The 496024-nt window shown below is 53.8% G+C and overlaps 155 protein-coding genes across 155 annotated transcripts; 75 read left to right on the plus strand and 80 right to left on the minus strand.

Moving 5' to 3' along the window:
- Window positions 1-876: 876 nt before the first annotated feature.
- On the minus strand, window positions 877-4536 carry J7T55_008432 (uncharacterized protein; the record flags this gene model as incomplete). Its single annotated transcript, XM_053138748.1, has 2 exons — window positions 877-2184; window positions 2245-4536. 2 exons carry the CDS (start codon window positions 4534-4536, stop codon window positions 877-879), a joined length of 3600 nt encoding a protein of 1199 aa, XP_052997708.1.
- A 1114-nt stretch (window positions 4537-5650) lies between these two features.
- Window positions 5651-8347, minus strand: J7T55_008433 (uncharacterized protein; the record flags this gene model as incomplete). Its single annotated transcript, XM_053138749.1, has 13 exons — window positions 5651-5693; window positions 5750-6164; window positions 6257-6284; window positions 6502-6579; window positions 6685-6840; window positions 6897-6965; window positions 7039-7055; window positions 7115-7476; window positions 7534-7686; window positions 7751-7897; window positions 7956-8125; window positions 8201-8266; window positions 8324-8347. The coding sequence occupies 13 exons, from the start codon at window positions 8345-8347 to the stop codon at window positions 5651-5653; spliced, it is 1728 nt and encodes a 575-aa protein (XP_052997709.1).
- Window positions 8348-10614: 2267 nt separating this feature from the next.
- On the minus strand, window positions 10615-13733 carry J7T55_008434 (PX domain-containing protein; the record flags this gene model as incomplete). The annotated part of the gene is made up of 6 exons (XM_053138752.1): window positions 10615-11268; window positions 11321-12164; window positions 12216-12579; window positions 12633-12918; window positions 13005-13510; window positions 13571-13733. 6 exons carry the CDS (start codon window positions 13731-13733, stop codon window positions 10615-10617), a joined length of 2817 nt encoding a protein of 938 aa, XP_052997710.1.
- Window positions 13734-15387: 1654 nt separating this feature from the next.
- J7T55_008435 (uncharacterized protein) lies at window positions 15388-16596 on the minus strand (the record flags this gene model as incomplete). The annotated part of the gene is made up of 2 exons (XM_053138753.1): window positions 15388-16036; window positions 16109-16596. 2 exons carry the CDS (start codon window positions 16594-16596, stop codon window positions 15388-15390), a joined length of 1137 nt encoding a protein of 378 aa, XP_052997711.1.
- An 832-nt stretch (window positions 16597-17428) lies between these two features.
- On the minus strand, window positions 17429-17924 carry J7T55_008436 (uncharacterized protein; the record flags this gene model as incomplete). Its single annotated transcript, XM_053138754.1, has 3 exons — window positions 17429-17569; window positions 17637-17782; window positions 17846-17924. 3 exons carry the CDS (start codon window positions 17922-17924, stop codon window positions 17429-17431), a joined length of 366 nt encoding a protein of 121 aa, XP_052997712.1.
- Window positions 17925-23123: 5199 nt separating this feature from the next.
- On the plus strand, window positions 23124-26021 carry J7T55_008437 (cell wall proline rich protein; the record flags this gene model as incomplete). Its single annotated transcript, XM_053138755.1, has 1 exon — window positions 23124-26021. One exon carries the CDS (start codon window positions 23124-23126, stop codon window positions 26019-26021), a length of 2898 nt encoding a protein of 965 aa, XP_052997713.1.
- A 1235-nt stretch (window positions 26022-27256) lies between these two features.
- J7T55_008438 (ubiquitin-conjugating enzyme) lies at window positions 27257-27897 on the plus strand (the record flags this gene model as incomplete). The annotated part of the gene is made up of 2 exons (XM_053138756.1): window positions 27257-27440; window positions 27572-27897. The coding sequence occupies 2 exons, from the start codon at window positions 27257-27259 to the stop codon at window positions 27895-27897; spliced, it is 510 nt and encodes a 169-aa protein (XP_052997714.1).
- A 788-nt stretch (window positions 27898-28685) lies between these two features.
- On the minus strand, window positions 28686-29899 carry J7T55_008439 (mannan polymerase complexes mnn9 subunit; the record flags this gene model as incomplete). The annotated part of the gene is made up of 2 exons (XM_053138757.1): window positions 28686-28706; window positions 28772-29899. 2 exons carry the CDS (start codon window positions 29897-29899, stop codon window positions 28686-28688), a joined length of 1149 nt encoding a protein of 382 aa, XP_052997715.1.
- A 920-nt stretch (window positions 29900-30819) lies between these two features.
- Window positions 30820-32716, plus strand: J7T55_008440 (lpha-mannosyltransferase subunit; the record flags this gene model as incomplete). The annotated part of the gene is made up of 3 exons (XM_053138758.1): window positions 30820-30832; window positions 30903-31367; window positions 31431-32716. 3 exons carry the CDS (start codon window positions 30820-30822, stop codon window positions 32714-32716), a joined length of 1764 nt encoding a protein of 587 aa, XP_052997716.1.
- Window positions 32717-33315: 599 nt separating this feature from the next.
- J7T55_008441 (MOSC N-terminal beta barrel domain-containing protein) lies at window positions 33316-35915 on the minus strand (the record flags this gene model as incomplete). The annotated part of the gene is made up of 4 exons (XM_053138759.1): window positions 33316-34028; window positions 34284-34731; window positions 34816-35762; window positions 35828-35915. The coding sequence occupies 4 exons, from the start codon at window positions 35913-35915 to the stop codon at window positions 33316-33318; spliced, it is 2196 nt and encodes a 731-aa protein (XP_052997717.1).
- Window positions 35916-35963: 48 nt separating this feature from the next.
- On the plus strand, window positions 35964-38526 carry J7T55_008442 (cell division control protein 18; the record flags this gene model as incomplete). Its single annotated transcript, XM_053138760.1, has 3 exons — window positions 35964-36172; window positions 36507-36814; window positions 36872-38526. 3 exons carry the CDS (start codon window positions 35964-35966, stop codon window positions 38524-38526), a joined length of 2172 nt encoding a protein of 723 aa, XP_052997718.1.
- Window positions 38527-39202: 676 nt separating this feature from the next.
- Window positions 39203-46248, minus strand: J7T55_008443 (DNA-directed RNA polymerase I subunit RPA2; the record flags this gene model as incomplete). Its single annotated transcript, XM_053138761.1, has 9 exons — window positions 39203-40411; window positions 40469-40771; window positions 40826-40956; window positions 41044-41272; window positions 41860-41933; window positions 42262-42298; window positions 42544-43955; window positions 44031-45723; window positions 45778-46248. The coding sequence occupies 9 exons, from the start codon at window positions 46246-46248 to the stop codon at window positions 39203-39205; spliced, it is 5559 nt and encodes a 1852-aa protein (XP_052997719.1).
- A 3157-nt stretch (window positions 46249-49405) lies between these two features.
- On the plus strand, window positions 49406-50279 carry J7T55_008444 (dp-ribosylation factor family protein; the record flags this gene model as incomplete). The annotated part of the gene is made up of 4 exons (XM_053138763.1): window positions 49406-49455; window positions 49591-49663; window positions 49723-49742; window positions 49868-50279. The coding sequence occupies 4 exons, from the start codon at window positions 49406-49408 to the stop codon at window positions 50277-50279; spliced, it is 555 nt and encodes a 184-aa protein (XP_052997720.1).
- A 2589-nt stretch (window positions 50280-52868) lies between these two features.
- On the plus strand, window positions 52869-54069 carry J7T55_008445 (leucyl aminopeptidase; the record flags this gene model as incomplete). The annotated part of the gene is made up of 2 exons (XM_053138764.1): window positions 52869-53809; window positions 53880-54069. The coding sequence occupies 2 exons, from the start codon at window positions 52869-52871 to the stop codon at window positions 54067-54069; spliced, it is 1131 nt and encodes a 376-aa protein (XP_052997721.1).
- A 1216-nt stretch (window positions 54070-55285) lies between these two features.
- J7T55_008446 (regulator of reproduction dopa) lies at window positions 55286-61222 on the plus strand (the record flags this gene model as incomplete). Its single annotated transcript, XM_053138765.1, has 7 exons — window positions 55286-55385; window positions 55462-55592; window positions 55650-57526; window positions 57839-58048; window positions 58104-58339; window positions 58390-59852; window positions 59909-61222. 7 exons carry the CDS (start codon window positions 55286-55288, stop codon window positions 61220-61222), a joined length of 5331 nt encoding a protein of 1776 aa, XP_052997722.1.
- A 111-nt stretch (window positions 61223-61333) lies between these two features.
- J7T55_008447 (RNA cap guanine-N2 methyltransferase) lies at window positions 61334-62395 on the minus strand (the record flags this gene model as incomplete). The annotated part of the gene is made up of 3 exons (XM_053138766.1): window positions 61334-61961; window positions 62022-62120; window positions 62190-62395. 3 exons carry the CDS (start codon window positions 62393-62395, stop codon window positions 61334-61336), a joined length of 933 nt encoding a protein of 310 aa, XP_052997723.1.
- Window positions 62396-62799: 404 nt separating this feature from the next.
- J7T55_008448 (grasp55 65 family protein) lies at window positions 62800-63993 on the plus strand (the record flags this gene model as incomplete). The annotated part of the gene is made up of 3 exons (XM_053138767.1): window positions 62800-62967; window positions 63036-63119; window positions 63175-63993. 3 exons carry the CDS (start codon window positions 62800-62802, stop codon window positions 63991-63993), a joined length of 1071 nt encoding a protein of 356 aa, XP_052997724.1.
- A 227-nt stretch (window positions 63994-64220) lies between these two features.
- On the minus strand, window positions 64221-64777 carry J7T55_008449 (dad family protein; the record flags this gene model as incomplete). Its single annotated transcript, XM_053138768.1, has 3 exons — window positions 64221-64351; window positions 64412-64469; window positions 64538-64777. 3 exons carry the CDS (start codon window positions 64775-64777, stop codon window positions 64221-64223), a joined length of 429 nt encoding a protein of 142 aa, XP_052997725.1.
- Window positions 64778-70000: 5223 nt separating this feature from the next.
- On the plus strand, window positions 70001-70917 carry J7T55_008450 (superoxide dismutase; the record flags this gene model as incomplete). Its single annotated transcript, XM_053138769.1, has 3 exons — window positions 70001-70063; window positions 70119-70323; window positions 70379-70917. 3 exons carry the CDS (start codon window positions 70001-70003, stop codon window positions 70915-70917), a joined length of 807 nt encoding a protein of 268 aa, XP_052997726.1.
- A 3750-nt stretch (window positions 70918-74667) lies between these two features.
- On the plus strand, window positions 74668-76609 carry J7T55_008451 (molybdenum cofactor sulfurase; the record flags this gene model as incomplete). Its single annotated transcript, XM_053138770.1, has 5 exons — window positions 74668-74701; window positions 74779-74880; window positions 74932-76140; window positions 76209-76335; window positions 76399-76609. The coding sequence occupies 5 exons, from the start codon at window positions 74668-74670 to the stop codon at window positions 76607-76609; spliced, it is 1683 nt and encodes a 560-aa protein (XP_052997727.1).
- A 4619-nt stretch (window positions 76610-81228) lies between these two features.
- Window positions 81229-82497, plus strand: J7T55_008452 (uncharacterized protein; the record flags this gene model as incomplete). Its single annotated transcript, XM_053138771.1, has 2 exons — window positions 81229-81511; window positions 81587-82497. 2 exons carry the CDS (start codon window positions 81229-81231, stop codon window positions 82495-82497), a joined length of 1194 nt encoding a protein of 397 aa, XP_052997728.1.
- A 1698-nt stretch (window positions 82498-84195) lies between these two features.
- On the minus strand, window positions 84196-85337 carry J7T55_008453 (uncharacterized protein; the record flags this gene model as incomplete). Its single annotated transcript, XM_053138772.1, has 3 exons — window positions 84196-84550; window positions 85204-85256; window positions 85329-85337. 3 exons carry the CDS (start codon window positions 85335-85337, stop codon window positions 84196-84198), a joined length of 417 nt encoding a protein of 138 aa, XP_052997729.1.
- A 539-nt stretch (window positions 85338-85876) lies between these two features.
- On the plus strand, window positions 85877-86263 carry J7T55_008454 (uncharacterized protein; the record flags this gene model as incomplete). The annotated part of the gene is made up of 3 exons (XM_053138774.1): window positions 85877-85914; window positions 85980-86130; window positions 86189-86263. 3 exons carry the CDS (start codon window positions 85877-85879, stop codon window positions 86261-86263), a joined length of 264 nt encoding a protein of 87 aa, XP_052997730.1.
- A 1589-nt stretch (window positions 86264-87852) lies between these two features.
- On the plus strand, window positions 87853-93545 carry J7T55_008455 (nkyrin repeat protein; the record flags this gene model as incomplete). The annotated part of the gene is made up of 5 exons (XM_053138775.1): window positions 87853-88550; window positions 88612-89083; window positions 89182-89499; window positions 89552-91344; window positions 91451-93545. The coding sequence occupies 5 exons, from the start codon at window positions 87853-87855 to the stop codon at window positions 93543-93545; spliced, it is 5376 nt and encodes a 1791-aa protein (XP_052997731.1).
- A 1137-nt stretch (window positions 93546-94682) lies between these two features.
- J7T55_008456 (uncharacterized protein) lies at window positions 94683-98003 on the minus strand (the record flags this gene model as incomplete). Its single annotated transcript, XM_053138776.1, has 1 exon — window positions 94683-98003. The coding sequence occupies one exon, from the start codon at window positions 98001-98003 to the stop codon at window positions 94683-94685; it is 3321 nt and encodes a 1106-aa protein (XP_052997732.1).
- Window positions 98004-102304: 4301 nt separating this feature from the next.
- On the plus strand, window positions 102305-104176 carry J7T55_008457 (uncharacterized protein; the record flags this gene model as incomplete). Its single annotated transcript, XM_053138777.1, has 1 exon — window positions 102305-104176. The coding sequence occupies one exon, from the start codon at window positions 102305-102307 to the stop codon at window positions 104174-104176; it is 1872 nt and encodes a 623-aa protein (XP_052997733.1).
- A 1111-nt stretch (window positions 104177-105287) lies between these two features.
- Window positions 105288-110676, minus strand: J7T55_008458 (RecQ helicase MUSN; the record flags this gene model as incomplete). The annotated part of the gene is made up of 3 exons (XM_053138778.1): window positions 105288-106484; window positions 106540-110538; window positions 110611-110676. The coding sequence occupies 3 exons, from the start codon at window positions 110674-110676 to the stop codon at window positions 105288-105290; spliced, it is 5262 nt and encodes a 1753-aa protein (XP_052997734.1).
- Window positions 110677-111490: 814 nt separating this feature from the next.
- On the minus strand, window positions 111491-115450 carry J7T55_008459 (uncharacterized protein; the record flags this gene model as incomplete). The annotated part of the gene is made up of 4 exons (XM_053138779.1): window positions 111491-114208; window positions 114262-114567; window positions 114630-115342; window positions 115411-115450. The coding sequence occupies 4 exons, from the start codon at window positions 115448-115450 to the stop codon at window positions 111491-111493; spliced, it is 3777 nt and encodes a 1258-aa protein (XP_052997735.1).
- A 1595-nt stretch (window positions 115451-117045) lies between these two features.
- Window positions 117046-118164, minus strand: J7T55_008460 (uncharacterized protein; the record flags this gene model as incomplete). Its single annotated transcript, XM_053138780.1, has 1 exon — window positions 117046-118164. One exon carries the CDS (start codon window positions 118162-118164, stop codon window positions 117046-117048), a length of 1119 nt encoding a protein of 372 aa, XP_052997736.1.
- A 1221-nt stretch (window positions 118165-119385) lies between these two features.
- On the minus strand, window positions 119386-119905 carry J7T55_008461 (uncharacterized protein; the record flags this gene model as incomplete). The annotated part of the gene is made up of 2 exons (XM_053138781.1): window positions 119386-119728; window positions 119865-119905. The coding sequence occupies 2 exons, from the start codon at window positions 119903-119905 to the stop codon at window positions 119386-119388; spliced, it is 384 nt and encodes a 127-aa protein (XP_052997737.1).
- A 2516-nt stretch (window positions 119906-122421) lies between these two features.
- J7T55_008462 (uncharacterized protein) lies at window positions 122422-126792 on the minus strand (the record flags this gene model as incomplete). Its single annotated transcript, XM_053138782.1, has 10 exons — window positions 122422-122978; window positions 123123-124397; window positions 124573-125254; window positions 125375-125553; window positions 125751-125836; window positions 125933-125986; window positions 126176-126284; window positions 126348-126528; window positions 126584-126634; window positions 126727-126792. 10 exons carry the CDS (start codon window positions 126790-126792, stop codon window positions 122422-122424), a joined length of 3240 nt encoding a protein of 1079 aa, XP_052997738.1.
- Window positions 126793-127108: 316 nt separating this feature from the next.
- J7T55_008463 (vacuolar fusion protein mon1) lies at window positions 127109-129037 on the plus strand (the record flags this gene model as incomplete). The annotated part of the gene is made up of 1 exon (XM_053138783.1): window positions 127109-129037. The coding sequence occupies one exon, from the start codon at window positions 127109-127111 to the stop codon at window positions 129035-129037; it is 1929 nt and encodes a 642-aa protein (XP_052997739.1).
- A 475-nt stretch (window positions 129038-129512) lies between these two features.
- On the minus strand, window positions 129513-130834 carry J7T55_008464 (uncharacterized protein; the record flags this gene model as incomplete). The annotated part of the gene is made up of 2 exons (XM_053138785.1): window positions 129513-130226; window positions 130766-130834. The coding sequence occupies 2 exons, from the start codon at window positions 130832-130834 to the stop codon at window positions 129513-129515; spliced, it is 783 nt and encodes a 260-aa protein (XP_052997740.1).
- A 1050-nt stretch (window positions 130835-131884) lies between these two features.
- J7T55_008465 (uncharacterized protein) lies at window positions 131885-135198 on the minus strand (the record flags this gene model as incomplete). Its single annotated transcript, XM_053138786.1, has 2 exons — window positions 131885-134440; window positions 134500-135198. The coding sequence occupies 2 exons, from the start codon at window positions 135196-135198 to the stop codon at window positions 131885-131887; spliced, it is 3255 nt and encodes a 1084-aa protein (XP_052997741.1).
- A 3114-nt stretch (window positions 135199-138312) lies between these two features.
- Window positions 138313-139944, plus strand: J7T55_008466 (disulfide-isomerase precursor; the record flags this gene model as incomplete). Its single annotated transcript, XM_053138787.1, has 3 exons — window positions 138313-138445; window positions 138505-138721; window positions 138789-139944. 3 exons carry the CDS (start codon window positions 138313-138315, stop codon window positions 139942-139944), a joined length of 1506 nt encoding a protein of 501 aa, XP_052997742.1.
- A 581-nt stretch (window positions 139945-140525) lies between these two features.
- On the minus strand, window positions 140526-140732 carry J7T55_008467 (uncharacterized protein; the record flags this gene model as incomplete). Its single annotated transcript, XM_053138788.1, has 1 exon — window positions 140526-140732. The coding sequence occupies one exon, from the start codon at window positions 140730-140732 to the stop codon at window positions 140526-140528; it is 207 nt and encodes a 68-aa protein (XP_052997743.1).
- Window positions 140733-141056: 324 nt separating this feature from the next.
- Window positions 141057-141630, plus strand: J7T55_008468 (uncharacterized protein; the record flags this gene model as incomplete). The annotated part of the gene is made up of 3 exons (XM_053138789.1): window positions 141057-141205; window positions 141277-141382; window positions 141544-141630. The coding sequence occupies 3 exons, from the start codon at window positions 141057-141059 to the stop codon at window positions 141628-141630; spliced, it is 342 nt and encodes a 113-aa protein (XP_052997744.1).
- Window positions 141631-142168: 538 nt separating this feature from the next.
- J7T55_008469 (HIT zinc finger) lies at window positions 142169-143182 on the plus strand (the record flags this gene model as incomplete). The annotated part of the gene is made up of 1 exon (XM_053138790.1): window positions 142169-143182. The coding sequence occupies one exon, from the start codon at window positions 142169-142171 to the stop codon at window positions 143180-143182; it is 1014 nt and encodes a 337-aa protein (XP_052997745.1).
- Window positions 143183-144134: 952 nt separating this feature from the next.
- Window positions 144135-144725, minus strand: J7T55_008470 (uncharacterized protein; the record flags this gene model as incomplete). Its single annotated transcript, XM_053138791.1, has 3 exons — window positions 144135-144441; window positions 144502-144586; window positions 144638-144725. 3 exons carry the CDS (start codon window positions 144723-144725, stop codon window positions 144135-144137), a joined length of 480 nt encoding a protein of 159 aa, XP_052997746.1.
- Window positions 144726-148982: 4257 nt separating this feature from the next.
- Window positions 148983-151097, minus strand: J7T55_008472 (kelch repeats protein; the record flags this gene model as incomplete). The annotated part of the gene is made up of 1 exon (XM_053138792.1): window positions 148983-151097. The coding sequence occupies one exon, from the start codon at window positions 151095-151097 to the stop codon at window positions 148983-148985; it is 2115 nt and encodes a 704-aa protein (XP_052997747.1).
- Window positions 151098-151898: 801 nt separating this feature from the next.
- On the minus strand, window positions 151899-156513 carry J7T55_008473 (F-box domain-containing protein; the record flags this gene model as incomplete). The annotated part of the gene is made up of 4 exons (XM_053138793.1): window positions 151899-155487; window positions 155564-155712; window positions 155783-156066; window positions 156321-156513. 4 exons carry the CDS (start codon window positions 156511-156513, stop codon window positions 151899-151901), a joined length of 4215 nt encoding a protein of 1404 aa, XP_052997748.1.
- Window positions 156514-160053: 3540 nt separating this feature from the next.
- Window positions 160054-161123, minus strand: J7T55_008474 (uncharacterized protein; the record flags this gene model as incomplete). The annotated part of the gene is made up of 3 exons (XM_053138795.1): window positions 160054-160240; window positions 160321-160908; window positions 160999-161123. 3 exons carry the CDS (start codon window positions 161121-161123, stop codon window positions 160054-160056), a joined length of 900 nt encoding a protein of 299 aa, XP_052997749.1.
- Window positions 161124-163220: 2097 nt separating this feature from the next.
- On the plus strand, window positions 163221-164129 carry J7T55_008475 (tp-dependent dna helicase pif1; the record flags this gene model as incomplete). The annotated part of the gene is made up of 1 exon (XM_053138796.1): window positions 163221-164129. One exon carries the CDS (start codon window positions 163221-163223, stop codon window positions 164127-164129), a length of 909 nt encoding a protein of 302 aa, XP_052997750.1.
- Window positions 164130-164589: 460 nt separating this feature from the next.
- J7T55_008476 (uncharacterized protein) lies at window positions 164590-165015 on the minus strand (the record flags this gene model as incomplete). Its single annotated transcript, XM_053138797.1, has 1 exon — window positions 164590-165015. One exon carries the CDS (start codon window positions 165013-165015, stop codon window positions 164590-164592), a length of 426 nt encoding a protein of 141 aa, XP_052997751.1.
- A 1385-nt stretch (window positions 165016-166400) lies between these two features.
- On the plus strand, window positions 166401-167066 carry J7T55_008477 (uncharacterized protein; the record flags this gene model as incomplete). Its single annotated transcript, XM_053138798.1, has 1 exon — window positions 166401-167066. One exon carries the CDS (start codon window positions 166401-166403, stop codon window positions 167064-167066), a length of 666 nt encoding a protein of 221 aa, XP_052997752.1.
- A 2033-nt stretch (window positions 167067-169099) lies between these two features.
- Window positions 169100-170546, plus strand: J7T55_008478 (dna-(apurinic or apyrimidinic site) lyase 1; the record flags this gene model as incomplete). The annotated part of the gene is made up of 2 exons (XM_053138799.1): window positions 169100-169466; window positions 169534-170546. The coding sequence occupies 2 exons, from the start codon at window positions 169100-169102 to the stop codon at window positions 170544-170546; spliced, it is 1380 nt and encodes a 459-aa protein (XP_052997753.1).
- Window positions 170547-170880: 334 nt separating this feature from the next.
- On the minus strand, window positions 170881-174624 carry J7T55_008479 (uncharacterized protein; the record flags this gene model as incomplete). The annotated part of the gene is made up of 3 exons (XM_053138800.1): window positions 170881-173072; window positions 173126-173516; window positions 173617-174624. 3 exons carry the CDS (start codon window positions 174622-174624, stop codon window positions 170881-170883), a joined length of 3591 nt encoding a protein of 1196 aa, XP_052997754.1.
- Window positions 174625-175247: 623 nt separating this feature from the next.
- Window positions 175248-176628, minus strand: J7T55_008480 (enolase; the record flags this gene model as incomplete). The annotated part of the gene is made up of 2 exons (XM_053138801.1): window positions 175248-176440; window positions 176505-176628. 2 exons carry the CDS (start codon window positions 176626-176628, stop codon window positions 175248-175250), a joined length of 1317 nt encoding a protein of 438 aa, XP_052997755.1.
- Window positions 176629-178453: 1825 nt separating this feature from the next.
- Window positions 178454-179213, plus strand: J7T55_008481 (uncharacterized protein; the record flags this gene model as incomplete). The annotated part of the gene is made up of 3 exons (XM_053138802.1): window positions 178454-178627; window positions 178728-178990; window positions 179090-179213. The coding sequence occupies 3 exons, from the start codon at window positions 178454-178456 to the stop codon at window positions 179211-179213; spliced, it is 561 nt and encodes a 186-aa protein (XP_052997756.1).
- A 348-nt stretch (window positions 179214-179561) lies between these two features.
- Window positions 179562-182314, plus strand: J7T55_008482 (aminopeptidase 2; the record flags this gene model as incomplete). The annotated part of the gene is made up of 3 exons (XM_053138803.1): window positions 179562-179809; window positions 179872-181786; window positions 181841-182314. 3 exons carry the CDS (start codon window positions 179562-179564, stop codon window positions 182312-182314), a joined length of 2637 nt encoding a protein of 878 aa, XP_052997757.1.
- Window positions 182315-183274: 960 nt separating this feature from the next.
- J7T55_008483 (valyl-trna synthetase) lies at window positions 183275-186801 on the minus strand (the record flags this gene model as incomplete). The annotated part of the gene is made up of 4 exons (XM_053138804.1): window positions 183275-184334; window positions 184389-185582; window positions 185646-186665; window positions 186773-186801. The coding sequence occupies 4 exons, from the start codon at window positions 186799-186801 to the stop codon at window positions 183275-183277; spliced, it is 3303 nt and encodes a 1100-aa protein (XP_052997758.1).
- A 462-nt stretch (window positions 186802-187263) lies between these two features.
- Window positions 187264-189170, plus strand: J7T55_008484 (uncharacterized protein; the record flags this gene model as incomplete). Its single annotated transcript, XM_053138806.1, has 4 exons — window positions 187264-187458; window positions 187537-188264; window positions 188376-188524; window positions 188650-189170. The coding sequence occupies 4 exons, from the start codon at window positions 187264-187266 to the stop codon at window positions 189168-189170; spliced, it is 1593 nt and encodes a 530-aa protein (XP_052997759.1).
- A 414-nt stretch (window positions 189171-189584) lies between these two features.
- Window positions 189585-190574, plus strand: J7T55_008485 (6-phosphogluconate dehydrogenase; the record flags this gene model as incomplete). The annotated part of the gene is made up of 1 exon (XM_053138807.1): window positions 189585-190574. One exon carries the CDS (start codon window positions 189585-189587, stop codon window positions 190572-190574), a length of 990 nt encoding a protein of 329 aa, XP_052997760.1.
- A 1816-nt stretch (window positions 190575-192390) lies between these two features.
- On the plus strand, window positions 192391-193347 carry J7T55_008486 (uncharacterized protein; the record flags this gene model as incomplete). The annotated part of the gene is made up of 1 exon (XM_053138808.1): window positions 192391-193347. One exon carries the CDS (start codon window positions 192391-192393, stop codon window positions 193345-193347), a length of 957 nt encoding a protein of 318 aa, XP_052997761.1.
- Window positions 193348-193679: 332 nt separating this feature from the next.
- Window positions 193680-194701, minus strand: J7T55_008487 (rna binding domain-containing protein; the record flags this gene model as incomplete). The annotated part of the gene is made up of 4 exons (XM_053138809.1): window positions 193680-194294; window positions 194345-194411; window positions 194471-194618; window positions 194680-194701. The coding sequence occupies 4 exons, from the start codon at window positions 194699-194701 to the stop codon at window positions 193680-193682; spliced, it is 852 nt and encodes a 283-aa protein (XP_052997762.1).
- A 1382-nt stretch (window positions 194702-196083) lies between these two features.
- On the minus strand, window positions 196084-197664 carry J7T55_008488 (tp-dependent rna helicase eif4a; the record flags this gene model as incomplete). Its single annotated transcript, XM_053138810.1, has 5 exons — window positions 196084-196737; window positions 196797-197155; window positions 197215-197283; window positions 197347-197421; window positions 197628-197664. 5 exons carry the CDS (start codon window positions 197662-197664, stop codon window positions 196084-196086), a joined length of 1194 nt encoding a protein of 397 aa, XP_052997763.1.
- A 677-nt stretch (window positions 197665-198341) lies between these two features.
- J7T55_008489 (F-box domain-containing protein) lies at window positions 198342-200354 on the plus strand (the record flags this gene model as incomplete). The annotated part of the gene is made up of 3 exons (XM_053138811.1): window positions 198342-198697; window positions 199099-199744; window positions 199827-200354. 3 exons carry the CDS (start codon window positions 198342-198344, stop codon window positions 200352-200354), a joined length of 1530 nt encoding a protein of 509 aa, XP_052997764.1.
- Window positions 200355-201850: 1496 nt separating this feature from the next.
- J7T55_008490 (CCCH zinc finger and SMR domain-containing protein) lies at window positions 201851-204148 on the plus strand (the record flags this gene model as incomplete). The annotated part of the gene is made up of 3 exons (XM_053138812.1): window positions 201851-202761; window positions 202818-203507; window positions 203563-204148. The coding sequence occupies 3 exons, from the start codon at window positions 201851-201853 to the stop codon at window positions 204146-204148; spliced, it is 2187 nt and encodes a 728-aa protein (XP_052997765.1).
- A 769-nt stretch (window positions 204149-204917) lies between these two features.
- Window positions 204918-206285, plus strand: J7T55_008491 (tlg2-vesicle protein of 38 kda; the record flags this gene model as incomplete). The annotated part of the gene is made up of 1 exon (XM_053138813.1): window positions 204918-206285. The coding sequence occupies one exon, from the start codon at window positions 204918-204920 to the stop codon at window positions 206283-206285; it is 1368 nt and encodes a 455-aa protein (XP_052997766.1).
- A 363-nt stretch (window positions 206286-206648) lies between these two features.
- Window positions 206649-208219, minus strand: J7T55_008492 (proline iminopeptidase; the record flags this gene model as incomplete). Its single annotated transcript, XM_053138814.1, has 2 exons — window positions 206649-208006; window positions 208162-208219. The coding sequence occupies 2 exons, from the start codon at window positions 208217-208219 to the stop codon at window positions 206649-206651; spliced, it is 1416 nt and encodes a 471-aa protein (XP_052997767.1).
- Window positions 208220-208926: 707 nt separating this feature from the next.
- J7T55_008493 (uncharacterized protein) lies at window positions 208927-210679 on the plus strand (the record flags this gene model as incomplete). Its single annotated transcript, XM_053138815.1, has 2 exons — window positions 208927-209163; window positions 209291-210679. 2 exons carry the CDS (start codon window positions 208927-208929, stop codon window positions 210677-210679), a joined length of 1626 nt encoding a protein of 541 aa, XP_052997768.1.
- An 848-nt stretch (window positions 210680-211527) lies between these two features.
- Window positions 211528-213212, minus strand: J7T55_008494 (Lipase 1; the record flags this gene model as incomplete). The annotated part of the gene is made up of 2 exons (XM_053138817.1): window positions 211528-211785; window positions 211857-213212. The coding sequence occupies 2 exons, from the start codon at window positions 213210-213212 to the stop codon at window positions 211528-211530; spliced, it is 1614 nt and encodes a 537-aa protein (XP_052997769.1).
- Window positions 213213-214077: 865 nt separating this feature from the next.
- J7T55_008495 (uncharacterized protein) lies at window positions 214078-215739 on the minus strand (the record flags this gene model as incomplete). The annotated part of the gene is made up of 4 exons (XM_053138818.1): window positions 214078-214744; window positions 214943-215355; window positions 215409-215472; window positions 215621-215739. 4 exons carry the CDS (start codon window positions 215737-215739, stop codon window positions 214078-214080), a joined length of 1263 nt encoding a protein of 420 aa, XP_052997770.1.
- Window positions 215740-217348: 1609 nt separating this feature from the next.
- Window positions 217349-220250, minus strand: J7T55_008496 (DNA polymerase theta subunit; the record flags this gene model as incomplete). Its single annotated transcript, XM_053138819.1, has 3 exons — window positions 217349-217383; window positions 217439-217962; window positions 218011-220250. The coding sequence occupies 3 exons, from the start codon at window positions 220248-220250 to the stop codon at window positions 217349-217351; spliced, it is 2799 nt and encodes a 932-aa protein (XP_052997771.1).
- Window positions 220251-226719: 6469 nt separating this feature from the next.
- On the plus strand, window positions 226720-232438 carry J7T55_008497 (uncharacterized protein; the record flags this gene model as incomplete). The annotated part of the gene is made up of 5 exons (XM_053138820.1): window positions 226720-227623; window positions 227681-228164; window positions 228437-230348; window positions 230406-232307; window positions 232361-232438. 5 exons carry the CDS (start codon window positions 226720-226722, stop codon window positions 232436-232438), a joined length of 5280 nt encoding a protein of 1759 aa, XP_052997772.1.
- Window positions 232439-232909: 471 nt separating this feature from the next.
- Window positions 232910-233877, minus strand: J7T55_008498 (cytidine and deoxycytidylate deaminase zinc-binding region; the record flags this gene model as incomplete). Its single annotated transcript, XM_053138821.1, has 5 exons — window positions 232910-232955; window positions 233057-233322; window positions 233403-233410; window positions 233614-233692; window positions 233806-233877. 5 exons carry the CDS (start codon window positions 233875-233877, stop codon window positions 232910-232912), a joined length of 471 nt encoding a protein of 156 aa, XP_052997773.1.
- Window positions 233878-234380: 503 nt separating this feature from the next.
- On the minus strand, window positions 234381-235864 carry J7T55_008499 (uncharacterized protein; the record flags this gene model as incomplete). Its single annotated transcript, XM_053138822.1, has 2 exons — window positions 234381-235687; window positions 235753-235864. 2 exons carry the CDS (start codon window positions 235862-235864, stop codon window positions 234381-234383), a joined length of 1419 nt encoding a protein of 472 aa, XP_052997774.1.
- Window positions 235865-237536: 1672 nt separating this feature from the next.
- On the plus strand, window positions 237537-238997 carry J7T55_008500 (chaperone dnaj 2; the record flags this gene model as incomplete). The annotated part of the gene is made up of 4 exons (XM_053138823.1): window positions 237537-237572; window positions 237648-237717; window positions 237783-238619; window positions 238678-238997. 4 exons carry the CDS (start codon window positions 237537-237539, stop codon window positions 238995-238997), a joined length of 1263 nt encoding a protein of 420 aa, XP_052997775.1.
- A 531-nt stretch (window positions 238998-239528) lies between these two features.
- J7T55_008501 (wd repeat domain-containing protein) lies at window positions 239529-241320 on the minus strand (the record flags this gene model as incomplete). The annotated part of the gene is made up of 3 exons (XM_053138824.1): window positions 239529-239880; window positions 239953-240670; window positions 240771-241320. The coding sequence occupies 3 exons, from the start codon at window positions 241318-241320 to the stop codon at window positions 239529-239531; spliced, it is 1620 nt and encodes a 539-aa protein (XP_052997776.1).
- Window positions 241321-241715: 395 nt separating this feature from the next.
- On the plus strand, window positions 241716-242747 carry J7T55_008502 (60s acidic ribosomal protein p0; the record flags this gene model as incomplete). The annotated part of the gene is made up of 2 exons (XM_053138825.1): window positions 241716-241889; window positions 241980-242747. The coding sequence occupies 2 exons, from the start codon at window positions 241716-241718 to the stop codon at window positions 242745-242747; spliced, it is 942 nt and encodes a 313-aa protein (XP_052997777.1).
- A 574-nt stretch (window positions 242748-243321) lies between these two features.
- On the minus strand, window positions 243322-246552 carry J7T55_008503 (MutS domain V; the record flags this gene model as incomplete). Its single annotated transcript, XM_053138826.1, has 2 exons — window positions 243322-245946; window positions 246070-246552. The coding sequence occupies 2 exons, from the start codon at window positions 246550-246552 to the stop codon at window positions 243322-243324; spliced, it is 3108 nt and encodes a 1035-aa protein (XP_052997778.1).
- Window positions 246553-248275: 1723 nt separating this feature from the next.
- Window positions 248276-248553, minus strand: J7T55_008504 (uncharacterized protein; the record flags this gene model as incomplete). The annotated part of the gene is made up of 2 exons (XM_053138828.1): window positions 248276-248442; window positions 248508-248553. The coding sequence occupies 2 exons, from the start codon at window positions 248551-248553 to the stop codon at window positions 248276-248278; spliced, it is 213 nt and encodes a 70-aa protein (XP_052997779.1).
- A 544-nt stretch (window positions 248554-249097) lies between these two features.
- J7T55_008505 (uncharacterized protein) lies at window positions 249098-250363 on the plus strand (the record flags this gene model as incomplete). Its single annotated transcript, XM_053138829.1, has 1 exon — window positions 249098-250363. One exon carries the CDS (start codon window positions 249098-249100, stop codon window positions 250361-250363), a length of 1266 nt encoding a protein of 421 aa, XP_052997780.1.
- Window positions 250364-250911: 548 nt separating this feature from the next.
- On the minus strand, window positions 250912-252066 carry J7T55_008506 (uncharacterized protein; the record flags this gene model as incomplete). Its single annotated transcript, XM_053138830.1, has 1 exon — window positions 250912-252066. The coding sequence occupies one exon, from the start codon at window positions 252064-252066 to the stop codon at window positions 250912-250914; it is 1155 nt and encodes a 384-aa protein (XP_052997781.1).
- A 494-nt stretch (window positions 252067-252560) lies between these two features.
- Window positions 252561-254008, minus strand: J7T55_008507 (nak protein kinase; the record flags this gene model as incomplete). Its single annotated transcript, XM_053138831.1, has 4 exons — window positions 252561-252624; window positions 252687-253182; window positions 253236-253821; window positions 253889-254008. The coding sequence occupies 4 exons, from the start codon at window positions 254006-254008 to the stop codon at window positions 252561-252563; spliced, it is 1266 nt and encodes a 421-aa protein (XP_052997782.1).
- A 1629-nt stretch (window positions 254009-255637) lies between these two features.
- Window positions 255638-257668, plus strand: J7T55_008508 (Alcohol oxidase; the record flags this gene model as incomplete). The annotated part of the gene is made up of 4 exons (XM_053138832.1): window positions 255638-255698; window positions 255775-256115; window positions 256185-257002; window positions 257065-257668. 4 exons carry the CDS (start codon window positions 255638-255640, stop codon window positions 257666-257668), a joined length of 1824 nt encoding a protein of 607 aa, XP_052997783.1.
- Window positions 257669-257781: 113 nt separating this feature from the next.
- J7T55_008509 (bicyclomycin resistance) lies at window positions 257782-259446 on the minus strand (the record flags this gene model as incomplete). Its single annotated transcript, XM_053138833.1, has 3 exons — window positions 257782-257845; window positions 258269-259255; window positions 259316-259446. 3 exons carry the CDS (start codon window positions 259444-259446, stop codon window positions 257782-257784), a joined length of 1182 nt encoding a protein of 393 aa, XP_052997784.1.
- A 447-nt stretch (window positions 259447-259893) lies between these two features.
- Window positions 259894-261396, minus strand: J7T55_008510 (uncharacterized protein; the record flags this gene model as incomplete). The annotated part of the gene is made up of 1 exon (XM_053138834.1): window positions 259894-261396. One exon carries the CDS (start codon window positions 261394-261396, stop codon window positions 259894-259896), a length of 1503 nt encoding a protein of 500 aa, XP_052997785.1.
- Window positions 261397-262164: 768 nt separating this feature from the next.
- Window positions 262165-263998, minus strand: J7T55_008511 (Cytochrome PaP450-5; the record flags this gene model as incomplete). Its single annotated transcript, XM_053138835.1, has 6 exons — window positions 262165-262592; window positions 262684-263142; window positions 263347-263415; window positions 263527-263629; window positions 263706-263822; window positions 263882-263998. The coding sequence occupies 6 exons, from the start codon at window positions 263996-263998 to the stop codon at window positions 262165-262167; spliced, it is 1293 nt and encodes a 430-aa protein (XP_052997786.1).
- A 1018-nt stretch (window positions 263999-265016) lies between these two features.
- On the plus strand, window positions 265017-266559 carry J7T55_008512 (O-acetyltransferase PaAT-2; the record flags this gene model as incomplete). The annotated part of the gene is made up of 2 exons (XM_053138836.1): window positions 265017-265214; window positions 265285-266559. The coding sequence occupies 2 exons, from the start codon at window positions 265017-265019 to the stop codon at window positions 266557-266559; spliced, it is 1473 nt and encodes a 490-aa protein (XP_052997787.1).
- Window positions 266560-266792: 233 nt separating this feature from the next.
- Window positions 266793-268145, minus strand: J7T55_008513 (O-glucose prenyltransferase PaPT; the record flags this gene model as incomplete). The annotated part of the gene is made up of 1 exon (XM_053138837.1): window positions 266793-268145. The coding sequence occupies one exon, from the start codon at window positions 268143-268145 to the stop codon at window positions 266793-266795; it is 1353 nt and encodes a 450-aa protein (XP_052997788.1).
- A 426-nt stretch (window positions 268146-268571) lies between these two features.
- Window positions 268572-270741, plus strand: J7T55_008514 (Cytochrome PaP450-4; the record flags this gene model as incomplete). The annotated part of the gene is made up of 7 exons (XM_053138839.1): window positions 268572-268600; window positions 268664-268752; window positions 268873-269093; window positions 269155-269271; window positions 269381-269555; window positions 269631-270245; window positions 270311-270741. 7 exons carry the CDS (start codon window positions 268572-268574, stop codon window positions 270739-270741), a joined length of 1677 nt encoding a protein of 558 aa, XP_052997789.1.
- A 401-nt stretch (window positions 270742-271142) lies between these two features.
- On the minus strand, window positions 271143-272462 carry J7T55_008515 (O-acetyltransferase PaAT-1; the record flags this gene model as incomplete). The annotated part of the gene is made up of 1 exon (XM_053138840.1): window positions 271143-272462. One exon carries the CDS (start codon window positions 272460-272462, stop codon window positions 271143-271145), a length of 1320 nt encoding a protein of 439 aa, XP_052997790.1.
- Window positions 272463-273334: 872 nt separating this feature from the next.
- On the plus strand, window positions 273335-274692 carry J7T55_008516 (O-methyltransferase PaMT; the record flags this gene model as incomplete). The annotated part of the gene is made up of 4 exons (XM_053138841.1): window positions 273335-273592; window positions 273673-273951; window positions 274016-274066; window positions 274132-274692. The coding sequence occupies 4 exons, from the start codon at window positions 273335-273337 to the stop codon at window positions 274690-274692; spliced, it is 1149 nt and encodes a 382-aa protein (XP_052997791.1).
- A 739-nt stretch (window positions 274693-275431) lies between these two features.
- On the minus strand, window positions 275432-277481 carry J7T55_008517 (Cytochrome PaP450-3; the record flags this gene model as incomplete). Its single annotated transcript, XM_053138842.1, has 8 exons — window positions 275432-275457; window positions 275583-275749; window positions 275812-276031; window positions 276094-276693; window positions 276758-276826; window positions 276913-277015; window positions 277086-277202; window positions 277266-277481. The coding sequence occupies 8 exons, from the start codon at window positions 277479-277481 to the stop codon at window positions 275432-275434; spliced, it is 1518 nt and encodes a 505-aa protein (XP_052997792.1).
- Window positions 277482-278904: 1423 nt separating this feature from the next.
- J7T55_008518 (Cytochrome PaP450-2) lies at window positions 278905-282591 on the minus strand (the record flags this gene model as incomplete). Its single annotated transcript, XM_053138843.1, has 10 exons — window positions 278905-280092; window positions 280302-280387; window positions 280465-280607; window positions 280662-280822; window positions 280887-281336; window positions 281399-281423; window positions 281552-281873; window positions 281960-282091; window positions 282158-282389; window positions 282502-282591. The coding sequence occupies 10 exons, from the start codon at window positions 282589-282591 to the stop codon at window positions 278905-278907; spliced, it is 2829 nt and encodes a 942-aa protein (XP_052997793.1).
- A 2089-nt stretch (window positions 282592-284680) lies between these two features.
- J7T55_008519 (fusicoccadiene synthase) lies at window positions 284681-287460 on the plus strand (the record flags this gene model as incomplete). Its single annotated transcript, XM_053138844.1, has 9 exons — window positions 284681-284957; window positions 285058-285086; window positions 285156-285433; window positions 285517-286186; window positions 286279-286439; window positions 286509-286672; window positions 286749-286850; window positions 286908-287068; window positions 287143-287460. The coding sequence occupies 9 exons, from the start codon at window positions 284681-284683 to the stop codon at window positions 287458-287460; spliced, it is 2160 nt and encodes a 719-aa protein (XP_052997794.1).
- A 1579-nt stretch (window positions 287461-289039) lies between these two features.
- On the plus strand, window positions 289040-290530 carry J7T55_008520 (Alpha-ketoglutarate-dependent dioxygenase fc-dox; the record flags this gene model as incomplete). Its single annotated transcript, XM_053138845.1, has 5 exons — window positions 289040-289093; window positions 289162-289204; window positions 289275-289462; window positions 289536-290072; window positions 290153-290530. The coding sequence occupies 5 exons, from the start codon at window positions 289040-289042 to the stop codon at window positions 290528-290530; spliced, it is 1200 nt and encodes a 399-aa protein (XP_052997795.1).
- A 606-nt stretch (window positions 290531-291136) lies between these two features.
- On the minus strand, window positions 291137-292896 carry J7T55_008521 (Cytochrome PaP450-1; the record flags this gene model as incomplete). The annotated part of the gene is made up of 5 exons (XM_053138846.1): window positions 291137-291296; window positions 291349-291541; window positions 291593-292504; window positions 292558-292756; window positions 292825-292896. 5 exons carry the CDS (start codon window positions 292894-292896, stop codon window positions 291137-291139), a joined length of 1536 nt encoding a protein of 511 aa, XP_052997796.1.
- A 784-nt stretch (window positions 292897-293680) lies between these two features.
- Window positions 293681-294873, plus strand: J7T55_008522 (Short-chain dehydrogenase/reductase; the record flags this gene model as incomplete). The annotated part of the gene is made up of 2 exons (XM_053138847.1): window positions 293681-294551; window positions 294806-294873. 2 exons carry the CDS (start codon window positions 293681-293683, stop codon window positions 294871-294873), a joined length of 939 nt encoding a protein of 312 aa, XP_052997797.1.
- A 117-nt stretch (window positions 294874-294990) lies between these two features.
- J7T55_008523 (uncharacterized protein) lies at window positions 294991-299573 on the minus strand (the record flags this gene model as incomplete). Its single annotated transcript, XM_053138848.1, has 7 exons — window positions 294991-295187; window positions 295414-296743; window positions 296914-298648; window positions 298722-298907; window positions 299064-299192; window positions 299380-299475; window positions 299530-299573. 7 exons carry the CDS (start codon window positions 299571-299573, stop codon window positions 294991-294993), a joined length of 3717 nt encoding a protein of 1238 aa, XP_052997798.1.
- A 1406-nt stretch (window positions 299574-300979) lies between these two features.
- On the minus strand, window positions 300980-303730 carry J7T55_008524 (rrna maturation protein; the record flags this gene model as incomplete). Its single annotated transcript, XM_053138850.1, has 1 exon — window positions 300980-303730. The coding sequence occupies one exon, from the start codon at window positions 303728-303730 to the stop codon at window positions 300980-300982; it is 2751 nt and encodes a 916-aa protein (XP_052997799.1).
- A 287-nt stretch (window positions 303731-304017) lies between these two features.
- On the plus strand, window positions 304018-305162 carry J7T55_008525 (cytoskeleton-associated protein; the record flags this gene model as incomplete). Its single annotated transcript, XM_053138851.1, has 2 exons — window positions 304018-304411; window positions 304564-305162. The coding sequence occupies 2 exons, from the start codon at window positions 304018-304020 to the stop codon at window positions 305160-305162; spliced, it is 993 nt and encodes a 330-aa protein (XP_052997800.1).
- A 2552-nt stretch (window positions 305163-307714) lies between these two features.
- J7T55_008526 (uncharacterized protein) lies at window positions 307715-310340 on the plus strand (the record flags this gene model as incomplete). Its single annotated transcript, XM_053138852.1, has 2 exons — window positions 307715-308241; window positions 308318-310340. The coding sequence occupies 2 exons, from the start codon at window positions 307715-307717 to the stop codon at window positions 310338-310340; spliced, it is 2550 nt and encodes an 849-aa protein (XP_052997801.1).
- Window positions 310341-311962: 1622 nt separating this feature from the next.
- J7T55_008527 (arginine-3) lies at window positions 311963-314951 on the minus strand (the record flags this gene model as incomplete). Its single annotated transcript, XM_053138853.1, has 3 exons — window positions 311963-312070; window positions 312133-313541; window positions 313661-314951. The coding sequence occupies 3 exons, from the start codon at window positions 314949-314951 to the stop codon at window positions 311963-311965; spliced, it is 2808 nt and encodes a 935-aa protein (XP_052997802.1).
- Window positions 314952-315233: 282 nt separating this feature from the next.
- On the minus strand, window positions 315234-317742 carry J7T55_008528 (carbamoyl-phosphate synthase arginine-specific large chain; the record flags this gene model as incomplete). Its single annotated transcript, XM_053138854.1, has 3 exons — window positions 315234-317002; window positions 317175-317285; window positions 317403-317742. 3 exons carry the CDS (start codon window positions 317740-317742, stop codon window positions 315234-315236), a joined length of 2220 nt encoding a protein of 739 aa, XP_052997803.1.
- Window positions 317743-319013: 1271 nt separating this feature from the next.
- J7T55_008529 (uncharacterized protein) lies at window positions 319014-319484 on the plus strand (the record flags this gene model as incomplete). Its single annotated transcript, XM_053138855.1, has 1 exon — window positions 319014-319484. One exon carries the CDS (start codon window positions 319014-319016, stop codon window positions 319482-319484), a length of 471 nt encoding a protein of 156 aa, XP_052997804.1.
- Window positions 319485-319680: 196 nt separating this feature from the next.
- J7T55_008530 (phenylalanyl-trna synthetase alpha chain) lies at window positions 319681-321258 on the minus strand (the record flags this gene model as incomplete). Its single annotated transcript, XM_053138856.1, has 2 exons — window positions 319681-320823; window positions 320878-321258. The coding sequence occupies 2 exons, from the start codon at window positions 321256-321258 to the stop codon at window positions 319681-319683; spliced, it is 1524 nt and encodes a 507-aa protein (XP_052997805.1).
- A 1423-nt stretch (window positions 321259-322681) lies between these two features.
- On the plus strand, window positions 322682-323879 carry J7T55_008531 (uncharacterized protein; the record flags this gene model as incomplete). Its single annotated transcript, XM_053138857.1, has 2 exons — window positions 322682-322938; window positions 323021-323879. 2 exons carry the CDS (start codon window positions 322682-322684, stop codon window positions 323877-323879), a joined length of 1116 nt encoding a protein of 371 aa, XP_052997806.1.
- A 92-nt stretch (window positions 323880-323971) lies between these two features.
- J7T55_008532 (RNA-3'-phosphate cyclase family protein) lies at window positions 323972-325192 on the minus strand (the record flags this gene model as incomplete). Its single annotated transcript, XM_053138858.1, has 1 exon — window positions 323972-325192. One exon carries the CDS (start codon window positions 325190-325192, stop codon window positions 323972-323974), a length of 1221 nt encoding a protein of 406 aa, XP_052997807.1.
- A 325-nt stretch (window positions 325193-325517) lies between these two features.
- On the plus strand, window positions 325518-328094 carry J7T55_008533 (uncharacterized protein; the record flags this gene model as incomplete). The annotated part of the gene is made up of 1 exon (XM_053138859.1): window positions 325518-328094. One exon carries the CDS (start codon window positions 325518-325520, stop codon window positions 328092-328094), a length of 2577 nt encoding a protein of 858 aa, XP_052997808.1.
- Window positions 328095-328488: 394 nt separating this feature from the next.
- On the minus strand, window positions 328489-330544 carry J7T55_008534 (NPL4 family protein; the record flags this gene model as incomplete). The annotated part of the gene is made up of 2 exons (XM_053138862.1): window positions 328489-328785; window positions 328850-330544. The coding sequence occupies 2 exons, from the start codon at window positions 330542-330544 to the stop codon at window positions 328489-328491; spliced, it is 1992 nt and encodes a 663-aa protein (XP_052997809.1).
- A 1383-nt stretch (window positions 330545-331927) lies between these two features.
- J7T55_008535 (preprotein translocase subunit sec66) lies at window positions 331928-332765 on the plus strand (the record flags this gene model as incomplete). Its single annotated transcript, XM_053138863.1, has 3 exons — window positions 331928-332033; window positions 332093-332394; window positions 332475-332765. The coding sequence occupies 3 exons, from the start codon at window positions 331928-331930 to the stop codon at window positions 332763-332765; spliced, it is 699 nt and encodes a 232-aa protein (XP_052997810.1).
- A 416-nt stretch (window positions 332766-333181) lies between these two features.
- Window positions 333182-333788, minus strand: J7T55_008536 (uncharacterized protein; the record flags this gene model as incomplete). Its single annotated transcript, XM_053138864.1, has 2 exons — window positions 333182-333307; window positions 333387-333788. The coding sequence occupies 2 exons, from the start codon at window positions 333786-333788 to the stop codon at window positions 333182-333184; spliced, it is 528 nt and encodes a 175-aa protein (XP_052997811.1).
- A 724-nt stretch (window positions 333789-334512) lies between these two features.
- Window positions 334513-336971, minus strand: J7T55_008537 (origin recognition complex subunit; the record flags this gene model as incomplete). Its single annotated transcript, XM_053138865.1, has 5 exons — window positions 334513-335691; window positions 335743-336213; window positions 336278-336586; window positions 336651-336878; window positions 336930-336971. 5 exons carry the CDS (start codon window positions 336969-336971, stop codon window positions 334513-334515), a joined length of 2229 nt encoding a protein of 742 aa, XP_052997812.1.
- A 701-nt stretch (window positions 336972-337672) lies between these two features.
- J7T55_008538 (pwwp domain-containing protein) lies at window positions 337673-339861 on the minus strand (the record flags this gene model as incomplete). The annotated part of the gene is made up of 4 exons (XM_053138866.1): window positions 337673-337711; window positions 337899-338985; window positions 339053-339557; window positions 339645-339861. 4 exons carry the CDS (start codon window positions 339859-339861, stop codon window positions 337673-337675), a joined length of 1848 nt encoding a protein of 615 aa, XP_052997813.1.
- Window positions 339862-341152: 1291 nt separating this feature from the next.
- Window positions 341153-347779, minus strand: J7T55_008539 (uncharacterized protein; the record flags this gene model as incomplete). Its single annotated transcript, XM_053138867.1, has 1 exon — window positions 341153-347779. One exon carries the CDS (start codon window positions 347777-347779, stop codon window positions 341153-341155), a length of 6627 nt encoding a protein of 2208 aa, XP_052997814.1.
- Window positions 347780-348422: 643 nt separating this feature from the next.
- J7T55_008540 (uncharacterized protein) lies at window positions 348423-349997 on the plus strand (the record flags this gene model as incomplete). The annotated part of the gene is made up of 1 exon (XM_053138868.1): window positions 348423-349997. One exon carries the CDS (start codon window positions 348423-348425, stop codon window positions 349995-349997), a length of 1575 nt encoding a protein of 524 aa, XP_052997815.1.
- A 332-nt stretch (window positions 349998-350329) lies between these two features.
- Window positions 350330-351539, minus strand: J7T55_008541 (ctivator 1 41 kda subunit; the record flags this gene model as incomplete). Its single annotated transcript, XM_053138869.1, has 2 exons — window positions 350330-351359; window positions 351427-351539. 2 exons carry the CDS (start codon window positions 351537-351539, stop codon window positions 350330-350332), a joined length of 1143 nt encoding a protein of 380 aa, XP_052997816.1.
- Window positions 351540-352003: 464 nt separating this feature from the next.
- On the plus strand, window positions 352004-353781 carry J7T55_008542 (uncharacterized protein; the record flags this gene model as incomplete). The annotated part of the gene is made up of 6 exons (XM_053138870.1): window positions 352004-352060; window positions 352135-352168; window positions 352227-352321; window positions 352460-352556; window positions 352607-352842; window positions 352900-353781. 6 exons carry the CDS (start codon window positions 352004-352006, stop codon window positions 353779-353781), a joined length of 1401 nt encoding a protein of 466 aa, XP_052997817.1.
- A 1045-nt stretch (window positions 353782-354826) lies between these two features.
- Window positions 354827-355723, minus strand: J7T55_008543 (uncharacterized protein; the record flags this gene model as incomplete). Its single annotated transcript, XM_053138871.1, has 1 exon — window positions 354827-355723. One exon carries the CDS (start codon window positions 355721-355723, stop codon window positions 354827-354829), a length of 897 nt encoding a protein of 298 aa, XP_052997818.1.
- Window positions 355724-358120: 2397 nt separating this feature from the next.
- J7T55_008544 (uncharacterized protein) lies at window positions 358121-358630 on the plus strand (the record flags this gene model as incomplete). Its single annotated transcript, XM_053138873.1, has 2 exons — window positions 358121-358311; window positions 358423-358630. The coding sequence occupies 2 exons, from the start codon at window positions 358121-358123 to the stop codon at window positions 358628-358630; spliced, it is 399 nt and encodes a 132-aa protein (XP_052997819.1).
- Window positions 358631-359729: 1099 nt separating this feature from the next.
- On the plus strand, window positions 359730-361371 carry J7T55_008545 (uncharacterized protein; the record flags this gene model as incomplete). Its single annotated transcript, XM_053138874.1, has 2 exons — window positions 359730-360671; window positions 360730-361371. The coding sequence occupies 2 exons, from the start codon at window positions 359730-359732 to the stop codon at window positions 361369-361371; spliced, it is 1584 nt and encodes a 527-aa protein (XP_052997820.1).
- Window positions 361372-362979: 1608 nt separating this feature from the next.
- Window positions 362980-366578, plus strand: J7T55_008546 (uncharacterized protein; the record flags this gene model as incomplete). The annotated part of the gene is made up of 4 exons (XM_053138875.1): window positions 362980-363342; window positions 363399-364095; window positions 364146-366133; window positions 366183-366578. 4 exons carry the CDS (start codon window positions 362980-362982, stop codon window positions 366576-366578), a joined length of 3444 nt encoding a protein of 1147 aa, XP_052997821.1.
- Window positions 366579-367606: 1028 nt separating this feature from the next.
- J7T55_008547 (sterol-4-alpha-carboxylate 3-dehydrogenase) lies at window positions 367607-368791 on the minus strand (the record flags this gene model as incomplete). The annotated part of the gene is made up of 2 exons (XM_053138876.1): window positions 367607-368242; window positions 368303-368791. 2 exons carry the CDS (start codon window positions 368789-368791, stop codon window positions 367607-367609), a joined length of 1125 nt encoding a protein of 374 aa, XP_052997822.1.
- Window positions 368792-369309: 518 nt separating this feature from the next.
- On the plus strand, window positions 369310-370551 carry J7T55_008548 (uncharacterized protein; the record flags this gene model as incomplete). Its single annotated transcript, XM_053138877.1, has 1 exon — window positions 369310-370551. One exon carries the CDS (start codon window positions 369310-369312, stop codon window positions 370549-370551), a length of 1242 nt encoding a protein of 413 aa, XP_052997823.1.
- A 535-nt stretch (window positions 370552-371086) lies between these two features.
- On the minus strand, window positions 371087-372066 carry J7T55_008549 (hmg box protein; the record flags this gene model as incomplete). The annotated part of the gene is made up of 2 exons (XM_053138878.1): window positions 371087-371461; window positions 371524-372066. The coding sequence occupies 2 exons, from the start codon at window positions 372064-372066 to the stop codon at window positions 371087-371089; spliced, it is 918 nt and encodes a 305-aa protein (XP_052997824.1).
- A 1120-nt stretch (window positions 372067-373186) lies between these two features.
- Window positions 373187-376912, plus strand: J7T55_008550 (uncharacterized protein; the record flags this gene model as incomplete). Its single annotated transcript, XM_053138879.1, has 3 exons — window positions 373187-373672; window positions 373727-374126; window positions 374226-376912. The coding sequence occupies 3 exons, from the start codon at window positions 373187-373189 to the stop codon at window positions 376910-376912; spliced, it is 3573 nt and encodes a 1190-aa protein (XP_052997825.1).
- A 1127-nt stretch (window positions 376913-378039) lies between these two features.
- J7T55_008551 (uncharacterized protein) lies at window positions 378040-380374 on the minus strand (the record flags this gene model as incomplete). The annotated part of the gene is made up of 3 exons (XM_053138880.1): window positions 378040-378383; window positions 378444-379983; window positions 380150-380374. 3 exons carry the CDS (start codon window positions 380372-380374, stop codon window positions 378040-378042), a joined length of 2109 nt encoding a protein of 702 aa, XP_052997826.1.
- Window positions 380375-384042: 3668 nt separating this feature from the next.
- J7T55_008552 (uncharacterized protein) lies at window positions 384043-387492 on the minus strand (the record flags this gene model as incomplete). Its single annotated transcript, XM_053138881.1, has 2 exons — window positions 384043-384877; window positions 385022-387492. 2 exons carry the CDS (start codon window positions 387490-387492, stop codon window positions 384043-384045), a joined length of 3306 nt encoding a protein of 1101 aa, XP_052997827.1.
- Window positions 387493-389339: 1847 nt separating this feature from the next.
- On the plus strand, window positions 389340-389933 carry J7T55_008553 (uncharacterized protein; the record flags this gene model as incomplete). The annotated part of the gene is made up of 4 exons (XM_053138882.1): window positions 389340-389342; window positions 389396-389434; window positions 389600-389678; window positions 389737-389933. 4 exons carry the CDS (start codon window positions 389340-389342, stop codon window positions 389931-389933), a joined length of 318 nt encoding a protein of 105 aa, XP_052997828.1.
- A 599-nt stretch (window positions 389934-390532) lies between these two features.
- On the minus strand, window positions 390533-390830 carry J7T55_008554 (UPF0287-domain-containing protein; the record flags this gene model as incomplete). The annotated part of the gene is made up of 2 exons (XM_053138884.1): window positions 390533-390741; window positions 390797-390830. 2 exons carry the CDS (start codon window positions 390828-390830, stop codon window positions 390533-390535), a joined length of 243 nt encoding a protein of 80 aa, XP_052997829.1.
- A 491-nt stretch (window positions 390831-391321) lies between these two features.
- Window positions 391322-391892, plus strand: J7T55_008555 (prefoldin subunit; the record flags this gene model as incomplete). Its single annotated transcript, XM_053138885.1, has 3 exons — window positions 391322-391358; window positions 391412-391502; window positions 391655-391892. 3 exons carry the CDS (start codon window positions 391322-391324, stop codon window positions 391890-391892), a joined length of 366 nt encoding a protein of 121 aa, XP_052997830.1.
- Window positions 391893-396160: 4268 nt separating this feature from the next.
- J7T55_008556 (Nuclear transcription factor Y subunit beta) lies at window positions 396161-397178 on the plus strand (the record flags this gene model as incomplete). Its single annotated transcript, XM_053138886.1, has 4 exons — window positions 396161-396320; window positions 396448-396687; window positions 396769-396896; window positions 396969-397178. 4 exons carry the CDS (start codon window positions 396161-396163, stop codon window positions 397176-397178), a joined length of 738 nt encoding a protein of 245 aa, XP_052997831.1.
- Window positions 397179-398660: 1482 nt separating this feature from the next.
- On the plus strand, window positions 398661-399853 carry J7T55_008557 (uncharacterized protein; the record flags this gene model as incomplete). The annotated part of the gene is made up of 2 exons (XM_053138887.1): window positions 398661-399052; window positions 399130-399853. The coding sequence occupies 2 exons, from the start codon at window positions 398661-398663 to the stop codon at window positions 399851-399853; spliced, it is 1116 nt and encodes a 371-aa protein (XP_052997832.1).
- Window positions 399854-400105: 252 nt separating this feature from the next.
- Window positions 400106-402168, minus strand: J7T55_008558 (patatin-like phospholipase; the record flags this gene model as incomplete). Its single annotated transcript, XM_053138888.1, has 3 exons — window positions 400106-400828; window positions 400885-402065; window positions 402132-402168. 3 exons carry the CDS (start codon window positions 402166-402168, stop codon window positions 400106-400108), a joined length of 1941 nt encoding a protein of 646 aa, XP_052997833.1.
- A 1583-nt stretch (window positions 402169-403751) lies between these two features.
- J7T55_008559 (uncharacterized protein) lies at window positions 403752-404454 on the plus strand (the record flags this gene model as incomplete). The annotated part of the gene is made up of 2 exons (XM_053138889.1): window positions 403752-403931; window positions 404164-404454. The coding sequence occupies 2 exons, from the start codon at window positions 403752-403754 to the stop codon at window positions 404452-404454; spliced, it is 471 nt and encodes a 156-aa protein (XP_052997834.1).
- A 339-nt stretch (window positions 404455-404793) lies between these two features.
- Window positions 404794-406155, minus strand: J7T55_008560 (rna polymerase ii-like protein; the record flags this gene model as incomplete). Its single annotated transcript, XM_053138890.1, has 1 exon — window positions 404794-406155. One exon carries the CDS (start codon window positions 406153-406155, stop codon window positions 404794-404796), a length of 1362 nt encoding a protein of 453 aa, XP_052997835.1.
- Window positions 406156-407079: 924 nt separating this feature from the next.
- On the plus strand, window positions 407080-409002 carry J7T55_008561 (Mob1/phocein family protein; the record flags this gene model as incomplete). Its single annotated transcript, XM_053138891.1, has 4 exons — window positions 407080-407102; window positions 407700-408064; window positions 408288-408399; window positions 408459-409002. 4 exons carry the CDS (start codon window positions 407080-407082, stop codon window positions 409000-409002), a joined length of 1044 nt encoding a protein of 347 aa, XP_052997836.1.
- Window positions 409003-409579: 577 nt separating this feature from the next.
- On the minus strand, window positions 409580-410292 carry J7T55_008562 (uncharacterized protein; the record flags this gene model as incomplete). The annotated part of the gene is made up of 3 exons (XM_053138892.1): window positions 409580-409719; window positions 409816-410143; window positions 410251-410292. The coding sequence occupies 3 exons, from the start codon at window positions 410290-410292 to the stop codon at window positions 409580-409582; spliced, it is 510 nt and encodes a 169-aa protein (XP_052997837.1).
- A 1005-nt stretch (window positions 410293-411297) lies between these two features.
- On the plus strand, window positions 411298-413925 carry J7T55_008563 (CorA family metal ion transporter; the record flags this gene model as incomplete). Its single annotated transcript, XM_053138893.1, has 3 exons — window positions 411298-411548; window positions 411625-413595; window positions 413649-413925. The coding sequence occupies 3 exons, from the start codon at window positions 411298-411300 to the stop codon at window positions 413923-413925; spliced, it is 2499 nt and encodes an 832-aa protein (XP_052997838.1).
- Window positions 413926-414561: 636 nt separating this feature from the next.
- Window positions 414562-415669, minus strand: J7T55_008564 (cleavage stimulation factor 64-kda subunit; the record flags this gene model as incomplete). The annotated part of the gene is made up of 3 exons (XM_053138895.1): window positions 414562-415343; window positions 415424-415549; window positions 415618-415669. 3 exons carry the CDS (start codon window positions 415667-415669, stop codon window positions 414562-414564), a joined length of 960 nt encoding a protein of 319 aa, XP_052997839.1.
- A 646-nt stretch (window positions 415670-416315) lies between these two features.
- Window positions 416316-417369, plus strand: J7T55_008565 (prohibitin-2; the record flags this gene model as incomplete). The annotated part of the gene is made up of 3 exons (XM_053138896.1): window positions 416316-416556; window positions 416615-416970; window positions 417043-417369. 3 exons carry the CDS (start codon window positions 416316-416318, stop codon window positions 417367-417369), a joined length of 924 nt encoding a protein of 307 aa, XP_052997840.1.
- Window positions 417370-418589: 1220 nt separating this feature from the next.
- Window positions 418590-418965, plus strand: J7T55_008566 (nedd8-like protein; the record flags this gene model as incomplete). Its single annotated transcript, XM_053138897.1, has 3 exons — window positions 418590-418655; window positions 418729-418811; window positions 418878-418965. 3 exons carry the CDS (start codon window positions 418590-418592, stop codon window positions 418963-418965), a joined length of 237 nt encoding a protein of 78 aa, XP_052997841.1.
- Window positions 418966-419402: 437 nt separating this feature from the next.
- On the minus strand, window positions 419403-420947 carry J7T55_008567 (rna polymerase ii transcription factor siii subunit a; the record flags this gene model as incomplete). Its single annotated transcript, XM_053138898.1, has 1 exon — window positions 419403-420947. The coding sequence occupies one exon, from the start codon at window positions 420945-420947 to the stop codon at window positions 419403-419405; it is 1545 nt and encodes a 514-aa protein (XP_052997842.1).
- Window positions 420948-422065: 1118 nt separating this feature from the next.
- Window positions 422066-423193, plus strand: J7T55_008568 (tho complex subunit 7; the record flags this gene model as incomplete). The annotated part of the gene is made up of 1 exon (XM_053138899.1): window positions 422066-423193. One exon carries the CDS (start codon window positions 422066-422068, stop codon window positions 423191-423193), a length of 1128 nt encoding a protein of 375 aa, XP_052997843.1.
- Window positions 423194-423970: 777 nt separating this feature from the next.
- J7T55_008569 (tubulin-specific chaperone) lies at window positions 423971-424416 on the minus strand (the record flags this gene model as incomplete). The annotated part of the gene is made up of 2 exons (XM_053138900.1): window positions 423971-424165; window positions 424237-424416. 2 exons carry the CDS (start codon window positions 424414-424416, stop codon window positions 423971-423973), a joined length of 375 nt encoding a protein of 124 aa, XP_052997844.1.
- Window positions 424417-426348: 1932 nt separating this feature from the next.
- Window positions 426349-428107, plus strand: J7T55_008570 (cytochrome p450 52a5; the record flags this gene model as incomplete). Its single annotated transcript, XM_053138901.1, has 3 exons — window positions 426349-427046; window positions 427106-427824; window positions 427890-428107. The coding sequence occupies 3 exons, from the start codon at window positions 426349-426351 to the stop codon at window positions 428105-428107; spliced, it is 1635 nt and encodes a 544-aa protein (XP_052997845.1).
- A 403-nt stretch (window positions 428108-428510) lies between these two features.
- J7T55_008571 (uncharacterized protein) lies at window positions 428511-433136 on the minus strand (the record flags this gene model as incomplete). Its single annotated transcript, XM_053138902.1, has 8 exons — window positions 428511-429520; window positions 429655-429771; window positions 429856-429990; window positions 430051-430809; window positions 431154-431706; window positions 431813-432096; window positions 432254-432639; window positions 433051-433136. 8 exons carry the CDS (start codon window positions 433134-433136, stop codon window positions 428511-428513), a joined length of 3330 nt encoding a protein of 1109 aa, XP_052997846.1.
- Window positions 433137-437093: 3957 nt separating this feature from the next.
- J7T55_008572 (mfs transporter) lies at window positions 437094-439201 on the plus strand (the record flags this gene model as incomplete). The annotated part of the gene is made up of 6 exons (XM_053138903.1): window positions 437094-437263; window positions 437325-437601; window positions 437781-437998; window positions 438051-438754; window positions 438819-438923; window positions 438987-439201. 6 exons carry the CDS (start codon window positions 437094-437096, stop codon window positions 439199-439201), a joined length of 1689 nt encoding a protein of 562 aa, XP_052997847.1.
- Window positions 439202-439620: 419 nt separating this feature from the next.
- On the minus strand, window positions 439621-440518 carry J7T55_008573 (short-chain dehydrogenase; the record flags this gene model as incomplete). The annotated part of the gene is made up of 2 exons (XM_053138904.1): window positions 439621-439788; window positions 439868-440518. The coding sequence occupies 2 exons, from the start codon at window positions 440516-440518 to the stop codon at window positions 439621-439623; spliced, it is 819 nt and encodes a 272-aa protein (XP_052997848.1).
- Window positions 440519-442259: 1741 nt separating this feature from the next.
- On the plus strand, window positions 442260-444770 carry J7T55_008574 (fad binding domain protein; the record flags this gene model as incomplete). The annotated part of the gene is made up of 6 exons (XM_053138906.1): window positions 442260-442484; window positions 442556-442954; window positions 443008-443257; window positions 443312-443506; window positions 443568-443765; window positions 443821-444770. 6 exons carry the CDS (start codon window positions 442260-442262, stop codon window positions 444768-444770), a joined length of 2217 nt encoding a protein of 738 aa, XP_052997849.1.
- Window positions 444771-445920: 1150 nt separating this feature from the next.
- J7T55_008575 (cupin domain protein) lies at window positions 445921-446487 on the plus strand (the record flags this gene model as incomplete). The annotated part of the gene is made up of 1 exon (XM_053138907.1): window positions 445921-446487. The coding sequence occupies one exon, from the start codon at window positions 445921-445923 to the stop codon at window positions 446485-446487; it is 567 nt and encodes a 188-aa protein (XP_052997850.1).
- Window positions 446488-447310: 823 nt separating this feature from the next.
- Window positions 447311-452022, plus strand: J7T55_008576 (uncharacterized protein; the record flags this gene model as incomplete). Its single annotated transcript, XM_053138908.1, has 7 exons — window positions 447311-447379; window positions 447452-448185; window positions 448246-448630; window positions 448683-449147; window positions 450217-450390; window positions 450592-451704; window positions 451768-452022. 7 exons carry the CDS (start codon window positions 447311-447313, stop codon window positions 452020-452022), a joined length of 3195 nt encoding a protein of 1064 aa, XP_052997851.1.
- A 1312-nt stretch (window positions 452023-453334) lies between these two features.
- On the plus strand, window positions 453335-458156 carry J7T55_008577 (bc transporter; the record flags this gene model as incomplete). Its single annotated transcript, XM_053138909.1, has 11 exons — window positions 453335-453538; window positions 453601-453684; window positions 453755-454043; window positions 454161-454496; window positions 454559-456026; window positions 456086-456563; window positions 456683-457415; window positions 457483-457605; window positions 457696-457754; window positions 457820-458068; window positions 458130-458156. 11 exons carry the CDS (start codon window positions 453335-453337, stop codon window positions 458154-458156), a joined length of 4050 nt encoding a protein of 1349 aa, XP_052997852.1.
- Window positions 458157-459234: 1078 nt separating this feature from the next.
- Window positions 459235-460523, minus strand: J7T55_008578 (endo-beta-xylanase; the record flags this gene model as incomplete). The annotated part of the gene is made up of 4 exons (XM_053138910.1): window positions 459235-459530; window positions 459621-459858; window positions 459921-460083; window positions 460234-460523. The coding sequence occupies 4 exons, from the start codon at window positions 460521-460523 to the stop codon at window positions 459235-459237; spliced, it is 987 nt and encodes a 328-aa protein (XP_052997853.1).
- A 2125-nt stretch (window positions 460524-462648) lies between these two features.
- J7T55_008579 (autophagy-like protein 22) lies at window positions 462649-464872 on the plus strand (the record flags this gene model as incomplete). The annotated part of the gene is made up of 4 exons (XM_053138911.1): window positions 462649-462886; window positions 462956-463024; window positions 463090-463095; window positions 463188-464872. The coding sequence occupies 4 exons, from the start codon at window positions 462649-462651 to the stop codon at window positions 464870-464872; spliced, it is 1998 nt and encodes a 665-aa protein (XP_052997854.1).
- A 651-nt stretch (window positions 464873-465523) lies between these two features.
- Window positions 465524-467035, minus strand: J7T55_008580 (bah domain-containing protein; the record flags this gene model as incomplete). The annotated part of the gene is made up of 4 exons (XM_053138912.1): window positions 465524-466132; window positions 466196-466326; window positions 466385-466678; window positions 466756-467035. 4 exons carry the CDS (start codon window positions 467033-467035, stop codon window positions 465524-465526), a joined length of 1314 nt encoding a protein of 437 aa, XP_052997855.1.
- A 1624-nt stretch (window positions 467036-468659) lies between these two features.
- On the minus strand, window positions 468660-470263 carry J7T55_008581 (nuclear polyadenylated rna-binding protein nab2; the record flags this gene model as incomplete). Its single annotated transcript, XM_053138913.1, has 2 exons — window positions 468660-469818; window positions 469872-470263. 2 exons carry the CDS (start codon window positions 470261-470263, stop codon window positions 468660-468662), a joined length of 1551 nt encoding a protein of 516 aa, XP_052997856.1.
- A 3901-nt stretch (window positions 470264-474164) lies between these two features.
- Window positions 474165-476193, plus strand: J7T55_008582 (glycoside hydrolase family 20 protein; the record flags this gene model as incomplete). Its single annotated transcript, XM_053138914.1, has 4 exons — window positions 474165-474323; window positions 474399-475565; window positions 475627-475965; window positions 476056-476193. The coding sequence occupies 4 exons, from the start codon at window positions 474165-474167 to the stop codon at window positions 476191-476193; spliced, it is 1803 nt and encodes a 600-aa protein (XP_052997857.1).
- Window positions 476194-476808: 615 nt separating this feature from the next.
- Window positions 476809-478322, plus strand: J7T55_008583 (uncharacterized protein; the record flags this gene model as incomplete). The annotated part of the gene is made up of 3 exons (XM_053138915.1): window positions 476809-477073; window positions 477144-477206; window positions 477412-478322. The coding sequence occupies 3 exons, from the start codon at window positions 476809-476811 to the stop codon at window positions 478320-478322; spliced, it is 1239 nt and encodes a 412-aa protein (XP_052997858.1).
- Window positions 478323-479845: 1523 nt separating this feature from the next.
- On the minus strand, window positions 479846-480536 carry J7T55_008584 (uncharacterized protein; the record flags this gene model as incomplete). Its single annotated transcript, XM_053138917.1, has 2 exons — window positions 479846-480069; window positions 480407-480536. The coding sequence occupies 2 exons, from the start codon at window positions 480534-480536 to the stop codon at window positions 479846-479848; spliced, it is 354 nt and encodes a 117-aa protein (XP_052997859.1).
- A 1698-nt stretch (window positions 480537-482234) lies between these two features.
- J7T55_008585 (chromodomain-helicase-dna-binding protein 3) lies at window positions 482235-485366 on the plus strand (the record flags this gene model as incomplete). Its single annotated transcript, XM_053138918.1, has 2 exons — window positions 482235-485107; window positions 485168-485366. 2 exons carry the CDS (start codon window positions 482235-482237, stop codon window positions 485364-485366), a joined length of 3072 nt encoding a protein of 1023 aa, XP_052997860.1.
- Window positions 485367-486182: 816 nt separating this feature from the next.
- J7T55_008586 (vacuolar atpase assembly integral membrane protein vma21) lies at window positions 486183-486737 on the plus strand (the record flags this gene model as incomplete). The annotated part of the gene is made up of 3 exons (XM_053138919.1): window positions 486183-486295; window positions 486426-486517; window positions 486601-486737. 3 exons carry the CDS (start codon window positions 486183-486185, stop codon window positions 486735-486737), a joined length of 342 nt encoding a protein of 113 aa, XP_052997861.1.
- Window positions 486738-488062: 1325 nt separating this feature from the next.
- On the minus strand, window positions 488063-489627 carry J7T55_008587 (uncharacterized protein; the record flags this gene model as incomplete). Its single annotated transcript, XM_053138920.1, has 5 exons — window positions 488063-488649; window positions 488726-488779; window positions 489015-489134; window positions 489195-489275; window positions 489342-489627. The coding sequence occupies 5 exons, from the start codon at window positions 489625-489627 to the stop codon at window positions 488063-488065; spliced, it is 1128 nt and encodes a 375-aa protein (XP_052997862.1).
- Window positions 489628-496024: the final 6397 nt, after the last annotated feature.

A 496024-nucleotide genomic window follows, 5' to 3' on the forward strand; every position in this document is an offset into this window, starting at 1 on the left:
TATCGATCGGGAATTGGGACAATGTTTCGAGAAGGACGGGCAGGCTGCAGGAAGCAGAACACCATCTTCTTTTAGTCTGTCTACTGCCGCACCGGCCAACCGGATAGGCCTGCTATTTTAAACGCGCTTTGGGGGCTTGGCCTACCTGGCCTACCCTGTCTAGTCCAAACCCATATCAGAGTGATACGCATGTAAGATCTACAAGCCAGTCATCATCGAGCAACTAGATCAGGCCTATTTTGCTGTGCAACGACGCCGCCGTTGCCATCCGAACAAGCCCCTTGTAGAGCAAGACTGTCGTAGTGATCAGTCATGTTACACCACACCTTGGAGCAATTTGCCCCTCAAAGGCAAAGGTGGAGAGATATAACGAAGGCCACTGGACCCAGACCCTTTTTACTTAAGCGCGCGCAACTACAACCTTATTGCGGTCTGTTGGTTATCTAAGCCACCAACGCCTCAGACCTTCCGGGGAATGTCTCGTTTCTGGCCAGCGTATCGCTTGCCAGGCCCGCTCTCTCGGAGTATCGTTTTGCATGTGTCGATTGGGTAATAGACTGTAGACTAGTTGCTTCATGTTGGCAATCTGTGCCCTTGTCATTCTCGGCCTCCAGTGCGGTAGGCGCTTAGTACTCGAAGTATATGCACAACATACATACAACCTCCTGACAACAAGATGTACCTCTCCCGACCACGCTCTTCGTCATTAAGATGGGCTTGCCCCTTCGAACTGACCGAATGAATGTCCTCTTTGGCAACTTCAATGCGTTTGACGGATGCTATGACGCCAATACCCCCAGGAATCGTATGCCCGTGGACGCCGCGAACTCAATCAGTCAGCTCCCCAAAATGTATTAAAAATTCGTCCAAATAATTCTAGGCAAAAGTCATTGAAATCTCATCCTTCTCTTTGCCAAAATCATCGTCATCTGGGTCGACTGCCCACGGGTTCGCCGTCGCTATGTTCGGCACCGTCTGTGTTGGCTTGAGCCCGGGCCTGGACACGCTATCCGACGCGTTGCTGGAGAAAGTCTGGCTCCGCTGCGACCGGGGAGGGTCGTCGAAGGATGTGTCAAATGTCATTTGGATCTCATCGTCCCTGCGAGGAGGTCGGATTTGTTCCGGGGTTGAGGAATTTGAAGAACCCCAGGCTGTGTAGGCGTCCATGCTCCTCGTGTGTGTCAACGAGTCTCTCGGGCTTGTGCTCGAGGCCAGGCCCGGACTCGGCAGTTTCATCGGAGGCAGCGTCGACTGTAGCTCCCGCACAGGGAACGCTTCCTCCTCCTGTGTCTTTGCCAGCTCGGCGCGGATCGCATCGACGTCGAACAGCACTCCATGGTTGTTCCCCTGCTTGTCTTCTAGCCCCGAAGAACTGGTCCCGTTCGCGGCGGCCTTCGCCGAGTCCTCATACACCTCCCACTCGGCCTTTTCCGCCTTCTTCTTGCGACTGAAGAAGCCACCAAACGCTCCGCTTTTGCGGGTAGTCTTGCTGTTGGCCGCCCCTTCTTTCTCAAGCTCCTTTCTTGCCTCCTCTATCTCGTTGATCAACTCACGTTGTCTTTGATTGTGGTTCTCCGGGTCCGGGTCCTCAATCTCGGTGAATTCGTCACTCTCGACCGTCCAGCCTACTTCTCGAAGGAGACGGGGCATGGCCCTACGATAATCCATGTGACCATTGACAAGCTCCGAGGTGTCGACGTTCTCCAGGTCTGGGATGCCCTCGATGGGAGCCAGACCCGCAACAGTACGAATACCGCCGTTCGTCAGTCGGAAGAGGTACCCAAGGATCCAGTCGTTGCGGTGATATCCATTGATAAAGCGGCCGGGCACCACGCTTCTGACTCTCAGATACTCCTCTTGCTTCACCACGATGGGTGAGCCGAACATATAGACGTTTTGAATAATTCCGAATGCGCCTTTGCGAGCCAACTCGAGCAGACAGGAGAATATGACCCTGGCGCCAAGAGAGTAGCCCACAAGAGTGATGGGTCGTGTTCCCAGATTTCGTTCGATAAGCGAGTCCGCCAGAATCAGACCAGCGGCCCAAGCTCGATCGAGCGACACGGACCACGGGTTGTCAATTAGGTAGGACAGCTTCGTCAAAACGACAGGCAGCTGCAGTGCTGCCATCAAACTCACAAGGATAGTACTACCAAGCACTTGTTGCAGACCTTGTGTGAGAGCCTATCACCCGGTTAATTCATCGCTCTATAGACACACCTTTCAGATGGCCGTCAGACATACCTCAGTAGCCAGGATGTTGATAGTGTCACCCATGCTGGTCAGCATATCAGGCTCCCACAGGACGGAGTATATGTCACCCATCACCGGGTCGACGGTACTGAATGGCAAGCGGACGTCATCGACCTTACCTGTCATCCAGCCCGATATTGTGACGATGAGATTGACCCGTTTATTGTTGTGCAGTGGCCGATACTCGAATGTCTTCACGGCGCCCGTCCTCCGGTTGGCGGCTTTAGCTCCGATGACACTGCCCGCAGCCGCCGAGCCGGATGTGATGATGGCGGCGCCTGCTGTTCCAGCGAGGAAACTGCTGGTTCCCGTAACGCCGATTGTCGTGAAGCCCGCCGCCAAACCAGCGCCAATGACAGGGGCCAGGAGGCCCGCGGACAGGCCAATGACCAGACCGCCGCCAACGGTTGCCAGGCCCATGGCTATGTATCGCTTCTTCAGGGCCAGCTTACGACGGCTCTCCATGTGTTCGTCTTCATTCCAGTTTTCTCTTTCTGCTTGTTGTTGCATCTCAAGAGCCTCCGTCACCTTCTTCTCGAAGCGACAGATGTCGATCCAATCTATCTCCAGGGCCTTTCCGATCCTCTCAAAGAGGACCCTCGACCTCGCGTCATATATGGAGTCCGCAATTAGTACTAGAAACAGATCGCATAATATGGTCCACCGGATGTCTATATCCAGCTTTTCGCTGCTTGGCAGCTGACTCGGAGTTCGCACTGCGGGCAACTCCTCGCCCTCATGTTTGTCGTAGGCCGGAGGTGGTTCAGCTGGGGCCTCATCGCTCGATGATCTTGGCGACGTGACCGAAAGTCTGGGAGATGCCACCGAGGGTCGCGAGCTTGATGTTGAGCTTTTCCGTGCCGCCATAGGGTTCTTGACCCTGGCGTTAGCCATGAGCTGAGGCGTTAGGTCGCTGGAGATGACGCCGTGCTCGCTCAGCTGCTCGATCATGATCTGCTCAGCTGCGCTGATGTCCATGTGAGTATAGAGGCGGATCATGATCTTTTGGGACCACATCTTGGTTGCCTCCGTTGCCAGCTGGCCCATTTTCTTGGTAGCTTTGGTCCACGGTGCTTTCTCTAGCATCTTGACCATATGTGAAAGCTCTATCCTTGTCAAGCCGACATATGCAATTTTCTGGCCCTCAGTCAAGAGATCCTTCGTGGCCTGCATCTGTGAGACGGCGTCCCTTGTCTCCTCGTCGTCCATCATACTCGTCCCGGCGGTATTCTTAAACAGATAATTTGTATTGTCGTCCATGCTGGTCGCAGACTCGGCATCGTCCTCATCCACCAAGACCCTCGTATACCCCTTTCCAGCTCCTCCCATCCCCGCGTAGCTGTAATTCTCTTCGTCCGCTTCTTCAATATTGTGCTCCTTCGCAATTAGCCTGTTGTCATCATCGTATATATCGTAAGGCGCGTAGGCCGGCATGGTCTGCCAGCCACCGTCTTCGTCCTTGTCATCCTCCTTCTTTTGTGTCGTCAACTGCAGGTGAGAGTATTCGGAGATCTGGATGCCACTGGCGTCGGCGGCGGTGTTGACCACGGTTGACTCGCGCTTACTATGGGCTTCTGGCGCATCCTTCTGCCCCACGTCGTTCGTGTGGCCGTTGACTTCGTTCTCTTTCTCGGCCTCCTTCCCCACGTTCTTGGGCTCTGGCGCAGCTGGTGTTGGCGCCTCCTGCTTTTCCGTAACATCCTTTCGTTCACCATTGCCTGCAACCTTCTCTTCTGGCGGAGAGGTTTTCTCTGACTCTGTCTTGACATTACTTGCTGGTGGCCCATTAGCCTGAGGCGCTTCTTCAGAATCCGCAGCTTCCGCCAGCCGGGGCGCAGACTGGGCATCCTTGAATTCGTCCTCCCCGCTACTGCTCTCGTCCGCTACCTCGTGTGCGCTTTTCCGCGACCTTGTTGAGGCGGTCGAGCTTGTCTTTCTGTGCATGCTGCCATTGGCTCTCGTCCGATACGAAGTCCTGCTGGCACTCCGATTGCGGCGTTCCGGCTGCGCTGTGGTGTCTTGCACCGTGTCGGCTTCCTCCTCTTCGTATTCGACCTGTGGGTTCTTTTTGATGGGCAGGCCGAAATCATCGTACTCGACAGCCATGGTCGATGCGGCGGAGGCAGGTGGTGGAGCTGGAGTTGGGCTTGCAGTTGAAGCGGGTGCGGGCGCGGGTGAGGCGGACTTGGACTCGGGTGGCTCTTCTTTGGTGGTCGAATCGTTCCCATTGTTCGCTGAGGCTGCCGGGGTCGCCGGCACCTCGTCCTGGTTGCCTGCTGCCATGACGGAGACCTTTCTATCCCTCTGCCGGGTGCTCAACTCATCGGAATGTTGGGACGTGTCTGGCGGGTGGGGTCCCGGGCTGGAAGTGTTTCGACGGGTGGTGGGCGGATGGTTGGATGCGAGGCAAGGTCCAGACTAAACGCTGACATTCAAAGATCGCGTCACGAAGAAAGAAAGGGCCAGGCGTGGGTGGCTCGCGGGCTTTGCTCAGGTGAGGCCTTGTTCAACCCTCGAGTATCACCAAGTGAGGCCATACACCAAATTTCCAGAGGCTCGCTCAACTGGAACCAGGCTCAGGGGTTGTTGAAGAAACAAAGAGCTTGGCGAATTTAGATGGGCTGTCGGTTCGGGTCGTTGGGACCGTGATTATAGGTACATAATAGTGTGGCAGCATGGGCAGGTAATGCCGTATTGCGTGGGCATGTCCACTGACGGGTGGGTGCTTGCGGCTTGGCCCCGTGCTTGGCCCCATGCGCCTAATGGACAAGCAGTGCAACGCCAGAGTTTCTGCAGAGTCTTTGAGTCTCCAGGGGCACGGGCCGCTACTGCATGGGAGGTCTGGTGGTGTGTGCCAGGTGGATCAGTGCTGCGCCATCCTGGGTGTGGGTGTGTGTGGGTAGCGCTCACGTCAACTTCTCTGATCCACCTGCAGGAAATCAAATAGTCGGGATCCGTTGCAAGCACTGCACGCGCGCACCACCAGGGACCGCAAATTCAGCTATACAGCCCATCAAGAGCCACAGCTAACATGCACGCATCATAAACTTTTTGCTCTTTGGGGTGGCACTCTTTTGGGGGCACTTGCGCGATTTCTTAGTCTACTGTATGCGACCATTGGGGGCCATTTCTAAATCCTCTAATCCTGAATTTTGTTTTGGGATCACCTACCAGAGAACAATGAACGTCTAGCCGCTTGTCCGAAACCTAGAGCCCTCAACGCATCCGCAAGTCTTTAGCATCACGACAAAATTTGCATATTGCCAGAATTACCTTGTCAGCTTTCCGTCTACAGTCGCTGCTTCAACAGACCAGGCAGGCCATCACCGACCGAAGATCGTGGACACCTGGCAACATGGAAGTGCACAGCGTTTGTCGTGCTTGACACAGTGCCTGTTTACTTCTCATGAACTGTGAGTTCGCTCGCGATGTTGTAAAGACTGCCAAAGCATCAGTGAGTAGACATGATCCTGGAATAGCACGGCCAGCCACATACCTGATGTCCTCGCGCTGCTCTGGACGAGTGCTGCCGTTTTCGTTGCCGCCCTCAGCAGCATCGCCACGGTCATCACCACCGTTTGATGACTCCTGGCGGCGGTAGCCAATGTTCACAGGCCCAGAATTGGTCACTAGAGTTGCCTCCCCCTGGCCAGACTCTCCACCTTCAATCGCACGAGCCACGGTTTTCCGCTCTTTGCCTCGAAGCCGGCTGAGGTGCTCAAAGTACCCGTCGGGCACATCTGTGACATACCTTCCGCAGAAGACGCCCACCTCGAAATCATCAATATCAGTCGGGCCCTCGGCCGCCTCAATGCACGCAGCCTTCATATCGTCAAGATCCTGAAAGATGACCTCGTCGGCGTCGATATGTTGAGCAATTTCTTGCCGCGTCTTGCCATGCGCAACCAAATCTTTGCATTAAGTGTTAGCAAGATGTCAAGGGCGTCCCCAAGGGGTTTCCCACGGGTTGTGGAAGCGGGGAGGGGGGGGGGGTTGAACTTACCAGCAGGATCAGCGAGATCTATGCCATACTTTGAGAGTCCATAGTCAGTACGTCTTCCCAACAAGCACGGCAGGAACTCAATTGACCGGGCGAACATAAAGAGCTGATCCACTGGCTTCGTGCGCACTCGTTTTTCGACACACACATCTGTGTCCACAAGTACCCAGAGGCTTCAAACTGGGAAGGTTCCGAGTAGCTGCAAGATTAAGAAAGATGAGTAGTGGCAAACTTGTAGTTGAACTTACAATGTGCGGGTGTGTGCATTCTGGGGAGCACGAAACGAATACGACGCGAATTGCTCCCGCTTCCCTGGCCATTTGAACCTGGTGAAAGCTCTCATCAGTAATGCTCTGGCTGGGAAAACAAGGCTCTCTTCCAATGCGAGATCTGCCCAAGACCTAAACGGGGGCTATCGAAGGCCGACTCACGATTTCACGTGAGGTAGTCCCTCTCACTATTGAATCGTCGACCAGGCACACGGTTTTGCCCCGGAACTCAGACTCGATGGGAGATAATTTCCGGCGAACGCTCTTTTGTCGCAGAGCTTGGCTGGGCAAAATGAAGGTACGATGGACGTATCGGTTCTTTTCACAGTTAGTTCAGGTCGATCTGCGATATCTCAGGAAATGTCCAGACGTACCTTGATGAGTGCAGTTACATACGGCTTGCCCAGCCGATCAGCCAGAATAGCTGCCGCAATATTACTTGTCTATGTGTATAACATTGGTGGTAAGTGTCCTGTTCGCATGCTAGGAATGTCTATGTGCCAGGAAAATATTTACCTCAGGAACAGGGATGACTAAAAGATCGGTTAGTACTTTTTAGAGAGAGAAGAATCGCGTGAAGCCTTTTACGTACCAACGTCAATTTCCGCAATACCCTTTTCTCCCAGGGTTTCCCTCATCTTCTTGGCCAGCTTCACACCCATGTTTTGTCGGCTGCGGTAGACAGACAAACCATCGATACAGGAATCTGGGCGCGCGAAGTACACGAGCTCAAAGCAATCTGGTGTGTATGACTTCCTCTCCACGATCTGCCGGAATTCGATTTTGCCGCCTTTCTGAATGAAAACAGCTTGTCCGGGCAGAATATCCACAATGTTACCGAAGCCGAGCTGCTTCAAGGCAACAGATTCCGACGCCAGGAAGTAGTCCGTGGCTCCTGGCAACGTAGCGGACGGCCGAGATCCAAGGCAGAGTGGCCGTATGCCGTTTGCATCTCTAAATGGAGAAATTCGGTTAGGACTTACTCATGAGAACGTATGTGGATGGACATACCTAAATCCTAGAATACCGAAACCTGCGAGCATCGCGGTGCATGCGAAAGCTCCTTGGCACTTTGAGTACACCTCACCCAGCGCAGTGAAGATATCATCCGTGTTGGCTCGAGCCTTACCGAGCTCACTCAGGCCATGTGCGAAAACGTTCAGACTAGGAAGCCGGTTAGCAAGTCATGACCACGGAAAAGATACATAGTAACACAAGAGGAACGCACAGGAGCTCCGAGTCCGAATCGGAGTTGATATGCCGGCGGGCCTCCACGTCTAAGAATTCGCGAAGGTACTGAGTGTTCACCAGGTTTCCGTTCACGCTCATTGTGAGTCCAAAGGGCGAGTTGACGTAGAAGGGCTGCGCTTCCGACCTGTATTGACAACTTTGTTAGTGATACTTAAAAGTACGGCCCTAGGAGTACCACGGACGCAGATGATGTCCCCGCCGTAGGGTATCTCAAGTGACCAACGCCGCAAAAGCCCGGCAGCTGTTCGAGGCGTCGTCCTTCGGCAAAGACCTTGGCGGCCATACCATTTCCCTTGCATTGGTAGACCCTTCCGCCCTGGCATACTGTGATACCCGCGGCATCTTGCCCTCGCTATTTTACGTGCCAGTCAGTACTGGTAATGACACTGCCAAATAGTGGTTGCAAAGTTTGTCTGAGGGAACCTACGTGTTGAAGAAAGTAAAGGGATTCATGCAAGTCCACAGCAGCCGTGGTGGCTTTCGAGTCGCCCAGCTGAGAATAGAAAGTTAGTCCTCATAAGTGAGTCCTCTGGGTAAGGTGGGCACGAACCAGGACGGCGGTGACACCACACATTTTGAAATCGTAAGACTGGCGAGGAGACGTCTGGAATGCAATGGGGCGTTTTGGCCGTGTGAGTCGACCGATCAAACCTGGTCGCGACGCGGCATGGACGCCGAAAAATCTCTCTAAGTTTTGAAGCGGTTCCGGAGCCTTTCTTAGGTAACCAACACAGGCAGCCCCGGTCCAATGATTCTTCCGCCTCGCTATTTACACTGGACTAAGCTTTTATGGGTCCACCCTTGCACGCCAATTCAACGTCAAACGTCGCCGTCGCTTGGAATATCAAATGATGCGACAAGTGAACCTCAGGCACAGGATTAAATATGTCCCAGAGAAGGCGAAAAGAGACACTCAAATTAAACCTTTTTTAAGGAACGCACCTCTGAACCACAAGATTACGTTCCTCAGCAAGCAGCCATTCTCAACTTCCCATTTCATAAATCCCAGTTTCGCTTGCTGCGAATTGACTTTAGAAGTAGCTACTACCCGACACATGGTATTATGAGATGATCTTTACTATTTGCAGTAGCTGTCTTGAAGTCAATTATCTGGCTTTCAAATGAAAACTGTACCATCACTCGCAAAGATCCGTCCAGTGCGAGACCACTTAGAACAATGAGATGATACAGATCCCATTAGGGTTCCAAATATACTGAATGACTTGACGAGTACACAACCATTTTCCCATGAGACAGGGTAAATCTATAGATTTTTATGAGTATATCAAAGAGAAAGTTCTTATCAACCTTTCGGCCCTCTGCGTTCGAAGGAGAAATCGGCAGGGCTGGTAAAATAGAATAAGATACCGTTCTATTGAATAATTTTTACTTGGGTAGGTGTTAACCCTGTTAATGTCTTTTCTATGTACTTTAGAATATCGGCTGACCTCTGGGGCCCCTGCAAGTCATATTTCGCGGCTATGACAGACTGAGCGTGTTTCTGAGACTGCCTTGACTGGGCGGTCATCTTTTACAAAGCTCCCAAGCAACACGTATGCCGACTCTGAGTCTCGAGGTTTCGTGGCAGAAAGTCGACAAAATATTGACAAATTGCTGTTGCTCATGTAAGTAGTCATTGAATTGTTCCTCCCGCCTTTGAGGACCATGACGCTGTGGTACTGGACGATTGCTCTATGTCAGAGGAATTAATGCGTGCGACGACAATTGCTTGTGAAACATCGTTTGTGAAAGCAAGCCAAAGTATATGTGCTAGCGCCGGCCTCGTTTTAACTGAGGCAGGCTGCTCGCATTGTGGCATCATAAAAAAGCCCAAGAGACAGAGGATAGGTCTCATGCGTATTTGGGTTTCCTACTCCTTTGGAATCATCTGTATTGTGCCATGCTCTCCGGGATGAAAACCGGCTTTACCACGTCAGGATCCTCAATGGTTCTTTTCAATCCAAAATGGCTGAATGGCAGAAAATGACAACAGAGGTCTCGACGACAAGGAAGCCATAGGTATGTTGGCATTTTTTAGAACGACCGATCAACATCGTTTTAGGCCTTGGTCCACTCGGCTGGCACAATGAGTAGCTTTTACTTCGCCACCTCCCAAGACGGCTGAAGAAATTCTTCTACCTCTGAAGACACGACGATCATCTCAACAGACAATTCTGCCAAGTTGCAGATCAAGGCCAGAATCTGACTGGCAAAGAACTCGAGCTTGATTTTGAGAGAGATTACAAGGTCCGTACCACCATCTCAACAACTCCGCCATGTGTCTGCGGACAACCTCTAACCACCATGGCTCTCATCAGGTCTCCACAACCAGGAAAAGGCCGAAGAAAAGGAGGACATCCCGCCCGTGCAGCGACTTGGGGCACCGGACCGGCCTCTGCGAGTAATTGACACAGCTGTTGTTTTAGAACATTGTGCGGGGCTAATACGAATGCGAGTAACAATGCACCTGTTGAAGCAGGTTCATAAAAGTTCTATAGAGAAAACAGTGACAAGTACGGATAATTTGAAACATGCACAAACAAGCGCCAAGGTTCCGGATAGAAATCGGACATCGCCAAACAAAATTTGATCATGCATAGGAAGTAAAGTTGAGCCCTATACGCAATGATAATGGCGTAACGCATCTATACAAGTCTAGGAGCTGGGGCCCTCGACGAGGATCTAAGCCATGTCAAGATTCCCCAATGCTGAAACCATTTCAAATTCATAGCTAATGGTCGTTATCCCTTAGCTCTGGTACAGGCCGGCTACCAATGCGAAATTAGGTGAAAACGTTGCTCTGGATGACTATCGAGGTGTGTAGGGGCCGATCCCGGATTTCTACTCCGCCAGCGTCTGCCTCAGCATGACCAGGAAGTTCTCCTTGAGCTTGTGCACCTCGCTCACAGCCGGCTTCAGCGGCTCTCCAGCGGTCCGCCGCAGCCGGTCCTGCCTCTTGGCACGCCTCCTACGCTCCGCCTCGATCGGGTCCAGCTCGTCCTGTGCTTCCTCCTCGGCCTCATCCTCCGAGTCGTCGTCGTCGTACCCCATGTCTTCCAGGTCCATCTGGTCGAGCCCGAAGTCAGCGCTAGTGAAGTTCATCCCGCCCGGAATGATGTCCAGCTGCCCATTGCCGCCGTCGGCAGCCATTTTTTGTCGCGTCTTGTCCTGGTGCCACTTCTTCCGCGCCTCTTGCCATGAGATGAGCTCGTTGATTTCTTTGATGGCGACTTCCTTGTCTATGGTCTTATTGCTGGTTGCTCCCTCAAACAGGGCGTTGATGTCGAGTGCGCCGTTCTTGGGTCCCTTGCGGAGGAATTCTAGTATGCCCTCAATCCAACCCATCAATTGCGTGAACAAGCCGTTGTCGTGAACATGCACTTCATGCACGAACTTGTAGAAGTTGTGTTCATGCCTTTGACATAGGTCGATGAAAGCTTGCACGGTCTGGTTCGGATCTGCCGAAGCGTCTTGCTCGCGGCACTTTTCGACAACCTGTGAGGAAGATTAGTAAGAGGTCAGGTGTATCCCGTGAAACTCAACGTACCTGTATCATATCATCCATAAAGACCGCAAAGTCTGTTACACTACTATAGACGTTTGCCGATTTGTACACCCGGACAAGAGGCTCGTAGAAGATTGTGAACAAATCCCGGAATAGTTGCAGCGTGACAGGCTCCTCGATAAGATGCAGCATCATCTCCTTGTCCCGTTGGCGGGTGTACAGTTTCATGAGCGTCTTGAGGTACGAGAACAATTGTGCGCCCTGCTTGAGCTCCTCATCAACGTTCTCGACGGCACTGTTGAATGCAACATAAGCGTTGTATAGTCTTTGAATCTGCTCGCCTGTAAGACCGGGTTCGATAAGGTCTGATCTCAGGACGGCAACGACCAGGTCCACATCCTCGCTCGTGGCCTCCTCGCGAATCGCGATCTTGAGATGATCTTCGAGGTCAGTGTACTTCTTGATCTTCTCAACGAAGACGTCATCGCCAATCTTTGCCGCCACTGCGTCTATAGACTTTTGGAAGCTCTTGATACCATCGTGCAACGCCAGCGAGAATATCCTCTGCATTAGTGATTTGGCCCCAAATGGCTGGGCGAGGAACACATCCAAAATGCTGGACATTACTGCCGCAGGGTTTGCTATCCGAATGATGTTCTTGATGATCGTGTAGGGGATGAGAGAATGTATCCTCTTCGCCTGCGCGAACAATTCCGGAGAATTGTCTTCTGCCAAGAACAAGTGATAGATTGTGGCTGCGACTTCTATCCGCAGCCACTCGGCGAACTTCTGGTATTGAATGCTCAGATCCTGGATCGTCTCTTTATCCTTGATCTCCTGGAACAATTTCGTGAGACCGTTCGAGTCCACGATCTCTTGGCGGAATCTAGGAAAATTGTCAGCGATGTGCGACTCAGAGTGAGACAAGTGGACTTACTGCTCCATGTAGATGTCCAGCTCGGCTGCACGCTTTCTTGCGATCTCATAAAATTGCTTTTGCTCATCCACTCGCTTTGCATCCACCGATTTGCGTCTCATTATATCGGCAACGTCATCGTCGCTGAGTTTGATGGGGTCTCGAGTGAGGAACTCCTGCATAGCCTTGGTTTGGGCAATCTGCTGGTTCTGTAGAAGGGAGCGCAAGAAAGATCTGAGCGATATCCGTTGGCTCTCTCGGAACAGCACGACATTTTCTGTCTTGCCTGGACTGAGGGGGCTCAATGGCCTGTCGTCCATTGACGGCCTAGGCGATCCCCTGAGCGACGACGCAGCTGAACCTTTTCTCTTGTGACCTAGAGCATCTTCAAAGGTGTTAGAGTGATATTAAACCTGGGTATTGGTTCGGCAAACAAACCTCTCACTGATAGTCTCTTATTGCTGGTTTCTTCTGCTCCGTTATTAGGGGTGCGGCCTGTTCTTTGAGTAGACGCCGATGACACAGAGTCATCGTCCGAGTCGCCGCCGCCGGAGCTGAAAATGCCGGACGTGGTCGAGCTGGACTTGTTCTTCTTGGGCAGTGGTGGAAGAACTTTGCCGGGTAGTTCAAGACGCAAGTTCTTGTGTAGACGACTGAAGTCACCATAGCGGCGGCCAATAAAATACTCCATCTCTCCCTTCTTCTTGATGCGTAATAGGAATTCCTGGTTGGTGTTAGTCAACAGTCAAGTTTCCGGGCCTGACAGGTAAGACTGACAGCATGCTTGTGAGATCTAATGTTCCCCCTCACTTTCGTCACACGCACGCCGGCCATATTCACATCCCAGCCATTGATATAATTGCCCTCCGGTTGCGTATGAAGGACTCCGGTGTCGATAGCGTCCCTGTCCACGACCTCCATTTCAGAGAAGCGGATCCTTTCCTCGAATCCAGACGAAGTAGGAATGCCTGAGACCATCATCAGCTCTACGAGCTTCTGGCTCTTCTGCGCCAGTTTGCGACGCTTAGTCTCCTCCAAACGGTCCTCGGAGGAAGAGATATTCTTGCTCGCAAAGGACTCCAAGAAGACCTGCAGCTTATCCTGCCAGAACTCCTTCTCCCTGGCCTTGTCGAGGAATGGGAACTCGCGGACATGATGGACGAAGATGAATCGAAGGATCGGTAACTCGGAGTCGTAGGGGGTGACTTCTCCCAGGTCGGACTTGAAGGGCGCGCCAAACCGCCGGAGGGCAGTGGGCGAGTTGAGCTCGCTGATTTCCCATCCTACCTGCTCCGAGATGAGTTCTCTCTTTAGATCTGTGCACCAGCCATTAGCACCAGTTTTGCGCGTTTAAGGGTGTTGTGGTGGTCACGAACAATGTTCCTGCTTGCCAGTGAGCGTCTGCCCTGGCGGTGGTAAGCTGGACTTGCTGCTGTCGGTCCTGATGGGCAAATTCACAGCATCCCCGGATTCGACTGCATGGCCGTTGGCGCCGCTGTTTGTGTTGCTGCTTTCGCTTGTGCCAGCATTTGCGGACATCTCGACAGCGTCTGTAGAGTGTGTTGAATTTCCCAGATGCGTCACTTTTTCAGCTGCGGCGCAATGACAGGGACCCAAATGCACGGCGGATCTGCGAGCTGCGACAAGCAGGTACCCGGGTTGGTTCTGGAACGGCGGGGTAAGACTTGGATGTATTAAATTTCCACTCTGGCGGTTTCGAGGCTGGATGGGGGAGTCCGGCGAGTTGGAGGATATTGGTATTACAGAATAGGAACAGAGGATATGGCGAAGAAAGAAAAACAAAAAGCGCCCGAGGAGTCCCAACAAAGGTCGTGGATGTTGGTGGGGGATGATGCGCGGTGCAGGTGATGTACTACGGCTACGGCAGAGGAAGGAGGAGTGAGTGAGCAACTTAGGTACATGTACGTAACCCAAGATGCTTGTGCTCAGTCTGGGGTGGAGCAAATCTTGGCTGGGGGACGAGACGATGAATTGGGATCAGTCAGGATGACGAACGGCGCCGCTGCACTGCCCAGGCTTGACTGCCCAAGCGAGAGTCACAGGAGAGAAGGAGCTGACCAGAATCGGAAATTTTGTGTCAGAGACCGGCCGGGGGCGCAGGAGGAGGTGGGAGGTGGGAGGTGGGAGGGGAGCAGTGAGAGTGGGAGACGTGATCATTTGGTATCCATGGCAGCAACTAGGACTAGGTCACTCGCTCGCTCTGGAGTGCTCTGGTGTGCTCTGTTTACTTGTGACGGCGCAGTCGCAGTCGGCATGTCGGCAGACAGGTTTTATTTTTCCAGCCTTGGAAGGCTGTATCTTGCTACACCACTATGCTTTAATCTAGTCTACCAATACATGTGCTGCGTGCTATGCCAACCTGGGCATGCCATGGCAAAAGTCATGTTGTGTCGCTGCTTCAAAACAGGGGACCCGCCAGGCGATGACGTCTGGTCTGGAGCATGACTGACTGATGTCCTTGATCGATAATACCTAATCTCTCCGAAGGGCTCTCTGTGCTCCAGGCCACTACCCAGTAATGTAGCCCTACCCAGCTCAGCCCAGCCAGCCAGCCAACCAGCCAGCTTCACCACAGTCCTTGGCCTGCCATGCGATGTGATGTGCCTTACCACGGCGCTTCCGGCGAGGCACATCTCGCGACAGCGATCTTGCCAAGAACCCGAATGCGCGCCTGGGATGGGCCGGTCGCCGCATCCGAATCTTTTGCCCCCCGAGTTACGGAATTCGGCATCCTCGCCCACAGGCTGGCTCGCTGCCCCGGCCGCGGATTTTTTTCACACGCCTCAGCCACGGTAGCAGAGGTGCGCAGGCACCAACCGCATCTCATTTCGCGACAGGAATGACTGTCCCAGCAAAAGGATTTATCGCTCGACCCTGGACAGGCTGAATCTCAATATGGGCGCCCCATGCCAAGCTGCGCTGCGCCCCAGTGGACACGCCATCTCGTGGAGCTGCCCGGCAGACGGCCGTCTTGGGCTGCTTGGTCGTACAGCCAGACATCTCGGCAATCTGCAACTTCACCAGCTACGGCTCTGGGCATCTAGTGGCATGCTGATTCCGGCTGAATATTGGCTGCTTGAAAGCGCCTTGCATTCTTGCTGATGGTGACATTGGGTATCTTGGGAAACAAATTCTTGACCTGTAAATGCTGCAAACGCCGACAAACCCAACACTACAGCTCGTCCAGAGCCCTCAACGCCTCGTCCCCTCCCTCAGCCGGCCCGTCTCTGCTGAAATTGAGAGCCATGCTCCACTCGTCCCCATGGCCAGCAAACGGTCCCTTGCCCCCGGACTCCAGCTTCAACTTCGCCAGCATAGCATCCTCCTTCAGCTCCGCAGCAAAGTCCTCAAGCTCGGGCGCATAGGCCCTTGCCCCAACATACAGCAGCAGCATCAGGAGGACGAGGCCCAGCACCACTCCCCACACGATCTTGATCCTCCTACGCGTCTTGTTCTGCCACAGGAAGTCCGCGCGCTCCCAGCGCTCCACCTTCTGCCTGACGATGTCCACCCGCTCGCTCAGCGCGCTGATGCGCTCCCGCCCACCGTGGATGCGGTCCTGTAGAGCTTGTACGCGCGCCTGCTGCTCGTCAAACTGCCCAAACGCATCGAGCTGTGCCTGCGCTTCCGCGAGGACAGACTCTGATTCGGCCGTGAATCCCTCGTTCATCGCGGCCGAGGCAGACGCGAGCTCTTTCAGGGCAACAACGGTGTTTTGCAGGGAGGTTAGTTTCTCCAGGACGCTGTAGTAGGTCTCGTCGAGGCGCCGCGTGGTGCCGGCCGAGATGTTGGCTAGGTCGGCGAGGGATTTCTTCAGATCACTGTGGGTCGAATAAACGAACGATCAGTCTCGAGAACGCCCTTGGGAAGGGGATGAGGCCGTAGTCACTTACCTAGTCCTCGCACCAGTCCTGTCCTTGGCCCGTCGCAGTGCCTCGTCCTCATCCTCGCCGGCGGGCAGGCCGCGTAGACCTCCGGCAGTTTCCCTACCAGGAGGTATCAAGATGCTACCTGCTCGGCTGGGATTGGCACTTAGGGCCGCTGGCGTCGCCCCTTCGAATCGAGGCACGTCAAGCGAGGCTCTTGGGACCGCCTGCAGCACAGGGGCCGCGGACAGTGGTATGCTTATATCATCAGATTCGTCTCGGCTCTGATCCCTCCTGTGATGTGACATCCGATTATGATGGTGGTGCGAAGTGTGTATATGGTGTTGATGATGTTTCCCCAGGCGGACTGGTGACGTGAGTTCGGTAATAGACCGGTGTATCTGGTGACGCGCACGGTTTGGAGACGATGCTTTCCTAGATGCTGCCGCAAGTGGCTGCTGCTGCTGTTGCTGCCTCTGTGCGGCCGGCAGCGATGAGACTCCGCTGCCCGACATCCTCGGCTGGCCTCGTGGCACTTTGTCGGGCTTGCGCTTTGTCGTCCGAGTCCCTTGCGTTGAGCTAGAGGCTGTTAGAGACAATGTTTGCTTCGAACGATGTGGAAACTATGTAAAGCACATTGTACTGCGTCGGCACGGGTGCTTCTTCAGGGGGTTGAGCAGCTGCCGGGACGTCGTCCGTCATCATCAGCCCTGATCAGCTGGGGGTCGAAGTTCCCCAAGGTTGCATGCAAGGGTCCCTGCTGCACGGGTGCCGCCAGATTTGCGGGTAGGGGTTTTCTCAGCCCAGCTGCCAATCTCATAGCGCCGATTTCCCCAAGTAGATAGACACCAGATAGATCAGCCTGCGGGAAAGTGAAACCAAAGCTCATATTGCATTCCTCTGTGCTACACATGCTATGTACACAATAAATGCAAACTTGTTGCCTTTTGCAGACTCCAGCCCTTCGAAGCCGGTTTCAAATTGAGTGTCTCTTCCAATTATTCGGTCCGCTGCGCACCGGCGGCCCGTGGCATTCGGCCATTTGCGCCGGTTTGACTTCTGAGACAAGTTGTCGAGAAGCTTTCGCAGGGCTCGGTGTCACAATCACAATGGAGCTTCTACCCCCATACGTTGTCTTCATCTTAGCTGCTGTCCCTGGTGGTATACGTAGGGCCGGTCAGGCCAAGCCTCGTCTAGTCCAGTCCAGTCCAGGTCGTCCATAGATGGAGTGACATTGTGATCGGCTGCAGGGTGTGGTCAAGGTTCGTTCCCGAGCACGCCGTCCTGGCCCTGGCGGCGACGATGGGCATCGTGATTTCGCAAGTCTCAGGTCACGGATCGCCTCGCTCAGGAGTTGAGGAGCTTGTTCCTCTTCTCCTTCCTCTTCAGCCTCTCGACCCGCTTCTTGTGCATCTTCTCGGCCAGCTTCTCGTATCTCTCCTTCTCCTCCTTAGCCGCGCGCTTCTCCTTCAATTTCGTTATCCGTGCCTGTACGCCGAGCGTGTTGTCAGCGTCACCAGTCCGGGATTTCAGGTTGAGTGTTTGTCGCACTGACCTGTCTTTCCGCCTCCTTGTCATCTTTCATCTCCTTCTCTTTCGTCTTCATCGCTGCTTGCGCCACTCTGTCCTTGGCCCGTTTTGCGTACGATGTCAGTCCTGAGCCAGGCCGGAAGGCCTTCTTTGGCGCGTGCCATTGTTTGCCTGATCAACCAAATCAAGTCAGAACCGTGAGCGAGCCTGCCAGTGTCCCATGGGAGCGCATACCATTCTTCCTCATGCCCAACGGCTTGGCGGCTGTAGAGGCTGCTGGCTTTGCGCCGGCGTCACCGACGGTGGTGGACATGGTCGCAAAGGGTCGCAGGAAATTAGATTTGTCAAAGTCCAGAACACAGAAATTGAGGACGCTTCTGCAGGCTGCGAAAGCAGGTTTCTCTGGTCGGCCAGCGGTAGGGATTGCCTTGGGAGACAAAGACACGGTGAGTGAATTGCTTCAAGTGCCGCCGAATGCGCGTGAAGCAAACTAGATGCGATAGGGTGGAGCGATTTTTCTGCCCAAAAAGCGCCTACTTTTTCCACACCGCTTTGGAGGGGCGCCGGAGAAATTACAGGGATCTCGCGTCTGCACCTTGGATTTAGCGTGCATATCTTCACTTCCCCATCCTTCAACGCGCATGTTGCCGTTACACGCATCTCACAGCAGGAGCTGGCCCACCTGCCGTTGTTGCCCCCGAGGCGGTGGGAGATATGCTGGTGAATGGAAGCATCATATACTATAGTTTTCGTACTGTACAGTAGTACATTTGGGCCGCCTGACCGCTTGCATCTGGCCCCCTTCAACCTGCAGACGACAGCTGCAGCGTCATGAACAAACTCGGCCCTTTACTGCGTACTTGCCTACTTGACTGCAGGACTTGGGTGCGTTATTATTATCCGTCCGTCCATCCCACGAGCTTGACCAGATGCCCCTGTCTTGCTGCCCTTGGGTTGGCACCACCTGATGTTGATAGAAAGTTCACAGAACGGATTCAGATAGTCCGCAACTTGAGCCATGTTCAACGCTGGCCGGGGATGGCATGCTTCATTCACGCTCAAAAAGGCTCGAGATCCCGGCAGAAGGAAATAAACACCTGAACACAATCTCGTCTGCCGGGAACCAGTCCTGCGAAAATAGATGGCAGCACAACTATAAACGCGTAGCAGTCATATCGACATAAAAAACGCGCAGGGTCCAACCTGCTTGTTTCGCCAGCGAGCATCATTAAAGTCGAGGTTTTAACTTATCAAGACTTTCAAGTTCCACTTCTCTGGCATCGGCCGAACGTTGAGTCTGCTTAATGAACGAGTCTTAGACAAAATCGTCAAGCGGTAATGAAGACATTCATCCAATCTGAGCTCAGGACCCCATAAATCTGTCCCAAGATTGATATGCTGTTATTAGTGGGCGGCATTCGCCCGAGATTGCGGTTATTCGAAATCCGGCTGCACCTCGGCTCCGCAGCCCGCGTACCGAAATGTATCGAGCTAGCAATTTTACGGGATATTAGTCCCGCGCTGGGCATATGTGTACTATGCCTGTACTTTCTTTTATACCTCAGCAAAGCCTGCCCAGATGTGCTTGGGTGGGACTACAGGATCGAGGTGGAATTGACTGCCCACTCTTACTTTCTGACAGCCCACTAGACAAGATGCTCTGCCAAGGACCGTGTCTCCGCTACGTCAATGCTGTTCGATCTCGGTTGTTGAGGTCGACCAAGCAGTCAGGTAGCCAGGGCAATTGAGATCTGGCAAGCTGAGCTGAATGAACAACGAACAATCAGCCGAACTTGCATTAGTTGCAGTGGCTGCAGTGGCTGCAGTGGCTGCAGTAGCTGCAGTAGCACGCCAGGCTAAAGGCGAAGCCGAAGCCGAACACAATGCTGTGCCTGAACATAGTTACACTGTAGTAGGAAGGCCCGGCCTAGACGGGCTGTCGCGTTGTCGCTGGTTTTCCCAGGCCCGCGATTGACGACGACTAAAGATTAGCTTTTCGACTTGACCCCTCCAGGCACAGTAATCCGTAGCGCGATGCAGTCCAAAGTCACCAATCCGTGCTCATGGCAACGGTAGAGGCATGTAGCGACAGGACTGGCCGGCCGTCCGACTTGGCGGCGCAAAGTCTCCTACAAGCCAGCCAAGGCACCTCGTGCTGCAGTGGTCCTGCAGGCCACTGCAAGGCCACTGCACGCTTCAGGGACAAGACGAACACGAGGCGGGTCTTCTGTCTCAATGAAGCAATGCATACACATGACGGGTCAGAAAAGCGTGAATGGGTGACGGATGGCCTTTCCTTTTCCTGTCATCAACGCAACCGCCGCAGGCCGTGTCACTGCACACTACAACGCCACCGGCAGGCCCGACTCAGGTTCAACGACTCGAGTCCAAGACGCCTTGTGAGGGCGCCTCTTATGAGTCGAGGCATCGACGAGGGGTTAGATCCGGTAGACAAAGGAACCGTGTTCGGCATAACAAAGAATGGATCGAAACACCACGGGACTCGGCACAGAACCCGAGCCTCTACTAGCTCTTCGGAAGGAGAATAGCAGCTCGTCAAGGCGCTGGGACCAAGACTTATCTGGACGTCTAGATTCCATCTCGCTTCGAGCTGCTTGGTCCCCGGGAGCGCTGATGTCGGGCATTGGATCGTGGACAGAACAACGCCAGTTTCATCCGATTCAGTGTTGGACCACGTTCAGGCCAGGCCGTTCATGCGCGGGAGGGCGGCCGAGCCAGGGATAGCCGATCAAGCTGATCTTCCCATCAGCCCTTTGGGCCCAAGCGAAGTCGCGGCCCCCCCCCCTCTCTACGGCGATTTGCTGTTCACGGCGTCGATCCCAAGGATCAGTTCCCGCATGGCGAACCCTTCCCGTCATGGTGGTGGTGGTAGTCGCGGTTGTAGTGGTGACGATCACGCTCGCTGGTGTGCTAGTGGCGTGGTGGCCTCTGCCCTCAGCAGTGATGACCGGCTGAGACGAGACGTTAAACCAGCAAGGCGGGCTGCAAGGGCGGGCGCCGCGCATCCATCGCACGCAACGACCAGGGGCGAGCGGGTGTGCACAAGCACACACACTGTGCACTGTGAACTGTGTGCTGGCCAGGCACACAGGCACACAGGCACAGCAGTGCATGGGAACAACAGAGTAACATGGGCGGCAGGGGTTCGAAGCGACGTGCATCAGCTGGCACTTCCCAGACCTGACAAATGGGGATTTTCAGGGCACTGCCTCCGCAAATACACCCCTAACTTCGTCAGATCGCAACTTGATAGCGGGGTGCCACGGCGTTGGATACCACGTTGACGCCCAAAGGGGAAGTGTCCTGCTCTGCACCTGGGGTTTGGTATTTGGCGGGCGAATGAGAAGCGCCGCGTCCCTGGATTGACGATAACACAAGCTCCAGAGCCTGTCGAGACGTCGCACTCCTGCTGCCGGGGCAATATATCCATTATACCCATACCCACTGCATATACCGACGGTGGCCGATAACATTGGAGGAGGCCATCGAATGACCTTCGAGGAGAGGGCAGCAGGAGGTACACGTACTCAGCACACAGGCTGCACACAGGCTGACAGGTCAAGCGGGCGCTGGAAGGGGGCCACGGGAGAACCCAGTGCCATTCAAGGTTGGGTCCAAGGTCTCATGTTGGCGTCGGAAAGCAGGGGCCGCCATCTGTACTGTGTGTGTCGTGAGCGCTGAAAATGGGTCATCCAAGATTTGGCAGGGGTCAAGAGCTCCAGAGTCAAGACTCCCTCACTCCACGATCTCATCTGAGAGGAATCACGAAGTCCCTCACCAGCGAGAGTCCATCATGCTGATGAGACACAGAGGCAGGTAGGCAGAACAGACGGACAGGCTGACTGGTGGCTGGTGGGCTGGCTGGCTGGCCCCCTTGCTTTATGACATTCGAGCGTGTCCTTGGTAATGCCATTAAAATTCATGGGCTTCCAATTTCCATAGTTGCAATATTGTGCCGACCAGGCCTGGCAGGTTGACCACATGGCCTCTCTGATTCCCTAATTTGCAATGGGCAATCGGGGTCTTTGATTAAGACAAGAACCCGGGAACGGGATTGAGAGAGAAGTGTGCCTGGGGTACCGTGTCTCCCTTGGTGTCTCGAACTGTGGGTGGGCCCTTGTCGCGAGTCGTCTGAGTGGCTGGCCGGGTGAAATTTCACAGTATACGGGCATAGTGCACAAATACGTACAGGAACAGGAACAGGAACAGGAACAGGACAGGCAAGGCAGCATGGGCCGAATCCCTCTCTCTCCTCTTGTCCCTGCTTGTGCCTGCTTGTCAGCCTTTCCGGCCCTGACAATTGCTGGTACACGCCCAGCAGGGGCCCACCCTGCTGGTCCCTTGGGCCATCCCCATCTGGTGGATCCAGTCGGTTTTGGTTGGCGTGGGGCCTGTGCACTGTTTTGCTCTCTGTGCTCTCACTCTCTCTCTCGCCTCTCTCTCTCTTGCCCTCTCCACCCCCTCCACCCACCCCAGCCAGTCCCACTCCCAGTCCCCAATCCCAGTGTGAGCCCAGTGCCCAGAGCCCAGTGCCAGCGCGGTACCAGCCATGCCATGCCTTGCTTTGCCTTGCCTTGCCGTGTGCCCTGCTTTCCCAAATCCAACCTGGAAGGTCGCCCGCCCGCCATTGCCCAGTGACCCGACCCAGTCTGCCAGTCAGACCAGTCCAGTCGCACGCGGCCGCCGCCTTCTCGCTTTGCAGTCTGTCTCTCTTCCCACCATCACCACCAACACCACCGCCGGTTTTGTCGCCCGCCTTCTTTCTTTCCCCGGCCTCATCCTCGCCTCACCCTCACCTCTGGTTCAATTCCAGTGGGAAATCTCCAGAGGTTTCCTGCTTGGTCTTGACCGTCCACTCCTTTAATCCTTTTTACCTTTTAGATTCTTTCTTAGAAAAAGCATTGCCTTAATTCCTCGCCGTCGTGCAGCAACTCAGTCGCTTCGTTTCCACAGGAACACGGGACGACCAAAAAGAACTCGAATCCCGACTCAGATCCAAACTCCAACTCCACCGATTCCAGATTCCAACACCGGGCCCTCTGACGGGACCTGTCAATCGAGATATACGACGACAGTCAGGTGACGACACATCACCGGCAGCATTACCACACCACCAAGGTACAAACAAATCATCCTGCTTCGCTTTCGGCCTTGCCAATCCTCCATCCGAGCACCTGCTTCGTTTGCCGTTTCTCTCAACGTTTTCCCGACTTGGGTTGACCGTTGCGATCAGACGAAAAGGCAGACCGGCTAACCTGTGAGTCCGGTTGCATAGTGAGGTCGGATTTCACGGGAATTCGTCCCATCTCTTGGGTCCACGAAACCCAAAACGAGTCGAAGATCGATTCAACCCAATCCAAGTTGCCCGCCGTCCCGAAGAGAAGTGCTGGGGTCGTTGCACCCGAAGGACCGAGCAACCACTTTGGTACCCCATGTCATCTCTGGTCAAGTAGTCATCAGAACTCTGGCCGCAGTGCGGCTTCTGGAGAAGATGGCCACTACCATTGTTCCTGACATGCCTCACGATGGTCGTGTTCACAACCCACGCCATCTTTCGATTCCTATTCATGGAGGCAACTTAGGCCTCAAAGATCCTCTGGACACGCCCGAGTTGTCCCCTCGCTCTCACGTTCCGCCACCAAACCCGCCCTTCGTTTTCCCGCCGAAGCCAATGTCCGCTTCAGCGCCATCATCATACTCCCGCGCCACCGGCAGGCGGCCGAGGTCTGCCGTCGAGCCAGGCCTGGCTGCATTCGCCGCCAGCGTTGCCGACGACACACGATCGCAGGGCTCATCTGCCTTACCCGCATTTTCGTTCAACCCTGGCGCGAGCCTCGCTCCAACCCAGGCTACGCTTCTACCCGCCCACGAGTTCCTGACGGCGCCGTCCCCTCAGCAGTCACCGCGTCCCTCTCCCGCTAGAGGGACTCACAGGCGTGGAGGAAGTGAGTTTGTTGGCGGCGAATACCGATCCGGAAACGCGAGAATGGAAGTCTTAAGCTCGAGTCCAACAAAATCAGAGAGTGGGATGGCCTCGCCTCAACTCCGACCAGTCGAGCCAAACCGGCGAGGACCTGCTCATCGTCACGCCCATCGTCGGTCTGCGGCCATGTCTAGTCATGATCTCAGCAGCATAACCGGATTGAATCTTCCCAAGAGCTCGAGTGAAGCCTCTCGGGGAAGCAGCGCTCCATCGAGCCCATCTGGACCAGAGCTTAACAAACACTTTTCGTTCCCCATCTTACGCCCTGACGATAGCACATTAAACGCAGAAGACACAGTTGGTGCCAACAGGCCACAAAGTGCAGGAGTGGACCCAACTCAAGTCTTCCCAAGACTAGCCGCCGCGCCGACTCAGAGAAAGTCGTTCAGCAGAGCCAGAGTAGGCTTTTCGGATACGCTCGAGTTCATACCGCGTCCACTTTCTCTAGTCTCCAGCGACACCTCAAGTACCGTAACAGTTCGGCCTGGCCATTCCCTCTCAGGTAGCATCTCTTCAGTTCTATCTGCATCGAACACGCCTATTTTGGAGAAGGATGAAACTCTGGCACCTCTCGAGGCTACGCCATCACAAGCCGCCGATTCCGAGTCCAGGCCGAGTACTGCCGGTGCGGTGCTCGAGAGCGCACCAACGTCTCCCCAAGAAGAAGGCGCGTCCCTTACTGGTCCGAAGAGACGAGGCTCGCTACCCCTACTTGCTGGAGTTGCCCTCCCCTCCCCCGACACCACTGGTTCTCCCGATCCTAGTCCAACAAAAATTCCAAAGAGATGGTCGTTCTTCGGACTTGACCAGTTCTCTGGATCCCATTCACCGTCAAAATCTCGGCCTGCCAGTCTGAACTCCTGCGAGGTCTCAAAGACAGATCTGTCTTTCTCGGTACCTGGAAGTGAGGAAACGGTGACTACAGAATGTGCGGTGCTAAGAACGGGCAAGAAGTCGGGCAAGAAACAGAAAAAGGTCAAGACTTGGGCAGGCTCTATACTAACAAAGAGGCCGAAAGGTCGCCGAAGCAAGAGCAAAAAGGCCAGTCGCCGGGGTCCAACACCTCCCCCAAGCCGTCCAGGCTACGAGGATGAGGAAGACACAGCGTCAGATTCTGCGGACACCAAGAGCGAGCCATCTATGCCCACGGTAATGATAGAAGAGCTGGACCAGGACCAGGAAGGTGCTGAGGCCTGGAAGCCACCCAGACCTGTCACCGAGGAAGACACCTCTTACCCTGTGATCGATCTTGATGCGGCGCTGGGGCCTTTTAACACTCCTTTGCCGCGCAATCCGGAATGGGAAGCCGCCCAGAAAGCTGGTGGGCTCGTGAAGCGGCAGCTTCACAGTGCTGCCGGGCTGAGTAGGTTCACTGGACCCGGAATGCACTACGCTCACCACCAGCGAGCCCAAAGCTCTCCCGAGATGCCTCCATTCGAGTTCCGCCGCGGAATCCACAGGTTCGGCAGCAGTTCCACAATGGCGGATGTCTTTGAGGAAGAGGAGGAATATTACGAGGACTCGGACAATTCAGGCTCATCAACCCCTCAACCCGAGTCAACTGGCCCCAAGGACAGCGAGAGCTCGAGTGTTAGTGGCTTCTTCTCAGCACGCAGCTCGGCGGAGAGACTGAGAGCAGATGGACGAAGCTCTGACGTATCACTTGGAGCGAAGCGAAAGGCCAGCGATCCCGATGATGGCAAGTCTCAGCGCACAGCAAGCATGAAGTCAAGAAACTCGTTGAGTTCTTTGCAAGAGCAGGTCATCGAGGAAGAGCCCCCAGCTATTCCAACGCAGTTCAGGACCGTGGAGTTTGGGCGCCCAGCGCAGAGGATAGTTCCGGACTCGCCCATGTCTTCGCCAGTCAGCCCGAGAGCGCCGATGGACGGTAGCTCTTCTTCACACACGACTTCATCCTCCCTGGCGCCAGTCAGTCCTTACTCGTCCGTCACTCAGTCATCTTCCTTCCCATCACCACGATCGCCCGTTTCATACGACGCGAACATAATCTCCACCGCACCATCGTCAGTGACCGACGATAGCTTCCAGTCACTGCTCATGGGAGAGCCCGGCCCTGAAGTTCGAAAGTCCATGGATGTCCCCTCTCTTTCCAGCAGCCACTCCAACCAGCCAAGAGAAAACCTTTTCGCTCAACAAGCTGCCTACATGAACCGCCCTCCAGCGCCTGGCGAGCGTCCAGCGTCTTTCAGTGCGATGGCATTCGGCGGCCGACGAGGCAGCCTGGCGAGCCTGGGGCGTCTTATCAGCAGTTCTCACGGCGAGCGCAGCAAACTAGCAACGGAAGTCTTCACTGGCGATTCCGAGAAAAAGCTCAAGGGCAGCAAATCCAGGCGGTTCAGCAAGATGATGCAGTTTTGGAGGCCGAAAGAAAACGCACAGGCATGACTCCATGGCGAGTACTTTTTAAAAGGGCCTCTTTCGACGGCCTAACCTCCAGATTCAGAATCGAAGGAGCATCCCAAGCTCCAGCATTTATGAAATGGGTGACGAATTTCCTAGAGGACTTTGGGGCTTTCATATTGGCATTCTCGCAAGCGGCATGGAAACCTTTCTCTCGCATGGACCTGTATGATAGGCGGTTTACAATGGGGGATGGATGAGCTTCAGTCCAGAGCTCACATGACGGATGAACAACTCAGTACATCTCCTACAACACCCGAGGCACGAATTAAACTCGGACATCCGCGTGTTTTACAAAATTATGAACTCGGCGTTTGCAACGATGCGTGCGCCAGAAGGCTGCATATCAGCCGACACAACTTTACATTTTGTCTTTTCCGGCCCCGCCGAAGCAGTCTTGTGGAAGACGGGGGGAGAAATATGGTCATGTTTGATGGTCACAACGATCTGAGGAAGACGGGGATGCGATCGACCGTTCACAACTTTCGATTCTACAAAAGGACAGATATCCTTCACAGGAGGTGGGCGTCGAGGCGGCCGCCTCACAGCAAATGGAACAAATCCAAAAAAGGGGAGAAGGCATCAATGTTGTCTTTTTTTTTATTTGCTTGCCTGCTCAGCGCGGCACCTAGGACCAACCCAACCTCTTTCACCCCTTAGAATATTGACGATGGAATTCGAAGGAGGGTAGGAAGAGAGGACACATCGGATACGCAAATTACGTAGACATAATAATGACGATCCAAAGTACATAGTCTAGTGTGGTACCGTGAATGATCTACGGAAATAGACTCGTGTCCACACAGTGAATTGGGCAAAAGCCAGGTCGGGATCCGTGAGTAGCTGTCGCTCAATCTCGGGCAATCTCTGTGTGATGGGGCAAGGCCGCGGTGGAACCTGGGGGAGAGAGGGCCCTTGGTCCCAGCCCACAGTGCCTCGGCCGAAGCTCGACCCCTGCCGCCCCCCTCCATCTCGTACCTACAGCAGGTCCGTAGCTCAATTACCTCCTAGAGGTCGGCAGTGGGGCTTGCAACCGCGCGCACCTGTGGACCGACCTGCAATTCGGAGCCTCAATTCCAGCACGGAGAACGCATCGACCCCCCTTCGCTCCGGATACGACCGCGAAGCTCTGTCTAGGAAATCTCAAACCGGCTGCCGTATTCAGCTCGGGTAATCTCGTCCCAACGGCTGGGCAAGCGTGCCCCCCCAACGACGCACCAATGTCCGCCGCATCGGCCTCGTCCTCGCGCTCCGCCACACGGCGCCTGATCAAGGAGCTCGACACCTGGCGCGCCGAGTCGCGGGATGAGAAGGGCATCGAGCGCCTCGGCCCCGTGAGCGAGGACGACCTGCTGTTGTGGGAGGCCGTGTTCAACGGCCACGGCATCAGCGGGGGCTACGAAGGTAAATCAATCCGTCCACTCACTCAGCGGCACCGAACCCCATCCCACCCACCATTTTGCTCGCCCACCACACACACCCAAGAAAGACGAGACTGACGAGTGGTGCCTCGACGGCGCCGCCGCATCGTGCAGAAGGCCGCTGGCTCCTCTCCATCCAGATCCCGACCAACTACCCGCTGTCGCCGCCGCAGGTGCGCTTCGTCACGCCGATCGTGCACCCCAACATCTCGCTTGAGACGGGCGAGATCTGCCTGGACCTGCTCAAGGACGCGTGGACGCCCGCGTACAGCGTGCTCGAGACGGTGCGCGCCATCCGCGACGGCCTGCTGCCCTACCCCGAGGTCGACTCCCCGCTCAACGTCGACTGCGCCGCCCTGCTCAGGGGCGGCGACGCCGTCGGCACGCGGCGGCTGGTGGAGCTGTGGTGCTCCGGGGAGGGTAGGTACGAGGGGGCCTGAGTTTGATTCAGGGTACATACGGCACGTGGTCTTGATATGGAGCGGGATGTCTCTAGGAAGTCGGCATAATGAATGGCTGGGAAGTACGGAGTTTGGGAGTCTTGTCTTTTCGTGAAAGGCAAAGGGATTGCTCAAATTGCTACCGTATATATGATTACACGCCCACGGGACCAACGTGACAGGTGCACTGTTACCTCGCCCATGGCATTTCAACTGGAACAAGACGATGGGTAATAGCCGTCAGCGACGTTTTTGGTGTGAATCATGTGCATTGCAAGCCTCGACAGCACGAAGAGCACGAATATTGGCTCCTGTAGTTGCCATGTCGATCGGGCTACGATCTCCCAAAGGCTTCGCATGTGTAGTCGAACCACACGCGCGGATGACCGAGTGTTCGAACTGTCCCTCTTTTCTGCTATGACCTCGTAAATAGCCAGCCACTTCTCTGGGCATCCCCCGAACTTATTGCACAAGACGACCTTCCGTTCGTTGCGTATCACTGTTTACCAGATGCTGGATAAGGAATACATTAGAATGCCAAAACCGGCACCTTTCGTCCAGTGTTCCACCCTTTCGCCGTGATGCTGAATTCGCGGCCCGATATCTATTTGTCGACCTGAACTCGTCCTGAACTCGTCCCGATGATGGCTCAAGACTGCTCGTGCGACTGCTTCGAGCACCAGACTTGTAAGTCTGTATTCTGACGATCCGACACCGACTGGGGCATTGACGGTTTGTTTTGATGATTATAATGATAATGGTTTGGAGTTGGCCTCAGTGAGATGGCATCACTCATTGTAGTGGTAGACCTGTGCAGAGAGGTTGATGTTAGTAGTTGTGCCATATTGAGACGCTGTTAAAACCCATTGCTCACCTTGTAATTTGGAAGACCGGTAGACTTCCAGCCCAGCCGTGCTGCCATCTTCGCAAAGCCCTCTGTTTCAATGAGATGGTAGAATGGGAAGGGAGGGAACATGGCCCCGTCACGATGTACATCTGCCTTGACCAGCACTGCCGTGCCTCCGACGCCATCCAGCTCGACCTCAAGGTGTAGATCTTCCCGTTCGTCGTACATGTAGGCCATAAGCGCTCGGAACGTTGGCATCTCGGCATAGCCTTCCAGCAGGATATCGTCCTTGCCCATCTTGGCTGCCATCTCCTGGGCCGTAGGGCTGTCCTTCCAATTGTTGAAGTCATATGCACGTTCAGCCATCTCCTTCTTTGACTCGTCATAATACCTCTGAAAGCAGTTCGGAACGATGATTGGCTTGTTGTGAGCAGCCAGGTCCTGTATCATGTCGGGCGGGGACTCGACGATATCAGCATCCAGCCACAGGACCCAAGACACCGATGGTCCCAATGATGTAAAGAGCAGCGAGTTGCGCGCCTTGGCCATGGATGCGCGCCGCGGTTTCTGGTTCTGCATCTTGTGCCTTTCACTCTCGTCTTGCGAGGACAGTGGCGGGTCAAAATCCTGCCTGAGGATGATGATGCTTTTAAAGCGGTCCTTCTCGGGACCGGACTTCTGTGTCTTGGCTATTTGCGCCTGTAGCAACGACGTCGCCTCGTTTCCTTCTTTATTCTTGGGGAGTATAAAACCCAGCGTTATGAGTTGGTGTGGGTATGTGAGTCTCAGCAGATTGTCCCAGTACTCTTGGTAGAAGCGAGCCATCGGGGTCAGGATGAGGACGTTCTCATTGTTCTCGATTGGGTTCGCAGAGATTGTAACATTGTTCAGGTTGTAATGTACGACGGGTGGCGGCGCAGACCTGCCATTCTTGTCGGCGATAGGTTTTCGGAATGGTGAGGTCGGCGGAGACAGAGGGTGGCTGGCAACGGTCGGCTTCTTGACGTTAGCAAGGGAGACGCCGCTGCTGCTGCCGCCGCCGGAACCTGAGGGAGCGGCGAGGAAGTAAAGAATGAAGATGCACAAGACAGTGCCTATGGCGACAGTTATGGGGTTCGCCTTCTTGAGACGAACCGGCCCCATGGCACGCGCCATGAGTACGACTGTGTTGTCTCACAAGCCAGGTATTCGAAAGAGTGGCATAGACTGAGGCTGAGAACAAGAGAAGAGGCGGTCTCTTCTGTATCTGCCAGCTGGCGTGTGCCGTCCCTTACTCCATCAACGCTTTTCGAAAGCCGAGTCGGTTGGAGAGAGAGCCAGGTAGAATGCGGTTCTGGTGGAGTCAAGATCGAATCAAGACGGGTCAAGTCGAATCGAGTCGAGTACAGTCGAGTTGAATTGAGGCCGGGGCTGGACTGCTCGAGGCGAAGCCGAAGCTGCTGCCAGACACCAGGCGTGTCTCGTGTCTCGTTTCTCGCTTGCCCGATGTGGCCAGGTCGTGCTCAGCTCAGTGTACGGCCAGGCGAAAGTGATGACTGTCGCAATGCTGATGGCAGATGGGACGTAAGGAAATACGAAAAGGACAGCGGTCAACTGGGATGGTAGATGGAACGGGCTAGACTGGCGATGCGATTGGACGTGTGTATCAAATACGGTATAACACCTCGAGGTGCACCGAAAGCCAAAGCCAAAGGTCCAAGATCCAAGGTCCAATCCGTCCGGCAGGGAGCAGCAGAGTCCAGGCAGGCCCAGTAAATAGAGTGAGGTAAGGTGTCAAACAGGGGACGGCAGGGGGGCAGCTCGAGCCGACTAAGCACCTGCGCCTGCAGGTGAATCTGCCATCTGTCGTCGGCCCTGCCCAGGTGCTCAGGGGTCCACTGGCTGGGCTCCACAGACCCTTGGCCGGCCCAAACACCTCAGGGGTGCGGTGTATCTGGTTTACAGCACTTGAATATGCTTTCCTGGACGACCATGACTTGCTGGCCCCTCTGTCAACAGCAGCTCACCTCACCAAGGCTTGAACGGGGTCATTTCCCGCCTACCTAGGTACTATTCAAGGTCTTCTAGGAGTCAACATGGCGCTCTTCCGTAAGTGCAGCTTTGTAAAAGCATGTCAGATTAAGAAAAAAATGAATGAGTGCTGACCATAGCCTCGCAGGCCACCTTGACTACGCTGTCTTCTCATTGTGCCTCATCCCGCTGGTGATACTCATCCACCTGTGTGTAGCACCATACACAAAAGTGGAGGAGTCATTCAACATACAAGCAACACACGATGTCTTGGTCTACGGCACCCCTCTCTCAAACGTCTACCAGAAACTGTCTACCAGTTACGACCACTTCGCCTTCCCCGGAGCTGTGCCCAGGACTTTCATAGGCCCCGTCCTGCTCGCAGGTGTTGCTAGGCCATTTGCAGCACTGTTTGGCGACCGGTACAACCAGCTCTTGGTTCGTGCACTCCTTGGATGGTTCAATGCCTATTCCCTTCTGTTCTTCAGGAGACAGCTCCACAATGCTTGTGGCCCTGCCGTGGCTAGGTGGTATGTAGTGCTGCAGGTCACCCAGTTCCATGTCATGTTCTACGCCTCCAGGACATTGCCAAATATGTTTGCATTCGGACTGAGTAAGCCGCCAAACCCTTCGAAAACTTGCACCACCCTCACTGCTGATGATTCTTAACCTATAGCCACTTGTGCTTTCGGCCTCCTACTCCCGCCCAAGAATCCTGTCAAGACCAATGCCAGGATTCGCATGGCACTGGCCCTGTTTGTCTTTGCAGCCGTTGTCTTCCGCTCAGAGATTGCACTTCTGCTGGGCACAAATGCTCTATGGCTGCTTATCATCCCTCAAATCTCTCTTCAGAGGCTGGTGCCCCCGTTCCTAGTGTCCTTTGTTGCCGCCTTGGTCATCTCCGTCCCCGTTGATTCCTACTTCTGGCAGAAACCAATCTGGCCGGAGCTGTGGGGCTTCTACTATAATGTCGTTCAAGGCTCCTCCTCTAACTGGGGCACCTCTCCGTGGCACTGGTACTTCACATCGGCCTTGCCCAAGATGATATCACCTCCACTGGGACTCTTCTTCGCTTGGTGCTCGCTCTCGTCCCCAGCCTACGGACGCATAGCCCAACGCCTGATCATCCCGAACTTGCTGTTTGTGGCCATCTACTCTCTTCAGCCGCACAAGGAGGCCCGCTTCATTTTTTACATCGTGCCACCATTGACGGCCGCTGCCGCCCTCGGAGCCTCGACTCTGGTGAATCAGATCCCCGCCAGAATGGCAGCCGACGAGACTGGTCGGCGCGCGATCAGAAACATCATTTTCTTTATTATATCAGGCTCCATCCTTCTCACCTGCATCAGCAGCGCTGTCATGCTTGTTGCCTCGAGCTTGAACTACCCTGGCGGCGAAGCCCTCGCTGCCCTACACGGGATGATAGAGCAAGACGAGAGTACAGTATCCACCTCTGTTGTGACGGTCCACGCGGACGTATTGAGCTGCATGACGGGAGTCACCCTGTTTGGTGTCGCTGAGGGCAATGGTCTCCCTCAGCATCACCGGCTGGCCACCGACCCTGGCCTCGTTCTCAGTGGCCATGACAAAAAGCCGTCAGTGTCGCTAGTATTAGACAAGACAGAAGATGAAGACATCCTGTCCGACCCCAGCTTCTGGACCAAGTTTGACTACCTCCTCATGGAAGACGAGAAAGCCGTCAAGGGCGGTAGCTGGGACACAGTCGCTGTCGTCGAGGGGTTCTCTGGGCCTGAGATCCTGCGTCCGGGCTTTTCGCACGTGGAAGAGGAGCCCAAGGGCGTCAGAAGAGTCGGCATGGGGGCTCACGTTGATGCCTTGCGACAAAGGATTACGAAGTTGACAGGCGGATGGTGGGTAGGTCCCAAGACGGTGCCCAAGATCCGTATTATGAGGCGGGTTAAAGACAAGTCTGATAAGGTCACGAAGGAGGCCATCTCATGAACTCAGGCATACTGTCTCCTCATGCATATATGTTTTCAGTATCGAAGGCATTCCCTGATTACAATACGAATCTGCCTAAAGTGTTCAGCAATGCACCGTAAGCAGATCGGAAACTTATACCTCGTCCATTCCCATAGCAGATGGAGAGATAGACCATTTTACTTAAAATCGATCAATTTTCTAATATGATACATTTGACGCAAAATGATCAAGGATGCTATATAGAGATATTGTCAAAAAGCGCAATCCGACTCTTCACCCACAAGCCATTCTACACTGAGGTATTAGCTCCGTCCGCAGTCGTTTTCACCAGAACCGTCATATTGTCTACGAACACCGTCAGCGTAGTGTCCTTAATCCTCAAACTTTCAGCTAAAACACACAGGGCACTGATCGAGCGATGTCGCACCACCAAGAAGACCTTGCTGAGAGCTCTTGCCTGTGAGAATGTAAAGATGCTATCTTCATAACACTTGGAACTAGTATGTACGTTATACTAGACGGCTGCACAAACTAGGTGGAATTTCTAGAGACGACGTGTGCACGTTGGACCGAATTAATTGCTGTACATTTTCTCTAAGTGCATTAAGCATCTCGGCTTATTCCACTACCACACGGTCGCCCACCCTCACAGTCGGATACTGCGACTCCCTCGTCGAAGCTGCCGTCGCCTGACCTTGCTGCGGTACATGACACATATGCGTCCCGAAGAAGACCTTGCCATCGAATCTCCTCGTCTTCGACAGCGTAACGAAAGGCTCCTGACTCTTTTCCGCTGTATCCTGGTTGATGCAAACCATGTGGCAGCGGCGGCAGGAGCCGAGCATCTTGAAGTCCTGCTGTCCGATTCGGGCTTTGCTCCAGTTGTCTTCCGCGTAAGCAAGTTCAGGGCTATTCTCTATGTTGCTGGGGGAGTCAAACATGATGTTTGCTCTAAATACCGTGGACGGAATTTCTTTGCCTCCATTCTCGACAATGCTTTTGTTGAGAGCTCGCAAGCTGGCCGTATTGATGGCTAATATTGGCGACTCATTTGACAGTAAGATCTTCCGCCGTTTGTGTTCTTCAACATCAGACTCCGGGGGCGAGGGCGGTGTGATGGTCGGCACAGCTGGTAAAGCGAGCCTTTCATAGCTGCTGTCTCTGCCGCTGTAATTCTTCTGATGTTTTTGCAGATGAGCCTTGGAGTGCCTGGCGCTCTTATTGGACTCCTGCCCACCGGGTGGAAAGCGCGCCAGCATACAAGGGACATCTAGCACCATAGTGAAGAACTCATTGATCTCGTCCAAGATATATGTCTGGGCGATGATCTCTTCGCCGCATACGCGCGATGATAATGGTCGATGCGATATTGTTGATGATAATGATGATGCATGAAACAAAGCCGGATTGGAGCTTAGAGGCACACATACTGTTTTGGACTGACTCGGATGCGAGAGCCTTCCAGTGTATGTTATATGTAGTTGCCCGGCCTCGAAATCAAGGGACGGCTTGATGAGCGCCATCCTGGGGTAACGTTTTTGACTCAATGCTTGGCCAGAGCCTCTGTGAAGCAGACACCACTCACGATCCCAGGCCAGGCCCTCGGGTCGTACTTCCCAATCTGTGTCCCGCGGGATGGTGAACCCGCCGCAGCTTTTGATGGGGTAGACCGTGATGTCAGCAACGACTAAATCGGGTTGCAATTCCGTTTCTGAAGGTGAACCATTGGACCCCTCATTGGGCAAATTCTGCTCGCAGAAGAACTCTGCGATGAATGCCACGAACGCATCGACATCAGCAATGCTACTCATCGCACCAAGACTGGCCCTGATCACACCGCTTGGTTTACCCGCAATGATATCATTCTCCGACCCGCAGCGGAAGCCGGCAGAGAAATTCCTTCTGATCTCCCATGGCTCGAGATCCAGAGCAGAAGCTATACCTCCAGGGTTGCATACTCCTCCGGTTCGAATGTGGAAACTTTTCAGGCTTGCCAGCTTCTCGACCTCGGCGAGGCTGACCCAGGCCCCGGCCTGATTGCGTATATTGAATGCTATGGTAGGGCCTGTCGAAGCATCCGTGATCGAGGCATGATCTGGTGAGTAAATATGACATACCTGCGTACCGTTGCGGTGTCGCAGTTGTTGTAAACCTTCGCGCAGACGCCGTGTCAAGCACGACACATGGGATGCCACATCACTCATCGAACCAAATAAACCCCTGTGGACGCGCATCGCTATATCCAGTGCGATGATACTGTGAATAGGTAGGGTACCGTCTTCGAGACGTTCGTGAAGTCGGTGAGTCTTGGGAGCATGCCATTGCTCCTTGTTAGTGACGACTGTTTCAACAGTGCCTCCACCAAAGTACCTTTTGAAATCGAAGGTGGAAAATGCCTGGCGTCTCACAATCAAGGCCCCCAGGTCAGGAAATCCAAATATTTTTGAGAAGCTAAGCACTGTGAAGTCTGGAGCCATATCCGAGTTGCCGAGATCCAGGGGCGCGGTTGGTGCAAGAGCAGCAGCATCCAGAATGGTCAAGCAAGAAGAGCCGAAGGGCCAGTCAAGGCTCCTGAGGCGTCGCGACCAATCCATTGGATATCTCCGACCATCCATATTCGACTGCGCAGCATACGCAAGGACTGTGGTAGCTGCACTCTCAGCCTCAGGTTGGAAGGGCGATTGGCCTGCCAGCCATTCCTCAACCGCGGCATCGCCCAGACAAGCGCTAGCGCGAGCCTCTTCACGTACACCGACCAGACTTGTGTGAGACGACTGGTGGTAGGCATAGTCGAAACCCCCAGGGACAGCTCTCAAGGCTTCAGCGACCAACTTGATGCCAGCGGTGGCATTCGCCACAAAAACGAGATCGAAGTCGGCCGGGTCAGCATTGACAAACTGTAGGGCCCGTAGCCGAGTGTCTTCGATGCGGGCAGTGGACAATTGAGAAGAAGGCGATGCCGAGTGCGGATTCCCAAGCAGACTGCTTGTCATCTCACTGGCAAACCTGTCCACCAGGGACTTGGGATATAAGGTCGTGCCTGCATGGTCGAGGTAGATGGAACCTAGACGGCGATCAGCCTGTCATACTCGGATCTCGGGGAACCATATAATCTCTCGCAAAACATACCATTGAGCATTGGATACTCCGTCTCCCTCAGCCTCTCGACCGCGGAATTATAACCTGATGATAGTTCTGATCCCCGGGACGCATCCATCCTGGCGACTGCGCCCCTGCATTTGCTCCCCTACTCGTCTTTGTCACGATGTACATCGAGGCCCTGAAGCTCAACGACACGCCTAAGAGTCACGTTGTTGCTCTGGCGCATTCACCATCCGAGACGGCACAGGATTGCAGCGAGGAGATGTCGGCAAGATACCGCGGATGCAAACCCATCTTGGCCGCTCATCTCATCTCTTTATTCATTCCGTTGATGAGACGGGCGCTTGCGGCCGAAGAATGGGGGAAGTCGCCGTGCCGGCCTTATCCAGGCTCGCCAAGTGCAATCAGAAGTGGGGAACCCGAAGAGCTATGACCGCCTGCCCACTTTACGATGTACCCGGGTACCTGGCCCGAGCACCGCGGCTCAGGGTAACAGGGTAAGTGCTCACGTCGAACGCGACGCGCTCCGGGGTAATCGCGACGCGCCCGAGTTAAAGTGCGGGTCACCCAAGCTCCTTCTTTTCGTGACCTTTCAACCCACACACATTCTGCCAGTCTCTCCTTCCACCAACTTGTACATACATTCTCCCACCACCACCTTCCATTGTTCTCGCGCCTTGGCCTTGGTTCTTTATTCCCTGTACAGCAACTGCATCTCAATTGACTTTGTATTCTCGACCGCGGCTGCCATGGCTGTGAGTGTGCTGGGAAAGAGGACTCGAGGCGCTTCCGACCTCCAGGAGCAGCAGCAGCACACCACCAGACGCTGCACAAGACGCACCAGAAGCTTCCGACAGGGCAACGACGAGAATGAGGACCCCGAAACCACAATCGACATTGAGGCCGAGGACCAGTCCGAGTCGGAGGAAGTCGCCTTCTTCAGCCCATCTGTCACCCGCACGCCGTCTGCACGCCGGACCAAAGACGTCTTCAAATTCGAGGCTTTGGATTATCGTGAGTTGCATGCTCCACCACAGTCCCATGTGTCCTCTGCTGACGCCTGTCAAACAGTTGCCAAGGTCCCAATCACACCCTCGACTCCTCGTCACCGAGATGTTTTCGCCAAAGCACCTGTCACACCCCGTCACCGGGTTATGTCTGTGGGCAAGCTGTCCCGGCGCATGACGCCCAAGACCCCCCAGACGCCTGCATCATCGCAAACGATTTACCACCAAGCTCGACAACTCTTCTCGCGAAGCGCAGATCCTGGCCAGCTTATAGGCAGGGAGGAGGAGCGAAAGTCGCTGCGTAATTTCCTGGGACGGAGCGATTCATCCCAGCCCAACGGCTGTCTTTATGTCAGCGGACCACCAGGAACTGGCAAGAGCGCCATGGTCAACGAGATTTCCAACGAATTGGTCGCCGAGTCCACCACAGTCCGGAAAGCCTACATCAACTGCATGAGCATCAAGTCTTCTAAGGACCTCTACTTCACCCTGTTGGAATTGCTGTGCGACGAGACTGAGGTGACCGAGGAGGATGCCACAACGATGCTACAGAAGATATTTGTGCCAAAGAGGAAGTCTTCGAGCGTGTATGTGGTAGTGCTGGACGAGATTGACCACATCCTGTCTCTCGACTTGGAAAGCCTGTACAAGGTTTTCGAGTGGTCGCTGCAGAAGTCTTCCCGCCTTCTTCTGGTCGGCATCGCCAACGCACTGGACCTGACGGACCGATTTCTTCCGCGTCTCAAGTCACGGAACCTCAAGCCTGAACTTCTACCATTCCTGCCATACACCGCGGCGCAGGTCAAGATGATCATCACGAAGCGCTTGAAGAGCCTGCTGACGGGCGAGCAAGCCGCTTCAGACTTCATTCCTTTCTTTCACCCTGCCGCGATTGAGCTATGCTCTCGCAAGGTTTCCAGCCAAACAGGTGACCTACGCAAGGCCTTTGAAATTTGCCGACGGGCACTTGACCTTGTCGAGAACGAGACACGACTGAATGAGGAGAATGATGCGAAGGATCAGGTTCTACAGATGACGCCATCGCGCAAAGTGTTGGGGGAGATGAAGAATGAGACATCGCCAGGAAAGAAGACGGGGAGGAGTGTTTCGTCGATTTTGTCCAGTTCTCTACGCTCCCTCACGGTCGAGACGGCGCCACGCGTCAGTATCTCTCACCTCAACAAAGTCACGTCGGCAGCTTTCAGCAACGGGGCCAATCAGCGCCTCAAGACATTAAATCTGCAGCAAAAAGCAGCACTGTGTGCTCTGCATGCCCTCGAGAGGCGAAATCGCGAGGCGTTCCGAGCTCCTACATCCAACGTCCCCGGCAGATCATCCCCCAGCACGCCATCATCAAAGTCCAACATTACCGCGCCTACCATCAAGACTTTATTCGACACATACGCCCTGCTCTGCAAGCGATCGGATGCGGTGGCTCTGCACCCACTTTCTAGCTCCGAATTTCGCGAAGTAGTGGGCAGTCTAGAGACTTTGTCACTCGTTGCCGCTGTGGATGGGAAGAATGGATCATTCGTCGCGGGCTCGCAGTCAGGGACGCCAAGCGGCAGAAAAGGTGGACGAAAGGCCGCTTTTGTGGGCGGCACTGCGGATGACAAGAGAGTTGCCAGCTGTGTTGGTGACAAGGAAATCAATCAGGCGGTCGACGGACTCGGGGCCGACATACTGAAAAGCATTTTGAGCGGGGAGGCTCTGGACTGAGTTTTATTTGATTTACAACATTGGGCTTGCATAACATGATCCGCGACTTGCATGGCATTGCATGGCATTGCATGGATGCATTATAGAGGAATGCTCGCTTGGCAGAGTACAAAGAAAGGATGATGGACAGAAAACTTGTATAAACACATTGTGAGGAGTACGGTGCTTGTATTACGGCGCTGGACAATTGGGATACCCGCGTCAAGGGCGACGCTATGTTATTAGTATAATGAAGTCCGCAGACAGGACTTGAGAACAAAAACAAATGTTCACCATCTTGACGTGTCTTCTTACTTTGTTTGTGTCAATTGCCTACTCGGAAGCCTCCCGGCACGAATGGAGTGGATGTATCACACACGGTCTGTATCATCACTTCCATTTTTTATCACATCGGAGAGACATTGCAGCGTTTTCTCCACCCAGTTTTGACATATCGCAGCGATGTATGGATTATAATTGAAATTAGTTCATCGCCTTGCCAGGCTGGGACGGCTCAACTATAAACTTCAGGGTGGTCTCCCCAGAGCTGATCGTCAAAGAAGGGTGAAATATGATACATCGCGGGGACATAGTCTTCCCCTAGTGAAAAGTGAGTTTTCTTTCATTCCGAAGGAAGGCCGAAAAGTTGCAATTAAAAAGGTTCCATGTACCAAACCCCAAGCCATCCTGCTGTCTCTTACATGATGAGGATCTTGTAGTCCGCCTCACCCCAAGTGGGCAGGTGTGCTTCGCTCGAGGCAGCCTGCACCGGCCAACTAACAACCTCAATGCTTAGCCCCGCCACGCTGGCCGGGTCGACTTCTGTGTTGTCCCCCTTGACGATGTTGGTCGCGAGGTACTCGCGCAGATACGGTTCGACGTCTCCGGGGTCCATGGATGCCAGCGTGCCGTCTGCCACTTCGTCGACCAGGGCCGCTGTCAGAGGCACGGTGCTGGTGATGAACTCTGCTCCCGGCGCAATCTTCTTCATGCTGGCGATGGCTGGGGGAGAGGCAAAGATGCCCATGGAGCCGACATCGAGAGGCTCGCCTGGGCCGTTGAAGGCCAGGCGGACTTGAAAGGGCCCGTCTAGGGCCTGCTTTACAACTCGGATGTTTGCAATCCATTCCCGGTATCTGCCCTGCTCAGAGATGATTTTCGTGACGGGTAGCGAATTCGTGGACCGGCGGCCGTACATTTGACCCTGGTGCCATCTATCGTGGCGATGTCGGCTGTGACGTACGTGACTCTCGGAGCGCTTGGACTGGATGCTGATGCTGTTCACACTGTAACCGCCATAAAGGTCGTTGACAATGCTGGTCACCTGAGCCAGCCCTTCGAGAATCGAGGTCCTGTTAGACAGTGATATCCCTGAGTTGGCCAGTTCGCTATAAGTATAGCCCAAAGCCGTAGGATCGCGAAGCATATCTGAAGTCCAGAAACCCCCATTAGAATTGGCGTAGAACGGCGTCAGGGCCGACGACGAGTCCAGAGTTTGTCCAACGGATGTAGTGTATGAGTTGAAACGGGCGACCTCGGGGACAACCCATGCATCCGGGTGAAATACCTGCCATAGGGCAAATATGCGATCCACATTGCAATGATGAAGGAAAAATAAAGGGTCGAAGGCTGAAAAGGGGACGATGGTCATGTGGCCATCATATCCTCCCAGCAAGGCGTGAACGTTGTCGTGGAGGGATTCGAGTGAGTCATAGCTGGTTGTATCTGCGGCCCAGCCCTCATTACTGAATATGGTGTAATTATCGTAATTTGTGAAAAGATTGTAGAGCCTCTGTTGGTTCTGAATGGTGTACCTGACAAGATTGGCATTGATGGCGGAGTTGTTTGACAGGGCGTCTGGTGCGAGGCCAGTCGGAGCTCTCCTTGTAGTAGTCCAGTCTGCCCACTGCGGATTGTATCAGAATGAGTTTCCCTTGCAGAAAAAGTGAATGACTTCGCTCACTGGTGTAATGTTTTGGAAAACCTCTCGATTAGGAGGGTTGAACCCGTAGGAGAAAAGAGGGTTTGCAATCATTTGCGTTCCATGCGGCCCGGACACATTAATCTTAGGACTATTCCCAATACTAGCAGGAAGCATGCTGTCCAAAGACGGGGGCAGTGCGGCCCAGTCGAAATACGGAGCTCTGCAGTTGGCGGCAGCAGACTCTAAGCGGTTCTTTGCATCTCCAGTGTACGTGGTGGCGATGAACTGCATCCTTTCGCAGAGCTCTTGCTGTTGCCTCCGTATCAGTAAAGCGTCTGGACGCTTTGAGATGTCATATGGCGACATGAATCAGCCAAATGGTATGCCATTACTTACCTCGTACAAGGCAACATAAGCACGGTGCCATGTTGGGAAGAGGATATCCGTGTGGTGGCAGTAACCAGCCATCTCATTGCCAGGAGTTGGGTATACTCCGTTCCAAGGCTCAAACGGTACGCCATGAATTCCTGTTTCAAACCATTTTGCGTCAGAATCGGACAGAAGATTAGGGTGATCCACGGGCCTCGGAAGGAAGACAGCACAGTGCAACATACCGGTGATCGAGAACCAAGACGTGGGCTGCGACTGGTCTGTCCATTGCATCATGTCGAGGGCGAGTATGTACAAGGCCCACTTGTCAGGGTCCTTCTGGAGATCGCGAATATTGGGTCGAACAGGAACAGGTCCAGAGCCAACGGGCATGCCAGTGGTGATAATCAAGTTCTCTCCGAGCTGGCGCTTTGTGTTGTATGCTCTGGTGACGTCGAAACCATAGTTGTAGGACTGGCCCAGAGCCAGTGAGATTATGCAGCAGCACAGAATGCAAAGAATGCAAAGGCCGTGAGTCAGTGGCGCGCAAGGAGACATGATTGTGTTTAGGTGAAGAGAGGCATGAATGAACGATAAATGAAAGGTGGGCGTCGAGCGTGATCTTTGGGTCGGCAGAGCGACTGGTTGGGATGACTGCCAGTTCAGAGAGAGACAATATGAAGGAGTATCGTGTTGAGAACTGGCATGCGACAGAGCGAGTCCAAGTCCTTGGATAGCACGTCTGTCAGTCAGGAGACATCAAGGAGTGGGACAAAGAACGAAAAACGATGGTGGAGGTGCCAAAGAAGCACAGGAGCAGTGGCAGTGAATGGATCACGATACGACCAAGTCGTCTCAAATCTCTCAGCAAATGAGACGCAAACCCATTTCAAAAGGAGAAAGGAGTGACCGTCGGATGTCCAAGAGCATTAGAAGTTAGGGCGGAAGGAGCTGCTCTGAAATCCACGCTGTTTCCAGCCGAGTGTCGAAGGCTTTTCACCTTTCGGATGGAAGCGAAGTTTTTGGTGCTCCCTTCCAGATATAAGTCAACGCAAACGAACCTGAGCAGAGACCACATGGTCGACGAAGCATGGTGTGCCGGCCATCCGGAAGCCGTGCAAATCGTGGTCTCCCACTATGCCGTTCATCTATTCAGAACGACTGCCGATCGTGCTTTTCCGCAATCAAACACGCCGTCTCTAGCGAAAAAGCAAAGAAGTCTATTAGAGGCCGAGGCCCCGAGTCGTAAGGCACTCCCTCTATCTCCCCCCTTTGGGAGACCACGGCAGTCATCCCTCCTCGCCAAGGAGTGTGATAGGAGACTTGCAGCGATAGCAGTGACGCGAGGACAAAAGGAGATTTTTCCAAGACATGGCCCGTCGAGCAGCGCTGTCCTCGGACGGCAGGACGCATGAGTGTCGGGCTCAACAAGACGCTCGGCTATGCGGCTTCCCATGTGCGACCTTGTCTAGGACGGGAGAGTGCGCCGGTAGCGAAAGGCTGCGGCGCTGTCAGTGAGGGTGTCAGTGATAGTGATGACGAACTCATTATTTTAACATTTGACAGCAAGCCCCATGGCTTTCCTGGCGTAGTCACCCTCATCGTGGGCGTCTTTCACCAATGTCGGTGCAACATAAAATTAGACCATTGCTAAATCATGAGTCTGCTATATGCCATCTCCCCTACGAAGAAACTGCCAACGCCGGTGCCCCTTGTCTCCATTCGTCCAGTCCAATCCGTTTTACCCGCTTCCCAGGGCGGTCCTTGTCAACTGGGTCAATGTGGTATTTCAACTTGACTCCCATGGCCGCAAGTTCCACGTCTAAGTACTTCAGCGCGCCGGGCACGACGATGACGGTCGTGTCCTCGCCGCCGACCCATTGAACACCTTGGCCGTCTTCCCAGATCTCACCGTCCAGCTCGGTAAGATCCGTCTCATCGTCAAGGCGTCGAGCACAATTCCTGCAGCGGACAGTGTCGATGGTCTTCTTCTTTCCCACGTACGGCGTGACAGTTGGTTGCACGGATAGGAACGAGCCGCACTTCCGACAGACCCACGACTTCGTGTAGTCTGAGCAGTTTAAGAGACGATCTTGCAAGAGGAACGCAGTGCCGTGGGCAAGTAGAGCGTCTCGTTCCATTTCTCCCACACGGATACCACCACCCTTCTTCCTGCCCTTGATGGGTTGACCCGTCAGAGGGACGACTGGACCAGTGGTTCGCACTTGGTACTTGTCGTTCACCATGTGACGGAGACGCTGGTAGTAGACAACTCCGATGTATATGTCTGCAGCAAACTCCTCACCAGTAATCCCCGAGTACATCGGCTCGTTTCCGTGATAATTGTAGCCGGCCTTCATAAGTTGGTGGCCAAAATAATCGCCGGCCGTATTCTCCTCGTCGAATTTGAAGGGGGTCGAGTCTTGTGCCAGGCCGTGCAATGCACCCGCCTTGCCCGCAAGTGATTCGACGAACATGCCAATGGTCATGCGAGACGGGAAAGCATGAGGGTTGATGATGACGTCGGGCTGGATGCCGGATTCCGAAAATGGCAGATCAATGGCAGGCCATTTTTGAGAGCAAACACCTTTCTGACCGTGTCTGGAGGAGAACTTGTCGCCAATCGTAGGTGATCGAGGTATCCGGAATTTGATCGATAGATTCTGGGCGGGCTCGTTGCCATTTTCGCTGCCGATTATACGGACCTCTTCAATGTACGCAATTTCGTCCTCCTTGTACTTTTCGAAGTGCGTCTGGCCATCCTTGTTTTCGAGTCCACCCTGTCCGTCGGGAGAGACAGTGTGCCATGCACAGATAAGGTCACCAGCCTTCACCTCCTGACCGACATAGGGGAGGCCATCCTCATCGAGCGTGTCACGATGCCATGACCGAGTCGTTCCTTTGGGCGCAAAACCAAACATCTTTTCTATTGTTGTAGATGACCTCGTTCTCGAGTCGTCTTTGAGGCTGATTTTCTTCGTTTTGTAGATCGTGCCATGTCCAAAACCCCTCTCATGCGCGGACTTATTGATAATCATAGCGTCGTCCATATCGTAGCCAGTGTAAGATATGACTGCGACAACAGCGTTTGTCCCGTTGGGGAAGTTATCAAAGCCATACGCATTGTGGAGAGGGGCCCTCACGATGGGCGTCTGTCCTGTTTGCAAACGGTACATTTTGTTGTCTGTACGGTGACGAATGGCTGCTCCCGGAGTTCCCATGGTTTGCTTACCCATTTGACATTGATACATGTTTCGAGGAGATTGGTTGAAGTCGGAGAATGGTGTCATGTTGGCCAAGATGGACAGGATGTTGGTGGGATCGAATTCGACGTGCGTCGACTCCCCAGAGATAACCTCATTTTCAACAACGGCGATTGACATGTATGGTTGCTCGTACGGGCCTACCAAGTCTTCCTGGCCCAGCGGTAGGTACTTGACCGGTCTCACCATTCTCGATGGTTGAGAGGACATGTAAATACCAGGATATGACCCGCCCTTCGATGGTGGCACATAGCCAATTTCGAGTGACTTCGGTACTCTGTGAGAGCCTTGTACCTTCCAGTATCTCAGAGTATCGGCGATTCTCTTGGACTCCTTTGGGGTGCACCAGCCTATGATCTTTCCATCCAGTATCACGACAACACTCTCGTCAGTCGCAGCCGACGAGACTCCGACCACACCAAGTTCGAAAGCTAGCTGAGCAATCGGGGAAGCATCGACACTGCTCGTCATGATCTGGCACTTGTGAGCCAGATGGTTGAGCAGGCCACAAGGAGCACCATCGGGGGTGTGGACCGGACATAAGAATCCCCAAGACTCTGGCAGCAGTTTCCGGACTGTTGTGGTTTTGAGTTGAGCAAAGAAGCTACCACGATGGACCATGCGGAAGTGGCTTATGAATCGTAGGAAATTGAGCTTCTCAGCGACCACAGTAAAGCCCGATGTCTGTTGCAAATCCAATCCAGAAGGACTCATTAAATTGCCCGTGGAAAGGAAGTACTCCAAAAGTTGACCAAGGTTTTCTGTCGTCTTTCGGAATATTGCAGCCGGGAAATCCTTCGAAAACGGTTGAGACATGAAGTTGTTGCCAGGCTTCCTTCTCAGGTAGTCTCTGAGTGAAGCTCTTAAGCCGACTGAGAGGAGCTCATCAAGACGTTCCTTCAATATCTGGCCGTAAAGAAAGCCGCCCAATAGTATCTCCTGGTTCTGAACCGCATCGGGATTGTCAACCGTGCAGTCGCCAGCGACGAGGGCGTATAGCTTCCGAATCATAAACAGGAGCATCTTGAACTTGTCAGCATCTTGCTCCTCAGTGACGTTCACATTGCCCAGGTGAACAAGCACGATCCTGCGCAAGAATTCCGTGCCCACATCATAGTGAGACATGTTGTCTGGAACGCCAAGAACGACCCTGAACTTCTCTCCAAGATATGATCGGGTCTTGGTCTTGCTGTAAAGGCCGTAGCTCTTGTACGTCCGGAGGAGCAACTCAACACGGTCCGTCAGGAACGTGTTTTCGGTGCCTTTGGAGCCTGCCGGACCGATTAAGCCTTCAAATATCTCCCGATCGTTTGTCTCGACCAACGCCTTCAGAATCATCATGACTGGGACAAGGTACTCGTTCTTCCTCCAAGAAAAGCGGAAGGTCACGTTTCCATCGTTCAGATAATGGAGGACATTGGTCTGTGATGTCTCGTCCGGTCGTACACATCGCATAATAATGCCATAAGGAGTGTATGCGTGCCCTCGGTTCGTGAAACTGGGTCGATTGATGGCGAGAGGGTAATTCCGCCTGTTCATCAACAGCATTCGAATGATTTTCTCGTTTCCGTTCACGATGAAGTAGCCGCCCAGCTCCTCGGACTCCTCTTTCCTTTGCACAAGCAGTGCCGGGGAGTTGTTTTCTAAATGGCACTTGTTTGACTGGTGACTTGTGAGATTATTATTGAGGACTCATGCGGGCAGAAATGTCCCTACCTTGATCATAATAGGCATATTCCCGAGTTCTCGGACGAACTCGTGCGGGTCGCCATCATTGATCCTGTATTCGAGAGTCGCTGTCAATTTGCCGCGATATGTCGCATGCCTCTCACGACACTCGGCAGGAAAGATCTCGCGAGTCTTTGCGAACTTGTTTGACGGCGGAAGCATTGACTTTTGAAGTTGTACATTCTTGTATCGGACCGTCAACTTGTTTCTCGCGTTCGCAGAGGACCCATCGGGACTGTCGTAAAAGACTTTTGTTCCAATATCCGCCAATCCATGTGCTATGAGACCTGGCCTTCCGTCCGAGGGGAAAAGTGCGTTGAAAGACTCGATGTGGGGATTGACAGCGATCTGGAGAAGAGGGTACGCAGTGTGATCCGTGGGGGGGTTTCGGAAAAGGTTTTCGCGGCGCAGAGTATTGTACTGGTGGTCCCATTCGGTCTTGGTCTTTGGGCGAGACATGATCGGCTGCTTGCTCTGCGAAGATGTCAGATGAGCTACGAGGGGCAGTTCGAAGGTCGCCGCAAGGCCAGCATCGTCAAGGCATGTGTTGGACCGGTGTTCTTGGGCAGAGACTTACACTGCGCCGTAGCAGACAGAAGGGGCAATGCTTGCAATGAATTAGGAGAGGCGGACTGGCAAGCGTCGTAGAGTGTTGCCCCTCTGTCAAAATAACCCGAGCAGACTAGGGGAAGGGCGGGTGAGCTCCATAAGTCGATGCAAGACGGGAATAAAAAGTCAGAGTTGATTCTATGGAAAAAAAGATTTGAAATTCCTTATCGGCCATGGCCACGATAAGGCACCCCTGCTTTCCTCGTCCACTGCCCCAGCCAGCTATTCCTTGCGCCTCTAGTCTACATTGGTACTGTGGTACTCTTCCATTCAGGGTCCCATCCGCGGTCCGTTAGAGGATCTGAGGCTGGCCACATGCCTTGACTTGTTCTGTCCACAGAAAAACTGAGAGACTTTGAGCACCAGACGGATGACCCCACTGCGAGGGAAGCACGCCCTCACGAGAACGGCTTCGCCTACGGCGATGAATCGATCCTGGGGCCTAGACTCGGTAGGGGTCTTCTTTATCCCTCTGCCAAGCCCACAATAGCAGAGTCCTGTATGCTAGATACGTTGGGTGGTACATCCGGTTGTCCCAAACGAGCATGCCACTCAGGATGCTGTTCTGGGTCTAGTCTGCTGGGCGGCCATGGGGCCAGTTCGAGATCTGAGCCGACCTCAGCATCCACCAGACAGCCGTGTGTCCGACAAGTTATTGCCGCCATTGGATGTCTGCCCAGATTGGCAGGTTGGGTCAAGAGGCGAGACAGCCAGAGCCAGCCGGTCAGGGTCAACCAGTGTCACCTCACCCCCCTTCTTTCTTGTCGGCCCATCCACTAATCCCCACGGGCCACAGCGCCGATGGTGTTCTGCTACTGCTATTAGCTGGGTACCTGGTGTACTACAGGTTCGCAGCGAGGCCTGAGGGGATTGGGAGAGGGAGATGGAGGGCATGGTGTGGTGAGGTATCTATCCATGGATGCCAGATGGAACCACAAGGCCACCGGCGAATCGCCGTGTGCCCTGCCGGCCAGGAAGAGCCGTCGCGACATCAAGGCCCAAGTTGTCGACCCAACCCAGGCCCGAATTGCGGCCTCAAGCTGGTCCCGAGGTGCTCCGTGAGCCAACCAGCGTGTCGATGCTGCCACGGCTCTGCTGGTGCACTGCGCGGAGCATAGAGGCGATGCATGCACCTGCAGTCAAGCTGCATCACCTTGCAGCCCAATTCCACCTCACCTTATTAGCACCCACGGCTCCGTCCCCAGCAGCGTTCGAAATAGTACATGGTGCAGACATGGTGCAGATTACTCCCGCACCAGAACCTGAGAGCCTGCATAACACACACACATGCTGCCTGCCTTGCCTTGCCTTAGACTCCGCTACCCGACCTGCCTTTGCTCCTGACGAATTTTCGTTGCCGGGCCTGACCCTTCAGGTTCTCTTCACCTCGACTCCAACTGCCCACTACCACCGCCATCATCATCGCCTTCGTCATCCGCCCACACGGTCCATGAAGGGCCCCGCTCGACCACCGTCCCCCTCTGCGTCCTCGTCCTCTCTTGCCGCTGCCGAAACGCCTCTTCTTGGTAGGGCAGAGCACTTTAAATTTTTGTATTACAACCCTGCACCCTCTTCCATCCCTTGCTGCCCGTGATTCTGGTTACGCACGAGTCCAAGGCGCAGATTGTGGTTGTTATTGGGTCTTTGTCTGGGGGTCGCACACATAAGACGGCCGACCGCCCAATCATCCCGAGCTCCTTGACCCCGCCGTTAGACATTGTGCATCTTCTCACTTGACGGTCTTGCTGCGGTTTTACTTCTCTCGGCCAGCAACCCGGCACGCCCTCTCTGTTCCCCTGAAAGATCGGTCACCTGGACCGCCACAGCAGAGCGATCTTCATCAAGCTCCCTTCGGTGACGCCCTCTGGTGCCTACTTCACCATCCAAAACCACTTGTCACGAGGTATGTGTATGTATCGACAGTTCGCAGATCCCAAGCCACGAACCCCAGCAGCAAGCAGTGTCCGGAGTCGAGTAACCAGCAGCACCCGTCTCTTCATCTCCGTCTTCGTCTGCGTCTGCACCAGTCCCTGCGGTATCTTGGAGTGCCCAGCGGCAGCCTCACGTCTTCTTGCATACCTTACACTGCTCTCGACCTAGACGCCCCCAGACCGCCGTCGACCGTCCTTGGAGCTGCTCGCGTCACCAAACCGCTCTAGGCGTCCACTTGTTCGCTTGCATTGCACTGCAACTATACCAGACCCTGGCCGATTGTTGCCCCCTGGGGCGGCTTCTCCCGGGGAGGTTGTCTTTTCGTGTTGCCCCGCGGGTTCTGTGCTACGGGCCCGAAAGGCAAGGCAGGGCAAGAGATAGATCGGTCCGGTCACTGTGCTGCGCTCCTCTGTCGCCTACCTATCTGAATACCAACCTCGTCTCCTCGCGTCTCTCTGCCATTTCGGGACTGTCCTGTCCAAGTGCCCAATGTATTTCATATTCATGCGCTCCTCACATCTGCAATTGCTACTCTAAACCCCGTCCCGCGTTTACAAGGTCTCGTCATTTGTTCTGACAGCTCCACTCTAACGAATAGAACCCCAGTCCTAGCCGCTGCTCCCTTTTCGCACGTCCCAACACAAGGAACCCCGTCCGGCATCGACTTGTGCCCCCATTTTTCGAGGTGGAGAGTTTTCGCGCTCCCACCAAGCCGGCACACCCATATCACTCAATAATCCTCGATGCGCGACAATAGAGTCACGACTGTCCGCTGATCGCATAAGAGCCCCGGGAGCGTCCAAAGTTCGCGAGATTGCGACGACCCTTCGCCTTAGCGATCCTCCCCGACTGGCGCACTTTGCCAAGCCAAAAAAAGAATACCACGGGGCAGGGACCTGAAAGCAGCCCGGCTGATCGCGCACCCCGCGCCTGCTCACCATCTCCTCTCGGCGAGCTCAAGATCACTCGACGCTCGGGCTCATCCTACCCGCCTCACACACATTAAACCTGAACCTCCCTCGTGCTATCATAGACAACCAGACTCGAGTTTTGAAGTGTCAAATAAACTTGCACGATGGCGGGCCTTTTCCGGAAGGTGTACGACTGGTTACTCAGAACTTTCTGGTAAGCCTACATCGGCGACGAAACATCCCCGACAGGTGCACGGCTGCAAAATGCAACTTGCATTCGCTGCTCTACAGCTAGCAGGACCACCGTCGTCGCTTCAAACAGCCGAAACCTTCTGACCATATTTCGCAGGGCAACCGAGATGGACGTCACCATGATCGGACTCCAGAACGCAGGGAAGACTTCTCTGCTGAGAGTGCTATCGGTAAGTGACCCTTCCTGAGCCGGCTCTCACATCATGACCCTGACGAGTTTACCTTCCAGGGCGGAGAATTCACCATCGAGTAAGCGCATTCCTTTGTCCCTTAACAGACTGCAGCAGTTGTCGCGACGCTTGCACCTTCCTGACGGCGCCTTCCCCATGAACGCGGCACCCCTTGCAACTCTGACTGACTGAGTCGACTCGCAGTTCGATTCCAACGGTCGGTTTCAATATGAAGAAGGTACAACAGGGACATGTGACCCTGAAGTGTTGGGACTTGGGAGGGCAGCCTCGATTTCGGACCATGTGGGAGAGGTATTGTCGTGGTGTCAACGCGATCGTCTTCATTGTGGACATCGCGGACATAGACCTCCTGTCGCAGGCGCGTGAAGAGCTGCACTCGGTCATGAGCAGTCCGACCCTGGAGGGCATCCCTCTTCTCGTCTTGGGCAACAAGTCTGATCTTCCGGACAAGTTGACTGTCGATGAGCTGATTGACGCCATGGACCTGAAGAGCATCGGCCATCGAGAAGTCTCCTGCTATGGCATCTCCGCCAAGGAAGAGACCAACCTCGACGCGGTTCTCCAATGGCTGGTGAAGTTTGCCCACAGCAGATGAGGGGCACCGGCCTCGAACAATTCCTTTCTCTCATCCGACTCGGCATTGCTTTGGGTAAATATCCCAGGATCAAGTCGGTCGTTTCTTTCTGGCGCAGTGGGGCCTTGTAACGATGGCGGCGGCGGGCAAGCTCTGGGTTCGAAAAGACGTTTCAACATCTTGGCCGGCAACGACCACTTCACACCAAAATATTCCACCACACGGGTTCTTCGGAGGGCCTGCGACGCCTGCGAGGACTGTTCTGAACATTGTTCCTCCATCTGGACTGCCTTAGGTTGCGCCTATTCCTCCCTGACTCCCGAGGACACTTGCCGACATTTGTTCCATCGCATCACAGGCAACGCCCCCACGGGCCGGGAGCACACCTCCCGTCACCATCGGAAACGAGAAGAGTGATGCTCGGGGCGGTCGCCTCGGGACGATGATCAAGTCCACCTGGGTTTTCTTGTGTCTTTGCTTGTTTTCCTTGCACACATACCTTGCGAAAGAACTTTTATGCATGGCCTGCGACGCGCATGGGGTAGTTTGAACATTCTGAGGATTTCTGATGGATATACCTGGGTAATCACATCAACGATGACGAAGCCATGAGCATGAGCCACACAGCATCAGCATGAGAATTATATACCAGAAATCTCAATCACTTGATGACACTTGTCCCCGTGAAAACGTAGAGTTCAGACGCGAGATGACAGTAAGAAGCAAGAAAAGGACGTAGAGGTTGACAGCAGAGAAAAACGTGGTTGTGGAGATGGGATGGACGGGAGATCCTGGGAAATTGACGAAGATGGAAATTGCCCAAAGCTCAGACCAGCCTGAGACCCTAACGTCGATGCGATTGATGAGCGAGGTTCCAATCCAGGAAAGGTGAGAAGATAGTAAGGGGGGGCAGCCGAGCTGAAAAGAATTGAGCAGGCGAACCTGAGAAAGCGAAAGAGATGGGAAGAGAATGGGCCAAAAAAGGACGGCACTCCAAGACGATTTGATGGGGGGGGTTCTTGAAGTCTTACCCGTCTGTGCGGCAAGTGTGAGTTGGCACGTCCTCATTCGCATCGCGAGAGCAGCAAGAAGGCCGTCTCCGCCGACTGATTGGCTGCCGAGCCGACGTGTGCTTTTATTATTCCATTCGACATACCGCCCAAGCTTTCTCTCCCGTTCCCAGGCCCCCTCGCGCCGCCCTCAGGGCCCCAGATAGATTCCCGCTCGCGCCCTTTTTTTATGCTCGGTGAGGATTCTCATCCTATCGCGCCGTGGGGAATGGACCATGCCGGTCTGGGGCAGATGTGGAGGGGCGAGCAAACCCCGTTGACGTGGTCGTGCATGATGCAGCTTGACAGCGCAGCACTGGACACTGGCACTGGCACACTCGCAACTGGCAGCATCCAAACAACATCCACCAGCACCCAGCGGCAAGCCAGCAAGCGGACACCACACATAACCCAAGCACAGCGCGACACCGCACACCCACTGTCCCGTAGCCAACTTCGTGGTTCGTCCGTCGCGTGTCTTGTGCTTCACAACTTTTATTGCTCTCGTCAACCTCAGGGGAGCCAAGTTTGCTCCCTGGGGACACGCAGCTACTCTCTCCAATGCATGCATGTCTCGGAGAACTCTTGTTTGCAGGTCTCATATTCGCCAGTTCAGGGCTCACCAGGTATCTGTGCATGCGTATTTTTTTCCCACGCAGGCGGGAAGCAACATCCTGGCCCGCCAACTGCCACGCTTGAGAAGAATTGTGTCTATTACTTCCATGAATCAAATCTCAGGGTCTTGGATGAAGCTTTCTGATTCGGTGGCCTCCTGAAAGTGTGTCTTTTCTGCTGGCAGACAATGGATTGATGCCAGAGCTCTTCATGTCTTCCACACTTTTAGCTGTGAGAAATCTGGTTGAGGCGCCACTGCCTCCTCCCTCCCTCGGATGGGGTGGGTGCGAACACTACCAGGGTCCAACCCTGATCCTAACCACTTGACATTCAAGAAGCGGCATAGTGATCGGGTGTCCAGTCTACTGCACGAAATCATAGCATCATGCGTGGTCACGTTATCACGCTCATTTCTCCCTCCAGTCCGAGAACCGTGCCGGGAAGGAAGATGGGATAAGCTGAATGTCCCCACTGGAAGCCCTCGACTGGCCGGGGCCGGGACAACGTCCTCGGGCCATCACACCGGGGCATTGGTTTGGTACCGCCTTCGCTTACATTGCCAGAGTCGAAAGAAGCCGGCTGTTAATTCGTCGCAGGATATCAATACAGGCCGAATGTCACGTGGAATGGAGCCTCAACAATCATGTCACCTTGTCTTCTCCCGTTCAGGAAGCTCCTCGAGGCTTGGCTTTTCTTGGCCGTGATGATCTTTGCAGATGGCCCGTTGCGAAGGAGACATGCCTCTTTAGGCAGGAGAGAACTCCTCAACCTTCGTATCGAAGTAAAGTGATTTATGCGGTACGGATGTGTCGGTATAAATGGGTTTAAATATGGAAATCCCTTGCGGGATGCCATCTGTGCAGGACTCGTCCAAGAGCTCCAGGAGTGTCAGCCTGATCCCTTCCCCGTCATTCTTTAAACTGTATTCCTCTCTTTAGAGACAAAAATGAAGGCCCAAGTCTTCCTTCAACTACTCAGCCTCGCTGCTGCTGCAGCAGTGCCTGCTCGCCCGGAGGAAGGTGAAGAGACCTTCCTCGTCCAGCTCGAAACAGAGCAGAAATGGGTGACGCAGGAGGAGAAGCGCAACCTTCGCCTCGAGGGCACAGGGTTCATTGACAAGACATACTCTTCGAACCTTGGCGCCTCCAGCCTTGCAGCCGCAGCCAAGACGTACACATACCCAAGCTCGGCATCACACAGTGCAGCCATCAAGCCGCTCTTTAGCTCCCTATCGACCGATCTCCTGAAGTCTCGCCTGACGACCTTCTCCGGGTTCCAAAACCGCTACTACAAGGGCGGATACGGTGCTCAGTCCTCGGCCTGGCTTCTCGACCTCGTGAACACCACCCTCGTCGAGGCAGGTGTGACATCGAGCCTTGGTGCCACCGTCGAGGCGTTCCCGCACCCGAAATGGAACCAGGACTCCATCATCGCCAAGATCCCTGGTAAAACTGCATCGACCATCGTTATCGGTGCCCACCAGGACAGCGTCAACTGGAAGGCCTCCAACCAGCAGACGTCCCGTGCCCCTGGGGCGGACGACAACGGCTCGGGTTCCATGACAATCCTGGAGTCGCTGCGTGTCTACTTGACCTCCCCGGAGGTCCTGGCTGGCGAGGCTGTCAACACAGTCGAGTTCCACTGGTATTCCGCCGAGGAGGCGGGCTTGTTGGGCTCGCAGGCTGTGTTCGAATCTTACGCTGCCGAAGGCCGTGATGTGGCTGCCATGCTGGAGCAGGATATGACTGGATATTCGGCTGGCATGCAGACGGAGACCCTTGGGGTAGTGACAGACTATGTGAACAAGGACTTGACCGAGTTCATCAAGATGGTTGTTCAGTCTTACTGTGACATACCATACACAGAGACAAAATGTGGTTATGCTTGGTAAGTTGAAGCCCCCAATCCGAAAACAGTCGTTACACTGCGCACATATCCCTAACAAGGTGGTCTTCAGCTCCGACTTTGCATCCGCTACTGAGGCCGGGTACCAGTCTGCGTTTGTCATCGAGGCACCGTTCGAGAAGACTTCGCCGTACATACACACGAGTGATGACACACTAGCGACTGTGAATTATGCTCACATGGTGCAGCATGGCAAGATGACTCTAGGTTTTGTATATGAACTTGCTTTTACAGAGTTCTAATGAGGTGTGCCGAGATCTTTACTTCGTGCCTTTCTCTACGAGGGTCTTACCGTGTGGCTGGATATTATGGCCTCTCCTGTATATACAACATTGATGTCGCAGAATCCAGTGTCTTCTAGGTTCTTGCTTCGAATGACAACAATGGTATGTCCAAATGCGTCAATAGACGGTTAGAATTGAACAATATCACTTGGACGTTGAAAGAGTGCTTGTGCGAGAAGTCACGATGGTTTTATCTGCATAATGTTCTGCGTCTCTATAGGCAAGTAGACTCCTGGCTATGGAAAGATCTCTTGAGCCTTTGCGGCAGATTGAGAGATTCCTTACTATCATCTTCCCCACAAGGCATGTTGGTGATTTTGATAGGATTGCCTAGTGATCCTAGGTTCTCCGTGTGTGGAATCATCACCATGTTGGAGACAATGCGATTACTTAGGCCGCCCATTATTCAAGAGATATTTGGCTCCCCTAAATAGCAGTTGCTGGTGTCTCATTGTGACCACTACGATGTAAGAGTATGAGACCGTCAAGGGAGGCGTTCCTGTCCTGGAAGTAGCCTTGATATGCAGTGCTCAAGAATCATTGGTTTGACTGTCGTAAGAGCAAGACAACGCTCATTAGGCTGGAAGTATACATTGGAGCAAACGGCATAGAATGAATTTGCGACGGTTGGCCGATCTCTTGTCAAGGCCGTGTGAAGCCCATTGCAGCGATACCACGGGTAGGGCTGATGATGCAGTGACGAACTTGTTGGACCACCAAGGCAGTAATTGGCCTAATTTGCTTCGGTCTCGAACTGAGTAAAAGATAAAATCTAAGCATTCTAAATGTAACCTGGGTAGAGAGGTGCAGGTTACTCAAGAGTGGCTCAAATATACGACTGTCAGGTACAATGCTGCGTTAGTTCAGGTACTTAGGTACAGCTTGCAGGCAACGTTTACAAGGATGTCAGGGTCGATAGCTGGGCACTTAGGTATGACAGGGGTCTGGAGCTTCTGTCATTGAGGACCCCCTTGCGCCAGGGTGTTTGACGTACATCGAGGTACGCAAGCAAACCCTCGACGGACAAGTAGCCTTCTCTGCGTGTATGAGCTCCAGAATGCCTCGACTCTTCCCCCGTCGGCCTCTGGTGTAGCGATGAAATTGGATTTCACATCGAGCCGAGAGAACCCCATGTTCTCAGTCCTCAAGCCGACTACGCTTTGCGACACGGAAAATGTCCCTTGAACCAGGCGGGCCCAGGTCGATCTCGCCTGAGAGCTCGATTCGCGATTCCCCAAACCCACCGCGACAATGGAGGAATCAACTCAGCGCCGGTGAGCCCATGCTCCGATTTACGTACGCGCCATAGGGCTGGCTCGATTGACTGACATCTCGTGTGTCCCTGTCCAGAGGACGACCAGCCAAACCAAGATAAAGCCTACCGGAAATACGCTGCAGGCGTCGACCGAGCACTCACACTGTTCGAAACTGCGCTGCAGGAATGGGCCGACTACATCTCTTTCCTAAACAGACTCCTCAAAGTTCGACTCCTTCAGTTCTAGGTGCCTCGCGCGTGTAGCTGACAGTCGAAATCCCAGGCACTCCAAGCTCGGAACCAAAGCATACACACCGTCCCTGCCAAGGCAACAGTTGCCAAACGCCTGTCGCAATGCCTCAACCCTTCCCTTCCGTCGGGCGTCCACCAAAAGGCCCTTGAAGTTTACAACTACGTCTTTACGATCATCGGAAAGGATGGTCTTTCGCGAGACCTCCCACTATACCTGACCGGACTTGCGCCCACCTTGTCCTTTGCCTCCCTATCCGTGCGGACGCCGTTCTTGGACCTCCTCGAGCGTCATTTCCTCGACCTAGACTCTCGGTCTCTTCGCCCTGCCATGAAATCCATCATACTCGCCCTGCTGCCAGGATTGGAAGAGGAGACTGCGGAGGACTTTGATCGAACACTGAAGCTCGTGGAGAGTTTCAAGAAAGCCATACGACCAAAAGAGTCGCAAGAAATCACGCCTATACACTCGGCTGGAGATGACTACTTCTGGCAGTGCTTCTTCTTGGCGGCCATCACAGGCCAAAGTCGTCGTCCTGGGGCTCTTGCTTACCTCGTGCGGAGCTTGCCCAAGCTGGGTCATTCACTGACGCCAGAGCCACGGGACGCAGACAATTCGATACAGAATGAGGAGCTCGAGCTGTCCTCAAAACTGGCCCAATTAGTGACCACGCCAGAACCCGGACTACTATTACGATGTTTCGCCGCGGGGCTCGCCGATGAGCAACTGCTCATTCAGAGAGGTTTTCTAGATCTGCTGGTGACTCACCTGCCTCTACACTCAAAGGTTCTCCAGAAGCGAGTGAAGTCGGGTGATTTGGAGCTGCTCCTTAAAGCTGCCGCGGGAGTGGTTACCAGGCGAGAGATGAGTCTGAACAGGAGGCTCTGGACATGGCTCCTAGGCCCAGAACCCCAGGCTGGTGAAGCCGAGAACGGACCAGAATCCCCCAGCTCTCCGTCGGCACATCACAACGGACTCCTATCGACCAGGACAAGCTACTTCGAGGAGTATGGACTCGAGCCACTTATAAAGTCATTGTTGGCTTTGATCAAAGACGCCCCGGAGACTACTGCAGCTGAGAAGGCCCGTCCATACCGCATTTGCCTATCACTCATGGACAGATGGGAAATTGGTGGTCTTGTTGTGCCAGAGATCTTCCTGCCAATCGTGGACAGTGTCAGAAATTTCAAGAATCAAACCTCGAGCGAATTGGGCTTTTCTGAAGTCCTGCGTAGTGCTAGCACTTTCTTCGACGGTGTGGAAAGTGGGTTGATTTATGGCGAGATACTGGGTCAAATGGCCCAAGCAATCGGCCCCGGAGATTCTACCACATCGGAGCGGTCAGACAAACTTGCGCTGGTCCAATTCATAATCAAACACTTCAACATCAGGGAGGAAGAAATGGTTACAGTTCATGCTCCACTGACTGCCCTCGCGATCTTTTGCATGATAGAGGACGCGAAAAGAAGAGAAGCAACAGTGACTTCGTCTTCGGAAAATGATGACCTGGTCACCACGGCGCTTGGTATTGTGGCCGACCTGCTGGATATTGTGCCTGAACGGGCGTTCCCGTCCAAGTCAGAAGGCACGTCTTCAGACTCGACGTCACTAGCGAAATCGCAAAACTTAGATGTTTTGCTGAAGATTCGAGATTTCTACATCCACGAGCAGGGTAATTTGGACGTTTCAAAACCACCATTAACCCGCCGTGATGTAGGGGAGCTTCTACTGCAAAAGTCTTGCAGCTTGGGATGCGAGAGTTTGATGCGGAAAGAATCAGCAGCAGACCTCAGTGTTAAGTGCCGCATATTGATGATGCTGGTCTCAAAGACGCCGCAAGACTCTCCATTCGATAATGCTCGTCTACTTGCAGCCCTTCATACCTGCGCCTCGGAAGAGGGGTCATTGCGGTTTGTGACCTATTCGTCTATCCTCTCCCTCTCCACACATTTGTTCGCCTCCGGCCGGATTTCTCACAATGACCTTTCCGAGCTTGTCACACCTTTGGTCCAGCATGCTTGGTCGTACCTATCTGCTTCCAAGCCGCGATACCATGTTGAGACTGTGAGGAGTCTTTGGCAACTTCAAACGGTTTTGACTCCGCAGAATCGCGATATCGAGGCAGCTATTTGTGCTTTGATGAGCCAAAGTGATGTGAATGGAAATTTCCCTGTTCGACCTGCAGAGCCTGGTCGACGGTTCAGTATCTTGTGGTCACATAGTCTGCAGGACAACCCTTCTACCTCAGATAGGAGAGCCCCAAAAACTCCTTATGGAGATCTTTCGGCCTTCCCGAGACTTGCTGGAATAGACAATTACGAGATCATGCTGACCCGCCCGCTGTTTCTGATGCTCGACGCATTTTCCGAGGAAAAGACTCAGCTGTTCATGGCGGTCAAAACGTGGCTGAATACTCTAGTTGGTGTTGACAAGTGAGTGTGTCCATTCCAACTGACCAAAACTGCCGCTAATTCTTGACCTATGAAGGATATTCTACATCTTCACTTCACAGTTCTTGCAATTGGAGTTTCTGCGAAGCGCCCCTGTTGACGCTGGCACATCCCACACGAGGAAGGACTTCACTGAGAACGACGACCTTGACCTCTGTTTATACTATTTGAGGACCATCTCGAACGTTTTCCGTTGGGCGCCTGACGCAATCTGGAGTGTACTTGCCACCAGAACCATCTCTGCTGATGATTTCCCTGGCTTGTCAGAAATCAGTGAGTGTAACACGAGTCTATGATACTTTGGCAGATGCTGACTGTTACAGCCGATACTCAAGACGACGTGACTCTTCAATTCTTTTTGTTGCAGGTCTGCCTGAGGTGCATCTCACATTACAACATATCCGGGGAAAGTGAGATAAAAGTCCGAGTCACACAGCTTATTCGAAGTGCCCTGGTGGTACTCCACCAGATCCTCCTCAGTCCCTATGCTGCGCCTCTGGCACGATTGCATCTAGAAGACGTCTTAATCGAGCGGCTTTCTCAGTCTCTGGACTGCCCAGATCCTTATGCCCAGGTCCTTCTTCTAGATGTCGTCTTCGCTTCTCTGAAACTTCGAGAGATGCTTGCTACCGAGCCTCCACCTTCGCCGACCGCGGAGAAACGCAAGCCAATTGGTGAGATCGGAAACCACCGCGTATCCGTGTCTGCAGACAAAACATCTCGACTTCCTCCCCCGCCACCAGCACTACTCAAATGTCTACAAGCCGGTCTGTCTTCGCCAAGTAGTCGGCCAGTATTGGACAGCTGGATCAGCTTTCTTACCGAATGCTTGCCATACTATGCCGACACCATATTTCAGGTGCTGATTCCGCTCGTTGGGACGTTGTGCGATCAGATCGGTGACACGTTTACTAGCTTGCAGCAGATGTTCAAGGGCCGTGAGCAGGACTGGAAAGATCACACTGATGCACCAGAAACGACATTGATCTCTTTCTTGAATGGGCTGGAGCATGTTTTAGCCAGGAGCCATGATAGCTTATTGCTGGAAGAGGCCCGTACTCAGGTGGTTAAGAGCCCGGACCAGCCACAAGGTTTCTTTGGGAACATGGTGTCCGGCGTCTTTTCGACCGAGTCCCTGCACTCTAGGAGTGCTACGGCGAATGATAGGTTGACCGTGTTGTTGGCTTTTCAGGACGCCGTGAGAATTTGCTTCAGAATCTGGTCTTGGGGCCAAGGGGGTGACGCGACAGCACAGGCCACGAGTTCTATGGCTTCTTTCAAGTACACCTCTCTGCGTATGAGGAACCGCGCCCGCAGACTACTTGAACATTTGTTCGCTGCGGAAACGCTAGAATGTTTAGAGACGGTCATCGACATATGGCGCAAGTCTTTGGACGATTTTGCGTCACAGCCCCATGTCGAAGTCTTCAACCTTCTCCCTGCTCTTGACGGCTCACGACCAAAACACACTATACCGGCGATATTCAACTCTATCTACAGCCGGACCAATCCGACGGCGCTCGATCCAACACGAAAATCGAATCTTACGTTGGACCTCCAGGACACCGACATTGTCATTTTCTTGGTGGACTACGCTAGATCTCTTGAGGACGATGCTATGGACGAGATTTGGCAGGATTGCATCACATTCCTCAAAGATTTGTTGACGAATCCATTTCCACATCGCCAGACACTGCCAAGTCTTCTCGAGTTTGCTGCCATCCTGGGGGTTAAGGTCGACAATACAAACTTCGGAGAGCAACGCAAGATGCGTCGGGAACTGGGGGTAGGGACATCCTTCTAGAATCTCTACGTTTAGATGACTGACATTCTTCGCTACAGGACTTGTTTCTCAGATTACTAACTGCGCTATTCACGACGCGACCTGTGAATTTCTCAGATACCACCAATGGGGCATCCGAAAAGCCCAAGCGTCTCGAGGCTTCCGGACAAGCTACACCAAGCAGAAACCCTCAAGAACGTGCGGACGATGTTGTGTCCATACTGTCCTCAATTGCTCCAGACCTTCCCAAAATACTAGTCGAAAATGATCGCGTGCTATCGGCTGCGACGTCCATCTCCACCAGCGTGATTGGACCGGCACTACGCGCGAAGACATTCCCCGACACCTTTTCTAAGAGCACTTTGGTATTATTGCAGGAGCTCACGCGACTGCCAAACAATCAGAAGACCTGGAAGAGGGACGTCACCGATGCGTTCAACGATCCTCGTTTCTTTGGGTCGAATGTAGCATTGGTTCAAAATGACTGGCTACCTCTGCTCAAGCAGTGGACAGTCACGGACAAAGATCGGTTACCAGAACTCCTCAGCCGAATTACGGCGCCGACAACAGCAGGAATAGTGTTCGGCGTAGGCGCAACCTCGGCAAGACTAGAGGCTGACCGAAAGACGCAACTGAATCTCCGCCGCATAGCCACACTGATTTTGGCCGCAGCGGAAGACACGTTTGTTACAGAATTGCCAAATATCTTAGACAAGCTTGTCGAATTACTAGGAGCAACGGCTACTTCATCCCCATCATCGACCACGCGGGCAGAGCTGTTCATGGTTGTCCGCGCCCTCGTCCTCAAGACGAGCGCCATACACCTGGCTCCTATCTGGCCAGTGATCAATGCAGAGCTGCACGCCTCTGTGTCATCCGTGGCGGCACCCGACCACAGTGCTGCCTCGGAAATGTATAACAACGGCTCGGTGCTGCAAGCATGCAAGCTGTTGGACCTGCTCATCTGTGTGGCCCCCGATGACTTCCAACTTCACGAATGGCTCTTCGTGACGGACACGATTGATGCAGTGTATCGGCCAGTCAACTATCAAGCGATCGCGCTGGTGGATGAGCTGTCCGAAGAATTGGGGTCCGCTATCGTGACACCACACCCACAATCTGAAGATACAGCATTTTTGACAGCACAAGGCCCTCGCAAGCGGCCCCTACTAGGAGCTGGTGGTATCAAGGACGATGTCAACCTGGAGAGGAGGGAAGAGCTGATTGCAAAGATACTGAGACCGTTTTTCGCTCAACTCAGCATTTTTGCTTTCGAGTCAACGTATGCGATGACTCCTATGGACTGGGAGGGCTGTGTTCAAGGACTGCTGAAGGATCTCTTCGATGAGTCCACTATTGTGAAGGCGCTGTGACGGTCTTAAATGGGCTTTGTGATCGGTCTCCAGACGATACCTCGAGAAATACTAGATACCGATATGATCTTGAAAAGATGTTGCGTCGTAAAAGTGATATGCCCTGCCTATTCAACCTGACATCTCGTGAGCCTGATGCTCATTCTCGGGCGGGTAGTAAGCGACCAGGCCCTTGCTCGCGCCCTTGACACAGTACTGAACCACATCCAGCTTCTCCGCCGAACCGTCGGGGATCAAGCTTGCAAGTTGCCGCAGGTCTCCATTCCGTGGCAGGAACAGCGCATGTGCCATCGGCCGGCACGCGGCGCTTATGTGCGTCAGCGAATATGGCTCCATCACCTCCAGGTCGAAGACGTCGGTCTGCTCGTAGCCCACCCCACCCCACGGCGGGCTCGCAAAGAGCTCCACGCCCCGGGCGAGCGCCACGCCGCCCTCGCCCTGGCCCGGCCGCACGTTGAGCGCGTCGTCCAGGGTGTCGGGCCGGTTGACGAGCCGGTTGAGGTAGTCGAAGCAGTCGGCGTGCACGAAGGTGATGTAGTCGGACACCTCGTACACCTCGGCGTTGTGCTGCGCGCAGGCGAGCGTGGCCGCGTCGTACTCGACGGCGATGACGCGGTCCCAGTGGCCTGACAGGGCGAACTGGATTGTGTTGCCGCCCGCGCCGGCGAAGAGGTCTATGATCACGCTTGGCCTGTGCCCGCGCTGGTCGTGCTTGGCTGCCAGCTCATTCGCGATCTCTCTGTTTGGATGAGATTCAGCAGGTGTGTCCAAGTGAGTGACTGAGTGAGTGCGGGCTTACACTGCTATGGGCTCTGGGGTGACACCAAACCAGGCGGCGTCTGTCATTCGTATGTCGTAGTCGTCGTATTGCCATAGAGTATTGCGCTGATACCAGTACCTGTTTCCCTCGTCAGATGGCTTCATGCGTAACTTGTGCAGTGAGGCAAAGGACCTCACATGTACTCACTTCTTCAAGTTCTCTGGCATCTCGTCATACGACGAATAGTGCTTGCATTCTTTCGTAAGACGCAGCCTGTCTGCCGGCTTCATGATACCGGCTGGCGATCCATATTTGCTGCTGAGGTATTGATTGCCATTGAGATTCTTTTCTAGCCTGGTTGGGCTGCCAGATGAGCCCACTGGGAGGTCTCGAGTTGCTTGCCCCTTCTTCATTTTCCAATTTCTGCTTGTACTATAATGCAAATAATTCGAGGAGAATGCAAAGATTCCATATTGCCTACAACCTAGCTGCCATCGTTTGCTGCATGAGAAACAAGTGAAATGCGTGAAATTCGCTAGCACGTAGTCAGTGAAGTGCCCAAGTACCTTGCTAGAGCTCTACGCTAGCGGCACGGTGCTAGGGGCCTCGGGAGCTTCCTCAGGTACGGGAGCTTGGGCCAGGGGGGCCGCGGGCAAGGCTGAGAGACGCAGGGCGGCAACGTGGTCGCATGGCGTGCACTACACACGCGTTCGAGCTTCAACATTCGTCCACGGATCGCAATTGTTGGGAACTCAATATTTTGTAACAGGGCAAGGTATAAATAAGTACAAATCAACCCACCTGGCCGACGACAACGATGTTCAACGCGCTTAACCGTTTCATGTCCCGCCTCGACGGCGAGGACCCTCGGCAGAAGCAGCACGAGCAAGGGCTGTTCGGATTCCAAGTGCTGCGGAACACAAACCTGCAGCTCGCGATCGAGCCATGGTTTGACTTCGTCGTGGGTATCAATGGGCGCATGATCGTATGGCTTCCCACTCGGATGTCGGCAGAGCAGCTGGGCGTTGCACACTTGCTAATCAGCGTACGCAGGACGATCCGAGCCCCGGCCTCTTTGCGCAAGAGGTCCGCAACTGCGCGGGAGGAATGGTGTCGCTAGGTCTGTGGAGCGCAAAAGTAGGACCTCAAGAGCGAACTATAGCACCTGTACAGAGCTGACATCCGTGGCCAGGGCCAACGGACACGTACAATTCACGTCCCAGTCCCGGTCGACGGCTCCTCCCTCGGGCTGGCCCTGCAGTGGACATCGCTGAACGCCGTCGTCAACATATGGCACGTCCTCGACGTCCCCGCCAACTCCCCTGCTGATCTTTCCGGCCTCCTGCCCTACAGCGACTACATCCTCGGCTCACCAGAGGGGACTTTGCACGGCGAGAGTGGGCTGGGCGAGATTGTCGAGGACCACATTGGAAGGCCGCTGAGGCTATACGTCTACAACAATGAATACGATGTCACCAGGGAGGTCACGCTGCAGCCAAGCCGCGAATGGGGCGGCGAAGGCGCGCTGGGCTGTGTCTTGGGCTACGGGGCACTACACCGTCTACCTGCGCCTTTGAGCGAGCCAGTGGACGCGCCGGGCGACACGATGTTTGAGTTCTCAGAAAAGACACCACTTTATGGCCAGGCGGCACCCGGAAGCGACACGGCAAACTTCTTCACGCCCGCCGAAGCTGAGCAACCCCCGGCCGGAGGTCCCCCGGTTGAAGGCGGTGATTTCCTCGTCCCGGCTCAGATGGCGAGCGCGCCGCCGCCAGCAGGAAACGCGCCTCCGCGAAGCCAGAAGAAAAAGGCGCACCGAGCCCCAGTCGGCGGGATGGATGACTACTTCAACGAACAGGAGGAGAAGAGCAGGGCGTTGGATAGGCCAGATTCGACGCGGACCAAGAGTCCCCTGGCTCCTCCGCCCAAGGCAGGGGGGCCACCCAAAGGAGGCCCGCCACCAGCAGACACGCCACAGGCGGAAGGGGAGGAAGGTGCGGCAGATGCATAGATAGAAACCAGATCACGGAAGAAACGCTCATCAATTGGTTTTACGGGCGCAATGGAGATATACCCTGGCCTTTGCTCTTCCACGACGATTTTCACGCTGCTTCTCCATGTGCTCCGTGTCATACTGTACAGGTAAATGCCACCCAGGAGACCCCTCCGGAGGATAGAAGAAATCGCCTTAGCCGCCCCTCTGCCGCTTGCCTCGTCCACACTGTGCCCACGACCCCCTCAGTTGATGTAGTTTACACAGAAGAAGTGCAAGATGAGGCTTCCGAGGATGTAGTCTGCGAAGGACCGCTCCGGGGTGACCTTGGGGAAGTCGGACTTATTCTGCTCGTCGGTTTGCATGCGTAGGGAAACTGCCATGGTCATGTCAGCCAAGGGAGCCCGGTCAGGGCCAGAAGAGCGTTGCTACGTACCAGTCAGGACGAATTGGCCAACGGTGGCGGCGAAGCCCGCCAGGAAGGCGTTGAAGGGCTGTGTTTGAGCCGAACGTCAGTCTTGCTTGTTTAACTAGAGCCGGGGTGGAGGGGGGTCGCCCTTACATCTTTCGCGATCAGGAAGTAGTAGACAAACTGGATAGCGCCAACGGCCATCAGGAAGGCCAGGAATGCATCGATCAGGCGTGTCTGGTGGCCGGTGGTCTTCCAATAGTGGGACCAAACCTGCTCCGGAAGCAGCGATGACTTGGAGGACTGGGCCTTTGCGGTCTTGGGTGCCTTCGCCGGGGTCGAGACTGGTGTGTCTGCTGGGGCAGTGGCAGCAGCGTTCTTCTTGGGTGCCATGATGAGTATTCAAGAGTGGCGTCGTCAATTGGCGTTGTTGGTCGTGGCGAAGGTGGTGGTAAGATGGGTGGTGAGTGGTGGATTGACTAGACTTGCGACGACTGCAATGTGTACTGGAGCTCTGTTTGCCCAAAACGACACGACAGCTCCAACTGACACGGCTGCTGCACAAGCGGCGCCTGGGGTGACGAATGGTGGGTCCGAGCCGCGGATAGCAAGCTTGTGTGATTGGCTACGGTGTGCAGGGGGTTTAAGTACACCAAGGACGGCTAGTAGTGGAAACAGCTTACACTTCACTTCAAGATACTCCTGAACACTTATTTACGTGTTGTTAATTTCAGACTTCTCGAGTTGATTGTTTCTTTCAACGACTGTTCGGGGCATTTAATCGTTTATGCAAGGTCAAACCCCCTCACTTTGCCGGTGGAAAGGCAGCAGGAATATAACCAATACTGGGCATTCGGCATGCCAATGCTGGATGCTATTCATGATCACATACAGTGCACCATTGGAACAACACTGCCACATTTGAAAAAGTGCGAACAATTCATTTCAGAGCCCTCCGTGGTTTACATTCCCATACAGGCTTATCCTACAGGAGATTGACATACTGAAGGTTATCCTGTAAAAGATTATCACACCGGAGATTATCCCAAGCGAGCTTATCCTACGGGAGCGTGTGCCATGGCTGGGTATCCTACAGCTTCCCCTTTTCCTTTGATTGTTCATCCCAGAGATACTGAGGCCGTGAAGCTGAAAACTGAGCTTAAGCCCAAATGTTTACGAATCCACACTTTTTCAATACCATCGTATGCCCGTTCCGTTTCTAATATGAAGTTCTGCAGAGTTCGAAAACGCTCTGGTGATGGTGACACTTGAGGATCTGCTGTCATACAAATTCTGGGTGTCAGGAGCTGTCTGCCCCCACACCATTAACGAGACAGCCAGATGCTGCGCAAGCTCTTGCTTGTCTGAGACTGAGTGGCAGGACCGCCAGATGGAAGCTCCATCATTGTTACCTGTTGGGAAAAGATTGAAGTTTTAGGTGTACGCATGCTCTTGTAGCCACACAAAGAGCTGTACTACACTTTGGCCTTCCGGAGTAGTGTGTGGCGGGAAGTGATGAGATTCTCGGGTGACAATAAAACGTACAATTGTCATAATGACTTTTGTTTTGTCAACAACCAGATACTCTAGTACTCATTTGGGACAATTTCACGATTATTCTCAAGAGCACTTTCCAAACATTGATTACTTCAACGCGCCCGGCACTAGTTTGTTTCACAACCTCCGCTTCTTGACTTCCTGAGATTGCGGCAGTCCATATAAACTGTCATCACAGGCTCTGCGACATCCAGCGAATGTCCTTTAACTTATCCTCGAATTTCGCTGCGGCATATCTGTTCGCTTCTTTTTCCTCCTTGCTGTTCATCTCTCCCTAAAGGGCAACCTCGCCAAAGGCTCTGTCGAAATATACGAGCAACAACCGGGCTGCCAAGTTGCTAAGCGCGGATTCTATTCGAGCTAAAGTACACAAAAAAATCTACGACATTTATATCGTAATCATATTTGAAACCCTGGAACTGGAGACAATGAACATCAGCAGGAGTTGCAGCGAAAGCCCGCATTGTCAAGTATGGTAATTACACTTCGTAGCGCATCACATCGTTGTGTTGTAAAGCACAGATCAATTGAATTGACAAGGGCTTTACAAGCCTGGTGAGGTCAACATTGAATGTAGCCAGTCTTGATCAAGATGTGAAATTGCTGCTCAAAGGTGCCCGAGCCCGGTGCAAGCGGTCTGCATATACTGTAGGCAACTGGTTCAAGTGACAGGAAGACCCGCGATAAGTGAGGTCATGTTGTGTCCAGGGACACGGGTAATTGTCCAGCCGGTCAGCGGACGCTGAGGCAAAGAATTCAGATCAAAATTGTCGTTCCAGCTTTTCGAAACACCACGGTCAACTCGTCCCAACGTCGTGGGCCCACTCCGAGCCGTCTCTCAAACATGCCAGCCTGAGTGACACTGCCGCGAGCTCTCCTGAATGAGTCGGAGGGTAGACAGGACGGCATTCGACGGCCGAACTTTGGCTGAAGACTATCAAATACCTGTACCGGCCGCTAGTCGAGCCGTGAAAGTGACGGGTGTTCTCCACGAGATGAACTTTAGAGCTATCTGACACACTCAGACAACTTTAAGAGACAATGAGGAACTGAGAAAGCGAGAGCACAACACAACCGGGCGGCAAATCGACGGAGTATTGTCAGACCACAAACAGCTGACCTACGAGCTCGTAGCTCACATTCATCAGATGTATCCTACCCCAACACAAGATACAGAAGATGCTGTATGGGCGTTGTGTTCCTCTCCCACCGTGCTTTGCTCCGGGTATCAGCCAAGAGCTGTCAAAAGCTTGGCATCTGCCACTGGCACGGTCCCAGGGACCCTGTTTCGATCCAAGGAAACACTGTTGGAGGGTGTTGATTTGCTCTCGATGGTCAAACTTGTCGAAACACACCGGGTGAGGATGAACGGCGGGTCTTGGCAAATACGAGCTTCTGCACAGACGTGCTGAAACCGGAGCCGCTAGCGGCACTGAGAGGCTGTTAGCACGTTAGAAAAAATCCGAAAAATAATAATCCCATCCACTTCAGGGGATCGCTGGGCGGTCTCAGCCGAGGCCGCAGGTTGGTTCATCCGTGGCCGTTGGCTGGAAACAGAGATGGGGCTGTTCAAGCGCGGCTGAGAATGTGGTTGCTATGGGTGGCTAGCGCGCTGGCTTCCGAATGGGTTGGTGAGATTCTAAATAGAAAATCACAGGCCGCCTTCCTCTGGGCCGAGGAGGTCGAAGAGACCCCTTTGCCGGCCAGGCCTATCCGCGACCTTGCGGCGTAGAACACCGTTTAGGGCGCTGACTGGAAAGGATTGCCTCTGAAAGAGAGTTCAGCTTCCCAAAAGAAGAAATTCGATGCCGGGACGGAGGGTGAGAAGGTTCCCTTGACTAGGACGGTTGCATCCCGGGCTCGCGGCTACCCAAGCTTTTGGGCTGACTGTCTTAGCTTGAAACAGGCCCCCAAGCCTCCAGCCGGCTGGCCGGCGATGAGCCTGTGAGATTGCGAGCGCCAGAGATCGTCGGCAGGGGTCATATATGGAGGTGGGGCCTCGGGCAAGTTAAGGTTGTCTCCACTGAGCTTTCCCCTGACCATGTGACAGGTGGAGGAGCTCCAGTTCTCCAGGTGAAGGCTGGTTCCACTTCGTACATTCCCAGCCTCACGGAGTTGAATTGCCGCTCCAAACTTTGCGGGGCTCTGCGGAGAGCTTGAGGTGGATAGGGACACCGTGGATGGTAGCGACTGGACGACGAGATGTGACGAAGTGATGTTGGTCTGTTGCACTGGGAACTAATGCAGCCAACAGTAGCAGCACCACATGGCCACTGGAGGCCGATCAAGATGGCCAGCTTTCCCGCCTTGATCAGCCCCCCAACAGTTGCAGCGAGTTAATGAATCATTGTAGATCGTAGCCCATGTCATCGCGGCCTCATTGTCCAGCAGACCTAGTTTCCATATAGTAAACCCACAGTTCCAAGTGCCTATCCTCCACTCTAACCGGGTAAAACGGGCAGGCCAAGGTTCGGCGGTGTGGTGTGGGAGGGGATGGTTGGGTTGCAGTGGGGGCTGGCAGCGCACGTCATGGCGATGCAATGTATTTCGTGATGCTGTGAACTAGATGCGTCCTATCGTCCTGTCGAAGTGCTCTGCTTTACTCTGCTTTTCCGTGGTGGACACACATGTGCCGTCGTACGAAGCATCCGAAGATCAACTGAAAGTGCGTGGGGAAACACATACTCCGGACTTCTGCTGTCGTCCACGGGTGATTGATTGGTTGGTTGGGTCGCAATTAAAATCCGAAGTTGGAGCTCAAGGACTTCTTGGGTAGGCTATGCTTGGTTGCGGTCAGTCGGCCGCAAATAGATTTTGAAGGAGGCTGGTTGGGTCGGTGAGGTGGTCAGCGCAGCACGACAGATACTGTGACACCCACGACGGGCATAAGGTTCCCGGCTGGAGCCTCCAGCGGGCAGACCAGGGATCATGGGTCAGGGGGCCAGGGGGCCAGGGGGCAGGGGGCAGCTCTTCCAGGCTAACGTCTCTCCAATGGCACCCCCTGTCGATAGGTCCCAACAGGCGCTTGGATTGTTGTTTCGAGGGGCCACCCCTGACGCATTCCATCTACCAGTCTTGTTCCCTTCCAATCCTTTTCTGGAAGAGATATCCAAGCAGTTGAGCTGTCACGGCTGCGTTGTTTCTTTGGCAACAAAGCGGGAAGAATGACCAGTCGATTCTTGGTAGGTGGCCATGTGTTTGGCATCTTTTTGACATTTGACCCTCGCATCGCATCGCAGCCGCTGCCTCGCATGCAGGGCGCGGCACATGTCTCTGCCCCCAATCGATATGTGTCACAGCTTCATTTCCAAAGCTGAGGCCGAGAGTGACTGCTGTGTCCTCAGTGTGTACACAAGACCTACCTAGGTGTCTAGTGAGGCACGCCGCACCGTTGCAAGGAGCTCTCATCTCGGATGAATTGCTAAGGTGCCGGTGATCTGAGAGGAGATGTGATGAATCAGAGCAAGGAATGGGCACTAGGAAGAGGCGGGTGTACATCCTGCCCTCCTACTTGCTCCTAACTCCTCCTCCTCCTCCTTCCACCAACTCGCGCACTGCCGAGCGGCTTGGTACCTGCAGCATCCATGTCGCCCCAGAGCAGGGGCCCCTGCACCCACCTGAGTACATGTGTACCTGAGCAATAGCCTTCTCTGCTCCTCATCAATTTAGATTGAGCTTCATATAATAGCCCGGCTTCTGCCTCGTCCTTCATCTCCCCGTCCTCCCTCTCGTCATCCCTCGTCGTGTCATGGATGCTTTTAATTCCTAGCCACAGCCGTTTGTCTGATCTTCCATCATCAGTGACCAATTGAACTTCAACTGTGCCACTTCGTCGCCAGTAGCATCGCGACCCGTTTGCTCGACTGTCACAAGCTTCACTCCACCTACTAGCACTTCCTTTGTCACACGACCTGTGGCAGCCCCGCCTATTTATACGACGATCGTCAAGCCCAGAACGCCAACTCGTCAACTGGACAGCCTCAAGACTATCTGTCGTGTCCTTGTATCACCTTTCAGAGCAAAAGTTCATCACCTACAAACTCCGCCAATATCATCAAAATGCGCATGTCAATCGCTGCCGCCGTCCTGGCTGCTGTCAGCGTCTCAGCTCAAGACACTGGCGTTCGTCAACCCTGAACTTCCTCCTCCGCATCTGTACCTGCTAACTCGTCTTCAGAAACTCGGAGATGCTGCAGTCGTCACCAACAACCCTGCTGGAGCTGTGTACAAGGCAACACTGCCTGACACTGCCTTTACCAAGAGCGCGTACCCCAATGGAGGCAATGTGAAGGGCGCCGTCTACGCCCTGTCCAGCCCAGATGGTACCGGTGTTATCTTCAAGGTCAATTTCTCCGGCCTACCAAGTGAAGGTGGCCCTTTCAGTAAGAGCTCCCGGTTCTCAGCCCAGACTCCTGAATTCTTACTGACAGGCGGCAGTCTATCATCTTCACGACCAGCCTGTCCCAGCTGATGGAAACTGCACTGCGACACTGGCCCACCTTGACCCTTACCAGCGCGGGGAGACCACGCCATGCGACTCCAGCGCTCCTCAAACCTGCCAGGTTGGCGATCTGTCGGGAAAGCATGGTAACATCACCGGTACCTCGATTGATGCTACCTACACCGACAACTTCGCCTCCCTCGAGCAGGGCATCGGTGCGTTCTTCGGAAACCGGAGTATTGTGGTCCATTTCGGCAACAAGACCCGTATCACTTGCGCCAACTTCACGGCTGTCGAGGCTGGAAACACTTGCAGTGGATCCGGCTCTCCCTCCTCGACTGCGTCCAGCACCGGAACAGCCCCAACCAGCACCGGTGGTGCAACTACCACTACCGGCTCGCCGATCGGTAGCAACGCGACCGCCACGGGCTCGAGCCCGTCGTCGACCACATCCTTTGTCCAGGCCGCTGGAAACGCCAACGCCCCGGCTTTGATGCTCGTCGCCGGAGCTGCGGCCCTCGCATTCCTGCTCTAAAGCATTGAATTGCCTGTGACTTTTGCATGAATTCCGGCGTTTTGGGGTGGGAAGGTCACTATAGATAATGTGACAAGGAGGGTAATGGATGGTTGGTTTTCGCAAAACTGGTTGGGAAGATACCTCATCTGCCGCAATTTGCTTCGGATACATTAGAAAGGGGAGAATGGACGTGTGATAGCAAGGACGTCACTAATACGTGCCTACACTCCGGATAATACCAAACAAATTTGAGAAACGAGAAACTCATACGAATTTCAAAATTTCAAAAACAACTCGAATCAAATGTGTGCGAATAGATACTCCTGTAGTATCATTTACCTTTGTGTGTGTGCATACATCGCGAATGCCATCCCAACTATCCGTGCGCAAGTGCAAATGGCGGGAGACAGGAGACCTACAAACGTGCACCACGATCTGCCCGCGTTCCTGGCTTTTAGCGCAGGGGACCATCCCTCACGGTCGCGGATCACCGACTTCGACACCCTCAGGTGGTGAAGATGGAGATAAGAGGCAGAGTGAATAATCCATCGGATCCGCCAGCTCCGAACGCTAGCCTCGATGTCACGCCCACGTCAAACGGTGCTAGCCCGGGCGCTGATGTTTCAAGGCACGACGTCGATTTCTTCGGATGTCAGAACCGAACTGTTGGTCAGTGCGAGGCAGCTGTCTAGTTGATCCTTCGAGGACTAGGGAAGTGCACTTTTCTAGTTGATCCTTTGAGGAGTTGAGAAGTGCACTTTTCTAGTTGGGACGAGGATGTTCATGTCCGACTTGGACGCGGCACAATGTCTTCACACCTCAGACTGAGCTTTTGCCTCTTGTTGCCGCGTATGCCACAAACTTTTCTGAGTGCTGGCAAGGTTTTCAAGGCTAGTGTGTATATTATATAGACAGTGGATGTAGGAGTCCAGCTTCGGAGTGAAAAGGTTGTAGATCAATGTTAGAGAGGAGAAAAAGCTCCTCATTGTAGTGGCTACGCCCAGGTTTTTTCTCAAGTATATGATATTGTGAAGGGTTATCCCTTCCAGAGCATGTAAAGAGATTCTGGAAGGAAGCGAATAATTCAGCTGAGCTGATCCCAGACATTTAATCTCGGTGTCGGTGATGAGGGCTGGGTACGCGCAGGCAGCGCGGCACACGTACATAGCAAGGCATAAGGCCGGTATCTGTTACTGACAATCATCTTCCCATTTAAACTTGTACTCATCGAACATGTGTAGATGCCTTCTCGAAAATTACTGTCTTGGATATGCCAAGCAGTGTGTTCGTCGTTCATGCCGTATGGCAACGGCATGGTTTGAGATGAGCTCACGAGGAGTGGTGCGTTGATCTCCTCTGCATATTGTCAGGGGTCTGACCGCGGTACAATCTCTCTCACTGTAGATGCCTCTATTTGAGCACAGCGCCCGCTAGAAGCGGCCTGTGTGATTCGACTGCTCTCTTGGAGAATTACGTCTCGAATTACATCAGAGAGCTGAAAGGACCGGGCGGCGAAATGCAGCAGAGTGGAAAGGGAGAAGAGAGAGGATATTAACTGGACAAGGGATCCAGGGATCCGGAAGTGGATCTTGGCCGACCCGGCGGACTGGGACGGTCCAGGCTCGACGAGACCAATCACAGCCGTCACGATGCGATGCAGGGCCCGGCATCGCGGTTGCACCCGAGGGATCGAGGCCGCGCCGCATGAAACAAGGTTCACGCAGAAAAAACAAAAACATGTGCGGCGAGTGCAGCATGATTCGCGTTCAGCCATGTGAGTGTGGCCGCTACGAAAGCCGCCTCCTCCGTTGTCGCCCGAGATTGATTGTTGATCTGGTCATCGCCGAATCCTCCGACAAGAGATGCCTCCCAGTCGTCCCAGTCCAGGGCTTTGCCCGGCTGCCGTCACACAACCGTCACGCTCAGCCCTCAGCTTGTGGGGGGGAGGGCTTGGGCTTCACCTGGACAGTAGACGTGCTCACCGTGCAGCCTGAGGCCAGCCCCAGCCACTTCTGCTTGCGATTGGCCCTTCACTTACACCCACGGCCCGACTCGAGGCTCGAAACGGGAAAACTGGTCCTGTCGGTTTGGTATGTGCTTCTGCGAGGACGATGGAAATGGAAAGCGGGGCTAAGCCCACCCTGCATCGGATCACACCCTTCTTTTCGTGAGAGCCCGCATCGAGTTGCGGGTGAGCATGGCGTCCACCCAGGCCACCCTGCTCGCTTGGCGTTTGCCTCTTAGGACTTCCAGTATAGGCCGCCACGACAACATGCTTTTCCATCTCTGGCCCAGCCAGAAAATGCAGCCTCGTTGTGGGGCCCTCGCACGTACTTCTGGGCCCTCCCCACGGGCATCAGCAGCGTGACCGGACCAAATCGGTACTTTTTGCGATGTGCCACGGCATCCACGATAATGCACCACGGATCTGCAGGGCCGGTGATTACCACTCGACGCGCTCAGGAGCCACCGATCTCCGGGACCTTGCAGTCACGACCGTGACCATGCCATGCTCTGGCGTGGTATGAGCATCTCATGCTATACGACCGCGACCCGTAACGCACCCATCCTCCCGAGCTGGCAGGTCGATGGCCTCTCTCGACTCCACGGGCCTGGGATCGTGTTTCCAAAATTGGATACTGGTCAGGTTACTCACTTGCCCTAGCCGCCTGTCAGGTACGAGATCGGGCGACACAATATGCTGTAGCCGTCAGCCGAGCAGGTTCCGTCACGTATTCCCAGAGAGGTAGGCCGATGGATAGGGCACCAGGCCGTCAAGCTGGCAGTCAGGTAGGTAGGTAGGTAAGTAAGATAGGGAGGGAGGAAAGAATGGTCATTGATGCCATTCTTTGACATGGTGCTCGGCAGATGTTTCCACAGCCAAGTCCCGGATGTATGTCGCTAAGATCACATATGTATAACCTTGGGGATCTGGGCGGATCGTGCGGCAATCGTCCTGGAATGGGGACCTGGGTTGCTTTTTGCTTCGCAAGCCACCACCACACTTAGCACCACCTCGAACCTGCAAGCCCGGCAACAGAAGTCACCAGACCGCCAAGGTAGCGCAGTATCATCCCCCGGACAGGATGTCTCATGGGCTGAATAATGGCGCCCACGAGAAGCTGCAGGTCGGCTAACTTGCTCCCCTCAACCAAGCGCGAACCATCATTGACGTGATCTTAAGTCATAGGAGCCGGATCCGGGCGGCCGGCGAACTACTTCTAAATCCTTCAGCTGAGCTAGTTCTCGACCTACCAACCCGCTCGACAAATGGGGTTGGAATCCGCATCACCTTATCACGAGGTGGCTCCCCTGACCACAGCCTTGGGGGTCACCTTTCAAGTACTCGCCAACCGTCACCTATCGGTGGCTCGCCCTCCCAGGTCTTGGCTTGCCCGCTCTCGCTTCGGGGCTTGTGGTGCCCAATTGACCGTACACACACCGTATAGCCACAACGACGCCGCTACGGCCAGGGGAAATCGAGAAGGTGTAAAGACAGTGCATAAGGTGTGGGCGGTATGGGATATAGTTGGTTGAACCTCGTCCGCGGGCGTGATGGACCGCTCAGAGGCCCTCCTAGTTCAGACGAGAGTTGGTGGCAATCAATAAGTAGCCCCCGGGATCTCGCCTTCTCTGTCCTGCCCCATACGAACCCCATAGGGTCATCGCAACTAAGCTACTGTGTTGGATATGACTTCGCTAAAGGCTTTCACGCGGCAATGGCGCCAGCCAAAGGACTACCCCGTAGTATCTTCACTGACCGGGAATATGCCTCCTCGTCGACTCTTCAACAGTACGCCATGTAAGCCCTCGCCCTTGAGTCCGGCCAATCCTGCCAGTGTTGGTGGTCTTGCCACGAGACTAACCTTGTCACATTAGCGCCCAAGGCTGACAGAAGCCTCTCAAATATTGCCGATGAAGGCTTCTATCCAGCTCCCGTACAAAGGATCCGGGAGACTGAATATCCACATATGAAGAAAGGTGAGATGAGGCAGTGACACCCTCCCATACGACGCCAACTAAAAGCCATAGGCGTCTATCTCGATCATAGTGGCACCACCATCTACGCTAGAACACTCATAGAATCCTTCGCCAACCATATGATCTCCAACCTATATGGCAACCCTCACAGCGCCAATGCTCCAGCCGAGCTCTCCGGGCACGTGGTAGACAGTGTGAGACAAAAGGTGTTGAAGTTCTTCGGAGCCGACCCGAGACACTTCGACCTGGTGTTCACAGCCAACGCCACAGCAGGCATCAAGCTGGTCGCGGACTGCTTCAGGGACCTCGCGGAGCAGACGCGCAACGGGAGCTTCTGGTACGGCTACCACAAGGACTCGCACACTAGCCTCGTCGGCATGCGCGAGCTGGCCTATGGGCACTTCCACTGCTTCGGGAGCGACGGCGAGGTCGAGGACTGGCTACACCGGCCCGACTCAGTACTTTCAGGCAAGAACACCCGGCTCCGCCACCTGTCTCGGCGTGGCGGCTTGGGCCTTCTGGCTTACCCCGGCCAGTCCAACATGACCGGACGGAGGCTGCCCCTTTCCTGGCCTGGGAGGGTCAGGTCCTCCCCAGATCTGACAAACACATACAGCCTCCTAGACTGCGCCGCACTGGCCATGACCAGCCCCTTGAACGCTGTCTTCAAAAATGTGGAGACTGCGCCCGACTTTACCTGCGTCTCCTTGTACAAAATCTTTGGCTTTCCTGACCTCGGTGCTCTTATAGTCAGGAAGGACTCAGGCCACATATTGACGCTTCGGAAGTACTTCGGCGGCGGCACAGTCACCATGGTCTCTGTGCTTGGGGGCTCGTGGCACAAGACAAAGGGCCTCGACTCGACGGCGGCCGAGTCCCAAGAGAGCACCACCGCCAACAAGGGCCCTTCCTACGAGATACACGACAGCCTTGAGGACGGGACACTCCCCTTCCACAGCATCCTCGCCCTGGGCCAGGCCATCGACGTCCACTCCCGGATATATGGCTCGATGGAGAACATATCGCGTTATACGACGTATCTTTCCAAAATATTATACAACGAGCTGAGATGCCTGCGCCACGCGAATGGCCGTCCGGCCTGTCACATCTACACAGACGACGACGGTCAGGGCTATGGTGACCCCAATAGGCAGGGCGCCACGATAGCCTTTAACATGATGGACGCAGACGGCGTGTATATCCCATATTCTGACGTGGAGAAGATTGCGAACGACAACGGTGTGTACGTGAGATCAGGAGGTAAGTTCACTGAGTCACTTCAAACTAGAACACATGGACGACAGTCGCGGCTGACTCCTTCCTCCAAGGTATCTGCTGCCCGGGAGGACTCTACACCGCGCTTGACTACGAACCATGGGAGCTCCAGAGGGCGTTCTCGGCCCACCACGTGTGCGGCCCGGACGGGATAAGCCTGATCCACCAACTCCCCACGGGGTGAGTGGTTGAACCCCTGGCCCGTTTGACAAGGTCTGTGCTGACGTGAGGTTGTTGCCGCAGGGTGGTACGGGCTAGTCTCGGTGCGATGAGCACACGCGATGATATCAGCAAGTTTGTGTCCTTCCTGCAGAAGACTTTTGTTAGCCAAGGGTCCACTAGGGCCTTGCTGTCTGAACATGATAGGAGGCTGGAAAGTGCCCCGGAGTACGTGGAGGATATGGACTACGACATAGGCAGCCCTGCTTTAGCAACGGCCGGGACGGGGGCTTAGGTCGCGTTGTGTGCTTTTATCTTTGTGTTCCTTTTTTATCGTTTTCTTTGTCTTTCGCATGGCGAGGCGTACTCTTTCCCGGAAACAATACGGGCAGCAAAAAAAATGGCGCAGGCTTTCACAAGACCTGGCGTCTTCAACTTTACGTCCTCTCCAGCCGAGCTGGCCGCGGCTGCCCTCTGGGCCGAAGGAGAGGGTATCTTAGAACTCACATCCCAGGCGGATTCAAATGAGGGACGTCATCAAGTGATCAAGTGATCAAGTGATCAACAGAATGAATGTTATGACTTACAAGAAGGCTGCAACGGTTACAGTACCTGAGCACGACCGACCTTGGTGGGATGCGGAGCCAGCTACCACAAACGCTCGGCCAAAGTCTGCACGTTACTTCAGTTTGTAGCACAAAGAAATATAGAGACATTATACTCCAAAGGGCATTCCCATTTCATCGCCTAGGGATGGGGGATATGGGACCTAGGAAGTGGCGGAAAAAATCTGGCAGTGCTGAGCAAGGTTCAATATGGCTGAATAGGGTATTCTAGGCTGAAGGCCCGGACTTTAAATTGCAAATAGCACATTAAAACAACTTCTCTGAAGCTATTAAGCCACTGCCACCCACGATGTACACGAATGTGACGCGTATGCCACCTTGAAACGGCAGATCTCGTTGTGGAATTATGCCGAGGACTCACTTGATCTTTCGGCATTTTGCTTGAATTATTCCATGGCTTTCGGGTCTTGTGTCTTCCAGCGACTACCATACATTAGAAGCAATCGAACGTCTAAATTTTGTCAAGCGGCTATTTATCCTCGTCGATTGCCTCCAAGTGCAGAATGTGGAGCTTTTTCGCAAGACCTGGGGCGGTCGGCAATCGTCGGGTTCACCAGTGCAGGCATTTGGCGTGCTGAGTGTTGAATGATTCCAAACAGCAGAGACATACTCATTCTGGCGTAAGATATTGTTCTTTTCGTCGGGTTCAGTTTCTTAGGTAGAAAGGTCATTTGGATACAATAGACTCGATGCCCGAGGGCTGGTATTGGGGGCCGATATAAGCTCTCACAGTAAGCTGGACCATCCAAGATTTTGGTGCTCGGCGTTTGATGACGGCCTCAGGCGCTGATCGATGAGCGTGAATTGTGTAGCGAGGAGATCATGCAAGATAGCAGATCATATGTGGTATGCCTGTTCCAAGCAAGGTTATCTGCCTACACTGTAGTACTTACACCCGTAGTCTCTATTGTAGGGTTCGGGGGCCACGACTTCGGAATTGCAGGGCTGAGACACAAGATAATTTGGCTTCTTTCCAAATCTTTGATGTTAAACGTAGCTATCTCTTGGATTGCAATTCCGTCACTCGGAAGACAAAGCTTTCCACGTGTACCTCGCAAATTGCTGCACAATTGATGCCGTGCCCCAGACTGCATGGATAGATGGAGATCGAACGTCATGTATATTGGCCAGGGTCTCATTCCAGGGGCTGTCCTGGTCAGGAAGCCCGAAGAGCAAACCTAATTAACCAGTCCCTCCACAACGACGATGTGTCAATGATCCTTCTGATACCGCAGGCATTGGATCTGGACCCTGAAGCCCCCCACTCCCCAGGTTGACATCGGGTCGATGGAGTGGAGGTGTGGAAACGATCCAGATTTCAGTGGATGACGACCTCTCTCTGCATGATTGGCCCACAAATCATACATACGTCCCACATGCCCTGTGTAATTGCACCTGCCCAAAATCTCTTTAGTAAACACTATTGCATTTAGCTGTCCCTGGGAATATGCATGTGCTAGCTAGGTGCTTTTATCCCTCAGCTCTGCGCTCGAAGGAAGGAAAGAATAAATAAATGCGGCAAAGGCGGAAGAGACACAGGTCAAGACGGCGAAGAGTGAAGTGCTTCTAGACTACACTAGATCATACACTTTGAGACACATCGAAGAATAGGGCATCACTGTCAGCTCCCAATGCCACCCCAGCCAACAGGAAAGGAACACACAAGACCGGTCAAGGGGCGGCAGGCTTCCGAGCTGCACCGTTGGGTGGATGCACCAAGCACGCTTTTGACAGCTATGCAGAGGTGTCCTGCAGCAATGCACCCAGTGAGGTGCATACACAGAAAGCAGTGGCTGCACAGGGCGGCGTGACAGGTCAGAAAGACCGTTCACTCGAGCGTTGTCTCTCGCCTTGCCCTGCCCTGTCGAGTCGTGGCCCCCCCTGGGGCTTGGCTGCCGTCACGAGGACCCTTGCAGCCATTGTACAGTATCATCGGTAACAGATGCAATACGGAGAGGACGGTCCACAGGAAGCAAATGGATGCTGGACCGAAAGTGCCGCAGGATGGTAGGTCCCATGTCGGTATGGGGTGACTTGCGAAGCCGGTAATGCCACAAATGACGGAATGCGTCACCTTCAACGTCCAGTTTCGTTATAGCCGAGCACCCTCCACCCCTAAACCCGCTGAGTCTCATCTAACCTCGCTGTTGCTCATGATGTTGCGACTTCAGCCTGCAAGAGGAACCAGAGAAACCCCAAGCCCCACCTTCGTGCCTGGCGACCTGCCAACCTTGTAAAGGTGTGATATATAGCCAAGTAAAGTGGACAGTGGCAGCATGGCTGTGGCTCGTACGCACTTTGGTGCTACGGTGGAAGAGATGCGTGGGTGCTTGGAGCCACTTGTCCTCCAGGTGTCGCGTCTGCACAATGATATTGAATATCTACTTAGCATGAAAGTGCCAGGCCAGGTTGTGTTTATCCGGATGCGGCCATGTTTCAGCGTTCAATTCCGCAGGGAAATCCAGCCTTTTCTTTGCAATTCACATTTGCTTTGTTCGCTAACTGAACTCAATTTGTCAATACGGGGAAATAAGCTGTCTTACTCACCATCTGGGCGTTGCCAGTTTGAGTTGCTGCCACCCCCCATGCAATCTGCTGCGAGAGCCGGCCCCAGTCTTCCCTTGCTTCATTCAGTCGGACCCTTGCCCCTTACCTCCGCTCTTCCTTTTTTTCTGCGTTCCCTTTCGAGGAATGAGCTCCTCGACTTAGTCATCTGACAAGTCTCACCGTGGTCGTGCCGACTCCGAGGAGGGCTATATTGCTGCCATCAGTTGGTGATCGGCCTGCGAGTGTCTCTTTCTCTTGGGCGCTAGTAGGGCAGGACACGAAAAAGCAAGGCCAGCGAGAAACAAGGAAAAATCACCTTCTGGCGCTCCTGTCAATCTCATTAGGCACTCGGGCTCGCCACCGAATCACCCGAGCATCAAGGGACAGCGCATCTTGAAGTTGGGCTGGGCTGGGCTGGGCTGGCCATCATTGCTGCCAAACCATTGCTGTCAAAAAGGAAGTGGTCTGTCTCAGGTCAGCAGCGCGCCAGAATATCTACCGGGAGGCAGACAGAGGAGAGCAAAGGTACGCTCGCTATTCAACATACCTACCTACTGACTGGCTCGCGCGTCTTCCTGCGGTCACTTACCTACTATTCCTGATCGCCCCCAAGACCCCAATCTTGATTTCGTGCATGTGCCACAGTATCCAGCAGCGGTTCACGGAAATCAGCGTAATAAGCTCTCGATACCAGGGTATCCTCGGAAGGAGGAACACACTGTGTTTGGTTCACAATCCAAAGCCTCAAAGCCAAGAGACTCGTGGTGGGCCATGTCCTTTGAATGAGTTCTAGGTCAGTGTACCTGCTGAGCTCCTGGGCCTGGCTCCCTGGCCTTGAATCACCCTCAGCCCAGAAGCAAGACTCGTTGAACCGCTGTCAACTGACCCGGTTCCTGCACGCAGTCGGCCTGTCGAGGGGTATTCGGAGCGGCGAGTTGCGGTTGACCGGCGGTCTGAAAACCACAAAGACTGGGTGGGAGCCCGCTGCAACATCAACCGCGTCTCTGTCACAGACCGACTGCAGTCCTTCGTCCACCCCACATGAGCTTTCGCGCCCTTGGTGCTGGTGTTGCTGCTGTTGCCAGGCGTTTATGGCAGCCCATTGTGCAGATCACAACGGCGAATAAGCTCCACGCCGACCCCCATTTGTTCTCCATAGTTGCTGCAAGAGTTTGCGGCTGGCAGAGGTAAATCTCCCTTTAAAGACGAGTCAGATCGCTTGGTCCCCCAGTCTCCTCCCCATCTCCATTCGGCAATCTCGATTGGCTCGCTGGAAATCGGTACCTCTCTTTGTCTCCTCGTCTTTGGCCATTCCATTTGCAGAAAGGCGACTTGACAGCGAGTCCTTGATTAACTTCCTCATATCCTGAGGAGCTGCCTTTGTTTTCGAATCCGGCGCGACAATAGAGCAGGGTACTCACCTGGCATCCCAAAAGAAACGCCCGACGACTCCCGCAGGGACCTCCACCGCGACAATACGACATCAAAGCCAACGACAAGAAAGGATTCATCTGAGCCGAAGCCAAGATTTGGTTTTTAATACGCCCATCTCGGGTGTCCACGTCCTCGTGTTTATCGCACAGGACTACGAGAGCCCAAAAGCCCAAAGCCCGCGCAGCTAAACACCCAAGCTGTTCATGGCTTGTGGCTGCTCCAACGTGACACTCACAAGCAGAATTTTCGAAGGCATATCCGTCTCGTGACACACATAGAAATTTGCCAGAGAGCCAGGAGCGATACAATGTCGTATCAGTACCCCTCTCCGACCACGCCACCGCCGCCGTATGATACAGGCTATCCCATTCCTTCGCAGTCCACTGGAATGGGTATGAGATCACCAGGCCAACCGGTAAAAGACGATGGCGACCCAGCCACTTTGCAATTCGACGGCAAGCGTGAATCATCATCAGACCCAGGGTTGGCAACAGCTGAGCAAGCACAAGGGAACGATCCAGCGAACATGGGCGTCAATGCCGACAAGAAGAGAGGAAAGCTGAATTATCACCGAGCAGGAACTGCCTGTAGTAAGTAATACCCCCACCCCAGAAACGACATACAATGTCGCATGCCCGGTCGTCGATACTAATCTTCGTTTGCAGCAAACTGTCGGAAGCGTAAAATAAGGTGTGTGCAGACGCGCGGTCCGAAATGCGAGCAATGTCAGCGACTCCACAAAGAATGCGTTATCACGGCCGTGGACCAGCAGAGCTCGATGGACGCCAGGAACAAGCCGATACCAAGACCGTCTGCAGGTCATAGGCTCGCTTCGGCAGGTTCCTCCCCTAGCATGCACCACCATGTGGCCATGGTGATGCCTCCCATCCAAAACATCGGGCTGGCAGAGCCACCAGACCTCAAGCGTGAGTTCCTTCTTTCTCCCAACGTCCAAATGTGGAGGCTTCTGGCGGCCCAGGAAAGAGGCGAATTTAATAACGATATTGCAGTGCCCCCTGGCGCACCTATGAACCGCGCATACCCCGACTACGGCGCCCAGGGAATGGCGGGTACGTGGCAGCCGTACAGCCAGACCCCGCCAATCGTACCCAACTTCTCGCCGTATCAACGCGCGACTCCTCCTCCTGGGGCCTGGTCAGCGCATCCAGTTCCAGGGGACGCGTCGGCCAGAGACCAGATGCAGTGGAATTCATACCCTGCGCCGAACCAGTCATTCACGGCCATGTCACAGATGACAGCCGATGCTTACGGCCGGAAAACGCCAAACCCGATGTCTCCGACCGAGATGTACCCTTCCGTACCGAACATGGGGTCGCCGCATGTGGGACAGCCCGCCTCGATGTCCCCTCCTGAGAGCTCGTCTCAGGTGACCAGCTATGGCTCATGGCAGCAAACATACCCCCCGCCATCAATGTCGAGACCGGGAGAGGGCTTCGGAGGCTGGTATCCAGAGGGCGAAGGTGGGGCTTCCCAGCCTCCCCCAGGTAGTGCTGCTCAACAAGACTGGAACTGGAATGGGAGCGCGAAACCGCAGCAAGGCGAAATGCGGAGTTAAGACCGAGGAAGATACTCGAACCAGCTTGGTGCGAGGTAGCTCATGCAGATGTCGCGCGAAGCCGTCGGAGCCAGCATCGTCAGGCGTCGGTCACGCGGCCGAGTTCTCCTGGGCAGTGAGATGGGATACTAGACCAAGCCCACCAGCCAGGGGCCCGACTCAGGCCCGCGATCACCAGGAGAGGATTGAACGCATCTACTGCGCTGACCTCCCCTATTGAATGTGTTCGAGAGGGATGGGTTCCCGAGGCATCATTGACCACAAACCAGTCGACAACACCGGCGACGAAAGGGAAAGAACGAAAGGGACATGATTCTGGGCTACCTCTTAGATATCGTGGGGGGAGCCGACCAGAGAAGAACAGAGGCATCAGCATCGGCATATTCATACCAGATGGAGGATATTTTCGAGCACGAGCAATAATAAAGCGTCAGCGGACGGGGGAGGTGAATGGTGAATTGCCAGCGTCTAAAGACACAGCACAACTAGAAGATCCAGAAACAGAGAGGCATCGCACCAACAGCGACCAACAATTTTTAAAAGACGACGTCTAGAAAAGGGTAAATCTCGGGCGGGATGCACAGGGCAACAAGGGAACAGGGCAAGGACCAGGCCTGCGGGGATCGGCGCCAGGCGGGACGGTCCAAACTTTATTTGTGTGGGGAGGACGGGGGGTTGGAGAGTGGATTCGGGAACTGGGGCCCGGTAGGGACGCGGGTATTGGTTTCAGAATTGGGAGATCGGGACGGGGGAACATCGATGCTGCTCGGCGGGAATAGTATAGGTAGATATTGTTACGCGGCTGATCTGTTCGCATCCTGTTGTGAATTACAGTTTGTTCTGAGGGCGACGGCCTTGTCTTGGGAGTCTGCGGGGCTCCCCAAGGTCTTACTGTGACCATTTCACTTTGGGAATGCTCTACGGCCAGTCTTCCCGATGTGGCTGTTCGGCAGACTGCTATTTAATACTCCGGAATTTGTTCTTTTGGAATCGATAAGCTGATCGAGGACTGGAGTCATGGCCCAGAAAGCTTCCTGTTGTGCCAGGTTGCACAAGGCTGCCGCGTGGTACTCGCACAACGTAAATGAAGGTCCAAACCGCACAGCTCGACAAAATGCGACCCACTTATCCGACCACGACATGCATTGTATTATTCCGGCCTCCTGGTGCCGGACGGTGGCAGCGCGTGAGGCTGTCATCGAGCTGTTCCTGATACCGCTTCTGGATGCTGATGCGTTTCAGCTGCGTGAGCCCCGCAGTAGACGGCCAGCACAACACCCCATTCGAATGAGCTGATGGTTGCCTCCTGCCCCTTGAGCAGCGCCCTGAGTGGTCCTCCCGGGCTGTGGGCGTTCGACTGCATGTGTGTGGTGATTCACATGATCTGCCAGACAAGGTGTATCTCGCCCCAATGGCGGTGGCGACCAATCGCAAGAAAACATGGATCGAGGACCCAGAAAACCGTAAATATGTACCCGGACCGGCGATCACGAGGATAACCTCAATGTCAGTACTAGAAGGGTGATATATGCTCCCAAACTTAGAAATGTTAGGAGCATAACTGGCGCAATCAGTAAAATGTTTCCATTCTTTCCAGCCAGTGAACAAGTTTTGCGGGTGGTCGCGCAGTGTGTCCGTTTAAGGCCAAGAAAACCAAAATATGCGGTTCGCCCAGGAGGGAATTTGGTTTTTTGGAAATCACTTACCGCTATTGCCACTGGTCCGAAACTTCTTCCTAATAGTCTGGACCCGCCGACGGCCCCGGGGAGACGCAACGCCGGGGTTCTCGCTGAGCAGGTGCTCCCCGATGTCACCGTCGTCATCACTCTCTGATTCGGATTCTTCCTGGTCAAAGAATTGCTTGTTGCCTTCATATCGTCTGAAGATAGCCACGACCAGGACGGCCACGCCATATGCGGCAAATAAGGCCCCAATCGCGTAGAACTCGCTGGTGAAAATCTTCAGGATGATAAGTGCAAATGAAAACTGTGACAGGGCTGTCCTCATGTACGCCCCTTCGAAAGTGCGCTGGGCAGCTCGGATTTCGGTAAGTCTGATATGGTAAGACGCAGCGCGTAAGCACTTGACATTGATGCATCCTTGCGGAAGAGTCCCAACAGAGCGGCGGGAGATTTGCGCCGGGAAGAAAATGATAGTAGTCACAAGGGGTCATTTTGTAAATTCAGGCGCCAGACGAGGAGTACAGAAAGTGCAGGTTACCCTCCAATCACTCGATGGCAGGATCTGGGACGCCTCCGGGGAAGAGAGCGCGGGCTCGTGGGCCTGACACCTTCTTGCATGAAGTAAGGTATGCGAAAGCCCTGCATGTTGCAGAAGTGGAAATGCCTGTCTCCAAAGTGCCAGTGGTTGCAAGGGAAGATCTCTTGCGAACCCACGGTGCAACTATGAGAGACTGAGAATTTGGAGCGACCGGCCGGGTGATAACCTCAAGTAGAAGGCCCTTTCAAGATTCGAACAGCCACGATCAAGAGGGAAGGACTCTACTGACTCGGAAGAGGTAAGCACGATTGATCTGTTATAGTCGGGGTCAGCTATAAAACAGAGAAATTTCGCACGAAATAAGTGGGATTAGGCGCCATCTGCCTGTAGCCTGTACCAGAAGCTGGGAGACTTCAGATCAAGCTGCCTACGATTGAGGTGATAGTGTACTCAAAAGAGTGAGAACAGTATCTGAAACCCTCTTACCTCGCGCGATGCAATCTCAGATGGAGATGGTCCTCCGGGTTTGGCTGAAGTGCCTATGCGTGCAAGGGTTAGACCCAAGTATCCGGAGCCTGATGAAGGCTTCTCTTCCGCATGAGTGAGCTCACCTCAAACATGACAATAGATCGGCACGGCTGACAATGTGCGTTGACAATATATTGGACAAGCGAATTGCACACTTGGCACTTATTTGTCTTCGGCCTACTTTGCGGGGAAGCAGGAGATGATAAGCTGATGTCCTGGTTTGTGCTAGCAGACAGACCTTCGGGACTTGACGAGAGTTGAAAGACAATGGTTTGTCCACCTCGAACAAAGCAAACCACACAGTGACTGACGAAATCAAGATATCCGTAAAGACTCCTACGACATGAGTCTGTTGATGGGCCAAGTTGATGCCATCGGCAGCGGGAAGCTGAGGCCCACATTTTATTCCTGGCCAAGCAATTTGGTGACTAAGCTTATCCCAGCTGCCGCTGCGGTCGTGGTGGCAGGCAACGTACTGTTACCTCGCTCCTGATGGTTGACGACGAGTCCGTCCAATCCATTAAGCTACGCCGCAGCTCCTGCACCGCAAACCACACGACCCCGAAACACGTAATTGGCAAGCACGTCGGCCTCCTCGCGTATCCTGCATCGTTATCAAGTCCTGCCCACCATGAAGCCCGTCGTTGGAGCCTTTCAAGCTTGGTCTTGGTTCGTCCCGACACCCACGCACGCTGGAATCCAGGCCGGCGCCACATGATCTAACCCGAGTGCAGCTTTGTTCTTTCGATCTTCGCCATCATAATACTGTCAGTCCTGGGACTTGTCTACAAGAACAACCATGAGGAGTTCGTCGGCGGCATCGAAGACCCCGAGGACGGATCAGCCGTAGCTTCGACCGTTTTCGTTGCCGTCCTGGTCTACGTCGTAAGTCTAGTGACATCTACCATTTCCACGATTCTTGCCTAACTGTTTTCAAATATAGGGCTTCCTGGTCTGCTGTGGTCTGCAAGGTCTTCTTCACATGCGAGAGAGTCGACGAGGCGCGATTGCGCTGTAAACGGGGCTTGCATAACTGAAAAGAGGCGACAGGGCGTTCCGGTTCATTGCGAAAGTTTGCGTGCGTGCGTGCTACAAGCGACCGAGGAAGAGACCGTGAATACAACACAACGAGGCTTGAGGCTGCATGATGCGAAGCAGGTTGTAAAGCATATTGCGTCCGAAAACATCAAGGATTCATGTGTACACTATTACAGAGGGAATGGTCGACTGAAACAAATTCAGGCAAGAGGCAGGAGTCTCGGAACACATCCCGAAGGGTAAGGCGCCATCAAGTGGAGTGTCTACCGCTGGAACGCCATCTGCTTCTGAGTGGCTGATCGAGCCCAGGGATGTCTTGAGCTGCATTCTCCTTGCGTGGCAGAAGTGTGAATGTCTATGGATGGAAAGGCACGGGCAGATATGCATTGTATTAAAAGCGTGTATAACCGACCTTAGGGACATACTGATGAGTGAGTGCTGTGCACCGTTGAGCATACTTACGTAAATACGTGATTGGCGAGGTGCAGTAACAGTGTATTGCGTATTCCCGAATGCTGCAGCTTCAATTGTGATCAAAACCCCGTCGAACATGAGAGTAGCAGCAAGGTCGACATTACGAAGATTCATACAGGCCATGCCCCCAATATCACCGCGATGCAAGCCATTGTCGACTGGATATTTTATCTACCAGGAAAGGTAGAGGGTCAAGCGTCAAGGAGTAGAGTCTGACTTAAGTCTATCCGAAACAGTGGAAGCGTTGGAGCGCTTGTTACCTCCTTGTAAACAACATGCCCAGTTTAGCATTGAATATCTTTTTTCTCTCTCTTCGAACATACGCTGCGTCTATGTCCCATTCAGGACTCGTGCTTTGAGGATGACCTGGAGTGTAATCATGCGAGAAAGCCCCATGGTGTCAGTTCTGTGTTGGGTTGGCAGATGGTCCACTATTTTGCCACACCTCGACACCCTTCTTTGGAGATGATGAAAACTCAGTCAGAAACTTACCTGAATTGCCTCGCTCCTTCTTATGCGATAATTGTCTCTGGTGTGCCTGTTTGTGTCTTTGCACTTTGGGCTGCTGTCGCCTGTGATGTAAGCTCGGGCCATGCTGCTTGGATCCTTTGGCTTGAACAGAAGGCAGCAGCCGCCCATCCCCCACCAAACAAAGTCCAGCATCGATTCCTCACGGAGACGATCGCATCATCCGTGATTTGTTCGCGATTTGGGCCAGGCAACCTTCACCCATCTCCATGAAGATGTTTGACAGTCACGGGATCTCGTGTAGGCCGTCCCAGGCAACAAAGCGTCTAGCGTCAATCCAAGACGCGCTTCGCTCACGTCAAAGAAGTCGAAATGAGCCACTTCCACGCAACTGCCTAGATATGGAATTCGACAAAGCGTCAATTCATCGTGTATAAGAGTCAACTTTCCCTTCCCACGTCTGTGGTGGGGAATTGAAGTCCTCAACAGACATCTGCTCTCAGAATCAACTTGCACTGCTGCTGCCCATTCGTACACACTGCCCTGCACACCATTGACACCTCTTGCACTTGCCTTCCATTCCTCTGACATTATTCCTACTGTCGTCTTTTGCGACCGTTGCCCACCATGTCTGCCACTGACCTTCCCAAGTTGCCAGTGCCTCACGCAGAGCTGGCACAGTACATCGCGAACAATGCAGATAGGTCCATGAACGACCTTGTCGAGCCATACAGACAGTTCGAAGCCCAGCTGCGACAGCTTTACGCCCAAGACCCCCACAATGAAATCCTCAAGAACGAGCATCTCAACGTTCTTCCCTTGTTCAACGACGGGGAGACGTCTGACGTCAAGACTCGTGCCAGGAACCTGGATGATGAGCCCGAGACTGAGAAGGACCGATATGTCATGACGCTTCCTAACGAGCAGAGGCGTCCCAACGGGTCGCCTGCTATTGTTCAGTCCCTGAAGGACTTTCAGCACAATTTCAACGTCTTTTCGGAGTCATCGCTTGTGGATCTTGATTGGAGCAATGTTGTTGCTTCCGGCTCGGCTGTCGTCAACACTCTTCTCCCTGTCCCTGAGCGCTATCGCGATTCCAAGAGAGCTTTGAGGGAATTTTACCACGAGAAGTTCTGCCCTGCCAGCGACGTGGACCTCTTCATCTACGGCTTGACCGAGGAACAAGCAATTGAGAAGATTAAGCAGATTGAAGAAAGAATTCGTGATTCAATTCTGACGGAGACGACGACTGTTCGGACGAAGAATGCGATTACAATTTGTACAAATTCCCTTGCTTTCTTGACTTCTGGCGAAGGTTGCTTACCGTGAGTACAGGCAGCCAGTATCCCACTCGTCATATTCAGGTATGTTTGCTCCAAATTTCAGGTCGCCCGCGTGGACTGATTCGGGCCAGATTGTTTTGCGCATCTACAAGAATGTCTCCGAGATCCTCACGGGCTTTGATATCGACTGCTCTGGAGCTGCCTATGATGGCAAGCAAGTGTACTGCACCCCGAGAGCCTTGCAGTCGTATATTACTCAAATCAACCATATTGACCTCTCTCGCCGGAGTCCGTCTTACGAGAACAGATTGTCCAAGTATTCTCATCGCGGGTTCGAGGTGTACTGGCCCGAGCTTGATCGTTCACGCATCGATCCTACCATCTTCGAGAGGAGTTTTCAGCGGACTCTAGGCCTGGCAAGACTACTCGTTCTGGAAAGATTGCCGACGTCGTCCTCAAGAGATTCATATCTCGCCAAGCGCCGTGAGGAACGTGGAAGGCCGCCTCTGCATCGCCGCTACTTTCACCGTCTTGCCGGCAACATCAAAGAGAACCACGAAGATGAGGTCGCAGAGGTACGTGTGATAAGTGATCGACGTCACATTTCTTTTATGCATCTGTCCCAACCAAACAAGGGTCATTTGACAAGACAGCTGATGCTCAACATCCATAGTGGGTGAATGAGGACGAGGTATCCAACTATCACACCTTCACGGTCCCGTATGGAGTCAAATTTCATGCGAAGAAGATAGAGAAGCTCTGCTATACAAGAGACCTGTTGCTCAATGCAGAATGGAATCAGCCTAAGGATCGTGAGGTCTACCTGCATCGTCACCCCGCCTTTTTCGGTCGCTTCGCAGACGTTATGAACGATTGCTGTGGTTTCTGTCCCAAGCCCGAAACAGATGAGGAGAAAGCGGTCTATGAAGAAGAAAGTAAAATCTACGTCTCGGGAAAGATTTCATTCATTCAGGACGATCCTGGAAGACAGGTACGCAATCGATGTTTCGAACTAAATCTGGACAGTGACTGACTAATTCTAGCAAATTGGATCCTTCAACCCTCTTACCGAGGATGACTGGACTGAGATGGCCTACATTGGCAACACTGCTCGCCTTTGTCAGGACATTGTCGATGGCGAGCTTGAGCACGTCCAAGATTGGCTTTCTCAAGACGGCGCAGATCCGAACACTCGCGACCACACAGGCAGGACGCCCCTTCATCTAGCTGTGACAAGCTCTACCCCGGAAATTGTGCAGTGTCTTGTGGACCACGGAGCCCGGCTCGTTTCACGGCTAGCCGATGGCAGAACTGCACTTCACTTGGCTGCTGAGCGAGGCAATATCGAGATTGTCAAAATCCTCATGGACAAAAGCACCTCAAACGAGGAGGAAGAAGAGGAGAAGCAAGTTCAGAACCGGAAGGCCAAACCGACATCAACCTCACCATCGCCTTCACAGGAAGAAGAATCCATGGAGGTGGTTGATTCGGACATTGAAATGGTGAGTGACGCTGAATCCGACGATGATGACGAAAAACAGAGCATGGCAACCGGGTCTTTTGTCAAAGTCAGGAAGGACGACGAAAGTTCCGCACCCGCTGGAGCGGTGCCAGAGGACAAGGAAGACGACCCAGATTTCTACGACATCAACGTCGTGGCTTGGGACACGCCGTGTTCTGCCTTGCACTTTGCTATCATTTGTGGACACGAAGAAGTAGTCAAACTGCTCTGTCAAGAGTACGGAGCAGACATACTGCTTCCTATCAAATTCCTGAACGAGGAGAAACAGCCGACAGCCGCAATTCTGACTTTGGTCTTATCCACAAAGCTTCCAATCGAGAAAGCAAAGTTGATGGCGAAGACCATATTGAGCCTCGGTGCCAGCTCTGCTCAAGCCGACTTGCATGGATCCACGGCATTCCAGCGCATTGTCGAAGAGAATGCTACCGAACTCGTCGAGGTACTCCTGGCTTTTGACGAGATCGGGGTCAAGAATTCGATCAATCATATAGCCTTCTCCGGCTGGAGTCAAACGGACTCAACTCTCCAAAACGCAATCAAGGGAGGAGACGTGAGACTCATCCTGCAGCTTCTCGATGCAGGTGCAGTGCCACAAATCAATTTCGAGACGTGGCTGAAGTCAGCCAAACAATCCGCCAGTATGGAAAACCGCCTGAGATTATCGCTAGAAGAGAACATGAAGTTCTTCGAAAGAGAGAATGAGCAACCAATCATCACTGCCATCCAATCTTCGAACCCATCCATCGTGCTGGAGCTTCTGAAGCGTGGCGCTGATGTCAACACCATGACAAAACAATCTTATTCGCTCGTGCACACCACAGGCTTTGGCTATGGAATCGGACAGACCGCATTGGACCTTGTTGAAGAGCAGCTCAATCGTCTACGCAAGTACGAGCCGCCGGTAGCGACCCCACCTGAGCTCAAATTTGGAATGGAAGACATCATGAAACAGTATAAGCAAGGCACATGGCAATACGCTGCTGTGCGAACGGCTGTTATCTACGCACAGAATCGCAACAAGGAAACGCTCGAGAAGTATGAGAAGGAAAAGGAACGAATCTCGGCCTTGGAGGGCGTTCAGGAGAAGCAGGTCGCGATAGACTCGGCTATCGCCACACTCGAAGAAGTCAAGAGAACCTTGGTCTCATCTGGTGCGAAGACCTTCCTCGAGCTTCATCCTGATCACAAAAACCGTGCAAGTCATCAAAATCATCCGTGGCAGCCATCAAAGGAACCGCTCGAGTTCTCATATGGGTTCCAATTTTTTGGCGTTTCTGATGTCACAGAAAGAAGGAGGGATAAGTACATCGAACTGTGAGTATCTCGTTCTTTCTAGACCTCATGTCCTACTTTCTCTTATACTATGCTGTAATCCTGATCTGCTGGACCTCTATCGCCTCCAACGCTGACATCAAATCAGGTTTGAAGCAGCATGGTCAGGCGATCTGGACAAGATCAAGGCCCTAACTCTGGTCTCTTGGGATCCTCAGAACAACGAACCACCCTTGCAGATTGCTGTGAATGACCGATCCAACAATCCATTCTCGCTGGCGTACATGCGCGGTCACCTCGATGTTGCCAAGGCGATTTTGGAGATTGCACAGGCTCAGTATGTAGCGGAGGAAAAACCCGTCAAACGGTACCGCATGCAGACCAGCGAAGAAGAGGACGATGAAGACGACGAAAACTCCACAAATGACGAGGATGAGCCGCGAATCTACGGCCAAATCGTTGACGAACAATTCACCATCGACAACGTCGGCCAGGTCTCGATGCAGGTCAAGAGTCGTGTCAAGCCGCTGACGATTCTCAATTGGGCTTTCCCGACTCTGAAATCTGATGATGGCGATGACAAGTTCTCTGGCAGTCGCTGTCTTCTAGAGCATGTCATCAGCAATGACGATCGCAAAGGCTTGAAGTATTACCATGACTTAACAGTATACTTTTCGGACCAGGACAAGGACAAGGACGACGAGGAGAACAATTTCGTCGCATTTCCACAGTGGGCATTCTGGAGCGCAGCTGACCAAGGGCGTCTCGGTATGCTTGCGGATATGATTCAATGGGCCGGTGCTGGCCTTCCTCTCGAAGAGCTCGTGAAGAAAACTGGAGTCGAACTGAAGGAGAAGCCCAGGTACTACCAGGGACTGACGGTCTACGGCAAGAAGAGAAAGGACTGGGCTACGGCAGGACGCAATGTCATCTCACGCCCCAAGGATAGCGCAGAATCTCCGCTTCTTCATACCGCGCAGAAGGGATGTATAGAATCCGTCGAATGGTTCTTGAGTGATGCCCCGCTGAGGAACTATCTCGAGTTCGGCAAATCGAAGGTGGCAAAGGAAAATTTGAGATTGAAACACCTTAGCCAGTCCCAGGGGGGCTTCGAGAAGGCCGTGACGAGGTGGTTGGGCGCTGAGAACGACCTTGTCATATCAGCCGCGACACTTGGCCCCAACGATGGCACGGCTCTGCGCCTTGTCGAGTATCTCATCAAGGCTTACCCGTCAGCTGTCGAAGCTAGAAGCACAGCTGGCATGACGCCTTTGTTCATGGCCTGTTGGCTGGGTAGGATCGACCTTGTGAAGCTTCTAATTACCCACGGCGCCGATCAGTCAAGCAAAAACGCGAGCCACGACAATATCGTTCATGCGGCTCTCGCAAATAACCCAGAGCCCGAGAAGCTTGCTGTCTTTCTCCAAGTAATTGACCCTGCGCTCTTAGCTCATCTGCTTCTGGAACGCAGTGGCCTCAATACCGGCGACGGGCGCACTCCCCTCCACCGCTGGCTTGCAACCCACGTCAAAACAATCTCGGAGAAGCCAGAGCGCCACATCAAAGTACTTCATCTGCTGCTGAAGTACTCCAAGGGTCAGGAGCTCGACACTCTCGATTCCCGCGGCGACACACCACTTCACACACTCATCCGTGAGCAAGCCGACCCGACAATTATCAGAGAGATCTTGGACTTCAATCCAAATCTCCTCCACCGCGAGAATGCAGTGGGCCTTACACCTGCCGAGGTTGCCCACGATGCGTTTGTGCGTGCTTGCACACCGCAGTGGCCCAGGCGGGTATATTCATACTACCATCACCAAGACCAGTCCATTGCACAAGTCCTGCTGAACCGGCAGCCGGAGCACTTCGCCCGGGAGGCCAAGCACGGCAAGCCCTCCAAGGAGATACAAAAAGTGCAGCAGATCTACGACCTGACCGCCGAGTTCGCGGCGTCTCACCCCGGCAAGAGGCGCCTCGTGAGCCTGCACGAGGCCAACGACGTCGCGAGGCGCATCGGCGAGACGTACCAGGGGCAGCGCTACGGCTGGACGGGCTTCAGGGATAGGAAGATACGGCTGGTGAGGAGGTTTAGGGCCGTGAGTTACAATGACTTGAAGGATGACGAGGAGGATGGGGCCCGAGAGGAGGAGCAGAGTGTTGATATTCTGCTGGGCCGCATGCATGCCCTGCAGTCATCTGCCTGGGAGGAGCCCAAGAAGAATGGGCACGTTGTGGGTTGAGGACGGCACTGCGCTATTTACAAGTCCCCTTGGTTGCACGGCCGTTTTGCGAATTCTCATGTCATGACTTTGACGGAACTCTTGCAACTATTTGTCGCGTTTCGTGTCGTTTGGCTGCTTTCATGACCGTCGTTGGGGAGTGATACGGGACGGAGATAATGGAGACGGCTATTTGCCCGGCGAAAACGTCCAAGGAACTCACTTGAGCATGAGAGGTAGATTTGGAATCCGGTTTCTAGTCAAATTTCACTTCCCCCAACCCATCATATCAAATATGCCGCTGGCCGAGGACAAAGGTTGACAAATGTGTCGTTTCATGCTCAATTTTGGTGGCAGTTCCATCATAAAGAATTTAAAAAGCCTAGCAAATACCCGGCGAGAATTCACTTTTGGCCTGAGTTTATACGCTGCTATACGTGGTCGACGTGTACAGTTCGAGAGAGCGATGGCGGCACGGAAGAAGCGTAGTACAGAGCGGTAGCATCTGTGAAAAACGCAGGGCGAAAAGACGGACGCCGACTTGTCGGAACCTAGCAGAAGGAGGACCATGGTTGCGAAAGGGACTCAACCGAGCACACAGGCAGACAGAGACTATAAACCGCGTTACGGCTTGCGCGGCAAGTTGAGAGCATCTTTTGTTTATTTTTTCCGTATCGAGGTATCAATTTCATCGCCGTTCCAACCAACCTTTAAAACCCATCAAGAACATACATAAATCAAAGGGGGTATAAAATAAGCAACCTTGAACCAATGAAGGACGAACAAAAGCCACATCACACCACACCTTCCTGGCCAATTCCTGCGCAACTGCATTTTATTTCCTCCGTCGTTCGATTGAGCCTGCCAAGCCACAGGAGCCAGTTTGCAACGATGCGGCTGCATCTACAGAAGGATGTGGCGGCGAAGCGAGCGACGACGGCCCTGTTTTGGATACACATAGACCGACTCTTTCTTGCGTATGTGGCCTCTTTTCCACGCAGTGGTCATCCGCCCACCTCGAAGCCTTTCCTTGAACGCCGTGCTGAAGCCAATAATAGGAACTTGTGTAAGAAGATATAAGAATATGGGCCTCATACTGCAGGAAGCCCCTCGTGGATGGGGTCGCCATTCCCGGGCAACTGATAATTTTGGCCAATTCTAATGTCGCCAACGAGGCTTATTATCCTTGTCCTTCTGATCATTTGAGGAAGTGCTATTTCCCCTCCTGAGCCCGAGCTTCATCCCGAACGAAGATGGCATGGGGCTTTCTCGGCCAGGCGCACTGTCTTCCTTCTTGAATCTGGGCTGGGGCAGCAGACTCGTTCGCCGGTTGGTAGTGGCGAGAGAACTTGCTGGGCGTTGATAAAGTCCAGGAACAGCGGACTGCGGTGGTTGCAATGTTGCGCGTCGAGCCGACGGGCCCTCGGGTCGGAACTTGGATGTCGTCTGCTGGGAGTAGGGGCCGGGCGCGGCTAAGCGGTCTCTGAATGACATCTTGCTGGCCGGCTTGGAGGGTGTGAGATCTTGACTCGGGGACGAGGGCTCAGCCCGTAAAGGACTACGCATGGTAGGGAGCTTGGATCCGATAGGAGCAGCGAGGGATGAGTGTGAGCGCACGGGATTGGGTGTTGTCTTTGCATATGGGCTTGGGGTAGTGAGCGACAGAGGCTTGAAGTTGTGACCAGTGTCAACATGGGTGGGATTTGGGTTAGCATTCCATTTTGGTCGCTGTGCCATCGTTGTGGCTGGTCTCGGTATGCTGGCCGCAAGCCGGTTTGCAGTGGGCGTGGCTGATCCCTCGCGTTTTGGTGTTGAGAGACCGTTCACGGTCGACAGCCTGGAGACGGGTTTCCGAGGAATGCTGGGCGTGTTTGTTGCCGACACAGAGCGTCGTCCGGGTTGCAGCATATGGCTACTCACACTGCTCGACGACCGACGTGCACGAGTTCCCGTGCTGGACTTTCCTGGGGTTCTCGTATCTATGCCTAGGCCAGACATGATCACTGAAGAAGGTGGCGAGCTTTGGGGAGTCTCGATTCCACTTCCGACTGTAGATGCCATATCGTTTGACAGCATACTTGATATGGAGTCGCGCAGAGGATTACCCCTCTTGTCGGCGTGCAGTTCGTCCAGCGTGAGGTCCATCTCCTTGATCTGGTTCTTCAGGTCTGCCCATTTCGCTTGCATCTCGGCGTGCAGCCTCAAGATCTCACCATTGACCGTGAGCCGATCTTTCACGCCCCTATCGATGATGAACAAGACGCGATCGATTGCTGGTCCGTAGTGCGTCTTTTTGGCCTCAAAGCTCTCAATCTTCTTCAGCAATGCAGGCTGGTTTGTCAAGTGCATGCGAGCATCGACTGCTTCTCTGAGTCTGGCGACACTGCGTTCCACGGATTCCGTCATCTTTTGGGCCTGCCTGGCTGCACCACGGAATACGAGCACCCATCTGTCTTCCCCAAGCTCCTTGCGCAACCCCTCGGCATCTTTCTCTAGCTTTCTGTAGCTGGCGTCCAGGTCTTCCCGCCGCATTTCCAGCTCGTCGCATGCACTCGGGAACGATTTCTCAGCTCGAGCCTCGAAGACGGATAGTCGCATTGGCAAGAAGTCCAGCGAGGCTCTAAGCGGTTGCATCCTGGCAAACAACGCGAGAAGACCGGAGTCATCTTGAGATATTGTAGGACCACCTGGGGAAGTAGGACTTGCGGGAGAGCCTGTCGAGCTGAATCGTTTGTTAGCAGCAGCCCTCGCCCGAGTTGCTGCCGGTGGAGTCTCTTCCGCGATTGTTGCCAAGTCACCGATGTCAACCGCGTCACCACTTGTTATCGCCATGGCTGACTTGTGTCGGCGTTCCTCCATTTCGAAGACCAGGCGACTCAGCTCATCCAGTTCGGTTTGGATCTCCCCGAGTACTATGTTCCAAAGTTCTTCCCATTCCATGGCGATTTCGACCTGGCCTCGAACGCTACGGAGCGTCGTGCGTATGTTGGTCCATTCCTCTGTGATGGCCTCCATCTGTGTGACTGCCTTGGTAAGGTCGTCCGTAGAAACGTGTGCGATGTCGGTGCGACCTTGTAGCTCCTCGATAGCGGTCACGTAAACATTGATTAATTCTTCGAATCGTGTTGTCGCGTCCTCCACCTCCTCCAAGCCTTCGCGGCCGCCGGCCGCAGACCACTCGACATCATCATCGCTGTCAAGTCCCGCAATCACCTCAGAGGCCTTGTAGATCCAACTTCGGATTTGTTCGGCGGCCCCGATCAGCGCCTTCACAGCCGCCTGGGCCGTAGGAATCGCTGCTACCTTACCAGCGAGCGATTCAGCGTCCGGCAGCTGCAGCGAGGTCAGCTGCGCAAGTTGATGGGCGAAAGAAGCGCGAGAAATAGTGTAGATGGAGCCAGGGCGCTGCAGTCCCAGCGGGTTGAAGTAGTCATCAGGGTTGAACGGCTGCGAGGATATCGGCGGGGTGTCTTTTTCTGGTACCGGTGGCGGACTGTCCTCAGGGGACGGGAGCGGTCTCACTTCGCGGTCAAGGTGTTCTCTTCGCGTATCCAAAGTAACCTTGGTGCCGTTGCCGTTTGTATGATCGGGTAGGCGGAACTTATTCGTATCCATGGCGGGAGGTTTAGCCGCCTCGAAATCCGATAGTAGCTCAGAGGGGTCGTCCGCGCCTGGGCTGTCGAGGATCTTTATCAATGGGATGTCGGCGTCCCCGGGAACGTCGTCCTCGGGAGTGACGACGTCCTTGTTCGATTTTGATGACTTCAGGCTCGCCTTGGAAGGGATGCGCACGACGCCCTTCCAGGGGCGACCCCGGCGTTCTATGGCGAGTTGCCTGGAGCGCTGTTGGTGATACTCGTCGAGTTGTCGGAGCTGGTCTTCAGGCAAGCGGCCAATGTCGCGTTCCTTGAAGACGGATGACGGCGATGGCTTCTTTGGGGTTCCTAGGCCGAGTGCTTTTAATCGCGCAGCAAGGCCTGGAGATGGTTTGCGTGGTTGGTGGATTGATTTGTTATTGTTAGACGATGAGGTGACGTCGACGGTGGGCTGTAGGCGGGACGAGGTATCGTTAATTGTGGACTGGTGCGGTGTTTGTGTAGAGATTTTGGGGCTGTTGTTGACACTGTCGGGCTCGGGCACTGGCTTAGGCTCTGGCTCCTGCGCGGCAGCGGGAGCGGGAACGGTGGAGGGCGAAACGCTGCCGTTAACGCCGCCGTCATTGATCAGGGGCCCAAGCCAGGAAAGATCGCTGGACACGTCGGCGAGGCTCGGGTTGTTCTCATTGGCCGCGGCGCGCTCGTGGTGCCGGCCAGTCAGCTGTGGTGATCGCGGCGCGTCTGGGGCCTCCCGGGGCAGCTCGTGTTGTTGGTACGGCTTAACAGCGGAGGCAGAGGCCGGCGAGGAAGGCGACGTCGCTGGGGAAGCATCCGCAATGGGTTGCTCGCTGCACTGGACAGGGCCAGTGAGCAGACTAGGCATTCTAAATGCTCTATCTTTATGCGTGAGAGAAAGGGCACGGCTCTTGGTGACTTTTGACTCGGGCGTTAGGGACAGCGCAAGCCTGTCCCAACCTCCCGTCCCAAACCAGGGCGGCCCAAGGGGTTTCGGAACCTTGGGTTAGAGTGAGATGGGCAAAGCGCAGTCTGGCTGCAGCTATCCGGGCAAGCTGCAATTCGAACGACACCTGCAAGTGCCGACCACTACATGCCCAACGCAGTCCAGCAGACTACAAGTGACTGGGTGAACGGCTGTACCAGTGGTAGGGAAAGACAGAACGCTTCGTCGAGTACAAGCAGGTCAGGCCCAGCTGCCCATAGGCGTCTCGTCGTGTCGTGAATCTATTTTGCCGGAGCGTGGATGTGCCTGTCGTGTGGTTGTTGCCAAGAATAGACTACTGTAAGTGTGCTTGATGGCTACAGAATTGTCGACGTCGATGTCCACCGAATGGGATGTTCGCTGCACGGATAGGCTGGTAGGACGGATTTCTGTGGGGGATTCGCCTGGTCTGGTGGCTGCGATTGGGGGGCGGATCGATTGATGGACGGCAATGGTCGTGCGCCTGCAGTAGTGCAGCTGTCCGCTCCCGAAATGCTAATGTCAATGCCAATGACAATGCCAATGCCAATGCGAATGCGTCGACAGCTCGACTGCTTGGGTGGTGAGTGGCCAGACGAGGCGAGTTCAGCTCAGGTCGTCAGACTCGGTGGTTTTGATTGTTGATGTTATTACTGTTGTGATCCACAGGTGGCTCGATGAGGAAGTGATTCGGTGGCTGGTTTCTGCTTCTGCTTTTGCTTGTCTCTGGTGCTTGTTCCTCTGAGCAGATCAGGAAAGTGGAGGAAGGGAGAGCCGTAGTACCCAAGAGGGAGGACAGGAGAGGCCTCGCAAAAGTTTAATGAGGACGAGCAGGTGCTGGTGCTATGGTGTGGTACGGATCACAGCCTGTCGAGGCCCCGGCCCAGGGCGACGTCCAGGCCTCGAGGTGGTGGTGGTGGGTGGTGGGTGGTGGTGGGTGGTGACGGCCTGGGGATGCAAATTGGCAGCTGTGACTTGGTCCAAACAGGGAGCAGGCGAGATGATGGGCGATTGCCTACAACACTGCGAAGTGACCACGGTCGGAGGTTGCAGTATGCTGGATGGACACTGGACTACCAGATCCGATCTTGGTGTGTTGCAATCATTCTCTCAATCTCTTTCTCCTGCTTGCTTCCCTTGCCTCTACTCTCCAATCTTTCTCTCTCTCCCTCTCTCCCTGCCCCTCGGCCTTTCACAAGCCGCCGCGATGAGATGAAAGGGAAACCTGAAACGGTTAGGCCCAAGTGGGCTCCAGGTTTCGCATCTGTCTTGGTGTCCGAGGGATGGAGCATCAGTCAAGTCACCCGCCCAACAATGGTAACTCGGCCATCCTATCCAGCCTGCTGCCACCTATGTGTGTGCGTGTGCATGTGGATTACTTGCTGTCTCGAGGACACACTCATGACATTCTTCAGCTTCACGATGATGCAGACCCCAGACAGCACCATGGCGTCCAGACGGCACAGATCAGCGCATCTTAGTGCGGTGGCACATACAGTGGTACAATGCCTGCTCCGTTTCCAAACATAGGCAATCAATCAATCGCAGACCCGTTGGACCCTCATTCAGGGTCATCACCGACGGTGGCCCCATCCCACCAGTTCGGTACTGTGTGCCTGTGGTAAATTTGGACCAAGTCCCAGCCTAGCACTCCTAGTCATTGGCCCCTGGCGTGCTGCCACGGCCCCGGCTCACATGGAGGGACCCGTCCAAGTAGCCACCCGCCACGAGGCACGTTGCCCCACGCAAGACCTTGGGCTGGCGACGCACACTGCACTTTATGTATTTGTGCGCCAGTGAAGCGCAGTGACTACCCCAAGGCCTCTGCGCGCCGCTTCTCCAGATCTAATAACCCCCATCGTCGACTCAAATACGGCGACGGCAAGGGGCTGAGAGGCCGAGATGTGGATTCAGCACTCTCAAGAGCCCGTCCCCGCCCCATCCGGTCTCTGGACCTTTAACGGCGTGCCCACCATGAACATAACAGTCAGGGATCGGCTTAACGGCTGGAACCGAGATTCGACCTGCACCACGCGTGCCGCCGTTCGATACTGTATCAGGTGGAGAAGTATTTCCAGCAATCTCGGTCTTCGTGTTGAATGACGACAAGTACACAGTACAGTGCCAAAGGATGTGCTCAATCTCTCTCACTCTCACTCTGTGCCAGAAAGCTGGCAGAGCAAGCCTGACTGACATTGAGAGGGCTGTTTGGCCGGCCCTTTGTCAAGCCTCCAAGGCAGGACTATCACCTGCGCAGATTAGACTATTCGTTCATCGGCGCTACTTACGTGTGCGGGCGGACAAGGTTCTCACTAATGAGCCCTAGCTCCAGGCACATTGTGCATCTGTCATGCGAGGGTCGGCTCGTTGCAGACGGAGCACGCGCCAGTCCGGGCTGAAGATGCTACCAAACACGCCGGCCGTCTTTGCTGGCGAGGCGCGAGTCCGACATGGCTCCTGGGATGGAGAATAGCTTGTCAAGACATGACATGTCTCTGGGAGGACCTGTAGCATGTAGCATGTAGCATTGTGGCACAGGGTGATGTGCACGACTGTCTTCGGGCAAGGCTGGCGGCCAGCTGCCAGGCTAGAGCCTATTGGCCGCCTCGTGAGGACCCCCGTCTCGTTTGATTGCCATGACGGAGGCGCCATTCCATCCAATTCTACGGTAATTCTAGACGTTCAGGGCTCATGATGATCAGCATTGGCGGTGCTGCCCGGGCTGGAACGGTAGGCATCGCACTCGGGCAGCCCAGAGGTACCATGGGCCAGCCTTGACTCGCTTGCCTTGGTACAGGTGAGTGTCTCCGGTATCGATTGGACATGAACGTGCCTAGAGCGAAACGGTCTGTCTGCCGACAAGTCGAGCAGGCAGTTGCAATAGCCTAGAGCTCAGATGGCCAACAAGGGAACCCTTAAAGCTATGCAGTGGCTGTCGAGATCAAGGCAAGACTGGAGAGGATCATGACACGACCACGTTGTCGAGAGATGAGGACAGCCACTGGTGGTTTTATCCGGGGAGCCCGTGGGAGTCGGGTGGCCAGTTGATCAGTCCAACAGGCCGATTCTCCCGGAGTCCGCGTCCCCGAGAGAACAGAGAACAGCAGACATGAGAAAGCCAGGTGAGAGAGAGAAAGAGAGAGAGAGAGACGAGGTCAGCCAGATACGACGCGTCCACAACAACGTGTCCTGTGTTGAGGCCCCATTCTGTCGTGTCCAGTGGTGTCTCCAGTCCCGTGTCCTCTGCCGTGCCGTACGGTGCGGTGCTGCGATGTGCTGTCCAGTCCTGGCCTGTTTCATCAGCGGCGCGGCCGAATCGGGGATTTCTAAGCCTGATTGTTTTGGATTGATCTGAACATGGACCTCTGAATCACGACCCCATCCAGATCCACCTGCTCCAGGGCTGGCTGGCAGACTGGCTGGCTGCGCAGGGAAGGGTTCGCCGATGGCTCCGTGACCAATGCCCAAAGGCTGCTGCGGATCCATGCGTGTGCTGGTGGCCCCCCTTGCAATAAGCAACTCCCCCCCTCCCCTCACGCTTGACGTTTATGCTCCACACTCGCTTCGTCTCACGAGCAATTCTTGGTGCCATTTCACTTTCTCAGAGACTGCCTGGCCTGTCTTTCTGTCTGTCTGTCTGTCTGCCTGTCTGCCTGCCTCACTCCATGTCTGCGTCTGCACCTGCACCTGCCTTTCCCACCTCTCCTTATTGTTCTTATTATTATTATTGCCATTAGAATTTCGCAGCACGACATTCATTGCCCGTCCATTCCAGACCCGCAGCTACCAGGAAACAGAGTCGCACAATCAGCAGCTGCTTGCTACGCGGGTTCTCTGTCTGCGCACTAGCCGTCCTCCTCGGCCTGTGGTCTGCCACTTCGTTGCTGGGCAAATCGGCCCCTTTTTATTTACTTTATCCCCCCCGGCTCGTGAGGCACCGAGTTCCAGTCAGTCACGTTGCCAGCAATCACTGGTCGCGCCTCGAAACACGTCACACACCCGTCCTTTTTCTTCCCCTCTTCAAGTTTTCTGCTTCTCTGGATTTGCTGGCACATCGATCAAACTCGTGAGACCTTCAACCTCGCCGGCATTTGTGTACTGTGGTTAGCTTCGTTGCTCACCCTACCACCAATAAACACATACCCGCCCACCACCCATCCATTGCCAAGCTTGCCTGCCTGCACTCCCGACCGCCCACCTCCAAAATGGCCGCTACCCACCGCGAACGATCTCATACCCCTCCTTCCGGTGTCAAGCCAACAGCTGCCCTGGGAGCAGACCTCGCAGACCTGGACGACATATCACCACGGTCTGTCTCAGTGGCTTCTACTGCCTCGTATGGCTCGGCTTCCACCCGAGCATCAATTGGCAGCGACTCATCTGGCTCCACCGCCAGCCGCCACTCCTCCGCCAGTTTCCTCGCTACTGCCAGAAATCCAGCCCTCAACCTGGCTCCTACAGAAAATGTGCGGCACTCCACAGGGAACTTCGGCGTGGCTGGCCGGCCAGTGCCTAGGAAAAGAGGCTACATGAGGCCCACGGGCACCGACTTCGCAGCTTCGGCGAGGAGCAGGGACAGTGTCTTAAGTCTCGGGAGCATCGCACACCTTCAGTACTACTTCGCACGCACAGGGCTGCTAGACGGGAAGGGTGCCCAGCTGGCCCGCAAGAACAGAGCAGCAAAGGCCCAAACCCTTGACTTTAGTAGCCTGGCCTCATTCGATTTCGCAACGGCCTCTGGCAACACCCCTAAGATTGTGACTACACCAGATGCAGAATCGAGCTATATGAACCTGGGCACGAGCCCGGACATGGGAGGTTCACATTTCGGTGTCGACATGACCGACAGCCCCATAGGGGATGACTACGAGGGCGAGCTTGACTTTGACGATTGGGAGGAGCCAGATCCCACGGTCCTGCCTCCCACAACCAGCACGTACAAGCAAAGGGAGAAGCCCTTACCCAAGCCGCCATCCATCAGACAGCTCAAGGCCGACCTGAGAACCGCCCTGACCATGGCAAGCGAGGCAGTGGAACACGCCAAGAACAACAGAGTCAACCCGTACGAAGGGGAAGGCCGGTCACGGGCAACGTCTAACGTTTCCGTCACCTCCCTGACAGACTCGCCCACGCCCCCATCGCATGCACGCCAGCTTTCCAAGGCAACGATCCAAGCGCCCGGCTGGTTCGAGATTCAAGGCATGCACGTGCTGGACGTCATGACCCTGGCCATCCGCGCCGCAAAAGTCTATTACACCTCACATGACGCGCCCGAGCGGCTCGACTCGATCAAGCCGGAGAAGGAGCTGCGGAAGGAGCTCTTCAACGTCATGGAGATGCTCAAGCGCATGGCGACGCGGGATTTCCAGGGCGGGATGCGCGACGACGAGGTCGAGATCATGGTGACGTGGGTAACCGGGCTTTTCCAGATGCTCAAGGAGGAGGAGGAGGTCGAGGCCGCCGAGGCCGAAGAGCGCGCGAGCTGGACGTGGCTCAAGGACGAGGACTGGCCCGCGGGCACCGAAGTGCAGAGGGAGTACGCATTTATGCTCAGCATGCTGGACGGGCCCTCCAACACGACCAAGGCCCCCGCGCCGGATGGCACCATGATGGAGGTCCCCGCGCTGCCCAAATGGGTGCCCATCGACCGCTCCAAGCCCCTGGACTCACAGGAGCTCCCCACCCCCTTCCTGGAGAGCCTGCAGAACGGGCTGCGTCTGGTCCAGCTGCACAACGCGGCGGTGCGTAAGTCGCGCCGGCGGTTCGGCGCTATCGGCACCTTCCACACCGACACGCAGAAGCCGTACCGGTGTGCCGACAACCTCCGCTACTGGGCCAAGGCCGCCGAGCTGCGGTGGGAGGTCTCGGGGCTCCGGATCGACGCGCTCGGCGTGGTCTACAACAGCAACTCCGACGTGTGGGTCCAGTTCGAGGACGCAGTGCTCGCGTGGTGCCGCAAGGTCAGAGAGGAGATCACGGCCGACCTGTCCCGGCCGCCGACGAGAGTCGGGCCTCCGGCGTGGCTGCCCACGAAGAAGCAGCCGCTTCCGCAGCCCGAGGTGCTGACGGAGGAGTAAGGGCGATGGGACTGAGCCCGTCTCCGGCAGATGGGCTCGCCGACCATCGTGCATTCTTCCTTTGTTTTTCTTTTCAGTCATACATTCGCTTCTCCTACCAACGCGCAGAGCGTTTCCGGCAAAATACAAAGCTTTTAATGCTACATGTGCCGACGCTCTACGACAGAACAAGCATTGCACAGGGAGAGACCTCGGCAATCGCAACAACCAAAGAATTCGGGCGGCGGGAATATTTATTTCATGTCAACTTTCACGCGGTACGCGGATCATCTTCGAGCAGAAGCACCCACGATTTATACTGGGAGGTCAGGCCCTACAACATCACTATCTTACATTCGCTGCATATAATTTTGTTTTAATCTGGATCCTATGGGGATACGCCTCAGTCGAAATATGCTTCACTTATGAAGGGACTTGTCGTTTGGCTTTTGGGCTGTCTGTTTCTGGCACAGACAGCATGGCGCGGAGGCTTGGGAGTGGAGTGCGAATGGGGTTGCAAAAATTCATGCTGGGGCTTTATCTTTCTTACTTCATCATTTTGTTTCCATTCGTTTCCCAAGACCAACAACACCAAATTGCATAGCGGAACACCACTGTTGTCTCGAAAGAACAGACAGCATTGCGGAGAAGGAAAAGGGGAAGGTCCTGCCTCACTGAGGGCAGTAGACGAACAACACCCATCAGTTAAAAACAAAAGCCTTGTCTGTCTTATTTTTCTTTTGTGGCACTTTACAGACAGGACCTCCGGGATCTTCAGCCCACCATATACCCGCAGTGTACTGCAAGTCTAATGAAAAAAATACCATCAAGATTGGTATTTACCAAGATTGACAACGGTTTTATTCATGTTTGCTGTGCCTCTCCCTCGACATGTCTCTATAATGGTACAGGAACAAATGCGTATGTGAGTTTTGTGCCTCTAAAACTGTTCGCTACCGCTGCCAAAGCCAAGCTCCCTTCATGTAGTTTCGTAGCCATAGCACATATATTGGGCATACAGATGCCAGGCCGCCTTCTCGTGAGCCATGACGAGGAATTCCCGCAGCGTATATACATACTCCATCGCCGAGCCCTTCCACCAATCAGTCCCTATAATCTTGTTTGACTGCAATCAAAACGGCATTACACCAATACCGCTCCCACTTCCACCTCTGCCCCCACGTCCCGGTCTGGAAGCACCTCTACTCGCACCCGCCTTTGACGACCCACCGCTAGACCTCCTGCCTTTGCCCTTGGACACACCGCTGTACGACCTGCTGCCGCCACGGCTGCCAGCACCGCCCTTGCGGAAGTAGTTCCTCTTGGAGCCTCCCTGCGAGCCCCTCTTCGCAGTGCTGCGGCCGCGGGACGCGGGGCCAGAATCGTCGAACTGCGTCGTAGCAGTGAAACGGTCGGTCCAGCTGTCCAATTGGCTCTTGATGGGATCATCATGACCACCAAAGTACTTGGATGGCACCCCCGGGTCTTCGTAGTCGTCGTCTTGGTCATCATCATCATCGGTGACCAGGTCAATGATGTCGCTCTGCGGCTCTGTGGGACGCCGCGATGTCGAGGGTCCGGCCGTGCCAGGTATGGTGGCCATCGCGCCATCATCGTCTTGGCCCATCATTTCGCGGTAATTGTCGTAGAATTGTAGGACAAGAGGAATGAATTTGGTGCCGAACTTGTCGACATTCTCGGTTTTGATCCCAGGTATGCGGCGCATCTGGTCGACCGTCGTGGTCCACGTGATTGCCATCTGGCGGAGTTGTATTTCGGTGAAGAGCGGTCGACGATAGCCCTTGCTGTTACGTAGCTGTTCTTCTAATTTCTTGGCATCGTCAAGGAAAGCTGCGACTATGAATTCATGGATATCATCCAGTGCATCGTGATCTGTGGCTTTTGAAATAGGCGGCCCGAGTTCATCAAGAGTGCGCTGTCGCCGTGACCTGGTGGCCGTCTTTTGAGCTGGCCCAAAGTAATCATCTTCGTCATCCGGCACACAGAAATCGTCTTGTTCGTAGCCATTGTAGTGGAGAACCGCTCCAGGCTCCAGGCCATCAGACTCATCGCCTTCAGCTATGGCCTCATCATCAAAGAAACTTGCAACGGCTTTGCCCTTTCTGATTTTTCCAGCACTACGACGTACTGGAGAAGATACCAATGTTGACGCTGGTCGGGCCAGCTCTTCGTTCGCTTCTGTCGCAGATTTCCTCTTCGTGGTCTTCTTCTTGGTGGCCTTGGCTGCGACGCTCTTATCGCCGCCGGTTCGAACCACTACCTCGAGCTTACGACCACCAGACAAGAAACTAGCTGCCTCGCGACCGAGCTAGAGAGAAGAGTCAGTGGCTATCACGGTAGATACCTCTGTGACGGAAACTTACAATGAAGTATTGGATGGCTATCCCCCCACCGCCGACTCGATTCTCTTCATCCAATGCTCCTTCCGCAGCCAATCTGACGATGACGCTGCTGACCTCAGGCTTTTTGAGATGCCTTGCAATGCCATGAAACGACTGCGCATCTTCATCCCCGTCGGGCTTCTTCGTGCCTCTCAGCACGTCAGTGCACTGGTTTAAGGTCAGACGTGTGTGATACATGACGGCCTCCAAGGCTGCCACGGCGTATTTCGTCCTGTCTGCAACCTCGAATGTCCCGCCAATTCTGCAGTTGTCACATGTCTTCTCACACTTGTCTCGGGAGAACGACTCGCCGAAGTAGTGAAGAAGCTGACTGCGACGGCAGTCACGCGAATTCTCACAAAACATGACGACACGGTTGAGCATTTCCTTTTGCCGCTCCTTCTGCTGGCGATTCCCATCTCCGTCATCTATCATTTTCCTGAGGCTGTGAATGTCGCCGTGGCCGAAGAAGAGGATGCAGTCCGATGGCAGTCCATCACGGCCTGCTCGGCCGGTTTCTTGGTAATAGCCTTCCAAGCTCTTTGGGAGGTAATGATGTATGACAAAGCGTACGTCGGGCTTGTCGATGCCCATACCAAAAGCGATGGTGGCGACGACCACCTTGACCCGACCACTCTGCCAGTCTCGCTGCACCTGGGTCTTTTCCTCTGTTTGCAAGGCCGCATGGTAGTGCTCTGCCCTGATGCCGCGTTCTGTCAGCTTCTTGGCGATGTTCTCCGTCTGCTTCCTCGAGAGTGTGTAGACAATGCCAGTCTTGCCAGGAAACCTTTCGATGATAATATCAGCAATGCGTTCAACGGGCTGTTTCTCTTTGGGCCGAATTTCGTAATAGAGATTCGGGCGGTTGAAACTTTGCGAGAAGACTGTGCAACCCTCCATATCAAGGTTATGTTTGATGTCGACAATGACATTGTTGGTTGCCGTGGCTGTCAAAGCCATGACTGGTACACCCGGGTAGTTGCGTCGAACCTCGCCGAGCATTTTGTAATCTGGCCTGAAGTCGTGGCCCCATTGACTGACACAATGTGCTTCATCAATGACTAGACGAGCCAGCTTCTTGTTTCTCCACAAAGTCATCAAGCCGTTGGTGAACGCCGTGCTCTTGTTGATCATTTCAGGAGTGACATATAGAAGCTGGACATGATGCTCCGGGTTTCTTAGCTTAAAGCTCTGCAAGATATCATCTTTCTCTCGCCTGTCTGTATCACCGCTGAAAGCTTTTGCCACAATGCCTCGAGCCGTCAAGTGATCAACCTGGTCTTGCATCAGACTGAGCAAAGGGGTAACGACGATGGTCACACCTCGAGTTTTGCCACTGTTGATGACAGCAGGCAATTGGTAGCATAAAGACTTTCCACCACCTGTTGGCATAAGAACAAATGCGTCCTTTCCATCTAGAGTGGCATTGATAGCCTCAAGTTGGTTGTGCCTAAAGCCTTCCAGACGAAACCTGTCCTTGAAGGCCCTCAGGAGGTCGCTGGACCAGGGAAATTTCAACAACTCCTGAGGTATCTTGGGTTTTGGCACCTGCTTGACAGGCTTTTTAGATGTAGCTTTGATTCTTGCTGTGGAAATTGCATTGCCAGAAGTCTCCGACAGAATTGATCGAGACCGAAGATTGCTCCGACTCTCTACCGAAGATTGACCCTGCTCGAAGTCTTCGGCCTCTTCAGCCATTGCCAACATGGCTGCAAGATCATCGTCACCATCGCCGTAATCGCTGTGGTTCTCTTGACGGCGAGGTTTTAATTTCGCTGGGCTTCTGGACTTCAATGCTGCAGTACTTCTGGCTGAAGATGGTACGTGAGACCTGGCATGTGGCCGAAATGGCTGCACCCAAAGGTCCTCATCGTCATCAAGTAAATCTTCCATGTCCAGATCATCTTGTGGTGCGTGGATATGCTTTGGAACACTGCTACCTCCCAAGTTTCGTGACGATGATGGTACTTGCTGCGGAAAGTGAGGCACAGGCGGCTTGACTACCTCTGAGCGCCCTTCGCGGCTCACAACACGTGGCTGTTGTCTTGGGGCTGTTGCGAGTGCTTGGGTTTTTTTGACGACTTGAGAGAGACACTCCGGTATCAGAGTAATATCCCTCGACGACGACGGTGTGGCCATGGCTGAACTCGCCTTGGCAGATGGATTAGATGGCTCAGGCTCTTCGAGTGGCAAGTCTGGTAAATCGTGAAACATGTCAGGCTTGGTAATGCCTGCAGTCACGAGCGCTTGCTTCAAGCCTTGCTCGCTCTGCTCAATCTCTCTGTCCATTTCCTCTACGCGGGCCTCGGTCTCGGTCGTGTCTTCGTCAGCATCGTATGCCATCTCAATCTGAGTTACAAGATCTTCCTTTTGTCCTATGAGGTGTTTATGAGCCTCATGAGAAGCCTTCAGATCTGATAATGCTTTCTTTTCCTTCACAAGGGGCTCTTTCTCTTTCTTGACTTGCAATTTTCGCTCTGGAGGCCATTTTTCGCGGAGCGACCTTGCAAACTCGGATGAATTTTTTGCCAGCTTTTCGTTGACCAATCTTGTAAGACGAATGAGGATGTGCGGTTTCTCCAGGAACATATCCATGATGAGTGTCGCACCCTCCGCTGCGATGCTTGTTGGTTTCTGCTGCTCAACGAGATCATCGATATCCATGTCATCGGGCTGAACCAAAGATGCCGAGCTTCTAGGGACGACCTGATTTTCAAGCACTGATGAAAGCGACTGTCGCTCGGATGATAACTTAGGGCCAGTTTTGTTGGATTCTTTCTCTGTTGCTCGATTTGGGATCTCCTGCTCAGAATCAGAGCCTTCTGTACCTGTGACAAGAGCCGCATCAGGAGATTTGTGTGACGGAGGCGTCTGGAATTCGTCATCAGAGTCCATGATAATATCTCCGCCTCCGCGCCGGCGGGAAACTCGAGGACTTGGACTCCACGTAAAGTCAGCGTCATCCGACCATTCTTCATCCTTGCCCACAGGGCTTTGCGGACGGCGCTTCGGATCTGTCTTCTCGGGACTATGTGCCTTTGACCGCGTGGCTGATCGCGAGGATGGATCCACAGAACCAACTTTGGACGGAGACTCGGATTTGGCAATGTTTCGTGAACCGGTCCGACTTGGTGTTTGCCCTACACTGCTAGAAGGTCTGTGTAACCTCGTCTCTGTTGTGCTCACAGTCTGCGTGACCGTCCGCTGCGTGAGAATTGTAGCATCTGGGGCGTCGAGTTGGAGCTTGGGTGGGCTCCTCTTGGCTGATTGAAACCCAGCAGTACGACGCTTAACCATTGCCGGGGTCATCATGTCATCATCCAGGAAGTCGGCAATATCCGGATATTCGTCGTCCTCAGCTTTGACGGCCTCCGTCCTCTTCGGTGAGGCCTTGGTTATCTCGCCGCTTTTCCTCTTCTTACCGCGGGGTGTAAGCAGCGGTTCAGGCCTCAGGGCATGATCTTCCGTCCAGAGTAGAACAGGCTCCCCAAAGGTACAGACAGTGGAATCTGTCGCATCCGGATTGGCGGTGTCAACTCTTGTTAGGTCATGAAATCCATCGTCGTCCTCCTCAGGGATCTCCTGCGTCACATCCCGTGCTGTAGGTCTACTAAGCCTGCTGGTCGACGACTGAGCCGTGCTCATGCTTGGCCGCTTCGCGGTGGTCGGTGCCTTCTGACGGTCATCCTTGTTGAGAGACGCGGTGTATGCCTGATGCAATCTTCCACCCCCGGTCGTAGATGCTGCCGGAGTCGGGAGCTGCTCTTGCTTTGAGACGAGAGATGGCTTCCTCGTCGACTTTGTATTGAGCCTCGCCATACCCTGCTCTTGCCTGTGTCCGGTCGTGAGATCCTCCAGCGATATTTCTGCAAGCGAGTCGTCATCTATAGTCAGGTCGATTTGTGGTGCTGGGACTGTCCTGGACGAAGACGCGGTCGGGGTCGGGGTGCGCAGCCTTGCGCTGGCTTCTCCGGCAGTGGGCTGCGAAGAGAGGGAGTCAAAGCTTCGTGCGTTTTCGAAGCCTTCATGGACGGTCGGGAAAGACGGACCAACAGGGTTGGAGAGCTGAAGGTTGCCCAACAACCAAGCAAGGTGGTCTTTGAGGTTGTTTTTAGTCATAGATCCGGATTGGACCTGAAGATCCGAAGCATTGCAGCTGTCATTGGGACCTCCGGTTGGAAAGTGCTGTTGTGTATACCGTCTCGTGTACTGTGTCGAATCGATAACTTCCCAAATAGGTTCTCAATTGATTCCTCGAAGTCGATTCCAAGGTCGCGTAAAGCGTGTCGCGCTCACTGTGGCACTAGGAACCCCCCACCCCTGCTGCACTTAGGTGGAGTGGAACCGCAAACAACCGCGGACGCGACGGCAAGAGCAGCCCGGGACGCGACCAGGATACGCGTCGCACGTGACACCCATTAACTTCACACCAAGGATATGAGCAGACCTTACAGGCGACCTTTACTTCACATATACTTGTTGCGGCACAGTGCATTAATTAATGAATACAGACTATCTTCCTGTCTAGATATGCCTTCGAATAGCTCGAATTTCGCGACAGTCACTGGATATGGTCTCTCACCATCACTCCACGCATTCGTCTCTCAGTAAATGCCCGAAATACTGGCTGTTCGAGATCAGGTCATTCGAAAATGACGACCTTGCTTGCTATGCTGTTCTAAACACACTCGTGAACTTTTGGCCCTTTGAAAAGCGAATCGGGAAGGGAGACAAAACAACAACACGAACGCAGCCCCTCGTTGGTATAATGAGTTGATGGTCGTGGGCTGCGGGGCTGAAAACAAACGGTCTGGTGTAATATACTAAATAAGTGTGGGGTGTCTTTGTGCGCCATGTGTACTGAAGGAGGGGCTGCACCGGGGCTCTCTTCCCCATTCTCTTGGAATTCCTGGCATTGACTCAAAGGTCTGCTTTACTCCTCAGCCATGGTCTGTAGTGCACGCGCGTCTAGACCCGAAGCTGCATGCTTCAAGGCCGGGATACTCCTATGTCTTGCGATTGCGCTACCTCCGGTCATTACAGCTGGTGGCGCCGAGGACGGTGGTGCAATCGGCGATGCACATGCTGGTGAGCTGCGACGACTGGCCCTCATGGCCAGCATTCGGCAAGCCTCGAGTCGCTTAATCTCAAAGTTCTGCGACCGGAGCCGCTCCCTCTCAATGTTTTTGTGCCGCTCTAGGGCGTCAAGATCAGCTGCTTCCAGACTGTGGTCGTACTCCGCTAGCTTCTTGATGCGTTCTTCAGCCTTACGACAAGACGTATCCAAGTTGTCAGCGAGGTCTGGCGAGACCAACTCGGCCGGCGTGGCCCGAGGCCGTGATGAACCACCCCAGCTGCAGTGAAATATGAGTTTGGCCTTGAGCTGTTCGTCGTCGTCGCCGGATCTCCAGAACGTTACCGTATCCCCATCATGCAGCCGGATCCAGTTCTTAGAGGGGCCTTTAGGGTTTTTGGGTTCGTCAGATGGCAGGACGGCCCTGTTGATTTGTATGCCGTTGGTAGCTTTGGTGGAAACGTAGAAATGGAAGTCGTCGGCTGCATTGTTCCATGGGCGAAAGTTCTTGGATGGCTCGTAGCCATCTTTCCAAAGTATAACTTTGAGAGCATACTTGGGCACCTTGGACTCCGTTTTTGGTGTGTAGATGTGAGTGTTTTCAGGGGCTCGTCCCCAGGAAATCATGGCTTGATTGATCGGTACCGATATGCCAGATACGACAGATCCGTCCGCTGACTCAAGAGTGGCAACGACTCTGTTAAGCGGTGGATCCGCGTGAGCCGGAATGACAGTGGCGTGATCTGGGGGGAGCGTGTCAGGCATGTCTTCGTCCTCATTTCCTGTGTTTTCCAAAGGCAAGATCTGGTCACTGGATGCATCGGACCTGTGCCCTGATGCCCTCGAGTCGACATCGGATGTACTGTTGCCGAGGTCAGGTGGTGGTGTCTGTCCAGCTGCAGGAGGAAAATGCTTCATCGCCATGTCCCAGATTGCAGATTTTCCTGGAGCAAAAGACTCCCCGAGTTTTTTCGCTGCTGATGCAAACGCGTCGTGTTGCAATTGAGTCATCTCTGGGTACTTGAGATGCCAAGTTCCCTTGTCGCGTGCATCCCAGTATGTCGACTTGTGCACAGGCTTATCGATCTGCCTGCTTGAATTGACGCGAGACAGCGGTGGAATCTGTGCGTACAAGGCCTGTTCGATGTCTTCGTCCCAGCTCATGGCGTCGCCAAAGAGGCTATCGGATCTGAGTTTTTTGACAGGTGGTCGCGCTCTAGGTGTGTTGTCAAACTCATCGCTTGTGTCGTAACCAGGTTTCCTCTTGCTTGTGTTGAAGCTGCTTATATAAGACAGACCATTTGATGGAAGCAACGATTTCATGTTCAGATGCTCCAACTGGGACTCCGCGCCTGCGAGATCTTGGGATTCGGCATCAAATGTCATATTGTTGATCTCGTCGAGAGAGCGACTGGCAGACCGACGACTCTGCGTTAGAGCTGCTGGAACGGCAGCGCGCGGAGTAGGCTGAGACCTCTTGGTCTGCCGAGGTGTCGAGTCTTCTGATCCGTAGCTGTCCTGGACCTCGGGATCGAGGATTTCCGTCCTGTCCAAGCTCACTATTGAATCGGGAAGATTCAGACGAGTTGACGGGATGATTCCTGCACTACCGACGGCTGACCCGTTGACCTCTCCAAAGAGCTTTGAGCGCTGTTGATCCATCTGGCCGAACGTGTAATTCTCTTTTTGAGATGCATAGCCAATGAAATCCACATCATCGACTCCTTCCCCGTCATACTGCTCCAAGTTGAGGTCCTCATCGTTGTCGACCCCATCGTCGCTGGCTGGAATCCGTACCGGAGAATCTCTATCCTGGAGGCTCAATTGGGAGGCTTCCTTTTGGAGGCCTTCATCAACATCGTCCTCGTTCGACTGCTGAGAAAAACCGGTGCCTTGAAGCCACGCATGAGACCGAAGCTCCTCTATCGTCGCACGCTGTTCTGGGCGTCTCTGGATTATTCTCAACAAAAAGTCGATTCCATCTTCTGATATGTTCATCTTCTCCAGTGGCTCTGTATTTAATTTCTTGGTCATGATTTGGTGGAGAAGCTCGGTGTAACTGATTCCGTTCTTTGCCGGGAAAGGAGGATTCCCTGTCAGCGTATAGTACAGTACGCCGCCCAGCGACCAGATGTCAATAGCATGGTCGTATCGTTGAGCGACAGGTTTGCGGCGCTGCCTGTTTCTTGGGTGCCTGTGGCCGTACTCATCGTATTCTGCGAACTCGTTGTATACTTCTGGGGCGCAGTACAAGAGTGTGCCACAGAATGTTTTCAAGAAAGTCTGCTCAGTATCAACCATCTTGGAGAGCCCAAAGTCTGTCAACTTAACGATGAAAGGACTGTATGACTGGCAGAGAATATTGTCTGGCTTGACATCACGATGAGTGATATTGTTGGCATGCAGGTATGACAGCGCACTGAGCATTTGGCTGGACATCTCCCGGACGATGTCTTCCCTAAGGGGTCCGTTGTCGCCGATCAGGCTGCCAAGATCACCGTTGGGAACATATTCCATAATAATGATCATAAGCCGATCACCCCAGTCAATGTGCTCAATGTACTCAACAATGTTCGACTGCTGATGTCAGTACTACTGCTGTGCTACTCGAGAGAGCAGACACGACTTACGTGTTTCACTTTCTGCATGATTCTCATTTCGTTCTCGACTTTCTGATCGAGCACGCCGTTTTTCATGAATTTCCGCTTGTCAAGCTCCTTAGCGGCGTACGGCTTCCCGTCGAATTTCGCAGTCACTTTGTAAACCGTAGCAAAGGCGCCCTTGCCGATGCGCCCAACACGGTTGTACCTGTTTGAGCCATTCCACTCTTTGGGTAATCTTCCCATGTCCTCCTGTGTTGGATCATCTGGTAGTCGAAGTTGACGCTTGGCGCGCGGCGTCTGCTCTTTTATTTCGTTCACAGGGAAGAGATCAACCTACGGCTTGTCAGCAGCGAACAAAGAGAGAAAAAAACGAGAAATTGAGTGCGTTCACTCACATGGCCCCCTGGTCCAGCTGTTATGGTTTTGGCCGCGTCGACAGGCTCGTTCTCAGCCCGGATCTGTTGTAGACGCTTCATGTAACGGGTCAAATTTCTTCTGTATGCCTCCTCATAGTCACCTTCCCGGCGTGGGATTTGAACGATAAAGTCCAAGTCATCCTGGCCCTCGTGCATGAGGATTTGTATCTTCGAACCTGGGTTGATAGTCCTGCGCTTCGGTAGCTTCTTCTCTCCTGTCTTTGCTCGATCACCTTGCCTGGCCTTCAGCAGTGTTCCATCGACAACCGTGCCATTTATGGAAGAGTCCTCGAGCATAAGGACGCCGTACTCGTTGAGGTAGATGCGAAAATGTATGTTGCTGAGCCTCCTCATAGGATCGTTATGGAAGCACACATCACAACGTGTAAGGTTCCGTCCAAACGTGAAGCCCTGTAGAGGGTCTTTGACATGAGCTGACAGACGCAGAACCATGGCATGCTCGCCGACGAGGTGCGGCATGAGGCTCATGCCCTCGGCTGCTTGTAGATCGGGATGTGCTGCCTCGTCCGCGTCGACCATGTGTTGTGAAGTTCGCAGGGCCATCTCGCGAAGCTCGGCGCGGGCGCCGTCCGAGTAAGGCAGGAGGAGACATATTATATCAGCGATGTCGTCATCTGAAAAGCCCGAGTTTTGCTTCCCCAAGCGGCGGGGATCGAGGACATTCTGGGTAGCTGTGAAAACAGTGTTAGTCCTGGAGCTCATGCTGGCCCGAGCATACATGATTCGGTGGAACACGTACCCTGCTGGGTCGGCTGGGTCTCAGGGCCATCGGAATCCATTGGGACCAACAGACTCGAACGCTGGATGTAGGTTTGGAAGCCAACCCAGCAGCTCAATGTCTGCGGCAGCCGGTTGGGGCTGGGACTTTAACTACTGCTTCCTCCAGTTTCGAGGCTATTGGAACGCGCTGAGTGCGAAGGGTCGTGACAGCTCTGACGGCGGTTCTGGCGCAGCAGTACACCGAGATAATCGTCGAGTATACTGCGCAGTCGCGTCACTCGTGCGCGAAGAGTGGGGTCGGGTCGCTGGGTTTACGATCGCAAGATCCCGCGTGGAGAGCCTTTGACCGGGCAACGAACGCACAGGCAGTGGAGTCGAGCCGAGTCGGTTGGGTCGAGTCGAGTCGAGTCGAGTCGAGCCGCTGCGGGCCAAGCATGCGCACAGAGAACGGAAGCTGGGTTACACAATTGGATTGCGCGAGCGCTGTCAAACTTGGAAAGGAAAAGAAATCACAAAACAGAAATTGCAGGACTTCTCTACGAGCGAGAATGTGTGTCTTGTCGTCACATAGAACAGACCGAAAATGAGTTGATTGGAAATACGACACGTCATGTGGACATGGCGGCAAGGCAAACTGCTTCGATCCGGAGTGCACATCACCAGCCCACCAGATTGGGCTCGAGATCTCTCCTCAGGTCCCTCAGGGGGGCGCGTTGCTGGGGGAGCAGGGGTGCACGAGGGGGGGTTGGCAGGTTGTCAACTCAGCTGCGCAAAACGGGCGGCACATGGGCGATTAGCGCACGGGGCACGAGGCAGCCGGCAGCCTGCTTGGGGCGCGCCGCGCCTAGCTCTAGCGCGCCGGCTCCCTTCCTAGGTGCTAGGCGTGCAGGCATGCAGGCTTGCAGGCATGTTGCCATCTCTCGCGGGGGGCACATTCCGGTCCAGCAGGAACAGCCAACCGTTATCGAATGGACCCCTGGATAGGATACTTCCGAGTTCCCAAGAACCTGGGGCAAACATCAACCAGCCAGCCAACTAACCCAGCCCTACCAATGAATTCTGCTGTAACTCGCCAATCCCACACCACTCGCGCAACCTTATTTCTGACGGTTGGGTGCCATCGGCCGTGAGCCTTTCTGTGCAAATAAGTGCATCATCGAATTGTCGAATTATAGCAGTCTTCAATCCGTAGAGGAAGGCGGTGCGGTGCGCGTCATCAAACGGCGCATCAAGCGCGTTGGCGCCGACTTTGAGCCGAATTCGAACGCCAGCGCGGCTGCGAGATGGATACAACACGCTTTTCATCTGATATCGCGTCATGCACCGTGACGCGAAATGGAACCCGTTGGCCGTGTACTCGGCCGGGTTGCACAGCAACAACTCCTTAGCCTGTCATCAGATCACCGTGCAAGTTCTTCCGAGGCCAAAAGTCGCAACAAGATTTTGACAATTACCATCAAACTGATGCTGGCGTGTCACTAATCAGTTTGTGTAAACATCTCTTGAGCTATCTTTGTAGCCAAGTACGCTGCCTCTCGTTGTAGTGAAGGTAAGGGGTGCAACCTGAAAGTCTTGTTTTGCTTCTGCTTCAAATCCACCAGGCTTCTTCAGGCTGGGAGTTTTCTTTTTTCATCACATTGAACACAATCAATTCTTAATCCTCGGCAACTCTCCACACAAGCTTCTCCCCGCTGACAGATCTATCCCTCAACAAGGACAGCGCCTGCTCGGCTCTTTCCAGCAGCGTCTCTCCCTCCACGAGCCTCTGCTTGTTTGGCTGAATCAGGCCATCCTGCAACAACGCCGGCATGACATCCGGCTGCAGGTGGTACTTGAAGAATTCGTTCTTCTGATAAAAATGAGTCCTCACGCCCTTCACCTGCACGCCGTCCTTCCATTGCCCCACCAGTACATTGCCCACGTCCATCTCATATGCCGGCACCTCGCTGCTACTCGCATGGCTCACAATGACAGGCAGCATGACGGCAACCTTGGAGCCATTCTCTGCGATCTTGCTCAGGGGCGTCAAGGTGCCCTCCAGCGAGCCGATGCAATCGATTATGTACGGGATGCGCGGCCCAGAGGACAGTGATAGCATGACGTCTTTGTCGTTGTAATCAAAGACAGCAGCCGCGCCGAGATCCTTCAGCGAGCGGTGGTGCTTCGCGCTCGCCACGGCCAGAACGTTGCGGTAACCCCAGTGCTTCAGCACTTGCAACACATACTGGCCCACGCTACTGGCAGCACCCCATACCAGAATCGGCTTGTCAGCCTCGGGCGGTGTCCAGTTCTCCGGGACAGGCCATGGCAGCTCCAGTTCCAAGTCTGTGGTAATAGTGTGCATTGCCGTGCAGAAGTTACTGGGCACGGTGACAGCCTCTTGTGCTGAGACATTGGCGGGAACCTTGCCGAGTAAGGTCACTGGGACGGTGATATATGTCTGCATAGGTTTGTGCTGCTCCTGTTGGAAGGAGAAGCCGAAGACCTTGTCACCCACTTGAAGGGTCGTGGAGGACTCAGAGAGAGCTGGGTCCTTCAGTTCGCCGACCTGAACCACTGTACCAGCGAAGCATCCGGACATGATGTGTGGTGGCTTGATGAGCAGGCCACCGTCTGCCTGGTGCAGATTCAAAGGTGTAGAGCCGATCCATTCAACGCGGACGAGAACTTCATCCGTTGAAGGAGAGACGGTGTCGACCTCGAGGATTTCCAGAGGGGCGCGTGGGGCTACAATGACCACTGCGGGATGCTTTGATGGTATTGAAGATGCCATGTTGATTCCAAACGTTGTCAATATAATAATAAACTGGGCTCTAGGTGTCCGAATTCCGACCCAAGCGTTTGGCGACCGGTAAAGGGGTTGCGGAGCAAGCACCGAAGACACCCATTTTCGACTGCTTTATAGCACCGAACCCCCTCCCCATACTGTAATCGCCCATGATTTCCTGGCCTCCACTAATGAAACCTCAGAGCTGGCCGTGAACACGAGACTTTCTCGATGCGGTTGGAGAACGCTTCCTTACAGTACTATGGCGGGGCTAGATTTGTCATCTCGGCGCCGCCTACACATTTGTCAGCCAGCCAGCCATTGCACGTCGAAGGATTCAGAGGCATGCAGTTATTGTCTCGCTCTTTCATATATATGGCGAATTTCGATGGGGCTCTTAGTCAGTTTAGTACGACGCAGCATCACTCAGCAACTCCACGTAGCACGCGCCATGAGCTGAGCGCCGGGTTATGCATTTGTAGGCACCGCTGACGAGAGCTTCATGCGAAGCTTGGCGGCAGGTTGCAGACGTGCTTCTTCTTGGGCATGTGCGACGCGTCTTGTATACCTGGAGGAGTCGATAGTAGACCCACGCCCGCTGTGTTGCGTATGTGCGTAACGCCTCTCGTTAAGAGACTCGTTTTCTCAAAAGGTGCCTGTGGGTTTAGTTGTGCAGGAAAAGTATGTTTCTTCGGCTGAGATGAATTGCATCACAAGACGATTCAGAAAAATACAGAAAGTTTGAAAGGCAACAGTTTTATTATGAAGACTAGCACCCTGCCATGTTGTTGCTCCGAAGAAGCATTGCTTTCAAGGTATCATAGAAAATACCAACATCCAGCTGCAGCCCCTTCCGAGCGTCATCTGATCACCCACTACCTGGGCACTGCGCCCAGAAAGACTGCATTTTGAAATCCTCCTCTAATGACATATTCCCTCAGCTCTGGGTACCCCGATTGAGAGCGCCGAGTCCTTTTCCCCATGCATCCTCCCAGGGGGCCAAACGCCCCTCCCTCGACAGTTGTACCCATGAAGCATTTTCAGAGTAGCATCAAGACACCAGCAATGCCGGCGTCTTGTACAAATGAAATGCTTAGAAAAGCAGTCGCGCAGTCTGTGGTATCAAAAACTCCCTCCAATAAAAGAACGCCATGCTGGTTTATTTTCTCGAATCGACGGCCGGAAAGAACAAGACATTGTCTTTACTCGACAGGGAATTTATCGGACTTAGAGCCTCGATGGGGGCATTGATGCGGCCCAGGCAAAGCTCTGTTTCTCCCTCTGGTCGTATTCGAATGGCGATGAGCCGATGTCCTTGACCGCGTCCTTTACTCTTTGCTTGAAGGAGCGCTTGGTCTTGGTGGATTTTTGGGGCGTCTTTTCGTATGAGCACGTGGTCGAGACCGAGTAGGCCGACTGTGTGTAGTCTCTTGTCTGGTAAGGCATCGTGACTTGGGTTGTGTCGTTTAGGATGGTGGTCTGGCTTGAGGCAGGAATTTTGAAGATCTTGGTGATGAGGCCGAGAACAGAGATGATATACGCGTAGAGGCTTGACTTAGAGTGAGTCTTGCTAGTGTTTGATGATCTGAGTAAATCTGAATGATGGGAAGCAAGAGATTGGTGGTAAGCTTGGAGAGTGGAACTGTTCATTCTTATAGATGTGTGTGTAAACAAGCACTTGCACAGGAATGTCGACCTCTTCTTACAGAATCCGGATGTCAACCATCCAGGGGTCCAACACAGACATATCGGACTTGAAAAAGGACGTAATCCATCGCTGCACACCACGTACACCCCCCGGGAGATCCAACTAAAGGTTGAGTCAGATTGCAGATGTAGTGAAATTAGGCCATAGTTGCAAATAGAAGTCACAGCCCCATTCCAGTCCTACGGCGTGGGAGCTGGGTCGAAACTTGTCGTGAAGTTGGGTGCAGCCCCCAAAAGGTGCACATTCGGAGTTCGGAGTACCAAAGTACTCGTCAGCTCGCAAGGTCCAACCAGTGAAATAGGACAACGGTCCCAGGGCACGTCCACAATTAGCGCCCCGGATCATGAAGTGATGCCTGATCCTGCAGCATGAAGAGCCGAAAGAAAATGGTGTGCCTGGGCGGTCATGGGGAGTCGGCATACCGTTCTGAGGTTCCTCAGTCAGCCTCAACCCTGCCTAGGACGCAGAAGGACTCAGGCAGGAGTAAGACGGACCATCTTTAGACGCTAAACGGGTGCCTTGAACCCCAGGACTTCGCGTCCCGGTGGAGTCATCGGTGACCACCCCCCAGCAGTCTAAGGATGTGGTCAGAAAGCTTAATGGATCCAAGCTCCAGTAAACAGGCCGTGCATGCAGGCCTTGTCGGCTTTGGGGTTGGCGTCAAGTCCTGGGAGAAAAGCCCCTGGCTCTGGACACTCCGAGATTATGTAGGCTAGCAGCCACCTCATGCTGAGCCTTATCAGCTTTTCGTGCTGCCGCCTGCCTCTGATGATAGTGCAGCAGCTCAACTCCGTGACTCATCTTGTCTCATAGACGTTGAAGCTTCTGCAAGCCATCAATTTTCCACATGTACAGCCTCATCCACTGTCGTACAAGAAATTTTCCTCAGCCGCGATCATAGCCTTGTCATGTCGACTCATTTCCACTCAATTGCCAAGAAATAGGATCATTTTCCTTGCGAAGGAAATTTGAGACTTCAACTGCTTCTGCAGATTGTGGCAGCCAGTCGGCACAGCACCTGCAGAACCCAAGTGGGAGCGGGGCACACATGCGCACTGCCTTCCGGGCAGTGAAGGGGTAATATTTACACATTTTCACACTGACGATCTCCTGCTGAGTATCAAATGCTTGTACAACCCTCCCGTACACTGATGCACATAAGCAGCCCTAAGGCAGTGCCTGGGCGTCTGCAAGTTTGTGCGACATATCACACAAGGTCTTCGTTTCTGTGCCGTGCTCTTTTCTTCACTCGGACAGTCTTGATGGAGATGAGTTGAGTGGCAGCGATGTGAGCCCAATGGCTTCTCAATTCATGCTCGGACTCGACGATGACTGCAAGTGCGAGCCTTTCTGGCTAGCCATTGGTGAGTGGGTGACTACCGAACTCCGATGCCTCTCAACTTCTCCATCGTCTGAAAAGACCTGTCTCTACTAGTGGCCCCTCGGACGACTCGAGATACCGCAGGACTATGAAACTGCTTGTCTCTTTAGAGAGTGTGCTGCTGTGCCCTGCTCGCACAGCTTGAAAGCCCCCACGTGGTGTGCTGGCATCTGCGGGTCACTGGGCTGTGGTGTCCGCAGGAGCAAGGCGTCAACATCGAGCCTATCGCGCCACGGCGCAATCTGTTGCTATGCAATTTGACTTCTGCTTATGCAACCGCTGGATTGGTCCTCTGGTCTAAACTCAACGTCCATAAGCACTAATGAACGACTCGTTTCAGAGCATCTCATGTGCTCTCACACGGAGTGACAACTTGGAAGATATGGTTGTTTTCGAACAAGTCTGAGGGTCTCGGTATCAAGATTCAACTATCATGGGCTGGGTAACGCAAATGGAGGTAGTGAATACCTTCATATTGTCTACTTCACTTTGACTGCGCATGGTTGCGTCGAGTGTCCTCCTGGCTGTCCTTTCCTGGGAGGGTAAATCGCGATGTGTTTTTCTGAACTGAGGAGTATGTCTGCCCAATCGCTCAATTATTAATCTTCAGAAGGAATCAAGTTCTTCGCCGCCCTAGATGCGTCTTCTCCCCCTCCTCGCCATCAGGGAAAGGGGAACCCCTCTTCACAAGCGCCGCGATCTCCAGCCAGCGAAAGGGATCCGGCCCAATGATGGCAGGCCTCGCCATAGGACTTGGATGGACTAGCTAGTCGATGTACATTCGGAAACGAAATGGGCCCGTCTTACGAAGGGCAAGATGGTGCTAATTTCACTGTTGGGCTCAACGGGTTGACACCGTGCTGTCTAAAGGCTGTCCTGGGTGTCACGGCTGCGAGATTGGTACACAAATGGACCCATATTCATGATTATTGGGTAGCCTAGCTCGCAGGGTATAGATTGGGTGAAGTGTTTGAGGCATCAGAGCCTTTACAGCAAAGCCATGGCGGATCATCCTGGACGGTAGGACAACTGACGGGTGCTTCTGATGATATGCAACCATCAACAGACAGGGAGTGATCACATAGCTTGATACATAATCTCATTTCTTCATTAGACAACGCTCTGTATGATTACAGTGTACATGGTACAGCCGAGCACACTCGGACGATTCTAGCTAGCCATACATCCTCCAAGAACGACCAGCACCCGCCGCGGCATCCATGTCTTGCATCACCGCCTTTCCCCACTGCGGTGATCTCTGACCATTGCTGAAGGTCGAGTACATCGTCGGAAGACGCAGTGGTAGAATACTATTCTTCAAAGTAGCACGGCTCACTGCATTTTCTTTAGCGGCCTTTGCAGCGACCATCGTCTCGACCACGACGCTTCCGACTGCAGCAACCAGCAGGACAGAAGTGCATACAATAAACGCGGCTATCCAGGCCCAGTTGATCTTGAATACCTGCTCGCCAGTCCAGGTGACGGTTGAGGAAGTCTTCCTGTAACGAGGTTGCAGGTTGGCAGGGACTGAGGTGCTGTTGACCACGATGCCTGAAGGGCACTGTGGGCAGTAGCCTAGTCCAACCCATGTGCTGAACAATTGGCCAAAACGTTGGGCGAATTCCTCCGGGGACACGGTTGATGAGAGATTAAAGTTGGGGTTGAGAGCCTCTTTCGTGTTGGCGAGAGAATTTGTGTCAGACGGACCACCGCGTTGAATGAATCGTTCGGCTGATTCAAGTTAGCACTGTCCTTGGCCGTCATCTGTAACAAGTCCTTAGAGGAGGGGAGGAGAAATGCGGAGAAAGAATACATATAGAAATTCCAAGGGACATCGTGGAATGGAGATCGCAACCGAAGGAGCGAAGGACTTACTCGCTGTTGCCGCCGTGTCCGTCGTCGGCAAATTGCCCGACCACACAAAGTCTAATGCGAAGTTGCCAAGAGGTGTGTTCAAAGAATCATCAGATGGAATCAGCTGTGCCGTGGCTGCCTGCGCACAGGTGGTCAGACCAGTGCTAGCATCTCGACTGCATTGCATGGGCACGTCGTAAAAGACCTGCTCATAGCTGCAACTGATCGAAGAGTACTCCCATTGGGCGACAACCGGGGTTGAAGTATCGCGACGCCTCCTTTTCAACCCGGTGGTACTGGAAACTGATTTCCTGTTCAAAGAAACCAGTCGTACGGTTGGAGAAGCTGCCAGTTCATCGTAGCCAGGCATACTAAGTCCAAGAGTCTGAGAAGCACTGTAGGACATCTGCCCAGACGACGTGTCATTGCCAAACTGTCTCGTCATGAGAGTCCAGTCTCCACATTTGAATTCGAACGCAGACGCAGTCATCGAGAAGTTCAGAGTATTGAAATCTGCTGCGATGGATACCCCTTCGTGCGTGGTGGTGACCATTTCGCCACGAGAACGTATGCCATGGGGTAATGCAGCATCGGCCATGGATCCAGATGCAGACATAATAGAGTTCATCGTGGATTTTGGTGCCGAGTAAATGGAAATCGGTTCACTCAGGGGGTTGTCGACGTGTTCTTGTGAGAGGCTGCGGGTGTACTTTGCGCCGATAGCTTGAACTAATTCGGAGCGGCTTGTTGATGACAGCTCGTTTGCCGACTCCGGATCCCAGACTTGATTGTGGCCCGTCTTATCAATGTAAAAAACATCGTGATGACTTTGGCCGGTCTTCTGGACGGTACCGTGCATGTGCCGGGCTGCCTGCTGTCCGATGGGCGAAAGGCACCAGATCAGGAAAACGAGCAGGCACAGCGCTTCCAGGCGAGGCAACGCAGATTGTTTTCCGCGACTGAAGACACTTCCATCTGAGATACTCTTTCTCCGAAAGATGATCCCAGCTTTAAAGCATTGTGCCACTACTGTGGCAAATACAATAGGCCAGACGATGGCGGCTAAGTCGACGAGATCTGCCACTGTAGACCATCTTGAGGTCGCTGGTTGCCCCCTCGTGAAGATCATAGCAATGCTCAAAGCAATAAAGGCAATCGGGAGAACGACGCTGCAGCTTCCCAGGATATAGGAGCCGAGGCGGACAAGTCGTTGCAACCAGGGTCTCATCGGAGCCGTTTCTGTTGGATTGCCAAGATACACATCTCTTGACTGATCTCGTAACTTCTTAGAATATCCTGTAGACGTGTTGCTGTCATCTGAATAGCGCGCTGCAGGTAGTGGGCTAGGCAACACGACATCAACAGTAGGCCTATAACCACGGAATGCAGCCCTGGCGTTCGAGGTAATATAGCTTTCGTGTGCTAAATTCTGTCAACATCAATATATGGTGGCATCGCGATGTGAGCTTACCTGATCTGCTGCGATGACTTGCCAAATAGTGATTGCGTTCAACCTCCGCTGAATGACCACTATCTTCTCCATAATCACTGACCGAGTATCTGCGGCTGCGTTCATACTCGTCCTGCTCGTCGATATGGCCAATCTCAATGTTGCCGGATGTTCCGCTGACACCAGTCGCAGAGCTTCTATTTGCCGAATGCCCACCTCTTTGAATCCCTCGCAACCTCTCATAAGTTTGCTGTTCAGCCAACGCGGTCTCGACAAGCGTCATGGTTGATATCATCGTGCCTCGGCTCGCATCGTCGTCATATATCGACGAGGATCTTACCGACTCACTTTGAGGCGTCATTTCTTTGTCTGAGGCTCGAGTTCTGAGCCTCGTAAACAGTTCTGAGTCACGAACAGGGCGCTGCACTCTCACAAGACTGCCGTCCGATGAGCGGGCGAGGACGGTGCGGCGGGCTTCTTTCGCCGCTGCTGACGTCGAAGAATAGACCATGCCGTCTTGTCCCTCGCCTGTTTCCCGAGTTGATCGGCTGCGTTGGATTGTGATCACATTGCCTTCAGGCCGACGGACGTTGACCAGCTTGTAGCTTTGTGGCGCCGAGTTTGCACGCGTGGGTCCGTCCTCTGGTGCGATAGAGGCATAGTCATTTATAATCTGGCTGACCGGGGTTTGGGACCGCCTTTCCTGTGTTAGATACATAATGAGCGTGATGAAGTTGCGAAGTGTCAGTCACTCCAAAACACCGAGACCTGAGAGAGGACGCGAGAATCCTGGGACTGGCAGCATGTGGCTCTTATTTGGCACTCGGGCTCTGAAATCGTACAGGAACAGGCAGAGCGGCCAGAGGGAGGCGAAAGGGGCTGGGCTCCCGAGGCCACCAAGAAACCACCGCGCTGTGTCCCAGTCCGTGGGCGGGCCCAAGTCACCCGTGGACGAGTCTTGACGCATTTCCCATTTCGTATATAGCTCATCGTTCTTGTTCGCTAAGTGGGCAGTATAACCAAGCAACAAGATCTGAGCTACGACGGCTCGCCCTTAGCAACAGATGGGCCCGGCCTGGTGGAAGAGAGCCGGTCCGCCTACCAGTCAAGTTTCCGGCTCGACCGACGTTATGTACTCCGGATTGTGGGCTCACTTCCCATACAATATGTGTAGAAGCCACCATTAAGCTTCCACTCACATGTGCAGATTGTGAGAACCGGGGCCTGCTCGGTTTCTACGACTTTTCCAGATGCCATGAGCTCGCAATTAAGGTTGTACCTCTCGCTGTGATAGAGCATGGATCGACCGATTTAGTGGTCACTAATGAGCTTGCAATTGAGGAATAAGCCTCTGGGGCGCCTTCTTATAAAAAGATGCCACAGCTGAAGCACTTCGAACCCATAACAAAAAGTGCTCAGCGGCAAGCCAATAAGACTTCGAAAAGTGTCAACCTGTCAGTCAGCCAATTCTCTCTGATTCTACACAGAAGGCTGGGAACAGCTAACTAGACCACGACATAACAGCGTCGCAGAAGAAAGATCACTCTGGAAAGGTCTATCGAGTCTCGATGGTGCGAACTCCTGGACTAAGCTTCTTAGTCCCACAGCTTCGGGATTTGAGCACGTAGTCTGGGCGATGAGCACGGCTTGCCCGCTAGCAAGCTGGAGGATATCTGGGAGACCGACTCTCGATATGGTGAGGAACAAGAAGCCGGCTGCGTCCCATAGTGCCGCTAACGCCGGCAGTCAGACGCGCGGCGATGGAGTAGTTCAAGCGCCATCGTTAGAACCAACACCACTGATCTGGACTGGTCGGTATCCCTCGCTCAGACTCGTCGAGCAGATGTACTCAAATCGCGTGTAAGCCAAAGTGATGGGCTCAGGAACGGGATCTGCGTGCAAAGATGTGGCGATACCCTGCCGATCGGGCAGCTTGACGAGTAGCGCACAAATCACAATGACCATTGTCTTGGCCCACTAGATAGAAGGCCCTCTCCATGCAATTGTGTCTAGCATCCAAGTGGCCACAGACCAGAGATCCACTTTTGAACACAATTTCAACACTGATAGACGAGAGCTGGAGCTGAAGGACATGTTAGCACTGGACCAAAGAGTGGGTCTTTTCCAGGGTCGCGTAGGATGCGCAAGTCAATAGCTGCCAATGAGCCGCATGACAAGGCCCCGATTCGCCAGTGTTGAGGTTGCGAAGAGTCGTGTAGATGAGTCGAGTGTAGTGGGCATCGGAGGTTGCTTGGGGACGCGGGTGGACGGGTTAGGCCGTCACGAAATCGCCGTCTTGGAGCTGTTGTGCAGATATGATGCATATTATGCGTCAAACCCGTGTATGACTATAACGAGAGCTGCACCCTTAACAAGGAGCTCTCCTGACGACGTCAACTCTGGCTAACCATGGAAGCTCCAGCATCGCGCACTGCAGGAGCCAGCATGGACACGCTCCAAAGGCACGAATACTTGTGGGCTTCTTGTCAGCCGCGAATCCGTCCAGCAGGCTGAATTTTCAGTTGAAACATGACACATTTATCAAATAATCTCCAACATGGTTCAATCCGACGACGGCGCCGGCCGTAATGAGCTGCCCGCTGGCAACAGCCCTCCAACAGACATCGCCACAGATGTGGATGACGACCGGCCTCCTCCTTTACCCCCGAGAAGACCATCGATCCAAGTCGATGCTGGCTACCTCTCGAAGCCAACCACTGCCCTTTCCTCCATCGACATCCAGACGCTATCATTCCCTGATGGCTCACGAGGCACCTTCGAAGGCGGGGCTGGAGTCTCCAACTCCAAGTCAACATCTCGGGTGCCCAGTGGCAGCGCGACGCCTGTTGAACTTGGAGGCTTCGCCCCAGGATCTGCACTCCCTGGTCGGGGCAGCGATTTTGGCGACGACTCGGTCAGCATCATGAGCTTTTCGCCGACTCTTCGACCGCCTGCGGACCTCGCCAGTCTCGTGGCTGGCGAGATGAACAAGAACAGCAAAGCGTGGGCAATGCTTAGGTCGCAGTCCGCCACTATTCTGCCGTTTCAGAGGGCCAGTCTAACCGACAGGTTTGGAAAGTTCGAGAACGAATTCGAAGAGATACCGGCTGAAGGGGCTCTGAACGACGATGGAAGGCTTGCCATATGGAGGTCCAAGCTGAAGCACTACATGATACTGTCCTCTGCCGGTAAACCAATTTGGAGTCGTCACGGGGACCTGAGTCTTATCAACTCGTCTATGGGGGTTGTGCAGACCATCATATCATTCTACGAGGGCATGAAGAACCCACTCCAAGGATTCACCGCTGGAAACGCCCGTTTCGTTGTTGCGACGGAAGGACCTCTCTATTTTGTTGCCATCAGTAAGCTCGACGAGAGTGAGGCTCAGCTCCGGGATCAGCTGAAGGCATTATACATGCAGATTCTCTCCACGCTGACACTCCCAACACTCACGAAGATATTTGTGAACCGGCCATCAACAGATCTGCGGACTCCACTGCAAGGGACAGAATCGCTTCTCTCGTCTTTAGCGGACAGTTTTACGAAGGGTTCTCCAACCTCCCTTTTGGGCGCTCTGGAGTGCCTGAGAATACGGAAATCACAGAGGCACGCCGTCAACAATGCGTTTCTCAAGACACGGACCGAAAAGCTGCTCTACGGTCTCATTGTTGCGGGTGGGAAACTGGTCAGCGTCATCCGCCCGCGAAGGCATTCCCTCCACCCCAGCGACCTGCAGTTGATTTTCAACATGCTATTCGAGTCAGGTGGGATCAAGGCCGGAGGTGGCGAGAACTGGGTCCCTCTCTGCCTCCCGGCATTCAATAGTAGCGGCTACCTCTATATGTATGTCAGCTTCTTTGACGAGTCTACGGCAGACGGGGCCAAACAGGCTGCCGTCGCGCCCGAAGACGAGATTGCTATTATCCTCATAAGCCCGGATAGAGAGTCCTTCTACGATTTGAAGGAGATGCGCGACAAGGTCGCGAGCAGCCTCAAGAAGAACGGCAGTCTCGATATCATCAAAGCAGCCGTCAAGGCCGGCCGGCCTCAGGTGGCAAATATTGCACCCGGGAGCCAGGTTAGCCATTTCGTGTACAAATCTCGGGCCAACGTGCAATTCTGCATGTCATCACTGGATCTATTCTCTAGGTCAAAGGGGGTTTCGCCGATGACCGCTGCTGATGGCGCGGATGAAGATGGTGCAGAAGCAAGCAATGGTGACGGTCTCGTCTCGCGCAGGCGCCTCATGACGCTCTACCACCAGCTGCACGCTTCGGTCCACGCGCGTCACTCGCACCTGAAGGTACTGCACTGCGTCGGGCAGGATGCCACCAGCCTGGCGTGGGTCACCCCGATCTTTGAGTTCTACTGCGTAGCGGGACCAAATGCTTCCCGGGCGGTAATGACACAAGGAGCCAACAAGATCATCCAATGGGCCAAGAAGGAAGAAGAGCGATTATTTATCATCGGCGGTGGCGTCTTTTGAGGTCCCTAGTAGAACATGAATCACATGAGATTATGAAGTACCCTATATCAAGGCATCGACCGGGTCTGGATTGCATGCTGCTCTAAAAGATATAAATGGTTGCGGGATGGCAACAGACCAAAACATAGATACCCAACCATCATCATAAATATTCATCTCCCAAATCACAACACGCTTGTCGCTCTTCAAAATCCTCTGCTTGTTGAGATCAACCAGATCTAGATCCGTCTTGCAGGGAACAGTCCCTATCAGTCATCTCTCGTGGAGTCTCTGTCATCTCTTTCATTCCTCCTGGTTCGGGGCCAGCCCCCTATGACTGTCAGTCTATTGCCGCTGCCCTTCTCAATCAGAGGCTACCGTTCTACTTCGTCGTGTAGAGCGCCCTTCAGAAATGTATCAAGAGCTCGATGTCCCTTTGGGGCATCTTGTCCGGTCGTGTTTCCCTTTGAACCTGCTAGTGGCGGCTTGTCTCATGTCAATTCAAAAGAGCAATTGACTGTGACTGCCAACTGGCTTCGAGGTGCCCGAATCTGTTTGGTGCTTCTTTCCCTTTCAGCGCAACAGTTCCGAGACTTCTGTGACCGCTGATTGTCTCTTCTGTGGAAGCGTGCGCTTCCTGAGGTTCCTCTTGCTGGTCCCGTCTCGCAGTGAGGTGCAACGCAAACAGTTCCTTCACCAACTGCTCGTTGCAAAATTCAGATTCCTGCAGCTGCTTGGATAAGCTCTCTAGCTCCGCCTCGAGATCCGCCTGCTGAGCAGTCAATGTAGTGGCCTGTGAGTTAGAGTGGCTGCTGTGACAGCCCACATTCAGCCTTGCCTCCTTCAACGCTGCCTCCCGCATACGTGCCTCGTACTTTTCCAGGCGGGTCTTGTGCCCCGGTGTGTAGACCCTGAGACGCTCTGTCCCTATCCTCATATACGCCTTCTCCACCTTATACCGGGGTTTATGCCAGTGGGGACAGTATGGCGGTGGCTTCGGCGCCGGGTCGCCCTTCCTGACTCTATATCTCCTGTGGCGGAGTTTCTGTCGGATTTTTGAGATACTAGCCACCTCGCAGATGCGGTCTCTGCATTCCCGCATCTTGGACAGGAATCTTCTAAGGCGTCTGGCTTTCCTGTCTTTCTCCAAGGGGCTCGCTGGCATTGTTGAAGAGGCACTCGCCTCTTTGTTTTGTTGAGCCTGCTGCTCCTGCTCATCCATGTATTGCTGATATATCCTCCATTCCTTCACATACCTCTTTCTAGGGCCTTCAACGGTTCCTGAGGTTAAGGATGCCAGTAGTCTGCAACTGAGCAGACCACAAACTATCATGAAGAAGCAGCGCTTCGGTGGCCTCTCACTAGTCGATCTTTTCCGGGAGAACATAACTGCTTTAAATGTGAAATTTGCTTTGTCAGATGACTCTGGATGCCTCGTGTATTTGGTGTGCGTTTTGATGTTTAGTTCCGGTGGAAGTCAGCATATAGTCTCTGGTGGTGAAATCTGAAGGCCGAAACTCAGAGATATTTGGGCCGGGAGGGGGTGTATATTATAAAGCTTGCAATTCCCCTGAATTTTGTCTAGTGTTTAAAAATTGAGGTTATTGCTTAGCCTTGGACCTGATTGAGAGCCGCCCATCTGGATGGGTGTAAAAATTGGCGTAGACTATAGTCAGAACCCATAGCAAGCATCACGGCTCGCTCAGTCAGTCTACCATAAAATCCACTGTCCTAGCAACCACGACTTACCGCAAAATTTATGGATCTTTCGAGCTCCGCAAAGACGGGAGGAAACGTTCCCTTGGATGCGGTTGACATGATAGTGTTCTTGTGAAACCACACGATCGATTGAATAACCCATAAGTCAGCCTTGCAGCTCACAGCTCCTGGAAGTATGAAATATCGCGGACCAAAAAGTCCATACCCATTTGGGCCGCTTGGCGACTCTAATTGTGGTTCCTAATGACCATTTTGCAATTTTTCCCTTACGGAACTGGTGTCCGCCCATCAGGGTACTCTGGTGCGCACTCGTCTTAAGGCACCCTTCCGCACACACAGCTGTGAGAAACTCGAACGTCATCTCTCTATTCAGATTTCTCAAAGCTCCGGACCAAGTCTGTTTACAGCTTTATGGTGGGATTTATAGCCAGCCAGGCCTCCTCACGAACGAGATCTATGCACTTTGCTCACTGGCCGGACTTGAACAGGATGTTCTGTCGTAGACAGACAAGCACATTCTCGTGCCAGAAGAATTACGCAACAAGGCCAATAGAGAAGCGGCATGCTGCTAAAACGGCAGGGTGAATGACCTCTCAACGACCATCGATGACTTTCCTTGCTTTTCTACGTATACAATTGGCGCTATACAGGCATTAGAATGCCTCTGATCTCCATGGTGCACAAAAATTGCACATGTAGTTACCAAAATGCTCCCAGTCAACCTTATATCACAGCTGTGAGACTGATCATATAGAGATCACGCAGGGAACTAGAACAATGTATGTGTATTTTTCTGTGTATTGAGTTATAGCTTCCATCATTACCGAAGTCGACCGCGGTGAGCAATTTCTGGACAAGTCGCACGCTTTATTATACAAGTCTTCCACGTACGTTGTTTCCTCCGCAGGCTTGTTTCTCCTCTCATCTTCACATACCCGAGTGACAGCATTTTGACGACGACACATCAACCACGAATTTTGTTTCACCGTCCGAGCCAGAGATGACGTTCGACCAAAAGCTGTCAGCTTCGACCGAACCAAATGTATCTCCCGAACGCAAGCCTTCTCCAAACTGTGCGCCATGATTTTCGGGAATGAGGAATGGCCTGCTTGTACAACCCTTAGTAGCCATGGTATGTAAATTGGTATATCAGTCAATCCTACGTTTGGATTTGCCCCAAGTTCGAAACTTGTGCTTTGCACCCTTCATGAACTTCCCCAATTTGCTTCTTACTGTGCGCACATTTATGACTTGTGGATGTGCTTTGGATGCTTGCGCTGGTTTGAATAGTTCATTGCGCGTGCCGCTTGGCTGGCCTTGAGGAGTCAAGAGAATGCCGTTGCCCCCGTGACGATCATCCTGCGGGAGCTTGCTTAGGGGCGATCGACGATGGTTTCTGGTTTCTGCAAGCTTCGATTTCAAATTTGAAATTCGTTTCCTCAACCCTTGCCGCGGCTTCACAATGCTGTTGTCGGAGAAAAAACTCCGTATTTCATGTTCCACGCCTTGGTGAGAATCGACACTCGGTAAGCGCAACTTATCCATATGCGCGTCCAAGGAAGTGCCTCTAATGTCAGCATCGGCAGGAATTTGCTGGATCCTGACCACCGGCGTGATCTTGACAATTGGCTCGTTCGCTTGGACTGCGGCATTGAGGCTTTTCTGCTGAGCTGAGCACATATCGTTTTTTGCCACTGCAGCTCGCAAGGCAACCGCGGAACTGAAAAGATCAATGGGCTCCTTAGAAGTGAGCTCTGACACGGTGCTAGATTTCTGGATCCCTGGCCGTCGCTTTACAGTCCCTGCGTCTTCACGTGCCAGTGATGTGAGCATGGGACGAGAAATTTTGATCGGGAGTCTTCGCTTCACAGGGGCAGTAGAGTACTCAGTTGTAGTCTCTGTCGCAGTCTCCGTTGCAGTCGCCGGTCGCTTGATAGAAGCATCGGGTCGGGAGACGTTCTTTGGAACGATATGTTCACGTCTCAAATTGCGTTCGTTTCCTACCGCGAATGAAGCAGCATGTTTCAATTTCAGTCTCGGCTTATGAGTATTTCGGTCAAAGACGAAGGCGTCGTACCCTTTGGAAGCATCCTCTGCTTGGAAAGCTTCGATTAAGGTAGAACGGGCGTCCGTCAGCTGAGAGATCTCAAAGGGCTCGAATTCCATTGGCACGACAGCAGGCCCAAAAGGCGATTCCGGTGCAGGTGCATACCCAGGCAGGGGTGGTAAAGCCTTCATCAATTGGGGAATGCTATTTTTCACCCGTAATTGCTTTGCAGGTGATATCGGCTGTGGCGTCAACGTTGGGCCACTGCGTGTCGAAACAACCTGATACTGGTGAGGCTCATCAACTGCAGTGTCGACCCTGAGAGCTGCCGGTTGCCTCCGATTTTCACGGAGCGACGACACTCGAGGGGGGTGTGGCACTGCATTTGTACGCTGTTCGGATCGTAGCCCCTTATCTTCCCACGGGCGAGGCCTATTCTTGGCAGAAGTATTTCCTGTCATGGTCTGAGTCCAGCCATGTGAGTCTCTCGATTCATTAAAGATAACGTCGATGTCTTCCGGACCCGTTGTCTGAAAATGTTGGTCAACCTGCTGTACGAAAGACGCCAAATCAGATAAGCCAGAGCCTGAGGAGTAAAAGCGGCTGTCGTGCCGCAGATGATAATTCCCCTTCGGTAATGTTGAGGCGTCTTCAGTCAAGTGAGGCCTCGAAAAGCTGATGGACGCGGATCTTGTCAAGCTCGGCAACTTGTCCAGTTCTTGTGAAGGGACGACACCCTGACTAGACATACGGCCCTCGTGGCAGTCTGTACATGAGCTGGCTGCCTCGTCACAGCGCACTACCTCATGAAATGGCACGTTCGCGTTGAATCCAGGTGTTTTCGGCTCGGATAGATCATCCAGGGTAGAAGCGTCTGACTTTGTTTCAACGACTGTCATTTCCTTCGTTTGGCCAATGTTATTCATCGCATTCCCGTGGTCTACTGTCCCATTATCATCCAGAACTTGTGCCAAGGCATCACAATCTCTAATTGGGACAGCTGTTTCCGTCAATGGAAATGATTCTAAAAGATCCTCCGGGGCGCCTTGTGGGGAGGTGACAGAATCATGAGGTAGTGAAGACCATTGTAGACCTTGGTTATGGGCGGAAGCAATAGATTCATCAACGTGATGGCTTGTGGTCGTTCCCCCGTGAAGATAAGCCACGAATTCATTCTGTGCATCGTCTGCGCACTCGGTTTTCGCACCCCTGTCGTTCTGGGCAGCCGCGGGACGATATGAATTTGATACGCGCCGTGGGATGGGAGCAATCGGAACGACTGGTGGTGGTGGTTCGACGATATCCTCGAAATTTTCGCTGTAGTCGTAGAATAGAGGCTTCTTTGGTACTGTTGTAATACCTCGCATCCGTGAGGAGAATTGGCCGTACCCGCCACTCATTGATGTCAAGCTCATGGTCCTCAAACTCCGATCCGATGAGCCACTTTCGAGCCTCTCTCTTGGTCTCCCGCCCCACTCGTGAAGATGACTTGGTAGCGGTGGTTGATTTCGCGGTCGAGGTGGGTTAGCACGAGATGTGACATGGTGATCAGATAACGAGCGTGTTGAAAGGTTTGCGTCTTGTCTCAGAGAGAGCGGCAAAGGAGACCTTGTCGTCTTGCACGGGAAAAGCGTCTTGTAAGGGTGGTGAGTTGTTCGCTGTTGTGAGATTAGTACTAGACCATCTCCGAGCAACAAGCTGGTTCTGCGTGACTTACGTGAGAGACCCTGTCAATCGCGACCATTCTGCTGTAGTCGACATCACCACTTATAGTCAGGGCTGGAGATGCAGGACGGACATCGTGGCGTGGCAAACGAGTCGGGTAGGGGTAGGGGGACCTGGGGCGCTGTATCCTTCCTGGGTACTCCTGTAAGTGCTGGCTTGCATTATACCTGGGTATGAAACATCCTCTGGGGCCGCAGCTCGTCATTGAGTACGACCTCGGGCCATATTCGTCACAGGGTGTGGTTAGTGAGCTTGAAAGGGACTTGCTGCTGTGGTTTTCCGATCCATACATCGATATTATCTCAGAGGTGCTGTCGCGGTAGGAAGGGAGCTGCTTTCGGTCGTCTCGTCCTGCGAGCCTGTCACTGCTCCGTGAAAAAGGTCGCGGCGGCCGGTGTAAGTCATTAAAGCTGGCTCGGGCACGCAAACCATTGGGTCTCCGGAACAGCTGGTCATTGGATCTAGTGACATTGATGGAGAAAATTCCGATGTTACCAGTCTCGGTCGTCTTTCTCAGCATACCCTCTGCTGACGCGGCAGGGTCCAGGAAGGTATGCTCCCTGATGCTCCTAAGCGGTCGAAAGGGGGGCAGGTAATGTCCAGAGTCTGAGCCAGCCCGTCCTTGAGCGACGTATGAGTTGCTGAGCGCTCCATGGCTGGCTGAACGCCTTGCGACGCGTTGCTGGCTCATTCTGATTGCTGGCACCGGACAGTCGAAGCTTCATCCATTCGAGCTGAAATGGGGCAGAGAAAAAAAAAATACTGAATCACGCGAGTATGGTACGTGAGCAGATATGTATGATCTATGGTTGTGCAATGGTTCCTCCGGGCTTCGTAATCAAAATCCAAGATGGAGACGGTGACTCAACGCGACGGCGGGTTGCGGAGAGGGTGCTAGAGAACCATGATGACTGAGTGTTCCCGGGAGATTCCACCTCACCGATTTCAAGCCATGGGTGTGAAGCTTGGAGGAGAATGCCAGGAGAAGGTACGGGCAGCTGGGGTGCTCCTTCTGCTGCTACCCTTGATGTTGAAGAGACGGTAACGACGACTGGCGAGTACTGTGAGCGGCCTCCCCCCCCTCCCATACCTCCTCCCTCGGTCCTGGCCTACGAGAAAAACACATTCACGAGCTTTCCTTTCTGTTGCTCTGATGACATGAAGTCCCAGCTCTCCATCAATGGACGGTGTGACTTCACAGAAGGACATTGCTCGCAACAGCCGTGTCGCCAGCCCTGCTGCTATGGGTAGCACCTGCCCCGCCTGTTTCCAAGCTTTCTATAGGGGAGACCAATCTCAGTTCAGAAAACATGCTCTATCTCTTCAGTTTCTTTGGTCTTGTTATGAGAGGGAAAAAGGACTCTGACCTCTGTGCTGAGTTTGGTTTGTGTCTCGAAAGTAAGCAACAAGAGACTCAGATGGCATACTTCCATTTGTATCAGATACCTGGCAGTGAAATTTTATTACCTAGGCATGTCAATGATGAGAATGTGCGATGCTGTGTGTGTGCCATTGCAATATACATATCGATACCATGATGTGATCTCCACAGGGCCAAGAGCAGACCTGCTCATGGGAATCGAGCATCATACATATTCGAGTGGACAGGTCACTGGGCTGCACGATAATAGCTCAGCTGCCACTTGAATTCCAAATTATGATTCCCTGTTGAATCTCTCATGGAATCGTGATGCTCTAGCGTTAAGAGAAGAACGCGTGACAAGACATTAGCCCTGGAAATTTTTGAATTTCTGTCAACAATAATATCACAGGAATTGCACTGGTTTTAGGGAGGGGGAGGGTTGAAGCTTCTTACTATGAGTTTAGGCCCCTGTCAGCATCGTAAACAAAGGCTTGTTCAAGGCCAATACCCTTTGGCATAGCTGTCAGTTTTTAGGTCAAGGACGGCATGAATACAGCTCGACACCGTAGGTCAATATGGAAGGTGATATGCAACACTCGTCTAATCTGCTCCTGAAATAATTTCTTAATATACAAAACATCTGCCATAACTTACACTCATTGATATTCATTCGAGTATTTGCCCAATGCCTCGCTACGCAAGTCTGCCGACGTACGGAGATAAATATGATCGCTGGAGGCTGAGCAAAATGCATAAGTTCCTCCCGGATTCCGTCCTCGAGGACAGTATGAATCAATCGAAAGGCTCTGAAATCCTTGATTCAGCACGCAGGCGAGGGTACCTTCTGGAGCATAGTACGAGCAAGTGCTCTGATCACCATCACGGGACCTCAAGCCGTCTTGAACAAGTCCACGTCAGCAGGGCACTAGAAACTGCTATTCAGCATAGGGAGAACAGTAATCCTGACCATGGAAATCACATAATTAGTTAGTCTGTACCGAGTTGTCCATTACGAAAGCGTGCCTCTCTGGCCTCCGAATGGGTCGCTTGTGCCTGCAGGCCGATGTGTGAATCTTGGTCAGCCGTCGCAGTCCAGAATTCTGAATACGCCCATCGCTTGAGCCAAAACGATAGCGTTCATAATAGCATCGAAGCTACCAGAGACGAAATCATCCACAATCACTAAGTGAGCGTCTTGGACCTGGCCACGAGTGCAAGGGTTTGGTAATCCGCAAATATTTTCCCCGGATCGTCATGCCACGTCCATTGCGCATAGCCAAGCACACCCGAGCGACATTAGACAGTGCGGGTGCATGACGGTAGACAAGAGCTTCGCGGATAACTCTTCTGAAGTTGAAGACAGATATGTTCTTCTTGACTTCACCCAGCAAGGGACTAGGATACGTTTGGTGGGACGGAACAAGCGGGCAGGTAACAGCGGCAGTCTCCGGCCTAAATGGCACTCGCAATAGCGGGCCAGTGGTTCCGTGTAGAGCCTCTGCCTCGATCTAGCTAGCCCGTGCTCCATGCCTTGTCCACTATCGAGTAAGGCGAGTCCCTGTGAGTGGAGTGCGATACCTACTCTACATGGTACTGCACTCTGTGGTGATTAGCTGGTGGCCTCATGAACAGCTGCTATCTGCCAATGGTGAGCAGATCAAGGTGTCCCCTCGACGAGTAGAAGAAGTCCCTACCTACTATCATTGAGATTGATTGCAGATCAGAAGCTGTTGAAAGTGAATTGTGCACTCTCAGGGTAGCCGGGACCAAGTTGAGCACGGGGATAACACTAAGGGTCCAAAAGATGGGATTTCTCGATTCAGCAATATTCTTGTTAGTCTCCCAAGGTTTCCCCATGATTTCGGCAGGCGATAATCCCTGCCACGGTGGCAACAAGGGTCCTAGGTCGACCCTCCAGTAAGGCTAAATTGGGGAGTTCCTGGCCCGCCAAGAGCTGAAGGAGCTGGTGAAGTGGAAAAGACACCTGTTCAATCGGTACGCTTGGTGAGCTTAGAAATCGCAGGGGCATTGTCCATCTGCCCCATCTTATCGCCATCTTTTATCCAAGGTCGAGGCATCAACACATACACCATTTCCTTCCTCCTCCCCATTCCCCCAACATCAACCCTTTTACTGAAGAGGATTGTATACACTCTTCTCTTCTAGCCATTCACTAGGGAATCACAGTCACTGGTGATCTTTTTGTCTGGCTGTTTTGCTGATTTAAGTCTTCCCTTACCCCGCCACCTGCAACTGATATCAGGCCAGCTTTCAAGGTATGTCGCCCGCCATCTACAGTTGCTGCACGCACCCACCAACCAACCTACATCGCTTTGTCCTCGCGCACAGGCTTCCCACGAAGCATTGCATGCAATTCAAGAGACCATCAGATCGTGGCACACAAGTTGACACTCTTTCTCTTCAGGCATATCAGACACCAAGATGCCTTCCGTCAGGAACATGGCCTACGGCCTGCTCGCTGCTGCGGCAGTTGCCTCCGCTTCAGATGTTACCCAGCTGAAGAAGGACACATTTGAGGAGTTCGTCAAGGGCAACGACATTGTCCTCGCAGAATGTACGTTGCATTGTCAAGTGCCCGCAGCATTGATTCCACAGCTAACCAGACTGGTCCAGTCTTTGCCCCATGGTGCGGCCACTGCAAGGCCCTCGCCCCAGAATACGAGGAGGCCGCCACGACCCTGAAGGAGAAGGACATTAAGCTCATCAAAGTTGACTGCACAGAGGAGTCTGAGCTGTGCCAACAATACGGCGTTGAGGGATACCCCACCCTGAAGGTCTTCCGTGGCCTTGAAAACATCACCCCCTACAAGGGCCAGCGCAAGGCGACTGCGTAAGCTAGCACTCTCCTCTGAATTGTCCCGAGCTCTATAACAGTACGCTAACTGTGTGCTGCTTAGCATCACATCCTACATGATCAAGCAGAGCCTTCCTGCAGTCTCTGTCCTTACCGCCGATACCCTCGAGGACTTCAAGAAGGCCGACAAGGTCGTCCTCGTTGCCTACTTCGATGCTTCTGACAAGGCCTCCAACGAGACCTTCACCAAGGTCGCCGAGAAGCTCCGCGACAACTACCCATTCGGCGCAAGCAGTGATGCTGCGCTCGCTGAGGCTGAGGGCGTCACCGCCCCCGCTGTTGTTCTGTACAAGGACTTTGACGAGGGCAAGACTGTCTTCTCTGAGAAGTTCGACGTTGAGGCGATTGAGGGTTTTGCCAAGACCGCTGCCACCCCCTTGATTGGCGAGGTTGGCCCCGAGACCTACTCCGACTACATGTCCTCTGGCAAGCCCCTGGCTTACATCTTCGCCGAGACCCCTGAGGAGCGCAAGGAGCTCAGCGAAGAGCTGAAGTCCATTGCCGAGGCTCAGCGCGGTGTTGTCAACTTCGCCAGCATCGATGCCAAGCAGTTTGGCGCTCACGCCGGTAACCTGAACCTCAAGGCCGACAAGTTCCCTGCTTTCGCCATCCAGGACACCGTCAAGAACCAGAAGTTCCCTTACGACCAGGAGAAGAAGCTTGTCGCCAAGGATATCAAGAAGTTTGTTGAGGACTTCGTCGCCGGCAAGATTGAGCCCAGCATCAAGTCCGAGCCTATCCCTGAGACCCAGGAGGGCCCCGTGACCATCGTCGTGGCCAAGAACTACGATGAGATCGTCAAGGATGACACCAAGGACGTCTTGATCGAGTTCTACGCTCCCTGGTGCGGTCACTGCAAGGCTCTTGCTCCCAAGTACGACGAGCTGGCTACACTTTACGGCAAGTCAGAGTTCAAGGACAAGGTCGTCATTGCCAAGGTTGATGCCACTGCCAACGATGTTCCCGACGAGATCCAGGGCTTCCCTACCATCAAGCTCTACGCGGCTGGTGGCAAGGACTCTCCTGCTACCTACAGCGGCTCTCGTACCATTGAGGACCTGATCGACTTCATTGCCGAGAACGGCAAGTACAAGGCCAAGGTTTCCGTCGCGGATGAGGAGGAGACGCCTGTCGCTCCTGCGGCTACTGAGAAGACCGAGGAGGCGAAGGAGAAGGAGACAGAGCACGACGAGCTGTAGAGGAGTCATGAGCCATCGTGATTTCGTGCTGCGCAATACATGAGATCGGTTTAGTATTTCATTTTTTTGTACTGGTTCGTTGGGATTCTAGGGATTCATGGTCACGGTCAAAATAGCCCGTTCTGGCGCATGCGAATAATTGAATCTTTTACGTATTGGACTGCCTTCTACTTTTGCGCGTAAATGCAGAGTCCGGTCGGACAATTCCACCGATATGTCGACGACATGACTTGAGCAGATGTCCCTAGTCTGATTATCGTTTCTTTGTTTCCGTGCCAATTGTCATGCTTCAGGTATGCCGTCCTCTTCTTGGGATGTCTGGCTTCAAACCGGATAAAGAATTTTCTATCCTTGATAGCAGGTTGCTCCCGTTGGCTTCGTAATAAGTCGGCTTGGTCCATAACCATACCACCCTACCCGTCTGGGGCTGTCGTCAAGTAGTGTATTCATACATCTGACGAGAATTTCCTTGTGGGAACACAGACGTGCGGCCAGGACGGCGCAAAGGCATGTTGGCCCGGCCCTCATTAGTCAATTGCTTCACGTGGCTGGCAATTGCTTAGTGGGAGACCGGCCTGCTTTTAGCAGACGCCTGAATAGACGTCTTTGCGAGCTCCGCCAGGATTACTTGGATTGGCGCCCACGGCCACGATACAGATTCCAAGCAGCGTGATGGACGACTCACTCGACCAGAGGTCGCTCTCGGCCTCGCATAAGTCCACATATTCGAGAGCTGCGTTGCTGGCAGCACTGGGCTTGAATCCAGCGGTCGAATCGTTTTCAGTCATCGCGAGCAGAACAGCCAGTCAGAGTACATTTCACGTCGCAGTGGTGGAAAGGATGGTTCACCATTCTGACTGCAAGCAATTTATGCGCCCGGCGGGCAGTAGGCCTTCTGGAGACTTAGAGCTGCACTTGACACCCAATTGAGCCCCCTGCAGGGTACCTAGGTAACCACCAGGAGGCTATTGGCCAAGCGGCCCCGCCCTTCTTGGCACGTCCACTTCCAGGTGACGTCTCAGCGTTGGAGCTCCATTGGCAGCCGCCGAGACAATTGGCTATTCCCCGAAACTTCCCATCTCCATCTCGCGACCTCACGACAGCTTGCCACAATGGCCGCAAGACTACTCTCATCCGGAGCGCGTGCTCTCCGCTCTACCGGCAGCACAGCACGACGATCTTTCCAGACTTCTGCTCCGAGGCTCTACGCCGAAGCCGCGCCGCTCCCAGCCAGCAAGCCCTTGGGCGCTTTCCGCGGAGGGTCAGTCATGTCACAGGATCATACCGGAAGCAATGACGGCGGGAACATTTGCTAATGCTCAGCTGGAACAGACTGTTCGGATTCCTGCTTGGCGCAACGCTCGCCGGCTCTGGGACCTACTACTACGTCTTGACAGACTACAAGGCGTCGAACGAGCTGCTCCAGGATGATATCTACGTGCGTTGCAGACATTGATGATCTCCCTTCCTGCATCCAACTTCCCCCAGGCTCAGACTCACAGAGCTTGAAACTTGCATCGTACCCAATTCCTTGCTACCACATTCAAGACACTCGGACTCAGAGCAGGATCGCTAACCGTCCTTGACGCATCAACACAGGCCCTGCAGGCAGCCACGCACCGAATGAGCAACTACCTGACAACACTCGAGGAGAAGATCGATACGATGGAAAAGAAGAGGAAGTAGGGGAGGTGCGTCTAGGTCGAGCCGGGAAGTACGGGCGAGCTCGTCATCATGTGACGACGCGAAGAGCGAGGCTGTATCAATCATAACCGAGTACCTATGCACCTTATGGTGCGCATCAGACAGCCTAAAATCGTATTCAAGAAACGAAAATGTCTTCAATTGAGGTAGTTTTGAAGCAGAGGTTGATCTACGTGAGGTTCTGAATTGGTTTTCGATCAGGTTGGCTCTGTCAATCTTTCCCAGCGACCAACCGAATTGCGACGAAACAATGTACTCATTGCATATCTGCGTAGGAGAGCAGCAGTCATTCATGCGTTGAACAGACCGTAGTCTAGTCAGGCGGCATCCATCGCTGTTGATCACTTGCAGGCAGACCAGTATAAGATGGGCATCCGTTCGACCTAGAGCTAGAGCTCGCGGTGGGTCGCGCGCAGTCTGCCGAGCGCGGGCCGACGTAGTGTCAAAATATAACCCACCTTTCCCGAACTCAGTCTTACCGCAGACAATCCAATCACAACCACACCTCGCAGATTCCGCCATGAACAACTTCGGTGTCATCGAAGTCGCGAGCGCCAAAACCACTAACGCGCCGGGATGGGCCTATGTGCCCGACACAGGCGCCACCGCGACCCCCAGCCAGTCTGTCTCCGCCGTCCACCTGCACGTCAACCGGAACAAGCGCGCCGCTCGCAATGCGAACCAAGCCCCGGGCTCGAACGCCAACGTGCAAAAGGGCATCTCGGCACGACACGACGCCAAGATCCAGAAGGAAATCGACGAGCTACAGCGGGACAACTTCGGCGGCCGCGATGGCCAGATCCCGATACCGAGTGGTGGGAGGGATAAGGACGGCAAGATCAGGGGGCACACGCCCAATGTGAGGAAGATACTGGCCAGTCAGAAGACATTCGCGAATCACTTGGACGACTTCGAGGCCTGGTGCCGGACGCAGAGCGAGGCGCCGGTGAGGAGTCAAGCACAGAGTTTGGAGGGCACCCCCGCGCCGTCTGCCCCATCCGGAGGCAGCAGAAGACCAGCGGCGGCAGCGGCTGCTGCTGCGACCAAGAAAGGTGGCGCGTCAAGTTCAAAAGGCAAGACATCTACTGGTGGCAACAAGAAGTCCGCAACACCGGTATCCACACCAACCGCCGACGTCGACATCGCCATGACAGACGCACCACCGCCGACCAGTGCTGCCGACCAGCCCGAGTCCGCCGCGCCGCCCGCCGAGGCCCAGTCCGAGATCCTCACACCATGCACCCGCTTCCAGCCGCCCTCGTGCCCTGGGGACGCCGACCCGCTGCTGGAGTCGTGGCTGCCGCCGCTGCCCACGGACGAGGAGCTGCGCGAGCTGCTGCGCGCCCCGCCGCTCAACTATAACCAGGCGCGGGGCGTGTGGACCGAGGACGACAGGCGGTACCCGGCGCGCCAGTTCTGCGAGGTCTGTGGGTACTGGGGCCGGGTGAGGTGCATGAAGTGCGGGACGAGGGTGTGCGCGCTGGACTGCCTGGATGTGCATCGCGAGGAGTGCGTCACGCGGTATGGGCTTTGAATCGGCCCGGCTGGAGGTGTGATGCTGTAATGAAGGGGGGGTGCTGCCTATCTGGCGCGATGTGATGAGGCAGGCTTGGCTGTGTGCAAAAGCGATTACTGTGATACCCATATTCAAATGACATTGTGCTTTGGCATTTTTTCACTATGATGACTTGACATGGCGTTCGCGATTTATTGACAATGATACCTGTGCATGCTTACGCGTCGGGGTTGTTCTGAAAGTGGCACTGAGACCTTGAGCGGCGGCCGTGATGAACTCAGTCCTTGCAACACCGGGAGATTGGTAGTGGACACCTTACTTTACAGTGGAAGTGTAATACCCCTTGTTTAATTAATTATCTGAATTGCGTGACACGCGCTTTGTTCTCGGGCACACAGGGACGGAGTGTCCATGACAGTTGTCTGCCGACTATATGACAAACCTTGGGGCTTTGAAACAAAGAAATTGAGCAATGCAACGTAAAAGCAAGAAGTGTTTCACTCTTATCGCAACGCAGCATCCGTGTCACGCATGCAAGGAGAAAAAAATAAGGGTCCGATCTTAAACATCGTCATCACAAAATTTGGGTCTCCGCAGAGACAGGTATCTGGATATCTAGCATCATCACGGGTAGTAGTACATCAAGTCTCTCCCCCGTTCTTGATCCATTTTGCCTCCTTAAAGCCCCTTGTTGGGTAATGTAAGGGCAGGTATCAAGTAGAATGCCAAAATCCGTTCGTTCCCAGTAAACGCCGCCCTGTAGCCATGTCCCTAGCGCACTGTCGAGCCTTGCTGTGAGGTCGCAAGAAGTGAAGTCGGCCAGCCAAGATGGGTACGATTCCACCGCGAACCCGCCTCCTGTGGCGGGCACGGGAGAGTCCCCCTATAAGGCACCTTTTCGATTGAAAAAGCCTTTTGGTCGCAATTGGTTTTGTAAAGTGTGTCGCTCCTGGTGGTTCGCCCGCCTAGTTCAGCGCTTGGCTTCCACCGCAGGATTCTCCAGAACAAACGCCACGTCGCCCACGGTCGCGCCGCCCCGGCATGTTGCTGAGAGGCTACCAGTAGGGCACACGGAACGGGCAGCATGGACGCACTCCTCCCACCTGACTTTGGAGATGTTGATCTTGGCCCCGTCTTCAATGGCAGTGAGGGTGAACTTGGCGCTGCCCTTCCTGCCAACAGTCACGGCTGGTGATCCACCGCACTGGGACTTGGCGCCTGAGATACCGTCACAGATGGCGAGCTGGGCTGCGTTTTCCTCGTGGAAGATGATCTTCCTGCGATATTTGTCAGATACGGTCCGTAATTGATAGGTGGATTGCAGGGGCAGGACTTACTCTTCGGTGTTCCAGCAACGAACATCACTAACGGAATCTGGGTTCAGAGGCGTGGCTCGACGGAGAGCCAGTATTTCCAAGTGCTCTAGTGGCTTGATTAGAATAAAAGCGTCAACAAGCCTCCATTCAAACTTACCTGGCGGAACGCTCCAGGAAGACGGCCTAGCCGCGCTGAGGCTAGCAAAGACCACAAAGGTCTTCAGGATCACAGAAACCGGATACATTGTGGGGATATGTGAATAGTATGGCGAGCTACTAGCTGAGGGTGTCCTCGGTTTTACTGAGAAGTTCGTCCTTTCGCGTGAAAGCCGTGAACGGGACGAAGTTGAAACGAGGTGAAGGGGGTGATGGAGAGGCGTCGACTCGGTCAGACGGGACGAAGAGAGCACGCGAAGAAGTCGAGCAAGATTTGAAATTCGATCAATGGATTGAAGAAAGGACTGAACGATCACAGATCTGTGGATCAAGAGAAAAGAAGGTGTCGTTCAGCTGAGCGAGTTGCCGTCGACAGTAAAGTGAATGAAGATGAGGTTAGGAGCGAACACTCGGAGATCATGTTTGATGTTCCCCCTCTCGCCCTTATACAAACCGAACAACTATCGAGTCTCACGGATATTGATTGAATATAGGCAACAAGACATATCGGCCGGGTTCTCCATGCACTCACATTTTATCCCTGCATTGGCCCTCGTGCACTGGGGTCCTTCCAAACAAAGCCCAGCGAGCCGAGATCTGCACCGCATCGACTGCAAGAGTAATCTTCCCGCGGTGATCCTCGCAGCCCTCCAACCTTCCCGAAGAATCAGACGACCTGTGCTTCTACCCTCTGGGAAGGGGGTCCGCCCACCCCGGTCGTCGACGGCAAGGGCAGCCCCCAGACAAGTCGAGGGCGCGCGAACGCTGCTGTAACCTTAATGCTTTTGGCGAACCTTATGCGTAGCAGTACCCCACCCACACGTCGACTACGGCGTGGGGTTGCGATAGGATGGAAAGGGAGCAGAAGAAAAAGATGAAACAGACCAAAGAGTGCGTCGGCACCAATCCCCAGCCAATCCCTTTCGATACTAGCACCCCGAAAAATTGACCTCTCTTTTTGGGTGTGCAAGCAAGGGCGCGCGCACTGAGCAGGTGCGTCTTTTTCCCGAGACATATTGTCAGCCTCGCCTACTTCTGTGTGTTAAATAGTATCATAATGGTCAAAGGGATGAGGGAGGTTTCTTTAATCCAACAAAAGCTACCGCAGATCTACCAGCGTTGTGACGTCTAAGGCCGACTACTTGACATATGGGCAGCAATACTTGCATTGGTAGGCGCAGCTTGCTGGGTGGCGTCTTGCCAATCTGCTGAGAGCCTCAGAACTGTTGGACTTGGCTTTCATGACACGACGTCTCTGGAAGAATGCCTGTCCGTGCACCTCTTGCGCCCCATCCAGAGCAGCGGCAACACTTCATCCGGTGCTTCGGATGGCAAAGCCGTAACCTGGGACGATGAGCTGCCTCACAAAGTGCGTTCCTTACTCGTTTAGGAAGCCGTTTGGTTCAAGGGCGGCCTCGAACATCCCACCACACCAAGCTTCCCTCCCGCTGCGGATCCCAGAAACAAAAGCACGCACCACGGAACAAGATCGCCAGAGGGTCATGCTATCACTGTCGAGGATCATATCGTTCTCTATACGTGTAAGCGAACTGTTCTCGGGACGCCGGAGAACATGACTCGGCTCGCTTTTATGCGGAAAGACCCAAGTCGTGCTCAGTACTCCAGCCGGGTTGTCATTGCTGTCCGAAAACGTCGTCCGGTCCTTTCATCCGGAATCACCTTTGCGCTGCCCGCAAATGCCACATGTGCCGCAGTCTCCGGCGTTGAGATAGGTGCTATTTTTGCACAAACCACTCTGGCAACTCCATGTGCCCGGCACACTAGCTGGATCCAAAACATTGGAGCACATGCTGCAAGTCACGGCGTTTGCCTCGTTCTGGAGCGAGCATGCCGTGCACGTTCCACCTGCTGCTTGTTTAGTGGCGTCCTGAATCGCCTCTGTCTCTATTTCTGTGCCGCGAGGCTGTGCCTCAACCTTCTTCATGCTGGGGGTCTGCTGGTCTTTGCCTTTCGGTTCAACTTGCTCGGCGGCCTGGTAGGGCTGACTTAATTCTCCTTGCGTGGATGAGAGCTCAGCTGATGAGCCAGGGTGTTTGAGCTTGCGATTGGGCTGATTCGTGCTGCTTGTGACATATCTCGTCACGGAGGATTGTAACTCCCTTAACTCGTTTGCCGCATCTCGATCGTCGGGGTTCTCATCGCCGCACACCCGGATCATGCCGTGGCCCTTCGTGTCTAGAAGCTTCTGCCCATCAATGTCGACGGCATCAGCCGTACCACCCTCCGCATCTTCGTAGTCGCTCTCACTCGCGGTGCTTTCGTCGTCATCGTCGGGTCTCCCTTGGTCGACGGGCGCCTTCTTTTGTTGGTCAAATCTGGCCAGCGCAGCAGCGGCTCTCAACTCCCTCCCTCTCTTACTCTGTGCGACTCTGGGAGCTGCTTGGGTCGCGCGACCCTTCTCCAGCTGCAGTTTGACATCTTCATCGGCGCCGAGAGCGACTCCGTTCTTCCCAAACTTCTTCTCGATGCGCCTCTGCTTCTTCTCCTGGTAGGTCAAATCCGGCTTTGCCCTCCTCTTCCTCCGCCGCGACCTGTAAGTCCCGCCGCAGAGATGCTCCGGTAGATCCTCGCCAGCTGTGACTGTATCCTTCTCGAACTCTCCGCTGCCCAATAGCGCTCCACGGCCCCACATGCCCTCGCCTGTATAACCCCTAGACCATAGTGCTCGCATTTGCTCTGCAAACTCGTTGCGGACCTTCCAAAAGGCGCGGCTGTGGTTCATCTGACGGCAGTGCGCCAGTTCATGCATCATCACCATTTGCACGTAGTTGAAGGGCAACCAGTGGCCCGATCTGGACTTGAGCACCAGCTGAATGATTTCACCAGCGTTGAAGTTGCGCCCAACAAATTCACGATTGGGCTCATATTCTTCGAGTGTGGTGACTGAGAGATGGTGCTCTTTCATGACGGGGACTTTGACATGGGATAGTCAGTACCTCGTGAATCGCTCTTGATGGGACACTTGACAGTCAGTACGTACGACATTGTGCGGCAATTCTCTCGAGATAGTCCTGCGCGATAGCCTCATCCTTTCCCTTGAGAGGTTTGATGAAGACCACTCTCTCGTTCGGCTGGGTCTTCTTCGCATTCAGTCGCTGTATGCCTAGAGGCATGATGACCAATGCGATTGCGTCACGGCGAATGGCCTCAGTGTTGCCAGTCTTTATCCCCAGTACAGGTGTGAATCAGTAAAACGAAATAATCAAATGAGAATGAATCCTTCCAAGGAAGTAATTACACCATCATTTCACGAGGAAATGGGATCGCAAGTTACGACTTGCTGTTGTTGGGTCGTGAAGCGTCGTAGGTTTGCGGAAAAGGGACAATGGGTGGCAAAAACCCTACTTAACCCTATTCGAAGACGTCAACAAACCAATCCCCCCCAACAAGTCCGAGTGCCCGTTTGCCCAACCAGCACGTAGTGTCACAAGTCAATGGATAGATGCAAAAGTTTTATTTAGTAGATATTTTTTTGACAGGTGGAATAATTGTGGTCCAAAAAACAACATTACCGGGTGAATTGGGCAAAGTCACTGTTTCTCTCCTGTCCGCTGACTACCCATTCTGGCCGAGATGGGATGTGCTTACAATATCACTGGGATGCATAGTTACTATGAGGACTTGTACATGAAAAGGGTCAAGTCGCGGGTACAATGTATTTGGTCACGATGCGGATGTAAAGACAACCTTTCAGGGGATTCAGGAGAAAATGCAGACAATTTCATACCACAACGATAATGTGTATGCTGGGACTTCTGCGGTAGATAGCACCTCCAACCCGGTGTATGGGCACTGCCCTAGAGACACAGATACGGAGAAGGACTACAACAGACATGACTTACTGTTAATCAGACCAAATAATGTCTGCAAGAAAATTTTCCTCGAGTGGTGTGAGTCTCAGAACGCCTTTCGCTGCAGGTCAACGCGTTGCGCTTTCGCATGTCTCGAGAGTTTCTCAGGCTTAGATGTTCAAAGAACGTAGCATTAGTACTGAATTCCGTTCTTGAATTTGCATCTAAGGCAAGCAAATTGACGGAACTTGGCAAGTAGCATAACTTTGAGCAGGATGGCGATACATAGTTGTAGTATATACGTGTATGCGATGCTGGGGCCGAAAGGGCAGCCCTAGAGTGAAATCCCAAGAACCAGAGGCCGGGTCGCTCCAACATGACCTCGCTTCTCTTTCTTGCAGCCTGCTATCGGCATGAGGGATTCCACAAAAGTCGCAGAGCCGTGGAGTGCAGAGATCTCCAGAGCACTGGATAGCATCAAGACAATGAGGTCTTTCTGTCTGCTCAGGTAGGCAGGTCCAAGGGTGTGCAAATTTACCTCCGTCTCCCGGCGCCGCCACCACCGCCCGCCCCAGTCTCGCCCTTGTCGGCCAGCGAGACGACCTCTCCGATGCCAGCGGCCTCCTGCTCGTCCTCGAGGGCCGTGATCTCCTCGCGGCAGTCCCACCACTTCTCCTCGCTCAGCTCGAAAGCCTTGGCCTTGATCTCCTTGATCGTGAGGCTCTCGGGTTGGATGCCCTTCCACCTGAGGCTCGTCATCAGCACCTCTTGCCACTCGGCCGTCGTCCGCTGGAAGAAGTCCCGCCTCGACTCGAAGGGTCGCGGGTGAGGCAGCCCATCGTCGGCTGACGTCGCAACCGTATCCGCCTCGGACTCTTCCTCCTCTGATGCAGCGGCCGTCGAGGGTGCCGTGGAGTCTGTGCCGGCGTTGGACACTTCATCCTGCTGTGACTTCTTCTTGCGTTTGCTCGGCGTGAACTTTGAACTGCCCTCGTCAACCATTTCGATATCTTCCTCGTCTTCTTCGTCGTCGTCTTCCATTTCCTCATCCTCATCATCCTCATCGTCTTCCTCGTCTTCCGACTCTATCCAGTCCTCCTCGGACTTCCGGTTGAACACCTCCTTGCACCCATCCATCTTGCCCAGGTCGATGGCATACAAGTCGTCAAAAGTGAACTCCCGGTCCCCCTTCTCAAACGTCCCGCCGTATATGTAGAGCACATCGTCCTGCACCGTAAGCTGGGCATTGAACCGCGGGTGCGGCAGCTCCTGGGACACGGGCATCTCGCGCGCGGGCGCTTCCTCCTCGCCGCTGTCGGCGCCCTCCTTCTTGCCGCCGTCCAGCTCCATGTCGCCCGCGTCCTCGACCGACTTGCCCGTCTCCAGCGCCGCGAGCTGCTTCAGAAGCTCCTCCTCCTTGGCCGCGGCGCGGCCCCTCCTGCCGACCCTCTCGTCGCCGCCCCCGCCGCCCTTCTTCTGCTGCTGCCGCGGCTTGCGCAGCGCGAGCGGGAAGAAGCGGTTCCGCTCGACATTCCACGCGAACAGCCCATTGAAGAACTCACTGTCCATGCCCTCCTCGCTCTCCTCGACGTCGTGCACACCGCCGAACATGATCCCGCGGCCCTTGTGATATGCCATTGTCGCGCCCGCGCGCTTGGGCTCGGGCGCGTTGGCCGGCCTCTTGCGCTTCTCCCACCGCACCGTCGGCGGCGTGTTGGGCGGCGCCTCGGCGCCCGGGGCCGTGACCCGCAGGAAGAAGCAGTCCTGGTGCACCATAGGCTTCAGCACGTTCCGCTGGCCCTGAGCCCCGGCCTTGGCCCCCTTGTTGGCTGCCGCCGTCGCCTTGACGCGCGAGTAGCCCCCGAACAGCACGGCGCCCTGCTCGTGCGGGAGCAAGGTGAAGCTGGAGCGCGCGTCGGGCTTGAGCTGCGCGGGCGGCAGCGCTGGTGAGAACCAGACAAAGTTGACCGTGTCGTACAGCCACAGGTCGGCCAAGTACTTGGTGGCATTTGATGTGTCCTGGAAGCCGCCGAATAATATGATGTACTGCTTGTAGTAGGTCATGCGGTGGCCGCTCCGCGCGGGTGGCGACTTGCCCTTGAACTCGATCCGCAGCCACTCGCGGGTGTTGGGTTCCAGCCTCCAGAAGTCGTTGTAGTGGTAGAAGGTGCCCTGCTTGGGGCTGCTGAACTCGCCGCCAAACAGGTACACATACTGGCTCTGGTTGCCACCGCGGCACCAGGCATGTCCGGACCGCGGCAGCGGTGCGTTGGGGGACGTGACCGTCTTCCAGACGTCCCTGTCGACATTGTAGATGTGCAGATCATTGAAAAAGGTCGCCAGCGCGCCGTTGAAGTATTCGCCGCCGAATAATAACAGCTCCTTGGAGTTGCTAGGCGAGGCGAGGAAGCATGATGCCGCCCTAGGCTTTGGCGGGCCTTCGGCGACGACCTCGGTAACTTTGAGGAACTGCTCCTGCTGCCTCTGGTACTCAGCTAGAACCTCGTCCAAGTCGACATCCTCTGCATCGCTGTCATCGACCTTGGCCGCTTTGGTCTTTGCTTTTTTGTCGGCCTTCTTCTCTTGCTTCGCTTTCTTCTCGGCGAGCTTGGCCTTTTTATCGGAGGTCTTCTTGTCTTTCTTAGCCATATTGCCGGATGACAAAGTCTGCTATGCGAAGGTCCTCCTCGGGCGCAGCAGTCAGGGTCCAATGTGGGTTCCTGAGCGAAGCTGCGTAACGGTGGAGTGGAATCTGTTGATGAGAGTGGAAAGTGGGCGATGCGACGAGATGGAGAAATTCACCAGACAGAAATTTTGACCCTGCGATTCACGTGCCGATGCAGCTTTACATATATGAAGGAGCTTGGCCAATCCCAGAGAGAATTAGGGTCAAGACATTCAATCTGAACATTCTATAACTGTGAGTAGATGACAGACACAATCTGATATTTTTCGAGCTTCAAGATGAAATGTGGTCGTTTGGAGGGGTACTGCGTAGGCGCTCCGCACTCATCCAGCTCTCAATGAGCTCATATGGAGGGGCAGTCAAATCAACACTGTTTTGAGAACGGTAACATTTTATCAATCAGAATCCGTGCATTGCACTTTGGATTGGTAATGGCAAAATTAGCACAAATGAATATTGAAACTTCAAGAGTGTGTATGTACCAAGAAAACCCCCAATCTCAACCAGCTCAGATCATGGCTGTGGACCAGCACGTCCACCGCGTCTGCAATCGACAACTACGCATGCTAAAAGACGCATCGCCATGCCCTTAAACAAGTTGTACTCCTGATTTCATAAACGTCGTATGAGTTGATTGTGTCGTTCCACCCAAATCTTCCAACCAACAACTCCTGAACTCCGCGTACTATGCCCTCCACCAGTCCTCAGATGCTTGGTGGCATGTCACCTAGCCGTCCACCTCGAACTCCGAGTGACCAAATCCTTCACATCACGATGCACTTTTTGTCCTTTTCGTTCTCGGCAACGCCGGCGCCGGCGCCGCCAAAGTTGTACGTCCTCCTATTCCTACCCCTGCCGGCCGTAGACCAAGTAGCATCCGTCCACGCGCTCTGGCTCATCACATCAAAATCTGGCTCCTTCTTCTTTCCCTTCTTTCCTTTCTTGCTCTTGCTCCTGCCGGGCCGCCACCCCTTTTTCTTCGCATCCGAGATGTTCTTGGCAGCACTGCGCTCCGCGCGGGATGATCGGCGGTTCACAGACGAGAGCCGTGAATTCAAGCCGGGCGCCGGGGCAGCTGATGCGGGGAGGAAAGCAGGGTTGAGCTGCCCCTCGAGCTGTTGGGCCGTGGGCCGCAGCACGCCTGGGTTTTGGGAGGGCCGCGGATGGCGAGGTATCGGTGCGAAGATTGTGGTCTCTGTTCTTCGGTCCGACGGCTGCCGAGTAGGGCCATCGTATGCACCCGAGACCCCCGTTGGAGTGCTGATAATCAAAGGTTGATCTGGAGACATCAACGCGTGATCGATTGTGTGGGTCATACTCGATGGGTCCGAGAGAGACCGCGCATATGGATATTGAGGCGGTGATTGATGCTGAAGATCCGAAGCAGTCTGGACAGTTCTATACCCAGATGGCTGGTGTACAGACATCGGCCTAGCCCTTTCACTACTCCGGCTTGTAGGCACGCGGGGCAGATGGAAACCTGTTGATAGTCGTCTTGACAGGCTTGATTGTCTCCCGTTGTCACGGACCACAGGCGGTTGCTCCTGCACAGGGAGTGGAGGATGGTGCCGCGTGATCCTCTCGTTGGCAGTGACATTCATCGGGGGCGCTGAGTGAGGGTACTCTGTAGAACCCGGCTCAGGCATTACTGAGCTGGGTGGCGGGATCGGCCATGTCTGTGAGTGTATCACAGTCGGGTACGAACCACCGCCCGTGTGTGGATTCCAAGTAGAGTTGGCTGGCGAAGCTCCTGGTATTGGTCTTTCAGCGGCTGACTGTTGTTCTTGAGGCTGAAGGGGGCGGGCAGACGTTGTCTGAATGCGAGGGACGAGCGGCATCACGCGTTGAGTACCAGTATAAGGAGATGCTTCTGTCAGCGCTGGCGACGGTTCCGAGCCTGACCGCATAAGGCTTTGAGGACTTGCGGGGCTGGCAGTCTGTTGGGTGCTTAGGGATCGAGTGGCTTGTAGTTGTGGCGTTTCCGGGGGCGAAACATTGTAAATGTCTTCCTCTTCATAAGTGTTAGAAGGATGTTCATTAGGTGACACTTGATTACTGGGTATCACGGTAACAGGGTCCGTCATAGAAAATCGCTGCTGGGCAGCGCTTTGAGACCTGCGCTGGTGTGCCCCCTCCATTCGATTTTGAGCAAGGGTGTGACGTCTTGAAGGCCGAGATTGCGAAGTGCCAGGTGTGGCGCCGTCTTGCCCTAGAATTCGATGTGCCTGTGGAATAGGTGGAACAGGGGGGAGGTCCCGATCTAAAGGCTGGGATTCCGCCATGGCCAGCACCGGTACCATTGAGTGACGGAGGAAGGCGGGTGCTTCCTCCGGGTCCTCCTTCTGATAAGGCGGAGGTGGAGGCACCCAGTTATCGGCGTCACTCTCGTGAGGGTGCTCAGCTCGCCCATCAGCCCGACGATACTCAACTGGCGTCCCTGCCGTTGTTGTGGGGTTCAATCGCCTGTGATTAGCAGCCGCTGTAGCGGCACGGCGCAGAGTGGTAATGGAACGAGGGCCTGTGTGCGAATAGGGCGCGTCCAAAGCTTCCTGCTCCTCTATGATCGTCGCTGTCTCCGTCTCTTCGGTAGCTGTGGGAGGCTGAGGTGGTCGCGGCGGTGCTTCGCCAATCCGGCGAGGTACAAGAGGATCGTCATCGTCATCTTCTTCTTCTGTCGCTGAGGCCGGCGTAGGTCGCGCTGCCGTCGTTGCCGCTCTCATGATCGCACTGCGAGGACCTCGCCTCTGTGCGACAGTCCGCCTTCTGACGATGGCCACCTCTGTGGCCATGTCGCGGTGCTCCTCCTCCAGAATCTCTGGCTCCTCTAGCCCCACCTCGATAGTTATCTCAGCCACATGACCATCTTCCAGACCGTAGTCGAAATCAACAAGTGTCAACCTGCCTCCATCCTCAAAGTCCATGCCATCCTCTTCCGTGATGGGCTTGGCCGGAACAGCACCCTTCGCAGCAATGACCAGACGCTCTTTCATCGATGAATCCCCAAAGCCGGCTACCCACTTCACCGTGCTCACACCGCTGAGATCCGTGACCTTGAAGCCCTCCACGAATGTGTTGCGGAGCTTGTCACACAACAGCTGCCATTGTGGTACCCTTGCCTCGCCGGCCTCCTGTGTTCTGGAGCGCATCGAGCCTCCACTCACCCGGCGGTGGACTCCACTTGAGTTGGCAGCGACATCTAGGTTGTTGTTCGAAGCATCCGGAACCGCCTCAAGATCTTCAGGCACACCGTAAAGCCAGACCTCCTTTCCCTGGAAACCGGCAGACACCAGATCGCCGCATACAGAAGCTGCTGGTAGGGTGCAGGGTAATAGCTTCGCTTGCAATGGAGTGTTCGGAATCGGGCCAGTGAAGTAAGTGGTGCCGTTTCGTAGGTCGTCGATACGCACAGCGCGGAAAGTTTCAAAACTGCGGTCATAAGTAAAGGCGTACGCCGCCTCATCATGAGCGGATTCCTGTATAAGCACTGCATGGCTACAGTCCCGACTAGTATTAGGGAAAAGAATCGATGTCGTCCACAGAGCGCTGATATTATCGCTAGACAGGTGACTGCCCGGATCGTAGTAAGGCGCCGTCAAAACTACTGTATTTGGTTGGGCAGACTGGATAGTGGTGCCCAAAATCTGGGTTCCGTCGAATGAGAAGGCCAGGGCATCGACTGCATCGCACTTGACAGACCTCCTATCAGTAGGCAGGGCGCCCGAACCGAGGGACTGGACCTCGATGCCGCCTTCGTAGGCGGCAGCCAGAACAGTTCCGCATGGCGACAACGCAATGGTCCGAGGGCTGTGGTCGAGTATGATGGACTGAGTGCGCTTCGGAGGAGTCTGGGTAAGGTCGTACAGGTCGACCTGCATCTCAGTCAAGAGCACAGCCAAAAGAGAGCCGTCATCCTTGACACATGTCGCGGCGGGTCTGCGGAGTATCTTGAGCTCCCTCTCCACTTTCAGAGTGGGACCGCGGAGGTCAATGATGTTGATGCGCGAAGAATTGTAAGCAAGCAGGAAATGGCCCTTTGGCGAGGGGCTGAAGGACATGCCATCGCCGCCCGGACAGGATGAGGAGCTGATGGAATTGGAGACGATCTTGACTATGGTATGATTTGGGCGCAGGTAGGCGTCGAAGAGGTTTCGCTTGACCTCCCTCGCGAACAATCTCCTCAGGGCGGGCAGATTTTCCTGTGCGCCGTTGGGAGGCTTCTTATGACTCGCGGAATATGATGGACATCTCATCAACTGGAGAGCGTAGAGTCGACCCTGCTGCGAAGCGCTGCGCCATTTTGAACTGACGAGAATCAAGGAGGCGAAAGTGCTTGGGTCGGCGGCTTCCAGGACTCTAAAACGAGGCACAAAAGTGGTTAGGAAAGCGGACAGCAGATGGACTCTGGGGTACAGAAAGAGCATGTCCTCACTGCTGAATGATCTCCTCGGGCAGTCGATCAAGGGCGCTAGGCTCGAGGTCATCGTCGATATCGTCAATGTCCCTGTCGGACAATATTGGGTGCTTCTCGATGGAGGAGCGCCGCGGGAGCTCGCCGTCGACGGGAGCCTCGTCCATGGCCTGTGACATGGTTGAAGGCAAGAGTCGACCGGGTTGGTGGTGTAAGTCGCAGGAACGCTGGGGTAGGCACCGTGCCGTTCAGTCCATGATTCGTGGCACCCTGTCCTCGCAGACTGTTTGGAAGAGAAAAGAGGAAGATGGCGGTTATGTCCTCTTGGGTGATAAACGGTGGTACGACGGGGACGGGTGAATAGACAGACCAGAGACACAGGCTGTGGAACCTCACAGCATCGTCTGTTTGGTCTCTGAGGGCGGAGGTGAAGTGGCCAAGGCGCGAAGGAGACAGGAGGAAGAGTCGAGGCAGACAATAGTCGCAAGGGGAGGGGCACGAGGAGGCCGTTTCGTTCAACGGCACTGACACGCAGCGTAACGCAGCAGCAATGCAGATGCAGGCGTAGATGCAGGCGTAGATGCAATTGCAGAGATAGAAACTGGTCAGATTTCGTTTCTTGTGGTGGGAATGGGATGCGCCGTGCAGTAAATGAGACCGAGAAATGGCAAGCCGCAATGAGCAGCATCCATCTTGTTCCTGTCACTGCTAGACGTCCACCTTGTAACCTACACAGTGGGCTAGAGAGCTAGCAGTCTACGCCGCACGCAATACGCACGCAGCATGCTTGTTGGCGGCGAAGGGGTGACGGAAGGGCGTCGTCGATTGGGCAGAGGGCTCCTGCTCCTCCACTGGGGTGTGCCCTGAAGGTCTCTCAGCAGGGGTTCTCTGGTCCTCTGTAGGCTACAGCCCGCAGCTGCCACTGTGTTGGTCCGCATGGTCCAATGAGCATTGAGTGGGTTTGGGGCCATTGTCTGTGGCATACTGTACAGTACCTACTTAGGCAATGTATGTGTGTGGCTAGGTACTCAAGTGCATTGCGAGTCCATGTGCAAAAAATGCAGTGCGTCGATGAACAAGTTTCAAAGCATCATGTCTATGCCACAACGTAAAACACCAAGTTATAGACAGTGCCACTATATACTCTTGCAAGGCTGTCATGTCAAAGCTTCGCCTATCTATAAATCTTCTGTCTCCAATCTGCCTCACAACCTTGAAACCCCGACCCTCGAACCTCGAACCCTGGCGGGAACGTTGCAGTTGTTTCGGCACGACCCTGCAAACCCAAAAACCCAAAAGGACGGACACAGGCTTGGGAGACGTCATGCCTATCGGCCGGTCGATAGGTTTGTAGTTTAAGCTAGATCTCGACTATCGATAAACAGGACAGGAATTCCCACTTTGCCGTGTAGATCTCTCACATAGTGGTGTTGTCTCTTCCGATCTTGGTGTTTACATTTTCCTTCTCATCCCCCCCATATACTGTATTGAGAATACTATGCAGACTATCAGACCTCGGCATTCGACCGGTAAATTGGGAGACGCCGCAGCTAGTTCCCTATGCAGTCGAAGGAACGCGGAAGGATTCTCTAGCTTCCCCCCCCACCTGGGCAGAGAAATCATGCCCCCATTCCCCATCTCCCATTTTGCCTCCCGTCTTCCCCGTCGCAAACTACTCACCGTCAGTGACCCATTCACCATTCACCGTCCGAAAACCATCGGGAGCCTCAAGGCAGCAGTGAGTGACTGTCTATGAGCATCATACACCAAGTGAATAGCACCTCTCGGTCAGGCTCTGTATTGTGCGAGTACGTGTGCTGTTCAAATCCGACTCAGGCCACTGCGGAGCTGTGTACTGTGGCACGCTCACATGGACTACTGTAACAGTACTGTGGTACAGTAGCTCCAACCATCTCGGAATCTTCCCTGGCCCCACTCCCCATTTCTGTTGCTATTTTTGGCTCTCCCATCGGCACAGTATATGCTTAAACAACATACAGTACGCATCGCCTTGCTGACGCCGTGCTACTCGAGCAGTCTGGCCAACAGCCAACAGACCCAAGCCCCATCCACCGGCGTATCGCTTCGAGTATCTGCCCACTGTAGTTACGTGAGACTTGTCTAATCCAACCTGTCGTGTAGCACAGTTCACACCTCATGAGAACATGAAACACATACATCTCACCCCTCTCTCTCACATACACAGCATCGAGATGTGAACATGAGTTTGGTCCTTTGCACGCCTCCCTCCTCACGCCGCACAGCCCCGGGCCCTTTTTCAATTGCCGCCCATACATATAGTTCCGTCCTTCAGAGCGTGGCACGGCTTTAGCCTCATTCCTGCTGGATCAGATCGACCATCTCTCCTTTCGTCTTCATCTCGCCATGGGCTGAAGGATGTCGTTTGAAGAGACCGTGCTTGACCATTGTTCTCGTTTCCGCCTCCCGCCCTCTGTTAGGCACACCGCCTCGGCGGTCCCGAGGGCGTGGGAACGACGTCTTGGCCAGCAGGCACAGTACCCCGTAAACATCGCGCTCTAGATTCCCACAGCCGTGTCCCACCTGGGCTCCCCGTGTCCCGGTCCGTTGGGCCACTGTCCAGTGACATCTCGGTCCCCCCACCCCGAGTGAACTATCTTTTCTAAGCTGTAGGCCCAGAACACTACAGGAAGTAACCTCTGTGTGCTAAAAGCCCCCAATGGACTGGTCGCCAAGGCACCACCAAAGAACATGTCAGGTACTCAACAGTGTAGAAAAGGACCCTCAGAGCCCTATCAACGCATGCACGAGGTAGTATCTCACAGATCTTCCCGCAGAAGATAAGAGGTGTTCCCAAGGCAGGTTATCCCATAACATTCCAAGTAGGTTATCCCCTAGCAGGTTATACTACGCAAGTCACCACCCAATTCTGGGGTCTTCGGAGCTGTTTAGTCACTCATTTGCGCCTCGCCGTGGGAGATCCGACATTCTAGCCAGTCTTCTTCAAAAAGTACTTCGTGTTCCCTTATGTGCATTGATTCTAGGCCCCCATGGCCATTGAGTCGAGTTCCAAATAGGATCAGGCCTCAGAGATCCATACTTGTCCTTCCCTTGCAAGGTTTGATTGTCCTTTGTGTGGGTGCTCGTGTCATCAACAGGCCCTCGACCTTGATGAGGCTGTCAATCGCTAAAGGACAGGCCGGTGGCCCCCACCTCCTCGTATAGTGACAATCTACCGTATGTGCCCCAGATCCAACCTGACAAAATGACCAACAGCCTGTCGTTGCTGATGGAAGCCGATATTGTGGCTCATGCTACAGTAGGGCACTTGTGATCCACCCACCTATTCACGACACCACATGCAAAGCCACCTGAATTTTGGAAGTTTTAGTTGGTTTGTAGTAGTGTACGTGACCGGCCAGCCGAGGTGTTGCTTGTTCTACAGTGAAGGCCTGTTAATTACTCGAAATACAGCAGGCCTTCTTTAGACGGAATATCGGGCTCGCAGTGGCTCCAAGCCAACTGCAGGGTAACTCACTTCCTTGACAGCAATTCACCACTTGGGGGCCACGGTATCCCTTCCAGTGGCTACGTGACCACACAGTCGCCTAGATGCCTACTAGAATGTCAAGTGTTTTGATTCGCTCATCAAATTTGGCTACAGAAGATTCGTTGGCTCTTGGAGAAGGTCTAGTCAATTGAACGACGCCACGGGTTGTCATGGGATGTCTTGGTCTCGCGTGCGGCGTACCTCCTAAACGTTTTGCGCGTCAGTTGATGATCCGGAGCTGGGAAAATAAGCACACATACCCCGCGGGAATGTTTGCCATGAGTTGCGTCGTTCAGTGACAATGGGAGATGCGCGGGAGACTTCGTTTATCCTGATTTGACTTGCTTGAGAATGAAGCCCAAATTCGGTCCTTGGTATCATCGCCCTATTTCAAGTTTCTAATTTTGTTCTTCGAGCACAAGAGATGGCTGTTGACTATCCGCTGGTCTCTGACAACTCACCTTACTCAATATCCTCGGTCTTGCTCTGTTAAGTGCAGAAAGGATCTGGGCAAGTCTATACACTATCCAACGCAGCTTGTCTACAAGTTCACTCCATTCCCAGAGCACGTCAAGTAGGGGGATATACGGTGCAAGGGGGACTATAATAAAGTTATCAAAACATACTTTTCACGCGACCGAAGCGTTTAACACAAAATCGTATGTTACATAGTTCTCAGATATTTGGGTTATATTTTGTCGAAATTCGAATACCTGTTAGTAAGTCCTGAATCACGGCTTCATAGATATTCATACGAAAGAAATTACCACCAAGGACAAACAGAAATCTATCTAATTCAGAAAAACCAAAACAACTCAAGTCCCTCTTCCAAAGTGATTTTGTTAAATTTTCATTCCTGCCAATCTAACAATATCTCAAGTGCAGGTTCTGACGGGGGCGATTGTCCATCTCGACGTCGCACATGGCAAGGGCGAAGCGCTATTTTCCTCCCTGGTGGGGGCAAAAGCTCTTTCTCCTGGTCTTATGATCTTGTGCCAATTGTTATCTCGTCGTTCATCGACTCCGTTTTCTGAGAGGTCATATGACCAGAATTGATTTGCTTCTCGACCAGGGCCGCGACGCGATTGAGAGCGATGGTGTCTCCGAAGTCTGAATTAATCCACATGTGGTCTTTGTATGGCTGACGAGGCCGATGAGGCCGAGTCTCACTGTGTTCAGAGTCTGCCATTATCGTTCGCGTTTTCATGCCGCCACGGGCTGGCGCCATGGACGCATTGCTGGAGGAAACGATACGCTCTTCATTGAGGCATGTCGACAACCGAAGGGCTCATAGTTGGGGTGCTGTGTGGCCTTGCCTCCTCGGTATACTTGCTGAGACCTCATGGCTGAGCTCCTGTGAGCGGCAAAGCAGGCTTTCGGTAATGTACCCTCTGAGTCTGATGAGCTGTGGCGCGCGATAGCTGGGCCCTTAGGATGTTTGCCAGCATATGGAGCCTGAGATACCCTGGGAGCTTGGAGAGGCCCTGTCTTCATGTGGTATGTGGTCAGCCTAGCAAAGGCGTTCTGAAGCTCGACAGTATACTTGAGCTTGATGTCAGCTCTGAGACGTGCCAGGCTCTCCCCAGAAACTTGCAATCGTCCTGGAACCTTGTTCCACGGAAGGAGAACCCTGTATGGCACTGTCCAGAAATTTTTGGCATAGACCCATGACGCTCTTGGCTTGTTCATTTTGGATCCCGGATCAGAGAGTTTGAGATGTTCATGAGGGCTGTTCGGTGGTAGCTCTGTGCCGATGAAGGCGTGAAAGTCGTGCAAGTGCTTCTCTTGGTGAGCAGCCATCCTCCAAGGCGGGAGGAAGTTGATCTCGGGCCCAGAGCTGTAGGCTGTGACCGGCGTGACAATAGCTCGACCGGATCCAGCCTGAAGTATAATCACTGGGTGGCCGGTAGCTTGCCGGTGTACATACCCTGAAGCAATGAGCTCTTTGTAATCTTTGTCGAGGAAATGTTGGCTGTATTTGAGAAAGACGATGTCTCCGTCTTGCCAGAGGCGGATTGGGCCGTTCACCTGGTCTGATCCGTGATTGTCCATTGTGGATAATGTCGAGGATATAATGTCGAGGAGATAATGTCGAGGATATAAAATGTAGTTCTCCTTGGGGGGGGGGGCGGATTTATGTTTTTCAGCCAGCTTGGTAGCTGCCCATCAATGTCCATTACGGCCATTTCTCAAAAAAAATAAAAAAAATACTAAGATTAATACTGTTAGCGGAAGTACACTAGGGGCACTAAGCACAATGCAAATTGAGTGTATGTATCTCAGGAGGGTGTGCTAGTGTTTGTATCATCACAAGAAAAACACCTGTATGGCCACCTGTCTAGCCAATAAAATGAGCAGTTATAGGAGTAATCGTTTATATTTATTCGATCTGGTTTTGTATTCTTTTGAGCTAGAGCCGGCGGGGTTGGTTCATAGAAGAACAGGGCCAGCTTTAAGTCCCAGGAATAGGCACATACTCCACAATGCTTCGTCTCCCAGATATGGAAGGACTGCGGCAGGAGGATGGTAAGATGAGAACAGTCAGACTTGTACTCCCATTCAGAGACATCATAACACAGCTCAGGAGCGCGTAATGAAATTCAGGTTGCGATGACGGCCAGGAATTTTGCCACTCCATTTTTAAACTAACGAGAGAGACACATAATATCAGAATCGAAGGTGCTTCGCACAATTCGGATGCGAATTTTGTAGAGAAGCATAGATCAATTCATTTGGGTTTCTGCCTCATCCAGTTTGATATAAATTTTAAATTCCACATAGTACTGTCAGCTCACTCTGAAACTCATGCGCAAGTCATTACGAAGGATCAGCTCCATAGAATTTTGAGATTCAAGTGGGTGCAACCACCCGCTGGTGATTCAAGGACAAAGAGCAAAATATCCCATGGGATTAAACGGCCAAGTAAGTGCGGTGAGACGGGGCAGAGAACACTGACTTGGGACAAGTGAAGGTCTTTCCTTTGGTATTAGGCTTTCCAGTTCCAGCCGTTGCTTGTTCTTGCGCTATTTGACTTCGGGTCCTGTTGGGGGGGGGGGGCGACCTAGGTATGGACTCAGGCTTCAGGCCTCACTCATCCTCATCTTTGTCTTTGAGCTTCTTCATCTCTGATTTCTCCTCCTGAGCTCGAACTGTAACTGAGCTGCCAATACACCATAGGATGATCCCACGAGAGCTACAGGGCCCACCCTATTCTCGTAGAAAGCCGTTCAGGTATAGAACTTCGTCTAACAACGAATGCCTGTGATACCTGTAATGTAATCCGCACTGCCGCTTTTGTGATTAACTATATCAGTCATGCCGTACTAGTAGCCTGGTAAGTCCTAAAAAGTATCTAGTTAGTAAGCCTCGCAGTACCTTTCCTAACTACTAAACAGTAATTGAGTAATTATGCAGCGTCTCAAGTCGCTGGCCATATCCATGGAGGGGTTACACTCACAAATTTACCCCCAGTGACAGAACTTTGTGCGTCGGTTGGCAGGTAAGGTACTCGCTTGAGCCCGGTCGATGTGAAGTGATGGTATATCCAGACGCGTGGCTTGGTCATATTCGCAGGGTAAATGAAGGACACATAGCACTCGATTCGCTCTACTTTTTAATGCGTACCGAGGTACAGAGACATTGCAGTCCTGACTCCCTGTGGAGGCTTCCCCGGCCATCATCGGCGCTGCGCTTTCGCCGCCGAGATGTTGGTACTCGCGCGCTTCCGAAGTCGATTGCGACAAATCGCGGAGACATATCGGAGGATGGCACACCGACACCGAACGTAATAGATGTGGCAATCTAGTCAGGTGCAACTGCTAAGCCGGTAAATAATGTTTTTCTGTACACATCTTGGCCCAACTGTGAAGATTGTGGAGAAAATATAGACCATGTGAGCCTATGGCGACAGGAACTGGGTGTGATCACCCTTTTGGAGACATAGTATAGTGGTCATAATTCTCAACACAAGATTAGCCATAGTGGCTGATGAACTGGCTGCTCAATTTAACCGCGCTCCGGGAAAACAGACCTGAATATCTAGAAGGGAGCTGCACTCACAACCGCCTGGTGGACGAAACCACCATCATCCATCGACATAGCCACCGCAGTTTCAGTCACTTTTGAAGGATTATCTACACGTCTTCCAAAATGCAAAAGTTAGCAACTCTTCTGGGCAGCTTGTCCCTGATTCTCTCTGCATCAACCCAGCGCCTCGCTGCTGCGGCACTTCTTAATACCCGCCAGGCGGCCCCAAGTGAGATTGTGAAGCTATCCTCACTCGAGAACATCGCGGTACGCCCCAATGGCCAACTCCTCGTGACCAACATGAACAGTCCCAACCTGTACGCCGTCGACCCCATCGCCAAGACATCTTCAACGGCCGTTGCCGTCAGCGGGGCAGCCGGCCTGAGCGGGATCGGCGAGATTGCGCCAGACGTCTTCATCGTCATCGGCGGCTCCCCCCAGGGCACGGCGGTGCACCAGGTCGACTTCACTGGTGGTGGTACACCCAAGGCGACGCTCATAAAGAAGATCCCGGATGCCAAGAATATGAACGGCCTGGCCGTGTTCAACAACGACACTGTCCTGCTCGGCGACGCGGCCCAGGGCAACCTCATCAAGCTGACAATTTCGTCCGGCGACTCTTCCGTCGCCCTCAGCGACCCGACCATGGCTCCCAGTGGCCCGATCCCGTTCGGAATTGACGGACTCAAATACGGCAACGGTACTGTGTGGTACACGAACATCTTCAAGAATAGCTTCCACAAGGTGTCGGTCGATGCGACGTCCAAACCAACCGGCGCGGTCTCTACACTCTGGTCGAACTTGATGGGCGATGACCTCTGCTTCGGAAACAGTGGCAAACTATACATTACTACGAACAGCGGGGCTAATCAGGTTGTCGAGTACGATCCCGCCGGCGGCTCTGCTAGCAAGCCTGTCGTCGTTGCTAAGCTCAGCGCGCCGACGGCTTGCGCTGCCGGACGTGGCGAGAAAGACAAAGACGTGGTTTATGTTACAAATGGGCAAGGTGTCTACGCGTTTAATGTCAAATGAGTTATCATGTCTTATAGAAGGAGCTTTCTGGATATCCACTTGAATTGACACATCGCACTGAGGCACAGAACATTTTGAAACTCAGCGGTGGTGAATCTGTATACCGGCGCGGATCACACGTCTTATAGGGACTATGGCATGAGTTTTATTACATAGGTAAGGGAGTATGCAGGGCTGCGTGAGCTTCATTTGCCCGGTGGTGGCGATGCTGACTCCACTGCAAGTCCTTGACACATTTTGAAAGGAAGGGGGAAAAAAAAGGCTACCGCACAGAAACGCTCTCTCTCTCTCTCTCTCTCTCTCTGTGTGTGTGTGTGTGTGTGTGTGTCCTTCAATAAATCCCAATTCAGCACCACTACTTGATTGGGTCAGACACGGTTGTAGCCAATAGATCACACCGTCGACACTATACCAGCATGCTGCCTACTACACCGCCGCGATCATGGATCGTTTGATATGTTCAGTCGCATATGGGCACATCCTCAAAGATGTAACTGCTCTGGAAGAAACGGGGCGGGAACCCGCATTTGCCCCCGCACTCGCTGCCATCGAATTCATCATCAGACAGGCGCCCGTGGTAGACAGTCCCGTCGATCTCGAGGGCGATGCTGCAACCGGCGTCCTCGATGGTGTCGTCCTCAGCTGACACGAGGTTGTAGCTGACGTCGCACAGCCTTCCGCCCGCTGGGAGAGAAGGGCAGATGTCCTTGTCGAAATAGTTGGTGGTGTCGCACGGCTCGCCAGCCGGGAAGGTCCGCCAGTCTTGCGCCCCTTTGCCGCCCATAGATTTGTAGCTGTAGGACAGGCAAAAGTTACCTGCGATGGCGAAGTGGGCGAGGCCAATGACGGCCGTGAGTGATTTGGCGAGTTTCATGTTAGTGAACATCTTGGCAGTGGGTGAGACTGGACGCAAGAAAGATGACTGGGGATGCGGAAGCGTGTTTTTGTTGGTGCCTGGAGAGAAGTGTGATAGTATATGTGATGAGAAGACCGTCTCATTGATGAACAAAACTTGAACCAAGAAAATGCTCGCATACTGAAGTACTTATACGGGAAATCTCTATAAAGAAATGCTTGCTTAAGTAGCCGGGTTCTGAGGCTCGGTGTCAGTCATGAGAGTATCAAGTCTTAGACTAGAGGCTTCAACGAAAACGACACAGCTCCCTTGGCAAAGCCACAATTGCAGATCTTGTACACAATTTGAACTCCACCCAAGTTTTACTCAGCTTACGCGGTCATGATGTCTGGGTGAATTATTACTGTCTTTCACCGGCGCCCAACGTTCCACTGACCACAGCTATCTTACCGATATCTATCGGGTGTCTGGCAATGATTAATATGGATTTGAGACAATTTAGGCACAGGTGGTACATTGCATAAGATTTACCCAGATAATATAACGACGTAGGGTAATCAGATGAGAGACACGGTTGTGGGTGATGTCATTAGAGTAAGCAGATGAGAGACATGGTTGTGGGAGATGTCAACACTCACTGCAGTATCATCTCTAGAATTCAATACTTTTGAAATGGAGGTTCTAAGACGGTCAAAGGTTGATATGTGGGTATTTGTCGCCTGTTTTATATATGAGGAAGAACAAATTTGTTTCGAGTGAAGATTGTTGTTAATGTCCCGGGGACGCACAAATGGAGTTCAATGTTACCCTAGAGGCATATGGGAAGCGGCGTAGGAGCAATGAAGGTTGTGGTGCAGGGCAACTGTACTATCTACCCTAGGAAGGTACTTCAGTAATTAAGTAATCGCGGCTTCTGTATCCCCAGTGCAGTGCAAGTTCCTTCTTGTGAATCCTCGGGGTTACATCATCACGAATCCTCTACCCCCAACCTCACCCGCAAATGCCCTCCCGCGGTAAGACAATTGTGATACGACAAACCTCCAAAGTCCCGGCTCAAACACAACCCAGCCTCGCAGCCTCACGCAAACACCGATCGGCAAAGCCGCAGTTGAGACATCAACAAAAGTTCTCTTCGATCGCGATCACGATTCCAAATGTCCGCCTAAAGGTGAGTCTGTAATCCATGGCCCGTGACTTGCAGTCGTGCTCCTTACTCGATCAAGAGCCCAGGCGCCCGATAAATGCGTTTTCCAAGCCCGACAAACATGAAGTCGCAAAATATAAAGGAAGGCGAGAGTCCCAACGGTAAGTCCAAGTTGGATCTGGACACCCAAGCACCTCAGCACTGCCTATCTACTGCACAGTGATCACTTTCCGACAGCATTCCAGACTTTATACGAATCTAAAATTCTATCATGCGTTCTGCCACACTCACCTGCATCTCCTCCCTTCTCCTCCTCGCGCACCACGTACACGCCTTTGACATATACCTGAACGAAGACTCTGACTGCCCGGAAGATGAAATCAGCATCGTCTGCGAGGAGCAAGAAGTCGGCGACTGCTGCAACGGCCTTGTCCGAACCATGTACAGCTCGGCCCAGGCCAGCGACGATCAAGGCGGCGTCGTACTCTATGGGCTGGACCAGGGCCAGGACCCCGAATCCTCCAACCGCTGCGGCCTGCAGCTCGTGAAGGACGACGAGTGTGCCACGACCGACGTCCCGCAGGGCTCGGCCGCCGGTGCCCTCGGCAGCGACGGCGACGACGAGGACCCCAGCACTGACAAGGATCCGACCGACGGTGAGGAGGATGGCGAGGACGATGGCGGTGGTGACCACGACCGCCGCCATGCTCGGGACGTCTCGCCCAAGAAGGAGACCTGGATCGAGAAGAACAAGAAGGTCAAGCGTGCTGCTGACGGCTGGCGCCAGACGCAGCCCACGGCCTATGCTGTCCGAGATGCCACGCATGTCTGGAAGCTGTCGCGCGACTCGGAACATGCCCCTGCGTACGAGGCTCTCACCGACCGCCAGGAGCGTATTGACTTCCTCAAGCGACATGGTGTTGCCAAGCGCCGCTGAGGTGCTGACTACATGATCACGGAAAACATGGTACGGATGTGGAGAATGGGACATCAATGGAGGATCTCTTATCTTGGGATCGCATTGAATGTTTCTAGGCAATCACATTCGCTCAGAAAACATGACAGAGGCTGAAAGACTTCAGGTATCTCATACTTGGGTCGTTTGCACCTAGATAGTACAGAACTCAAATCCCTGAAATCTCAAAGGTCCCCGAATTTTTTCGAAAAGGTTCAGATATTATATCGACAACTTATCATGATGCCTGATTTTGTCTATATATATATGTATATATAGACAATACATATACTAGGCTCTTGAGGCTGATAATCTGGCCGGTTCTGGTTGCATTTTTCTTCAGGGGCTTGCCCATTGGAAAATGCATCTAAAACTCGCTCACGGCTCTTAGTATTGAAATACAATTGCCTGACCGGAATTGCTGACTCATCACCCGATATAAGGTTTAAGCTTTTCTCAGCCGCTCACGTGTCAGTCCGTGTCATGTGGTCCATGCGCAGCACCTGGCAATAGGTACAGAGATGTTGTGCCATTTCTTTCATGCATTGCCGCATGCAATTAAAAAGATCATTCATGTCGAATCTCTACAATGCATCTAAAGGGTTTCACTATAATGAGGTGCTCCTCATACTGCAGTGTATACTCTTCCCCAGGTTACAACCATGTCGCATCATCAGTGAGCCTCACCACTAATCGGAGATCACCACATCATAACAACAGACTTCCAGTAGCCAAAAGGGACTCGAATTGAAAACTAAAAGAATCGACCATGACGCGAGTCGAACGCGCAATCTTCAGAGAGGATGATTTCAACCGAAATCTGACGCCTTAGCCATTAGGCCACACGGCCGAATGTGGATGCAAGTTGAGAAAAATTTGTGGCTTATGTTGTTGCTGCATGAAGCGGATGACCCTGCAGGGTTTTCAGGCGGCGTTGTGCCGCGTGTCTAGACTGATCCGAAACTTAATTGCCAATCGGGGAGGGCGCTTGGAATCCGAGAAGGATGTGGGCGGACAAAGGGCCCGCTTTCAAAAAGCAGAGGCTGCCACCACTACCCGGAGCCCGAACAGCTTGTTAGAGGACAGCATGTATACTCCTTAAACATGAGATTGCCTACAAAAAGGAACCAATTAGTAGAATTACCCTCTGAACAATATCGGACCCGACAAGCCACGTGTAGCGCTGGGTGAACATGTCTGGACAAAGGAGTATACGGAATCAAGCTCGGCTTGGAACCCGGTTGTCGGGGCCGGCGAGTCCGCCGTGTAACAAACAGTTCCGACTACTCCAGAAGAACTACCTGGGCACTCAGTGACTCGTCCTTGCCGAATTATAGTATTTCGTAGATGACTATTGTGTCCCAAGCTCTCTAGGATGGGTAATGTCCTGGTAGCTTCCAATGGTAAACTCCGATGGCACCTGGGGATCATCTCTAGTACTTACAGCCTCTTCTGGGCTGAGGACCGAACTTCGTAGTTCAGGTAACTGACCAAAACTTGCAAGAGACTCGTGGAGTAAATTGGACTTGCTCCTGTCTGACTTCTTAGAATTTTAAACTCCGCTGTGCTGTGATACTGAAGTTAGACACGAATGCAAACAAAGGTACAGAGGGCAGTCGAAGGAATTCCACATGTGCAACTCGATATGATAAAATGCCATTTGCTTTCTTATGGGACATAAGTGTGAGGAATAACTAAGGACTTATTCACTGTAAAGATTGAAACGATTGCCAGATAGTAAATCCTTCCAGTGAAATAAAAGATGTCGGCAGGTTTCTCAAAGGAAGTGCCGCTTCACGAGTTTAAGTTTAATTGGTACTGTACGTCGGGGAACGCCAGTACCACGTGCAGTCGCGTCTCAGTCGTGCGCGTCGACAGGGATCTAGCTCGTCTCACATTCTCGAGCTTGACCCTCGACGTAATCGACATACCTCGCTCTTTCTTCAACACGAATCTTTCCCAAGTTGTTTTCAGTCCTTCCAATGCATCATCGATGCTTCTGATCCAAAGTCACAATGCCTCCACGGACGTCGCCTCGGAAGAAGGCAACCACCACAGCCGTCAAAGCCGAAAAGGAAGTCGTTCACAAAGCCAACGGCGCCGCAGCCAAGGCCAAGGTCATCAAGACCAAAATTGAGGCCGCTACGCCAAAGAAGAGGACTGCAAGCAAGAAGCGCAAGGCAGCTGATGACACCGAAGACGAGGATCACCAGTGTGATAGTCACAACGAGGAAGAACAGGACGAAAAGGAGAAACCCGGCCCCAAGAAGCGGAAAACCAAGAAGGACAAAGAAGCAGACGCCATGCCGCTCGCTGCGAGGACAGCCGTCAGCTCGCTTGAGCGAGCGATGTTCATCGGCGCACATGTCAGCGGTGCAGGAGGTCAGTAGTCATTATCATGACGCATTTTCTTTCAAACGTCCTAGCTGACATGACGCTCCCTTCAAAGGTTGCCAAAACTCCATCCAGAACGCCGTGCACATCGGCGCCAACTCATTCGCACTCTTCCTCAAGTCTCAGCGCAAGTGGGTCTCCCCGGCCCTCAAAGACGACGACCGCGACGCCTTCCACGCCGCAGCCAAGGGGCAGAAGTACGACCAGAGCCTGCACGTCCTCCCGCACGGGTCCTACCTCGTGAACCTCGCGCAGGCGGACAAGGCCAAGGCCGACCAGGCCTACGACAACTTCGTCGACGACCTGAAGAGGTGCGACGCCCTGGGCATCAAGCTCTACAACTTCCACCCTGGCTCGACGGGCGGCGAGACGATGGCCTCGGCGTGCGGCCGGATCGCGGCGCAGCTCAACAAGTCGCACCGCGCGACGCGGTCGGTCGTCACGGTGCTGGAGAACATGTGCGGGCACGGCAACATCATCGGGGGGCGATTCGAGGACCTGCGCGACATCATCGCCGGCGTGGAGGACAAATCGCGCGTGGGTGTCTGCATCGACACTTGCCACTCGTTCGCCGCGGGCTACGACCTGGCCACGCCCGAGGGGTTCGCGGCCGTCATGGCCGAGTTCGACCGCGTAGTCGGGTTGCGCTACCTGAAGGCGCTGCACCTGAACGACAGCAAGGCGCCCTTTGGGTCGCACCGTGACCTTCACGCCAACATCGGCACTGGCTTCATGGGCTTACGAGCTTTCCACAATGTCATGAATTACGACGGCTTCCAGAACTTGCCTATGGTGCTGGAGACACCTATAGACAGGAAGAGTGCGGATGGCAAGACGGTGGAGGACAAGCAGGTTTGGGCTGATGAAATTAAGCTGCTGGAGTGGCTTATCGGGGCAGACTCGGAGAGCAAGGAGTTTAAGGAGAGGGAAAGCGAGCTGTCGGCCAAGGGCGAGGCTGAGAGGAAGAAGATACAGGAGCAGGTCGATAAGAAGGTCGCTAAGGATGCTAAGAAGGGGACCAAGAAGAAGGGCAAGAAAGCCTCCTCAGACGACGAGGACAGCGAGTAAGTCATTATTTCCCTTGTTCACAGGTTGATGTTGAGCGGCGTCGGCGTTCGGTCGGGGAAAGGATTCAAACATCATGATCGGTGTATTTGACAGCACAATGACTTTGTCCGTCAGTCAAACTTTGTATGATCGCTAGGAAAGGGTATATTTGCGTGTGTTGACGCTGCGCGACAGGGACAACGAGAACCAACAAAACTTCATGAAAACCTGGATGAAGAAAACAAAATGAAAGTCCAATCCAAGTGCCGCTGACGCCATGTGAACTCCGCATGCCAAAGTCGTGACCCTCATGCCCAAACAACATGTCCAGCACAACCTCGAGAAAGAGGACCCATCACACCCTTCTCGCCTTGGCGACAGCCTCCACCCTACCAAGCAGCGCCCTCAGACCCACACCCTTCTCGCAGTTGCTTTCCAGCCACGCCTCCATCCGCTCCCTTACAGCCTTCATGCTTCTCAGCACCGGCATCCGCCCGCCCTCCTCGTTCTCAACGTGCCCGCCAGGGTTCAACAACATCTCAAAGCACTCGCCCCAGATCTCGGTCTGCCAGTACCTCTTCAGGCCCTCCCTGATCTTGTACCGGCGGCCGGACTGCGTTCCCAGCCCGCCAGCGTCGCACCTGACCGTCTCGATGTACCTGCCGAACAGGAGACAGTGGACAATCCCAGCCAGGCCGTGGTAGTCAATTTGCCACGTCCATGGGCGGCCCTCACGCATCTCGGCGCAGTCCTGTGCAGTGGTCTTCCAGTCCGCGATGAACTGGACCTCGGGCACGAACGCGCGCATGTCGATCCCCCGGCCGAAGTCGATGAGCGTCACGCCGCGGGACCCCCAGCCCCCGGCGCCGTCAGCTCGCCACTGCGCGCCCAGGGCGTCGCCGCCGACGCGAAGGAGGCAATTGTCGGCCTTCAGGTCTCCGTGAAGGATCTGCTTCGAGTGCAGAGCCTCGACCGTACGGAATAGCTCGATAGTGAAGAACATCGCAAGAATCTCGTCCATGACGCCCGAGGATTCCGCGCGGAAGATGTTAACCACATCGAGAAGCGTGCCGTGAGGGTGGAATGGGAGGAGAAGGAAACCCTCGTCCTGGTAGAGGTGCATCTCTAGCGCGGAGGATAGGGAGGCACTTGCGTGGTGCTGTGGACCGAGACGCGCGTGGGCCAGCCGCATCATGTGGAATTCCCAGGCGCTGGGAGGCGTTTCCATCTTGAGTGCCTCAAGGCGCCTGCGGTGGTCATGTGCGACTGAGAAAGTTCCCCTGCCCATCGCTACCGGTGCCTCCTCGTCCTCTGCGTCGTCAGGCAGGGAATTTTCAACCAGGTAGACAGGTGCAAAGGCTCCGGCCCCAAGCTCCTTCTTCAGGGTGTACTCTGACTCGATGCCAGGGAGACGTATGATAGGTGAGGCGCCGAGATTGGCTGTTCTGTCTGTACTGTTCCTGCTGCTTCTGCAAGCTTTGACAAACTTTCGGATCTCGCCTCCCCTCCCGTAATTTTCAGCTCGGTGGTCGTAGAAACCAGGGGCAGAAGTCAAGGACGGTTGTGTTTCTTCGAGGACTTTGTTGCGAACATCATCGTCCACAGGGTTGCACTGGGCTTCCCTGATGATGGGTCCTTTGGCTGGTGCTACCTTCGCGTCCATCTTGGGCGCCAGAGCTGGTCTTGACTTGGGAAGCAAAGGCAATGGAATGTGCTTTACTGGAGAGAAATCCTCATTGATGACTTCCTCTAGTGGACTGCTGCTCATAGGCTCGTAATCCATATTCCCAGCCTCTCGTGGTGTTGCGCCATACTTCCTACTAGGAGTCTTATTGGTGCCGTACCGGTCATGGTCATCAGAGTCAACCTTCAGCGACATTTCGGTCTTCTCCGTGATGGGCGTCATAAAGGGGAGACGGTTGTTAGCCATCTCAGCCGGGTCCCGGAATGTTCGCGTCACGGCAACATAGTCCTCCGGAGGCACTGGAACGAAGGTCGTTCGCGTCCTAGGCGGAGACATGTCGTCGTGCATTGGACGGTCGAGATCCTCGTCGTCGTCATCATCATCATCATCGAATTCAGGCGCAGTGATGGTGTGTTCGGTGAATGCTAAAGATGGGTCTGCATCTCTGATGTTGATCAAGTCGGACACGACAGACTGATTGTCTTCATCGTCATCATCATCTCGGTCAATACTAGGGATGTGTCGCCCTGTGGAGAAATCGGACCATCCACTGACGCTTCTGACGTCCGATGTATCGTCGTCTCGAGCTGCTTGGTCTTCTTCAGTATCACCTGCCTCGCTTGTGGTGATCTGTCGAGTCGTGCAGGTGCTTTCCGCCACGCTCGCAGTATAATTACTGTCTGTCTCGTAGTCTTCGTCATCCGCATTCTCATCTGCTTCATCGGACGAGCGTTTCAATGGGGCGTTGAAAATGTCGTAAATGTCGTCTGTAGCAGCCCTGGTGTGCATGGTCATCGTAGGCTCGGATGCGTGTTTTTTTTTCATGGTCTTAGGACCGGTGGGTGAGTCCAGCTTCACTTTGACTGCTCATAGTTAGCTGATAACGTCTTTCTCCTGCGATGAGACATCCACCTACTAATTTGCGTTTCGTTGACCTCGGCTAACTTCTTCTTCCTTCCTGTGCGATGTGTATCTGGAATGCGGCCGTTCTCATCTAACGTGATGATATCCTGGCGCACAACCAGCTTGTCCGCCTCTCTTTGGGGCAGTATTGGCGCGCTGTCCTCGACGCTTTTTGCAGCTTTGCCATGAAGTAGCTCATTATCCTGCCATGTCTGGTCAAGCCAACCGCGATTTGCCGCCCAGATCTCCTCAAAACTCAATTCAGTACCTGGTACCTCAGGGCTGGGGTACACAGCCTGTAGGTCAACAAACACTCGCTCCTTCTTGCCGTTAGAAGGATTCACGGTCACTTGGTAGTGTGATGGGGCAATCGTGATATGTGATTTGGAAAGCTGAGACTTGAACTGATACAATACAAAAGGCCAAGCGGCCAAAAATAATTAGTCCTGATATTCGATCAACAAATGACTATGATAGGGAACGTTTGGAGACGGGCGGACTCACCGGATCTCTGAACACAGCCATCTTCAGCCCGCTGCTCTTCTTGCCTCCTGCCTGCAAAGTCTCGCCTGTCCATGGCTTGGGTTCCATTTCATTCTCTTTCTTCCTATCCGCTAGTGATCCGATTGAATCCCAGCCCTTCGAACCAGACGCTTGCGAGCCCATAGCAGAAGGGGGAGCCGCATCCGCGTCCGAGAAAATCTGTAGCTTCGACTTAGAGGATTTAGACTTTTGTCCACCGAGACCATTTGTCTGACCGGGGGCCTGGGGGTCCCTTTCTACGGCTGCAAAAGGGTCAATTTTAGCCGCCAGTGCAGGTCTGACCGTTGGGAGAGCAGGGCTCGAAGGGCCAGCCTCAGGTTGTGCAGCCTGACGCTGCTCGAACTCGCCAAACTTCCTCACAATCCTGGCTGTCGGTCGCGCCTCCCTCTCAATTCCCAATTTGTAGACTTCCTCGGCTTGAGCCCATCTTCCCGCGCCCTCCAGCCAGGCCGCGTACTCCTCGTAGAATAGAGCGAGCGTCTCACCGATGCCATGTCTGGCGAGGAACACAAAGGTTTCGCGTGGCGAGTCGGCAAAGAAAGATATGTAGAGAAGCCATAGTTTCAAGTAGCGAGGATCATTCTTGTATTGGGGCGCGCTGACGAAGGCCTTGGTCGCACGTTCAAGCACGGTATGGAGCTGTGATGCAGGTGTTGCCTGTGCCGAGGGGTACGCGTCCAATATCCAGTGGACATAGCGGTCATACACGTCGAGAGGGTCATCGGCCTCGGCAATGTTGGCGAGCTCTGACTCGTATTCGGCGCGGATGCAGTCGTTGATGTTCTTTGTGTCTGCTGGTGTTGGTGTGGCAAGGCTCTGGAGAGCCGGTCTTGTTGACTTTGACGTAAGCGCCGTGGAAGGAGAGAAGGTCTCGGCAAGTTTCTTTGCGGATCGGCCGCTGGGAAGCGCTTGGATATTTTCTTTGTGGGCTTCGATCACATCGAAGTTGATGAGGTCTTCTGCAGGCATCGTGCTGCTGCTGCTGCTCTGGGTCGAGCCTTTACGCTGATTAAATAAATGTGGTTTCGAATGAGGGAATAGATTGGTGTTGTGGTCTCTTTAATGTGAAGAAAAGTCTAGGTTGGGTTCGGTAGTGGCGGGTTTCGAGTGCTGAAGCTGAGTGCTGTGTGCGTGCGTGAATGTCACAAGCTATGATGAACAGGGTACCGTCTTTCTGTAAGTTGTTGATGTTGACTCAGACAGGGGTGCTCTTGCTTGGTTACATGGTGCGTCACGGTTGCTGTGGAAACAGGCGGGAGAAGAAAAAAAACTACCGCTGCGTAGCTTTGGGTCGATTTGGGCTTACGTAAATACACAGAATAATGTGCAGTGCAGTGCAGACAACGGATCATGCCACACAGCGTCACTGAAAGGTCCTCACAGTTCTTGTTGCACGTAATAGTTGTAAATGTTCATAACTTTTATTTCGGTCATCTCAGGTCATAGAATGCAGGCTGGTTATCCTGCAGATGATCGAGCTAGGTTCTCGTAGCTAGCACTAATGCGTCCTCTCAATTATGTGGACGCTCAATGGGATATCTCAATTGCTCAAAACCGCCTTCATGCACTCGGCGTGCCTCCTCGCAGCCAGCTTACAGGTTGACAGACGTGCGGAAGTTGGTGCCAGCGTAGACGGCGTTGGAGCCAAGCTCCTCCTCGATACGCAGGATCTGGTTGAGCTTGGCGAGACGCTCAGACCGGGCGGGAGCACCAGTCTTGATCTGTCCGGCCCGGATTCCGACAACGATGTCGGAGATGGTGACATCCTCGGTCTCACCGGAACGGTGAGAGACCATGACGCCCCAGCCGTCGGCGTAAGAGTCCTTGGCGGCCTGGATGGACTCGGTCAGAGTTCCGATCTGGTTGACCTTGAGCAGCAGGGCGTTGGCAGCCTTGAGCTCGATGGCCTTCTTGATGCGGATGGGGTTGGTGACGGTCAAGTCATCACCGACGATCTGGATGTTCTGGGTCTTGTAGAAGTAGCTCCAGGCCTCCCAGTCATCCTCGGCGAAGGGGTCCTCGATGGAGACGATGGGGTACTTCTTGGAGAGATCACCGTAGAGGGCGGCCAGCTGCTCGTATGTGATCCACTTGGTGGGATCAGAGTCGGGGTTCTTGAAGTCCAGGTCGTACTTCTTCTCGTCGACCTTGTAGAACTCGGATGAGGCAACATCCATGGCAATGTTCATCTTGCCAGTGTAGCCAGCCTTCTCAATGGCGTCGGTGATGAGCTCAAGGGCCTCCTCGGCGGTCTGGATATCGGGAGCAACACCACCCTCGTCTCCGACGTTGCCGGCAGACTGGCCGTACTTCTTCTTGGCCAGGCTCTTGAGCTGCTGGTAGACCTCAGCGCCCCAGCGCAGGGCCTCGGTGAAGGAAGGAGCGTCAGAGGGAACGATCATGAACTCCTGGAAGGCCAGACGACCACCAGCGTGGGAGCCACCATTCAGGACGTTCATGAAGGGAACAGGCAGGACGTAGGGCTTCTTGGTTCCGGCAAGGTCGGAGACGTGGGCGTACAGAGGGACGCCCTTCTCAGCGGCACCGGCCTTGGCAACAGCCAGGGAGACACCGAGGATGGCGTTGGCGCCCAGCTTGGTCTTGTTGGGGGTGCCATCCAGCTTGACCAGGAAGTTGTCGACGGCGGTCTGGTCCTTGACGTCCAGGCCAGCCTTGATCAGCTCGGGGGCGATGACTGTGTTGACGTTCTCGACAGCCTTCAGGACACCCTTGCCGCCCCACTTGGACTTGTCACCATCACGGAGCTCGCAAGCCTCATGCTGACCTGGATGTGAGAGAATGTATCAGCACTGACCGCCGCAAAAGACCTGTTGCAGGTGTGAACTAACCGGTCGAGGCACCGGAGGGAACAATGGCACGGTGGAGGCCGGTCTCGGTGACAACGTCAACCTCAACGGTGGGGTTGCCACGGGAGTCGTAGACGTAGCGAGCGTGGATCTTGGAGATACCCATGTTGGATGTGTGTTTCTAAGCGTTACAATCGTCAGTGGACCAGTCGTGTGTGGGTGTTGGCCTTTTCTTATAGCCACTATGGTGAGGTGCCCGAGGGATGGTTTTCGCAGTGATGCCCGTGTTGGTAATCCCCGAAGCTAATGGGTCTGAGTTGGTGTTCGAGAGAAAGCCAAGCCAGCCATTGGCTTCATCAAACAGTAGCATCAAGACTCCTGGTTGAGGGAAGGGGGACAGCCCCACCGAGGTGACTGTTGCTCACTCTGAGGAAGCCAGCATGACTCCTCACAGGCAGCGGGTGATAATGCCTCAGAAGGAGCTCGGTGATGTGACGCAAGACGAGGCAGGGGAAGCTCTGGGGAGCTGGAAGAGCTCAAGGGGAAGCATTGGAGGAGGCATACCTGGGGTGAAAATGACTACGTCGAGCTTCACGATGACAGTGGTTTGAGGGATTTGAGAATGAGACAGAAAGGCGAGAAGGTGAGAGAGTTGGAAGCAGGGAGCCTCAACGTTTTAAAAAGCTCTCGGCGGGGTTGCTGTCGGGCAAGCTGGGAGTCTAGGGTCTTGGTGGGATGAGATGGAGGGGTCCAGCTTCAGAGCGGTAGTGGGGTGATCTCATCTCTCAAGGGGCTGACTAGTAGTACATACAGTAGGGTAGCCACACACGCATACAGTACCGTGCATACCGACGTAGGCCTGCATTAGAACCTTGCAAGACAACCTTGGAAAGCCTGAGAAGCATAGGATCGCTGCACAGTACCCACCCGAACACACCTACAGTACCACCTCAGCATCTCTCCTGTAGGAAGCAGGGGGCCCGCCGCCAATTGGCACAGCTTATAGCTGCGGCAGGGCAGGGAGTGGGCCACCAAGCAGCCTCATCGTTGTTGTCGTTGCTGCTGCTACTGCTGCTACTGCTGCTGCTGCAGCTGCAGCTTCGGGCAGTACTGGAGACTCGTACTGCCAGGGCCTGCTCACTTCTGAGTTCTCACCTCACCTGAGCCTTGAGGGTTGAGCACGGCCAAGGACATCTTCCGTGGGCGATATTTTTCATCCTGGGCTCCGCGACGCTTGACCGGACCGCCGGAAGCTCACATCACCCCAGCCAACATCTCATGTTTCTGAGCCGCCATCGTCAGCTTGCGCGCCTTGTCGCTCGCAGACCCGCTGTCGGAGCCCCTGACACCCAGACCAGAAGTCCCAGAAATTCCCTCGGGCTGCCCTCTCGTCTCGAGTGCCGCTTGCAGCCCAGGCGTCGCAAAATCTTGATCCAACAACACCACCACGTGTGGATTCAAAGTCAGTGCGGCTTGGACCGAGACAAAACATCACATCATTACCCAGTGGAGTATCCGTTGCTTGGCCGGTCTAACATGGCGTTGGCGTGATTGCGTTGCTTTGCTCGCCTAAATTCTAATTCGGGATCGATGCGGCTGTCTGCTCTCCTCTTTTTCTGACAACACCACCTGCGTCAGTTCATGACGGAGGTGTATTGCACCTTTATGAACAGCCGGTCTGGCCTCGACTCCCATCCGTTGTGACAGATGCAATGCGATGGGCGCCATGCCCCCTCCTCCGCCAATACGGTAAAATCCAGGAGCTTGGACCGCTCCAAAACCTCGACGCCGTTGGGATGCCATTATTCACGAAGAGCTCTTTCAGGCTAGAATGGAAGGGAGACCTATCTGCCTGTCTGTGTCGGCAGTGGCCTCACTTGACACAGGACGAGCGAAGTAGTGCAAAGTCTACTCAATGGACTGTGCTGGGTTCTGACTTCAGCCAACGCGTGGCATAGGTATCACCGCTGAATCACCGAGTTGGAGCCGCCATGCCGCGACTTGGCGAGCAGGGCTTCTGGAACACCACCGTGCCTACCAGCTCAGACGGTGTCTTAGTTTTCCGTGTTGCTATGGCGCAGACAATTGCCCGTCACGGCCCGGGCCCGTTTGGTCCTGCACAGGTCAATGCGACAAGCATGAGCTGGCTGTCAGGCTGTCAGGCTGTCAGTCTGTCTCTAGCAAGTGGTAGCAGCTTCTGAGAGGCGTGGGAAGCTTTGGCGGGGCTGCATCTGCAACAATCAACGGATCAAATGATAATGACAGAAGGGACCACTGAAGCTGGGGCCGACATGGATGGAAGGTCGAGGGGAGCTCGCAAGGGCCCAGGGCCGTATTGTCCGGCCGGCGTTACTTGACCAGCAATCGGCAGGCCCAACGGTCACCAGGGTGAACTCCCCCTGCCTGCCGCTGGCGCCTAACAAACGGCGAGAGCAACATCTGAAGACTAGAGCAAACGACCTACTGGACTACCAGGACCACCAGATCAAAATTCCCCAATCGACAGTCGGCTACGCGCGGAACGGCGAGTGAGGAGAAAAGACAGAGGGCTCGAGCTAATAGTCCATCATTTAATCCTCTCTGCAGCCTCGCTCGTCTTCTGGTTGGTCTCTGGGTCATGTCTCTAGCTCTCTCCTCATCGCTGAGATCAGCCGCTTCGCAGAGACTTTTGACTTCGAGATCCGCAAGCGCCTCTGCTCTGTTGCTGCCCTCGAGGTTGCCCTGGACACTGCAGCCGCCATCCTCTTTTAGACCATCGTACGTGCCTTCTTAAATCCCCTCACCTGAAGGACGCTGGCCTTTCTCTCTGTCTGTTGAGCGCAAACGTAAAACGCCTTCATCTCCAAGCGACCAGAGCAACCGAGGTTTATTCCCGCTTGCTGGAAGGGGCCTGTCTTGTTACCCACATTTCATCCCATTCTAGACCGTGAAACGTCACTGACTCCAGCCGCCAGAGGTGCAACCCCTCCACCCCTCAACAAGAGGCTATATTCCATAATCAAGACTTCGACTTCAGACAACTTCCCACTGCCTCGTGCCCGGAGAATACCCACCCGCAATAGGCCTCAACTTCGTCACTGTTCATTCAGAAGAAACAACATGTGCAGGCACGCCGGCGCAACCGAGGGCTCGAGCTCGCTCAACGTGAACGGCAGAGAGCTCCTCCCCACCAATGTCGTCCCGAGGCACTATGACCTGACCCTGGAGCCCAACTTTACCAATTTCACCTTTGATGGTACTGTCGTGGTGGACCTTGATGTGGCCGAGGACTCAAAGTCCATCTCGCTGCACACACTCGAGCTCGACATCCACTCCGTCAAGATCTCCTCGGACGGCAAGGTTATTAGGTATGCTGCTTGGCCGTTGAGCCCCTGTCGCGAATCGAATCCGTGCTCACTGGTCACCATAGTTCTTCACCCAAAGTTTCGTACGACGAGAAGACCCAAGTCTCCAAGATCGACTTCTCCGATGCTATACTCAAGGGCAGCAAGGCCCAGGTGGAAATCAAGTTCACCGGCCAGCTCAATGACAAGATGGCAGGCTTCTACCGCTCAACATACAAGAAGGCCGATGGTACTGAAGGCGTTCTGGCAACATCCCAGATGGAGCCCACTGACGCACGGAGGTCGTTCCCCTGCTTCGACGAGCCGTCACTCAAGGCAGAATTCACCGTGACCCTGGTCGCCGACAAGAACCTGACTTGCTTGAGCAACATGGATGTTGCATCGGAGACTGAGGTCCAGTCTGGCAAGAAGGCTGTCAAGTTCAACAAGTCCCCTCTCATGTCGACGTATCTAATCGCATTCATTGTTGGTGAGCTCAACTACATCGAAACTAATGACTTCCGTGTTCCTGTTCGTGTCTACGCACCTCCAGGTCAGGACATCGAGCACGGGCGTTTCTCTCTCAACTTGGCGGCCAAGACATTGGCATTCTATGAAAAGGTCTTCGGCATCGAGTTTCCGTTGCCAAAGATGGACCAGGTCGCAATCCCGGACTTTGCGCAGGGAGCCATGGAGAACTGGGGTCTGGTCACCTACCGCGTTGTCGACCTTCTCCTCGACGAGAAGGCCAGTGGTGCCGCTACGAAGGAGCGAGTCGCCGAGGTCGTGCAGCACGAGCTTGCGCACCAATGGTTTGGTAACCTTGTCACAATGGATTGGTGGGAGGGCCTCTGGCTCAACGAGGGTTTCGCTACCTGGGCATCTTGGTACAGCTGTAACGAGTTCTACCCAGAGTGGAATGTGTGGCAAACTTTCGTCACAGACACCCTCCAGGGCGGCCTGTCTCTGGACTCTCTCCGAAGCAGTCACCCTATAGAGGTCCCTGTTAAGCGGGCTGACGAGATCAACCAGATCTTCGATGCAATTTCTTATATGAAGGGCTCCTGTGTCCTTCGCATGGTCTCTACTTATCTCGGTGAGGATGTTTTTCTCGAGGGTGTAAGGAAATATCTCAAGAAACATGCCTACGGCAACACACAGACTGGTGATCTTTGGGCTTCTCTCGCTGAGGCCAGCGGTAAAGAAGTTGAGGAAGTCATGGATACCTGGACGAAGAAGATCGGGTTTCCAGTTGTGACTGTCTCCGAAAGCGGCCCAGATAAGATTCACGTCAAGCAGAACCGTTTCTTGCGGACTGGTGATGTGAAGCCCGAGGAAGATGAGACACTATATCCCGTTCTCCTTGGTCTTCGGACCGAGGATGGCGTCAACAGGGGTCTGATTCTTAATCAGCGCGAAGCAGACTTTTACGTCCCAAATACGGACTTCTACAAGCTGAATGCTGATCACACCAACCCCTACCGAACCTCCTACTCCCCTGAGCGTCTTGCAAAATTGGGAGATGCAGCCAAGAAGGGCCTCGTGAGTGTCGAGGATCGGGCAGGCATGATCGCCGACGCGGGAGCGCTTGCACAGTCAGGCTACCAGAAGACTTCTGGTGTTCTGAGCTTGCTCAACGGCTTTGACACCGAGACGGAATTCGTCGTTTGGGGCGAGATCGTGGCCCGTTTGAGCGCTGTGCAGGCTGCTTGGATTTTTGAGGATGAAAGTGTGAGAGAGGGATTGGAGAACTTCCAGCGGTCCCTTGTGAGCTCTAAGGCTCACGCGAAGGGCTGGACTTTCTCCGAAAATGATGGACATGTCGATCAGCAGTTCAAGGCCTTGCTGTTTGGAAGTGCTGGCTTGTCTGGAGACGAAAAGATCATCAGTGCCGCCAAGGACATGTTTGGCAAGTACATGGCTGGTGACAAGAGTGCCATCCACCCAAACATTCGTGGCAGCGTTTTCGCCATGGCTCTGAAGTACGGTGGCAAAGATGAGGTACGTCGTTCCTTTCCAAGATACTGGTATCTTCCATACTAACTCTGTGCACAGTACGATAAAATTATCGACTTCTATCGCAAGTCCACCAACAGTGACGAGCGCAATACGGCGCTGCGCTCCCTCGGACGCGCCAAGCAGCCGGAACTCATCCAAAGAACCCTGGACCTCCTCTTTAGCGGTGAGATCAAGGACCAGGACATCTATCTCCCCACCAGCGGGCTGCGCAGCCATCCCGAGGGTATTAACGCACTCTTCAAATGGATGAATGATAACTGGGACGAGCTCTACAAGCGCCTGCCTCCTGCGCTCTCCATGCTGGGCTCTATGGTCCAGATCATGACCTCCAGCTTCACAAAGCCGGAGCAGCTGGCCGAGGTTGAAAAGTTTTTCAAAGACAAGAACACCAATGGATACGATCAGTCTCTGGCCCAGAGTCTAGATGGTGTAAGGTCCAAGATCCAATGGCTGGAGAGGGACCGCTCCGATGTGGCAACCTGGCTGGCTCAGAATGGATGGGGTGCCTAGATCGCATGTTTCGGATCGAAGCCAGATGCGCAGATGTTAGAGAGACTCGGAATGGGCTATGACTAAACATGTATTTCGAAAGACCACCTTTAGAGAGGTGACGATGCATCTGTAAAGACACGGCCTAGTGAGGATGTTGCTGAGGCTCTGTCCTCAAGATGACAACAATTGTGACGCCGCTCTCCGCTCTATTTTAATAGCGATGCGAGGGTCACAACGAATGTGTATACGTTAGTACACCAATATCGATGGCATGTACTGCCTGACTGTTATCCTGCTCAATATCTGTACAGAATGCTCTTTGGCAACGTAATTATCCTGTGATCGACTCATCTACCATTGTCGGTGCTTTCCCGTGTCAACATGGCTCGACCTCAGGCGTCATGTCTTCAAAGGCGATTATCACGTTAGGTCTCGCACATAAAGTTTTCTATACAACTGGCTAAAATATTCATCTGCTGACCGCCTCAGCTGCGGCCTGCGCCTTCAATACCCCTTGGCTAGAATTTCCGCGACTTTTTCCCGGCCTTAAAAGCAGTTTGTCACCTTTGGCTCTCGAAAGGATAGAGATATCCAACACCTGTACCGGTTATGCAACCGAGCAAACATAAGGCATTGATTCTTGTTGCACTGCTGTTTTGACATCTAGCAAAGGGGAATAGGCGATTGTTCCAGACAATGTGATTTTCTCGAACACTCAACGCTAAGCTTAAAATCGCAGCAATATTTTAGAGTAGACTTGCAGCTGTCAAAGTCTCGAACTCGGTTCTCTCAAAGCAAAGTTGGTTCTTACTCCCATCGATCTATAGAATCAGGCGTTGTATGGCCATGATCTAGTAGCGCTACACTTGTTCTTTTATCTCGTCGTCTAGGCCCTCTGTGTTCTATCAAAAGGTTACACCAGAACCGCTTCCATCGTCGAACTTGAAGAGCAGTCCAAATTTCCACCGATTTCCCTCTTTACTCCAGCTTCAATTGCTTCAGCTGCTCGATCGTGGTCTCGAAGCCCTTGAGCTCGCCCTCCATATCCTTCAGCTTTTGCCTGTCCGCCTCCTGCGTCGCAACCGCCACCTTCTCGACGTAAGCCGGGTCATTAACCAGCTTGCGCTGCTTGTCGGCGTCGCCCTTCTTCCTCTCTAGCTTCTTGGTCGCGCTCTGGATCGCCTCGTCCAGGTCCACGCGGCCCTTGATGGCCAAGAAGACAGCCGCGCTCGCGCCAATTGGGTAGGCGACGCAGCCGGCAGGGCGAGGCTCGTCGGACGCGACGATGCTGATGCTGCCAACGCCCTTGCCTGAAAGTGCCCGGATGCTGCCGACCTGCTCGGTGACGATCTTGTGCGACTCGGCGTCATAAGCTTGGATAAAGATCTTGGCCTCGTCCTTGAGCGCGTTCTCGGACATGAGGGAGCGGATACCGGTGGAGCTGTTCAGAACCAGCTCGTACGCCTTCTCGGCGGCCGGCTGGTCCAACTCTGGCTGGTGGACAGGGTATTGTGCTAGCATGACAGACTTGGTCTTGTCATCAGGACGCCTTGGCAAGCGTTGCCACAACTCCTCGGTCACAAAAGGCATGAATGGGTGTATCAACAGTAGGCCAGCCTCCAGAGAGGAGTAAAGGGTTTGCAGCGCGGATTCGGCCTGTTCCTTTGTGCCGTCTTGAATCAAGCCTTTCGAGTTCTCGATGTAGACGTCACAGAGGTTGGCATAAATGTAGTGGTACACCGCGTTGGCAGCCCTCATGAACTCACGCTCCTCCAGGGCTTCGTTGATAGTCTTGGACGCAGCGTTCATCTTGCTAAGAATCCAAAGCTCAGATAGAGACTCTTTACCCTGCAGTGTCCGGGTCTTTGCGGGGACAAATCCCTCGACGGTGTCGATTTTTCCGATGACGTATTTCGTTGCCTGGTACATCTTGTTGGCGAATCTTCGGTACATCTGCATCACCTGCACGTCGAAATTGATATCACCACCACCAGTTGTATATGCTGCTAAGCACATCCTCAAGGCATCTGCGCCACACCTAAATATCTGGTGAGTACTATCAAGCGGAAGATCATCGATATGTTCAACTTACTCAGGTATGCCCTTGGGGAAAGCCTTCTTCTGATAGGCCGTGGCCTTCTTCACTTCTGTAGGCGCGAGATTGCCAGTGAGAAGCTTGGCATGGAGGGCCTCGAGATCGATACCACTGATCACATCAAGCGGATCAATGACGTTGCCCAAGCTCTTGCTCATCTTTCGCCCATCGCTGTCACGGATCAAGCTGTGACAGTAAACCTCTCTGAAAGGCACGTCTCCTGTCAGTTTCTTGCCAAGCATGATCATTCGAGCCACCCAGAAGAAGAGAATATCCCAGCCAGTCTCAAGGATTGACGTGGGGTACAGTTTCTTGTAGTCTTCCGCTTCGGTATTTGGCCAGCCCAACGTTGAGAAGGGCCAAAGACCGCTGCTAAACCAGGTGTCCAAGACATCGGGGTCGCGCTCGAGTGTGTATTTCTTGCCAGCCAGTGCCTTCTTGGCCTTGGCTTCTGCCTCCTCTTGCGTCCTCCCGCTGAACCATCGGTCGTTGTTCGATGTGTCCTTCTCTTCGCCCTCAACCGTTGCGAACCAGACGGGGCATTGGTGCCCCCACCAGAGTTGTCTTGAGATGCACCAGTCCTGGATGTTTTCCATCCATCTGTAGAAGTTCTTCTCCGCTGACTCCGGCTTGATCTTGATTTCGTTGTTCTGAACGACTTTGACGGCCTCATCGGCCATATCCCGCATCGACATCCACCATTGCGGCTTCATGATCGGCTCAATGACATCCTTCGTTCGTTCAGACAGAGGCACCTTCATCGGGTTGTCCTTCTTGTCGACATACAATCCCTTGGCCTTCAGGGCATCTTGAATCGAGTACCGCACGTCGAAACGCTTCTGGCCGGCGTATGGGCCAGCATTTTCGTTGAGCAGGCCGTCGTCGGTGAAGATGTTGATAAACTCCAAGTTGTGAGCCTTACCCAGGTTGAAATCATTGGGATCATGTCCCGGTGTCAACTTCACAGCTCCGGTACCAAATTCAATGTCGACATACTCATCAGCCACGATGGGCAGCCGTCGGCCCTCAATGAAGGGATGAGTGGCAAACTTGCCGACGAAATTGGTGTACCGGCTATCCTTAGGGTTGACCGCAATGCCAGTGTCGCCGAGCATCGTCTCAATACGGGTCGTAGCCACCTCAATTGTTTCATCTGAGCCCTCGATGGGATACTTGAAGTGAACAATGACACTACAAAAGACTGAGTCAGCTGCACTCTTCCAAACTCTCTGGCGACACGTGAAGTTTGCTTACCCAAACTCGACCTTCTTATCGTATCCTGGCACGTCTAGCAGAGTCCTGCCCGTAAGCTCCTTCTGGTCGACCTCCAAGTTTGACAAGGCGGTTGTCAAATTGCAGTCCCAGTTGACAAGTCGGTTTGCCCTGTAGATGATTCCCTCTTCGTGAAGGCGCACAAAGTTCTCAGCGACGGCTGCAGACAGGTTCTTGTCCATGGTAAAGGCCTCTCTTGACCAATCCACGGATATACCCATTTTTCGCTCCGCATTGTTAATCTTGTCGTGGTACTCCTGCTTCCATTCCCAGACGAGATCCAGAAACTTCTCTCTACCCAAGTCGTGGCGAGTCTGTTGTTTCCTCCTCCAGAGCATTTTTTCCACGACACTCTGGGTGGCGATACCGGCGTGATCACAGCCAGGCAGGAACAGGGTGGTCTTGCCAAGCATTCTCTGCCATCTGCTCATGATGTCTTCGAGACTGTTGCCCAGGGCGTGACCCATGTGCAAACTGCCTGTGCAATTCGGAGGAGGTATGACGACCGTGAAGGCGCCATTAGGCTTGACATCGCCAGTCTCGGTGAACTCAGGCTTGAAGAAGCCCTCCTTCTCCCACCATTCGTACCATGCGCTCTCGACAGCAACAGGATTGTAGGCCTTGTAGTGAACATCATCTAAGGGCCTGAGCCGTTTCTTCTGACCGAGGGGCGTAATCTCGACATACGCTGGTATAGCCTCCTCGGCAGCCTTGGCCTTCTTTTCTTTCTGCTTGGTGGTTGCTTCGGCTGGCGGAGCCTGCTTAGCAGCGTTCTTGGCCTGAAACTTTGCGAGCTTCTCGGCCTTCTTGCGCTCCTTCTCGAGCTCCTTGGCGGATTTCACCTTGCCGGTGCCCTCCATTGAAGCTGCGCCGGCATCCTGGCCGGCGGCATGCGTTCCCGTGGCGCCACTGGAAGGTGTCGTCTGGATTGTGGCCTTCGCTTCTTCTGCGACGGGGGGAGGTGTTTGGGTGTCGACCTTTGGACCGTCAGGAGCAGCAATTCTTAGACAGCGCAATGTCAGTATATCAAACGATTGGGCATTTCCATTCGTCTGTTGATCGGCCACAAGAGAGTCTTGACTCTGGAATTACAGGGCGTGTGGACTTACGGGTTGCCGCGACCAGAATTGGTAGCCATTGTCGCACGTGGGAAGCTTGAAGGATATCGCCGCAGTACTGACGAGTGCACCAGAAGTGCACGAAAAATTGGACGCGACAGCGTGGCGAGATCAATTTGTAGATATTTGTTGCGAGAGGAAAAGAGTGAGTCAGGCTTGTTGTTGAGCCCGTCTAAAATTCCTTGACTCACCGGCGAAGGATGTCAAAACGCGACCTACTTTTGGATGGGAGAGAAGATGGAGGGGTAGCTCGGGCTGACTCCAAGGCTCTGGGGGGGGGGGAGGGTTGGCCTTCTAGAAGCAAAACCCTTAATTTGAGAACCCTTGCTCAACCGACTTCAATGACTTCAACTTCCATGAGACACTTCACAAATTCTCATTATCGTGTTGTATATCTCACTTTTCCCATGAGAAATGCCATAGCCTGCCGCTTCCCTCTCTGCTGGACCACATAAAACTGCGGCCAGTCTTGGGTGCTCACGATGAGGGCGTCGCCGGTCCCATCTGCATTCCGGGTGCACTTGACGGCGATATCCAAGTCGCCTTCCACCAGGATCGTCAAGGTCGGTATCCGAGCTCAGAGCAGTGCCGCCGATGTTCCAATAGCTCCTGAACAGCCAAGGCATAAACGGCCCTCGGATAAATTGACAATATTCACTCAACCCCGTGCTACAAAGGTACTGTCATGCTCATTAGCAGTATCCTCCTTTGGCATTTGGCTTGTTTAGCCGTATGACTGCTAATCACACTTGTAGAGATCTGTTCTGGAGAAAATCCGCAGCAAACTTTCCGTTGGCCCTTCCGAACCGGGCCAACCAGAGCGGGCAGCTGTTGTCCTTGCAAGTCCCAGGCATGCCTCGTGGCTGACCGAGAACGGCTTCACTGCTGAACTGGTCCACGCACTTCACGGGCCATTTGAGCAAGACGAAAAATTTCACTTGCTGGCTGCAGTGGTCGATGGACTCTGCGCTCGATCACCCAGCCGTGAGCTTCAGGAGGGCATCTCGATCCATGTTGGGCGCCTAGATGGCCTGCTTCCTGGTTTGTGGGACACCACGAGCCCCGCGGATGAAGCACAATCGCTGTCCCGCTCGCTGGGAGACTCAGAACTACCGTCAAATCTGTCAATATTGCTCCCACAAAAGATGACTCGCAAAGACGCTAGGATATCAGTGACGTTGCCGCTTGCGAATACACTATTCTCCAATGGCAGAAGGTCAACGCTTCTGGCATCCGAGTGGACACTTGCAACAGGTTTTTCCAACACTCGCGCCGAGACGGTCAGGACCGTTGAGAAACGCACCCAGGTCATTGACCTTCCGGCTTCGATATTGTTTGACAAAGTTGACATGCGGGCACCCTTAGTGCCCATAACGCAGCCACGGAAGATCCTGGAGGGACTGGGAAATATCCTTGCAAAGGTTGAAGTCGCCGGAGAGCCGCAACCTGCCTCTATGGAGCTACAGACCAATATCCATCGCTTGTTAGACGCTCGCCGTGCCTTGCCTCATTCTCAATCCGTTTCTGGGCCCATTGGCGTGTGGGCTATGATATATCCCAAACACATGTTCTTACCTCAAGAAGACATTCACAGGTTTTATCGTTCATTACAGGGTCGTTATCTGGGATCGGCGTTGGGCAAACTGGCCTTTGAGATGTCAACCGACAGTGAGCGTTTAGCTTGGGAAAACGAGACTGTTCTCCGGAACGCCTTTTTTGAAGGTGCCCGACTACATAAGATACGTGAGTAAAATCATCTCCATTAACAGAGCGACCTCGAATTCGGTCGGTCGAAGGCATTTCGAATATGAAACACGGGGCACAGAGATGGAAACCTGATGTCTGACACAATTTCTTCATTTTCACAGTGGGCGGCGGTGGTGAATGGGGTGCCAAAGCCAGTCTTCTGTCCCTGGATCCTAAGACCAGTCACACTCCGCAGTCCGAGGCGGATGAGCTGGACAAGTTCATGAGATCCTTCCACGGCGAAGAAAACGCCAAGGATTCCATCGCGCAGCCCGGGGACTTTGTGCAGTTCTTCGTAGAGAGAGATGGCAAACAGATGCCTCCAGAGAGGCATCACCATCTCAAGGCACGATCAGACTACCCCCCGGTGAAGTTCGGTTGTGGGGACATGCACATGGGGGATATTGACCGACCTGACAGCATCATCATGAGTCGGCGAGTTGATCGAGGTCACACTGAACAGCTCTATTTCGATCATTTTGGAGCACATAGCGCAGAGGGCATTTACGTGTCATCCGGTGAGATCGGCCCAAATACCAAGATTGATGTCCCTGGCGCATCGGTGAGCATGACAACAGTCAAGGGCTCCGAGGCAGCCTACCGTCCATTCGTGAGATTGTATCAACACCGAGAAAAGCAGTAATGACTCACAAAAATGGGGTGCTGAAGGTTGCAGGGAGGATGAACTGTTGCAGTCTGTGGTCAGGGGGCCTACAACCTGGAGTAGGCGGGAATCTTATGTAATCATATACAAGCTCCCTCAGATTAACATTTTGGGGCAGTATCGCAATGCGATTTGTAATCCACGAGGATGTCACCCATCCTATTTAATGCTGGCATCTCGTCCATTCTATTGCAAGCAATAAGGATCAGCGCAGACCTTTCCATCCCTCAACTGAGTCACCAAGGACGGATCCCGGTGAACGAGAGGAGAATACCATCTCGCCGGAGAAACGTAGCCGGTCTCTCTCTGTTGGTATCTGATCATTAGTGTCGTGTTCATCTCGCGGAGCTCAGTGAAAAGAAAGGCCCGGAGCCTGTAGGAATTTCAACCGCAATGGCGTCGTCTAAACTCGCAACTGTCGGCATCCTCTCTGTTGGAGATATGGGTATGGGGATTGCCAAGCTGCTCGTGGCCAAGGGCTTCTCGGTCGCCACGAACGGGTCTGGCAGAAGCAAAGAGACGCTGGAAAGGGTGCAGGCCGCCAGCGTCACCAACCTGTCGTCCGACACGGACCTCGTCAAGGAATGCGACGTGATACTCTCCGTCGTGCCGCCTCGCGACGCCGAGGGCACCGCCCAGCGGATTATCGACGCCATGCAGTTCGTTACCAAGGGGCAGCTGTACTTTGCCGACATGAACGCGGTAGCGCCCAGCACCATTAAGGCAATGGCCAAGAACATCAATAGGGCTCAGGTGCCCATCACCCTGATCGATGGCTCGATCCTGGGAGGGCCGCCGAAGCCGAAAGAGACAGATTCTACGCCCAGTGGTGGCACCAGCGCATCGGCCGGCGGTGATTGGGACATGCCGCTCATGCCAACATCAGGCCCGGTTCAGATCGCTGAGATTCCCGGATACGGGGCCAGGTTGGCTGAGACCCTGAATGTGAAACACATATCGCCCGATATAGGCGCCAGCTCAGGGCTGAAGATGTGCTACGCGTCGCTCTCGAAGGGCTACGCTGCCATCGCGATACAGTCCTTCACCACTGCACAGAGGATGGGTGTGCTGGAACCGCTGCGCGAGGCGCTGCAGGATACGGCGCCCGGGCGGGTGAAGCAGACGGAGAATGCACTGACGGGGATGCCGCCGAAAGCGTACAGGTGGGTGAGGGAGATGGAGGAGATTGCCAAGACGCATGCTGAGGAGGGTGGTTTCGAGGACTACCTCTTCAAGGGGGCAGCTGGGGTCTTCCAGGCTGTCGCTCAGGATACAGTCCTGGGGCAGGAGAAAGTTGGCCAGAGGAAGAGAGGGCGAACGGCAGAGGATGTGGCTGCTGCGATGGCGGAGGGCATGGAAAAGAGGAGGAAAAAGATGGACTGAGAAAGGTTTCGGAATGACCGTTCTTCTTCCAAGCGTGGCCTACACTGATGAAAGACCAACTTCGCAAGCTTATATCTACGTACTGTTTGCGAAGGAAACTTGAGAGTCTATGCAACAGCTGATCGCAAGGCTTTGGAAGCATTGACTAACTGTGTGCGAGATTCATCCTGCTGAAATGTCCTGATATTTGAAAACAGAATCTTAGGGTGTCCACGCACACCTTGCAGCGAATACATTGGTTGTACAGAGTGATCTACGAACGGTCCCTCAGCTATATGGCATTATACTCCAGGACGACCAGCAGTCGAGTAACGTCCTGACGGCGTAATGTCTGATGAGCAATCTCAGTGGAAATATCACATAACGTCCTTGGTCAGGGGCTAGACAGTTGTTGTGAATGTGAATTCTGATAAGTGAGCAACTTCCGAGGGCTTCATTCCTTGGAAAAAGGCGCCTGCAGGGAACATGACGAGAAATATAACGAATCTCGGCAACCAAGAACTGAGCACACGAAAACCAAGTTCACCCAGCAACTTAAGGACCTCGAAGTTCCGAAGATACATTTCCCGTTGATCCCTTCATCGGATCTGAGCAGGAATTGCCTGACCAAGCAATCCGGATGCCCGAGTTTGGAACACATAATAACCTCGTGTCGACAAGACGATCATGAACTCTACACCCTAGAGATGCCTTAGGCTGGAGGTTTTCGGATGTCCTCCGGCCATTGTGTGTAGTACAGCGTGATCCTGCTGCCACGATGCCATGAACATCATTCATGCAAGGCGACAGCGGCCCACCGCCTCTTAGACCACAAATGAATCCCATTGGGACGAGTTGCCTCCCCCGCGACACTCGGGCATTAAAGCATGCCCGGTAGCACTGCGTGGCCACTCTCGGACCTGTGTGGCAAGCCAGGCCGACGAGATGTTCGGCCCAACGCCGGTAGGAAGTCAGGGTCCAAACAGGAATTTGGTGCGGAGAGCTGTAGCAGAGTGCCATAACCTCGTCCCAACGGGGAGATCGTCACCAGTCACGAGTCAAATCAGGTGTTTGCAAAACCGGGCAAAATTCGGTCGAGGAAGGGATACCGATGCAGAAGCTGTCAGGAACAAGTCCCTTCATCCAAGGTGACACCCGAGGACCGTTGCGTTCACAAGCAGCCAGCCACCATGTATTAGCCTGTCGACCGGGAGACAGCAACTTAGTCTACTAAGTAACGCATGGCAATAACATCAAAACAGGAACGGCGTCATCCAGGGACGAGGCATGTCCGACAATGGAGAAAACCTCGTGTGAGGAGGCTCCCTCATCTGCGAACCTGGACGCCTGGGTTGTGTCTGCGACAACACCACGTGCCGTGTAACTATTCCTAGGCACATGGAAAGTGGTCTATGAGAAACAAGGTTTGGCAACGATGTCATCGGCCGCACCCTGCCCTGCCCGGTCCGTGACCTGCGGGTGCGGCGACCCCAAAGCCGGTTTTTGGGTCACGTCGTCAATCCATGTACGCTGCAGCAGCCGCCCCCTACTGGCTCAACCCTCCCCTCCCCCTGCCCCCCCTTGTAGGTCCCTTGGACGCAGCCTTAAGGAAGCAGATCCCGTCGATCTGCGATGGTATTAGAGCCTGGGGATTGCCGTTTTCGAACAACTACGCTTCTTGATCATCGCAAGTTAATCACCCATTCGAATGATGGCTCCATAGCACGAATAAGTTGAAGCCTGAATCTGCATCACAATCGACTCATCTACATGTACTGAGGTATATGTACATGCTGTGCCCCGAACCCTCACGACCACTTACACGAATACTGGGGAAATGGCCCCAACACCCCCCGCGTCATCACCGGCGGCGAGACCAGACTCCGAGCGCACAAGGAGGAGACGGCCACAACAACCGGTTGAGGATGACGACGAAGATGAGGTATCTTCAGAGGAGGAGTCAAGCGATTCAGAAGAATCAGAAGAAGAAGAGGACAGTGAGGATGAAGCACCAGCAAGGCGCAATAACAAAAACAATCACAACGACGATAAACAACCCATCAAAAGACCACCTCCGGGACCCCTAAAGACGAAGGCGAATAGGAGCAGCACAAAAAAGCAGCCGTCACAAGCCACAGGCTCATCAGCGCCAAGCTACGAGGACGCCGACGGCGAGGACAACGTGTACCGGCAAAACAGCTACTCCTACCTGCCCACGCCACCCTCGCAGCGGCAGCCCTCGCCGCTCCGCCAGCAACGCAACAAAGCACCGCCGCAGCCAGTAAGGTCCTCCCGGCCCAGGAGGCAGCGCGCGGGCGCCGTGCCGCCGCCGGCGATCGACCTCCCCAGCGGCGCAGAAGACCCCTACACCTCCTCGTCGACCGCGTCCTCCACCGCGTCCTCCGCCATGGGGCCCTGGAAGCCCTACGCGCCGGCGTCGACGACGGCATCCGGGCGCGGCACGCCGTCCAGGCCGCCCGCGCCGGCAGCGTCGAGGCGCAGCAAGCCCGTCGTGCGCGAGCCGGCCCGCGAGCCGACGCAGGCGATCGTCCCCCGCGCGCCCCGGACGGTCGTCGCTGGGAAGATAGACGAGGATGACGGGGAGCATGATGCCGACGATGGAGAGGAAGGGTCCGAGGTGGAATTCGTGCCCAGGGGCCCGGCGGCGGCGACGAGCTTGCCGGCCGGGGGCAAGAAGGCCGCGCTCGCGGTGGAGCTGAAGCTCAACTTGGAAATCGAAATCGAGTTGAAGGCTTCTATTCACGGCGATGTCACGCTGGAACTGTTTAATTGAGGATGTGCGTGATTTGTTTGGAATACTACTATGTTATAATCGGTGGTCTGGTTTGGGACTTCTGTTCTGTCTCAAGTTGGCTGGTTTCTCCTCATGGCGTGGGAGGCTCTTCTGTAAATTTAACAGCAAAAAGCGTGGTTCGGTTCGGATCGAGTCGGGTTGGGTAGGCATGTCTGCGGCAGAACAGAGGTTCAAACGTCTTGATTTAGACGAGAATTCGTATTTTTTGAAGCGCCGCGCAATAACATTGCTGGTACAGCAATGTTGGCAGCACGCCTGGCTTTTGATGAAACCAAGCCTCCCAACGTCCTTAAGGCCACTGTAAATGTTCCTCACTCGATCATGTCGATATCGTCTTCTGTGGCCTGGGCCGCAGCAGCTTGGCCGTTGCCATTGCTCGCTGGCTGGGCCTCCCCACCTCCACCACCGAAGTAATCCTCCATCTCAGCATCCAGCTCCTCTTGGGTCTTCTTAGGGCGTCCATCTCTGCCTGCACGCTCTCCACCATCTCTTGCACCGCCTCCACCACCGCCTCCACGTCGCGCGCCGGGACGGCGCCCGCCCTCGCGTCTCCTACCCCGCATGGGACTGCGAGAGCGGTTGTTCCGTCCACCGGGTACGTAACGGTCGATGCCTTTGCGGGCAGCCTCATCTTCCAGATCTCTATCTGGCGAGAGTGAGCGGTTTCGCCCGGGCGGGACGGTGACGCGCTCGGCAAGTGGCCGGCCTGGCATAACGGCGGTGTCGAAGGGGTTGCGCTGTCGGCGAGGAGGAACAATCGAGAGGCGGATCGGTTGCCCGTGGGCATTGGCACCGTCAAACTCCCGGATAGCCTCCCTAGCATCTTGGTATGAATCGTAAGTAACGTACGCTATGCCCGTCGAACGGCCAGCACGGTCGTAGCCGACGTCGAGCTTTTGAACTGGTCCAATTTGATTGAAGAGCCCCTGAAGTTGTCAGTTTTTTGTACAGTGGTTGCGCAAAGGGGATAACATACCACCAAATCCTCCCGGCTGAGTTCGTAGTGGACATTCTCGACGCGGATCTTTGTTCCATTCAATTCACTGATACCTCTTATCAGCGTGTTGGTTCCTCATCCCACTAAGACATATATTCCACTTACGACAGGTCCTCGGTCTCGTCTCGGTCTGGACCCCGTCGTGATTGGCGTGGCCTGCGTCCTGCGAGGCCGTCAGCTTGGTGCTTAGGGTCGAGAACAGCTGTGCGCAAGATCAATACCATTGTCTTCAAATCTATCGTGGACCCATTCGCTGCAGTAACTCGTTAGAAATTGTAAATTTCTTCCGTGTCGCATTCCAAGCTAATACGTACGAGTCGAGATTTCTGGGAGCATCGTCGCGGTAGGACTGTTTCGTGTAGGTGGGAAATGTCAGCTTCTGCGGATCGGATTGCCTTGTGCCAATTGACTCCCTCAGCCTTTGACCAGAGGGATACCCTCGCGCATGGCTAAGACAGCTGCAACGACATTCGAAGACCGAAGGTGAGGTGATGAATAGGCGGGCAGGCGTATTTCAGAGGAGGGGAAGGAGGTAGGGCACCTGTGAGCCGGGCGTGGTTCTGGTCAGGCTTCAATTCAACCATAGTTGGATAGCTGCTGCGTACCTTTCTGACGCCATCACGAGGAAAATCTTCACGAGGCTCTCTTCGCCGTTGGCCACTAGGACCACCGCGACCGCGAGGCCTGCTGCCCTTTCGCTGTAAATTGAATAGAAATCAGTAAGTAAGCTCAGAGAAGGTCCGACAGGGACAGATCGTTCTGGAGCAGCCAGGGAAGAGGCATACCTCGTCACGAGAGGCTAAAATTTCGTCAAGACTGCGATCCATTGTGACTGCTTTGCAAATCTGTTCCCAACTGATGAGGGTTCAAGTAGAGCGATCGGGTTGTGTTGGTTGTTGAAGACCCGACGACGCCTGATTCAAGGTCAGACAATAAAGTATGGGCAGTGTCCACTAGCTAGGTGAGACGAGGTAGCTAGTGCCATTGGCAATTGCTGGAGCTTTTTTTAGGTACTCCGGCACTCAGTACTGCTCAGGTGTCTGGGCAATCCAGGGTGGGTGTCAAGGTGCTAGGTACCTTGGGCCCGTGCACAACGGTCGCCCCACCCCGGCTTGCCGGAACGTGCTTCGTCTTTGCCTCACTTCGATCAAGATTCACCTTCAACATGTACTTCAGAGTGCCCATTAGGGGGGACGAATAAGATTCAATGGGTACAAAAGTCCAAAAAGTCTAGTCATGGTCCATTATCATTACCCGTCTGTCTATCTGGAGCGTCTGGAAACGCTTACTCGTTTGCCAAAGCAGGTCTATGGGAGCTTTTCGATCGAAAGGGTATCCCGAGGTCGCAGGCCGTGGAGTTAAGAGGTAAGTTTCTAAATGACAATCTCATTGCAGAACCGGACCAATAAGTACAAAACGGAAAAGTACTTCATGCAGATCCGTCCAGATACCTCTAGGTAGGCCCAGGCCAAGAACCTCCCCGCGGATATCGAAAAGCAATCAGTGAATTCGCGCACCCCTAAGGAAATCAGAACTACTTTTGTTGCGTAACCCCTTCCTGTGCTGCACTCGTGCCAGTCAACCCTGGCAAAGCAGCCCTTTCCCCTCTAATGACCAACTCAACACTCTGAACCCTGTTGAGATCCAAGCGTATGCGAAGCGGCGTAGTTGATATCTGTAGTAGAGGAAAGAGTATAGAACTCGACTTCGGTGTGTGTCTAGATGAGATCGGCAACGTTCATGGGCATTTCCTCGATCTGGGTGCTGTAGAATTGCTCAATCTCACGCATCATGCGGACGTCGTCGGCGGTCACAAAGTTGATAGCGACACCCTTTCGGCCGAAACGACCACCACGACCGATACGGTGGATGTAGTTCTCCCGGTTGGCGGGGAGATCGTAGTTGATGACCAGGGAGACTTGCTGGACATCGATACCACGGGCCAGCAGGTCAGTGGCGATCAGGACACGAGAGGAGCCGGAACGGAACTCCTTCATAATCAGGTCACGCTGAGCCTGGTCCATGTCACCGTGCATGGCAGACACGGTGAAGTCACGGGCAGTGAGCTTGTCGGTGAGCCAGTCGACCTTTCTGCGGGTGTTGCAGAAGATGACAGCTTGGGTGATGGTCACAGTCTCGTACAAATCGGAGAGGGTGTCGAGCTTCCACTCCTCCTTCTCCACAGCGATGTAGAACTGCTTGATACCCTCAAGGGTAAGCTCGTCCTTCTTGACGAGAATCCGGACGGGGTCACGCATGAACTTGGTGGTAACCTCAAGGACATCCTGGGGCATGGTGGCGGACAGGAGGACAACCTGGGTAGACTGGGGCAGCAGCTGGAAGATGTCGTAGATTTGCTCGGTGAAACCACGCTGGGGAGATATGTTAGAAGAAGAAACTCGAAACCCTGGGAATTGCATTGAAGGCTTACAGAAAGCATCTCATCGGCCTCGTCGAGGACGAACATCTTCATGCCGTCGGTCTTGAGGAAGCGACGCTGGATCATATCGTGGACACGTCCGGGGGTACCGACGACGACCTGGGGGCCGTCCTGCAGGGCCTTCATGTCGTCACGGACGCTGGTGCCACCAATGCAAGCGTGGCACTCAATGTTCATGAAGTCACCGATGGCGACGACGACCTTCTGGATCTGCTGGGCCAGCTCACGGGTAGGAGCGAGAATCAGGGCCTGGCACTGCTTCAGGCTGGGGTCGATCTTCTGGAGGACCGAGATGGAGAAGGTGGCGGTCTTGCCGGTACCAGACTGGGCCTGAGCGATAACGTCGTGGCCTGAGCAGCAAATGATTAGCTGCTTTTGTTCACCCAGCGAGGTGTGAGGTGTATCTTACCCTTGATGACAGGCATGATAGCACGCTGCTGGATGGCAGAGGGGCGCTCGAAACCGTAAGCGTAGATGCCTTTATCCCCGCGTTAGCCCAACGGTGTTTTGCGGCGGCAGTCGGCGGCGCAGATTTTCTCACCTCGGAGCAACTCAGACTTGAGTGCCATCTCATCGAAAGAGTCGACGGTCTCGTCATAGTTGGACTCGATCTGACCTGTGTTCGTCGTCGCATGTTAGCCATCTTGTTCTCGCAGTCTCGGTGGTTGGATGTGGTGCCCGGGTCTAGGCTCCCATGCGGCTTCAGAAAAGTCTGTGGGCGCAGGGGGTGGACCGCCCTCTGGCGCGGGGTCGCAGAAGCTGACGATGTCGACGAGTCGGACCGTTCAGGCGCGGGGAGGGTGCGAGAAAGGGAGATCTTACCCTCGGGGACATCCTCGAGTCCCTTGTCGGTAGCCATGATTGCGGTTTGTAGTTGCTATGGATCTAGATCACAAGCACTGCTTGAGACCTAGAATCAAAGAATCGAAGGTGGGGGTTGTTGAGAGTCGGGAAAATCCACAGGTCTCACACGGAGGGCTGTGGAATCTGGTCGTGATGTCTGGAGACTAAAGGAAAAACCAGATCTGATGCTCTCTGTATGTCGAGAGCAAGTGAATCTAGTTGTGGAGGGGGAGGTTTGCTGTTTGGGTGTATCTGGATGGGTGATGTCGTAGGGTAAGAGCAGACCTGGGAGAGAAAATTTAACTGCAGGTGGAAAAAAGTTGAAGTGCCTCGTTGCCCTGTTCCCTTTCGCCACGCTAAAGTTTTAGTGGGGCACGGGCACCACCGTAATTCACCCACTTCGTCCTTCGGCCGCCTCAATGCGCTTCAATTTTCCCAGGCTCGGGCCCGGAAAAGCCAACCAAGGGAACCAGGTGGATTGATCAGACTCATGAAGACTCACTTTTTCCCTGGCTCTAGTCTCGTGCTGCCTTCGCTGCTGCCTTGGGCCTAATTGGCTCTGTCATTCTGCATCCTGTACAAACCAGGAGTTCAATGCGGATCAACGGGGCCAACGTGAAGTGGCCTTACTCCTGACAGTCCCAGCATCTCCAGTCTTCAGAATCACCCCACCGCCTTCCCACACCAGAGGCCATGCTCCTCAAAGCCGCTCCCGCCCTCGAGCACCAGGACATTGTCCTTCGCAACCACAATGGCACGGCAGTCACTGGTGACACATTGGGCCAAGGCAGGATGGATGAGCAACAACCTAGCGTTGAGTCACCGATTCCCAGTCATCCTCTGGGAGTCAAGCCCCTGGGGAACCAGTATCTATCGTCCGCTGTCAACGCGCGAGGCTCGATAGGGCGCCTCCAGGTCTTGCCGGACGAGGTGCTGGCCCAACTGTTCGAATATTTCGGACAGCAGTCTCTGCGCACACTAGGCTACACCTGCAGGTTTCTTTTTGCTTTCTGCCATGCTGACGATCTCTGGAAGACTCTATTCCTGGAGTAAGTAACCTCCCCTTACCAGTCATGCCTTATTCCTGTACTGTTGTTTGCCGGGTGGTAAACTTCATTGGCGAACAGCCCCTCCTGTTCGTATCGGGCGCGACATTTGTTTCCTGCTCGATGCTGGAGAACATGTATTTTGTTTCAAGGCAGTTACTTTCTGTATGTTTCGAAACACGCCATTTTTTGACTTCGCCCTGAGCCAAGGAGCCGGGGCTGTCTTTGCAATGGAAGCATTTCCTGACACACATCTACCACATCATAAGCCATGGCTTTGACATGCTTATCTGTTCGCCGCCCCCCCCCCCCGGCCCTCATATAACACTTGGCAAATGATTTGGTACTACTGCTTTTTGAAGGGCATAATTCCGCAACAAGTGGTTGATTGACGGGTTTTCTAGGTCTCATGAAGAGAAAAGGCGTCCTTTCCAGTGGAAAGGGACATGGAGATCAACCTTGCTTGAACTGTCATCAGACCAGGAGGCCAAGATTGATTGTCGAACTGTCTTCTCTGATGTCCTGCACCGGCCATTTGTTTGCAGCAAAGTGGCTCTGGGCCGTTTCTGCTCCAGGATCCCCGGCTCGAATGAGATCCAACGGATTTCGAACATGAAATACGAAGAGTTTGCGGATAAGTGGAGTGATACGCCCTTCATTCTGACAGATTGCATTCGTTCGTGGCCCGCCTGCAAAGAATGGAATATCAATCAGCTATCGAGGATGTACACAGATGTGGAATTCCGCGCAGAAGCAGTGGACTGGCCCTTCTCGACATATTGTCAGTACATGTCGAACAACCAAGATGAGAGCCCCCTCTATCTATTCGACAAGAAGTTTGCCGAGAAGATGGATGTCACAATCGGAAAAGTCGAGGGAGCAGCATATTGGAAACCGGACTGCTTTGGTCCAGACCTCTTCGAAGTGCTGGATTCGGAAAGACCAGCACACAGGTGGTTGATTGTAGGGCCCGCAAGGTCCGGCTCAACTTTTCACAAAGACCCAAACGGGACATCGGCGTGGAATGCGGTGCTTCAAGGAGCAAAATATGTGAGCAACTTCCTGTGACCGCAGGCCGGATTGAAAGAACCGTTTGTGTTGTTTAAACATCTGCTAACTTGTGTTACTGCAGTGGATCATGTTTCCGCCTTCCACGGACGTGCCTGGTGTTTTCGTCTCGGCCGATCAAAGTGAAGTCACAAGCCCTCTGAGCATCGCGGAGTGGCTTCTAGAGTTCCACGAAGAAGCCCGAAAGCTACCAAACTGCATCGAAGGCATCTGTAAGGAAGGCGAGATCCTCCACGTGCCGAGCGGATGGTGGCATCTGGTCGTGAATCTTGAGAGTGGGATTGCGCTCACACAGAACTTTGTACCTAAATCACATTTGGCTGTCGTCCTCGAGTTTCTGAGGGACAAGCCGGACCAGGTGACGGGGTTCAAGAGGGATGTCGCCGATCCCTATAGCCTGTTTGTGGACCGTCTCAGGGTACAATTTCCAGAGCTCTTGGATGCAGCCTTGGTCGACATGGAACAGAGGCACAGCAAGAAGAAGAGGAAGTGGGACGAGGCCATTGCTGTTGAAGAGACAGAGCAGACATCGGGGGCTGGAGGATTCAGCTTCGGGTTTGGGTTTGGCGGGGACGAGGAGGAAATACCATGAATTTAGAGGCAGTCGAAAAGAGTCTCTGCTACTGTATAGGAGCGAGGTTTGCTGAAAAAGAGAGATAGTGTGAATGATAGCCCAGTATCACTCACCATAGATAGAGCCCTAACGATAGAAGCCTCAAGACATACCTAGGTACTCTGCTGGTTCAGAATTGCATGCTCGCAAGCGCACATACGATACACCTCAGCTGCCCTTAATACGACGCGGCCAAGAGCTAGGTTGATCTTTAAAGGTGAGCTCCTGGATTTATGTTTACGTTTACAGTGCTTCTGTACTAGCTCAGTTGCATCGGCTATCGTTGTTTACTATTCAGCTCGAGGCGCTACCTGGGCACCTAGGCAAGCTGGACAGCGCCTAGCGGTACGTACCTTAAGCAGGCACGCAGGCGTGCAGAGGTCATCCGTGGACCGGCCGACAACGACAGGGATGGTCCACCGCAACCCCCTTGAGACCCCACGCTCTTCTCTCGGCCTCTCCCTTCTACCAGGTATCCTATGAGCATGGTTCTTTGGGTGGATGAGACCTCACTTGGGCTAGGCCCACGGGGTCGGGCACTCAGTCAGGGTGCTGTGAGGCCATGAGGCAGCCGTGGCAGCCCCCCAAAGCTCATCACCCCCGTTCCCCGTCCCGTCTCAGCTCGACCGACCGACGGCAACCCATGATCAATCACGTCGTATCACCCATTCAGCCGTCACCCGTCCTCACTCGCCCACCACCCATCACTGCTAAACACCACCTCCCAATATCGCGCATCTCTACCTGTGCATATCCTTGGCTTTCGCTGGCCTCGCCAACCCTCGAATAATCCCGCCCCCAACACGCCCACGGTGCCGTGCTGGCTGACTCAGGAGAGCTCCTTGTCAGCACGAAGCTATATCTATCTAGGTACTCGGCCTGCCTGCATCGCTCGTGTCACTTCCAGCCCGAGCCGGCCTCCTATCCCGCTCTCCCACCCCCAGCCTGCAACCTCCATCCGCCTGCGCATTACCTGGGTACCTCTCTGTGATCACACCGTCCGTTTGCACCTTTAGCAGGGCAGGGCGCAGCCTTGATCGTTACACGACGCCGGTGCCTGCATACGTAATGCACTTCAACGCTCTGAAATAGCATCATGCTCTCCGGCCTGTCTCTCCTCCTCCCGCCCAAGCCACCACCGTCTTATAGACTCAGCTCCGCCCACACCCGAATAAAACGTCGCCGCCAGTGTTTTTGACTCAAATCTAATATCGGCTTTCCTGATCCTGATCGGTGTGTCTCTCGCTCGCTGCGTGAAATCCCCCGAACCCTGGTGGCACCCCCTGCGGCCTCAGCTACCACTCAACAACGACTTGAGGCTGACTGAGACAGCCTTGTTGTAGTCCTCGGCACTTACTGTTAATATCTACGGAATCTCGAGACGACCTTTTCGAACCGATTCCAGTACCCTCCTCCCCCCAGTATTAGCCCCCATACAACTTGCGCCAAGATAGAGCCCTCACGAGCGCATCACAATGGTCTCCGACGAGACATACGAGATCTGCCTGCCAGTCCTCCAGGACTCGGCCATAGAAGAGGAGGACAAGACAGACAGACTCGAAGAACTTTTGAAAAAGGAGACATCTTTGACCGGTCAGTCCCTGGAGAACGCCGTGCTGGACGTGCTTTGGCGCTATCGAGAAGGAGGTGGTAATAACGCCTCCCCTCCCGCTATCCGCCAGACGATCCTCAGGAGACCTTCGCCAGCCTCGTTCAGGACCACGGCTACCCCTCTCTCCGGATCACCCCGTCTTGGTGTGAGTCCGCTTGCACCTCCAGGCTTCGTTCCCTCATTCAACCGCACCCTCTCCTCGGCCGCTTCCCCCTTTTCCTCTCCGCGTCCTTCGCCCCGGCTGGCATTTTCGACACCAGCCATACCTCACAGCCCCAACCTGAACGCCTACGAGTTTGCGAACGACCCAGAACCGTCGCAAGAAACATTCGAGGACTACGCCTCTGATAACGTGGACTGGCTTGTTGGGGATGATGCTGTCAGCATCGCATCATCCTTTGGCACGTCCAGCGGTCTGAATGCAAATGCGCCCGAGTTCTCATCGCAACAGACCCCCATGAGACCGCACGACGTCCTGCGGTCGATTCTTGGGGAGTCCAGAACGGACGAGGAGATCAGCCAAGCATTACTGGTTCATGGCTATGATCTTGGGGCAGTGCTTATATCTATGATGGATAACCAGGATGCTTCATCAGCGAGCGTTTCGACCGAGGGCAACGGCTACTTGGTTGGCAAGTCTATGACTCCCGATGCGCGCCCAACCACACCGGCCGATCAGAGGTCCGGGGTCATCTGCAAGTTCTACCTCGCATCCGGCAGCTGTATGCGGGCGGATTGCCGCTTTAGCCATGACTTGAGCAGCCACATCTGCAAGTAAGTTTGCTCGCTGATTTATAGGCCCTCTGGCATTTACTAAATTGCTTATCTAGATACTGGATGTCGGGCAACTGCCTCGCCGGGGACACGTGTATCTTCTCACATGACCCAGCGCATCTAATGAACAAACTCAACGTTGACGGAACAGACACGCCGCCTGTGCAGAAGTCTCCAGCAAACATCCAGATCCAGGACTTTTCCAACTTCCCGTCTCTGGGGTCCGGGACGCCTGATTCGATTCCTGTTTTTACGCCTTCACTAGGTGTCACACCTCCACCTGGGTTCAAAAACATCCACGGAAGTGATCTTCGGCCTCGGTCTCGACCTAGCAGCCGCCACCAGCAGAATAAGGAGAACGCTCAGGCAGCGCCTTCACTTGACGACAATGAGGCTTTCCCGACTCTGGGTTCTGCTGCAGCCAAGCCTGGCAAGAAACATCATGGAAAGCGCGGCGGTCATGGTCATGGACCTAAGGAAGCGTACACTCCCAGCTCTCTTGCAGATATTGTGAAGATGTCGCCATCTCCAGGACCGACCTCCTCAAGGCCCGATAGTAGGAAAATGAGTCGTAACGGGAGCTCACAAGGATCGAGAAACGGCGAGAACAGCGCCGCCGCTCAGGCCATCCCAAGTCCCAAACACATCCCCTGGCTAGAGACAGGTGACAGCTCCAACAAAGCGTATCTCAAGGCCCGCCAAGAGGCCATTCGGCATAGCGCTCTTAGGAACAAGTTTTTGCAGAAGTAAGTACTGATATGGTTGAAGCTTGTATGAAGCCTATACTGACCGGACCCATAGTGCGGCACAGGCTTGGAACCGACAGGACGCCAGGCAGGCCAAGGTGTTCAGTCTACGTGGTCAAAGCGAGAACGATCTGATGAAGAAGGCACATAGAGAAGCGGCAGAGAAGCTATATGAAGACCGCAACAAGAAGAGCTCGTCGAGCCCGGAGATCTACGTGGATCTGCACGGCTTGCACGCGGATGAGGCTGTCGAGTATCTCGAACGGGTGTTGCTGGAGAATGAGCACGAAAGCCGGCCGATTTACGCCATCACAGGGACAGGGCATCACAGTAAGAATGGGAAGGACAAGGTGGGCAAAGCGGTGCGGGGTTTCTTGAACGAGTGGCGGTACGCATTCCGAGAGTTCTCGGTGCCGGGCGACCGTAACAACATGGGAGGCATCCTGGGAGTAGACGCGCGGAGCTATGACAGGTCGGCGTCGAGGGAGGGTGGCGCAAGCACGAGGAAAGAAGAGGTGGGCGAGGACTCGGTGGACATCCTGTCGCAGGGGGTTGAGATAGGGGACGGGAAGATGAAGCTGTTGGTGAGGGATACGACGATTGGCAAAGAGCCACCTCGAGGACCTCGTGGCGGCCGATGACATAGAGAAGACATGAAGAAAACAAAATAAATCAAATTTATATAAAAGCAAAGCCCAACGTGCAATTCCAGCATGCGCAGGGTATTATTGTACCATGCAGGCGTCTTGGCATATGATGCGGCTCGCATGCGAGGGACGGCTTCCATGCCACGCTTGCCAGTGACAGCTGAGGACCCTGGATCCTTACCTGTTCCCGCGTGGGTGGGTTCCCAACAGCTGCAACCCTCGGACCTGCGCATGAAACATCCCGAACGCTTGTCAATCATTGTTCTTTGCACCTGGATTAGATCTGACTTGCCGTCATTGGCGTCACAGCTTGCTTACCACATTGCTATTTGCGGCAGTGGCCCAATCAAGCACCGTACTGAGAACACGCCTAGGTAGTCGACTAGGTAGACTAACTGCGCTACGCTTGTGTCGAGTGTACAGTCTAAGTTAGTAGTGAGTGTAGACCAGATCTGCGCTGCATTGACGAGCTGCGCCTCTTCGACAATCCATCTCTCGCTCCCCCAAGACTCCAACCGCGAAGCCCGTGAACATCGTCATTGTTGACCGAAACAACCGCTCATCTCTCCTAAATTTACAAGCATTTTATTGATTCAATGGCTGCGAAAAGATAGCACTCAGTCCTCGCTGTCGCCAATTGTAAGCAAGCTGCACTGCTCGGCTAGTCATCCTGACGTCGTCGTGCTGGTCTCTGAGGACAGGACACACACAGCTAACCATCCACGGTAGAACCCATTCATTCCAACACCCTAAACCACACACCATGCCGGCCGACTACAAGTCCGCGGCAGCTGGCCTGGCCGTGCCCATGTCGCCCGACAACAAGACCCCTTCCGCCGCATCCGCAGCCGCACAGCTCGCCAACACCTCAACTCAGGTCGAGCACGGCGGTGCCCCCTTCCACGACGACAGCGACCCCGAAGAGCAAGCCCGACCGTCCCCGACCCCTTCATATGGCGACAATGAACCCCCTCTCCCGTGGGTCCGCCACAGCAGCAATGCCAATGGCAATACGCGGTCTTCCCGGCGGCTTTCCACGCCCTACTCCCTCAACTCGCGCTCCTCGGCCAACCGCGACGGCTTCCGCAGCCAGCTGTCGGCCCTGGCCTCCTCCTCGATCAAGACGGCCAACGGCCTGTACCGGCAGTCCGTGACCATGTACGAGGGCCTGACGCCCACGCAAAAGGTCTTGTTCATTGTCGGCGGGAACCTCCTCGGCGCCCTCACCATAGTCCTGCTCATCTTCTCGCACAAGATCTTCACCCTCCTCGGCCCCGTGGCGGTCTCGTGGCGAGCCCTCCCCGCCGGCTGGCTGATCATCTGGGCGGCGACCTTCTTCGTGGCCTTCCCGCCGCTGGTGGGGTACAGCACGGCGTGCACGGTGGCGGGGTTCGTGTACGGGTTCCCGCTGGGGTGGCCGATCGTGGCGACGGCGACGGTGGCCGGGTCGGCGGCGGCGTTCGTGGCGTCGCGCACCGTGCTCAGCGGCTACGTGGACCGCCTGGTCGGGCGCGACAAGCGCTTCGTGGCGCTGGGCCAGGTGCTGCGGCACGACGGGCTGGGCGTGCTGGCGCTCGTGCGCTTCTGCCCGCTGCCCTACAGCCTCAGCAACGGCTTCCTCGCCACCGTCCCCAGCATCCAGCCCCTCAGCTTCGCCATCGCCACCGCCTTCTCCAGCCCCAAGCTGCTCGTCCACGTCTTCATCGGGTCGCGCCTCGCCCTGCTGGCCGAGAAGGAGATGACCTTTGGCGACCGCCTCGTCAACTACGCCTCCATGCTCGTCGGCGGCCTCGTGGGCATGGGCGTCGGGTACTTCATCTACCGCCGCACGATGGCCAGGGCCGCGGAGCTGGCCAGGGAGGAGGCACAGGCGGGGCGGCCGCTCGACGGCAGGGCGCCGGGGGCCGAGTACGCAGATGATGATATAGGTGAGGGCGGCGAGGACGCGAGGCTGATGGATCCCAATGACGCTGCTGCGCTGATGGTTGACGATGATGACATCTCACTGTGGGATACCACGGGCGACAGCCAGTTTGAGGATGAAGACGCGCCTGCGAGATATCGAGATGAGGAGGAGGCTGTCGGGGGCCATGGCACAGCAAGGAAACCAGGCGATGCCACGCAGACTTAGAGCAAGAGCAGATTAGTGTTGACCCAAGATAGATGTGTTCATAGATTCAAGCGCGCAAACAGCACACACAGTCATGAATTACGAAGAAGCCAATGTGTTAACAACAATCATTTTCAGACCGAGCCATCAGCTCTGTCGGAAGCAGCTAATGAGGAACTGGTAGTCTAGAGCTGCGTATGCTATAGATGCAATTCGGCACTGGACAATGCGGTGAAGAGTACCCTAGGCACATACACCTCCAGGCCATTATTGTCAGAAATAATTAGATAAGACAGGGGGGTATGAAGCATGTCTTGTCCAACAAAGAGCTATTTCTCCCCAAGGTTGGCAAGCAAAGGATCTCCTCCACCATACACTATGTCACTAGTCGATAGCATCGTCCCGGAGCTTAAAAAGCTGGGGCAGCACCTCGTCAGCCCGCGCGCGAATGGCGTTGTGGTACATGGTGTTGGTCTCGAGGACCCTGATGAGGTTGATCTTGCGTGCCGTCTCCCGCGCGAGCTCGGACTCGACGTACATGTCCTCGATGAAGCTGGCGGCATAGACAGGGACCTGGTTCACCCTCAGCCGGGCCTCGTCGTACAGGTCATCCCAGTCGTCGTGTTTGGCCAGCGCGCCCGCCACATCCCTCAGCTTCTGCAGCTCGGGATAGTCATCGAACATGAAGGGGAATATCATCTCGCCGGAGAAGCAAAGCGGCGTGTCGATGTTGTCGAACGCCGAGAACTCTGGATCGAGCCAGCGGAAGTTGTCGAGCTGCTGGCCAACCCGCTGCGCGGCCCAGTCGGAAACGATGCCCTTCTTGTAGCAGTAGATGGCCTCGTGCAGGACTGCATAGATGGGTGCCGTGTCGAACGGGAGGTACGCTTCGAACTGCAATAGGGTCGGCCTCGTCAGGAACCCAAATTGTTCCAAGTCCATATTCAGTCTCAGGATCATAGCATGCACATTGTCCAGGCCGCCGTGTAAACCAAACATGTGGCCGACAGTGAGGAGTCGTCTGGCTGTCAGAAGCCCGCCACCCGGCAGACGAACACCTTTTTCTGGGCGAGTGTGCAGGAAAACGGCAGCCCTCCGTACGGCTGGGATGTCCTCGGGGAACTTCCTGTAGTAGGCCATGTTTCGCTCAAAGACCTTTTGGAAAGTAGCCCTGTAGACTTGATCTGGGGTCTTGGAGATTGGAGCGAGACCGCCGGTCATGAAGACCTCGTTAAGCCCCTCGGGGTGGTGGGAGAGGTAGCTGAGGCAGACAAAGCCGCCAAATGACTGGCCAAAGATGGACCATTTCCTCTTGCTCTCGTCGAAGCTCTCGGTCAAGCACTTCCGGACAGCCTCACAGTCGCGCACATTGTCGACCTGGCGAAAGAATTTGAGGTAGTTGAACTGCTCCTCTGAAGAGGCGTCTGGGGTCGGAGAAGTGTCGGCAGTGACTGGGGTGCTGAGCCCAACCCCTCTGTAGTCGAGGAAGAGGATCTGATAGCCTCTGTTCAGGAGGAAACGGGTCAAGGAAGAGTCCTGGGGTTCAGGGTTGCCAAATCCAGGGCCGCCCTGGAGGAAAACAAACCATGGACGGTTCAAGGACGACTGGAACTGCGGCTGTTGAGGGTTGATAGGCACATCATACTTGGTAGCCCCCCTGGCGAAGAGCTGGATGTGTGTACCGGAGGGGTTTTTGTAGTCCAAGGGCACCGAGAATAAGTACTCGGTCACCAAGAGGGCACCTAGGTCGAGGTTTTGGCGTCAGCGTTGTCCAGTAACATCGGTCGCAGTATCATACCCAACTACACTACACCATACTATCTACCATGGCATCGAGAGCTAGATGGTCACGATGTAGGCCGCGGTGGGCAGCTATTGGACCGCTTGTTGCACTCACCTGGGACGACGTGCCTCACGAAGCTCTTGAGCTTGGCTTTCGGGATCTCGAGGGCCATGACGCAACTGGAAATTGCAGTGTATACTATGCGTACACTCGGGCAAGAGAATGGTCAAAAGTGAGTGACGAAAGGGACGCTGGTGTAAGAGGGCACCGATGGATCCACTCTTCTTCTAGACACTGCACTGTATTGTCTGTCTCTGTCTGTCTGTCTACCGCCTGAGACAGACTGAGCAGAATTTCCTGGGGGACAGGGTTGCTCAAAGACCGAAAGATAGCACGCGTGAGATCGAGTGCTGAGTGCAAAGGAGAGGAGCCACTACAGGTGTCTTGTCTGAGCTCGAGTCGTCGTCGTCGTCGCCGGCTGCCATCCCCGTCCTTAGCCTGGCGTGCATATCGACCGTTCACAGGTGATAAGAGCCTGCGGGGTTCTGAGAGATACCTGGAGCTTGGGCTGATCAGCAGACCCTCAGGCCCCAGACATGCCACCTAGGCACCTGCTAGGAAGGAGCTGTACAGGTACCTGGGCACTGTCTAGTCAGGCGGGTCCCCCGGCATCGGCAAGCGCGAAATCCCCGGCCTTCGATAAAAAGGCAAATCTCGTAAATCTGGGATTTCTCTCATCATCTTCAACGTCGACTCTTCGTTTCTTTCCCCAACGACACCCGTCGCGCTTTCACTGGGTCAGAAGCCCTGGGTATTAACTGCAGGGCCAGATGTGAGACGACACGGCGGCCGCCCCGGATTCGCATCCGCATCCGCACAATGGCCATGGATTCGCCCCAGTTAATCCAGACTCTGGTCTCATCCTTCAGCATTTTGGCCGACGAAGTGCAGAACCTGGTCGACAGAAAGACGATCTTGGAGCACAAGTTGGCCTACGCGCGAGAACAGGCAAGTCGTCATCTCTTCTTTCTCTTGTCTTCTCTTTTCCCGCCCATGCCACCTCTACATGATGATTACCATAGCTCTAGATCTGCATGTCGCCATTTTGGCGACTCTGTAGACAACCTTTACCACTTATCTGATATTTCTCTTGGCCCCCATCTACCCACAACTCAATCTCTGATTTGCCGCCGTCTCGGCGTGGGGCCCCCAAACGTGCTGACCAATGTCGCATCCGCAACAGTATCAGCTTCTCGCCGACAAATACGCCCCAGCAGCTCCTCACATTGCCGAAACTCTGGCAAAGCTCCAACTACCTCCCAGCCCAACGCTCGCATCCTCCAGCCACGTCCCTCTCCCCAAGCGCCACCAGTCCGATAGCTCCCAGGCTGAGTTGGCTTTGTTCATCCGCGAAGGCAGAAAGGTAGCTCGGCAGTTGGCGATGGTGACTGATGCCAGCAAGGAAAGCGGATCCAGCCGCGAGACATTCTCCACCAACATGACCTCACAGTCAACCTTCCTCGAAAGGGACTTCACGGTCGAGGGGAAGAAGGGTCATTTGGGCTGTCCCTTCTCGGCAATGAAAAAGGACGCCGTCGAGCAAGTTGAGGTAGATGATGCGAATGAAAATAAAAATTCCGACCCTACACCGCACCATTCCAAAGACCCGATATGCGCGGCAATGTTTGAGGAGAGCATGTCCGCCCCGCCGCCCAACGCCTCGGCCTCCAAATGCCCCATCAGATACCTCGACAAGCACACTCCCGAAGAGATTGCTCGCTACGTCGAGACTCACAAGCATGAGTTGCCGCGAAGCCACGAGGTTTGTCTCAAGAGAAACCAGAAGAACGAAGAGCAAATAAGGAAGCTCGACGCCAAGTACGGCAATCTTGTCTCCATGATCACCGATCTCAGCCACCTCCATGCGCCCATGTTACCCGAGGCCCAGGCTGAGGCTGAGGCCGAAGCTGAAGCCGAGGCGGACCAAGCTTCGAATCGCCGTGTTAGTGATTGGGCCAAGAACGTGAGCTCTAGTACCGTGGACGGCCTGGTCGATGAGACCATCAAGGATGATGGTAATGTGCCTACTGCCGAAGACTATCTCGACCGGACCGGTCATTTCGAACGGCCTCTCAAGGAGATCCGCGTCGGCGAGTCGCCCAGCAGACCGTGGGGCATCTCCGTCCCCTTTCCCCCGGATGAGCCCGTGGAGCGGCCAACTTCGCCTCCGGCGCCTGTTCGTATGCCTTCGCCCAGCCCAAATCAAGCACCAAAGGCCTCAGAGGCCAGGCCATCCAAGTGCCCATTTGACCACACCAAGATGAACAAATTAGACGGACCTGGCCTGGCCGAATTTCCGAAAATGGAGGAGGTCCAAAGCCCCCCACGGCCTACCGCTCACAAGCCAGCTGCAAGCCAGCCTTTTACTACGCCTGTGAAGCATCCACAACCTCCAATCCCAGACAGTCCTCCTCCGTCTCACCAGCCGGCCTTTATCAACGCACCTGGGGCCGCGAATGCCACGACCGCCAGCGGCCCGGCCCCCCAGATGGTGTTCAACGGCCCGGTGTTCATCGGGTATCCCATTGAGCAAGCGATTCAGTTCATGCAGCATTTTCAGCGGCAGTCATGATCAAGATTGTAATTTTGTAGATTTTCAGCGAGCGAGGGCGTTTCTGATGGTTTTGGTACACGTGGCATGGCGTTGGGCGGTCTTGTTTTACGGGCATGGACATCAAGGCAAGGCGAATTAGACAACTCGCGCCTGGAACTGTCGAGGGGACTCAATTTCTCTAGGCTGCGCGCGGTAAGAACGAGACGCGATACTCACTGAGCATTCATGGGACAAAGATCAGATATTTGGAATCGGGTTACTCGCCCCCACTCAGATTGATAGCTTGATATTGGAACCATATCCTCCAAGTGTTCATCCTCCTGACTGATGTTGATAAGTTGTCCAAGCCTACCAAAGTGTCGGTAAAATGGGATGGGAGCGCTTAGCCTTACTAATCTCACCGTCTTGCCTGGCGTGCACGAGGTTGAACAACTCCTTGGTTGGACTCTGCAGCGGTTGTACGACCACGGCGTGACTCTGGGCCGCCGTCTGTGGCACGTTTGACGACTTGGGCGGCCTCTGTCGAGTAGGACAAGTTGTCAGTGGCGACGGCCGCTGTCTCATCCTCCGCCACCACAAAAGCAGCAATCGCAATCCTGGTCCGCTCTTGAATTGGCAGCTCTTTGCGATACCTTTGCTTTGTTGGGGTGAAGGGGGGTGGGCGGATGAACGGTCAGATGCAGGTAGCACAAGGCTCGTCAACGCTGGCGAAGCATGCACCCTGCACATGTGTTGTAATTAATATCAACCACATGGCGTTGATCACAATAAGACTGCTCAGTGTGGATCAGGCTAGCGTGAGCTGCATTACTGATTTATATATATCATTGTAGATCCTACGACTACATCGGTGAGGACACCCGTTTCTATATAGGGATCTTGGGCGCAACGCTCTTCCAGAAATCACACCGGCCCTGGAACTGCGTCAGCTCGAGCTGGGCAAAGCCGGCCGCGTTGATGTTGAACTCCTTCCCCGACGACAGCAGCGGCGGGACGCCGGGCTCGTCCGCGCCGGTCAGCTTCATGGCGTTCGGGTCGGACGTCATGAAGAACGAGGCAAAGGCCCCGGCGTAGCCCTTGTAGTGGAGCGGGTCAGTAGTCTGCGCGGTGTTGACTTGGTTCCACTTGCCCCGTGATAGAATATTAGTATGCTTTCCGAATGTGCTGTATGATGAGAGGACGAGGGAGAACTCACGTAGATGGTGTCACTGCCGTGCTTGGCTGGGGAGATGGAGTACTCTCCCAGGTAGCTCCCGTTTGGCGATGCGCCGGCCAGCCAGTAGGCTGGACAGGCCAGGATGGAGTCCCTGTATATCAGCCCAGCCCGAGTGTAAGAGCCGTTATAGCTTGGTACAGCCTCAGCAGTGCCTGATTCCGGGTACAGCGCCTTCACCTCCTCCAGGTCAGCCTGGGAGAGACCGGGCATAAACCCGGAGAGCCAGTTGTCGAAGCTTGCCGTGCTGGAATTGAAGGGCGGTGTGCCGGTGTTATTGGTATTGGCGAGGCCTGGAGGGATGAAGTTCTCGCCCTCGTGGGTGTTGTACATGCCCCATCCATAATCCATGTTGACCTCACCGGCCTCCGCGGCCTCGCTCAGCCTCTTGGTCAGGAACGTCCCGTCGATCACTGGCGCCCATGTGTAGCTGCTTGAGTTGTAGGTGTGACTCGCAGCGACAACCAGCGACGCGTTCCTCAGCGTCTGCAGGTCCGCCCTCTTCAGGCATTCCAGGCTGCCCGCGCCCGTCCCGCACCCCGCGAGCGTCGAGAACTGGTCATACACGGCCTGCGCCTGCGGCGCGTCGTAGTCGTACGTCTTGGGCCAGAACGGGCTGCTCGCCAGCGCCCTCTTGAACAGCTTTGGCCGGTCCTCGGCCCCCGCGCGCGCGATGGCTTGCGCCACGACCGACCCGCCGCCCGCGGACTGGCCCCAGATAGAGATGGAATCTGGGTCGCCGCCAAAGTGGCTGACGTGCTCCTTTGCCCACCGGATGGCAGCGTCCTGGTCGAGCAAGCCCGGGTTGAGGTCGGACCCGCTGTCCTCGGCAACCTCCCTCCCCGGGAGGAAGCCGAAGGCGTTGGTCCTGTAGTTCGGGTAGATGAAAACCAGGTCCGTCTCAGATGAGACGTTCAGGATTGGATACGCCGAGGGCGGGATGGTGAAGTAAGCGCTGCCCTGGATAAAAGCACCACCGTAAAAGACAACGACGACGGGGCGCAGGGGCTGCCCCTGAGTCCAGGGACGCGAGTACAGGCCCAGGTACAGGCAGTCCTCAGAGCCGTTGACAGTGCGCTGGGGGCACATGTCGAAGGGCTGGCTGGAGTTAAAGGTGCCATTCGTGATGGGCAGCGGGGGCTGCGGTCCCCTGAACCTGAGGTCGCCGACAGGCGGTTGTGCAAATGGGATCTTCTGCCAGTACGAGATGTTGTAGGAGGCTGAGTACGCCCCCTCGAAGGTACCATAGTCGAGTTCGGCGACGAGATCCTGGGCTGCGGCCCCTGTCGCGAGAAACCCTGACAGGAGGAGAAGAACTGTCACAAGCAAGGAAGCCATCTTGACGTCTGAAGCAGCGAGTGAAGACAGCAACTGTCGTCGCTCCCACGGCTGAAGTCGTCCTCCATTTTCACCCCGGGAAATAATGCCTACTTATTGCTTGCTTTCGGATGGCTGTTCCGGGTGAACGGTTCATCTAGTCAGGCACGTCAACAAGATAACCCGAGGGGGCGGAAAGCAGGATGTCTAGTGGACCTGGAACCCGGCGGGAGCGGGACCATGGTCACATCGGTCAACTTGTCCATGATGACCCTATTTGCAGTGGGGATCTCCTCCGCACCTTCGAAGTTGGGCTAGAATCCGGGGATTGTGGGGAACAAACCGACAGCAGAAGAAGCCGGCCAGGAACAGTAACAACCACCTAACAGTAGGTTCACTCACCTAGTACGTAGGGACCACGGTTCCACCAATAGGCGAAAGGACGAGTCTCGCCCAAAGGGGGCATGGTGCTGGCTTGAAGCTCAAGCGCAACTTCGACTTCGCTCGGCGTTTGCCATCAATGTTAGCCCGAGCGAGGGTGTAAACAACGAAGCACCATTTCAACCCGTTTCCGCTTGCACTCGCTTGATTAATTCGTTCACTAAACACCACAAATCACGATATAGCTTCATCAATCGTGCCTGCATATGAAAATACAGGGGCCTCTTGTAAATCCTGAACCTGCCTCCCTCCCGCCAATTAAAAAACATTAAAAAAAAAAAAAAGAAAGAAACAACGCTCAACAATCCAGGTATAAATCAGTCATGCCTCGCAAGTCGATCATGAATTCAGAGAAAGCAAATGCTAGTTTCGAGAAGAGTCCGCTATATGGAGCCCCCTGTGTGCTGGCATCCAAATTTTCAGCCCTTAGAGCGACCAGCACGCACTAATACCTCACGCCCCTCGGGAATGGTCGAGGGTATAACTGGTGGTCGAACGGCGGCCCAGTAGGCATGTTCCAGGCAGCCCTCTCCATGCTCGGCAGCATGGCACCGTGGAAGTCCGCCCTCCTGATCGACGTCTCCTTGAGCATCAGCATGGCCACTTCTGGGTTCTCGAGGAGGAATGCGCCCGTTTCCTCGGGGGCCATCTTCCACAGCATCGGCTGCAGGAACCCGACCCTTGCAAACACCATCCGCAGCAGGGGATCATCATCGCCCACACCGTCGTAGATCTTCCGGCAGAGCCTGAGCACCTCGGCCTGCGCCGCGTCGGGGCCCGCGCTCTCGAGCATGTCGATGGTCGCGCGCGAGATTTTCTCCTTCAGCCCGTCGAGCATGTACCTGTCTGCGCAGATGTACACGTCGATATTCAGCTCGTACTCGATCAGCCACGTGCGCATGTCCTCGCCCTTGATGCGTGGTGCGTCGGTCGGCGACGTCGCCATGGCTGGTGGCGACCCGGGCCGTGGTGGTATCGGCCTGCCGTCCGGACCCCGCCTCCGATGGTGTTGGTTCCTCCGTGACCTGTCTCGTCCATTCATAATGACCCCTGGGGGATAGGCGGGCGGGGCGATGGCGGGAGGGAACCGTGGTGCTGAGCAGGCCCAGCAGCTGCAGCAACCGATGTTAGCTATCAACGCAACGGGAAAGGTGATTTCGAAACCAAATTCGGCGGGAACTGGCACTTCTGCCCGTACAATGTCTCACGCTCCATAGCCAACCAAGGGCTTTTGAACAGCCTGTGAGGGATGGTCTTTACGACAAAATTCCGTTGAAGGAAATGCGAGGATCGTCTTTGGGTCTGCTTACGGTGGTCCTTGAGAATTAGCACATTGCGGGCAGTTGCAGTTCGGTCGGTGCGCCCCGGGGTGTTTCTGCCGGAGACGTTCGAGCTGTCTCTCCTGTCGTCGGCGGCGGCGCTCCTCGCGCCTTCGTGACTGGGCGCTAGAGTCACTGCGCCAGCTGAGCGCGTCCGAGTCTGAATCTGAGTTGGCTGTGTCGTTGGCCACGTCCTTCCCTTTGCCCTTGTCCGGGTCCAGCTCCAAGACAGTCGATAGCGGCTTGGTCGGCAGATACCGCTCCTCATAGAGGTATGCGACCAGGAAATGGAAGATGGCCGGGTCTTCTTCTGGTAAGTCGAGGGACTGCGCTTCCGCCTCGAGGAAGTTGCCCAGCAGTGCTTTGCGGAACCATTCAGCCTTGAGAAGAACGCTTTTATGCACCTGTTTCCATATGAGTACAAATTCACTCAGCTGTGAGACACTATTGAGCCAACCTGAAAAATCTCCTGATTCGGCAGAGTGCCGACGCGAAGAGGAATTATAGCGGAGCTGTATCGACTGAGGAGCGCATGTCAGTTAGGAAATGGGGCTGAGACAATATGGTTGTATATTGGTAAATAGGTACATCGTGTCAAGTGACACAAACAACGGGTGGTACTGGGCCAGGGAATAGAGGAGCGGATGAGACGAGAGATAGGTCTCTTACCCGTCGCTCGTAGAAAGCCACAAGTCTTGGCTTGGATCCAAGACTTCCTTGCGATCCAGATCATCCGGCAGTATGTCTAGCACAACAATGTCTGGGGTGTTCACTGATGGCGCACGCATCGTTTCGCGAAGTGTTCTCTGGGAGCTCCCCTCACCGTTGGCCCTAGAGGATGAAGCCATGTCTGATTTCCTAGCTGTCCCAACGACGAGAGTTGGTTTTCTAGGGCAAGGATGCTATGATCTCGTACGCCCTATTTCGACTGGGAGGGGAGGGGGGATGATGGCAGCCGAGCAGAAAGCTTCTGGGGGTCACAGAAACAGCAGGCTGAAAGATATATATCATTTGCGCGAGCCATACGAGCTAGAGGCGGCCGTTCCTAAGCAATCAGCAGTAGGCTGAGACGCAGCAGACGAAGAGGGTGTGGTGGTAGAACACGGAGCTAGCCAGGCAGCCCACACCGGATCACTGTCGGATGACATGCATGCGGACCACATCCTATTGGCATAGGACGGTAAAAAGAATGTACGGCTTGTGCGATCGATGTCGCTTCTGCGATCTATGTGTGCTAGGTATGCCTTCAGAGGGCGCCCGGCTCATGTATAGTTCCAACCAATCTCCCTCCTCCCGCAAGCCTTACTTAGCGGGTCGAGACATATCTCTAGTGAGCATCTGGCTTTGGTTCCTCGAAGCTGCATTTGCCTCAAGCGCAGACGGAGGACAAAGATCGAGAGGCTGCGGCATGGGGGGCGACTCGAGCTCGTCCAGCCTACTGAAGCTGAGTCGGCTGGTACGCACGGCCGGTCAATAGAGGTGAAAACTTCTTGTGCCGTTGTGTAACCGTCCAGACGCACTGGCTGTGGAGCTGCATTTTACTTGATTACCTCCGCATGGCATGAATCCTGCCTAAGCCCGCATGGGGCCACCTGCTTGCCGCCGCTTGGGAGGCTGGGGTCACGCTTACTGGACGGTTGGACCAAACGTGTGGGTGGTGTGGCCGTGGGAGCACCGATGTTGGACGGTTTAATACCCGACCTCATAGGACCACTGCTAATTGCGACCATGTCTCGAATGGATATATGGCGAATGATACCCTTGTGGCGGATGCGAGTACATCGACAGGCTTCCGCAATCAAATCGAGATAGCGCCAAGACCTTTGACGATTTCCCACGAACTCCTTTCAGGTCCACGAAAACACACAAAGTCAAGCTTCATAGCGATTTCCGGCAAAAGACGGACCCAACTTACCAAAGGTAGCAATATCATCTGGACTTGGCTTTTCTATCCAGGGCGCCAGCCATCCCCACGTGTTACTCAGCCCCGCCAGTAAAGGTAGGAGAAACACGCGGCCTGCCATTCAGAACTGCCACAAAATGTTATTGGCAGTCTCGGTTGACTTGTGTCGAGTTGCTATATCAGCGGCTAGCTTGTGTTCCTTAGTCACCCTCGAAGCTCAGGAGCACGACCGGAGAGGCCTGCAGTCAAGAGACATAGCCCAATGTGTTATTCTCGTTGGCATTGTTCGAAATCGTATATGTGTTCTGCGATGCGAAAGGGAAACAGGTGTGCTAATTGATATTCTCCATGGTGAGGTTCGCCTACCCGTGCAATATCAATTGCATGCCCATAACAGGACGGCAGAAGCTCCTGTTGACTCTGCCCGATCCCAGAGTATGTGGTCATCGTAGAGGCACTTGATAGCCTGGCTCGGCTGTCTCATTCGGTGTTGGTCACTCTTCGTCCATATCTTGCTGCATTTCGATCTCTGTAGTCAAGGTCAGCAGATCCACCTAATTCCAAAATATTCATTTACTACTCACGCCAAAGCCTATTTGCTGAATCAGCGATAACTTTTGCCTTGAGTAGCAGCTTCTCCATATACTTTTGCTCATCCTTGGCCTCTAGACGGATCTTGTTTGGTTGCGCTTGCAGAAGCACGGGAACGAGCTCGTTTGGATCGGCATTCGCGACGGCAGCGACACTTCGGAGGCCGTTGTCCCAAAAGACACGAGCGGTGCGGCTCTTGACAAAGGTTATTTTTGCCAAGGCCAGCAGATCAGACTTGGCTCCGGCCTTCAGACGGTCTGAAAAGTGATCCAAAGCAGCTGCCATGACTCCCCATCCCATTTGCTCGCAGAACTTGATCATGCCGGCTGCAAAGCCTTGACTGGACTGTGCTAACGTCTGGACCGTCCCTCGCGGCATGGCGTATTTCTGCGCCACGCGGTACACGGGCATCTCGTTGCACAGGTCACGCAACTGCAAAGCGAGATAGAATCGATGATAGACTCGAGCGAGTTCCTTCTCTGCGGCTGTTTCTGTTTTCATGGACCCTCCACGCATCCTACACTTATCAGCCAAGGTCTGCTAGGCGAGCCTTTTGAAGACTTACATCCTGTTGATCTCGGTGGGCTTCAAGCCTAAGAAGCTCAGAACTCGGAGTCCGCTCTCATCCAGATTTTCCATCTCGTTTGCATAGACTTTCCAGTTGATATTGACTGACATATCCTGAACAGGCGTGAACGTATATAGGATGTGCATTTCTCCATCCATCACAAAGGCTTGAAGGGCCCTCTTCAGCTCCTTGTGTATAAATATGCCGTCGTCTGGGTCAAGAGATGAGGTCACGATTGCTTTACCCAACTGTGTGGCTTCGAAGTTCGAGAATTGGTCGGTTGAAATAAAGCCTCTTGCCTGCAGCTCTAAGAGACTACCTTCGACGATCTCGTTGACCCTGACAATATCGGTGGACTGATAGAGCAGCGTCTTTCGAACAAATTCGTCGAGTGAACCACGACTAGTTGCCAGCCTCACCGCTACGGCTTCAAGCAGCGCCCTCTGTATGCGGTGCTTGTCGCTCGTGAGACAACTCGTAAGCTGTGGTAGTTCCGCTTGCATGAGTTCGGTGACGTCCTCAAGGTCTTTTTGGCGGCAGCAGAGGTAAGTCTCGCCAACCTCGTCCTTTCCTTTCCGCCCTGCGCGGCCTCTCATCTGGCGGAGCATGGATGGTCCTACAATATCGCGACCCATGCGCGCATTATGTAGAATGACCCGTCTCGCTGGGAGATTTATACCGGCTGCAAGAGAGCATGTGGCCACACAGACTTTGATGGTACCAGAATCATAGGCGTTCGCGATGAGGTCCCGCTCTTCAGTGGTGAGTCCTGCGTGATGAAATGCAACACCATTTGGTATGGTTTGCTCCAGCATCGGATCAAGACCCCCGGGCAAACTTCTGAGATCTCCGAGCAAGTCTGCTCGCTTCTCCTGCACGTCAATGTTCCACTCGTGAAGAGGGGGCATTACCCGACTGATTATGAGTGCGTCCGATTCACAGCCCGCGCGGCTACTTGCAAATACCAGTACACCGTAGCCAGCACGAGCAGTCTCGCTCGCTAGAGCAACGACTGAGTTTAGCACGGGCTCTTGCAGTTCTTTGGCATCCGATGCCGCTACCGTTCCTATCGCAGTGGATGGAGCCTGAGAAACCTGCGTCCCATTTGCCTGGGTTGCGGCGGCTTTGATCAGTCGGCTGGTTGTCCCGGCAGCGTAGATTCGGCTGTCGTAGACGAGGTGCTCCTCGATTGGGACCGGCCTGTACTGTGTCTCGTAAAAGTGGCCCTGAAGCCATGTCGCCAGGAGCGTGATGTTTGTCAGGGTCGCACTCATGCCGATGATCTGCACGGCATGATCGTCGAGGGAAAGAAGCTTCGTAGCCATGAGTTCCAAGAGATACCCCCGATGGTCGTCATCGATCATGTGAAGCTCGTCAAGGACTACAACTTTCAACTTGGTGACCGAGCCATCATTAATGGCCGTATTCACGAGTGAATTTGCCTTCTCAATGGTGCAGACGCCGATATCAAAATCAGCCCAAGTCTGCGTGACCTTGCTTCCACCAAAGAAACCAACAACTCTAACCGTATCCTCATCGGATCGTCTCCGCCAAAACCTCTGGTCAGATTCCTGAACGGGTCCAGTGATGGCCTCTCTGGATATTCCCTGAACCACGTTCCTCAGCCAGCGGACCTTCTCCTGGACAAGTGCCACGTAAGGTAGCACGAGGATAGCTTTGGCCTCCCTGTCCTCCAGGACTCTCTTCAACATCAACACATCGGCGACAAGAGATTTGCCCCCGCCGGTCGGTGCGCTGTAGACCAGGTTCTTCTCGCCTCTGAGGAGACCTGGCCCCATTAGACACTGCTTCTGCCAGGGGTAGATGCTCTTTATACCTAGGGCTTCGAAATTGGCGACCAGTGGCTTGGGAAGTCTGTAGGCAGGGTGTGACAGCTTCAGCAATGCATCGTGGGCTGGAGTGGGCGTGGCTGGGAAGTCTCTCCTCTGAGAGTACTCTGACAAGCCATTAATCGTGCTGCTATGGGCAACTTGCGGCAGATGCCTTGTTATTTCGCTCGCAGCGAGGGGTGGTGGGGCCTTGGAAAGAGCAGAAGCAGACTGGAATGGAGCAATGCGCTTGACGGTTGGTTGGGCGTTGTTGATATCATCACTTTTAGAGGCATCAATTTGACGTTTCCTGCTGAGTACAGATGTTGTCTGGTACTCCGCTTGATGTTCTTTGGCCGCTTGCAGAGTTGTTTTGTGCCGTATGCCACTATTTGTGGCCATGGTCATGGTGAGCCAGGTCTGCTATGAGCAGCGTCGAGAACAAAGGGCGGCACGAGGTTCCAGCGACGTGACTCGTATTTGAGCTAATATCTGCTCGTCCATTGCTTGTCCCCTGCTGCTGATGATGCTACCGTAGGCAATGAATCTGCTCAGGTCAGCAAGGAATCAGCAACGATTGGATCACCTATAGGGGGATTTGGACTTGCGACAATAGGGGGCACTCAAAGGCCGCCTGGTATTTGAGGAGCGCAAAGCAATGTAAATAGTTGCACAAAACAGACTCTGAAAGGAGACGAGGTTTTCACGCTCATGACGGCGACGATGTTGAAGAGGTGTGAATCTGATATTGGCTTAGGTAGGCTTAGCGCGGTGCTGCCGAATCCTAGTCACTGCCAGGCATGCCTGATAGTCTAATAATGGGGTCGTCTTGTTGTCTGGCTGTCTGGGAGGGCGAGGGAGGTTGCCTGTTGCCCAGCTCCAAGCGCAGGGTGCAGGGGGTGGTGCATGGGGGTGCAAGGTTCTTGGCCGACACGTGCACACCTGCCTGTGCCTGTGCCTGCGCCTGCCGCCCGCCCGACGGGCCATTCCATTCATTCCAGCCCAGTCCATCTGGGCCATTGCTTACACCCTCCCCCCCCAAACTGCCCCCCATCCTTCCCTCCAGCCGGGTTGGTTTGATTTGATTTGATTTGATTGATCGATTGATTGATGGATGGATTGACCGATGAGAGTGAGAAAGAGGCAAACCCTGCGGCTGCGGCTGCGCCTGGAATCTGCTAATCTGCCAAATCTGGGATGCAAATTTTCCACAAAGGGCAGCCACCCCGCAATTGGCCAGGAAGCTCCGGGAAGGTGGGCCCCCCGCCCCTGCCCCCGATGTTTGTGCTCTTGCGCTGCGCTGCGCTGCGCTGGTTGTCTGCAGCTTGTCTGGCTGTGTAGCGCGCTGCTACTGTTCCTGTTCGCGTCTTTGTGTGCACACGGCCCAGAACGGAGTTCCCTGCCCGGGCCTCGTCTGCATCTGTCTCGCTACTTTTATTAGCCCTGTGAGGCCAGAGAAGGCCGCCGAGAGCCCGACCCGCGGACCTTCTCGAAACGTCATGTCATGTTTAAGAAATCACATCCTCACTTCCTCGAGATTTGCGTCCCGTTTACCGAGTTCGCCACTCTTGTCTGAAATGAATGTCTACAATCTGACCAGAGCCTATCTTGTACCTTGCGATCCGAGATTGGCATCGTTATATTCTCTTCACCTGACGGGCCTTGTTGTCCGACAATCGTGGGTTGCAAGCCGACATCACCGGCCCTGGGCTGCGAAACCCTGAGCGCAGGCTCTCCCCTGAGAGGAGCCACGACGGTGCTAACCTGAAGTTATTCTTGTGACCGTTGCATTCCTCCTTGGTCTGCCCGGCTCGTGCTTACTGTGGTACTGCTACCATACAGCGTGGCCGGTTTATTCCAATGCCACGACAGATCCTCGGCAGTATAGATGCCGTGTTATGCGTGCACGCCGACTTCTAACAGATCATTATCACTTGGTGTATGCTGGAGTTCTCTGCTTTCCCCTTGATTCTCACAAAACCATCAGGCTGCGGCTCTTACAATATGAAGGCGGTGCCTAGCTGGCCAACTTCCGCAGCAGTGTTCTGGCTTCGAGGCTTGCTTCGTGTGTGAGCTTATCCTCCCCGGCAAGGCAGCAGACAACCTTCGGCAGTCTTGGGAGGGGCACATCATGAAAGCCTTACCTGTATGGACGGACACCTTTGCCGGGGCGGAAGTGCTGAGCACTACCACTGTATTTAGTCCCTTTCTCCTTATAGCCACCACATCCGACGCATGCAAGGGTTGGGACCACTGCTCTGAAGGCGCGGCAATGCCCTCGGAAGCCTCGTCGACTCGGACGGAAGACTCTCCGGCTTTGCGCGTGCATTGCCCGCCTTTCCGAGCATGCCTCCGCGACTCCCGTGGTGCTCTCGCGACAGGAGCCATGGGCCATCGCCCCTGGATTCGGTGAGGGTACACATGATAGTAACACAACGTGTACAGTAGGTAGGTGGCGCTGCTAGTCACAGGGCGTTAGGCCCAGTAACTCGACCCGCCACAGCCGATCGCTGCAGATGGCAGAGACGGCGTCATCTCTAGCCTAGAGGGCCACATGAGACAATCGCCCAGGATCGCCAACTGACAGCGGCTCATCGGTCGCGCTCCTAATCCAACTCCAGCGTCCTCGCTGGCTGTCGGCAAGCACGGGCTGAAAGAGCGTTGGGCGTCGGCCTCGACTCCTTGACCCAAATCGCCATGCTGACTCAGGCGAGCATGACTCCTTTTGGCGATGTCGGCCCTCGCCCATGAATTTGTGCGTTTTCTGTCGGTGAGCAAAAAGCATTTGTTGCCTACCTGCGATCTCCCCCAGACGCAGCCCAATGAAGCCCTGAAGCTTGACCGGTCTCGCTTAGCATTTTGATATCAGGCTGCTGTGTGTGGTTGGAACTTGGGAACCATGGATCCGTTGGCAACAGCAGCGTGGCAGCGGGCCAGCCACCCCCAGGGCTGCCAAGCGATGACCAATGGCCGGTTTGACCTTTGAAACAACGCCTGCCCATTCATTGCCAGTCCAAAAATAATGCGAGTTTGTCGTGAAGAATATGCTCAAGCAAACATCCTATAAACTTTGATGAAATGGATGATGAGATACGGCTTCTATCTTCTGTTCCGGGGTGGAGGGGAGGGGGAGGTGGGAGGGTATTGCGCCTCTTCTAGTGCGCCTGCAGTGACAATGCGGCATCCTGAGGTCCTACCTGCTCGTTGGGAGGCGAATCTGTGCGAGAGTAAAGTGACCTTGGAGGCTGTTTCGAGGGATGAAGCCCATGCAAGTCGCACCCTTTCCATGTTTCTCTACAGTGGTTAGGGGCTGCCGGAGCGACGTACCCTCTCACCCTCAGCCCCGGTCAACATCTAACAAGGCAGACCGGGGAAGTCTCGGCTGTATCATCGGACTCGTTTGTGAGAAACGAGAGTCTGAAAATACATTCATTTCGACTGCCGTCTGCCATTGAGGCTGGCGTGTGCTTGCGATGTATTGATTGGTTCACATAGTAGTCAATTATCCCGAGCTGGGAGACGACAAATGAGATGCGAGACTCGGACTATAAGTCCTGGCAGGTCGAAACGTGCAAGTCGAGGTCGGAGAGTCGACGAGAGCGCCCACGTCGAATATTTGAAATCTACCGAGCCCGAGCCCTGGCTCCTGTGGGTAACGGGGTGGCGATCCCGCGGCGCTTGACGACACAGCAACATCGCTGGGCCGGGCTTCGTGCACGAGTCCAACGTAATCAATCTACGGGCTTTGGAAACTCTGAGGCCGGGGTCTCGGTGTTTTGCGACACTGAATGGTTTAAAATCAAAAGACAGGCCTTTTCAGGAGCAATATCGCAAGGCGGGCGCCGTATAGGGACAGGGAGAGGCGGAAGAGACACGGTCGGAACGCAGGCCGTGGTCGACCATGCCACGCTAAACCCAAACGGACACTGAACTTTGACCCGTGTGGGTAAGCTAGCCCAGTTACTAGCAGCCCTGATCCACGCGATTGCGTGCATGCGAAAGCTTGGGAAAGTGTCTAGGACCGTGGAAACAGTGAGATCTGCCTCTCTTCCGATAATTCGACGGTGGTGTTTCAATGGCCCGTGGCTCGAAGGATATTCAACCAAACAAGGGGACTTTTTGGGTGGAGGTGGGGGAACAGTGTGAGAAGATGAGATGAGATCAGGGCGCCGCCGTAGTGTAGGTGCAGTGCACGCGGTGACCTTGATGGTGGTGATGAGTGGGAGCCGCGGACCAGGTTGGTCGAGTTGTCGAGTTCCAGAACCGAAGTGCGTGCTGCCCGGATGCTACTGCAGTCTGTACAGTAGACTAGGTATGCATATCTGGCTGCTGCCGATGGCAGCTGGGATCCTGGCGATAGGTGAGGGAGTGACTGAGTGACTGAGTGACCGAGTGACACGGCGAGTCGCCATTCCGACTGAGCCTGGAGTGGTCGTTCTCGATCTGCGGCCAATGTAGTGCCACGCATTTTTCTCCTCGCCCACAGACCAGTTGCTGGTATCCCGCCAAATACTTCTGTGCACGGGTTAGCAGAGCATAATGGGGTTTCCGACAGTCATATGTACCACAATGTTGTACTGGATTTGACCATCTGCCGGCGAGTCAAAACGTTGGCATGCGTCAACCGCCAGACTGTCGATAGGATTGCCTATATGCAGTCGACCACCCCCAGCAAGGCCTCAGTGTGCATTCAGGCGTCAGCTCGGTCGGTGCTTGAGATATCCTCGCACCTGGCTTCAACTGAGTTACCTCTCCTCAATCATGGGTACGGGACGGTACGGTACTGGACGCACCATTAGCAGCATGCAGCCTGAAGCTGGGCTGGGCTGGTGAGGGAGGATGCCGAAGTTACCTTGGGGTTGATCCACCCCATCTTCCCAGGTAGCACTGAGGTACCCAGAACCTTCCCACACACCAGGTACCCAGGCACACCGGTACATTCGTCTCTGTTTCTGCAGCTCAGATCTCGGCCGTCCCAGCCAGATGGGCAGACAGACGAGACAGGCTACGTAGACGAGAGGCGACGAGAGGCGGCCCTGGGCTTAGCTTAGCGGAGCCCACCCTTGCTCACTCAAAAACCCGCGAGGGCACTGCATACCTCTACTGCCTAAGCCTCATCCACCGTTGCCATCATGGGGACGAGTCTCAACCAGAATATCGTCATTCAGTGAGAAGGCTGAAGATCACCATGTGGCATTTGGTCAGTCGATGGCTGAGGCCCCACGACTGCAGGAACCCCAACCCCATCGTTGCCGTGATCGTTGAATATATCCGAACGTGGTTGGACGTCGTGGTGAATGCAACGACATGTCGTCGAAGTGGCCCAACGCAGGAAGCCAGTCTAGGTTTAAGCAAAGCCGGAGAAGTCACGTCTACATGGCAGTACTTTGTGGACCCCTGCAAAACTAGGGTGGGCTTGGTGCAGCGGAGGCGTCACGGCCTTCGTCTGCCCTCCCATGTCGAGAAATCCACCGCGACATCTTGCACCTCGCCTTTTCCATTCCATTCCACTCGACTAACTCACTCGCTCGCTCACTCCCATCTCCGTCCGGCCCAGGTCGGCTCGTTGTGCTGTCCTCGGACCTGGCTGACCTGATTTGACCTGACCTGACTGACCTGACAGCATAGCACACAAATCAACACACAACAGATGTAATTTAGGATAGCATACCATCAGAGTAGAGCAGATCAGACTAAGCCCAGCCCGTAGATGAGGGCTTGTTCCACCCTTTCTCTTCTCCCTCTCTCCCTCGCCCTCCCACTCTCACACTCTCTGTGTGTGTGTGTCTCTCTCGTTGGTCCGCCCGTACTCCCATCTATCGTGCATAGGACCTGCCGTGCTGTGTAGAACTCGAGCTCTCCTGCTTTTTGCCCACGGCCCATGGCCCGTTTCCCATTACATGCGTGCGTCTATCTCCCTGGCCCCAGAAAAGCCAAGGCGAACCGGACCACACAGCTGTCAAGCCACGCTACCCACGTATCGGCGCTTTCTGGAGCTGTCCCGGCCTTCTTCTGGCCCTCGATCATTTTTGACTTTCCCGCCTGCCCATCGCATCGACTGTTCCGTACACCTTCGCCGTATGACCAGGCTAACAGATTTGGCCTGCCTGCCTTGCCTTACCTAAGACGTCCTCCCATAGTCACCCATGGCCCATGGTCCATGGCCGCCCCATTGCCCATTACCCATTGCGCGCACGCATACCCATCCCATACCCATACCCATACCCATACCCATGCATTACCCATGCCCATCCACACCCATACCTCGACTCGCCCTTTTCCACACTCTTCCCATTCCCTCCCGATATAACATCTTCCCTTCAACTTCCACCTTGCATCACACAACCCCATTTCCCTTGTTGATCTGTTTGCTCCCCTCGCCCTCATCCCCGGTACTGTGAGCCGGCCTGTCATTCAACATCCACTCTCGACTTTCTCACCCCGTCCCTCCTAACTTTTTGGTGGCCTTTATTTCCCTTCCCAGCCGCCCACCACCATCACCATCACCACCACCACACCACCCGCCCACTCTCTCCCCAGCTGGCATACCTTCATTTGGTGACCCGCCGCCCCGACCCAGCAGCGTCCTCACACATCTGCCACGTTCGAGAGGCTTGCTCAGGGGTTTCCCAGCTCTCTCATCGCAGGCCATATTTCTCCCAAAACAACCGGCCCCGGATTTTGGTGTTCCTGCTGTCCGTATGGACCTCAGCCGCCACATGTAACCCCCCCATTTTTTGAATTTGTGCTGTTTGAGTGACCCGTGTCTGGTCACTTCTCGCGGCGCCGGCAGGAAACGAATAGGTCGGCGCCCCGTTCCCTCCACCTCTCTCTCACCCTACCTTGGACAACGGCGCTCTGGCCAAAAACTTTCATCATGGCTCCCAAATCTCAATCACACTCCGCCGGCACAGAAAGTCCTTCACTTCCTACTGCTGCACCATCATCCAAAGAGGGCTCCGAGGCACCCACCCCGAGTAAGCAATCCAGAAACGCCTCACCCTCATCATCTACCGGTGCGCCACCTAAGAGGGCAGACTCTGAGACAGCGCCTGCGAAAGCCGCATCCACCTCCCAGCCCATGACCAAAACCTCTTCCTCGTCATCAGGGTCGAATCCGGCCGATGCCAAGGACGCAGCCACTGGACCATCACCATACGGCACGCGCTCCCGCAACAGGACTGGCCGGGCCCGCCCTAATTACGCAGAAGACAAGGACATCGACTCAGATCTTTTTGATGCAGCTCCCGAGCGGAAGGATGATGGTGACGCCAAAAGGTCAACACGACTAGCAAACAACTCCTCCAACCCAACCCAGGACGCCCCACAGCTAGGACCCTCATCAGGCTCATCGTCATCACGGAAGCCTCTGCCAACCTCTGATGACGGCAAGCACAGCGGCACCGCTGCGGCCGCCACCAGCACAACCTCCACCACCACCAACACCACTTCTACGGCCAACAAAGAATCACAGCAGCAACAGCAGAACCACACTAGCGCAGCGTCAACACCTGCACCCGCTGTCAATTCTGCTACTACTTCCCAACCAACCAAGAAGCGCAAAGCAGGCAACCAAGGCAATTCGTCTGGTCTGAACCAGCAGACTGGATCAGGGAACTCATCAACATCGTCAAATGCCGCCCACAGAAAGTCGCTTGGTGGTGGTGGCGGCGGTATGAGCGGTTATGCCGAGACAAACATGATGAGTTTTGAGGATTGCCAAGGCAGGCCCAAGAACAAGACACTCACAGCCGATGACGGGACCATCCTGGCTGTAAACGGTAAGTGAAATTCTGTTGTCGACCCCCGGAGCAGCAAAGGCTGATGCATCTATCTAGACCATGTCTACCTGATCTGTGAACCGCCTGGTGAGCCATATTACATTGCGCGCATCATGGAATTCCTGCACTCCAAGAACGATGCATCTCGGCCGGTAGATTCTATTCGAGTCAATTGGTTCTATCGACCCAAGGACATCGGCCGCAAAGCACAGGACACGCGCATGTTGTTTGCGACAATGCATTCGGACATTTGCCCTCTGAACTCGCTTCGTGGCAAGTGCGAGGTGAGGCACAAGGCAGAGATCCCCAATGCGGAAGAGTACCGCAGGAACCCAGATTGTTTCTGGTGGGACAAAATGTACGACCGCTACATCCAAAAGAACTACGAGGCCATCCCCACCTCGCAAATCATCAACGTGCCAGAGCGGGTGAAGAAGGTGCTGGATGAGCGCTGGAAATACATCCTGGTGGAACAGGGTCGTGGAAAGGAGCTTACCAGCGCTGTGAAGTCATGCAAGCGATGCAGCGGCTACTGTGCCAGGTACGTACCCCCATCAAACAAGGTCCCAGTGACCAAAGGCACCCGCCCCTAATTCCCTTCATCATCTTCTTGTTCCCTTTCTCCGGCGCCCCTTGTCTCTCCCATTATCAGCACCCAGCAGTTCTTGAGTAGTCCAGCTAGGCCCCAGCCGGCCCCCCCAAAAAAACCAAGGTGTCACTCGCCTTCCCTGCTGGTAGACACTTGAAGCCACGCTAGGACTCTTTTGGGAATGTCCGTCCGCCCCCACTGTACGTGCTAACCCCTTTGGGCAGTGCTGATTCGGTCGACTGCGGGTTCTGTAAGAATACCTACCACATGCAATGCGTGCGGCCGCCGTTGCAAAAGAAACCCGCTCGTGGTTTCGGCTGGGCTTGTGGTCCCTGCAACCTGGCCCAGGAGAGGAAGCTTGAGGCCCTCAATGCGCCGCATCTCCACGACTCTGGAAGCCACGCCGAGGATGAAGAGCTGCTTGAGGAGGAGGAGGAGGAGGATCCTGCACAGGCAAACACCAACCGCACTAGCCCCAGCGTGGAGCATGATCACCCACCCCCAACCGCCGAGCAGATCTACCAGGCCAGCCTGTGGCCCTTCAGGTATCTTGGCATGCACTGCAAGATCGAAGATGCCCTGGACTACGACGACCGCATCTACCCTCGTGCCAGTTCCAGGCTGGGTCCCCGGCATCAGGCCACCGTCGGGAACTGGCCAGGTCGAGCCGTGCAGTTTGTGAAGCCCCTGGAGATCAAGAAGACTGGCCGCAAAGATGGACGTCACTCCAAAGAGATCCAAGCCCTGCTCGAGAAAGACAAGCGCGAGCGCGAGCAACGTCCTAAATGGGTCCAGGACGAGCCATTCTCCGGCTTTGTCCCACGGGGACTAGACTTCCCCGAGGACGACCCGAGTTGCACATCAACATGTCTCTGGAAGCCTGCTGAGGACGCGGATGGAGGGCCTGTCAAAGATGCTGACAACGATATCATAATCTCCGAAGCTGGTGTTGACGACTACATGAATAAAGCCAGATCTATGTCTAAGGAACTTGGACTTCCCGACCGGTGTACGAACCTGGAAGACATTGCGAGAGATCTGCTGTACAAAAACAACTATGACGCGGAGGAATCGCTGCGACAACTTGTCAAAACTGACAAATCTCTGTTCAAAGAACCCGACTTGACCGCTTCGGAACAGAAGAAATTCGAGGAAGCTGTGGCGAAGTTCGGTTCTGAGCTCCAGAGTGTCAAGAGATATGTCAAGACAGTGCCTCACAAGTGGATTGTTCGCCATTACTACAAATGGAAGAAAACGCCACAAGGAAAGAAGATTTGGGGTAACCACCCACAGCGGAAGGGCAAGAAAGAGATCAAGCGTGCACAAGCAGAGGCGAGCAAGGCTGCGGACGAGGTTGCGGACGACCACGATGACTCGGCTTTCGACACCGTCAAGGCTAAAGACAAGAAAAAGAACTTCACTTGCAAGTTCTGCAACACGAAGTCATCACGACAATGGCGTCGCGCCCCTAACGTTTCCTCCGCCGTTGTCACCGAAAATGGTGGCAAAAACAAAGAGAAAGGCACACAATATGTCGTGGCTCTCTGCCGAAGGTGTGCTGAGCTCTGGCGCCGTTATGCCATCCAGTGGGAGGATCTCGACGAGGCGGCCAAAAAGGTCGCTGCGTCTGGTGGTCGATCGTGGAAGCGAAAAATTGACGAGGAGTTGTATAAGGAGCTGCAAGCAGCTAATGAGAGGATGAGGATGACCAAGTACAGCACGCCCGAACCTCCTCCAGTCGCCCCACAAAATGCAGCTGCAGCCACCTCAACTCAACCGATGGGACCCCAGGAGCCGCCTCGCAAGAAGCTGAAGTCCGAGCGAGACTCGGAGCCCGCGTTGTCGGAGGCGGGAGGTGTTGGTGGCGCGGTCGCGGCTAAAAAGAAGGAAAAGGAGAAGGAGAAGGAGAAACCAGCCGAGAAGCCCGCTCCCCCACCTCCACCGCCAATGCCCAAGCCGAAGACGATGCCATGCAGTATTTGTCGCCAATTGGAGCCTCTAGGAGATCAGCACCTGCAATGCAGGGAATGTCGGATGACGGTGCACCGCAACTGCTACGGCGTAATTGACAACAGGCAGAACGGGAGATGGATCTGCGACATGTGCTCGAACGACAAGAACCCGCAAATCTCACTGGTAAGAAGATGTGTCACTTTCCTCTCATGCAACAGAAAGCTAACCAGTTTTGTGCAGCACTACAAGTGTGTTTTGTGCCCGGTCGAGAGAACTGAGCATGATTTTGTTGAGCCTCCGAAGATCTCTCACAAGAAGAAATCTGAGAAAGAACGCGAGCGAGAACGGCTAGAGAAGGAGTCCGCTACCAACGCAGCCGACTTCTATCGAAAGCGCCAAGAGGAGCTCGGCCGACCGGTGGACCCAAGGGAACCGCTGAAGAGGACAGCAGACAACAACTGGGTTCATGTAACTTGCGCTGTCTTTCACCCCGAGATCAAATTCGGAAACGCGAAGGCGCTCGAGCCCAGCGAAGGCATCCCCTCCATCCCCCGGTCTCGTTATCAAGAGATCTGCAAAGCCTGCAAGCAGTTGGGTGGCGCTTGTGTGCCGTGTCATAATCCAACTTGTCGAACGACATTCCACGTCGAGTGTGCCTACCAACAAGGCTACGCTGTCGGATTCGATATCACCCCCGTGAAGGGTTCGCGTCGGGACCAGCACAATATTGTCAGCATCGGCGGCGAGAGTGGAACCATGGCAGCAGCAATCTGGTGCAAGGATCACGTGCCAAAGACTGCCATTCATCACATCGAAGACGTGGTCGATGAGTCCGGCTTGAATGCGCTGCAGCTCTATGTCCGAAACTTCAAACAGGCTGATCTGACACTGACAGGCTGTGCTCGTAAGGCCAATCTCATCCCGGCAGCTGCAAAGCCTGTCACTGCTTCGACCACGACGCCGATAAACCGGAGAGCTTCCACTACCACCCTCGTGCCTGTGACATCGCCAGTCCAGGTCAATGGAGCAGTCAAGGAGGAGGTACCGTATATCATGCAGCCAGTGGGCAAGGTTTGCATTACTTGCGGCACGGACGTCAGCCCCAGGTGGCATTCAATCGACGAGTCGCAGGGCCTTCTACTGGTGAACGGCCATGGTGGTAGCTTGGGTGAAGAGGCTCAAAAGTTTGTGGCACAACGCAACTACCAGTGTCACAAGTGCAAGAAGGCCAACCGAAGGGTCGAGCCTCAGCCAGTCGTCAAGCAGGAGGCATCTCCGCCGCCTGTCGAGGTGCCCAGGTCACCTCCTCCAGCCATCCAGGCAGCTGCGAGTCCTCAAAATCTGATGAGCGTCAGAAACATTGCACCGCAACCGTGGGACCATCCTCCCCGCCAATCCTCGTTGGACGCTCCGGCAACGCAACCTCCGCCGATGTCTGGATCGAACCACGGACCTGCTTTTGGGCCGCCTCCAGGACCACTTTCTGTACAAGCCCCAGCCCCCATTGCACCCCCCATCGCGCCTCCCATTGTCCAGGCGCCGCAACCACAGCAACAGCCGCCGCAGCTGGCTCAACCCATCGCAGCCCCGTCTATGCAGGCTGGCTTGCCACCGCGAGGTCCTCCTTCTCACCAATACCCACCACCCCAAACACCGCCCTATGGTGAATGGCGTCGACCATCATCACAGCATGGCTCTCACCCTCCTCCACCGCCGCCGCCCCAGTCTCACCACATGAACGGAGCACATCCGCAAATCCCACCCAGCAGTATGCCGCCGCTAGCCCCACCTAATCATCTGCGTCCGCCGCCACTGTCGAGCATCCCACCGCCCCCACCTCCTCTGCAGAACGGCCATGGGCTTGGTCACCACTATGGTCCTCCGCCGACAGCCAACGGCAGGCCGCCATCTCCGAGAGGCATTGGCGCACCACCACCTCTGCCGAATGGAGGCCCTTATCTGCCTCAGCACCACCAGCCCCATTCGGTCCATCATCAGCCTCCTCCGCCTCCTCATCACCTTACGAATGGCGGGCCTCCGCCGCGTGCAGCAGAACATCCCTTCTCACATGGTCTCCATCCTCAGAGATCTCCATTCTCAACGCCACATGGCAGCCCTCCCATGACGAGGGACAGCGTCATGGTGAGCCGAGAGACGAGCATGCCACCACGCGCGCCAGACAATCGGCAACCTAGCGGTGCTTCCGCAAGCCCGTCTTTGCGAAACCTGCTGCATTAGGCGTCGAGCGAGTCGATCGAATCACACCGAGATGACCACGGCAGGCTGGGCATTCCCTACGCACGCCAATCGAGGTTGTGACCACTCGGTCAAAATGACATCTGAGCCATACTTCAAGACGTACTGCGGCTTTTTTCCGACGTCTAACCTTGCATCCTACCAGTCAGCGACACTATTTTTGTCAACTTGTATTCCAGGAGAGGTCTCGGAGGTCACTCGTAGAATTGTCAACTCAGTGAAGTATTCTTAAATACTGACCATGGTCCTGGGTTGACAAAGGAGTTGACTTTCAGAAGAGCAGAAGTTAAGATTCATGCCGCTGCCGCCAGGGCAGATGGTTTCAAGAGAGTCGAGTAAGACATTGTGTCAAATAGCCATAGAAGGGCGCCGCGAGCGCTCACGGCCAAACACTGGCGAAGAATCATGAAAACATTTATAAAAGCATGCTGTACTGTGCATTGAGATATGACATGTCCGTATTCGCCAGCTTCACTAAGCCTCTGTCCTCACTCCTTGGAATACACCCTTTCCTCCACACCGATATCCTCATTCCTGCTCAGAGCAACAGATCAGCCTATGACTTGATGAAAAGCAGCACGAGAACAAGTCGATAAAGGGGCGCAAGGGGTTGGGGGGAAAGGGACACAGCCTACCACAGGTCAGGCTTCTCAGCGATGAACTTGTCCATTAGCTCCTTGCAGCCTGCGTCGCTTACGACTACGACTTCGACCCCGCGCGAGCGCAGGTAGGCCTCGCCGCCGATGAAGTTGGCGTTCTCGCCTATGACGACGCGCGCGATGCCGTAGAGCAGGCAGGCGCCCGTGCACATATCGCAGGGCGAGAGGGTGGTGTACATCGTGCTCCCCTGGTAGGCCCGCGCGGGCAGGCGTCCTGAGTTGTAGAGGGCTGACGTCTCGCCCTTATAGCTGTATGTTAGCCATGAGGTATGGAGGGACATGGCTGAGGATGGGGAATGTGTCTGATTTTGGACAGGCTTACATGGTGAACTGTGACTTGGTTAGCATGCTCATCCAACATTTTCTGGGCAAGGAATCGTCTTCAGTGGTTCATGGTGGTCGTAGGGAACAATGTCAGGAATGCATGGAAGGTTCTCATTCTTTTTTATCACCTCTCATGTAGAGGTATCACTGTAGCCGTCAAGGAAGGCCAAGATCCCTTTTAGAAAATTGAATGGAATGGTCAGACTTACTCGCTGAGCCCAGTTGAACTCTCATATTGTGGCCGCGGCCTAGAAGCTTGCCATCTTTTGAAACCAGTGCGGCGCCGATCTAGATGTAAGGAGCTGTCAGTCAGAAGCACTTTGAGCTTATGTCGATCTCCGATGTTGTTGATGTTGAAGAACGGCGATGCCCGTCCAGAGGCCGATCCCGGTCGTCCTTACTGGAATTCCCCCCTCGGAGTAGGACTGCTTGGCTTCCTCGAATGCTATGGCAAGGCCTTGAGAGTCGTCCATTTTGACAATGATATTGAACTGTATGCCTCGAATGAAGCTAAAAAGTTGAAGAGTTTGGTGTGTCTTTGGAACGAGCCTGTCGCATTCAGTGAAAGACCCCTCTCAGGGTCATCCCCACTATGACATTGCCCGACGTTATCGTCACTGTGCTGATAAGAGAGCAGACGGCTTTGTTGACGTTATTTCACGGACACAACCTAATTAGGGGATTCTGGATACGTCAATTGTCGATTCTGACGATGGACGGAGATAGTTGGCTCTGTTAGCCTAATAGCTTACTGGTATAATGTGCTTGAGATGGGGTATCTACATGAGAAATTGCTAATTCTTGAGCCAACATAGATGACTCGCTGAAGAAGAATTGCCGATGAGGGAAGTAAGCCTTGTTAAATTTACATCCCATCCCCTCTATGGCTTGAAAATTGTCTTGTCAACCGTGCCGAGCACAACACCTGCACTATCTTGAAGCCACATGGCAATGTCCGGCAGCAGAAAGTAACACCCTAGGTCAAAGCCGACAATCTCACAGGACCAGCAGCTATCTTTTCATTCCGCATCGCATGCCACCACCTTGCGGCTCTCCACATCTCGTCCTCCCATCCACCAACCAGAAAGTGATATTTCCTCAGGAACCACGGCTTCGGCTCCCAGCAGCGCATGTCCCAGGGTCTGCACGCATCCATGCCCTGGTTGTTTCCCTGCGAGCCCCAGACAATCAGCCCCTCCAAGTTGCAGATGTCGTAGCACAACTCGTCCTCATCGAATAGGGGCGGGTCGCATGCGAGGGCCTTGAGCGTCCTCTCCCGGAACGACGGGAACGGGATGACGTCCAGGTAGACGTGGTGCTCGACGGTGATCTGGACGTCGACGGGCTGCAGGTCCTTGGGCGCGCCCGAGAACTTGGACCGGATCAGCGCGAGCTCCATGGAGCCCTTGCTGTCGATCCAGTCCCTGTTGAACGGGCTGTTCGCCTCGTCGGCAAAGACCCCTTTTGGGCCGTCCAAGACACCGATTGCAAGGGTGTTGTCCAGGACCGCAGCGAAGAGGCCGTGTTGCTGGACATAGATTATGCGCTTGGCGTCCGGGGGCCGGAGCTTCATGAGGTGATCCATGAACTCTCCGAGGCTCTCCTCGCCTGGCAGTGGGCAGGGAGTGGAAGCTGCTGATCTTGATGATGGTACCAATGTCGTTGATAGTCTTGATGATGACGATAGCGATGCAGCCTTTGAGGCTACTGCTTTTCCCTTGTCGCTTTCTGGAGAGCTCGAGGGTTCGAGGAGATACATAGATCGTTGCCCTGGAGTGTAGAAGAAGGTGCCAGTGCTGCCGAATGCCATCGCCGCTGAGAAGTCTCTGTTTTGGGACCGTTTCCCGCCCTCCACGACCCCATCGTCACTACAGCTGGCGTCTTGGCCAGCACAGCCAAGTATGGATGAAGGACTCGGAGCTAGAGTCGGCAGTTCTGGATGCGGCTGAGCCATTCCAGAAGTGCCATCTTGTTCTACCGCGAAGTTCCATATCGGATCATTGCTTGATAACGGCCATGTTCCATCAAAGGACAGGCTGTCGAAGGCAGATGGTACCTCTGCCTCGACAACTTCACCCAAAGGCTCCGAGGAAGGGAGCTGCACCAAGGGCGTTGCGCCTGGCCCGTCAGAGGGCGTCAAGCTGGAGACAGTCTGCACATTTTCCGGCTGCGACGAAGCCGGTCCCGCTGGAGCGCTTTCCTGTGACGAATCTGGGAGTGCCTGATCTTGATCCTTCTCAAGGAGTCGGTCCAACAATGCCAGCCTCTGCTTTCTTCGTTCTCCTATTATGAGTCCGTTAGCACTCGCCGGGACGGGCCGAACGATTGAGAAGGCTAGGGTGACAGACTGTAAATGCGAGACGCATTTCTGTTCTGCTCTTTTCTAATCGCGCTGTTCCTCTTGGTAGCAGACGGTGTTGGACGCGTGGTCCCACCGCCCCCTGATGCGTCTGGCCCCATGATGTGTGCGTGTATGCGCCCTCGTTGACGATAGTCAAGCCACGATACCGTACTATCGGCCCTCTGGTGTTCGAAAATGATGAGAGATTTGGATCAAATTGTCTCGCTAGAGGAGCCAATCAACTCAGGGAGTGAGAGCGTTGGGGACGTCTCGTTTTCGGGCACCTGACAGACAGGAAGGAAGCCAGGTGGTGAGACGGGTGTAAGCGGTGGCTAGACCGAGAGAGTGCTTAAGTCCGACGGGGAGGATTCCACCCGCTGACCGCAGATGAGAGTAGTACAGCCATCACTCGATGCTGAAGGATGTGAGCTGTGCAAAACATTGCCGACCAGCACATTGCCTCATTGTTGAGATGGTCTTTTTCGGCTGTACATTGATTGATGCCCAAGTTGTTCTGCTTGGACTGTCTGTGAGGGTAGAGTTGACTTGATTGAATTGAGTCGCAGAGTGCGATACTGTACCTGGCACCCTGGGTATGCAGCCTGACGAGCTACAGGCATATTCACGACTAGGTTAATCAATTGATGAATGTGCTACACACATACTGGGCAACATGCTCCTGTTTGCGTTGGCCCTGCGGCCGGATGCAGGTGGCAGGCGAGGCAGTACTGTAGGACGAGGAGAAGCCCAGGCCTGTGTTGGTCCCCTGGTCTGGAACTTTGGAGACTGTGGATCCAGGGTCCTCGCCAGTGTTGTCGACGATGCAGGTCAGGGACCAAGGGAGGGTAAAGGCAAGTACCTCGGTAGTGTGTATTGTATGCACAATCTATAGTAGGCCAAATACATACATAGCAGGAACCTGGGACAGTACTTGTGGTTTCCGCAAACGACGTAATGGGTGCATGGCAGCCAGCCAGGCGGGACTTAGCAACCATGGAACCTGCAGCCTGGCAACAGCATGCCCAGGTAGAGAAACCCCGAGGGCTGCGGGGCATCCCTGCCTGTTAGGAGGGACGAAGTCTATTTCCAGATCTGCCCGGTTCGCCAGGCGTTGGCCCAGCCAGAACCAGCCCAACACGCCCAACCGATGCAGGAGCAGGGGCGATGGCGCAGGTCCCCCACTAACAGATCGAGCAGCTTCTACGCTCTTCCATAGAATGGATTTTTGATGGGCGGGCTGACAATCCGGTTGGTTCTGCTACCTGCCTGCCTCTGCACCCGGTTCTCAGCCTCCTCTTGCCGTTGCCGTGCAAGCTAAATTCATTTCAGCGTCGCCGCAGCCGCCTCGTCCACTGTCCGACAGACTGCGACTTCGACTTTGCTATCCACCAACTTTTTTGCACATCACCACCAACACAAAATCACTCGTCTTGGTGATTCATCCCCAGTCGTCGCCTTACATCAAAAGACTCCCCGACATCTGTTCTTGATACCCTCCTCTCTGCTGTCGGCCCTGTCTCGCATCTCCCGTTATCGTCCCTCCGCTTCTGCGGCACCCGCCAGCCAGCCAGCCCGGCCCTTCTTCACCCTTTCTGTATGTCCGACGGTCTCCTTTCCCATCTCTTGAGTGACTGCCATTCATTGGTCCTTTCATCTCCCATTCCCTCTAGCCTTTTAGAGTTGTGCGAACCTAGACTGACCATTCTGTTGAACTCGCAGCCAATTCCGTGAGAAATCTTTACAGTCACCAACAGATACCCCCACATTTCCGTTCTATCATAAACCGGCAACATGGTTCGCGAGACCGCTTTCTACGACCAACTTGGGGTATGTTGACCACATAAAACCGCTTCTATTCGGCCCTCAGCCTTGCGCCGGCGCACAGGCTGACAAAACCTACAGGTCAAACCCACCGCCACTGAGGCAGAGCTCAAGAAGGCCTACAAGGTCAACGCCCTCAAGTACCACCCTGGTACGTGCTCTCCCCTCCGCTCCCAGCCTCCACCTCAATGTCCCACCATCCTAACAGCGAAACAGACAAGAACGCCCACAACCCTGCCGCTGAGGAGAAGTTCAAGGAGATCTCCCATGCATACGAGGTCCTTTCCGACCCCCAGAAGCGCCAAATCTACGACCAATATGGAGAGGCCGGCCTCGAGGGCGGCGCAGGCGGCGGTGGCGGCATGGCTGCCGAAGACCTGTTCGCTCAGTTCTTTGGCGGCGGTGGCGGCTTCGGCGGTGGTTTGGGAGGAATGTTCGGCGGCGGCGGTATGCCCAACCGCGGCCCGCCCAAGGCCCGCACAATCCACCACACTCACAAGGTTTCTCTTGAAGACATCTACCGGGGCAAGGTCTCTAAGCTCGCGCTCCAACGATCCATCATCTGCCCCAAGTGCGAGGGTCGTGGAGGCAAGGAGGGTGCTGTCCGTAAATGCGCCGGTTGTGATGGCCACGGTATGAAGACTATGATGCGACAGATGGGCCCCATGATCCAGCGCTTCCAGACAGCCTGCCCCGACTGCAATGGTGAAGGCGAGATCATCAAGGACAAGGATCGATGCAAGCAGTGCAACGGCAAGAAGACCGTCGTTGATAGGAAGGTTCTGCACGTCAACGTTGACCGTGGTGTCAAGAGTGGAAACCGCGTCGAGTTCCGAGGCGAGGGTGACCAAGCCCCTGGCATTCTGGCGGGTGACGTGGTATTCGAGATAGAGCAGAAGCCCCACCCCCGCTTTACCCGCAGGGACGACGACCTCCTGTACAACTGCGAGATCGAGCTGGTGACTGCGCTAGCTGGAGGCACCATTTACATCGAGCATCTGGACGACAGGTGGTTGAGCGTCGATATCCTGCCCGGCGAGGCCATCGCACCAAGTACGTACACACCCGAGCTATCCCAAAGCCGATGATTGGTTGCTAACCCCGTTTGTAGATGCTGTCAAGATGCTCCGTGGCCAAGGTATGCCATCGTACCGCCACCACGACTTCGGAAATCTGTACATCCAATTCAACGTCAAGTTCCCCGAGAAGGGTTGGACCACCGATGACGCTGCTTTTGAAGAGCTGCGCAAGATCCTTCCCTCGCCTTCTGTCCAGAACGTCCCACCTGCTGAGGCCATGACTGAGCCAGCCGACCTCGAGGACCCAGATACCAACGCCGGGGCTAGGGCTTTCAGCGGTGGTGAGGGTATGGACGAGGAAGACGAGGACGGCCACCCACAGGCCGAGCGCGTGCAGTGCGCATCTCAGTAAACGGCGATGAATGAATTCAACACCCACCCCCTGCTCTCCTCTCCCGAGCCATGAAGGCTCGGACAGATATCATCTCGGGGCGCGGAACCGTGCAGTAGCAGTGCAATATCTCAGGAGTCCTGCTTTTGACAGGGGATTGGGGCTGCGGGATAGAGAGGCCTTTGGGGGCGGGAGGGAGATTACAGACCTACTTAGCTGCCTTAAGCGTTCTGGTTTGCCTTCTAACTTGCATCCTGGAAGACAGCGCTTTTATTGGGTTTCTGCCCTGCAACACACGCTACGGGAAGATTTGATACATCAGGTGTGGAGATTCGGTGGACGTAATGAGGAACGCTTGGGGAGGGTAGACCGTACTGCTTGTGCTCTGTCCTTCCTTGGTTACGTCGTGATGAAGCAAATTGTGGGCGTTTAGAGGGGCATAGACAGGCATCTGGGAGCTCATTAGCTGCCAATGGACTCCGTGTTAGGTTTGCAATGGATAATTCGCTTTGAAGAGGTTCTCATTATTTGCTTTCCCGCTGAAAGTGCATGCTACTCTACTTCTCCTACTCCCTCCTCGAAGTCCGTCTTGCGCAGGTTCTCCGCACTGAACAGCAGCGTCTGCAACTCATCTTCCGCAAGGTCTGTCTCGTGCTCGCCTAGGTCCGGGGCGTTGCCGACTAGGCCATCCGTGACTTGGTACTGGTCCCCCACGTGTTCCACCTTCAGAAGAGACTTGCTCAAATCGTACTCTCCTCCTCCTGTCCTAACAGGCTCAACCGCTACTACAAGCCTTGCCTCGTCTACAACTTGAACTTCAAGCGGCATGCCAGGAATACTGATCGTGCGTAGGTAATCGAGGGCGCCGGTAGCTCCTAGGGAGAACATGAATATCGCAGGAACGCTGTACAGATCAGTCAGTCAGTCAGTCCTACCCACGACACTCCGATCGCATGTACGAAGTAGTCACACATACCGCTCACAAACAACCAGAATGGTCGCGCCATTCTCTGCCCCCTCCGCTGATCTTCCCCTCCATGAGCACAGCCCCGTCACGGCGACCTTGCTCGCCTCAGGCAGCACGCCCCTGACGACGCTCAACAGCGGCGCTCTAGCCAGCAGCTTGCCCTCGAGCCACCTCCAGACATACAGGTCCCGGTCTCCGCCGCCGCTGACCAGCAGGTCCCCGAGTCCCTCGGTCTCGGGGATGCACAGGCGGTTGACGAACTCGTCGTGGCCCATGCAGAACGCCTCGGTGACGTGCGCCTGCTCCGTGGTGCCCCTACTGACGCGGATGTGCTCGTCGCGGTCCGTCGTGATGATGTACGGCCTGCCCTTGGCGTCGTGGCCCAGCGTCACGGCCGTCAGCAGGGAGACGTGGCCCAGCAGGAGCGTGCGCTCGAAGGGGGGCACCTCGGCCTTCTGAGGGCCGCCCTTAGGGCTCTTGGCCGAGATCAGCTGATCCAGGAGGGCCTGGCGGTTGCGCTTCGTGTGGACTGTCAGCTCGTTGGCCTGTGATTTGAAAGGCACCTTGGTCTCTGGCGGTGCTGGGCTGGGAGAGGCTGAGGCTGCTGGGGAGGCATCCTTTGGCCGCTGGCTGGCAGTGGGTGGGTCTTGAGATGGGATCAAGGGCACGGAGTAGACGTCGCCGAACTTGTCTGCTGACAAGATGGTCTGGCTGTCCGGTGTGATCACTAGGGAGCATGGGCGCTTGGGCATGGTCCTACGGCTGTGTGAGTCTATGCTTCTTTACATTCGTGGCATTTTTCATGCGGCCTGAAACTACATACCTACGGCTGAGCTGCTTGAGGTTCCCGGCCCCATCGTGCTCGAACACCCAGATAGACTTGCATTGAGTGACCGCAACGACGTGCTTTCCGTCGGCTGTAGCAGTAAAGATGATGACCATGGGTCGCTCTGACGGCTGTGACCTTGGTCCAGGGCGAGGGTTGTTGTTCTTGCCCTTCTTTCCATTCGCCGTGTCCTTGCTCTGGTCTTCTTGCTCATCCTTGGTGCCACTGGGCTGACCATCACCCGTTGACGATACATTCATCCGCTTCCCGTTCTCTCCAGGGGCAGTGGCGGCGGCATCGAGCTTCACACGCTTCGCAGGCGGGCCATCTTGACCATCTTGCGAAGGATTCGGCGTCGATTCTTCGGAGACACTGATGACCAGACGGTCCTCCGGTCTGGGAACACCGTGCTTGCCGTCCTTCCTCTCCAACGGGTATCTCCAGCTCGAGATGTGAGAGCCGTCTGTGAGCCTGAATGAGTGCAGGTTGCCGCCTCTTGCGGCGAACAGGACGTCGCCACAGACCTGCACACTGTGGAATGGCAACTTCATTTTGAATCGAACTGCTTGCAGCCTCACAAGCTGACTCTCAATGCAACTCGCAAGCTTCTGAGCATCTCACCAGGCGACAAAAGGTTAGTCGAAACTTTGAAGTAGATGTTGGTACGGCGTGTAGGTCGTCTGGTAAAAAGTTCCCGGCCTTATCGATAAAACTTTTTGGGCTAAGCCACACTCATGCACGGCCACATTTTTCATCAGCCACATCCGAAAATTCACAATTGCAGCAACAAAATCAAAAACGGGCGGGCCTCTGCCTGAGATCCCTCCTGCTATCATCACCAGACAAACGTCAAGTCAACCCCAACGACTTAACAACCCCCAATTCTTCAATCCCATTCCATTTGCCCTTAAACTCCTATCTTCAAGCTTCGACAGCAAAAGAAGAAATGGGGGGCAAATCCGCTAACAAGGCCGGCTACTTCGACAAGCTCAAGGGCTTGCTCGAGGAGTACCAGTCCATCTTCATCGTCGGCGTCGACAATGTCTCGTCTCAGCAGATGCACGAGATTCGCCACGCCCTCCGTGGCGAGGCTGTCGTCCTGATGGGCAAGAACACCATGGTGAGTAAACGCGCTGCCTTGTGACAAGCCGCTCTCGGGTCTCCTGCTCTGCGCAATCAGCAATGGCTAATACGGTTTGATCGTTACTAGGTTCGCCGTGCCCTTAAGACCTTCATCCCCGACTCCCCCGAGTACGAGCGTCTCCTGCCCTTCGTCAAGGGTAACGTCGGTTTCGTCTTCACCAACGCCGAACTGAAGACCATCCGTGACAAGATCCTGGAAAACAAGGTCGCTGCTCCTGCCCGTGCCGGTGCCCTCGCCCCCGCCGATGTGTGGGTTCCCGCTGGCAACACCGGTATGGAGCCCGGCAAGACCTCTTTCTTCCAGGCTCTCGGTGTCCCAACCAAGATTGCCCGTGGTACCATTGAAATCACGGCCGACCTGAAGCTCGTTGAGGCCGGTACCAAGGTCGGTCCCTCCGAGGCCACCCTGCTCAACCTGCTGAACATCTCCCCCTTCACCTACGGTCTGGGCATCGAGCAGGTCTACGACCAGGGCAACACCTTCCCTCCTGAGGTCCTGGACGTCGGCGAGGAGCAGCTCCTCAAGTCCTTCGGCAGCGCCATCACCACTATCGCCACTGTCTCCCTGGCCATTGGTTACCCCACCCTGCCCTCCGTCATCCACTCTTTCGTCAACGGCTACAAGAACGTCATCGCCGTGGCCATCGAGACCGAGATCTCTTGGCCCGAGATCGAGGAGCTCAAGGACCGCATCGCCAACCCCGATGCTTACGCCGCCGCCGCTCCTGCTGCTGGCGCCGCCGACTCTGGCGCCGCCGCTCCCGCTGCTGAGGAGAAGAAGGAGGAGGAGGAAGAGGAGGAGGATGACGACATGGGCTTCGGTCTCTTCGACTAAGCGGTTTCGCGCACGTCACGACTTCCTGATGACATACGATCGATGAAGATTCGGCTTCTTATGATGGGAGCAGACCTCCCCGGGTTCTTTGCGGAACATCACGCAAAGGGATGAATTGGTTCGTCGGAATAGGGATCTTACTACGGGACAATACCCTCTTTGTTAGCGAACAATTACGGATCATATGTTCCCAGCCATGTGGCTCAGAGGATGGGTGTGCTCACTGGACTGCTCCGTGACAGGTATTGCGTTCGGCTACGCATTATCACTCTTAATGGTAAGCCTCACTTTTCTTTTTCTCCAAGCAAAGGTGTGTCGAAGATTAAAAAAACAACTTATTCAAGAGCTTTTTAACCCTGAATCTTTCTGATGACCTCATCACCACCCAATGAGACATTACCTACTGCTTTGACCTTTTTGAAGAAATATCTTCTTGTTTATACAGAGGGGTATCCTTTGCTAACTTACTCAAAGATGTACAGATGATTTTACAAACCCGACGTGACATAAATGTGCCCAGGCTTCTTCACAAACCCAGAGCGTCTGTCTGTCCTGGACCTGTACATGGCCATGGTCATGGGTCCTTCCCACCTACTTCCCTCCCTCGCTGAGGAATGAGGATTTCTCTCGCCGTCTGTAGAGCCGCCTCCGGTAGACCCGCCAGCCGTGCGACCTTGAGCGCATGGCTCTGGCGGTTGACACCCCTCCGTAGCTTGTGCACATAGACAAACCCTCCCTGCTCATCCTCGGCCACATCCGTGCAGTACATTTCCACCGCGCCCTTGTCCCCTCCATCCTCCACGCGCAGTCCATGCTCAGTCACAATGTCCGCGACATCGTGGAAGTGCGTCGCGAACAGTGTCCTGCACTTGTTGACGTGCACGAGGTGGTGCAAGCACGCAAAGGCCACTGCGCATCCGTCCTCGGGCGTCGTGCCTCTGCCAATCTCGTCCATGATGACAAAGGACCGAGCTGTGGCCTGCCGTAGGATGGTCGCCGTCTCGAGCATCTCCACCATGAAGGTGCTCTGGTCCCCGTAGAGGTTGTCGGCCGATCCCACGCGGCTGAACATGGCGTCCACAACGCCGATCTCGGCGTATGACGCCGGCACGTAGCAGCCTATCTGCGCCAGGATGGTGATGAGCGCGTTCTGGCGGAGGAAGGTGGACTTGCCCGCCATATTGGGCCCGGTGATGAGCCAGACGCGCCCGTGGTGGCCGGAGCCCCCGCTGCCGCCGGCGCCGACGAAGCAGTCATTGCTTGCGAACGTCCTGCCCGCCTCTCTCAGCCCGCCCTCGACGGTGGGGTGCCGGCCGCCGACGATGACGTGCCCGGTGCCGCTGTTCAGCACCGGCCGAACGAGGTTCTGCTCGGTCGCCAGGCGCGCAAAGGACGTTGCGATGTCCAGCTCGTCCAGCACACCCGCGTTGCGCCGCAGCTTGACGATGTTGAGCACCGTCTGCTGCCTGAGCTCTTGGAACACGCGCTGCTCCTCGGCGCGGATGTGGAAGCGAGCCTGGTCCAGCCGGCGGCCCAGCTCGGTCCACTCGGGCAGGTGGAAGGAGCGTGACGTCTGGGTCTGGCGGCCCAGCAGCCCGGGAATATCGGTGACGGCAGACGACACGGACTTAAGGTCCTTTTTCCCCTTGATGTGACAGATATGGCCGAGGCCCGGGGTCCACTTCAGCGTCAGCGATGGTGCGCCGAGGCGGTCGCGCAGGCTTGCGGCGAGGTTTTCTTTTTCGCAGAGGAGGGTTTCGAGTTGGGAGTGGAGTTTCTTGAGATGTCGGCTGGCATCTGGTTTCATGATCCAGACTTCGTTGTCCTCGCCGTAGCAATCGCGAAGGGAAACAGGCTTGCGCTTCTTGGCCGACTTTGGGAGCAGCGATGAGTCCTCAGCCGAGCCCTCATTGTCCACAATCTCCTGGGCCAAAGCAATCATGTTTCCGGCCTCGCTGTCCTCGATCTGATGCTGCTGGACGATACCCTCCTCGTCCATTGCTTCACGGATGCGGCTGGCCAGCTTGCGGGGGCTGTCGAGGTCGATGCGCTCTGTTAGGTGTTTTAAAGATTCTTTCGCTGCGGTCGACTCAGCATCAGTAGTAGAAATAGCTCCCAAGAGCATAGCGATAATGTCCTCTGTAGCTTTAATTGTGCTCGCGAGGTCAAGGAGATCATCGGCATCTCCCCGACCGAGCGCAAACTTCTGGACAAGCCTCTGGGAGTCATGGCTTCTTCGCAATAGTAGAGTGATACCTTCTCGGAGTACCTCGTCGGCAATGAAACAAGCTACAAGATCTTGACGGAATCTAATGACATCCAAGGACGTCGAAGGGGCGCTGAGCCACTCATTAAGAAGCCTGGCACCGCTCTTTGTGACTGTCCGCCTGATTGCATGAAGCAGGCTACCGCGGAAAGCACTATCCCGTATGGTCTGTTTGATCTCAAGCGATCGCATGCTATTCTTGTCAATGTCCATCACCTGCATGGTCTCGTGACGTAGCGGAGGCTGAAGCTTCATGCTGATGCCCTGTAGGCGATCCTTCACGTAATGAAGTAGTAAGCTGCCCGCTTTGGTCTCCTCATCCGTGAACGACTCTAGAGTGTGGGGTGGTACTTCCGACTCAAGCATTGGCGCCCAGTCAGAAATAGCCACCAGCTCGCCTTGATGAGCATATGTGATGAGATGCCTCTCCTCGGCGAGGATGGAGAAAATAACATGACTCGTGCGTGATTGGAAGCCCTCGTCCAACACGACCTCTTTCGGGCACACGCGTGATAGCATGGAGCCTATGAAAGGGAGGGTAGTGGTCTGGGTGAAAAAGTGGCCTGTCGAAAGGTCCAACCATGCAAGCCCAATGGGGATAGAGGCATTTCCGGGAGCATCAGGAGACACAGGACTGGGGCCCGCGTCGCGAGACGCGGTTTCAAGAGCCGCAGACACCGACGCTCCTGGGACATCATCTCCAGGCAAGTGAATGGCCATGACGTAGTTGTTGGCATAAGGATCCATGAACTGCTCATCGATGAGAGTGCCAGGGGTGATGATGCGGGCGACCTTACGGTCATGCATCAAACCACCCGACTTTGCCTTGTCGGCAGCAGTGTTTGGGAACTCCTCAGCGACGGCCACATATCGATTCAAGTCCTGGACCAAGATCTTGAGGAACCGATCTAGCTGGAAAAACGGAAATCCGGCCTAGTACCCAAGAGACAACCATCAGAAACTGAGAAGATCGCGCCAGCCCCGGGCAGAAACGTACGACGGCTGGCCCAGACGAGCGGGAGGGAAGTGAGGGGACACGGCCGGGCTGAAAATTACCATTGGCACAGGCCCGGCAGCCGTCTTCTTCTGAGCGACCTTGAGGTTCAGGAGCGGGCCGTACTCGTCCGCGTGTTCAAAGTACAGCTCGTAGAACCCACCGACACGTGTCAACAGGACGCAATTGTCAAACCTCTGCATGTTGCGGCGCGCCTGTAGCACCACGGTCGGGTAGGATGGAGCAGCTGGGGCCTCATCCTCGTCGGGCGGGAGGGCTGGCAGGGAGTCTGCGCGAATGAGCCCCTGGGGAAGATCATCGAGGCTGACAACAGTGGTGGTCTTCTTCCCCCGGATCTGGATGTGGGGGAAGTCACGCGGTATTACCTGGGCCCGATACGGGATGCCATGGTGTTGAGAGCTTGACCTGCATCGTAAGGTGGCCGTCGGAGCTGGCCTGCTGCCCAATAGGTGAGAGTGAAATCTCCGTTTGTGGAATGTTGCTCTTGACGAGCGAGCAGCTGAACCCAGGCGTGAGGGCAGCATCAAGACAGGGTGTCGTAGTGGACTGGCCTCGACCTGGCCATTACTATCCCAAGCACAAGTAATTGTTTAAGACAACAGGAAGCACAAGGAGACTTGGTGATGAGTTAGCACGTTGACGTGAGGTGCGCAAGGAAAGCCTGTCGTCCCAATAGAATTGGGTGTGGACTGACTGAGTGTGGTGTTATTTGGGACAAGGGTCAGGGTTCGAGGTTGCAGCCAGACCAGGGCTCCTTCCCCTGCTCCCACCTGGCATTGAGTGGATCACGACAACATCGCCGCTCTATTCCCCTCCGCACAAGCGTCATAATACTTGCTACGCAATGTTTAGCATGATTCGCCCGTTTAGCTCATCGGTAGAGCGCATCACTAGTAATGATGAGGTGACTGGTTCGATTCCAGTAATGGGCATTTCTTTTTTCTTCAGGCCTGGTTGGCTTCCGGGTGGGTGTCGGTTTTCCTCGCACTTGCGAATTAGACCTGGCCAGGCTCGCTTCCTCGCTGACTCTGGCGTCTCTACCCTCTCACAGATCATCCAGGACCGCCTCGGTTGTTGAGACACGATGTCCATTTTTCGTCCACAGTGCCCCCATGCATCGGCACATAGCGCGAGCACAGCCGGAGTACAATGTTTTGCTTCAGAATATTGCCTGCAGTATGGCCTCGTGTATGCTGTGTGATGTCCTGCAGGGCATCGTGGAGTGATCTTTTATGGCACTTTTCGCTGCTGGCCGATGTTTAGCAGCCAGCACCTAGCACCCTCCACACCACAAAACAACAGACCACGTACCACTGCGATCATTGGGCACATAGCAGCAAATGCACGACTGGCCGTTACATGGCATGCACCTGTCGCATGAACCATGGCTAGCCGTCAAATGGCAATCGCAATCGCAATCGGCGGAGTCGGCAGTTCGGAAGGTAATCTGTAATGTGGATCACCCGCCTCGTCTGGTCGCAGGCGATCGAGAATCGACAATCGAGAATCGCATATCATCGATCGCATGGGTGAAAACCCAGGAGTCAGGGACGGGCGGACAGGACCCTGAGTTCTGCCAGACAGCTTCGCACTACATAACAGCCCTCCGCCCCGGGCCGCGGACCCGCTTGGCCCTTGGAACGCAACACCACGTCGACCATGCCATGCCATGTCGTGGATTGATTGATTGAACGCCCACAAGTAACACAACACAACACCACCAATGCTCACCCATTATGCCGGTCGACCAACCCGGTCAGGAACGAGGGCAGATCGACAGCCTGTCCGACAGCTCACGCATGATCTAGAATCTGGCATTGGCCATCTCGCGTTCGATGTCGGACAGAAACAGCAGCCACGAAATAAACCCGGCACGCAGTCTGTTGCTTTTTTTCGCGCGCTTCCCCTCCCCTCTCTGTGTGTCCTGTACGACCACACCACGCGCGTGGGCAGAACCAGGACCCAACGGCGGGGGCTGTCGGGGCCGCGATTTAGAGTTTGTAGAGACGGGCGGTTTGTGCCCGGATCACTTCCCAAAGAAATGACCTGGAGTCAGAACTGGGCTGATGATAGCATAAGCTTGACCAAATCAAATCAAAGCAAATAAAAGCAAAGCATAGCAGGCCAAGGGCACATGGCACATGGCAGCTGTGCAGGACAGGGCGCGCCAGGGCCCATGTGCGGCCAGCCGTCGGCATCGACCGATGCCCGCATTTATTTCATCACGTCTCGTTCGATGTTTATCAGCTAGGCCCGCTTCTTGCTTAGACCTGTCCTAATGTTCACGACATAGTCGAAAGACGTCTGCCCGTCCTCTGCAGAGTCTTCCCCTTCCTCTGCCGTTCCACAGCGGGGTTCACCAGCTGTCAGCAGCTCCTCGACAATGCAGTCGTCTTGCTGGCCGCCAGTGCCGGCTGTGCTGGGCGGGCTGCGAGCCTCTTTGTCTCCCACAGTCCCCAGTCCCACCATCCCATCTCACCGATCAGGCTGATGATCCCCTTGCCGCCGTTGCCCCATGGGCCCATTGCGAGCTAGATTGGGACCAGCCCATCTTCTCCACGAAATACCAAACATCAGGTACTGACGTCTGCACGCTGCCTGGCGATCCCACGCTGGCTCTCGCCCTGCCCACTCCGCAGCCTTGACTGCTTCCAGCCCATAGGGCCGGCCCCCCTGAGCGGCGAGGATGCGAGTGCATCTCATGTTTTGTTGTCCCCTCTGCTCACTCACTTTCTTTGCGTCTTGTATTTATTTCAGCCCGTCCCCTAGTCTCCACCATCAGCCTCCGGGGTGCAGGAACTCCTGTCCCCCTTCCATCTTGATAGATATCTATCTCCTTGCTCCCGCATATTTCTACTCTTCCTGCTGCTCCAGCCCAGTACTTGAGCCTCCTTACGGGTTTCACCGAAACAAGAAGTCTTTCTCATACAAGGCTGCGGACCAACAGGGACTTAGTCACCTGCAAGTGTAAACTCGCGAAATCGGCCGGTGTAGTGGCCCGAGAAACGTCGATTATCACGCCACTTCAGTCACCGAATTTCTCCTTGCTGCCTCGTGTAATCAGCAGCAATGGACGCCTCAACCTTTCCCATCATGCTAAACCTTACCTCTCAAATTCCGTTACCACTTCCACCAGACCACAAGTTATTCTTCAAACACGGTCCGAGTCACGCCCCTGCAGCCATCCCAGGCCTTGCGCACAATCTTACGAATCCCTCACTGCTCAAGACGTTCGCCAGGGAGATGAACGGACCAACGCTTAAGAAGGAACCCTCGCTCCTGGAGAAGCATTTCCAAGAGCAACAACAGCAACGCTTAAATCTGAAGAAAAAGAACGAGGAGCAAGCGGAAAAAGAGCAACAACAAAAAGAGTCACAACCAGAACCGCAACAGCAAACGCAACCGCAACACCCGCCATCATCACAACAATCTGCTAGGTCCTCATCTACACCGTCTGCCAGTGAGTCCAGCGCAGACACTAAAGTTCCTCCGCCATCCGCGTCACCAAACACCCCAAACCAACCTGTATTTGACCTCGCCGGCGATCATCCAGCCTTCGCCGACCCCAAGTACGTACAGATGGTCTCCCGGATGGCAGCCTTCTACCAGCAGAGATGCCAGGCGATTCTCAACTACCAGCAACAAAGATGTCAGACATGGGCTACCGGCCACAGGCAGAAATGCCAGGAGATGATGCAATCCGCCATGCTTGTCGTGGCATGGTACATCCGGGACCGGATTGGGCGGAGGAGGCGCAAGAGTAAGCGGGCTTTCCGCCGTGGTCTGCGCGAGAAGAATACTGCTGCTGCCATGAGGCGATTGCCCAAGGGCGAGATTGTCCGCAAGTGGGTCATGAACATCCCCGATGCCGCGCTGTCGCCCAACAACGGCATGAGGGACGATGCGAACCTGGACATGGAAGAGAGAGAATTCGATATTGAGAAGGAAGTCACCCCCGACAAGGACAGCCAGCTCTTTTCTGTCGCGGACCAGATGATCAAGTCTCAGCTGGCCAAGATCGACATCCCTCTTTTGGGGGCACTAAACCTAGACGACAGCGACAGTGAGAGTGACGACGACGACGACGTGGGACGCTTCTGTTATGCGCCCGAGGACTACGAAATGGAGGATGACGGGGAGGACGATGGAGAATATGACGATGACGACATCGATTATGAAGACGAGACTCAGGACCCGTCTGAGGACGAGATCTCCCAGGAGGCGCTGAACGGGACCGGCAAAGGGTCGTTGAAGAGAAAGCGCAGCGACAGTGACAGTGACATGGAACAACTTGAGGTGACCGTACCAGAACCAAAGCGCCGTCTCGCAATCTAAAGGAATGGATCTCGGGCAGGACGACGGAGAATCGCGCACACGCACGTTACTTGACACAACGTCAGGGAGGAGTTAAAAGGAGTTCAATGGCTTCCATTCGATTGTAATAATTCGGATACCCATATCGGCGCTTCGTTTGAGCGCGGACATATATACATATGGGAAGGGTATCTTGAGTCACCATTTGACGCTTGGGAATTGGCATGGTCGGGGACAATGGATAGCCTTACATAGCTTTGGGAGTTCGGGTCACACTGTAAGGGTTTTAGGATTGGACTATGTAGGGCGCAAAGAAAACACAAACATATTCAATAATTAAAGCGTGTCGTGTGTGATTTACTATATGCATTTGTCTGATTCTGTTCTTGTATTCTCACAGGTGTAGTACACGAATCTTCAGGCGGAACACCGGCAATTGCCCAGATCTGGTCAACACCTGTATGGACATGCAATCGACCACTGAGAGCCCGTCAGGATCACAGCCAGTAGGCAGACTTCGAAGTGGTCTACTCCATTGTTCTAGTCGTATCAATCTCAGGTGACTATGATCAGTCATGGTCCTCCTCCGTGAAACCAGGACAGCCCTCCATCTCCTCATCAGGGTAGGCGAACTTGCACCAGAAGCAGTACCGATGCCTCTCCCTCAGATACGCAACGAGCCTCACCAGCTTCTCACCCACTTCCAGCGCCTCGAACTCGTCTAGCTCGGGGTCCTCCTCGTCCAGGTCGTCCGCCGGCATGTAGACGGTCTTCTTCTGCGTGCGGCCGCCGAGAGCCATCTTGTCGTCCTCGTCCATGCCCTCGTCCTCATACGCCGGTAGCTTGGCCGACAGCCCGCCGCTGCTCTGCTCGAGGTCGTACCGCATCCTGCGGTCCCGCTCGGCCTCCTCGCGATGGCGCACGAGGCCGCGGTAGATGATGGGGACGGATTTAAGCGGCCGCGACGTCGTCTTGGCCCTTGGGCCGGCGGCAGTAGCAGCCACAGCAGTAGGTGCTCCCCCACCCGCACCGTCCTCGTCCATCTTCTCCGCGATCTTCTGCGCTGCAAAGACAAGCTTCTCCTTGCGCGCGGCGTCGCGCTCCCGCGCCATGCGGTCGCGGTAGTCGCCGAGCTCCTCGACGCGGGCGCGCTTGGCCAGCCCCGCCGCCTCGGCCGCCTCGACCAGCTTCCTCTTCTTCTCGGCATCGGCGCCGATGCCGCCGCGGTCCTCCTTGGTCTCGATGTGCAGCGGCTCGCTGCGCGCCGAGGCGTTGTCGCGGCTGCCCAGCGCCGACCCTGGCGTGAACCCCATGCGCGCCATCATCGCCAGGCCCTTGCTCTTCGGCTTCTTGGCCGCCGCCGGCACGTCGTCCCCTCCTGCCGCCGCGCCCGTGATCAGCGATCTCGACAGGCCCTCCTCGCGTTTTTGCCGCTCCTGCGCCGCGAGCTCGGCCTTGGACGGTACCATGCCGCGCTTCAGGCCTTCCTTCCGCAGGCGCTGGCTGCGCTGCAGGGATGTCTCTGGTTGCCTGGCGGGCGCGTCATCAAAGGTCATGTTCATGTAGTCGTCCTCTTCATCTTCCTCCTCCCCTGCTCCGGCATCAGCATTCTGCTTGCTGTCGATATCAGGGGGTGAAGCAGATGTGGTGGGGTCGGCCTCATCCGTGCTGTTTTCGCGGCCAAGGCTGTCGGCCTTCTCAGTTTTGTTGCTGAAATGTCGCATTGCGCTGATGCTCTGAATTTTCCGTAGTTAACACCGTGAAAAGTTTTGCCGGGAATACAGTAAATGGTGTGTGTGGTCACGGCGGTTATTGTAGTGTTACTGTCTTTTGGGCTGTTCTACTGGTGGGACTATGAGGTTTACTCGGAAGGAGCTGCGATTTTCACTTCACCTCATTTGAGTATTCCGCACACCAGAGATGTTTGCATCAACCACCTCACATTCTGGCACGTTCCTATTGATACAGATCAAAACTTCAAAGATCTACATTGCCAGTTGGTATTTCTGTACGCCTTGAAAACTCATAAAAAGTCTCCAGTGCATTACTACTCATTCTGAGCCATTCCCAGGAAATTTGTGAGTCCTGACGCCGGTCAAATATCGCCCAAACATTGCAGTTCTACCTGACCGCCATGAAGAATAAAACGAGTCATCCACAAGAGAGATGTATCCATTGTCATTGATTCACATCAGCTTCGATAGCCCCAGCTAATGGCTTATGTTGAGTCATCCTCGGGCAGCTCGTCAACCACCTTCTCAACCATCCTAATCAACTCATCTCTGCAGTCACAAAGTCAGTGGGAAAATCAACAAAATCGTCAAAGGAGGAAGTAGGCGCTCACATGTCCGGTCTCTCACTGGGTTCCACACTCAAACACTTCCTCACCACCTCCTTGATGGGGTCACTGATAACAAGGTCCTCTGCTGCTGCACCATTTGCACCACCGCCTTGGCCCATACCGGTGTTGGTCCTCCTTACCGGCGCTTTCTTCTTCGTCCCACCAGGCCCCTCATCCGGGAACCGCCAGTCCCCGCCCAGCACGCAGATACTCAACGAGCCGCCTGTCTCGTCGCTGCGCATCTCGAAGGGCGACTTCCCTACTAGGCAGGCGTACAACGTACATCCCATCGACCAGATGTCCACCTTAGTGTCGACCACGGTCCCCGTCTTGACGTCGAAGAGCTCGGGCGCCCGATATGGCATCGTGCTGTGCTCTGCCGCCGTGTCTTGTGTTGCGATGGCGAGGGATCGGGATGTGATGGGAATAGGGGAGACGGCGATGGAGCCGAGGTCCATGAGGATCGGTGCGGAGCCAGTGTCGTCGATCATGATGTTTCCTGTCGCATGTTAGCCTCTCAGAGCCGGACGAGGAGGCAGACGGGGTTCTCACCTGGCTTGATATCCCTATGCGCATAGCTCTTTATCTCGCCATCGGGCACGCCCTCGTTCCCGTGCATCAGCGGCCTCTGCTGCTCTGTCTCGTCGTCCTCGTCCGCGCCACTCGACTCCTGCGGCCTCTTTGACCTGCCTTGCGCCGCCTCGACATTCTCGTCCACGCCGTTGACCCGCATCTCCATCCTCTCGCCCCCCGTGCCGCCCGCAGCACCGGGCCCTGTGTAGACGTGCATCTCCCTTAGCCCGCGGCAGACCCCAAGGAAAAGGTGCATCAGCTTCTTCTCGGGGAACTTGGTGTGGTTGACCAGGTTTGCGTTGATGAGGTCCTGAAGGTTCCCCCTCCGGTAATACGGCAGCAAAACGTAGACTGTCTTGGAGGCCTCGCCGCCGCCGCGCTCCGAGGCGATCGCGTAGTCGACGCTATGTATTATGCCGGATGTGTTGGCGAAGAGCTTGTACGCGTCGACCTCCTTCATCGCTTGTGCGACGGACTCGGCGCCGAACGGGCAGCGGATCTTCTTCAGGGCGAACAGTTCAGAGGTCGATGTGTCTTGGACGAGGTAGACATAGGAGAAGCCGCCCTGTAAGGTTCGTGCTCGTCAGCCCAGTATTCCGACTTACAGGAAGGCATTGGGAAATCTGGCCTACCTCGCCTAGTAATCTCAGGATCTTGAAGTTGCGACTGTTGATCTTGAGCGACGGGGAGCCTGGAAAGCAGTTCAGGCAGTTCCCGAAGGAAGTGATGAGGTCCAAGAATACTTGCGCCATTGTGACTGTGACTGCTGGGCGGGCGCGAGAACAGAAACAAAGGCCCTGGGCTCCCGAAGGAAGGTATCGTCAACCTTCCGAGGTGGACACGGCGCCTTGTCCACGATCAGCTCTCGGCCGGCGTCAACTCCCAATGTGAGACGAGGTGGCGCGTGTTTCAACTGGGCTCGTCGGCGGTCCTGGAAGATTTCACGGATGGGGCGGCATCAATTGGACAAATGACCTTGGTCGGGACAAAGACAAGCGTTCGCTGTTATGTGCAATTGAAGATGCAATACTAACACGATGGATTGTTTCCAGGATGGCAACTACAATTATTGAAACGGGCGATGTAGATACTAACTACACTGCCCGGGTGGTCGGTACGTAAGCTGCGCCCGTTTCCAGGGTTCGTCGGGAGAGCTCCATGCGCCAGTGAGTGGGCTCCCGCCAGGGGACTCCAGTATTACGACACTGCCCTGCCACCTTGAGCGGTACCTATCCCTGGCCTGGTTCCCTCGCACTATAACAGGTACCTGAGTATCCATCCATTAGACATCTACATACTGTATCGCGACTAGAGCTTTATCGAAATCTAACTGTACACAGTAGCTGTTCATCCCCCGAGGATTTATTGCCCAAAGTCCGCTGCGCATTTCGTGCACACGTGTATTTTGTATCAAAATGACGAATTCTAATCTGTCACTGGGGTTCTCGTATACTCATGGTAAACGATGAGCGTCAGCATAGAAGCTGATCCTTCCTTGCAACAGAAAGGGCTTCTAGCATCCATCTTCAAGGCAGGCAGGTCGACAGGAATAACTTCGACCACCTGATCTGGATACCAACAGCCCGCTGAATACCCGCCGAAATTATGCAAGTGCACCATCCTGGCTTTTCAGGGCCCACGAGGTAAATGGTGAAAGAGGGTTCCGGATGGATGGGAAATATGCGGTCGGGCCATCGTAGAGATGACCCAGATATGCGCATCCAAGGCGGTCCTGCATGTCCAGCAAAGCTCAGATGTCATTTCTACCATCAATGCATACTGCCGGATACCATTCACTTCCATCTTGCGATCAGAATGCTCGGTGACGAGGCCGCTGTCTGGTACAACGGCTAGTCCCCAGCACCGCAACCCGCTTGCCCTTGGAGACAAGATATTGTACGGAACGTCAACCACATCGCCCAGCAGCTTTGCGACACGGTCAATCTTGTTCTAGATATCTGGGGCTTATTAGTGGTTTTGCGCCCGGCTTGGGCTACAAGAAAAAACTCCAAGGAAGTTGCAAGCTCCGCGACTTACAGGCCATCACACCGTCATCTTACATTTTACCGACCACAAACAAAATAACACAAGAGGCGTGTTAGGGCCATGGCGTCGGTCAAATTCGGTCAGCCGTGAGGAGGGCACCGTCAGCACACCCTATGATCCTCCCCTCTCTACGCCAAGTACCACCAGCACTACTATCGCCCAACAATATTTCTCAAGGTCAGGGTAGCAGAGCGGGGTTCGGCCTCATCTGCGCCTGGCTTACATTATTACCTCACACGAAGACTTCTTCGTTTCTTCTCGGTTATCGATCAATCTCCGCAGCACGTCTGGACACTCGCCCTTTGGACTGCAAAGCTCGCGTGGCTTGCGGCATCATGGCACTTTATACAAACCTTCCGGAGGCAATTGATGAGGTGGACGTGATCATTGCAGGAGGTGAGAACTCCTCATGCCTATGAACAACTTTGCAGCCTTCTCGCCCCCTCTCTGCTAAAGCTTGGTAATTCACTAGGTGGGACGGCTGGCTGTGTCGTTGCTGCGAGGCTCGCCGATGCAGACCCTGGGTTGTCCATCTTGGTGATCGAAAGCGGACCGAGCAATGAGTTGCCAACCGTCGAGTATCCAGCCTGCTTCTTGACCCATCTCGCACCAGACAGCAAGACCAGCCAGTTTTACCTGACAAAGAAGTCGCCCGAGGTTGCTGATAGATCACTCATTCTTCCCACGGCTAGTATACTGGGAGGCGGATCATCGATCAACTTCATGATGTACAGTCGGGCTCAGCGATCCGATTGGGACTCTTGGAATACCCCAGGGTGGTCCGCCGATGAGATGCTGCCCTACTTGAAGAAGGTAAACCAAACCTCGAAGTTCTCATCGGCCTGAAAACTGGAAAATGCCAGCTGATGGCCTGTCTCGCAGCTCGAGACATACCACGGCGAGGATGCAAAAGGTGTCCACGGCCACGACGGCCCGATACATGTGTCCCGTGGCACATATAACTCACCCAGGATTGAGAACGAATTCATCGCCGCAGCAGAGAACGTGGGCTGGCAGGAAGCACCGGACCTGACAGATATCGACTCCGTCAATGTCACGTGGCGAGCCAGGCGATTCATTTCACCCAGTGGAAAGCGTCAAGACGCAGCATCCACCTACCTCCTCCCGCGACTTCGCGATGGGAAGCACCCATATTTGAACGTCCTCGTTGAATCTCAGGTCTGCCGTATTTTGATAGACGAGAATAAGAAGGCTACTGGGGTCGAATTCAGGCCCAACCCACTTTTCCACACAGACAGTACGGAGCAGCCACTGCGCAGTGTCAAGGCGAGGAAGCTTGTCATCGCGTCCAGCGGCGCTTGTGGAACGCCGCCACTCTTGGAACGGTCTGGCGTCGGTGACCACAAGGTTCTGGAGCGTGTCGGCGTCCCTGTTCTTGTTGATTTGCCCGGAGTCGGCAACGGCTATGAAGACCATCATCTGCTTGCTTACCCATATCTCAATGAACTGGAAGCCGCTGATACGCTCGATAAAATTATCTACGGGCCATCGGTCAGCTTCGAGGAGCTGATGAAGGCTGACCACGAGATGCTAGGATGGAATGCTCAGGAAATACAGGTCAAAGTGCGGCCGAGAGAGAGTGAGGTTACCGCCCTCGGACCTGATTTTCAAGCCGCCTGGAATCAAGAATTCAAACCTTACCCAGATAAACCATTAGCGGTGTTAAGCGTAATCGCTGGGTAAGAGCTCTGGAGATGGGAGCCGAGGCCTTCTCCGGAGGACCGTACTAACTGAGACACAGTTTCCCAGGAGACCCTCGCCTTGCCACTGGTGAACCCTGTCTCTCAGTAACGGTATTCACCGTATACCCCTTCTCGCGCGGGAAAATACACATCACAAGCCCCGAGGTGGGCGTCCCCGTGGACTTCGAGACGGGTTTCTTCGCCGATGAGGGCCAGCTCGACGTGAAGAAGCACATGTGGATGTACAAGAAGCAGCGCGAGGTCATCAGGCGCATGGCATGCTACCGCGGCGAGATGGCCAACTGCCACCCGCCCTTCGCCACCGGGTCGAGCGCCGCGTGTGTCCAACTCACCGACGGCCCGCTGCCCGCCGGCATTCCAGACATCGAGTACTCGGCCCAGGATGACGCCATACTCGAGCAGTGGCTGCGCGAGAACGTCGGAACGACGTGGCACTCGCTTGGGACGTGCAAGATGCTTCCTCGCGACGAGATGGGTGTCGTTGATTCTGGTCTCGGTGTTTACGGTGTGGGAAACCTCAAGATTGCCGATCTGAGCATCGCTCCACATAACGTGGCCGCCAATACCAACAACACGGCGCTAGCTATCGGCGAAAGGGCGGCTGATATTTTTATAAAGGAACTGGGGCTGGGATCTTTGTAGCCTGGAAGTTCCCAGACGGGCTGGAAGACCGATCATTTGTGAAGCGCGTCACTTATACATTCTACACAATTTCGATCGGAAGACTGGATCGAAAATTTATCAAATTCATTGTTCTAGTCCTGTACTTCATCTTGTTGGAGGAGCTTGCTCTTCCTTCTCAAACGCGGGCCATAGACCCTGAATGCGAAAGGGATCGGAATCATAATCACCGCCAGACAACCGAGCAGAGTACAGGCCCATTGCACACCCAAGTTCTCAAACATTTGTCTGGAAAAGAGTGGGAACCCTGCCGCGACCGCCGAGCGAAGGATAATATTGGCAGCAACTGTAGATGCGGCTCTGTCACGACTTAGTAAAGCATCCATTAAATATGCACGAGATTGGCTTGTTGAAAACTCACAGCGGCAAATATGCGTCAACTAAATAGTTGAAGCAAGGTAGAAAGACACATAGAATGCCAAACCCGATGAATAAGCCTGCGAGTGTGGGTGCAGCCCAGTGAATCTGAGGCTTGAATCCAGTCCAACCGAACCTTACGGTAGTGACAATGCTTAGTTTTATTATACTCGAAAATTTAGGCAGATATGAAATTTCACTTACCAAAAAATGCCAATTGCAAATATGGGCGCCCCCAGAAGACTAGGCGCCAAACGCCATTCGGGAACAGGTACGTTTTTGTTTTCTGCCAGCTTCTCCACATAGGCCCAGTGTTGCGAAAGAATGAAGATGAGGGCTAGCACTTGTCCGATAAGGAGGCCAAGGAATGGAAGACCACTGACTCCTGGGGTCATGCCATGGACTTCCTCGAAGACAAAAGGGTAGGCAGTGAGAAGACAGTAGACCAGTCCGTAGATGAACGACATGTATAGCGACACAAAAAGAATCACTGGCTCGGTCACTAGCATGACCAATGGCCGAGTGAAGTACTTCTCAATCAGTGCTCTCGCGTCCACTTCAACCGTCTCGTGCTTGGCTTGAATGCCCCAATTCTTGGTCCGACGCCGAAGCACAGCAGCCTTCTCGACAAGGATGCACGGCGCATATGTCTCTCGCAAGAAGAAAAGCGAGATGAATCCGTTGGCGAAACTCAGTATTGCCGGGATATACAGAGCCCACCGCCAGCCCAAAGAGCTGGACACAATGAAACCCCCAACGAAGGGAGCGATGAATGGACCGCCGAAGACGGTCAGAGCATAGAGCGAGATAGCAACGCCCCGGTAGGTATTGTCGAAGACGTCCGCCAGTACCCCGGGCACGACGGTAAGCTGACCGGCGCCGCACGCGCCCGCGAAGAAGCGGCATATGAGCAGCGTCTGAATGTCCTTGGCAGAGGCGGACGCGACAGTGAAGATGCCGCCGGCCAGCATTGAGGTTGTAAGCGGCCACCTACGACCCCATAACTCAGACATAGGCGCCCAGACTACTGGGCCAGACGCGAAGCCGAGCACGTATAAAGTGGTCCCCAGAGTCCCGACCTCTGTAGAGACATTGAGCTCGTTGCTGACAGCCTTTGTGGCGGGCGCGAAGACGGCGCTGGTGAAGGACACTATGAAGGTCCCCGTGCAGACCAGGATGGATGCGAAAAGCCTCAAAATATCAATATCAGTTTTTCTGCCATTCTATAATTTCCGCAGGAAAGTATCATACTTGATGGAGCGTTTCCAATTGTAGGGATGCAAGGCATCGTTTGCTTCATCGAACTCGACTGTGTAGTTATCCTGGTCGGGAAGCATTGGTGGGATAGGCTTGCCCATGCCCATGGATAGTTTCTCGATCATCATCTAACCAATTCCCAGAATAATCTTAGTAAAGACGACTCTGAAATTTCAAGACAACTCTGACTCCAACTTCTCTGGCATGCAAGAGCCTCGTGTTGATTTGCCTACGGACCTGGGCTCCGAGCGTGGGTTGCTGCAGGCACACTCGAGATTTCGGATCGTGGTAGGCACATGAGAAAAGGTCCAAATATGTTTAGTAGTTTCTTCATGAGTCATTGAATGCATAGTGGTCTTTTCATACCCAACTTGTCATTTGAACGCCCTCGGTTGTTGCGGCTCTGGTGCGATTTCACATACTGGTTTATGTGTTGTCAATGATAGCGCTAGTGAAATCCGCAATATCCGCACTACGTACATTAGAGCTCAAACCTACTTTGAGGAAAAAGTTTGAGAGTACGGCAATCATCTAATCAAGTTGATTCATACAGTCCTCTATGATGCATTTAATCACTCTGATCCGCCCATAAAAGAAGAACCAGCGATTAAATCCGCATGAAGGAATTGATCAATGTCGATCCGTTGAAGCCCGGGCAAGTCAGCAACTAGTGCTTCCAGCCAGGAATAATCCTCGGCACTGGGACTGATTTGGGGTGTTGGCGCTATCTGTCGCTCCTGGTGGTGGACGTTCAAGGCCTCGCCGAGGATGGCTATGTCGTCCTTCCTACGTTGCTGGTGTAAAAGAACCAAAAGACATGCCGTACTGTACGCCTCCCTCATTACTTCCGTATCATACGTAGAGGCAACGAGACTTAAGGTTTCCATTGCCTCTTTTAGCATCACAAGAGATGATCGCGTATCCATGACAAGGAGGACGCAGATTATTTGGAAGGGCACGTTCGCTACCTGGTGCCATGGACAGCACTCTATAACCATAGTCCGAGCGCAGCCAAGTCCTTTCTTCAACAGAGCCAATACCTGCTCTACTAGGTTTGGAGAGATGTCGAGGTTTTGTGTATGGATGCGTCGAAGAATGCAGAGCACCAGGTTGCACTGTGCCAGGACCGATGGTGGTTTGGTGTGAACACCTTCCACAACTTTAGAAAGTTTGGACGTGAGATCTGTCTCATCCTTCAGCCTTCCAGGGTCTAGACTGACTGACACCGGGAGGAGACCCAGGACCTCAGCTGTGTAGTCGCCCGGCCTCGGTGCTGGCAGCAAGGGCAGATCGTCGGTGCGAAAAGAAACTCGGGAAAGTCCAAGGTCGAAAGAAGTCCACGCATTCAGATGATGCGCGACGCCGACGATCCTTCTCTTGGTATCTGGGTCACATTGTGCGCTTGGTAGAAGAACCGATGGTGATTCAGGGTGAAGCCCTGAGGCTTCCACAAGATGCATCAACATGGAGCTGGCTATCCATGTTGAATGCGGTGAGTCTGTCATTCGAAGATAGCTTGCCCGAAGCACCCAACCGATCAGAAGGTCTATAGGCGGAGGACCACAGAGATGAAAGTTGTCTAGACAGGCACGAGCTGAGCGAACCAGGTGTAATTCGGTGATTGTGGCGTTTCGTTGAGAAAATAAACACCCAATAGCGGCAACGCCACCCAGAATACTATCATATATGCTTGGTGTCTGAGGCGTCTCCCATCTTGTAGTCAGCTTTTCATAAAACTGCTCATGATCGATGAACCCGTAGCATGGGTCAACCTTCTCGAAATAAACCTGGGACAAAGATCTCATATGTTCCAGCGAGGTGATCTCAACGATAGGCAGCGGAGAAGAAACAGCACTTAGTTGAGCAGAGAGTTGCCTGGCTCCAATATTCCATCCAAAGAGATTGAGCTTAGGCGCTTTTGTAGGGTCAATCTTGAGGCCGAGGTTCCTGACGAAAGCCGCTCCGGAGTTGGCCTCCAGGCGTCGGACCAGACCGCTGTGATCAGATTCGACGGCACTGGGTGCAGGGGCAGGCGGTTGTAGAGGCTGTGATCCGAATGAAGGGGGCCCTGGCATGGCCTGCCTGACGCCTCGGGGGGCCCTTTGTCGAGGCTCAGGCTCGTAGTAACAGGAATAGCCCCAGTCAGTGCAAGTGAGGCAAGGTTCACGCCCGTCGCATCTTCTCTTGCGCTCTCGACAAGGCCCACAGGCCTGACGGGAACGCTTCCGCTTCAGGGAGCTCATCGTGCAAATTTAAGCGGATAGGAGGGAGGACGATGGACTTGATGCCGCCCGGCGCAAGAGTGGGTGAGTCGGAATGTGCGGAGTTGACGTCTTAACGCTATGACGCTTCCAGCGGATGCTGCGGCTTGGTCGGCTATTGCGGAGAATACCTTGGTGTCACAGAAGCTTAACGTTTGATCAAATTTACTTACAACTCAAGCGAATCATCCATTCTGTTTCATTTACAATTACTATTTCAGTATTTCCAGCATATAACATCACGAGTAGGAGTGTGAGTGCACGTAAGCATTGTTCTGACTCTTCTGCTTGGCCGCGGACCTCAAATTAAACACTTGGTTGCGCTATACTCGAGCAAGAGGATACATGTGAGACTCTGGCTGCTGAGAGCAGGGGGAGACTAAGCTCAATGCGTTCTATATTTTTATCCTAGCTTTCGAGGGGAGGGAATCGATATTTTCCCTTTCTCCCTCTCCTGCCTCCCCCCTCTACCGTCTTCATCTTTATTTAATGCATGATCGACCAAGGTCTCAGGGAATTTAAACCCACTTAACCGTTCCGGAGCCCCTGTTGAACGGCACTGACAGAGCGAATTCAACTCGCTCATGTATTTTGTCTCAAAGAGACTTCAGGTGCCTCCAATCGTCGGCGCACAAGAACCTGGGCAAATGGATCGGCGATCAAGTCGAACCCATTATTAAACGTGGCTGGTGTATAGTTGTCAGGCAGTTTCCATTCGTACTTGAGGAGGAGATGAGCCAGAATGATCTTCAGCTGCAGGGCCACGTAATTCCGGCCCGGGCAAGAATTTTTCCCGAAACCAAAGCCAGTATGCTCTACGCTAACGGTCGAGAAGGCGCTGGACTTGTTGTCCGACATTCGCGCGAAACGATATGCGTCAAACTTGTCAGGGTCTGTATAGTTGTGAGGGTCCCACATGCCGTGGTTCGACACCGCGACGAAGGCCCCCTTAGGTATTTCGACTCCGTGGTCCAGCTTGATGTTGTCTACTGCTACGCGTTTGAAGAAGGCTGTAGAAGTTAGCCGTCGGTTTTTGAGTCGGACCACGAATCATGAAGTTCTACGTCTTGTGGAGGAGGTTGCAATCGCAAGTGTACTTACCGCGACCAACAGGCTTAAGTCTCTGTGACTCCTTCAATACACTATCCATAAGTGTCAACTGGGAGAAAGTTGTCTGTTTCCATCCCTCCCTCTTCAACACTTGTACAAGCTCCTGTCTCAGGGGCTCGACAACATCGGGGTGCTCAGATAAATTCAGCATTACTGCACAGAGAAGATCCGTGGAAGAATGGAGGCCAGCCAAGGCCATTGTAAGCTGCACTACAGCTGCATCGTATGCCTGACCCTTGGCTACTTCCTCGAACCAAGTCAAGGTATCGGCGGGTACTGGTTTTCCCGCGGCCATGTCGCGTTTCCTTTGCTCGTGCATCGGCTGTATCATTGCGCGCGCCTCGTTGAGTAGAGCTCGAGCCGCCTTGGCCTTCGGGTGGAACCAGTGAACAATGGACACGAGGGCCCTGGGCCATTTCCGTAATGCCTGGACAGCTGTGACAACGGCCACTGTGTATTCTGTGTGGAGATCTACCCAGCGTTTTTTGCGGCACATTTCTGGGCCCAAGAATGTCCGAATTGAGCATTGGCCAACGAGACCTAGCATTGTACCGTGAAGATGAACAGAGTGCCAGTCTAATGCACAAAGTCAGTAACTGAAAATAAGCAGGGAAATTATCTTCAGGTTCCAGAAAATACAACTTCAGAACGCACCCTTTTCGTCTGTCCAATTCTCAGCCAGATTCACTTCCACTTCCTCAGTGATGGAAGCCGGTACGTTGGCTGTTGACGGTCAATCATACATTAGTGACGGCCCATCCTTAGAGAGATAAAAAGGGCATAAATGCTCATGACATTGAAATCCAGTAGCCACTAAGGCGCATGGGCACTAACACAAATATCTATTCATCCTGGTTAAGATGACATCAGGTATGAACTTGGGCATCTGGTCCGCGAATCTGAATGGTTCGAAACCTGGGAGGTACCCTAGGAGTTCCTGTACATATGACGTCTTTCTCAGAAAATCTGTGGACTAGATGCATAGGGTCGGGGCGAATGTGAAGTTGACGAACCTGAACGGTATAAGGTCCGCCTTGCAGTCGATCTTCCGTGCGAAGCTGTGGCAGGTAGCGAGGCGATAGCAGCAAAACATCAGTAAAATCTGTTTTGAGACGAATCGCGAATTTGTTCTAAGTGATTCATTAGTGGAGAGCAGGATTTGCTACACATAGCAATGCAATCTAGGTACCTGAGAGAAGCCCTGTCGTATAAGCTCCTGGGCATTCGAAAGAAATTTGTCGCGAGCCTTAGAGGAAAAGAAAGATCGGAAGGCACTATCAGAGTTAGGCGCGGGAAACAAGGACATTTTGCGATGATATGAAATATAGCTTCTTAGAGATGACAGAAGAAAAGCCCCTAGTGTCGCTGCCAATGCTGTGAAGAGGATTGGAGCCACAGGAAGCTTGAATTGACTGCTTGCAAGCCGATGCAAATCATCAACCACCATAAAAAGTTTTTCCTTCATTGCTTGTGGCATTTTATGACCTTCAAATGGTGCGTTACCGTCAAGTGCAGATGTATATTCAGGGTCAAGAGCTCGTATCGTCATCTAAACAGGAAGAAGTCGAGGCCTAATCACGCTGACAGTACACTGAGAAGTCGATATGATATTGGAAAACCATCGTGATATGGCCTGGTGCCACTTTAACTGCTGCATCTGAACAAAACACCGTTACATACCTGGGAATGTACACACAGCCCTAGCGTAGCATTTCTTGCCCATTCTGGCTCGCATGCGGCAGGGACCTTAGCCCTTGCTGATTTGCGGATACCTTCACTTCTTGCCAAGCAGTTGGTACATTCAGACTAGGCTATCAAAGTTCGTTACGACGGAGCATGGCCGGTATCCCAGTGATGGACATGATTCGAGGTCCCTAGTGTGAGGAGCGAGATGCTAATAAATTCCACGAATCGTATCCTGAACATTGTGCAATTAGGAGATATCGTGCTATCCTCATACTCACCATAAAATTGGGGCTTTTTGCAATTTCAAAGGAGTACGAGTCAAGAGAATAAATGTTCGTCTTGTACCATATTCTTGCGTCAATTATATGCCGATATTTGAACTTTAATTTTGCCTTGATATCTGCCTGGATTATTTCCAGGCTAAGCGTCACAGCCCTTCCGAAGTTTGCGCTGCAGCTCCGAGGCATTGCCCGCCACCCTCGCTCACTCTTTGAACTCAGAAGATTGCCATCCCTAGAGCAGACTGGAATTTCGATCCACTAGGTCTCGTGTTGTTCCAATCAGCCACAGTTTAACGGATATACAACAAGAAATCCCTGACGACAAAGTCCTGAAAGGAACAAGCGTTCGGTGGCAACATGTCTCAAACAACCGTCCCTGTCGATAGGATAGTTCCTTTTCATCGTTTTGATGATGCAATCGGTCTACGTAATTCTATTTTAGTCTGGACTTTGCGATTCGACGATGTTCTCGATGCCGCAAAACTTCGTGATTCTCTTAATGCCCTTCTCAGCATAGGGAACTGGAAACGCCTAGGTGGTCGAGTTAGGAAGAAGGTGAGCGGGCGGTCCTCATGTGTAGGCGGGAAGCAGGAAATGGAAGAGTCAGATACTGATCTTCATGTAGAGAGACGGCAAATTGGAGGTCCATATCCCAGAGAGCTTCACTCCTCAGCACCCAGCAGCTGATTTCTCCCACACAAAGCTGGATTGTTGTATCGACGAACACGCTCTCGGACGCCGCTTACCTGTAGCTACAGAGAAGCCAAGGTTACATGAATCATCAACAACCTTTCATGAATTCGCGACACGAGAGAACCCCCCTTTGACAATTGAGGACTATTGCAACTCAGACCTGCCACAGATTGGATTGCATGTTGTATCTTTCACAGATGCCACCCTCGTCTCGGTTTCATGGCCACACACCATGTCCGACGCTGTTGGCATCCAAACACTATTGATAAATTGGAGCAGAGTCATGGCAGGACGGGAGATCGAAGTGCAGCATTTGGAAGATGTTGAAAGCAACCCGTTGGACAACCTCGAGGCCGGTGAAGGGGGCACCTTGAAGCAAGAAGAATGGATATTGAAAAGCAGTCTCGTCAGTGGTATTTGGTTCGTCATCTGGGTTGTTCGATATATCTGGACCATCATATGGGTATCGCAAGAGAGCAAGCTCATCTACCTCCCGGCTAGAACAATCAAAGCCTTACGACGGGAAGCCGAGGATTCATTGGTCGAACAGACTCAAACTCTCGTACCAGGTCACATTGAGAAACCTTTTGTTAGCGATGGAGATGTCATTACAGCATGGGCTGTCCGGATGGCATGTTTGCACCAGGCATCACAACAAACTTCACAGCAGTCAATCACGATCATAAATGCACTCGACGTTCGGGCCCGTCTACCGGACCTTTTCAAGCAGAACACCGCCTACGTCGGAAACTTCGCTTTTGCCCTATTCACAACAACCACAGTCGGTCGGGTTATGAGCACTTCGCTGGGCGAGCTCGCACATACGGTGCGTCAATCTCTACTGGAGCAGGCCCCACAAGCTCAGATCCGCGCCATGTTTCAAGAACTTCGAAAAACTAGGATGGGAGCTCTTGTTGTCGGTACGGCAACGAGCAGCCCGCTGATCTTCAGCAACTGGAGCAAAACCAAGATCTGCGAGGTTGTCGACTTCAGCCCAGCTGTGATCAGGCGTGGCAAGCAGGGCCCAGTGATTTCTGCACCGGGCAAACCCGTGTATCATCATTCTCTCCATACAAAGCGGAGCCAGACGGCGCGAGACGCCTTCAATATCCTCGGCAAGGATCCGGCGGGTAACTACTGGATTGCTGCATGGTTGCCACCGCGCGCATGGCCAAGAATTGAGGAGGAGATGCAAAAGCTGCCTTGATTGGAAATACAAAGTTTGGTCGAGCACAGCAAGGATCTGGCTATGATTTCCATAGGAGGAATTTACGCTCACAGGAAATTTCGCAAGTGTTCAGACCTGAAGCCTCGGGTGATCGGCCATCAAGGGCAGAACGAGATTCGAATTCAGGAGGCATGAATATCTTGTGGGAAACTCTGAACGAGATTCTTTTCTCATCTTGACTCAGGAAGAAGAAGACTCTCCACTTAGTATATCTAGTCTCTAGTCACAGCTTTGCTATTTACACTGTAGTATATCGTCAAGTACGCGCCAGTCTCAGCACTGTACGCGTACGACACTTGATTGTGAATAGATATATTACCGTCCAGGTCTGCCCTTGGGAAAGTCTGCTTGATGTGCGTCAAGTACTCATCAGCAGCCTCATCTCGGCCCAGCTTCCTCAGAGAAGCAGATATATTTCTCGCTATTTTGCGGTCGCTCTGGGCATATTGCCACTGTGGCACATAGAGCTTGACAAGCGGCAAGCGGTCACCGGTTCGCCATTCGAAGCTGAAATAAAGACAGCCTAAAAAGAAGGGGAGCTGTTTTGCAGGCCGATCAGAAGAGTCCGGCAGTTCGCCTTCGTCGACATTGACCAGTAAGTGCCAAATGGAACGTAAGAATTCCAAGCCACGCAGCGTTGCCTCGTCTTTGGCGATCCCTCCGAGGGTGAACACAGTTCTGATGAAGTTGAAGCTGTTGTGTTGTTGTGAAGACACGTACAGCTTAACACGGGATCTCTTAGGATTGGTCGAGTCGATGCCCAGGTAGTCGCAAGACATGTGGCCTGGGCAAGAAGTATTGAAGAACTGATGAAGAAGGTCTGCCACCGGCGACAGCCCCTCACCGTGAGGTTCAAGTGAACGGACAGCGTCCAGACAGTAATCCAAGGCGGGGCTTCCAGTAACCAGGGATTTCGCCAGTGGAAGGAAATAAGTCTTCATGGATTTTTTGTCAGGGCTGAGGTCGAAAGCAAAGTTGAACTGAGGAGTGCGCTGGTAAAGGTTGAGAGGTGGCGGCAGTGAAGTCCTCTCAGCTTCTCGAAGTCGTGTCACCTCATCAGGTGCCGTCACCATAAATTTATCCACGAGTTGCCACGTCCATGTCAGGTCAACGTCTCCCAACGCGCGCTGGAAGGACCTCAGCATAGAGCATACCGCTTTCTTGCCAGATGGGTCGTCTGCCTGGGTATGTGGCCCAGACACAGCAGTAAAAGGCTCCATTTGAAACCGTAATACGCCCTCATCTCGACTGCTGATGTAGTTGACGCTCATCTCTACCGGCGCCACGGCCTCGTTGGCCATATGTCCGGTTGGGACGGTGCCCATCCATGGGGCACAGTGTTCTCGAACAAAGCGCAGGTGAGATTCTTTCTGCAACTCAGTGTAGCCACCAGCCTGTTTAAAGAGACCGGCCATCTCGGGCCTGCAAAGCCTCCACCAGAAGTCGGCATTGCTGTTTGATTCGAGTTCAGTGGGAAAGTTGGTCTGTTTTGATGGAAAACTACAGTCCAGAGGAAGGCCGGCCTTGGCTGGAGCGGCGCTACCATCCAGGACCACGTTTGCCATTTTTGTGAAATATTCAAACAACTTGCAGGTGTCTCCAATGCTCCTGAAAATCCACGTCAAGTTCAAGACTGGGACATGTAATCCTGTTGCTGTGCGAGATACCCAACGCGCGAATCTAATCCAGAGTACCTACATACCCAGGTAATATGAAGTTATCGAGGTTCTTGCAATCACCTCGGTACATGCATATAAACAAATACGTAGTAGTCTAGTTTCACGTCTGACGATGTACGACAGTCATCTCTTCAGCTGAGTATCAAGGGGCGGTCAGAGTTTACTGACTCGGATGAAGCTAAAGTTATCACACGGAACTATCCAGGGCAGTGACATGTACATTCATGAAGCTCTGGTCAGTGGGTTGAAGTTACATTTGTTTATCGTCTGAACACGACCCACTTCAACGCCGGAGACAATATACTTTGCGCCATGTATCCACCATATACTCTTTTTGGATGGTAAATAAGCGCCCATATTTACACAGTGTACCACCCCAGTAACGCATGCTCCATTATCCAAAGTGCCTTGACCAGCCAGGATGGAACGAATGCCTTCCCGGCCGGATGCCCCAAGTGGGTACTCATGGCCAAGTTACTGGACCGATACCGAGGTCAGCTCGTCTCACTTACGTTTTGTAGGGGTTGACTGTTCACTTGTGTGGCAGGGTGGCTCTTTCAAACGAATCGAAGCCTGGAGATCTCCAGTGAAATTGTTATCTGAAGGCACTCAGAGATGGCCAAGTTTACCGTCACCAGTTTGGAACGCCATCTGCTCCTCATAAGCACGGTGATAGCCGTACTGGCAGCTTTGATTGTATCAAGAGGCTGCAATTATTTGTTGAAGCGCTGGAGACTTTCTGCGTACCCTCTGTACGAGGACAAAAAGGTGACGCCCATAGAAGAGCTGCACAGCTCCAGAGATTTGATCGCCAAAGGCTTCGCAAAATCACAAGTAAGTCGTCCAGAAAATTTGAAATTCGGGATTATGGGCTTTCTGACATGTTGAAATCAAGGGAAAGGAAATCTGGAGGATCAATACCACGATTGGAGAGGTCCTCGTTGTATCACCGAAATATATCGAGAAGTTTCGATATGGCCATGGCTGCAGCGCGGCGGCATATACAGAGCGTGTAAGTTCGTAGGAGAAATTCGTTCCCCATAGCCTAACGGCTTCAAAAATTATTTGAAATGAGAGAACCCCAGTCTTTATTTCCAAGTCTGACCTGCGATGTATTCCAGGAATTGCCTATCAGTGCACCTGGATACGAACCTTTCACCTTTGCCTCGAATGAGTGGAGGCAGCGCAATGCAGATATAATTCTTCATCGCCTCACCGGTCTTGTATCCAACCGCAAAATTGAGCTTTCTGAAGAGCTTTCGAACGCTCTGGAGTTGCGCTGGACGAATTCCACAGGTATGCTCCCTTACCCAGCAAGCATTGATATGACCTCATGAACACGCCTTGTTCCTGACCCGAGCATCCTGATAGACTGGCATGCTGTGTCTTTGTTTCAAACTATGACTGCAATTGTGGCGCAGACCACACAGTATTTCTTCACCAACAGAGAGCTCTGTCGAAATGATGCATACATACAGAGCTTGTTCGCCTATTCAAGCCTCGCCTTCACTGAGGGTCGCAGTTTGATGAAATGGCCACGAGTACTCCATCCTCTCGTTGCTCGTTTCCATCCCGCATCTCGGAATCTTCAGAGCGCTCTTGAGAACGTTAACAAACATATCTTCCCTTTCGTCAGAGAGCGCAGGGCTGAAATCTCCCGACGTCGTTTTGAAGCAGCCCAATCCGGGAAGGAGACGCCACTCGCTGATGAATGGGTCGCATGGCTCGACGAGAAAGCCGGGAACGAAGACTACAACCCTGGTGTGGCCATGGTCTCTTTCTCCGTTGCAAGCTTTCATACCACCACGGATTTCATGTGCCAGCTGCTTTGCGATCTGGCGAGGAACCCTGCCATTATTGAGCAACTGAAAGAGGAAGCATCTGATGTGCTCAGAGATCATACATGGACCAAATCGAGCTTCGCACGGCTTGACTTGATGGACCGATGTATGAAAGAGAGTCAACGATTGAAGCCTATTGGTGCAGGTAAGTACATGTTGCGAAGAAAGAGTCAATTACTTCGAGGGCAAAGCCAGTAACCCTTGCTGCAGTGTTCCTCAAAAGCAGAGCTCAAAAAGACATCTCGGTGGAGAACGGCAACACTATACCCGCTGGGTCATTGTTCGTCGTCTCGGGCCATTGGATGCACGACCCGGCCATTTACCCGGAGCCCGAGAAGTTCGATCCTGGTCGACACTTGAGACATGCCGAGGAATCGAAGCCTAACAAACCTAAGCAGTTCACAGCAGTCAGCCCAGAGCACATGGGCTGGGGCTACGGCAAGCATTCCTGTCCTGGTCGATTTTTCGCGGCCACTGTGGCCAAGATGCTCCTGACCCATATCTTATTCAAGTATGAGTTCAAGCTACCAGACGGAGAGCTGAACCAACATGCTTACGACTTCACAACTGAAATTCTTGTTCGTCGAAGGATAGAAGAAGGTGCGCTGAACTTGGACAGCTTTGACAGCATCGATCGTTGAGAAAGAAGACTGCCGCGCACTATGGTAGTTGCGTGGTGGTCGGGGTAGTCTTTTTTCTACTGTTAGCAACTTTATCCTGGACATCAAATGCTACAACCTCACGGCCCGAGGCACATTTTCAAGCCAAATTTCCTGATCTGGACGATAGGTATTGTTTGTCTCGTATGGTCTGAGCCTCTGATTTGAACCCGGGCTTGGCAACCTTTGCAAAGTCGTTCGTGGTCTTCGGTCAGTCCCTGGGAGAGCCAAATCATGACATAGCTGCGCTAGGCTCCAGCATCGACGGAATCGGTTTTCATCGGAGCGAGCTGTTCTCTTCCGTTAGATTTGGTCAGATCATACCCAAAGTCCAAAACTTTAATTGAATCTTTTTAGAGCTATATCGTTGTCTATCATACGCACTATCTGCTCTTCCATTCGTATTTGCCAGGTTGTTCTTCTGTGCGCAACAATTTCTGATAAGCCCACTTCGACACTTGAACAGACGCCAAATCAACATATCGGTAGACGAAATCCGCCAAAAGAATAGTCATAAGCCAGAAGACCATCGCAGTCAGTGATATGGCAACAAGGTATCTCTCTTCCGTATCACCACCGATGAGCGCAATGAATCTTCGTCCTAATGCATGACCCAGAGTATTGAGCAATGGCCCATGAACTAAAAACAAAGCAAAAGAAATCCGTCCCATGTACTGTGCAAACGAATTTGTGAAGAGGACTTGCAAGAACGGATGATGGTCAAGAGTGAGGACCAGGCCTATAGCTGCGACGGGCATAAGAAGCTGATCACCGAATCTCTCAGGAATCATGGATGCTAGGGTTACAAAGCCCGGTGCTTCACGGCCTCCAAACGCCAGATGTGGTGTACTGAGAGCCCATAAAGAAAGAACGAAGCAGCCTACACCGATAGCCCTGACAAATAAATGTTTTGACCACGACCTGGTATCTTTCGATGGAGCTCTTGTTGACGAGGCCTCACCCAGCTCCAGCCGCAGGTCGCAGATTAGCATCCCAGAGAAGAAGAGAAAGAGGGCCCAGTATATAAAGAAGCATTGAAAGAAAACTGCCATGGCTAGGCAGAATACCATGCGAGCTCTACTTTTCACCCGAGAGAATGCCATGAGAAACATGAGCAGCACCATAGAGCTGTTAAATTCCACAGGAAGAGTCCACAGCACGTAGTCGTATGGATTATGAAGCTGTTTGACTTGGTCACCAGGATCTCCCTTTGCGACAGTGCGTCCGACAGGGTCCATGAAGAGAAGTTCGTTCCACGCAAAATTGTTTAATTGCGCCCAAATGTTGTCGAGATGTGGAGGCTCCCATGCTGGAACAGCGACACCAGGCATGTGCTCTGCCTTGCCGTACCAGTTGAGCTGCGTCATGATAGCGCAGAAAAAGGTAACTATAGTAGTCGGCACGAAAAGCCGTGCATGTCGGCGGAAGATCGAGGACGAAAGCACAGAAGCTGCTTCGTCGAATCTTCCTTGTCGAAAGAGCTTGAGTGGCTTGTATGACAAGCTATAGCCGGCGATGACGAAGAAGATGTATACGTGGGGAGATCCTGAGATGAGCAGACGGATTATAGGCAACTTCAGAAAAGACTGCCCAGGAAACCAAGGCTCATGAATATGCCAGCCAAACCACTGAAGCGTACAGTGGTGGACAACGACACAAGTTGCAGAGATGCCTCTGAGGCCGTCTACAGCGGATGTAAGCATGTTGCATTGAGTATCTATCCAAATGGATGCTCAGCTTGCCAACCTACCTAGCCACGACGTAGAGTGAAGCATTTTTTGCTCACGAGAGTGCTGTGAAAAGCTAGGTCTCAAAATTCCGAGGTGATTTTGCGACCTGTTTGGAGAGGTCTGATTCTCCTTTACGCGTTGGCGCCATGATTTCAGGGGCTTCTGTTTTGTCATTGCTTGCATTGTCGAATACGACTGGCCTAACTCTATCATGGATAGTTCCCAATCGAAGTCCGGCTTATCTCAAAAGACGTTCGTGAATTAGAGGGTCCAGTATTGGAGCCATTCCGCCGAGGAGAAGTCTCCGCCGGAAGTTATCGCCATTACTTCTAAAGCTAGACCAAGTGGAATCGAGGAGTTTGCGCCAAGAATCTCGAGTCAAGTGCAGTGTTGAAGAGTTGCAAGGATCCCACTATGCCTGTGGAACTCGAGTCAACAAACTTTAGTAACCTGGCCGACTTCTTTATAGTCCGCGCTCGTGGAAAGCTCCGTTGAGTACAGTGTGTATACTTGAACGCTCCACTCGATCCTGCTCGCTAAACCTGGAGCAATTGAGCGCTATCTTTCTCGTACTTTGTTTTCTTCCGGATGCCGTTGTATCGGGGCATGGGCTGGGTCTCCTTCAATGCATGTTTGAACCAGCCCGGAAGTTATTGAGGCTGTAGGTGAATATGTGCACAAGAGCAGGCTGGGATACGCTTTGCTTATCATGACCCGACAGTCTATATAGAACGAACACGCTCCGAACTAATTCCAGTGAGACACATCGACCAAGTCACCTGATTGTACTCGCCCGCTAAGATATTAAGCTCAACTCGGAATTGATTATTAATCTATCTGACAAAATGGGTGACAGCAAGACAAACGGCCGCCAGAATACTTCTCGTATAGTGGCACTGGCAAATACCATTCAAAAGTCTGTGGCAGAGCTGCAGGCTGTGCTGGATAGCAAAGGCCTACCGGCTCCGTCATTCGCCGAAGATGCCTCCCCCGATCCACTCCCATTCGAGGCCCAAAAAGCCCAGGATGCAGTGCTCGATGCAACAGCAGAGCTGCATGACATTCTTCTTGAGCCGACTGCCCTTGTTCTTAAGACCATCTCGGTGAGTAAAAGTCATTGATTCTGTGATCGAGCAAGAACAAATCCCCTTCAGCAGTGTTTAAAGTATTAACTCTAATTTAGAATGAATATGTTGCTTTCTTGGGGTTCATTTCCCGCTATGACATTCCCAATTTTGTTCCTCTTGGAGGCCGAGTGTCTTTCACCGACATCGCCAAAAAGACCGGCTTTGAGGAGGGGATAGTCAAGCGGCTCCTGCGTGCCGCCATCTGCAGGCGTATCTTTCAGGAACCTGAATCTGGCTACGTCGCGCACACCAAGGCTTCCAAAGCGATGCGATCCAAGACTCTACTGACTTTCTTGAGAACGGGTGCCGATATGGGGTGGTACACTATTTTCAAGGTAAGATGTATTGCAATTTCAGGATCAGGATCTTAGTCAGCTAACGCGGCACGTCTCATTCCAGCTTGTAGACGCGGCGGAAAAGTGGCCGGACGTTCAAGAACAGGATCAGACGGTAAGCATGAGTCAAATAGCATATTGCCTCAAATCCAAAATTCGTGATGCTAATTCGAAACTCAGGCGTTCAATCTTGCACATGATGTCCAGGGAACTTATTTCGAAAACGTCGCCAAAAGTGCCAAGAATGCTGAGCTGTTTGCGAGCGGCATGGCAACGCAATGGGAGCTTCCCGGTTATGAGCTCCATCATCTCCTGGACGGCTATGACTGGACAGGACTCGGCAAGGCCAAAGTAATCGACGTGGGCGGCTTCAGGGGCCGCATCTCTATTGCCCTTGCTGAGCGCTTCCCGGACCTCGACCTGCTTGTACAAGACATGGAGATGAACGAGGCCGACGCCCATGCCGCTGTGCCCAGCGCGCTCAAGGACCGTGTCCACTTCATGTCCCGCGACATCTTCACCACACAGCCTGTACGTGCCGATGTGTATTACATCCGTCAGATCTTCCACGACTGGTCCGACAAGTACTGCACTAAGCTCCTTCGAGCCCATACTTCCCAGCTCGAGGCCGGATCCAGTGTCCTTATCCACGATTGCATTCTCCCTGAAGTTCCAGGCAGCTCTCTTCCCCTCTGGAAGGAGCGGGACATGCGGCAAGTTTCCTCCCAATGCACACTTTGAATTCAAGGATATATACTAACGATGTAACCTGAATAGAGCTATGGACTTGGGATTGGTTGCCCATATGAACGGCCGTGAGAGAAGCGTGGATGAGTGGCACAAGCTTGTGACTGAGGCTGACCCCAGATTCAAGATTCGTCAAATCTCTCAACCGGAAGGCTCCATGTTGGCCCTGATTGAAGTAGTCTTCAACGCCTAAGCAGTGAAACATCATGGAGGGCTACTCAGCGTCCATTTTAGCAAACGTCGAGATTTTATATTTGTTATTAGATAGCTCGTACACTAGTACGGATCACTTGTCAAATTCATTCATCAAAGCAGATTTCCATGTAATATGGATTGTGAAGTACTCAGTGACGTTAGACTGTTCCTGGGCGTGTTTTCTTGAACAAATCTGTAGAATGCCTCTCCAGTACCATTTCGCTCTAGGCACCCATTGTTGAACCCCATTGTTCTTTCATCAAAGCATCAAAATGTCACTACCGTGACAAGAGCTTTAAGCAAACTCTTGTTGACCCAGTGAGAATGGAGCCATGTCTTTGGCAAATTCATTCTGGTGTGGAACAAGGCACTTTGCAAGATGAACTTATAAGGATAGATCGTAAAACGCTCCTTGGGGTACTAAATTCACAGCCTTCACACATTTACATTACATCGAACGGGTGACAAGTGTTGACCGAAGATCCGCCGCTTTGCCTAACTCGACATGTAGTCATTGTGGATGAATGAAAGTCTCTACTTACGGCGCCTGCATATCCTCCAGCCCTGATGATCGTTAAGGTCAGAGCCGCTCGGCTTCTCAACACAGTCACCACCCAGACAAAGACAATTCTTCACCGGCGTCGGTCAACCTGGTAACTTAACTTCCTCTGCACGCCGCCTGATCATACATGAGGCCATAATGTCCGTGATACTATCAAAGCCATTGTTCACACCTTTCGGTTGATACCCCTCCGGAAAACGAAAGTCATACTTGAGCAAAATGTGAGACAAGATGACTTTCATTTCTTGTGAAACGTAGCCACGACCGGGACAGGAATGTTTGCCATAGCCGAACCTATGTTATTCAGTCAACGGTGAACATGTTCGCTCTGAAGCTCTGATTTGAGTGCAACATACCCGACAGAATCCGTGGTTATGGATGTGTAGCCTGAGAAACGTGCTGATTCTGGACCTTCCTCTGCTTTTTTGATGAAACGATAAGCATCGTATTGTTCTGGATCTTCGTAGACGCTCGGATTATGCATCCGCTCGCCCGATACTGCCACATAGGAACCTTTGGGTAGGAAGACATCATTGCTGAGGTGAAGGTCCTCAGTGACAATCCGCTTGTTAATGACTAGATCCTGAGGTCAGCATGTTGATCTTAGTGCATGATGTATCATTATCGAAGGTGCTGACCTCTGTTAATAGGCTTCAACCTCTGGGATTCTTTCATGATGCTCTCCATCAATTTCAGTTGCGAAAGTGCTGTCTGATTCCACCCGTCTTTGGTCACAACATCGACCAGCTCACTCCTTGCGGCAGCTACGACTTCAGTCTTGTCTCTAAGGTCGATCAATATCTGACAGAGATGGTCTGTAGTGCTATGCATAGCCGCAACAGCAAAAGTAAGCTGTGCCACCGTGGGATCGTAGCTTTGCCCGATGCTGGCAGCTACTTCTTCGAACCAGTCCAGGGCAGTGTCAGTTACTGCGGACTTGATTTGATTGCCTTGTTTGGCTTGTGCCCGCCTACGTAAAATCGGTTCCATAATTTGCCTGCACTCTGACAGTATCGCCCGGACCGCTTTCGCTTTGGGGTGGAAGTGGTGGACAAGGGGTAAAAGAAAGCGCGGCCACGGTCGGAGCGCGTGCACAGCGCCGATTCCGACAACTGTGTACTGGGCGTTCAGTTCAATCCAACGTTCGTTCCTTGCAAGCTCAGGTCCCAGAAAAGCCGACACGGATGCTCGTGCTACCAGGCCCATGAGCATCTGGTAAAGAGGAATAGAATGCCATTCTAGTGTTTAAATTCCCCTTAGTCATTGCTTCGATTAACATAATTAGTTTATTTTCTCACGTACCATTCGAATCTGTCCAATTATGGCTCAAGAAGTCAGCGACCTCCACGGACTGCTCGATTGCGAGCCGAGCTGGAGGATGGGCAAGATACCGATCAGCAGACTATTCAGGCTCCCAATTTTCTAGGTCACCAAAACCAGTGTTTTTTTATGCTTACGAAGAGCTCGGTTCAGCCTTTTAGTGATGACAGTGTGCATGAGTTCCCGATGGTCCCCTGCGAACGAAAATGGTTCGAAACCCGGAATATCACCCATAAGTTCCTATCATAGATCACGTATTAGCTCCAGAATTGGCTGTCGTTTTCGAACTCCTTCCAGACTTCAGATTTACCATTTTTGTGTAATCGCCCGTGGACAGTCCGTTGTCGCCCTTCATTTCTTCCGCGTAGTGGCCACCCAGAATGACCATTTCTCCAAAGTCTGTTTGGACTCGAAATGCATTTTTATCCTGACGCAGGTCAAATACTGGTCAGCTAATATTGTAAATTTCAATCAAGTGGAGGACATTAACCTTGGCCAGTCCTTTGCGTGATAAGTTTTTGAAATCGACAGCAAATTCCTCGGTGGCCTTGCGGGTGAAGATCCTATCCAAAAGGCCAAGATTGTGAGCCAAGGGGATCTTGCGAATTTTGAAATGATATCTGATCCAACTCGCCAGGCGTGAAAGCAGAGTTCCAGCAACAAAGACAGCAGCCAGAGCTGCCACGGTGTCCATGGTGGAGAGCATCGTGGCGTTCAAAGAGTGCCAGGAGTCGCAAGTCAGTTGCAAGCGAACGCATGCACTACCAAGCAGCAGGTGGACAGTAGATGAACAAGCGAAGCTGCGTACGTCATATTTCCAAAAGTAGTCTAGGAATTTGAATTTATCAAGTGCTGTGGACACGAGTGGTGAGACCCAAGCCATAAGCCCCGTGAGATCAATAACCTCGCCATATTGCTTAAAATTCAAGGTTGCGGAGGGGCACAGCCCAGGGCGCTTAGTCCACTAAAACCTAAAAATGCCGTCTCTTCGAGATGGCATGGGATACAAAGTATATGGCTAAGCACAGTAATTGATTAGCTATCTCACCGCACCGCGCTTCTCATACGCGTATCACGCGACTCGTACATGTTGACAACCACTTTAAATGCCAAGATGTTCGTATTGTGCTTCCAAACATCACGCCGACGGATTCGCCGAGTAATCAACAAGTGGTCATGACTGATTCGTGCAAGATTCTTAAAAAGTGGGCATTACTAACTAGATTCATGAATGTTTCCATGGAGCCTCGTGAGGTGTCAAAAGCGGATACATAGTCGAGATGGTTGAGGCAACTCGACTATGTAGTATCCACCCCGCGCGGTCCCCACAGCCAGTGATGCTTAACGTGGAAGTTGCCGCATGAGATCTTGGCGCGATAAGTGTGGTCACTAGCACAAGGCTGACGAGTCAGCAGTACAGCTTGATACGAAAGGGTGCTGAACTGCATACTTGGCGCGAGGGGCTGTTGACATAAGGTTAAGGAGTTAGATGATAAAGCTTAACATAAAAGTTGCCAAACAATACGCTTAGCGCCAGACATAGGGCTGCCGAGACGAGGCTGACGAGTCAGGTAACAACGTGGAACTTGCCGAACCATGTGCTTGGCGCAGGAGGTCACTTACACAAGGCTGACGAGTCAGGCTGCAGCCGCTTGCCACACAGTGTAGCACCCCTTCAATAGTTGTCCCGGCGCGTATTTCATCGGAGAAAATTAGGTGCGACATCTCCATACAATTTTTGAGGATGCAGTACGTCCAGGCCGTCCGTGACAAGGCTCTGGATGAAGCATCCCGCACTTTCCCCATGTCGTCCCCGCAGCGAACCACTTAAGCGCGCACCGGACTTTCAATCTACCGCGCCAGCCATTGTCTCCACCCCCTCTCCCTCCAAGCCTAGCCAAGAAAATAAGAGGGGGGGGGGAAGTCACTGGTTGATTGGGCAAGCAGGAATACTGTGGTTGACTCGACAGCAGTCGAGGATACTTGCCCGCACCACCTGAGACACGGTCTAGTTGACAGCCCAATTTTTAGAATTTGACAGCACAGGACTAGGAGTTCTAGACTATTGGGTCATCTATGTACGATTACGAGGAAGCTAAAATCAGGTACAACACAGTAGCAGACAAAAGTCAATTGGTGGAAGGAAATGGTTCAAACATCGCGACGTGATGGAGCTTGCCAGCCGGGGCGGTGAGCTTCACTGGCTCCAGAGTTCTTGTCTGGCGCAAGTGGAGAGTCCCCCATCGAAGGTATTCGGCAAAGGTACCTGGAGCACAGTCGGTCCCGTCATGTTTCGGATCATCCCAAATATCTGCCAGACTCGAGACCATCGCATCCTTCAATCCATGACAGAACTTCATGAGCATTGTATTGGCAAGCATGTCGTTGACAAACTCCTCGGCATCGCCCCGCTGCGGCTCAGGCGCATCGTATCGGGTGGTTAGCAGTTCAAATTGCCTTGATCCGAGATAATCGGTTTTTGGCTGATAGTACCACATCTCATCCAGCGCTGCCAGGAGGAAAGTTTTCTCTTCGATACACTGGCGGCCATTCCAGCCGTCGTTGGTATCCACCAGGTCTCTGAGTCGGTCGAGGCAGTAGACCTGGGCTCCGTAGTCTATTATCTTGTCCGTCTTGGCCACGGGCTCGTTGTTCTCGTCGGTAATCAGTCCATGAGTAAGACTGCTCAGCGGCCGCAAGTGTGAGAGGAGTGGGTGCTTGTGCAGGCCATCACATGATGACTTGTCGCCCCACAAGTGCAGAAAGGTGTCGTGCCACCGACGCAATAATTCCATGTTCTTGCGACCCATCATCCAGGTATTGATGATGCTGGCCTCGCCGGGACGCATCATGTAAGTAAATGCAGCGAACTCGTAACTTTGCTTCGGGTCGGCCAGCACGTCCCAGACGTCCTGAATAGAGCGCACGAGTATAGCTCCTACGTCCAGCCAACATCCTCCATATAGGAAAAGCAGCGGGAGGCGGACGAAATCAGCAGAGTGTGTGGCGACATATGGTCCAGACATGCGTCTCTCTCTCATAGCCGACGGGAGAAGATGCGGTGGTACAAATCGCTCATAGTAGTTGGCTGAGCCTGGAATCCCGTCCAGCACCCGCACGGTCCATTCCGTCCCAAGCATGCGCGCCCAGTGCACAACATTGCGCTTGGTCCACGGGGGCATATTTTCCCATCCGCTGTGCCAATAGGCCCACATGTTCTTCTCGCTATCTGTCGGTTTGACATGCGCTGAAATGGACCGTACTATTTCCTCATCACTGCGCGGGTCTAGCTCGGATGGAGGAACCGGGGTGGTCCCCTGAGGCGGTTTGATTTGTGTAGGTGGGGACATAGTTTCCCCTGAAAGGACGTAGGTTCAAATGCTTATCAAGCCCTGTAAGAGGCAGATGTGTGAGGTAGTATTGTTTGAAGGGTGTAAAGACTCTGAATGGGGAAACAACACATGCGATCTAATTGTCCTCGGTCTGGTCATATTTAAGAAGGGGAACGTTACATGGTGGAACCCACCAAGAAGCCGACACAGTGCAGAGACGAGTATACCATGGATAGAGCCGCCCGTAATGCAAGTGATACATAATTCGTGCCCTCATCCGCTTTCAAGCATAGAATTCGACGGTGAATTCAGTGACTATGTCTTGGCCAAATTAAGCTTCCACGGTAACACGGATACCTTTACTATCAAGCCGAGGCAGCGGGAGGAGGAAATGGCACGCTGGGTCCCCGTCTGACTCGTTCGTCTCATACAACTTCAGCTTCGGTCCTTTCGGACCGAAAAGCGACGCAAATACTAGGGTAATTTCGGCGTAGGATAGCCTGTGATTTCGTGTTAGACAGACGCATGCGGTGGGCGGAGCTGGATCCACTCACTCAACACCCAAGCACCGACGCGAGCCTTTGGTGAAAGGCACGTAGTTCCTATGCATCTCGGGAGTGACATCTTCAAGCCACCGTTCCGGGTGGTACTCCGTCGGATCTTTGTACACCAATGGGTCCATATGCATAAACAAAGCCGACATACCGACGGGTGTCTGTGAGATGCTTAGCCAAATGCCGTCAATAATCTCACAAAATCGCGTGGTTCCGAACACTCACATTTCTAGGAATGACCCAGTCCTTGTAAATCAGCTCCTCGTGTGGTGACACTCGCGGCAGACGGTGAGTCAAGCCCGGGCTAAGACGCAAGGCCTCCTTGATGCAAGCCTGAAGCCACGGCAGCTTCTCAAGCTCTGCGTAGGATGGTATTCGTTCCGGGAAATCCTTCATCGGCTCTCGAAGCTCGTCCCGGAGACGCTGGCAAACGCTGTCGTTCAGCAGAATACGTACAGCTAGAAAGTCCATAGTACGTGCGGTGGTCACGGTACCAGCCCCCATGACCACTTGTGCTTCAGACGCCAGTCGTTCAACAGACAGCTCAGCCTCTGGTAGATCGCTATTGACGATGTGATCAAACAGTGTCTCGCATTTCATTTTGTCCTCCTCATTCACAAATATGAGACCTCTCTCTTTGCGTTGTTTTGCATCAATGATATGGTTGACTGACATCTAGTTTGTCCTTCATCAGCACCGGCACTCGCCCACATGCACGGTCGAGGGGCTTGACATACCATTCGCCAGTCACGAAACATTTGACTTCGAGGGTCCAGTTTCTCCAGCAAAGACGTAGGAATCAGTCTTACTATTCTTTTTGCACCATCACACCGTTAATTTGACGCATCCCGGTACATCAAAAGTCTTCAATGGAAAGGATGAATACGCACTTGATGACCCACGGAAAGTTCATGAACAGAGGCATGGAACGAATCAGCGTGTGAAACAACTCATACCAGTATGGATTGAAGTCTGAATGACGTAAAAACGACATAGTCGGATTAGCAATGCACAAGACATTAACGACGTCGCCTGCCATAGCAGCAAAAACGTGGTCGAGTCTCAGAACTCTGCCGGTCCCTCTGTACTCATGGAGCCTCTGCACTAAGGTCACAGTGAGCTCCTGGAGTCGATCCTCTAGTCTTGCGATGCTTCCTTTGGAGAAGAAGGGCTCCATCGGTTTCCGCCGAAGCCTGTGGTGATCATGGTCGACTGTCATTCCGTGGGAGCCTGTGCCGAAACTTTAGCTTCGTCATTTATAAGAGTCACGAGACTTTTGTCCTTTAGGTTTTTCCCACCATTGAAGTCCATTCCATCTCCAAAACTTGGCAAGGCATTTGTCTTCCTAACCGATCCTCCGACATAGAGCACGTTATAGAACTCCGGATCATTGACCGATAGTTCGATCGGGTTTATTCGAACAATTGGTCCTTTCGACGGCGTCAGCGGTCTGCAACCAAAGCATCGTTTACTTCTTCTGGCACCAGAGCACGTACCATATTTTTCATGCATGCGTTGAATTTCGTATAGATACGCCCCCTGGCCAAAATAATCCCAGGCCACCTCATAAAGATGCGTTGCAGCTGCAATTTTGGGACCAGGAAACTTAGCAAGAGGGTGGAAGTAAATCCGGTACACGATTTTGATGATGAAAGAGACACAGGCATAGACAAGTGGCCCTATGCAGAGGAGTTGTAACTTGTGATGCTGGAGAGCATCCAAGAGCCCCTGTAGCGTGCTCATGGTACAACAATTGTGAACAGAACCCAGATATCACAGATTGCATGAACTCTGCAGATGCAGAAATCAGCGTGTCACAACCGTGGCCAGTTCTACGTACATCAAAATTCAGCTTTGGCATCATTTGGTCGCGGATGGGCCCGACGACGTATATATATGTTTTCCCCTGAGGATTCAAGAGCGACTTCATTTGCGTCTCCTAGAAAAGTACTGCGTCGAGGGATTATTTTGTTAAGACGATGTAGCTTTGATCCTCTTCCTAGTCGGATGACCTATGCAGTAGCGGGGTGACTCAACGATCTCGATGTCGGCCTCTGCAATACCCACTCGTGGTGTCTGGGTACTCAGATCCAGCGCTTAGATGGCGTTCGTAGAATCACACACATTCAGCGAGTCGTGCACAGAATTAACATCGAGGTTGTTGGTCCGCTGAACACTGCATTCAAGCGCTTGGCGAACAGCCAAGTTTCTTCGACACTGTGTGGCTTGCGATAGTGTCCACCCCATTCACCGCAAAGAAACTCCACCTCTGACACACGCAAACTTGAATCCAAAGTCTCTTTGAGCATCGTCTCAAGACTGTCCTTTACGAGCTCATCAACCAATCGCAAGTTCCAGAGTTGTGGATCCAGAGCAAGCGGCAAGATAGTGGAACAGGAATCCTACCAGGCTGTACTCGTGTGCTTTTACTGTCCTCTACCTTTTACAAATATTTCGGTAAAGATCTTGGGTGATAGCTTTAACCGCTTGGTCCAATCATATTGTAAGAATCCTGAATTAGGGGTGAGGCAAGGGTTATACACAGCTACAAGGCGATATACATGATATGTAAAAGAACTGCACAAATAATAATCGACAATCACTGAGAATCATAACCCATCGCCTAAGCTAAGGAGAAAAAAGAGAAAAAAACCTCTTTCTCTGACTTTCTTTTAATATCGAAAACATTGTTACGGAGAGGGTCTCGATATCAGTCTAATATCAATACTTCATTGTGATTTCTTTGTTTCACACCTCTTTAAATATTATACAAAACTAATCTAAACCGCTAACGTAACTAATCAAATTTAGACCCTTCAAGACACACGCTGGATGTTTGTAGTCAAGCTCACTCCAGCATAATCCACTGATGTAGAGGATTGAATATCACCTCAATACTGGTTATTCCCCTTTTTAACTTCTTCTTCCTCTTTTTTTTAAAACAAAAAACGAGAGACTGAGCTCTTCCATTTCAAATCGTGTACGAATTTATATAAGTATTAATTATTATATTTATAGTTTTGAATATTTACTAAAGATGATCTCCTTTCTACGTATGGGGCCCCCTTTTCTTCTGTGGGTCAAGCACGAATTCTCTCACCTCACATTAGACAAGATCTATTTCAAAGATAAGCGAGTCATAGTAGTCACATCGGCCACACAATAGCCACCTAAGGATTCGTTCGGAAGTTGCCACAATGCCAAACTATGCGATTTATGTCTGATATTGCCCAGAAAGGCGGGTTGGTCACGCAGGCAGGTCAGTGACATCCTTGTTGTTGTCTGCGTCAGGCGCCCCAGTGGCAGATGTCACCCATGATACCAGCCTAATTGCGACCTTTTACTGCCAGGGAAAGTGTAACAGAATGCCCGGCTCTCAAGTATGGTATCATCGATTCACCACATTCTGCTTATCAGTACCTACGGCTGAAAGGATACATTGAGCGTTCAAGCTTCGTCGTGAAACAGTCCGCCCATGCGGCCCTGGTGATGGTCATCCCCAGCACTGTCCTTGACCCACGGGAGATAGTATCCCATACTGTACCTTGACTCAGATACAGTATGGAGCCACAGAGACCAACTTAGCGTCATGAAATCAATGTTTAGGATCTCCACTATCTACTATGCTCGCATGCGTTCGAGTCGGAGGCTGAATCTTCGAGCTCGGACATACCACCCGGTTAACCTGGTTCCGAACACATCAAGCCCCAGGTACTGGGAATGGAGCTGAGCTCACATAAATCCAGATTGAATATATCACGAGTGTATCGTGAGGCACAGGTCTGTTATATATGTCAATGTCCTCGAAGTTCTCACTCTAGGCAAACTCTGGAATCCACATCAAAGGACCACACAAAGATTCCTCATACATATATATCCCTTGAACATTGAGATGCAATTGGAGCACTCTCGTCTCGTTAAACCTCTTGTATTTGAAATTCTTGAATCCCGTTTTCACCTTCTTTTCAGTGTGTTCATCGTCTTCGTGGCGTGGGCTTATATTCCAGTCATCTCAAAATATGGAGTTCAAATACTCGGAAGTCGTTGAACCCTCAACTTATTACACTGAGGGACTTTGCGAAGGTATCGATGTGCGCAAGAGCAAGTTCACCACTCTTGAGGATCGAGGTGCCATTCGTGCTCACGAGGACTGGAACAAGCACATTGGTCCTTGCCGTGAATACCGCGGAACGCTTGGGCCCAGATTCAGCTTCATCTCGGTGGCTGTACCGGAGTGCATACCGGAGAGACTGGAGGTCATCTCGTACGCGAACGAGTTTGCCTTTCTGCACGATGGTAAGTGTAACTCTTTTACTTTGAGACGTAAACTTGACCAAAGTCCAAGACTCTCTCTGTGCCTGTATGATAGGAAGCTCACATGATGTTTTGCACACAGATGTTACCGACCATGTTGGTCACGACACAGTGAGTTGACCATTCCATACTTGTCATTGCAGGCTGCTTCAAGAATATCAACTGATCATGCATGAAAAGGGCGAGGTCGAAAATGATGAGATGATGACGGTTTTCCTCGAGGCCGCCCATACCGGTGCGATCGACACCTCAAACAAGGTCGATATTCGGCGGGCAGGAAAGAAACGGATTCAATCACAGTTATTCCTTGAGATGCTGGCAATCGATCCTGAATGTGCTAAAACCACTATGAAATCTTGGGCACGGTTCGTAGAGGTCGGATCCAGCCGACAACACGAGACTCGTTTTGTCGAGCTGGCTAAGTACATACCGTATCGCATTATGGACGTTGGAGAGATGTAAGTGTTTACATACCAAAAGATATTTTCTTCTCCTTCGGCTTGACAGTCGGCGCGGACTGACATATGTGTTTCTCATGCAGGTTCTGGTTTGGACTTGTTACCTTTGGGCTTGGCCTTCACATACCCGATCATGAGCTCGAACTTTGCCGCGAACTTATGGCAAATGCCTGGATTGCTGTGGGCTTGCAGAACGACATCTGGTCTTGGCCAAAGGAGCGATATGCCGCGACGCTCCACGGCAAGGACCACGTCGTTAACGCAATCTGGGTCCTGATGCAGGAGCATCAGACGGACGTAGATGGAGCTATGCAGATCTGTCGGAAGCTCATCGTAGAGTACGTCGCCAAGTACCTCGAGGTTATTGAGGCTACTAAGAACGATGAGTCGATCTCGTTAGACCTGCGCAAGTACCTCGACGCCATGCTTTACAGTATTTCTGGGAATGTTGTTTGGAGTCTTGAATGCCCACGATACAACCCAGATGTTTCATTCAACAAGACACAATTGGAATGGATGCGTCAAGGACTGCCATCTTTGGAATCATGTCCTGTACTGGCACGAAGCCCTGAGATCGACTCAGACGAATCTGGAGTTTCACCCACCGCAGATGAATCGGACTCTACAGAGGATAGCTTGGGAAGCGGAAGTAGGCAGGATTCTTCGCTGAGCACTGGGTTGTCTTTGTCGCCTGTTCACAGCAACGAAGGCAAGGATTTGCAGAGAGTCGACACCGACCATATATTCTTCGAGGTCGGTCAATCATGTCCTTCCAGCTTGAATGTATTAGCGTGATCGTTGCAATCAGGAACAGAAAAAAGAAACTAAACATTATCTCTCGACAGAAAGCGGTCCTCGAGGCGCCCTATGCCTACATTGCTTCCATGCCATCTAAAGGAGTCCGAGATCAATTTGTCGATGCTCTGAACGACTGGTTGCATGTTCCTGATGATAAGGTGGGAAAGATAAAGGATGCTGTCCGTGTTTTGCACAACTCTTCGCTGCTGTACGTATAGTGAACATTTTACGCTCTTTTCCTATATGCAAGGGGTCTGAAAAACTTACGATTTGTCAGGCTCGACGACTTCCAAGACAACTCTCCCCTAAGACGCGGCAAACCGTCGACGCATAACATCTTTGGGTCAGCACAGACTGTGAACACGGCGACTTACTCAATAATAAAAGCAATCGGCCAGATCATGGAATTTTCTGCAGGCGAATCTGTCCAAGAGGTAATGAGTAAGTAGCTATTTGTATCTATCAACTGCTCCTCTCGACCTGGTACCTCTGTATGGATGGCTAACAAGATATGCAGACAGTATTATGATCTTGTTTCAAGGCCAAGCCATGGATCTCTTCTGGACATATAATGGACACGTACCCAGTGAAGAAGAATATTACCGGATGATCGATCAAAGTAAGCTCATATTTGCACATGCCATTGATGATCCTGTCTAAACTAACGCCATCGCAGAGACTGGGCAGCTGTTCTCAATCGCCACCAGTCTTCTTCTAAATGCAGCAGACAATGAGATTCCCAGGACAAAAATTCAAAGTTGTCTTCACCGGCTGACGCGTCTACTTGGACGCTGTTTCCAGATACGTGACGATTATCAGAACCTTGTTTCTGCCGACGTGAGTACCCGCAGCCTGCCAATGATATGCTAGAGAAGAAAGCGGTTCAGTCTGACAAGACAATAACTTTGTAGTACACAAAGCAGAAGGGTTTCTGCGAGGATCTTGATGAAGGGAAATGGTCTCTAGCGCTGATCCACATGATTCACAAACAGCGGAGTCATATGGCATTACTCAATGTGCTATCAACGGGGAGAAAGCATGGTGGCATGACTTTGGAGCAGAAGCAGTTCGTGTTGGACATCATAGAGGAGGAGAAAAGTCTGGACTATACCAGATCCGTCATGATGGGCTTGCACGTTCAGCTGCGCGCTGAAATAGGACGGATTGAGGTTCTGCTTGATTCTCCCAACCCTGCCATGAGGCTTTTGCTGGAGCTTCTGCGAGTCTGACATAATGGCAGACGAAATCGAGATTGGAACGGGGCTCGCAACTCTGACGGTTGTGTGTTCTCCATCTGATTGCATACCGGACACAGCCCATAATCGCTGCTGCGATGACTTGTACATAACACAACGAGATGATGACAGTGCGCTTTTTTCCTCAGTACTGAAAGCAATCAAATTTATTTCTCTATTCACGTATTCCATGATCCCGAACGAAATTTCCCACGTTACCAATCGTAGCATGCAAGATCCATGCGGGCTGTCCAGGCAAAGCATTCACACAAGATTTAGCATTGAATGTCTTGAAAATTCCAGACATCTTTTACGCTGCCAAATTAGAACTACCGCAACAACAATCCCAAGTTCGACAACCAAGCTTTTCTTGGGACGGGCAACACCCCACAAGTGCCACTACTCAGGTCGCTGAGGAAATGGATCAACTTGCTAGCTTTCGCTTTCGCTTTCGCATCTATATCAGATTTTGGCTTTGCCTGGTCAAGGCGGTATGATTTCAAGTGGGCCTCAATCCATGTCCAGTTGTCTACCTGTCTTAGTATTTGGGCAGCCGAAGTCGTTGTACTCCACGCAACATAGTGTACTGTATTGCGCGAAGAGAGTAGCACAGTTTGAAAGTACGGCACGATATCACGGTTTACTTTGATTTCGCGAGTCAAGTTGTCGAATGTCTTCACAATATCCACTGTATCCATAAATACAACACTTTCTCGAACAGGCAGCGGTGACTGGGCGAAGATAGGGCTACGCGCGGGCTAGCTTGTGTCTGACATGGGGAGCCCGACAGACCTTGCTTATATCCGTCGGCTTGAACCTTCTATGCTCCATAGAGACACTTCCGGGTCCAAATGAAACCGCACCTCTGGCCAGCCCAGGCCGCGTCAGTGAACCTTGTTTGGTTCTAAACCACGATGGTATGAGAATCTTTAGCTCTTCGCAGTGGGACCGGCACAGTGCTGATGATTTTAGGTTTGCCTCTGCGTACATATGTGCGACGGTGTGGTACTGGGTAATGGGGCCGTATCTGAGGACCCTCTATTTCCAGAAATGTAAAGAATAACATGATATGGATATGCTATGAGGCATGAGCGTTGCAGCCTGTAACTTGCCGGGGAAGCCTTTTTCCACCAAACAACATAAAGACGAAAGTTTGACTTGACTCGCCTTGTGAGCTGGCAAGTGAGACCCTGAAGTGGAAATCGGCGTATCTTTCGTATCAGTGTTCTGTACTGAATGGAGTGGAGATGGGAACACAATACCCACCTGCGGAAGTAACCTTACTTTCACCGCAGTTGCGAAACCGAGCTATTAACTTTAGGAGCTTGGCAGTATTCTATGTATTCTCTATATGCACATAACGAGTGGAACGAGTCGCGTTGAAGTCATACCGCGAGTCATCGCATATTGCTGGAATATTGTTAAAACAGTAATTCTAGTATGAGGACGAGCTGCGAAGTGAAATACGACACTGCGAAGCGCTGGATAACCTGGAGGGTCTCAAAAGAAGTTCCGAATACTTCCTTCTTTCTCAACACATTCAAGCGAGAAGCGGAGACCTGGAACAAAAAAAATGGGATCGACTGCTGAAGACTTCGTTATCAAGCCTATGAAAGGCGAACACGGTGTACGTACAACTCACTTGCCAATTGTACAGTGATGAGGGTTTAGTAAGCTTACATCTCGGTCGTACAGTTTGGAGCTGAAATTTACGGCCTCGACGTCAACAACATTACAGGTCAGTGAGCCCCAGAGCCTCTGCACTGATTAGAGAATTCTGTTCTTGAGCTGAGATCATTGTATACCAGATGAACAAGTCGACAGACTGCGCGATACCATCCAGCGGTATTTGCTGGTGGTGCTCAAACATCAACACGATGAGACTCCGCAAAAGAACTGGGAGCTTCTCAACCGCCTCAGTCCCGATGCCCCAAAGTTCACACCGGAAGAGTGGGCTCTGATGTACAACCCAGACCCACAAGGTGCTGGTATCCTCGTATGTCCCCGACGTAAAAATACATTCCAGGCGCTACTTGCTTTTCACGGCTGACAAATTGTGTCGGGCTCAGCCTAAGTTAGGATACCTCGTGCTCCCAGGGACTGAGCGCCTCTTTCTGATGGGCAAAGGCTATCAGGGCGAGGATCACTGGGGTCTCAAAGATATCGACATTCCCGAAGTGTTTGCAGATGCTTACTACTCCAAGCCTCTGCCACATGAGGACTACCACAATGGCGTGGCACGCTTTCAGTCGTGGCACATCGACGGTCCATCTTATAAAATCGACCACCCCATGTTCACATCCTTCCGCATCATCAAGTTTCCGGAGGGCGAGCAGACAGTTGACTGGGCTGATGGCTCCGGCTTGACTAAAAAAGTCAAGGCCGGTCGCACTGCCTTCTTCAGCTCAGCCAAGCTCTACGATATGTTAACCAAGGAAGAGCAGGCAATCGCTGATTACAGCTGGGCTGAGTATATGTACTTCCCCTACGAGTGGATTCTTCGTTGCCGTGGAAACCCTCAAGGCTTGAACGTCGCCTGTGAGGGTAGGGAGGTACCCGATGAGCAAATGGATGCCATGCCCAGGAATCCCGAGGATCAGCTTGTCGTAAGTCATGTCAAGAGTGGTTTTTTCCCGATCTAAACCGTTTCAGCTTCGATCCAGATCTCAAGCTGACTTTGTGGCAGCTTCCACTTGTTTGGGTGAACCCAGTCACCGGCGGGAAGCACTTTCATGTGCAGCCTAACATTGTGCGCCGGGTCTTTGTCCGCAGCGGACCCGACGAGGAGCCCAAGGTCATTGATGACGTGAAGGAAGTGAGAGATTTCTTCACCAAGTTTCAGTATCGCATCATTCGACCAGAGAACATTTATGTTGGCCCAGAAGAAGAAGGAGACCAGTTGTTGTTCTTCAACTGGGGTGTGATGCACTCCAAGATTGATTACCCGATCGAGATGGGCACTCGGACTACTCATCAGGGATGGCTGGCCGGAGATCGTCCTCCAAAGGGACCTGTGCCAATTCCAGACCCCCGCGCTAGGTCAAACATCTATTATCAGAAGTGAGTGGCATGTCAACTGCCTCTTATCCAATGCTGAGATGTCGATTTGGTTTGGGAATTATTGTTTCCGGATATTTGAAAAAAGTAGATATCTTCAATCTCGAACAATATTTGAAATCACGACCTAGAACTTCACATTTTGACGCGCCCAATTCAAACCTACGGACCTACATAGCAAAACGGAATGTTGGTTTTCATGCTCAGGTCGCTGTCCAAGTCTATGGAGCAAGTTGCTCAGTTGAAAACATTCAAAAGAGAAGGGTCTCATCATTTGGCAGCGGTGCGGTACTCGCTTCTTACTCGTCTCTGTCCCAATGCTTGGCCCAGCTATGTCCAGGATATTCTCACGATGCACAATGAGAGTGGATCTCAATCAACTTATTCTGCACGTTCCTGATTTCCTTGATGCCTATGTACATACATTCGTAAGAGCTGCTCCGCTCTTGAAGGTCTGAAGTCTGACGAGCCTTTTGGATGCCATGAGCCTGTCCCGGCTGGACCGTGATGTGAGGGAAAATTGCTCTCATTCTCCGGAAATCACCAGAAAAAACTAATGTGGCTACAAGAACTAGGCTGGGGCCTGGAAGCCACTTGTGCAGCTTTTCCATGCCTATTGTCCCTCACGACTTTTGAAGCGTATCATCAGATCTGGCTTGTCCCAAATAAACCATGTTTTCTGGCTGTTCCAATTTGCAGACTCTGAGCTCAATTCTACGTCGAAATTCCAGAGAAGATGCCCCATGATAAGACGCATTTCAGCCCAAGCGAGACTGTGTTGACACGATCAGTATCCATATTGCAGAACGAAGAATGCACACATACTTGCGACCCAGACAGGCTCTGGGGCCGTGAGAAAATGGCTGGCACAACTGCAACTGGTCATCGGGAAAGCAGCCGTCGCCTAACCAGCGCCCAGGTACAAATTGGTCCGGATTAGTGAAGTTCTTAGGGGACCTGTTCATGGCAACCTGGTTAACAGCAACGCTCATATTGCCCGGAACATATCGGCCATCGACTAATTTCATGTTAGCGTAGCTTTCATGACAATAGAACCACATTTCCCTACTTTGAGATCCCTCTGGGGGCGTTACTCGGGGCGTGGCTCCCGCTACAGGTGGATAGATGCGGAGGGCCTCATTGAGCACCGCTGTCAGATAGGAATTTTGGGCAAGATGCTTGGAATTGATCTCCTGAGGTGTTTGAAAATCTTTGCGAATCATTGAAGTCAGCTTCTCAAGAATGTGCGGGCTTTTGGTGAGATAGAACAGGCAGCCAGCAAGCAGCGAGGCCGTGGTTTCGGACCCAACATCAAGGAGGAGCGCGACATTTGCAGTTATTTCGCTGGGTGTCAGCGCCTTGGACGTCTTATTTGCCTTTATGATGTACGACATGAAATCGGGTTTCTTGTCTTCTTTGTCCGTGGTTGCCTGGGCCATGCGTATGTGGGCCTGGTTGATTGCTGCTTGGAATGCTTCAAGCCGCGCTTTTCCGAAGGCTTTGATTAGCAGGCTGAAGGCTTGGTATTTGAAAGGCGCGAAGCGCAGTATTTCGACAGCGGTAATTCCCTCCTTGATACCTTCGAACATGAGATGAGCCAGTGGACTCCACTCGTCACAGGCGAGGGTCTTGGCACTGGCGCCGAGTGAGAGGTCCGTGGTGATATCGAACGTGCAATGGTGAAGCCACCGGACGGCATCTGTTGGTATCCCGTTGAGACTGCGGATTCTTTCTATCATGAAACCAATATGGCGCATCAAAAGATCCTCCTGGGCAAAGACTGCCTTCTCGGAAAAGGCACTGGACAGGACTCCACGTATGCGGCTATGGTCCTCGTCGGAGCTGGCTCCGAGATTCTTCTCACCGTTCGGGGCGACGGCCCCCAGGTAGAAAAATGCCTCTTTTTGCAGCCTTCGTCCACTCCGGCGTTTGGTAGTATGTCCATAGATGTCGTCCCATGCCGTACCAGCGTTGAAACTTACTAATTAGACTCAGCAATCGACAATTGACCGGAGATGTTGGGTATGCTCTTACACTCGTTGGGTGCGATACGAACTACACTTCCGTATTTTTTGTGAAGTTCAAGCGTCTTCCATTCAAGTCGGCCCGTACTACGGTAATACGAGTAGTACAAGCGGCTCAACCTTGCTAAGAGCGGCCCAGGGAACTTGCGTAGAGGATGAAGATATGCGTTGTAAAAGAGCTTGCTAAAAAGCAGTGTGAGACCCAGAACCTGCAAATTCAGTAAGTCACATGTCTTTTTCAGCGAATTGACAGCCTGAGGAGACATATTGCACTCACCGAAAAGCTGACGAAGGCTGCTTGGGCCCGGCTGCCCAGGAAAGGCCCATGTGGAAGCGAGACCGTGTACATTGTGCTGAATGATAGAGACTACTGGAATCTGCATACCCCTATCATTTGCCTGTTCGAACGGACCAGTGCTAAAGATCAAGTTTTGTTGCAACGAACACAGCATTAGATAATAGACACCGTATGTCCAGAATGAAACAGAACCTAGACACTCATCGTGGACGCTCGAAAACAATGCCACCACTTGACTCCATTCGGCCAAATAATTTGTTCTCCGCTCTTTCCGCATATCATCCAAAAGCTAGTCACCCATGCAGTAAGTATCCATACCAAGATTTCTTGTGGACGTCTATTACTGATCCACTTTAAAGCTTATCCGTTACTTTCCACTAAGGAGCTGTGGCCCCTGGCATAGATTAGGTCGCTCGCACGAGTAAGGACCTGCTTGACTCGGCTGAAATGGTGCCGTCTCTCTTTGTTTCCTGGTCGCTTTCCCCCTTCTCGACCATCCCTTGGCGTGAATGCTCAATATGCAGTTAGAGGGAGTTTGTTCCCTTGTTACATTCGTAGTCCCGGCTTCTCGGAGAGGTAGCCATGAGTGTGACGCAGAATGATCCAGGAAAAATTGGGTTCTGCTTTGAGCTGCTCTTGTGGTTGCCTGTTGTGCTCGCCTACAAACAAGTCGACAAATTTTCAGAGCCCATCGGATTTCAACTTGAGCATCATTTTCTCATAGCAAGACTGAAGGCAGAATTGAGTACAGACCAAATTTCTGAGAATTGGGCATATTTTTCGTCTTTCCGGTAGGCTGCAACATATAGGGGATTTAGAGAGGCAGGATATCACAATGTTCGGCAGCTTCAACTCCCTCAAGAATGCGTGGGCACAAGTATTTCCACAGGCACCAGATTTTACCGAGTCGAGCATACCGGATCTCTTAGGCAAAGTCTACATCGTCACCGGCGCAAATTCTGGCCTCGGCAAAGAGTTGTCAGGCATACTTTACTCCAAGAATGCAAAGGTCTACGTCGCCGCAAGGTCAGAAGCAAAAGCACAGGCTGCCATTGAGTTCATCAAGGCAGCACACCCACATTCGAAAGGCGACCTCGTCTATCTACAGATTGATCTGGCCGACCTCTCTGCTATCAAGTCATCTGTGAACGCATTTTTGTCTCAGGAAGCACGACTTGACGTGTTGTTCAATAACGCTGGTGTCCTCGCTCCCCACGATGCCCCCAAAACAGCGCAGGGCTACGAATTGAATCTGGGGACAAACACCATTGGAACGTTCTTGCTCACCAAGCTACTGTTGCCCACGCTTCTCAACACGGCCAAGAGTAGCCCAAAGGACTCGGTCCGTGTGATCTGGGTCTCCTCGATCGCCGTGAATTTCTCAGAGCAAGGTGGGCTTGACATGGACAATTTGGATTATCATGAGGACAAATCGGCTGTCACCAAATACGCAGTCAGCAAGGTCGGCAACTTTCTTCACTCGGTCGAATTGGCGAGGAGGCATGGGGCAAGTTCAGACGGCGTGGTGAGCGTCGCTTTAAATCCCGGCAATCTCGATACTGAGCTGGGGCGAGATCGTTCGTGGCTAGAGACCAAGATTCTTCGTACTTTTGTCCTTTACCTACCCGTTTTTGGAGCATACACGGAATTGTTCGCGGGGCTATCAGACCCAATCACGGCTGAAATGGTCAGAGATAATAATTGGAGTAAGTTGGCTGGAATTGTTCACTTGCTTAATGACATGTCTCGGATGTGCACGCATACATAAGAGGGGAGAAACTAATCGAATTTTTAGTTGGGCCATGGGGCCGATTCTGCCGGATCCGAGAAGACATAGACCAAGCAGCTAGGCCAAGGTCTGAGGGCGGGCATGGACTGGCTGAGAGATTTTGGAGATGGACTGAAGAACAAGTCAAGCCGTACGTCTAGACAAGTATGGAAGAATGACAACGTTATCCAGGCCACGCCTTCAAGAACGCTACAGTTAACATGGCTGTTGTTGTGACCCTGCTAAGCCTTGGCGAATGAACGATTTCCAAGGTTCAGCTTTTGTAGAGATCTGTTCATGAGCGTTGCTGATGTAGCCTATAATCCCCGTGTGCCCTTGAACAAGCCAACTCAAGCCTGGTTATCGAGTCCTCTTGATCATCGCATTTCGATAGGGCATGTCGTTGTGTCAACACTATTCTCTTCGCAGTAGCGAGGCGAGAATGCGCGGAACAAACTTTTCGTGGCATGCATGTTAAGCTCCTCCTTTGTGACCTCTCCCTGCTTTGAGCATTCGTACGCCATCACTTTCTTCTCGGACCGAATCAGAATCCCATCACAAAAGTCTTCTTGTCCTTTATGTTGCGATATGTCCAGAAAGGTCCGATGACTCACGACTATGATCGATGTGGTCTGAACCGTTTAAAGATGAGAAGCAAAGGTTCAATTTGATCGAACTACACCTATCTATGAATCACCACTGAAGTAGCACCCATGGCGGCTGACATCCTAGTACAATCTCCCAACTCCGACCTTCCATCGCTGGTACAGTGGTTCACAAAGGCACTCAAAGCCACAAACGATAGGTAGCGACCTCGAACGGCCGCAGCGTTATTGGGTAATTATCGTCCTCGTCCTTCTCCAACGCATCTTCGCCGGGGATCTCATCCTCGAGCAAGTTGACCTTGGTGATCTTCTTGACGTCCCAAGTCGTGTGGATAGCGGTGCGGGAGCGGCCTCCTAGCGACTCGTACAGGCGGATAATAACGCACTTGCCCTTGCGAGCGGGAAGATCGCCGCGGCTGATGTCCACATCATCCTCGCCTCGCTTGACTGCGTCCAAGACGACAGCTGGGTCGCCTACTAGCTTGACAGGATTTTCGATTGACAGTGTCTTGGGCTTGCGAGCCAGTACCAGGGGACTGTTGAACTCGTAGCCGGCGCGGACGGTTCCGCTACCGAGAGGTCCATCGTGTGGCAAGATTGCGTATCGGATCTTGTGGGTACCCATATCCGCATGCTCGTCGGGAGCTTTAGGGGAGCGGAGGAGAGATAGACGCATCAGGTTGCCGCAGGTCGCGAATCCATATTTGCTGTCATTGAGAATGGAGACACCGTAGTTGGATTCTGACAGGTCTGCGAATTTGTGGCAGCACACCTCGAACTTGGCCATATCCCAGGTTGTGTTGTAATGGGTTGGTCGCTTAACGATGCCGTATTGAGTCTCATAGCTGGCCTCGGTGTTCCTAACGTCGACAGGGAACTCGACTTTGAGGAACTTCATGTCCTCATGCCAGTCGACCTCGGTGCTGACCTCGACGTATGATTGCTGACCCTTCAGAGCGGCGGACAGACTAATGGTCGAGACAAGGTTGCTCTTTTCGCTAATCTTGACGCGGCTGGTTAGGCTGACACGGTAGCTCTTGTTCTCGCTGATCTGAGTGTCATAGACGGAGAGCTCCTTGCGGGAATCCAGGTGGAAGACCTCGACATCCCAAGCCTGCCAGTACAGGGGCTTGTCATCGAAGATGACGAATTGATTAGCCTTGCCCGAGAGAACCTCACGATCAGCACGGCGGTCGTAGAGCGATGTGATAACACCATTTTCGACATGGACCCGCAGCTGGTCATTCTGCATGACGAAAACTCCCTTTGACACTTCGTGGATCGCGACAGCCTTTCCTTCAGTGGATGAAGTCTTGAATGCCTTCAGATTCAGACATGGGCCTTCTCCACAAGCGATAGCGGCTGTGTTACCTAGCTCGACAAGGCTCTTCCTGGGCCAGAAAAGGCTGTTGAGTGCTGTCGCGTCCTCGATCGACGTGGTGTTGGTCGTTTCCTCACCAACGCCAAGGGCGGCCTTAGCGTCTGCGAGACACTTCTTGCCAGTCTCGTACACTTTGGCGTAAAGCTTTTAGATCGTCAATAATTTGGCCGACAAAGGGCAGCGGTGTGGGAAGGTGGGAGCTCAGTAGATGAGAATAGAAGGTGGACGTTTGGGCGGGCCCGAAACGTAGCCCACACATCTATCGTCGGCTGCTACGAGTGTCAAGAGCGGAGGGGACAACAGAATGAGCTTACCTTATCAGAGTCGTCATAGCACATTTCAATGCAACTACCAGGGAGGCAGTCGTGGAATTGGCAAAGCAGGACATTCTCCCACATGTCATCGATGTCCGCCTTTGGATATTTGTATGAAGAGTTGCTCAACGAGGCGATGGTGGCAAAGAGCTCGATAGCCCTCAGCATGAACTCACAGGTTCTGTTGTTGCGCTTGTTCCTCGCCTGTGTGGTATAGGTGCCTCGGTGAAGCTCGAAATAAAGCTCACCATACCACGTTACGAGCTTGTCAGCTTTGGGAATAATCTTATCGAAGAAGTCGTCAACTGAATTGCCCATATGCACCCGCGGCAAGCCACCGGTCTTGTCCGATATACCTCTGCAACGTCGAAGCTTCTCGAGGTGTTCCCAGGTAGGGCCACCACCACCGTCACCCTTGCCGAATACGAGAAGAGATGTGTGGTCTTGGTCCATAGATTTGTGTTGGCTAATGCTTCGTCTGACGTCACCAAAATGCGCGTCAGAAGTGTAGGTCTCTGCTGGCGGCATATGGCAAACGACTTGAGAGCCGTCTAGAGCGACCCAGTTGAAGGTGGTGTGCGGGAAGTTATTGATATTATTCCAGCTCAGCTTCTGGGTCAAGAAGCGATCCATGCCGGCCAGTCTGCATAGCTGGGGCAGCTGTGAGGAGTACCCGAATGTGTCAGGAAGCCAAAAAGTCTGGCTGCGCTGGCCAAAGTGAGACTCGAAGAAACGCTGGCCGTAGATGAATTGTCGCACAAGAGACTCTCCGCTGGGCAGGTTTGTGTCGTGCTCAACCCAACTGCCCCCAATTGGATGAAACTGTCCGGATTTCACCTTCTCCTTGACCCGGTCAAACACGTAAGGGTAGTACTGTTTGAGCCATTTGTACTGCTGGGCCTGAGAACAAGCGAAGTTCAGTTCAGGATACTCGTCCATCAGGTTGCACTGATTTGTCCAAGAACGTGCAACCTTTCGCTTCGTCTCATCCCAAGGCCAGAGCCAACACGTATCAATGTGGCAGTGTCCGATGCCGTAGATGAGAGGCTCCTTTTCGCTGTCGTAAACTTTCGCAGAGTCGACGTTGCCGATATACTCCCGGGCAATCTCACGAGCCTTCAGAATGGAGTCCTGATTGCCCAATTCGATGGTTTCGATGATACGGTTGATAACAGCGAGGGCCTGGTGCTGCTCCCAAGAGTCCCTGGGAAGCTCTCTGGCAGCATCCCCAATGATCCACATGTCAATACGGAGCTGTCGAGCCTGCACGTTGACAGCAACAATGTCGGCCTTGCTGAGAGGGAACATCCTGTTAGGGTCAGGGGGCTGGATGGTGTCACCTCCGGTCGGGTTCCCAAACATGCCATTGCAGGCCATCTCGACGTAGAAAGTGTGCTCCTTGCCGTCTAGGAAAGACTCCGGGAGAATCCACTCAATACGCTCGTTGTTGCCGGTCAAGCCCTGCAGCGGGTTGCCATCCGCGGACCAAACCATGCCCTCACTGTTGGAGTCCCAGTGAAACTCCAGACGCTCCTTGCTCCGAAGATCGTCTGGGACTGTGAGCTCGACCTTGAACCAGTGAGTAGTCCATGAGGGACCGAAGGCATGGCCGACTTCGGTATCCTTGAATTCATGTGAGACGGCATCTTTGAACGTGGGCCGCTCTTGTCCTGGAGCAGCCCAAGTAGAGAGCTTCACATGTGGTCGGCCCGAGGCACGACCTTCATCATACATCCTAATCTCATACAAGTCTCGTCAGCGGGAAGGAATAAGGGGATTTGGGACTGCAGAGACCGTGAGGGACTAACGCTGAGAGAGTGACCTTGCCGTACTGGCCATCCTTGTACTCGCGTTCAATACGGCCGAGATAGAGGTTATCGATCAGCTTCCCAACTGGCTTTTGAGCCAGAAGAGGGTAGTCGGCCTTTGGCTGCGAGAGCCGCGAGAGGTTTCGGTCGCCGCCCATGGTGTCCTTTCTCTCGACAGAAGCCTTGCTGAGCAAATGAGTGGTGTTAGTGGGCAAGCTCGAGAAATAGATAGCAGATATGCTGCTTATAGAAACGCCTGTATATTGTGGTGCTCAAACCAAAATGACAACGAATAGCGTATGTTGTTGGTTCGTGTTTGTTTCAAGCTCGCGAGGAGCTCACAGCTGTGGTAGTGATGTAACCTGCCTGGGCCCACATGAGCTCCTACGGTACACAGCGGTGTTGTTGACCCCGGAACCTTGTGGGACGACGCAGGGGCAGACGGCGCCACTGGAGCGTGCGGGGTTGGGACTACCGCAGCGGGGATAGACCGGAAATGGAGTACTTGGGGAGAGGGGAAATGGTTGGAGACATCTCTCTGCTTGTACCACAGTGTTCGGGGGGTCGTGACCACATCTCATGACCTCTTGAGGTTCACGAGCAGAGAGCGGCCAAGATGTGGCAGGAGTGTGGATCAAATTTCCCAAATCGAGCGTACAGGGAGGGGGCAGGCTTTGTCTCGAAGATGATTGTCTTGTCGGCCGCCTTGTCGTCGATAGAATGGTCCGAGTGTGACTGCTTGGCGAGAGGGCAGCTCGGCACCAAGATTTCAGACAACACGCCCACCAGTCGCAACCTTTCGACTTACTTCACTTTTTGGACTGTCATGTTGTCCCAGCGGCAACTGTCCATAACAGCTGTCGTTCGTGGCTGTCTGTTTATGGATGGATGGAGGATGATAATGGCTGTTGAAGCGAAGTTGAGGTTAGGAAGTGGATGATGCGGAACAAGGTAGGTCGAGAGCGTAGGTTGTGACAGCTAGCTAAGCTTATGTGAAATAAGAAGATGAACGATTGAGAGACATATTTGTGTAACAGGTCTGGAGGTGAGAGTTAAACGCTGCCCATGTCCAGGTGGCTGCTGATATCGCAGCCTCCGTTGTGACGGAGTTGGTGTCGAGGGCACGAAGACTTCCATCACAACATCATAGCTTGCCAAATCCGTGTGTCTGCCTAAATCCAGGTGAGTATTTCAAGCATGAGATCGGTAGGGCGATGGCGTACCTAACCGGGACTAAGTGTAGAAAGTACAAAGTCTACGTGCTTAGGCAGCCTTGGGTACCTAAAGACCTATCTGGGTACCTAGGTCCTTAGTGACCCGTAGTGAACCCATCACATTCGATGCTGCATTCACAGCCCACCCGAGTGCTCGGTGCGACCTGCCCAAGTCCTGAGTCGAGACAAAGCAGAAGGAGATGCGCGGGGAGTTGGCAGTGACTCCCAGAGACTGACACAGGAAGATCCAAGCCATAGTTGGAATTGAGGAAGACTCCCACATACCGCGTGGTCACAGGAACACATGCAGGTTCTGGTTTTAGTTCATTTAGAACACAGCCTCTTGCGATTTTTGAGGCGGTCTAAATTAATTGACCTTGAGTGAGCATACTATAAAGTATTGCGATAAGGCGATGTCTCAGCAGTGCAATTTCTTTGACAGAGAATCACCGAACAGTCCTGCACATCATAAACTGTCAGCATAATTTAAGTCTTGGGAAATATATTTTACCGTTCAAAGCCTGGGTACTTAAATACTTCAATGTCCAAGGATGACCAGGGATATACGTCGAGATGAGGGCAGCATGAGGCCTAGATCAACAGCTTGTTCACCACTGGCCTTCCGCCAAGTCGTCGGATCTCTGGGCAATGGTCGCTCACAACGCACGGTGTGCTATCACCAATACTTAAAATTTCGTTTCCGCTGATGACAAGTCAGCGATGACAGAGTGATTGAACGTCTCAGCGCAGCATACTGGAAGATCGATGCAGGCCGCATGTTGCAACCCAAGGACAACAGCAACCACATATGTCACCGATCGGGCATCAAAAATGACAGATGAGCATTTGGCTGCGGATCCTCCTCTGATATCGAACGAGAGAGACAAGTTCAAATAGTGGGCAATAATATCTTCAGGTTGCGATGATAATATGCGGAATCTGAACATAAGGCCTGTTAAAGTAAAGGCCCGATTTTTGGTAATTGTACAATTCGAGTGAAGGGTACTAGTAAACTAAGGTTTTCCAGACCACCTGGATAGACGTCTACCGGTTCTTCGACTGCTTCCGTTTCTGCCGCTCTCTCTCGTACTCGTTCGCTGCGTGGCCCTCCTCGCCCTGGATCTCTGCCACGAGCCTCTTGTACTTCTTCTCGTAGGCGGCGTCCTTCTCCTTCTTGAGGCGCAGCTTCTCGCGCGCCAAGAAGTTTGCGTCCTTGCGGAGCTCCCGCATCGCTCCCTTACGTTCCTTCTTGTGCTCCGCCCGCAGCTTGGCCATTTCCGCCCGCTCCCGGTCCGGGTCGTAGTGCTTCTCTGGGTCAAAGCCATCCTCGAACTTGGGAATGAATGTTTTGATGGCGAGTGGCTTGTGGTGGTGGAGCTCCAGCGGTCTCCGCGACAGCGTCGCAACCTTGAGAGCACGAGAGAGGTGTGCAGCTAGCTTCTCAGCATCCTGGAGGAGTGCGTCAGGAAGATGCGGTCGATTGGGCTTGGACGTGAGGAATTCCAATGTTCTGAGTGCTGGCTCGAATGTCTCGAAGAAGGAAGGCTTCCCCGCCCATGTCTCGGAAGCCGCCATCAGTAATGATATGTTTGTACTTAATATTGAGACCTTTGTTTCGACGGAGAGCTCGGCTTCTGATGTTCGGCAATCATTGCAGCCAAGCTTGCGGATCGCAGTCTTCTTTGCACCCTTGGTCCGTATCGCAGGACTTGGTTCGTGTATGGGGAACAGGCCAAGCTTCCGTTTGGACTTTTCAGGTGCCAGGGCGCAGATGGTATTCAATGTGAAGTTCATGACCTCTGGCACATAGCGCTTCGCAAGCTTTTGGTACTGCAAGGACTGGATGCACAGATAACTTCCAGTGGCATAGTCTGCCAGGTTAGCCGGAATTTTCTGGCCCAAGAAACGCCCCATTGAGAGCATCGCCGGCGTCGCAACCTGGTGGAAATGGTCCGAGGTGGGAAACATAGACCCAATCGCTGTCAAGATATACAAGTCCCCAACCTCCAGTGTCAAAGGTCTCTGATGTCCCATTTGTTCGATGTGCGAGCGGAACTCCTGTGCAATCTCGACAGGAAACATTTTGGCCAGAGAATGCACATGCCGAATCAGACTCTCTAACGTGACGTACAGACCGTCGCCAGAGACAGTGCCCAGGTAGGCGATATGCTGCACCAGAGCTCTGGAGAAGTTGCACAACTTCTCCTTATATTCACTCCTGAGCTTGGGGTGGTATAATGCTCGTATACGTTGAATGACAGTCGGTTGTTTAGACAACGGGATGTTCTCCACAACGTCGAGGAATTCAGAATGGCTTTGCGGGCACGGAAATGTGTATGGCAAGCCGTCATCTGTTACGCCCGCGTTGCCCAAATTTGTTTCCTTGCTAAAGATGGCGTCCTTTGTTTCGCTTTCTGTAAGAAGCCCTTTCGTGAATTCATCGTCGTCATCCTCTTCGGCAGCCTGGCCCTCATCTTCGCTTGACGTAAAATCAGCATCGTCAACGTCACCCAAGTCGGACCCATCTGCGATCAAGTCGTCCTCGATTATGAAATCATCTTCGTCGTCGAACCCAAGTTCTGTCGCAGTTGGACGTACTTTGATACCTTTGCCGAGGCCGAAATCAACTTCCTCGCCATCGGTCCGGATAATTTCGAAGGCAGGTTTGTTGTCATCGTTGTCGTCCTCGGTGTCGGCGTCTGCTTCACTTTCCTCGTCTTCTTCCGAGTCGCTTACATGCTCGCCTCTCATCCGCTTGAGCCTCTTCTCCTCCAGCTCGCGAAGTCGCTCAGCCTCTTTCTCTGCAATTTCTTCGTCTGTCTTGGTCCTCATTGTCGGCTTTGCCCGCTTGTCCTGCGTCATCTTCCTGACTGCAAGGTCGTAATCCTTTTCAAAAGCATCCCTATCCACCGCTGCGACGGGTGTCAATCCATTGCCGTCTTTTGTGCCGTCATGTGACTTCTCTCCATTCTTCATGCGCTGGCCCATGAGAAGGGAGCGAATGTCGGCTGTCTCCTTATCCAGCTCTAATCTGAGGTCCTCGTCATCTTCCTTCGCAGCTTGGCGTTCATATTTGTGGAATTTAGACTTGGCGATGACTTCCTCCATTACCTCCTTCTTTGACTTCTTCTTCTCGGGCTCCTTTTCATCGCCTTCCTCGTTTGCCTCTACTTGCTCTCGCAACCGCTTTAGTCTCTTGCGATTGTGATCCTCCAGATCTGACATATCCGAGCCACTGTCGGAAAACTCCTCGTTGAAGTCATCTTTGAGTTCTCCATCTTCGTCGAACTCAAAGGACTTGCCCCCGTGGGTCAGAACTGGCTCGTCGTCGTCTTCCAAATCGAACATCGATGTCTTCTTGTGCGTCTTCTGCTTCTCGAGCGCAAATCGCTGTGCGGCCGCCATCTCTGGGGTCATACTCGGGTCGCCCTCACCAAACCGTCTGTCGAAAATCCCTCCAATACGATTCCGCCTCTGCATCTCGACCAGCAGCGTCTCTTTCCTCCTCTCCTCGCCCAGCGCTTTCGCCATCCCAGGACGACCCACGATCCCTTTCTTTGGGTCGGGTTTATCGGTGGTCACAGCGAATTTTGGACCTCGGGCGTTTGTTTTGAACTGGAATGGGTTGAATTGCTCTCGAATATTCTCGAGGGCAGCGCCGCGCTGCAGGCGCTTCTCGTTGCGAGCCCGTCCATCCTTGGCGGTTGCCTTTTTCTGCTTTTTCGATTGCTGAGGCCCAATTATGCCCTGGTCGCGGAGGGAGGCCTTGAGCCTCTTGAGTTGTGAAGCAGGCATTTTGTGGCAAATTGGAAGGCTGTACGAAAGCCTCAAAATGTAGATGCAGATGTCGCGGTGATTGATGAAATTTCGAACCGTCCCAGTCGTCGCCATGCTTATCTTATCGATAAATTTTGGCGGTGAGAGCTTGGGGTCGGCAGAACGGGAGCTAGTGGCAGGCACTGCTTGGCAATTGGTCGTTCGCATATAATTGAGGTACTAGGTACCTGGGTTAACTTGTCAGACTCATACACGCCGCATCTCAGCCCAGCTTCACTGCTGGAGCAGACCGACAGGCCGCCACCATGTCATTCCTTACATATGCGCGCGATGAGCGCGTGGTGGTGGTGGGCCTGACAGCAGCCTTCGTGGGCGTCGTTGCCACCATGCGCGTGCTCCTCCAGCAATGGCGCGACGGGACCGAGATCAAGCCGCAGCAGCCCACGACACAGTACATCACGCAGGAGACCGAGGACTCGCTCAGACCAAGCACCCTAGACATGCTCCTCGGTCATTACAATTTTGCGATCCGTGAGGTTGCGGCCAAGATAGTTTGCGATAGAGCCGTCAACGACGGTGAGACGATTGATTATCTGCTTTGGGGAATCACTCGGCCGGACTACGATGAGCGCATGAAGAACCTGCGCACGCTTGCTTTCATCACAGACCCGCGTATGAGTTACCACCGCTGGTATACTGGTAAGTGGCGGAAGGGCAGGTGGCAATACTATAGAGCAGAAGCAACCGGACATCCCGATGGCTTCGGCATGAGTAAATGTCTCTGCGCTTCCGGCACTTGCTTCGTTATAGCAGACCTGGCCGACCTTAATTCAAACTGACACTAAGTACAGAAAGCCTTTCAAAGCTGAACACCACACGCGCTTACTCCGCATTCGTCCGTTCCCTCGAGCACTGCCTCGCCGACCGCGCGCCCCTGGAGAAGCTTGACGACCGATGGTTTGACGAATACGGGCTTCGCGATATGGCCGAGAAGCTCTGTTTCATGTTTATCTCACAGCTGATGCAAAAGTACGGGCCGGACAGATTCATCCAGGCAGGGATCGTGGAGAAGTGGTTGGCGAAGCAGAACTGGGGTGACAAGCCTGAGGAGAGGGAGCACAATTTCTTCCAGTACATGTACAAAACGAACAGGATCGTCGAGATTATCCAGAAAATACAGCAGAGTGCTATCGGCCGGGACGCTCTGGAAAAGGCGGGGCTCATGCCGAAGACAGTGTCGCAGAGCTTCGACGTCTTCGCATCGATACATATCGAGACGGAGATACTGGACGGTGACAATGCGGAGCCCACGCCGAGGAACCTAGAACAGAGTCCTGAGGAGCAAAGGATCAGACACCGACACCGTGAGGCCATGGTCTTGAACGACGGGACAAGGCCGTTGGGGCGGTCCGATATCATCGAGCGGGAACATCACACGCCACCACCTTGAGGGAGCATCGAGACGAATTGGATGTTATTCGATATTAGCTAATCGAAGGGCAGGCTAGTGCCCAGAAGGTCATGGCTATTCTTGCATTTCACTTGGCCTTTCCATTAGTGAGAACATCATCATCACAATGTGGCCATCGAGCGCGGACTTGACATGGTAGCGTTGGCATTGTCGGGGCCGGAGACATCGGAGGAGCTTCGACGAGTTACTTCGGTTTGTCAGACCAAGCCAACCACCCGCCCTTCGGAAGCAGCGACGCACTTCCAGACACGGTTTGGTAAGAACAGCCATTTCACGACGAGCGAGTCAGCTTCGGAGTTGGTAGCAGCTCTAGCCGCGTAGTGTTGAGTTGACAGGAATGCGTTGGGGCCAGTTGTCCTCACCCTTGGGGTGCAATGAGAGACACAATTGATAGTGATGGTAACAGTGACACTTGTCACCTCAAGGACCAGTACGACGGCTTTAGGTCGACTCCTCCGTATTTGACGATTCTGAAAGCATTCTCTCGCGTTGTCCAAGAGCGGATGAGCCCAAATGACAGACGCCGCATCGAACTTTGGAATGCTCGCGCGAAATGTGTCGCCGGGGAGGTGGCCCGGAGATGGACACCGGGCCCGGTCGGCCTCGCCCCACAGATAGACTAGTCCACATGCCTTTAGCATCTCAAAAACTTAGTTAGGTATCTTCCGATCTTGAAGTAACTTTACCTAGCCTGCATTGGGCATGCGGAGGAATCCACTCGATTGCCATTTTGACGCAGGACACCAGGCCTGTTGATCGGCGCTATTGAGGCAGAAGATGATGAGCATCTTGGGCTCAAATCATTGTGCCGGATCACTTCCCGACTTGGGCGTCATTGTCAATGACTGTCAATGGGTAATCTCCGAGTTGCCCCAGTCGGCCCAGACCCTGCTCCCAGGTGTTGATGTGGGTCATCAGGTCGTGCGAGGCCAGCTAGGGCTGTGCCTGGGATCCTGGGATCGTGGGGGGATGCTCCCGTATGCAGGGAAGCGTCCGCCGCCCGCCGCCCGCCAACGCCTTCTCCCGGGTATCTGGCCGAGTTTTGATGATTTATATTCAGGCGTGCGACCAACATGCCACATCCGAGTGGTCACAGAGAGCCTTGGATTAGTCCTCCAGACAATGCTGGGCACTAATCTGGGGTTTTCTCGGACTGCCTCGTCATGATCTCGGCTCAAGCCCAATGAGATGAACATTCTTGGTCAGAGCATCCCGAGGCAGACCGCGATGTTTCCCTGTGGCGCGTCTGTACCGTAGAAAAATTCGCGAACCGGTCACAGGGCTCTGGTGTGGGTAGTATTCTGGTATTCTACGTGAGAAGAGTTTGCCGATGAACCGGCTTGATGAAATCTCGGTCATGTTATAGGTCCCCTATAGCAGACCCTTTTCATCTCTTTTGCCTTTTCTGTGCCCGATCAGCTGCTGCGCACGAGGGAGATGACGACCAGATGGGGGAAATTGAACCAGGCCGTCTATCTGCACGATCCTGGACGCTGATACGACGGGCCACCAGCATCAGGACGCATGCTGGCATGCCTTTACACTACCATGTACAAACGTAGGCACGTCATTGGGAGAGAGGAGATTGTGGCATGTGTGTATAATAAGGAGATCTCCTGTGCGCATGGCATCTTCCGAAGCGCAATCGGCTCCTTGTAGTATCTGTGCTGCTTAGCTGCCTGTCTATCTGTCACAAGTTCGTGACAGATTGAGCCCAACCTTGAGCCGGGCGAGCATCTACCATCGCCCAACCATCTTGGTGCGTGCATCTCGCCTGCAGGCCCTCGCAGATAAACACCAACCCAGCCATTAGCGACAGCAACAACAGGGAGCGCGTTGGCCTGTCACAATCCGCGTCTCCAATCTTTGTTGACCTGGATTTGTCTTCTTCTTGAAGGAGGGGAGCCCTTTAATTGCCGCGCATCCCAGTTTCCTTTCGATACACTCCTTACGACCAACCTTCGAAGAAATCCATTGAAGTTTCCGACACGACATCGGGCAGACGTTGGATCGTCTGAAGTCAACCCCCCTAGACACACAGACGCCACTAACAGCACGAGCGACACGGGCCTTGGACAAGCACAACCGTGGAAGCTAAAAGTCGGAGACGGGAAGCACCAGCAGGAAACATCCTTGCGGGCCAGTAGCCCTCGCTCAGGCCAAGAGTCGAAACTCAAACCTCCAGTCGCCTCTCTCCCCAGCTTTGTCGCTTCCGCGTCAGGAGCGGACTGTCAACAAAATCTGGGACGGCCCGTCCTAGCTTGAGGCTCAAAGTCGCGTCTGGAGCGTGTCGCCGCCTGCACCCCTCGAATTCTGGCAGATTCTCAGCTTCAGCGCCAGCCTGTCCGAGCGCTGGTGTGCTGGATCCCCCTGTCTTTCAGCGTCTCTGGCGCCCAAGGAGCAGGGTTATAGGGGGCGCTTTGGGACCACCACGCTGGACCGGAGTGGTAAATGAGATGAATGATCAATACGACGAGCTGAAGGAACAGTACAAATCCGGCGCCTCCTTTTGACCACCCCCCTCCCCCACCATGGCCACCGCTGGGCAAACCGCAACCCTCCTCTCCTCCCCTGCAACCTCGTCACCACAGCAAACACATACTGCCTTGCCAGCAGCTCCCCGGGCTCTCCGACATCCCACTCGCAAGGCTTCAGGCATAAGCAAGATCGTGACGGCCTCGACGCCCAACTTGAGCAGCCTCTTCTCGGCGCATTCCAAACTCGCTTCGCTGCCCGGCTCCCTGCAGCGCAAGGCCTCTCAAGCCACCCTGACGCCGACCTCTCTCGCCACCGTCCCAGATGCTACCGAGAGCTACCCACTCGCCTCCTTGAACGGCTCGCCTCCGCGCAAAGACAAGATGCCTCTTACTCCCAGGGCAGGCGCCCCAGCCGCTGCTGGCGACGACCTTGCTCTGGGGGACGAAGTGGATGTGCCTGGCAACATGTGCGGCACGGTTCGCTTCGTCGGCACTGTCGAGGGCAAGAAAGGCATATTTGCCGGCGTCGAGCTGCATTCTGACTTTGCGTCACGCGGCAAGAACAATGGCGACGTGGACGGGTACGTTGGCTCCGGCTCTGTCTGCTCTCTGGCGCAGTCGCCATCGCATCTTGCCTTGCTAACACCCCCTTTGTAGCGTGTCTTATTTTGCTACCAGCGTACCTGGCGCCGGTATTTTCCTCCCACTGAACAAGGCCGTGAGGCGCGAACCCTCGTCAGCCTCCGCGTCGATCTCATTCCCGAAGACTCCTGTCTCTGCTGCGACTGGCTTGAAGGCCGGCACACAGAATTCTACCAACTTTACACCACCTACGCCTTCGTTACCACAATTTTCCAAATCAGTCGGTCCTGCACGCGCAGCCAGCCCTTTGGGAAAGAAATCGAGGCCTTCACTGCCGCGCCCAGAGTCGCCAACACGAAAGCTACAGATGACACCAGCGGCGCGGCCTAGCATCGCGACACCTGGCAAACCTACCCCTCGATATGGCAGTCCGACGCAAACAAAATTCTCCAAGAGCGTACACAGCGGTGCGGCGCCAAGCGATCCGCCCAAGAGAGGAATGCTACAGCCGAGTCGCAATTTCAGTATGGGACCGCGGAGTTCATCTGCGCTTTCGGGGCCGACTGCAGGCTTCACCACGGATGAAGAGTCGACACCGATTGGAAACGGAAGGGCATCAGCCCTCAGGCACAGGGCTCCATCGCGGCAGACCAGCGGCCATGATGAGGAAATTGAGCGGTTACGTGCTGAGTTGGAGGATCGCGATAGACAACTCAGGGAACAGTCGGCAACATTAGCAGACATGGAACAAAGCCTCACGGAGGTGCAGAGTCTAATGGAGCAGGCCGAAATGCCTCCACCCCCGAGTCGGAAGGACAGCCTGGGCGACAAAGAAACAGGGGAGCTGCGAGCGCTGGTTCGGGAAAAGAATGATAAGATCGCAATGCTCACGTCCGAATTTGACTCTCACAGGGCCGACTTCAGAAGCACTATCGACACATTGGAGCTGGCAAGCGCAGAGACGGAAAGGGTCTACGAGAAGCGAATAGAGGAGCTGATGCAGGACATACAACAAATCCAAGAGCGGAATAGTGATGTTGATGTGGTTGCGACACAGTTAAAGCAGTTGGAGGAACTCGTTCAGGAACTTGAAGAAGGTCTTGAGGATGCCAGGAGAGGAGAGGCCGAGGCCCGTGGCGAGGTGGAGTTCCTGAGGGGTGAAGTCGAGAGGACGCGGACAGAGCTCAGGAGAGAAAGAGAGAAGGCGGCCGGCGCACCCAACGGCACAGCTGGTCAATCGAACGGAGACAACTCAGCGCTTTTCAAACAATTGGAGCAAAAGGAGGACGAGATTCGGGGCCTCAAAGCAATCATTCACTCTCTCGGTAGAGACTCACTACCAGATGGAGCCGATAGGCCGCAGCCTCATAGGTCTGCATCACACGATTCCCGGACCAATGTAGACGACCGCATCGCGCGCGAGAAGCTTGAGCGCCAAGTAGCGGAACTCCGAGCCGCCCTGGACGATAAGACGAGCAAGGAGGAGGACATGGAGCACGAGATCGAGGCCCTTAGAAGGGGCAGCGCCGCGACCGTGCGCGGTAATGGAACCATGGCGCAGCGCTCATCTGCCCGTGACTCCCGCGACACGGTCGTCCTGGCTCAGGAGCTCGAGCACCGCTCGCCGGAGCAGCAGCAGCAGCAGCCTGGGCAGAGGCGGTCGCATCAACGAGCCCATACGTTGGACACAATGGCCGAGAGCGATGCCCTGTCATCAGTCACGGAGAACAGCACACTCTGGTGCGAGCTGTGCGAGACTTCTGGTCATGACATCCTGACCTGCACGAATATGTTCGGCAACCAGCCCGCTGCAGCTGAGCCTTTGCCGACGCCCAAAGTCCAGGATCAAGGGGCCCTGGCACCACCCCAGACACACGAGCATGATGAGTACAAGGTGGCCCCTCTGTCGCCCCATTTACCGGCTGCAGCCGAGCCTGCCGGGCGTGTATCCGAGCCCGTCAAGATGATCCCGAATCTGAACGATCCGGGTCCAGTAGCTGGCAAGGAATCTGGCATTATTGACGCGGAGGCGTGGTGCGCGCTATGTGAGAAGGATGGGCATAATAGCGTGGATTGTCCGTTTGAGGATGCCATATAATTACTCTCAATGGGCATTATCTAGCCCACGGTTGATGTTATTGCAAGCGAGTTCCGGGAATTACGAGACTATGATGGCCGTGAGCAGGTACGTCTCTTTATAAATCCAGCATTGTCTAGTATGGTTAGCACTGTTGGCCTCGTATGTGCTGGCGTTTCTATGGGGTTTGGGCCGAAGGGTCTTCGGTGTTTCCATGGGAGCACGAAAATAATACATTATTTGGATCGCATGCCTTTGCACCCTACTTGGTACTTCGCTGCACAGTGTAAATCTCACGAATTGCTATGCGCAACGACATAGCACAGCCATTGAGCTCCAGGGTGTTGTAGATATCTCACGATGGACATTTAAGGACGGGACTGTGCTTGAAGCCCCCCTGCCCAGCCTTTGGCTACCCGTCTATTTTTGTGGCAAAACCTGACAGTGGCCGTAGTACCCATCATCGGGAACAGACTCCAACTATACTGTCAGGCTCACAGTTTCCCAATGAGGTCATTCCACGGAAGGTTGCCCAATAGGAGGTAATCTCATAGTGAATTATCCTACGAGGCGTTGGTCCACAAGAGATTATCTCACACGGAGCTTGGTTCACGATGTTATCCCACGGAAGATTATCCCACACAAGGTTGTCCCAAAATTGGTTATCCTATGAGAGGTTAACCCATAAGAGATTATCCCATGGGAGGTTATCCCACAGAGTAAAGAAGGTAATCCCATAGAAGGTTATCCCACAGAGTATAGAAGGTTATCCCATGGAAGATCATCCCACAGAGTGTTGTAGGTTATCCCATGGAAGGTTATCCCATGGAAGGTTATCCCATGGAAGGTTATCCCACAGAGTATAAAAGGTTATCCTATAGAAGGTTATCCCACAAAGTATACAAGGTTATTCTATGGAAGGTTTCCCTATAGGAAAGTATCCTGTGGGATATTCTACTATGGGAGACTACTCCATAGAAGTTTATCCTGTAAGAGATAATCCTAGGGACAATTATCTCCTGGAATATTATCTTATAGGAGGTTATGTAACAGGAATTCGTTTTACAGAGTATAAAAGGTTATCCTGCAGGAGGTTATCTTACAAGAGATTAATTTATAAGAGACTATTCAATGGAAGGTTATTTCATAGGAGGTTGTCTAGTAGAAGGCTGTTTTATAGAACTTTATTATACAGAGGGTTATTCACCAAGAGATTTGACTATAGCTTGTTAGATGTCATTCTGTAGGAGACTGATTTATAATCAATTAAACTAGACCACATGCTCGATTATGGTTATACACAAGACGAATCTAAGTATCACATCATTTTGACAGTTTGCTTGTTCCATTGGAATTCATCTACAGCGTTATTTGACTGAAAAAGACTTTTGGTTGCCACTGCTCCTAAGAACATAATCCACCAGGATTGCCCTAGCTGCTTTGAAATCCTCATGCTTCCAAAGCTCTTCTGGAGCTGGAAAGACAGAGTGGTATCTCGCTTTTCTGATAATTTCAGATGCCACAGCTTATTTGCATATAATCGCAACAGTAAAACATAAGGAGTAAGACCTATGAACGCCCTCCAAGAGATATCCAGGGCCTTTTTATGCCCTCTACTATTCCACCCATCTAGACTGGGTAATCTACAAAGGCTTGCCTTTTAGGAACTCAGACCACCGACGAACCTCAGATGGAATGCCCTCCGGCCTGGGCAGCTTCTCACTCATGCACTGGGCGAACAGGATTGCAGTCTGGTTATCACGCGCGGGTCAGCATGCTTGCCATGTCTCGCAGAAGGGGCAACAAAACTTACTTGGGGCTCCATGAACAAAGGTACACCAAAGTCGACAGCATTCCTTCGCATGACGTAGTCCACGTCCATCACCGTCTTGCCCCGGGCCTGTGCAAGGTTGAACACACCGCGGATGTCGTACTTCTTGAACACCTCACGGAGGGCCCTCTTGTCTTCCTTGGGGAACTCGATCACTTCCACGCTCACTTTGTTCCCGGCTGTGGACTCAATGAATTGTTTCACCTCGTTGTCCGCGGCAAACAACTTGTAACCGAGAGGAGACAGGTAGTCAACAATCTTGGTGAGCCATTCCTTCTTCAGCTCGCCGCCGAAGAGAAGACCCTCACCCGGCTCGGGCATGCGGAAGTTCATGGATGATTGCATAGACGTCCAATAGGCTTCAACCAGGTCCTTACCAAAGCAAGCCATTTCACCCGTCGAGGCCATCTCGACGCCGAGGAAGGGGTCGGCGCCAGCAAGCCTGGTCCAGGAGAATTGTGGGACCTTGGTGGCAAGGTAATCGCGCTTGACAGCCATCAGATCCGTGGGCTCGGGTACCTGCTCACCGACGAGCGCCTTGGTAGCAACATCAATAAAGTTCGTTCCGAGGACTTTGCTGACGAAGGGGAAGGATCGAGAGGCACGCAGATTGCACTCAATTATCTTGAGCTGATCCTCGCCACCTTCAGGGTCTTTGGCCTTGATGATTTGCATATTGAATGGTCCAGTGATGTTCCAAGCTTTGGCAACCTTCTCGGCAATTTCCTTGACCCGGCCCATGATCTTGTCGTCAAGAGAGTGTGGAGGCAGGACGAGAGTAGCATCGCCTGAGTGAACACCAGCCTGCTCGACATGCTCGGAGACGGAATGAACAATCAATTTGCCCTTGGAGGCGACCGCGTCGACGTCGATTTCTTGGGCACCCGAAATAAATTTCGAAATGACTACAGGGTGATCAGGCGACACGTTGCTGGCGGCCTCCAACTTGTCCTTTAACTCGTCCTTGCTGCGGATGACAGTCATAGCGGCTCCAGACAAGACGTACGAGGGTCTGACGAGCACAGGATAGCTGACTTGCTGCGCGAACTCCTCGGCCTCCTGAACAGAGGTCAACTCTTTCCATGCAGGTTGGTCAAGGCCGATGCTGTCCAAGATAGCGGAGAACTTCTGACGGTCTTCAGCTCGGTCAATGGATTTGGGGTCCGTGCCGAGAACGTTGGCATGTCCGGTTTCTTGGAGGCGAAGCGCGATGTTCTGGGGTAGCTGGCCACCGACGGAGACGACGACACCGCTGGAATTCTCAAGCTCGTAGATATCAAGGACTCTCTCGTAAGACAGCTCGTCGAAGTACAGGCGGTCGGCAGTATCAAAGTCTGTGCTATACGTCTCCGGATTGTACTGAATACGGCGCGGACTGGTTAGCAGGTGATCTATGATGCGTCACAAAGGAAAGAAAGAATGAAGCGTCCAGGCGTTGGACGGCGTCCAAAAAGCTACTGGCGGCTGCCAGATTAGTAGATATCGCCGTCAGAATCCTGAGGATTCTGACGGATGGGTGCCAGATTTTCCTTGTTGCCGGCCGCAAAAAAGTCCTTGATGGATGTCTGGTTTCTTTTCGCCGGGGGAAAGCCCGTCAGAGGCCTGTCAGTCCTCTTCTGGGTGGTGCCTGCTGCCAGACTTTTCTTCGCGAGGCTGCCAGTCCTCGTCGTGGGGCTGCCAGTTTTCTTCGCGGGGCTGTCAGTCCTCGTCGTGGGGCTGCCAGTTTTCTTCGCGGGGCTGCCAGTCTTCTGCTTGGCCAGATTGGCGATGTGCGTCTTTGACTCGTTGTGACGACCGATAAGTTTCGCCTGAGAAACCGGGACGCCGCAGAGGTCGCAGAAGTAATAAAAATTACCCTCCACCACCCGTTTGTGTCTGCCAGATGCCAGGTGCTCATCGAGGCCGACCTTGCTTGTGAAGGAGCGATGGCACGCTTCGCAGTGGAAAGTGTCATTTTCTAGGAATTCTGCCGTTTTGGCTGCCAGATTCTGTTTACGACGTTCTGGTGATTTGGCCCGGGATCTGGCGTTTGCGGCAGCTGTTTTGGCACGGAATTCGTCGTAGTTGGTAGCCAGCTGCTTATGGTACCAGCCAATACCATTCTGGTACCTTTTCTCTTTTCTGATTGCGTCTTGGGCGTCGAGTTGCTCTTCTGACAGGTTGAAGTCGGCGCTGATTGCGTCCGCAAGGGCGGAGTGAGAACATAGTCCATCATAGTCGAGTGTCGTAGTTTCCCACAAGCAGAAATCAGTTCTGGCAGTATCCTTGGCAAGTGTGTGCATGGCCCAGAAAATATAGGCGAAAGTGGCTTCAAACAGGTAGAACAAGAGGCGACGAACTGGCACTGAACTGGCAGATGGAAATGGAATCCAGCAGATCAGCCCCTTGTGAGTGATCGTGAAACCTTCATCAAGGGCCTCTTGAACGAACTGGGGAATGCGGTCGCCTCTGTCGTATTGTGCGAATCGAGCGTTGACACCACCGTCAGAATTGGTGCCAGATCCAAAGTAGACACGAGGACGACTGCCAAGTTTTTCCATGACTAGTACGTAAACGGCCCACCGGGACGAGGAAACAGTTGGCAGATTCTTGAAGAACTCAATGGTAGGCGGCGTGGCAGATTGGACGACGTCCAACAGACCAGGAGCGAATTGAAGACAGGCAGCAATGGCGGTTGCTTCCAGGACGTCCTGGCTGCCTAAAATTATGTCGAAGTAGGCATTCTTGCGGTTGAGGGGAGTGTTCTCCAGGATCAACCACGCCTGCAGCAGAAGGAGCTGTAGGACGGTATCGGAATCCATGGCGGTAGGCGTGGTGCCAGATCCGATGACTTATTGGCAGTTTTTGACGAGATTTGACAGTTTTTGACAGCAATGGGGAGCAAAATGACAGCAAGTAGGCAAGAATGGTAGCGAATGTGAACGTCGACGCCCCGTGAGACTGGAAATCTGGGTTCTTGAACGACAGGAGGGCAGGCCGGTTGACAGATTTGACGACGACAAGCTAAGAGGAGCGAAGAGAAGAGAAGGCGTTGAGGGTGTCTTGTCCAGATCTGCCAGAATTTCCAAGGGTCGAGCAAGAAATCAGACATCAAGTGAGGGCCCAAAGGCGCCATCTGGCAGTTGCGGTCCATGGTTGACGGAAGGTGGCCTCGAAAACTGACAGAAATCGTCTAATTTGGCAGAAGGTGCCACCGATTTGGCAGCTGGCGGTTGGTCGTGGCGGAAAGCGCGGACGTTGATCGTGTCCAAAAATTGAAAAGAAGAAAAGAGCAAACTTACATTGATCATCACAGTCTTATGTCCCAGGTCGCGGAGCGCCTTCGTGCAGCTCACAGCACACCAATCGAACTCCACAGAGCTACCGATACGGTACACTCCACTGCCCAGAATAATAGTGCCCTTGTCTTCAAATGTGACATCGTGGCTCGAGGCGTTGTAAGTGGTGTAGAGGTAGTTTGTGTCCGCAGGGAACTCAGCTGCGAGAGTGTCGATCTTCTTGACCCACGGCCTGATGCCGTACTCCAGACGAAGACTCCGCACCTTGTCCTCAGTGCTGTTGACAGCGTTCGCGATTTGCCTGTCCGAGAAACCCAATTTCTTGGCCTTTTGCACAAGATCCTTCTTCAGACCGTCAAGGCTACCGATCGCCTGAAGCTCCTTGGTCATGTCGACGATGTTCTGCAGCTTGTGCAGAAACCACTTGTCGATCTTCGTAAGACTGTGCACCTTATCAACGGAGTAGTTCTCGTGGAGCATGGCTTGACCGACAGCGAGCCATCGGCGGTCCGTGGGGTTCTGGAGCTCAAAGTCCAGGTCCTCGAACTTGTCACCCTGGAAACCAACGAACTTGGGGTCGACCTGACGGATTGCCTTCTGGAAAGACTCCTCAAAGGTTCGGCCGATAGCCATGACCTCTCCAACAGACTTCATCGAGCTCCCGATATCGCGCTTCACATGTTGGAACTTGGCAAGATCCCACCGAGGGATCTTGGTGACAATGTAGTCGAGGGAAGGCTCAAAGTTCGCGGTGGTTGTCTTGGTCACGGCGTTGGGAAGCTCAGGCAAGCTGTGTCCAAGACCGATCTTGGCAGCCGTGTAGGCAAGAGGATAACCAGTGGCCTTGGATGCAAGAGCAGACGACCGAGAGAGACGAGCGTTCACCTCAATTACTCGGTAGTCCAGGCCATCTGGTTGCAGTGCGTATTGGACGTTGCACTCGCCAACGACACCCAGGTGGCGAACAATCTTGATGGCTGCCGAACGGAGCATGTGATATTCCTCGTCGCTTAGTGTCTGACTGGGCGCAACGACAATACTGTCGCCTGTGTGAATGCCCAAGGGGTCGAAGTTCTCCATGTTGCATACAGTAATGCAGTTGTTGTTTGCGTCTCGCACGACCTCGTATTCGACCTCTTTCCAGCCCTTGAGAGACTTCTCGACCAGAATTTGCGGGGACAGCGTCAATGAGCGAGCAGCCATGTTGCGGAGCTCCTCCTCGTTGTTGGCGAAACCGGATCCGAGACCTCCCAGGGCGTACGCAGCTCTGACGATAATCGGGTACCCAATTTGATTAGCGGCGTCCAGTGCTTCCTCGATCGTGTTGACGGCGATCGATTTCGCGATGGGGATGTTGATCTCGTCCAAAGCCCTGGCGAAGAGATCACGGTCCTCGGAGAGCTCGAGGGTTCGGACACTGGTTCCGAGAACCTTGACGCCATATTTCTCAAAGATACCCATTTTCTGCATTTGAACACCCAAGTTCAGGGCCGTTTGCCCACCGAAAGAGAGGAAAATGCCATCGGGTCTCTCGCGCTCGATAACGTACGTGACATATTCAGGAGTAACCGGCACTACACGAGGCGCTGTTAGCATATGCCCTACAGGGTGTGTCATTGGCGTTGCATGGCAGGAGCGCGAAAGTGCGCCGCGCGTGAAGGGGTGCGGGATGCGGGAGTTGTGCTTCGCGTCTTCGAGGAAGACGTTCAAGGGCAGTTCGCAAGCTCAGGAGGCTCCCCAACATACGGTAATAGATCTCATCAGCAATAAAGTGATTCGTTTGAATGGTCGCAATGTTGGGGTTGATCAGAACAGAAGAGACGCCGGCCTCCTTCAGGGCCTTCAATGCTTGAGATCCTATATCATGGGCATATTCTGTCAGCAGTCATGTACTTCCGCGCAGCTCTTTTCATATCATATGGTGTGACTCATCTGGCTCGACCAGCAGAGCCTCCCACGATTTGAGTGACGAACCTGAATAGTCGAACTCTCCAGCTTGTCCAATGGCAAGACCACCGGATCCAATGACCAGGACCTTCTTTACATCGACAGTCTCCTTGGGCTTGACCACACCGCTCTCAAGGTACGCCTGCGGGTTTGGCGCAGACTGGCTGGACACCGCTGCCAGACAACGGGCGCTGGTCAAGAAGTTACGCTTCTGAACAAGCTGTTGGGCTTGGGCCTGTAACCTGGCAGAGGTGCTGGGCGTTGCAGCTGTGAAAGCCCTGATGGACTGTGTGGCAGTAATTGGGATCCCTCGACGACCGTGTCGGAGGAGGGCAGGTGTTCGAGCTGCCACCGCTGAAGGCGCCATGTTTTGGGCGGAGATATCTGGGATAGAGAGGGGACGAGGACGGCGACGACCAGGGCGCTGTTACCCAATTGCAGCTGTAGTAACCCTTTCCGTCCTCTTTATACCCAATTGACAAAGTGCTGGAGCTGGATTTGAAAAACTGAGGGTGTGATTCATACGAAGTACATGTGAACCCTTGGGGGATTCTTTTTTCTGGCGGGGCCGATAAGATGCTATGCACCGAGCTCGCACTATCAGTTCAGATCCAAGTTGGAGTTGGGAGCTCCCCTGTCCAAACTTTACAAGGTCCCCAGTTTTTCTCCCACTCCGTTTGGCCCCGCCCAGCCCGCCCAGCTGCAAATATCCTACGACTCAAATGCAACGCCGCCCGGGTATCATGCTCGTGCATGGAGAGGAGAGGGGCGCCACTTCACTCGTCCATACACACGCGTCCATACATACAGGTACCGTGACTACTGCAAGCCAATGCAGCCTGTGAGGGAGTGGACAAGGGCGAGGACGCGGGCTAACAGGCGAGCAGTGACTGACATAGTTTGGGAGAGGAAAATTCTGAATCTCGCGTGCATTGATCAGTTCACGGCGCTCCGAAGTTAGGAGCCTCCCGTTTTGGGCCATGGGAAGTCCCGCCCATCGGCTCCGCCAAACTGGATCGAGGCCTGGGGAAATGACGATGCCCGTAGGGAGATGACTCTAGCCTCCCAATGACTCTTAAGCCGTGCAGTGGGTATTGGTAGATCGGGTCGAGCTGGGTTTGAACAACCGTCAACACATTATCAAACTTCAGTCACACTGCAAACAGTGTATCTGGCACGCAGTCTAGCCCTTCTCACGAGGAATGGGCGCCGATCCCCAAGCTGCCTCTCTGTCCCATAGCAAGAAGCTGTGTCCATGGAGCTCGTGGGGTTGATAAAAGCATCGGTATCCTCTCCTCTTGGTCAATGAACCCTCGGATCCATTCCCCGCTGCCATTACGTACCACTGTAATTTATCTTCATCCCCAAATCGCCTCGTCCTTGTGAAGTCTTTCTGTTCTTGAAGCATCCTTCTCCTTCAAGAACGAGACCAACCTTGATGGGCGATGCAGACTATGCATAATCCGTACTAAGCCGTTCCGCTCTTTTTACTCTTTTTTCTCTCACGCTACTCCCGATCCAGCCTCCGCCAGGGGATAGCAAAATAAACCACCCCTCCGAAAGTACACTATCTACGCCGACTTGTACCCCTGGTCTTCTCTCTGTGCATCCTTCGCCTTCGCTTCTCATACACATACCATGGGTGTCTGCGCATCATGCTTGGGTGGCCAACCACGGGATCCTGTCGATCAGGACGACGAGGTGGAATCCGGGCCACTCCTCTTCAGTGTCCCGAACGGGATGCACTACGGCAGCTTTGCGGAGCCACAAATGGCAATGGCGCCGCACAGCGACTCTTTAGATGCTCAGCGGGAAACTGAGGCTCTGCAGCGGGTTGTCGCCCGAACGTCGGATAAAATGATTGACGTCTATTCAGCCCCCAACGCGGATCGGCGGCATAAGCATGGCGGTGTGCGAGACCGTCAGGCGCAATACCAGTCCCTGCTCTACAGGGTCGGCAGCGACGAGACTTGGGCTACTGACGATGGCTCGCTCTCAACAGACGAGGAGGACGATGCGCAATCGCACGGGGAATTCACACACATCACGGTCGACCCCAGAAGGAAACTGGTCGGCAGCTTCAGGGAAGCGGCTGCGGCGATGGCATGAAAATGTTTACGGGCCTCAAAAGTATGTTCGCCAGGTTTAGAGAAATGTAATCGACACGGAGCCAGACTCCAAACTTTTGTTCTTCAGATTGGCATCAAAAATTCAATCCTCTAGCCCACGCTTTTGTCCCTTCTGACATGTACTCATGGATTCTTGAAATTTCTAATTCTGTTGCTCCCGCGCTTCATTCCCACGTCTAGAAACGGACAGCTGGATTCCGTTCGATGAAGTTCAGGTCCACCTTGTGTCCAAGCAGCTCGCGGATATTCGAGATGCCGTACTTGATCATGGTCGGTCTCTCCAGACTAAGGCCAAAACCGTACACACGCATGTCCTTGGGCAAACCCATGGGCTCCAGCATCTCAGGCCGGAACATACCGCTGTTGCCGATCTCGACGATTTTGTTCAGGCCCTTGTGGAAGCTGAAGATCTCCATACTCGGCTCGGTGTAAGGGTTGTATGCAGGCTTGAACTTTAGGTCTGTTATCCCCATCCTGTTGAAGAAATCCTCCATGAACGACATCAGACCTCCTAGGGTCAGGCCGTAGTCAGCTACGACACCCTCGACCTGGTGGAATTCTGCCAAGTGAGTCGCGTCAACTGATTCGTTTCGGAAAACTCTGTCAATTGAGAAGTACTTTGCTGGTGGTGGTCGTCCATCGGGGCCCTTCTGTTGGGCCAGCTTGTGAAGCACAGCTGTCGAGATGGCAGTCGTATGTGTCCGCAGAACCAGTTTCTTTGACTCCTCTTCTGACCAAGGGTATCTGTAGCCAATCGAGCCAAACTTCCCGTTCTCATGCACCGCCCTGATGTTCTCCACGTATGTCTTATAGTCGGCCTTGTCGTCTGGGCCAGTCGCTCGAGGCAGGTCTGCTTGTTTGGGATCCGAGATGTAGAAGGTATCCTGCAGGTCCCGGGCAGGATGTTGCTGTGGCACGAAGAGCGCATCAAAGTTCCAGAACCCGGACTCGACGAACTTGCTTGTCGGCATCTCCTCGAAGCCCATGTCAAAGAAGATTTGCCGGAACTCGGATCGCACTTTGTTCAATGGGTGCAGGGCTCCCGCCCGCTGATCCGCTCCCAGTGCCTTGAAATTGTAGGGTTTGAAGGTCGCAGTCTTCCATGCGCCAGAATGCAGCATCTCTGCCGTCAGGTCTGTCTCCTCCTTGGTGATTTCCAAGGCGAACTTGTCGCCCTTCTGTATCCTGAAGTGAATCACTTTCTGCATCTTGACCAGCTTGCGCTTCTTCAAATCGGTTAGGATTTTGGCATCGGGGAAGGTTTTCGTCTCCTGGATAGTCCTGAGCTGTTCCCTGGTCGTGTCTTTGATCGCATCGGTCTGCACCCTCAGTCAGCCTCAGGTTCTCTGTTGGTGAGTTCTTGAGGCACTCACAGATGCTTTGAGCTTGCCGTCGCTCGTTTTTGAAATCCACTTCTCCTTGAAGGCTTTTCCCTGGCCAACCTTGGTGACGTTCTTGTCACCGATGGCCTTCTCGAGATCCTGGACAGTGAGGCCCTCAACTGCCTGTCGCAACGCTTCAAAGACTCTTGCTTCGTGACTGCCATTGGCGACTATCCCCTCAGCCTCAGGCTCGAGGGCTGCTTCGTCTTTTTCTATCGTTTTGTATGTGACCATGGACCGCGACGCAAGCTTGTCGAGAGCTGCTTTGATCTCTGCGAAGGTGGCATTGGGGAAGGTTTCTTGGGACAGAATAGGGTCTGATTTGGACAGGGCCAGGAGAATCTCCGAAGCGAAATCGCCAGACGACGCCATCCTGTCGACTGCGAAGTGTTGACCGGTGGATTGTATTCAAGAGGACGAGCAGGTTATCTGGGCGAGTTGTAGATCTAAAATGCTGCTCCAGCCATTTTGAGTCACAGCGAGGGGTCCTAACGAAGTCTCGAAAATGCACTGGACCCCTGTCAGTTCCATGTGGGGTTAACCTGACTGCGCTGTGCCCCTCCCTCCATCCCATCTCAGTATTGCTTGTTCTACTGCACATAGATATTCAGGTACCTGGCAATGTACTGAAAGTACCGGGTTATGGTCGGTTGGTAGGCAGGTCAAACAGAGAGGCATAGACAATTCCATTGCCGTAAATTTGTGCATTCAGGTCATTGTCTCAATTATTTAGTACACATGAAATCAATTCAAGGCTGGAGCTAGGTATCATTCAAGTCAATACTGTCTCACTACAAGCTGTGGAGTAGTTTTAATGCTGGGCTTTGTCACCTTGTTGTCGTGTCTAATTCAAAACTTAAGAAAAAGGAGGTTCATGTGCAAATAGAATCCCGGCGCACTCACATCCCAAGGACGCCCATTTGAGGCAACACAGGATATTGCTTAGGCAGTGGTCGGCTCGGGCCTTTTCTCACCAGACTGTGTGTCATCGCCGTTTCTAGCCCTGCAGAGAACCTCAAATGGTCACAAACACGGGTGCGGAGGACAGAACCCTTCGTACAGACAGCCGTAACACATTAGGGGACCTACCAGCTCATGTAGCCGAGCACATGTCCGCAGCCTCGTCGTATTGAGCGTCAGAGGTAAAGACGTCTTTTCGTTGAATACATCGACCAGAGAGATGTTGTCGATAATGACCTCCGTTTCTCACGGTCAAGTATCGACGGTATGGTTCAAATCCTGCTTGCCTCAAGGCAAGAAAGGCCAAGTCTCATTCAAAAGACCTCGAGTTGGGATGCGGAGGATTAAGCCAAGCACATGTTGAGAGTCCCTGGTACAAGGTCAATCGACAATTCGATTTGCAAGTAGACCTCCCAGAGCGAACGACAAATGGTCGGGATTGATAATAGTTAGCTTCCTTTTCTCCTCTGCAAAAGACTAAGAAAAATACACCTTTCCAACTATTTGCACACCTGTCTGTGGATACATTGCTGCTGAGGCACAGGATTGGCATGGCATGCAGTACATGATACTGTCGACTAAGGCGGGCGGCTCAATAGCTTGGCGGGCCTCGCCTCGACTTCCGTCATCCCCAGCTTATTAACCATATCTCGCGCATGATCTGAGCCCAGACTCTTCAACCCCAGGCCGACCCCAGAGGCTCCAAAGGTGCCCAGTAATTGACTGTGCGAACTCAGGCCGACGACCGATGATACAGTCCTCACCAAAATAATATGTGCGGCCAAACCTAAACGAACCGACCCGACAAGCCTTCCTCATCAGATGCGGCGGAGCTATGAACGATGATCCCACACCAGCGAGCTCCGCGGCCCGCTTGCCTACCCACGACGACAACGACAGTGATACCAACTCCCAGGACGAGGGCGACGCCCGAGAGTCATCTACGCAGCAGTCCTCGCGACATCGGCGGTCTCGCAATGGACGGCGACGCTCGTCTTCTCGGGTACGCCGGGCCAAGGCCGGCATTGCGAAGAAGCTGGAATTCATGACACACCTCATGAGCAGCTTGGATGTCCTGGTCTTCGCTGAGCTGTGTGTTTTGTACTACATGGAGTATGGTCATCTCGCCCATCATCAATCCCGCGTTTCTTTGCTGACCTGGCTGTTTACGAAGCTGTTCCTTTGCCCGCCTGGTCCTGCGCTCCCTCGTGCAGTACATGTACCTGACACCGAAACCCGAAGACTTCCTCAAACTCATGCCTGCCCCACGGCCGCAGATATACACTGTCTTCGCCTCTAACGTAATATGCATGCTTCTCCACCTCCTGCTCGCTCTTCCCGAAGCAAGCGAGACAATGCGAGGCTATCTACACGGGGGCGTCATCATCGATTTCGTGGGACAGAAGGCGCCCACGTCCAGGGTCGGCCTCTTGCTGCTGGACTGCCTAGTCCTGGTATTGCAGTGCGTCATGTGTGCAGTGTGGCTGGAAAAGGACCGTCTCAAGAAAATAGAAGTTACTTTACGAAGCGTCGCTGCCGGGGGCTTCCCCAAGAGGAATGTCAACACTCCGGCTCCGCAGGAGGCACCTGTTACGACGGGGGATGCCACATCGACACAGGATTTGGATGCCGAAGAGCGAGGCGTGTTGAGAGACGATCCACTTGGCGAGGACGACTCTAGGGGCATCGAATTGCAGCCATTGATGACGGAGCGACCGCCCCCAGCTGTGGCGGGGAACAGTGGTACTGGGCCACTGGAAGCTCGATATCAGCGGATCTTGCGATCGTTGGGCGGCTCGGATTCTCGAGAAGAAGGCGCAGACAGGCCGAGCTTGTTGGACGTGCTGATGTCCGGGAACGGTCTGTTGGCCAATTTTCATGTCGTGCACTCGATGCGCACATTGGCCGCCGAGAGTACCAATGCCTCTAATGTGGCTGCTTATCCATTGCGCCTGACCGGATATACGACAACCTGGGCTGCACTCGCCGCTGAAAGCCAGGCAAGGTTAGAGCGTCGAGCACGACAGCGATGATGGGCGATAATAGGCATAGCATGGACATTTCGACGATGCATCATCATATTTGTCACATCCTTTCCTCAGGAATTATTTGTATCATTGGGGTATTAAGCGATTTTCCTGCCCACGTTGCCAACGCCAGAGCCTTTCACAGATACCAATATGTCATCGGAATCGTCGTCATCCACAGGTCGTAGTCCCCAGCTTGCTCCGCCAAAACTCCTCAGGTCCCTGGCCAGTTGCAACACCTCCTCGGTACCCACAGTGTCCTTGCTCAATCTTAACCGCCCAACGTCTTCGGACCCCATAGCCATCAGCGTGAGAATCGTCCTGGATGCCGACCAGGCCACACACCCTCCTTGTTGTATTGTCTCGGCCAGCTGATATGCGCACCGTGTGCCAATGTCCTCAGGGACCACGCCGCCCTCCGGCGGTGCTACCACATCCGCAGAGTACAGCACACCAGGCACGCTGGACTCGGCCACCAGGCTCAGCCCAAAACCTATACCCAGCTTCTTCTTCCCCTTCCCTGGAGCGTTCTTGTCGGGCACCAGTGGCGCAGGGTCGTACTGCGCGGCAATATGTATATCCGACACCAATGGATTCAGTATCCTCCTCGCCTCGTGAATCATACGTGCGTTGTTGCTCGCTGAAACACCTGTGCAGTATGCGACACCACGGATCCTCCGTATCCGCCCGGGCGACCTGTTGAGATGTAGAGTCTTCGGCAGGCGCACCTGGCTTGCAAAGCGCAGCTCGACCGATCCGCCGCCGCCGGTGCCCCTGGGCCCGGGACAGGATCTTTGTAATACGCGCAGCTCGATGCGCGCAGGAGGAATGCCGAAAAGGGCGTAAAGTGGGAGGATGGCAGTACGGAAGGAGTCGACAGACATGTCGCCGGTGTTGGTGGCGGAAGTGATGACGCCCGGCCCTGAGAAGCGAACATTCATGTGTGCTTTTGAAAAGGGTGCGAGAAGGGCCAGTGGTAGCAGGAAGTAGGTGACGCCCCGGGAGCAATTCGGGGGCAACACATGCTCGATGACATCGTCTGAGGCCGCGCCTGCTCCGGCCACAGTGCCGGTGATCAGACCAGGGTGATATGTTATTGTTGTGCCGGTGTAGGAGATTTGCATGGAGCTGCCGTTGGTGACAGCCTCGAGGAGTCGCAGGAAGGAGACTTCATGAGGGGCAAGCCCGGGTGCGGTGGGAGACGAGCTGCGGATGCCAGAGATGTGGACGGGTCGGCCAGTCAGCGTGGAGAGGATGAGGCGGTGGGTAAAGGATTTATGGCCTGTCAAGCGCAGGTACTCAGGGTTTGGAGTCGACATGGCGTCGATACTTAAATGTGCTGCGTTGTGTCCCAAGAGTCTCTTTTGCGAGATCAAGCGGCAAGCAAAGAACGAAGGAAGATAATGGGAAAGGAAAATTCTGACCGCCTTTGGCAGAACCATCTCGCTAGCTGCTTATCGCAAATTGATTAAGAACAAGCTCCCCAAAATTTGGAGCTTGCGAAAGAGACGTCACTTTTTTTTTGTGACGCGACCCCCATTAAACTACTACGGCTTTCCGTCGGGGAATTCCTCTGGACTCGTATACCCCTCCGCCACTCCTTCGTTGAGTTTGCGATCCATGGCCAACTGTTGAAGACTCTTCATGCCTCCCAAGACTGCCTTGTTGAGGTTGGCGACGCGCAGCAGCTCTTATGTTTGCCATTCCTGCCTCAGCAGCCTTAGCAAACACCCAGCGAAACAGAGTAGCGTGCGGCCCTACGCCAACGATTCCAAGGGCAAGACTCGCCAGCGCTCCAAGGCGATAAAGCCAGACTCCGAACAGTCCACCGAAGAGACACGAGAAAAACCATACACTGTCAAATATTTCGAAAAGGATACAACGGGTGAGGTCCGGCAGTTGCCGGTCGAAGAGGATGGCGACGATGTCGACATGGAGGACATAAGAGCCCTCGAGGCCAGTGCATTGGCCAAGATCGAAAAGTTCGACGCGACCCTGGAGTCGCTGAACAACAAGTCTCGGTTCCTTGAGAGAATACTGGCAAAGCACGGGCCTAAGGGCGCAGTCGAAGCATACAGGAGCGTGCTGGAAACCTACGACGCCGAGACCAGCACTACGCCCATTCCTCTGGTCGTTGAGGAACAAAGTGGCCTGCGCATGAGTAGAGCTGAGGTGCAAAAGATAAATAAAGCCCTGAAGTTCCTCAATAACTCCATCGAGCGTTCTACAACCCTCCTCCGGAAGAACCAGCTGGATCACCTAAACGTCTCGAAAGTATGGTCATACTTCAAACAGGCAAGACCTGTCTTGTCCGACCCCCAGAGGATAGTGCCAAAGAATGCGTGGAATGACCTATGGGCCATTCTCTCTTGGGATAGCGAGAAAAACCCTCACCGAATGGCTCACATTCGCGGCCTATGTCATGCTATGGTGGAGTCCGGGACAGAATTGACTGACGAACAGCAATTGCTACAAATCGAAGCGGCATATTCTGAAGGCTACGAGATGGTAGCGATTGAGAATTGGAAAAGACTTTGTCCGACCCTTGGCAGTAGCGCATCCTCTGCGATGGCTTTCTGGGAGCTGGGAGTGCGTTTATGGTCACAGCGGGGGGATATAGGACGCGCGGAAAGGGCATGTCAAGTTGTTCTCGACCGGGCAAGTGCTTCTACCCTGGCGGACTCCCAAGTGCTCCTGTACCTGATAAGAGCATATGTCACCACGCCAGACCCCGCCGCTGCGGACAAGGGCTTCAAGCTTTATAGGCGTATGCGAGATCTTGCGACAGAGATCGAAAAGCCTATGACAATCGAAGACTATGACAATGTTATCTCAATCTTCCTCGAATCGGGCCACCTGGATTATGCGATGTACGCGTTCACGGATATGATATACTCGGGAACTGTCAATCTCTACGGCAACAGCAAGCTACCCAGCTCTGTGAGGAACCAATTCTTCTTCGGCAAGTGGCTGAAGAGGCTCATCGGTGCCAGGGATCTCGATGGAGCCTACAAAGTCCTTGTATACATGCAAGAGAATGGTGTTATGGCCGCAGCTGTGCAGGTCAATGGTCTCATTGGGGCTTGGTTCCGATCGAGAACAGCGGAGGAGCGCAAAAAAGCTGAGCTCCTTGCCTGGTCCATGGTACACGCCCGAAAAGCCTTCGTCGAGCTGCGCCAACGAGAAAGCAGTATAGAATGGCCCATCAGACTCTACGACGGCCGGCCCAGTAATCGGGAGCACAACAGCGGAGAGCTCGACTACACGATGGTGCCCCGCGCGTCCTCCGAGACTTTCATTCTCTTGGCCGAGAACTATCGCGAGCGAGGTCTCTTTGGCCGGCTCGAGGAATTGTTCGTGGCGTATAAAGAGTGTGAGATCGGCGGAGACGCCATGATGATGAATGAGTTAATCATGGCGGCCGTTGAACAGGGAAATGCCGAAAAGGCGCGGGAGCTGTACGATTTGATGGTGCACGAACATGGTATCCTGCCTAACACGGACACATACGCCGTCCTTTTCAAGTCACTACCCATCAACGCTCTACGGGGCAGGAAACTCACCCAGATCGCTCCCCACGTGACGGCCGAGTCACAGGAACAAGCTCGTGGCTTCTTCAGAGACATGGTCAACTCGACCTCGCTGTATCAAGACAGGCGGCGGACACGTCATGGTGAGCTGTCGGAGGAGCAGGTGAAGCTGATGCTGCACAGCTTTCGCAAGTGCGCCGACTGGGCTGGCGTGATTGTCGCGCTCGTGTGCCTCCGGGATCTAATGCGTTTCAACATCACGCGCAACGTGTTGCTGGAAATGATTGGTGAGTACGAGGGGATAGACCGCCCCTCGCCGCGGACGAGCAAGGTCGTGATGCGGACCACGATGAAGCTGCAGACTATGATTCACAACATGCAGAAGAGGCAGCAGGAAGACCAAGCCCAAAGCCAAGGCGACGGCACGGAAACGGAGGCGAACAAGAGCCCGAGCGAGGTCAAGGATCCCCATATACTGTATAACATACTGCTGGAGTACTACTACAAGAAGGCGGAACAGGAATATAGCGACACCGTGCATTTCAGGGATGTCTTCAAGAGAGCGCAGGAGGAGATGGGCGCTTCCGAAATCGCTCCATTGGAGCTCCCTAAGGTGGAAGCGCCAGTGGATCCCGAAGAGCTGGAAGGAGAGATGGCAGTCGACGACGGTGAGATGTACAAGAAAGTGTAAATACAACAAGACATATATCCCTCTCAACCAAGCCAATGAGACATAAGAAGCTCACATAACGCACGTACCGGGGTACTGCTTCGGTTCTCATCAAAGTCTAAGGAGTTCACCCAAGGTAGTACGATCAATGACAGGACAACGCCAATCTCAGCCCTTTCTTGACGGCTCAGGGCCCGATATATCAAATAAATCGTTCTGCGTACAGATTCAATGCTTTTATGGCCGGCAGGCAAAGTGTCCTCACCGTCACCTTTCTAATGCTCTCTATGTTTACCACAACGCCGATTCGCCTAACCCAAGTAAACCTTGCCTCTTCTCCTAATCGCCACAAGCCAAATGTCATCCTCACAATCCCGACATGCCTTTCACAGACCATTCTTCCAGTCTCACTGCGTCAATTCGAGTCGGTATCATTAATGACGTCTTCCGGGAGGGTCGAGTTCAGCCTAACGGCAGCAACGCGCTTAGCAAGATGTTCGGTAGCTGGGTCGTAATGGGGTGCATAAGAGGGGGAGGAAGAATCGGAGCTGGTGTCCAAGTCCATCAACTCCTCACGACCGCGTTTGGGGATTCTCTCACCAGTCGACTGTAAGATTGCCAGCAAGGTCTGCCATCCTGTTGTTGATTTGAGCTGGAACGCGTCTGCGAGATCGTGGCCGGTCGCCACGCGGCAGAGAAGGGCTTCCTCATCCTGTTTGCAAATTTGATTAGAGGAAGCTCGGAAGTCACACGCAGGCCCTGTTCTGCTTGCTCACCTTACTCAACACGCCCATGCCGTGCAGGAAGCACAGGAAGTGGAAGTTTGAGACAACAAGTTGTCCATTGTCTGACTTTGAACTGGCCTTTAGCTTCTGCGCCACAGCACTCGGGTCCTGAGCCTCGCCAATATGCTCTCGATTCTCGACCGGGAAGACTAGATCCGTAAATGTTGGCCGTGCGTTGTCGGGAAATCCGTGAGTTAACGTGACGAATAGATACTCAACAGGGAAGTCCGGCTTTGCATTCTCTTGCACGTTGGCGCCGTATTCGTTGATTTTCCGGTAGAACACCTCGGGTATGTACCGTGTCCGGCTAGTTGACCCGTCGTCTTCCTCTTCTTCCTGTACTAGCATTCGTCCAGGATCAGCAGAGGGCTCGATAATGTTGGCCCTGACCATCTCGACGGCGTCGTTGGTCATCTGATATGCACTGATCTCAATTCCGCCCTCTCCGTTGCCCGAGATGATGCAAGTGACAAAGTCCGAGCCAAACCGTCCCGTATCGCTCCACTTGGAAGGCTTCGGGTGCTGTGCTTGCAAGCGGGAGGCGAAAGTGATCTCCTGCGATGCGATATAGTACGAGTCCTGGTGTCGTTTGCATATGACAGTCCCGTCTCCATTCCCCGCATCGAGGAGATCAGTCCAAATCACACCGACTTGCTGCAGACCACACAATCTAGCAACCTCCGTGACCTCCTTCTCGTTTTCCCAAGGGTTAAGGTTGATTCCATCTATCTCGTCCACCTGAGGCGGCTCATAAATGGCTTCCACCACAGCTTTGATCCCCAGCGGGACGACATTGTACTCTTCATATCTGCCGTATAAGAAGCCTATCCGCTGAGACCCGCTCATGCGCCAAGCGTTCAAGAATGTGTCGATGATAGCCGGAGAGGCAAACTCGACGTGGTCAACCATTCGAAATTGCTGGGGCTGCAGCGTGATAGCACTCGGCTGACACTTAGTGCAGATACCCTCGGGCCACTGTGGGTGCCCTGAGGGACAGTCGCGTTTGACACGGTAGTATGCCTCAACAAGGGGAGGAATGTAGGAGCTTCCGGACTCGGGCTTGTTCTTGTCTGCGTTGATCTTTTTGAGATATGCGTGGAATGACATGTACTTGATCTTCTTCTCGTTGAGGTATTTGGAATCGAAAGGGTCTAGAGGCTGGCAGTAGTCACACATGCCCTTGGGCCCATGGCGGCACATGGTATCCATCTTCCGGGGTATCTTGCCGCTCTTCTTGTCCAAGGCATCGTCAAGCTTGGACTGCACGACGACCTCCCAGGGATTCTTGATTCTCTCGTTCGGGGATGTCAGCGGCGGTGGGTCGATGGGAAGGTCCTCGGTCGGTAAGATGGGCTTTCCATTCAGTCGGTTCGTCGAGGATGCCAATGGCGCCTTAGCTTGATCCGTGTCGCCGTTCACGTTGCCGTTGCCCAGGACCTGAGCATGTTGGTATCTTATGAAGATCACGTCGCCATGGCGGAGACCAGTCTTTGCAACATTCAAGCTCCCTACTTCGGAGAGGGACTTGAAGTCGTTGCCCCCTGGTGTGTTAGAGAAAGAAATCGTGTTAGGATCGACGGTGGGCGGCAGCTCGGTCAAGAACTTGTCGGCAACATCTGCAAAGGAGTCGGTCTCTTGGACATTGATGCGCAGCATGCCATCAGGCCCACGGATTCTCAGCAACATGTTTGCCAGGAGCAGTGGGTGGATGTGGGATAAGGGTGATGGTGGTACTCAGGAGACACACGGAACGATGATGGTGGGATGCTATGAGAGTAAGACAGGAACGTCCAGGCAGGCAATCCTTGGAAGTGGAAGTGAAAGTTGGGAGAAGTATGATCTAAACCAAGGCTGCTGTTTGATGGTGAAGTACATAGACTAGTATACCTGCTTTGTAAACAAGCAAGTCTGCACGGTTAAGTGCTGGTCGCAAGCTTGCTCGACTCCCCGGCGTGAGCGGGTGAAAGGGTGGGGGAAGGGCCAGAGCTCCTTGGGGCAAAACGGCAGCTTCAGGGTTTCGTCATTGCTTTTGCCTGCTCCAGGCACGGACCTGGCTGGTCCCACAGGGAAATAAGGCTGACCAACCATGGGCGAGTTTCGGCATCAACAGGGTCAGGCGCTGTACCACTTTCACAAGGGACTAGAAGGAGGGACAACACCTGCCCAAGGAGCTATATATTGGGAGATTGTCCCTTGAAATTCCTCTTATAACAGGACATACCACAACGGAGTATCCTACAACAGATTATACATTATCATATCACTGGTGATCCCATATCAGATCATCCCCTAATAAGCCATTCCGTAGCATGTTATCATATGGGAAAGGTTGCTATGTACTGGTCAAACTGTACCCGAGCATTTGGGATCTCTGTGGGTTGTACAACTCCCGTGCAGAATGGCGTGCTGCCTACATTCTGCAGAATGGAGAAGAGACAATACAGCTCGGTAGCCTTGTACTATGTCTAGCAAGCTTGTCGCAGTCTTGTTCTGCTTCTAGATACCTGGTAAACTTTGGGGCCACAGCTCTGTGGGCTGCACAGATCTAAGCACTTCATAACTTTCGATACTATAGAGTCTGTCTCTCTCTCTAGACTTTTGGGAGAGATCTACAGTGAGGATCAATTCATAGCATTTTTCTTCAGTTTTCGGTCATTTCCAAGGGTCTTGTCAAGACTAAATCGATCTTACACTGCAGAGGAAGCCAGCCGTATGTGGATATCCGGGTGTCAGGTACCCAGGTACCCAAGTGTGGCCCGTCCACCGGCAGGCACCAAACAGCCGGTCAGGGTATGCACGTTTGACGCTGGCGGCACTTGGTCGCTGAGCTAGCTGCAGCGCTGTGGTAAACCTGTCTTTTTCTTTGAATATGGTCACTTCGAGTTCCCGTCCCTCCCATCAGGGTACCTCTTCCACCGTTCACAGACAGACGTGCCGGCGCACATAATTCACTTCCCGTTTCCCCTGTCGCTCTCTTCTGCCCTGATCTCGTCTTCTTTACCATAACCCTTTTTATCCTCTTTCCCAAGACTCGACCATTCTACGTGCCCACTCAGATTGCCCAGCGCCATGTTCTCCCTGGACTGGAGGGGACTCATCCTCCCCATCGCTTACATACTCGTTTTGGGCGGGACTTTTGTCACATTTTCAAGTGTCTACAGGAAGCGCAAGGCTGGTGAGTGCCTCTCACTACACGTTATGCCATGTTCCGGCACCAGCTGACAGACGCGACAGCACAAAAAGCAAACCTTGAGCCATGGTTCGGTCCACACCTGCAACGGAATGTTTACCTGTCGCTACTCCACATGGAACCCGAGGAGGGCCAAGAGAAGGCCCCTCAAGTCCCCCAGAGTATCCTCCGGGCCGCTCTTATCCGCCGCGCAGTCGAAGACATCCACCGTATCATCCAGATCCGTACCGCCAAGCAGGCATGCTCGACTTTATTGCAGAGAGGAAGCGTTGGTGATGACCTGTGGCAGAGGTTTACACGTGCTGAAAGCGAGATGGAGGCCGAGCTGCGTGATGTAGTAATGGAGGTGCGTTCGAGGCGTGGATCGCTCTATTTGCCTACCCTCCCAAGACTCACGCAACATGCTGACCAAATTTGTCTTTCTAGGCCAACGGTCTCGCGCCCAACTGGGGCCAGAGTATCTTTCAGACTGCGAACGAAATTGCCGCAAACACGATGTTCCAGAAGAAGCTCGAGGAAATAACCGCCAAGACAGACGCCGAGAAGCAATGGTGGGAGAAACGTCGCGCCGCCATCTCTTCCGATTTTATGAAGGAACTGGACGAGGATACCGACAAGGTGCAGGCCGCGGCTCCCAGCGACGATGGTATTCTGGTCGACGCAAGCACACCTGCCGAGGGCACGGGGGCTTCCAAGAAGAAGAAGGGGAAGAAATAGGGGAAATCCTCTCGCAACGGAAGACCCTCCAATCGGAAGAGGGCGTGAGCGTTCGCGACAGCCCCGGGCGCTGCCTCGTCAGACGGACCCTCTGTGGGCAGTCTGGTTATGGACATTGTACAAAATTCAATCAGTTTTTCTAACAAGACCCGACTCGGCATTCACGGCATTACTACGGTTGCGCGGCGTTGAAGGCTTACTACCAATCTAGATAATTTCGATCCAGACAAGGAAGTTTTTGGACTGCCAAGGGAAATTAAATGATGATTCCTGCTACGGAAAAAAGTTCTAAAACACCGCGACTCCTCGCTATGGAAAATCTTATGATACTATCCAAAGGCTGGACGGGCAAAAACAACTCGCCATGCTAGATGCGGACAGAATGGGGCTTGCTGGTCAGTGAAGCCGTAGAGCTACTATCGATACCACGGTATCTTTCTCCTGACTGCCTCATCTTCGTCCTCTCTCAGCCGGGCTTGTCTGGCTTCCTCGATGATCTCGTCCTCGCTCTTGACGTGTAACGGTGTCTCGCACTTATTCCACTTGACTGTCAGTATTCAGCTTTCTCGTTCCTCAAGTGGTCTTGCTACGGGATTTTCTCTCCATGGAAGGAAAACTTACCCCTCTAAGCCCGATAAACTTGCCGATCTTCCTCCGCTTCTCCTCGATGCTCAGCCCCTCCTGCCAGGTTATGGGGCAGGGGTAGTGCCTCGTCCACTGGCACGGCGTCCGCTGGTGGTAGAAGTGCGCGAGCTCGTCCAGCTGGGCGTCCGTGAGGAGCCAGAAGTTGAGCAGCGTTGGCGGGAAGCTGGGATGGATCTGCCCGCTCGTTAACTGGACCAAAGGCGCCAGTGGAAGCCTCATTTGTCTAAGCTTTACTTCCAGTGCATCGTTGCGGTCCGCCCGCCGGGCGCCCACGCTGCCGTCGAGGGGCATCCGTGGCTGGGAAGGCGACGGCGGCGGTTGTTGTTGCTGTTGTTGGGCGGCGCCCTGATTACAGGGCCAATTGCTCCAGTTGGTCATCGCTGTGGGTAATGGGATGGTAGACAGAAAGATGGTATTTTGCTTCTGAGATGAGAGGCAAAAATACGATAGTATCAGAAAGTGTCTGTAAGACTGTAATGATTAAATAAGGGAAAGCTGGGAAGCCAAATGGGAGCTTCTTTCATCAATAGTCAAAAACAGTTGGAAGGCCAAAGAGAATGATGGATGATGCGAGATACGAAAGACTGTGTGTCAGTTGGCTAAGGCTATCGCTGTGCCAGCAGCAACAATCTGTTTGTTCCTTTTTTCTGTGTCGAGTAAGAGAATCTTGGATCAAATCGATTCTCTGGTAAAACGCCAAATCGTGATCAGTGCTGATCCAGGGGGGTGGTCTGATTCTGTGGGCTCACGAGTGCTACTTGTAAGTGCGCGGCTACAGGTATTACTCTTTGTTGAACTTTTCGGGACGCCTCCATTAGAGATATTCCTGGGACAGTGCAAAAAAGGCCCAGCCGTTTCTAAGAGGTCCTCGGGTTTTCTTTGTGTCTTTTATATTGGCCATGTGAGCCACACGGTTCCTCCATTTCTTCGGCGCAAGGACCATGAATCAAAGCACCTTTATGAGGTGTGAGACATCATGACAGTCAAGCCGTCCAAACCCCGGAACTACGCTTAGTGTCATCCGCAATAGGCCAAATACTCATTCCTCTTCACGTGAAAACTTAATAGTCACGCATCCTCTCCCATCATACCATGGCCCCGATCACAGCCATTTCAGTCTAGCAATGTGGTCCGCTCTCTTCTTAGTCGGCTTGACAAAACCCATGGCCTTCAGTTCTGCCAGCCCCTGGTAGAAGAGCACCAACGCGGTGCGTTCGTCAAGGCCGTCTTCGTTGCGTGATTCGGCCGATTTGGATTTCGGTCTTGATTTCGGGTCGCCATCCTCGTCGTTAGAGCAGCCAACGAGCGCATAGAAGGCGGACCACAAATCAGCTACATTAATCAGCGCTCCCGCCTCTCCGTACAGGTGGTACAGTATTGACGTCGCCGGCAGAGTCGAGGCGTTTCCATCTTCGGTTCCGCTACAGCAGTTGCAGGCCAGGTAGTCGTGCGGTCTCGAGAGAGCGCGTTCGAAAATAGTCCCTGGCCGTGGAATGAAGACGTTCCTGTGAGGTGATGTGGACTCGTACATCCATAATTCGTGAAAGAGGATTGCATCCGCCGGCTGGCATAATGTCTCCGCAGCCAGGAACTCAACGAGGTCATCAATTAATCCTGTGAAAGCTTTGTCTTCATTTGACAAGCTTGTCTCTTTCTGGCTCAACTGTACCTTCTGTGCCACGACCGTGGTTCTGAGCAGTTTGGTTTGGGCACTGTACTGGCTGCGTAAGGGCTTCCCCGTCAGCTGCGATTGGGATTGCAGAGAAGCGAGACGCTCTAGCAAGCCGGAAAGAGTGTGCACGACTTTCTTGTCTTCGGTGGCCCATCCTGACATGCCAAGCTCCCGGTTGCCGCTCCGGACTGTGTCCAGAAGACGATGTAAAAGCGCCGAAATATCGTCAGCGGACCTCCTCTTGACCGTGTCGAGAGCGCTCCAGCCCTCGGAATGCAGATTAATGCCGTCACAAAGAGCGTTTGTGTACGTAGCGATGAAGTTTTCCTGGAGGAGCCCACTGGCCTCGAGCAGTGACAACGACCTCAGAAGCTGTGTTTCCCATTTAGCTGTACCTTTAACGGCTGTCCTTTGCTGCTCGGCCAGAAGATAGGCATCGTCATCCAGCATCAGTCGTACGTGCTTGAGTCTTCCGGCTTCAAGAGCGTCCTCGATATGGGACCGGAAAGATGGAAGATTGCGAAGCGCCTCAAGGTGCTCAGGCTGTGGCTTGATCTCCGAAAGCAGGACCGATAAAGGATTGGCGTAAAAGTGGCACATATAAGCATACTGCAGATTGTGAGCTTCTCAGCTTGCGTCAATATCAAGTATGAGGCTTACCTTTAATGAATTCATGAAAACTTGTATCCCGGCAACTTGGCTCTGCTGCCGCGCGATCAAGTCGCGAAGTAGAGCAGGACCGATGATCAAGGGATTGGCGCCATGAGCTACAGCACCCTTGAATATGTTCTCGAGGACCGAAGACATTTGCACGACGTCGAATTGGGCGCCGTAGAGATGTTGGCTGGTCGACTTGGGCAGCCGGGCCTGGAACAGCTCGACCGAGGTCGCGATGCCGAAAAGCAAGGTAAATGGGAGCCTATCGCTCCATGAGCTGAAATTATGTGTCAGTGGCAGGTCCTCATGGATAGTCGAGCAGTGAATGCCATACTTGAAAAGTGTGATCAACTCGGACAAGAGTCCCGTATCAAATCCCTCACTATCTTGGAAAGCAACAATGACTTGTTTTGCCTCATGGTGTTTGACGTGAGCATGAAGCGATTCCAGGTCATAATCAAGGTATTTCCGACCCTATTTAGAGGAGTTCCGTCAGTTCAAGCCTCAAGCCACAGCCAAAAGTCCGAATTTCACTCACATCCCTTCCCACAGACAGCTCGGCATCATCTCCCTCATGCTCGGAGGACCGCCGCGTAACATCGCGGATAATCTTCTTCAGCGTCGCCTTCAAATTGGGGGCTTCTGCCGATCGGAGCCTGACAAACGCGCCCTGGACCGAATCCTCCAGGCTCTCAGCCAGTTGCTCGAACAATAGTTCCTGGGAGGAGATATTCGGCCCAGTGACGATGAGCGCCGTGGGCATTTGAGAATGCTCTTCGCCCGGAGCCTCGCTGACGAATGATGCAACTGCGTCCAACGTGCTTCGATTTGACTCCTTAAGTACATGCTAGACGACAAAACAAAGTCAACTGAATGTTCTCCGGTGAAATTGCATTCTGGTTCTGGCATACCTGTATTCTCGCGTCGATGGCAGTCCAGGCATCGGCATACAACGCCTGCCTCAAGCTCACAAATTCGGGGTCTTCCACGCCATGGAGCAGTGGCACAAATTCCGAAATGGGTTGCGAACGAACGCCATCTTTAGCATTCACCGAGACCGCCTTTCCAGAGATCCTCCTCCGTTTCGCCGGGCGTGAGACCCGGTCAGTCTCGCCATCTTGGCCAAAGATGAACGCTGCCTGGAGAGCTTCTATTAGCAACAGCTCAACAGCAAGCTGGGCAAAACTTACTCGATGGTCATCGTAGATGTAGCCATCTTCATCATGATCCATATTGACTGCTTTGTTTGCTGGTTGAATTGGCAGCAAAAGTGGAAAGAAAGGAAGGGACAGGGCTGCGTCCAACCCCTTGTACAGAGACGCGAAGTGGTCGCGTCTGTTGGTGCAGCGTATGTTACGTAAGAATCACCGTCCGTAGTTTTCAACAAGAGTCCAGCATCATCAACATCGAGGTACAAGAGACGGCTCGCTTCCGGCCATCTCTACAAAAATTATCGTTTTGTTCAGTCATTTGATTCGTACTTGATACTGAGCTACCTGCATTATCCCAATGAATCCACGACCTTTTTTGCTTGCGAATGATGATGCCTTGCGCCTCTAACAAAAAGCGGCACCCTCGTTTTCTCAGCAGGTTCCTGCCATTTTGTCGTTCTAGGTCTTGCAGAAGAACCTCTCGTGGTTCTCTTGCGTCGGTCCGTCCCCGGCCATCCCTCCGAACCATTTTGTTCTCTCGCTGAGGGAAATGCTCCCTCAAATTGCCATCAAGACAAACGCATCCCGGTCTCGCCCGGCCTAGAATCACATTGGGAATGATCGCAATCCCCGAGAACACCAGCCCATTTCATCCTTGGCCCTTTCGCGTGCAAAGCATAAACGGAAGTACTTATTTTACAAAAAAAAACGCCGTCGGTCTCAGTCCCAGAGCAACAGTTCAGCCCCACTCAACCCACTCCTAACCGATTGCGAGTCAATCCTTAAGCCGCGGTGTCAACAGCCTCAGAAGCCTTGACAGCCTGTGACTGTTAGCTTCTCGTGTTCATAGCAGGGTCGGTTGAGACGGCGGGATTGCAAGGGTGACGTAGAGCTCGATATTGAAAGCGTGTGGTGTCGGTTGAGGACCAGATATGAATCTGTCCGGAAGGACAGGCCTGGCAAAATAGCCACAATATAGCAAGAGAAACTCAATCATGACCCACGTACCTCTTCTGCGGATGGTTTTTCGTCGGCGACAGCCTCTTCCTTCGATTCCTCCTCTGTGTCCTTCTTCTCCAGCTCCTTGACCTCGGATTTGCTGTCCCCCGTTGCCTCAGCCTTGGTGTCGGCTTCCTCGGTGTCAGCCTTCTTGACGCCATTTACGCCAGCCTTGGCCTCCTTGTTGGCCGGAGGTTCAGAGGAGTGCCCATTGACGCCATTGGCTTCCTCCGGTGCTGCAGAAGCAGGGCCCTCTTCTGACAGAAGCTTGTTCCACTTGTCAAGCAGAGCCTGAGATCGGGGCTTGAAGTTGAACTCTTCTTCCTTGGGAATTGAGTCCAGCTTCAGCATGGCCTTCAGCACCTTGTTGATCTTGGTCGCCCGAATAATCTCGGTCTCAAGATCGGGGAATTGCTCAAGCTTCACAAGGTAGTCTGAGAGGACCTTCACCTCGTCGTCCTTGGGCAGCTGGTCTCTCGTCAGGAGGCCCTTCTGAAGCTTGTGGCGAAGGAAAAGCACCTCCTTCTTCTTGCGCTGGAAGCGATCTTCAGCGCTCATCTCGGGCTCCTTTGGTGACTGCGCCTTCTCTTCATCGTCGGCCTCCTTGGTAGCCTTCTTCGCCTTCTTCGCCTTTGCCTCGCCTCCGGCCTTGGCGGACTTCGGCGTGGCGCCATTGGCAGTCTTGGGCGTCGCATTATTAGTGAGCTTAATCTTCGGCTTCTTAACAGACTCGGAACGCTGAGGAGTCTCTGAGTCCTCGGTATTCTTGCGCTTCTTGTCCGATTTCTTGGCCTTAGCAGTGGATGGTTCGTCGTCAACATCTTCCATTTCAACATCCTCGACCTCGTTGGATGACTTGGCCTGCTTCTTGGACTTCTTCGGTGTGGCGGCGGCCGCAGCTTTGGCCTCAGCTGCCTTTTGCTTCTCAATAAGCTCTTCCTGGAATTGTTGCAAGAGGTCCTTGTAGTAATCCAAATCGTGTCCTTCTGCGGCGATCTGGTGTGCCAATTGTAGGTCTTTGCGCATCTTCGGAGTGATCTGGTCGACCACCTTGTCGGTGTCGAGGTCAACCAAGTCCTTGTTCGAGACCCAGCCACTAGATGTCAATGTCAGTGGAGTTCCTACACATCCAGAGTCAACATGAAGGCGGGGGCACTCCTTACAATTCATTCGTCGCGAGGTACATGATGGGGAAAGTTCGATCGGCAGCGCGCTTGCCACCATCGGCGAAGTCCTCGCGGTAGGTACCATCAGATCTCGCAGCGCTGACAGGACGCGTCTTGATAAGCGCATGAGGTAGCATGTCCTCGTCACAGATGATGCATGGCCACTGTGGGTAGCCCTTGAGCTTGATAAAAAAGTGCTGGCCTGGCTGCGCATCGATATGCAGTATGGCGGCCTTGGAACCCTTCTTGTTCAGCTTCTTTCCCTTGGCGCTGTCAGCACCAGCAGTAGACTTCCTACGCGCAGGCGTCTTGGTCTTGGAAGCATTGGCTGTGGCAGCCGTGGCGTCATCTCCACCAGAGGCTGGCGCGACAGCTTCTGCCTGCTCTGTGTTGTCATCGTTAGGACCTGCCTCGGCGGGGGGTGAGGTCGTCGCGTCTGGGGCGTCCTTCATCTCGATGTCGCCGTCTTCGGAGGGCTTCTCGGTCGAGGTTTTGCTTGGGTCTGTTCAAGTTGATGCGATGGTCAGCAAGTTGTTGCAACCGTCAAGAATGCGACCAGGTGCAGGCGCAGACGAGTAAGAGTTTTCACCTTCAACTTCTTTGGCAGTCTCTCCCTCCTTAGCTGGCTCAGCAGCTTCTTTCTCAGCCCCCTCCCCTGTAGTATTGGGACCTTCGGCCTTTGTCTCAGCAGCTGCAGGGCCCGGCGCGTCGGTCGCCTTGTTGCCAACAGTGTTGTTGCCAGCTGTGCCGGTGGCCTCTGCAGTAGGCTGGGCGGCAACAGGTTGCGCGCTACCCTCGTCAGACATAATGAGGATGGGTGGGCGACGTGATTCCTAGGCGCGTTGGGGGGAAACAATGCCGGGGGTGGATGCGAATCGACGTGAATGCACGCGTTATTCGCGTTGAGGATTAGTGGGGATAGAAAAATTGATGCGGGTTGATGGCAAGGGTGCACGATAAGTCGCCAAGATGATGTGATGGAAGGAGGAAGAGAGATGGTGACAGTGAACGAGCAATGTCGGTGCTGGTCCGGTCTGTCTTGTTGGAGTGGAAAGTTGGAGACGAAAAGATTGGCCGCGGCGCCGTTTGATGGCTGATGGCAGTGAAGGCGCAGAGCTTTGGCACGCACGTGACGTAACGTAACGTAAGTCAATGGAAGGCGGGAGGGGGGGAGGCAGACGGATGCTCTACAGAGTGTGGGAGGAGGAGCGAGCGAGCGAGGGAGAGGAACCGGTGGGAAGGCTGGAGACGCCGCGCTGTGCCCAGGTGAATTGAATTGGATGGACGGATGGGTACGTGCTGGGGTTCGCGGTGCTGGGACGTGGGACGTGGGACGGGGACTCGCACTGGCACTGGGACTGGGGAGAGCTGATTTTCGTTGGTGGGTACCTGTCAAGCTTGCGAAATCCTATCTGCCACGGCTTGGTCGGTCAACTACGAACCCAGGTGGCACCAGCACACAGCAAAAGTCTGCCTGATGCCCGAGCTTGCTCCTGAAGGCCCCCTTCACGCCAATCCTGCGTTTTCGTGGCGCAGACCACCCACCGTCAGAGCCCAGGAGCTCGTCTCTGACACCGTAGGTGCCTCGTGCCTCCCACACAGGACATCGTCATCGTCATCTAGGCCCTCCATGCTACCGCCATCACTCCCAGCCTGCCCCCGCCTCCCTTGAGGCCATCCTCATCGTCCCCCTCGTCCAAGGTCGCCTGGCACTACAGCGCCTGACCTGTCCACAGGGCCGTTCGACACCTCCCGTGGCATCCTGCCCGCTATGCCAGATGTCCGTACCACCCAGAGAACGGACAGAGACTGTCCGATTTTCCCACTGTCTTGGACCCCACAGTCGTGGAATGGGAGGAGGGAGTCAGGCCTGCCACAGCCGGGCAGTCGCGAGGGTAGTGCGACAACGATCACAAGCAGGCGGGGAATGTAGAACATTTTGAAATGACTGACTTTTTGCTGCGTACTTGCCTAATGTTGTCCATGAAACGACCCCTCTCAACATGACAACCCATCAACCAGTTTGAGCACCCTGTAGGTGAGGCCTAGACGCCCAGTAGAACTTGCTTTGCCAGGTATCGATCGCCCTGACTCGTCCTACTCGTCGTCCTCGTCCTCGTCCTCGTCATCCTCATCAACCTCCATGCTTTCCCCAACCGTCACCTCGAAGCTGGGCTCCTGATCGACTCCAATGTAGCTGTCGCTCATCAAGAAGAGCTTGAGTTCATGCTTGCCGGGAGTTGGTACTGTAAACTCTAGCTTGACATTCAACTTGAGGCCAACAGTTACGCGCTTGATCGCGAGGAGCGTCTTGGTGCTCTCGTCGCCGACCACAAGCCACCAGTTCTCCAGCTTCTTCCCTGGGTAGAACGGTGCGTGGACCACAGTGTCGACTTCGTCGCCCTCCTCAACCTCACGCTCGATTTGGATGTTGAGGTACGATGCCTCGCCAGCGCGGAGGTTCTCTGGGTCTTCGACCTCAAACTCGAGCGAGACGTCAGGGTACTTTTGGTTGGTAAACTTGGCCGCATCTTCCAGCTGCTTCTGCGAAAGACCCATAGCCTTAACCAATTCGCCATATTGCGGGTTCTCTTCTGGGTTCATGGCTTCCATGAAGTCGAAGACATCCTTGACTCCAAAACTATTTGCCGCCTTGACGACTTCCGGTGTGAAGTGGGGTATCTGCTTCAATGGGCTGTCGCGGTCCCACATCGCCTGGACAACCATTTGGGACATCTCCATGGCATTCATGGCGTTCAGGTGTCCATCTGATGAAAGTATGTCAACCGTCGCGCTGAGAAGGCTTACAATCTTGGAGATGATTGTTTCTTGATCCTTAACCAGATCAATCGGAAGCTGCATCCTGGAGAAGTGAGCCTGCAGCAGAACAAACGCCCTGAAATGAGGCGAGTCGAAGTCCGGCTGTGCCATCTTGACAGGCACACGATCATAGATGCGACGAAGTAGACCGTCTTCGTGTCTCCTAATTTGTATTGCCTCAAACTCGGTGGCTGAGGTGACAATTTCGAGGATGCCCTTAAGCTTCGTGCGGGCGCTCAGGGAGAGCAAGAACGTTTGCATGGTGATATAGGAAATGTTATAATAAGCACCAATCATGGCAGCATTCTGAGGCGTCACCGAGCCATCTTCCTCATCAAATTCAATGATCTTGGACTCGTCGAGTTCCCTGAGTGTCGTTTCGACAAGGTCGGACAGATACTGACTAAGCCCATCTTCTGTAGTGTTCGTCAAGCTGTAGAAGCTGGGGTTCGCCAGAAGACGGCGGTAGAAGTAAGTGAAGGTCATCCAGGCGATTGCGTCGTCCCCAGACTCTATCATCCGAGTGCTAATTTCGGTGACAAAAGCGTCGTGCAGGTACGAATGTAGATGGGACTCGACCGGAAGAGCCTCGTTAAGGAACTTCTTGTAGAATTCCCTCTTGACACCGGGCAGCATGAGCACGCCGCGGCCGCGACCATCCTTTGACGGTTTCAGAGCTTTGCCGAACATTTGCAGCACCTCGGCCACAGGATAGTCCACGTAGCGGTGCTCACGACCCTCGAAGTATTGTGTGCCCATCACGATGACAAGATGTGCGGTGCAATCGAGCTCCCAGCAGACATCGCGAGATGCGACCAGGACTTGAATGGCGCCGTTATCGTAAAGGTATTTGACAATCCGTTTATCGTCGGTGCTGAGAGCCTCGTGATAGTAGCCTACACCGTGGGACAGTGCCTCGGCTAGTGCTTCTTCACTGACACGCTCCAAGAGGGGCTTGATCTGCTCCACATCGACATGGAGGAATCTGTCCTCGTCATCTTCGGCCAAACAAGCAGTGAGAATGTCACGAGTGGTCGCGCGCGTTTGCTTCCTGCTCGGAACGAACACTAGTGCGGGCTTGTCCGGGGACATTTGAGTGATGGCAAGGTAGGTCGGACGTGCCATTGCCAGCATTAGTGAAGGGAAGTGAGGGATTGTGTAGCTCTGGATGTGAAGCTCCAGCGGCACAGGCCGCACGTGTGGGCTGAAATTGTAGGTGTCGTGCTGCTTGGCCCCAATCCATTCTCCAATGTCTCTTGCGTTAGCCAGTGATACACCAAGACCGACTATCCTCATTGGCAATTCCGTCTGAGTCCGGATATAGTGCATCCTCGAGACGATGGTTTCGTACACGTAGCCCATGGAGCCACCCAGGAGCTGTAGCTCATCCGCGATGAAAACCTCGACAGTCTGCACGTTCTTCCTCCTCTTCCACTGTCTAGAAAGAACGTCCCATTGAGTCGGAGTCGCAAGAACTAGATCTGCGGCGTCCAAGATCTTGATGTCAGCTACCGTCTCGCCAGTCAACTTCATGATGTCCTTGCCCCCTCTGAGCGCAGACAGACGCTTCTGCCAATCTTGAAGCCGGATGTCTACCAGCTCTTGAAATGGAGCGATGTACACAGCGCGACCCGCATCAGGCTTGGACCAGTGATGGAGAAGTGCGAACTCCGCACACACAGTCTTGCCGCTTCCTGTCGGTGCGCCTACGAAGACGTTGTTATCTGTGGCGTATAGAGTGTTGAAGGTCTGGGTCTGGATTTTGTTGAAGTGTGTCCATTGGGGATATAGAGCAGAATACTCCTTCACCTTGAGAGCAGATGGTGGCAGAGGCTGCAAATCGAGAAGTTCGGTGTGAGGTGGGAACTTCTCAGGCAGAATAAGTTTCTGAAATGAGACTGCAACACGGGTTTCGGAATGCATCCATCTGTCAGAGACAACGGAGATGAAGTAATTAGGGGGCATGGGCTCGGTGATTGGCACTGTGAACTCGACGACATGCTCGTTCGATTCCGATTCGGCGTAATCTTTGCGGAGAAGGAAAGTGTCGTGGAAAAGGATCTCTTCGCCATCGCAGTCCTCGACAAGGATCCAGAAACTCTCAGCAAGACCATGTACTTCCTCGTCCCATTCAAAATTGGGCGAGATCGTGAGCTCAACGCGAAGCATGGATCTTGTGAGCGGTTGGATCTGCGCCTGCACTTCGACTCTTGGAAACTTGTTCACAAGCCCAACGACAATTTTGCCAGCTTTGGGCATCCCCAACAGCTCGCCCATTCGTGGTGGATCCAGATCAAAAAAGCTGCTCCAGGGAACCTCGGTCCGCTCTGCCTTCTGCACTATGTCCCTCGGGCAGTTGGGGAATTGTCGCAGCGGTGTCATTGTGGGCCACATTCGCTTCTCTGCCATCTTGCATAGGTTCAATGCTGTCTTCGCCACAGAAGCCCAACCTTTCTTCAGCGCGATCTCGAAGATAGCTCTGAGGATACGTCCTGCAGATTGTGTGACGTACACCATATCGGCCATCAGAGCCAAGCCATCAAGCTTGAGGCGAGAAATGTATGCCTGCAGAAGGACATTGATCTTGCAGTGAGGCTCTTCGATGCTCTCCTTGACGGGTATTGGGACCCGTCCTAGTAATTTGGCCAGTTCCAGCTTCTCTTCTTGGCGGACGGGTATGTATTTGAACTCAGAGCTGAGCGAAAATACTCGGAAAAGCTCAATGTTGGTGATAGATGGCTGAATGTGCGTGTTGTAAGTCTCCATGGAGCCGTACGTGATATAATAATGTGAAGCGATTCGTCCCAGCTCAGTCGCCTGCATCCGTCCACTCTTCTCGTCGTATTTAATGAGGTTCGCCTTACGGAGAACGTGGGCTGCAGAATGTACGAGATCAACCCGTTTTTGTTCCAAACCCTCGTCATCTTCGTATTCGACACCAACACTGTAGAGACCCGGTGATCTCAGCATCCTCACGAACAGGTAAGTGTAGCCAAGCCAATCCACACCCTCATCTCGAGAGCGCACGTTACCAAGCACAATCTCCGCATTCAAATTGTCGACCAGACGGCTGACAAGTTGACTTTCAATGGGCAATTGTTGGTTCATGAGGGAAAGATAATACTGCATCTCCCCCTGCGAGGTGATGATGATACCCTCACCGAACGTGTCGTACTGAGGTCGCCCGGCACGTCCTAGCATCTGAAGGACGTCCTGCGGGCTAAGCTCCACCCAGCTACCCTTCTCTGGCGAGTAGACCTGCGTCCCCTTGATGATGACCGTATGCGCAGGCAAATTGACGCCCCAAGCAAGCGTGGCTGTGCAGACAAGCACTTGAATGTGTCCATCCCCGAAGAGCGCCTCTACATCACTCCTGTCAGCTCGGCTCATACCAGCGTGGTGAATGCCGAAGCCGTAGGGTAAGATGTCTTTGAGATCCTTGTCAGTTACTGAATCTGACAGTTCCTGGAGGACTTCTCGGCTTCCAACATCGCTTTTGAGTATCTGGTTGATGGTATCCATCTCTAGTGCCTTGTCACGGATATAGCGGGCAGTCTTTGCCGTCTCTTTGCGAGAGTGCACGAAGATGAGCATTTGGTTCCGGTTCTTACCCACATGCTCCAAGACTTTGTTGTAGGTGACGTCGTTCATGACCTTCAACTGTTTGATGGCCTTCCGTTCTGTCACCCCGATGAACTCTTGGCGCAAGGGGCAAGGCCTATATGATCCATCAAAGTGGAACAAACCCTTCTGCGGATCGACCCGAAGGAAGCTGGCGACGTCCTTGTAGTTTGGCAGTGTTGCTGACAGACCGAGAATTCTCACAGGTTCTCCAGTCTGTTCAGTCTTTCGAATCGTGCGGGCGACAATGCTTTCAAGGACGGGTCCACGGTCATCGTGAAGAAGGTGAATCTCATCAATGCAGATCAAGCGTACCAGATTAGTGTAAGATGTGTCGGTCGCTTTGCGAGTTATGACATCCCATTTCTCGGGGGTGGTGACGATAACTTGAGTCTCGGCTATTTGTTGCTTCGTAAGTTGACGGTCCCCAGTCAACTCGGAAACTTTGATTCCATAAGGAGCCAGCCGGGTTCCGAAGTTGCCGACTTGCTCTTGGACCAGAGCCTTCAGAGGCGCGATGCTGACGATCTTGAACGAGTCCAAATCAATCTCTCCTGTCTCTGGATTCCGATGTTTGCCAATCTCTCGCAGCATTGCCAAGAATGCAACATTTGTCTTTCCGGACCCAGTGGGCGCACAAACAAGCATGTTTCCGTCGTCTTCAAAAGCCGATGGATAGCATTTTGATTGGATCTTGTTGAGAGACTTGACGGATTTGAAAGGTTCGCGCGCCCATTCCGGGATCTCAGAGATGGGCACCAGGTTGTCGCTTGGGTCGCTGCGCTTTTTCGGCGGCGGGACGTGTATTTCTTCGTAGCCCTTACCGGCCCGCTTGGTAGAACCCTCCGGAAGTCGCACCTTGGGATTCGTCATCAAGTGGTTTCCCTGATCGAACACGAGATTATCCAAGGTGATGAGCTTCTTGGGTTGAAGACCGCCTATGAGCTGGCCCTCGGGACGCTCTGGCTTCGGCTCCTGTTTGTGTTCGGGTTGATCGAGGTCCATTTTGATCTCCAACTTGCCCTTCTTCTCCTCGCCAGTCTTGCCGTGAAGCTCATCAAGAATCCACTGCAAGCCTTCAGAGGCCATTTCGCGTTCGAGCGTCTCACGAGCTTCAGAAGTCTCTGCTCGAGCGATCCTGGTGAGCCATACGACCTTTTCCCTGTTGGAAATGAGCTCTTGTACAATTTCATGGTGGTCGTAGTCGAAAAGTTCCATGAGATCGTTTTCGATCTCTCTAAGCTGCCTCTCTTCGCTCCCTTCCACGTCTGGCTCGCCCGACAAGATGTGCAGAGCCTGTATCGTCTTGTCGTGCTGTATGTGCGCATCTGGGTATATGCGGCCTATTTGCCGTTGCAGCCAGAACGCATCTATCTGGAAAGCTGGGATGTAGTTCGTCTCCTGAGTCTTCTTCTGGGCTTTGCCTGCTGGAGCTGAGTCGATGACCATCGCATCGCCATCGGCCAGGCCAGCCTCATCGTCATCCCTGTCTTCCGCGGCACCTCCCGCCGTGGCTTCCTCGTCAAGGCCAGGACGATCCTCGTCGTCTTCATCTTCTGATGATTCGTCTCGAACTTCGTTGAGGATACCCTCTCCGTCTTCGTCCTCCTCTTCGAATGCGACAGCAACACCCTGGCGTTCATCGATCTCTTGGTCATCATCAGCACCGTCCATCTCTTCATCCTCATCCTCCGCATCGTAGTCCGTGATTTTCTTGCCGAGGTTGACGAGCTCGTTGAATTCCTTGGGGTTTAGAGATGTGCCGAGGAGATCATCAATTTCCTTCTTCTTGTCAAAGTCTTTAAGATCCTCATCCTTGAGATACTCCAGCGCGGCGTCGGCAGCACTGCGCACGACCTCTTGAGGAACATCGCCAAGGTTCTTGGCCACAATGGTCAATATGAAGTCGAATGTCGCTCGTGTCGCCTGAGTCCGCGGTCGATACTTAAGGCCTTCGACCAGAGCCTCTGCACCGGACAGGATGCCACCTCCTCTCGATACATCTGCGCCTTTCTTCTTTTGCTGCCGCAGAATATCGTCACCTTCCCGAATTGGGCCCCTTTCCACAGCCGGAATGTGTGATCTCTTTTGTTTTGGCGCAGCATCCCGAGCAACGCGCCCGCCCATCTCCTGTATTGAAAGTCGTCCTGCCAAAGACTCTGGGTCCCCAGTGGCCTCGTCGGTCCGGCGCGTAACGAAGCGACGATCCGCCTGGAGGACCAGGTTGGACATTGCCGAGTACTTGTACTGCGACACATCGCGTTGGTAGTTGTCGCCCGACATGTTGGCGGCTGTGCTATGTTTCTCAAGATATTCTCCAACCAGCTGGACGCGACAGTATGGTTTTGTCGCGGCAAACGGAGGCTCTGGTGGTAGTGAAGTCTCTCGTGGGCGTATCGTGTGCCTGCCAGTGAAATGACTGTTGTAGGGCTTCGAATGAGTGGCAAATGGATGACCTACTGCAGCCTGTTTGGATTATACACGCAGAGGTAGCACGGTGGCCACGGTAGCGGCAAGGACCTGGTGGTCACCTAAAGTGCCGATTATCTCATTACAACGCAAGTAGAAGTGCGTCAACTCGGTTCTCAAAACGATGGGGGTCGAGAGGAGGCTTGTGACTGTTGTGGATGAGCAGAAAGTAATGTTGGGATGCCGTGTTGACGAGGTGCAAAGTGAGAGAGGTCGCAAGTGATAATTTTCATGCACCAGCCGACAGGGGTCCATGCACACTAGAAACACCACCGGCGGGCACACCCCTTGCAGGTGTTTACAGACTGCACTCCACGGCCTCACCCCTCCATACGTAAGTAAATACACCTACAGTATACTGCTTCCTCAGACAAACGGGACCACGGGCATATAGCCTGATGGTACTTAGTCTAGACTTTGTATGTTGGCGGCTTTTTATCCCGACAATTCTTGAATCATGAGCTCTGGCGCTCGAGAAACGGTCGAGGAGATCCAGAGAGCGCTGGAACCTCGAATTCGGTCGCGTGAGGAAGTGTCGCACATTCGGAGGGTGCTCTGCCTGCACCTACTCTCAACTTTTGAGAATGGTCCTCAACCCGGAGCTTTGGCCTTGTCGGGCGCAGACTGTACCATCAAATCCACATCTGGCGTGCGTGGTCTTCAGAGAGATTACCTGAGGGCACTTCACGCCAACATCAAAGCCAAACGGGATCAAGAGGCAATTCGACAGGCGAATGAGGAAGGCAAGACTGTCAGTGCAAGGACGCTCAACGATTCTGACCGCCTAGAGGAGCATGTCGCCTCCATCAAGCTCAAGAAGAAGCAACAACGGCTTCAAACTATTGAGAAGCATTTAGACCTTCTGGGCCAGAAGCCAGCCGCGTCGCCGGAGTTTTTACAAACAGAGGCAATATTCGAGGACGTTGTTCAATTGCCAGGGGTCCCCAAGGCTGTCGTCAGCGGCTTCACTGTCGACAAAGCCTCAGCAAAGACCGACCTCAAGGCCCTTGTCGATCGCCTGGAGAAGGCAGTGCTCAGGTCGAAACTCCTGCTCAAGAAGGAGGAAAAGCTGCTCGAGGAGGTCAGATCTCGTTCCACGGCAACGCGTGGAACGATCAGCGACGGGGCAAAACTTGTGGCGTTGAGCGCAACTCGAAACGAGCTCATCAGTTGGATGGAGGCGGAACTGGGCAAAGCTTCCCGTCTTGATGATTTACAGCCTGAAGAAGTCGATGGAAGACGAGGAACTACGGCAGATAAGGGACATGTGCATGAGCAGCTTGCGATAGTGAAGGACAAATACGCCAACTACGTCTCAACGCGCAAAACTCTCGTCCAGCTGCTTCAACAGCCTACACAGCCCGATATTAAGCCCCCATTGGAGAACACATCCCATACTCAGTCCAAAATCGCGCAGACCGTCCCATCAACTCATCTCATCACGCCTTATATCGAGCGCCTAATACAGGTCGGCCAAGATCAGAGGAACCTAATCGCACAAAAGTCGCACTTGAATACCGTTCTATCAAAGAAAACAGAAGCAACTGTTCGGGTTTTAGATCGCCTGACTGAAGAAAGCCAGCTCATACCTGAGCATCCAATGCCCGGCTCCGCAAGACGGCAGAAAGGGCTGGGGGCTGATCCGCCCAGTGATGACATCGACTCAACTACAGATCGTGTGCAGCCGTGGGTTTTCGCGGCGGACGCCGCGAAACTCGCAACACTGGAGAGTGTGGCAGAGAAAATCGAAGCAGGACAGGTCGCTCTTGAAAAGTCTACAAAGTCTTTAACCGAGATAGACCAGCTGCTGGGGCGCAACGTGAGCCCAGGAGACGAGTCTGCCGCAGACGAGGATACAACAGTAGACGACATCTGGCTGGCAGAGTCCGCATCCCCGAGAAAAGCGCCCAAGCCGAACACACATGTCAGAAACAAGAGCAACATGGTCAAAGAGAAGGGGGATATCTGGTCTACGCTGGGCGGCAGTGTCGGTCTCATCAATGCCGAAGACTCCCCGCGAAAAATGCTGTAGTTTCGAATGATCTAACACCAAGTGTCATGAATAGCCATTGTATTACCGTCCTTCGAACGCCATGCTTTTCCCACTCCGGCCAGGGTGTTTTCGCCTACAGCCATCTAGCCCCTATTTGGGAATGTCCTCCCTGTCATTATCAGCCATTTACCTGAGAACAGTTCCACTCTACCAATAGTTCCGCATGATCCCCGCGCCTAGTCTTTGTGTCCCCATGTTTGTGAGTAGGTTTTGCTGCCACATGTGGCCAATTTTTGCGCAAGTCCTTGACCTCAATGCTATCAGTCTTTTAGGACGCTGGCTTCTCAGTACCCCAGCAATGGTTGTCGGCCCTACCGTCCAGCCATAATGGTTGATATGCGAAGTGCTAGATCGAGTATGGAGAGGTGTTCGTCTGCACCGTCGACCAGGCGCTTGTCAATCTCAGAGAAGACCATGACGATCTGGTTTTTTTGAATGTCCGGAACAGTCTCGTCGGAAACGATTACCTGGTAGAGCTGGGTTACCACCTGCCCAGCGCTCCATCCATCCGCAACCATGTCCTCCACGACTTTCGACACCGCTGAATATGCCTCTCCAGATGAGTGAGGCTTGATTGCCTTCACAAGCCTGTCAATAGTAGTACGGGGTATCACGCCAGCGATATCCTCGATGATTTTCACAGTGACCGGCTTCGTATCCACCTCCATGCTGTCGGCATCAGCACCGCCTTTGGCAGCGACCGCACCAACGAGCCGCGCCGCGCTCTGCAAGAAGGTGATAGCCTTGCGTAGATCACCCTCGCTGCACTGGATGAGCGCATCCACTGCACCATCGTCCAGTTGCACACCCTCGTTCTGCGCAATTTCCTCCAACCTCTTCTTCGCATTGCCCTGATCCAAGCTCTTGAAGCGGAATTTGCTGCATCGACTCGCCAGAGGGTCAATTATGCGCGTGACATAGTTGCAGATGAGACAGAACCGCGTGATCTTGCTGTACGTCTCCATCGTCCGCCTCAACGCGCTCTGGGCATCCTGTGTCATGCTATCGGCCTCGTCGAGGATGATGATCTTGAATGGTGGGCAGGGGTAGCGCGACTTGTAGCCCGGGGGTGGGTTGGTCAGTTGCATACGCGCAAAGTCTTTGACCTTCTCCCGAACGATGGAAATCCCGCGTTCATCAGACGCGTTAAGCTCAAGGACACGCTGTTTGACGAACTCAGGGCCATAGAGTTCCTTGGCGAGGGCAAGAATCGTGGAGGTCTTTCCAGTACCAGGTGGGCCGTAGAAGAGCATGTGAGGGAGATTGGATGCCTGTAGCGTCCGTTGTAGGACAGTGATCGTGTGGTCTTGGGCGGTGACATCGCTGAGGCTCTTTGGACGACTGCAATTGGCGCATGGTCAGCTACAGGCAGCAGAGACAGCAAGATAGAATATCGTCTCTGACATACTACTTCTCTACCCAAGGCTGAGCCCGTGGCGTGTCTGACGTCTTTTTTTCTTGTTTGCCTGCGCCATTGGCGGCGGCAGCCTTCCTGGCTTTGATGTCGAAAAAGCTGGCCATCCTAGCTGTTTGTCTGTATGTGCCAGTCCAGCCAGTTCGATTGTCACAGGAAGGGAATTGTCTTGCAGGAGGATGACTTTCTGGAAGGTGTGACTTTTGGAAGTCTGAGGACACCAATTTACGCGTCTCAAACGCAGAGACGCGTCTGATTCCTTCCCAGTTCCCCTCTACTGCTAGAGCCCCCACATTCAAGTTGCCTGCCCCCGCCTACCTAGGCACGCTAGGCTAGCTAGGTACCCTGTAGTGGCACGCTCCTGCCCACTCAGCCCTGGGGCCGCTGAAAGTCATCGGCTCAGGCAGACTGACTGTAACTTCTCCGCCAACCTTCGAAAGCAGACCAGTTCTGGTAATAAGTCGCATCCTCCACACACTTCGCCGACGGTGCTATCTCAACGTCCCCGGGAATCAATAGTATCAGACCTATGCGAATCATTCTATCTCCCGCACCTTGAGGACTGCCCGCCATGGCGGATCAATCCATCATCAGGATAACCAAGGCATGTTCGCCGCCTCATTGCGGGGTCACATCAGGCCGGCCCAGCGCTTGATGGCCTCAGTCTGGAGCTCACCAACATTATGCTAATTAGTTGTCCAGGAGTTGAGCGACATCCAGAAAAACTCAGACCTTTGTACGCGCACAAATTTGCAACATCCCGACTCGCTATTCTTCGCTGACCTGACCATTAGCTCTGGCTGTCGCATGTCGCGATGTCGACGTACGTAATGTGAAGGCACTGATTATCGGTCCCCACGAGACGCCTTACGAGTTTGGCTTCTTCGAGGTTCGTTGTCTCCCACTACCGTACTCGCTACGGATTGAAAGCTGATAGACGAGCAGTTCACATTCAAATTCAACAAAGGTCGGCCTCCTCCGCTGCAAAGCGTATCAGCTCCCACCAACTAATGCCTCCTTGCCGCAGACTATCCCAGAAAGTCCCCCAGCGTCAACGCAGTTACCACGAATGGCGGTCGGTGCCGATTCAACCCAAACATATATGCTCAGGGACGAGTTTGCCTGTAAGTCAAGTCCCAAACCCCTCTGGCGAACCTGTAGCTGACTCTGTTAGATCTATTCTCGGGTACGTTTCTTCGCGCAAACCGACGGCTCGATGTGAATACTGAATTCGACTGTAGAACATGGCGCGGAGAGCGAGGCGAAGAATGGTCTTCTGCACAAGGTCTCGAGTCTATCCTCCTCTCGATCCAAAGCCTAATGTCGTCCAACCCGTACGAGAACGAGCCTGGTTTTGAGGACGCCAACGAGGCCCAAGACAAAAAGAACCAGAAGGATTACGTTCAAAAGGTACTAGATTCCAACATGTTATTGCAAAAGAACAATCATTGATATGCCCACCAATAGATCCGTCACGAAAGCTTGCGAATTTCCGTCATTCAGCGACTGGAAGAATACTTAGGCATTGGTGCTGACGGCAACGTCTCGGCGTCTTCGACTGCTGACAAAGACGATTATGAAGTGGATATGGATGGTCTCGAAGACGCCGGCACTGCTTTTGAACCTTTCAAGGATCTGTGCAAACGTCGCTTCCTTTGGTATTACGAATCATATCTTGAGTCGATTCGCAAAGCTAAGGAGGAGGTCAAAGATGGCCAGGCATTTGTCAGAATGCCCTTTGAGGGCCAGGGAAATACCATGGATGGCAAATTCCACTACACCGAGCTGGAAAAGCGGTTGCGGAATATCAAGAAAGTTTTGGATGAGGAGAGCAAGCAGTGGGCGGCTCAGGGTCTGTCACCCGAGTTCAAAGATGCGACTGTCACTGTCAATCTGCGCCGACAGTACGAACAAGTCCTCGAGCACTTCAAGCAGCACGGTCTTGCACACCATGTGGAACTGGAAGGTGGCAATCCTTTTGTCTGGGTTCTGACATACATCGGCAAGCCCATGACTCCGTTGGAGGACGGGTTGTTCCGTATCACGCTTCACCTGAGTCCACGATTTCCCGAGGAGCAGCCTCGTGCCAAGTTCGAGACGAGAATTTTCCACCACCGAATCGCCCCAGACGGTACACCTTGTTATTACTCTAGCCCCTCACGGCGGGAAGACATGAAGACGCACCTCGAGGCAATCATCGAGATGCTGGAGGAGGAGCATCCCCCATACGATCCGCGGACTCTCGTCTACCCCGAAGCTTTCAAGCTTTACTGGGGCAGTGCTCAGGATAAGAAGCAGTACCGGCAAAGATTACGCCGGTCAGTCCAGGCGTCGATGGAAGATCTCTAGAACTGATCGAGGAAAGCACCACACCGAATTGCATTGTTGAGCGAGGGTTTGCTTATGCAGTCATGAATATTCTCGGACCGGCGTTTAGGAACAGGACATGAACGGTCAGGCATACTCACGGATGGCAAACAGGACTGGCACGGAAACATATTTGCAGTGAGTTCTTCCCCATTTTGTCCTAAGTAGTCGGGCTTCTACGGAAGCTCGCTTGTGCACGTCCTCGGGGTTTTGCTTGTCAACGGCGTTATGGCTCACATTGAGGTTGACACTTGATACCTTTGCTGGGCCTCGGAAAGGGAGGGGTCGGTAGCACATCCTTCTTCATGTCTCGGTAGTCTCAATACACACAAATGGACTTATTATCACCCGCAGCGGGTGCTAACAATCATGCTGTCTTCTAATGCTGCGAGTCTTCACTGTCACCGATGCTCTCATATAAGTGTTTCATGGGGAAGTTCTTCTTGGAACGGACCCCGCGGTCGACCCTGTTCTCGAACAGCGCTTGCTCGTTGATACTTGGACGAATGAGGCGTAGAAATTCACATCAACCGTCCTTGGGTCTCGCTCGCGATTGCCAATTGGGAACGAAGAGGGTTTTGTGTCCAGACTCAACGAGGTCGAGATTACTTTTGTAGTTTGCCTCGCTTCAGAGAATAGCAGTCGGAAAGAACACACAGTTTCAGGGAGTCTCTCCAGGTCATAGGGATATTGAAGGTATGGAGCAATGTCTGGGCTCACAATGGAGCTCTGGTTGCCTCATACTAAGCAACATTATCATCATATCCTCCACATAATGTTTTACGCTTCCTCTATCAGATAGCCAGTCTCCTACCGGAAGACCAATGGTTACCTATATAATCCGTAGGTTGGTTATGCGCATGTGTGCTTGAATTCTGCTCAACAGTCACACGCAAAATAAAAGACCATCGTGGGTATCATTTCTGAATCTCTCAATTTCACAGCATGTTTGGCGTTATTGTTCTGGGGAAACGATTGGGTATCTTTAATCTCATAACTTTAAAGCATGTGCTTGCAGAACAACAGCTCATTTGCGAGGCTTCTTGATCTTGTCATGTAAAGGGTCGTACGGCGCAGCGATCCCAACAGACTTCTTGCCGTCGTCCGGGTTCGGCTCCCCCTTGAACTCGTACGCCTTCCCGTCTGCTCCCACCGTGGCCGGCATACCCAGGGTAGGCCGCGTGAGCTGCTCACTGTGCAGCTTGTCGAGCGACTCGCCCACGACGGCGTACTTGGACCAGTTTATGGCGGGCATGCGCACCACGTCCTGCGGTGTCGGCAGGTTTGTCCACGATGGCTGCGGTCGTTGCTGGGGCTGTGGTGCTGCGGCGGCCTTGCCCTTGCCTGATGCTTTCATTGGTGAGGGCCCGAGGCCGCTGCTGGATGCCTGCCCGCCATCCTGGCCCGCCATTTCAGCATCGCTGCCCTCGTCGTCATCATCCTCGTCCTCATCCTCATCATCGTCTTCGCTGTCGTCCTCGTCCTCATTTGCGCCACTGCTGATGGGCGCCGCCCCCTGAGGCCCTTGGCCAACCTTCCCACTGGCCAAGTCCTGCACGAATTCGGCCGGCTTCTTGACGGCCTCTTGCTTGATGCGCTGCAGCTGGCGGATGTCCTCCTCGGCCTGCTGCTTCTGCCTCTGGAGGAGCAGGATGGCCGACTCCAGGGCGATCACGTCGACATTTTCGCTGAAGTCCACGGGCTCAGGCGGTGGCGGCTGTGGGATGGCCTCGACCTGTGGGGGATGCTGCTTGTGGGTGAATGTTTGGCGGTGGAAGGTGGGGATGGTTGGCGGCGGGATAGGCGTGGTTGAGTGGATGGGCCTGAACTGCGGTGAGAGGGGCTCCGGCACTGGTGCGGCAGGCTCGGCCTGCCTTTGAGGAGATGCGCCCTGCGATGCGGTCTGTGTTTTGTTTCCGGCCATGCCCAGCTCAAAATAAAACCGAAAAGGTTGTTTGGCAGTTGTCAAAGATGAATAACGAAGTGAGGTCCCACTGGGAGTCCTGATCTTGACGTGCTAGTTGGTGGTAAGGCAGCAGTCAGTGAGGTATCCAGCCTACTGTGTAAGGTTGGAGTGACGTGCAGATCGACAGGGAAGGCGGGCGCAGGGATCTACAGTACAGTATCTTTCCACGGTAGGTCGTGCAGGTGCATATGGTAATGTGGGGTCCAATGCCTGGGTACCCAGAGAAGAGTCCCAAAACAACTGGAACCCCTCCCCCACGGACCGAGAGGAAAGCAAGATGGAAAGGGGCGAATATGTTTACGATTATGCATAGAACTGCTTGTAAAGTTTCTTCAATCTTTTTCCAAAACAAGACATCCTCTCTGCTGCCCCACTCCTCGTCGATTACCCAGGAGCCCCAGGAATCCGCGTATGACCTGACTAGCAGTACTGCACAGAAGCAATCCACGAGACAACTTCTCGCAGAACTACCTCCTAATATATGTGTGTCTGTTGTCTTCCTCTCTCTTGAGTGTCCAGCAATCCTGAAGGGGCCAGTGGGTAAGGGGCTCGCCAGGCGGGGGCCAACCAGAAAGCTGGACAGAGCGGTGCTGGCAAGGGGGCCGGGGCCTGGGGCCGGAAGACAGCCCGGGCAGAAGCCCGAATCAGGAGGGGCGCGGCGGCGATGGGCTCAAGCGACTGGTGTCTTGTGTGAAGACAGGCTGGTCGGTGCCTCCAAGCTCCCTCCCGCCGAGAGGCATGCGACGTCTCGTGACGAGCCTTGGATCAGCATCTCACTCTTCGCCCTCCCACGAGCTTCTTCGGGATGCAGATGCCCCCTTCGTGAGCTGGAGGGCTCCCAGGGGTTTGTGTCCCACACTGAAGCGCGGGACAGCGGGCAACACCTGCACAGCTCGCAGGGATCCCAACTGTCGGCACCACACAGTGACCAGCGCCGTTCATGTTTGTCCTACGTAGGATAGTCCCTGAGGTACCCCGTGTTAAACTCCTGGGTACCAAGTGGGCTGCTGTTCTTGGTTTTCTTCTCTGGAAATAGTCTACTTCATTGCGAGTGTCCATGCCAAGCTCGGGAACCCCCGAGCTGTGCAGGGCTCGCCGAATTCAAGTGGTCGCTAAACATATTAACGAAGGTGCACTGTATTCACCGAGACCACTCTGGCGGCGATGGAAGCCTATACAGCCTTCCACAACACGTGGCGAGCTTTCCTGGCGTCTATAGTGCCCATACATTAACGTGGCTTCGTCACACCTATCCCTACATCCTTGAGATCGCAGGTATTGCAGGACGATGGTGTTTGCCAGCTCATGCCATCGCAAGCCTGTGGCAAAGAATCGCCCGAATCGCCCGAGAAGGAACATCCTGAGTCGGCTTAGGCGTAGGCCTCTACTGCGGGCACCACCTTGCCTAGCTGGCAAACTAGATTGCTCCTGCTGGGTAGTTCCCTCAAGCATGATAGCGCCAACCGTTGTAATTCCCCAGATGAGCCCAGATCCCAGATCTGGTCAGAAGCTCGGAGGTTCGCGTCTGCTTTTCGTGCTCTGAGCCTTGCGCATCGCGAGACTACTATCCCTCGCGCGTATTAGAGTGTGGAAGCTCGGGTCGGCTTCTTCTGGCTCATGGCTTCCTCGTTCCGCACTGCAGGTGTCTTGCGCCAGGTTTCGGGAGGCTGCAGGGCGACATGCCCCAGCACGCGACGAGGCGCGGGGCTTAATGAAAATGGACATGGTTCGTTAGGTGTGCCTTCACCAGGGTGTCTCTTCTGGCCAGAATATTGTCTTCCACTAATAAAGTATTTTCCCGATTAGCAAGCCTCGGGGCTTGTGATTGCTGTGTTTTCTCGGTGCAAATTCCAGGTATTCGTCTTTCCCCCTTCAACTTACTGTTACTTTTTCTTCGCGGTACTCTTTTCCCAGCGGACTCTGAGCCTGGGTACATCCGACGATGTGACCTTTCAGTGCCATGAGCCCCTCTCTTCCGAGAAATCAAGAAGCAATTACATCGCGGCTATATTGATTAATCCGCCCCCCATTTTCCCGCTGTTCTTCTCTTGCTATTTCTAGTCTTCGGACGCGGGCTGTTGCGATACAGGATTGTGAAGCAATTCCTCGACATCAGCATTCGCTCGCGACCTACGAGCGTTGCACGCTCTAGGCTTTTAGAATCGATCAAATTGCAAGGGCTACCGGCTGGTCGGGATTCCAAACCTGCTGCCCGAAGCTGCAACAAGATTGCCCACAGGACAGCTCAGACGCATCCTCCGACGAAGTACGCAGGTCTTCTGCGAAAGACCTGATGTCGCCTGGGCGCTAGGTAAATTTGGCATATGATTTCCGCATTTTGTCGAGAGCCAGAATATGGGTCCCGAAACCAGCCAGACGGCCGGCAAAGCGAAGAAGAAAAGTGGCATAGCCCGCTGGCTATCAGAGCTCAGATCATGGGTTGCGGTGAGCGAGCCATCGGGGCAAGCATTTGAGCAGCACAAAAAGGAGATGTATAAAAGCAAAGGGGTCTCCCTCAAGGACCCACAGGCGAGCGCGAAGCTGCAGTATGTAACATTGGTCACACCCGCGCGTGTTTTGCGGCATGCCTGTGGCCTTGGCCGTAGAGAAGCATGTCTTTGCTCTAGATAACAGTTCATAGCTGACGTATCGTATAGTGTCCCTGCAACAACAATACCCAAGGAGGCAATAAGACCAGCTGGGCCTGGCCCGGATCCTGAGGAGCTTGCGGCGGCAAGGAGGAGAAGCCGGACACGGCATGCCAACTCATCTGCTTCTCGCAGCACGCAGTCCTACTCGACGACCTCATCAGAACCGGGTTGGAAGCCAGAACCAGGACTGCGGTCGCCTCGCTCTCCTGGATGAGCAACATGCTCGCCACATGAAGTCCTCAAACCTATCATGTTGCACCCAACTTAATGGTCTGGTCTCTTGTGAGACAACTTCCTGTGAGATACCTTCTTGTATCCTAAGGGATAACCTTCGATGGGATAATCTCCTATGGGATAACCTCCTTAGGGATAACCTCTTATGGGATAACCTCTTATGGGATAATCTCTTATGGGATAATCTCCTATGGGATAATCTCCCATAAGATGATCTCCTATAGCATAATCTCCTATCAGATAATCTCCTATGGGATAACCTTCTATGGAATAGTGTCCCATAGGAGGATCTCCTATGGGAGGATCTCTTGTCGGATAACCTTCCGTGGGTTGGCTATCTATACTCTGTGAGACAACAAGGCTGCGCCGAGTACCGACGTGTTTGGAAATAAACTCCTGTGCAATTGGGACGAAGTAACCGACGGTGAATTGAACCTATCAACGCCATAGGTTGACCACATAGCGCACTTGCACGCGTGGGTGGCGAGGCGAGGAAGATGTATGTGAATATGTAGGCAGGCAAAGGATGTTGGAGCAGGACGACGGGAAGGTTGCTGGCCATTGGACAGCACAACCCAAACGGCGTTCGTGGAGAATGCAGCGAGAGGCAACTTCTGCGCATAGCTTGAAGCCTGGACGCTTCTAATTGAGCACGCGAAGGAGTCAATGGGGCACATGGGAAATCGAGACGTGCTGGTAACCAAGGTCGAGGCGCCTCCCGCCCACAATGGCGCTCTAGGCGCCATTGAAAACCGTTAGTCTGCGTTTTAGGGCCGCTGCTAGGTAGACAGAACATCGCTTCGCCGCTGAGCCTAGCGTACGCCAAATGACGGTGCACATCGACATACGTCATTAGAGCTGTCCGCGGTAATGGTGACACTCTGCACTCATTGCCGTCTCATAAATGAGAAGGCGTCGCGCCGGAAGCATCCAAGCCTCGGCGCTATTAGCATTGTATGTAGAAAGCAAGAAAATCAAACCATTTCATCCATTTGACTCACTGGCTCTCCTGACAACCTTCCCCAATTGATCACTTGCCTCGAAGGACTTCCTGAACACACTCCTGCCCTCTCAGGATCATGAAGCGAGTATTCGGGACGAGGGACGACAACGAGGGCTCCTCCGATGGCAGACCCTCGGAGTCCCACGATGATGGACCAGCGCCCAACGAGCACACGCGTCTGCTTCCCAATAGGGTTGACAGCGACAACAGGCCGGGCTACCTGAGCCCGGACGATCCAGCCGTCTCACCATACAACTTGTTCACTGTCCGATTTACCAGATACCTCACCATCTTCTTCACTATCATCACGTTCCTGTGGTGGGTGCTCCAATTAGTGTCCATCTTCGTGTCGCCTCCCGGCCTGTCGACGAGAGGGTCCGGCTTCTTTGGGTTCAGCTATTCCAGCATTGCTCTAGCCACGTTGATCGTGACCCTCCTCTTCTTTGCCGCCCCATCGAAGGCAGCCCGAATACTCTCGGCGATAGCCTCTGTGCTCTTGCTCGTCAATGTCATCATCATCGTGTCTGTCCAGAACACGAGGCATGAGGAAGCCTGGACCGGCATCGCAAGTGTCGTCTGGGCACTTCTGATGGCGGTCTGGTCGCTATCTGCCGACCGGATCGTCAAGTGGGGTAAAAAAGAAGAAGAACAGAGGTTAACCGGCCGTGAGGAGCCCCGGAGAACTCTGCTCGAGTGGACTCAAGTGCTCCTTGCGACGATCGGGTTTGCCGTGCTTGCCGTGGTTGCGTTGCTTCTAACATTCACACTTATATTGAGGGCCGTGGATGCCAAGGTAGCGGCCCCAGGAGATCTATACTGGGTGGATGGCGACAAATATCAGATCCATCTGTACTGCCGTGGCAACGAAACAGATTCCAAGGGGAATAAGCTGCCAACCGTGCTTTTCGAAGGCGGAGAGGACCCGGTCGAGGATGGGTTATGGCAATTTGCAGACAATGCTCTGAACAACGGGTCTTTTAGCAGATACTGTTTCGCAGATCGGCCCGGAATGGCATGGGTAAGTCGATGTCTGGAATAATGTGCTCATTGACCAAGGCTGACAGACAGCACGACAGAGCGATACAGCGCCGTCGCCTTTCTCTGCTAGCCAGGCAACAGAAGCTTTGAGCGAAGCACTCGCGCGCGCTGGGGAGACGGGGCCTTGGGTACTTGCCAGCGCTGGCGTTGGGTCAATCTACTCGCGCGTGTTCTCCTCGCGGCATGGCAAGGAAATCAAGGGCCTCGTCTTGATCGACCCGCTGCACGAGGACCTCCTCTACCGCTTGGGTACGCCTGGGAGGGGCTTCACGCTCTGGCTTAGAGGAGTGATTTCCCCTCTCGGCCTTGACCGCATCCCCGGTGCCCTCTTCAACGGCCGTACGAGCGAGGACCGAGTCTTTGGGCGTGCTTCATACCAGACTGGGAAGCAGATATTTGCCAAACTGCAGGAGAGTCTGGTCGCCGATTCCCTGACCAAGCGGGATGTCGCCTCGAGCCGGGCTATCCAAGCGCCCGACGTCCCTCTTGTCGTCATCAGCTCTGCGATCAAGCTCCGGACTGATAGCCAGTGGGAGGGCAGGCAGAGAGATCTCACGCATCTGACCGAGAACTTGCACGATTGGGACATAGTCAACAAGGCTCCCCACCAGGTGTGGAAGACGCTGGACGGACGGGATGTTATTGAGAAGAGAATCAGACAGCTGGTCCATGGGAAGTGAGACCAATAATATGCAGCGACCACTCATCAGGACTTATTTTGCGCGGGAGGAATGTAACACATGGGATTTGTCAGGTTTCCCCGAGTGGGTTGGGGTGTAGAGCGAAGGAGTACACTCGAGTTTTGGTTTATGTTTTCTGTTTTCTTCTGCTTTTCTGCTCTTTTTGGCCCCATTCTTCCTTCCCTTGGCAATCTAGTAGCAGGCATCCAAATTGTTGCAGGTCTGGTAGCATATTCAACTAACCGCGTGCGTTATGTGGCGGCAATTCATCAGATTGCAAGACAGCTTGAGACCTGCAGAATCTGAGCTTTGGAGCTATTTGATTTTCAGCAAGCCGTCGGGTGCACCCTTCCACGCCCTTTGGACCTCGGAATGGTCTACATGTACCCTCGTACCCTGGCTTGGCTGGGTACATGATCAATGCCCTCCTGGATCTGGCGTAGGTACCCAACGCGGGAGGTAGCCATGCAGGTGGGCACAACATTGCCCACAGGTGGTCTTTTAGGGGTACAGGGGCGCCGGGGCAGGGAGCCAATGGAAGGGCTTGGCCTTACAATTGGACCTGCAATTTCAAGTACCTGCCGACCTGCTCCACCTGAGCACGCCCAAAGCAAGTGTGTCCTGGGGGGGCCGTCACGTCTCGTTCAGACGCCGGGGCGGTTTTACCTGCCAGACTACTAGGTACCCACGTATTCTATGTGCCCTGCTGGCGACACACGGTACCGGGCGACAGCCACTTGCTGAAAGGGCAGGGCAGACAGACAGACGGACGGACTGACTGACTACCACAGTGACTGCTACATACTTGTTCATCTCTTTCACAACTCCCCTTTCCACCATCCCCCCTCCCCGAGTCTCGTCTGTCGTTGTCGTCGTCGTCAGCAGCATTGACAGGGGAGTTTTGTTTTTGTGCTTTTCCCTCTGCTTCTGCCGTCCACGCCCTCGCCCTCGCCCTCGCACACACACACACACATACAGGCCAACCTTGACTCCTATTCAGCTAGTGCGCAGGAAGCCGTCATTTACGGACCGTACCTCTGAAATTACGCTTCGCTACCACAGGCGGGGACTTGTCGATCGCTTCTTCCTCGACGGACCAACCGTGACTTTTCGAATCGCATCCCAACTTCAACTTGTCTCATCACCTGCCACATATCCAAACTCGTGTTGAGCTCTCGACCCTTACCGGCCTGCACCCACACGCCCCTCGTTCCTGGCGCCAAGACCGTCGTTGAACTGTCCTCGTCGGCGGCGGCCACCCTCGCAGCAACCCCCTCCCAGTGATGCCAGCGACGGGCCCCAAGCCCCAATAATTCCTGTGAGAAGGACCGCCTCACCAGGTCCCGCGAACGGTTCGCATTTGACGCCTCGGGCGATCGGCAAGACCAGGCCACACGGTTTGCGACACGACCTGCCGAACCTGGCGCGACCACCCTGGCTCGACGATTTCCATGCCAGAGAGACGACGCTGCTTAGTTCCCGACCCATTGTGAACTGCATCTCGAGACAGCGGGCTCGACATTCCCCAGACGCCCAAGACTTAACACGCATACAATTCCGCAGTGGAGGAAAGAAAGAGACGGGCAGCACAACGCAGAGCGGGTCACCATGTTGGGGCCCGACTATGAAGGCGGCCCCCCTGGCGATCGCCCTGCCAGACATCGAACACCAGAGCGGAGTTTTACGACTGACGACCCGAGGACCTATTCCCCTTATCGACCGCCACGGCAGAATGGGGGCCCTCGCGATGGCCGACGGCCCTCCCTCTCCCCCTCTGCCGGGGCCGGTGACCGCAGCTGGGATGATGAAGGGGACTCGCGGCAGAGCCAAGAACGGAACAGATCAAGAGGCCGAAATGGACGGCAAGCGAGTGGAGGGCAGCGCATCTGCAAGAAGTGCGGCGAGCCCTTGACGGGCCAGTTCGTGCGCGCCCTGGACGGGACTTTTCACCTGGACTGCTTCAAATGCCGGGTGGGTAGAGCAATCCGAACTGAAGCCCCTGCAAACTAACGTGTTGCCCACGACAGGATTGCGGACAAATCGTGGCCTCGAAATTCTTTCCAGCAGACGACGAGGACGGCCAGGGACAATATCCCCTTTGCGAAACAGATTACTTCCGACGCCTTGGTCTGCTCTGCTACCAATGTGGTGGGGCCCTCCGAGGGTCTTATATCACGGCACTCGAGCGAAAGTACCACGTCGACCACTTTACATGCTCGCTTTGCTCAACAGTATTCGGTGCCCAAGACAGCTACTACGAGCATGATTCACAAGTTTACTGCCACTACCACTACTCCACCCAGTTCGCCCAGAAGTGTAATGGATGTCATACGGCAATACTTAAGCAGTTTGTCGAGATCTTCCGTAACGGGCAAAACCAGCACTGGCATCCGGAGTGCTACATGATTCACAAATTTTGGAATGTGAGACTGGCCACGCCCAGCGACGTCGCAGACGAAGAACCTCCACCAGATGATGAAAAGACTCGTGACAAAGTACGGGAAGAGGAGGAAAGGATGGAGGAGAAGGTGTACCGCATATGGAGTGTGCTCTCGACTTTCGAAGAATCCTCCGCCGCCTGCATCTCCGACATGTTGCTTCATGTGAGCAATGGAGCTTATGTCGACGGCGTGGTTGTCGCGAAGAGGTTCATTTGGCATGTCGACATTCTTTTCCGGTCTGCTGACAGGCTGGATGAGACCATGCAGCAGCTGGAAATGAAACGTAGGTCTGTCCACCATCGCTGGCGCTTACTGATGCTAATTTTGGGATAGCTCTATCATACTCGAGAGAGGCAAAGCTCCTGTGCAAAAAGATTGTGCAATTCTTCTCCCTCTTGTCTAAGACTCAAGACAAAAATGCGCACAAGCTTGGCGTTACCCAGGAGCTGCTATCTTTGGTCACCGGTCTTGCTCATTATCTCAAACTACTCATCCGCATCTGCTTGCAAGGCGCACTTCGGATAGAAAAGGACCAGACCAATGTGGAAGGCCTCTACGCATTCCTCGACGATTTGAGCGCCCTTGAAAATCTCAAGAATGATGATGGATCCTTACAGATTACAGCTGCTATGTCACGGCTGGCCGCCAACGAGTCCGACCAGTGTGTCCTCTGCCGAAAACCTGTTGAAGACGAGTGCGCCAAAAACGGAGAGAAAAGGTGGCATATAGCATGCCTAAGTTGCACGAGATGCGGCAAGGAGCTTGGCCGGAATCCCGAAGATGCTCGACTTAATACCTATGACCAAAAGATCTTCTGCAGCGGTTGCGAGTCGTACAGCTCAGACTCAGCACCTCCCTTTGAAAGGATAACGAAATTGCAGCAATACGTCTTCCTGCTTCAGGTGGCGCTCGCTAGGTTATTGGATATACTGAAGAGCACCGGGGCATTGTCTGCTTTGGATCAGGCTGCTGTGAACGACTATGAGCCAGCGAATGGGATTGGGCCGAGTGATGCGCCTCGTCTTCAACTTGACTCACGATCCAAATCTTACACTGGAGACCGAGAGCATCATCGAGAATCATCATACGAGAACACTCTCAATGACGTTCGTCGTTTGAGGAGCACGCGACTCGATAAGCACCTGTCGGCGAGCTTCAGAAAAGCGCGGGCGTCTCGTCTTATGGATGACCCTGGGGTGGAAGGCGGTGGTAACATGCAGAGTCAACGCATCGAGGAGGATCAAGTTCCCGGCGAGGAGGGTGGCTCCGACCTGATGTTCGGCCACCAAGATGCTCTGACTCTGGATGACATACCTCGTATCGTTGCCGCAGAGCAGGCTCGCGAACAACGCCCGGCGTTCAAGCCAGGTCGTCAAGAGCTATTTAGATCTCCAGCAACAGAGCCTTTTATGGGCGCAAACCAGAGGTCGAGATCAGCAGGTCGCGCTGGCGAACCCGGCTATGGGGAGCCCTCGCCACAGCGAGGTGGAAGAAAATACTTCTCTGAGTTGTCTCCAATGGAGTATTTCATCGCTCGCCATCTGGCGGTGCTCACCATGCATCCCATGGTCCAAGACGAGTTCACACTTGAGGAGCTGCTCAACCTTATCGAATCTAAGAAACCGGCGACATTTTGGAACAAGTTTGGCAAAGCGTTCAAGAATGATGGAAGGAAAGGAGTCAAGAAAAAGGGTGTCTTCGGTGTTCCCCTTGAGATGGTCGTCGAAAGAGACGGCGCCGAGTCTACGGATTGCATCGGAGGAACGACCTTGCGAGTACCCGCTATCATTGATGACCTGATCTCCACTATGAGGCAGATGGATCTTTCCGTCGAAGGTGTCTTCCGGAAGAATGGCAACATCAAGAAGCTTTCAGAGATGGTCGAAAAGATCGATCGCGAAGGCTGCGATAACATCAACTTGATGGCTCAGCCCGTCGTCCAGGTTGCGGCACTACTGAAGAAATACCTCCGAGAGATGCCAGATCCTCTGATGACAAACAAACTGTACAGGCTATGGATCGTCGCGTCCAAGATTCCAGACGAGGACAAGAGACGGCAATGCATTCATCTGGCTTGCTGTCTCCTTCCAAAGTGTCACAGGGACTGCCTGGAGGTCCTTTTGTCCTTCCTGAAATGGGCTGGAAACTTCCACCAAGTTGACGACGAATCGGGATCCAAGATGGACGTCAAGAACCTTGCAACAGTCATTGCACCGAACATCCTTTACAACCCAATGAAAGGGCCAGCTCTCGACAGCGAGCCCATGTTCGCCATTACCGTTGTTGAGATACTGATTAACGATGTAGAGTCCATGTGTTTGGTGAGTGAGATACTACCTCGCAGCCTGAGAGTTACTAACATAACTTTAGGTCCCTGACAACTTCGTCGACGTTCTCAATGACCCGACATACAAAGAAGGAAAGGATAGTGATATCACCACCAAGGAAATCCTGAAGCGCTATGGTGGCAGGGTGAATGGCGGTCACGGTGTCCTTGGTGACGCCAGCGAGATGAATCCAACCCGGCCTCTCGCTAGAAGGGTAGAGACCGATCCCGAGGCGACACGACCGCCCGGCTGGCAGGAGCCCAATGCTTCCTTTTCTCAGCCCCCGAATCCTAGCACTCCACCTAGGTTCCGGAACCCAGACGACACACAACAGCCAGCGTATGGCAGCTCCTTTGAGGGCTCTGAATCTGGAGATCATCATCGTCGATCATATCACGGGCGACCTAACAACTCGGTCGGTGTTGGTGGAACAGGGTAGGGCAGCGTTTTGCAGCTGGTGATCTCGCCTATAGTTCTTTCCCTACCCTCCTGAAGAGCCAGCCTTTTCCCACCCACGGCAAAGAGGAGGCTGTTTGTAATCCGTTGAAACTAGAGTACGCACGACTTAGCTTGGCAGGGACGGTGAGGGGCATATCCAAAGCATCGCTGGACGGCGTTCGTTCCATGTGCTCCATCTTTAACTTTCTTGTCATCTTTCGTTCTATTTCAACATTTTCAAATGTTTTTCTTTTGGCCATAGCGACCAGAACACTTTTCCCCCCTATTGCCATATTCCTGCGTGCGTGTCTCTTTTTCAGCCCCTCGTGTGGAAAGCAAGAAAATATAAAAGGGGGGTGTGAATGATTTTACGCTTACATGCGCGCATGGTTTCGATTCGACAAAAAAAATCACACAAGGCGGTCGCGGTCCATTCTCACTTATGCTTGAGTCTATTTTATTTCCCCCCCCCCCCCCCTCGTGGGTTCAGTTCCTATAGGGTCCTCACTGAGCGAGTGTGACAAAAGGAGAAACTGGCTGGTTCCCTTTTATTTTTATTTGGGAGAGACAAAGAGAGGAAGAGAGAGAGAGAAAAGGGGTCACGGGAGAAGAGGGTTTTGTTTGGATGTGGGCGGGTGTTGATACCGACAAGTGCCTGATACTGAAGCCCATGAACCAACGCATGGGCCCGTCAGCAGAAGCATAGAGGATGATTCTTAGCCGGCACGTACTGCCTGAGGACATCATGCGCTGTTCCTACAAATGCGGTCAAATATCTGCTGGCCGTGCAACTTAGCAGCCAACTCAGTACTCCGGCTTTTGGCCACATTGAAACAAACATCGTGAACTCCCTGAAATCCTGGTGATGCTGTGTGCGATTGCAACTGTCCTGCTTGAACCCCATGCATGCAGTATAGGTCGTGTACGCTATGTACAAGAAGATGATTACAAAGCTCATATATGTTCAACGGGGCCGATCAGGCCAGTTTAAAAGCTGGGGCGTCCAATATTGGCGCAATCCATGTTTCCTCATTTCTTGATGTTGCCAAGAGCCTCTTGCTCTAGCGTCCACTTGACAGCCCTCCTCAGCCCTTCCTCCAAGGGGACAATGGGCTTGTACCCGAGCCTCCTCTTCGCCTTGTCGATGCAGAAGTACCTCGTCATACACGAATAGACGCACCTCTGGCGGGTGAAGGTGGGCGGCTTCCTGATGATTCCGAAGAAGACCTCGCTCAGGAAGCCGATGACAAGGCCAATGTCCTTGGGGATGACCCACACGTGCTCCTTGCCGTGCGGCGACCCGGCCGCGTTCCAGATGACGCGGCAAAAGTCCCAGAAGTACGTCGGGCTGTCGTTTGTGATGATGAAGACCTCGCCGTCGACCTTCTCGTGGTCCAGCGGCTGCGTCTTGCTGGCGTACGTGACCAGCAGCGCGCGCAGGGCGAGGATGTGGGCGTGGGCGACGTTCTCGACGTAGGTGAAGTCGAAGAGGTTGTTGTTGTCGCCGAGCTGCGCGGCCGTCTTGCCCGTCTTGTAAACCTTGATGATCTGGTGCAGCGCCATGGTGTCGCCCTCGCCAACTATGCCGGCGGGCCGTATGGCGGTGGTCAGGAGCTTGGAGCCATCAGCGCGGTTGGCCTTGATGGTTATTTCCTCGGCTGCGGCCTATCAAATAGTCAGTCTCAATGCCGTCCTCGCCGTGTATTCCTGACAGGTTTGTCGTACCTTGGTCTCAGAGTAGTACTCTGACTGGTCCTTCCCCCTGGGGACAGGCCACCTCTCATCTGCGTTGATCAGGTCGGTAACATTGTCGCTCGCCACGCTGGCGGAGCTCGTGTACACCAGCGCCTTAACGTCGGCCTTTTTGCACGCATCAACAATGACCTGCGTCCCGTCTATGTTGACCTTCTTGTACAGCCCATCGTTGACCTTGCTGTCTGCTTGGGGGGCAGGGGACGCGGTGTGGATGACCGCGTCGGGGCGGATCTCGTCGAAGATGGATGCGATTTTGGAGGCGTCGGTGATGTCTGCCTCGACGTACTTGACGCCGTCGGAGTCGGGCCGCCGGTTGTGTGTGCAGCGCAGGTCGATCACGGATACTGAGCACGTGTAGTCCTTCAGGAGGAGCTTGACAATGTGGTGGCCGAGGAAACCGCATCCGCCAATGACCATCACCTTGCCGACATCGATCTTAGTCGTCTTTTCCGTAGCCATTTCTGCTGCTTATGCACCCTTTTTGTTGGAGAAGCATGTGATGTTGGGAAGGAATTGGGTCAATTGGTTTGACCAGTTGTCACTGTCAAGGCTAGAGTCAAGACGGATTCCAATGAATCGATGGCTACAGAGCTCCAGGGATTCTTTTTGGGCAAGGATCCTCTGCACCCGTCCATGATCATCCTATGCCTTCCTGCCTTGCCTGCCCAGGTGCCCCCCTAGCCCACCAGTGCGCCCCCCGCAAAGACCGTGCCCTGTTAATTGCTGCGACCCCTGCACCCTGCATTTTCCAGAACCCTGGGCCTGCCTGCCGTGAGGCTCCAGTTTACATGACATTTACGCTTCACTCTCAGATGGCATTCACAAATATTCACAAACAAACTCCGTCTTGGTCAAATCCATGGCCTTAATCGTATCCACAAGACTAATTATTGGGATTACCAAGGATCTAGAAGAGAACTCTTCCAACATCACACCAATGGAGAATATGCAACGATTGTCACGCTCAGTCTTTGACGATGGGGACGAGTGAAGACACCACCGAAATATTGGTGCACATCACAGCACCTAGCACTGCAGCAGATGATGCTAGATATCGAGCATTGGCCCTGGCATACCTGCAGTTCGAACCAAAAACAACGGTCAATCTCCCCGAAGGCCCATCCTCAAAGCCCAGTGCTGTCCCTCCAGACGTGTTGATATCCCCACAAGCATCGTTTGGGAGCGTCTGGGATAATGTTGGGTCACCGCACCTGGTGGCAAGGAATCAGCAACTAGCATCTTTATCCAATGTACAGCCTTCCATACCTCCTGCATCGTCTCAAATCAGAGATAACTCCCAGCCATCATGGGTCCCCCCACCAAGCGAAGTTCCGGATTCCATGCCGGACAATGATATCAGTGTTCCTGCATTCAGTACTCCGACGAGAGTCTTGGGTTACTATCTCCAATCTACGGAGCATCTGTCCATATCTTCAGCGGGGAGTGTTGTCCAGGCACCCGAAGGTGGTAGAGACGCCACCCATGACGACCTCACCCGCGCGGCAGCTTCAGAGAGCCTGCTTGGTGGCGGGGCAGGTCACAATTCACGGTCGTTTGCCCATGAGCGAGACAGACCTACGTGTCAGGCTCCGGATTCTCTTGAGGCCGTGGGCGATGTTAACGATACGACAAAGGATCACGGTGCGGACGAAATGCACTCCAATATTGATGCAGCCAGAGAAACGGAAGACTATGGGATATCAATCTCCGATCTGCTACCAGCCGATAGATCTGCATCTCTTTCCAAAATCAATGATTGGACTCATGAAACCCAGCTGATATCTACTGAACCCGCTGTGGCCACCCACCGCCTTGGGCCTAGGGCACCCCAGCACTTGGAGAGGCTAGCAGCAACTATGAACATCAAAGGAAGATACCAGCCGAAGTATCAGGCCAGAGACATGCTTCCTTTCGAGAGGGGCTACTGGCTAATGAAGCTAGACGGATGGGAATTTGAGAAAAAGGTTGCGACATGGGGCTTCCTTGGGAATTACATCCGCCGGGAGGGCAGGGCGGGATGGGGCACCAGGGCCTGTCGTGACGAGTCGTGGGATTGGATAAGACTCTATGGTTGGGAACACATCGCTGGGGAGCTCTACATGCTCCTGTACGTGGCCAGCTATAGGAAGCTCAAGTACATGGAGATGACCTTCTACGGAGCGGCGGGGAACGTCCTGATCGTTGTTGGCCCCAGAGGCACAGCATCAAATCTCGCTTGAGGATGAATGATGATTTTTGGAGTTGGTTGTTCAAATTGGATAGACGCATTCGCACTGGGCGCACCATTCAGGCCTCATGATATCCGGGATTGCATAGAAAGGAGGCGTTACTCCGGGCTGAAATCCACAGCTCTTCTGATCTTCGCGACACAGTTCTGCATAGCGATGGATGCGTTGACTGGCGAAGTTGTGTCAATGGTCCGTCGGGATTTGTGAAGCACGGCATGGCATGTTTTCTACAGGGGAACACGGCGAGTGGGATGTGAGCAGCTCAGCAAATACGAGTCGTGGTCGTGAGAGCTGGTATCCGCGACGAGGGAAGCCATTGCCATGACGAAGCTACATACAGTCCTAAGGTCATAATTTCACCAACAGTCGTGTACATACGAAGACCGCACCGAACCGCCTTGGGGAATCGAAGGTACTACTAACGTACATCACCCGGGATCTCGCACCAAAAAGAACCGTTCCTTTCCCCGCTGAATTCCGAACACATGCGCCAGGTCCGTGGGACTGCTCCCTTCTGTTTTCTCCCTCAAAGCGAGAACTTCTCCATTGCCTTTGAATACTTGGCCCACTCAGCAGCTGCCAGGTCAGCATACGGCCTCTTCTCAGCCTCCGACAGAGTCCTCCACTGCTGGGACAATTGCTTCGCAAATGCCCCAATGGCTGCGTGAGGGTCATCGGCGCGCTTGGCCTTGGTGAAATAAGCGAAGCCGTTGGTCGCAGGTCGCTTGGGCACACGTTCGTCAACGATCTTGAGGGGGTGCGCAGTTACGTCGCATTCGCGCTTGAGGCGCAGGCGGGCCTGGTTCGCCGCGATGATGTCGGCTACGGAGTGGCTCTCAACCCATGTCTTGTAGTTGCCTGCATTTATCGCCTTGTTCTGTATCGCAGTCTCCCGCAGACGCTGATGCCAGGTTCAGTCAGTGACGCTGTTCGACCAGGCGTGGGCCAGACCGGGATACATACCTCGAGCTCGGAAGATGAGAGATTCTTGAACTCGGCAGCGAGGGCCGGCACCCTGCTGCTAATCACGCTGACCCCGCCCGCCTGCGCCTTCAAAGCCGTGGTCGAGAAGACCAACCAAGGATTCGTAGGCAGGTTCTTGGGCTCCTGGTTCAGCATGGCCTTCTTCTTGAGTTCACGCCGCAGCAACACCTTCCGCTTCTCGGGGGAGATTTCCTTCTTCTTCCTGCCAGCCGCAGGCTTTGCCGCGGCCTTCTTTGCTGGCGCCTTCGCGGTCTTCTTGGCCTTAGTCGTTGTGGCCTTTGCCTTTGCCTTGGGCTTGGGCTTGGGCTTGGTCGCAGCCTTCGCGGCGGTCCGGCCCGTGGTCTTGCTGGCGGTGGCTGTCGCAGCAAAGCCACGCACGGCGACCCGCGACTTGTAGCTAGGTGCGATCAGGAAGCTTCGGCGGACGAGGGCGCCATGTGAGGGCAGCGACTTGGCCGTGAGGCCACGGGCGCAGGGGCGCAGGGCGAGAGTGACGGCGGATCGCATGGTCGCCGGCAGCATTCTGGTCGGGTGATGTGCGGCGACTTTGGTGTTTTGTGGCTGTTTTGTTGTGGGGTCAATTGAAGTACCGAGGTGACGTCGAGGTCCAGGTACAGGTCGAGGACGAGGTCGAATGTTCTGCCCTCCCTCGTTTGCGACTTCCAGCCCCCGTGTTTTAAGGACCTTGGTATGGCTAGCGCGTCGTGCCAACCCCCCAGGCCAGCCAGGCACAGCACGCATGAAGCTTCCCCCCTAGTGCATATACCAATGCAACCGCGATGGAGCTCCATCATTGGTGACGAGCTACGGAATAAGTGGGGTATAAACAGTGAGCACGCGGCAGTAGTCCTCATCAATCCTAGTCGCTGTGGCCCGTTTCCAGCTGCCAGTCCGATTGCTCCATCTGTAATGGCCATAGGGCCAGGGCCTAACTCTTGGGCATTTGTCTCGGCCAATATCACCCTTGTCCGCTGAATATGGAGACAAAGAAGCTACGAGGTACCTAGACTAGGAGCTTCTACACAACAGAGATAAGATAGCGCAGCAGAGGTCAGAAAGAATGATATTCTTTCCATGTAGTGGCACTTTCTAAGTCTGAAGCCGCCTCAAAACCTACAGAATTGCTAGATCAATTTATTGAGTTACATGAATTGTCTTCCTCTCAGACACCAAGAGAGCCGAGATTGTGGCAAGTCACCAGTATAATTCATGTCCAGGCAGCATGTACATGCTGTGTAGAGAGTGTGTGCTATGCTGCCTGCAAATTGCTAGGGCCACTAACGCGGACCCGCCAGCCTGTCGCCACTCAGCAATAAGCCTGACAACGCCTTTCTCAGCCAAGAGACCTGTGGAGCCGCATCAGTCTCAAGCGCTACTGCCTCAAGTCTGTCCATCCATCTCGTGGACCACAGGACACACAGCACATACTCATCGAGTATTCGAAACCCGCCACTGGCAACCAGCCGTGTCGGACAAATCCATTGATTGCCTTGCTAGAGGACCTCCCAGCCCAGGCAAACGACCACATCAGCGAGCGACTGGCCTTGAGCCTTGACCGAGACGTGGCCATCATCTCGGGACCCTTGACGAGTCCAGGTCCTGACCAAAAAGTACTACTCACCGCGCTGAGCCATAGATTTCGATGATGGCTCGCCACAGAACATCGCGCTCACCATCTCCTGCAGGAAGTCGAGGAAGCCGCCATGACGACAGACGGGATCGTGATCGTGACCGTGACCGCGGCCGACGAGACCCCCCGAGGGATCGTCGACGCAGCCGCAGCCCTGGTCGCTACCGAGACCACTTCGACAGGGATCGAGACTCGTATCGTCGCCGGGACCGCTCTATAGACCGGAGAGACCGAGACGATGACTACTATCGTGGCGGACGAAGAGACGGTGCCTCATACAGGGACGGCGACAGGCGTCGCTCCCGGGAGCGGGAAAGGTCTCCGCCACGCCGTCGAGACAGGAGCAGGGATAGGGACGCTCGTGGGAGACGTGATGATTCCCCATTTCGCGCTCGACGAGAGGGCACTGCCGACTCGAATGCGTCACGAAGCAGGACTGACGACAGTCGCCAGCGAGGTCCTACCTCTGCAGCAAAACCCGCCCCCAAGGATGCTGATGTGCGTACCCGCTTACCATCTTCTTGTATTCCATATGCTAATCAGTGCGGACAGGCCGCTAAGTCTACACAAACCCAAGCTCAGGCTCAAAGTGATAAACAGGCGGAACGACTTGCTAAACTTGAGGCTTGGAAGAAGAAGACCCTGACCAAGCAGGCGACCAAGGAGACAGATGCCACAAGCACACGGAAGCTCCTGGCCGAGATGGACGGCAGAGCTAGTGGCACTCCAACCGCCGTAGCCTCGCCTTCGAATGGCACGCCAGGGGCCGCATCCCCTAGCACTCCGCAACCAGCCCAAGAAGCGTCTCCTACTGTGCCTTATGCGGGCAAGTTTGACCCCAAAGCAATTGCGAAGAAGTCAGCAGCCCGCCATCACTCGCCTGTGCCCCTGGGCGATATACCGGGAGCGCCAGCAACGTCCGCAAAAGTGGCCGCCAATGCCAAGTCTACGGGTGAGTTGACAACCTCTGATGATAGACCGAGCTCTTTTCTACCTTCGGATATACCATTGTGTCTGTTAAGTGCAGTCTTTGCTAACACACTGCATGCAGCTTCCGCCTTGCCAACTGGTAAGAATATCAGCGGCTTCGGTTTCCAGAAGGCCAGCGGCGACGGTGAAAAGCCATCTGCCAAGCGGAAGCTACTTCTCGATGATGAAGAGACGTCAAACCGCAAGTTAGCCAAGCTTCCCGACATATCGTTGGAGGATGCCGATGCTACTCCTTTTGCTAATCAAGAAGACGAGTCTGATTCTGATGGTGACAACTTTGCTGGGACTGAAGAGGAAGCTGCCGCTGCCGCTCGAGCAGCCCATGATCGACGCGAGGAGAGAATTTTACAGCAAAGTATGGCCATGCAGACAGACGAGTCCGAAAAAGAGGCCGAGAAAGAGGCTGTTACCACCTCGGCAGCGAACAACGAAGCGCCCCTAGCTACAGCCCAGTCAGAAGCTGCTGAGCCCGAGGCTATGGAAGTCGACGACGACGTGGACCCGTTGGACGCCTTTATGGGAGATCTTGCAGATGTCGCCACCACAAAGGCCACCAAAACTCGCAGCAAACAAGCCACCAGATCCCAGGAACAGGAGCCAGAAGTGTACTTCTCAGACGATGAGTATGATTACATGGACAAGGCTGACGCGAACCCGGAATCAATACTAGCCATCACAGCCAAAAAGAAGAAGAAGGACATTCCCAAGATCGACTACAGCAAGATCGAGCTCAACCCTATAAGGAAGAACTTCTGGTTCGAACCGTCTGAACTAAGCCAAATGACTGAGGCAGAGGTTCTTGAACTTCGTCTGGATTTGGACGGCATCAAGGTCTCTGGGAAAGATGTTCCAAAGCCTGTCCAAAAGTGGTCGCATTGTGGTCTCACTCAAGCCATGTCAAATGCCATTCGTGACCTGGGGTACGAAAAGCCCACGCCAATTCAGATGCAAGCGTTGCCCGTCATCATGTCCGGCCGCGATGTCATTGGTGTCGCCAAGACTGGGTCCGGCAAGACCATGGCTTTCTTGCTCCCTATGTTCCGCCACATCAAAGATCAGGACCCCGTTCGAGATGACGGACCGATCGGTCTCATTCTGACACCGACTCGAGAACTCGCAACTCAGATTTTCCGTGATTGTAAGCCCTTCCTCTCGGCACTCAATTTGCGTGCTGTCTGCGCCTATGGTGGCCCACCGATAAAGGACCAGATTGCTCAACTCAAGGCCGGTGCCGAAATCATCGTCGCGACCACTGGCCGATTTATTGATCTCTTAGCGGCCAATCAAGGTCGTGTCGTCAATCTCAAGCGCACGACCTTTATCGTGCTGGACGAAGCTGATCGAATGTTTGACATGGGCTTTGAGCCCCAGGTAATGAAGATTTTCGCCAATGTCCGGCCAGACCGTCAGACCGTGCTGTTCTCTGCGACCATGCCTCGCATCATTGATGCGCTGGTGAAAAAGGTTCTCAAGAGCCCCGTTGAGATCACGGTTGGTGGCAAGAGTGTAGTAGCCCCTGAAATCACACAGATCGTGGAAGTCAGGGAAGAGAAAGACAAGTTTTTACGTCTTCTTGAGCTGCTAGGAAATTTGTACGCCGATGATGATGACGTTCGCGCGCTAATCTTTGTTGAGAGACAAGAAAAGGCGGATGATCTGCTTCGAGAGCTTCTGCGGAAAGGTTACGGGTGCATGTCTCTCCACGGAGGCAAGGACCAGGTGGATCGTGACTCGACCATTTCCGATTTCAAGAGTGGAGTTTGCCCAGTCCTGGTCGCTACCTCCGTCGCCGCTCGTGGTCTTGATGTCAAGCAACTCAAGCTTGTGGTTAACTACGATGCACCAAACCATTTAGAAGACTATGTCCATCGAGCTGGCCGTACGGGGCGAGCTGGCAACACCGGCACAGCGGTGACGTTCATCACCGAGGAGCAAGAGAATTGCGCACCAGGCATCGCGAAAGCTCTTGAGCAAAGTGGCCAGCCTGTCCCCGAACGGCTTGAGCAGATGCGCAAAGCGTGGAGAGAGAAAGTCAAGGCTGGCAAAGCAAAGGACCAGTCTGGGTTTGGTGGCAAGGGTCTAGAACGTCTGGACAAGGAACGAGAGGTAGCGCGCATGAGAGAGCGCAAGACTCACAAGGCTGAAGGTGACGACGATGATGAAAAGGAGGAAGCGCCAGCCGACGATGAAAAGAAGAACAAGGCTGCATCAGCAATCCAGATGGCCACTTCTGCCGTCGTATCTCGCGATGCTGCCAAGGCTGCCGCTGATGACGGCAAGGCGGGCGCGACAGAGGCAGCACAGTCAGAAAGCGCCGCTAAGGGAGGCGCGCTTGACAAGGCCGCCCAGGCAGTCAACGACATCAACGCGCGCCTCGCCCGCGCCGGCCAGCTCCGACCGGGCCAGCCCATCGACAACAAGGGTCCCGACGCCGGCGCGTTCCACGCGACGCTGGAAATCAACGACTTCCCGCAGAAGGCCAGGTGGGCCGTCACCAACCGCACGAACGTCGCCAAGATCCTCGAGGCGACAGGCACGTCCATCACGACCAAGGGCAACTTCTACGCCGCCGGCAAGGAGCCGCCGGCGGGCGCGGAGCCGAAGCTATACATCCTCATCGAGGGCGATACCGAGGTCGTAGTCAGCAATGCCCTGACAGAGCTGACGAGGCTGCTGAGGGAGGGGACCATCGCGGCCGCGGACGCGGAGAATCGTGCACCGGCCAGCGGGCGGTACACCATTACGTGATCGGACCAGGCATGATCTACGGGCATATTGGCTGGTGGATTCACGTGCTCAGATTAAAATCCTACGAGCAAAGTCGTGCAATCTACGGTAGTACCTGAAAGAAGGGGAAGGGGGGGTCTACGGTGAATAGCCAAGGTACCAAATAATTGACATCATCTACCTGTTCTCTCCCATTCTTTAATTGGGCCTCGGTGGCTTGAAATTCGCTGGTTCCGCACGCCCTCCGTGTCCAGACGTGTTTTGGGATTGCATGGTTCGATGCGCCTACCCAACCACGGCTGGATTGTCCGATTGCTTTCTACCATCAGATGGTACGGGGCTGAAACATAAACGTCCCAACTATCCCCCTACCTCCCTCCCTGTCTCAAAACTGCCAACGGTTATCTAAGGCCGGGTTCAACGGTCAACGGCGCAGCTTGCTTGTCCTAAAATAGACAGAATCTATCAAGAGCCTGCGCTCGTTTGTTCTGCCTTAGCACTGAGTGATAAGGGGTGGTGGGGTGGTGTTGCAGTTGGATTAACCGTTTAGCATCCACTGTGGAGGACATTCATTTGGCTCAATTCTCCTTGACCCTCTTCTATCGGCTAAGACAACCGAGTGAGCAGTGACGGCGTTGTACAGACACATGCGGCAAATTGGTTTGGTGCCTCGATCTCAACTTGATATCAAGACACCACAGGCGGACTTGTAGGTAGAATGTATTGAATGCTAGCCCAAGATTATGTGCAGTTATATACTACGAAAAGCTTGCTTTCCCGTAGAGGAAATGGTACATGTAGTTGGATCTCTCTCTCTCTCTCTCGCTCCTGCTTCAGATCTCTCTCCATATGTATCCTTACACCAGCTTTCTCTGGCCTATCCCACCCTATTCTTCTTCCGTGGTATCTGGTTTCAAATGGAAGACGAGGGAGTGGATGGATTTGCCACGAATCTCAAAGGAAAAGGAATCATCGCAATCGTGGATAAAAGGTGTAGTTGGCGAAAAAGTGTTAAATGACAAAGAGAACACATTGCTTGCCGGGATCGAACAAGATCCACGTGCCGGTGCTGCTGATGACGCCAGGCTTTTCAATCAATAAAGTAACCCCGCCGACTCTTTGTCGCGGTGTTGCCAGTATGTACTATCTTAGTAGCCCCGGTTGTACCCATTGTTGTACCCGCCACCGTAGCCGGTTTGCTGGTTATAGCCACTTGGTTGACTGTAAGGCCCATGTCCGTATGCGTTGTCGGCATACGGTGCTGGTACTGCTGAGTGGTCTTCGTAGCCGCCTGGTGGTGCGGCATGAGTGACCAAGTTGGCGTGGCTCTGGTCGTCGCCCGATGGGCTCAGTGGCCGGTAGCTTTCCTTGGTGTCGAACTTTGTCTTGGCTACGGAGAAGTTGTCCGAGTCGGGATGAGAGACCTTGCGATCCAACAAGAGTGAGTTGCGGGCATCGAGAGGAGTGAGGTTGTCGAGGTCCCGCATTTTCTCTGTGAGGAAGTGTCAGTGCCTGCTTAGTGAATTCTGTGATGTTAAGGGCTTGAACTTACCCATCTCCTTTCTGCGCTTGCGGTGAGGGTTCTCCTTGCAGATGGCAATGATGGCATTCCATGCAATGAGGATGGCCAGGATACCAGTAAGAGCCGCCTGAATTGCGATGAGGACCACGCCGGTAACAGTGGATGTTGTCTCGGAAACGGCAAACTCGTCGACGAAGATAAGGATGCAGGCAACGGACAGCACGCGCACCACCGCGATAGTGATGTTGATAACGTTACCGGATTTGCGCTCGAAGGGTCGGTTCCAGAGAAGAACGCAGAGCATCAGAGCTTCGACGATGAGCTGAGCAACACTCTGAGCCATTCCGTGTTGATCACCGGCAGCCAAAATGATACCCTTGGCCAACATGTAGAGGATAGTGGGAACAAAGATCCACCAGTAGTCCTTCTTATAGTTCTCGTAGAACAGGCTGTACTTGATCCAAATGTCCTTGTTCTCATACAGCTGGCTGGCATCACCGTCCGTATCCTTGAGCTTCTTGGCGGTGGTGAAGATCTTGTATCCGAAGAAAGCCAGGATACCAGTGAACAGAGCAAGCGTCACACCAGCCAAGGTCTTAGCAGCCCACGAGTCGCCGGTAGTGAACTGGAATATGCAGTACAGAACCCATGTGCCGTACAGAAGAAGGATGAGCTGCGTGATGGTGCGACCCATAGTCAACCAGTAGTGCTTTCGGAAACCTGTCAGGCCCTTGGGGAAGCTGCCGAAGAGAGCCCATGTTTCCAGAATGACCTTGACAAGAAGGATAATGACGGCAATGGAAGCGATGACAATGGCGACAATCAAGAGGACGGTCATGAAGGTGTTGGAAGACGGAATGCTCAGCTGCTCAACGTAGGCTTTGATACCACTCACGGCAACCCTCACCTGAGTCTCGACACCGCTGTCGGATGAACCAGACGAATCGGTCTCATTGACGCTGGTGCTGATCTCACGGGTCGCGATGGTCGCGAGCTGAGTCCAGGCGGACATAGCACGCTTGAACTTCGAGGACGAGTCGTCAGCAAGGGATTCGGTTGAGCCATCGTTGAACACGAGTGTAGCGTTCTGCAGGAACTGCACGCTGTCCCCTGTCAAATTTCCACCGGTAGCAGCCCGGAAGTCGTCAATTCCCATCTGCAATTTGGTCCACGGGATGAGGCCGACCGAAAACGCAAAATTCTTGGAGTAGCTTCGGTAAACCTGCGGTAGTGAGACAGACGACATGCCATTCATGGCCATGCCTTGGAACCAGCCAAAGACCTCGACGAAGCTGGGGCTTGGTGCCGCACTGCCAGCTCCGGCACTGCCAGCTAGCGCTGAACTTGCAGCCGTGGCTCCTCCCATCAGCAAAGCAACACCGGCGATAGCAGCCGCCACGTAAGTGACTGCCGGAACATCGGTGGTCTTGCCGTTCGAGATCTCGGAAGTGATACACGCGACGTCCTCGTTTGAATCGATGGCGACAAGTTCGAGCGTAGCTACGGCCGCAATATCGGGGACCTGGAAAGCGATAGATGGGATCTGACTGGCATACTCGGAGGAAATGTCCTGTGACCCCGAGGCCGCGAAAGAGCCCACCGGAACTGGGTTTTGTTAGCTAGTCACTCGATGCTAGGAGTGGCTAAAACTTGCCTGGGCAAAGCTGCTCCACGTAGGTGCTGTTTTCGCATGGGTTGAATGTGTTTGAGTAGACGTCAATGCCATATGCTGTCACGTTCAGCTTGGCCATGACCTTTTGCTCCTTGCTGCTGGAGCCTGACACGTCAAAGGTGACGGTCCCGGCGGCCTTGTTGTACTCAATATCAACCTTGTTGACCTGGATCGCCGAGTCCTGTTGGCAGTTGGTAAAGCCTGAGGTCTTGAGAACATCTGTCGCCAATGCCCCTCTCGTCATCGCCGTGGCGGCCAATGCCGCACCCCATATGAGTGATCTCGCCATATCTGACGATTGTGTTGTTTGGCTGTATCAGTCGACCTTTTCCGGGTGGGTGTGCCCTTCTTCAGGTAGAAAAGGATTCGTGCTTGTTCTCGCTGCGTGCTTCCTTCGGTTCTTAGACAATGGTTGCGTACTCTTTCCAATCCGCCTGATCCTGTGCCCTTTTCGAAAATGATTCGTTCCCTTTCTCTATGTGGTATCAGATCTAGATAGCGTTTCGATGTAGGAAATTCGTCGATGACAATATTCGGTATTGAGGCTTAGATTAAAGGTGGATAGATCGTCTCAGCTGGCTGGCAGGGACGATTGAAAGAGTACTCGATACCGGTCGGCGAGAAGGAACAGCAAAGGGAGTAACAAAGAAACAATAGCACCACAAAGCAGGGTCCTTTTCGGAAGAAAGGCCGAGGGTCAACCTGGGGATCGAAGGAGAAAGAGTTATGACGGCCCTATCGTGTGCTGACGAAGAGGGCGGTGTTATGTTTTGCTGGATGGTCTGTGGCAAGCACGCCCGAGCGAAGGCTTGGTCGTCTTCTTCTAGGTCTGCCTCGCTAGACAGAGCAGAGAGAGAGCAGGGAGAGGCATAGGCTAGCGTCAGGTCCGGGAGAGAGGTGGTATTGGTGGTGATGGTGAGAAACAGGAGTTGAGGTAGTAGATAGCCGGGCGGGTAGGTGAAACGAGCGTACGGGGTAAGGAGGTGTAGTGACGATTCTCAGCAACGGCGTCGAGACGATGAAGCCAAGGAATTGTCTGACAAGTCTCCGAACTCCCAAGAAAGAGGGCCGTGGGGGGGTGAAAAGTCAAGAATGGATGGGACGAGAGTGCCAATTGGGAAGATGGTTGGTTCACGGACGCCAGAAACAACGAAAGAGTGAAAAGACCACGATGGATCAGCAGTTAGTGGTTAGAGAGAACGGGTGAGAGCACGGAGGAGGAGAGAGGAAAAGGCAAGGTCCAAGGAGGAGCATAGCGTCGAGATGGGCCTTGGCTGGTGCCGGCGGAGGCCCCTTGGACGTCGAAATTGAGCGCTCATTGGCGAGATGGGACCATCTGGCTCGTCTGGACACCTCCTGGATGTGCTGGCTCGAGCTCAGGGCAGGGTGGGCAGGGTGGCAGTCGAGGTGCATGCCAGGGTCTGACCTCGATCTGGGAGCGGGTCGACGGCGATGTCGACGACCAACCAGGCCCGGCGGTTCTTTGTCGACCAGGCGGGAGACAAGGCAGGCCCTGGGCAGGCCCTGGCCTGGGCAAGATGAGGGCGACCCACCGCTGGACCAATTTTGCCCACTGAGCACCCGTCTACAAAACCTGGCAGACGGGCGGATTGCCAATGCCAATGCTAATAGCCAATGCCCATTGCCAGGCACACGGGCTGACGGGCTGGAGACGGCAGCTCGATGGGAGGGCACGAGGGGGCCAGGAGGACCAGGACGGACACGAGGAGGAGGAGGCGCCCGGTGGGCAGGCTTTTTTCTCGCTGGTGGAGCTCGAGATTGGGAGAACCAGACAACGCGAGGTCTGGCCCCTGACCTCCATGACCAGTAATTATTCGCCCAGCAGGGGCCATCCCGAGAGCCCCCCCACACGAAATGAAACGTCCGCGGCTAGGGGGGCTGAGCCCTCGCCGTCCCCTGCAGTAGCTCCACCTCCTGGGATTGATCGAGCCCCGGGCGACTGCATCGATTGGCCCCGACCGCCTAGGTCTGCTAGCTCTTCCCTTCCTTCTGTCTCGTGAACGCCAGTCAGACTGCAGCCAGAGCAGGCCAGAGCAGGGCCAGAGCAGCCAGAGAGCAGCCAGAGCACACCCCAAGAGAGAGAGAGCAGCCCACGCCAACCCAGCTTGGACCTGGCGCCGTTGCGGCAACGGCTCCACTCTAGCTGCTATTTTGAAACGGCCTCTTTGGCGAAGCTCCACGCGCCCTGGCCATGGCTGCCCTGCTTTCCTGCCTGTGATGGGCAGTGATGGGCAGTGATGGGCGGACGGCCTGGACGGCTGGGCTGGCTCGATCTGTTGATGTGCCGAAAGCATGTACATATATGCATGCATTCCTGGGCATGCGATAAAAATACGAGCTGATCGGACCAAGTTTGGGGCCGACGAGGTCTTGGTCGTCGTCGTCAAGCTTCCGGGGGCCACACGTCAAGGCCTCGCTACAGAATGCCATGCCACACATCAACTCAATAGTACCCAGTTGGTGTCTGGCTTTACGTGTACTTGGCTTGGGCTGTCTGTCTGGCTATCTGCCTCTGCTGATGACATATCCTACCCAGAGCCACCCCCTTTCGTGACCCAGTGTAGCACATATCACCCACACGCCCCCTCCCCAACCGAGCGATCAACATCGTGGAGACTGGACCGAGGAGACACGCAGTGCACATACGTACTCGCTGCACACGACACCCAACGAGATATCAACACTGCGATCAAGGCCAGTCCATGCCCGTGGCACAGCCCACACGGCGCCCAGCTTAGAAAAGCTCTTGGGGGTCACAGCAAACCTTGATGATTCCCAAACCTCGCAGCTTTTGCATTCTGCATTGAGAGCTACGCCACCCAGCGAGGGGACCCCCAAAGCCCCTGGGCCTTGTTTCGTTCTAGCAGAGCTTCGAGAAGGCTGCTAACGGGGTCTGAGACAAGAGCCGGGGTTCACTCTGTTCAGCCGCGCAGAAGGAATGTTATGCCGTACTTCTGCTCAGACCCAAGGCATTTTTGGGAGAGGGGTCAGTATCTAAGCCTCCCAATGATCCAATGATTGAGTTGAGCCCGATAGTCTTGTTTATGCGGATGGTTTTGACTTCGTCTGTCATGATGAAAGGCGCGGAGAAATGTCCAACCACCCTTAATCCCCAATGGCCAGGAGCCACACAACGTCCACCAATCTTTGGCATCATCTAATCTTCCAGATCCTTGCGGTGGCGCGGGCTCGGAGCTGGGACTGATCGCCGTGGGCACAGCCGGCAATTTCGCCCCGGGCCCGGTGGCCCTTCTCCATTCCGTCGGATGCGTCGCGGCCATGCAAACTGAACTGGGTAAACAACCCGCACCGTGCAATCGCTTACATACACACAATAATTACCGGGCGAAGAGTTGGGTCAAGTTGGTCCTCAGCCCTGTTTGCGGGATATATCCAATGCCTGTCGGTCTGCAAATGCGCTTATATTGCTTGGTTCAATGCCAGGATTCAAGATTAAGCCGGGCTCGATAAAGCCTGCCAGTGCTTGAACGGATCGTGCTGGTCTCATCAGGTGTCATCGGTTTCAGTGCCGCAACTTGCTCACATGCCCCCTTTTGCTGGGCCGAATGCATGCAATTGGTTGGAACTTGTTCGATATACTCTTGTCATTGCTAGTTGCTGTCGTCATTTCGATTCTGTGTCCCAAGAGCCAGACGAACACCTCGGCAAAAAGAGAAAAACAAAAAGTCTATAGCACCAACGCCGATTTTCACACATTTGTCTCCGGTGTATATGTTGCTTACATCTCCCAAAGACCCACAAACGAATATTGTAAAAAGTGACCTCCTTTTCCTTGCACTGAGAGACTAATGTAGACTCCTTTGTTGCGACACACAAGACAATGATCCACCATGGATCACACAGCACCATAGTGTTTGGGGGGTATCTAAGGAATTCATGATAAAACAAATGAAGGCTGAAGAAATAGTCGTTACGTCATTGGTGGGAGTAGAAACCACCCTGGCCCTGAAGCGGTGACCGTGAGTACGGTGATACTGACCCTTGGGGAGTGAAGTGTTGTCCTCCAGCGCCGGTCGGGTCAAGCGTCGTGTCGTATATCTGGTTCCCTGAGGCATCTTGCAAGCCCAGTGGGTTCATGAAAGCCGGGAAGGGCTCTACGTGTTGTGGCATGGACATATATTGTCCACCCGGCGTCATGAAGGGGCCGGTTGTTGCTGGCATGTTCTGGTAGCCTGCTTGGCTCTGGAAGCCGCCACCCATCCCGCTCTGCTGAAGCCCGATGTTGGTGGCACTGCTTTGGTGCAGACCATGTACAGAGGAGTCGTAGAAGGTGTTGGCAAAGGTTGCCTGTGCCTGGTAGGGATAGGGAGAGTGTTGATTGTTCGCATAGCCCAACACGCCCGTTTGATGCGGCATAGGCGAGTTGCCGGCATGTGGAGAGGGGTTGAAAAGTTGAGGTTCGGTCTTCACGGAAGGGGCAGGAGGGAAGTTCCTAGGCGGTGGCTCCTGCACGGGGCTGATGATGGAATCAGCTTCGAGCTCCTTGCGAGCTACCAGCCGAAGAACCGGCAGTGTCATGTTTTCCATGTGCTTTGCCAGGTGGACAGTGAGCTTCTTCCAGGTAGGAAGCGATTTGCCGCAAAAACGGCATGGCTCGTCTTGTGGCCTGCTCCTTGTCTCTTCATGGCACTTCTCGACCTTCTGCCACGTCGGATCCTGACCACCAGAACGCTTGATGGCTGCCTTTGTCTTCATCTTGGGTTCCTGGAATTTGTGCTCTCGGACGAGATGCTGGAGGAAGTTGTCTCGCCTGTAGCATGTATGTCGACAATCATCAACATCACATGTCCACCACTCCAGATGGCTACAACTCCAGTCAGTCATATTCAGTATCAAACGACAATTCACTCAAAGACAGCAGAACAGCGAAGGATATTTTTTTTGGGGCGCTTACCGATGACCCTCATTCTCGTGTCGCACCCAATCCGCTTTTCTCTTGAAGATCTTGGGCTCCCTGCATCTATCCCATGTGCAACAAAACGGCTGCACGTCTTCATGAACATGTTTTGTCCAGTCAGAGGGCTTGGTGAACCTCTTAGCTTGGTAGCAAAGCTGACATTCAAACTCAGCTGGTAGCGTGCTGGCCGGTGGCATCGGAATATCTGGGGGGAAGCTTTCTGCCGTGACAATCCCTTCTAGTGGTGTCACGTCTCCTTCCGAGCCATCATAGACATTGGAAAGAGGATCCAGCCCGCGACCGTCGCCTTTTGTGTCAAGTAGATTCGCCGAGCCTCCAAGACCAATGCACATAGTGCCGCATGGGCAGTTGCGAGAAGATACATGCTGAAGGTGTTTAACTTTATGGTTCAGCAGGGCCTTGTATCGTATAACCTGCTGGTGTGCAATCCGATCAGCGAGGAAGGTGTTGTGTTCCGCTAGCCGTGGGTTCATCATCAGCACGTACTGCCTGAATCCGGCAATATTGGGCGTGATATCGTCAATGGGGTTGTTGGCCTGCGTGTTGATATCAGTCTCCTCATACGGCTCATCGTCCTCGTCATCGTCATCGTCTAGATCGGCTGCCGGTGCAGGTTTCGCTATTTGAGCGACTGGTGGACCACCGTTCTTCTTCCACATGCCAACCAGGTTAGGGTGAGACTCGTCTCTGGCCCCCTTTGGAAGTTCTGATTTGCTTCTTGGCCGCCTGATAGTATTCATAACCTGCAAATTGAAGGGGCTTTTCGGCGAAGTTACGTTGCTCACAGAGCTAGTTCGAGCATGGCTAGTGCCAATTGTTGCAGCACCTGCGGCCATAGAAACAAGAGCGGTGTTGAGGGAGGGCATCTGTTGCTTCTTTCCCCAGCTGCCCGTGCGACCAGGAGGTGCCAGGCTATTCTGACTTTCTCGTCGGTCCAGAGCCTCGGTATCACCCGAGCCGACGCCTTCGTGGACACTGCGGTTGCGCTTCAACAACTGGGTCGTGCTGGATTTTCGAACGAAGCCGCGGATCTCCTTGAAAAGCACGCTTGGCTTTCTCTCTCGGCTGATCGAAAGCTTTTTCAAAAAGCTGCCACTGGTGATGCCGTCTATATCTTCGATGCTCGGCAAGCTCCGGCGACGTGTGCCCCAGGTGGCTGCTCTTGAAAGGATGGATGAGTTGTCTTGGCACATCTGCTCAAACTTCTCCATCGCAGCCTTTGAGGACTCTGGCTGCTGGCGGTCCGAGTCGGGTCGGCTTATGTTGAACATCGCAGGTGCGTCTGACCAGACACGATGCTGGCGCATCAGATTGACATCTTCTTCAGTTAGGGCTCCACCGCCTCCCGTATAATATGTCTGACCAGGCAGTGGTTTGTTCTCGGTCGCATTACCCATGGCTATCTCTCTAGAGCTGATTGTGTTGCCACCAAAGTCATAGAAATCCGGGAACTCTGATGGTGCATCAGGGGGCATACTCTCATCGGACGAAACGATCCAGTTTCCAACTTCCTCGTTACGCTCCGCGACTTTGCGGCGCGAGTGCTGCTCGTTGATGCTAACACCTTCGTTGCTAGAACGGGCCTCGGGGCCCCAGCCTCCATAACCAGTTCGTGGATCCGCAACCCATGCTCCATGCTCGTCCCGGGTGACTGACGAGCTCTGGTACGAGGCTTCAACAAAGCTGTCATCGGTACTGAGCCCGGTGGCGCGGACGGTTGCTGGGCTCTCCGGATTGTCGTGATAAATGCTCTCCTGGTCCCGTCCCCACATGGAGACGGTGACCCGGGGGCTCGGGCTAGCCATGACTATGCTGTCTTCAGCAGGCTGCGAAGCGAGTTGAGTTTCCGGGCTGTTCTGGGTTGCAAGCCGACTAAGGGTTGTGTGGGAGGGGACAGATCTTGGCGCATTCGAGAACCCTCGAAATGAGTTTGACTCAGGAAGGGCCTCGCCGGCTGGCTTAGGGCTCTTGTTCTCACTGCTAGGGGAAGTCGTGTGGATAGAAGGTGTGGTGGGGTCAGGGCTCAAAGGGTAAGTATGCAAATCGGTGGCATATTGGGGCCGCGATGGAACTGCCTGAGGAAGAGACGAGTCGCTGTGTTCACTGGAATTTTGGTCTTCCAGGAACGAGGGCGTCCCACCGTCGTTGTTGAAGTCGACGCCAAAGAAGGGGTCGGTGTCGATCTCGAGCTCGCTCAGGTCGCTCGACTGGTAGTGTTCGCTGAAGGCGGATAGAGAGTCTGCTGGCGTGCTCGCGTCCTGCAATACTGGAGACGCAGAGTTCTTGGGGAGTTGTGAGTAGGGAGATAGGTGGTTGGCAACAAAAGAGGCCGTGGGAGCTGAATGGGTGTGGTCAACTGTTTCTCGGTCGACCGCAGGCCATGTCCTGTCACTCCCGTTGCTGCTGTCAAGCAGAGATGGCTGTATGCTGTAGGTCGAAGAAGACATTGGAGTTCAAGTGAGAGTAAAAGGAAGGTGGGTAGGTTTTGGGGCGCAGGCGTATGTATTGAGTCTGAAGGATGATGTAAAGTGACAAGGCAAACATGTGGGAGCATCCGTCACTTCGGTTCGACGACCGGACCATGCACACGTCGCAAGGACCACCAGTACGTGATCAGAATGCTGGAGGCTTTGGGAACCCTCGCCAACGGTTTTGCAAAGGCGGGGGGAATGTTTCTTGATAGTCGCGCTGTGGTGCCGTTTAGACCCGGACTGAGTTGTTTCGTTTGAAGACGAAGTAGGAAATGTTGCGAGAGGAAGAGGTGCAGTCTGATCTTGGGGGCGAGGCACTGTTCACCAATTCGGCACAGCGCTTATTCCCATATGTTGGTGTACGACGTACCAATCAAGAAAAGCGCGGGAGCGGAACAGGGGCAGGGTTGGAGGCAAGGGTGAAGATCAAACTGTCCATGATGGATAAACCTTTTAGAGGAACTTCACGCTTTGATTCCCGGTTCATGCGCTCTGGCATGTGGAAGTCGACTTCGTGTGTCTATGGCGATGATTTCGGGATGGAAATGAAGGGTGTCATTCCATTGCGGCGGTGCAGAGAACGAAATAGAAGAAAGGCAACCGCTCGTGAGAAAGGCGGGCTAATGCAGGTCACAGCTGCCTACTCCACTGAGTACCGCGCAGTGGGATTCCCGTACAGGTGGTACATGTCCCGGCCAGATATGTAGCGATCGTCGAGGTCAGCTCGCGATTTTGCCGTCAGCAAAAGGACCGCCCTGTAATGGTTGGAGCAAGGGGACACGGTCGCGCGCTGCGTCTCGTGCGATGGCGCAGGTTCAACAGGCAGAATTCGAGACCTGCGGCTCAATCATCAAATGGAGCACGAGAAGGGACGAGGCTTTCCGCTGGGCGCATTGGCGAAATCCCCCCCACCAGACCAGCGGACAGCCCAACGCAGCCCCGGCCAATGTTTCCTAGATGTTTCTTCAGACGATGACAGAAGTTGACAATTGCAGAGTCGTGTTCCAGAACCCTGTATCTCAATCTCCCCTGGATCCATGGACCGACCAAGCTTTACTACACAAGCTTAGCCAAGAAACTGACAGCGTTAATTCTCAAGCCCTTTCAATGATCGGTAGCCTGCTCTTTAGGCGCCATGACGCGGTAAGCGACAAGGTCATATAAAATGGCGCTTGAGACCTTCTCTTGCAAGACTGACCATCCGAGTCGACCCAGACTCAATGGCATCAAATGACATATCAATCGACTTGCTTTTGAGGTGCTCAAGGCTCTACGATGGAGACCATCTCGACCATGTAGGGAGATCATCTGGGTAGGCCATCAAGCCACTCCGTCCGATCCCAGATAATCAGCCCTTCGATGAAGTAAGTGTCTTGGCGACGCGGGACCGCTCCGCCTCGAATGCACCGCCGCGAGGCAGTGTGGCCGATGTGTACAAAGTCCGCAGATGCTCTTATGCGCGCCCGGCCGCGGAGAGACAACACACCCATGATCATTGGTGAGATCCCCGAGCCTGCTGTCAGGCTCTCGAACTGTCGACGGGGGTGAGTTCGCGGGATTGGTACGACACTGCATAGTGACGCCCCAGCAGGGGTAAGCTACTGAGGTCGGTGGATATGCAGGCTCGAGGCAGGCTCCATCGGAAAATGCTGACTCATCATATCCCGTCGATGTCACTCCCGAGGTGGCCGAGGCCGACGAGCTAAAGTGCCAGGTTGCTCGTGAGCTCCATCGCTAGTCGCACGTTTACGAGGACAAACTTGCGCAACACCAAGTTTGGCAGTTCATCGTCCTCACACAAGAATCCTCACAAAGACTTCAAAATGGTGAGTATTTGATTGGTAGACTTTGGGTGCCCCTCAGCTAATATTTTTGCTAGGGTCTAGAACTTCCATCGTATATCCTAGGAGCCCTGACAGTGAGTGACAGCCGGTAGTCTTAGGAGTACCTGGATTGTCTACCCGCCCAGAGAAGGCCGTTGAGCCTGATCATGAGAAAGAGCTCCCGGAGGACTCGCGCTTCATGGTCACACAATTGCTCGGGATATGTCGATGCGGTTGCTGATTCGCATGTATGGCACTAGGCGTCAGGCGGTATCATGGGCTACGCAAGGACGAAGAGCCTGCCATCCATAATCGCTGGGTGCACTGTTGGCTTGCTGTGTAAGTCGAACAAACCTTTGGTGTGGAAATGAGAGTGAAAGTTAACCACAAACAACAGATGGACTTGGCGGATATCGAACGCAGAACCACGAGCCGTATGGAGTCGAGTTGAGCCTTCTCGCATCCATTATCCTGGGCGGCTCGTCCATTCCTCGGGCCATTCGATTGCAGAAGCCCGTCCCAGTCGCTCTCAGCATACTGGCCACCATTGGGGCGCTGATCTTTGGAAATGGGCTGTACCAGCAGAGCAATTAGATAGCTGCAAGCGTAATCAGTCCCGTGCAGACATGCAATCGCCCGCCCACGATTCTCGTTGTTGATATGACATCTGGCAAATCAGAAGGCGACACAAGGCTTTTCAGACTATTTCGTACGTCGACGAGGATAGAGTCTAGCTCAGCTATGCTTCGCTTGCGCTGGTCCAGATATCGTAATACTTTTCGCTCGACCTGATTGAAGTCACGCGGTAGGTAGAGTCAGTTAACCGGGTAATGCCACAAGAGGTTGTTCAGCCCCTCCCCTCCCATGGTGGTTATCCCATAACAGGTTATCCCATAAGGGGTTATCCCATAGGAGCTTATCCCATAGGAAAAAGCCCACAAGAGATTGTCCCATAGGAGCTTATCCTACAGCAAGTCGTCCCACATCGTTTTATCCTGTAGCAGAGTGACTCTGCAACACCAGATGACGGGATGCCTCACCAAGGAGAAGCCACTCGTTGCCGAATGTCTTGTGCGCCCGCCTTCCCATTATTCCCTGGTGCCAGAAAACTGCGGCGCACGTCGATATTCGGGGATCTCGGCCGTCGTTTGCAAATTCCATGTCGTCGATGTGCGCGTTTGTCGGTGGGATATTTAGGAGTTTTCGTCAATCTCCTTCCACTTTTGCCGAATGGCATCCCTCTTTTCCTGAGACTTGTTGCGGTTGGTATCCTGGCGTTTCCTTCTCTCTGCTCGGAGACAGGCGCTGAGGGACTCTTTGGCGCTATTGCACATGCCCATTGACTTCCACAAAAACCCGCGCTCGTGACACTCTTCGAGAGCCGTCATGAGGTCCTCGCAAGCTGTATGACACGACCGTCAGTAGGGGCGCAATCGCATGGAAATCGTGGCCCATACCGGTGTTGTCTTTTGTGTGCAGGTGGGGATGCATATTGACAGGAAATGGCAAGTCGCGAAGTGTGTCTGATGTTCAGAAAAAGAGTGGTGTGGTGCTCTTTGCTCTTCTCGCTGGAGATTGAATAAGTAGAATCCTGGTGGTTCGATTCGCTTCAATGACGGCGCGCCCAGGCGTTGTCCGAACGAGTTTTCCGCGACTGCGGTTGGAGGCAGCGACGTCCCGGGCGGAAGCTATGACCACCTGCACTTGACACCCTGCCGCCCCCGGCAGCGGTGGAGTCCGCGCTGACAATTTCAGATGGATTCAACTGGATAGTCATCTCAGCTCCGGCCAATATCTACCAACCGAGTGTTCCAACCACATATTTCTTCAGCGACACATCTGATTACAATCGACTAATTATCTACTCGGAACTGCCACACGCCAATTCTTCAGAAACGTACAAGGTTGGCTCATAATCATCCATGTGCGAGAAGGTCGCGGGCTGCTTTCGGACCCCTGGATTATCAAAGTAGAGGGCAATCATGGCGACCCAGTCGGCGGCTGCAAAGAAGCAGCAAGGTAAGGACACTTCCACTCAAGGGTTGGACTCTGAGACTGAGCAGAACCCGCAGATCTTCAGATGCAATATAGCACCTACAAGAACACCTTGCAACAACTCGCCCAGAAGATCGGTGACGTTGACCAGGAGAAGGAAGAGCACAAGTGCGTCGTCACTCTGCCCGCCCTGTCTTTGCTGTCCTCCACACCCGTTACTGGCTCCCTCATGAGTTAAGATGGGCTCAGGACTATCACACTGTTACACCGCTGTCTCAGTCCGCTCTTCACCGCTCACACGCTAACAACTGGCGCAATAGAGCTGTCCTAGAGACCTTGGAGCCGCTGTCGGGGGATCGCAAGTGCTTCCGGATGATCAACGGTGTTCTTGCCGAGAGGACTGTCAAAGATGTTGTCCCGGCGCTGAAAACGAACCTCGAGGGGCTGGAGAAGGTTCTGACTGAGCTCACTGAGCAATACAACACAAAGACCACCGAGATGGAGAAATGGAAGGCAAGTATTGTTCTCAACTACCATTCTGTGATAGTTACAGACTGAGTATGCTAACTAGAAATACAGAAGAAGAACAATGTCCAGGTGGTGCAGTAGAACTGGCAAACAAACGCCGCCACACCAAGCGCTATGCCACGGCAGACGGTCTGGGATTTCGAAGTCATGAACTAGTCTGGAATCAGTTGAATTTCAGTCTGCTCCGCATGAGAGTGAGGTCACAATGATGGGTGACGTATGCCCCCGACAAGTAGTCATGGCTCGTCGAAGCACAATTATCGACCGAGTACGAGGTTTCTCACACGACGTTCACGAGACTGTGGTGTGGCAGATGAGAAGCCAAGCAGTCCTTCGAACAAGAACACGACCGATAGCCATGTCATGAGTCCTCAGGGATTTGATGAAGATGGTGTGGAGTGAGTTGTACAAAGTGTCGATATCGCGAGAGGCAGGCGGCAAGGGCGCCTTTCTACCCAAGCGGCAGTCCGATACGTTTTTGAGGCTGTCGGGTTCTGATAGGTTACCAATGTATTCCTTGGCCTCGCATACGGCCGCAGGCTAAAGCACCTGATCCAGGGTGCCTATTGCTGCACGTGCCCGTCATGGCTCGTGAGGTACTTTTCCTGCCAGGCACGATCGCATATGCTTCGGCGGAACGCTGGCGGATTGGGTTTCGATGGACTGTTCGAGCGGAGTTCGTGCCTGGAAACACCCGTCACGAACAATGGGACGGACCGCAGTCAAGAACGCTTGTACCCCAAGTTGTCTCCCCGAGTGAACCACCAGAACCCCAACAAAATCCCGAGATGCAACTGCCGATTCTGCTCCCATATAAGATGCGTAAGGTAGGGAATATTGGGATAGGGCTAAGCACCATCGATGCATGCTTGGCGGGTATACTAATATGTTGGTTTCATTTTTCCAGGGGACTTTGTGCGATGGCTGCCACCGCATCAATCTTCTCAAGTGTGTGAGTGCAGTCACCGCGGCGACAGGGGGTTAAGTTGATGCAAGTCCGGCGCACTCGTCGATTAGTTTACCGAATGAGAACCTACTGCAAACCGTGTTCATCACATCGTGGGCCGATAGACCATTCCACAGCGAAAACTCTGATGGATGCGTATGAGCTGGCAGAAGCCAAAAAAAGAAAGAAAAAGGAAAATAAAGCCAGGCTGATGCATGCGCAGGGAGGCAGGATCGCGGCCGCTGCATAACGTACGCTGAGATCATCTCGCACGGAAGCGTAGACCATTATCTTCGCGTAGGTGGCCGTGCTTGTGTCCGACATGTCCGGCCTGCTCATCCCGGGCCGCGGAAGGACAACTTGCATGCCCTCATCGAGACCACGAGGGCAGCAATGTGTCTCATTGGTCAAATAATGGGTGAAACGGGCACAATGCGTCCCAGCCTTGTCCGCTGCATTGTTTGACGGGGCGAGCTTATTTCCACGTTGACAATAGCTCTACACCAACCATCCTTGCTTTGTGAGACAGGGAGGCGCCGTTCAGGGCTCAGCCTTCTCACCTTCCCGCGTTCGTGGCACAGAAAAACCCGTCCTCTTGTTGAGTTCAGGCGGCGTGGACCACCCGGAGAGTTGCTGCAAGGCGCATGACTCTCCCGGGCGTCGACATCAGAGAAACTATCTGCTCCGTCTGCCAGCCGTATAAACGACAAGGGCAGGGCGACAAAATAGTTGGCAACAGCCTGCCAATGTCTCCTTTGTCAATCGAGATAGTATGACGCCGCGGAGATACTTGGCAGTCCTCACCGCCGAAATGTACAGTACGAACCTTGATCCGGCAGGGACGGGATGCGCCCATCCCCATGCTATGCAACGCCGTTGTGTGCGGCTGTCAAGGCGAGAATCTTGGCTTTTCTAGGGGATCATTCCGGAGACTACAACCTTGAAAACATAACAAGCTTCAAGGGTTGGGCAAGCGAGGCCCAAACAGCGGTATAGGATAGGAATGGCTTGAGGGATCGGGCTGATCGAAGCCAGCACGGGGTCTGTCTGCCCAAGGGATCTATTTGGGGGTCTCCGGTGCTTTCCCACCGAGGGCAACGTCGTGTTTGGGTGTCGTTGAGGATCGCTTGCGTTTCTGCGCAACCCCGCGTTGTTCAGCTGTGGATTGCGTCCGCCTGCAGTCAGCGCTCGGTTCGATTAGAGCTCCCTTCACCCCACCCCCGGTTGAGGTTCCATCTGACATAGCGGACCCCTTCCTCTGAACGAACACCTACAGCTCGTAGGTTAGCTCCCAAGGCTTGGATCCCGGAAAAGTTCGGAGTTGGGCTTACATGACGGGTGCCCATCAGGAGTGCCACAAACCTGCTAACTGTACTCCTTGAGGCGCCTGTGTTGTGTCGCGTAAGGCAGGCCCCTCCGTCTCATGGGAAACACGATAGATGCATCGCAGGCTGCTAGCATCTACACGCAACGCAGTAGTGCATGGAGAGGAGAGGACTTGGCGGTGGGAGTAGGTGGAGGTGTCCATCGGCCCTGGCAGAAGGGACGGGGACGACGAGGGACGACCATGCTCACTGCTTTATCGATAAAAGCTGGAAGCTGGTTGAGATGGGATGAAATGGCATTGGGCCGCCTGATCTGTTGTGCTGTTGGTGGGCCAGCCTGATTCTCACCCCCCCCCTCTCCCCGGGCTGCACCTGCCAACCTTGGGAGGTACCTTCCTGCCTACCTATTTGCGTGTGGGTGTGCGGTACTGCGCAGATCCAGGGACTGGACTGTACATGTAGACGCGTCTAAAGCTCACCCAAGGTTGAGAGACCCATCTCTCGCATCTCTCTCCGCCTTTTCCAACTTTCCAATCCTTCCTCCGGCTCCAACCACTCCGCGTCTTCGTTGCAGCCCAGCTGTCACCGAATCATCTGCCTCGCAGCTTTTTCACAAACCCAGGCGTCCAGTCCTTGACCGTCTTCCGCGTAGGCGCGTCCCGTCACCAAGCCAGGGTGATTGGTCCAACCACTTCTTGGGCCACGGACAGCCTGTCTACTGTGTACTTTGACACACGCATAGTCTGCTGCACTTTGGAGCCAAGTCAGGGCAAGCTGGTCCAGTCGCTGTCTACTTGTGCCTACCCGTAACGTACTAGGCGCCCCAGGTATGTCTATGGCACATGCGGGAATGTCACTTGGTGTGCCCCGAGCCAGTCCGCCGATAGCAACGGGATGAGCATTGGGCGAGGGCGTGGATAATCGAGGCAGATGGAGGCCATGTCCATGTGGTTGTGGATGTGGATGTGGCTGGTGCGCTGAAGATCCGGGGTCTCCTCTCGTGCCTTGCCCCGTCCGCCATGCCGTTGCGCGCGACTTGAAACCTCCTCCAACTGCCTAAGCCCGGCAGAGGGACCACTTTCTGACGCGATTTTGCAGACTGTCTACATTACAAGGCACGCAGGTTCCCAGGACCCTTGGCCAATCCTCTCCAGCCATCTTCTCTCGCCAGCTCCGCCCACCTATCGTCACCTGGCAGCTGTCGCGCGCCTTCCACAGACATCCCGTGCCATCTACTCAGGGAACACACCTGCTGTCTCTATTTATTATATCCGCTTCCCAGCTCGTGGACCCCAGCCAACCAGCGTCGCCCAAATTCCCCGTCGGTGTAACCCGCAGAGGGCAAGACAACAAGCCTTGCCTGAACACGACACATCGGGACGGGATATTGAGCAACTGCATCGGGGACCAGTACAGGTAGCCAAAAACTCTATTTTTTGCTGCCCAGTCCTAAACCCGTGTCTGGTTCCTCTGTCCAGGACAGGGCCAAGACGACATCCTGCAGCAACGCGATCCAGCAGCAGGCGGCAAGGAAGCTACAAGCTACAGAGCAGTACTCTCCAGCACTAGGGCATCCAGCGACTACTGTGGGTCCCGCATTAACCCATCCCACCCCTCTCTCGCGTCCCGCCTTGAATCTCCGTTACAGCCTGAATCCTCGACCCGGCCTGGCGGACGGACGACAAGTGCACAATCACAGCCCCAACCCGACGACTACTGTCACTTGTCACTCCCAGCATCTGGACCGAGGCTGATCCCACCATCCGCTGTACCAGGTGTTAACAGGCTGCCCATCGCTAGCCCTACCACTACCTGCCGGGGAAAGGAAGTAAAAGTAATCCTGCCACGCGCGGACGAGGCACGATTGACGCATCTCTGCAGCTTAAGCAGACCCAAAAAAAGTTGCACGCCTCACTACCCTGCAACGTGTCAGGGTGTCAGGGACACATCATCTCCCCCAGCATTTGTGCGAGGCACTCAGGCCAAGGAATTTTCAAGAAGTCTGCACCCGCTGCAGGTAGCCAAATATGTCGGATTCCCCCCAATCCCCTCCCAAGGAGGTTGAACAAGGTGTACAGTCACCAGACGAGGAAGCACAAATGAATGATCCTCAAGACCCACAGGCAAGCGGCCTCGCCTATGAGTTCGAAGTGAAGGAGCAGGACCGGTGGCTGCCGATAGCGAATGGTGCGTCTGATTCCCCTTTCTGCTTCGTCGTGATTCGTGAGGGCGTGCGCTGCTTTGCCCATCTCTGGTTTGCGCTGCATGGCTACTGGCCCTCGGTTGAGTGGCATGCTCCTGCTCTGCCTCTAAGAAAGCACCGCGCATATCCATTCGTCCATGTCCCACGACTCGTCTCCAAAGTCGCCAGAAGCGCCTCGCGCTTCATCCAAGGCGGACAAATACGATCTCTACGATGCTAACATACGCAACTTTGCGCCAGTCGCCCGTATCATGAAGAATGCTCTCCCAGAGAACGCCAAGATCGCCAAAGAGGCCAAGGAGTGCATGCAGGAATGTGTGAGCGAGTTCATCAGCTTCATCACCAGTGAGGGTAAGCTGATCTTCTTCCCCCTCCCCCACCCCCTCGCAAGAGGCGGCAGGTCAACTGCACGTGAAGGCTGACCAGGCGTAGCCTCTGAAAAATGTCACCAGGAGAAGCGCAAGACGGTGAATGGCGAAGACATACTCTTTGCGATGACTTCCCTGGGCTTCGAGAACTATTCGGAGGCCTTGAAGATCTACTTGTCCAAGTACCGCGAGGTAGGCCCACTCTGTCCATTCACCGATTGGGAGCCAGGCACGCCGCGCAGACAGGCTAATCACTACTTGCAGCAGTCTCAGTCTAACAGGAGCGAAAACCAGCAAGGCCGTCCGGGCAGCCAAGGCGGCTACGGTGCTCAAGGTGGTGCTGCAGGACCATCGAACTCGGGGTCTTCGACTTTTCAGGCCGGTGACCTTGCTGGTCAAGGCACCGACGGTGCAGAGCCCAACTACATGTATCAACCAGGACACAATGGAACCGGTGCAGGCGAAGGATATTAAGACACCAATGTCCGTTATCCCAGCGCTTCCAGCCCACTAAGTTCGCCCGCCCATCACCTAGTCAGTCGGCGCAACTTCGTGGATTGACTCGAATCCACCGAGGGCGACTCGGCAGATTTCGGCGGGCCATTCAGCGCGGCCCAAGAGCAGCAAGATACCAAAAGGATGAAAGGGAGGAGCAGCACAGTCACGGATCGGGACAGTCGTGGTGAAGGAAGGAAGCAAAAGGTGCGATTAAAAGGAAACTTCCCGATAGATTTACCCAGGGCGTTTATCTCTACTTCGGCGCGTCAGATCAGGAGCGGTCCTGGGACGGTGCAACCTTTTATGCGCCCCATCAAATACAGTCGGGGTTCGAGAAACAGTCTCGGGGCAGTGGGCTATATACCAATTTAATCACGGTTCGGGTTTTCCTGTTCGCTGATCGGCTTCACAGTACACGCATAAAATCGCTCTCGTATTATATCCAAATCGAGTCCAACTACGATCTGCGCCTCGCAATTCATTTTATTCCCTCGTTTGTCTGACTCTCGAGTTTGCTTCTTCACAGTCTCTGCAATTCTTGTTGTCACCCGCCGCCGATTCGCGTTCCATACCGTTTTGATGAAATGGTGAAAGACTTCCGAGACCCATTTCCACTCTTCCGCGCTCTCTTCTCGTTCCCACGCACTTGCTGGCCCGGTCCCTCGGCATTTCGTCCGAGAACCAGCTCATTGAGCTAGCCTTATCTTTTTGTTTGCCTGTCACAAAACTTATTGTGCAGACGGTGTAACAGCTCGTGTGGTCTTACAGATGTGCCACCCGACTCCAGGTTCAGAGTTCCATCTCATGAACATCAGGCTCCTTCTCTGCACTCGACCACGATTTTTGACGAGCCTGGAGGGCCGGAAAAGGCCGACTTCATGCAATGCTACGAGACGGCAAGTCAACGTCGGCCACCATGAGGTCATATCGCTCCATGTTTGATGTTGCTTATTCCATCCAGTAGCCCTCTACATGGCTAATGACCAACTTGACCTTGCATCTCGGCACCACACTCCACTCGGCATCTCAAAGCATGTGGCCCCTCGTTAGTTGCCAGACGCCATCCGTTTGAACCGAAAAATGCTGTCGAATGGACTCTTTCTGGAGTGACGTAGTCTTCATCAGGGATTCCCCAATATTCAGTGATCCCATCGTCACACAGCATCGCCGACGGGGAACGACGGGAGAGCCAGCTTTCGAAAGGCGTCTCGTCCCTAACGTCAACAATCGCATTTTGGTTCCATTCATCACACTACAATATCCTCGTTCCGCGAATCCGCACTTACGGATCTCGACCTCATGTAGATCCAATGTAACGTCAAGTCAACGTCATATAGTCATGACGAAATGGAAAGAGAGACACATATATAAGGACGGGTATCTCGGCCCTCCTCGAGGTCGTCGCCAGTGTCATGATCGAAGCCGACAACACACCTCCAATTATTCAGAACTTTGACCATGACGTCGACGAATACCAGTGCCGAAGCCATCCGCGCCGTCGGAGTCTACAAGTACGGGCCTCTTGAGAATCTCGAGTCCGTACGCCTCCCTAGACCGTCACCGCCCACTGGGCGACAGATGCTCGTCCGCGTGAAAGCAGCGGCCGTGAACCCAATCGATATCAAAGTCCGTGCAGGCACTTATGACGACGCGCCCGACTACTACGAGCGCGTCAAGCCTCTGACACAGGACGAGCCGCATTTTCACGTCATGGGCTACGACGGGGCTGGTGTTGTTCTCGGCGTCGGGCCGGACGTGAAGCACTTCAAGCAAGGGGATGAGATCTACTACCTGGGAAATCCGTTGGGCCAGGGCTGTTATGAAGAGGAGATGCTGGTCGATGAACGGCAGTACGCATATGTTTCCCATTGACTCTCCATCAGACAAAATCCCAGAGACCATGGTAGATGATTGACACAAATCACAGTGCGGGCCACAAGCCGAAGAAGCTTGATTTCGTTCAGTCTGCAGCTATGCCTCTCACGTATGGCACGGCTTACGAGGCACTTGTAGACAGGCTGGAAATCAAGAAGGGCGAGAGATCCGGGATCCTGATCATCAACGGCGGCGGCGGCGTCGGCAGCATCGCGAGCCAGATCGCCCGGAACGTCCTAGGCCTGCCCGTGGTCATCACCACCGCCTCGCGGCCCGAGACTGTGAGGTTCTCCAAGGAGATGGGTGCCTCCCATGTAATCAACCACAGGGAGGACATCGTCAAGCAGGTCCGCGAGCTGGACATCCCGCGGGACGTGCCCATCCGCTACGCGTTCATCACGTCCCGGACCGAGCAGTACATCCACGCCATCTCGGACATCGTCGCCCCCTTCGGCAAGGTGTGTAGTATCGTGCAGGCAAAGTTCGACATGTACGGGTCGCAGTTCATGAGCAAGTCGCAAACTTTCTCCTGGTGTTGGCTTTGTTCTGGCGCATACCACGGGTACGTTAATGACGACGAGGAGAAGCACCACAGGTGGTTCGAGGACCTGGCACACATGCTCGATGACGGCACTGTCAAATGCCATCTCAAGAGGAGGCTGAAGCTGAATCTCGCGGGTCTCAAGGAGGCGCACCGGGAGAATGAAGCTGGCTCGGGAATAGGCAAGACTGCGCTTGGTATAGATGAGGAAGGCCCTGGGGAGGCCTTTTGTTAGCGCGTGATTTGGTTCTGAGACATCGTGGATTTTCAAGTAGCAAGTTTGCCAGAATGACTTTACATTTGCCGTACGGCCGAGATAGTGAGCCGTCCGAGGGCTCTCAGCACATTCAGCCCAAGGACAGGGTGGACAGTACAAATTCATTAAGATGCTTGCTTACGATAATTCCTAACTATGCAACGCTACAGTGCCATTTTGGTTCCCAGGTAAAAAATGCCAATATCACAATGTCGGTTGTACACGGCGACCTCAGCTTCTTGCGCCAAAACTATTGGCCCGATGTTTCTGATCTTTACCACTGCCCGATATATTCACGGAGATACTGGACTTGCGCCTCAGTCCGCCGGCCTTCAGCCTCCTCGCTATTTGGTATGCACGGTCCAGCTCCGTCTCGATCGCACATCTGATCTTCAGCGCCGCGACAGCCGGCCAGACACTCCTCTCGCCCCTCAATATCCAGTAGTCAAGCGTCTCCCTCGTCGGAGTCTCTAGCAGCCTGATGAAGTCTCCCGCGGTTACCTCTGGCACGAGCATTACACTGGCACCGGGGATCCGCTCGTCGACCAGGAATCGTCGGATGCCGGTCGGTAGAAGCCCCAGCGTGTCAAGCTGTCGGAGGCGATGCCTAATCTCCAGACCGACCATCCTGACCAGGAACGCGGTAACGGAGGTAGTTTTGTTGCGGGTTTCCAAGAGTGAAGGGCCATGCATGTCTGACTGTAGGAAAGGAATGAGGTAAGGGCGCGCTTGTGAAACAATGAAATGATTTACATTGAAAAGCTCTGCTATACGCATCAGGGGTGAGTCTCGATCTGAGTATGATACGTGCGTCCAGTGGCGGAAGTCGATGGTATTAGCAGGGGCCCAGGGGACAATCTTTCCGTCCTGGTCCTTGCAAAGGATGGTGGTCTCGCGGTGGCCATAAAAAGTTGGCGTAGAGGCGTTGGAGGCCACTGCAGCCGTCCATATCAACTAGACGATATTTTCAGCAAGACATTCCGTTAAGAACTCAAAGTAGAGTCACTCACCACGTTCGGCGCCGTCAAGTAGTTCAGCAGCGTTGGAATGCCGCCCTGACCCGTCGCGGCTACGGTGATGTTCAACACCCTCTTGCTCCTGACATAAGCCTCCTCGAAGGTAAGATCACCAACATTGGCACGCACACACTCCTCCAGTACCTTGACATCGAGGAAGTAGCCCTCCCGGTAGAATCTCTTCACTCTGCGAAGCAGCGTCTCCCACCTGGTCGAACCCGACTGTGCTACTCCTGAGTTCTCATCGCCTTTGGCCCTAGTTTTTGCCGCAAAAGCACTCAGGTCGATCCCATCGCCTTTGAGGACTGCAGGTAGCTCTTCCTCTTTGTGAATAGCCACCAGCGCCGCGATCAAGGCTCCCGTCGCCGTTCCGGTGATGATGCGAGGTAGCAGCCCACGCAAGAAGAGAGCCTTGACGACGCCCAGATGACAGAGGCCAAAGATTGCGCCGCCCTGCAAGACAAGCGTGCTCCGCCCGAAGGCCTGTCTTGTGTCGTGCACAAAGTCCAGCTTCATCTGGTTGGACATGGTCATGGGGGCCTTGATGTTCGCAGCGGCAGCATTGCTGGCGTTGCTGGCGTTGCTGCCGGGTGTCGTCGAACTGTTGTCACTGAAGTGGACGGCCGGCATCTGGGGCGGTGCTTGGCTCTGGGCCTGGGGCTGAGGTCCCGCGACATTCCCGGAGGAGTTGCTCCCTAGGAGTCCCACGCCGCTCGGCGGGACAGCAGGCAGCCTGCTGATGAACTCTATAGCCTCTGCCACCTGTGTGATATACTCTTCGATGAGGAACTTGGAGCCGGCGAAGCTGCGGTTGTAGAGCTTGGTGGCGGTGATGTTGCCGAGGTTGCGCACCAGACCCGAGCGCAGGAGGTTGACCAGGGCATGGATATCCTGGTCCTCCCGCGCCAGGGCGAGGCTGTCGAGGCGCTCGTTGATGAGACGGTAATCATAGTATCGCGAGACCTGGTTGTAACGCCAGAGGTCGAGCCCCAGCAGGTTGTCGAGGTGAAGGGCGGCCTCCTCCCACTCTTCGTACAGCTCGGCATGGCGGAGGACGTCGAGCCAGAGCTCGGCGGGGGCTTTGCGACGGTACCACTCTAGGAATCGCTGGATAATGAGCGACACGTCAGCCTCGCTGCTTGCTTTGTGTATGTCCTTGTCCATGTATACGTACTCTGCGCCAGAAATCAACGATCTCGACTATCACGCCCCAGACGCCTATAAACACCGACATCACCGACCCCATATCTGTTTGTAGCCGCCGCCGCTTTGGAACATCTGAGCTGTTGACAGATCGGACTGTGTTGATTCGGGTCTCGAGCTAAGGATCGTAGCTGATCGTAGCTGGCAACTAGGACAAAGGTAGAAAATGCATTGTGGTGCACGTTTGGACAGACTGTTGGTTTACTTGGGCTGGTCTGCGTCGGGTGGGGTTTATACGGAGCTGAGTACCTAGGCAGTGCGTCATTCGGGGCGCAACGCAGCAGTACACGACAAGTGCCCGAGCGTGCATGTGCTGCCAGAGCAACACGAAGTATCGAGCACGGTACGGTAATGACAACTGACATGTGAATGGAACGAGTTGTGGAGACAATTCCATGCCGGACCCAACATCGGCCGAATGCACCAACCGACTCGGCCGGGGTTTTCCTAAATGGGCATCAGGACCAAAGGTCAACAACCTCTTGTTCACTCAACAACACTCAGTGTCTAGGTTCTTGAGCCATTTTCTCCCATCAGCTTCCTACAGATTCATGACCACAGATAAAAGATAGGATGATCGTCATTCCTCGAATATCCCCTGTTGACCAGGAGACCGTCTGATTCTATTGTTATCCCACGAACTTAGGCTCGGGTGTCCACTTTGCGGATACAGTATCTCTGTGATGAACAGCAAAAGGGGAAAAGGGAATTCAAGATAACCAACTTTGAATAAACGTCCATAAGGTATATCGCCGTGAGGTAATCATTCAAAATATAGCCAGTCACAGGACCAGCTATAAATCAATTTATAATGGGATAATCTGCTTTGGCATAATTTCTTTTGGGATGGTCTCTTGTCTAGTGTTCTCATGTTGAATAACCTTCTATACGGGGAAACAAGTAGGCCACAGGGGGTTCTGTAATGACTTTTCCGCAGTTTGTTTGACTGTGGTGTATGTGACATTTTGGACAATTCTGGACATCTCAAGGGAGGAGAGGGACTGTCTATTCCCTCTCACTTTTCTTACTCGGCCTGCTGTCAGAAGCTCAAGACCTTGCCATCAATCCGCCTTCACGACGTTTTTAAAAGAACTCTTGGCTGTTTCTCGGCTTCCTAGAATTTTTTCGCGTGACTAAAGAGGCCGCTTGTAGTTTTCTTTGGGTCAAATGGACTGAGCGTCTTCTAAGAAGAGAGCTGGAAGATGAAGGAGATCTCGTGCTGTCGTCAAGCATTGCGCCCGATTATTCGCGATTAAACAAACCAGACAGTTATAGTTAAGACTCAGCCTTGCGCTACTGATCTAGCACACAGACGGCACGATCGTGTTGCTTGATGGTTGATATCATCAGAGGAGGCCGGACTGCATCACGGACCATGTTCAGCGGTGGATGCTTCAAATTAGCAGGATCTGGAACGCAAGTAGATCTCCATCCTGTCAGAAGCCGTCGCTGGCCTTTATGGCCTTGATGGTCTAAGAGCCACGAGTTTCCCCTCCAGCTGTCCCCCTTTCGCTCTGGCGACTCACTGCACACTCGATCTACAAGGTCAACAAGTCTCCCGCTACAACATCGCATTTGCGTCGTGTTTACAGGCGCCCAAAATTCCTCATTTGGAAACATTAACACATCAGCAAGACTGAGTGCTCGTTCTTCAGAAGATGGCATACGGCCTGACTGCCTTGCTCGCCACGGCCCTCCTGGCTGTTTTGGCGCGTTCAGCCAGCCAGCCAGACATATCGGCAGCCGTGCCACCACCAGAGAAGCCAGTCTACAACGAGACGGGGAGCTTCTGCGGATGGAACGGCGTTCATCAACATTTTGAGATCTATACCCGTGGTGTAAGTACAGTACCTTCCAGAAACCACTCTCATATATCCTTGTTCCAGACAACCTGTCGTTGCAGTAAACTCTCTTCTGGATTGCATCGAACCCATTCGCTGGCCTGCAGTTGCAGGGATGCAGCTCATCACACGGGCTCATGGTTACAGACGGAGGAGCGTGGCTTTCCGCCAGTTTCTCATGAATCATCCTCCTCCCAGTACTTCAGCAGCTAACCTCGGATGCTTCCAGTGGGGCCGCGATGGTTTAGAATGCGGCAAAAGCTTCAGGATGGAGTTGGCAGAGACGTGCTACGGTACAGGCACCAACAGCTGGGTTTGCAAGCCGCCGCCGCCTTCTGCTCAGGACGAAAAGGGCGCCTATATGTCTTTCCATTTTAACGCGTGGGACAATTCAGCCTACAAGAGGTGTACGGAGAAGGCGTACTGGAGAGCTTCGCTCGACGTGTACGATTTTCCGGGCGAGAGAATCGAGTGCTGTCAGGATTGCCACCGAATCGATAGTGACTGGCCTCCTTCCTGAGAAGGCACCGAACAGTTCGTAGGTCTGCTTCTTGGAAGGGAAGTGCTCATGTCTGGGTCATCACAAGCTATGCCGAAGACTCGGATATCGTCACTAGAAAATAGATTGATCAGCACAGTGAAGTTCGATGCTCAGGTTTCCGGGGAATTAACTGTCTCTTTGAGGTACTCAAAATAAGTTTGACCTTGATTCGAACTGAACGTTTAGAGGAATGTGCGTCGTGAGCCAATTCAAAAATTCGGAGATGTCCCTTGCATCCAGATGGAGTCTTTCATCAATAGACCTTGATTGCCTACTTGAATTTACCTGACGACCCAGCTCGATTCTTTCATGTAAAAATTATTCACTGTCATCATCATCGACGATACGTCGCATCCTCCGTCGAGCATGCTCTCCACCCGCCGACGTGCCCGTAGGCGCTGGGTCCTCTGGCTCGCCGTCAGCATCCTCATCGTCGGAAGGCTCAGCGGTCCTCTGCCGCTTAGCTCGTGGTCTGTCACGATCCTCTCTGTCTACAGCGTCGAGAATATCGTCATCTTCTTCCCCGCCATCCTCCCCACTTTCCATGCCATCGTCAGATGACGCAATAAAGTCGTCTTCGCGATCATATTCATTGGCGTTTCCGTGTGCTCCGGCAGGAAGATCGTCGTCCGAATCGTATTCGTCATTGCGGCGGCGACCGCCACCGCTTCGCTTCGATGATCCTCCCGGGCCACGCTTCCGTCCTGTCGCGCGCCGGCCGCCCTCCAGGCCTTCAATGGAGAGACCTCCCCTCCGAAATCCACCGCCTCCTCCACCACCACCGTCTATCCTCGCTGCTGCGTTTTCCCGTCTTCGCTGCGCGCGGATGCGCTCCTTCTCAGCCTGCTCGGCCTGCTTCTTTTGTAGCTCGGGATCTTCTGTGGTGGTGATGATCATCTCGCCTTCTTTCATTCCGCCCTTTGCCAGACCCATCCTTTCCCTCAGCAATTCTGTGTCCTCATCCACACGCTGCTTATCCGGACGGATGGTCCACTCCTCGTTGATGTGCGCGACGGTAAGCAAATGTGAGTGGCCCATGTGCGCAGCAGCAATGTATCGATGAGCGTCACGGTCAGGAATGTACGGTTTGTTGGCTGGAGGCACCTGATCCTTGACCTGTATGTCGAAGTGCTCTTCACCAACCTGTAAGGTCAAGGAGCCATCGCTCCACCTGTAGATGTTTGAGTTGCTCTCCAGCTCGCCCGTGTCGGGGTTCCGCCGGTATCGAACGAGGTTGGTGGGTATCTTTCGCAGCGAGTTTTCAATTGCCCAGTCGGAAGGCTGAAACTCGTCCGTTTTGTACTCGGTCGGCATGAAGCGCAGAAAGTTGGGGACTTTCGCAGCTTGCATCTGCGGAGTAGTTAGATACACCAGCCATGAAGTCAAGAATGGGAAGGGGCAACCAACGTTTCCATCCTTTGTCTTTGGGAGCCCATGGCGGTAGATGATCTCCTCTGCGACGGTTTTTTCTCGTCGCTCGCCATCGCCATCGCCGTCGCCGCCAATTGGCTCACGCGTCTCACTGCGCTGGCTGCGTTGGCGATCGGGCTCTGAAGCCAGGTCATCGTCGCTAGGAAGGGGCGGGTTGTCCGCGATCAGCGACGCGTCGCTCCCATCGTCGCCGAAAAGGTCATCACCTCCACCGTCCGACACGTCAACCTGGTCTTCTAGGTCTGACATGATAGCTTGGACAGCTTTGTGGCGTGCGACGGGTTCGAGACGGAGATCTGTCGATTCGCCGATCCGCAAGGGCTAAGCGGTCGCTGCGCTCTTCTTGTGGAAATGTTTGTGGGTAGGCCTGCTGTGAAGGCTACAGAAGGCGGTAAGAAAAGATATGTCAATCAGGCTTAGATTCGGTAGTCGTTTGGCTGAACATGTGCTGCTTGGTCAATAGACAAGTGGATAGACAGCAAGGTTGTTTATGTTGTGCATGTCGAGCTCATGGATTTTCGGCCCAGACAGGTTACCTGAACAGGGATAGTATCGCCGAAGCTACCACATACCCTCCCATTAGACTTGGGCACACTGGCACAGCGCAAGGCCAAGCTTGGCTGGGCTGGTACCTTTGAGTGTCCCACGCAGATACGTATCTACCAAGAGTTGGCAGTATGAGTTCCTCTATTGTGCTATAGATCTATAGTGAGTGCCTTGAATGTCTGCTTGCATTATTTGATATTATTTTTGTGATCTACAGAGTGCATGAAGGCATCGTTGAAGAAATACAGCAGACGCCACAGCTAGAAAAGAGACATCTACTGTCTAGTCTACCTAGTCTACATACCTGGGTCAATACACCCATCCAGCTGCAGGCAGGCTGGGCCGTCCAATCGCACGGACCAGCCCGGAAGTACTGCACTTCCCCTGCAGCCCAAGAATAGGGGTTCACTCCCAGGGAACTTTGGAAACATTCAACGTCAATTTCAACCAGGTTAACTGCCTCTCAACTGTGAATCCCGAAAGACCACGGACCGTCAACAGAAAAGAGATCGACCAAATTCGTGACATACTCTAGCGGCTTTCAGAGCGCAACGCGCAATTTTTTCCACGGCAAACGACCAGACCGGCCTTCTAGTTGTCGCATCGCATCGCCCCTACGCGCGCACCATGTCCAACCTCTTCTCTGGCATGTGAGTACCGTTATTTCTGATTCGTTTGCTGCCCTTGCTTCAACCCGCTGCCATTGTCTGGACCGCTATACCGCCCTCGAGCGGATCAACAGTCCGCATTCGATCCTGGGCCATGGACCTTCGCGCTGTGCCATGGACCTTCGCGCTGTGCCATGGACAGTGACGGAATTCGCCGCATCTATAGCAAGAGCACGTGCTTGCTCGTCCTTCAGTGCGCTGCGCCTTGGATTCCATACTATGCTACTCGTATTTTCATCTTGGGAGCGGCAGATCTTTTTCTACGGGACGGAACGTCCAGGAGAGGCTTGAGCCCGTGCCATCAGACCAGTGGCACCCAGGCAACGGCGTAAATCTCCCACGGGGCTTATCTCTGGACAACTGTGTAGCGAGGCTCGGGAACACGAGCTCGAGTCGCCATTGTTCTCTATCACAACATAACTCATCACTTCTTCATATCATCCCTCATTGTCTCTCCCTTCCTCCATTCGGTCTTGCGTTCATCCAGCGCTAGTCTGTTTGTTCCACTACTTTACCTCGATATCACTTCGAAACCTCTCCGCGTCACGCATCACAGACACTGATTATCTGTCTCTGTAGCAACGCCCGTTTTCGGGGCACCAAGTCTCCCGGCCCGGGCAAGAGCCCAACCAGCGCTGGCCACCCACCCGTCTCTCCTCTGAGCTTGGACAGGTCTCACAGTAGCCAGTCGCCCGTCTCAGCAGGTCTGTCTGCTAATCTTCCACCTCTGCCCAAGTCTCCCTCTCTGGCGCAAACGATTGCGATGGACGAGCAGAGCGGTTTGATGGCCAGTGGTCATGATGCCCTCGAATCTTATCATCTCCCTCGGCCCATGCCTCTCTGGCTGAACCCGAACTATGCCAAGCATATCGTCAAGGGCAACTTCATGACCCTGAGCGCTAGACCGAAGACCGTTGAGCAAGGGGAGTGGATCGCTCATCAAGGTTTGTGATTTCCAGTCCAGATACGAAAACGGATATTCGCAGGGCAATTTGTCGTATGAGATCAGGCGTGCTACAGGGTATCTTCGCTGAGCATTAGAGAAGTCCGCTCTAGCACCGTCTGAGCTTCCCTTTGCTTGCCATGAGCTAGCCGTCACTGCCCTGCGAATATCTGGCCGATATAAAAGAAAGAAAACAAGAAAGAAAGGCTGACTGTCTCCCCAAGTAATTGAACACTACCGCAACCTTTGGAACTTCGTTCGCGTCATTCATGAGAAGGAAGAAGATGGGTCATCCCTCTGCAATCCGAATAATTGCCCTCGCATGTCTGCAGGCCAGTATGTACATCCGTCGCACTTTCTCATTTTGATTGCGACAGCTGACGCTGTCTTCGCAGGAGCCACTCTTTTACGTGGCTTAACAGTCGCAGAGAGCCCGTGGAGCTTCCTGCTTATGAGTACATCACGCTTATGCAGCGGTGGATATCCGGCAAGATTGACGACACGAGAATCTTCCCCACTGAGGCTTCTGGAGTCTCCTACGCACACAATTCGAACATCACCACCACTCCGTTATCCCAATTGACGAATCCCGGGGAACCTGATTGGGTCGGCAAACGATCTGGATTTCCCCAGAATTTCGTTGAGGTCTGCCAGACCATTTTCCGCCAAATGTTCCGCGTCTACTCACACCTGTACTGGGCTCACTTCGTTGAGCCTTTCTATCACCTGAACCTTGAGAAACAGCTCAACAGCTGTTTCAGCCACTTTATTCTGACCGCCACCGCGCTGGATATGCTCAAACCACACGAGCTTGAGCCCATGCAGCCATTGATCGATCTTTGGGCTGCGAGTGGCACGTTCCCGCCTGAGTCCAAGGCTTACGAGTATGCCAACCTGATCTGCGGTCAGAAGCTGCTTCAGCTCGGTAACGCCTCCTGAAGGTGATGGGTATGGTCCCAGGGCGTAGGAAGTGACGGGTCGGGGCTGGAGTCTCCTGAGCATGGCGCGAGGAGGTAAAAGTGTGCTACGGGATGGAATCTATGACTGAAGGAGCTTATAGATGAGTGGGAATCAGACATTGCACATTCGGAGTTGGCATGGGCTTCATGAGGCCTAGAGACAATTAGTCCACGGATTTGGTTGGGCATGGCAAGTTGCCGGGGCTACCGGGATATGGGCGGCACTCTGTCGATCGTTGAATCGCATGGCTTAGCATGAGAGGCCGGGGTGATACCATGTCGGAAGAGTTGGATGGCCATCAGAGGCGTTGCTGGGAAAATGTGTTGGAATAGAGGGCGCGGGACTGGGATCAAGGACGGCATCAAGTGCATCAGATGAAGACACGATCAGGCAGGCTGTTTGAGGCATAGCATTGACACGGAATTAGTCACATGCTACTGTACTTCTAGTCATATAGAGTCATCTCTGACGCGGCAGAAAACATATTTCCTTGGAATAAGAAGCCGACGGGACTCCAAAAAGCTGTCCCTCACGAAGCACACTGCATGGGCGCATTTCAAATCGAAACCTGGCTGATCTTGTACTCGACGGTGACAGGCTTCCCTGCCTCCAAGATGAAGCGCCCAGAGCCGACGAAGACCTTGTTCTCCAGATCCTTAAGCTCTGCATGACCCGTCTCGAATTTGACATGCGTATCTGGGGACGCGCACAAACACGGGCATACGTCAGAAAAAGAGAAAAACACGACCTCTTCCCCGTCTGAGGTGTAGAAAACAGGCGGTAGTAACTCACAAATTTCACCGAAATCAGTCGTAGCTGCATCCGCATCACCCCTGAGGACCTTGCCGGCAGCGCCCGCCATATCGACGACGCCGGTGTACCTGTACCGCACCAGCCCGCCGGTCCTCGTGTCCTTGACGAGGCTGTCGACCTCGAGGCGCGAGTACTTGCCGTCGGCATCGGTCTTGATGTAGTCTGAGCCGTGGACCCAGGTCCCCTTGAGGGCGGTGGGGTAGCCCGGCTCGGAGGCGAGCGCTTCCTGGCCGGCTACGAAGGAGACATGAGTCAAATGGTTGCCGGTGGATAGGACGCCAATGGCATTCGGTGGGTCGATTGGGATCTTGGGGAAGTAGCGTTAGTGAGTGGTTTGGGTCCACCTGGATGTCAGGAGTTTGTGGGTATGATGGAGGATTGCGGTCAGGGAGCGGTCCACGGCAATGCACGCACTTTAGCTGTGAAAGCTGGGGTAAGTTTAGCGAAGCCGGCCATGGTGATTATTCCTGCGGTGATGGTATGTTTGTGTATGTTTATGTAAGTAGTTCTGGCTACGTAGTGGGCACTAGAGAATAGACAAATAGTACTTATGTAGGCGACGGAACATTCAGCCAATGTAGGATGTACATCTCCTTATATTTGCCCATTGGTGATTATTCACCTCAACTAGACTAGGAGCAGAACGAGGCGGGGTTTCTTATGCTCCTGTAGACCTAATTGGCAGAGTGCCTCCGGCCTCTCCAAGCGAAGGCGTCACCGAGGCCGTCTTGGATCGGCAGAGAGAGTTACTGTTACTTCAACCTCCCCTGAGGTGGTGGAGAAGGGTTACTCCTGTCTGGCAGATGTGGTACGTGGAAGACACCGAGACTGGCCCGTCACGGGTAAGCCAACCCGTTGTAGGACAATGTGCTATGCTCATTATTTGTGAGGCCACAAAGCTAACAGAGCTTCACGAATTATGAAGCCGTCGTTCAGCTTGCCCAGTGGTGGTTAGTGCTTTGTGGTCGTGTGCGGGGGAGGTTGAGTTTCTCCCAAAGCCCAAGGTAAGCCACCCAGACGGCCGGAACCCCGCAGTGAGGACTGGTCTGATCAGATGCTAAGCAGCAATGACGGAGAATTGGGTTTTTGTTAGCCCATTGTCGGCCCCCCCCTTGTCCCCCTAGGGCTACATACAGAGTTTTTGATTGATCGATCGGCGCAAATCAGGAACCATGCCCCCGGTTACTTGCATCGTGCTGCGCTGGCTGTGCTGATGTCACTCTTTCTCCCGAGCTTACTTACTCTCACCCTACTGTAATTCGAGCCGCTTGCTTGGCCTCGATCCCGGCTCAGCTACCATCCTCAATTCGCCCCTGCAAAATTCTTTGATCATAATTAGCCAGTACCTACCTGGTCTGTCAATCATTCGTCCAGCAGCTTCAACTCGCCTACGTCCTGTGTCTATCAGATTCACATTGTCCACGCTGCAGCAAAGCCGGCTGACCAGCGCGGGTTGGCATCATGGCCGATATGCCCCAGGGCTCAGGATCCGCTGTGCCTGGGTCGAGCAATGCGCCCACCAAGAAGAAGAAGACCCATCGCGGCACCAAGGGCAAGAGAAAGAAGGACAGAAGAAAGTCATTCGCTGTCCAAAACGACGATATAACTCAAGATGAGCCCGTCGCCACTGGCCCCAACCCCAGCAGCTTCTATGCCCAAGACCGCAACCTCAGTGGTACGAGTCTTGATAGCGAGGCCCTGCTCGACCACAGGTGAGTGTTCAATATCCGCCGCCGTACCTCGACCCGTGCCATGACCCTCAGGCTAAACCTTCCCTCAAAACTACAGAGATCAGCCGCGCTTCATGCGACCTCGGCGAAGCTCAACAGTTACTCAGATGCACAACCCCCCACCACCATCACATAGCAACAACAGACTCCGGACCGTCCGCGATGGAAGTCCTGCAGAAGAGGAGGAGGACGAGGCCAATGGGGATGAGAGGGCTCCCCTTTTGTCCGCCTCTGGCCGTATGCGCTCCGAGCCAGCCATGACCTTTCAGGGGTTCGGCTCGACTGATACCAGGAAGGATCGACCAGCGAGTCGACGCGAATCGAGCAGGGCGAGCGGCAGAAAGGACTTTAGGAACCCCCCTTTCACTCCTGGTGGCGCCGAACGTTACGACATCAACTACCCACCATCGATGCCCGGGTCTCCAAGGCTTGGGGGTCTGGAAAGGGACTTGAGGTTCGAGGATGCCATGCTGTTGGATGAGCTCAACTCTCCTCACGACGAAGGTAGCTTCATGGATGACTTGTTGCGCTCGCCCTCCAGTCAGCAGGGTCCAACAAGTCCGTATGAGCGACGGCACACTTTCTCCTACCAGGCCGAGGGTGATGTTTGCTTCCCACAAGAGGGCATGTCGGAGCTGGCGGACGACGAGGTTCGTGAGATGCGCGAGCAACGCGCACGCACCAGACGGAGAAAGAAGAGATGGCCTGTTTTATCAGTCCTTGACGAATGGAGCCGGCTCGAGAAAGAAGGTCGTAACGAGGAACGAAGGACCAAGATGATCACAGAGCCTCAATTAGTCAATGGCAGGTTGCGTCCTGTCCACAAAGGCTGGTTCCAGCCCGAAGAGGATGCGCCGTACCGCTTCACGTACTTCAACGAAGAGTTCGACAGCACCATCCACAGCTCCACAATCTCCGAGCTAGTGCAAGCAGAGGGGCAAGGGGCCAACTTCCGGGAGCTCTTTGTGCCGGACAGACCCATCCTAGAAGACTCCTCGGAATCCGAGAGCGAGGACGACGATGCTCAACAGCAGGCTACTATCATGCGGAGGACATTGAGCGGTCAAAATGGCGAATCCAAGGCTCCCACACGCCAGGCCTCTGTGGCCGCAAGTATCAGGGGAAGCTCAGAAGCGACCCGAGACGAGACGCTGTCCCCAAAGGCCACTCAGGAGAGTCAGCGCAATCCCAGACAAGCATATGGTGATGCCACTCCTTCGCAGCCGAGATCGGTGACATCTGCCCCGCCAATCAATGAGGTAAAACCTGTTCGGTACGGGGAGCGACCGGTCTGGTGGCTCGACATTATGTGCCCAACGGATGCCGAAATGCTGGTTCTACGGCGGGCTTTTGGCATCCATCCGCTCACAGTTGAAGACATCATGTTACAGGAAGCACGGGAGAAGGTCGAACTGTTCCACAACTATTACTTCATCAACTATCGTACCTTCAACCAAGACGCGACCAGCGAGGAGCATCTAGAGCCTGTCAACTTCTACGTTATCGTCTTTAGGGAAGGCGTCCTGAGTTTTCATTTCTCTCCGACCCCTCATTCGGCTAATGTCCGGCGCCGAATTCGAATGCTGCGAGACTTCATGGTCCTCTCGTCGGACTGGATCTCGTACGCGATTATTGACGACATTACCGACGTTTACGGCCCTCTCATCCAGAACATTGAGGAGGAGGTTGATGAAATTGACGCTGCTATCGTGAGACTCCATGCAGAGGAAGACCCAACGAGTAAAGAGAAACCAAAGGGCGAAAAGTCTCACCATGATGCGTCCAAGTCCGAAGCAGGGGCTACAACCTTCGACTCCGGCGGAGATATGTATCGCAGGGTGGGCGAGTGTCGCAAGAAAGTCATGGGGCTCTATAGGCTGCTTGGAAACAAGGCAGACGTCATCAAGGGCTTCGCCAAACGGTGCAACGAGCACTGGGAGGTCGCGCCCCGCTCGGAGATCGGACTGTTCCTGGGCGACATTCAGGATCACATTGTGACCATGACTGGCAATTTGAGTCATTATGAGATGTAGGCAAAGAGTACTTACATTGCGAGAATAAACCACGCTGACCAAATCGCAGGATTCTAGCCAGGTCACACCAGAACTACCTTGCCCAGATCAACATCCGGATGAACGAGCGTGCGGAGCAGACTGCCGACGTTCTCGGGAAGCTCACGGTGCTCGGAACCATCGTCCTGCCAATGAACATCATCACGGGCCTGTGGGGCATGAACGTGTGGGTGCCCGGGCAGGAGTACGAGGACGACCTGACTTGGTTCTGGTGCATCACGGCCGGGCTCGTCCTATTCGGCCTGGCATGTTACATGATCGCCAAGAGAGTCTACAGGATCGTGTAGGTGCGGTCTACTGATGGTTGGTAATAACTTGGATCATTTGCGGAATCACATAGTGGAGCGCCCTTTTCGCTGTCGAGACTTCTGTACATGACGTCTATACGATTTTGGGAGGCATATTAGTCGTCTTGGCCATGGCGGATAACTGGGTCCATATTGACCTGAACGATGGGGATACAAACGGAACCCATGTCTACATACTTAACAACGAGCGGAATACAAGGGCGGGAGTCACAGCGAAAATGGGTCAAAAGTAAATAGAAACATGGGCAGTTCATAATCATCAATTGGTGCGCTTTGCAAACCGGCTCAAGTAGAAGCTTTGATTTGATGTGGGTGGTTTGCCCGACAAGAACTGATCATGTCAAGCAGTCTATCCTGCCGTAATCTCTCGAGATCCCGTTCACGCCTTAACGCCTTTCCCAGTCCAACCAGGCCACCGGGCATGAAACCCCTCCTGTTCCAAAGAAATGGCAAGTTTCGTGTATTACCAAACCAGTTCCATCTCGCAACACATGAGTGCCCCTTTGTCGGATAGATGGTCACCTTGCGCCAAGTGTATGAATCTGTCCAGGCCCGCCCTTTTCATCCTATTTCTTTTCTTTTTTTCTCCCTCAATCGTGGTATTGGCCGTGCCTTTTACACCCTGTACTGCGCCCGCAACTGAAGAATGGCCTGCTTCTCGGCCTCGGGAAGCTGTGCTATGACCTCCTCGGGGAGAGACAAGACCTGCTGGATCAGATCGTCGGGGTTCTGACCAGGCGCGGCACCGAAGGCAGAGGCGGCTGCCGGCGCTGGACCGGCGGCGGGGACCGGAGTGGGCACGGCAGCAGGAGGTGGCGCGTACGGGGTGGGAGCAGCCACGGGCGGAGTGTTGGTGGCGCCAGGGAAGCCGGGCTGGGCGGGAGGGTAGCCAGCGGCGGCCGGGGGCGCGGCGGGGGGCGCGGAGCCGGGCTCGAGGACGGCGTTGATGGCCTCTGGGGACACGAGGCCCATCAGCAGTAGGGCCTGGAAGACGGCGTAGGAGAGCTGCGGGGCCTGGTTGAGCAGCTCGGTGGCGCGGGCAGGGTCGGTGCTGGCGAGCTGCTTCATGGAGGAGAGGATGTCGAGCAGCTGGGCAGGGGGCAGCGTGTTCAGGGTGCGTGAGATGGCGTCGGTGCAGGTCACGCCCGGAGGCAGCTCGCGGCCTGGTGGGAGGGGTGGGAGAGGGCCGCCGCCGGACGTTGCGTCGTTGCCATTGGCAGGAGGTGGGTTGTAGCTGTTGTTGCTGCCGTTGTTGTTGTAGTTGTTGGCGTCGTTGCGATCGTTGTTGCGGCCCGAGTCGTCGTTTCCTGTTCCACCCTCGTTGCTGAAATCGACACGAAGCTTGCGACCCATGATTTCGTGGTCGTTCAGATTGCGCACTGCTGAGGCGGCGGAGTCTAAAGAGGCGGAGGAGGTTCAATTAGACAAGATGGCCGAGGAAACGGTGCAAGGAGGTAGGAAAGTGGTTGTCACATACCTGCATCGGGGTACTCTGCGAATCCAAACCCCTTCGGTCTGCCTGTATCTCTATCATAGACAAGGCGAAAGTTCAGAACCTGGCCGGCGCTGCTGAACAGCTCGCTGATCTGCTCTTCGGACAGTCCTGAGGAAGATGTGGTCAGTGGTGTGGCGCCGAGGTGTGATTAAATGGCCGGGGTCGGGGTTTCTTACCATAGGGTATGTTGCCTACAAAGACAACCCGCGAGGGGGTTTTGGTAGACATCGCGAAGAAGACTGCGAAGTGACTCCTTCGTGGTGCGAAAACAGCTCGAGGGTGAGAGGAGGTTTCCAATATGTCCAAGGTGCTTTGTTAGAGCCGCATGCCACACACGAGTGGGCCCCCCCTGTCCAGAATACAAACACCTAGAAAGCTACAACTCGCAGGGATCACAACCATTTATTCACTTTGAAGTTTTTCAACGTCCACCTTCCTATGAGGTAGCTTAGAGTACTGTAGGATACCCTTCTATGGAAACCAATCCAATGAAGCAATCTTGTACATGTTCTCTGGGTGATCTGCGCCAGGTTCTCTCTTACAGAAGAATTCCTTGTGCTTTGTGCTTAGTAGGATCATCTGTGAGACTAGATCAAGTCTAGGTACCCCTGCAAGCCGCGAGGAAGTTTTCTGGTCCAAGCTTCCCCAGGATTTTGGCAGGTTGCCTGCCCAGTGATGAGCTCCACGGCGTCCTGATCCCTGTCGACTAGAAGTCAATGATCAGCCCAGAGCTGGTAGCTCTCGTTTGCGACGCAGTTTGTTAGCAGCCACACCATAGTCTACATACGGTCGAGCCTCCACTCGCCGACACCCACGTCCACCTCCAAGCATTCCCTGCTCGACCGCGCAAAAGGGCTGTCCATCACCGCCCACCATGTCCAACAGGAATCCCATGGAGGAGTACATGCGGCGCTTGCAAGCCGTGGCCAACTCTGGCCGTGGTGGTTTCCCTGGTGGCAAGCCCCCGCGTGGCTCCGGCGTTGCACTCACCGGAGCTGTTGCCCTCCTGGCCGGCGGCTGGTTCCTCAGCAACGCCCTCTTCAACGTTGATGGTGGCCACAGAGCGATCAAGTACAGGCGCATAAATGGTGTCAGCAAGGAGATCTACTCCGAGGGTAAGTCCGGCCGCTCCGGTCCTGGCGCAAGAAACATGGCTGACGAGGGTGCGAATAGGAACACATTTGATGATCCCGTGGTTTGAGACGCCAATCACCTACGATATCCGAGCCAAGCCCCGCAATGTCTCCTCGCTCACTGGAACAAAGGACCTGCAGATGGTGAACATCACCTGCCGTGTCCTGTCCAGACCAGACGTCAAGTCCCTGCCCCAGATTTACCGAACCCTCGGTCAAGACTATGACGAGCGTGTCCTTCCCTCCATCGTCAACGAGGTGCTCAAGAGCGTGGTGGCCCAGTTCAATGCGAGCCAGCTCATCACACAGAGAGAAATGGTCGCGAGGCTGGTGCGCGACAACCTGTCCAGGAGAGCGCAACGATTTAACATTCTGCTGGACGATGTGTCATTGACCGTATGCCACATTTCCCCCTCTCTTTTCGTCCCAGCTGACTGTCCAAATGTCACGTTGCTAACTGGGGCATAGCACCTCGCATTCTCGCCCGAGTTCACAGCCGCCGTGGAGGCCAAACAGGTGGCACAGCAGGATGCGCAGCGCGCGGCCTTTATCGTGGACAAGGCTCGCCAGGAGAAGCAGGCAATGGTGGTCAGGGCTCAGGGTGAGGCACGCTCTGCGGAGCTGATCGGCGAGGCGATCAAGAAGAACAAGGCCTACGTGGAGTTGAAGAAGCTGGAGAATGCGAGGGCCATCGCCCAATTCATGCAGGACAGCGGTGGAAAGAACCGGCTGCTCCTGGACGCGGAGGGACTGGGCCTCAACGTGTTTGAGAAGACTGACGCAGACAAGAAATGAGCGGAACAAGATGCGTGAGCCCTTGCCACGCGGGTAGTTCCTCGGGTAAGGAGCTCCTGTGTAAGATTAATACGACTCAACTTTGCCCCAGGTGTATACCGAAGTTTCACTTTCTGCTGAAATTTTGTCCACGACCCAACAGCTTGATGTACTTGCACTGAATTCGCCTTGATGTTCGCAGACTTACAGGCAGAAAGTTCTTATCCTGTCCAGGTTGTTTCCAGGGGTCAGAAGTTGATATCTTGCTCTGGACAAAGAAATACTGTATAAAAGAATACAATTGAATCATTGTACATAATGACAACTGTTCAGATGTCAACTTCATTTCAGACATCAAATCAGCAACAAAAAAAAAGGCTTCTCCAAGTTTACAATTCAGCTTCTCTAAGTGGGCCAACGGACCGCCTGACCATGCCTCCTCAGCCTGTATAAGACTACTAATTTCTGCGCAACAATGAAGGCTCATGGCGGCCTTGTGTCCGGATATCTAGTATGCTTGTGCCCTATACACGTATTTGAGCGCCTTTGTGGAGAGTTCCAACCCATAGGAAGCGTTGGCCTCGTCAGAAGCGCCGGCCTCGCCAGAAGCGTTGCTGTACTCAAAGACCGCTTCGCTCTTCGCTATGCTTCTGCCCGGTTCATTTCGTCGGAGAGCACCTTGGCTGGCAATATCATCACGGCGAACCAGTGTAGATCTTAAATAATCACTACGAAGCTTGAATCCTTCCGAGAGTTCGCGGAGGGCTATAGGGTTTTAATTCACACATATGAACCCGGTCATTTAGTATAACATCTTTATACGGTAACCTCTTCCTAGGATAGTGTTCTATGGGCTACAGGATAACTTCTTATAGCATAAAGTTCTATGGACTGTAGGATAAACTCTTTCATGATGAAGTTCTATGGGCCGTAGGATGACTTACTGTAAAACAACCTGCTGTTGGCGGTAGAATGACTTACTGTAAAATAACCTAATGTAGGATAACCTCCTGGTTGGAAATCTCCTGCGGGATGAGCTCGCTACCTTTGGGATCCCTGCAGGTTGTAAAGCACGACCCCACCATCGATCGGGTGCCTGCCTGGAGGGTGCCCCTCAATGACACACCCCAGGAACCTTCCGACAAATAAATCGCCGTGAGCGCCGACATTCTTACCCATTACAACGCGCCTCAGCTCTCGAATACAAACCCCCCATCTCAGTAGACAGCCCAACCGCCAAGATGCAGATCAAGGTACGAACACTGACCGGCAAAGAGATCGAGCTCGACATCGAGAGAGACTACAAGGTTCGCACCGCCGCTTCAACAACTCCCCCATGCGTCCGCGTGGACAGGCTCTAACCACCACGACTCTCACCAGGTCTCTACGATCAAGGAGAAGGTCGAGGAGAAAGAGGGCATCCCGCCTGTCCAGCAACGACTGATTTTCGGAGGAAAGCAAATGTGAGTTGAAGCAGGCAGACCGGGCAGAGCGTGGACAAGACAACTGAACAGTGTGGAACAACCCAGGGCCGACGACAAGACCGCGGACGACTACAGCCTCACCGGAGGCGCAACACTCCATCTGGTCCTCGCTCTCAGAGGTGGAAAGCAATAAGGCCCAATCCGCCGCGAATCTATCTACAGGCGACGATTAGGGAAATCCATGGCATAATGGCGATATCAGCAACTGGCAAGCACGAGGGAAAAGAGGCATTTGGTTCAGCGGCGTACGGATGGAAGTCATGACACATAATAGAGACTCTTGCTATGCAAATGATGACGCTAAACAGCAGAGACATTCACTAACTAATCCGGCGTCCAATTTGCTCCTTGAATGTGAACCTTTACTCCGGCGCCCATGATACTCATTTGACATTGAATGCCTTCCTATGGAGATCTCTGTCTCACGAACGCCGATGCCTTCCGTGTTACTTAAAGAGCCCTTTCCTCTTTCAACCCCCAAGCTTGAATGTAGAAGCTGCTGCAGTTTGAATTCGATGCTCATCGACTGACAGACCCCAAGGCTGCCGTATGTCCATTGGTTCTGACTACTCAGCGTTTGCGGCGCATGAAGATATCCACTTTCTTCTTCTTAATGGGCGGCTGCGGCGCCGCCGCTCCTCCGTCAGCAGACGTGGCTGCAGCGCTAGATCCGCCAGCCGCGACCTCATCGAGCCTGCGCTTCGGTGGGGAGCTCGACTTGCCCTGGAGTGCCGTCGCAGCTATGGGTGGTGTGCCCGCTCGCTTGGCAGGTCTTGTCGATGGGGGAGCAAGTGGTGACGAGGACCTGCTGCTGTTGGACTGGTAGGATGATCTGCGTCCACGAGGCTCTGAAACCTCAGGCTCGGGGGTGCCGAAGACACTTGAGGCGACGGAAGGGGATCGAGATGCTCGCCTGGGCGCCATCTTGCTAAGCTTGAAGTCCTCATACCCAGGAGATGAGACCCGGGTGATGGGCGACAAATCGTCTCCCCGACGAGCTAAATTGTTGATCCGCGATGTTTCTGGACGAGAGGGTCGCTGCGTGGATGGTGGTCCAGTTCTCGCAGTTGACGAGGACGAGTTGTTCGCTATCGATCCCGGCAGGCCGGCCTTCGTCTTCGGGACACCTGCAGGCTTCTCAGGTGCAGCATTCGAGGTAGGCCGGCCGACAGTCTTGACTGTGACTTTGCTTTGTGGGTACGAGGTGTTGTGAGCACGCGAGAAGAGGCTTCTGGGCTTCTTGGGAGTAGTGGATGGTCTTGACTCCGACTGGGCCGCGGCAGCCAGCTGATTTTCCTCCATCGACTTGGACGAGCCTGACCTGAGCTCCTCGTCGCTCATCACCTTTGGCTGAACCTTTGACCTCTTGGCTGCAAGAAGCCTGGCTTCCATTTGCTCACGTTCGTCTCCCGTCTCGCGCGGTCGCTTGGCCACAGCCGGTGCACCGGGAGGGATGAACTTGGGCTGCGCTTTGATGCGGAATTCGGTCTTCATTGACTCTGGAGCCCTCGTGACCTTTGCAAGATTCGCAGTTGACCTCACCCCTTTCGGTACTGAGAGTCTCTTCCTTGCTGCTACCTCCAAAGCCTCCTTCTTTGCTTTCTTCACCGCATTCGTCGTCCTTGCGCCGCCCCCGAAGCTCAAAGTCGCGGAACCAGGACCGGGGCCTTTTCCACGACTTCTCGCAAAACCGCCGCTGATTGGAGCCTTCGGGAGGTGTCTCGGGTCGCCAATAGAGGTCTTGTTCGCCATCTTCGCCTTGTTAATGCCGGCGTAAGTAGCGCCCAGCTGTGCCAGTGCGAGGGCCTCCGCCTCACGTTCCTCCTCGGCATAGCGCTCGTACACCTGCCGCCATGATCGCGGATTCTCCGGCTGATAGTCCTTGCGCTTCACGGGCACGGGGAAGTCCCTCCTGCAGAAAGCCTCCCAGAGCTCTGCATCCTCGCCAACAATCTGTGGGGAGTAGTCCTCAATGACGGCAAGCTGCGAGGCGGTTTTCACATGCTTGAGAATGTCGCGGACCTTCCAGTACGGCAGGTTTGAGACGTATGAGAGCTCATCGATGTTAGCCCAAATTGTCTTGCGACAAAGCCCCGCGAGGCTGGGGACAGGCATCTTGGTCGAGAGCTTGAAGCTGACCGAGTATCGAGTTCGAATGTCGCTCCTAGCGATTGATTTGTCTGGGTACGGGCAATAGATGACAGGAAGTTTTGAAGAGTGTTGTAAGCAGTCAAGTCGATTCGAGGCGTGCTGACCAGGGTTTTATGTTGATGATGAGGAAGTGGAAATGGGGCTGGAAACATTAAAGGAGAACAATGGAGGATGACGGGACGGATAAGAGGTCACGGTTAGAATGGACTCGGCCCATTCTTGGCCGTTTAAGGGGGACCTTGTTGAAGATTGCGGGGCGAGAGGTTGACGCCAGGACTCATGGCTGTGTCTATTGTTTGGCAGCTAGTGTTCTATTGTGTAGAAGTGAGATGAGATGAGGTGAGGTGAGGTGGAAAATCGAGGTTGAAGTGAAAGCCTCGTGGCTTATGTCGCACCCCTAGCTCTCTCCCTACAAGGAGTACGGAGTGGTGGGGTCGCTGCGCCAGCCTTGCCGAGTTTCTACTTTGGTGCTCGAAGTTGATATTCTCCGAGCTCAGTTCATAGGCTCAAGACCCATAGGCACTCGGTCCCTCTATTGTTAGAGCTGTACTACCTAAGTACTTCCGGCAGAATTGCATTGTGCAACGACTTTCTTGCGCCTAAGCTCTGCTTGAGCCATTAATATTCTGGATTCTTCACCTGCGAGCTTTCTATGCCAAATTTTGGGACCTAGATACCTGGTTAACCAGCATGGAGAGTGTCATTATGCCAACGCTCCTGAAGTACCGCTGTAATATCTGAATTCTAGGTGGGCTAAAATGGAACCAGGGATCTGTAGTCAATCACCTATGCACGTTAGGTACCTTGCTGGCTAGGTACCTAGCAGGACCAGGTAGTAATAGCTCGCTTAGCGTTGTCTAAACCCTGCCACCGTCTCTCTGTCAAAACAACTTAACTTCGATTTCACACCTTCGTCACTCACGCCGCCTACCACAAGGAGCAGTCCCCTGTAGCATCTTCAGTGTTTCTCAATATCTCATTTCAAGGCCGGCGAATCCTGTTGGAACAGCCCGAGCACTCATTTCTATTTTCCCACACGAGTTATCTTGGTATTCGACGACAGCTTTCGCGAAGCCACAGCCATGTCGTCCTGGCAGCTCCTCGACCCGGAGGAGGAAAACGAGATTCACAAGTCGCGCCTATTCAGCGTTGAAGAGCGGCCGTTCAAGCGCATCACTAAGCGCCTCTCTACAATCAATGGCCTCGCCCATTCCAAGATCCGACAGACCGTCACACCGCCCCCCGACACCACAAACGCCAGCAATGGTGATCAAGCTCACCAAGGCGACGACGACGGTAGCAGCGGCGCTGACGCAGTCGACTTCACACAGCTGAAAGAAGACATCACGTTCGACTTTGCGGCCTTCGACTACACCATTGGCCGCCTGCAATTCCTCCAGACTGCCAACGCCCAGCAGCGCGACAAGTACGCCGTTGAGCGCGGCGCCATTCTCGACACATGCGCGAAAGTCAAAGACAACACGGCTCAGCTGAGAGTCCAGCTTGCGGAGGCTCAGGCGACTCGAGCGCAGAGGCTTCAATGGGACGCACTGGCCCGCAAGATAAATGACAACAAGGCTCTCCAGGAGAGGCCTAAGGCGACAGCAACGCTGGAAAAGCTGGAAGAGGAGTGCAGGCAGCTAGAGGCGGAGAGCGAGACATATGCTGTCACATGGAGGGAAAGGAGGGAGCAATTCAGTAGGATCATGGACGAGAGCATGAGGTTGCGTCGGCTCATCCGTGACGAGAAGGAAGAGGTTGAGCGGAGGGAGGGCATGGACGAGGATGGAAGCGGCGAAGGCGAAGGCGGTGCTGATGGACACACGCCACGACCGGGCAGTGCGAGTGGTAATGCGACACCACGGCCCGACGTTGCTGTGGCGTCGGCTGTGCCAAAGGGGCTCGGAGAGAACGGCGACTCGACACCACGGCCGATGTCAGTGGGTGCACGAACGCCGATGCGGGACAGTCCCGCCCCGGGTGCTATGGACGGTCTCAAACCGAGGCCCGAAATGTCTGGAAACCTGTCACAGGCTGGCAGTCGGTCGGGGAGCCGAGAGGCGTCACCTGCGAGAAGCGCCGATCCCGAGGGACGCCAGCCGGAGGGCGAGGATGTCGAGATGGGCGACACACCTCGCGATGATATCGCGTCAACCCCGCAGATCACTATCGAGGGCCAGAATGTCGAGGACAAGATGGACACGTCGTGATGATACTGCCGACTGAGGCCAAGGAAGTGGCGCGATGGGAAGCGGCCTGGCACATCCGCTTGACTGTTTAGATAACGTGCAAGATACCCCGTGGGAAAATAAAAAATACAGATGCGCAGAGCAATTGACGGCTACAGCTCGTTGGAACACTGATTATTGGTCCTTGACTAGTTGTGGGATGTCATCTTGTAGCCGGACCTGAAAGGCCTCGCAGGCCACCATATCCAGTAGTAGCTTTAAGTCATTGAAGTTCGGATGTAAGATCTTGAAGCACTTCTCGTCATCCCTTCTTCATTGGCTCTTCAACCATGGTCCTGGATCACGTCTATGACTGTGGTGACCATACTGCAAGTCCTGCATCTTCTTCGAACGAGCAACCCAAGCAGGTTCATATAATGGTGTCAGTACAGTTATTTCCCCTACATCACTTTGTCGGACCGTTCTCCAAGTTCTCCAAGAAAACTCTAATCTAATTCTGCCTTGTTGTAGAATTTGTAATTTCTCGACAACTGGATTTCCTTGAGTTCCCACTCTCATTCCCTCTGCGAGCGGCGCCCTGCCCCTTGCTCTATGTGTCAGACGTAGCGTGATAAGAAATGACTGAAGGATTTGGCATAGCAGTCCAACCACTACCCAAGCCTATCCGCATCACTCAGCCGATGCAGAAGCCAACCCCAGGCAGCCCCCAAGCGTCAAGCGGCGGTTGCATCATCCTCGCGGACTGTCTGTCCAAGCAAAAATCTTAGTAAAGCGGTGGTCAGACCCCGGACTGGGTCTCTACGCCTCAGCCTTGAGGGCGTCCTGGCCCTGCTTCAGCACCTCCCTCGCCTTGGTCAACTCGGCGGCGGCGGCGTCCCCGTCGTCGCCGCTGCTCTCGCTGATGGCGATCTGCTCCTCAAGCTTGGAGATGGCGTCGGTGATGCGGTTGCGCAGGGGCCCAAAGACGTTCTTTGTCTCCTCTGCGGCTTGTTTCTGTAGGCGGGTGGGTGAGTCAGTCATGTCCGTTGTGGCAGGGGGATCGGTGTTGGGTGGGGTGGACAGACCTCCTGCTTGAGAACGTACTCGGCGTTCTCGTCCAGGTCGCTGCTCTTCTCGCTGATGTCCTTCTCGAGCTTCTCGATGCGGGCCTGCTGGCTGGCGAGGTCCTTGTGGTAATATGCCTCCTCCTTGACGAGGCGCTGGACTGACGAGGTGGCGACGGCGAGGGGGGTTGGGGGAGCCATGGCGAGTGTGTGCGTATGAGAGTCCGGGGGGTGCAGTGATTCTCTGGTCAGGGTTGTATTGGCTGTTCAGGTGATGAGCTGACGATGTAGACTAGGTGCACTTGGCAGGGGTGCTGATGTGGGTGTTGTTTATGTTTTGCATTGGCGGTTGCTTGTTTGCGCCATGTGCACAAACAGAGGGGTACGGTACCATGCTATGTCAGATTAATTGTTTGGCCAGTGCTGTCGCGTCCCGTGCAGGCAAGACCTCGTCCAGGCACGAACTCCACGCTTATGTGGATGCACTCATCTCATCTCAGCTTATATCTACATGTGTACTGCAAGGCACAGGCAATAATTGTCTAGAACTGTAAGTATGGTGTCTGTGAGCTCTTTGCCCCTGGTTACCAAGATGCTGGGTTCACGTGTGCTGATGTAGGCACGGTTCGGGTACAGGTACAGCGCTGCACGTATACAGGTCCTTGCTTTTTTGCGTTCCTGTGGCGCTGTGTTTCAGCCTCTTTAAATGGCTCAGCGAGCAGACAGAACAACCTTTGGACTCTGGAAACTTGAGAGCCGAGGACTTAGGGAACAGAGCCGCATCTGCCCCGTTTTCCCCGCCTCCACACTCTTTCTAGACCACTGACTGTACCTAGCCTTTAAGTACCGTCCTGAACCTCTGCAAACAGCAATCTCGTCTGCCCATCTATCTTGGAGGCTGGGCGCACTAAAGCTTCCCCACGTTCAGGTGCCCGTGAGACATCCCATTTGCCTCGGCTGGGGCCAGTTCGTCATGACCTATCATAGGTGCATAGATGATCCTTCTCTGGAATATCAGGCATGACATGACGCCTGTGACTGCTCAGTCGAGAGCCTTGCCTCGGCCCAGACTTGGATCGAGGCATCCTCTTCAAGAAACCATTCGAACCTGGATGGATTGTCCACGGCCACATCCACAACTTCATCTCTGCCCAGGCCATCCTAAATACAGCGTATCCCTTGGGTGGGGGTTCCTGCCGGGAGAGCTTCTGGTGCGTAGGGCCTCTGAGCGATGGCTCACGGACGAGACAAGACCTGCCGGGCGCTCAGATTGTGGAGAGCCTGCGAGCTGCTATCCGAGTGTGTGCAAGCGCATGGGTTCCGAGTCCTGAGCCGATCTTATCCTTGGAGGGGGGCAGATTGGCTCGAGAACAATGTGACATTTAGGCGATGCAGCGTATTGTCCGGGATCGACCCGGACCCGCAACAGGATTGGAAACGGAATTGGAACTGAGATGGGGGGACGGCGAATTAGACACTTGACGAACATGCACTCGTCCCGCTCCAGCTGTCAGGTCTCATCAAGTGCTGCGTCCAGGGATCATCGCCTGGCCTGTGCCAATCCAAGTCTCATGCACCCCAAGCTTGCGACAGACTTGCCATATCCAGCCTTGGACACACGCAAAGACCCGGCTGGTCACTCACATTGTCTTGGCTATTTGACGACACTACTCCGCCTTCCTCACACCTTCATGCTGTGCACATAGGAGTCGGACCTCTGAATTTGCCCGGCCTTGTCTGACACTCCTCCGGTCCATCTCTCGCCAGTCTTCAAATAAGTCTTGACTTCCGTGGTTGACGAAGACACTGGTCGGTCTGGTTTCAGACATCGGTCCTAGCTCGTCGATCCGAGTACTTCTCTCTCTGTCTCATCGATTCCTCAAGTCAATCGGCAGGTCCTGTCTCGTACTCTTTCACCTCCATGCCTCTTATTTTATGTTTATCATTGATCATTTGTTGTTATAACCCAAGGCCTATCTCGATATTTAAAAGTCAAGGATTTCATACCTAGACCCACCACCTCACTTCCAGAGCCTCATAGTCTTCGTAGCTCGAACGCGACCATCCGAGTCTTTCAACATTGTCATCGCATAAATTATCCGCAGAGGTAGTGACAAGGTCAATTCACTCGATATGGGCTTGTTGGAGGTTTTATGGGAGCAAACGTCTCTCAAGACAGTGATCCCTATTTTCTTTGGCGTCTATGTCGTCTACGCATGTGTTCAACGGCTATATGAGGAACACCGTGTAAATCAACTCGGTCCAAGGGCTTTGAAGATCTCCCACAAGCTGCCTTGGGCCCTTGACTTCATCTACGCCGCCATCCAAGCAACCATACACCACAAAAATCTTGAGAACTGGCAAGAGTTCTTCACAAAAGCCGGCGCCGGCAGCAGTGGTAACAGTGCTTACACAGTCGAGGTGCATGCCCTCGTTAGACGAGTCGTCTTCACGGCGGATCCTGAGAACATCAAGGCTATTCTGGCGACGCAGTTTGGGGAATTCGGAAAGGGGGAACAGTTCCACGAGGAATGGGAAGAATTCTTGGGCGACAGTATATTTGCGACTGATGGCCAGACATGGCACACCAGCAGGCAACTGCTAAGGCCCCAGTTTATCAAAGACAGGATCAGTGACCTGCACTGTTTCGAGTCACATCTCGAGACGCTTTTCAGGGCAATGGCAAACGGAGGTGCACTTAATGGGGAGGACCAGCAAGTCAACATGGGTGCTGTTCACGGGCGCAAAATGGACATCAGTGACCTCTTCTTCAGGTACACTCTGGATGTGGCGACAGACTTCCTCTTGGGCAAGGATGTCAAGTCTCTCAGGTAAGGGCTCACGGTTCCCGGCTGAGATGGCCACTATTAGAGCTAACAACCCTCAAAAGTAACCCGCGGGAAGAGTTCGCAGACGCCTTCAATGAGGTTCAGCACGTCCAGAACATCATCACGCGCGCCGGCCCAGTCATCGGCACTTTTATTCCGAAGAAAAGGTTCCGGAAGTGCCTGGCGACGATGAACGCCTTCGTCAACGAATACGTCCAGAAGGCGCTACTCCTCTCGCCCGAGGAGCTGGCCTCGAGGAGCACGAAATCCGACATGTCGTACACGTTCCTCCACGAGCTCGCCTCGTACACGCGGGACCCCAAGGTCCTCCGCGACCAGCTCGTGGCGGTGCTCCTCGCCGGCCGCGACACGACGGCGGCCAGCCTGTCGTGGACCATCTACGAGCTGGGCCGGCACCCGGAGGTCGTGGCCAAGCTGCGCGCCGAGGTCCTGTCCACGGTCGGCCCGCAGAGGACGCCCACCTACGCCGACCTCAAGGGCATGAAGTACCTCCAGAACGTCATGAACGAGATCCTGCGCCTCTACCCGGTCGTGCCCTTCAACGTGCGCACCGCGCTCAGGGACACCCTGCTGCCCCGCGGCGGCGGGCCAGACGGCACGCAGCCGCTCGCCGTGCGAAAGGACACGCCCGTCGGGTACTCGACCCTGCTGATGCAGCGCCGCGAGGACCTGTACCCGCCCGTGTCCAAGGACTTCAAGCCCGTGGAGGAGTTCTCTCCTGAGAGATGGTATACCTGGCAGCCCAAGCCGTGGCAGTACAGTAAGTTCTCTTGGCACATGCCCTCCCAATTTCCAAACGTTCCAATTGCTAATTTGACTCAAAAGTTCCCTTCAATGGCGGCCCGCGGATCTGTATCGGGCAGCAGTTCGCGCTGACGGAGATGGGCTATGTGTTGACGAGGCTATTCCAGCGGTTCGAGAGGGTCGAGAGCTACATGGACCAGGTGGACGGAGGGCACCCAACGCTCAAGGCTGAGATAGTGTTGCAGCCTGGCGACGGGGTCAAGGTCGCATTCTTCTTTCCTGAGTCTTCGAAGGGCTGAAGTCTCGAGCATAGCAGCAAATTCGATCTTTCACTGGAGTTATGGCGCTTCACATTGAATGGCATCCTTTTGTCTATAACCATGTATATACACTTGTCTATCTGCAGCGCTCCATATGGACCACATCACGCTCGTATACACTTTCGGTACATATACTATCACTCTTTTGAGATCGAGTGACGTCTCAACATTTAACTGTGAGGAGAAATTGGGAGGGTCCGCTAGGATGTTGCAGCCTCCAAAGAAGCTGAAGTGAGACGGGATTATAGCTCACCCAAGTTCTCAACGTCTTGGTAGATAATTGAGTGGCCACCCGGAAATACCCTCGTCAGGGTAAACGATACTTGCAGAAGGACGGCTAAGGATCTCATATCGGCGCGGGTTCCACGTTCCTCAAGATCCCCTAGCCCAGGCCAACAGCCCAAGCTGCATTGCCAAGCTGCTTGATAAGGTGAATCAGATTCTCGACAATAGGGGCGACTGGGCCATTCAGGTAATTCGTCCGGAACACATCCTCGACGATGGCCATGGTGGGCTTGGGCTCCTCGAGGAGGCTCTCTGCCGTCCCACTGCCGCCCCCAGCGCTATCCCGGCCACCGCCCTGGCCCTTCTTCACGGGTCCACGGATGGCAGGCCTGCCAGTCCCGTACGACGTGAACTGGGCGGTCTCGCTCATCTCGGGCCCATCAAGGTATATGAGTGGCTCGTTGTGGTTGAAGCCCGGCTGCAACCCGGTAGTCCGCCTGATTGCGCGGGTCAGCACGCCCCAGGTCCATATCGCCAGGGCGGCATGGTGCACCGCGACCGCGTAGAAGTCCTTCAGGTGGCCAGGAGGGAACTCCTTCGCCCACCTGAGAATCTGGCCCGCATGCCACAGAGCACGGCGGGCCTCGGCATCCTGTGCCCATCGCTGCAGGGAGGGGTAGATCCGCTTGGCTTGGTCATCGCCCTCCTTGCCGGAGAATAGCTGCAGGTCCTCCAAGCTCACGTGCAGGTTTACAAAAAGGAGGTTAAGCACGACTTTCTCCTGCGCACTGAGCATATGTGGCCAGCTCTGTAGGGCAGTGGCTTGGAACTGCTCGAGAGACTTGACAAGCTCTTGGTGACGCGACTGGAGCAGAACATTTGGGTTACCTGCAGTGGTTGGAGAGAATGCAGACCACCGATAGATGGCGTTCATTTGCCGGTACTCCCGGATAAGAGACCAGAAGCCGTGGAGGTAGATGGAGACAGCATATTGAACATCCAAGCGGTGATGCTCAGTCGCTAGGAGGTTGATGTCGCGGAAGAGGTCCCCAAGTGAAGGTGGCCTCCTATCTTGGCCGGCGTTTCTCTCTAGATAATGCATCTTCCACTCCCGCGCGGTTTTCGCAAACCAGAGCTCCCGCGCCTCAGGGAGCGGCAACGTCAGTTCTGCGTAAGATATATGGGGGTTGTTCATAGATGTCATGGATGTTTGTGCGTCTCGAAGGTATAAGTGGAAGATGAGTCTTTCCGCCTCCGTCAGTATATGTCCACCTAAATCTCTTTAAGAATAGGGCACTCACCTTTTCCAAGACTCTCGGTGACACCATGTCTTCCACTTTTCTTCCAAAACGGCCCCGTCATCTGCAGGGTCGACATGGAGTGGCGGATATGACGACCTTTGAAAACTGCCTCTGCCCCTGATCATTGCAATTGGAATGTTCAAATCTTTCGCGATTGAGTCAGCACACGCCGACATTCAGGCACAGGAATCCTTTACTCACGGCATTCGGCTATCTCCATGCGCCTCCTATTGCCGCTCCATAATCCAATATCATGACCCAAGACAAGGGCTTGAACTAAACTTTGATCCTGAACTTTGGAGTTGTTGTCCTCGAATCTGTTGGGAATAGTAACGCCTAACGCACTCATTAGCACTAACAGCTTACAGAACCGGGGTATCGGTCATATCTCCTTACGGACTGCCTCTTGCAAAGCAAACCCAAACTTTCGAAGAGATTGCACAGATGTCAAGATACCACCCGCTGATGCAGCAACTGCCGTCCATTCAGGGCATTGTGCATTCAACGCGAATGTTCCAAAATGTATGAACTCTGACACTTGACATAAGTGCCACGCTAAGAATATGTGAACTAGGGAGTCCATCACATCAGTCGAGGGAAACGACGACGCCACGCGGCTCAGCATGACATTGTTCTGGCAAGTACTCAAAACGATGGCAAGGATCTTGTCGCGTCCAGACGAGTCCAATTTGTCATGGATGATCCTGTCGGGCTTTAGTTGCGTGGTGCTTATGTCGGCTAATGGGAGACCACTCTTCTGGTTGTGGATATTGTCCTTGTGCCCGTCAGGCATCCACCGCCAGGGTGAATTCGTCCATATCTTGACTAGACGTTGGCGCATCCGAGACATATCCGCGGTGTCCTCGGGTTGGTTGGAAACATAGTTGGCCAAATTTGGATCCGTGGCAAGCATGCCGTGAACGTTGCCGATGTTCCAGTTGTCCAGCATGCCAAAGTCAAGGTCGTTCATCTCTAGGTTGGCGTCGTCGCAGAAGTCCAGTACAGCAAGGCCTTGCGCCTCAGCCATTTTTTGGGAGTCCATTTGCTGTTGCTGGTCATAGAGAACGTCTCGCAGGAAATCTGAGAAGGGCAGTCTGTTCATATCCACCATGTTTTGATTAGAGTGATATGATGCCCCGTAGCTGTCTGGATTGTCTTCGTCGTCCATGGTCAGTAACTTTGTCTACAAATTGTCTGACAGGCACTGCTCGTAGGTGACGCCAGATTATGGCAACAGGAAGGGGAAAAGGGTTAGGAAGAAGCCAACAAGGGAGTCTCGTAGAACATGACTTAGTCTAGTGCGGCGTCCGAAGGAGAGTAACAAGAAAAAGCAGGCATGATATTTAGTGATGTTTTATGGGACGACATCATGGCATAGAGTATGGCGCCTGCAGGAGCCACAGATAGCCGCGACGCGAATATCTTAAGATGAAGAAGCCTTGCCAAGACAACCAAAGTCCGGGACGAGACAGCGACGGAAGGAAAAAGAGACGACTCACTTTGGTCCATCATGTTCTCAGGGGTGGGTAGCTGAGCGGCCTCGCCGTTGATTGGTGGATTGTTGGCCAGGATGGAAGGGCTGCTACCGGTCGCCTGGGCGTGGACAAGATTCGTCATCGCAGGCGCGGCAGGGTTGTGGAGCCCAGGTGTATGCATAGCCTCAGCCGCATTGGAGCGCAACGACCTCGACCCCAAGTGATGCGAGGTGGGAACTGCGCCGTGGACGGCTGGAGCCATGGGCGCAGAGGAAGTGGGCGTGGTTGCGCCGGAGGAGTGCGCGTTCGCGGAGAGATGCAACAGATGCATCGCCGCGGCTGAGCCTGCCTCGGAAGAGGCATATTCGCAGGTCAAGTTGCGGTTGCGACACCTCGTGCATGGCTTAGACTCTTCGCACTTGACGCGAGCCTTTGCACAGGCCTGACAGGCGTGGGCGACACGGCCGGCGCCGGGAGACGAGTTGATGCGCCTCCTCTTGGTGCCATTGCCATCATCGTCGTGGTTGGCTCGGTGTCTCTTGAGGAGGTCAGCACGCCCAAAAGCCTTCCCGCATACCTGAATCATGACATTAGCGACTGGGTGGGTTTCTCGAAAGGCCTGCGGTCCCTGGACTGGACTGGGCTGGGCTGAACCGCACACGCGGCAGGATACGGGGACGTACGTCACAAATAAAGCGCTTTCCCAGGGTGTGAGTGGCGATGTGTCTCTGGAGATGCTCGGGGCGTGAGTATCGCTTCAGACAGTCGGCACACTGGTAGAGGCTGGTGTTGGCGGCATGGCCGCTGGGCGTCACGCTGGAACCGGCGCCGACAGTGCTCCCGCCTGTTGTCGAAGGAGCACTGGGCGAGGTGGCAGGGGTGGCGATGGGTGTTGGATGGGAAGTGCCAGAAGCTGCGGGCGATACACCAGGAGGAGCTGGGTATGTGTAGTTCCCAGGGGACGAGGCTGCGGGATGTGAGTGTGCAGCGCTGGTGTGTGATGAGACGTGCCGTTGAGGAGGTTGGGGTTGGGATGGTGAGTGCGGTTGGGACTGAGAAGGGTCGGCGTGCAGGAGATGTGAGAGGGACGGGCTGGCCATTGTGGCCGGTTAGGAAGTAGAAACGATCAAGTGCGGTGCCGTGCGATGCGGCGCCGTGTGTGAGTGTGAATACGGTGGATACGGCGGCCGTCGCAGTCTCGTCGTATCTGCTGGCCGTCAGTCCCGTGTAGGGCTGCGGCACCGTACCGTACCGTACCGTGCCGTATCCGCGGCCTGGCACCTGCTGACGTCCGAGGCAGAGCGAGATGGATACGGAATAGACGGCGAGGTGGTGGAATGGATGAGATCGGATAGGGCTGAGGCCAATGGACCACAGGTCTGATCGGCACAGCAGCCGGGCCCTGAGATTGGCTGTTTGAGGCTGGATGGAGCCCCTTCTCCCCCTTCTGGGCCGGTAGGGCGCGGTGGGCGTGCGGAAATCCGAGAGCAGCTCGGCGGTGATGATGCAACTGGAGAATGGATCTCAGGATCAATTGGCAGCAAGCGTCGTCGGGAGTGTGGGAGACAGCGGGCGGGAGGGCGGGAGGACAGGGCGGGCGTGCGGTAATAAGGGAGGGAATTGCAGCACACTGTGTGTGTGTCGTTTCGAGTGTCGAGTGTCGCGAGTCGTACGTACTGTAGGCCAGGGCAGGTAGGGCAGGCGTGGGCAGGTAGATCAGGTAGATGATCGACTTGCTTACCCAGATTAAGGTGCTTGAGTATGGGGGCAGCATGCAGCTATTTTCTCTTGACAGCCAGCCACTGGCGAATTACGAGACGGCGGGTGGACCGAGAGCTCCCAAGAATAGTCGCGGGAACCAAGATTGATGCTTGCTGCAGAACGTCCTTGTTTGGCTTGACTATGCCCGTGTCTGTCTCACATCACCAGGGCCTGGGCCTGGGCTTGCTTGTTGTTGGGAAGCGAGTACAGGCGAGGAGCGAGCGAGCGGAGGGAGCGAGCCAGCATGTGCTTCCTTGTTTGTGGCGGACAATAATGACAAGACAAATTGAGAAAGGGTCGATGGATGGGCTGGCAATGTATCTCGACCTGGACCTGGACCTGAATGCGATGCGATTGCGATGCGATGTAATGCAAAGCAATGGTGATGCTGTTCGACTCAGCCCAATCGACTCGACCGGGCACGAGGTTTCTTTCTTTGGTCTGATGTTTCTGGTGCTCGGGCGAGGCCCTGCCGTCCGTCTCAAGTTGCCCGGTTCGTTCGACGAGTCAGACACACCCGCCAGCAGGTCGACAGGCGAACTACTACTGTGCAGTCCCACGATGCGATTGATGATCCAAGATCGGGGACTCTTGCCGACATCAAACAATCCTAACTTCTCTACTCTATTCGACTCTAATGCGAGATGGCCGGGGGCCGGGTTTTGGGTCCAACCCCACCGGCACGTCACCTGCAGGAGAAGTCTTCTTCCTGCCAGATATGTCTACAGTGCCGTCCTACTTCCTCCTCCTCCTCCACGCCCTACTGCAGTTTGTGGTCTAGACACCTCACGCCATCCCACCCGAACGCCATGCCGTCGTCAAGCAGCGGCACGCCAGCCACTTGCATTCACGCCTGCGTCCTACGTCCTGCACCTGCGCCATCGCCATGACAAGCAGTCTCAACCAGCCAGCCAGCCAGCCATTGTCTTCGGGCATGGCGCGGCTGTCAGGATCTACGCCGTCCCTGATCGACAGTGCGTGCCAACAGCAACGGTACTCCTCGCGCTCTGGTTATGCGATCCGCAGAATAGATCGATCTCGAGGGTCCATGGCACATGCCCGCTCATCAGAGCTCCTGGTCTGCTCGTCACTTTAGACCGGCTCGCCGCTCTAGCTGTCACTGGCCGTCTGGTGTCTGGGCACTTTGGGACCGACGTACTATGTAACCATCAGGACAGCAAGGCCAGCAACGTGCCTGGGGCCGTCCCTGTCTCTCTCTCTGCCTTGCGGCGGACGCTCCGAACGCCCATGTCTTACGACCCATGATCCATGATCCATGATCCACCACCACCCAAGTGCCGTGGTTCTACGGGTTCCTTAGGCCGGCCGAGTGCTTTCGCAATCCCAGGGGCGGCAATGGGCAAATCTGGGGTAGCTGGAGCTCGGTGGCAGGCACCTGAGGGAAGCGCTGGCCACCCATTGGCAGCGGCATAAAATAAGCCTCCAGATAAAGTCGGTGGCCCGGGAACACACATGCACACGATTATCTTCCGAAGGCCAAATTTGGCTCACCGACATCGCCAATGCCTGTTTGTTTGATCCACTTGTACCCTCAACCGTCAAGAGTTTCAACGGCTGCATACTCCTTTTAAGCATGTTTTTGTTTTTTCTCTTGTCGTTCCCACCTCCGGGACAGGCCCGATTGCAGATTCAGCACCAAACCCCGTAGTACGCGTGTAAGGTGGAGCCAGGCTCGAGTCGACAGCCAGCTTGACTGGTTGCCAGCCAGACGCCCCTGAATCCCATCGAGGCCACCACGGGCAACCCCTTCAACGTCACATTATCGCCAATGACGCGTCCTCAATTTCCAACACCCTCTCTGCCTCTCTTCTTCCCAACGCCAGCCGCTGAGGGCAGCTGAACTGCGGATGTCCATCCTGGGTTCGAAAGAGGAAAACGTCCGAGAGACATGTCGCGTCTCCCAGCGCTTGCACACTTCGAGTCTTCAACTCCGGTGGTTAAAGCATAAAGTCGCTGGACCACGGCAAGTACCCGAACACACATGATATGGGTCCGCTTGGTCCCCTCTTCCTCTGGAACAGCCATTACGCAGTAGGCTACATGAATGCTATGTAATTAGGCTTGGCATTTGCACCCACCTCCAATATCTTGGCGCAGGCAATCCGCGGCACCACACACTGCGCAACAGGACACGCACTCGACCACCCGTACCAAATTTCATTGGACATTCCGGTAGCCGATCAGCCATCTGTTCCTTAGCTCGTGGCTGACTGCATCACAGAACTCAATTCGGAAATAAGAGGATCTGCTAACGCGTGGCCTGCGGATGTCATGCAATCAATCCGCGTACAGGCGCGTATCCGGATTTTCCACGGATTAGGAGTCACCACGCATTGATGACAGGCGAGTTGCAATTGCTGTTCGGCGGCGATCTTAGGTGTCTCTATTGTGGGACAAAGCCATGCCAATCCATTCCAGCTGAGTCGGGGTGGGCTGGCTAGCCGAACATCAAGATTGCGCCAAAGCAGTGCCTGTACTCCCCGACCAAGTCCAGGTGTCGACATTGTCAGGCTCATGAGCTCAAAGGCTCCCGAACCAGGCAATACCTTGAGCCGAGAGAATGGGCCCTCGGTTATGGCAGCTGGCGTGCCTCTGACGCCGACACTCGGCCCAAGGATCAGCTGCTAGCCGTCAATAGCGGGCGGAGCTGTGGGCTTGGTTTCACACATTGCTGTATGGAGTGCAGGTCGCCCAACATGGCGCCTCTGTGGTGACTCCAGAGATCGGAGCGGAAAGATTTGACTATTACGCGAGTGTGTAGTGTTACAAATCGTTCTGGCAAAAAGATCCTGTTACTAGGTTGTGACCAGTTGAGGCTTCTTCCACCGGTGTCTGCCACCACTTGTGCCGGTGGCGGGGAAGATTCCTCGCGGGCGGCCATAGCAGCCTATGGCCGGCCAGTTGCACAGACTCTTGTCTTTGATCTTCGCCTCAGGACGCACATGTTCCATGGCGTTTTGGGCTAACAACTTTGTTGGGGCCGAGGACTATGAGCCCCCAGAGTCGACGCATATGTAAGATGTCGCAGCCGCTATGGGCCATATGCCCGTAGACTTCCCTAATTCCGCGACGTTGAACATGCACGTGAAATTAGACTTTTCAGGGCTGCCAGGTGGGTATTGAAACCTTCCTTTTTCGCTCGTCTCCTGGAATTTGGTCCATGAATCAAGTTTCGAAGTATTGTTATCTCTCCGGTGCTCATATTGGGTTTGACGTAAGGAGGTAGTTCTGGGACAAGATTACGTTATTGCACTGGGCACCAACAACTCCATCCAGCAAATATTCATTGCCACTTCTGGACACTCTCTATTCCTCAGCCATCTCGGTCCCTTTGCACCTTGCAAGTCACCATAGCTGTCACCTCCACCTTCCGATCCCTGTTACGGCAAGGCTGAGCCATTGCGTGGGGTAACCTGGTCGCAGTCAGAACCTAAAACCTCGACTTCTCGTGGGGAATCTCGATAGTGCAATGCGTTCAAGCTGTCCTGCAACACTGACAGCCTATAGCAACAACTCCTTCGCCACCTCCCGAGGAAGGGTCTCGTCACTCTAGCAGCCACCGCCCTCGGGAAGTGGGCCACATCCCGTTCGTGTACAGCAGTCACACAGGCCTGGGAGCTCGAATCTCCATCATCTGACCCTTTGTTTGGCTGGTCTCGATACCTTCTGTACGCCGAGACCCACGGGAAGACTACGGGGAGTGGACACTTCCCCAGATTATTGACGGGAACGATCCTTTCCCCAGAGAGCCTCATGAGCTTGGTGTCCTGGCTTGTCTCGTTCCGGCAGCCACTGGCCCCTCTCGCGTCTTGCGAGTCCTGTGGGGTCTGGGGAACCTTGAACGAGAACGGAAGCCACTGCTACTGGCCGGAGTTTGGGTAGCTTTCCAGAGGAGCATATACTGCTACTCTTGCGGTTGACTGTGTGCCGGCAGTCTTGTTGGTCCTTGCTTTGCAGCTGCCTTTGCCGGGTGTGTGTCCGTCCTGCGTTCATTCGCAAATCACAGACAGGAGGTAGACGACAAGGGTCCTATTTACTGTCGACTTCTCCCCGGTTCAGATAACAAGACCCCAAGAACCTCCCTCTCATTCATTGTCATCTCCTCCACATATCGTTCCTTTTCGTTCCCAGGAAAACAGTCTAAAACATTTCTTTCGTACAACAACAAGTTGGATGGGCAAGATGGCAGGCGATCATATTGCGCCGACCCTACGACCCGATGACTACGAAGATCCAAAGGCCGAACACGTAAGGCAGAGAACCCTTGGCAATGTTCGTCTTCGCCATCACGAGACCAACGAGATCATTCTGATCCCCACACCATCCAACGACCCTAATGACCCTCTGAACTGGTGAGTCGGATTGGCACGCAGCCCACACTCTACCTGTTCCTTGAAGAACTGACGGGCCCAGGCCAAAATGGTACAAGAAGTCCATCGCCGTCCTCGTCTGCCTGGCGATCCTCATGTGCAATTTCCTCGCGGCAGGACCGACCGTCGCGATCGTCAACACGACCCTGGACTTCTTCCCAGCCTCACCCCCTACAGTCGACCCCACGGGTTTCAGCGCCAATGTCTCCAGAGTCGCGTACTTTTTCAGCACCACTGCGTTGCTCCAGGGGACTGGGAATTTCATATGGGTACCTCTTGCAAACAAATACGGTCGCCGTCCCGTTTATGTGGCCAGTTATGTGAGTCTCGGAGATCTCTCATGCCTTTTTTCGAGTCGTCTTTGGCTACCGCAGTCAGGCATCTCAAATTCATGTGGGAGGTGGGAGGGGGGAGCGGGGGAGGTTGCCAACTTCAGAAGCCCTGTTTCCTTCGCCTCGTGTTGTTCAAGGCACAAGCCACTGACTATCTGTTCCTGAAGACTCTGTACCTGGCCACCGCCATCTGGGCAATATTTGACCATACATATTCGGGTTTCCTGGCTGCGCGTATTCTCATGGGTTTCGCTTCTGGTGCAGCAGAGACCATTGCGCCTGTGACCATCTCAGACCTGTTCTTCCTCCACGAGCGTGGGTCTATTATGGCCCTCTACACGTCGTTTCTATCTGTGGGTGTAGGCTTCGGCATGATTATTGCTGGGTAAGTGAGCCATCCAATCGATTGGGAAATACCTATTCTGATGCCTCTATAGCCTCATCACTATCAATAACGACTGGCGTGTCATTTACGAAGTGGCCGCAGCAATCATCGGGACCATTCTCTTACTTGCATTCTTTGCTTTCCCAGAGACAGCATTCGTCCGCGAGGATACGGTTATCGATGATGCTCAGCACCTGCAGCGGCTGCCCAGCGGACACGAATCCGAGAAGACGCACCAGACGGCAGACCGCGTCTCTGACATTGAGGTTGCGCCCCAGAGCCCGCCGTCTCCTGTCAAGAAGAAGAAGACATATCTGCAGAACCTCAAGCTCTACAATGGAGTCTTCACCTCCGAGCCCCTCTACAAGATCTTCATGCGCCCCTTCGGCCTCATTCTCCTGCCCCCTGTCCTGTGGGCAGCCCTCGTCGAGTCCGTGACCATCGGCTTCCTCGTCGCCGTGACCTCCAACGTCGACCCTGCTTTCCTGGCAACGTACAACTTCGAGGCCTGGCAGGTAGGCCTGTGTTTCATATCTGCCTGCATCGGATCCGCGATCGGCATTCCCGCCGGTGGGAAGCTCGGCGACGTCGTGGCGGACTACTTCACCAACAAGAATGGCGGCATCCGGGAGCCTGAGATGAGGCTGCCTGCTATACTTCCAAGTCTAATCACAACGCCCTTGGCACTGGTGCTGTACGGCGTGGGGATCCAGCAAAAGCTGCATTGGATGTGCCCGACCATTGGACTGGGACTATGTGAGTGGAGAGCATGACGATGTTGATATGCACGAAACACAGGAAGCTGACCCAATATTGCCAGTGAACTTCTCGATTGTGCAGGCCACAAATATCGTACTGGTCTATGTGATTGATGCTTACCGCCCTGTCGCCGGTGAGGTCACATTGGCTGTCATGGGGTTCAAGTGTAAGTGATACATCATCCACCGTCGAACATCTCGTAACCCTAGACTGACACACTTGGATACAGCACTGTTCGGCTTCCTGCTCTCGTTCTACACAAACCCGTGGGTCGACCAGTCCGGGTACCTGGACGCCTACGGTGCAATGGCTGGTATCTCAGCTGCCATCCTCATTCTTTGGATTGTGCTATACGTATGGGGTCAGCGTATCCGACACGCCACTTGGTCTTGGCCTGTGATTTCTTACATCCACTGGAATGAGGACCGTGAGGTTGGCGAGTGAAGGCGTCTACTGGTTGCATACCGTCCCCTCTACTTGTTTGGATAATTTTCAGTCGCTTCCGATGAGTGTTTGCATGTAGCCTGGGAAATTCGCGGTGCGAAATGTGTGTGAATGAATTTGGAATGTCCAAAATCACAGCTGTGCATCGGTCGACAGCATTTGGAGATATAATTTTAGCCTTGAAAACCTTGGATTGCTGATCTCCATGGCGACTGAATCTGCTGACTCCCAGCTGAATAATGTTTCTGAAAATTGATGCACGAGATGGATGACATTGAGGTGATTGCCGGCCACTTCTCCAACGAACAGGAGAAGAAACAAGACATGATCGATTTCAAACAAAACCTATCGTCACTCACTTACAGCATGGCCGATATATCGCTACTCATCCTATGTACAGGTCTCATAAAGCCCCTGACTTACAATGACAAACCGCCGTCCAAGACCATATTCTGTCCTGTAACACTTTTATTCTTTACAAACGTTAGAACCTGTTCCGCGACGTCTTCGACAGCAGCCAGCCTCTTCAACTTTGACGCCTCGGTCATGGCCTGTATCCTTTCTGGGGGGAACCTCAGCCCCCATTCCTAATTGATTGAGCACGTTAGAGGTGACGATCCCTGGCCATCCGGGGAGAAAAAGTGTTCATCCGAGAACATGACTCACCGTTAGCAGTAACCCCGGGCTCACACTGTTCACCCTGATCTTCGGAGCTGCAAGCATGGCCAGCCCCTTGGCCAGGTGCAGCTGGGCGGCCTTGGTGACGGCGTAGGCCAGGGAGCTCCCGCTGACCTTGACGCCAGCGAGGCTCGCGGTGGTGATGAAGCACCCGCTCTCGTGGGCGCCGCCCTCGTCCTCGCCCCAGCCGGCCTCCAGGTAGGGCTTGGCGGCGTGCATCAGCCACAGGTGGCTCTTGACGTTGATGAGAAAGCACATGTCCCAGTCCTCGTCGACCATGTTGTCCTCGAGGTCGTAGAGGTTGCGCATCTGCGTCCAGCCGCCGTTGCTGAAGACGACGTCCAGCCTGCGCTTCTCGCCCCCGGGGCACATGGCGCTCACGCTCTCCTCGACCAGCCGCTCCACGTCCGCCCGCGAGCCCAGGTCCGCCTTGATGGCGTGGTAGTCCACCCTCCCCGGGACAGGCGTCAGGGTGCTGATGGACTTGAGCTTGGTGACCAGGTCCTCGGCGCGCTGGATGTTGCTGGCATAGTTGACGATCACGCGCATGCCGTTGCGGGCGAAGAGCTCGGCCACGCAGGCGCCGAGGCCGGCTGAGCCGGCGGTAACGAGGGCGATAGGCGGGGATGGGGAAGACATGGCCGGATACTTGGGTGGTGATTTTCTGAGGGCGGGAGAAGAAGATGGCCGGTCGGTAAGGTGAAGTCAAGATATGGTTCGGGATCCACGCGTGTACCCACAGGCTGGGGAGGCCTTCTATTCTCTATTTCCTTTTTTGGACGAGACGCTCACAATGATTCGCTACTCTGCCTCGTCTTGGATCTAGTTGTCAAGCCTAATCTTGTTTTCCCCGCGAGCTCTCTTGTTGGCTTAATGAATCGCAAGTTTATCACGCGAGAACGGAGTCGAACAGCACGAGTCCCACCGTGAAGTTGCCGGGGTTGAGTGGGGGCTCCGTTGACGGGGCCATGGGCCATGGGCCAGGCCGACCCGCAAGGATGGCCGCCGAAAAGTCTACGAAAGCGGTATAAACATTTACAGTACACATGGGTACATGCACACACACACACACAGACGCAGCACCCGAGTCTTTGCGCGACTTACACGTAGCAGGTCTATACTTTGTTAGTTCAGCGAATACCATTGTGACTTTGGTGTGTGTATTGAACTTTAAGTCGAGGTAGTATCGAAGCGAAGCGGACGAACGTGTGTATGGAGTCGCTAGTTGTGCCGAGGCCGAGGACTGGGTCTGACTCTTGTCGTCGCTGTGACTCTGTGACTTGCCCACCTGCGACAGAATACATGACAAAAACAAGTTGACTGAACAGGAACCCCTTGCCCCGTCAGATGTCTGACATGCAGCAGCTCGAACCCTCGCCTGCGCTGAACTTGTTTGGGTGGAAGAAGGCCGTTCCAAGGTTGTGGGTAGACAATGCGATGAAAAGGTTAGGTTAGGTTAGGTTAGGTTGGTTTCGATGATACGGATACCCTCCCCCACCTGCCTGCCCACTTCCCGTAGGTCAGCCCAGTCGGCCCTAGTTTCCCTGGTTTCCAGCCTGGGATCTGCAGACAGGCCTCATCGTGATACCTCCTCCTCCACTGGCATTCCGTACATCCAGTCCCCAATCTAAACGTACTCGTATCCAGCAATAATGGCCCCACTGTATGGTCGCAGATCCCCCGCAGTCCTTGAGCTACTGTATAACCAACTGCCGTTTTGGTAGTGGAGAGGTGGTGGAGAGACGAGACCACCTCCCACAACCATCCAGGCGTCAGAATGCAGTGCAGTACCTATCATGGGGCATGTCATGTCTGTGCGTGTGCAGCTATCCGCGTATCCGTCATTCCTCCCGGGACGGTGCCCCATCCTCATCCCGCTTCACCCCCCAGGGCCCCACGTACGACCCGGTGGGCGCCCCCCGGGGAATACCAAGTAACTCTGGCGGGCTTTGATACCACAGCAGTGCTGTGTCTGGTGACCGACAGTCCTGTCTAGGTCACCACCGTAACCAATATGTTTATCCACTACGATGTGCGGACCATGCTCCCCTTCCTTCTCGCGCCTCGGAATTCCTTGTCGTCCGGCCGCCGACGCACCGCCTTGATATGGTCCCCACACTGTCGCGCGCGCCCATAGACTTTTGACTTGTTACACCTTCCTCGACTTCTCAGGAGCAACGGAAAGCCTCCGCGGATCGTGAGACATATTTCCCACCTACGGCTAGCTGTTTTCTAAGGAGGGACTTGTCCTATCACTTATCATCTCTGTATATCTGTCACCAGAGCTTTGTCTCTACTGTATCGAATTTGCTTGCTACTATCGCCTTCCCGCCTTGATTCCTTGATACCGTGGAAGAGATAAACCGATTTATACCCTATCATGGAGAAGATCAAGAATCTGGCCAACGGTCTCAACGGGACCAGTCATGGCAAGGATGTCGTCAACGGCGCTGGAGCCCAGCCTTCATCGAGCCCAAACAGAGTTGGACCTACAAGTCCCTTGGTCGACGATCATCCGACGCCTCTCAAGGTCCTAATTATCGGCGCTGGCATAGGAGGCTTGTCAGCCGCTGTTGGCTTGCGCAAGAATGGTCACCAAGTCGAGGTAAGCCCCGGACCTCTTATAGCATACCCTCCGACACAACACGGTACTGACATACACTCTCTTTTTCCCAGCTTTACGAGCAATCGAGATTCGCCAATGAGACGGGTGCCGCAGTGCACTTGGCACCCAATGCCAACGGTGCGCTGAGGAAATGGGGCATCTTCGCAGAGGACTTCGGCGCCACGTTGATGCAATACATGGAGGAGCGCACCGAGAAAGGAGAAGTACTCAAGGACCTGGACTTGAGGGGAATGAACGCACAGTGGCAGCACCCATGGCATCTGAGCCACCGAATCAACCTACACGAGAAGCTCAAGACGATTGCCACGGCCGAGGATGGCGTGGGCACCCCGGCAAAGCTGAACACCTCGAGCAGGATCGTGAGCGTGGACCCAGAGAAGGGCCAAGTGAGCCTTGCGGACGGCACAACTGTTATTGGCGATGTGATTCTGGGAGCGGATGGTATCTACGTAAGTGACATGAAGCCAAAACTACGCTGGTTCATCACTGATCCTCTTTTCAGTCCAAGTCGAGGTCTGTCATCAAGGAGACCAAGCTGTTTGGCTCTGGAAAGGCCGCTTTCCGCTTCTTGATCCCTCGACAAGCCGGCCTCGACGATCCAGTCACAAGGCCGCTCGTGGAGAAGGGGAACAAGCTGGTTATCTGGTATGGCGCAGACCGCAGAATCGTCATGTATCCATGCAACGACAACAAATTACTCAACTTCAACTGTATACACCCTGAGTCTGAGTCTCACGCCAATGCCAGTGACGGTAAGTCGATTCAGACATAAGCCTTGGTCATGAAGCAGGATCTGACAAGAGCAGAGTGGAACAAGGAAGGCGATTTCGACCAGTTCCTCAAAGTCTACAAGGACTTTGATCCGGCGCTCTTAGCCCTAGCCAAGAAGGTGGACCCGACGAGCATAAAGGTTTGGCAATTGATGGATATGGAAAAGTTGCCCACGTGGACGCAGGGAAAGCTCGCGCTGCTTGGAGATGCTGCTCACCCCTTCACTCCGCGTAAGTACACATCCGACATCCGTGGGGAGCAACCACAATCCTAACACGAATCAATCCGTAGACCAGGGCCAGGGAGCTGGCCAGGCCATTGAGGACGCTGCCACCATATCCGTTGTGCTTCCCAGGGGCACATCCCCTGAAGCAGTCTCTGATAGGTTGAAGCTGTACGAGAAGATCAGATACGACCGCGCTCATCAGATCCAAGAGTACTCTCGCCAAGCTGGCAAGGATTGGATAGATGGAAAGCCGCAAATCGACAGTAAGAGCAGAACACTCTTCTCCTAGACAATCGCAAGTGCTGACGAAATAACCAGTGATGGCATACACCGCCTACAACTTTGGCCATGATGAGATCGACAACTCCAACAACATCTTCAAGCGTTGGAAGTGGAGCCTGAAGCCCAACATGTACTGGCGCATGCCGACTGCTTTTGGGCCCTTTCCCGGGCCACGACAGGATATATACGGCCGCTCACTCCAGGAGGGTCTCCAACGAACCTTCAACACCGTCTCGGTGAAGTTCAAGACGTCGCGGACCTACTTGGAGACACTGTTCCCCAACTCATCCTTCCGCTTCAAGAGCCCGGCCTCGGTGTGCCAGGCGTCCATCTCGATGACGGAGCTTGGCAACATGGCGTGGCTGGGCGGCAACGGGTACCGGCACATCGGCTTGTACATCCACGGGGTCGAGTACGTCAAGAAGGACGGCAGCACGATCCCGGGGACGTACATGCCGGTGCTGTTCGAGTCGCTGACGGACCCGATCGTGTCGGGCCGCGAGGAGCTCGGCATGCCCAAGCTGTTCTGCGACGTCGACGTGCACCGGCGCAGCCGCTCGGTGCGCGTGGCCGCGAGCTGGCGCGGCGCCAAGTTCATCGACCTGAGCGTCACCGACCTCGAGGAGGACGACGTCTCCACCGAGGCGGGCACCATCGGCGGCGAGGCCGACCACGGCATCCTGGTGTACCGCTACATCCCCGCCGTGGGCCAGCCCGGGGTGTCGGACGCCGAGTACGCGGTCGTGGTGCCGCATGCGGAGGAAGAGCCCAAGGCGACGGTGACCAAAGTCCTGCGGGCCCCCGTGGCCCAGGGCAAGAAGGCGGGCGCGAAGATTGAGATTGATGGGCTGGACTGGGAGGCATTGCCTACGCTTCACCACGTGGCGGGAGCCCTTGCCGAGGTTCCTATCTACGAGATTGTGAGTGCTAAGGTGGTTGAGGGCACGGGTGTGCCGGATGTGAGTGCTGCTAGGAGGATTGAGTAAGAGAGGGACTTGATGTAGTGGGAGGGATGAATAAAACTCGTAATGGCTCTGCATGGCGTTTTGGTGCGCCCCCAGGGTGCGATTATCTGCAGGGAAGCCATGTTGATCAAAGTCAGTGGCCTCTGTTGAACATGAAGATACCAGTCTCATCGGAAGATTGGGTTTTCACGTAAATGACTTTTGTACATACGTTAGTTATCACTCATAAATCCGAAACCAGTTCAATCAATGAATTAGGGTTCGACGCCCTTTTCTCGCTGACATTCAGTGCACATACGACATATTGGATTCCTCCGAGTTTCAGGCCTGTCTTCTACACAATCTATTCAGGATGATCATATTAATGGCTTCAAAACGTCATAAGAGGTGACGGTACACACAAGTTAGAATTAGAAAGGCATGACAGGAGCCGCCAACAGCTCGCATGGGCATACGAAGACGACCTGGGGTCTTCCTGAGCCTCCGTGGCTTTTGCGAGTCTGACGAGCCCCATAGAGCCCACTCAGGGGCAATGAGCCACTGCCACTGCCACGACTACGGCCCAGCACGCGGCGGACTGGCCTAGTCCGTAGTTATTATTTAATAAATGAGGGTTTGCTCCCGAGGAGGAGTTGAGTGCCTCCCGAGCGCACCCCTGACTTGGCGTCGGCCCCGCGCTGCTCCCAGGCTTCCCCGCCTCCACCTTCCCGAGGCTGCTTCCCGCCCGCAGACGATGGCTGGACACTGACCAGCAAAGCTATCGGGAAGTTGGGTGAATAAGGGGGAGACTGATACCGAAATTGGATGAGGGGCATGTTGTTTCTGTCTAGAATACCAAGGGTCCTCTATTTTCCAACAGAAGGGCGTGCATGCTTGACTCCGGAACCATCAGAACCGAGCAGCTGGCCGAGAAGTCCGAACTGAACCAGCGACTCGCCCACATAATAACTTAGATCTCAGGTTGTCTGTTGCTTGCTACTGATCATCACTTACTTTTTCAAGACACTGTTTGATCGTCAAGAGTCAAGGAGAGAGACAGCGAGTATCTGTCCCGACGACTTGCTGTGGAACCACTGCCGACAATTGTCATCAATACCACGAGAACTTGACAATCTGCCCGAGTTTTACACCCACCATTTCCCCAGGGACAAAATCATCAACACTTGTCAAGATGACAGAATCGAGTAGCAAGGGTTCAGTCCTCCGACAACCCAACCGCTTCATCACCGACCACAACGAGCAGGGGCTTGCTGTTTTCAGCAGCTCGATCCCGGAGCCCATCCCGGGCCAGATCATCAACAACGGCGACACGTTCTACCTCGGCTACACGACCTCAGGCACGCCGGTCGACTTCGCCAACAACGCCGACGTGGATGCATACGCGAAGCACCTGGTCGACCCGCCAGGGATCGTCGTGCCGGGCGGCTCTGTGGTCAGGATCGTGGACCTCCGGCCCGGCGGCGAGAGCCCCATGCACAGGACCGTGAGCATCGACTACGGCGTGGTGCTGGAGGGCGAGATCGAGCTAGTGCTGGACTCGGGCGAGTCGAGGGTCATGAAGAGGGGGGACGTGAGCATTCAGAGGGGCACCAACCACCTGTGGAAGAACAGGAGCAAGACCGAGTGGGGCAGGATGCTGTACGTCCTCCAGGAAGCGAAGCCCCTCCTCATCGGGGGCAAGAAGCTGGGCGAGGATTATGGTAGTGGCATGGAAGGTGTCAAGCCGTCTGGAAACTGAGGCGATGTCACTTGGTTGGTAGACTGGGAAGGATGAACAGTACCTAGATAGATACTTGAATAAGAAGAGGTAAAACGAGCAGCATCAGACCGTTAGCTGTCCAATTCCCAGTGTCGCTTGTGATGTTCTGTGAGTTGACACATAACATAGTCTTGCTGTGTTAGCCAAATGTGGACTGGTTGCATGGCCGTGTCGATAAGACTGAAACTCGAATGAAGTAGATGCGTTGCTACGACATTAGTCCCTATGTAGGTACAGGTCGTTTCGAGGTGGTCTACAGTCAGTACGGCAGATCGACTCGCTAGCCGCGGGCAGCTCCACCCCTTCGCGGGAGCTACAGATAAGCCTGGGCAGGTCCGTCGATAAGAATGACAGCGCTTGGCATGGTCTCGTGAGGCAAAGTCCAGGTCCACCACCACTGCATCTATCTGAGTGCCGTGGGCCCCTCCTCCCAGCACATCATGTCATACCGGTCATTCTCTCGACAGAAATGATACGCCGCAGCCTCGCCTCTCTGGAAGGCTTGTTTGTCTTTCCATGATTCTTGCCAGTCCTCGGGTGGAGACGTCAGGCGCGTGAGCTCCCCCCTTTGCCCCCTTAGAAATACATCGACTCGATCCTGACGATCCATCCTATAGCTTTAGATTCCTATGAACAACAGACAGTTCATCCCTGACATTACCATTGGCCAACACGACGACTTGACCTCTGTCTCGCATGAATTTTCGGTGCTTGTGATGCCGTTTCATTCAACACGACCAGTCGCCCGCCCACGAGACCTTACTCCACCACAACTGCCCTCCTGAGGGTTCAAGAAGCACAAATGTCATCACCCGATTATTCCTCCGACTCGTCCTCGGGGGATTCGAGCCACCGCGGCAGCCCACTTCGAGTATGTCCTTATCGTAATGGCCAGTTTCACGACCAGGAATGCTCCAGATACTTCGACTGTCCGAGTCACCAGTTAGAAAGGGCGAGATCGGAGCTTCCAGCCCCTGACGACCAACATGACGAGGAAGAACAAGACGAAGAGGCAGTAGAGGAGGAAGTAGAAGCTTCCAACGAGGTGTCCCCAATAAGTGCAGATGAGTCAGTCGGTCAAGCACTGGACGATGATCTTGCTGGTGGCCCGGGGCCAGACGCAGGACCCCAGGCTGAAAACGCCGAAGACAACGTGATCGACCTCACTGCACCATCGCCCAACAGCAATCAATCGAGCTCTCCAGCGATTGTCCCGGGTGGTGCAGAGATTCCAGAAGCTGGAAGAGATGGGGACGAACCATTTGCGCAAGGCAGAAGCCGACTGGAGCGAGACGTGATTGATCTCACTGGGGACTCGCCCGAGGAGCCGGCCCAGCCAGGGCCGTCCTTTTCAAATCAGAATGTTGAGCGTGCTCTGCCGACTCTCCCGCCGTCTGCCTCTAGCTCGAGCGTATCGTCCCACAGATCTGCAGGTGCCGGATCCCTATCATTTCAAAGGCGACCAGCAACGCCACCATCACCCCCGCCTGCTGCTCGAAGGAGGACATCCTCCAATGCTTTTGCCGCCACTAGGGCCAGTCATCAACAACAAAGGCTGCCAGAGTCTAGAAGACCTTCAGATCTTGTTCTACCTCGGTGGCAGCCGGATGCTGAGGTTACCCTCTGCCCCATCTGCCACACCCAATTCAGCATCTTCATCAGAAAACACCACTGCAGGTAAGTGCTCTGGGCGAATCTTGGTGCCGTCTGCATTGATGCTGACTTTTGCATGGCCAGAAAATGCGGGAGGGTGGTATGCGCCTCCTGCTCACCGCATCGCATCACTATTCCTTATCAGTACATCGTCCACCCTCCTGGAACTCCTCGTCCAGGAGCCCAGAGGCATTCGTCTTCTTTCCTCAGCGGTGAAGGCGGGTACGCGGATTTCAGTAGCCTCGGTGGTGGTGAAAAGGTCAGGCTTTGCAACCCGTGCGTGCCTGACCCGAATACAAATCCACCGCAGTCTCAGGAGCCTCCAGGCTCCAGAAGGGTTCATAGCAGGTCACAGAGTGGCGTTGGAGGATCGGCATCACTCGGTTCAAATCTAGCGGCGCAAGGTCGGCCCACCTACTTTGCGACTCGAGCAGATGATCCTTATGGAAGGAATAGAAGTGTTACAATGGTTCGTGTGTTCTCCAAATCTCGGATGATAAATACTGATTCCTTCGCTGCAGTTACCAGACGGCTCTCGACAAGCTTCGGGCAGTCGACCCTACCATTACCAGTCCACCCAGAATAGAATTTTGAGCGGGACTCCACCCACCCATTACCCCTACGCCGTACCCTCATCGAGCTCTTCTTATAGGGCGAGACACCGCTCGATGCTTGAAGCTGGACAAGCTTCGTCTTCCATGGCCGCGGCTAGTAGAAGACCATTACCACCAGACCCGCCGCAATTGGCAGAAGAAGACGAGTGCCCAGTCTGCCACCGCGAGCTTCCGCCTCGAGAGTTGGCTAATTACGAGGCTCTGAGAGAAGCTCACATCAACATGTGCATCTCGTCCCACAGCGCCTATGGGACACCGAGTGGTGAGAGCTCTAACATGGCACCGAGGAGGACAGGTATGTTCCCATACATGGCGACGGAAAAGGACTGTGTCGACAGTGCGGAGTGCACCATCTGCCTTGAGGAGTTTGAGGTTGGTGACCGCATGGCGAGACTGGAATGTTTCTGCCGGTTCCACAAGGACTGCATCTCGCGGTGGTTTGCCAAAAACCCGGGAAGGTGTCCGGTACACCAGCACGCTATTCCATGAGCCGGGCCGCTCCAGGAAGCTGATGTCAACCGAGATTGACATTTACAGCAAATGCGCGGATGTTGAAGGATGTGTAGTGTGGGGACAGGGGCGTGGTGCCCGTGCGGGTAGCTTTTAGGAACTCGTGCATTCGATTCACCCTCTGCTTGCTCTTTATAGACTCTGGGTCATTTGGAGCGCGGCGTGGCGTTGGGGCCGGTCTTGAATTTTCGGCACACTCTTGTTTTCGTTGATTTTTGGAGCGACTTCGCATTCTTTCCTCAGTATTTGATTCCCTTGCCCACTCTTCAGCTCAACACGGAGGTGTAACTAGCATGGAATTAGATTTAGGGGAATCACGAAAGAACCGGCATCTTTGCTGTTGGAAGAACTCGATGGCGCGTCACGAGCCCCTCATCTTGCATTGAAAGGTACCACAGGGGAAGAGGCGCAGGGACTTCTTTGTCAAGTCTGAGATTCATTACGTACAGGAACTGTTGTCACCTGCCCCAACATTTGTAACAGAGTGTTGAAGGATTGGCTTTTGCTCACTGCCAACAGGCGTCCCCAGCGCAAACGGCCGCGGCTACCGACGGCTGTGGAGCGCCGAGCGCCCTGCGTATGGAGTACTTGTACACATCCAACCCACTCTTATCGTGCCCGGGCATCCTTATCAGGCTGACTTACACCAGAAAGTCGTGGCTTGCCTTCATTCTTTAATTCGAGACGAAAGACAACACACCATAACACACACACCAATTCTTCTTGGTTGCATTCAGATTGTGAACTAAGTGTTCAAGTCCTCACTACAGCTTCAGTTACGTCCTCCAGCCCCCAACGCTCGCTCCGAACTATGAACCGAGGAATCCCCCTCCGAGGTTTGCTACCTCCGAGATCGGTTCCCTCCCTAAACTGTCACTTTCGCGCTGGCCATGTGTATGCCGCACGTCGTTTGATACATGACTCCCCAAAGAGGCCTTCTGAGGCGCTGGGTGCCGCGGCCAAGCTGCCAGAGGCAGAGCCGATACCTGTGCAGACACCAAGGGACAGGGTGACGATCAATGAGATCAAGGAGCGAAGGGCCAAGGCTGGTAGGCTAGTTGCTGGCGTCGCTGCGTATTGCGATAGTGACATGTTCAAGGCTCCCGTAAGTTCTCTCACTACCCATTGAAATGCCACAATGAGCACTGAGATTGTACCTAGTCAGTCGGGAAACCAAAAGCCAAAAGATGGGACCGTACGTCTTGTTTCACGCCCTTCCCTCCTTCGTCGTGTGTCTGTTTTATACTGACGTGAGACAGACCACCTAACAAAAGAGTCACTTTCACGCCGACCCTGCATGCTCAAGCAAGCGGCCAAGTATCTCAAAAAGCCTGGGCTGATCTCACTTGGTGGAGGCCTTCCCAGCCCCGAGCATTTCCCTTTTGAGTCTATGACTATGAAAGTGCCCATACCGCCAGGCTTCACCGAGGAGGCAACAAAGGAGTCAGGTGCGACCCTGATCATAGGCAAGCATGATGTCCGAGAAAACACGGACTCGGAGTACGACCTAAGTATCGGACTGAACTACGGCCAGGCTACGGGGTCCGCGCAGATGGTGCGCTGGGTGACAGAGCATACAGAGCTGGTCTTCAACCCTCCTTACGCAGACTGGCGGTCATGCCTGACTGTGGGGAGCACCGGTGCCCTGGAGCAGTCCTTGCGGATGCTCTGTGACAGGGAGAGGGGCGACTCGGTCATGATGGACGAATTCGCCTTCTCCACCGCGCTGGAGACCGCAGAGCCGCTGGGCATTAAGGTCATTGGGGTCGCCATCGACGACGAGGGCATGATACCCGAGTCGATGGACGAAATGCTGTCAAACTGGGACCCGAAGGAGAGGAATGGGGCCAGGAAGCCGCATGTCGTGTACACGGTACCCTCGGGCGGAAATCCTACAGGCGCAACCATGGGGACGCAGAGGAGGAAGGACATCTACGCGGTCTGTCAGAAGCACGACGTCTTCATCCTCGAGGACGAGCCATATTACTATCTCCAGATGGAGCCGTACAACCGCGGCGGTAAGTCCGTTGAGGCCGCAGCTCCCGAGTCGGTCGAGGGCTTCCTCGACTCGTTGATCCCGTCTCTGCTCAGCATAGACACCGATGGCCGTGTCTTGCGCATGGACTCGTTCTCCAAGGTCGTGATCCCCGGCTCGCGGATGGGCTGGGTGACCGGGTCTGAGCAGATCATCGAGAGGTATATCAGGCACGCAGAGGTGGCCAGTCAGGGGCCCGCTGGCCTTTCGCAGGTCGTCCTCCACAAGCTGCTCGACGAGCATTGGGGACACGAGGGCTATTTCCGGTGGTTGATGAACTTGAGAATTGAGTACACCAAGAGGAGGGATGCTCTCCTGAGGGCTTGCGAGGAGTCCCTGCCGGCCGAGGTGGTCAATTACAGCCCACCGGCTGCGGGCATGTTCGTAAGTTGAACTCTCCGAGCTCGGATTTATTGAACAGTGTTGCTAACGATTGTTGTCTCAAAGCAATGGTTCCGCGTCAATTACAACCTCCACCCAGATACTGGTAAGCGCAGCATTCCCGAGATAGAGGATGAAATTTTCCACTCGTGCATCGACAAGGGCGTTCTGGTCGCGAGAGGTAGCTGGTTCACCGCAGAGCACGAGAAGCCGCCCAAGGACCTTTTCTTCAGGGCGACCTTTGCGACTGCTTCGCCCGAGAACATGAGGGAAGCCATCCGGAGGTTTGGAGAGGCTGTCAGGACGAGCTATCGGATGTGAAAGCCCACCTGGATTGTCACTGGCAGTCAGGAAGGAAGGATACCCTAAGGACGAGAAAGTGTCACTTGACGTCGCTTCGAATGTACTGTACGGAAGGCTGAACAGTCATCGGGATTTACTTGGCATAAGCGACTACAGAGCCGCCGGTCTTACAGTGTCGTAGCCTGATATTCCATCTGCTTATGCCCGGTCAATAGGATTCTTGGCCAGGTATGGAAAGGACCCGACTGGGGAGTCATAGAGCTTGGCGTCGAGTAGTGGGCCTTTCATGTATGTTGTCGATTGCCCCTGATTTCGACAAAAGCTAAAATGCCAGACGCGGCGAATATTCAATAAGTTCAGGATCATACATGTTCGTTTGTCCCCAAAAAAGGACTGTACATGAATCAGCGCATTGTACCACTTCAAACAAACTTTCCCCCTGGCACCCACCCGAGATACCGTCAATCATGGGCATACTAGTACGTGATTCAACATAACCCATACTTTGCATCCCGTGAGTCTGGTATAGATGGCAGCAGGCCAGCCTCGTCCGGGTAAGCCTCCGCAGCGCCGTTTTACCCACAATGTCTCACTCCACACTATCTTATCCTTGGAAACCATTCGGGTCTTCCCGCATCCGCACTCCAACAGTGCAGGGCTGTGCCCGTGTGGGTTGGGCTCGGGCTCCGGGTGGATTTCATTGTCCGGCTGACCGCCGCGAAACCAACCCAACGGGCGTGATTGCATCTCAGTCTGCTCGTATTGGTCGTATTGGGGTGCACGGCACCCAGAGGATTGTCCTCGGACCCTGTCGTGCCTGTGATGTGCAAATGAAGGTGGTCTTGGCAATGACGGCCTCTCTGGCACACTCAAGTGACTGACTCCCTCCCACCCTTGAGGCAAATGTCCCTACCGTCTCGCACGAGTCGATGTGTAATAAGCCCTTAATTGCCATTCTGATCGTAATCCTTGCAGTTGCTTTCCTTTTCGGGTTCCCCGTGGGACCCACAGGGCTGCAGACGAACCTCGATCATCTATGTGTCAGTTTGGCTCATTAGCTCTTTCTGACTTTCTTACACTGTATTTTCTTATCGCTTCTCTGTCCATTTATTTCCAAGGTGACAGTTGTCAGACTTGGATTCCTTTATATTCCGTGTGACCAGCGCCTTGCACTGTTTTCGCTGGACTGACATAGATGAAGCCCACACAAGCCCTTTGACCGACGAGGCTGACCCACAGGGGGCTATACTACAGCAATATTAGTTGACGAGGTCACAGCGATTCGGTGCAGACAAAGTATCCAGCAGCTAGTAGTTTCGCGATACAAGGCATGGCTGTCAAAGGTGAGGTCGACGTGTCAGTCGACAACAAGACCGGCCAGCAGCAACTTCCTGGAGAGGAACCCCCAAAACAGGCAGTCCAAGTTGAGAGGGAAGCAGTATGGGGTGACTATTTTCGCGTGTTCACATATGCGAAGAGGTGGGACTTCGTCCTGATGGTCGGTGCTGCACTTGCTTCATTAGCAGGTGGTGTCGTGAGTCCACAAATTCCAACAGGCACACAGGTCCAAAACCCCCAAACTGATGTCGAGGTCAGACCACGCCTCTCATGAATGTGATATTCGGCCGTCTGGTTGGGAATTTCACCTCTTTTGGCACCCCTGGATCAAGCACCACTCAGGTGAGTTTTTCTGAGCCATACCTAGGTATATCCTCTCCACTGTTCGTGGCCCTAACGGGATCATGTCAAGGCCCAATTCGAGCGGCAACTCAACTTCCAATGTCTCCTGATGTTCATCCTGTTCCTCGCGCGCTTCACCTTCAATTACGTCTCGAAGTTCTGTTTCCGCCTTATCGGAATCCGAATCTCTGCGGCCATCCGTCTCCACTACCTTTCTTGTCTGCTTTCTCAGACTGTCCATGTCCTCGATTCCATGCCACCGGGCGCAGCAGCCGGAACAATAACCAGCACAGCCAATGTCCTGCAGATCGGTATATCGGAGAAGTTGGGGACGTTCCTTGAATTCGCTTCTTGCATTGGTAGGTCAGGAAATCGGCTCTTGCCCCCTTTACATGCCCTCCAGAATAGGCTCGACGTGCCCCAGGAATGCTCGAATGTTCTGTTAAGGGAAGCCACTAACCTATACATCCAAACAGTTGCTTCGATTATTGTTGCCTTCACGTTCTCATGGCAGGTCACGCTTGTGACGTCCAGCGTGGTCCTCTTCATCGGCTTGGCCGTTGGTATCCTGGTGCCGTTCATCATCAAGGGGACCAGCCGTTCGACTGAAGCCGAGACAAAAGCCGGAGCGGTCGCGACTGAGGCTTTCTCGGGCATAAGAATGGTGTATGCCTGCGGGGCCCAGAAAAGAATGGGAGACAAGTACAGCTCGTGGGTTGTCGAGGCGAAGAAGCATGGCATGTATACGTCACCTTTCGTGGGCCTGAACTTCGCGTTAGTGTTCTTCGGGCTGTATAGCGCGTTCGCTCTGTGTAAGTGTATAACCGTTGCACGCCCTGACCATATTCCCAAGTGACTAATGTAGGTACGATAGGCTTTTGGTACGGGACTAAGGCTGTCGCGCAAGGGATCGTGGACGGTATAGGCTCCATCGTGGTGGTTCTGTTCTCTGTCTTCCTTATGGCAATCTCGCTCGAGAGAATGTCAGGTCCTCTGATTGCAGCGAGCAAGGCTACTGTAGCGGCCGCAACATTTTTCGCCGTCATCGATGCACCGCAGCCGAAGAAGGGCACTTTGAAGGAACCAGAAGTAAACGCTGATGGAGATATCGTCTTCGAGGGAGTCACCTTTGCCTATCCCGGTAGGCCGAACACCAAAGTCCTGGATGACCTCAACCTCACTATTGAGGCTGGCAAGGTCACGGCGATCGTTGGTCCTTCAGGAAGCGGGAAGAGCACGGTCGTTGCTTTGGTTGAACGTTGGTACACTTTGTACTCACAGGCAGTCATCAGCAAAGCCATCGAAAAAAAGGTTGACAAGAAAGGAAAGAAAGATCAAGAAAAGCAGCCGGGCGAAAAGAAACCTTTCTGGGCTCGGGGAAAAGCGAAAGGCAATCAAGCCGAAGCTGTCGATCAACAAAAGGACTCATCCGCAGCCGCAGGCGCAACGCCTACCCCAGACGAACAGGATAATGCCGAACCAGTACAGCTGAGTGGGAGCGTTGTTACCGCAGGACATAGTCTGGACGAGATGGACATCAAATGGTGGCGATCACAGATTGGTCTCGTCCAGCAGGAGCCCTTCCTCTTCAACGACAGCATCTACGCAAACGTGATGCATGGGCTAGTCGGGACAAAGTGGGAGGACGAACCATTAGAAACCAAGCAGGAACTTGTTCGAGACGCATGCAAAGAGGCTTTCGCAGACGAGTTCATCGATCGACTGCCCGACGGCTATGAGACCCAAGTGGGTGACTCCGGGCTGAAGCTCTCCGGTGGCCAACGACAACGGATTGCGATCGCACGTAGCATCGTGAAGAAACCAAAGATCCTTATCCTGGACGAGGCAACGTCGGCAATCGATGTCCGCAGTGAGAAGATCATCCAGGCCGCCCTCGACCGGGTATCCAAGGGTCGCACTACGATCACGATCGCCCACAGGCTCTCGACGATCGCGAAGGCCGACAAAATCGTGGTGCTACAGAAGGGAAAGCTCATGGAGCAGGGGACGCACGAGAGCCTGCTCAGCAACGACGCGGGTGTTTATTCCGGGCTTGTCAGAGCACAGAGACTAACCCTGGGCAGGGAAGAGGAGGCAGAAGACAGCGATGCCCTGGAGGAGAAAGAGGAAGAGGATATCCAAGCCATTCTGAGCCGGGAGAAATCCGCCTCGAAGGCTATCACTAGCGGAGGAGAGGCAGAGGTCGAGTCAGAGTGGGTGAACCGTGGTCTCATCGGCAGCTTTGGTCGGCTCCTCTACGAGCAGCGCAGCCGTTTCCCGTTCTATGCACTCATACTCATAGCAGCGTCCGGTATTGCTGCTGCTACTCCTATTCAGGCTTGGTAAGTCCTCTTGTTGGTGCTAATTTTCACGAAGGGTATGTTAACTTTTGTTTACCAAGGCTTTTCGGTCAAGTGCTGCAAGTTTTTACGTACATCTTTTCACCATCCCGCTTCATCAGGGAGTCCGAATTCTGGTCACTTATGTGGTTTATTGTGGCTCTGGGACTGGGCTTCTGCTATCTCGTGCTAGGTGTTGTCGCCGTGAATCTTCAGCACTTTATCTGTGCGGCATACCGTCAACAGTACTTCACGGCGCTCATCCGGCAGAAGATGGTTTTCTTCGACAATGAAAACAACTCGATAGGCACCCTTGCCTCGAGGGTTCAAGGTGATCCAAAACAACTCGAGGAATTGCTTGGCATGAATATGGGGATGGTGGTGTGTTCTGTTCTGCAGCTCTGTGGCTCTTTAACCATCTCGTTTGTCTTTGGGTGGAAACTTGCCCTGGTGGCAACGTGCGTCACTGTTCCAATCGGACTGGGCTGCGCGTGGTACCGATTTAAATATGAGATGGAGTTCGAGAAGATGTCGGCTGCCGTAAGTTATTTTTCTCCCCCACGTTGTCAAGTCTTTCTCCGTAATTTCGATGGGCAATCTCGATTCTTTTACCGCTTGCTAGGTTTGTTACTTCGGTAAACTTTACTGACGTCTTCAAGGTTTTTGCTGAATCAAGCAAGTGGGCTGCCGAGGCCATTGGCGCCTTTCGATGCGTTTCTTCCCTTACGTTGGAGGACGTCATCATTGAAAGATACCAAACGCTCCTCGATACCCACGTTATGTCGGCCTACCGCAAAGCTCGCTGGACGACGCTTATCTTTGCCCTTTCCGACTCACTCTCTATCGCCTGCCAGGCTCTGATCTTCTGGTATGGCGGACGACTTCTGGCCACCGGAGAGTACCAGATTCTTAATTTCTTCGTTTGTTTTATGGCCGTGACGCAAGGCGCTGAACAGGCCGGCGTGGGGTTCTCCTTTGGCCCCAATGCTGCTCAGGCAAGCGCGGCAGCAAACCGGATATTAAGTATCAGGGAGAGTCGAGGGGAGAAGGCAAGCTTGACAGATGAGACGGAAGGCGGTAATCGGGAGATCGAAAAAATCCCCGACAGTGAAAGTGGCATCAAGATCGAATTGAAGGACGTCGGCTTCAGGTATCCAACCCGCCAGGCCCAAGTCTTCAAGCACCTCAACATCACAGTCGAGAAGGGGCAATTCGCGGCCCTTGTGGGCGCCTCAGGGGCCGGCAAGTCAAGCACCGTGGCCCTGCTCGAACGCTTTTACGATGCCCAACAGGGAAGCATCAGGTGCAATGGGAGGGACATCACAACAGTGGATGTGCATGAGTACCGCAAGTTGTTTTCGTTGGTTGCCCAAGAAGCATCACTGTTCCAAGGTACGTTCCATTTCTTGGCTCCTGTTCCTCGTCTAAAAATATTTCAGTTGATATTGACTGTGTCCAGGGACCATCAAAGAAAATATTCTCCTCGGAGTACCCGATGCTTCGGCGGTCACTGACGCCCAGCTTCACCAAGCATGTCAAGACGCTGCGATCCACGACTTCATCATCTCACTACCTGAGGGCTGTATGTACAAGCTTTTCGTGACTTGAGATCTCTATATGATGCAAATGGCATATTACGTCCCAAGTTGCTAATATCTCGCAGATAATACAGATGTTGGTTCTCGCGGTGTGGCACTGTCTGGTGGACAAAAACAACGCGTTAGCATCGCAGTAAGTTATTTTGATACTGCGTTGAGATTCACGTAAATATGTTTTATTACTGACTGAATATTTAGAGAGCTATCATCCGAGACCCAAAGGTGTTGCTACTTGACGAGGCGACATCATCGTTGGACTCGGAGAGCGAGAAGCAGATATCTGCAGCACTCCAGAGGGTAGCCAAAGGAAGAACAACAGTCGCAGTGGCTCATCGACTGTCGACTATCCAGCACGCAGATGTAATCTACGTACTCGGGGAAGGAAAGGTATTAGAGGTCGGCAACCATGCTGATTTGTTGAAACAGAAGGGAGTGTACTATACGATGGTATGTGCTCACAACTGCCCTTTAGATCTTGGATACATGCTAACTGGACTCTGTGTCTCAGTGCCAAAGCCAAGCTCTCGACCGATGAGGATCATAAGTAATGGATAACGAGTGGCTCCAGGTGTGACGAAGTACAAAAGATAAGTGTGCGAATGGCGTTGGAGGCCCGGCTATCTCTGCTCCCAAGGGCCGTAAAAGACGAGTTCACGAATGATGAAGCAAAAACTAGGTAGGAAACACTCCTATCAAATAGATGTACAATACGCACTCCGATCATATCCCGTAAATTCTTCACATACGAAGAGAAGATACATACATTTGTGCTACATCATCCTACTCAATTTCATTGATATCTCGTGTCATGTTATGAGTCGCACACCGTTTGGACGCCAGCACGTCAAATCCTTGCGCCTAGCTGCTAGATATTTCGGTCTGAAAGCTCAACACAACACGAGCATGAGCTCGGGTGTCCATTTCGTGATCACATGATCTCTGGAATGCATAAGTAAAACGAAAAGGGGAAACTAGAATAAAAGCAGCCACAGGATAACCTCCCATAGGATGATTTACTATAGGATAACCTCCTATGGGATAATACCCTATAGGATAATTTACTATGGGATAACCTTCTGTGGGATAACCTTTTATAGGATAACCTCTTGTGGGATAACCTCCTGTGGGAAAACCCCCTATAAGATAATGTTTTATGGTATAATCTCCTATAGGATAGCCTCATATGGGATAACCTCATATGAAGTAACCTTTTCGAGGATGATCTTCTAGTGCCCTACCCGCCCGGATTGCCAAGTCGAAGGGCCAGGTCTCCGATACTCATCTCATTACTGTTATTCTTTCAATTTAGAGTAATTCTCAACCGCGGTTGAAAGTCCTGTTTGACAGGCGACAGAAATGACCGCTCTAGGAGATGCGTTTGCGTGACAAGTTCGACAAGCATTGAACCCGTTCAGGACAGGAACATTTGTCACAATTTAAACGGAAAGCATGAAATGATTGGTTTTATTTACATAATCAAATTTCGGGATGTCATAAGTGGTAAAATATGTCTTGGGTCCGGCAAAAATGACGGGTCATGGTCGGGGACTCGTGACAGACACATCTATTGCTTCACCTCCCAAGATTTCCACCTTTCCTCTGCTGAAGTAGTTCTATTTCAACATCGTCACTATAGCATCATAGGCAGCCTTTGGGGCAAAGTTGTTGTCAAATAGAAGAGGATTGGTGGAAGCCCTCCAGGAGTCTGCATCACGAACTCCCCAGACGGTGATGCCCACGCAGGTGGAGACGTCGAGGCAGGCTTGAGTGACCTGCTTGTAGTCGTTCGCGGGCGCGCCCTGAATGTCGAGTTCCGTCACGGCGACCTCCTTTACACCGGTAGCAGCGAGAGCCTTCAGAGCGCCGCCAAAGGCTGCTCCTCCGCCGCCTGAGAGGTGACCCTGAGAGCCTGTAGATATAGATGTCAGCGGCTCCATCTCGCAAGGCTCCCGATATGACTATAGGTGTCTATAAGGAGACGGAAAGAAAGCATGCTTACCAATTCCATCGATAGGGATTCCAGCCGCGAGCCACTTTTTGACGTGAGCGACCATACCGTTGGTGACCTTAGCGTAGCTCGCAGAGTCCAGGTTGTAATCATTCAGGTAGAGGATGGCATTTGGGTCAGCTGCACGAGCAGCCTTGAATGCAATGGAGACAAAGTCTTCGCCGAGGACTTGGGAGAACACGGACGAGCGGAGGGAGCCGTCTTCGTTGAATATCTCGTTACATACGTCCTGCAAGCTAACCGTCAGTGTCCTGTCCCAGCCAACTTGACTAGTCGAGACAACAGACTTACCCAGGCTCGGATCTTGCCCTTGTACCTTGTCATGACTGTCGTGATGTGCCTCTCCAGAACCGACTGCAGCTGCGCCTTATCACGGATGTTGCTGACCCAGCTAGGGAGTTGCGAGTGCCAGCATAGAGTGTGACCTCGGATAGTCTTGTTGTTCGTGGTCGCCCTACAAAAAGGTTAGTATGACTCTGTCTCTTTAAATATGACTACCATGCCCCAGGGATCATCTGTGCTTGATAAGTCTCATGACTCTAGGCGTTGAAGACACGCGTAGACTTCGATGAGCAAGTGAACTCTCAGCACAAGGTAGACCTACCAGTCGACAAGGTAGTCCGCGGTAGCGAAGTTGAAATTCCCATTGGAGGACTCGGTTGCGTCCCACTTCATGCTGTTCTCCGGCGTCACCTGGCCGAAGTTCTGCTGAATCACGGCGGCCGACTTGCCAGTCGACAGGCGGTTCTGGTCCGTCGCCACGCCATAGTAGAGCTTCCCCTTGGCCTTGAACAGCGCGTCGATGCTGGTGGCGGCCTGGCGTTCCTCGAGCTCTGCGGCCGGGGCTGCGAGAGCCAGGAGAGGTGCCAGGAGGTAAAGCAAGGTTGACTTCATCTTGATCGGCTTTTGTGAGGTACTTTTCTGCCTTGATGAACAGTGGTCATCACAAGTTGGGAAGCCATGTCTTTATATATGTCCTTTAGCCACACTTCTACCTCCTTCAGCCCCTGACCCCGGAGATGGACATCCGATGTCCTCATGGCCGTGTCCAGATTGAGCTCGAGTAGAAGAGTAACACATCAAAGCGCGCGGTGGCCGCTCGCCTTCAGGGGTGGAGACACCTCGCATACCTCCAAAGGGACCACAGGCATTCGCTTTTGTGAAGGCCGATTGGGAGACAGAGCTCGGTAGTGACGATCCGTCATATTGAAGTGTAATCCGAGTATAGCTTGAAGTGCGGTATGTCATGGACATGGGTACTTCAGAATTTGCCGTCAAAAGGGCCAAGACGGGTTTATATCCAGACTGCCAATGGGGATTTTATCCATATTGACTGATCTTGACTGATCCGGGAAAGAAGGTTGGGGCAAAGGTCATGCCTAGAAATTCAAGGGGTACCATTCAATGGGGTTCTGTGTGCCGACAGTGGGGATCACCGTCGTATTGCTGGGTTTGCTGGTGCAGGCCTTCCTAAAGAGGTCCCTAATGCCCACAAGCCTACATGTTCAACCTAAGACTCCAATAAAATCCGGCTTTTGTGACTCGTCTTCCATGTGCATTTGCTTTATTACCACACCCGAGGACAGAAGATCCCCAGACCGTCTTTTATGAGCCGGAAGAGGGCTTATGCGGCTGGATTGAAACTTGAATTGAGATCCTAGGATCTTAGGGCCGCGATGGCTTCCTCCTGACAGATGTAGACTCCGAAGATGTGGCGGCGCGGCTCAAAGAAGCATGAAGGCAAACAAAGAGATGCCGGCAAATTACTGGCAGAAACCTCGTAAACCGCTTGTGCAATAATATCGAGCGCATCGACAACGGCAGAGGTATTGCTCACTCCTCACCGCTGCATCGACTGCTTTCAATGCGAGCACCGCGCCTGATCCTCACTAGACCTAGTGACTATATCCAGGGACTCAGCACGTGGCATATCCATGAATGAGACAGATGTTCCCTAGCAGGCGAGCCACCTCGGCCACAGATATAACACGAGTGGATACTGGGCTGTCCTGTCAGTAATGAACATCATATATCACCAGCAGGTAGAGAGACAGTCTTGAACAGTAGCCATTCGATCAGGCTCTCTTGTCTTCGCTCCGACAGACTCTAGGTCTGCATGTGATGTGTGCTCCTCGCCTTCTTAGCGTAGTGATGGGTTGCTGCCCTGAGAAGACAACTGTCAGCTACCAAGGGGAACGATGGAGCGCTGGCGAGAAGATAGAGTGTAATGAACAACACATTCAGCGCGCTGAGTGGCAGTCTAGTCACAGTAGGTGCTCTGGTGCCAAGTGCCCTGGTTCGAAGCCTGATGAGCTTGGCGACGCGAGGCTGAAGGAAACAGACACACCAGCAGGAGATATGTCCAACGCGAAGAGGGTGCACTTCAGACATGCAGCAGATTGCGATGGTCGAGATGACCACTTCTTGAATCATGAGGTTGTTTGAGACGAGAAGGGCGAACTGAGGCCGAGTGGGTCCGGTCTGCTCTAAGTGCTGCCTATAGTCAGTCAGGCGGATCTACCCGCCCCCCTCGGTCACGGGTCCCCTCAGTTGGTGGTCGCCTGTCCCGTGGACCTCGCCGTCCTCAACCTCGTTCCTCCATCCAGCAAAGGATGCAAGGCTCGTATACTTGCTCTGAGCCAACCAGCAAAGCTTCAGCAACTGGGCTTGGTTGCTTTCCAGCCCATTTTTGTCTCCGGTCTCCGAGAGACCGACCGTAACGCGCCTAAAGGGACGTCGACGTGTGCGTGCATGGCGGGACAACGTTCCACAGGCTCCATCTGACTCTCTCTCACGCACACCCACTCACCACTCAGACACTCTGCAGACACTCTAACACCGACGCCTTTTCGCTTAACTTTGTGCAAGGGCCCCATCAGGCCAGGCCAGCACGGCACGGCACAGCACCACTAGGATCCAGTGTCATTCCCACACGCCCACTCCCGCTCCTCTCAGGTGTGTTGCCACCGCTCTAAGTTTGGTAGCACGGCACACCTTACATCCCCTGCGCCGCAGTATTATGGCCCCGAGGAATGAGGACTCACGCCCTCCACCACTGCCGCGCCTATACTCGAGACAGTCCCACGTTTCCAAGCGGTCCTTTCTCTCCCACTCGTCTTCCTTCGAGGCCGATGACGAGCGCTCGGCCACCATTTCTGCTACGTCCGATGATATAGACCGCGACTCCGATATGGAGCCCAATCACAGCACCGACCCTCCCACGCCACCCGTCCGCTATGCCGGAGAGGACACCAGGCGTGAGTCCCGCCCGGCCGCCTTTGAACCCTGACATGTCTTTGCACGAGTGACTGAGCCTTGACCTGCAGAGACGAGCCCAAAGGAGCTGAGGGGATGGTATATGTATGCCTTCGCGGCTGAGACCTACGTCATTTGTGGTGAGTGAAACTGTCCGGCCCCAGAGCTTTGTGAGAACGAACAGACCATCCTGACTGAGTGATAGCAATCGGTATGTGATCTTGAACAAGCCTGTACCATTTTGCAGCACCTCCCATGGCCTGTCTCACTTGATATGTGTGGACTGTGTTCTAATCCTCCTAGGCTCGTTCATCCCCATCCTCCTGGAGAGTCTTGCACGGGAGAATGGCGTCCTGCTCAAAAATGGACAGCCATGCGGTCCCAGCAATGAGAAGAGTGGCAAGGAAAGCCACCAATGCGTGGTCCACGTTCTCGGCCTTGAGATCAACACCGCTAGCTTCGCCATGTACACGTTCAGCGTCAGCGTCCTGGTGCAGGCACTGCTTGTCGTGAGCATTAGCTCGTTCGCGGACCACGGCCAGTATCGCAAGAAGCTTCTCCTGGCCTTTGCCTGGACCGGCAGCTTCTCCGTCATGCTCTACATCTTCGTCACAAAAGCTACCTACATTTTCGGCGCGTTCTTGGCCATAATAAGCAACGTTTCCTTTGGAGCCTCATTTGTTCTGCTCAATAGCTTTCTTCCTCTGCTCGTTCGTTATCACCCGAAGGTACTGTACGCAGAGGGTACATCGACTCCTGACCTCGGCGGGCCAAACGGCGAATCGCAGCAGCTGGAGAACTCTCAAGATGATGAGGAGACCGAGACCTTCCGTGATAGTAGCTCGAGCACTGCGCTGTTGGTTGACGAAGGTCAGCACAGGCTGCGCAAGACTCTGACCCATGAAGACCAGACATCGGTGGAGCTCGCACTGTCAACAGAGATATCTGCCAAGGGGATAGGGATAGGCTACGCGGCCGGCCTGTTCCTGCAATGTGTCTCCATTCTTATCCTCATCGAGATGAGAAGCTCAACCTGGTCCCTACGCGTTGTCCTATTCGTGATCGGATCCTGGTGGGCCATCTTCACTATACCCGCTGCGTTTTGGCTGAGGCCCAGGCCGGGACCACCACTGCCGGCACAAAAGAGCCGCAAGGGCGTCAGGGCATTCTTTGCGTACGCGTTCTACGCGTGGAAATCTCTCTTCAAGACCGTGCAGCTGGCACGGCGGCTGCTGGACATCATGCTGTTCCTCGCAGCGTGGTTCCTCCTCTCGGACGCCATCGCCACCACGTCGTCGACCGCGATCCTGTTCGCCAAGACGACGCTGAACATGGAGCCGTGGGCACTGGGCCTCATCGGCGTCATCTCCACGATGTTCGGCATCGCGGGGGCCCTCTCGTGGTCTTGGATCTCGCGGCGGTACAGCCTGAAGCCGCACCAGACGCTGCTGAGCTGCATCGCGCTGTTCGAGCTGATCCCGCTGTACGGGCTGCTGGGCTACCTGCCGTTCGTGCGGGGCTGGGGCGTGCTGGGGCTGCAGCAGGCGTGGGAGATGTTCCCGCTGGCCGGCGTGTACGGCTTCGTGCTGGGCGGCCTCAGCAGCTACTGCCGCGCGCTGTACGGGGAGCTGATCCCGCCCGGGTCCGAGGCGGCCTTCTACGCCCTCTACGCCATCACGGACAAGGGCTCGAGCGTCTTCGGCCCCTTCATCGTCGCCTCCATCATCGACGCCACCGGCGAGATCCGCCCCGCCTTCTGGTTCCTCGCCTGCCTCGTCGGCCTGCCCGCCCCGCTCATCTACTTCGTCAACGCCGAGCGCGGCAAGCTCGAGGCCGAGCGGCTGGCCGCCGTCATCGAGGGCTACAAGGCCGGCCAGGGGGATTCGGGCGACGAACGGGGGCGCGGGAGCGGCGAGGGCCAGGCGATGCTGGCCCAGCATCATGATGATGATGATGATGATGATGATGTTGAACACCGCGGGGATTGAGACTGTGTCGTCAGTCATTATCGGTAAAGTTTCTAGCATAGCGAGGGCGCAGGAGGTGTGATTTGGATGTTTTGTCTCTGTTTTCGTGGCTTTGGAGAGTTTCGTGTAGAATTTGTTGTTATCTCTTATATCAACCAAATGCTCAAGATCTTCTGCACTCCTTACCTGCCTTGGTCCCTTACTACATACATCACATCTGTGGCCCTGGGTGGAGTTCGTTACCTAGTTACTCGTAATGTCGCAAAGAATATTGTCGTGAATGGAACGTTTCGACAGTTGTAACAACCCAGGCAGTATTTCTCTAACAATGCAGGACGGAGTGGGGACTAAGGACTGATTAAGGACAGGATATTCATTTTGTGGGTAAACGACGACGTCCCCTTCTCGAATTTACAAACGTAACTCTAATGAGAGCCTTTTGCCTGCTCCCCTTCCAAAAAACGCCCTAGATAAAATGAAAACAGCAAGTGACCATTGTCCGTACTCCTCCTCCTGTCAAGCAAGGTATACGTCATACTCGCCCTCGGCGCTGAAGCTAAATGAAGAAAGGGTTTCGGATCATGAGAGGTAATGCACCCCCTAACAAAGAATTCCCAATGAAAACAATCCCGCAAGGCCCCCGGTGATGGAACACCGAGGATTTTGATGCCTCTAGCAAATGCGTGTGCCGCAAACAAGGCATTTGACCTCCTCCATCCAGGTCTTGTCGCCGTCGATGCCGTCTCTCAGGTCCGTGATCTCGAACATGTCTTGGTCCACCTTGAAGTTCGCCTCAAAGAGGCCCTCGTATGGTTTTGCGGAGCCCGCATCCGCCTTCTTCCGTCCCCGGCCGACCTTGCGTGCCGGCGTCTCTCCGGTCGGGGTTTGTGTTGTCGACACCCGGCCGTTCTGGGGCTGCACCGAGCCCTCCTCGGTCGCGACAGTAGACTCCTCCTTGAACTCGACAGAGTCGTTGGCGGCCTTGACTGTCTCTCCCTCCCCATCGGTCTTGACCTGGATTGGAAGCTCGGCAGCAACAGCACCGGTGCTCGGCTCGACTGGGCTGAGGGGCCGTTTTGCTTCCTCTTCTTCCACCTTCTCCTCCTTGACACCGGATGCTTTGTGCGGTTTGTCGGTTCCGAGGGCCTCGTACGTCTTGAGCAAAATGTCATGCTTCAGGCACTCCTCGTGGAGCCACTTCTTGCAAGTCTCGTTGGGGCACCCGACCAAAACCTTGTCCGGGTTTCCTGGTTGGTCGCACTTGCAGACTTTCTCGATGGCCTAGGATGAATTTCAGTCAGCATAGGCCCCATGCCCCACATTGCCAACCACGTGAACACTTACCGAGAGCTCCTGGGTCCGGACGTCGAAAGCTTGTCTCCAGTAAAGTGCGCTCTGGATCTGGTCGTCGTTCTCATCGGTCACTTGGTTGACAGTGGCTTGCTGGGTGACTGACACAACGTTGATGATGTCCACTGTGGCAATGCGTCAGCTCCAGATTGCTACCTCCCTCCCGCGGCTTCTGGTACTCACTGTGATTGGACGCGATCAACTCGTTCTGCCCATGGTAGGGTTGACGGCCAGAAACAGTCTTCTTCCCGTCGACGGTACCTTGTGGCAGCTCGTCTGGCCAGTACATCCAGTAAACGCGGGCATAGACGTGGTGCTCATCGCTCGCGCGAATTTCCAGGATTCGAGCAACCCAGTCATCGTTACTCTTAGCCCGTGGCCCGAGTTGCTCTTTGTTGGCGAAAGATTTCTGGCGCTCGATGGTGTCCTCGTTTGCGACGAAGATGTAGTTGTCACTGAAGTATTTGGAGCCGTTGACTAAGGCAGGCAAATTAGTAAGACGTGATCTGTCAACCCTGGAACTCCTGGAGTGCAAGGGAAGGGTAGCAACATACGAACGAAGCTGTTATATCGAGTCATCTCGGACCACCTCTTGGAGGGCTCGACCACGTAGTGGATATCCATGGTCTCGAAGCTCTTGAACTTGCCCGAGGGGGCGAAGGGAGACATCTGGACCGGGATCTTGCTGTGGCTGTCGTCGCCATCCTCTTCATTCCTTCTGCGCCGCTTCTTCTTTTGATCCCTATCCTTGGGGTCGATAAGCCGCACCGAGAAGGGGCACTCGGCCCTGCTGGCCTCGTCGACCTCACGAGTTCGCTTGCGCGGAGCAGCCATGGTTGAAGTTGGAGGAGGAGGACGGGTGGTCAGAGTTGGCGACAGGATGCGACAATTATCGTGGGCGTAGGCGCGGCAACGGGCAACGGATGGGGTGGCTGGGAGGGGGGAGGGGAGACGGGGCCAGGTGGGCAGAGTCTCTCGTCCAGGTTCTACTAAGGTCTGGGACTGCGACTGCGTCTGGGGCCTGCTGCAACCAGCTGGCGAGGGAGGGTGCGAGATGCGAGGCGAATCGGAGCGCGACAGCTTCCGACGATGGCTCGGCTGGACTGCGCGATGCGCGACAATCAATTGGTGATGGAAGAGATGCGGTCGCAAGCTTGAGCTGGATTGCCCTGCCGCCGTTGGGAATTGCCACGATCAAATTTCTCGGAAAACGCGTCGCAAAGGCGGAGCTATTGGGGGGGGGGGGGGTGGGAGAAAGCATTGGCAGTGGCTGGCAAAAAGTGGCACAGGGCCGTCGCGGATGACTTGGGGAACTTTGCGACCTTCAAAAGTCCCAGTCCGCCTAAATGCACGAGGGGGACAGCGTGCCAATACGGAGCGCTTGGCTCCTGCGGGGAAAGCTCTCTCCTCCCCTTCTCCTCTCTTACTGCTGTCATGTAATTCGGGTGGTGGGGACCCCCTGCCCGCCCAAGCCGTTGTTTCCTCGGGAGAGGTTCAGGCACAAACACAGGCACATTCTGGACCGTCTGACTGTGTACTCCATGTACTCTCCCAAGCTGGCCTCTTTGACCGCATATATGCAGAGTCGCGCCCCCCCCCCCTAGAATGTATATATCTTCGCCCTTTTGTCACTTTCCAAGAAAAGTTCATGTTAGATCTCTTTTATATATATTAGACACTCTCCGCTAGCTTCTCTCTTCCCAACGCTCTCTTCTAAATACACTGCCATGCGAAATTAGAAATGAGGGAACACCTATCCTTGGTGATAGCTGTACCTCCCTTGGGGAAGGACTTTCGTCTTCGAAGCTGTTGTTGGTCTATCATGGTGTGGATTAAGGCGGATGTGACGGCGAATTAGTCTGCCCGAAATAGCCTCCGTATGATTCGAGGGCCTGTGGATGAGGTGGGGTCCAGAATCTTGTAGAATCATGTGCACACAATAATAGCCCTGCTGTGACCATTTTGAGAGGTGCTGGCCTCTCAATACGGGAAGCGATGCAGGGACACAATCTTGGGCAGGCTGGCCAGTTGGCTAAACATCTCTGATGGGTGAACGGCGTCAGCGAAGTTAAACAGACAGTCACAGCACCAGTTTCAATAACACAGAAGAAGCATGGGGGGAGGCCCAGGGCCTCAACATCGATGCTTTGTCCATATCGCTACCCCCTGAACTCGAACCTGTCTAAACTGCCAAGATTAGCAGGGAACTGTGCTTTCTCTCCCTGAGATTCCATAAATGCTGATGTTCTCTTGACTGAGCCTTCCAACGCCTTCCGGTCGGTCCTCAAGCATGGCCAACCAATCTGCCTAGACCTGACAGCACCCTGTTGAAAATGAGAAAAGGGTTTGTATAATACAGGGCACACATATCCCAAGCCTGCTGTCCCTCGCCGCCTCACTCAATCATGTCAGACCCATCCGACTCGGCGTCCGAGTGCACCTCGAAGACGTAACGCTTCTAGCCCGTCACGGTCGCCTCAGTACCGCCCATCGCGTCGTCTCCTGAGCCAGGTATTACCTGCTCCTCAGCTGCTTTGCCATCCGCGAACTGGCGCTCACTGACGTGTTCCTTGGCGCCGTCAGCAGTCCACACCTTGTCGGGGAACGACCCGCGCTGGCCCTCCTCGTGCTTGAATTGACAGTATCGGTTCGTGCAGGGGCGGAACTTGCACATCACCGTGTTGTGGTAGAATTCACAGCCGGGTGTCTTGCAATCGGCGCCGTTGCGGCAGGGAGGCTTGGATGGGTGCTTAAACGGGCACCGGGCATTCTGACAGTTCGGCCAGAACTTGCAGTCTTGCTCGCTCTGGTGCGCCATCCTCGTGGCAGGCGACGGATGCCGACCAACACATTTGAAATTCTTACAAGCTGCACCAAAACTGCAAACATCCTGGACGTCGACTGTCGCTCCGGGGGGCGCGGCCGGTGATTGATGGGCAAACTTGCAGTCCTTGTTGTTGCAACTCAGATTGAAGCGGCAGACCGTTTCCTCGGGGTTTCCTTGCTCACGCTTGACACCAGACATGTCCGAATCCCCTTCACCCTGCTCAGTCGGCTCTGTCTTGGGCCCTTCCGACGCATGTGAGTGATTGCGACCATTCTGGTGGTGGCCACCGCGGCCTCGGAAATTGCCTCGTTGGTTGGGGTTCTGCGCGCGCTCAAACAGTGACTTTCCACGCCCCTGGCCGTTCGCCGCGCCGCCTTGCTGCATCATCAATTGTTGCTGCATCTGGTTCAGCATTTGTTGCTGCACTTCCATCATTTGCAAGAGATCCGATTGCTGTGGTTGACCGGGCATCATTCCCCAGCCGTTCATGGGTCCCATAGCTCCCCCGTTCATGCCAGGTGGGCCGGGAGGCATGGAGTTCATGTTAGCGAGGCCATGGGCGATGTTGGCTGCGCGTTGATTCGGTCCCCGCGGCTGTCTTCCAGTACCCATGCGAGGACCGGTCGGGGGTGTGCGGGAATGCGAGTTGATCCTCTCGTTGCCGGTCGCCCCGCGCACGCGGTGGAGGACATTCTCGTGCGTCCTGTCCATCGCGCGGTTTAGTTGTCCTACGAGTCGCTTCCCGCGGCCTCTGTCGGCACCGTTACGCATAGCTTTGGGGCCTGTAGGTCTGGTTTGAGTTAGCATGATACTTCCTATTCCCTCGGCGATTGTTTGACATACGCGTTGATTTCTGCGAGACCATCGTTTGTGCTCATGTCCATGTCCTGATCCTCATCAGGCACGCCCGACTCCGCCGGGACGGCTCCCGTCGTGGCGTCGGCTTGCGCATCGCCGGATCCGAACTGAACAGAGAGAGCGTCGATGGTGGCGAAAAGCCAGTTTGAGAACTCGAGAAGGCCAGAATCGTTGGGGTCGAGTCCGAGGAGGTCTGTTGATAGCTCTCTAGTGACCTCTTCTTGTGTCTTGCCGTTGACGAGCATGAGGATGATGTATTCGGTGAGGGCGGCATCGTCAGCACCTCCGGTGGCCCAGCCATACTGCTCCAGCTTCGGTTGGATAGCAGAGTTGAGGGCGTCAGCCAGAGGGGTATTGAGCTCGACTGAGACAGGCATTGTGTGTGGTTGCGAGGAGACGGCTGAGGTGGAGGCGAGGCGAGGCGAGGCGAGTCGAAAGATGGCAGAGACAGAAAGTATGGTGCGTGGCGACGGCAAGGAACCAGTTGGAAACCAGCCGCGACAAAGGCGGGCTCGACGGTGGAGGAGAGCGCTCGCAGGCGATGGCAGGTGGGCTTGCGGCACGACCTTGACAACAATGGATGGTCGAGTGGACAAGTGAACGGGAGGAGACGCGGGTGGTGGTCTGTTAGGCTTTTGGCCTGCTCTCAAAGTCAAAGCAACACCCAAGGCCAAAGAACCAAGTCCAAGCCTCGAACAAGAGGGCAGTTGGGTAAGTCGCGTGAGTTGCTGGGTTGATGGGAGGGGGAATTGGCATGGAGGTTGTTGTAGTGCAGGTGTTTTGGATTTGACGGGTGAAGTTTGCATGCAAGGCACTGTCAGCTAGCCTGCCAGCCAGCCAGCCAGCCAGCTAGCGCGCTAAGTCCGTCTGACTGACTGACTGACGAAATGCCGGCCCAGCCTTGCCTTCTGGGATGTGGCGCTGGCAGCTCCGGATCGGTGGCCTTGGCACCTGATTACTAAGACGACCCTGTTGGACGACTCACACCAGCTCAACACACAGTAGACCGACCACACACATAAACTAGCAGATAGTCCAATGTGCTTGCCACTCAGATGCAGGTCTACTTCTTTGAAATCAGGTGTTATCGCCTTCTCAGGTGAGTCAGAAATTACTCAAAAATTGAAACAGACCAGGCCTATGATTAATTTGTTATATCAAATATGAGTGACCATCACCCGGTCCTCGTCCCCTTGATCGAGTGTGCACTGGCACCAGATCACCAATTAATAAACATCTTCCCGAGCTCAAACCACAAGATGCCTATTGCAGTGTGCTTTATGACACAACATAAGCTCAAGTGATTTAGAAAATCTATGAGCATGAAATTTTCCATACCCTCCACCAACTATGACTGGCCTCTTTGTTATTCCTCATACTCCTGGCGTTGGCGTCCATCTTTCTCCCGGCAGAATCCAGAGACCAGGGATTATCCACCTCACGCACAATGCATCGATCAAGACGTCCCTGCCGCCCTTTCCCTTACCACCCATCAGGATATATGTGGTACACCATGTCGCCGTCATTGTGCTTGTAGCGATCACACATTTGGTTTTTACGGCTGCTCTACAAAGAAAATGACCGCAAGGCTGCTAAAGAGACGTCGTCCCGGCTGAGAATCATCGAGTCGATAGACGTGAAGTGTTTCTTCAGACTGCAACGGGTGAAGAGAGATATCACTTTCCCGCAAGAGCGCTCTACCACTCGCCAGGAGTAAGTTAGTATACTTGTCATGTTCCCGGTCTGCCTGGGTTGGCTGAGGCTCGGCAGCGGTCAATGCTCTCGTCAACACGATGTCACTACTCAAGATACGGCCCTCTGCCCAGTAATCAACCACAACAGCAAGGCCATGAGGGCACTCCTTGAAGTCTTGGAAGGAGAGATGCGCGAATACAAACTCCAGAGCATGGCGCCCTTCGCCCTCTTGCGCCTAATGCTTCAAATCCCCCTCATCGTCATGTTGGCGCCTTCGTACTTCTAGATTGTAAGGTTTCGCAGCAATGTCATGGGAACTGCTACATTTCAAGAAGTCAGAGGAAGAAATAACGTGTGCCTGGCTAAATCTCTTGGAACGACTGAAAGAGCTTGCGAGGTGAAAACGTCAAGCTTTATCTGCTCGACTCTGCTTTCGACGGTGTGCAAAGGTCACTGCCTCTTCAAACCTCCTAGAACACAACTCAAGCTTCTGAAGATACTGGGCTGACTTTTCCATCACGCCGGGGCACAGTGCCTTGTGCGATAACACAGGATGTGCTGCCTGCTGTGTGAGAAATTTAACAAAAGTGTCATCGGTCACTTTTGTCGTCGGCAAGCCATAGAGGATCTGCGCGAATGTAAATATCGAGGTTTCCGTCAATGTAACATTGTTCAATGCTCTTGAATTCACTTCAATAGATAAGAGTAGAGGAAGGCCTGCATGAGATGTCCCTCCACCCTGCCCCCCCCCCCACAAGAAATCGGTTGATTACAAAACTTTGTCTTCATAAGATTCACATGAGCACTTACAAATCTTGAACAACATTTACTATGGTCTGTGAGACTAGGCAAAATCTCCACAGCCGGTGTCTCCACACGTTGTACAGTGCACGGCCTGGGCGGGGATGGTTCCTGGCTGGTGGTTCCCTGGCGGTCAGCATGCAAAAAAAACCGACCGTAGCTCAGTACCAAGAATCAACATATCGCAGTTTCACAATAACCTATCCACCACAACATCGACTTCTAAGTATATTTTGATATCATCGAAATCAGACGCTTACTCTGAATATGTAAGTGTAATTTAAATCAATCACATCCTATGTGGTTGTTGAGGAATTTGGATTCTAACATGAAGGGTTTTGTTAGTTTAGGAGGGGATTTGGGGTACGGTCGGTTTTCTTTGCATTCTGACCGCCTGGGTGGTACGACCCTGACCGTGACTGGCTGGGCACCCCAGTCCTGTTTTGAGGCTTGACCTGACAGTGTGCAGGTGAGTGGTCATTTACAGCCGCAGTTCCTCTGTGCTCCCAGCTGAGCACCTCATGTTTCATTTCTAAATCTTGGGGGAAGTTGGCAGGCTCGTATCGTCCACAGCACAATTGAACAGAGAGGCAGCTAAGGTTCGCGCATGACACTCGGCAAGATCCCCGCTCTGTGCGCCATCCCATCCCCATCTCCATCCTATCCCGATCCCACCATCCCATCCGCCTGGTCCGTCCCACGCTGCCCATGCGCTTGCCATCCTTTCCCAAAAAATTAAGGTTGAGATCATCGTTGGTGGGTCGCTGTTCCGCAGCCAGGCTGGGATACAGGGAGAATGACTGGCTGAGTTGGGCTTATGGCCCTATTTCTTTGAACTCCTTTTTCGATCCTACCGCCAGCCAGTTCCGACTCCCGACATGCCTCCCTCCCTGACAGCTTGCTGAGTACCCGGTCGGTGGCTTGCAGACGTACAGGCATACAGGCATATCGCGCCCCCGTCAGCCGGCCTTAGCTTGCAGCTTGCTATCCTCGCCAGTCCGTCCCATCTGCCCATTTTGCTCACTTGGCCCATCCACACCTTGCTCGCCGCCGGGAAACCACAGTCTAGGCCGGCACTTGTGCCCTCTTCCCTCTGCCTTCCGCTCGCTAGACTATATTTCATCACTGCGCAGTGAACGCAACGTAACGTAACGTTGCGCTTGTGCCATAACGCCTCCAACCCTCTGAACCTCACGATCCCCAGGACCGTGTCTCGCGCAGACGTGCCCAGAGAACGCCCCGCCACCATCATATCCGACCCCCGTTGGTCATGCTCCTGCTCTGAGGCGTCAACGCGCAGCAGACCCCAAGGAACAACTGAACTATCTGAGCCTCTGCCTATCTTTGGAGAGACCCACCTGCCAGCAAGGTCCCTTCGATAGGTCCAGGAGATCCTTGATGAACCAACGCTGATCGGCACTACTGCACTTGACGCTCCCGCCTTTCCCAGGATCAAGTACGACGTACCCAAGCCTTGCGTTTGCATGGGCTTTGCCAATTACGAGCCAAAAGTCTAATAAATAACTGCGATTCACTCCCTCAATTTTATCACGCGCCCATCACCTCTTTACTCGGGCTTTGCTTTTCTTTGTCCAGTCATTCACTCCACCCACTCACCACTCAAATAAATACACAAGTGGCTACCCTCCAGTCGCTGCGTATTGCCCGCCTCGAGGCGCGTTATCCTTCTTGGCGCGTTTATTCGGCTTGTTCGACCTGTTTTTGCTCGCTCACGCATACCTTTCGCCTCGCAAAGTGACCTACTGCAGGTTCATCATCAAGATGGCCTCGCGACTGCTCTTGCCATTCCTGGTGGCTGTCGACCTTGTCTCAGCGCAAGGCTTGGGAGGATTGTGGCCCGTCCCTCAGCCCACCTTCACTGCTGGCACCACATCCCTGTTCATCAACCAGGACATTGAAGTTACTTACAACGGCGCATCTGTACGGTGGTCTACTCACAAGAGTTCCTTATCCTTTGAAGATGATTTGTATACTAAGAATGCTTTCCAAACACAGCTTACCCACGGGGCCGATTTAGAGCCGGCTTCCTTGACCAGCTCAGACATCACAACCGCTGCTGTCAACAGGGCTCTGGACAACATCTTCAACCAAAACTTTGTTCCATGGATGCTCGTCCCACGAAACTCACTTTCCAGCTATGAGCCATCGCCTAATGCCTCCGCCACCGGCGTTTCTTGTCTGGAAATAACTCTGACCGGTGGCAACACCACCTTCGATCCGACGGCAACCGACGTCGACGAGGCATACAGCTTGAGCATCGGTGAGGACGGCACTGCGAAGCTCTCCTCCAAGTCAACTTTCGGCATCCTTCACGGCCTGGAGACCTTCTCTCAGCTTTTCTATGAGCATTCCGCCGGCGGTGCGTGGTATCTGGTGAACGCCCCAATCGAAATTGAGGACTCGCCAGTCTATGGACACCGTGGACTCATGCTGGACACGGCCAGGCACTGGTTCCCAGTGGACGACATCCAGCGGACCATCGATGCCATGTCTTACAACAAGTTGAACAAGCTTCACGTGCACGTTACTGACTCACAGTCGTGGCCCCTCGAGATTCCAAGCATCCCTGAGCTGTCCGCCAAGGGTGCTTACAGCCAGTCTCAGGTATACTCGCCTGATGACATCAAGTCGATCCAGGAGTACGGTCTCGCCCGTGGCGTGGAGGTCTATCTCGAGATCGATATGCCTGGTCACATTGGCATTGTCGGTGAGGCTTTCCCGGACCTCGTTGTAGCCTACGATGCGCGGCCCTACTTTTTCTACTGCGCACAGCCTCCGTGTGGCGCATTCCGACTGAACAACTCGGATGTGGAAACTTTCCTCGGCAACCTATTCGATGACATCCTTCCACGTGTGGCGCCTTATACGAAATACTGGGGCACGGGCGGAGACGAACTGAATGCGAACGACTCGAGGTTTGATCCCGGCCTGAACACCAACGACAGCGCAGTGCTCCAGCCGCTACTGCAGGACTTCATTGACAACCAGCACACGCGTGTGCGCAATGCGGGTCTTACGCCTACGGTCTGGGAGGAGCTCGTGACCGAGTGGAACATTACGCTGGGATCGGACGTCGTTGTGCAGTCGTGGCTGGGCGGTGGTGCTGTCGCTGAAATCGCTTCCAAGGGTCACAAGGTCATCGACAGTGACTACAACTACTGGGTGAGTCACACGTCCAACTTTGACAGAAGCAAACGCCATGATGCTAACATAGAGCCTGCAGTATCTTGACTGTGGTCGGGGCCAGTGGCTCACTTTCGGCAACGAAATCTGGTCCCAGTTCACGCCTTTTAATGACTGGTGCGGCCCAGCGAAGAGCTGGGAGCTTGTTTACTCGCACGACCCAGCTGCAGGTCTCAATGGCACGGAAGCGGACCTCGTTTTGGGTGGCGAGGTCGCCGTTTGGTCAGAGACTATCGACAGCAACAACCTCGACAGCCTGGTATGGCCAAGGGCCAGCGCTGCCGGCGAGGTGCTCTGGTCAGGACGAACAGACTCGAGCGGCCAGAATCGCTCGCAGGTCACAGCGGCGCCGAGGCTGAACGCGCAGAGGCAGCGTCTGGTGAGCAGGGGCATCAGGGCGAGCCCGATCCAGATGGAGTGGTGCCTTCAGTACCCGAATGCGACGGGGTGCGAATACCCAAATGCCTAGGATGAGGAGCCTTCGGGTGATGACGAAGAGCACCCGGAGGAGTTCATTGCATTCGGGATGCTCGAGATCTTGGTCGATGTCCTCTCTCGCCTTACTCTCAGCATCTTCAGAGCAGCTGCGCACTGGATTCGCCAGTGAGATCTTTGAAAAGAACGACGCGATTCTGAGAATTACTCATTCCTGTATATAGATTTCTATATCGTGTTGCAGTAAAAAGCTAATAACAGCACGCATTATAATTCCCTCCGTCCGTTCCACCTAAAAGCCGTAGGTAGAATCAGGTCAGGTCCATTTGGGCAATTTGATCTCGGTGTGGGATAAGAACCCGCAGCACTCCTGTCAGGCAACTACGGGGGGGTACTTTCAGTGGGAAGGTTTGTTGCTCAGGTGGTTGGATCCAGGGCCCCCAGGTGATAAACGCAGCCACATGGCCTGGTGGATGACGCTATTGGAGCCCACGTGTCCCCCTTGCCTCAGCTGAACCCAAATCCCAGCACATTACAATCACAGTCAGCAGCACTGCCATTCTGACTTTCGTGATCATGCTCGCTGTAAGATTTATCTTGAATTTTGAGAAATAACCTCAACCGAGTTTCCTAAGTGATGAGTAGCTCTGCCGCCGGAGGTCGTTCCATTCCTCAACCGTGTTAGTCAAGCTCGGCCAAAACAAGGGTGAGCCACCGCAGGGGACCTGTAATACTCATCACAAACTACACGACCCATGAAAGACAACATCCTATCCGAGCTCTCAAGATGGACTTCATACAGAAGGCGGCTCAAACGGTCCTCCCGGGCCCGGATACAAGCATGCTGGTGATCACCACAGTGGTCACCACAGCCTCCCTATACACCATCCTAAACCGCATCATCTACCCCAGGCGGCCCTCCGTGCTCCAGAACCCGCTCAGCAGTCATATATCCAGCCTGTCTCCCGAGGAGCAGTCACAATTGCTCTACCCACCAGATTACTTCCCAGGAGCGCGCGACGTGCCCACTCCTTATGGGTCTATTAGATGCTGTGAGCGCAAGCCCGTGCCTGACCCCGGACTCGTGTTTTTGGGTTCGCGATGAGATGCTAACCTGCTCAGATGAGTTCGGTCCCGTCTCTGGAAGGAAGGTTCTCCTGATCCACGGGATTTCCACTTCGTGCAGTAAGCAGCTTACGACATCTTTTGTTCTCAACTCCCCGCGTAGAGACCTCCGCTACATTTGCGAGGTTTGTCACCAGCTGCTAGTCTTTGTTGGCCTGTCTTTCGTGAGATAGGCCATGACTGGCGGTGGCCCCGTTCCTAATCCGCTCTGAATTCAATTCAAACGTGTTCCAATTCCCTTGACGGCTGACCTCGGATTCTGTAGTGACCCTCACACACATCGCCCATGGGCTGGTCGAGCGCGGGTGCAGGGTTCTGCTGTTCGATCTGTTTGGCCGCGGGTATTCGGATGGTGTAGGCGATCTGCCCCACGATGAGCGGTTATACGTCAGCCAGGCCCTGTGCGTGCTTGCATCGAGTGAGCTCGCGTGGACAGGGCAGGGCGAGAAAGAGGGTTTCCACCTCGTGGGCTATTCCCTGGGCGGAGGCATCGCCGCGCATCTGGCGGCGACGTTTCCCAGCACCGTCAAGAGCCTGATCCTCCTCGCACCGGCTGGGATGATCCGGGAGGAGAATTTTGGCATTGTTGCAAAAGTCATCTTCAGAAGCGGGTGGGTGCCGGAGGGCATCGTGGAGATTATGACAAGATGGAGGCTGAAGAGGCCCATCGCCGAGAGCGCGAAGAGGAAGCCAAAGGGCGGCCCGAGCGGGACATCGACGCCGAAGTCACATCTGCCGGGCGACCAGGCCATCGACGCTACCGTGACGAGCGAGATTGCTGACGCCGCCGTCTCCGAGGCCCCGGGACCGTTGCAGCGGCAGGTGCTGAAGTACGTCAACTGGCAGGTTGCGAACCACGCGGGCTTTGTCCCGGCTTTCATGAGCACGTTGAGGTATGCGCCGATGATCAATCAGCATGAGGCATGGAGGAAGCTCGCGAAGAGAGAGCCCAATACGACGTGTTTCATTTTTGGGATCGGCGATGAGATCGTCAACGACGAGGACTACCGCCAGGATGTTCTACCGCTCGTCGGAGGCGAAGAACATGTTTTCTGGGCTCAACCTGTACCTGGCGGTCATGATTTCCCTATGGCTCATCCTGATCAGACCCTGGAGAGGATTTGGAGGTTCTGGGGATGGGATGAGGGCGTGGCTGCGTCTTGGGTGAAGACATGAGACTGGCGTCATTAATAGAACCTGTCCAAGAGTTTAATAATTACAGTAATTAGATGAGAGTTGGTAGACACAACGAATAGACACTCTCTTCACTGGGCACGTGTGTTCAAGCAAATTTCTCGAGCAAATTATACATTCGAAGAGATCGAAGAGATTCATGGATTCCAACCCATTTCGATTCGAGTTGCTTTGGCCACCTAGTTCGAGTGTCCGAGACATGCCCTTCATCTCGGATTTGATGATTTCAAAGAAAACTGATCAGTGCCTCGTGCTCAGAGATGGCAAGGCTGGCGGCTTTGGCGAAAATAAGCATGTCCGTACACAAGAGCGGCCGACTGAAATCTCCGATTGATGTTGAGGATATTCAATTACATACACCATTGAATCAACACCGCCATATTTGGGCTAAGGCGAAAACGTTATTGCAGAGCCCCTTGTGGCTTACATTCCTATACGGGTTTATTTTACAGTAAATCATCCTGCAGAGTATTCTTTTATAGAAAAGTATTATTGGAATCCAGGAAGACTCATATACGGCGTAGCCATATGAAATCAAGCAGGTCCTGTTTCGTAGTTCAACAAGTATCAAGGACCGCAAGGTGCATTTCAGCAACCATTATATCTATGCGCGTAACATCATCAAAAAAGGTTTACATGTGGAGTGCAAACTGTGCCTGGGTCCAAAACGCTGCTAAACTGCTACAATCCTTCATATAGGAGATGTGAGCAACACCTCGTCGCATGCATAGGAGTGCTCGCCGTGGCCCGTAGACGCCAGGGCCCTTCAACTTGCTTTGCAGACCACACTTTCTGCTAGGAAACGACTATTGTTTACTGCCCATCATGAGGGCCCTTTTCCCTAGCTTTCCCTGTTGGAAGCTGTCCGTGGTCAGTGTGCTGCTGTTTTTAGACGTGTTGGCGGCGCAGGATGCATACGAGAGCAAGCCGACATGATCATGGTGAGGGCTGGAGGCGCACATTAAGCGCACCAGGTATATACATTTCAATTGTAAGAAAATGAGTTCATGAATTTGTTTTGGGTTGGGATTTGTGAGATGCCGTCCAAATACGAGCGCCGTGTCGCCTGGTTGAGGGTGCGTTCACAGCTAAGGTCCAATAGCGGCGGCAGTGATATTTCTGACAACATCATCATGGAACAATGCAAGGGGTGCATATGATAAGTGCATCATTTGAATATTGAATGCCATCTATTGGTCGGCGAAGTGAATGCAGGATGGTGTTTTCAAGCGTATTTAAATTAACATGGAGAACAATTCTTCCAGCAGAGATACCAATGCGACCGGCCACGGGACCAGACATACGTTCTGAGATCGCAACAAGACCGTCCGAAGAAAGCCTTGAGACGCAAAGATACTCAAATCACTCCCTCTTAGATTATCCCCCCAAAAATTCTACCAACCATCGACGTGAAAAAAGCAAGCCTCGAAGGCTGGATATCATTGAGCAACGAAATTGTAACAGAAAGCTGTGTCGGGAAGTAGAGCCCATCAGTCAAGGTCAGCCTACTTCTTGAAAACGCCCAAGACCTTGGCCTTCAGCTTATCCGCCAAACCCTTGTGAGTGCCGTCTTCCCCACCCTCCTTGTGGGCGTGGTGGACATTTCCCTCGCCGCCCCTGCCAGTGTGGTGGTCCGTATCCTCGGTTGAAGGCCTGATGGCCGCTTCTGGCACAACCTCTTTGTCCGTCCTGGGAACGGCTGCATTGGAGTCCGTGATGTTGGCAGCGCCTAGAAATCATGTTAGATATTGTTATTATTTTTTCATTCTCTTTTTTTCTCATTTTGTTTTCTGAGCTTGGAGACTGTATATAAAACCGGGGCCCCGCTCCTGTGGCTCTTCCAGACCAGGCCTGTCGGAATACTGTGTACTTCTTCGCCGGCTTTCTAGCTTCCCGATCGAGCCGGTCACGCCACATATCAGGCCGGATGTGGGTTCTTCGCCGGTGATAGCACCAGAGATAAGAGACGTACAGCCCAGCCCAGCCCATGCCCCGGTCTTGACATCTTTCTCGACATCTTGACCAGACCCTTTGGCACAATTTAAGGAAAAAGACGCATCACGTACCTCCTCGGCCGGTGCTCACACCGGTGCCAGCCTCTCCCTCACGGACGACTTCGCCATCTGTGTACTTGGTATCATCTGGGTACACATTGCCCTGACCTCCTCTTCCGTGGCTCACAGGAGGGGCGCTCATGTTGGCTGTCTCGATTTTTGATTGTAAGGTTGTGGGTCCTTGGAAGTGGGTACAGATCGATCTAGAGATCTGCCACGATATAGAGGAGTGAGTGAGTATGCGGGGGATGATTTGCTTTTGCTGGCGCGAGTGTACAAGAGAAATCAAGGGCCGTTGGGTGAAGGAGGGAGGGGGAGCGTCACAATAAATAAAGCTGCAGTAAGACCGGGTAGAAACAAGGTCGCATTAGAGTCTAATATTCAGCCCCAGCCCCAAGAAATGACAGCTGCGAGGTCGGTGACACCATAGCTCATGTCGAATCACAGCAGTCATCAGAGCATCATGTCTGCAGCTGGTGGCCCAAGGACGCGGGATAGCGATCAAGACGGCCATTCCTTGGTTTGATGCCGAGTCCCTGTCATTCGAGATATGCGGCGGGCTGGGCTGTTGATTGGGCCCCGGCAGCGTACAAAGAGCAATTACGTAGCTAAATTTGGCGTCTTTCAAACCCGTGGGGTGGTTCCGATTGACCTGAGGCCTTGCAGCGCATTCAGTACAGGCTGCAAGGGCACCCAGCACTGAGTGTGGCTTGCCGGCTTGCCCAACACGGTTTTTCACATGGGATCAACACCTCCACTGGGATAATATTCCCTGGATAACCTTCTCTGGGCACACTTCGTTGCAATCATCTCCATCGGGGTGACCCTCTGTAGGACAAAGTCCTGTGTCTCGTAAGATGACCTAGGCAGTGCAAGCAAACTTTCCCTTCCTAGCTCTCTCCGTTTCACTGAGAGTAATTTGGGCGGCCTGCCCTGTATCATTTGTGTCATTGTCATTGAGACGGTCTGCCGTATCACTGCAAGCTTCACCATGACGTAGCCGAGGGCGAGGGTGATAAGATAAAGGGACAGCTATCGAGGGCTCCCCTTGGGCGGGCGGATGCAGGGAGTGCCCAGACTCTTGCTGGGCCCACCTGGACACAGTTGGTCTGTACCTTGAACCTCACTCACAGGCATCAAGTACCCAAGCCAGCTTCCAAGCTGTTGGATTGTTTGTCTGCAGACTGATTCATCACATAAGAAGACACGAGGATTGAAAGAAATGGACGTTCTTCTGTACTTGGATTACTTTATGACTGGGCTTTCCGAAGAGTAAGATTTCTGTTCAAGTACCTCGATCACATAGTTAGTTGGCTGCAACACACAGACACCGGTCTGCAGGTTATCGCACATACACTCGTTGGAAATAATGAACAATGCAAGACAATAGAGAGACAATAGGCAGAGTCAGACTATCAGCAACTTGGCTGGTTGCAACCTCATACAGAGGCCAGGAAATATTTGGCAGGGAGAGACATCAATCAGAATCGCCCGCCGCACGTGCAGTCGCGTCAAAAGTCTAAAGGTAATTTGCAGTACTACCCCACACTAGTGGCTGGAAAAGCGTGTCTACCGCGCGCCGCGGTCCATTGTTCTTTTTTCCCAAAAATGGGAACGCATTTGGGAAGCCAAGGGGATCCGCGCTACTGCTAGACCGCGGTCGCCCACTTCATTCACTTGCAACTTTCAACATCAGCCTTGTCGCCTACCTGCAACACCACTCTCGCACCCTGCCCTCGCTTTCGGCGTGCACTCCTTGACATTCCAAATCCTGTCACCCAAGAACACGACTGTGCACCCATCCATTCAATCCCCTTGCAATCATCATTGTATTCGAAGCATGAGTTCCTCCTCCTTCACCTCGCCTGGTCGCGAGGTCGTTCCTGCCACCAGCAGCCCGCCTGCTGGTCTCGAGGATGACCCTATTGACATCAGCTCCGACGACAACGACGAGCTGCAGGGCAATGGCTCTCACTTGTCGCCGTACTTCACACAACCCACTCAGATCCTCAGTCGACCAACCCTCAAGGCGCCGACCCAGCCAACCCAGCCAACCCAAATTCCAACCCAAATCGTTGACCGCCCAAGGCTTGGCCTCGGTGCAAATGTCCAGAAATCACCATCCACCTCGCCTCAATCCGACAGCGCCAGGGTTGAGGTCCCCGCCTCCTCACCTTTCCGGCAACAATCTTCACAGCGACCCCTACCGTCTGCTTTCGATCGAATGCGAATGGCTCCTGCTGGCACCTCCTTTAGGGCCCCTCCAAAGATCTCTACAAAGCCTGTCTATCAGTCGACAGTGAAGCAGATCCCCACCAAGCGCGAATATGCTCCGGTCTCAGATGATGAGCTTGACACAACACGATACGCCGCCGATAGCTCTGGCGACGAGAGCCCAGCACGAGGCGATATCCAGCGCTCCTCATTCCAACGCCAGCAGCCAAAGTCCCCGTCACCTGCTAGTGCTTCCCTGTACAAGCAGCATGCTTCAAAACAACAGCTGGCAAAGGTATTGCGCGAGTTCAAGTATTCCTCAAACACGTCGCCCTCCAGCTCCATTGGCTCACTGCCCTCGGCGCAGCCTTCCTCGAGGAGCTCAGAACCCTCTCGGTCACCATCGCCCCGACCGAAACGCAGACGACTCGTTCGCGGTCGAAACCCCAACAACTCCCCCAGCTCCTCGCAGGTCGTCCAATCAGCCCCTCAGCTCATCAACCTCATTGAAGACGATGATGACGACGACGACCCTACCTCCAACGATAAGGACGATGGAGATAACTACGTAATGGATCAGCAAGAGGAGTCATCTGAGGACGAGAGCGAGACAGGCGGCCGATCACCGGACAAGGCTGCTGCCCCGCATTCCTTGGTGGGAACCAAGCGCAAGGAGAAGATACTGCAATACCTGGCCGTTTGCTCAGTGGAGAGCCTCATGGCTGATGCCAAAATCCCGAAGGACGCGGCGAAGCACATGCTCGACAAGCGGCCTTTCCGCACCGCCGAGCAGGTCAAGGCTGTCATGAAGTTCAAGATGTCGCGCGGGAAGAAGATCAGACATGACCTTGGGCAGGAGGTCTTCGACGAGCTTGTTGAGTACATGAAGCGACTCGATGCAATCGACCGAGTTGTCCAGTACTGCGATACTCAGGGACACAAAACCAGGCTCAAGATTGGGTCATGGAAAATGGATCAGATGGGCAAGACAAAGGGCCCCTCGAGTGACCCATCCAGCATCCTCCCGTTCGCTCAGGAGCCAAAGGCAATGCGAGGGCACTGCACTATGCAGCCATATCAGCTTTTTGGGATGAACTGGATGTGGCAGCTCTACGGCCAGCGCTTCGGAGGCATTCTCGCCGACGATATGGGCTTGGGGAAAACCTGCCAGGTTGTGTCATTCATCGCCCTGCTCGTGGATCAGTACAACAACGGTTTCTTCCAGGAGAGGCCCTGGCCCAACTTGGTTGTGGTCCCGCCCTCGGTCTTGGAGAACTGGGAGAATGAGTTCGAAAAGTTCGCCCCGGGTTTGTCTATCATCAAATATTCCGGAAAGCCTGGCGAACGCGACGAACTTGCGCTTGAGATTCGGGACGCTCCAGAGGATTATCACGTCATCCTCACTTCGTACTCGCAGATGAGTCGACCTAGGGATGCGAATGCTATGAACAAGATCGGCATCAATGCAGCAATCTTCGATGAGGGGCACAAGTTGAAGAACCCCAGCGCCCAGATCTACAAGGAGCTGATCTGTATTAATGCTGCCTGGAAGCTCATCATGACCGGTACCCCCATCCAGAACAACATCATGGAGATGGTGTCACTCTTGAACTTCCTATCTCCGAGCGTTTTCCGGCAGTACAGCGAGCATCTGGAAGATCTGTTCGTGCAAAAGGCATCGCTCCAACAAGTCTCTGAGGGCGCCGTCCTCCTGAGCGACCGAGTGAAGCGTGCACGGAGCATTCTTGAACCCTTCATTCTCCAGCGGAGAAAGGAGCAGGTCTTGAGCAACATGCCGGCCAAAATTCGGAGGGCTGTGTACTGCGACATGGACGACAGCCAGAAGGAGCTCTACGAAGACTTCGTCCGCAAGTTTCGTGATGCCAAGCTTCACAAAGCTCTCAGCGGTGGTCGCAAGAACGACATGAACAACCCCTGGATCCAGCTCCGTAAGGCTGCCATCCACCCACAGCTCTTCCGCCGATTTTTCACCGATGAGAAGTGCGAGAAGATGGCCAAGACCCTGATGAAGTCTGTGTCTCAGGACATCTTGAGACAGCCCAATCTTACTCACCTTACCAACGAGTTGAAGAACGAGTCCGACTTCCAGCTGCACCTCTGGTGTCGTGACTACCCTTGCATCCGCAGCTTTGACTGCCCACAGGACACTTGGTTGAAGAGCGGCAAGGTTCAGAAGCTCTTGGAGCTCATCGGCGGATACCAGAAGGAGGGCGACCGGGTCCTCGTCTTTTCGCGATTTGCGATGGTTCTTTCCATCCTTGAAGAGTGTCTCGCGCAGGCCGGCATCAACCATCTCGTCCTGCAGGGAGAGACCAAAGTCGCCGAGCGCCAACAACTCATTGATCAGTTCAATGAGGACAAGACGATCACAGTGTTCCTGTTAACGACGAAGGCCGGCGGGACAGGCATCAATTTAACAGCTGCCAACAAGGTCGTTCTCTTTGACCAGTCGGACAACCCACAAGACGACATTCAGGCGTAAGTTTCCTCTTTCATCCCCGCGGATACACTATGGCATCGCGACTGACATGAGAACAGTGAAAACCGTGCCCATCGCCTTGGCCAGCAGCGCGAGGTAGAGGTCAGCCGCCTCCTGTCGAAGGGCACGATTGACGAGCTGATCTACAAGGCCTGCCAGCGCAAGCTCGAGCTCGCAGGCAAGATCACCGGCCATCATGAGGAGATTACAGATGAGGATGTAGAGGCCGAGGTCTCCAAGATGCTGCTCCAGGAGTGAAAGAAAGAAGAAGTAGCATACATGAACGTGCGCAAGGCATTATGCAGTTGGCGTTGTATACAGGCGTCAGGATTCTGATTGCGATACCCCTCATTGCATCTAAAGTTAGACGCGTGTAGGTTCATAGAAATGATCAATAATATGGTTAAGTCACTCAACCTTGCCCGTTTCCTGATGTTGTGTCTTCCATGTCTTATTGACCAAGTGCGATACTCCTGTGTCGCTTCTGCCCTAGACAACCCGTAAAAGTAATAAGAATGTATAGTTAATACTACACCATCACGTGTAGATCGTTTCCCTGGTTGACTTCGGAAAGACGAGTTGCTGTCCAGTTTCGGCGTCTACATTTTATAAAGTTTACATCGTGATTTGTGTGATTATTGACTAACACACGTGCAAGAAGATAAATAAAAAGAAGCAGGAGTATCAGTTTATTTTCCAGGTACTTGATTCAATGTGTTGTATCATATTGGCATCAACATGCATGATCGAAAGACAAGGTCTACACTGCCTAAGACATGGCGCTTGTGTTGGAGTGCTCTTTTGCAGCGGGTACGCAACGGCCAATGCAGCGATGTTAGTGGGCTTTGACACCCCTGGAAGGCCAAGCCCCTTCCGCTGCTCTTTACGTCGCCTCATCAGCAAACCCACGCACAGCACTGAGAGCTCGAGCTTCACCACCCCGGTACATCATCAAGACGCCGCAATCATAAAACATTTTCTCACAACGCCCGGCCTCACCTCACCCGTACGGATACCCCATCTCAACTTGTTCACTCGCTACTCACTCATCTCTCACGCCCCCAAGTCAGCAACATGGCCACCCAAAGAATCATCTCGGGCGAGAAGACCATCCTCGAGAAAGATGACATCGTCGGCGCCAGCCCAGCAGCCGGCACGAAGTCCAACATCGCTCCCGCGGTGCCCATGTAGGCGCCCCCCCCCCAACACCCCATTCTTCTCCCTGACGGACTCACCATGAGGGTCGAAAGAGGAGACACCCGTCTGTCCTGGCATCCCGTTTACTGACAGACACGGCCCACGGCGGCCTTTGCCCAGGGACGTGATCGCGAAGCTGCTGGCCTTCACGTTCGCCATGATCGTCGTGCCCATCGGCTCGTACTTCCTGACCGTCAACACCGTGTTCAAAGGTGAGTAGATAGTAGGGGAAAACAAAACCAATCAACACGCACACCCCTCAAGCCAGAGGGCTAAGCAGCTGATTCGGTCACAGGCAACTCGACCTTCGCGGGCGCCACGGCCGCCATCATGGCCAACGTCGTGCTCATCGCCTACGTAATCGTCGCCATGAGGGAGGACCAGTCGGAGCAGTTGGAGAATAAGGGTAAGGAGGGCAAGAAGGACCGCTGAGGGGGTGTATTTACCTGCCTGCCTACCTGCCTTGTCTACAACGCATTCATTCTGACCCGGGCATTCTGCCACATATGTCTTATCATTTACAATGTATCGCATGCAACCTGGCGTTTGTGGGGGTGGAAAATCTTGGGCATTCAGTAGATATGTCTGAGTTGGCATCAGTGGCTGGTTGAATAAGCAAAAGGGCTTCGATGGGACATTGCAAATCCCGGTGTCCTCTGTGATGTGAATAGGTGGCCGCATACTATCGCGAGATTTGGCAACATAGCACATGAGTTGATTTGGTTTGGGCTTCCGGTTCAAGTCTCCCGATGTCATTGCAAGCCGCTCCATCTAGACAGAGTGAGTTGGGCTGCCTCTATCTGAAATCGAGTAAAACGCCAGCGCCTTAAAAGGCCCGCCCTTCCCAATTTGTGTGTGCCCTAACCTTGGACGTGCCGTCCTGCCTCCGCCTGGCCTGGCATAGCCTGTACACTTCCTCCATCATTGGGAGGGAAAATGACTCTGCTAATGAGCGTTCAGATTTGGGTATTACCGTCCCCAGGCTGCCTAGCCCCGCTCCTGGATAATCCTCCTAGGTCTATATCAAAGCCCAAACACTTCGTACCCGCATGGATATGGGTAAAGGTGAAAATCGATCCGCATGCATTCTTGCATCCTTGTACAAGAATTCCGTGGCCCCTTATATGTACGCATGTATCCCGTTATGTTCCGACATCGTCGAGGCAAAACTTAATCGAAGTATTGCTCCATTCAGTCCTCCATTTGGTTCAGAACGTCCTGTTTGAGAGCGTCTTGTTTCACAAATGTTCAAATGCTGAAGTTTCGCTAAGCCGATATTATGCCCACGTTCTGGCCTCAAAAACTTGACGTCTTTTCTTTGCGACCAAAAAATATGTGGCGAAAGTAGTCAAAAGTAAGTAATGTGGTGTTCGTAGTCCGAGATTCCGTGGAATCTGTGCTCCGTTTTTTTGCGGTGTAAATATCGCGTATGAGCTTGCTGAAGAAGGCGAAAGGTGAGGTATCGAGACGTTCGCATTGGCTTCGAAGTGCAGGTAAAAGTGGTATCCAAAAGAGATGCATTGCCATCATGAACATAGATGGCATACATCGAGATTATCCCACATACCAGATAGGAATATCTGGAAGGTGTCCTTGTCGATGTGCTTGATCGTTCGGTCAATCTTACTTGTGTTGAATCGATTGACGAGAACCGACTTTCAGAGTGTCTATCGCCCGCCTTGGTCATACACTCGTCCGCCTCGTACTTGGGGTTGCTCTCTCGCTTCGTCAGGTCGCTGCAGTGGGTTGTTCCTTCCCTAAAGACCCTTGCTCAGGCGCTTGAACCAGCTCTTGCGCTTCTCGCCCGTGTCTGGTCGTTGTTGTGACTCCTGTGTCGTCGGCTTTCTGAGGATAGCCCCATCCTTCCTTGGCACTGCAGGTGCTCCTCCGCCATTTTGGTACCCGTACTGAGCAGAGCCAGGACTGGCAACAGTGAAGGACGATGTTTGATACTCAGGTGTCTGGCTGAAGCCAATTCCGTAATCATTTATGGGTTCTGGCTGGCGCCTTGGCTGCTGGCGCTCGATGGAGCTGTTGTCTGAGCTTGTTGGGTCCGTCTGGTAGCCTGCTGGCTCTGCCGAAGTTCCTGAGCCCGACGCGACTGTCTCGTAAGATCGCTGATTGTTGCCCGCCCCATAAAGGTTCGCTCCATTCTGCCGGTTCCGGTACTGCTGCTCGGGGCCTGGGCCGGGGCCGGGGCCCATGCGTGGAGGTAGCCTTCTTCGGTCTGGAGGTCCCCATCGATATTGATCTTGATAACCGTCCCGGGGTGCACCACTCTCAGGCCTGAAGGTCGACTGTGGCCGGCTGCTATAGTAGCTGTCGTGTTGGTAACGTCCAGCGTCTGCCATGAGATGTCAGTTATACACTCCCAAGAATAATTGAAATGGAAAGGGGATTCTAGTAAAATAATAGCTTACTGCCACCGCCGTAGTAGCTATTCCTCGGGTTGAATGTCATCACGGACTCGTTATCTTTGACAGGTCGAAATGTCAGTAACAGCACCATTTGTTGAAGAGCGTGTTGTGTCAATGACAGTGGGAAATCCCAAGGCCTCCAAGCGGAATTTGCGTTGCAACTCATCGTCTCTCATGGATCCTGACGAGCGCATAATTTCTTCTGCTATCAACCGTACCAAGAAAGGAGGCCCAGGGTTCCAGGGAAGCGTGTGAGTGTGGGGGAAAGAGGGTAGGGGCAGTCGATATTTACCTCCTCCTGCATTGACCATTGAGTTCCTGTAATTGCCTTCAATTGCGGCCTCGAATGCACGAATGGTGTCCAGAGGTCGCTCCTCCCGCCAGCGCGTTGGATTGGACAGGTCAGGATCGGCTGCATCGTTGGAGTCAGTACCTTATCGGGCAAAAACAAATGTACTGGGTGGTGACAAACTTATGACATTTCCGGATTGATCCTTGTGTTCGAGCGCACGTAGGCTCTGCAAATTGTTCGCAGCGTGTGCAGCAATATCAGCTATAAATGTAGTTTGTCAGTAAAAAGCTATCCAACTCGTTCTGGCAAACAGTGGCAGCAACGTACAAGGCTCCGCCTCGTTCATAGCCATGGTGGGATCAGCCTTGCTGTGCAGTCGCCGGCGCTCCTTTTCGTTATGGCTTTCCACCAAATGCTCTTTCTTGTCGCTCTTCTGGGACTTGTCCGACTGAAGACTAAAACCTCTGGATCTGGGGCGCGGCCTCGCTGTGTTGGAGTGAGTTTGCTGCAGCTGGGACTGCTGATAGTGGACTTGTTGGTTTTGCTGATTAGGATAGTTGGACTGCTGGCCCGGGGGCGCAGGCAAGGGGTGGGTATTATACTGCGACGCCATGGTGACTTCGCAGGGGCCGGCCGTTCCTCTGTAGATTGTACGTCAATCGCGATGGGAACCTTGGAAACCAGGGCTCGTCGGCTCGTTGGATGGAACTGGCAGGGTTGCGAAGCGGATCCAACTGACACAGGACCCGCAGATAGAACGAGAATTCGATGTGCGTGGATCGACAACTGTGCTTTGTCGGTGCTGGTGCGTGTGCACTGAAGTGGAGACCGACTGGGGTGAGTGAAGCCTAGATTAGAGGAGGAAGGGCGGTAAAGTGGAATTGTAGAGTCGCGATGCAGTGGTGCGAAGCGAGGCGTTATGGGGAAATGAAAGATTGCGGATGCAAGAAGGGAGGAGATATTGCCAAAAGGACGGCAGGAATGCGACTACTGTAGTAGCAGCAGCAGTGGTGTGGCGGGTTTGGTCGCGTTGACGTCTCGGTGCCGGGTGCTGATGGTTGGAGAGGTTGAAACGGCACAGAGCAATGCAAGCTCGCAGGCTTGTCGCAAGTGGCTGGGTGCAGTGCCGAGAGGTGCAGCAGGTGCAAGCAGGTGCGCTCACCAACCCCGTCGACAGGGAACGCACAGTCGGGGCCCCCAGTGAAAACAGGCCTTCACCTTGTCGCCTTGTTATTTCTGTTACCCTGTCCTGCCAGACCACTTTGCAGTAGATTCCCTAGTCCTGCAGCTAAATTTAAGATGGTCTGCTGTCCGCACGCCACCTGCCCAGACGTCAATCCAACCGTACCGACTTTGTTTGCTTGTCGCTTTGCCCGTTCCGATCCGTAGCGTTTGGTGGTAGTGACGGTGTCGATGCAGCGAGGAACAACGGAAGACAAAGGGAGTGGAGCGGCAAAAGAAGAGGGGCAAGAACCAAAGCAGCCCAGGAAGTGATGCCCGATGATAGATGTAGATGTAGATATAGATAGATTAGCAGGGCAAGAGACGGACACGGGTCGTGAAGCAAAGCCGATGAGGACGCCTGGCTGGGTTCCGGGGCAGCCGCACGTTTTATTCTGTACTCTGCCGTGACATGGTATGACTGGTGATCCTGGACACAAGCGAGAGACACAGTGAAGATGCTTTGGGCTGGCCTTGGGTCATCGACTTCATTGGCAGGCATCAATTGGGGGCCACCATTGGTTGCGAGGCACCTTGGGGCGGCGTGACGCGGCCATCCCACGCTGGTGCGCAGCACCTTGGGAGCCCACCAGTGAGTTGACTGACGGCCTCTACCTTACGATGTGGCTGGCCGCAAGCAGCAGAGCGAAGGTGATCCCACCGCCTGCTGCCCCTCGTCACCACCTGGCTGGCCTGGGTATCTACATCAACCACATGTAGGTTAGGTACTTAGACAGTTGGATGGCTAGACATAATAGTACAGTAGATCCATCTGTTTTCCCCAGCCCAGAGCCCAAGTCCCCCAAGTGTCGAACAATGAGCAGCGTTTCATCCATCGATCAGTTATTGCAGCTCCTGCAGATCTCTAGGCGGCACCAGCACCAAGACCAGCTCCGGCTGTTCCTGGGGCTTGGTAGCTCGGGCCTGCTTTGACTTTGAGCTAGCCAGGGCAAGGCAAGACGCGATACGACGAGCTTTTTCGAAGGGGCGGGACAGCAATCAGACGTTTCCGATTGTCCTGCATCTCTAGCTTTTCCAAGAGAAAATCGGGCAGGGGAAGATAGCCCCGTCGGCGGCAGGTTCCCTCTTCCAAGACGCGGTACTGTGCTGTACAGGCACGCCTGGGCATCCACGTAGAAACAAACTCTGGAATCTCTGGAATTTCTGGAGCCTCTGGAACTTGCCAGACGGTTGGCCATGCAGGTGCCGACACAGAGCTGACGTCAAGCCCGGTCGATCCACGTACCACTTAACAGCTCAAGTACCATGTACTTAGTGCAACAGGTATGATAGGACGATGGATCTTCGGGAGCGCGCTTGATGTGGGGAGAGAGAGTGTGTGTGTGTGTTCGAAACCAGCTCTGCAGAGCCTGAAGCCCTGCAAGTGTTGAAGTTTCGCTGGCCCTGGGCGATCTGAAACTCGGCGTTTATGATGAATCTCTGCTAGACAGGCTCTCGAGCAAGGTGATGAGCTTCAGAATAGCCAGTGGTAACCTTGCCAGGATGCCTCGAGGCTTGAGAGCTGTAGGCGCTTGCCCCGTCTGGAACTGGCGAGCCGAAAAGAAATCGATGGAGTTGAATCACGCAGTGGATCGTGGGGATTTTTTGACAGGCGGAGTGACTGGGAAGAGGCCTGAAAAGTTGGTGGTTGACCAGGGTGTGGAGATGCCCAGATGCCCACATTGAGGTCGGTGACCATCAGTCGACTGACAGTGTGTGAGAAAGCAACACACCGATGGCGCATCCAAGGCAATCTTGAGCTCCCCCGCCCCCGCTCCCCGCGATGTGTCCAGAAGAAAATGCCCAACAACGCGTGCAGAATAACGTCTTTCCGACTGATCCGGGTGGAATTGTCCTGCCTGTGGTGCCTGAGTAAGTACCCCTTCCCGAGCCATTATAGAAGGTGGCGATGTTCGCCGTGATCGTTCTCTGATCAAGCTACAGTCGCCGTCAACGGGCTCGGGCTTGTGACTGCATAGACTGCATATAGACAGACAGATCCTCCTCGTGTTGAGCAACGATGACACCCACACAATGAGACGGGCCTAGAAGTACGGCGAGGAGCATGGCCAGTAGCACAAATCACCCGAGTTCGAGCACGACAGCAGTACCGAGTACGCAGCTATACGCAGCCAAATACGAGCACCAAGACAAGCGTCTCGACCACTTGGGCTGCTCGTGGGCCACTGGCGGCAACGCTAATCATGCACTGCCTGCATGGAGGGACAGGCACTATCCTCCATCATTCTCTTTGACTCTGCTGTGTCTATCTGCTGTCTGCCAGGGGAATATCACAGTCATACTAATATTCCTGAGCAGGATGTTGAGACACCACATTGAAGATCCCACTCTTCGGCATGAACCGGTTATTGGCATTCCTTGACACTCAGCTCGGCTCACCTTTTGGCAGCTCAACATGACTGCTCTTCATCCACGTATAATTCTCATCACTCAATCTTCATCGAGATTTTAGTCGCTATCTGGGCATCCACGGCCGCGGACTCGGACCGGAAGCTAGCCCTGTACGCTGCGCCCCAAAGCCCTGCGTCACTCCCGGGTGCAGCCACGAGGGCCTGATAAATCTCTTGCCGATGATCGCACCGTTTCGTAGCCATTGCGTCGCCGTCTTTTAGAGTTTTTTTCCTCGAAGATGTCAGGCACCGTCGTATGCACAGGAACGCAGTCGAGTGTTACCTGTGCTCTAACTATTCTTAGCTCGGTGCCATCCCACAGCCTTGCATCAATTGCGCGAGACCACTCCGAAACACACTGTTTCGTGCACATGTCTGTCAAATCTGCCACGAACGACCTTGATGGATGAAAAAAAACACGTCCAGCTCTGACACGCCACCCCAGACACGGACACGACATCATTCCGCCGCTCCAACGGAAGCGGGTCTGCGAAAGCGGTAGAACATTTGTGTCGCATGGCTGCTGTCCCCACTGGGCTGAAGGCCCACCAGCTTCTGGTCCGAGTGCCTGGATGATCGGCAGCCGGCCCTTGTAGCAGGCAGGGGGTGCCTGCCTGACATGCCTGGCTCTCAGGCACCTCACAAACCCAGGGTCTGACGGACGACGTCTCTCACCTGCCAGGCCAACATCACCAGCCGAGGCTACAACGATACCAATGTGTAGTCCCGTTCCTTCGCAAGACAGACAATGTGCACCGTCCAGCATGCGGACGAGCGAAATAGCCGCCCCTCTCGGATTCTGAGCTGTGTGGACGCAGCATTTAGGCTACTGTTCCTGTCCCACAGCAATTTCTCGAGTTCCGAGGGCGCCCAGACAAGCACAATGCCACTCCGCGCCAGCAGCTGCGTTTTATTGCATTCAGTGCGAGGGCACAAGACAATACAGTAGCACTGCATGATGCAAAGAAGATCGCCAAGGGCGAAGCTCATCTCATGTTCCCGAGCTGGGGGGCTCACTACCCGCGATGGCTCAACGGGTCGTTTGCTTTGCTCCATTGGGGCTGTGCTGTGCGTTTCGAACGACAGGTCGGGTCCCCAACCCGGCTGCCAAGTATGCAAACGCACCTGCACAAAAGAAGATTCCATCAGAAGCGGAATAAGTTGCGAAGAAACTTCAAATCTGCTCTAAGTTGATCCTCAAAAGTTGCGCCGGACTAGCATCCTTGATAGGGGCCTCCCAAACCACAACCACAGGCTCTCCAAGGCGCACAAGCATTTGGTATGACTATACCGCTGCCCTGGAAGCTCACAGGTCTTCAATTTTCTGTGGCTTCCTGGTTCCTATTTCCACCAGAGCCCCTAGGCGAGATAATCACGGGAAAAGTGAGACGTCTGTGTTGATACTGGTGGAATTAACACTGGGTCTCTACTTGTGGTCGGGTTTCTCACTCTGCTAGAATCGAAGGCTCTCGGTATCCGCGCATTCATCGCCAATGACCGTCTCCTAAGGCTGGATCTCGGACAGACTCGAGCCCATACTGAGGCCAAACGAAGGGTGTCTGGGTGAACAAGACCTTGAGAAACCCATATCGTCAGGCGCTTCTGAATCAGCAACGCGTTGAGATTGAATCCAGATCCGCCGAAATACAATCGCTCCTTGTCAGAATACTAATTTCACCCTTGCAACAATGAGTATAGTAGATAGGGTAGGCTAGACTCAGTGGTCAAGAGACTGTGTTCTTTGGATGATTTGTTACTCTGACAAGTCACTCCGTCCAGCCTATGCACTACATTTGTCTCAAGGCCCGATATGCTCACTTTTGACAACAGCCTTGAGAGACGCTAGATCAAAGGGTCAAAATACCTGTGAAATACGGGCAGACTCCCTGTGTTTCATGGCTCTGTAGAAATTATCTCGTGGCCAGTCCTGCCTTTTTGTTTCCTCGAGCACAGATACCAATCAAGCATTGCCTTTTACGGCGATCATTTGAGAGCGAGCAGCAGGTTGAGAATATTGAAGCATCCGTCTCACCTGTTTGGTTCGTAAGTCTTGCTGCGGAACTAAGCATGACCACTTCTATTGCTTCTTGCTTGCATATCGAGTTCGAGCTGGTAGTTTGGCCAGGCACAAATCATCTCCTCCATCAGCTCACAAGAAATGTGCCCCCTTAAGTGCAGGCTGATGTCCATCTGATGAATAGGATCTTTGGGACACAAGCCATCCGAAGTGTATCTTATTTGAAAGCAGCTTTATTGTTGCTGGATAGCTCCAAGGCTGATGACACAGAATCGATGCCATACTTTCACCTTTTGAACACATAGGCTCAAATTTATCCACGATCCCGAGGATATCTTTCAGACATGGCAACATTCGAGATGATGGAATGTTAAGGTAGCTACCTCCAGGCAGAATTCTTAAATATGTATCACGAAATGAGTCTCATGACTTTCATTTGCTCAAACATAATATTGCGTTCATCTTGTGAATCAGCATCCACTATATATCAACTTTAACAATCACACTTTTGACGCCCCCGTTTTGAACTTTTGGGGGCTTCTAGTAAGAGCATCATGAAATCGCTGTCTTGTGCTCTATCTCATTGTACGTAGCTAACCCTATCAGTATCTATGCGAGATTTTCTTTTGAAGTTTTCAAAACAAAGACTTTGAGAAGTAAAGGCCTCTGTACCAGGTTGGGAGATATGATGCCAAAAAAGAGCAAAACATAAAAAGGTCGGCAAGGAATATGCACAGGAAATCACACAGGACACAGATGACCACATAGGTGTGTATACCGACGGATATCACTGTTGATCACTCGGTCGACAGTAGTCAATGAGGAAAGCTCTTCCAACAGATTAGAAGAAATGGAGAGGATAACAATTTGGCATTTTGAAAAGAGGACTGTCTAGGTGAGAACCCGGCAAATGGGAGTTGAACACTCCCCCCTAGTTCTGTAAATCAAAAACTTGCTTTGCGAGAGACAAAAGACTCCAAACATTGCTGTATTGATGCGGTGACACAGCTGATTGTACTTCTCAGTTGCAGCGCAGAATCGTGACATTTTTATGCGGGCCAACAGAAGGACTGTAAGAGCGGCCTCGCCCAGTAAGATCCATAGTGATGCATGTACTGTGGAGAGAGACAGTCATGGAGTTTGCATACGTGCCCATCTCACAAGACAACCATCTCACATGAGATTCCAAATGTCATAGGACTCGTGACTACATAAGCCTTGCCGAGATGCAGTCTACAGGGAGCCAGAACAGCAATCATGGGCCATATACGCAAAGCCGAGCCACAGGAGCGACCAGCGGAGAGGACCTAGTTGGATACCCGCCCACGCATGCATAGTGAGTATATGGCTGCGTTGGGTAG

Source organism: Diaporthe amygdali, assembly GCF_026229845.1.
Source record: "Diaporthe amygdali strain CAA958 chromosome Unknown NODE_4_length_2575358_cov_65_588622, whole genome shotgun sequence".
Lineage (NCBI taxonomy): Eukaryota > Fungi > Ascomycota > Sordariomycetes > Diaporthales > Diaporthaceae > Diaporthe > Diaporthe amygdali.